The sequence below is a fragment of the Boleophthalmus pectinirostris genome, unplaced genomic scaffold, assembly GCF_026225935.1.
Source record: "Boleophthalmus pectinirostris isolate CB_2022bp ecotype Guang Dong unplaced genomic scaffold, ASM2622593v1 HiC_scaffold_23, whole genome shotgun sequence".
In the NCBI taxonomy this organism is placed as follows: domain Eukaryota; kingdom Metazoa; phylum Chordata; class Actinopteri; order Gobiiformes; family Gobiidae; genus Boleophthalmus; species Boleophthalmus pectinirostris.
The window spans coordinates 16,340,860-16,917,575 of NW_026571207.1; the positions used below are offsets into that span (position 1 = coordinate 16,340,860).

Genomic DNA, 576,716 nt, shown 5'->3' on the forward strand with positions numbered 1-576,716 from the left:
TTCAGACACCTCAGGGCATGCTCCAAAGCTAATAAAACCTGCCTTACTTTAGCATGAGCTCACATTGCTGAGACTTGACACAGAATTTACTGTACAATACGAGTGAACTCTCCTCTCTCATCCATTCTGTTTGTTTGAGAAGCTGTAAAAATGTAAGTGAAAAATAAAAAATACTAGAAGTGCTCAATTGAAGTTGCTCATTGCAGTATGGAGAGTAAACCAATTATAAATAATAAATATAGCCACAAGCAACAATGATCCTCTCTCGCTCGTGCCTATGCCGCGCCCACGCCATGCTGCACCCTGGACACACTGCGCCTCTACACATGCTGTGCCCCGCAAACGCACCTTACCCCTTGCCCGAACTCCTAAATTAACCCTAGCCCTTTATACTAACCCCTAACCCTAACTGAACTCCTAACTGTAGCCCTAACCCTAGCCCTAATCTTAACCCTAGCCCTAACTCTAACCTAATCCTAACCCCTAACTTTAACCTAACCCTACTATTTTTCTCTGTTTTTCTCTGTTTTTCTCTTCGATTATTCACATGCCCAATGTACATTTTTGGAGTTTACCAGGGTTAAAGATTACAATTATGCTGCTATCGCAGCAATGGTCAATGCCAGTCTGTACTATTGGATGCCATGAGTGTCACTATTTAGTGTGTGATAAGGGGATAGTGCTTCGTGCTCTATTTTCACGGACAGACTTGTTTTGGGGTGAACAAATACAATTACATGGGTGATGCCACCTTGCCATGTCAGCGGGCATCAGTCCATGACATGATTGCCACTGTGTTTGGAAAGGGGAGAGCGTCTTCGTTTCAGTGTGCTCAGGCCTAATTATAAGACCAGTTCTGCTTATTTTGTTATTTGGAATGTTCATGGTGGTCTTTTTTTATTAATCTGATATATTTCTTTGTGGTGGCGCATCTAATTAAGCAGGAATCCCATTCATTTCAGTGGAGAATTTGATAAAAGTTTCACCACTAAAATATTACATACATTAAAATATATAAAATGTAAATAAAATTTTATAAAATTTAATGTTCATGTGCACCATCAAGTCTTTATTGCTTTAAAGTGGCTCCATGCAAATAATACAATCCGAATATCGATGGAGGCGCCCACAGCAAACTTCTAAAATAAGGTTATTTTTGCCACAGTTTTCTTGAAGTCCCTGATGAGAAATGACAGGGTAAGTTGTATTAGAGATGACTGTTGGAATTCTAATATGGTCAATGAAAACTGAATGAACGGGGTTGAAAGAGCCAGACCTCTTACTATTTAGATTCTTGTCAAGGGCTCTTTGCGCGTTATACTTATTCATCATTTTTCTATTCTCCGTGTACAGTAGATAAGGAGGGCTTTTGCCAACAAAGGCCGACTTCAAATGGATTTTTGCAGCGAACAACTGACTTAGACTCGCAGAATTTCCCACTTACTTCACATTTCAAAGACCTCTTGCACCTCGGGTCCTGAATTCCAATTAATGAATCCCAAATCTCCATTTCACCCAATAATAGGCCAATGACAGATACTATGTTCTTTTTCATATAGACTATAAACAGGAAAGCCTTTAACCCACTTCATCTATGTCACTGGAGAATAGTTCCTTCTCTTCAAAAAAAAAAAACATTTGGATTATGTAGTTAGGCTGTAGGCCCACTCATGTGAGAATTGGGTTGGGGAGAAAACTTAAGTCAACTCTTACTGTTACATTTTTTATTTTTTTTTTATTTTTTAATTGCTCAAAAAAAACAAAATATTGCATAAAATGGAAATGCAGTCCCCAAGTAATTCTTTTCTGAACCTTCAAATAAGAAACAAGTTCAAAACTTGAATGGACTACCAACAGCAAAACCTATACTCAAGACACATGCAAAAACATATCCATTTTCACTTTCAAACAGAGCTTTAAAGCAGTAGTGAAACTATTACACAGATCTGAGTTTGTCTTGCTCATAGAACTAAAAAGGGGAACAATCAAATACAGCCTTTCAAAAACAACAGGCATTTATTTGAGATAGGCCTAATGCTATGTTCAGACTGCAGTGTCAAACTCCCATCAAACACCTCTAGCTGAACGCCTTTGCATTTGAGGCCAGAGGTTTGAAACACATTGACACATCACAAATGTCACCAAAAGTTCAGTTTTTCTAACTCATTTGACGTGGGATGTGTTGGACTAACCTGGATGCATACATAATAGACTTTGCATTAAAATACTATTGAAGCTAAAATTTTGGGGAACACTTTAGTTTAGGGACCACATATTAACAGCTAACTAAGTGATAACCACTATTCTAATTAGCTGTTACTTAGCTATTAGTTGGTATTAATGAAACACTTATTAATGCTTATTAAGAGTTCAGTGTATGCAGAAAAACATCTTTTGGAATCTCCACTACTTCAATGGGAAGAAAATAGTTAATGGGTTAGTACTCGTAAAATATGGCTTTAGATAAAAATGCATTGAAGGTACTTTATAAATGGTACCAAAATAATGTAATTAAGCGTTTATTATGCATTTTACTATTAACTAGTTATTAATATGTGGTTCCTAATAAAAAATGTTACCAAATTTTGCTCGGTTTGAACACAGCATTAGAGAAACAAAATGAGATAATACAAGATTCGAACAATTTGAAAAGCTAAAATGAAACATATGATTAACTCTAGGCCTTTGTCTGAAGGATCTCAAACCTACATCTTAGAATTTTGCATTGTAGTTTTCTTATTTAGTTAATATAGATGAATAAGCTTGAACCCAATGCTTTAGCTATGTCTGCATACTGTTCATACAATACACTGAAAACTCATTCTCTACTAGGTCAGTGTCTAATTGCCTTTATACAGACATCACTAAGATTGAATGCTAATAGCCCCATCCAGTCAGTATGCTAATGAGCTGATTAGCTGAAGACTGTACAGTGCCTGCCTTTTGTCCTCCTTGTGATCACAGGCTAAGCAGACAGTGAGTTGGGGCTCGGTGCTTAGGGGAAGAAACCCGATCGATATCCTCTTCTCCTTCTCTCCTCCGGCCGTTTTTAGATTCTGATGCACAGGTGTTAATCACAGAGTCAATTGTTTCATTAATCAAGAGTGGAAGTCCCGGAGGGGGGTAGTCTGGCTCAACTTTCCCCCGTACACTGTCCTGTCCCGCACCTGACAAGTAGATAACATCCCCCAGAATAAAAGGAGGAGATGGAAGGTGACTGGGCGAGAGTGGAGCCAAGTCTCTCAGGGAGGCTGTCAGGTTCCCTTCTAACACTGTGTGAGTCTCCTGACGCCTGCATTGTCTTGTGTTTTCAGTAGGATGTTTGTGGAGACCAGAGCTGCTTGTGTTTTGACATTTGCTGTCACGTTCTCACGCGGCTCAGAGCTGACGTAAAAGAGGACTAGGCAGTTCAGTGTACAAAAAGTATTCTGGGTTTACGCCATGTTTGCTTTGTATGATAATGTTTATATATGGTTTGTAATGCCATTGTTGAGAAATGTAGTAATGTGTCAAACAATCTGTGGGGAAGCTGGCCAAAGTGGTCGAAGTAGGAGGCAGATGACACAAAAAAAAAGGGTGTCTTACGCAGACAAAATTTATTTTAAAAAACAGACTTCTGGGTTTAACCAACAAAAATACAAATAGACAAAAAATAAGTAACTCAAAGCAAAACACCAAATACCTGCACAGAAGTCTTCCTAATTGGTGACACCTGCTTGCCTTTTATACTCCGCCCAGCAGGAAGTACCTCCTCCAGGTGAGTAACAATTCCAGGTAAAGCAAAGCAAAGGTGTCTTTCCAAAATCAAAATGTTTAACATAAATTTAGATGAATTTAAAATAAGACAAAGGCCCACTTTGTCACACAATCTGATTCTAATCCTTGTTGACGCTACACATATTTTTAAAGCGTACATATTACGCTATTTTCTGGTCTATGTTACAATGCACACACCCTGCATTCTTATTCTGAGTTCTTCTCTCTAACAGAAACCACTCCACCTTGTGATATGTTTTCATACTCCACTATATTTGTAAACTCTTTACACCCTCACTAGAATCATTTGGATCATTTCAGCCCTGGAATTGTCAGTCTCTACTAAACAAAAGGTAAAAGGTAACTATTAGATTGAAGATTGCATTTTCAGCTTTGGGGATGAAGACAGACTAATAATAAAGGATTACCTACACATGTGTGAATGAAAAAACAAAACTCCTGACATGTTTTAGAGGAGGTTACAACCAGAGGTGTAGTGGGTGTGGTACGCAGGGGTAAGCCATCCACCCACTTCTGATGATGGGAGATATAAAAAATATATATATATATATATATATATATATATATATATATATATATATATATATATATTATATATAAAAGAGCCTACAACTAAATGTCAACTTAAATGGAGCTATTGGCAATGGTGAAAGCAACCTGCATAGGATTATGACATCTCCAGCACTGTCCTATAGTGACCAGCGACAAGAAGGGACCAGGAATGATCCAGGACTGAACCAGGATTAATCAGGAAAAAATCCCACTACACCACTGGTTACAACATTCTAACATGTCTAAAAGTAAATTTTGGAGTTCATTTTGTGTAGGTCCTTTAAGTCGCTTAAAGAAATTAATGGCCAAGATCTCCTCTTTACATTTCTGGGATGAGTGGGCAGTGATCAATAAGGAGACAATGTAGATAGCACATTTGCAGATGAGGTCAATGCCTCATGTTTAATGATAGTTCTCTCTTCCTTTCATACTTTTGTGTTGTGACAGCAGCCAAGCAGACACAGACAGCTTTTAAATGGTGCAGTGATGGTAAATGTATTTATATCACGCCTTTCAAGACTCCCAAAGAGCTTTACAGTGCATTATTCACTCACTCAATACACAGTGGTGGTAAGATACTACTGGAGCCACATCCATCTACTAACTAGGCCCAACTCAACTTAAAAGACCCATATTTCGCTATTTTCTGAACTATATTATAATGTTTTCTCATCAAAGACATGCAGTCTATGGAGTTGTGTTTTGTTTCATTCACATTTTTTACAATGTTTAACAAATCCTGCACATTTAGGCTGACTTCTTTTCTCAAATTACTCCATACACACACTAGAATCATTTGGATAATTTCAGATCTGGAATTGCCAGTATCTACTGAACAAAAGGTAAAAGTTTAACTTGAAAACTACTGCTTCCTGATATCACAAGGTGGAACAGAGCATTTTGAGCTTTGAAGGTGTAGACAGGCTTATAATAAATGATTACTCAAACATGTGTGAATGAAACAAAACACAAGTCCAGATATGTTTTTGATTGAGGTAACACCGTTCTAACATGGCTTAAAGCTCACTAGAGTCAATTTTGGGGAATATAGGACCAAGATCGGACGAGATTGGGCATTGGTGATAGGTGGTGTGGTCCATGTGAAACCATATTTGTGTCTTTTGTTTTTCTTTTTCAAATGATGCATTATGAAAGTAGAAATATTGTTGGCAACATTTTTCCAGTTTATTTTGTACAAGAATTGTTGCACTTACAGTATTGTACAGTGGCCTATGAGCTTCCACATTCACACAACAAAGGTTCCATGACATTACAAACACAAAAGTCACATGAGAAATAAAAGCATGGCATAACAGCTGCAATTAAATTATATTACAGTGACATTTAGCACACAACATTACAACAACAAAATGTCAAATGTACTGGGGTTATTGATTGCTACGAGTTGTCTGGAAGATGCTATGGGCCACCTTGTGTTGGCCCTAACAACTGTCATAATGATACTACACCAAGACTGTCATCTCAAACGTTCTACTTAGAAGTAAAGATTCCATTGAATGTTCTGACCTTGGTTAATATTTAATCACCAGACGCTGATAAATTAGACAACTGAGGTGATGTATATAAAATCATTTCCCCAACAACCCTGAAACAGGCAAATATTAGAATAATCAATGTGCTTCATGGCTACATATTAAAAATGCATCCGTCTGATATTTGGTCTTTATCCAAATAGAAAATCCATTCACCTTCAATCTCACAATAATGTTTCATACAAATAGTCAGCATTTCAAATCAACAAAAGTAGAGCAGACTTTATGACTGTGGCTCTTACTACCCGATGCAATGAGCAGTAAGCACATTCGCTGACATCTTACTGTAAACTGGGGATGCTGTGACAGAAGAAAAGCATATATTTTACACCTCAAAGATTGTTTGAAGTTTGAGTGAATTGTTTTCCTAAGAAATATAGAGGAGCAAGATCCCTCTGACAAAGCCTTAGTTGCTAGAGAAAACAGACACTATGATCTCTGAAGATTGTATACCCTTAGTCATTCAAACACTAAATTAAACACACACAAAATATAATATCTACTTTGATTTATGCACATCTTAGGTAGTCTCAAGACATAAAGGCGATAATTTTCCTGTATTCCTCCTCTTGTACTGTGGCCAAAGGTTTGACCATGTTGGTGTTTATTAGGTTTCCCAACAACAATTTACAGTTTGTCCAACCAGCTGCAAATCCTTTTGCCTGCATTAAAAGTAAATGGGAAAAGACACACTGTCCTCCCTAAATATGCACATAGAACCATGCCATGCCTGCTTAGATTTCAGCAAATGAAATCTGAACTATTTCTCTAAGCTTTTTCACCATGCATGGACAGTAAATACAAGCCTATTCATATTGTTAGTTTCACTCTACAAGTGTTTCAAAGGGCTGGGTGCAGACAGTCAAATATGAACAGCTTTTCCATCAAAACACAGAGACATTGCTGCGCTGACATTCTGCTTGAGCTGCCTCTGTGGCCACCCTTACGTTCACAGTGGCGGTTTTGTGAGCTTACACACGTAAACTCCGACACCTGCAGTGTGTTTGCCCCTATAAGGACTCACAAGTAAGACCAGCATATGCAGTATATTCTATGCAGTATTTTCTAAATCTACCTAATACAGGAACTAAAGCAGCATCAAGTTTTTAATATGTTTACAGAGCACATACTCCCATTGAGACAATCAGTGTAATGGAATACTTTATCTCTATCTGTGGCCCATAGTGTGCGTACAGAGAGCTTAAGCCGCTGTGAGGCACTGGAACGGATGATTCTGATCAGCTGTAAAGTCTCTGCTTCCAGTCCCCGTACACCAGCCCTTATTGTTATTAGCATTCCCATTGGAAGTCAGATAAGAGATGAGAAAGCCACAGCGCGCAACAGAGACAAATAAAGGTAAGATGCTAGATTTCAACTCTGCTGAGATAATCGCTTGAACAGACGAGCACGACTTGGAACCATATCAGAAACTCCACGGCCAAAACAGAGCTGACAAATGCGGCACCATGGGAGATGAGGGGCTGATTATAAGCGTGGCACAGAATAGGGCCTTGGTCTGGAGAAATCTCTTAATGTTCTTGGATGGATATGGAGGGTCACGCTTTGGAGCTCTGCTGCAGTAAAGTGTGTGAAAAGCCTTGAGAAGTGTCACCTCCGCCTTATCGCCATGTCACTCATCTTATAGTCCATGTGTGTACAATATTTGGCTGTAAATATGTATGTGTGCACTTGCTCATGTATGAAATGGTGCCGCTTCGAAACATCTATACTGCTGCTCTGACTGAAACTCAGCTCAACTTGAAACTTTTTAACTTTTCTTCCATTTTCAAACCATGAAAATGGGACAAAGTTAATGGGAATTTGATTTAATCTCCAAACTGATATACTGTTATTGTGTCCATCAGCAAGACACCTCACCACCTTGCTTCAGTATGAAAATGGTGTGTCAGTGTTTAGTGGTGGAGCTGCTGGTTCACACGGGACGGCCATCTACTGTACATTTCAGTCAATCAGTCCTGGGGAATGTAAGACTAAAGTAGTTGTCCAACTCAGAGTGGAATGTAAATGAACAGTATAGTATATAGGTGCTATGTAAGATGACTTGGAGAGAGTGCAAATGTATAAAATGTTTATAGTAGATTTTGTCAGGTTGTTGTATACATATCGATATAATTCCCTCACATTTCCTCAAAATCGCATGACATGGGTGTCAGGTAGATTATTTTTTTCCTGCTGTGAAGCATTTTGTGGAATTTTCCTCATTCAAAAGAAATAATATTTTTATTTGAAATATGTAATTGCAATAATTTAATGGAGAATCGTTGCCATAACCCATGAATACAGGTTGTACTGGACAAACCTACAGGACATTACTGAGTCTACATGAACTGTCATACAGTTTGTCATCTGAGTATGAAATAAACTTTTCCATTAAAGGTGCACTATGTAGATTTTCTGATGGAGGGTTCACCACCTGTTTGCCTCCATGTCATCATTTCCCTTGGGATGTTCCACATTAAATGGCAGTACTTATCTAAGGCAGCAGAGACAAACAGGTCACACCACTGGGCCAAATCGCACCATAGTCTTTATGATTAATAATGATACAATTATGCTGCATGCTGAAGACATCCTCATTTAAATCCTACAAAACTTTTTGACATTAGATATGCTCAATTTAAATGAAGGAGGATAGATCTTGTTAACACTTTTGTTTGCTTAACAGTTTAATCTTCACATGCTGTAGCTTTGGCACACAGCCCCTTTCAGTCTGATGAATAGGAGATGGGAAAACACTGACATAGCACAAAGGTGGATTTGAGACCCCTTCCTGTTGACTTTTCCTCTAATGACTTCTGAGCCTCCAGTCCCGGTGAGACTTCCCTGTAGGATTCCAGTGTTCCCAGCTTGTTCCGTAGTTGAAATGAGCTGATTTAAAGGGAAAAGGGGAATAGAGGAGGGACCCAATCCTAATGTTGGAATAATGCACCTGTCACATTGAGAGGAGAGGATGTCTGCGCCCAAGCTTTCCTCTTATACTTAAAGCCAGATCACTTTTTTCATTAGCCATGGTTCATAGGTCATTTAATAACCTTAAATTACAATTCTAATTTGAATCACAGTGACGGCGAATGGAGTGTGTCCGAAAATGCATTACCGCTAGAATATCAATGAGGCGCAGAATTTCAGGGCATGCTTTATTCTCATTACAGATGTTTTGTGCACTGCCCTGGTTCCCATTGATTGGATAGCTTTGTTTACTGTACACAACCAAACCATTGATTGCGTTTATTGCAGGCGGCTTGACCCAGAAACAGTGTGAAAGCAATTATAGTGTGACATGAAGTTCATAACTGCAGCTGGAGCGCATTGGATCAGTCAGCAACATTCTGTGTCTCACTTTTTGATTTGAAATCTGCCACTCTCAGTCATTTTACCATTGGTGTTGAAGTGTATCAGTATGGTTGTGTTCACATGACGTCACAACATAGCAGAATCCTCAGTTTAAAATGGAGATTGTTAGATTGCAGATTTGTTGATATTATGTCTGATATCTCTGTCCTGGGCCTTTCCAAATGAAATAAAAACTGGCATACAGTTCAAAATCTTTTCTGTCTGTATATGAAAAATAAAAGTGAAGTATTTTTTTCCACAATAACTTCACTGGCACCATTATATCACTCCAAAGGTGTGATTGTTGTCAGTTGAAAGAATCAGAATACATTTGTTTCCATTATCAATAAACTAAGAACTTGCTTTGCAGAAAGGATTATAAATCATGAGATTAATACCGCAAGTTCGTGGAGCCAGTTACTAACAAAGGTTCAAGGTTTGAGGGTTTCTCTTTTTGTTTTTGTCCACCATTTCAGATTATGATACCAAATTCTAAGTGTACGGAACCAATACAGTCAAGCAATGGCATTTTTGTACAGAACTGGCAGAACGGCACATATTGAGCTTCATTACATTCACACATCTTTTTGAAGAGGTGTGGCAAACACATTTAGGAGCCTATTAATACAGGAACAGCGCACGTAGGCAAGGTAACCTCGGTCCAACTTAAACCCTAATGGTCATCTTTCATGAATTTTTCAATTGCTCATTAAAGACTGAGCCATTAAATGTGCATTTGTTTGAGGTATGCTGTCAAGTAAATGACGGATATTTGAAGGTAATAAAACTGCTACACATCCAAAGATCACATTTGCATAGAGAGCTAGGAGCAGATGAGTCGTTTGATAAATGCAGCCTCAGGCAAATCTGGAAGACATTTGTTGTTGCCCCGAAGCCACAGAATTGAGGGGAAATACCTTCAAGTATTGTAAATAAGGTAGTGGATCTTATTAGCAAAGTAACTTTTCCCAGCTTGTTAAAGTTGCCAAAATGTGTAATGTGGAAATAAACGTATATAATAAACTAAATAAACTCCATGGAGGAAGGCTGTTGACACCATATGGCCATGTTGCTGGTCAGATCTGTGGAGAGGTCACCCTGCTCACAGCAAGAATACATGTTTTTAAAATGGATTGTTGAGCAATAAAAAACTGTTACTGAATAAATGCAGTACATTTAATACCACACTGTGTAAAATTCCAGGCAAAAGCAATAACATATCATGAGGACTAGAAAAGTTGCAGAGTGCAACTTTAGTATAAAGATGTTTTAATCCAAATAAGAAGATATTGTTATTCATATTCTTCAGTGGTTCTCAAACTGGTGTACTCTCATCAGGCGGTACATGGGCAGCTCTTCAGTATGTGTGTTTTTCCTCTTTTTCGTCTTCCTTTGGATATTTTCTTATTTAGAAATACAGCTGAAATTATGTAGTCCACATTTAGACCTGGTTTAAATCTAGATGTGGTATACATACTTGATTTAGATCTCAATGTACTTGCAAAGCCAAATCTTTTCTTTGGTGGTACTTGGTTTGAAAGCCAATCTTCCAAACAGTTCAGCTGTTTACTGTAAAATTTGGTTATTACTTATTCAAGATTGGACTATTTATTTAACAAGTAAAGTTATTCAGGATAATTCAGAAAAAGCATTGTTCTGAACCTGAACTGACCTTATTTCTCCCTGCCTCCTAAACACAGCCTCTCCTGTAAAACCAGATATTGTGATGTAAATGAGATTCATATTTGGCTCATCGCACTCTGCTCAAGTGTTTGGGTAAACATTTGCATTATGCTAGGAGCCCCCAGTATGCCCTTAAATGTATTCTTCCATTAACCCATGTCGTCATGCACAAAAACACTCAATTTTCTCAACTACATTTTAAAAAAAAAACTGTCTTCCACTCCCCGCTCTGTTTAGTTCAAGGCGCTGGTGTATCTTTAGCATCTAATTGCTTTAAATGCTTTGGGTCAATCATATGCAACAGATCAGCTCACAAATTCCTTCCACTTCAGAGCTGTAATTGGGCAAGAATCATTTCTGCTGTGACACTGCTTTCACACTTGCTGTGTGCCGTTTTTTTTTTTTTCGAAAATGGACAATTAAGATGTACCATCCATCTCTCCAGCTAATGTTTTCTGGTCACTAGGCGGCCTATTGCTTATTGACGTGTAACTATAACTGTAGTGGATGACAGCAGATATAATGCACTGGTCAGGACATCCTCTAATATGTGTTTAATTAGGCGTGAGTGTATTATGTAAGAGCGTACTAGTGAGACCGATAGGTTGAGACTGGGAGAATACCGAGGAATGTTTGGGTACCATCACATTCTATTGTAGGATGACTATACAGCAATTCACCTAAGGGCACCTGTGTGCACAAGTGGCTTCTTCACTTTGTATCAACACAGTTCCGCACGTTGCATAATTGTCCAAGGCCAGAGTACATCTTTTCTATTCCCTTTTCCACCTACATGTAAATAAGCTTTATTACTTCACCTTCAGAGTTCCACTGAAAGGGTAGGAGTACTGTCTATTGACTATCTGAATAGTCTTCAGGTTGGAGCTTAGACAAAGGTAGACTTATGTTGAGTCAACTTTTATGTTGTTTTTTGTAACATTCTACTTGAATAACTCAGCTTTTTAAATAATCAGTACACTAAAAGCATTTTCTCTGATCATGTGTCTGTGAAGAGGGTGCAAGAGCTTTTCCTGTTGGCACACAGAAGAGTACTCTCTGTGCTGAAGGACTATGGCTGAGTTCAAAAACAAGTTCTAACGTAAACATTTGAAATATAATATAATATTATAATAAATTGCAATAAACAAATTAATATTAAAGCATTAGTCTTTTCCAGACGTACAAAATCACTTTACAATTGTTTGTGTCATTTAGTGGTAGTAAGCTGTTATTGTAGCCACAACTGCCCTGAGGTAGACTGATCTGTGATCTGCCAATCTGTGTCATTAGCCCTCTACTCACCACTCACTCAGTCACTCCCCCCCCACCAAGACCTGACAAGAAAGAGAAATGGTCACTTCCAAAACAATGAACCTAATCACTGTTTACCTAAAAAGGCTAAATATGATTTGATTTCACATGCCATGCTAATAAATTGAAGTTTAAACATCATATCATAATAGCCATTAACATTCCTCTTAACGGTAATGAAATAATTTTATTTTGAACCCTTCATACAGTAAATAAATGAAGGTTGGCTGTGACTTGGCAAACCCCCGACTGTTGGAACACCTCTCCTCCTTCACTTACCTCCACGCTGTGAGGCAGCTCTGGCACTGCTGTACAGAACTGCAGCCAAAACCTACTGTCTTCTTACAAGGTGCTCCCAGTCTGCAGCCGTGTATAACTTTAAACAGAATGTGATAAAACCAGGCCCTGGGCTCCTCTCCGCCTCCCCACTCTCCGCCTTATCATGCTTGCAGCTTGTGTGTGCTCAGATTGTTTTCCTGTTGAACTTCTTAAATGTGTGTCTCCTCCATTGAGTCTCTAAATTAGATTGACCCCAAACACTCTCCACCCACTGGGAGGCCACGAGATAACTCTCATATTACCAGCGTAATTATTTGTATGCCATGATAGGCCAATTAATGTCTTAACATGTAGATAGTTGAGCTTTATAATGGATCCTTATACAGCACGTAGTAAGATTACGCTATCATCTTGTACCAGGCTCTGAATTGTCTCAGCGTAGCTCTCACTTTTCATGCAGTGTACAAAAAAGAGGATGGAGAAGGGTTTTGGTAGGGGAATGAATACCTAGTAATCCGCCTAAATTCCCTTAGGATCAGTAGATGCAGTTGAAGTAGGCAGCGCCCACCTTTGCTTTTCCAAGTCGAGAGTACTTTGTGAATGAGATAATATTCAAATCGGCTCGGGCAAAGCATGTCACATACTCAGCTTTATGAATAATGTGTGAGAGAAAATCAGATTTGTGAAGTTGTACCGGCGTATGGGAACAGTCATCCACCCAACACACAGCTTAAAACGCAATGGTCAATGATCCTGACGTATTTCTCTTAACTCTGCCTCATTATATGCTTCTGTAGGTTCATTATTTATGCAGCTTACTAACTCGCGCAGGAATAGTTAAAGCATTTCTTGAGTCCCTGGTCCCATGTGCTCGATCCCATAGGCGTCCATTCGCGCTGTAATCAAAAGAAATGTGCAGCATTAGCACATTCACTTAGGGCATGTTAATCTATGACTGTTTTTGCAGCAGAGAACCACTTACAAGAGAGGGGAACTAAGCAGCACGCAGAGAAGTAGGAAAAATATGACTACATTTTCTGGTAGAGCTGTCAATGTTTACCACTTTTTTAAATTGAAAAAAGTAGGTGTCTTGAGTTTTGTACCAGGCTATGACTTTTAATTAAGGTGAATACGTTTGTTCGGGGGAATAGTTTGCCTAAGTGTCAAGATGTTCTGCATAGGAATTAGCTCTTTGGTAACCTTTCCTTCCTCATACGGAACAAATTATTAAAACTACCAAAGTTCAGAAGAAATGGCAAGTTTTTATTAGGGCTAAAATGAAACTTGTTTTTGGCAGGAAAGCAATAAAAACGTGAGCCAGCGTGTGGTCGTAGGGTTTATGAAATTTTATAAACAAGTGATCATTACAGAGACACAGGACATCAGGGACTTGTGCAGGGATATTGGAAAAGACTGGAATGATGAAAATGATGTTTTATTTGCTAAGTTTATTCTGAGAGACCGTTTTTTGCTAAATGTGTAAAAAATTGCTGCTGTTTGCTTTGTTCCAGATACCCTCCCTTTTGAACGCTTAGGGCTTGATGAGTTGTAAACCCTGGTCTTCCATGATCGTTGTGGGACTAACCATTTAAGCAACAGAACTGTTGACAGGTATGGTAAATATATTGATTGACCTTATTCCCATGGCACCTGTCAGTAATGGAACAAAAGATCTATACACACAATTATAACGCTATTTATGCACTTCTGAAGATATACTGTGGTTAACTTTCAAGGCACACTTCAAAGGTAATAATAATACCTGACAGCATAAAGAATCATTTTGGCAAAACTCGCAATGTCAAAACTTTGATTGGACCATTTATCGTGAATAACATTTTACAAATTAAGTACACATTCAAATAAACAGTAGGGAAATTTGCTACTTCGAAAGTCAATCACAGTTTGTTTTGGGTTGTTATGTGGTAATACTTGCTCAGTAACACTTTATAACAACTACACCTCATTGCCCTTAATAAAGTATGAAAAAAGACTTAATTCACCATGAACAAATAGTTTATTAAGAACAAGTCAAGCTTAGTAACTACTGATTTAATATTCTAATAAATATTCTAATCCTAACCCTAACGCTAACTTTAATTAAATGGTCACTGAATAATTCTTCATTACAGCATTCATATTATGCTGTTTTCTGATCTATCTTATAATGATGTCTTGTTGTTTCCTCATCCAAAACATACCTTGAGTTGTGTTTTGTTTCACTCACACATGTTTAACAGACACATGCCGTGCATTTAGTTTGTCTCTGAAACAGAAAACACTCTGTTCCACCTTGTGATGTCATGTGGTAATACACCAAGTGCTCCACTCTGTTTTAAACATGCACCCTCTCTATAATCATTGGGATCATTTCAGCCCTGGAATTGCTAATCATTGAAAAGACAGTTGTATCAGGTGTAGCCCATGTCTGCAGTGCTCCCAATCATGGCCTGATCTTTGATGTATGTGATCTGTCGGACCCTCTCCACACTACCTCCCTCCCCTACGACTAATGTATCAAAGACTGAAAAATCTTTAGCTCCAGATAAATGAACAAATCACCCTGAGTACATTTTCTTCTCTCACAAACATCTTTCAGGGTACGTATAGCAAGGTGTGCAGTTTCTTTAGGAGCTCTGTAAATGTAAAATATTGCCCTACGAACTGCGAGTGCCCTGGCTGCTTTGCATGGCTGCACTCTCTATTTCCGCTCATGTCAGAATGGATGTCTAGCCTGGAGTAAGACCAAGAGCAATCCTGCTTATCAACACTCGAAAAATGCAGAAAGCCAATTTTATATTATGTTCTGGCTCTCAAAAATGCTTCTCAGACCTGTTTTTCTTTTTAAATGAATTTGTTGAGAGGTGAAATGTTGTGGCTCATGTGTATGGAATTTATGAAAGTGTTTACTCTACATATACAGGTTTGCCAATGTGAGCCAAGAGAGTTAGAGCTGTGCCAGGATGCAAGATGACCCAGAATAATAGTGGAGACAGAAAACTTTCTCCTTACCCACACTCACTTCCTGTACAGCTTGTGAATCTAAATACATTTGTATTCATGCAGCTCAGACATAGTCAAGACTGTGCTACTTATTCGGATGTCTTGACAATCTGTTCTTACAATGATCCTGATATAGGAAAGAGAACATACAGTAGTTGTGTCAATGGACAATAACTCTTTTGATTAAAGGTCCTATGTTACACATAATTGAATCTTGTGAGCTTTAATTCACATTAGAATGTTGAAATCTTGTTACCTTCTCAAAAACATGCCTTGAGTTGTTTGTTTCATTCATACAAGTTTTTGGCAACCCTTTATTATTAGTCTGTCTATATCTCAAGCTCAAAATGCTTTGTTCCACCTTGTGATGTTATGAAGCAGCAGTTTTCATGTTAACAGCTACCTTTTATCTTTGGTTCAGTAGCGACAGGCAATCACAGGTCTTAAATAATCCAAATGATTCTAGTGAAGGTGCATGGAGTGAAGCACTTCCTGTTTTACCACATCACATCACAAGGTGGGGCAGAGTGTTTTCTGTCTGAGAGAGGTTTGTGATGAGGATAATATAATTAAACTAAAGTTGTTCATCTACATTAGACAAAACAGTAATATTATGTACTTTTAAATGGACATGTTTTGAGGGTCACTGCCGCCTTTATCTGCATCTGAACTGTAAATGTTTTGAACCAACAGCATTGCTCTTCAAATGCTGAATACAGGCTAAACCAGTTATAATTACTCAGTGCAATATAGCTATAGATACTCAGTGTGAAGAGGACACCCAGACAATTCACAGCCATGTGCCAGGGCTCCTGACAAATCAGGATGGAGCCTGTCAATGAAAATGAGACATTTCCCTAGAGATAATATGGTACTGTGATATATTGTATTTAATGTAGGCTGTTGCTGGGTTAAAACAGATGGAGGGGCAGCTAAAATGAATATTTATAAGATGCAGATTTTGTCTGTAATATAGGGAGCTCTTTGCCAAATGAGCAGGTTCAACATTTGTGAATTTACTATTGACAATACTAAATAAAACAATTCATACATTTTAGGCAAAGGACACCCCCCACTTAGAATTTGTAAACCACCACCTCATACATTACATTTTCTGACTTTTTCCTTAGACATTTGTAGCAAGGTGTTATGAAACACCCCCATAGCTCTTGAAAATGAGTCACAAATCATGTGTCTGGACAATGTAACCGAGCGTGTCTTCCCTGACGTGATGAGGGCTCAGCGCAGCCCAGAATCCTGCACAAAGTGTCTCCGTCTGTCACGCGCCGTCCACAAACCCATGAGTGCCATGTCTGTAACCTTGGCCAAAAGGCTCAGCTGGGCTTTGTGCTGCGAAATGGACTGCTGCTGGAGCCTGCCAAAAAGCCCTCAAAGTCATTTCTCCCAACTGTAGTCTTGGGGATTCGTGTTAATCCACCGTACCCATCATCTATAAATAAGTGGCACACTTGGAGAGAGAGAGAGGGAGAGAGAGAAAGAGAGAGAGAGGGGGCAGTTGTGGAGAGTGGACACTTACAAGGCCTATCATTCTTCATTTCCACTCGGCTGGCCAAGGCAAATTGGAGAGCAGTAGGAGCAGGTACGGAGAAGGCAATTCACTATGTCAAAGGTGGTTAAAAACAGTTCACTTGCTAAATCCATTACTTTTTTATGGCAAATAAAAACAACTGTAACTTATGAGTGGCAATGAGGTGTGTATTTGTGTTTACAAGACAAGACAATGCGATTTTTGCTTTTACAGACAAAATTTGCCTCATAATCAATCACATCCAATTCCCTCTACAACTTTGTGACTGTGGGAAAATGAAGGAGTTTATCCTAGAATTAAAATCTACTTGGTTTCTTAAAGTAAGATACACTTTGTTGTTCCCATAGGAACATTTTGCCTTCTGCATTTGACCCAGTCTTCAATGCTGCTGGTCAGACCTATCAGGAGCCTGGGGACCCATCTCTTCATCTGTTGAGCTATTCTTGGTCAGGATTACCTAAGCCTGACGACCCAACGTGGGGAAACAACAGCCTGTCAACCACTGGGCCATCAAGCTGTGGAAGGGTTGTGAATTAAGTCAGCAGCTTTCAGGATGCCACTCTCACTCGATTTAATAATCTTTCCACAAAAAATATCGTGTTATTTTCCCATAACTTCCCCAACAAATTAAATGCATTTGTTTTAATTAATAATGCCCACTCAAATGTTTTTGTTGACTCAAAGCTGCCAAGGGCTGTTTTGCGCCCACCTCTTAACAGTCATACTCCAGAGCTATCACAGACTTGATATTTGTTTAATAAATTACCATGGGGGTTTGGCGATTACAGAGCCTAATTCTCTTTGTGGCACTAATTGCCAAATAGTTAATTAAAATGCGGTGTGATCGGGCTGCACAGCATCCCAAGGGATCCAGCACTGCTCATATCATAAACTCTTGATTGCTAATGTGAAACCGCAATACGCACCATCTCATCTTTCTAATGTAATGAGCTCCCAGAATTACACTTTATGTCATCTTCTGTTACTCAGACTTTTTCTAGGTTTTCATCAATAACTCTATTAAAACAAGAAAGGCGGAGTGGTTTAATTAAGTAATGGGAAACAAGTTAAGACTAAGGATTCAGGAAAATATGGGGACAAACAATAACCTGACAAGAGCACCTGTTCATTTTCTATTACTAATACTGAATGATTGGAAGCGTGTTTGAATTAAAAAATATAATTATTACAACTACAATACTTTTATAAGCACTCTGCAGCTTGTAAACTGCCATGAAAGCCTGTTCTATTTTTGTTGATGGGGAATAGTTTAAATGTAACAATTGAAAAATAAAATGCAGAAGTCATTGCAAGTTATTATCAAAAGAATGTGGTGACTGAAATGGAGAGACTGTGAAAAAGCATATTTGCGAATTTACTTTGCAAGTTATTTCCCTCATATTTTGTAAATGACACCCAAATGCACTGCAACCAGAAGGCAAAAATATGCCATTTTGGTAATGGCACCTCAGTAAAACAGTAAACAGGTGTGGGGCCATGTTGTTATTGCTGTCCCCACAGAAAATTACACATACAAGTAATAGAAAGCTTTCTGTTAGCATGCCCTGAGGAGTCACAGGTTTCTCAATACAATTTTATAACTTCATAACAAAAGTGAGCTGATCTCACTCCCCAGGCAAAGTATACAGAACAGTGGTCAATGGGCCATTTGACGCCCAGACTGCTGATGCCTTGGGTTACTTTCAAAATAAATGATAGGCTTGGGGTTTGTTGAAGAAGTTATTTTACTACAAATTGCAAATTTTAATGACACACAGTTTAGAAGTAAATTATATCTAATGCTAAATTTTTTCTCAGTCTAGAGCATCTACAGCATGTTTTTCAAATATTTCCTGATGCTAGGAGCACTATGTTACATAACTGTTTCTGGTGGTGAGTTTGTCTGCTTGTCTACATGGAGATATGTTTGCATTGCCTATAATGTTCCATGGTATTAACCTATTTAACATTTGCCTATCTTGCATTTTATCAAGTGCATGTGTTTTTTGCTCAACTATTCCTGGAAAAACATGCATCACACATTTTACAATTTACAAGGTTATTTCTCCACAGATGTGACTGGTATCTCCATGGAGACTAGTGGTTGTGAACACTCCACTAGAAAAGTTACATGAAGTTTAAACTATGGTGCATGCATTAAATGCAGGTGGGTGCATAAATGACAAGAAGAAATGTCTCAAACTTGAGTAGTGGGACATCCAATCATGCCTGAATGATAGAACTAGCCCCGCCCCCAAGAGATCCTGAAATCTGCTGAAATCCTGTGAGACAGACAGGTGGAAGAGATGATGCGCCGAGGAAGGTGCTAGTTTGAGTTTGAACAGTTATTTTGTGCTTTATGCACACATTCTATTCATGGAAAACACACGAAGAAATGCAGATGATGCAACTTTTAAGTTAAAGGCGACTGATCTGGCTGTCGAAGAAAGAAATAGAGCTGCTGCACGTGAGCTCGACATCAATGAGTCGATGGTGAGACGTTGGCCATGGCAGCGTGTACTGACTCAACGACAAAAGCTTTCAGAGGCAATAAAAGCAGATGGCATGAACTTGAAAACGTTCTTGAAGACATGGACACTGGTGGCTTATAGACTGGTGCAGCCTCTTTTTTTTTTCAAATTTTGTTGATGCGGCTTATATTCAAGTGTGCTTAATAGTCTGGAAATTACAATAATTCTTAACCTATAAGATGATGCAAAAAGATTGTTTTCCAAATCTTGTCCTATCCTAATTTTCTGCTGCTGCTACATAATGAATGCTATAAATTGGACTGAAACTTGCTTTCTTCTGCTTGCTTGCTTGCTTGCTTCCATTATCACACTGCTCTGAATGAACTATGAGGTCTTCTAGTAGTAAACACCATGAAGGAGAGACAAACATTTTCAGTCTTTATGTTTCATGAAGCCCTTGCAGCCCTTCCCAATGCTTCTACTCACATGTGATCTCTCTCTCTCTCTCTCTCTCTCCCTCTCTTGTGATGGGGAATGCCACGGGTGTCAAAGCAATCAGGGGAGCTCCCAGGCACACAGTCCTCACACCACTACTCCAACCTCCTGATCCAACCTGACATTGGGAGGTGAACACAGCTTCCCTCAATACCTCTTTCTATTCCCAATTATCTACTTCGCTTAAAAAAAACCTGACACTATCTAGCGCTCAAAATATGCCCTTGTATCCTTCGGCAGAGACTATTATTTCTATGAAGGCCAGTGTGAGGTTAGTAATGGCAAACGTTTTAGCTTTGACATAATGTAACGATGAATATAGCGCTGTAGCCCATAGCTCTTGGTGGCATCTCTCGGAGGAGCCCTGCTGATGTAAGGAACTGGTGGGGGTCCATGGTTCAAGAGTGTCAGCGGTGACTGCATGATCACTTGTGTGTGCTGCTTTAATGGTGCGGCCCGTGTTCAGCTAATAGCCCATGTTCAGTTGCCTCACCCCCCTCCCCGCCCCTCTCCTAAGGGACTGAACAAATGGACCATGTATTAGAAAGGAAGCCCTACAGTCCAGTCCCCGCCTTCCCTCGACCCCCGACACGTCTAATTCGGCACATCCACCGGTCCGGGGGCTTTTACTGCCCTCTGCTTTCCGCCTCATTGCCTGATCCATGGTACAATGTTTTACAGTAAATGTTGTCATGCATGAAGCCCATAAACAAAATTATATGACTAAGTACATTAAAGCTGCAGTATGTTACACACTGAAAAAACTGTAAAATCACTTGCAAATAAACCAGTGTTAAATGGCATCAGTTGTAAGTCTTTCCTACATTTATTCAACTGCAGATCTTTTTAGATCTGACCTGTAACTTGGCCTACTGGGCTTGGCTCATCCTGGCTTGGCTTGTCTTGTCTCCAGGGAGAAGGGTAAGTTTAATGCTATTTAGTGGAAGATTCACTCAAAGCAATAACATCTCCCTAGTGACAAAAGGCATGTGCGGACCCTCCACCAGAAAAGTTGCAAGGTGTACCTTTAAAGATCTTATATTATGCACTATATTGACTCTTGTGAGCTTTAAGTCATGTTACAATGTTGTTCCCTCATAAAAAAAAATACATAGTTGTGTTTTGTTTCATTTCATTCTCACATTTTTGAGTAATGCTTTCTTATTAATCTGTCTACATCTCCAAAGCTCAAAATGCTCTGTTCCACCATGTGATGTCTTAAAGCAGTAGTTTCCAAGTTAATAGCTACCTTTTGTTCAGGAGAGATAGCCACTTCCAGAGCTGAAATCATTCAATTTTAAGAAAGGCATGCAGGAATTAAAAACACAATGAAGCACTTCCAGTATTAGGCTACCACATGATGTCACAAAGTAGAACAGGGTGTTTTCTCCGAGAGAAGAATACCGCCTAAATAAGCAGGATTTGTGTGTTAAACATGTGAATGAAATAAAACACAACACTATAACACACTACATTATAACATAGATCAGAAAATAGCTCAATATGGGCCCTTTACACAAGTTTCCATTTATAAACCAAGAGAATCAACTGCTGTTACCAGCCTGTCATTTTATCCAACATGACAAATAATGTTTCCTTGTGCTTGCTTTCTCTGCATAAAAGATCAATACAGACATACATATGGAGCGGCGTGAAGTTGTTATATGGACACACATGCCTGGTTCCTGGAGCTGTACTGCCAATAGATTACGCACATGCTAAAACATATTTATGTATCATAATAAATAGCTGTAGCGTTTGCCTGCGGGAGTCAAAGACCTGTAATGGCTTTTCTATTGTATACCCAAAATGACTCATTCACTTTATTTATGGATTTCTGATTTGGTACATTACATTGTAGAGAATGCATTTTAACTTGCATTGATGTTGCTGCCTGCCATTTTAAGCATCCCAACGTGTAACCACTGCATATAGTTATAGGTTTTTTGACAGCAGCAAAGTGAGATTAGTGAAGGTAGCCCAGGCTGTAATGATAACAGTCTGTGTGTCTCAATTGACTGACTGACTGTTCACATGCTTCTGTTGTCTGTCATTACGCCAGTCCGATGCGCAATAGACAACAGGCTTATTGTAGTTTGCAGTGTCATGTTTAATGCGTGCACAGTTCACTCATCTGATGCTTGAGTTTTTCAGACAAGTGAAGAGCGGAGAGAGGCGCGGGGCAGACCAAAACCAAATCAAGAGCAATGAGGGGAAAGAAATCAAGGAATGAAGTTAGAAAAAGATTGTCGGGGAAAAAACAGAAAGAGCGTCGCAACGGAACAGAACGCAATGCACTGTAAAATGAAGTTTGGTCATGTACGAGATGGGTAAGAACAATACAAGATGGAGAATCACAACTCCAGGGAAAGGACTCAAATTATTATTTGTTTGACAAATGTTTTTACCTAGCAATATTGAAGAAAACACTGTGTTAATGAAAGAAAGAGATTTGATTTGTTTCTAGTTTTGTTTAAAGCTGCACTAACATTTCTTGGGGAATCCTGCCTGCTTCTCTTCATGGAGATGCATTTAGTTTCTTGGAATGTTGCACAGTATGGCATTAAACTTAATCACCATGAAAATGAGGCCAGCCTACAGGTCAGATCTGTAGAGAGGCGAGCTTGCTCACAGGAAGAATGCATGTTTTTCTAGGTGTTTTTAGCAATAACATAAACAAAATGTCTACAAGTATCTACTTTCAGTTTGCTCTTATTCGTCTGGATGAATTAAAGGACAAAACTTAAAGGTGAACTTGCACAACTTTTCTTCTGGAGGATCCACCACCTGCTCATCTCCATGGAAATGTTATTGCTTGGCCTGGAATGTACTATAGTGTGACCATAAACGTATCCATCTAGCATTTATCAATACAGGTGTTTCTATTGCTCAAAAAATACATTAATTTCTTCTGTGAATAAGAGCGACACTCCACAGATCTGAATTGTAATGTAGCCTAGAGCTAGAACCTGCTTGTCTCCCTTGTTGATAGCAGGTGGCGGACCCTTCACTAGAAATGTGACACCGTGCACTTTTAACAACAATGTACCAGCTAGTTCTTTTCTGAAAACAACAGCGCATTTTTCAAGGTAAGCTGTAGCCTCACGCTGCAAAAAAGCCAAGTCAACAATCCCTGTGGAATGCATTAGAGACTCATCAACGTAACTGGACCTAAAAAAACGCCTTCGCTCAGCCCTTTTTGATATGTTCGCCCTTCCCTCGTGGCAAACCCCCTCTCATTAAACACACTGAGAGGGGTTCAAGTGAAGAGCAGGTGACTGGCAGTTTTTAGTATCCTCAGGGGGCAACGAGGTGTGTATTTATTGATCTCCTTGGACGATTATTAAAATGAATCACAATTAAATGTTGAAATGTTAGTACAGTAATTATGCATGCGAAAATGATAACTTTCCACTTCCTTCATTGTATTTTTTTTCTCATATGCTTTGACAGTTCTTCAGAAAGTTGTCATATATGGTCTAAATATTAAGTACCAATTTATATATATATATATATATAAATAAAATATTATATATGCGCCATCTGTTTCTAAATCTAATATTAAAAGTAGGACTCAAAGTTCGGTGGAAAAGTATAACCTTGTTGGCTCAAGTGAAGTCGGTGGCATATGGCACCTGCCCCGTATGAAACAATCATCTTTAGCCTAAGGGGAGTAAAAGGGCAAAATCATAATGTGTATTTAACTCACAGAAGGTCATCGCATTTGAAGCTGAGGTCACTTCCTGAGCATGCCCTGTGGCGCTTCCCCTGACTTTACCATTACTCATTTTGCCTTTTATTTCCAATCTCCAAATGGTTTTCCAGCCACCATCATTTTTCTTTTCCATTTGGATACTGGTCTCTTTCCCTATAGCCCAGCAACAGAGATAAGTTGTGGATCTTGGTCCGAGACTCTTGGAGGACATGGTCAGCCTGATAAGCTTAATCCAATGGCAAAACATTCCCACCCCCACACACAAATAACATATCCACATGAGTACAAATGCAACCATAGCAATGGTATACATCTTTATGACACCCATCTTTGAAGCAGAAAATAGTCCCACATCGCAGCGATCCTTTAAAACCACAAGCTGATGTGTCTCAAAGTGCGCACATGGGAGATTTCTGAAATTGATAGTTTTTACAACATACACTTTTACAACAGTGCAACATAGAATTTTGAGAATTATTATACCAGAATTGGCTGCGGCTATAGGCTTGCATATTATACTCAATATTGTTTACTCTTGGAAATGGGGAAATGGATTCTGCTACAATTCCAATACTGAAAACATGTATTCCAGAGTGACAAATTTGGAGAATGAAAAATATATAGATCTATTGTTTGTATGGTTTTGTTGCAATGAACCTTGAAAGACAAGAACAATTACCCAGAGTACTTTCTGATGTACCATCATTGGCCAAGACAATTCGTAAATCTTCACAATGCTAATTTTCATTCAAAATGTTTGCATTTAGACCATTTTTATTTAATTTGTTATGAGAATTATGGAATGCGAAACTGAACTGGGAATATCATAACATTTTTCTTGCAGTTTATCATATATAGCAGATATACATAAGAGGTTACTGGACTGAACCCAAGCCTGACCAAATATAAGTAATGCATATGGAGTTTGCAATGGTGGCCCAAAAGAGGAGGAAAAAAAGCATGGTGACTATTTTAAGATAATTTATGCTATACCTTAAAGAACAAATATTATGCTTTCATATATATATATATATATATATATATACACACACATATATTACATACATACACACACACACACACATAATAGCTGGGTTTTAAATATGTAGATTTTTTAAAATAATGGCAAATCAAAAGCGTCAATGTCCTCATACCCTGATCTAGTGCAGAGAGGTAATGAGAAACATGTCCAGACATGTTAATGAACGCACGCAGCAGTAATAAACGTGATTTGACAGCAGAAAGGCTTAGAATGGAATGAAAAACTGAGTAGCATCTTTATCTATGACATTACAATCCTGGGAATTTCAAATGGAGTGTTTTGTGATGCTCAGAAGCAAAGTAAGAATGAAAACAGCTCTCAGTGAAGTGAAATACAACTCTTATTGTCTTTCATGATGGAGTGATAGTCTAACATAAAAGCTCAAAAATCAGTTTAGTATAATATGTGTTCTTTAAAATGTCAAGAAACCTTTCCTTGAACAACTTCCAAATATAGTATAGTGGGTTATGGCATGTAGAATCTTCCATTGTCTTGGGGGTTGTGGTCTGTCGTAATGCTTTGGATAGCCCAGAGGCGGAATAAAAATGTGCACACTAAGCTGCCTACAAGCAGTTCATCTGGATTTGGTAGAGATTAACCATCATAGCCCCAGTGCAGCTATTGGTGCCATAACTAGCTGCTGACTTGTTCAAGCGCTGGTAAATTAGATTCTGTGGCTGTTGGGGTGGGTGTGTTTTTAAACTGTAAAAATGTAAGAAATTTCAAATTGTATCTCCAATTTGGATCATTTCAACTTTTACATTATGCTCACCAATAAGCATCTATTGGTGTCATGTTGCTAATTTATGTCTGTTTATTTATGTGCAGTCAGCACACACACCAGCAAGAGGACATATAGGGAAAATAGCATCATCATTTTCCAAAAACATAGTTAATATGCATTTGCAAAATGTAAAATACTGATGCAAGGGCACTCAAAAACATGTTTAAAGGCACATGTTCACTATAAAGGTGCACCATGTAACATTCTGAGTTTCCATGTTAATGTTTTACTTGCAAAGTATATGTCCAGACAAAAAAGCAGATTATAGTAAGAATGCATTGCAATGAAAACACAACATGATACATTATTCAGTGCCATACTGTGGAATATTACTGGTAAAACAGCAACTTCCATGTCAACACACAGGTTTCAAACCCCCACAGCAGAAAGTTAAGCTTTAAAAATCAGAATTGCCATGCAAGTATGCATAATAATTGAAAAAGCAACGCAAAACATGAATAGCATAATGTGGGGCTTTTAAATTAAGCTTCTTAAAATAGACTATAAATTAAATGCTATAAAAAGTGGTTTCTTTTTACATCCATCTGTTCTGAGATGTGAAGCCAAGTCTCTCATAATTAAATATGCTCTTGTGAACAGTAAAGACATGTAATAAATCTCACTTCTTACAATGTAGATCTGACTTTTTCAACTCTGGCCTCATTAAATCCACTTTTGTTCTGAGGCCACCGCGAGATTATCAATTAAGAAGAGATTTTTGTATGCATGGCTACTGTAACTTGTCTACTGAGCAAATGTGCTGTGAAGATAAAGACACGAGACGTGTTAAAAGACTACCTCTCCATCCACGCACAAAGCACACGGGACGGGTTTTCAGCGGAGAAGTAGGGCAGCCCTAATTCTAATTTGACAGACTCGGCAAACACATTTTTCTCCAGCCCACACTTACTCAGGGAGACGCTTGTACAGAGATGAGGAGAAGCAGGTACCAATCAGAGCCAGGGCACTAATGCTGGATACAACTTATAGCATTAGTGCGATATACAAGGAAATTTAGTGAGGCTTAAAGGGCCCATGTCACACTATTTTCTGATCTGTTACAATGTTATTTTCTATATTCTCTCTTCTGCTTTTTGACATCATGTCATAACACAGAAGTGCTTTGTCTGTCCCAAATAACAAACTTTAAATGCAGTGCTGTGTACAGTAATTAAATGACTGATTTTTGTATAAACTAAAAGGTTTGTATTTGTTTTATTGATTAGACATGAGCCTGGGTAATTAATCAAATTTTAATCAAAATAAAGATTCAGTTATTTCTAATCATCAATTATCATGATGGATATTTTAAGCTACAGCCAATCCTCTGCTGGTAAAAGTGTGGTTTAGAGCAGTGCCATTGGAGCAAGATATTTGGCTGTTTTTGTGTTACATGGCTCAGATTTGTGTTTGGATGTGTGTTGTGGAAGCATTTTTTTTATCTGTTTTTGAAATTAAGAAATAAAATCTAATTGATCAGTATGAGGAAACAATTGTCATCATTTATTTGGCAGATCACCCAACCTTAAAATTTGAAAAGCCATGGCATATACAACAAAAAATATGCCAGTAAAGTAGAAAATTATCTGTCCAAGTTCAAATTGATGTTGTTAATAAATCATACTCTATAGGGGGTTGAAATGGAGTGGTTATAAAAATAAAATGTATTGACAGATGTAAAGAAAACTGGACTAGTGAACCTTTGCGCACCTTACAGCCCTTATTGATTCTCATAATCCCTAAACAGCTATTGCATATTAATCTAAGTACAATCTCTGCACAGAGCACTGTCTGGTTTGTTGCAGCCAGGTCATCACCGTTCCACTTGGTCTGGGGAATGCACTGAAAATGCTTTTTGGCTGGTGAAGGAGAGGCCATGATTTCACAGGTGGAAGGAGGAGCGCTCTGAGCCAGAATGCATTTGGAGCGCATGCAGATGGACGGCTAACAGTTTAGTAGTGTGTGACAGGGGCACTGCTGTTCCAATGCAAAAAAAAAAATCAAACCCACCACAGCCTACAATCTGTCCATAGATAACATTTATTCCAGGGATTTCAAATTATGACAATTTCAGTATATTGCAGTATTATTGCCATAAAAATATTGAAAAAAATTGTCAAATGTTTGAGTAACCCTGTATTATTAGTCTGTCTACATCTCTGAAGCTCAAAATACTCTGTTACACCTTATTATGTTATGAAGTTATGTAGTTTTCAAGTTAACAGCTACCTTTTGTTCAGTAGTGATTGCTAATTCCTGGGCTGAAATTATCTAAATGATTCTAGTGTATAGAATTTAAAAACACTGTGGAGCACTTGTTTTACCACATGACATCACAAGGTGGAAGTGGGAGTGTTTTCTGTTTGAGAGAAGAAGTCGAGATTTGTGTGTTAAACATGGATGAATTAAACAAACCACAACTCCAGGTATGTTTTTGATGAGGAAACAGCATTATAGTATAGATCAGAAAACATATAATAAATATAAGCCCTTTAAACTCCATGACCTTATAAATTACACTAGATTAATAGTTTTTTCTAGTTTTGGTTAAGTCTTGTCAAGTTTTGATTTTTGAAAATGTGTGTTATAATTTAATTGGGTTCATTGTGTCAAACTGTTCATTGTGTTACTTCATTGGCAAACACTGTGTATTTCAATATTCAACATTATCCATAATATATTTATATTTTTTACTTTTTCTCATATTCTGCAAAGCAACAAGACATAAAAAGTGCATTTTATAAGGTAAGGTAACAGAAATCTCCTGTGTGAGATGAATTAATAATTTGGCCATGAAACAACAGCAAGAAACACTTCGGTCTAATTTGATTAAAAATACGGAGTGTCTGTTTGCACCCTGGGTGTTAATAGTTCAATGGACATGATTCTTCTATTTACACCCATCTCAAGAAAAAAGGGAATGGTAGTGATGGACGAATGGAGCCTCGTGAAGCAATATTGTCTCAAATGGTTCGAAGTGTCTGAGGCCTCGGAGCAACACTGACCTCTAGTGGACAAATTTAACCATTGGCACGCAGGTGTCTCAGCATCAATGAAGTATTGTTGGTGTAAGACAATGTGCAGAGCATACACCATACCTAACAACAACAATAATAATGGTGATTTAAAATAATATGTAAAGAGCAACATAAATAGCAGCTGTAAATAAGAAAGTAGGTTACTTTGTTAGGTGGAATTAGATCAAAGTGATCCCAAACCATGGATCGCTTTTTTCCACTTGTGGATGCCATCGAAAATGAAACACATGCCAAAACTCGCCAAAATCACCACAAACGTAACACAATACTCCTCACTACCCAACATTTTTAACAAATATTGGTGCATCTTTTATACTGTAGCAGTTTAGCGCTTGTCAAACCACGGAAGTGCGCTGAACACTCTGAAGCACTCTGAACCAATCACAGAGCGGGACATTCACTGAGCCAATGAAACGCTTCGATACACTGAAGCGATTGACACGCAGAGCGAAGCAGCAGGGGGAGGGCGAATTTTTGCCGTACTGAATTGGACTAAGCAGTGTTTTGGCCTGTCCCCAGAATTTATTGTTTGCGGATTGGAAAATAACCTAAAAAACGTGTACATTTTCATAAATACATAATGAACTTTTTATAATGAGCTCACCAGATGCAAACTACAGTCAACAATGATCTTAATGAGAAAAGTGATTTACAGGCTCTAACACGCGAACTCCATTAGCACCTTAAAACCTTACAATTCTTTTCCTTTTGCATATTATAGGTGCATTGTGTAACTTTTATGAAGCGGGATCTGGCATCTGCTTGTCTTCATGGTGATGTTATTGCTTTGCCTTACCAGACTGGAATTAAACAAATATATTTAGTGTTTCGATTACAGGTGTTTTAATTCTCAAAACTACTGTAAAAACATGTATTTTTACTGTGAGCATGCCCACTTCTCCACAGATCTGACCTGCAACTTGGTCTAGTGATGTGGCCAAGCTTATCGTCATGGAGACTACTCCTACTACTACTATAAGTACTATAACTACTCGGCTACTACTGCTACAACTACAACAACTATTATTAAGACTACTACTACTAACTACTACTTCTGCTACTACAACTACTACTGCTACTGCTATGTTCCACAGTATTAAACAAATATATCTTGTATTTATACTACTACTGGTGTCTTTATTTGTCAAAACTACAGCAAAAACATGTATTTTTACTGGTCCTGGTTTAGACATGGTTTAGTAATGGTGTAGTCCTGGTTTAGTTCTGGTGTAGTCCTGGTGTAGTCCTGGTTTAGTCCTGGTTTAGTCCTGGTGTAGCCCTTGTTTAGACCTGGTTTAGTCCTAGTTTGGTCCTGGTTTAGAGCTGGTTTAGTCCTGGTTTAGTAATGATGTAGTCCTTGTTTAGACCTGGTTTAGTCCTGGTTTGGTCCTGGTTTAGACCTGGTTTAGACCGGGTTTAGTCCTGATTTAGACCTGGTTTAGTCCTGGTTTAGTAATGGTGTAGTCCTGGTTTAGACCTGGTTTAGAGCTGGTTTAGACCTGGTATAGTTATGATGTAGACCTGTTGTAGTCCTGGTTTAGACCTTGTTTAGTCCTGATTTAGTCCTGGTTTGGTAATGGTGTAGTCCTGGTTTAGTCCTGGTTTAGACCTGGTTTAGTCCTGGTTTAGTAATGGTGTAGTCCTGGTTTAGTCCTGGTTTAGACCTGGTTTAGTCCTGGTTTAGTAATGGTTTAGACCTGGTTTAGTCCTGTTTAAAGTTGTCTAAACCAGCCCACAGTATTTAACCGTGTGTATAAAATTCTATTTCATTTGAACTTAATGTAAACACACTGATAGAACTGCAATGAAGGACTGGAACTGCGGATACCAGATTTCTGTTAGTGTTCAGCTGAATTTCACCTGTGCTCTTTTCAAATTTCAACGTAGTTAACACAATCCCAGTTTTAATACAAATTGCCGACGTGATTATTGGCATCAAAATCAATGACTATCCATTAAGCTGATCTCATACTGTGCAGTTGTTGAAGAGTAGAGTGTAGAGAAGTGAAAAATATAAACATTAACTCTAGTCACTCTCTGGTTCCAGGCCATGTCTAGTTTAAGATTTTATTTATGGCAGAGGTCTTCAACAGGGGGTCTCTCTCTCTCTCTTCATCCCCTCATCTCTTACTCTCTGTCAAACTGCAAATACGTCGACCAGGATTTTGTCGTATCTTGTTGAGTACATGTGAAGAGTTCCGTTCCAGGTAAGATCCACAGAGCGACTGGAAGAGGAGGAGGAGAACAGGACAGAAGAGGGAGAACAGGAGAGGAAAAGATCAGAGGAGGAGAAGGACAACATGACAGGAGGAGCGACTTCGATGGAATATCCCCCTAGTATTGAATCAAGAGAAAGAGGAGGAGAGATGAGGAGAAAGATGAGAGGGAGAGAAGTGCCGCTCTTGGTCTGACCCATCCCCCAGCACAGCTCCTGGGATCATTCAGGCACCGAAACCCCTCCACCACGGTAAGGTGACGACTCAAGGAGGGGAAAGCGCTTCTCAGGTGGAGGCACCGGAAACCACTCCCCGCTTCAGCTCATCTGTTTCTTCTGCTGAAACACTTTTCATGTGTTTGCATTTGCACACAGCTGATGGATCAGATCCATGACCAGAAATGAACAAGGACTCGGAGGTCAGTGATTTGCTACTTTAACAGATCTCTGGAGAGGCGAGCCTGCTCACTAATGCACGTTTTTTAAGGTATTTGTGAGTAATACTTACAACTGTAATGAAATAAGTGCTACAGGTTTGAGAGGCGGCATCTGGATTAGACACCTGATGGCGCTCGATGGCGTATTTATTAAAACTTTTTTGAAAACGATGCTGTGTGCATGATGTAATTTTGGAAAACGGAGGGAGGGAAATATTCGTTTCTCAAAATACCCGGCTATGTGTAAACGTAGCCTTAAAGCAGCTCTATGCATACATGCACTATTATGCTACAATATATTTAGGCTATATATGAGTACTTCAGGGGTAAGTCAGGTCTAAACCAGAACTGAACCAGGACTGAACCAGGATTAAACCAGGTCTAAAGTAGGACTAAACCAGGTTATTTGCTACAGTATTGATTGTTTTTTTGTGTATGGTAAAATCCCAAGCGATTAACATATTAACATGACACATGGAAATTCACAAACCTCTGGCTTTTCCGTCCCAAGAGTCTTGTAGTCCGAGTCAGGGGGTGGTCAGTAGCAGTTTCTGTGGAAATATTCCAAAGATCCGGCTGGTGTAGGTACAAATGTTGAGATAAAGTTTAGGAGCACAGTTTCTTGTCTCGATCAAGGTTTGCAAAGGTTACAATGTTTAAAAAACGCACATAGCAACAAAAATAACAACAGCACGCACGTGCGCACTGACGGACGCACGCAACTGACGGACGCACGCAACTGACGGACGCACGCAACTGACGGACGCACGCAACTGACGGACGCACGCAAGCATTTTGGCGCTAAACCAGGACTAAACCAGAGCTGAACCAGGACTAAACCAGGACTAACCAGGACCAAATCTAGCAGGCGCTCCTCCGGCGTTTCACTTCTGCTGATATCGCCGTGATTTTGGCGAATTTGTATGAAGAAAAACCCACCACTTCAATCCAGGTTAAAAAAGCATTGTAATGGATGTTACAATGAAGGTTGGTAGTGTTTGGTGTAAACTGGGACATTTCAGCGTCCCAAGCAACTTTTGGTGGCATTTCATGCGAGAAATGCAGCTGAGATGAAGGTTAAGACTGACTGACTGCTCGCTGTGGCTGTAGCCGTGAATGTTTTAATCTAAACATGCAGAAAACGCCGATATTTGCTAATTAGCCCTGGGATAACGTTACGTCTGATGTTAGCCAAATGGCTAACACTATGTTATCTACTAAGATATAGGTGCAATTTCCCGTTCAGAGGAGGGTTTTCTACACCCGAATCCAATGTGGCAAGACAAGACATTTTTACAATAAATTTAAATTAACCCATTTGTTGGTCGCTGTTGTAGCTCCTTATTTTGCCATTACTCCATTTTTACCCTCTGCTACAAACTTAAGCATGCGCAGTCTTGTGCTTGATCGACGTAAATAATGTCTGAAGTGATGACGTATTTTTCACAGTAAAGTCCCGTCTGTGAATTTGTATTTGTACTGATGAAAGCGTAATCGTAAATTTTCATTTCGTGATTGTAATTCTTCGCATCGTAACTTTTCAGTTCGTATTCTGATGGATAAAATACACACAATCTATTTTATGTACGACTGGACTCATTTGAGAGTTTACAAATATTTATTTTATGCTCAACCACAGCCAAATATGCACGGATTTCCCAAATACGCCCGAATATTTTTGAAAGCTTTCTTACTCCATGGATCTGATCCATCAGCTGTGTGCAAATGCAAACACATGAAAAGTGTTTCAGCAGAAGAAACAGATGAGCTGAAGCGGGGGTGGTGTCTCGTGCCTCCACCTGAGAAGCACTTTCCCCGAAAAAAACTAAACAAAAAAAAAACTGCTGCATCACCTCGGAACCAGCCGCGGTCGAGCGCGGCGGACCAGAGCCGCCCACTCAGACCTGTGGTCCACAGCGCATTCTCGCTTTTCCCGCACGGAACCAGTGTGCGGATGACTGCACTGAAGCACTCGGACCCAGTTCTTGCTCGCCACCGCCTGGAACCAGGACATGGAGGTCGAAGCCTCCGGACAATCAACACTGGACCCCCAGCTCTGAGGTTTTAAAATACCCGTGTACGTGTAAACGGGGCCTAAAACGTAACAAACTGTATTCATTTGCATATTATGGACAGTGTTGGGGAGTAACGGATTACATGTACCGCCGTTACGTAATTCATACCCATTTATTTATTTTTTTATTATTTCGGTAATTTCACTCATTGCCGGAAACCCAAACAGAACGCGCGCAATAAGAGCGACGTAAACGTCATGTAAGTTGGCGGTGTCAGTCACACAGTGGAAGCAGCAGTGCATTGGTAAAAACGCATTTGTGTCTTGGAAATTCTTCTCCCGATGTGAGATATATATAAAAAAAACAAATATAAAATTGCCTACAACTTAAATGTGAAACAGGAGCTACTGGCACTGGTGAAAACAACCTGCATAGACTCATAATATCTGCACTACTGTCCTATAGTGACCTGCCACATGAGTGGACGCGCACATAAACACAAACACACACACACACACACAACACACACACACACACACACAAACACACACCTTCATCATCGTCATCAACCTGAGAACCCGCGGACCACGTCTCCTTCCGTAGTTACAGCGCGGACACCGCCGTCTCGTGCGCCGCGTGTGGACTGTGTTTTCTCGCGTAAACCGCGCTTCCTCCTGTGCGCCTCTAAACCAGAACTAACACCAGGACTAAACCAGGACTAAACCAGGACTAAACTAGGAGTAAAGCAGGACTGAACCAGGTTTAAACTAGGACTAAACCACGACTAAACCAGAACTAAAGACCTGGTCTAGACCTGGTCTAAACCAGGTCTAAAATCAGGACTAAACCAGGACTAAACCAGGACTAAACCAGGTCTAAACAACATGACACCTAACAGTAGGTTGACATAATTTAAGGTGATCTCATATAAAAAATAATTTCTCTATCAATAATATTTTTTAATCTGGTGAAGGAAAAGCTTATCTTGTTACTGTCTTTTAACAGACAAAAACCTCTTATATTAAGATGTCGTGGTCTTTGTTTCTCTACAGCAAACAGTTGCTTATTCATGGAGACTTGGGCTCAGACAATTTGAAGACAACAAACAAGAATTTTCAGGATGTGGTTGCTACATTCATGTCGTTTAAAAAAACATGACAATATCAAGTAATCCAAAGTAATCAGATTACGTTACTCACTTTAAGTAATTTAATGGATTACGTTACAAACTACATTTTGGGGTGTGTAATCTGTAATCTGTAGGGGATTACATTTTAAAAGTAACCTTCCCAACACTGATTATGGAATTCTGGAATGGTCTCTATGGCGATCGATGACACATGTCAAGTTTTTCTGTATATTCTCCACTTCTGTAGTTCATTTCCAGTTAGACGCAGCAGAGGACAGACGTACTTTTTTGTCAGGGAGACACAACTCAACAAACAAAGCTTAAAACCTGGTATTTTTCTTCTACAGTCACATACGCAAGGTACTACACCAAGATTTCCATGTGTTTTGACTAAAAATGGCGTTTGCAGTTGTTTGTGAAAGATGCTTGTTTTTTCATGTGAGTCCTGGTTTTTGAAGTGGTGGCAAGTTACTAGAGAAGTTTCAAACGTCAGCTTACCCCAGTACACTTCATAACCAGACTTTCACCTGTCTGTGGGTGCACCTGTGTGAGGGGAAAACTAATTTAGTGCTCTGTCACTGCTTGTGCAGGTAGCCAACCCCAGAATCTGGAAATGGATTCTGGTTTTTCAGTGGAGGAAGAGGAGATTGCCAAGATTAAGAGGACAATACCACAACAGAATAAATTCATAAAATGTATAGGCAAAGGAGCCTGTGGTCAAGTGGCGGAGTGTCAAAACAGAGACACTCAGGAAGCTGTGGCAGTTAAAATTCCCTTCTTCTTCCAAGACACTAGGTCGGAGGTAAGCCCGAGTTTGAATATTATTTAAAGTGCATATGACAGGATATATTATATATCATGATGTTCTAATGATTACTGTATTTTTTGGACTATAAGTTGCTCCAAAGTACAAGTCGCACCAGCCAAAAAATGTGTAATGAAGAAAAAAACATAAAAGTCACACTTTTTGGGGGAAATGAATTTTATAGAATCAGAGACCAAGAACCGACATTTCATCTTGAAAGTCAAGTTCTAGTAATAACAATAGAACAGAGAACAACAGACTGTTGACGTCACATATGAACAGTTCTTCACATAACTATAACATAAACAACAGAACAAGTTTACAAAACTCTCCATCTCACTCCAAATCACTAAATCCATTCAATTCTTCATCCTCGGTGTCACTTCTGAGCAACTCCACGACCTCCGGAGGTAAACAAAGCGCCGCTTCTATCGTCAGACTCACCGTCGGCCTGGTTGAATCCTGACAGGATGGTGTCCGTTCTCACTGAAGTCACTTAAATTAAAGGTTTTCAGTGGTGCAGAAGTAATGGTGTGATCGACTGACCAGATCCCAGACAGGACAACAGCTCTTTCTGCAGGAGTCGTGCAGTAGAGCCAAGAGACAGTTTTACTGGAGTAATAGTAGTAGCAGACAAGCCTAGAGCGCCCTCTTGAGGCTTTCAGTGTGAACATTTTAACATATAAGTCGCACCGGAACATAAGACACAGGAAACACCAAAACCATGAAAAAAAGTGCAACTTATAGACCGAAAAATACAGTACTTGTTTTGGGGGGATAATACATGTTATAAATATTTATTATAGTTTTGTGTGGTGGGAAGAAAAGTACAGAAATACTTTTTTGGTCTAATTGTAACTACTATGCAATTTAGACATTTTCTTACCATTATGCTTGATGGGAAACAGTTCTCCACGGCTCTACAGACCCTGGAGTCCAAGGAGATAATTCATACAGGTGTTATGGTGGAAAACATCTGGCTGTGTCACCATAGCAACAGGCCGATGAAGATCAAACTGGCCGATTTTTTAGCTTTTATTGGAAAAGGGCGATACCGGGCATGACAGCGCAACGTGTCCACTACAGGTAAGGTGCACTGTTACATGTGTACAGCAGAGGTGGGTAGAGTATCCACAAACGGTACTTAAGTGAGAGCAACATGACAACTATTTTCTTCATTATTTGTCTCCAAAACCAAAATGAAAAAATGGATAACGATTTGTTTTTTCAGTTTTCGATTTTGTGTTTAGATGAATAATGGAAAAAACGTTTCCCGCTTCTGTGACTCTGCGCCACGGATGAACAGGACTGAACCAGGACTGAACCAGGACTAAAACTAGTCTCAGTCCTGGTCTGGTCCCAGGTCTAGTCCTGGTTTCAGTTCTGGTCTGGCCCCGGTCTCTTCCAGGTCTCAGTTTGGTCCCGCTCTCAGTCCGGGGCTGGTTCTGGTCTCAGTCCTAAACCAGGACTAAACCAGGACTAAACCAGGATTGAACCAGGAGTGTCGGGACGGGCTCGGAGGTGCGCCCGCGTAGACCGTAGGGTGATTAGGACTGAGACCCGGGACCAGACCGGGACTCGGAACAGGACCAGACCAGGATTGAGACCTGCTTTAGTCCTGGTTTAGTCCATATGCGGTGCAAAAGTCAAATTTTTGAATTATGACTTAATGTAATTGGACAGACAATACACAGAATATGACATTTCCAAAGAAAATCATGAAAAAGTTAAAATTATTTATGCTTTTTTACAACAGCTTTCCAGTTGTGTTTCAGTTGTTCACAGTGGGAAGAGTAACCATAAACTTTACTCAAGTAACTTCAAACTAAATATTACTCAAGTAAAATGAGTGCTACCCACCTCTGCTCAATTGGAGATAAATTATGTTTTTATTAAGTGCGAACATGCTTTTATATGTGTTTATATTTTGCATTTGTTCCACACAGAGCTCCAGAAATGATAATTTATAATTGTAAAATATAAAGTTGACTACTTCGCGGATTTCACCTATTGCGGGTTATTTTTAGAACGTAACCCCGCGATCAACGAGGGACACTGTACTCTCACCTCACAACCTGTGCACATGGACTCCCACTTGTCCCGACCGGGACGGAAAACGGAGAATTTCTTGTACAAGTCATTGTTAATGCGCATTTGTGCTTCGGTATGTTGCAGACTGACTGTGTCTCGCTCCACAGACGCTACGAGAGACGCTCAGTTTAATGAGCGGTAATGAAAACCCGGACATTTGCATCACTTTATAAAAAAAAAACCCGGACGCCCCGGACATGACGCAAAATACGGACATGTCCGGGGAAAAACGGACGTTTGGTCACCCTACTATTTGCCCTATCTGTGAATAACTATCTTAGCTGTTTACACCCAGGGTGCAAATAGCATCTGCCTTAAAAATAACGTAATGTTAAAATAATGTCTCAAGATTGCTTATATTTTATGTGTTTGTTAATGTCCTCTCAAATTTGCTATTGTTATCTTCCTATATAAAATATTAACATAAATCATTATCAAGCTCTCAACAGTGATCATATTTTCTGGTATATGATTTCACACACTTCACAGATGTGACGTTATTTATCTTTGCCTATGCTGCTGAAAAGATATTGCAAAGATCTGTACTGCCCCCATGTGTACACACAAAAAGTCAGCTTATCAGTTTTCTAAATAATATTCTATGTTATTCTATTGCTGACTGACCAACCATTCTCAAATTTACACAGATCAGACATAATGGCCACTAAATAATGGTCTTACATGTGATAAATAAAACTATGATTGTAAGATTGTTGGGTTAAAATGTGGGCTACTTGAATCCTGGATGTTTCTGGTCCATCTCTTCTTAACTTGGACCTATTCTGTTGGTCTACTTCTTATTAATAAACCATGATGAATAGTATTTGCTACGCAGACATTATTGTTGAAAATGAACTGAAAATGTGTAATTTAAATGTAATAGAGGACTCCCACTTTATTTAGTGTTTCTATAAAGCTACTTTGCAACACCCTTGTATTTTCCATGGATCATAAATCTGCTAAATGCTCTAATAATAATGTTGACATAAAATATGACATATTTCACTTGGTTGACATTGCAGTGGGAGGTAAATTTGTTTTTTATCCCTGCGGTCAAGCGAGCCTAGGGTCAACTTAGTGGGTTAATTAGTGATATTTGTCACCATGACCTTCTTATGTTCTCCACAAACAACCAGTGTTTACACCCCATTTATTCTGCAGCCATTCATCAAACAACTCAAGCAATGAAGGTTCTTTTGCTAGAGAGCTATTATGAATTTAAAGGTCCTATATTATGCTAAATTGTCTCTTGAGAGCTTTAAGCCGTGTCATAATGCTGTTACCTCATCAAAAACATACCTGGAGTTGTGTTTTGTTTCATTCACACATGTTTGAGTAATCTTGCATTATTCGTATGTCTGCATCTCCAAAGATCAAAATGCTCTGTTCCTTTTGTTCAGTAAAGATTGACAATTTCCAGTCTGAAATTATCCAAATGATTCTACAATTTAAAAAGACAGGGGAGCACTTCCTGCATTACCCTATGACGTCACAAGATGGAGTGTTTTCCTTTTGAGAGAAGAGCTTAGCCTAAATGTGCAGGATTTGTGTGTTGAATTTACATTTACACTTCAAAGGTATATTTTTCATGAGGTAACAGCATTATGGATTAAGGCTCACAAAAGACAATTCCATGTAATATAAATCCTTCAGTGAGGAAACAACATTATAACATTGATCAGGAAATTAACTATCCCATGCTCTTACTGTTTAAAAAAAAAAAAAAAAAAGTAATACAGTGTCAACTTATCCTGCAATGCCAGTGTGTTAACCTACATCTATAGTATTTCATAGTATGTGGGCAGGCCATGCCTCATGTGAAAGCTCAAAACCTGCACTGGAAGCTGCCCTACACTCACTGGTTAATGGTTGGCTGCAGGTACTGGGGTTTATAGGGAGATTCGGGTCAGAGAGGTGCATTGTATATGTTTAAACAAACTCACAAGACTCATTTGATGCTCATCCTGCTTTCTGATTGGATAATAGTCTTGAGAACCAAAATACCAAATTACAGCATAAAAAAAACTGGATAGCATGCCCATTGTGTTTGTAATTAAGAATAAATCAGCATTATAATTGTTATCAGTAAAAGCTATATTTGATTTGAACATGTTTACCTTGTTTCTGGGAGCAAGGGTAGCTCAAATTCATGAAATTTAAACTTAAATCTTACATAAAATGATAATAACATTAAGGCCACCATCATTTTAAATAAGTAGAGTGACATTGTAAAGTAGATGTGACATTGTTTTATAGTGCTCTTTCTTACCACAGGATGGCACCGTGATCCAAGAAATCAAAGTGCAGATTCAAGGCCCATTCTGTCTGATGTTTTGTGACTTCCTCTTGTTAAAAATGTTGTTTACCACCATTCCACCGTGAAACCATTTAAATCAGGCTGTTAGTTGAGCTTGTAGAGTGCATTTCTGAATAACAGATGTCCTTATACAAAACGGAATTTCAACAAAGGCGAGAATCTCAACAACTCTGCTCCAAACAAATAAGTCCTTATGTTGTAAATGTTTGAAAGGATCAAAAAGGTAAAACTGCCTCATACATAAATTTAAAGTTTTCAAGGATGTTCAGCAGCCTTTGAAATAGCACAGATAACGTGGGTAAATTTGATAGAAAATACCATTTGCCATGTTCTTTCCATTGAGGGGCTTGTGTACTTTGGTCTTTTATTCAGACATATGACCACTTTATATGTAGTTACAATACACGCTTAGGTTAAATAAATAACACACTTTTTCCATTCAACAAGGCAATTGAAGTTGACATAGTTATTTCAGTAAACTCCTTTTTGTTGCCATGTAAGGATGAACTCACATCTGGTGAACCCATTGCACAATAGTTGTTTTGGCCAGGTCTCCAAAACCTTATTGCAATACTAGAAAAATAGATAATATGACAGATCACGCAGTTTCACATCTGTCATCACAAAAATAAAGTACAGATGATAGCTTTAAATAACACATCAACAATATTTGTGCTGTTTTGTTGTTCTGTGCATACTGTATTTCGTATTTACTTTTAGTTAATTTTTGTTCTATCAGGCCTGCCTTATTTTATCCATGCTTTTTATCATATTTTAAAGGTCGCATTTTTACGTTATTATTCAGTGTTTTATGTTATGTTTTATACCGTGGAAACACATTTCTAGTAATTTTTGTTCAGTGACATTGGCAATAACATTTCTCAGCTTCTACATTTGAGCAAAAAACACAAGTTAATTAGCTCCATAGATGTCATTTTGCAAACTACCATAAGTACGACAAACTAGTAACACATTTCTATTTGTTTAGTGTTAGCACCTAGCTTATAGGTGTGGGTGGAGGTGACAATGGGTGCACGTCCGGCTCCATTGACTCCAGCTCCAATTGACTACGTATTGAAGTAACGTCATCCCTGTTTCCATAACTGCTTCTGTCAGGTTCCTCATTTTGGTCTTAAAATGTTTGTATTAACCCTCTGATGATCCTGATGTTTTATTTAGCTATTTTGTCTGGAAATAAATTCCTATTCCTACTATGGAAGTCAGCTCCAAATTTGCTTCTGTAACTGCTTGCCTCATTTTTATTTATTTATTTTATTTTAATGGAATGCCCCTTGAGATTTGCCGTCTTGTTTTCGGGGGGTCCAAAAAAACACAAAATATTAGTAATACACAATACAATACAGTACAATACAACACAATAGACAGAATATAATACAAACAACTTACAGGTTTATATTATAAAACATACACACATACATACACACATACAGATCGACTTGCTCCTTCCTGCATTCCTCCTAACTCCTGCAAAATAAAATAGTTTACTTTATATATGAACGATATAAACAAATGGAAAATAATAACAGAAAACTGAATAATAAAAAAAAAACATTTGAGATATGAAAACAAAGTTGATTTAAATTAATAGAAAGATGTTAAAGCTATAAAAGGGTGTGGGTAATCTATTCCAATCTGAAGGAGCGTTGTACTAAAATGATCTGTGTCCAACTTCTTTAGAATGATTCGGGAAACAGAAAAAGTGAGACAGTGGGTGGTTCTAAGTAAATATGATGATGTTACTCGGACTAAATATGGATGTAGATAATGGGGACAGTTAAAGTAAATAAAATTTAAAATGAGTTGAATCCAGTGAAATTGACATCTCTTGTATGGTTGTAGCCAGTTGAGTTTTCCAAATAAAATACAGTGATGAGTTTGGTTTGAACATTTAAGAATAAATCTGAGTTGAAGAGAACATTGAGTGGTTTGAGCTATGTATGACTCATGTGTATTTTGATAAATTGTACCAGCATAGTCAGTGATGGTTAAAATTAAATGAGTCATAATTCTTTTTCTGACTTCTTGAGTGAAACAGTTAACTGACCGGTAAAGAGGACTTAATGTAGCATACATACAGCTTCATTTGACTGGAGCTCCCCTAGTCTACTTCTTTATGCAGTCTATGGTTATAGCAAAGGCAAAATCTTTGTAAGTAAAAATGTCATAAGCCTATAATAAATAACTTTGAACATCTGTGACACATAATTGAGTTTCTATATGAACATTCAATTAATCGGCAGAGTTATTGCCTCCCCGAAATGTAATCTCCTCCCGGTGAACAGATGAAATCACAGGGAGAGGAGCTGACAGGTAGTTCATAATGGATTCTGCTTGTTCCAAAGTGAATGTGTCTATTGGTCATCGTTCACTCTGCCATATGTACAAGCAGCCTCTCCTCCTGACTTCTTAAGCATTTTGTATGAGGCAGAATAAATCAACAGTGATCAAGATGTCACCTGGGTGATAATGAAAACATGATGCATCATAATATGTTTCCTGATCACTGGAAGGGTCTGCGGTTTGAGTAAATTCACACTAACTAGTTGTGTCTGATGTTACATATACAACCATACAACCTTATGTGGAAATGAGAGTCTACAATATTTATTACATTTTATCTTATTTTATTTTAAATGGCCAACATTATACTAGTTTGTAGGTTATGTGATGTACAAGGCCTATAATCATCTGCTTCCTCCTCGTTTAGGAGTTATTTCAGCAGAGAGTCAATATAACCTTAGAGGAACAGGTATCTTTAAAAAAAAATTAAGATAAGACCTAAGAAAAAAGTGATTATATTTCTGTTAGACGGGTTGATTTAAAAAAGTAGAAGCCCTTAAAAAAAGATTATAAAGAGTTATGTTTCAAAAGATATAGAACCCTGAAATGAGTGAATTATACACTGAGTTTTGTTTGTTGTTTGTTTTAATTTATATTTTGTCTCTTATAAATTGTAAAAGTTAACTTACTGTTCATACACTGCTTTTTTTTTTTTTTTTTAGAATTCTGTCATTGTTTAAATTACTACTACTACTACTACTTTGTCATAATGTTGTGACTGGTATTGAATATTGGCACCAATACTGAAAAATTAGCTGGATTGAATATGGGTTCAGCCAATATCCTGGTTGGACAAATAAATTGATGTAAAAAGACTATTTACTGGTTGTAGTTGGTCCCGAAAATCTCATAAAGGTTGAAGTTTTATTTACAGAAAGTTCTAGTTACTTGAGTGATAAATAACAGCTACAGAACTAATTTGTATCAGTTTTGTCTTATTTCATTTTGTTTTAAGGAAATAAAGGCTGCTTTCAGACTCTGCACTGGTATCAGTTGAGCCATAGTATCACAGTTGGAACTGGAACAGAAAACGCTGGATCGGTAAATCCCTAGTTGTGTTTTGTTTCATTCTCACATGTTTAACACACAAACCCTGAATATTTAGGCTGAGTTCTGAGTACAGACAACACTCTGTTCCACCTTGTGATGTCACATAGTAATACAGATAGTGTTACTTGTGTTTTTTTGTTTTGTTTTTTTTTTTAACTCTGTAGACCTTCACTAGAAATATTTAGATAATGTTAGCCCTGGAATTTCCCATGTCCACTGAACATAAGGTGAAACTGAAAGAGATGTTTACTTGAAAATTATCACTTCATGACATCACAAGGTTTAACAGAGCATTTTGGAGCTGTAGACTTTTTAATAATGCAGGGCCACTCAAACATGTGTAAATGAAACAAAACACAACTTCAGATATATTTTTGATGAGTAACAACTTTCTAGAGTCAATTTAGTGTAATAGGATCTTTAAAGGAATAAAATAAAATATTGTTTTGGGCCTATTCATAGGTTTCAAATCCCTATTATGTAACATTTTGAGGACCTTTTCCACATTCAAAAAATATATTTTGTTTTAAACTATTAATCGTTATGTCAGCTTTCACAATTCATTCATTCATTCATCATTCTGAAACCCATGGAGCCGGTGTTTAACTAAGGTGTTTTTGATTTCTTACTTTCTTTTTTCCAGTTCTACACAAATATTACATCTTGAAAAAAAACTTGTATATGGTTATCAATGATGAATTTATTATAATTATAGCTAGTATAGAAAGTATAGGCCTATGTTTGTATTGCTAACACTGAACAAGAGTAAAGCCAGTGGTGCACGTTCTCAGAAGCACAGAGCTGCAGTGAGAGGAGGAAGAGCCTCGCTGCCTACAACATGAATCATACGTCAATACAAGAAAGCACTATTTTTGACATTCCAGGAAAGTTTTACAGAGAACTGCTTCTGTATAGCTATGTTTATAGTTTCACCAGTTTATCAATTATTCAGCAAAGAGAGAGTGCAGTTTGCTAAGATGCCTTGCATTTATAAGGCTCCCTCTCAGTAAAAATAAAGGTGAATGTGTCTGTTTGGTAACATGCTTTGAGACAGAAATTCTTCCCTGCAGTGTGTGTTTTCTATGTTGGCATTTGTTTGAAATGCTGATCATTTTGTGTTTATGGTTTGAGAATTGAGAAAACATAGATAAGTCAAGATGTATTTGAAATATTTTTGCAGTTATATAGGTGAACTCAAGGCACCATACTGTATCTGTCTATTCTATCCCCTATGCTTTGTAGTCCTATGCAATATCATGACATTGACATTGCTTGTCTCTACAGAGATGCTACTGCTTTATCTCGAATGTCCCACAATATGGCACTGAGCTTTTTGCATTTTAATCACTGGTTTGCTATGATATATTTTAATTGTTAAAACTGACGAAAAATATTACTGTGAGAGGGTTCTCAAGAAGTTTGACCTGTAACTTCTGCGTCACCTGCTTGTCTCCACAGAGGTAAGTTTAATGCAATACGTGGAACATTCCAGTCAAGGCTTTAACATTTCCATGGCAACAAAATGGACCCACCACCAGAAGTTACCTAGTGCACCTTTAAATGAGATACATGTACTGTAAACGATGTATGTTAGTCTCTATTTCAGATATGTTGGTAATGCATGTTGGAAAAAGGCCCATATAATGGTATTTTCTCATCTATGTTATAATGTTCTTTCCTCATCAAAAACATACTTGAGTTCTTCTATGAAATGGAAAACACTCTGTTCCATCTTGTGATGTCATGTGGTGATACAGGAAGTGCTCCACCATGTTTTTAAACTTCATACATCTTAACAAGGATGATTGGATAATTTCAGACCTGGAATTGCAAATCTACTGAATGAAACTACCACTTCATGACATCACAAGATGAAACAGAGCATTTTAAGCTTTGGAGATGTTGATAGACTAATAATAAAGGGTTACTCAAACATGTGTGAATGTTTTTGATGAGGTAACAAATTTCTAACCTGACTTAAAGCTTACAAGAGTTGATTTTGCATAATGTAGGACCTTTAAATATCCTTCTAAAAAAGTTCCATTGTGACTACTTAATGTGCAGTCTTTTTCCTTCTTAACGTGTCCTACCAAACTGAACTTAACCTTGATGCCTTGCCTAATTTATAGTGTGTTTTGGTGGCATAATGAGCTTTGAATTGGCCTATTTGTCCTGACCACGGCTTTACCTGAACTAAAGAGCCCCGGCAGACATGTTCCTCTTGTAGCGATGTCGCTCATTTTAAGCCTTAATGAAAGCTTTGTCCCACTGCTGTGCGCCTGTTCCTTGACAACACTTCTCGTCCCCATTACGAGCAAAGTGCCTACCACAAACGCACCAGGGCCGGGCCTCCATCGCCGCCAAACGAGCTCCCCTTCTGTGATGAAAAATACTGCCTGTCTCTGCGCTTATTGCCACGCCATGCAGGAGGTGGGCCGGCGTGGTGATTTGAAGATCCAATAGTGTCAAAGCCATCCGTTCTCCTGCTTGCGGCTTAATGCTCCGGCTCCGCATCCCCTCTGACCATTGTCATTTCCCCCCATCGTCTGCTTTACCGTGGCCTCTCCAAGAAAAGCCAAAAGTGTGCTGGTGGTAATAACCGTCAAGGAGAGGAGCTTCGTGATTGCGCATCCATTTCACACTGAGGACCTCTCGTTTGGTTCACCCCTCTACAGAGTTGCAAAATGCCATGTGGGGGTGAGGAGTAACAATGCCAGGGCTGTGTGGCAATAAAAGCAGTCCAAAAGATTTCAGAGCTGTGGGGCATATTGTGTATCTTAGCTGACAGAAAGCACATACAAGCTAATCCCTAATAGGTTGGCTGAGGCACAGTGCGTTCCTTTAAGATCCACTATCTACCTGCTGGGACTACTTGCAGGCATAATTTACCAATCACCCTCCTCTGGCTTCAGTACGAGCCAAAAGGATCAAAAAACAAGTAGCATCCTTAACTTCCATCGAAACTTCATTAGAGAACATTTGGAATAGGATGTTCCATGGGAGAAAAAAGGGAGATATACAGATGTTGTAGTAAGATTGTAAAAAAGAGAGAACCCTAGAGTGATACTGAACTCGCTACTCATTTGGAGTATCAATACCGAAAAAAATCACATAAATAGAACATAATTTGACATTAATCTTTATCAGAACTTGCAAGACTGCAGGTAATGTTAAAGGTACAGTATGTATCTTTCTGGAGGTGGCACGTCACCTTCTTGATTACATGGAAATAGAAATGTGTGTACAGTCCCTCAGTTGTCCAGGTAGAATCCATGGCAAAAGAAGAAATTAAATTTGTCAACTAAACAAAAGTTTATTTTGGTCAAATACATTTCAGTGTAGTTGTAGTAGTTTCAGAGTACTTTCAGTGTAGTTAGCTCTTCCTCCTTCAGACAGATATGTATAAGGCAGTGTCCACCAGCATTTTGACTAGAACTGAAGAAGCAGCTTGGATGAGCTGCGAAACCTATTCAACCAAAATATATTTTTGTCCAGTTGACAAATTGAATTTCTTCTTTTGCCATAGAAATAGAAAGTTAAAATCAAACTTGAAAACATTTTCCATGGAAATAAATGAGTTTTATGGCATAGTGTCGAATATTGTAACATTTCCATTGAGACAAGTAGGAGGAGAGCCTTGTTCAGGTCAAATAAGAGTCAGGTTTGTAGGAGTAAAGATGCAAGATTTTCTTTGTAACACAAAAACACACACAAAAAACATGCTTTTATTTTAGTCTAGTTTATGACTAAAAAGTTATTTGTTTTGAAAATGTACCTTTATTATGGAAATCAAGTTTGAAATTTTATTAGACTATCGTGACAACACAAGTGCAGTAGTGACTTTTTGCATCTGAATATAGGTCATATGCAAATAAGGCACCCATCTTTATTAGCATAAATCATGTGAGGCCAGTGAAGCTATTAAATTTAGCTCCCTGTGCTGTTGACCTTGCAGACTTTGTCATTTAATTTGATTTTAAATAGCTCTTTAGCTTTCATACAGTATCAACGTCTATGCAGCAACTCACAGATGACCATAAAGTATAGAGCGAAGGCTAATTCAGGACATTTATTTGGAATGAAATAAATGAATTTGCTTTAAGCTTGACTGTTTTTATGTTAATTGTGTGTGTTTTAATATGCTCTCATACTTGTTAAAGAGGGGGTATTTTACTTCTATGGAGTAGGCCTATTCATTCTAGATCACAATGTTACCTTTTCTTGTTTTGAAAATGTTAAATTTGCCAAAAACAATATGTTAACATGTTTTATAAGTTTGACTTTCATTTTTGACATTCTGAGTCAAAAGTCATTCATCCTCACAGCACTATCAGCTTTATTACAATCGGTGTGCGTTCAGCTTATGAAATGAATGAGGGTGAAGAACTTGATAAATGATTAATCATACTCTAACCATATAGAGGGTTTAGATAGGGCCTAGGAGAGATTGCTAAATTACTCAAACATGCATGGATGACATATAAAACATCTTTAGGCATGTTTTGGATGAGGGAACAACATTACAACAACCCTCTTTTAGCACTTTATTCTTGTCTGTTGAAAAATGCTCTATAAATAAACATTGCTTGCTAACTTACAATTTCAAGGTTAGTTTTGCAGTTTAGTTCCATTTTTGCGGGGCTGTTGATTTTTGCTATTGACCTGTAGGTGTCACTGTTGCTTAACCACCGTTCTGCAGCTCTGCCCTAACAAAGATTAGTATTTTTAACACAACTCCAAAACAGATGGCGCTGATCATCAAGACGCAGGCTTTTATATTTATTTGCCTTTGTTACTTCTTGTAAAACCCACCCTCCAGATAAATAAACATTACAATTGACGCTACAAGTTGGCCCAACACAATTACTTCTAATTAAACAAAATAAGATATGGGCACTTGGATGATAGTCTAAACTTGCAATTACGTTGGCACTACTCAGGTGTGTGGTCCTACCCTGAGGAAGTCTTACTCATTACCAAACAAAGGAATCTCCAGTCACTCCTCATGTAGCTACACTGATTGTTTTGTCTTTATCTTAATTGGGGAGAAAGAGGTTCATAAAGTGGATCAGGGCCAGTCATTTTGCAGTATTCACCTGTCATATTAGGACCTATTCACAATGTAAGAAATAATTAAGATGGGTCGCCATATTAGAATTTTATTGGATTTCTTGGTTTAAAGGTGGACTATGTAACTTTTCGAGTGGAGGGTCCAACACTTGCTTTTTTCTGTGGAGATGTTAGTCTATTGAATTCAATTCAAGTTAATTTATATAGCACATTTAAAACAACTTCAGAGAACGAAAGTGCTTCACATAAAGTCAACAAAAAAAAGAAGAAACAGTTACATATACATATATACAGATAGTATGTGAAAACTACAATAAAAATACCAAGATTGCCTGATGAGCTACTAAATGCTAGGGAGAAGTGCTGAGTTTTCAGTCTAATCTTAAATTGCATTACAGACTGAGAGGATCTGACATGAAGAGGAAGGCTGTTCCACAGTCTTTGCGCTGCCAGTAGTGGTAGTTTAGGCTAGATTTTAATATCTGATTGACATCTGAAAATAATTTGAAATCACTGCTATTTTTTTATTTTATTTTTTGCAACATTAAATTAAGAATAACTTGGCCTATAACAATATGCAGACCAGTTTAATGTAAATTATTTTGGCCCTCAAGCAAGGCGAGGCACTGCAGGTGAATAGGAAAAAATCTCTAATTTAGATATCAATTTAAAACGTCTGCTGTAGTTTACTCAAATAATTGTAAGAAAAAAATGTATTACTGGTTTTTCATCATGTAACATTTTAACATAAAGTTAAGGCATTTCATGTGTAAAACAGATACATACAAAAGAGAAACATGAAAGATAGGTTTAAATTTCTGAAAATGCATTTTGAGAAAACAGCCCTTGAATTAAAGATGCCCTATACCTGTAACTCTATGGATGAAAGTTGATTGAATTAAATATTAAAACATCTTTTAGTGCAGAGTGGGGAACTGTATTGTTGTATCTATGTGAAAGCTTTTACTGAGAGGCCAAACTGACCATAAAACAAAAGCTGTATGTGTCTCCCCTTAAAAACAGTCCCTTTGTCAATTCATTATTTTACGCTAGAAATGCAAGTTGCAGTTGTATCAGAAGCTTCATATAAAGAAAGGAGATTTCAAATTTTACTTTCTACAGTGTGAGTTGTAGCCTACTTCCGTATGTCTGGCAATGTCGACCTCCTGTATCATAATCATTTGGTATTCTAATCACATTGGATTTGATGACAAGCTAATAGCATTTTGGAGATGATAGAATAATGGAACTCTGGCATGCCTAGAATAGCAGCCTCATGTTATCAAAAAAGAACTCACCTAATGTCAACCACTGTATGAGCAGAGGAAAATCAGATCTCAAAAAGAAATGAAATACTCAAAAAACAGACTTTTTCTCCTGAGAGAAAGCTAAGAGGAAACTAAAAACACACATAAAAGGGGTGGTTTATGGTTGTATAACCTAATAGATTCTTTCATGGCATACATTGTTAAAGGTCCCACATTACTCTATTTTCCAATTTCTAATGTTATAATGATGTTTCCTGATCAAAAACATACCTGGAGATTTGTTTTGTTTCATTCACACATCATGCATATTTAGGCTTCTTAGTTCTTCTCTCAAACAGCATACCCTTTGTTCCTCCACCTTGTGATGTTATGTGGTAATGCGGGAAGAGCTCCACTGTGTTTTCAAACTCCATACTCTTTCACTAGAATGATTTGCATAATTTCAGACTTAGATTTGCCAATCTTTACTGGATATAACTTGAAAACTACCACTTCATGACATCACAAGGGTGAACAGAGCATTCTGAGTTTTGGAGATGTGGACAGATTAATAATAAAGAGTTACTCAAACATTTGTGAATAAAACAAAAGACAACTCCACTTGGCTAAAAGCTCACATGTGTCAGTGTTGTGTAATATAGGGCCTTTAAGCCTGACTATTGCAGCTTTCATTCAAGGGCTATTTCTTTCCTTCACCTTGGTGTCAATAACGTAGGTCTCAATCTTTTTCTGTACTCTGAAGTGGTATAGTGATTGGTCTATGCTTCACCTTCTTCGTGGCAGTAATCACAAGAGGGTAACACAGAGTGACTCACGGCTGTTTGAGAATGCTTTGGAGTCCGTAGACCAGTGCTACAATAAAAGGGGAGGCTAAGCATGCAACAACAGATGGTAGCATTTCCATTGAAACTAAAACAATCATCAACCCTCATTCATAATTAAAAGCTTTACCAGTAAGCTCTCATTCGCTTGACTGCAACACGTGTTCTGGGAACACCCATATGTTTGAGATCTCCTCCTTGCCATTGTAAGATGTTGGATCGGACCTGCAATTGTTTAAAACAAAATAAAATCAAATGAAATAATGGATTTATATCTGAAGTTTCTGCCAGCATTTACAACAATCCAAAAGTTTTTGTTCAGAAATGATTAATCTATACATCTATGTCTCAGTGCTTTGGGTTATACAAGGATTCTCTGGCTCTTAAACACTTTTCTGTCACATTTTCTTGGAAAGGATCTATAAGGTGTTGGCATCTAAATGTGGCTGAATCATCGAAAGCTGAAACTTTACTTGTGAGAGATTGTGCCCTCTGAACCACGTCTTTACCTCTGGCACTCTTTGAGCTGTCTGCTCATTGATTGGTGCGGTGGTTAACCTTTTGTCAGAATTCTAGCCCCTTCTGTGTCGGGCAACTGAGGATATGGCTTCATCACTAACAGCTTCTTCAACTGTACCATTTTCTTCAGTTTAGATTGCATCTGGACTTTTCTCCTTTTTGTGGTGTTAGAGGCCAAAACCACCAGCTTGACACAAACATGTTTGTCTGATATCTGTTTAGCAAAAGGTTATCCATATAGTCAAAAAATACCTTAAGAGAGCACAGGGAAATTGTTGCTCTTTTTATAATTCAATGAGAAGTAAATCATTTTAGCTCAGTAATATCTTTGGAAAACTCCAAAGATCCATTATCAGACTGACTTTACAGAAGATATTTTGCCATTCAGGGAGGCTCAACAGAGGCCAAATTTGTTTTGATTATCAGCTGGGGCGGCAAACTCCAGAGACCTCAACAAGGCGAGGATTCTTCTAAGCTGGTGCTTTTCAAAGACGTTTTTATGATGATGTTGATGGTTAACCTCACTTAAAAGAAGCTGCTCACTGGTGGTGTATTGTGGTTTAAACTGTTGCACATACTGCATGTGCTTGTTACCACCTTGGTGTTTTGAGTTTTCCTCATGGCCACAACTGGTAGTTGAATGTTTCTACCCCTTCATTTTGCACTGCAGTTGTTCTGTTCATTAAGAAAATAACTAAGTTACTAATAAATAAACAAAATAAATAATAAATAAACAAATAAATAAATATCTGGTCAAACTAATCCTAAGATTCTTGCAAGAAGTGTGATTATCCAATGTGGATCAATGATAGATGGTGATAAACAGATTTTTCATTTGCTCAAATAGATATTCAAATTATTTCTTGTTCAGTTGATGAAGAATTTACTTTTACCTTTCCAGACCAAAAAAAGGATTCAAGGTTCCAAAAACCGCCATTGTATCGGTTGTAGAGTTAATAATCCTGTAAATAGTGTTTGAAAGCTATGGCGGCATGGTGATGCAGTGGTTAGTGTTCACAACCATTCTGTCAATGGGGCAGAGCTATTCTCTGTGGAGTTTCCTATGTTCTCATCGTGCCTGTTTAGGTTTCCTCTGGCTGCTTTGGTTTTCCCTAACAAAACAAACCCTGTCTATCCTGGTTAAATAAAGGTCAATAAATAAAAATAAATAAAAGCTATAGAATTTCATCAGTTGCATCATCCAATCCCTTTCCCTTAGACTTTCACTTCTCTTTGGCACGTCCATTGTACAGAGTTTTGAAGGATGCCTTGAGGATCTCTGGTGTGTTTTGTCTCGGTAAATCTATAAAAAGAAGAATGGGGCTTCCCACCAGGGAGATCTACTTGCGTTTCCTTTCCCAAAGCTGCCCTCTTCCTCTCTGACTGAAAACTCACACCCTGCTGCGCCTCCACACCACCGGAGCAGAGGTGAAGAATCTTGCAACTTTTGAAGACCTAAAAATAGACAATACCCAGCCTTTTCATTTAACCTACACTGATAATGTGCAGCATATAACCTCATTCATTTGGTTTAGTGTTCCCGCGTTACCTTTTATTGGAGAGTGCTGTTAGAAGAATTGCCATATGACGTGTGATTGCGCTTTTATTGTGCTACGATAATGGCGTTATGGGCTTGCATTATACCTTAATGACTGGTATCTCTGGCTCTGTATAACTTTTTCATTTCATTTAACATGCCCCAATAGAAGGGAGACTCTTTGGGGAGTTTCATTTACACAAGACGCTGAACGAGCAGAGATTGTTCTTCCTGTTTTATAGCTTTTCGCTACTTTGTTTTTCGGTTTGGGTTAACTTCACTTTTGCTGATGTTTTTTAAGTTTATTTTCAAAATCACTGTTCTAAGCTCTCGGCATGCAGTCCAACTTTGATCCCTCGAGCGCCATGAGTAGAGCTGCATACCCCTATTTGTGAATTGTCTTGGAATACCACCGCTAGTTGCTAGAATTTGGTCCAACTATAGACTGTAGTAGAAATAGAAGTGAACTAAAGGAGTGTGACGTCACCCATAGCGTTCGCCTCCAGTCAAATGAAGCTCCAGGCAAATGAGGTTAACAGTTACAGGAGCAAATTTGTAGCTGAGTTCCAGATTTACAGACAAAAGCTAAATAAAAACACCAGGATCATGTAGAGGGGGTTAATACTTACATTTTAAGACCAAATGACTTCACTCACTGCTGCAGTTAGAGAGCGAGGTGACAGGTTTTTAATGTAAAGTCAGTTGGAGTCGTTGGAGCTGGCATCATCCCCATTCTCACTTCCTATTTGGAACGCAGCAGCTTGAGGGTTAGCTATGTCCATTTATGTATATAGTCTATGGGTCCAACCACGCTTTGTGACATTCAGTGATCAGACTGGTAAACAGAAAATAGGTTAACATTGTGTTTTCAGAAATGACAAAATAATAAATCATATGCCTGTGTAATAGCAGTTGAATTTTATTTGTATTTTTATGTTTTTATATTTACAGATATTAAATTATAATTCTAACATCCTACAGCCTACAGCTTGACCCTGTTTTGCCCTTAATGGTGACAAAGTTCTATTCTTCACAACAATGGCTTAACTATGTACCTGACTTGTGAATGTTTGCTGCCTCTTGCAAATGGGCAGCACCACTTCACAGTTGCAGAGAGAAAGTATTTTTGTTATTTTATTGGCAATAAGGTATACTTGAATACAGAAGCTTCATTGACAACTGGTTTGTAGGCTAATTGTGGGTGTGTTTTTTTTATACATAGCTTTTATGAGGGGGAACATGCACATATTCACATATTATATTACTTCCTAATGGAACAAATTCTGTCTAATGTGACTTCAATGTTCCTATTTGTTGAAACTTTAAGAAAAAAGTTTTCATGTAACAACATTGCTTTCTCTCCAGTAAAAATGAGATGAAATTTCTGTTAAGTCGTTTATCTTGGGATGTTGTTTAGTCTGGGTTTCCCTTCTGCTCATCATCAATTGCACTGCTATAGATATGATTTATGACAATAAGAAAAATATGCTCAGTATAAATCAATGTGACAGGTAACACAGTTGTGAATGCATAAGATAACATTATAGAGATTCACTTTGTTTCTGACAATATAAGAACAATACTGTCAGAGAATTTCTATGTAATTATATCTGTAAAACTCAACTCTTAAATGACTTGACTCATTTCTGTTCTATACTATTGCATTTTATTGTGAACCATGTTGACAGATTCATTTACATCTGTATAGCTTCAGGAAACAAAGCCCTTAACTAACATTTCAATATGAGCTAAACGTTTGGCAATAAACAAGATGATTGTGGTTGACGTAGACCAGTTCCATAAGTAATTAAGCCTCCATATTGATGAGTATTTCATAGAGGAAAAATACTGGACTTCATGCAGGGACATGTGACCTATCTATATCACCCAGGTGGTGTTCGCTGTGGGATAAGTGCCCAAGTGCCCTGAGCAAACCTGTGCTGGACTTGAGACATGCATCCAGGTAATGTGCTAGGAACCCAATAAAAGCTCCTACTCTGCAAATGTCTAAGGACAGAAAAATGGACAAAGATGTGTCTGAGAACATGTTGGTAAGAGTAAATGTAAAGGATGTAATAGTGACACTTTTTGTTTGTAACTGTCTAAATGTCGTGTATACTCATCCTTTAATGTTATGCATCACTGTTTCTGTCTTTGTTTAATATGTTAAAACTTAAGAAACATTTGAATGAATTAAAAAGAAAAATCAGTCATGCTGGAGCTACTGCAGCAGAGCGAAACAGCAGAGCAACACCTGTGGGGCCCCATTTCATGATGAGCTTAGATCTTTGTAACCAGAGGATAGTGCTTGATTTATCACTATAGGGAACCTTGGGTACCTGGAGGAAACTCTACCAGTCATGGAGGTAATGTACAGTAAACATGTGAGCAGAAACATTCACAGTTAAGTGATCAAACTCAAGGATGTAGTGGGACAATGCGTCAGTGTGTTAGCAAACAGCAGGCTGTATTGTTTTTTTTCTTAAAGGTACGCCTGAGATGCCTGATCAATCGATCTATCTATCTATCTATCTATCTATCTATCTATCTATCTATCTATCTAACTATCTATCTAGCTTCAACATAGAGTTAGCAGCACAATACCATACCATAGCAAATTTAGTTATAAAGCACACTGAAAACTTTACAGCTGGCCAAAGTGCATTTTATCTGTATAAGGCAGGTAAAACATTAAACATTTAACCAGTTCCCAAAACTTTTCAGGATGGGACTATATAGGACCCCAGACCTCCACAGTGAAAATTTACTTTTGATAATAATACATTTAGTTTGCAAACCATTTAAAATTATATTTAATTGTATTAACTAACTAAAACTTTTATCAAATAAGATTGATGCCATCATTTTAAATTGACATTTTCCAAGTCATGTTGTAACCCCCGAACTCAGTCCCTGCACTAAAAAAAAACTGAATCAGACACATAACATGACTAAACAAAATTCAGACAGGGTCTGGGTAAAGGGTAAAGATTATCTATGATGAGTTTGTTTTCAATGGCAGAGTTTTTGTGTTGTGAGGCAAGAGGGCTGATGCTTAATCCTAACATAGGCTTCATGAGTAAAAGAAGTAAAAAGGCTCTGCCACTTTTCACTGCCTGATTTAAATCCCATTAGTATTTTGGAATCGGCTGGCAGCACTAATGCCTTTTTCTTTCATTTCTGGGATCCCAGGTTTTGTCTACAACAATTACACATTCTGTTGGAATTAGCATTTTAATTACAACCTGATGATTTTTACCATAACGCTGAACACAGAATAATTTCTAATTAAGCAAACTTTGGGAAATTGTTTCTGATTTGTGACTGAAATGACTCAAAAGGATTCAAAGAACCACATTCTCTCTATAATTCAAATTTGTCTCAAGTCATTTTTATGGTCATAAACTTTCCTCTGCAGTTCTTTGCAATCTCAGTCATTTCAAAAATATAATGCCTTACATGGAAATATTGAGGAGAGCATTGTGGTGTGGTGGTAGTCTATAATTGGACCAATATTTTCTGACCAAATAAAATTGTGTTATAATTTTTAACATTGGATTATTGTTATTAATGCATGAGAGTCTCAAGTAACAAAGGTATTGTTAGGGAAAGTTTTCAAATTGATGAAAGAAAGCCATTTATTTATATACCAAAAACAAACAAAACAGTGTATAAATGTACCATTATGATTTCCACTTTCTGACATTCATTGTAATAGGCCTATATTAGCCTACGTGCTTTCATGTTATCTAGAATTTTGAATAAACAAACTAAATGAGTTTTTATCTACTAACACAATGCTCTTCAATGTTGCACTGATATACCATTTGATAACTTATTCCTATGGGGAAAAAGAATAGAGTAGAATGTTATATTTAGATATAAGAAACAAAGGTTAATCTAAATTTTCTAATTGTTATAAATGATGAAAAAATTAAATATAATAGCCCAGTCTATTATATGTGTAAGTTAGACTTATTTGGTCAGGGCAGTGCTGGTGGTTAAGCATATATTAGATAAAGGGTTGGCAAATTAAGGCATGTCAAGTATCTTGCCCAAAGACAAAATGTCATACAATAGTCTGAGCTTGGATTGTATTGCCAAAATTCTGATTTATAGGTGAACATCCTGTCTCTTTTGGGATCATAGACTGTATGAAGAAGTGGACAGGAGTGTGACGTCACCCATAACATTTGGTTCCAGGCAAATGAAGCTCACAGAGGCTGCAGTTATAGGGACGAATTTGAAGCTGAGTTCCATATTAGGAATTAGCGTATAAAATAGCAAAATAAAAACAAAAGGATCATGTAGACCAGGTTAATACGAACATTTTAAAAACAGAATGACAAGGCAGCAGTTACAGCAAAAGGGGGTGAAAATTTTTCAATGTAAAGTCAACTGGAGCTGGAGTCGATGGAGCTGGACGTCTTCCCGTGCTCACTTCCTATTCGGAATGTGTGACTAGCGAGTTGCTTATGTCCGTTTACATATATAGTCTATGTTCGGGACATAATGGCTGCAACAAACTATTACTAACTTGTCGACTATAATAAGAGGCCTATGCTTAAAACATAACATACAGCAAAAATACATAAAATAACCCAAAGTAATTTAAATCCTCCAGCTAAGGGCAGTCCTGACCAAGCCCAGCAACAAGATCATGGTGATAGGTCCCTGGGTGCCCCATGTGCTGCCCATTGCTCCTGAAAGTATGGGTGAAATGCATCCCCTACAGGGGTAATATAAACAAAAACAAAACAAAGACAAAAAAAGCAAAAAATAAAAGAAATAAATAAATAATAAATAAATAAATAAATAAATAAATAAATAAATATATATATATATATATATATATATATATATATATATATATATATATATATATATATATATATATATATATATATATATATATATATATATAATATAATATAATAACTATAACTATTAAAAAAATAAATAAATACAGTTTGGTCTCGTCTATAGCCTATTTATGTTATTTATGTATTTATGTTTCCTTAAGACCTCTTCTATATAACTGTGATATACGGTAGGAACCTTATTAACCTTAACCTTATTCATACCAGTGTCTTGCTATTTTTATTTATTTTTTTAAGTCTAAATTTTATATGAAGAATGGCACATTCTAACACATGCATCTATCCTCTGTTGGTCATGATTTTCTCCTTACTCTCAGTTCTCCCTGTCTCTCCTATCTATTCACCCGGGCCGCCGTTTGTTAGTCCTTTGTTATTCTTTATAAATCAATCCCTCCAGCTGTCTGCAGCCCATCCGCCTGGAGCAGAGTCGGACTGACCCCTACGTCATCGCTCCTCCTCCGACGCCGCGCCGACCCCTAGACTGACAGACTCGCCAACCAATCACTGTAGGGCGTCCCCATCCTTACGTACTCCCTTAACCAATCAGAGACTTGTAGGCGGGAATGCAGCGGGCCTGGTGGACACGTTTGGTTGCAGAGGTAGGCACAATATAAAAAATTCTTAAATTTCTTTCATTTTTTTTGTATTCTAGTTGTCACTTTGCCAATTTCCTTATTTAGCTGTATGTGCTAAGCTAACGTGCAGCATGCTATTATTTTCTTTTAGCAATTGTTATTAGCGTTGCTTTGCTAAATGTTCAGCATTGTAAAGTATCTCAAGCAGAGAGAATAGCGGTGATTTAACACAGTTATAACACTCTTATTAATTAATGTTGATTACGTTCATAGTCATGTCCAACACTGGACACAGACTGATATGCTCGAAAAAGTGATAGCTCTAAAGTGTTAGCATAACACAGTGCCTCTTCACTCATTTATTTCTACGGTTTTGGTCAGTGTCACTCTGTTACGCTGTTATAACTTAGATCATGTATCGGTAAGTGAATATTTGTGCATTTTCTTGTGAACGACCTTTTCATGGAACAATTTATTGTGTAATGTATCAGCTTTTAGCCGTCCCTTCTGTTTTGGGTGGGTAGGTCTGTCACTGCATGCACGGGGATAAGACTCTAAAGTTACACGTGTGAGTAAAAACATTAGTGTAACTTAACCCCTGTGTCACTATGATGGGAAGCCTAATGAAATGTTTCTTGATATAACGCTGTTCTGTTTTCATACAGCGTTCACACAGCGTGAGGTGAGTGAATACAGCTGAGCAGGGGACTCCTCAGGACGGAAACTACCACACCTCTCCAAGCTGCCTCTCTGACTGACTGCTGGAACTGGCAAGAGGACATTTAAACTTGATTTTTACTTTTTTCACCGGCATGGATTCTGAGAAGACCTAATTTGGAGATTTTAGTGTGTGTTTTAACTCGTGCTTGTGGATTTTTGCGAGCGCTGAACCCGCTACTAAAGTTTTTACGAGTGGAAGTTAAAACTTTAGAAAATGGATCAAGCCAGCGGAGGGGACGACCCAAACAAACCATCGAAAAAGAAGTCCGGAGAGGATGAGGGTAAAAACAAAAAGCTGGTACGTATTTGTCCATGTTTGGTGTAGTTCACATGAAAGTAGGTGTGCTGTACATCCCACATGCAAGAGGCACGTCACTGTCATCAAGAGTAAAGCCTCCACAGCAGTGTGCACTGTATGGAGGGATGTTGTATGATCAAATACTATACTCTATGACTGCATGAGCTTCCAAGTAAAGTCACATTAGTACAAAACATACTTTTAAGGCAGCCATGCTCAATAATAATAATGTCCAAATAGTTATTGATCTGTTGTTATTACTATTTAATGTAGCCTAATACAAAGCAGATAATAGCTGTTAAGGCTGAGCAAAAGAGATCGTTTTTCACTGAGTGCTTTACTTTTCAAAGCACTTACTGTAAGTACATGATTTGTTTACCGCCATCAAAGCATTATATCAACAACAGTGCAGCCTCTAGTTGGACTTTACAATCATTCACAAATGTCATAGTGCAGTGTGCCTATGATGTGTACCACTTAATTAAGTAATTGTGGGATTAAATGTGATTTTGTCAGCCTGAAAAGTTAAACTCAAAATCGATCAGAAAGCAGTTGGTTCTTTGATAACTGCCCACACACATACTCCGTGTACAACTTGACAGCACAAGCTCTGACATCACCACATTACTACATGAATCCATTACCTGAAATGAGATCACCATTGGATCACGTGTTGTAGAGCGGGACGTTCTTGTTATTATTAGATCTGCTCGATTTGCTAACAACCTGTAAACAAATCTAATGTGACAATTTGAGACCACATAAAATGTGCAAATTAAGTTTAGTGCATTATGCAAAAGAACTGTCTACAAGTTGCACAGCCTGATAAACATGGCAACAAGTTTTCAAAAGTTCTCAACTTTTTAGTTTGCATATTCTAAAAATCTGCTCATGTGGAAAGTTCATTTAGACATTTGCGTCACCCGCCTTCTGATAGCTTATAGACTTGTAAGGATTTATCATGCACTGACTCATGCATAGAGACAGATTCTGTTTTCACTGTCCAATTATTGTTGCTAGCAAACAAGGAAATGAAAACATCTCAGCTACAAACAAAGTTATAAGTGATTGTAATAACTCAGGAAAGACCTGATACAATCTCAGAGCCACTCAGAGGTGACACTCTGAGAAATCTAAACAGCAGCACCTTTATAATGGCAACACTGGCTTATCCTATTCAAACACCGTTAGCTGACCAGCTTTTTGTTCCCCAAACTGTTTTCAGTGCCAAGCATGTCCTCGGTTGCTCAATGCTCCAAGCGCATAGGTCTTGGGAAGGACTTGCAGAGTGACTATTGCACAAATCTAACCAGAGCACTGAGGGAGGAAGTCATTATTCATCCCTGGGTGGAGCCTGGGAGTATGTCTGTTTTTTTCGACTGTTTAACTGTCTACGAAGGTACATTTGCGCATAGGATCAGGTTTGCTAGGATACTTTGTAAAAGCAACTCAGACTAAAATATGTACACATTGGCTGTCTGTAGCATCAGTTTGAATTAGCTGAAAATATGGGAACTTTTGACCATTTATGGAGCTATAGGCCTGCATTCCATGTGGGTGATACAAATGCATGGGCGGGCTGCATTACTGTATACACTTTGGCTCATTATTGTCGGGGTCATGTGTGCAGTTTCACTATTAGAATGGTAGTGTTAGGACATGCAGCAGTATTGGTAGGATAAACCAGTCTGCAGATGGGAAGCCCTGAAAATGTTTACTTTCCAAGTCACTTCAGAGGATTACATCATAGTAACAACCCTATTTGGCATTTGGACCTAGGATGTAGATACTAAACACAGCCAAGGACAGTGCACAAACAGCACAGTGTTTACAGTCCCAGATAAGACTGTTGTGACTTTCAACTAGGTTATGAAAATAAAATGAATGTTATAAAAATGTGAAATGACTTGAATGTTAGTTAGTTAATTAGTTAGTTAGTTAGAAAAAATGCTTTACATATAAATTAAGTCTGTGCATACCAGAGCTACCAGTGATGTCATAGTTGCATAGTTCAGATTCCTTTTGCTTATCTTTCCTTGAGTCATTTTTATCAGATTACACAATTGCAGAGTTATAGAGGTTTAGATATTCCTATGCAAAAGCACAGATTCACATTTTATCCTTTGAGATTAGTTGATCAGTATCTGTATCTGTAATGCCGTGAGAAACAATTGGGGCTGGTCATCAGTTAAGTATCCTAGAGTCATTAATTTAAATAGGCTCGATATTAGTTTTTTTAAATCAATATTTGAAGGGGTTATGCTGATTTAAGCTTTTAGATCTGTGTAAATTATTATTATTATTATTGTTATTATTATTATAACTTATTGCAATGGCTCTCAATTGTAAAGCAAAGGAAAAACTGTAAAGCAAAGGAAAGGCATGGCTATAGGACTAAACCCTAAAAGTTAATCTACATAATTTCCACTGTATTTCTAGAAATGATCTAAAGAAGGACAGAAAGTGGATAAATTAACTCAAAATTAGGCAAAGCCACATACTGAAGAACTATAAGTACCACCTGAAGCAGCTCACGCACCGCCTGCGGCATTGAAAGTTTACAGTGACACCGCAGTGGCCGTGTATGGATCTCTATGATGTAATGTTCAACTGTTACCATGGTGACACATAAACAAACACAGAAAAAAAGTTTTAAGATAGTGTGATATCTCAAGAAAAAATACAAAATGAGAGAACAAACTTGATCTTTATGAAACAAAGCTCAGATTAAAGTCTAATTTAAGTAACAGAGCTTCAGACAGAGCAGTGCCTACAGTTAACTATCACACCTCTAGGGAATGTTGATGACATTAGCTGCAAAGATCAATATGTACCCCAGTTTAAGTCACAGTTTTGATTATGTCTCATTTGCTCTCCCTTCTGATTTAGTGATATTTACAAGTCATATTCCCACTTCTATAGCTATAATCCATTATCAAGTAAATAAAAGTGCTTGGATGGGTGAAACAGGGCAGGAAATGTAACACATGTGAGAGATTTAATGGCTGTCAGGAAACTGGAGAGAGGAAGTGGTGAAGAATACTTTAGTCACAGAGTGGAGGGAGACTGAGTGCATGGCCCATAGCCTCATCAGACATGTAAATAGCATCTTTCATTAGTTACAGCAGTTACAATTTAAAAACACTAATTACTCTACAGAGGTGGGACAGGGACACAACAAGACAAGTTTTAATTAAGTAAAATGAATTAGCAATATACAATATAAAAGTTGGCATCAGAGAATTTTTAAATCTTCTGTAAGCTTTTAGAGTTGGTGATCTTAAGTAGAGCAAAGTATAATTAATCATGAGTAATAACTTAATTTTCTTTATTCATATTCCAATTATTATCTAAATAATTAAATCTACATACGAAAGATGCATTCATATTTTTGGTAGATTAAAATTTCTTTCTGTTTTTCAATTTTAATTTGATAAAAAAAAAATTAAATAAAATGTCTATAAATTGAGTTTTCTGACAAACATTGTTACACTGTTGCGTACTTTTCAAACAGGCTGAACTTAAATTAATACATAAATTACACGTATTTTACAACAATTTCTGTTTTAGTAGTTAGTAAGATATATTTTTAATTCTTTGCAAAGGACTTAAATAATTGCACTTTTTGCTCTTTTCGACCATTCAGATTACAATTTTACTTGATTGTGAGTTTTAAACAAGTTTATAGGTGTTCGGTACAGATTGTGAAGAGAAGTTGTCTTTCAAAAGGGTCAGTGTGGCAGATAACCTACGGGCACAGTGAGTTTGCACCGATCACATGGTCTGCCATTCAAACTGTACTGCCTTTGTGTACTTCCCTTTCCCTGTTTGTGCTCGACCTGCAGTAGTCCTTGTGAACAATGTAACCTCCACACACACTTCAGTTTTCATAGCATTTACTGAACAGAAACTTTGTGTTTAGTGTGTGGTCACTAACTGGACTATTTAAATACATTATTACATTTAAATACATTAAATCAAATACATCCAAGTTTACAGCACAGGCCCCACATTTGACTACTTTTAAGAGTTAACTTTCTAATAATTAACTAATCAACAACTAAAAATACAAATCTTCATGTTTTTTTCTAAAGTTTAATGTGTTGTTGGTTGATGTGCATTCAGTTTGACATGTGTGAGCTGCGTGTCGTATCTGTTATAGGTTACGTATATATTAGATGAAGTGCATTATGATTGTGTTAGTGCACAACGCTGGCGCCACTAAGCAGCGTTGTGCTGTGAGAGGGTCTCTATAAAAATCTGAAAGCTGCAAACACAAACAGTGAAGTTGACAGAGGCAGTAGCTCCCAGTATTTGTCCGTTATTATTAGAACTAATTAAAGAAGTAATTTCCTTCTAAATTTGTTTGACAAAGGCAGTGTGATAGTGACTTGATCCTGATGGTTCCACTGAGTGAGTCAGAATGATATCATACAGATGGTGTGCTCTAATTGGCTGGAGTAATTGACATTAGTATTTAGAGACAGTGGAGGTAGACTGTGAAATGAGCGAGGTCTGATTGTCCATCTATGGCTGAAAACTGATGTCATGTGCCACCTGCTGGTATTGAATCATAAACACACTTACTATAATAACATAATAAATGAACACAATAATGTTGTAATTGTTACCTGAAATAGCCATTTTGTGGGAATGTGCCCAAATGTGCAATGGGATGTTATAATAATACGGTTAGTTCTCATTTTTAAAGACCTGCATGGACTCATAATCATATTTGATTAAGGGGAGACCCAGAGCTAATTTGATTAGGTTATTTAGAGGAATATGTGCTTGCTAATAAACATTTATTATGATGAAAAAGTTTTCTTTAATAAGCAGGAAAAGCCCACAGGACACACCAGCTTAATTGTTAGATGTTAAATTGCGTTGTTGCAATGTTGCAAAGATAATGGGCAGGGAAAGGCCCTTAAGTCAAGGCAATTAACCAAACTGTGCTTTGATTGTTGTTAAATTGATTAGAAAATGTTTAAGTACTTCATTTGAAAATTAGCTTTTGTTTCACACAGTTTGAGAAGAAACCAGCTTGCTTAATGACACATACAGTAGTGTGAATTCCAAATGGGAGCCGGGTCAAATCCTAAGAATCAAATATTACGGCAAAGAACAAAGCAAGTTCTTTCTGGAACATGATGATGAGGAATATTTCACATTTGTTTTTGTGATTTGAAAACACATTTAGAAAACACATGGCAGATACATATGGTGAGTTTCCTGTGCCGTGAAGTCGGTCGGTGCAGAGAAAAGTTGATAGTGTAGTTTGAGCTTGTGAGCGCTGCCCAAAGCGACAGCTGATGCTGTAGACCCAAAATGGAGGTGCAGTATGATCCAGTATTCTCTCCTGGTTACAACAGTTTAGAAAGCGTAGGCTGGAGGCAGGCTTTATGTTCAGCCTCGGCCCACAGCTCAGTGCTCATTAGTACTTCACAGCCCAGTACCACAGCATATGGCTCTGTCTCTCTACTGCCTACTGTTTCAGGTGGGCTCTCAGTGACTGGCTCTCACAGCGCAACACACAGCCAGCAACCCTTGGCACTTACTGTCAAATACAACATCTGCATATTTTTCTCTGTCAAGAAACACCTCTGCAATAACTAACTTCTAAAATATTTGAAAATACAAAAATGTCATATTATTATGATTACAAACTTGGAAAGCTCTGCAGTCATTTAAATTTATTTTACTAAGAGCGCTGTCAGTAAAACATGGGATGCTTGTAAATATTTTACTTTGTGTTAACTAACTAGTTTTGGTGGGTTCTATGTACATACTGTGTGAACGTCTTTGGTCCACATTTTGCTTTATTTGTTGAGGTTTTTGTTTCTTCACCTCCACCTAAATTGTTTGGGGATACGTTTTGACACATCCTACACATGTACATTTTTGATTCTGTAAAATATATTACAAATTATCTTCATTCAACACTTTTACTTTAAATTGCAATAAAACTCACATTGTCCTGGAAAAGACATGCTCCAAATTACTGAAATTGTTTAAAAAATGCTTCTATTTAAATTCAAGCCTTTTTACCTTATTTACTGTGCAAAAACAAAGACAATGTACATGTGCAGACTGGATGCTGTCTTGTTATTTTCTGTTGGTTCTCCCTTTTCACTCTGTGCCCTCCCTTCGACAGAACATACACATTAAAACATTGGCTGATGATATGGTAAGGTGCTTGCTTCCGTTTTGGTGACTTTTTTTTTTTCCCTGTCTCTACCACATTTTTGTCATTGCATGGAATTTCCACACGGAAATCTATTAAACACACCAAAAGCATCACACAAGTTCTGAAGATCTTCTAAGTTTAAACATGAATCAGTAACAAAGTTTAGCAATGCCCTCAGAATCAAACCGACTTTTTTATTGTGCTGTAACTTGCGGATTCAAATTTATGATAGTTATAACACTTGGCCTATAGCATCCAAGCAGCGGAGAACAACACATAGATCATTTAGTTTGCAATAACGGCAGCACTTAAAAAGAAATGCTGCCACCTGGGGCCTACTTAATACCCTTAATAGTTGTTTAGATGAATTGTCAGCATAGCAAGAGGAATATTGTGCTTCTTGTGGTGTGTTTGATCGATTTACATTATATTTTTGGTGTCTTAACTGTCATGACAAGATCATACCATTACATGTATGTCCTTTTATATATATGAGCATGTCTCCATTTCACATGTCTACTAAACTGGACTAACATTTCTGGTTGCATGCATCATTTTGCTTGGTTAATTTGCTGGTGAATGTACAAAACTAATGTAGACTAACTTTAGGAGTTAGCGAAATTAGCAAAACACATGAACCGTGGATGACAGGTTGGTATTGCACTTGACAGACTTAACACAAGATTCATCAGGCGTTATTCCATTGAACAGTTTTCAAACAAGAGAATGGTTTGCATATTTGGGTTGTCAAAAATCGTTACCAAGATACTCATTTGATTATCATTATTAAGTATTATCAATAATGAAAAGAAAGTCATATACATGGAATCAAATTTGACTCATCCTATAGTTTTTGAATCGTCTTGTATCAGAAGTAATATACGACCTAATTGTATTGTTAAATAATTAACATTTATTCTGTGTTGGAAATTATATTCTATTGTATAAGTCAAAAAATTAATACATTTTTGTCTTATTGTGATATCGAGTAAGCATTAGTGCCATGGCAACTCTAATACATAAATTTTATTAACAAAGGCAGAGGTTTATGTTAGAGTTAGAGTTCATTTTATTTGAACTTTTTTTTTTTTTTAAAGGTATGAGGGCACAGCATATTTTCTCCATACTCTCAGAATATGTACATTTAACAAAGAAACATACAAAATAAAGAGAAGAAAATTGTTAAAAACATCAATGTGCAAAAAAGGAGTAGGAAGAAGCATAACTTATTTTAATCCTACCCCTACAATTTACAATATTTCATCTACATGATATACAGTATATAATTATTACATTAAATTAACCCCCAAATACATGGTAACATCATCTTGCCATGCAAAGGAGAAATTCTATTTGTCAACTGGACAAGCTGCTTCTTCAGTTCTGTTCACTTCAGTTCAGAACTGAAGAAGCAGCTTGGATGAGATAGGAAACGTATTTGACCAAAAAAACTTTGTCCATTTGCCATATTGAATGTCTCTTTTGCCATGGATTCTACTCGGACAACTGAGGGATTCGGCATACATCATCTTGCCATAATAGTAAAATGTTATTACACGTTCTGATGAACTAGGGCTGCATGATTGTTTCTGAAAAGTGTTGAGATTGCGATTATATTTGTGATTTGTGTTTAAAAAGAAGGATTCTGTACAGCATATTTGAGTAAAGACTGAAATATGAACTGCTGAACTAACTGAGGGCACTCTGTAGACATTTAAATGCTTTTTTCCTCGATAATAGGATATTTTGTTGTTAACAGTGGATATTGTATAACCTTAATTCTTACAGTCTTTGTGATTTGATAATTGCACCTACTCAAATTCCAATTTTGATTTGATTATATTGGACAGCCCTATGATGAACCGTTTTACTATTATAGCTATAAAATAATATCTCAATACAAAACAAAACAAGCCAAGGTTTTCTCTCAATACATTTTTACTTCCATCCATGTTTTTTTATATACTAAATTGAAAATAACACCTAACACTTTATGGTGGCCTTCCCTTGACCCAGGCATAAACTTTTTACTTCTCCACCTCTGCTGTGTTGTGTTTCAGCGCGATCGCATTACGAGTTTCAGAAAACAGGGGATGAAGAAGGAGAAGGAGAAGCCTCTCATCCAGCACCCCACAGACCCCCTCCCTACTCAGGCCGAGCTTCCCGTGCCACAGCCCCTCTTCGACGACCGCTCCATGAACCTCTCGGAGAAAGAAATCATCGACCTCTTTGAAAAGATGATGGTGAGAACTGTCTTTCTCTTATGGTCTGCAAAAGCCCTCTTTATAAATGAAGATACAAATTTAATACTAAATAAATAATAATTATATTTCAGAAATGTGTCATGCTACAATTTAAAGCCTAAAGCATGGATATATGTGTAATATATAAATATATGTAAGTCTAGAATCCCCTGTGTCACCCTGAGTTATGTAAATCTGACAGTTAAACAATAAAAAGTAGAATTCCTTACTATTTATGGGTATGCCTGTCACAATAAAACTATATCGTCTTAAAAAAATAATACCTTCTAAAGTATTAAGTAGACCTATTGTGCTTGTATCTGCTATATAACTATCATCTATGACATCTGTGGATTATTATCTTGTAATTTGCACATTTAAATCAAAATGGCATCTTGAAAATAAGCGATTAAAGATTGGTCAAATATGCACAAATCACTCCATATACCACTTTGGGTAAGTAAATGGTGAGGGGAAACAACTAGTCGATTTTGCATAATAGGTCTTCCTTAGTTTACTTCTTTTCTTCTTTCTTTTTAGTTTGTGTCAATGGTATAATGGCATTCACTATATTGTTTGTATTTTCTTCAGCAATATCTTGCACTTGAAAATTTGTTATTGAGACTGGTCTATTATGGGGTTTATTTTATGTAAGACAAAGTCAGCAAGACTTAACACACTGCATATTGCTTTTGAATTCCATTACCTGTTTTTAGAGCTGTATGTCTTAAGGTCATGGACTTTCATTTGCTGTATTTTAAGAAATTTTAGCTCTCAAACAGGTGAAAGGCCAAACTCTGATATTTACTCCAAGGTCAGAGCTCCATTCGTTGTGATCCCTCTCCATTGAAATGCATTCATTTTTTGCCTTGTGTTCCACTGCAGTGATATCTAACAAAAAGCCCTCATGCCCCTCATCTCTTTGAAGTGAGGAGGCTGAATTACTGCGGCTCCATTGCATAGAGCGTGTGTGTGAACTATTGTGATCATCTTTATAGTATATGTGCGCGCTGTGGTGTCTGCCTTGCTGCTGCTCTCACACAATGGTCTTTATTGGCAGGGCCAGAGCAATGCGACCAATGGCCCTGGTTCTCATCAGGCCAGTGCCTCGTGTTTTCTTGCCTGGGTGCTCATCCCTGTCACTCGCCTCACCTCTCTATTACGATGTTTGTGCTCAGAGTAGCGTGACATTAAAACCTAGGCCTCAATTTGCTCAGTGACGGACGACACACAAGCCATGTTTGCCACTCTGACACTTGACAGGCCTTGGCACTCCATGCTTTAGGGGTATATAATTAGGCTAATAGGGAAAACGTGAAAAAGGATAAGTATTTTTAAAGTGATAACTGCTCTTGTAAACTTTTGGTTTTGATGTACTGCTCTCACAAATGACTGTGCTGTGGGCTTTCTCTTTGATGGCAGCAGCATCTCACCAGTGTCTTTCTGGTAGTTGGCTCATTTTCTGCTGTTTGTCTCTCCACCTTTAAACTTATTGATTGTTGTGATGAAGCCCAAGCTATGGCTTCAGATGTCTTTCTGGCTTCAAATGAAGGGACAGCCCAGACCATATTAGTTGGACCACCAACTGTGCATTAATGACTAGTAGAAAATGTTTTTTTCAACAGAAAGTGGTTTACTGATCACGATGTGTAGCTCTAAATAGCACTGAACTATGACAGAAAGGTCATCAAAGAGATATGGGGATATACCAGCGGATGCTCTGAGCTAAATGAGTCCCCTCTAGGATTTGTAAAGCCAGCCATTGAGACATGCAATTCTGCAGGGTCTGTATGTACCTGTTCTAGAGACATTTCTTGAGTGGTACAGCTTTAATGTGCTATTAATCATTTCAGTGCGTGGCGGCTTTATCAGATTTGTGGTATTTGTAGAATTGCAGTCTAGCACATACACATGCCTTTGCTCCTTTCATTTTACACTTACATTCATTCTGTATAATAGTTATCCATTCACACCCCATTTGACCTCTGTAAATTCTATAGCCCCAAAATGAACTGACACTAGCAATGTATTCTGTACATTGGCACTAAACAATGAGCAGGAACAGACCCATTGACTCGACCTGTTCAAAACTGAGAAACTTGAAAATACCTCTTTTTCATAGTAGCATTTCGCTGTAACAAGCAGCAGATTTACATTTGCCTATTTTCATTGTAGAAAAATGTCTGCACTGCATTTTTTAACCCTACGTATGAGTCTATGAGAAGTTTTATAATTAATAACAGTTAAGTATAAGGCAGTGAATGGAGACAGAGGGTAGGTGAAAAAAAAATCAAAATGAGGGAGCACTGTTATAACATGGTTAATAAAGCTCATAAAAAGTCATCTTCTATAATTAGGCCCCTCTAACCATGCAATCTTTTCAGGAGATTCAGTAGATTCCTGTAGTTTACATATCTAAAGTGAAGTAGATGAGCAGTGTTACAAGCAAGATGTATACATACTTCTCTAGGCTGTGCCTTGTCAGTGGTGCAGGCCCAATCTCATCATTGCAGCATGGTCCAACATGTCCTGGGACTCTTTTATGAAGCCTGCGAGGGCATAATTAATAAAAGAGCATTAATCATTTTGGAGCCTCAAACACAGAGGCCTCATTTCTTTCCAGTTTGCCCCCTCACACACATCCCCCAGGCCCACTGCTGTGCTCCTCCTACCACACATTCACCCAGGCTAGCCTTTTGAATGCCAATTAAGCAGATAAAATTCCCGGGTTCAGAGATTAATTAAAAATCGCTTGTTTGTTGGCTGAAGAAACATGCCCATTTTAAATTGGAGCTACGTTGGCTTTTGTCTGTTCCAAAATGACATTAATGGCGTTTCTGCGAGGGTCTTTACTGGAGGAAACATAGTTGGAGGAATTTAGGTCACAGTGCCCCTGGGTGGGATCCTAGTGCATGCCTCACTGACGAATGAAGGAAGAACTCTTTGAATCAGATTACATGTGGGAGAGCTTTTCAGCACTCAGTCTACAACGATGATGACATACAGTGCACTAGGTTTAACTGTTTTAATACTTGAATCCCAAGGAGAGAAATCACTGCCAAATGAAATGAACCACATACAAGTTCCTTTCATCTCCAGCAGAGGGCAGCATGGCTCTACAGCTCCACATGAACAGTTTCAAACCCCAGAGCAGGATGTTTTTTTTACTGGGTTCATTCTAGCCGTGTCTTTGTCAGAGAGTGCTTCTGATAAACATCCCCTCCATTCTAATCATCATGTCATTCCCTGGCTTTTAGTGCTCTGTCCGGCCTTCGCTCCATCCCCTGACGTCTCTCACATGAAAGACCCCTTTTGTGATGTAGAATTAAAGAAGCACAAAGATAATACTCCCAATGACACACACAGACTGCCTATCCAGCCATCTGATGCGCCTGCACGGCCTCAATAGAGGAGCCCTTGTTTGATTTTGCTCTCCCATTCAGGATCGCCGTGTACAGTCCGCTCTAACCTTGCCATTGCGCTTTCAAGGACTAATTATTGCTGGAATATATTGCTGTACCTTATGTCTTTAGCAATGAAGCATGGGCGATAAATGTAATGAACTGCAGAAGGACATGGGCCACTTCTTGATTTAGTTGTAATTGGTATTTAATGGTAAAAGTGCACTTTAAATGGCCCATAGACGAATGAAATAAAACCCCACCAAATTATGAATATTTCCATGAAACATAATCCAGGTTAACAAGTAGGCCTGTCATAATAATTATTATATTGATTTATCGTTCAGTATAGGAGAGCTGGAACATTTTTGGGGGGAGTCAGTATTTAGCGTTGATACATTTTCTTTGCCCTACTGTTTTTTTTTTGTTTTTTTTTTGGACTATATATGATTTAAGATGTAAAAATTATGTATAACTTCTATGACTCATTACAGATGCAAACTAAGTACTAAAGTTTTTCATTTTGATATTTATATGTTGCAGTTCATAACTTTTTTTTTTTAATATTGCAGATTTAGAGTAGGTTTTGTGGTTTAAATCTGCTCTTGGGTTATTGTGTCAGTGGCATAAATTACTCTCAGTATTATTGTTTATTGCCTATATTTACTTCAACAATACCCCTAACAACAGCACTTAAAAGTTTGTTATCATGACAGGCATATTAACAAGTAAACTTATAAATATTGTAAGGATTTTAGTTTATTATCAGATTTTTACAGTGTGTTTTGTGGAAATTAAAAACATGATTATTTTACCGGTGCTATTCAGTTCTTCAGAAAATGTATTATGTGTGAAAATGTTTGAGTATGTAATCTACACCTGTCCAATTAATAATATATCACTTTAACACCAACATCTTTTCATATTGTATATTACCTACATGTGTCATTGTATGATAAATGTGACAAATCTCATTTATAATATGCTTTAATTTTCTAAATCTAGATGTCAGCCAATGTGTGCCAGCAGCTTAATTTTTCATGTGCTATCTTTGTGTTTTTGTGTAGGAGGACATGAACCTAAATGAGGATCGCAAAGCTCCTCTGCGTGGAAAGGACCTGAGCACCAAACGAGAGATGGTGGTCCAGTACATCTCAGCCACGGCCAAATCTGTAAGTCGCACAGTCACCTGCACACACCAGAGCGTCAAGTGTATCATCATAGTTGGATCATAATGGCACGCTACACTACTTTCTATCACAAGTTTAACCTGATCTCCTGCTTTGTTGCCTAGTGCTTCATCTGTTCATGCGCTGTTTCTGTTGTTGTCTGCTCATCTCATGCTTAAATCTCAAATCCTCATTTTGTGCTCTTATTATAGTGCAGTCGGCCGTGATAGGCCCTCTGAGAAATGGATTTGTAGGCACTCACTCCAGTGCTAGGTGGATGGTCACTGCTTGTCCAGCCCTGAACTTGCATGTCACCTATCGATTTGTGTGCATGCATGTGGATGCATTTGGCCACATGGGTGGTGGTGGCCCTGACATTTTAATTACAAATTTGAATCACAACCGTTCATGTAAATCTAAAAAATAAAATGAAAAATGGAGCCATTAGTTCAGTTCAAAGTGACAGTACAGTATTTACTATTTTATTTGGCGAAAAGTCTCCTTTGAACTATTCCAAAATTGTATATTCCATGAAATGTTTAAAATTTCTGCCAGTGCACAGCTTGCTATACATTTAATTAAAAATGAACTTAAATTGAAATTGTAGTGCTTGAGGTTGATTTTGCTTAAAACAAGATTCTTAAAGAACTGCATTTTTTTAACCTAACTACTGAGATACAGCTATAGAAATGACACTTAACAGTACTGAATAAAACATGCTAGTAAAAAGATATTATGCTATTTTATGATAAAGCAATATTTTATAACACCGCCTCGTGAAGCAAAGGCACAAAAAGATGATCGCTTTCTCCTTTTTGTATTAAACCTGGCGCTTCATCTTGATGTACTCATTTATTGCCCTCCTCATTGTTATGGTAATTAACTGGCATTATTGATAATGATGATTATCTGAGATGATTGATTTCCACACAGGGACCATTATGCTTTGTGAGCACGGATGTTTTATTCAAATTAATAATATAATCTCTGCAGTCAAAGGCCAGAAGACAATATGTGAAGTCTGTCAGCAACCTGCCATCAGGTTTAATATGAGCAAGAAAGGGAAAAGTCAAGGGGAGAACAGGATCTACCTGTGTGATCTTACAGAAGCACTTACATCTCGAAAAACCAAGCCATACATTTAGGAGTAATGCTAGTCTGGTATTATGATATGGAAATGAAACCAAAAACAGTTTAAATCAAATCATATTTTAATAATGATAATAATACTTTAATACAATAATCTGATTACAATACTTACCTATCGATCATATATTATAAGTATATGACAGCTTCCATATATACGAAAAAACAAAACAAAACTCCAAAGTATAGTGTAAAAACTGAACTACCTGTTTTTATTCTTTTTTAGGATGAGCATGTTTATTCCTATAGATGGGAATGTCTATACTGTCTGTAGTGATGGATCTGGATGCGGTGTTCCTTTTTCCTTGGTGTCAGTCTCTGTAGCTGTGGTGCATTGGATCATGTTATTTTCCCACATGGACTGTCTTATGTTTGTTGCTTTGTGAATTCTGTTGGAGGGCCTTGGCACATTTCCTTTTGTTCTTTCCTTTTGGTCATATCAGGACAAGATGTTCATTATTTGATTAAAGATTACATCCTTTTTGTAGGAATAGAAATTTCATTTTAGCTGGACAAAATGAGTAAACTTTGGTTTTAAAAAATGGAATAGCCTCCCTAGTTCTTGCACATTTTTAGTATTTTGGCTGATTATGTTTACTCTTGACAGAAAGCCTGTGAATAGAAATTCAGATTTTTCCACTTCTTGCTTGTGACTTGCCACCTCTCTTGTAGACTATCACCAGGCAAGATTGAGCGCACTCCCATACTCAGCAGGGGGCGGGCAAATTACTCCCAACTCATAATAGAACGTCTTTTTATTTCCACAAGAGCATTGACCTCCATCATTTGAATAGAAGCTGTGTTTTAATGGAATCCGGCTCTGATTTCGCAGGTCTGCCCATGTCCTTGACCATCAGCTTTGCATGCACATTCGCTTTCTATCTCACCTTTAAAAAAAAACAAAAAAGATTTTCTTCTTTCCTCCTAACATTGTGTGCCAACACGATTAAAGCTGCCAAAAATCCCTGTAACAACAACACAATCACTCATATTCTTCTGATTGACTCCTCTGCTGACAGTGAATAATTTAGCGCATCAATCCAAAGCTTCTGCGCCTCAAATTGAAAAGAAGTGTGATGGCAGGGTCTTGTATGGGGGAGGGGGTGCTGCTCACTCTGATTATGACACTTTTATTCAGTTAGCACAAATGTTTCACTGCATTCTCAAAAAAGGGCACGACATGAGCTCCAATTATCAAAGTCCTTTCTATCCACTTAAAAGCCTTTGTGTATATTTTGAAAAAAATATTGCTATAATATTCACATAAAGTACTGAATGCACGCTGTCATGTCAATCAAGAGATTTCATAAGTTCAATGCCAGAACTGTTAATACTAGTTCTCAAACTTGTTTTGGGAGCACAACAAGTTTTCAGTGTCACCCCCCTCCTTCCAGACTTTATGTTACACTCAAGACAATGCCGGCTGTGGTTGTCAAGCTGCTTTAAATCACTTAAAAATACATACAATGTCTTACAGGCATCAGCTCCAGTGAAAGCAGCACTAGGCAGGTCTGCAACATTTATTTAGTGTAAATAGCCCCTAGTATTAAAAGCTGACGGTGGGAATTTGCACGATTGGGAAAAAAGTGTGGATGCAGAGTATGATGTAAAATATAATTTGGGCTTGATCAGGCTTCTGTGAAAGCGACTTTATGACTGCCATAAACTTCAAGTGAAAAGATTGGGAGTTTAAATTCTGCAACAAATGTCCTCAGACTTAGAGAAAGCATAAAAAGTGAATTTAATTGTAATAAGAAGGACGTGCTACCTCAAATCTTAATCATGCTAATTTAATCATGTTTCAGAATATATTGATGTGAATAATAATAATAATAATAATTATAAAAGTGACCAAAGATCGTACGTCCACACACTTTGCCTTGTACCATTATTGACAGATGGCAAGGTTAAGTGTAGAACATGCTGACGGCTCAGGCTCACAGCACAGGAAATATACAAATTTGACAAGTGAAGCTCAGTATTTTTGGCAGCTGTTTGATTGAAGCCCCTCAGGGTTTAGTGCAACTTCAGTTACTGCAATGGCCACTAATGTCCTAATGTTCCAATGTTTGTTTTCTAATCAACTCTACAGTGCAAAAAAGTATATCTGAAATTTAATCCATTCCACCTTCCACTGCACACTGACCTTACATTACCTGATACAACTTGGGAGATTTATAAAAGACTGGCTTCATAAAAAGTTAGTTGTTATGCTACAACGTGTTCAAAATGACAACAGCATACTGTAAGCCATTAATCATTTAATAGAACCCCTGTGTGAAAACCAGCACGTCTACCTTATTGATTCACGCTTTCACAGCGGTTGATGCCTCTAACCGTGCATGCAAATAAATCACCATCAGGTAACTTTGAATATATTTGAATTTCTGAATATTTTGTTGCACAGTTTTTGTTCAGCAAAGTTTTATAAAACTGTAGCTTGACCGTGCTGGCATTTTCTTAAGTTACAGTTAAGAATGGCCATTAAAAGTTTGGGGGATCAAGTGTGCGCTTCCACCTTTGCGTGATTGATGTTTCCCGTGCCACACAAATGTCGCTGTCTGGTCATTGAGATGATTGTCTGGCCTACTAACGATTGTGCTGTGTTTGTCTTTTTGCACATTAACCTCCGCTGATCGCTGCATGCAGATAACTGGGAGCAAAGTTGCGGTAAGTGCCTATTATTTACTTGGCTTCTCAATTGTGTACTTTCATTGTATGTCTCTATTCAAACACACAAACAGTTGAAGAGGGGTAGATGTTGAGTGGTGTGTTTTCAATGCTGTGTTACACCCCTGATTTTATTTTCGTTCCTGATATTGCTAATGGACTGTAATTTTAAAGAGCTATAAATTGCCATCTTAATTCTGGTGTGTAAATGGGAGCACTTTGAAATGAAGGATTTGGAAAGTATACCTCACGGAAATAAACTGGCACACATTTGAAAACCACCATTAGACACCTATTAGCATTTGAATATTGTTATGCTAACAGAGAGCCAATGTTCATAATTTGTAATTGGTTTATGAGAAACTGAGATCTACATTTGCTCAAATGGGAAGAGTGTGTTTTGAAAATATTAAATAATAATCTGGAGCTAAAATAAAATAATTAACAATCAACAAACACATATTTTTGAGTGCTGAACATAAGTCCATTGGCTGCACACACTATATAAATGACTATCTTTGTTGAATAAGGTTTGATGTCTGCACACAGTGTTTTTCTAAATACTCTAAATACTATTGTTTTTGTGGTTTTCACATTGCCTCCTTCACGTTAACAAAGGCGTCTTTCTAGTTAACAAAGGCATGCTGTCAACTGAGTGACATTATTTTCCTCACACACAGTATTATGCCATGTTCTGAGCCTTCATGGTGAATTCATCTGTTTGATTCAGTGTTTTGTGCTTTAAATGTTGCAATAGGAGCATAAAACCTGTTTGCGGTGTGAAAAACAACTCTTAACAGGAGGTCATCTTTGAAGCATTATAAAATAATGTTATATTGATTTCATTTTCCATCTTGTCCTTGGACAAGTCTTTGGTAAAAAGCCTTTTGTGGATGTGAGTTGTCAGTAAAATGTATCTAACATTTGCCCCTTCTAAAGTACAACATCTACATAACTTAATGAAGGTAGCCCTGATAGTTTAAAAGTTTTCTGCTTTCCATGTGTGACTTATGTGACTTTACGGTTAATCCTACACTTTTGGACGGCTGCTATTGTAAAGTGTCCCGCTGCCACTCTTTTCATTTCATTTTCGTAGAAAAGAAAGAGAAGACATTTAGCCTGGTTAGCCAATCATGGCCTACAGTTAGCTCCCTGCTTTGGTGGCACATTCCCATTTTCACGCTGTCAGCGTGCTTCTGGGATTGAGCGCTCTTAGATGTGCTAGAGGGAAGTGTTGGTTAGGATTGTCTATAGGGAACACACAACTCTAACTCCTCTGTCTCAGGCATGAAATCTCTCTGGCACTCGGCTTCTCCCAGTAGACTTAGAGGTGGGAATAGAGGCTGACTGAATTGGCTTTAATCCAGTCAAACTGTTATGCCCGAAATACATCACTACTAAGTCCTACTGTCTTCACCTCCTGCAGCTCAACTGAAGGCAACGAGAGTGCATGCATACCTTGCACCTGCTGGTCACAATGGGCTAGTGTAAGCTAAGACCAATGTTCGTCCTCACTCTACAGTTTGTGGTAAACATTGCACTGGTTTATGTCACTAATCAAAGGCCATGTTAAAGCAATATGTGCCAGACTCATGCAGCGTGATTGAGAAAGCATACTTGAGTTTCTAAGCACTACTATTGACAGTCCCAGCAGCTGGAAAAAACTGCTGCTGGGACAATGAGTGTTAAGACTGGACCAGTGAGAAAACTGTGTAATCCATGTGTGAAAAAGCAGAATTCTGTGGCTTTGACCAACAGTCAAAGATCAATATATACTGCAGGACTCATGGTGCTTCCGCCAAGCTGGTACAGTGTATGTAAGTGCCTGAGTAATGAGTATGTGGAAGGCCAGAGGACTATACAGCCTTCCAATGACAAGAGCATAAGAAGACATCTGGCTTCTCTTTAACTCTGATAAAGTACTTCTTCAGTGGGTCTAGAATGTTTACCAAAGGCCTATGAAAGTATTCCTGAAAGAAAATCAAAGTATACTTTTCCACTTATTCTCCTTTTTACCTTTTAAATCCACAAGCCTCACAAGACTTTTTTGTTTCAAGCCAGTATTAAACCATGTGCCGAGTGAACAGGTTTGATGTGGCACGTGTCCTTGGTGCGTTAAAAGAATGTCAATGAAAAATTAATCAATAGTGTGTGCCTCTCCTGCCCCCAGCCAGTGTTCACCATAAATTCTGTCTTAAATAAAGATCAAGGAAACATGCACTAGGGTGGGAGTGGTTGAATAAGATCTCTCTTTGAATGCCGGACTGAATAATTTTCTGCTCGTTTAGATAGATAGAAGGTAGAATATGTTTGTCGAATTGTAAAGAACAGCACAATTTAAAATAACCTATGATGGCTGAACATTCTTTGGTGACTATTATGTCTTGTTTGCATGAAGCCAACCAAGGCTACCAACTCTTACATTCACAAGTGCAGAAGGTTTAGAAATATATATTTTTTGGAACCTGCCCAATGAAAAAGTTGTATGTAAATTACAGAACTAAACTGCTCTATTGTTAATTGCATGGTATACAAGTCTCACATTTTGACGCTGTGTTTACAGAATATTTTTGCACATCCTTTTTCATGCCTTTTCTCCCATTCTATCAAATGTAAGGTAGAAACAATCATTGCTCTTCAATCAGAGGGGCAGAGCTATCTCTTGTTATTTTGAAGGGAACACGAAAAACTAAAGTGGTCACAGCGGGCTGACAGTGAATATAGCAGTGGCTGTCTTTTATAGTCTATTTGCTTTGGGCTGTGTTCATGCTTGTAGGTTCTCAACCAATATGTTTGATGTCTATGCATTGATAATTCATGTAGGATTTATCTATTGTCCAGGAGATGGAGTAAGAAAGATTATTTTTAAGGTAGTAGAGAAATAAAACAGCATTGTTATTTCTGTTGATTGTGTGCTTGTTGTTGTGCGTATGTGCGTCTTGTATTCACAGCCCCACAGAGTGATGGAGCTTGTGAGTGCGCTCTATGCTCCCAGTTGTATGTCTCCTCCCTGCTGCTCTGTCACACTCTCAATGGCACTGTGGGCATGCTCAGCCCTGCTGGAGACTCCTGCAGGGCCGCATTAGGCCTCATAAACTTTATAGCATATTTTTACAACCCGCCTCTCTGTATGCAGCCACCATCACATCCCATCGCATCTGCTTTAACTGTTCACACAGCTGTGAAATTCTGTGTACCTCCATGTTTTATGGTTGCCTGCTTCTCCAGTTGCACCAGATTTCTTTATTTGCTTCTTAAGCTCTTTCATATCCTTCCCTACAACTGTGCATATTTAGTAAGTTATTTGCTGTGGTTGATGGAGTTGTCTGTTTTTTAGAAATGTGATGCTGGGAAAATGTGGGCTTGTTCTATGTCAAGATTTGCACAGAACATTTTGCGGCAGTTGCTGTTATAATTAACTTTTGCTTGCCAGGCTTTTTCATGAGAGTGCCATTTTAGTCTTTCCAAATGCAGACTTCAGTCATACATTAAGGGAACATTTTTAGCACATATGCAGTAACTGCTGCTAATGTGTTTGTTTTACACCAGACTCAAAGTTTAGTTTGATCCGGAGGAGCACAAATAATATGGAATACTATGAGACTGTTAAGAAAAGAACGTTGTTGTTTCTCACTTTATATAGTATGGATGCTGTAACACAGATGCCTGTTTATAATCCCCTGACTTGCAATAAGCCCCTCATGCCCTGTGGTATAGCCTTACTATTCGACCAACTAGTACACTCAGCACAACAGAGTGCTAACAAGGTGTAGTGTCTCCCTGCCAGCTCCACTGTCATACTCAGGCGCTCCAGAGTAAAGCCACATAATCGCCTCATCAACAGCCATGTTTGTAGCGACTCCCCAGCCGCTCTCTGCTAGTGACCGGTGACATGATCAAGGCCAGATCATGGCCATGGTATTGTCTGTACAGCAGTTTCCTTTCTAAGGGTGCTCTGGAGAGATGAAACAATCTTAAAATGGCAGACTTCAAGTTTTATGATTTTTTTAATGTTTTCACTCACAATATGGGGCTTGTTTCTTCAGAAATTTACAAATGCATACATGAATCGATAACTGCATTGAGGCCAGTTTGTTTCAAATATGCCTTAAAGGAAAACATTGTTGGACTAATGTTTTGTATTGCAACATATCAATTGTCTGACCTTATTTTGACTCAGACACTGGTCACCATCATAATTTTTTGATTATTATAATTTTATTATTTTGCATTGTCATGCTATCAGCAATTCTATTTGTTTTCATTACATTGTAGTACTCACGGTCAACACTTGGTGGCAGTGATCAGCTATCCTGATGTCCCGTTGGGTCTATGCACAGGACAGGAGTTCACACATTGTTGCCATGGAATTGACCTAATGGGCTTCTTACAGCTTAGGTAACTAAACAATGGACTAATGCTACTTTTTTAAATATAAATTTGATCTTTGTCTCAGGAGAGTGTGTGAAATAATTATAATAACTTTCAAAGCACATTGCAATTTCCCAAAGACAGCTAATAAAAGGGCAAGATGAATATATATTTCCTGTTGATATATTCTAAATTAAAGAGTTCCTTTGACAGAGTGAAAGAACTTAGCCTTTGCTGTTGCAAAGAAATATTCCCTATGACTTGCTTGACCTATTGCAATGTCAGATCTTAAATGTAGCCTGACCTTATGGAACTAATGCCACAATTGTTATGCTAAAATTAGACACAATTTTTTTTCCACATTCTGTCTAGTGGTCTATGTGAGAAAATATACGGCTATCTCAATATTTGGAACAATCTGCTGCAGTTTTCACACTGAGATGTGAATATCTGACCTACTGCTTTTCTTTTCTTTTTTCCCACATCACCCGTTGTGACCAAGCAGATTTGCTTATTGACATCTTGTGCTTTTGACACTACAGATTTTTGGTCGTCTTGTGTTTTGCTGAGACATGCTCTCAGCTGGGCCCTGCTCTCCTTCATGGTCCAGTTTGTTTTCCAGCATGGACACTGTTGACAGAGACAGGTGAAAAGGCACATCTCCTTTTCCTCAGTCTAGAGTTCTAAGTATGTTCCAACTTCTCCCACCTTGTCATTCAGCTCAGATGCCCTCACTAACATTCTCTATTAATTTTTAATGCACAGCCATATGGTGGAGCCTGTTTTTCTGCAGGTGCTGTGCCAAATAAAAGTAAGTAAATAAAGCTGCTAAATCCTTGCTGCTGTTGTAACATATGTTTTTAAAGTCTTTTGCGCTATCAAATTGTGCTCAGAATGTAACAAGCATTTTTATACAATGGGGCCAATTACAAGATATTGGAGAGTGGTAATATGATGGCAGATGTATAGTGTTCCAAATGGCCCTGTCCTTGATGGTGGCTATAGACCCAGCATGGGAGGTGACATCCAATCATGTGGAGATGGCTGCCCTGTCTCTTTATGTCCTGAGTGGTCTTGAAAGATGATCTTTTTAATGTAGCTAGCTGCGATGTCTCTTTCACACCTGAGCTGTCGGCCTTGGATCGCTCACAGTAAAGTGGCAGATGTGATAAAACACAGGACCTCACTCTGCAGACCCCTGATGTGTATAATTACACAGTCATTTAATAAGACAAGCAGCGGATTCTGTGTCATGTGTCAGGTGTTGTTCTTCTTCCCTGTCAAGATTTCCCATGTTAGCTTTCAGTCGGCTGTCTCTGCTGCCAACGGCTGTTGTTTGCTAGATTGTTTGTGTGTCACCTCACATGTCTCTTTGTGAGGAGAAGGAATTTGCCACCACAAAAGACTGAAACTGAGAGGGAAAAAGTTCCCTCCATGCCCCGCAAGTAGAACAAAAGAACAGTTGAGAAAAAAAATCTTGATGTTTTTATGCCGGCAACATCTTCAGAGCTTCTGATATAAATGAGCTAAGGGTTCTAAAATTGTCATTTGAATTATGCCTTTCATCTCCCCATGGTTTTTAGTGAAGCAGTTCAGCTCAAGTCTCTAGTGAATGTTTTTTTCTTTCCCTGTTTGCATTTCTGAACAAGCGCCATAGCTGTAATGAATTCTATTATTTTAAAACCAATTACCGCTAGTTGGGAGCTCGCTGCCGTCGTCGTTCTCTCCTAGGAATTGTGCAGTTGCAGTGTTGACTGCGTTAAGACTTCATAGTATTTCTTCCCATTTCCCTAAACACCCATACTAATGTACTTTTCTCTTGTTACTGTACCTACTTCATACATATACAAGTGTTAAACTAAAGCAGAATTAAAAGACTAATGAATGCTTTTTGAATTCTTTTTATTTTAACGCTGCGGTTGACTATGGTGTAGGCATTTTGAAGGAGAACACCAATAGACAATAGAAATGACCCTAAAATATATTAACCAATATATTAATTTACTTTCTAAATGGATAATGTATTACGTAGTATTATCACTAACACTTAATGTTGGAAATTGACCTTGTATCTAGTACCCCCCCTTGAGAATTTGTGTGAAAGGCTTTTGTCACCTGAAGTTCACCTGGAGAGAGGTAGCTGAAGACATGTCTTGATTGTTCTTTTCAGAAACATTAATAGTATGATTAAACCATGATTTTATAACACTGCAGTCTTTAATTTAATTTAATTTATGGACAGTGCTGTAATTATACTGGTTCATGATCAGCAAACATTTCAGGCACAAAGTTTTTCTCCCTTCATTGTTTTGTTAAACACTTGCCTAATTGGATCCCAGGTTTACACTTGAAGGTGAACTATATTCATCCCTATAGAAGTCAACTTACCTCACATACAAACTTTTGCGCTGCCAACAGTTTCACATTCACTCATTAAAAGCCACTCCGGCTCTCCGTCTGCCCTAAAGATTGATTTATGGCTTATTTAATAAGCTGAAAGGTTACCTCAAAACAGATTTTCTCCATAATTGAACAATTTAGTGCCGCTCAATAAGCATTTATGTCAAGCTGGGAAGTTGTAATATTTCTGTCTCTGATGCACCCCCACATTAACTCAGATATTGCACTATTACACACACATAATTAGTCATTAGAAGAATTATGAAATATTCAATGTGTTGCATCAATGTGTGAGTGGGGTTGGGTCCGAAATGTGGTCTACAATAGCTAGAGCATTTGTTAACAGTGCTCAATGTTCTACTAATTAGCTCAGCAGCTGTCCTGTATTAGACTTCTTTGCTCCAGATGTTATCTCATCAGAATGGCATTGTTCATCCTAATGATTTCGGCACACTTTATTGGTCCACATCACCCTGACCTGGCCACTCCCTGTTTCCTCAAGGTCAAACCACAGTTGCTGTACCCATCCTCATGTATTGATGGTTGTTGGCCATTTTTACTTTTTCACATTCTGTTACACACTGAGGCAAGTTTAACTCAGCGCAGCTTTTGGTCCATTTTCTGCCACATTTTGGTGGTTGTTTACTGTACTAATGGTTGGTGTACACAGCTCCCCTTTTAAGATGGGTCCTATAATGTCAGAGCACAAATAGCTTTTCCCTCACAAATGGCATAGTGGCTCTAAGCGAAATGTTTGCCAATAGCTTGACATTATGTTCCTGTTCCCAAGAGAAAGGATATCAGTTTGTCAACCTGTTACCTTGCCTGTAAAAGCAAGGTTTCTCTGTAGCAAGGATATTTGCTATTTTGTGCTTTATAGTCAAAACATCAACACTATTCTCCATTCAGAATTGCAGCAGCCGGTGATGCGGTGTGCATTCATTCATATTTTCTTTCTGGTCAAGGCTTTCATTTTTCTGCACATATTTGTGCAGTTAGCCCTTGTGTCTTTGCATAGATTGCCAGAGTGTGCGTGTGATACTGGCAATGTGACCAGAAGAATGGAGCATTTTGAATCCAGAACTCAATCTTTGGTCCTGGGTTGAGCTGCTTCTGTGGACCGTCGTGGCTTAGGCAGGGTATGGCTGACAGCAGGGATACAAACACTTCCCATCCCCTGCCACAAACTGGTTCAGAGCTTTCGGAAGTAGACGGGGAGTCTACGCATCTCAACCTTTGTTTCCCACCCTTCACTCCATCTGGAAGTCAGCTTTCTTGTATTTTATGTGTCGCTGTGGGCACATTCCACATTCATTTTGAAGGAATTCAAAGAAAAAGGAGAGACTCTGAATTTTGATGTAGAAGAATAGAAATGAGAAAACAAACTCTGTGCTGTATACTGCTTTACACAGAGACTTGCCTTTGGATTGAGTTCTCGTGTGGTCAGTTAGTTTCCTACCTGGCTCTTAAACAGTGTCTTCTTCCTGCTCCTCCAAAACCTGTCCCAAAAGCTTTCTGCCATTGCTTTTTTATATCTTGGACTTATGTGCAGTAAAACAATAACGCTTAATTGCATCCATCTCAGCGGCTTTGTCTCCATGTTTTGCAGGCTCCAAGGCCTAATGAAAAAGGAGAGGCATCAGTTTAATTATAATGTACTCGTCTGTTATCGAGGAGAGATTGTTTTTATTTGGAGCCTTAATGAATTTCTCATCAGTTTGTTATTAACATGGTGCTATCCGGGGCTGAAGTGAGGAAGCAGCCAATTACATGGCTTTGTTCTCCCTGATGGACAAGTATTTGTGCCTCTGTTGAGACGAATAACTTGCGGAAATGCAAGGAGAGAAAGGATGGTAATGGCTCCCCAGTACTGCCAGACAATTTTCTGCTTCAGGTGAAGTAAAATGGGGATGTACCATTTCTGATGATGTCTAGCTACTTATCCCAGATATTCAGGGAATGGTCCTGTCTGCTTAGTCAACTACATGTAACGATAATGCATTCATAACATGCAGCTAGATATGACAATAGTGAAGCATAATGATGGTGACATTTCCCCCTCAGTGAACCCAGTTGAAAATGGCGCGACTTTCTTAACCTAAAACCCATTTGGCTCTAGGCTAATGGGATATGATGAAAACTAAATGATGTGTGGGGCCTTGTTATTTGCCTTAGCTCACAAACACTTCCCCAGTTTATTGCATTTTACGGTCGAAGGGCTTGATCACTAGTATTATGGCTTTGTAAATGGAACTCAATAAATTACCCTCTGATTAAAGACAATGCCCTCACTTAAGGTGTGAGGCCCTTACATCATGCATGATTAGCACAGAGCATTTTGTGGACTCTACTTTAATCACTTAAGTTACTCTTTCATTTAGCCTTCACCTAAATCAGTCAAATAGTGAAGGTGAATATGCCTTTAATGTAGACCTTAGGAACCTTTTGACAGTGGCTGGTTGGTTGTCACTTGCTTATAATGCATATCTTTTATTTAATGCAAGGAAATGTAATACTAAGAGCTGAAAGAGCTATTGAAAAAAAAGGAAAAAAAATGTGTATTGGAGTCATTGTGGGTAAGCCACTTGTTACTAAACTTTGGCAACTTGGTAGTTTGACAAAGCACTTCCCATTTACAATCATTTTAGATATATTTTTTTTTTTTACTAAGTGCAGTTTCTAGGGGATGTTTTTTACTCTTCATATCAGCTGACAGTCAACTGTGTTCCCAACATTTACTGTGGGTTGCTGTCCATGGTGCTGATTTTTTAAATTGCTTTTGGCTGTGTACTAAATTCCTCATATTTTTAGTGTAGAGAAGCTTGTGAACATTAATTTTTCTATGCACTAAATATTCATATAATGTACTGACTGATATTTTAATTAACTCTTGCCTGCCAAGGATGGAGATTTTTCACAACCATTCCCTGCCAAGGATAAAAAATTCTGTCTTAAGGACTTACTAATATCACATGATAGTAAATGAGAACTTTAATTTAATACATATATTTTTACATTTATACACATTTCATAAAAAGTCCATTTACCTCAGTCTTGTCTGAAAATGGCCGGTTTTGATGAAAACTGGTGTTCAGCTGTTGATAAGAAAAGAACAGATGCACGTAGAACAAATTCTTTTATTTTTAATGAAAGCAGAGACTTGGATCTTTCCTTTGGCACACACATTTACATTTTAATGTAACACAGTTTCTTTTTTGTGGGATTGCAAAGTTATTGAAAATAAGCAAAAACTGGCTGTTTTTTATGAAAAGCACTAGCAGTTGAAAGAGTTAACGTGTAGTTCAATAAATGTATTTGATATTCCAATGCCATGCACTTACTCCAGAAGTTAATAGTTTCCAAAGTTTTCTCCTGTGTTAGATTGAAACAATGCCAATCACATACTGGATATTCATATATGCAGCTTTTGCCGCCGACATGAAGTCAAGTTTGGCGTGTCAGAATAACAACGATGTGGTAAATAACGAGCCAGATGGTGCAGGTCTGTTGACACAAGGCTTTTTGCATGGCAACAAGGGAAAGAGAATGGGCTGTTTTTGCTGACCTCCATGCTTTAGGAGAAAAGTGCTGACCCCTTCCACAACTCCCCACAGGTTTGTTTCATGCATCTTCAAACCTCAGTCACACTGATTGATACACTGTAGAATAGCCTCGAGCTCCATATTCACATGAAATATCAGTTGAGATCACAAAAGCGAGGCTTACAAGCCATTGGAGGACTCAGTTGTCCCATACAATAAGTTTAGGGCAACTGTTGCACCCTTACGATTTCCTTCTTTTTCTAAGTTTTGGGTTCATTTAAATTCATATACGGTATTTATTACTGAAGGGTTGTATTAATATGTATATATATATATATATATATATATATATATATATATATATATATATATATATATATATATATATATATATATATATATATATATATATATATATATATATATATATATATATATATATATATATATATACATATATACTGATATAAAATACACAGGTATTTTTTGTGTTGAAAGTTATGTTCTATTGTAAAGTTTGTTACTATCATCATTGTGTTTCTTTGTATTAAAATTTTATTTTTTAAGATAACATTTTTATACTAGACTATTGCTTTGAATAGAATACTTGTGTTTTCATACATAGCACGGCTTTCTCTTACCTTTCAATTGTCATCATTACAGATTTATGTTAAAATAGCTTTTTGCTGATTTTTTGTGATTGTCTGGATTAGCCTTACCCAGAGCTGGAGGACTGAGCGAGTCAGGAGGATAATGAGGGCATGAAGGTGGGCCCGGGGACGACCAGCAGAGCACAGCTAGTTGGATCCGCTTGTGGCGCTAAGCTTCTTAACTCAGCGCTCTCCTCAGAGACAACCTTTAAGTAATATCACACATCACCTTCTCCCTAATATGACAACACAAAAGACACACATTGTAATTTCTAGCCACATGAAGATTAACATGAAAGATATTAGAGTGGATGGTAATTGAACGCACTGCGTTCAACAAAGCAAAAACACTTGGGGTAGTGACATAACACTTTAAAAGCTCCTTTTTATTCAGTTTTTGCCCAAAATGAATTTAAATAACCTTGAAGAATATTACTTTTTTGCGGCTTTTGCTAATACTGTTTTGGTTCTCAGCACATAGCATGCCTCTTCTCCTTGAGCGCCATGTACAATATAATGTTAGCAAGTACAATTATGACTAATAAAAATAATTAGGGTTGTCCCGATCCGATCATGTGACTGTGGACTCGATCCGGACTCAAATGTTATGTGCCGATCAGGTATCGGACAAATAATATACGTATATAATTAGAGCCCGGCCGATATGGATTTTGTTGTGGCCGATATGAAACCGATATAATGGGAGTTGGCGCTGCCGATAGCCGATATAATTGCCGATATATTTAGTGATGTAAAAATTCACTGTAAATCTTGAATTGCAGATAAATACTGATGCGGAGCCACATATTAGGACATTTATCTGTCTGTAAATTGGATTAAATGAACATAATGTAGATAGTCTAAGCTTTATAACAACGTATAACATGCCCTCGGGAAATATCGGGCCATATCAGCAAACATATCAGCCGATAGCCGATATGCCTCCAGGTGCCCATATCGGCCGATAACATCAGCCAACCGATATATCGGTCGGACTCTATATATAACACACAGGACACAGAGGACACACAGCGCACAACAGTTTTTCTGAGGCAACTATCTGCCCCAACGCCTGCTGTATTAGAGGCGCACTTACGCTGTAACTTTTGGGCCATGCTGTGCTCTGGTGTTGTTACCTGTGGTTCTGTGTTCACACCTGCGCGGCCGATGGTGTTATTGCACGGCGCAGTTTTTTGCAAACAAAACAAACAACGCTTTTGCGCAGTGGAGCTGGCGCTTTTAGCGGTGAGGGTCCGTCCAGCGGCACGGAGTGTATACTGAGCCGTGGGACCGATGTTGCGGTGCGTGCTCCGCTGTGGGTTTGTGGATGTGTTGGCGGTACGGGGGAGCAGGGGGGGGGGATGCTGTGGGGCTTCTGTCATCTCGTTTTTATTTGGTAAGATTTTGTATTATTTGGATATCATAGACAAGCCTAAATGTTTCAAATGTAATGCACATGCCTCCATATAATATCAACTATACAAACTCTAGATTGTGCAGAATCTAGTTTCAGGTCTGATCTGATTCTGGTCTGGTTCCTGTTTTGTCCAGTTCATTAAATATACTAAGTTACACATTTTAAGACCTGTCAAAAGTGAAGATTTTCAACAATCATGGTTCATGGTTAGAAAAGTTAATAATAAAAAAAAAAAAAAAGTTTTTGTCATTTAATTTTTCACAAGTTCAGCCCAAATACTACACATTGAAATCAACACAATCTGATCCCCCATACATCCTGAATCTTATTCTTTGCTCTGAGTTCATTTGATAATGCTTTATAGAAAATCAAAGGGCTCGGACTCGGCAAAAAAATGTGATTGGGACATCCCTAAACATAATTAATAATAATCATTATTTGTTATTAAAAAGAGGTATTTTCTATTTAGCGTTGGCATTTCTGCATCATAATACTGTATGTATCATAATATGCATATTAATATTATTTCAGTTTTCAGTTTGCTCTCAAAGTATGTAAATAATCATTGACCGATGTGAGTGCTCTCAACCTGATTTGGTCACTGTAGTCAAATACACACTGTTAAGTTTAATAACACTGTGCAAGTCTGAGTCCAAGCCTTTTAGATGTTTTCATCAACAGCTAATTTTAGCTAATTAATTGGCAAAGCAGCACTTCCTAAACTGCTGTTGTAAAGCATAATGAGCATGATCATTGCTAAGGTTTTGTTAGGACTCTTACTACAGTAGTTAACCACTGTATGGTACCCCACACATACTTACTTATTCATTTAAAGGGCTTGTACCTGTTTTCAAACTATGAGTCAGGAAAATGTTTTAGTTTGACCTTTGTTTGAACCCAGTTAGTCCTTTCTGCCACTGTCACACACTTCTTTCCTTTATAGTTTTCGGTCTACTATTTGCTTTTTTGTCACTCTTGCAAATGTGCCATGGCATACAAGGACATGGAAATTTACCATGATTCTTAGTAACAATGTGCCTCATAGGGTCACCTTTTTTGTCCAGTCACTAACTTACGTATTAGTTATTGTCCAAGAAAATGCTGTGTAAAATGAATAGTTCATACTTTGCAATCTCAGTTTTGTTTTTCGTATTTAGCAACAAACATTTGTCTTACAAGAGTAAATTAAAATTAGGTCCAGGCTTTCATTAGAACTGTATGCAACTTTATAGTATACTTTTACCAGAAACTGAAAATTTTCGGGCTGTATTAAAATGTGTTCGGTATTGTTTATTTATGTTGCTAACATGAATGGCTGTCAGTATCTCGCTCCCATCCCGCCTTTATAAATAGAAGTGTAAACCCTGCAATTCCTGATGGATTTTTGAGTACTCTTACATGTGTCTCTTTTGATTCTACTTCCCTTTTCTACCACCCCACACATACAAGCTAGGTGCTCTCTCCTTTTATCAAGCATCTCCAATATTGTATGGGATATTAATACTTACACACAGATTTTCATTTCTGTATTGCACCTATCTTTTCATTCATCCCCTCTTCTTAGGTAAAGGTTATCTATTTTATAAAACAGGTATCCTTTACCTACTTTAACTTTTTATGAAACTAAAACATCAATTTTTTATTTATTATTTAAAGTTAGGTGAACTTATAGTGATGATGTAATGTGTAATGGTAAAAATGTATGCCTAAACCAGTACTCACATTTTAATAAATTTACAATAGTAGCACATATACACCTGATTTTCACTTCATGGCAAAATGTGTTAATGTATATAATGAAATATAGCTTTAGTGAAAGTTTAATTTGACTATACTATGAGGCCATCATATTGAGAATGTAATTGTAATTGTAATTGCTCTTTTTGATCTTTAAATCATCCAATATTGCCCAGTTGAATGTATATTATTTGTGTAACCTTCTTTTTGTCAATGGTAACACTGTTCAGTTACACATATCTCTAATGCAGTGGTGCCATGTGACGTGATTGTACTCAGCAGTTATTAGGTGCTAAGATAATGATAGAGCAAGCAAATTAATTTGGTCACACTTGGCAGTATGGGTGTTTAAATGGTGATATGGGAGTGCAAAAAGTTTGTTATTGCATTGAAGCATAAAACATTTACACCTGAATATATAATAATTAACACATTCTATTTATAACACTATATTAACACATAAGATTATTCCATTCTGCTGGAGAATCCACCAGCACCTTCTTGTCTTCTCTGAGATGTTATTGCTTTGGCTGAAATGTTCCACTGTATGGCATTAAAAGAATAAAAATGCAAACAAACACTTGCAAGAAGTGGGCTTGTCTTTCCGCAGATGTGACCTATAACTGAATATTATGGTGTCACCCGTTTGTCTCCATGGAGTATCTCAAGTTTAATGTCATACAGGGAAACATTTTAGGTAAAGCAGTAACATCTCCAAGGAGACCAGCAGGTGGCAGACTCTTCATCAGAAAAATTACAAAGCGAAACTTTAAATAATGCTTAGATTTATTTTCAAAATTTTGCCATTCAAATGTTTTTAGATTATTTTAAAGCCGCTCAGCAACAAATCTTAATTAGGAGCAGCACATTTAGTTCAGCAAATATTTCTTACACATATTTCTCAACATTATTATTATACAAAAACCACTTACGGACATAAATAAAATAAAGTACATCTGTATGTTTTAGGAAATCACACGGTTGCCTTTCCAATAATTAGCGTCTAGCGGGATGTGACTGCGGGAGGCACTGAGGGATAATGGGTGCTCATCAGGGAGGCCAGCCATTTTACTCCAATCGACACCAAGCCAGTGCACGCTCCCTTGGGTCCTCCTCCTACCCATGACTGCAAGCTACTGACTGTTGCGTGATGCTAATTAACTCAATGAAGATGAGCTTTGTGCTAAAGTTGTCTTAAGTAATGCCCAGGTACGCAGGCTTACATACTTGTGTCTTCATGCCAGCTCTTTTTTACAGCTCCATGCATCACTTAATGTATTTTGTGTATGCAATTTGTGTTGTACCCGCTTGCCTGCTTGGTAACTTGTGTATTACAAATTGGTTTTAGGACTGTTAGACATTAACTAATTTGGGCAGATGAGTAATTACATTTCCTATTGCCACAGCTGCCATTGTAATACTCATAACATTTTCCCTAGAATTTTTATTATAATGTATTGCTTTCTTCATTGGTGCTTATTATTATTCACTCCAGGGTAACTTCATGGTAGATCTTATTTTGTGGCTGTCTTTGTTGGGGCCTAAACTAACTCTGACTTGACCCTAAGGTAGAGTGGAAGGTAATTACTATAAAGGTGCTTTTTTTTACACCAGGAATAGACAATAGAGACACCATCAATACGGACAAATCTCCCCGAACACTTTCACTACATGGCCTGTAATGAAGACCTTTACTATTGGCTGAGATGGATGGGGCCTTCTTTGAGAGTGAGTGAGTTAGAGGCAGGTGGATGTTTGTTTAGGGCGAGCTCATGCTGGATATATTGGAACGGGAGCAGGCCAGTCGGATAGAAAGGCACATTAAGACCAAGGTGATTAAGCAAGAGAGTTGATGGAAAAGCAAGTACTATTGACAGGGCTTTGTCTTGCGCTGGGCTCCCCTGTGCCCACATTGATGCCCCTGTCTCTGCTCCTTCAGGCTAAGCTACCCGACTGGATTCTCAAAACCTTAAGGGGATTGATTGTTCTGCAGCACTTTTCTATGCAGGTCCAGGCTGCTATATTGATTCTGCAGGTTTTAGAAGTGGTGGTCTTATGTTTATATTACTGTTAATCATTACTCTCCTAACATCTGATCTTAGGCACTTGAGAAGTGTGTGCAATTAATGGCTTGGGTGCAGAGTGAGACATTACCATTTAGAGTATAGCCCTCTTTTATATCCTCAAACTGTACAAGCATGTCCCATTTCTTTTATAGTAAACAGTAAAGTGTGAACTGTTTCCCTGCACACATAAATGCACATACATGCTCAGACCTTAAAGTCATGCGGGAGGCTCTAGTGGAATACAGAGCCAATGCTCCTGACTTGAAAGCCTGAGCAGAGGCTCAGATGTGACATCAGCTTGTTCTGTCTCCCTCTCCCCCGCCTCCCCCGCTCCCTTCCCCTCTCCTACACTCTTTCATCAGCAGAGCCCATCTTTTGACACTTCAGAAGGTGTTCCTCACATGCCTGTCACCTCTTCCTCCTCCACCAACACTTTCTTCCTTGCTCTCTGTTGAGAGCATGCGTCTCTGTCTGAAACTTATGTACTTTGTAGTGAACGCTTTGGCGTTTGCATCACCTTAAAGTAGGTAAGTGCTTGTGAGCACGGAGACCCATCTTTAGTGTTTAAAGGGGGACGAGCTCAGAGACATTGAGGTAGCATGGCATGGTGAGGTGGCAGCCATCACTTGAGGGGGAGGGAAGTAATTGTTTCACCTTTGTAGCTGCACTTGCTACAGCATGAGCAACACACTGCAAACAAGCAAGGCACATAATACGGATCCATGTTGCCTTTTTGTTAAAGTACCCCTAGTTTAAGTCTCTTCTGTTTAGGACCAGCTTTATCTGCACATCACTGTATAAACAGTTATGTGATGCCTAATTTGATTATCTGTACTGATGTGAGTTTTTGTGAGTTGTGATGTTTTTTTCATATTATACAATATTTACTATTGATATCCCAAAATATTTGAATTCTCTGCTGTCATCATATGTAATAAACACATGTAAAACACTCAACTGATTGCAGTTTAAAATATTATTTCTAATAGTGTCTTCATTAAAAGCACAATCGTTGTCTGTTTCCTGACAAACGCATTGGAGTGAGTTTAGTTCTAGCTGACTCCCATATACCTTCTCTTTGAATATTTGATGGTCATATGAATACCTGTTCAAGGTTTTCCAGTCCAATTTGTGATAAATGCATTAAAAAGTGCAACTAGCATTAATCAGAGTATTTTAATGCAGGTGTTCAGTATTCTGTAACTAAATATATTTCAAAGTATTCTTCCCAACACTGAATATATTACTCTTTGCATGCAATACATCGTAACACCAATAGTTATATTTCTTTATTAATGAAATAGTTTAGTTTTCTGTCTGTAGTCCTTAAAATACCACAAACTTGCTACCATAAAGTTTCCTAGCAGTGGGGCAGAATCGCACACAGGGCTTAGGCCAGTAGCAGCACATCAGAAAGTGTTTGAAGACATGTCTATAGACAAGCAGAAGAACCCTTTACTGATGGAGACAGAGGAGGCACAAAGTCACAGACATGCAATAAACACAGAGCACAAGAAAGTACAGGTGCTCTGTGCTTCATGGGAGGTCCCATAGGCAGCACAGGCCTATAGCTACATAACTGGGGAACTGTAAACTTTATGAAAGAAGGAAGAGTTTGGTATTTTCCTCCTGAATTTAAGATGGGAGATGGGCCACTATTGTAGAAATGGTTTTAAAAGTCATTATGGGGTAAACCAAAACAAGCCACCTTAAAAGAAGTTCAGAGAACTCCTTTTTTTCATCATGATGTGTTCTTAGAATATTCAGATGAAGGGAAATGATTTAAAACAGTAACATGTATGACCATTTATTTTCTTTTATAGCTTACAAAGATGCACACTGATCTAAACCTATTCACAGGGTCTGCTCCAGATAAAAGTCCCTCTATAGTCATGTTCGTCTGAGCTTAGGGCTACAGAGACACCAGACACTCCCTTTTCTTCCATAGTCACTTAAGATGTAGCAGAAACAAGGTTCCATTTCCATGGTATTATCCTTGCCCCATGTAAAACTGTGGTTCTTATCGAGGTGTAATCCTCAGTATGGGGAGAAAAGGGTAGGTATTTTAGATTTATTATTTATTTTTTTTCTTACAAAGCTTAAAGTCCTAGGAATGTAGTTCATGCCACACTGAGATCAGTCCATGCACAATGCAGACAGGCAAAAAAGGATTTGGGTTTGCCAACTTGCAGAGCAGAAAGAAGGGGTACAGGAAGAAATAATGCTGGGAATTAAGGAACATTTTAGAAAGCTTTGCTTCAGTATCCAGTGAATATACGCTTTTCTGAACCAAGCAGTCTCTAAAACTGCCTTATAGAATTGTGTTCTTCCTTCGAATAGTAGTTTGAAGTTCAATGTTTTTCTGTATTGCCTGTTGTTGTCTTTTAGTTAGTGCCATCCTTCTCTGCATTCAATAAACACTTCCATGAATGACATTATTGGTAGGCAGTGGGCCTGACCAGTACTGGGAGATGGCGCTTTTATTAGAAAACATGAATCTTGTCGCTGGGGCGCCTAAGGATTATTGATGGTGGTTACGGCTCGGATGGCATTTGCAGATAAAGTGAGGCTTAATATTCAAAATTATCATAGTGGTATCTGTGACATTCCTCAAGTAGTGCCTAGTCCTTATCGACCGACTGCTGGTTTCACAAAACGAAAGAATTAATTTATATTCCAGATCGATTTTTAAGATAACACATTTTGCACTGCCCTTCTGATGCCACATCTACGGGGAGTAGATGGATCAGAACATAGTCAGAATAATATTTGAGGTCTTGTAACTTTTTGAGATAGGGCACAAGCTACCTGCATTTTGTTTTCTTTGTAATGTGTCAATCATATCCATTATGTTGAACAAGGCACTAACACTGCCAATCATTTGCTCCATCAGTGCACTTTAGTCACGCCTTTCATTCTTGGCCCTCCAGTTAAACTTTTTAAACTGTTGCAATACTCCTGTCTCAAAAAATTTCTGTCACTAAAGATGAATTTTTATCCTATACTCTGACCACGCATGATTGTCCACATGGTTAATTTGTCTTTGCCTTCCTCTGCTATCTTAATTGACACAAAACCAAAATCCAAATTGTCCTAAACCAAAATCCTTGATCCACTATTTGAAAGCCATTTCAGTAGAATGCGTCTTTCTCAGCTTTGTTTCTCCAGTTTATACAGCATCACCTGGACACCATAGGTAAATTATCGTCATTGATGTCAAATATTAAATATGGAAAAGTTCACAGTATGCATCATTTGCCTAATTTGTGTAAATATCTTAGCCTGTCTGTTGGCTCTGATTTTGCCACCTTTTGTTTATAGCTCTCCTTTCCCCAAATGGAGCAAATTAAGATCCTCATTATTTTATTTGTCGCATGCGGGGTTTTTAATGGCCTTTCAACACATTAAATAACCTGAGGCCATGAGCAGGATTAATTGGATAATAACAATCTCTTTTCATCTTTTTAGATAGATTAGGTTTCCAGGAAGAAATGGCCCTTTGTTTCCAATGTGGGCCAGGGAAGGAATCATTGTGGCAGAAAATCTAATTATTTACAAAGAAACAGGAGAGCTTGTTTTTTAAGCCAAATGGCCACAGCCCACCTGGTTGTATCCCTAATTAACTTCACAAGGAAAGTCATGTATAACACCATATGTTAGCTTTGTTCAGTTACAAATTACACAATTAAAAAAATAGAACTTTGAGGACATATCATTGATCTTTTGTTTTATCTAGGTCTATGTATATTAACATGCTGATGATTTTGTTTACTCAACCTCACACCTTAAAATTAGAAAGTGATTATTCTTATATTTTGTTCGTTATAATTTTAAATTTGCTTTGGGAAGTTACAATGCAGTCAGTCCCCGCCTTCCGTTTCTTCTCATTTCCGTCTAGATATATTTTATTTAGTCTGTCTTCTTTTTTATATATACAAAGTACTTGCGTGTTTTGTAAGTTCTTCTACAAAAGTGAACAGAAATTTTGAGACAAAAATGCACTATGTAAACTTGTATTTTCCATTGCAGCCACAGTTGCACAGCATCTCCGGGGCAAAGAGCCAATAAAGCTCCTAACATGTTGCGTTGAGATGTTATCCAATTTCTGCACAAGAGCCTGATAAACTTATTGGGGCTGGCTTGCTGTGCTGATCTCCCTGGAGCTAATAACATCCAAATTACAAGACTGATAACAGCATTAACAAAAATTAAGATTGGCTCCCACATCCAACCAAGTAACTCAAGTTCATTTTCTTATATTAAACATGTAGTTCTTTCTTTACAGTTTGACATCTAGATTCATGTTTGACTGTATTTTCTTATCTTCAGCTTTTCATGCTGCAAGCTAACTATTTTTCCCATAAAAGACCTTTTTCATCAAGGCCTTATCTTTAAATGATAAGATAACTGCCGACTTACATGGGAAGATTAGGAAATTGTAGAACCTGTTCTGATAGAGTTTCTGTCACATGTGTGCTACTGTAAATGCCAATGAGAGAAAAGAGGATGTAATAATAATTTCTATTGATAGTGAGATTAGGAATGCCTGGACAGCTCATCAGTTATATAACATTCAAAGACAAATATACTAACTTGAATGACATGGCACACTTTAAACCCTTGTGCTATCCTCAAGGGATACAGAGGGTTACAAATGTGACCGGTCTAATGGACCCATAGATATATAGGTCAATTTGACCCGGGTACATAACAACCATCTGACTTGGCCTTACATTGTCTCCGTTCTTCATGTGCCTTGTGGTGTTTATGCTCTTTATTTATTTGGAAACTGTTTTAACGTCAGAGGGGTACATTTATTCCCCACTGTATCCCTTTGAGGATAGCACAAGGGTTAACTTAATATAATGTCTACATTTGGAAAATATACTTAGAAACTTCACCTCCATTTCTCATGAGGTATTTAGATGCTATCAGCAACAGGAATAAAGAATGAAAGATAAACAAATTAAGCTCTTGGGAAACATTGTGAACACAATTTGACAGCAGAACAACTTCATTGATGGTTTATAGACTTAAAATATGTGGAGGAGAAGTCAGATATTTTACCTGTGATGCAACAATCTAGGAAAATGCAAATGGAGCTTTTTTATGCTTAGAGAAGCACTAAATACCAAATCCATATGTGAGGGCAGACTGATGGAAAGTAATTTGTGCTTTTAAGCCAGTTTAAAGGCTAACGCCAATGCATATTATGTATCCATCTTAGAAAACATCATGTGGTTGCTCACTGTCAAACCCAATCAGTTTATTCCTTGGCCTCTATACGGCAAAGAACAATAAAAAAGCAGAGTCAGATTTGCCCACTAAATCTATATATGGCAACTGCTGACATTACAGGGATGAAATTAAGTTGAGTGAATGTCTTCTTTATATGCTGCTATATTCACTTTGACTGCTTAATGGACTGAAGGGATATCAAAGGCCTCATCAAATCAGTAGACCGAGTGGAGCATTTAAACGCTTCACTTCAAGAGCCGTAGTTTTGCCTGATCTAATGACTGGAATGATGCTTGTGTCGTAGTGGCCTCACGACTTCATTGTGCTTGCGTGAAAAGCGTCGAATCGAGTTGAGGACGATGCTAAGAGTTTGGCTTGAACATTCACTTCACACTTTCTTTATTATAGTATGCAGCAGGTGAGGCTTTAAATGATATGGATAAAGAACTGCTGCTAATGCACTCATAACATTGTCTGGAGGAATAGCCTAACAACTTAAGTTAATAGCCCTCTTGACACTCTCTACTTGTGTGTTAATGGCACCAGAGTACAGCCTACCTTTTTAAACTATGCTTAAATCTCGCTGTACTATTACATTTCGTAGCTTATATTTTTTGATAATGACTACAACAGAAATTTGAAATGGCTTATAATGAGACACAAAGATGTGACACAAAATTTAAATGTTCTGTTAATTGGGCACATTCAAATTAACATGTTTTGAAAAAGTTAGGTAAAAAGGAGACCAAGTTTAAACACTACTACATCTTCTGGTGGTTGATTTTATGCAATTAACTGTAGACTATTGTTGAAGGAGATTTTACATTTTTTTCATACAAGATATTTGAATTACCTTTCTCTCTTTCTGTAGTTTAGACAGTTACAGACCTATTTCACCACTTTTTTCAGATGGGAATAATGAAGTTTGAACATTTGTGCATTTGTTCTCTATTTTCTCAGAGGGGTGTTTAAATACACCGTAAGATTTTAGTTAGAAGCAAACTGAATTAGCTTGGGGGCTTATGCATTGGAATTCAGTGCATTTGAGCTCAAAGGAACGCTGTGGGCAAGAGTTAATTTCTTAAAATGAAAGTAAGCATATTGTTACAGAACATTATGGAAATCTGGCCAATCTGTCCCATGGGGTTCACCTAAATGTTCTTGTGCCTTTGGGCAATATTAAATAGGCCCTTGTTTGTTATTAACTGCATTACTTTGCCACTTGATCAAGGAGCAGTGGGTATTCTGTTCTTTAAACTTGCCTGAAGTTTTTTTTTTTTTTTTTCCTACCGCCAACTTTATACAGAGAAACTAATGACTGCATTAAGGCACTAGGTGTTGAACTCCAGTGCGACATGTCACCATTTTGACAAACCGCCGAGGCAGAATTTTGGGTATTTTCTTCCTCTGTGCTTCATTAGATATTGTGCTAAAAGTGACAAATGTAGAAAAAGAGGAGGTGGATGACATTTCCAAAAGGTTGAAGCTAGTCCCATACCCAAAGGGGGCACTGGTAGTTTGCCACTAATTTACTTTTGGAACATCTTGACTTTTTTTTCTTTTTTAACTTTTTGAAGGTAATATAATCGACAGACAGTGAAATGAGCTCTCAGTTTCTCATGTTTTAAAATACTTGAATTTGTCTCTTAATCTTTAGATACAGCTACAGTGCGTGTAATGGATGTTCCCAAATTAAAATCCAGCCATACTGAATGGGTACTTTAAATAGACACTCCCTCCCTTTGCAGTAACTGGAATGATGACACGTAACACATGACATGACTCAGGTTTTTTACAAGGATAGTTAAATATGTAGATTAATGGGCAAGATGGGACGACTTTTATTCTTGCCTTATAATTTCTCCTTCAACAGCTTTGAGTAATAGCCAGATAATTAGAACAAGGTGAACTACCTTTTTAGAGGGTAAGATGTCCCCTATTAATTCAGTTGTATTTGTACCGTATTTTCATATCTGCAGCGCATACTAGTTTCTTGAAGTGTTGTCCTTGTGAAGCACCACAGCTATATGTAGTCTGTTTGAAACATCTATTGCTACTTCGCTGACCTTTGAATTATATATTTTTTCTAGTAAATGCTCTGCCAGTGCCTTTAATGTTGAAAAGTGTGAAAATTGCCTTCCCATCTTATTATACACTTTTATGCCTGATGCGAGACCAAGTGCAGCTGTGGTGGAGTAATTTTGTTGTCAAGCATGTTTACATTGCATGTTGCGATGAATGACAAGTTACATACCCCTTCTCACGGAGGCTTCTGATTTCCAACAGTTGCTGCAGTATGTGATTAATTGACTTTTAGTTTTGTGAATGTCTTAAAACAGTGGCATTTTGGGTCAGATGAGCTGCCCAGTGGTTGTATTGTATGAAAGCTGACTTATGTTTTTAGATGATCATTTTACTGTCTATATTTGTTTTTTTTATCTGACATTTTAATTTTGCGGTGACAAGATTACATGTCAGTTTTGTTGGAATGTGTTCAGTATAGCCACACGTGATCATAAATATCTTTTATAATACTTTTTTTTTTGGTTATTTATTACATTTTTGTACAAGGAGAACCATTTTGTCCAAACACATAAGAAAAACAAGGATTTAAACATGCCATGGTTTACAGTGCCCATGTGAACATTCACCTTGTTAGCTGACTTACTTTGTAGCAGCCATGTCGACTCTTTTGTCTCCCTGTTTTCACTGCTACCTCAGGCTGTATAAAGTATGAATCCCTTAATTGATTTAATGCTTGTGCACTCCCACATGCGTGAACATTTGTAGCATCAAGCAGAGCTGTAAGTGGTGGGTGAGCACCAGAAAAAAATGAACAGAAGGGGCACCAATTTTCAAATGCTCTCAAGTGACACCTTGGTTACTAAGGCGATGGGAAGTGCGCCGAGCGAGGGCTGCTGGTGGGCGGTGTGATCTCGTATGCCATGAAAGGTTGCCGGCCGGTGCGCTCCATGCAGCTTGGTGGAGATTTATTTCCATTCAGAAGAACATTATTGTTGACCTTGCCTTGCCTGGGAAAGCCTGAGTAAACATAGGCCTAATAAATCAAGTTTAACAAGCAGCGTAGACCTGGCTGGTGGAGTGGCCATCCAGCACCGGCACACTGAGGATTATTCCACACTGGAGGGTACCTGTAGAGTCCCATTTAGGTGATGTTGTGTATGCAGACACGTGGGGGCACTTAATTGCTCTGCTCAATGCATCTCCCCAGACTATGTTTTCTTTTTAGTCCCTTCTATCTGTGCTGCAGATACTAACTGTCAAGGCAGTGGGTATATAATCATACAGAATACCTCCACCACACTTGAAATTTCATTACACGCTCACCTAGTGTTCCGCCACCGCAGGATGCATCGCTCATTTGATTCCTCGTCAAATTCATCCACGTCAACACACATCATCAATGATTTACACCGCAATGTATGCACTCATAAAATTATAATATCGCAGTGTTGTGGCACAATAATAAAACGGTTTACAAGTTGGCTGTTGTTTTCATGTCTACAGCGTCAAATCATTGGTTCATTATAGCTTTCTCCCTTTTTTCAGCAAATGACATGTGAATAATGAAATAACAACCGAGCCTGAGCATACCTCCAGCACATACATTAGAATTACGCTCCCACACACACACACACGCACGCATCCCCATTCTATCTCAACCTCCTTCACCCCTAGCCTGCACGTCTTTGCCTCAGGGGTGTAAATGCGAGTGGGTGCTGAATAATAATTTTTTTAGCACGTAGCTTCTTGGACTGGTTTAGGCCGTGTATATGCAGAACTGGCAGTGTCAGTCTGTCAGTCAATATCCCGAGTCTAGCTGACATTTGGATGGAGCTCCCTAAGTCATACAAAAGCCGCACTTTATTAGCCACCACAACAACAAAAAATAGATCAAAATCCAAGGAACAAGTCTAAGTCTAGATCTTCTTGTGTGTGTGTGCGTACGTGTATGTTCTTCTTCCAGTGTCATATTTTTGGCTTGGTTGTATTGTGTCCCAGGCTGCCGCACAGTTGGTGAATATCAATGCTACGTGGCGCAGTGACGGGGACTGGAGCTGACATGTTGTCACAGTGTGATGAAAAGCACTGTGAGATGATGTGGCGGCACTGTTCCCCCTGTCCGCAGAGGGATGGCAAGCCCGCTCCGGCAGTCGCGTGTTCGCCTGTGCTGGCATGTCACCCACTTTGTGCATACTTTCACTTCGGATACGCTTTAGTGTCATTAAAATTCATTAGACTTTAATTAGTGATTGGCGTTTGTTCGTGCTTTTGGAAAAGCTGTTTTATACTTAGACTTTTTTGGTGAGGAAAACTGCAGTGACCTTGAAAATGTTACTTCGTACAAGTTTGTTCGTTTGTTGTTAGTATAATGTATGTTAGCAAGACAAAATAATATACATTTTTTAGATTTCTATCTTTCACACAATTATGAGAAAATTATATGTTTTTTAAATTGGATCACATCCTGGAACTTCTAAAAAAAAACAACAAAAAAAGTTAAACCTTTTAGATTCAGAACACAGTAAACAGATAAGTCAGTATTCAGTATGTACTCTGAAGTTGGAAAGATACATCCTGATGTGATTTTTTATCTGTCTGCTTATGTCATTATTTACATTCATTTTACTTCGCTTACACTTACGGTTTATCTTGTAGAAAGCTTGATCTAATCTGATCTGAATGATTGAAAACTGGTCACATACTACAGAAATGGTGATCTATTAGATGCTATGTGTTAAAGATTTTAGTAGTTTTTGTCGATAATTAAGATATGAGTAGTTGTAAAATCGTGACCATGAAAATTTGATATTATTATAATCCTATACCCAGATAATACATTCATTAAGAAATAGTAGAAGTACTATATTGAATTTGCCACTCTGTTTACCTAAGGCTCTACAGTTATACTAGCTAAACCCTAAAATGTCACCATCTCAAATGCATTGCCAAGATCAAACTGCAGAAACCTTTTAAAGAGGTAATCCAATATTAAGAGATGATGTAACAACCTCAGTGTGATATTCTCACCTTTGATCCCAGACTCTTGCTTTAACATTTGCATCATCCCGGTAACGCCTCTGATGGGACCTACGCCTGTGTACTCCTTTGTGCACATACGCTGCATACATAAAAACACATGTCCATGTATTGAACTTTTTTCACCTCTTTGTCCCCACCCGAGCTTCTAGACATCCCAGACACTCCATCATGTTGCTGCACTGCCTAGCATTTTCACCATCTGGGACCTGACATGCACGGAGAGAGAAGTCAATTCTGCCTGACTGTAGCCCTGATCTGACCAATCTTGTGTGCACTCTTGGGGGCCCCTGTATAGCCCCATGTTTCCTGTTTTGGGCAAAAGTTCACCTCTCACTCGGAACTGGCAGTGCTAAAAGCTTTGCCTAATGCACACACCTGTGTCTCAGTGGACACCTAGTCTGGACCTGGTCGGGTTAATTATTGAACACAAGAGCAAGACAAACGGCGGAACACAGGGTGGACTTGAGGCAAATCTGTAATTGTCTTTAAAGTGGGACTTAACACCTAAACTCCGCTTACAACTACATTTTAAATAGAGCTGCTAACTTGGGCAGAATCTGGAAGGCTACAAAAAAAACGTGAGGGGGAGGAGAGTCGAGTCGGGAGGGGCCTGGACAAGTGAAGAACATTGTGACTGATTTAACAGGTGTCCACGCTGCAAGCTCCACCCCCACACTCACTTTTTCACAGAAAGCTGTATCTAATTTACACTGAAATTTCCAAATACTACTACTACTACTACTACTACTATTACTACTACTACTACTACTACTAATAATAATACTAGGAACAGTAGGCAATACTTTTAAAAACACCATATGCGCAGTTTGGTATCAGAAAAGCAAAAAAGGTTTCGTGTTGAGTTCCACTTTAACTGTCTGCCATTTTATTCACGCACACACCTACAGCACTGCAGCAGAAGAGGCTGGTTCTCCGAAGCTACACAAAGAGCACTGCTGTTCCTCTTATTGCTGCCTTGCAGGGCTTATACAACATATCACCTTGAGCATTGTAAGGAATGAAACATGAGATAACGCATCGGATCTATTGTATCTAATCTCGCATGTTCTTTTCTGTTATCATATAAAGTGTGTACCTCTCCGGAACAGTGCTATTGGGAGAGATAATGAAACTCTTTTGATGTAGCACATATTTCAGTGTAGGTTTTATAACTGAGACACTAGGCATTCTATTCTTTGTGTTTACGTGTATGCCCAAGAGGACTACTATGCTAGCAGTACATTTGTGCATATGCATCAGACTCAATCAGGGCGCTGTGTGTAGCCTTCTCTGTGCTAATTGTAGCCCTAGCCCTCTCCCTCTCTTTGGTCACAGCCAAGCGTCTCAGCTCCAGTCCTTTTTGATACAATAGTCTTATTGAAGTGCTCCTCTCCAGATGTTCTCTCCATAGATAAATTTACCATTCAGATCTCTATAATTGATTGTAATATGCAGAATTAATGCCCAGGGTTAGAAACTGAAATCCTAGAATAGTTTGTCACTTTGCTTTTGAAATTCTAAACAAGAAAGCGCCGCAGTGCACTTTTTTCTTTTGCCCAGGCTTAACACACCAGTGCAGTGCATCGGTGCCGATTTGCATATTCTCCTGCTTATTCTGAGCAAAACAACTTGGGTATTGTTATCGACATAATTAGGAAGATGATCAAATGGGCTCTGTTTCGACATTCACTCCCTCTTCCTCTCTCAAACTGATTGGAGTAACACTGATAGCGTTGCTGGATTTAAATTTTTATTGCGCAGAGTGGCCGCTAATGACCATTCCAATGCACGACAATAAAGAGATGCTCTGTAAGTGATAAATTTAGGGAAAGTTGTCAAGTTCAGGAAGCACCAGAGTCAGAGATAGACAAGAGCGACATAGAGAAAGAGTGAGAGAGACGGATGCACTGACAGAGAACAAGGCAGAGCAGGGAACTCATTTGGAATTCTAGTGTGTTGATAATAATAAGGGAACCTCAGCAGCCCTTGTTGAATTATAGATCACACCGCAATGATTGGATGAGGTTAGGCCATTGTAACTCGGACTTAATAATTTACACAATGTATTACTATAGTAACAGTTGCAGGGAGACTATAAGCACTTTTCCAGTCCACCCACATACTGTACATGACGGGGAAAAATGAATGTCAATCAAAAAGTCTGTAGGCACTTTTAAATGAATTTATTTAGTTTGAATGATGAGCTGTTTTTTTTAACCGCACTTACTTCACAACTTTATTTTTTATTATGTTAATGTTCCAGACAAAAGCAGACATCCGACAATTCTGCCTTGAAATTCCTTATTGTAACCTATATGTACTTGTTAACCTTATTCATACTAACCTTTGTGTATTTTAGATTTAATGGAGTGGAAGGGTACAAGCTAAGGACAAAGCCATAAGATTTAATCAGAAGTGAAGGCTGGATATTTTGTACTTTTCTTAAGTTTGAGAGATATGACGTGTGATTGTATTACACATTTGGGGCCTTGGTGGAAGTGTGCAGACTCATAAAGTGCCATTCTCGTTCCAGTCATGTGATGAGGAAGGACACCAGGTCACTTTGTGTCTTGTTGTTCTTGGTTTCCGGACACACAAAGTGATTATATATACTGTAGTTGATGTGTCTGTTCTGACTGAATATGATGCATGGTGGCACTTAGTCCACACAGCTGTACTTGAGTGCATTTTTGCTCCAAGCTTGTGTTTATGAACATAGAACGACCTCACCTTCGGTCTACCAGATGTATGCCACTGTCTCCTTTTTCACTGAAATTGGCAGGCGGCAGACTTCATGATGATGCTGTAGGAAATGAGGAAATATAGCTTGCTAGAGGACACTGGGGTTGGAAGTGATGGGACCAAGCAGCTAAAGCAGCAACCTCGTTAACTTCAAACTCGGTTGTTGGCAGTAGGTGAAAATCCAGTCAGGCAGCCACACATATACCCAAGTCGACCACTTTCTGCCGCAACTGGCTTCTTTTACCTGCGGCCTAATGTGAGCTGACACACAGTTAAGTGTCTTCCCCACACAATGGTGTGTGCTGCCATGCAACCGTGCATCCATATGCATGGTGTGAGTGGAGATCGTACAAGCACAGCTCCTTCAGACAGGTTAAAGCGTTCTGATTGTTTTTGTGTTGCGTCAGTCTGCACTGCAGGCACTAGATTAATGATGTATTTGCCACATTCAGGTGTTAAACAATGTGATTGCTTACATGAATATCAATCATGCTTTCCGACTTCAGGGTCTTCATGGTAAATAATAAAATGTTTTAGAAATTATGCTTTCAGCTGGTTGTTTTACATTTTCACCAATAGACATGTCAAAAGTTTAGAGTATTATTTAAAATGATACTGAGAGTGGTTTTAGTTTCTGTATCTGCCTTATTCTGGAAACAATGACAAAATAGTAACTTCTAAATTAACAATCTTTTTCAGTTTTTCATTTTAGAACAATCCAGTCAAAATGACTCATTACAACCTTGTATAACCCATCTTAAGAGTAAGATAGTAATTGCCTTTTGCCTTGTTATATTCAAAAGAACTCATTCAAGACATCTGCCTAAAGCAAGAATAAGAAGATATGATTGAGAGTTTATTGAATGTCCAAAAAGGAAGAGTAATTACTCCTATAAAAAAGGAGAAACATACCCTGTTCAAATAACTAGTGAGCATATTGGAAAATTCCAATGATAGAAACTGCTGGAGTTAGCAAACCTTCTATAATAAATTATAGTATGCAATTCACTGTGCAAGTTCAATTCGACTTATCTGCTGCCTCATCTTTTCATCTGAGATGGGGGCCTTTCTTCAAGTCAGGACAACTGAAAGAGTTCACTCCCTGAAAAGAAAAACGGATAAGAGCCATCATTGAGTAAATGAACATAGTGGAGATAAATATAGAACAGATGTTTAGCAAGATGGTTATTGTTGGAATATGAGCAGCTAAATAGAGAATATACTGTATCTAAAATGGAAGTACATTGAGTAACATTCAAAACCATTTACTGTAAACAAATGATTACTTTCCTTCCATGCTTCTTTTTCAAATATCACCCTCTTGACTATTTCATCCACAACTTCTTCCATGCAGGTCAGTCCATGTTCTGACGCTCAGATGTATGTGGGGGAGTAGGAGCAGTACGCCTGGACTTGCTTCTCCACGTAACCTTTAAAGCTTTGGTGGTCACAAAGTGTGCTAGGAAAAGAGAAGATGTTGGCAAGCTTAGGTGTCCTGCTAGCGTGTCCATCTCTCTCTACATGGGCTGCTGCTGTTCAGGGTCAGTTTTGGGGTCAGACGCCGGATCTGTCTGTGGGGCGAGTTTCCCTTCACTGTTGGTCAGTCACACATACAGGCTGTGAAAGAGTCTAACACCTAAGTGTATAAAAACAGCTCAAGCTAATACACAGTTGGGGCATCTTAGCTTTTAGAGACATTTGCAGCCATCAGTCAATATTAGGTTGTCTGTCTTTCTGACAACTGACTGTGATTTGGACAGTTCTGAACAATCCTGAGATGTGCAATTAATCAAATTCTAGTTGAACTGAGGTTGAATTATTTGAGCTTGTCTGTGATGGTCCAGTTTTATTGCTATGTATATTTAAGTATTTATGACCACTTTGTTCTGAGTTTTATTGTCATAATCTAGGAAAAGGGAAACGCTTTGACTTTAGAGGCAATGGATATTCATAGCTCAGGTTTTCATGAATGTTAAGAATAAAATGTAATTTTTACCTTTTTATTTGATTTTTATTTTAAGGTTTAACCTAAAATCTATAGTTTGTAAATTTCTCTCTGTTTTATGTACGTATGAAATAAGACCAGATCATCCTTTCACGTGTGCAACACCTCAGGATTGGAAGTCTGGGCAACATTCAGGTCCTTCCTCCTTTTTCCTGGCTGCATTCCCCATTCTCATTTCCACTCCCCTCTCTCAGTCCTATCTCCCCCCCCCATTCTTGTTAGGGGGCAGTTTGTGACATGAGATAAAGCTGTACCCACCGCCCACCCTCCCACTCAATTCTCCATCCGATAGGTGTGGGCTCTAATGAAAGTGAAACCACAATGAGAGAACTGGGAAGCAGCATATATAGGGTATGTGTAAACCGCGGGGGTTTGCCAGTGGAATTGGATATTTAGAAGGTTGCCACAGTGCATTAGTGTAAGGGGACATGGCGGGGGAATGTTGGGAATGGCCTTTTTCATCTGTGATTGGGTCCCCTGTCACCTAGCCCCTTGGTTTAAATGACGACTGATTAATTGAATGAGCCACACACTCCACGTGGACTTGACTGATAAAGACTCCATAGGACAGACCAACTAGTGAGTGTTCTACACAATTGCAGCTTGAAATGTTTAAAACAATAACTCTCAGCACCTCTTTATTATAAGTAAACCTTAATTGTCTTAACATGAAAAAGACTGGTTCATACTTCGTTGGGAGACTGCTGGGAATACCAGGTGCCACAGTGGGGTACCAGTAGTAAAAACTCTCATTGTGTCCTTTGGCAAGACACTTCACCCACATTGCCTTCCTATAATATGGTGTGTGTGAAAGTTGGTGGTGGTTAGACGGGCTGATGGCACAGATAGCCTTGCTTTAGTTAGTCTGAATAAATTAAGTGTAATAAGTGTTGCCTAAATCTATGTAAACTGTTGCATTTATGTTGAAGGAAATACTCAAATCCTTAAAGACAAACTTTTTCTCTATATAACAAAATATTTGGTTTGCTTGTCATTTCTGTTCAGTTGTTGTTCACTCAACTTCTGAAGCTTTATTTGTTGGACTCATCAACCCGATAAAACACAATGTCAGCACAGCAGGCAGTCTACAGTACAGCACAGAGCATCACAGAGATTACCCAGGTATTCAGATGTATTAGAAACTATTTGAAAGGATTAAAATGTTTTAGCCTCACCTAAAGTGTGACATCAAATACAGTTCTTTCACTTAGGCAGTGTAAGCGGATTTCTGCTCTTCCCTTTCATTATGCCAGGGATGCTTGTTGAAACAGCGCAGGCCGGAGCAGCGTCACAGATGTGCAGAAAGAATCGATTCTCGCTCCTTCCAAGCTGACAAACGCCAGAACCCACGCCTTTGCACCGATGCATTAGAAGATTAAAAGTAAGGTCTGGACGTGGCAGCGGATACCTAATTGATCCTAAGCTGCTCCCCACACACACATAAGCACAGTCCGCCTCACCACCATCAGACAAGGTGGCGCAGTGTATTGATCCCTCACGCCAATTTCTTGATGGCAAATTCTGATGTGAAGAATCCGACTTAATGCCATAATCATACACTTGTGATTATGGGAGAGTCTCTTCTAATCAAAGAAGCTGCTGCCATGCCAAAAGTCAAATCTAGGAAGCAGTCAATAAGCGATTATTTAAAGAGGCATTCTGGAAATATTAAACAATTTTTTTAGGGACCTGATGATGATGATGTCTCATTCGTTCAAGCATGGCTTATTGTAGAGGTTTCCAGATGCACACAGTTGAAACCTTCTCTGCATTAAATTTTCATAGACTGATCTGGCTAGTTTGATATATATTTGATAATAATTTAGATTAGACTACTAATTGATATTTGTATCTTCAGTTATTGGCTAACCAGTATGAAAAAATACCAGAGTCCAAAAAAGCACCCACTAATCCATTAAACTACAGACTAATGTGCATAATTATCAAATCATAACGGAAAATATTAACGTTCAACTCAAACCCTGAATAACAATTATAGTAGTAAAATTTAATTCAGCTTAATTTTTCATGATATTGGACTTAATTTGCTTAATTTATTATAATGAAAAAGATAGCTCCATATAATAAAGTAGTTCATATAATTTGTGTAAAAAACAAAAGTAAGTAATTGTAATGGTTTGAAGATTCTGAAAACATCTCTTCTTTTGGATGATTCTTATTACAGTGCTATGGCTGATACAACTTCCATACCAGAGTCTATATTAAGACATTCCAGTTAGATGAAGCTGTGTAGTAGACTGCCCCATCTGTGGTGACAGCAGGCCTTTCTCCCGAGTCACTACCCCTCTCTCCCTTTAGTGTACTGTCCTGGTGCTCTGTACTCTCCCAACGCAAACAAGATGTTAGCTAGTACACTTCAGCTTTTTGTCAATAGTTTTTAATCTATTTGTGGTTGATTATCGTAGAACTCCTTGAAACTTCTCATACGTAGTCCCAAAACAATACTTTCACTGGCAGAGCGCCCATTGACCTTAAGTATTTAAAACATTGCGCTAATCGAATCGACAGCAGTGACCCGGAGTTATAAGTAGAAACAAATTTTTATACAGCAGCCGTGACACTGCAAGCCTTCTACTTTAATAATGCATCCGGAGTTCAGCTGGGGTCAGGGTACAAGCTGACAGGGTGAAATATGTTGTTTCTTCCACTGACACAGGCAACTGGCCCTCGTAGCTAATTAGCTTAGCTGGAGTGGGAGCTAGAGCGTAGATGCGTCCTCTTGAGTTCACTTTTTAATAAGCTGATACTACTTTTTTACCAGAGCAGAGAGACCCCATTGCATCTAGCTGACCTCCGAGCTACCATGTGTGAAAGACCACGGCATTGGACTAAAATGCGAGATAGAAAACATATTTAAAAATTTTGCTTCTGTCACATTCTGAGGACAATAGTAATTTATAGTACCAGTCAAAAGTTTGGATGCAACTCAATGTTTTTTTTTCCTTTATGTTACTGCTAGTTTCTGTATTTTAGATACATATGAAAGACATCAACTATATGAAACAAGATATGTGGAATTATGCAGCTAAGAAGCAAATTATTAAATAATAATTAAAATTCCTACCATACCTTTTGACTTTGCTGGAAAGCCTTGGCCTTCTCTGAGTGAGCTTCTTGATGAAGACACCTTCAACGGTTTTCATCTCACAGATCTGCCTTGCCTTGTCAGGGTCAAGAAAGAAAGTGCCCAAAGCGGTCTAAAATCTAATTCTAAAAGTTTTGAGTTTTTTTTTTTTTTTTTTTTTTTTTTGGGGGGGGTTATTTTATGTTTACTACCTTCTATATGCCTTTAATGTGTATCCACAATTAAAATAGTGATGAAATTAAAGAAAAAAAGAAATTGAAAAGGTGTGTCCAAAGTTTTGACTTGTAATGTATCAAATGAATTTCCTGTGGTGGTTTTTCTGTGTACCATATAGCAGAACCAACGCTCAGAGACATAAACAACCATAAAATCAATCTTGCATTCGTTATGACCCCTTCATCTTACACGCATGTCTTTGAATAGTAGGAACATGCAATAAGCAATATACTATTTCATGTCTAAATGCAAGCTTCAGACACTTACAGTTTCCTCCTTCCATCCCTACCCCGGCGTGTCTTCGCTGTAAATAATGCTAATAATTTCAGGGCCCTGACAGGAAAGCAGTTGTTTTATTTCAACAGCTCATTCAAACGACTCGCGTGGTGCATTGTGTTTTGATGCGCAGCGACAAGGTGCTTTCGACTGCTGTTGTTTAACCTACGAGAAATGGGGAACCTCATGTACCTCCCGTCTTCGGAGAACTGCAAAATCAAAATTGCTGCCTGATACCATACAGACTCACTGACGGGTCCTGCGTTCTCCTCTGTAGTTTCCGTGCTGCTAATGTTTTTACGTCTCTCATGCAAATTGAACCACCCTTTAGAAAGCAGAAATTTGTCGTGCAGTAGTTCGCCGCATGCACAACTACATTTGTTATGTCACTTAATTTGGTCCTTGAAACTGCCATTATGCTGCTACACTGTTGTTATCACAGCCATTATTGCCTACATTCAACTTATGTCTCTTTTCATTTGCTCTGAATACTTTACTGGAAAATATTTTTCACAGATAATTATGTTTGGGTTGTGATATTTACACCATTATGTACAGTGCATACAGTAAAAAATAAAACCACAATTACTACATAGCACTTTAACATAAGAAAGCACTTTGTGTTTAATGGATACAAATATATGCAATAATAGTACAATGACAACATGTTATCTTTTTGATGCGGTGATGACTCATTTTTTAAATCTAGCCGTCATTCAGTCAAAGCTCAGCGTGAAGGTCATCAATTAGGTAAATGGCTATGAGAATGCATCTTTTAGAGGAAAAAAAAAAACGCAGGAAGCACAAATGTTCTGAGGGCCAAATGTAATGACAATAAAAACAAACCATAATATTTGATTATGGTAATATTCCGTATGAGCCTGTTTCACATTTGTTTGTGTTATGATGTTGGCCGGGTGGTGTTCACTTGTGCCGCCTGCAGAGGGTAGCCATTGACTGCATCATGAGCACTGGCTTTTTCTACACTGCCCTCAGACAAGCTTAGTCTTTCACACATTTTGTTTGCAGGTGCTCATATCATCACGCATAAAGCATCCTCCCCTTGCTTGTATTTTGGTCTCTTATCTACCTGCATCGGATTAGGCATTAGAGGAAGTCTTTGAGGAATAGGACAATTTTCCGTTGTTAGTATTCTGTTTTAAAAAAGCAGATAAACCCCATTCCCAGACAGGTGGAGTTTGTGCTGTGTCGTACAGGTTTGAGCACACCGTACACTTACTGTGGCTGTCTAGATGAAACTAATAGGATTTTATGTAAACGGCTTGTCAGCAGAGATACACTGATCCTTTTTTCCACGGGGCTGGGGGCTTTTGGGACCTGCTACAGTATGTTGTGTTGCATGTGTGCCTGTGTTTGCGCGCCATGTGCAAATTCTTGTCGGTTTATTTGTTATTTCCGACGCTGGTTTAGAAGGAGAAGACAGGCATAAATACATTCATGTACACACGGTTGTCATAGGCGCGCACTCAGACTCTTATCGACTATGATGTGGATGCTTTAATAATGGATGCAAGCAGCTGGAGATGTGAAAAAGAATTGATTTATACCCACAGGTTTCCTGGGATTTTTATAGGATTGGCTAAATGTCATTACGCTGCAGGTGGGGAGGTGATGAACTGTAATAAACTTTGATGTGGATGGGTGTGTGTCTCCTGTCATTGGCCCATAAACTGGAACATTTTGACAAGTCTCCCAAGATCTACTACCTTCCTACCACCTGTCATCCTTTCAGAGGCGCACCCTGCACTTTTGTCTGAAAAAGTGCCACTATACTGGGAAAACTAGTCATGCTGTTGCACATGATGTAAAGAGGGGAGATCAAGTTGAAAGCCACTTACAGATGGCTGTCATAGTCATTAAACTTTAAGGCTCCATTTCCTTCACTTTTTTAGTCATTAGCCATATTGCTGTTGTCTCTTTATTGCCTTAACACCTTAGCACTGTTTTGGTGCCAAATAACATCAGTTTGTTTAAGTGACAGTGCTCAAACAATGAAGGCAAACACAACTGTTATCATTGTACTGAATGAAAATAGTCATATACCCTTAAACTGCACTCCAATTGTACAAGATTGCAGATGACAAAGGTTGTATGGCTCAAACACATGATCAAGAGTGAATATCTAATCCTTTGCTTCAAGTCAACATACACTGGATATGAAAATGAATAAAGTATTAGTTAAACAGTATGGGGAAGGATGTTTCATGTCTGTCACTGATTTTGACACTTCTGTGTTTAAATAAAGTTGAACTAATTTTAACACATTTTATACACTTGCAACCTAATTGTCATTGTGACAAGGCAAGGGCAAGTTTATTTGTAGAGCACAATTCGTACACAAAGTAAATTCATTGTGAAAATAAGTATTTACAATCTGTCTCCACTGATTAAATTGTCTGAATGCACCACAAATTGTTGGAGCATATGTTTCACTAAGTTTGAATACAAGACTTCCCAATGGGGGGGAAATATTATTTTCTAGATTCTTATTATTGAATCCATCTTGTCATATATGAGCCTTCAGCCAATAACACGTCAAGTTTGTCATACTGGTGAATGACAACTGTAATGATGTGTCACTGTCAGGCATGCATAGTTATTTGGCTCGAAAATGCATCACAAAACACGGATGATTTCCTTGTTTCTCTTTTTGTATTTTGGGTAAGTTAGGTTTAAATTTTTTTTTGCTAGACATGACTTTTTCTCCCCAGCTTTCTAATCTCAGACGAGCAAATTTGTCCTTGTTTTTGTCAACAAACTAACAGAGAAAGCACTGTGAAGGTCAAGTCCCGTACTTCAGCTAATTGCCCTGGATATTTCTTGAGCGTTGCCATGGCAGAGAGTCTAGGTATAATATTAATATGCACTCAAAAGTACATCTAGTGGTAAATATTTCAGAAGTGGTTTTCAGTGTCTGAAAAACTCTCCAGGATAGTAGTCAGTTCATTGTTCCTGTCCCATGTCTACAACAAGAGTCCAAGTGCATTCTCAGGTTGCTACTTGGTAAACAGCATTCACTTTACGCATATTGGCTTCTAGCCCTCATCAGGGGAAACAGAGTGAGCCTCTCAGATCCCACTGAATTAGGCAAGTCTTCATTTAAAAAATGCTAAATTTGTCCATGCCAAACAAAAAGCTGTGAGGGGTGATAGGCTCTTGACATTTCTTTGAAGAATGGACTTAAAGCAAGTTTTTAAATCTGTCTGTGTTGGATTAAGTTCTTCAGCAGCATTGTATTCTTACAAAGCTTCTCACACTTACAACCAAGAACATGTGTTATCTTTAATCAAGAAAAGCAATCGTGTATAATGCTATGAACCTAATTATGCCTGCACTAATCAGTTGTGCAGTATCTTTGGTGTTTTCTGGGGTTTGAACAGGTGCATTTAGCCATACTTGATTCCATTGTTGAATGTGATTCTTGTCTTGATGGAGCTAATGCTAGCCCTTTGCTCACACTAAGGATGTACTTTCTCTTCTTGTGAGTGTTTAATCCACTAGGGCATTGCATCCGTGCTGAGACATTATTGCTGTCAGTCATGCATAGCAACTTGAAAGCACCTGTGTATGGTTAATCATCCATGTCTTTTACTTGAGTTCAAAAGGAACAGGCATTTTACAGCCATTTCTCTAACACGAATTGAACTTTTTTTGATCCCACAATGTAGTTCTTTTCTGCTTTACAAAATTAAATTGTGTTGGACTGAAATTTGTTTTCTTTTTTCTTTAACGTAAAGGGTATGTTTGTGCTTTGCTGTTTAATCTAAAGTGTTAGCATGCACAAGTTTTAACTCACCAATGGTTGTGACATTGATTAAACTGTGGTGGCGTTGTCTTCACTGATGTGGAATTAGATTTGATAATAGTGGCTTGATTTGCATCAAGAGCGACAGCCGAGCCTACATCCTTGTTTATCTCTGTGCTTGGGCCCCTCTCCTGCCACCACCCACAAAACAAAAAATCCATTATTGTGACAACTCTCCAAGGTGTTTGTAGATGCACTGACAGGTAAGTCATACTCACTCACCACATTTCTCTTGAAACCCAATCTCCAGCATGGCCTTGCTCACCCACTGAGGCAAATAGACACAGGGAAAGGCTCAGACCCTGGCTTTCTCTTGTTATATTTGCTACTTGTCTTCTCTCATTAATAGATTCTGTGCATGGTTTTATTATGCTGTGTCTCTGGTGACCTGTAAACAATGACACTAATGCAGGGCTAAACAGCCAGTAGCTTACGATTATAATATTACATAAAAGTACATATCTCAACAAGCGCATGCTAGTTCTAAGTGATGCTTGCACGCTGGTACTTTAATTTAATATCTGTGGTTGTGGTTATTGATTGCTGCCTCTGTAATATAATGTTTTACTTGTATTAGGGTTAAGATGAGACAAGCAACCCTCTTAAATGTAGTCCTATTTGTCTCCTATCTATTCACTTGTCCACTGTTCAAAGACAGAGCTGTAGTTTTGCTGGTGAAATCTTAATACACACAGTCAGTCTTTTCCTTTTTATCCACCAGGAACATGTCAAATAATAAGTCTCAAAATAAGGTCACATTTCTGTCAAGTCATTAAAAAAAATCTTACCTGGTTACCTGATTTGTTGTCTGGCACATATGAATTTGAATGAATTTAAGCAAACAGTATGTTCAATACGTTTTGCTTAACTTTTGTTTAATTTCCTGCTGTCCTTTTCACAGTTCAATCCAACACCGTTATTTGAAAACATGCTCTACCATGGACAGCTCCTCCTAAATTTTTTTATTCCTTTTTTTTTTTTTTCTCTATTGTGAAATGTGGCTCATATTTAGGCCTAATCACAGTAACCCATGCTTGCAGAGACAAATTTGTGTCAGGTTCTGCTTTGAAGCAACGATGCCATAGCCACTTGTGTGTTACTAAATCCCATTCTCAGAGAGCGCTTTACCCCCCACGTGTGAGAGGCCCTTGGCACTGGGCGAGAACGCACACATGAGCTGGCACAAAGGCGCATACACTCGCACAACAGAATCTACATGCCTGATGCAATGTGCAGTCACTTGAGCAAACCGGCACATTTGGGTAAATGAAACCGCATTGCAAAGACTTCCTACTTATTAGTAAATCCTTGCTCACTCAGCTTCTCTTCATGGATGGTTTACAGCAACTCTTGGAGGCAAGGTTTCTATTTTAGATTGGTCACTGGAGGCATTTTCTTCCTAATGGATTTAATGTAAAAAGTTACAGAAAGGAGATGCAGGAAACGGTTGATGTTTTGTTAAGTGTTACCTGGTGAAGTTAGCAATTTTTGTGTATATCTTGAGTCATTTTCTTAACTTAATAAAACATACATGCTGTTTCACCTCAACCTGCTGTACTCTCTGCATAGTTTATATTGATGACATTATAGAGAGCCAGGAGGTTATCGCTTTCAACTACATTGCCACTGGCTCATTGGTTTATTCCCTATTACATATGCTACGCCTGGTGTAGACAGCCCATATGCAAAGCTATGCCCTAGGTCACCGAGCTGTCATATTTGCTCCACAAGTTTGCTCTCATTACCATGTCTTCCAGGCAATCTTGAAAACTCCCACGATACAGAACCTTTTTGCTTTGATATTTCCCAAGCACTATCCCATTTCCAGCATCACGTTACCTCCTTGTTGGTGGAGTGGAATTTGAATACATTGTGTCGTATTTGAGATCGCACACCAGGCGGAGCAGTGTATCACAGAATTCCGCTGCGATTTCCAACGATCAGTGGAGATAGAGCCAAGATGTGCTGTATGGGATGTCATTATCAAGTCATACCTCAGGGTTTAGCAGTTCACTACAGAGGTTAACTGGTCTGGCTGCTCAGCAACAGTTGGCATGGCTACCATTTCCCAGGGTATTCCCTCTACAGCCCCTCACCCTGTTATTCGCCATTCATATCACAGACAACACTGCTTTAGTCTGTGTGGCACATGAATCTGTAGATGTCCGCTCTTATGAGGCAGCTCTATCTGTTTTCCCCACCAAATGCAAGGGCTCTTATGGACTGGAATAGGCCTAAAATAATATTACATTCTTTGAGCAATAATAATAATACACCGTCCTATCTTTCTTTTATGACCATCCGATAAGTGAGTTGTTTCTGCATCTTGCGTCTGAATAGAGAATAAGCCGAAGAACAGTGCACAGAGCAGGAGCGCAGGCAGGGCTTTGCTTTTTGATGAATGTCTCCTTCTTTAGGCATTAGGTGTTCTATTTTTCACAGCAGGCCCTTCAGCCACGCTGGAGAGGCCTCACATACACAGCAGAGCCCTGGTCCTCAGAGATGGTGACTAATCCAGGCCTACTGTCTGCAGGCGAGAGTGGCCAGTAGCAGAGCAGCTGAAAGGTCACACCTGTCAGAGGTGGGGGTTCAAAATGGCAGGCAAAACCGTGCTTATTAAAATAATAATTTTTCCTCCTCATTTCAGCCTAAATCTGTCACTGCTGCTGGTTTTGCTATAGAATTAATTCACTCTGGATGTTGCAATTTGTAACCCATGCCTTCTTGTCTATTTATATTTACTGGCATTTGCTGCAAGTTGGTATAACACTAACGCTGTTTCATCCAATGACAAACTATGGCAAAGGGCTTTTGTGCTGCAGTGATGCTAATTGACTACTTTATGTTTTGTGAACTCAATGTTTTAGAAACAAATAGTTTTGTTTCTATACTTACTGTAACAACAACTATACCAGCTCTATACCATCTGATACAAAATAAAGTCAAACTTTTCTGGTCGAGTGTGTCCTAATAATCTTTTTCACAATCATTATTTTCATTTTTATATGACAGTCAAAGCAGATGTATGCTTCAATTCTTGGTCTTTGCACTTTATTTCTCTCCCTTTTTACAACATAATACAGTTTCTGATGTGCAAGAGGGACCTGCACACCTCAACTTCTTCCAGGCAGTGTGCCATGGCCGGGGCATCGCTCTCAATTCTACAGGCAAATTAATCTTGCTTTGTTGGAGTAGTCAAGCTCAACCTGGGAGAGAGTTCGTTAGCCATTAGTCTGCTGATGCAAGTGCTTTCTCTCAAGTTTGGAGATTTCATTTATATTTAGTTAAAGATCTCACAGTCTGTTAGAAGCCAAGGTGTGGACACAGACATCTTCATGATTAGGTGTATACTGCTATTGATAAGGGTGAAGCTACTGTAGAAGCTGACTAGGCGTAGAGAAACATTTGCCTTATCGCCTTTTTGACTTTGCAATAGATAAGCAAAATCAACTTAACCAAGCAGAGGACTGAATGAGTCCTGAACAATGGCTTGGATTTTAATTCTTAACTGAAGAAAGACCAAAGATTTAGGCAAAATATGTCTTATAAATCTAATGTAAATATCTTATTAAAAAGCTTTGCAACCTGAGAAAGTGATGCTTTTTGATTAAAGTATAATTCTTATATATTTTTACATTTTAAAACTGGAGCCCGACCGATATGGATTTTGTTGTGGCCGATATGAAACCGATATAATGGGACTTGGAGCTGCCGATAGCCGATATAATCACCGATATATTTAGTGATGTAAAAATTCACTGTAAATCTTGAATTGTTTAAAAAACTTAGGTTTGGCTCTAGTGGATTCTAAATTGGGTTTATTTGGGCAACATTTATTGTTATTCTGACTCTTTACGTCATATTTACATACAGTAGATTGGCCTAATGGCATTTTTGCATCACATTCTAACTACTAGTGATGGGTATTCCAGTTTTTTTTTTGGAGAACCGGCTCTTTTGGCTTGGCTCACTAAAGCACCTCGCTCTTTCGGCTCCCAAGCGACTCTTGAGATTGTTTTGTTGCAAGCAGGACTAAAACAAAACTGAACCAGAACTGAAAAAGGACTAAACCAGGACTAAAACAGATTTAAACCATGTGTAAAACAGGACTAAACCAGAACTGAACCAGGACTGAGTGTCGGGACTCGGTCTCTCCCTCACTTGAGCCCAAGATTAGTCCTGGTTTATTCATTTTATGCTAAACTGCAGCCAAATATGCACTTTTTTTTTTATCGTATGCACACGCAGATTTTCTGAAAGTTTCGTTTTCAGCCGCTGCTGCTGTCAAACTACGGGTCTAAAAGCGGCTTGAAGAGAAAAAGTGAGAAAAAGAGAAAACACGGCTCCCAATAAGAAACATGCTCCCGTTGTTCGCTCTAAGAGCCGCTTCGATCGCGACAGACCCATAACTCCTTGCTAGTAAATAAACTACCGCTATTAGCCTTTAGCCGTAAAAACATGCGCACCGCGGTAATTAATTATATGCATAAATGTGGATCATTCACACGTCTATTCACAGCTCATTTACATATCAATGCTGGTCCAGTAGCAAATATACGGCCAATATAGTCACTTTACAATAGACCAATAGAAAACAGCCTGTTTATGTGCGGGAGCTACAGCAGCTAATCGCTAATAACAAATAGCCAAAACTAGCTTCAAAGTCGATGTATTTCCAACACTCACCGCTCACACAGGCTCCTCCTCACATCACAAGTCTGCACTAATAAATGTCCTTTTAATCCAGACTCAAACCGATTGTCCGTAAAAAGAATATAATCTCAGTGTTGCGCACGGCTGCGGGTGTAAACAATAGCACGTGAGTGAAGTGACGTGACTCTGTGGTGTGTTCAGGGACAGTATGGACACACACACAGACAAATTACACCGCAGATAAATACTGATGCGGAGCCACATATTAGGACATTTATCTGTCTGTAAATTGGATTAAATGAACATAATGTAGAGAGTCTAAGATTTATAACGAGGTATAACATGCCCACGTGAAATATCGGCCCATATCAGCAAGCATATGGGCCGATAGCCGATATGTCTCCAGGTGCCCATATTGGCCAATAATATCGGCCAGCCGATATATCGGTCGGGCTCTATTTAAATCCCATTTGTTGTGTTTCCCATCATTTTCACTTTTTTGGTTTAGGTACTGCAGTGTGCTTGTCTTGTCCTCATTTGACATTCAAAGTGGACACCATTGCATTGTAGTTGTTTTCTACAACAACGGCCATGGACCAAATTTAGATAGACTCAAATACAGTGTGTACAGTTCTCCTCTCATCCTTTGCCTGCCTGTTTGATAGGAAGATAATCTCACAGTAAGGGGTTTTCATGAAGATATTTCATAGATCACATTTTCCCCTTTCTGATGTGGTTGCAGCAGACAATTTAAAATCCTATTTATCTGGCTAACAGGGAAGAGCGTAGGAAATATATCTGCGGTTATTAGAGATGAGACGACCCCAATACAGACACGAGAGGGAGATCAAAGCTGACCGCTCAGGAAATAATAACTAAATCCGATGTCTCCCACCCACCCCTCATAGCTGAGAGCTTCTTTTTCTGCTTCGTCAGTGGCTGTCTGTTTAACCGCCAATACATACACAACTCCAGTCCTGTCCAAGTTGGGATACAACAAACCATGGCTAGAGGCTCTTTGGCTTTTTGGCAGAGCCCATCTGAGTTCTCCCCAGACTACCATTGTCGTAAATCATACTTGTCCCCTCTATCAGCATCTGCTCAGTGAACCTGTGTAGGGACTGCATGGACGCCATTACGGCCCCTGCCAAATCATGTTTACCTGCGCCCACTTTTTATCCTGCCTCATTCTGCCCGTCTTTTTTCCTTTGTTGTTATTTATTGCACATTCCTGGCAGTTTGTTCGCAGGTTATAGAGAATAGTAAGAGAAGTTGTAGGGTTTGCGTGCTGAATTGGTAAGAGGCATCTGCTGCAAGGGCAAGAGAACAAAAGATGCCGTTATAGTTACGTTGTAGGGATAAGTGCTGGTAGGATGCTAACATTTCAAAAGTGACTTTGATACAAAGGATTAAGCTTGATACTCAATACAAATTTTGATACCACAGTGCATAAAAATATAAACAAAAACACAAAATCTTCTTACTAGATATATTTTCAACACATAATAAGCTAAATCAACTTTACCAAGCACCAATGACCATATAGTGCCATGTTGTCTTGTACCATTCTAGACCATTTTAATACTATCCAGGAAAGGTCAAAGATCTTACTTGTCCCCAATATCAATATTTGTTCAAACATAGTTATGATAATTGTTTTAATATTCATTAGTGCCTGGATTTTGATCTTTAGTAGTGATGTTATCTATATAAATGACTATTTCAACGTTTTTATTTATTTATTTTTTACAAATTTACAATAGATATAAGGAAATAAGGAGAAAATACAAAACCTGGAAAGGCCAAAGGAGAAAAATCATTGCGCTGTTAGCCTTATATTCAAAAGTATCCACTGGAGCTATTAGCTTTCAACAACAAAAGGTATTCTGAACTGGACAAACTTGCTGCTGTCTTGTTCATATCTTTGTCAACAAATTTCTCCAAACAGCAGTGCATTCAACAACATAATTAAATTGTCTATACTTTGTTCTTTTGTTTTTGTTATTCTGGAGTTTCACTGGGGGGAAAGCGCTGCTGTAAAGAAAAATATCCGGCTAACCTGGACCTTTTGCCCCTATAGCGTGTTTGTGCTATGTATGATTCATCAAGGTCAGTCCCTTATGGAGCACAAGGCTGGGAAAAAAGCCCCCCAACAAATAAATTCTTAAATAAATAAAATAAAACGGGACACATATTACAACAGCGATGTCTGTACTTGTTTTTCGTAATCCTTCTCCAAAACTTTTAGTGAGTAGTTGCAGCTCTTGGCTTCGTACCCAGACTCCCCGAGCTAGAGACATCAGCACCAGAGTTCATTAGGCCTTCACATCGCAATCAATGCAGCAGAGACCAGAGTGAAAAGCTAAATGAGATCCTGGGTGACTCTACCTGCTTAACGGCCCACGTTCTAACACCTCTCCGCGGCGACACTGGGGGCATGTGGGGCAAACAAGTGCTCAGAAAACAGCGTGACATACTTTTGACTTCAGGTCCTGTTTTGGCGCTGTGGCTAGCTTTCTAAACTTATATATGACCAACAAGAAGAAGAATCAGTACTTTATCAAGTACTTTTTGATATTTTGCTGTTTTTTGAGATAATTACTTGTATATCCTGACTCCATTTTACCTTGGTTTATTCACTGGACCATTTTATAAATAGCAGCAAGCACAGGGCAGAGCAATATCAGGATTAATTTCATGAACATATCAAGACACTATAAAGTCACTCTTAAGGAGACTAAAGATCAAACTGATCATTGATCGTTTAAATTGAATCTCAGTTTGTTTAAAATTAAATTAATTGTACAGATTTACGAGTTTACTCAGCACAATTTAGCTTTTGTTAAACTTTCTCATACTATTCCCATATATTCTGTATACGAAAACTAGCCTTTGCGTCACATTATTGTAAATATGGCCACTGTACAACATTGCAAAAATATTATGAGGATACCATTGCATCATTTGCTGACCTTGAAACAAATAACAAATAGATGGTTTGGTACATTACTTTGAAAGCACTGTGTGTAGACTTTTAACAAGAAAAGAATCTCGAGTCTATGAAATCATCTTACGGTTGCTATTTTACCATGCATCAATAATCTTTGTTTGTGCCTGGTTTATCTTTTATTTGAGGACACTCTTTCTTTGATGTTGCATCTTTACAGCAAGCTTGTTTTTCTCTTGTCCTACACTGCTGCAAATAGACACTCATAAAGTAAGACTTCTCTCTGCAGCAAGTTGTGCACTCATTTTTTACTTATGCTATTTTTCCCACCTTCTTCTTCCTGACTTTCAGTGAGCTGCCTGACATCTGCTCCTATCTTTATAAAGGTGTCATTGAAATTCAGTGCAGACATGAGTCCTGCAAAGCACAAGGCGAAGTGCTAAGAGGAATATTCGGCACCACACACAAACATTCCCCATCCCAGCAAATAAAACTTGTGCTGCCAAGCTGGCGTGTATACAGAATTAATCCCAATCTGATGCTCAAAGATTGTAATGCACATTTTAAATAGCTCATATTATGCATTTTTTTTAAAGATAGACCGATATATATCGGGTTAGTATTTGCACTTTTCAAAAATAATGTCAACATTTGGAAAACACACTTGCAGCTCCCTCTGCTGTCAACAACGTGAATGAACGATGTTAACAGTCTTTATCACGTAAATGCAATGGTAATAGAGCCGCGTGTTTGTTGTGAGCACAATTTAAATGAGTCAGGTGATGGTTTGGTCTTGAAAACTGCTTTGGAGTTTTATCTGTGACGCAACTATACAGGCAAAATGCAAACAAAGCATTATTTTATGATCAGAGAATGACTTTGGATTAATGGATTTTGTAAAGCAAAAATACAACTAAAAAGAATTAAGGACAACAGTATAACATAGTGCTCTTTAATATGCACTGAAAATGATCAAGTCAGTCATTGTGATTGTCAGCCATTATTTAGCAGCACTCACTGACCCACATACAGCACTTAATGTTTAACCTCTGCTTGACTCCCACTGCACGTTCAGTGGGGTGAGACTTTATGCATGTTAGTAGAATTGTCCAAGCAAACTGTTCCAGCTCTATGGAAATCAATACAGCAAGGCCAAAGTTTGGATCCTAAGTGGCTGCAGACAGTATGCTTCACGCTCTCAGTCGGCTGTTTTAGACCACATGCTGCACATATTCCCTACAACTTTCAATTTTTGACATACTTTGATTTACCATGGTTTTATGCTCTAAGCTGACCACAAAATAAAAAGAAAAAGTCTCAGGGCAGAGGCTTAGATGTACAGAAGTGAATATTTGTCAAAGATAAATTCAAGAATATTAAACAAACCAGGAAGAATAAGATTAAACATATAATTATATATCATTTATTACATGTATTTACGGAACAATATGCATGCTGATGGTCAAGCTGTTTAATTAAATATTGATGTTATGGTTCTTTAGATGATTATACAATCAGAAAGCAGAATCAGCCTCTCACGAGTCTCTCATTTGAGTTGCCAATTTCAATGCTGAAATCCAGTTTGTTTAAACCTAAAAGTCTCTCTGATCCTATCTGAGAATGACAAAAACCCGTGGCCTTTATATTATGCATATTAAGCCACTGACAATCCAGGATCACTTGTGATTGTAATATTTTTTTTTAATACTGTAAGAGCGCAGGCTACACTGAATGGAGTATTATTATTTTAAAAATGTTTTATCATTTGTGTTGAATTCTTTGAGTGGTTTAACAAAAATGAAATAAATATATAAATAAACAGCATTGGAGGAAAAAACAACAACAAGAGAAAGCAACTTCATCTCTGCCAGGACATTTTACAAAGGATTATGCTGCTGTTGCATTCACCAGAATAAAAGTTACAATAGTCTGTTCCTCACAAGAACAGCATCGATGTCTGAAGAAATAGTTGCTCAGGTTTTGGCTGTTAAATTGTTTAGTGTGTAAAAATGACTATTGTAACTCCTTGTGTAACTCTGGCTCAGATGTGAGGTGCTGATCTGCAGAAGATGTCATATTAATAGGATTTGGACTGGGCTAGGACTGTATTGTTATGGCAATATATCATGACAAATTCCATGCATATCATACAGGGATGACTACCACAGTAAGACTGAGCCATGAAAAGTGAGCTGAAAAAGTTAAGGCCATTGTGGACATGGAATTTGAATGTATTTTAATCTGAGTTAACTTTACGAAAGTTTTTAAGGGAAATGCCTACCAGGATTCATATTTTACTGTGACATTCTTGGTGATATTTAGCCCTTCTTCCAAATTGTTCCACACCCGCAATTCTTGCAGGAAAATTCAAAGGTTGATCCAACGAAAGTTTATTGAAAACAGTGAGTCTAAAGTCACGCAGGTCAGCACGCAGAAACAGCAGATACTAAACTTAAATGCCCTCAACAATATTGCTAAGCAGCCTAAGATGTTGTGAGCATCTCTTATGGAATCAGATACTCTAGTTCAGCATTTAAAGTGGCACTTATGGGTTCTTTATTTAAATAACATTGCTACCGGTTTTGATTGATGTGTTCTTTTATGGTCACAATCCTCGGGACACCGCATTAAAAAGTACTGCATTGTAATCCATTGTAGTTGGGCTGTATTTTCAGGGATTAATGCCAGGAAATGTTGCTGAGGCAGTGGCTTTATTGGCTCCCTTATGTCCACATCTGGGTCAGAGCCAGTTGGCAATTTTGTGTTCCTCAAAGAAGTGTCTAGTGTATAGGTCAAGCTGTACAAGTGAACCATTGCAGTGGGGTAAACATCTTGTTAGTGTGGTAACAGGTCAAGGTGGTCCAAGCAACACGACTTTGAACTGTCTTTCATAGGAAATAGTTTGAAGGACAAATAGAAATTTTACTGCCAATATTCTTAAATTATATATTTCATTGGAATACAACTGTAATGTAGCAACTAGGGATGAAACAAACTCTTGAAATCTGTACTGTAAATTTGTCGTTATTGTCCAACTACCATATTCATTGTCTCACTGTTACAAAAGTGCCCATACATATGAATGTTGTGAGGGTACCATATTTTAAGTACGTTTATTTATTTATTTATTTATTTATTTTTTAAACTCTTTCTTTTGCTTGTCAGTTGCATTTCTTTAACAAAAATAATTTCCTCTTGGGGATGAATAAATGTAATTCTGATTCTGATTCTAATCATTAAAGCAATTTATTCAATTTTGTCCTGAAAATAGTCCAGGACATTACCCCTCCAAACCTGAAGCAAAGCCACTTGTCAAATAACTATCACAAAATATTACCAATAATAAGTCATTATGCTCAAGTTAACTTTCAGTACAAAAATAATAAATTTCAAATGATCATGATTTCAATTTTTCAAAATTCAAACAGTCCTTGTAGCTACCATTTCCCCCTCCAAGGAGAGCAACATGCTTTATTTTCTGCTACATGACTTGTAAATCCTACACAATAAAAGCACTTGTCTCTTTCCTGAAAGTTTAAAAGTCAATTTCTAAGAACATGGCCTTTTTGTAATCAAAACAGATCCTTGTGTCAAGTCTTGAATAAATAAATCTGATTTTTATTCAACCTAACGGCTGAGTTGGCCCGATATATCCTTTCACTGACCTTTCAATTTGCTGGACTTTGGAAACTGCCTACCTTGCTTTTTTAAATTTAATTACCTTTCCGTGAGCAATCATGGCTGTATACATAAAGAAACTAAATAGGATTGTCCTAATACCAAGAGTTTATGATTGCTGTTGGTGTCGAAAACCAAGGGACTTTTCACAAAACACAATCTCAACATGATGCCTCCAATTGTGCCTCATGTTCCTTGCTAAAAAAGTAGAGTTATTTTCAAGCTGTTTACTGGCTTATACCTCACTGTTTCTTTTTGTTTTCTCCATGGTGTGTCACCCCCGTTGGTCTCTTCTGGACAAAAGATGTAACGCCACCCTCCTAATTACTGCAAGTGTTTAAAGCCTAATTGTGCCCATGTTATCAGCCAGTAGTTGCACAGGCGTCAGGGTATAAAGCTGTCTGAAGATGTTTTTTTACACACAAGATAGAAGGAAAGGAACAGGAAAGAAGTAAATCCCCTGGTGTGTACGGGCATACACAGATTTCTTTGTAGCTGTCACCCAGGGTTTAAAGAAGTGAGAGACAGGCTGCAGATAGGATGGGAGAATATAGGGTCGAAAGTGAGAGAGGAGGGGGAAACGGTGAAATGTTCGGCCACATGGTCTGGTGGGAAATCCCCCACAGAGCCGCCAGCCCTGCCCCGGAGGTAAGATGAAATGTCTTATCTACCGGTAACAGGGCTCTGTCCTTTAAGTAGGGCTAGGAAAAACTCATTGTCCAAGCAAGCAGCATCTCAACTGATCCGTGTTCCCGTTGACCTTTTCCCATCACTGCCATAGGAAACATGCTACAACTTTACAATGTGTTAAATCTTAGTGTTAATATTTATACAAGCCTTCATATAATGTAACTTGGACATGGCACATGCTATTTTCACTATTTTATCTATTTGTTACACAAATTCATGCATTATCATTTTTCCAACTAATCTATCTGCCTCTAATGAGCAGGAAATTAAGTTATAACGTGACTATCGTAGAGTTTGATAGGCTCTAATTGAACAGATTGTATCTGTATTATTTTTACACAATAGGAGGCTGTACTTGTATTTATAGAGAGGATAATTAGATTTTCCAATTCCTGCAGTTTTCTTTACTTAACAATTCATAAACTTAAGTTTCATTCAGATACATAAAGTATAAAGTTTGTTTTCACAGGCAATAGCACAAATAATATACAGTATTTTCCCTTATATTAACATGGTAACTCTTTTATCTCTCTCTTCTATCTCTTTTAACTCAATTATTGTATATGTTCTTGTAGAGACAACTTTATGCATTTGTATTAATTAATCACAATATAAACTGAAGTTCAGGGCTTTAGAACCAGACTTGTTTTTACCTGAACTCTTGTTGACCTTGTCTAGCTAAAACATACATTTGTTCAATCAGCATACATGACCTTAGTTATTCGGTGAGCTGTGCACTTGAAAGCAGTCAGCACGGGCAGGAGCTTTTCAGTAAAGTGAAGCGCACTCAAGCGATCACACAAGCTTTGAATGAAACAAGACTTTCATGCTTGCCTTCCGAAGAATAGAAACTGCTGTATGCTCAGGTCACACTGTGATGAATTGCCAAGACAGTGCTTCTTCTCAGTTTGCGCATCACTTCCTAATTGTACTTTCTCAAACTGGTATTTTTTTCTGATTGCAAAAACAGCTTGAAGGCATCCCAATTCCTCGACACATTGCCGCCATGTGATTCTCCAGGAAGCTGAGAAAGAAGCTGAATAATACATATCAGTCTTCCAGCTGAGCAGTGGGCACTGAGCAAGCTGCCAACCTGTTATGGGCTCATTACGTCTGGAGATGACATGCGGACGTGCCCTGACCGCAGTGGCTTGGTCTCTCCTGCTGTACCCTGCCCCGGTGTGGAGAAGCCACTCTGTCACTCCCCATGGCAAAGGCGAAGGGATTTCTCAGACAGAGGTGATGGAGTAAAAAAAAATAAAAAAGGTGCGAATCAGCCTCTCTCCCTCCCTTAACCCCACCCCTCCCAGCAAAATTGACAGGCTCGCTGAAGTAATTGCTCCCAGCACTATTTTCTTTGGCAGGAAATACTGTTATCGACAAATAGGAGATTCAATAAACGCGCAGGAGATGAGGCTGGCGGCCGTGGTCAAAAGGCTGTCTCTGTCCTCTATACGGTTGGAGGTTGCACTGTATCCCCCAATCTTATTTGCCCTACTCTTTTCCTCCCTATATACCACTTACTGGCTCATCCCATACGGCAAAAACATCCCTTGACCCACCTTGCATTTTGTTCCCCAAGGGTCTTGTTTTGCTCATTGCCTTCATTTGGGGCCATTTTTGGAGCCAGAAGGGAGCAAAAAAGTCCCTTGTTGCCTCTTTGTTTCTCTGTGTAGTGGTGTAATGATGATATTATCTCCAAAAGGATTCCATTCATTTGGGCGAGGGTCATGAAAAAGCAGTTTATGGTCAGTGGCTCTGGTTTCTTGGAGGTCAGAGCTTGCGGTGAAACTAGAGCTCCGGCGTTTCTGGGCAAAGTGGGCTGCCTGCTGGGAACTACTGTGCACAGAGGAAATAAATAAAAAGTGACTGTCTTTTTCTTTTTTTTCATTCGACCCTGGGAAGAAATCTTTTTCACTGGCTTAATAGGTTGTGTTTTAAATGGATACATAGAATAGGCTATTTCAGTTTTTATACGAATTGATAAGACAACACATTCAAATGTGTTATGTAGCTATTCAACTACAGAACTATTTTGTATACCGTATTTTCTGGACTATAAGTCTTCTGGAGTATAAGTCGCATTAGCCTAAAAATGCGTAATGAAGAAGAAAAAAACATAAATAAGTCGCACCGGACTATAAGTCACACTTTTTGGGGGAAATTTAGGAACTGACATTTCATCTCGAAAGGCAAGTTATAGTAATAACAATGGAAAAGAGAACGACAGGCTGTTACATATCAACAGTTCTTCAGATAACTATAGCATAAACAACAAAGCAGAACAAGTTTACCAAACTCTCCATCTCACTCCAAATCAGTAAATCCATTGAATACTGTCACTTCTGAGCAACTCCGCATCCTCTAGAGGTAAATGGAGCGCCGCTTCCTCTTCTGCGTAGCTGTCGTCAGACTCAGCATCAGTTCCAGTTAGACTTATTCCAGCCTTTCTGGCAGGACAGCAGCTTTTTCTTCAGGAGACATACGCAGGAGGGCGTGAAGTGACAGTGGTACAGTAGTAGCAGATACTGACACACAAGCATAGAGCGCCCTCTAGCAGCTGTCAGTGTGAAATTTTACATTTATAAGTCGCACCGGACTCTAAGTCGCAGGACCACCCAAACCATGAAAAAAAGTGCGACTTACAGTCCGAAAAATGCGGTAAATAAAATTTCAAACATCACAAGACTTTCTGGGCCAACTATGTCCAGCAAATAGTCTTATTACAGCAATTAATATGTCTAACCAGGATATCGGCTGAATTGATATTTGGAAGCCGATATCCAATTGAGCTAATTTTTCAGTATCGGGGCACATATCCAATAGCAGTATTGCATCGATGCATTCCTGACACTTAAATTGATTAAAAACATACATTTATAAATATTTCAAGCTCTAAATCATCAAATATTATCACTATGGTATCCAACAGTATTTCTAAAAGTCTTGATAGCAAAATACAGGTTCTTTGATGAATACACAATTTAACAATAGAAGATGCTCTGTATCACCTGGTTCTATTAAGCTTTTGTCATCAATAGCAGCTCTTACTTCAGTAATTTGAGCAAGTGAAAAAGAGAAAAATGGCGCACTGCAGAGTCATTGTAACAACTATGTCTATTTCTATTTCAAATACCCACTTCCACAATAGGAACAGAGCTCCTTAAGCAACAACTGAAGACTTGTGAGAAATAGTACAGGTAGAAAAATGTATCTTGTAGTACAAAGACTCACGCTGCAATTTGGTGCCTTGGATTTAACTTGTTAAGACTTTCTCACAATAGTTGATTCACCCTTTTTTTTCCTCACATCTGTCTTGCTATTGTTTCTGCAAATGTATTGTTCAAAGCATGCACAGAAAATGTTGGAAAAGATATTCAGATTTTTCTCCCTCTGGTCTAATAGGCGCCTCCAGTCAAATAAAACTGCAGCCAGTCACTCCTCCACATCCACCAGCAGCAGACGAGAAAGATAAATGACTGCAGTGTTGTATAGATTAGCACATAGAGGGAAAAAAAATATCAGAAAATGTTCAGGCAAGGTCTATTTTACTGCTGTGATGTGCTTTCCATCAATACAGTCATTTTGTTTATTATGCAGTATTTGTAATACATTCTCATACATTACATAAAATACCAGCAACATTTCAGATCTACCCTTAAAGGTTTTATTACATTATGGGGCTTGTGTCCAATTTTGAACCATGAGTAAAAGACCAAAAACAAAACAAAGAAACAAAAATGCCCTTTTAGTCACTTGATGTTGAACCATGACAACTGTCTGGGATATTCACTTGCTCACTGTTCATGATGACAAAATGTCTTTAAACCTGTATAGGCAATCGTCTCAAATAGTTGAATTTTAAAATGTGACTTAATCAACTCAAGAGTAAACTACTGATGGGTGGTAATGGCTGATCATTTCAGTTTTCATTTATAACAAGTAATACTATGGGAAGTATCGCAAAACCAATTCCGATACCAATGAATTTGGTATTAAATTGCTTTAAAACTCCTGTACTATTAAGATTCTTACTATTAATCAAGCTGGGGTAGACAAAAGTAATGAACTGATCTACAAGTTGGATGTACTATGTGCAGAAAAACTAAAATATAAACAGTGTATTCCATAAATTGACTAACATCTATCTGTTGCCTTTTTGTTGCTCATTGTCACAGAGAAAAATGAATGTTCAGTATGAAAGCTGCCTAGTTCCTTTTCACTTTCTTAAATATAGAACCTGATTGTTTCATGTAGACTGTGCATTGCGGAAGATCAGCGGGCCCTCTCTTTCCTCCAGACAAATGAGCTAGCTTATTACCTCCCAAACTGCCTATTAGCACAGTGCACTTTGTGGGGAAGCGGCAGCCTAGGGGACCAACACAGATGAGTTTTGACTAGCAATCTCTTCCAGGCATATTTCATGTTGCATTTGCCGTGCCGCACTGCCCCTGTTTTGTTACATATGGCACCCAGGCTCAACCCCCACCTGAAATACAGCTCATTTTGACAACAGAACCTCAGAAATGACTAATTTAGCTCAAGTGTAGTTTTGAAGCGCCAACCGGGGCAGGAAATAAAACAGTACAATTGTATTATGCAAATTGGTTTGATTTGTGCTCCAGAAGATTTATGTTGATTTGTGGACCACATGGACGCCGTGTTTGACAGTAATAGATTCAGTCACTCGGGTAGTTTGAAATCAAGCCCGGGCTGAATATAATCCTGTGGTAACTTGTGTTTGTGTCACACGAGTGTTGATATGAGTGTGCGTTTTGCTTCAAATAGGTAAACTGATTGTGTAGGCATATCCCGAGAGCCCTCACCGGAGATTATGCACAAGAATCCATTTACGGTGATTATGAGCTGCCTCAGATACCACATAAAGTCTGTGTTTGGCGCTTTGTCAGGACTGTATATTACAGTTATGGCTGATTGGGAAGTAGTAAATGCCTCAGAATCAGAACATTAATTCAAATAGATGTATAACTCCATAAATGTCAAAATATATTTCTTTTTAAACATCAATTTATAGTTTCACTTTTTGTCTGGGCAAAATATGACTCTACACATGTAAAAAAAAACAAAAAACAAAACATGCTTCTAATTAGAGGAACAAAACATCAGCATGTTATTCAGTTTGATAAAAGAATTTATGTTACCATAGTTCTGGGTGAAATGGATATGAATGGGAGGTATTTCGGCATTGCTAGATGTACACATCTTGTTGGCTAGTTTCTTATTGTTTTGGTGGAGGTTGTAATTTACACAATGGAGTCACCTTATTATTGTGCATCCTAATTATTCACAACTTTCTGAGGCCAGAGTTGTCACAATAATGCCAACAGACAATAAAACGCTTTATAATTAGATGCAGACATGTGCACAGTTGACATATATTGACCTGAAGAGCTGCTTATACAATATATCTGTACTGAGGCAAGTCAAATTGGAAAAATATTTAACTAATTTGGATATTGTGTGCAGAATTTATGCACAGTTCTATCCGGTAATACCTCCTTAGACTCCTTTTCTAAACCATCATTGTAGTTTTTCATCTTCTTAGGGTCCTTTGTCTCCTCACACTTTTGCTCATTTATCAAGTGCCTGAGACATGTTGGGGTCGCAGCGTGCCTTCTCCCTAATAACCCCCCTGTTGTCTTTCTGTTTGCAGGGTGGACTGAGGAACAGCAAGCACGAGTGTACCCTTTCATCCCAAGAATATGTCCACGAGCTGCGTTCTGGCATCACCGAGGATAAGCTGCTTAATTGCCTGGAGTCCCTTAGAGTGTCTCTCACTAGCAATCCTGTCAGGTTAGTAATATAAGATTTTTCCCCACACTGTTAGCTGTGTCTTGAAATTTCCCCAACACTATAAAACAAGAGAGTGCTGCTCCAGTTATAATTACTATTATTATAACTAATTTGAGCTAAATACAAGTATAATATTCAGTTAAATATTAATTGTTAGGGGTATATTGAAACTGTCATGTAAATGGCATATTTCTGTTTTACTTTGGTGACACCAGTGCAAAGGACTCCTCATCGACATTGGATCCTATCAATTATTTACCATCCCAGTTGAAGAGATGTGTGCTAATGTGAATCAATGGATGGTGCATATAAAATTGTCACCATTCTATTTTTAGTAAGCTGGACCCTTTGATGCTGGATACTGAGCGATTACCTGCCAACATGATAACATTTATTACATTTTTGGCTCATGTAAATTACAGAAAGAATTATACTGTCTTTTCTCTTCTATAATTTATATATTAACCATTGAGTCGATCATACATTATATATAACATCCATAAGCTGTCCATATCAAAGCAAATTTGGAGTTGATCATGTTGTATGTTATTGCTCAAATTATGTGAGCTTTATCCAACAAATGCATGTTCCAGCTCTTCAGTAATTTGTGATTGGAGAGATGTAAAATGGTTCTGAGCTACGGGAAGTCAAGTCAGCCCCTCCACTCAGAAAGGTCACGAGTTGCTGTGGGATGTAAGTGAGGCCAGTGCTGCCCTGTGGGTGTTTGCAAATGGCTGAATCTTTGGCCAGCTGGTACAGCACCAGCGTTTTATTAGGGAGTCAACTCCATGGATGGCTTCATTCATCCTGGGAGAGGGCACCCATGGGTGGGCACTCTGGAGAGTGTGGGAGTGTGAGCTAACACCAGCCTCTGCTCATTTGTGTGTCTCTATCACCCCTCTCCAGGGAAAAGGCCTGATTATGTTCCTGTGGCATGGAGAAGGTTACTTCTAATTAATATGAATGCACTTAATTGTCATGGATCACATCACACAGGAAAACCACACTCGGTTTGCCGGGGTTCTGACTGTGCTATGTTAATGCAACCTTTTGTATGTTATCTTACACAGGGAAATAATCAGGAAGTTGAAGCAGTGCTGCTTTGTCTCATCTCACGGCTCACATGAGTCCTCTGGGGTTCAACTGTTGACATTTCAAAATGTAATGCTGCTTTAATTTTTCAGGAATCAGTAAATCTATTAATTAATGTTTGTAAGGTATGCACTGAAAATGAAAACACTGTAGATAACAGTCTAATCTCACAGGTTCTAGATAGTTACATTTGACAAAACGTTTTAAGCCTTTAAGTGGATCTTTAAATAATCCTCCTCATCTTAACAAAAGTCTCCCTGTCAGTGTGTAGTCATGCAGAGTGAGTGCTTAGCAGTGCTTTTGGAGTTGTGATGTTTGGGCAGCGGGCTAATGTGCTCCCAGCGGCCTGTGTTTGTCTAATAGTTTAATTGGCTGGGCTGCACCTGGCTGTGGCGCAGGTGGCCCGGGGCCAGTGCTCAGCGGGTCTTATCTCCCGGCAGTCCCACACAGGTGTGAGGCAGGTCCACCCACAGATGGCAGCGCCTGCAGCTTCGGCTCACTCTTCTCCACTTCTTTCTGTCCAAATTTCCCCAGTCAATTATTTATCCTCAACTTCATTTTCCCCTTTTTAATTTTGTCATTTGGAATGTCGCTTCTTAATTTCGAAGTGTCAGATTGAGTCGACACTTTTCATTAATTTCTCACTCTGACATTAAGTGAGATGCCAACTTACAGAAAATTAAACCCCTCTTATTTTCTCATTTACTGGGAGAACATCTAAGGCCTGTGCAGTTTAGCTTTGACACAAAAGCAGTAATGCATCTACTAAATCTCCATTCACTTGAGTGTCATTTACTCTCATTACAGCTAACATCCCTCTCTTTATTCAGCTGCCTTCTGTAGATATTCCAGTTTGTAAAAGCAGAGTACTTTCTGCAGCTGAGCACACTTGGCCACAGATCTTATATTCTCCAAGTTTATTCTGCCGTTATACACCAGGACTCCAAATCTCTCAAGTGCCTCTCATATATAGACCTGGCTGCTCTCCGATCGCTCTCACACTTTTAAATAAAACTGCACTGGACACCTAACTTTTCATTATCTTCACGGCTTCAGTCCGACAGGCTCCATGCAGGGTCTTATTCTATGTGGGATGTTGTAAAATGTGTTGAAGCCGGCCCCGTACATTCTCTGACAGTCGACTTTGGTTCTTTTTGTCTGGTCCAGCTGTAGCCCTTATGTTCTTGTGTTGCACCACGGCTCTCACCTGTTTTGCTGTTAAGTGCTTGTAGCTGAGCATGTGGGGCGCATGGAACAATATTAATGAGCTTTTTATGGTCTTTGAAGTTGCTACGCCTGCTGCTTGTCCTTTTGAATGTCTGTCCAAATGCACAGCGTGATAAAAGCGCCGAACAAAACAGTAGAAAGCACTCACAATTGTTTCTCTACACTGAGCAATGAGCATTACAGATCTGTTATTCGAGGCATTATTGACATAATTAAGCAAAATGAAATGGTGCAATTGCTGCAATTTCCACTTGCAGTATTTTGGAATTAGAAGTTAGATGTATGCTGAAATATTTTACATTTCACTATAAAGAACTGACCCGAAGAACTGAAACAAATTACTTGTTCTTTTACTGGAGCCTTACAGTTGTTGTCAGTACCTTTTGGCATGTCCATATGTCATAATTAAATTTAGGGACAAGATGCTAATCCCCCAGCACCCCATGCAAAGCATCAGCACCGGAGACAGGAGAGGAGAGCACCTTTGGGGACAGGCTCTTGTCCTTGTTCTGTTCCACGGACAGACTCTCAAAGTCATTTGTCCCACATACCATACCTCTGTACAAAGCATCCCTACAGCTGATAAAGGCAAGAGGATGGACTTCTATGTTATTATGTTTTATTGTTACACTTTTTCCATTTTTTTTTTTACTGTTTACTGTTGACCAAAATGTATTCTAAACTTTTGATTCATGAAAGTAGTCACTTTGGCAGATATAACAGCTGAACACATTCGTGGCATTCTTTTTACAATAGACATCAAATATTCTTCAGAAAGTCTGTTGTAGAAGTTCCCATAAATGTGTGACACTTGTAGATTGCTTGGCTTTCACTCTTCTATCCAGTTCATCCCAAACCAGCTCGATGGGGCTTAAGTCTGGAGACTGTGCTGGCCCCTCCCATGTTTTCAAGCTTACCATCTTGTTCTTATTTCCTTAAATAGTTTTGGCAGAGCTTGGACTTGTGTTTTGGTATCTTTTATCTTTTTTTTTTACTTCTGGCTCTTCAGTACCTACCTTGGTACCATTTCAAGCTATTCATTGGACTTGCACAACTTGAATTGCAATAAATAACTGGAAAAATTAGGGTTTTCTAAAACTGTTGGCCGATAGCATATCTATTAATCTATCTAATCTATCTATGAATCTATCTAATATATCTATCTGTCTATCTATCTACACTGTTACTATAAAACATCACAAATTAAATGCCATAACTTCCGGATATTGTTATTGGCAAATGTTGGTTATTAATTATAATAGGAAGATAAATTTTAAATATTGAAAAACAACAAAGTAATCCATATTCCTCAAAAGATCTTTTATGATTCTCTGGACCTTAACCTTAGGCATTTTATTGAGCTGCATAAAAAAGCTCCCGTTAACAAATAGTTTTACAATTATTCCAGTACAACCCAGTGATTAATGAATTTATGCAGATGGCGCATATGGCATATTCACAATTTGTTTCTTAGCAAAAAAAGTGATTGACTTGAAAAAAATGTTCCGTTGACAAGCTTGCAAACAACAGTCAAGATCGTCTCCTGCGCAGATTTTGGTGCCAAATTGCATCTCGTATCTGCGGGATCCTCTACAAAAAGGTGTCACTCTGTCCATATGCATACACTTTGCGGCATTAATTAGAATATGTAGAAAAGCGCTCTTTATTACAGACCTTCCTGGCATGTGATGAAGTCCTTATCTCTTCTGTCAGCTCTGTCAATTAAACAGATACTCCAAGGAACATATCCATCTGTGCTTATTTTTATGCCTCATTCTTCAACACTGTGTTAAAGCTTTGCATACCTCTATTAGGATTGTCAAAAGCATCGAGAATCAGATACAAATCAATACGAAAACAAGCATTAAAACTAGATACTGATTTGAGCAGGTATTGATACTAAAAAGGTCACATTCACAGGATAGAAATGAGCTTTTAAATGACCTTGAGAGGTATCAGAACAAGTGTCAAATTACATAATAAACACCCGTGGACCACTATGGACCTGAACAAGTAAGGGATTACACAGATATAAGACTACATGGTAAAATAAATGGAAGTACTATGATTTAATGTTGGAAATAACATTCTATAGTCTAAATAAAGAGTGTTTTTATTGTCATCATGGAATCGGTATTGAGTATCGAGTCTATTCCTTAGTATCAAAGTTTGAAATTTTAGGATTGTGACAGCGCTAACCTGTAACACAAGAATTCAAATATCGCCATGCTGATTTTTACCAGCACGGCCTATATAAGCCTACCTATTAGCACCTCCATTCCTCACAGGGCAACAAATTATAGGAAATTCTCGCAGCCTCCCAACTGTCTGAATCGCTATTTCATTTCATTCCATTACTAGGAGCGGTAATGGAAAAATGGCCATTTGATTTACTACCATGGCGTGCAAGATTTGACATCCTGCAGGTACAGATAGGAGGAAGCAGGAAAAGGTACAAGATGTCCAAAAACCTTAACCTGACAGGACCTTGAAATATATTGAGGATGTGGCTACAGTCAAAGTGGAGGTAATTTTTGCAAACTATAAATGGCTGGCGTGTATCTAAAATGGTAGAATCTAACGTGACATCCAGGTCGCTGCTCTGTCAATTGTCAAGGAGAAACGAAAGAGATGACCAAATTACATTGTCAAGATTAACGGTTTATGTTCTCAGTTGAAAGATATAAATTATACAGCTTACATGCATGTGTCATTACCACTTTGCACTATCAATCACCTCTAACAAAGCTTTATTTCACAGTTAAGCTTCACTATGTAACACCACTTGTTTGTCTCCATGGACATATTATTGCTTTGCCAAGAATTTTCCACTGTATGGCCATAAACACTGTATTTTCTTTCTCAAAAATACCTTAAAATCATTCATTCTTACACTAAGGGGAGACCAGTAAAAGGGGAGGCCAGTAAAGTTATGCAGTGCCCCTTTAATATGGTACAAATATTACGACTCCATCTTTACCAGAGCCGTACTGATTTGGGATTCACTGACTTCCTCGCCCTTAAAGACAGTGAAAACATTTTTGCACATATCAATGTCCTCCGTGTCGGGTATATTTTAAGACCTGTCTTTATTACAGTTTATGGTGCCATCTGTTCACCTCCAGGAAAACCACAGCTCTCATAGTCAGCGCCTTGGGACACAAAACTTAGAAGTGTTTTTAAAGACTTAATTGTGCAATATTCACACTGGTCAAGTAGAAAATCTATTTTTGTTTTTGCATTTACTATTTCAAATTGCTAGGACACACACGGGCCCGGGGATATGACAAAAACAAATGTGTTATGATTTTTCCCCCTTGTATTGATTAATCTTGACTTTTAATTTGATTTATCTGAAAAAAAAAAAAAATGGCCTTTGATATTAATTTCCTCAACATAAACAATACAGACTTTTAACTGTCTGAATTTTTCTCCAAAGCACATGTTTTTACTGTAGATCTATTGATTAAAAAGAGCCAAGCTTATCATTGACAATGAGAATCTACATTTCTAATCTCAGCCTATAACAGAGTATCAGTTGTGCATTTCCAATCACACGCCTGAACAGTTTGAATCATAATTTAATACCGCAAATGTTAGGAATAAACGTGTTGGAATAACTGTTAATGTGTTACACGCTAATAGCAAATTTTATGGTTACCTATGGATGCCTACTGCACTTTTTTGCTTTTTCTTTTGTCATTGACAGAAATTGAGTAAGTTTTTTGTAATGCATTTGCTTTCCAAGTCTGCTGATTATATATTGGTACTTTCCATAGACCTTCTTTTGTTAACAGTAACAAACTGCACCGCAATGAGTGCATTTAGTATATTGAAGATATGACATCAAGAAAAGTGCAGTTCTATTTTCTGCCATTGAATGCCATGGCTACTGAATTGATCAAAGTATAAAGTAGCGTTGTGTTTGTGGTAAGTCATTAGGGCGATGGAGGAGTGTTGGATTTCGGGCCCTGATGCCCAGTAAGCTTTGTCATACAACGCTCTGGAGCCACTGTTGACAGTTGTAAGTCTGTGAAATGCAATATGTAAGACTCATTTATGGATATTATTATCTACCATCTCAATACAATGTATTAATCCTATCCAGTTATTTTTTGTTGCTTTTTACTATACAAGATGCAATTGAATGAATAAATAATTTCACCCTGAAATCATGAATCACTATTTTAAGTTTAGGTGTGGGCAGTGTATCTTCAGTGAGAGCCTATTGCCTAGGGAAGATCTGCGCTACTTCTGGTTGTATCAGTTTTAGAACTTTGATTTTTTTTCACTGGGCTTCCATCGTGTTTTTGTGCCTTTAGCTATGTAGACTTAACATAAAGTGTGGGGTTGGAGAAAAATGTATTTGGTAAGTTTCTTTCACTATGGCAGAATGACAGCATTATGGATCTGTGAACAAGTTGTTTGCTAACATTTGTTAAGACTAAAACTACATTATGTTTGTGTTTATATACTTTTAATGAGTGTTTTCAGTAAACACAGTCTAGCAAAGCTGCTGACAGTAGTAGCATTTCGTGCATGTATTTCACAGCAGTTAGCATGACGACTGTATAATTGCATTAGCAGGCAGTAATAACACAAAATATAAAACATGAAACTGCCTTCCTCACACTGGCCATGAATTTTTCATTTTGCCTGCGGAATATACATGATTGCAGAAAGTAACACAATTTGGTGGCACTTAACCAGAGGATTATAGCCATCAATATTAGATGAACAAGTTCTCCCGCAAGTTAATGAAATCCTTGGATTCATGCCCACATTATGAGGAAGGACTAATCGAAGAGGATTTTTACATGTCACTCTTATGTTTGTAAAGTTTTGCCATATGGCTGATCTTTGGCAACTTAACCTTATATATATATCTGATGTCATCAACATTACCTGGGGATGTGAAGCTAACTGAAAGCACTATTCTGTTAGAAGCTCTATAATTCAAGTTAGACTTGATTTGAGTTTTATATTAACACAATCTGACTATAAAGAACTGACTTAATTGGTACTACAAAAGGTGAGCTGAATTGTACTGTTAAACACACAACGTCTCTCACATACAATTACAATCAGAAGCTAACTAGCATTAGCCAGAAGTGTTTTTGCCTTTACCTTTTTTTTTTTGAAAATCAAACATCTTAACAGGACCGTGAATGTTTGCATTGAAAATGTGTTAAAAATGTTGCTTTAAATCCACTTTGTATTTTACCTTGAGTTTTCAGACTACCTTAAAAGGTTTTGTCTGTGTTTGCTAATATGTGCATTGTATCACCATGGTGACTACTGAACATTCTGCGAATAGAGATACATGTAGAACACCCCCAGCATGATGTCACTGCAAGGTGTCAATAGTTTGTGATCCCCCACCACTTTGTTAAGGTCGTACAACTTTCTGCTGTTTTGTTTGGCTGTGTGATAAAGAACATTCCATCTCAGGAATATTAGTTCTTCCCACTCTCTAAAGACTTGTTGTCAATATTTAAATGCATAAACAATGTGTGACTTTGGCTTCACAGAATGATGCTCTCTCAGCCATGACGTTCTATTCTCTTCTGCATCACAAGTGCCTGATGTAGTTTAGATGGGCAAAATAAACTTCCTATATAGACATCAGCAAAAACAGCTTCGCATTTCTGAATTTTGAAATCTTGTTTTTGAAGAAATCTGAAAATACATGAAAGAGCATACATCACTTCTTTCCCAGTCTCACATAATACAATTTGAGCAATGGTTATAAAGTAGATTGTCGATGTACTAGTTAAATCATATCAATAAACATAAATGCCTTGCTCTTTTGCTCCGGGCTGAATGCAGCTCTAATTGAGGGTCTCTTCTGAGTGATGAAGTCAATACAAATGCCTTTAATACTGCGCACATTACGATTTAAGATGACTGTCTAGGAGGCTGCTAGATCATAAGCATATGACGGTCTAATGTTTGCAAATTGGCCTATCCATTTTGTATTATTGACAGTCGGTCGCTTGAAAAACAAGTAATGCTAATGACATAATGTGGCTGTGACCCCCCGCTAGCACTTTCTAGGCCTGGCTCAGACAAAAAGCCTCATCCGCACTGGATCATTTGCCGTCTCCCAATATGCCGTGGTTTATAGCCAATTATCTCTCTCGATCCTTTATTGATCACTGTGTTATCTTTCTTGCATTGCTTAATCTTTTGGCACCGGGAACATAGTGCCGCACGTAATGGGGAAGGGAGAGAGCGGAGGGGGGCAGGCGAAGAGCTCAGTGCACGGCTGCGCTGGTTAAGATGGATGGATGTTCATTTGCTTGTAAATGGGTACAGTTTAAATTTAAGTAGGCTCAATGTATTCAGCATTGTGGAGGGCAGAAGTGTTTTGCGATTTGCAGCGCTCATTGTTAGGATTAAAAAGCGCAAACAGTCCATTTATCCAAGTGAGTGCTGAACCCCGAGTGTTACTTTGAATGAGGAATTTCGACAAAAGTTATTATAAAGTAGTTAGCATATTGTTTATTTGCCAGCTCAAATGCAATATGTTCAGAGACTAAATTATTTGGCGTCTGTTTTCCAGCTGGGTGAACAACTTTGGTCATGAGGGGCTCGGTCTTCTTCTTGAAGCCCTGGAGAAGCTTTTGGACAAGAAACAGTAAGTTTAATGATATGAAGTGTTTTGTCTGTTGATGACTGTATGTTGTCGTTATTTGAATAATGGAAATCTGTTTTTATTTTTCAGGCAAGAACCAATAGATAAACGCAACCAACACAAACTGATCCAGTGCTTGAAGGCTTTCATGAACAATAAGGTTTGTATTAGGCAAATGTGCACTACTTCCTGCATTATTAATTTTCCTTTAGGGCTGCACAGCGCAATAAAACATTCCATACATAAAAAAATGGCTCCTTCAGTGCACTGGAATAGACCTCCATCACCTTTACTATCTAATTAGAAAATAATATTTAGGAATATATTGAAATTTGTGGAAAGTAAAACATGAATAAATAAACCTTAATACATTTAATGGCTGTGGTTACATGCAAATATAACATTTATAAGATTATTAAAATGACATATAAAGAGCAAAATCTATTTCTTTCTGATCATGGCCCCTCTGATTACCCACATCATATTTTGCTGTTTATATTTCATTTCATGTAATCTTAAAGGTCCAGAAATCAGATTTTGTGTGCATGTGAACAAGGCTAGTGATTGTTGAGTCAATCAGAGCATATATATATAACCTCACAAACATTCTGGTTGGATATGTCTTTTTATAGATGATAAAATCGGTTGAACGGATTCATGGTCACTTTATGGTAGACATAATGTTACTCAGGTCAGTTCCAGTGTTGATTGTGTTTGTGGTGGTTTATAAAAAAAATAAAAAAAAAACACTTTGAACCAAATATCAATACAAATTTACGACTCATTTCTAAATCAAATATTTGCTTTTAAAAGAGGGTTATGTTCAAAAGATTCAAAAAATCACAGCTTCTTTTCATGCTCAGTTGTACCTCGACTGACCATAGCTCATTTGAATCAGGTACAGACAGCACTACTATAATGGGACATTAAATGGAAGCTAATTTTACCATTTCATGCCCACTGCCTCAGATCTTTTAATTATCTTTTTGGGGGTAAGTCTGGCTCATTTTTCAAAAGTAGCACACATTTCAAAGACAGATAAGAGCTTGATGTTGGTGCCCTGAGATAATCCCTACATGTGGTCATTTCCTCTTTTTCCCTTTCACTTAGACTAAAAGGTACAGACACACATAAGTATTCATCCCAGCAGTCCTGTCCCCAATTGAAATAATTCATCATTCTCTCTCTATTTTCTCTTATGGCCTTGTTTTCCCTTTCTAAAAAGCAAATTAAGGCTAACTATACCGTACCTGGCTTCAGAGCTTTATTAGTCTGTCTCTTTTCTCTTTGCAGTATGGGCTGCAAAGGATCCTGGGAGATGAGCGCAGTCTGCTGCTGCTGGCCCGAGCCATTGACCCCAAACAGACTAACATGATGACCGAGATAGTAAAAATCCTGTCTGCGTTCTGTATCATCGGAGAGGAGAATATGTAAGTTCAATCACTGCATGTTCAAATCTGTCTGGGTTTTGCATTTGATGATCATCTTGGGAATTAAACAAAGGACCTCACTTTTAAATCAGTACAAAAAGAAAAAAAAAGATTTAATCATGACTAAATTTAAAAATATGAAACTAATTGATTTTAAACAGGTTGCAGTGGCCCAAAATAATTTTGCACTTTTCCAGTTTCCTAATTATTCATTGCGCTTTTCACAATTTTCAGAGACCAGAACAGAGTTTTGCCATCATGACAATCTTTACAACAACTAACACGCTAACAGTGCTTCAGCTTTTGTTTACTGGTTTGCAAATTACACTCTTTAATTGCTAGCAGCCTAGGCAGCACATTGTGATGCAAGAGACCCTGTTACAATATATGATCTGAACTGGGGCGAGACAATATTTACCACATTACATTTAAAAACATGGTACAGCTCCTTTAAGGAATTGTTTCTACTATTATAACTATAGACAAATGGATAGAGTTTTTCATATTCAAATACACGTCACCAAGACAAATTATCTGTGTTTTGCAGCTCAGATTAAAAGTTAGATTGTTTACTGCCATGAAAGTTCAAATGACAACCACTGATACTGCTGCTGGCAAACACGCTATTGGAGCCCCAATTTAGTTCCAAAAGGCCAAAGAAATGATGGAAAGCTCTGATGTGTCTGCTCTCCGCTTAATGTTGCACAATGTTGTGTCGCGGTATGGGGGATAAGAGACCGCTGCTTTGTGTAAACACTAGAATCTCAGCCTCCTCCCACTGTGCAGCATGTGTTATCCGGGAGCCCACACCGCATGCTCACACTGTCCCTACTGCGAACATACGGACTACAGGTGACACCCAGTACTATAGGAATCTGACAGTTCACACAATGGACTTTAGCAGGTTTAATGCACCGGACGAGCCCAGCGTAGTTTGCCGCTGACACACCGACGGCCTGACAGCTTATAAATTGGATTTAGGGGAGTGTTTTTATTGTTTCCCACAAGGCCGGAGTAGAATAACAATGGCACTTCAAAGACAGTCCGTATGCAATGTTGGAAATAAACAAAGCTGGTGGCTGTGGCGGAGGAGCGGAGTGCAGCGGTGCGCCTCACATCTTTGACCATCTAAATAGGCCTTTATGGTTGTTGTTCTGCCCCTTGCTGTGACAGGCCATGCTTTCTAAAATCATTTTCCAGTTTCTGAATATCAAGCAGTGCAAATTATACAGTGGAATTATTCAATATATGCCCACAACAATTTAATGCACCCTTTTCAAAAGAAGATAAAACATGTGGTTGCATCTATTATAATATGATTTATAATTCAATAGCTGGTGGCATTCTGAACCTCCCATAATCGAAATGTCGTGGTTACCAAATATATATATATATATATATATATATAGAAGCTTTCTCTTTCCAGCGTACATTTGTGAAAATAGTGAGTAGTGATGTAAAGAGCACACACTCAATTTGAGCACACTCCCATATATTGACATAATCAATAACTAGCTTGCCATTTACAGGATTGGTTTGCATTATGTAGCATTATTAAGTAGTAGATTTCTCTTTTATTACTACATAGCAAGATTCACTGATAACATTGCCTTCAGTGCGACTCATAATTTATGCAGAATACACAAAATGTTGTTTATCAGTTGCTCGCTGCTATTTTAAGTGCCCCTGTCACTTTCACTCGCATTACCAAAGAGTGGAGTTGAAGCAGACATGAGCATCTTTTACATGATCACAGGCTTCCATTAAAATATACATTTCCTTTAAAAAAAGAATAAGAAAACAGGGCCACTAAAACTTCTTAGGTGTCACTTGCGCAGCTCTGAAATGCCTTTGGTGTTTGACGTTGTGTTGCTAGCTCGTGTTCTGTACCCACTTCACTTGACAGGATCAAAAGGCAACGCGACAACTTAAGCAGATCTATCTGAGCTCGTTTGAAGCCTCGCCTGAACTGCCTTTAAAGCTGCTCTTTAAAACTCCTGTGTTGTTTGTGACTCTTACCTCTATCACACCACCTGGACACTGCATACATACCAGCCAGCCACATGCACTGTTAGACCACATACATGACTTTGAGAATGCATGTCTCATTGTTATTCACATTATTATGAAACTGGAGCACCCAGTGGAAACACATTGAACTATTGTGACGTATTCATCTTCCTGTTTAAAGGAGACTCTTTTGGAAGACTTTTGTTTATTCAAAGGATTTAATATTTATATTTTGTTCTGAATTGTTGTTACTGACAATAGAGCAACAATATCATCAGCAATATCATCACTCTGCAACCCATCGATATGTCCAGTTAATTCAGTTTGGCATTTAATTAACCAATTGTATTTGTTATTGTGCATTGTTTTTAAGTCTCCTACTACTGACAAGATAGCTAAAGTTAAAATGATTGCTTTATGGAGGGGAGAACCTGCACACATAGAATTATTGTTGACCGACAGTAAGAATATTTTCCGTCTGCCATGGCTCTATTTACATCCATTTACTGTCTAAAAGCTAAAATCTTTTTACTTTCATTGCCTTGAGCTGTTATTCAACTCTCATTTGTTAACATCACAATAGTTTTGTTTGGACATTAATCCATCAGCCCTGATAATAATCTGCAGGCTTTCTTCCCTCCAAACCATCTCTCCTCTGACTCAGAAGCCATTTGGAAAAAAAAAATAAAAAAAAACGGGAAAAAAAAAACAAAACAGTTTTTGTCTAGCTAGCATTACCTTAGTGACAAGCTCTATTAAGTCAATTTGGATGCAGGGGCAATAATAGAGGCGACTGCATACAAAGAGATGTGGAGCGTATTTGTCAGTGCGGCCATGGACTGGCAGACAAAGTGCCCACAGTGGCTCAATGGCAGAGGAGATGCGTGTTATTTGGGCTAAAAGTTGGGAGTAAATGTCCTCTTGGCTGGGTGATAAAACTGTTTGTTGACAGTTGTGTTTGTCCACTCTATGTGTTCTTTCAGCTTGGATAAGATTCTTGCTGCCATGACCATTGCTGCAGAGAGGAACAATAAAGAGAGATTTGCCTCCATTGTGGAAGGACTGGAAAACCATGAGGCCCAGCAGCTTCAGGTGAGAAATTACAATCCAGTCACACTGCTGAATTTGTATGTATTTGTATGCATACTTATTGTGTGTGCACTACTCCCATCACATTAAAGTATCTCTCAAGGGGAATGTGTCAGCTCAATCTTAACCACTCTATGGTTTGTCCCTACACACCCATACCTTCCTTAATAGATTTGTTGAAATTATAGTGTGTCCACAACTGGTATCATAAATCTATAAAGCTGTTTCCCATTGGTATCACAAACCAGAGAAAATAACCATGCTGAAAAAGTAGAACTAATCCATTGCCAATATAATACAAGACTAAGATGGCTAAGATTGCTTCTCAGAATCCCAGATCACTGATGTGGTTGTAAAAATACATCACATTGATTTCTTTTGGTGCAACAATTCAGACATAAGCAAAAGGACAGCTCAATGTAATAATCTGTACTTATTTTTTATTTTTAATAAAAGCGCAGTATCACTTTTTTTTTCCCAAAACATAGATTAAAATAAAAACAAGTTGTCGTAGTTGTTTTTTAAATGCTTGTTCTAAAAACTTGTAAAACATGCATGCTTTCTTTGAGTGCCTCTCCACAAACCTGACTCTTATTTAGCCTGGAGGAGGGCATTCATCTCCTTGTTTCCATGGAAATGCTGTACCTTTGGCTATAATCTTCCTCAGTAAATGGTCACATTTTTACATAGAGCTTTTGAAGTTACTCAAAGCTCTTCAAATCAAGAAGCCACTTACTCATTCACACACCAGTGAGGTGAGTTAAGTGTCTTGCCCAAGGACACAACAGCATTCATCTGTGGGAGCTGCAATCGCACCAACCTTCAGACCTTCAGAGGTCAAACATCCTACCAACTATGCTACTGTCGCTCGGTTTAAACTTTCTATTTCCATGGATTCATGCAGGTGACATGCCACCTCCACAAAGTTACAAATTGTACCATTAAATATTTCAAGCATCATGAGTGTTATTACATTTCCAAACGTGTGGTTACTATCACAGAATGATGCTTGTTATTTTTTGAAAATAGCCACTTCTCTAAACAAACTGTACAAAGTTGTTTTAGAGAGCTTTCAGAAGTTTCAAAAAAGAAAAAGAAAAAAAAAAAGAAGAAGAAAAAATAGATGTTGCTAATTATATGCCTATTAGTACTGATGCGGACATGGCCTAATTGGAAGCATTGTCAGTAGTACGTATTTAAGCCAGCTCCTCTACTGCACAAATGTTCACACTATAAATCAAAGTCGAATTGTTTGTCAGGCACAATGGATGGAAACCTGCCCACGATCCTCCAGCACTTACCCAGAATTCCGTAATTTCATAAAGCACAGTTTGATTCCAAGGAAAATTAGTATTGGCACTGCGCGGCCCATTGTCACTCTCACTCGGCTGTCTATGGCTTTGTTTTCCCTTTGCTTTTCTTCTGCTCTTTTGCTTCCTCTTTTTCCTGTACCCCACAATCCCTCTTCCGCCGGGCGGGTTTACGATTGCCGCGTGTTTGAAATGCACCCATGGTTTTCATCTTTACCGGTTTAATCAAAAAAACACCTGGTTCTTCTTCCCATTGAGAACACTTGAGCAATGATAATAAGAGATTGCGAGATGTTGATGTCCTCTAAGCTTTTTGTCCTTTTTTGTAACTCTTTCTTTACTTTTTTTTTTTTTTTTTACAAACTCCATTCCCTTTTTTCCTTCTGTGCGGCTGTCAAGTTTGGTCCCAGAGGAGTTCGTGTGAAAGGCCAGCCTAAGCACTGTACCTTCCCTTATTCAACAAGATTCTTCTCAAGTGGAGGAAAAAAAAAAAAAACTAGACTTTGCCCTCAAAACACCACTTAAACATGTTTTTGTGAAGGAAATTACTTTAGGAATTGCTTTTTTAACTAGTGGGGAAGTAAGTTGTGAAAGGAACTGATGAGGCGAGCGTGGAACCGGAAAGTGCCGTAGATATACTTTTATTTGGAGGCACTTCTTTCTCCTTTTTGCCCTTAATGAAATGAAGAGCTGCTAATTGTGAACTAAATGAAAACATGTTGCTAGTGCAGGAGATGGAGTAAATTAATGGACTTTTTACCCAAAAAACAGGCAATGCGATTCTTAAAGAGGTATTACACAAAATGTGCTTTATGGAGCTTTTTACCATATTATATATATATATATATATTATGTCTCCTCATAAAAAGATAAACATGCCTGAAGAGGTTTTAAATGTCATCTACACATATTTGAGTAATTTAGCGATCTATCATGGGCACTATTTTACCCCTCCTCTTGGTGCAAAAATCTCTAGCACCCATACTCTCGTGCAGTAATTTTCAGCAAATATAGCATTTTCAAAACAATAAAATGTAACATGGCGATCTATCTGTATTATGTGTAAACAAATAATATAACATAGAAGAGTTAAACCCCCTTTTTAATGTGATGAAAATATTGTATGGTGGTCTGGGTGATGCGATTTCAAATCTGTCTCAGCAGTGCCACTTTTAATTACAACATTTAAGCTATAGCACCATAGAAAGCTCTATGTAATCCCATAAAATAGACTATACCCTGTTGAGAGCACTCCTATACACTGAGGTGCGTTTGATGTAGACATCAATCTAAACTATATGCAGTAGAACAAACAGAATTTTTCATGAACACCACTGTATCACCACTCCCATAAATCCAATGAAGACATAGGGGATTCCTTTATGTAGCCACTGTTTACGTAACGCTCTTGTGGGTACCATAAAATGTTTAGGGTTTTGCTTGAAGAAATTTAGTCTTTTGCAACATGGAGAACTTAGTGGCTAGAAATAGTGGTTGTGACGTGTTCACTGCTGCTAGGCTCCCCAGGAGAATATGTCCTACTTTTGAATGGAAAGCTTGCTAGTGCACTTGCTCTGCTCTTAAAATGCCTCCCCAAATACATTTTTATTATGCATTTTACCATAAAGCTCAAAAAAGCAACATCATGATCATATTTTATTAAGACATTTTGTACATTTGCATATTGGGAAACTGCTTTAGTGTCAGACTTCCAAACTCGACCCAAACCATTCACAATAGCTCTGGAGAGGGGTCTCCACTGCTCCTGACACATTGCCCCAGCGGCATTGAAGGATGGGTCAAATGCAGAGGATACATTTCTTTATGGGGACAATTAATGGTATGCCTTAAGCTCCATCTAGATTTTGAATTAAGGAGCCAAAACCAAATAATGTATCAACAATTCTAGCACTCATTGCAACATAATCAAGCTTCTGCATAGACACTACATTTTGACACATTACATCATGCTTGACTAATATATTGTAGAAAAATAAGGCTATCTCACAATGCGCAGCACCAGGAATATTGTGGCTCTTACAAATAACCCACACAATCCAATAGCAGAGGGTCAAGGTTTGCACATGGTCCATGGGAATCCCTCAGCTTGCTATCGATTGTCTGTCAAAGGAAAAGTGTCTCATCCACACTGTGCTCCCTAGAAACACCTTACACCTCATTATAATTCATCAGCGATTTCCTCTATCAGTACACACACACAATCACACAACCACCAACACACATGTAAGCTGTTGTCTTACCAGTAAATCCATCTATAATGCACAACAGGCATTTATTGTAGTATTTCTAATCAATCGTAATTGCTTTTGTCTCTACCATTGATTTCATAATACATAATTGACTTCGAGTCTTACTGTTGTGATGTTTGTCTAACATTTCTAGTCTTCTTCCACTGTCTGTTGACACCGCAGGTCGCCTGTATGCAGCTGATCAATGCCCTGGTCACTTCCCCTGATGACCTCGACTTCCGGATACACTTACGGAATGAGTTCCTAAGATGTGGTCTCAAGAAGATCCTGCCGGTGAGTTCACAGAGTATCAGACACACAAGTCTTTAAAATCCTCATGTTTAATGACCAAAGAAATACCTAAATTCTCTATGTCAGAGTTGGGAAATTATTTTTTTCATGGGGCCACATGAGAAACAGAAAATACTGTGAAGGGGCAACATGCTTAACTCAGTTCCTCATAATATTAATTGTATTTCTTTATAAAGCAGTAAAAGCAGTAAATAGCATTGTTTTGACAAGCTGGTAAGACTGGTAAGAATATATGTTATGACTAAGCAATGAAAATGTGAGGTTGCCTTATAAAAAATGTAATTTAAAAAACTAACACCTCTAAAATAAAAGCAATGCATCTTTAGTCCATGCATGAGGTAAAATTATAAAATATGTTTATTTCGTGATTCCTAATTAGCTTAAACAGGCCGGACGCAGTCAACCTAAGGGCGTATGTGGCCCAGAAGCTGGACAATGCCCAGGTCTGCTCTATGTTATGAATAGCACTTAAAATCTAATCAAGATTTGTAATTGTCAACAATATGCTGCCTACAGCCAGTCAGCAAAAGCATTTTGTTGGGAGCATAATTTTAGACTTTGGAGAATTGATTTTTACATATTTTTGGTGTTAAATGGCGCTAATTAAAAATCTGTATGGTTTATATTCAGGAAAATAATATTGCAAGTTAAAGTTTACTTTTGTTTTTCTAAAATCTATTATTTTCTATAACTATAAACAGTGTAATGATCCTCTGATACTATTTGTAAAGTGGGAAAAATCAATGCCCTATAATTACTATTAGAATAAGCTGTGAAAGATGTCACAGGGTTTTGTTCCTCACTCATGAGACAATAAATATGCCTTTAACTTATTATTATGAACATTCAAGTCTTTCATGAGTTAAGTAGTGAACACTCAGATCCTTCACTGGGTTATAGTATCATCTTACTTCTGAGATCACAATGTAATAGTAACAAACATCCATCACCAGCTGACTGTTGTTTCTTTGCTTCTCCTTAAGGAATAACAGTAGTAGCACTCACTTGTCAAGTACTGTCAAATATGCAGGTGTTTTATGTCACAGTTGCACAGGTTCTTGTGGGATCATTAGCAGTGCAGTGACACTTCTTCACAGGGGGAGCTCTGACTCATCAGTCAGCCCCTCATTTGCAGCAAAAGGGCCGAACGTGTCACCAAGCCACTTGTTAATAAGTCATCCCATCTGCTCCTGTTGATTATTACCGCCATTACTTTAATTAGCTTCAAATCTGCCCGCTCTAGTATAGGTCTGTCATTTATAAATGTTCAAAGTGACACCTTTTCATCAAATACCGCTCCCTCGTCAGCGTAGCCAAAGATAAACTCAACTTTGGATGATGCATTTGGCTGGCTATGCTCACACCGTGGCCTTTTCTTCATGTTGTGGCATAGAGGCACCTCCCTTTCTAGCCGGGGTTGCTCAAGACAGATGGTATGACCAAAAAAACGGCCGTGGGTGATTGATACCTGCAGAAATTGGGTTACATTTGGCCCTGTCTCCATCTGTAAAGCGCTCCTCTGGTGATTCATCGAGCGCTGGTAAAGAGCACTGCCGGAGCCCCTTGTGGCGGAACAGGTGTGCAGAAATTGGTACTGTCTGGGATGCCTGCAGAGAGGTTTCACCGTGTCTCACATTCCCCAGTTTTCAGGACAGCTGCAAAAGGGACTACATCCTGCCCCGGACAGTTGACCTGTAAGAAAAAGAGGACGATGATGAGGCTTTTAATCATCATTGTTAATTATATTTATGAATTGAAATACTCATACACTTTTCCTTATGTATGAGTACATGTTGTAAATTTGGAACACTAGATTAGCATTTATCATATATAGAAAACATATGCTTAGAAAAATCAACCCTAGGACTTTATGTAAATTATATGGTGCAGGGTAAAAAACATGCTTTGAAAATAATTGGTATGTCTATGCAACACTGCACAAAACCATTCACAAGGCTATGCATGTTAAAATAACTGTATTTTAATTAATTAAGTGAATATCTGTATGTGCTTATCTGCCATTATTATACATTATTATAAATGTGTAAGTGTATGTTTCCATGAGGACTGTATAGCTATAAGACACAATCTAAACTGTGTTGCCCCATTCTAAATCACTCTGCAAATGATGTGTTTGTTGGTCGTAGGAGCTGAAAGAGACCGAGGAACTGGACATTCAGCTGAAGGTTTTCAATGAAAACAAGGAGGAGGACTCTATCGAACTCTCTCACCGGCTCGATGACATCCGTGCTGAAATGGAATATCCTTTTGTCCCCTCACAGAATGAATAAACACAGAGGAGACCTGCGGTTCTACTATTGAGTATGGATGAGTGTATATATTGTGAGTTTGGCCAAGGCTTTGCACACTAAGCTGCTCATCACTTGGTTCATTAGTGGAGGATTTGAAGTCTCAGAGCGCATTATCGAACCTCATCTCTGGCCATGTCTCTGTAGGTGAAATCAGTCATCATAACGTCCCACATACCCATTCCTACTCATACAGGTGTTATGTTTTCTCTTCTATGTAAGTAGCACTGTTGTAAAAGTAGTTATGGATAATATATGAAAAGCATTACTTGGCCAGCCAGAACCACGCGCTTTGACAAAACTTTACAAAGACAAGTGGATCTGGAAAACCCATGGAGTGTGACAGCTGGAGGTTTCTTAGTTTTTACTATTTTATTACTTCCTTAGTTTTTGGCAAGATCCTAATGATTTTGGGAGATTCTTCCAGTACTATGCCACACCCCCTTTTATTCACTTAATCAGTGCACAGGACAGTGCAGTTGACCAATTCCTTTAGTCAGCTATTGCTTTGTAATATTTGCTCATTTGTAAACTATATCTAGTGCCTTAATCTGGTAAATTTAGGGTAAATGAGATGCATATGATACTGAACACATTGACATATTTGCTTTTGAAAAAAAAAAAAAAAAGAACTGTCATATTAAATGATCTGTTCCTTGGTAGTAAAATGCACATTCACTTGGCAAACTATATTTCATGGAGATACCCTTCCTTTCTATTTATCATACCAGCAAAAGACTACAATTTTCAGTACTATTTATTTCAGAAAACTTTCTTAACTTTGATACATGTGTGTCTTTATTGTCCCACTATTTGCATGAACTACAATTGTATAGTGAGTCAAAAGCATATTTCCAAACACTGATAGTCTCCCAGCTCCACTGCACTTCCTTCTCTTCTAGCACTTACCATGAACAGCGGCCTATTAAATGAATTTATGTGCAGTCATTTTTATGTTATACGGCCTCCGCTAATTAACTATTACGACTCACAGTGTTACTTACTATTCCTTCAGACAGGTTGAATTCTCTCCTCCAGCCCCTTGTCCATTCAGCTCCAAATATGCCGAGTCGCAGTTAATAAGGTTCAAAGTAATTGAGTCCAAAGTTGGGGGGAACTTTGCGGTGCGTCCTGGAGTTGGAGCGTTTAATAATTCACAATTCTTCTCCGGGGCTATGCGCGATCGGCTGACACTGGGAGCAGTCCTACCAGAGGCTCACATTGTTATGCAGATGTTCGTTCCCCATAACTCTCTTCTGTTTTTTTTTCCTCCATCATATCCCACAGTTCTTGAGCAAAAGTGGCGCAGTGAGTGACAGTTTGTGTTGACACATGTAGGTGAGGAACAGGAGGTTATCGGTGTGTGTGTCTGTGTGTGTGAGTGTGTGTGTGTGTGTGTGTGTGTGTGTGTGTGTGGGGAGGGAGGGAGGGAGGGAGGAAGAGTGGTGAGAGAAAGAGGAGAGAAGAAAAAAACTCAATCTGGATTAATGATGTGCTTGAACAGGTTCACAAATGAGACGGTCTGATGTTTGTTTCCAAGGGCAAAGCAGTATTGATCAAAGAGCATGATTTGAATGTCCAGTCTAAACCATTTATTTTGGCAGATGGGGGCCCTAAAACTGCAAACTAAGGGTGCGCTCACACTTATCCTTATTTGGACCTGATTTGAGCCCATTTTTGCCCTGATGCGGAGTATTTGGCCTAGTTCTGGTCCCTGTGTTGTCCTGGTCTAGTACAGGTTTGGTTTCAGGTTTAGTCCTAGTAGTATTTGTAAGTGGTGATGTACTAAAAACTATACAGTTCTTCTAAATTTTTTTTTTTATTTAGTCTCTTCCCTCCCTTGTGGGTTGATATTGTGATTCTTCAGGTTAAAATATGATTTTAACAACTAGAAAATAAAAAGCAAAATTAAGAAATTTCAATCTAAAATGTATCTATTCTCCAAATCAAAAAAACACAGTCTTGTATCTAGCAGTTTTTGTTATATAATATTTAACTTTAATCAACTAGAAAGAATAACAGAAAGTTTTATTTAAACTGGTCACATGTTGGAGAATGTGTTACTTGTAAATAATCATACAATTGTGATGTACCACAAACATTTGTTAGCATGACATCTCTGTTGGTCTTTGTGGTGCAGACATTTGTTTCTGTTTTGACTTTTCTTGGCTGGAATTTTCTTTCTGTGAGATATTCCTTTAGCCAAGGGCCCATAAAAAATATTGTTTCAGATTCAACAACCAAACAATTTTTTTTATTTTTTTTTATTTGTCCCTCTCTTACAAACATAACCAAAACATGACAGTGCATGTTTTGAGTTATTTTGCTAACAGACTACACCCACAAATAACCCACAGTGGTGACAGCATACGCATTTCTCTAAAGGTAATATAAAGACTCTTGGGAAAATATCTATTTCTAAACACGTCCTATAGCCTTAAACAATGTGTGTATCCTCTTAGCCCCCAAAACCACCTGCGCATTGCCTTTGTGCCTTGTTTCAAGTTCATAAATATTAACCTGGAGTTGCGCTTCTCCTCTGTGTCCAGTCCGTGGTCCATGTGCTGGGGAGGCGACTCCGGGCCACTGATACATATTAATGGACTGTGCAATGGTGATTGATTGAGCCCACCGCTGACTGGCCTACATCATACTCTACTGCCACTCATGTTTATTCATTATTTGGAGAGAGAGAGAAACTCCGAGACAACCAAGGGAGGGAAAGGAAGAGAGAGAGAGAGAGAGAGAGAGGGAGAGAGGGAGGGGATGTCATCGTGCGGATTGGCATTCCACATTAGGTCCATGTCTGCAGCTTAGTGATAGATGGAGCTCGTTGGACACTTTCCCAGTCTGCGCGCCTTCTCATGTCCTCTCAAATGCTTCTGTGGTGAGGCTATAATTGAATCTCGTAGGATTGGTTATTCTCCCAGGCTTCACACTTGGCTAATACAGGAGGAGGGAAATGATACGTTAGAGAAAGCATGTATTCCCCAGCCCTCGCTCAGCTCTCGAAATTTGATATGGGATAGGAGTTTAATTACAGACATTGTTGGAATTAATAGGAAAAGTGTCAAACAGTATTTAAAAGAATTGATCGTCTCAAATTGCAGCGGCTGCAGATTGTTTGGAGTGGACGAGGAGTGGAGGAAAGGGAAAGGGAGTTAGGCAGAGGATTCTTTTATTCAGGAAATTAAATGAATTACAATATAAGAGTTATTGACGTTTCTGCACAAAGCAGGTATTAATTCCTTATTGATGGAAATAGACAAATTACGTTAGGACCCAAATTATAATCAATAAACGGCTTAACCTTGTTTGTATGTTAACCACAAGCAGTATTACAAATAGAATAAGGGCATGGCATACAGAAACAGCAGTTTCATTCATCGTTTTGTTCTATTTAGTGGCTGGAATTAAATATAATATAATAAATACATGGATTAGGCTGCAATTTTCAGACTTGAGTAATATATTTTACAATGTAGCAGTACTTAAGTAAAGGTTTTGGTTACTCTTTCCACTTTGAAAATATCTACAAAAGATTTATGTTGACAGTACTAAAAGGTTTCAACATTTGTGATTGATGGATTGTCTTTCCAGTTACACTAGCTAAACATTATATATCAGATATTTAGACATTCACTTGAGTAGTAGTTTCCCGAAATACTATTTACTTAGTGTTTTTTTTATTTTTATGACTCAATAGTTTCTACTTTTACTTAAGTAATATTATTTTAAAGTAATAATACTCTCACTTAGGTATTTTTTTTGTTACTCTACCCACCTTTGAACATTCTTTCTATCTTTCTATTTCATACAGGTCCCCAGTATCTACAGACTGACGAGTGCCATTTATCACTTCCTAGTTTAAAGGCAATTATATATTAATTGTCATTCATCTTCTTCAGTCCAACAACTCACATGTCTCCGTAGTTTCCTTTCTAGCTCACATTTGAAAGGTTTCTTCCATAATGAGACTCCATAGAGAAATTCCCCTTTTATATAGAGATTAAAAAAGAAACTGATCTCTATTTACTCTTGTTTTAACCTCTTTGATTCTGTGAGCATACTGTAGTTGCTGGAAGGGTAAAAATAACTCGCCAGTTGTCACATGTGGTTTATGTCTGCAGAATGACAAGTAAGATAGTACTTATTATTATTTCAGTTTTAACCATCAACGCCATCTTTCTGTCCTCTTGGGGAAATCATGACACATAATCAATACCTTTTGCAAATTTAATAATGCGAATCTTCCCTTCTACATGTGGGTCAGTTTCAATTACAGTTGGGAACACAGGTAACATTTCTTATCCACTGCTTTTTATTCTCACCTTAAATCTTCAAACTACTGAGCTACTCGTGTAATTAATTTCCTGTATCTTGGAAAAGGCGCAGACTGACAGGTAAACCGCAGGGACTGTTCTTTATTGCCAATACACCTCCTCTTGTGAGGTGTTTACTGTGCGCTATGTTCCCCCGGAGAAAACGGATAAGACAAGTCACATCGCTTGTTTGCTTTGTACGCTGATGGCTGTCAGAAAAAAAAAAGAGGTTAGGAACTGGGGAAATGAACTAGTTTCAAAGCCTCGACTAATGAAGATACAAATGTCTTAATGTGAGTATTGTATTAAAAAAGTATTATTGCTATTCTTATGCTGTTCTGTTGCTTTCCTTAATTCGGCCTCCTCACTGATATGGATGAGGTGTACCATCTCCTGTCCAACATGGTCAAAGACACGGGCTCAGAAACATACTTCCTATCCATTCTACAGCATCTGCTACTCATCAGGAATGACTATTACATCAGGTAAGTTCAAACACCAAAGCAGTTTTCTGTCTGTTATTTTTGCATTTTCATGCAAAAATGCTAAATTCTCTGAAGTTTTTGTTAAGATACTTTACTGTGTAATTTAGCCCAAATGAAAGACATCTGGTAAATCTCACAATGCAAATGATAAGCGGTGGTTCTTTTTCTTTCTGATATTGCCAATGCAAATTCCTACTTTGTGGATTTTGTTATGTTTTCATAATGGCAATAAAACTTTTCCAGTTCTGATTCTTACCAATGTGAAGCTTTTGTGTTGTCTATATAAATGAAGTATTTTATCTGATGGAAACCATTTGCTTCTGAATAGCTTTGTTGTGACCAACGTACTAACCTGCTTTCTTGCAGTTTCTACAAGAAGGTATCAATGTATGAATCCATTACTAATATTAAAATATAACAAATAATATATAATAAATAAAAAAGCAATCCAGTTTACTGTGAAAAATAAAGTTTGAAAAAGTAAACTTTAATTGCATATAAGTGCAGGCACTATCGAGTAAATATACAACCTGTCCACCGCCTATATAATGAACAATTGCCAGAATAATAGGTTGGCCTTTTTACTTTGCGTCTGAAGAGCAAATCTGTCAGTCACTGGGCAGAAATGCAGCCACTTCTGTGAATGGAGTGACACTGATGAATCTACTGCTGTGTCAGACCTTTTTGCAGAAATAAGACATAAAAAGAAAGTTAGAAGACGGAGGGAGGATGAGAGCAGGAAGATGAATTTACCATAGACAAGTTGCTGTACCCTTGGAGTTATGAATAATGTATTGCTCATCTATTCGGGGGAAGTGAGAAATAGAATTCGCATTAACCAGCCACTACAGGCACATCCACCCCAACTCCGCTGTCCGTGTACCCCGCTGTAAGCCAGCCATATGAGGGATCAGGCCTCATAAAAAATGGGCTTCTTTAAAGGATATGTTTTTGAAATACATTTTTCTTTGCCATCATCGTAAATGCACAGAGAAGGCAGCACATGTGCACACCCAAACATTAACCCCAGAAATGCTGTCTAAGTGAAGCTCTTTATTTCCCATACATCACTGCTCCGTGCTCTGTGGGGAGGAGAGGTGCTGTACGGCACTAGATACAGTGCATGCAGCTGATCCTAATGCTTACCATCTATCTTTAAGTGAAGGCTTGGCTCTCATAGGTTTCATGTCTTCTAGCATGTAGCCTTTAAGTTGTGTAATGCTAAAAAGTTTTAATAGCCACTAGACTAGAACCACCACAACACAGTTCAGTTTTTTGCATGACTTTCCGGGTGCACTATGTACGTTTTCTGTTTGTGTTCATGCAGATGATATTTCTTTGCAATGTGCCAAAGTGTGACATTAAGCTTATCTATCTCCATGGAGACAGGCAGATAGCACCACCATGCAAATTTACTTGCATTCAGATGTGTAAAGAGGCATCCCTGCACACAGTAAGAATGCAGTGTTTTTGAGCAATTACCAGTTTAGCAGCTAAATAAATGCAAGATGGATACTTCAATGTCAGATCGTACCAAAGCAATTACCTCTCCATTCTAGAGAGTGACGTACACACCACCAAAAAGGATACATATTGCACCTTTAATATTATTCCTTTACTATGTTTGTACTATGTTTTTTTGTTTTTTTTAATAGACCACCATGTTCTGCAAATACATATCCTCTTTGATGGGAACTATATGTTGCCAATAGCCAGTAGACAAAAGTGATGGCGCGCTCAAAAGCATGTTTATTTCATGCTGTTTTCTTGTTGCTTAGCCAATATAGGATAAGGTTGGCAGTTGTGTAATGAGAAAAGTGTGTTTGAAAAGATAGCATTTGAATAGGCAGGTTGAAGGAGTAGTATGTCATTTTGTATGTATGCCGGCTTGACAGCGTTTTTAGTGATCAAAGAATGCTGAGGGTGTGTTTGCTAAGCTCGTTCCACCTGAGATTTATTTTGGGATTTTGATCACCTTGAGTAATCACCTTATGTCAAAGGAACCACACAAACAATATAACGCTGTTTGTACAATGCTGCACTTTACAGTAAACAAACTGCTTTAGCTCCTAGTGTCATTTCTCCAACACAACATTTGCTCTGGTTTTCCCCCCTCCAGGGCTCGGTTTATTTTTGATAATTAATCTCTCGGCAAGCCTAATGAATGGGAGCACATCAAACCCACCCCGTAAATATAGCGCCGATCTGCTCTTTTGGCGCCCAGCGATATGGGGATTACACTGGCTATGTGGAGCAGGCCTGGATCAAGTGACTGCGGTTGCTCTGCTGAACTACGAGCAGAGTAAAAAACACCAGAATAAAAAAAAAGGTAGCGAAGTGATGCAGGGGACATGTGTTTGCTTCGGGAGCCCGGCCCTGCCCACCGCAGAAGAGCCGGCTGACAGTTCTGGGTCACTCTCTCCAGCGCAACTTATCTCGCCCAGCTCCTATCTGGCTCTGCGATGGCGGAGGATGGAGGACGCAGGAAAAATAGGGCGGCTTATTGAGATAATAATGCAGTGTACATCGGTGACAGTTGTAAGCCGAGTGGCACAGTGCTTAAGCGTGGCAGGGTGCTGTGTGAGCTTTCGCCGCCTCGTTCCAACCAGGAGTGGGCGAAAACGGCTAACGCTTAATGTACACCGTTTTATGCTTTCAAAATCACTGCACCTAGATGTTGGTTTTATTTGCTTTGGCTTAAAACATGTTTGTTTTTCAAATTCCTGCTCACAGCATGGTATGGTCTGTCCACCCACCAGTACCAATAGAACGACTTTTTGATTTGAATGGGACTTGGTTAGTGGGTTGGATTTGTCCATACAGTATATCATCAGACCATATGGAAATTTGAATGAAACTATGGTTAGTTTGTGTTAAAACTACATTATGTTTTCTAATTCACTACTATAGTACATTATCAAATTCAGTAAAGAGTATGAAGTCCTTTCATTGGTATAGAACTTGAGCTTGAAATGTTTGTATTGTGACAGCACTTGTTGTTTCTGAACTGGACATGTTATATACACCCAAAGAAGAGAAAGCTTTATAGTATAGTAATTAGGGGTGTCAAATTATCGCGTTAATTGCGATTAATTAATTACAGTCATATTTAGCGCGTTATGTTTTTTAATCGCGTTAATCTCATTTTTAATCTCTAACTTTACTGTTTCTGTATGCGAGTTGCTTTATTATGAAACCTGTTTTTATGTGTTGTTGGGACAACAACACACACACAAAAAACACATTTATACATTTTTTGATTTCGGTAATTCCACTCATTGCCGGAAACCCACACAAAACGCGCGCAGTAAGAGCAACGTAAACGTCATGTTAAAGTTGACGGCGTCAGTCGCACAATGGACGAGGTGGAAGAGCCAGTAGAACAGAAGCAGCATCGCACAGGTAAAAATGCATTCGTGTCTTGGAAATTATTCTCCCAACATGAAATATAAAAGAAAATAACAAATATAATATCGCCTACAACTTAAATGTCACTGGTGAAAACAACCTGCATAGGCTCATGATGTCTGCACTACTGTCCTATAGTGACCTGCCACATGAGGGGACACGCACACAAACACACACAAACAAACACACACCTTCATCATCGTCATTAACCTGAGAACGCGCGGACCACGTTTCCTTCCGTAGACACTGCGCGGACACCGACGTGCTCCCGTGAGCCGCGTGTGGATCGTGTTTTCTCGCGTACGCTGCGTAAACCGCGCTTCCTCCTGTGCGCCTCTAAACCAGAACTAACACCAAGACTAAAACCAGGACTAATCCAATCCAGGACTAAACCAGGACTAAACCAGGTCTAAACCAGGTCTAAACCAGGACTAAACCAGAACTAACACCAGGACTAAAACCAGGATTAATCCATTCCAGGACTAAACTAGGACTAAAGTAGGACTAAAGCAGGTCTAAACCAGGACTAAAACCAGGACTAAAACCAGTGATCTCATATATAAAGCATTTCTCTATCAATAATATTTTTAATATGGTTAAGGAAAGACTGGACTTTTTATTGTCTTTAGACAAAAGTTATTATGTTCAGATTTCCTCGTCTTTGCTACTTTACAGCAAACAGTTTCTTATTCATGGAGACTTGGGCTCAACAGACAATTTGGAGAGATTTGTTAAACAATAAATGACTTTATAAAGTCACTTTTTAAAATCTATATCAGTCTTTTGATCTGCCACAATAATGTAATAATGAATTTAAATGAAAATACCTCAAATTGAAGCTTTTCTCAGCAATTTTTAGGTGAGATTAAAATGAGATTAATTAGATTAATTAATTACAGATCATAATTAATTAATCTCTCAATTTTTTTAATCGCATGACAGCACTAATAGTAATATTATTTTTTTTGTCCCTGAGGCTACTAGAAATGAGTAAAATCAAAGCTAATTAATAAAATGTTAACTGTCAGTGTTCACAATTAAGAATACTTATGTAAAAACGATATTACATATATTAAGAATATTGAGAAAAATCAGTAAAAATGGCTCACGACCGTAGACCGTATATATATGAGAGGACATAGCTAAAGCGCTAGCCGCCACATGCGAAATAGGAAGTTCATCAGGAGGCTGTTGACTTTCATTTGGATCTTTTCACCCCTCTCTCTGTAACTGCTGCTTTGAGCCTCGCCAGTTTGATCTTAAAATGTTTGTATGAACCTGCTCTACATGATCCTGAATTAAATTTTATTTTTTCACTATTTTGTTCATCAAAAAAAAATAAATCCTATTCATAACATAATAGAGCCTGGCTACACTTTATGCCCACGACTCACACTTACACTCACACTTAAACGTTTGACAAAAGTTTACCGCAACACTGCAGGAGTCTAACTTCCGGACAATGTTGTGATACCCACTTTCTCCCCTGGCATCTCTGCTTAAGGTGGCATTGTATTAGATAAATGTCACTTACAATTAAAGTTGATAATGTTACGGCGTAAAGGTCAGATACAAACCTGGGCACCGAGGTAAGACTCTCCCGACTGATTCACAAGACTTGCTCTGTCACACCACTTAACTGGCTGACATGTTTTTCCAGTCATTGTGCTTTCAATTACACACATTACCCTGATTAGATTTACATTTTGTTTTTTTTCTCTTTGCTAGTTCTAATTGGCAAAGATGATGGTAAATTAGGCAAAGGAGGGCGCATTCACCGTAACATTGGCTGCAGTCCGTCACCTTGAAATGGACAACACAGACTTGGCTGCCTATTAATCTGCTAATTTCATGATCGGGGTGAAGAAAGCGATGAAATGTAATGGGCTACCCTTTTCTGACATGGCATTTCGTGACCTCTAGTTCAAATAAGAGAATAATTTGTGCTTAATTAGCCCGGAAGATTTTGTGTCCATCATACACTTCCGAAGCTTGTCTAATTGTTTGATTCTTTGTTTTTTTGACCCTTGCAGGCCCCAATATTACAAGGTTATAGAAGAATGTGTATCTCAGGTTGTCTTGCATCGCAGTGGGATGGATCCTGATTTTGGCTATAGTAAGCGCCTAGATGTCGACTTCACTCATCTGATTGGTAAGCCACATGCAATTTCTGATTTCAGTTTTTATATAGATTCTCACCTCTTTTTTCATATTAACATATTTTAAATTTGTTAAAGAAATTCCACTTAATCAGCAGGGGTTTTATCACTAATAATGCTAAAAATACATTTGATATTCAATGCTTCACAGTGACTTTCATTATCCTCCCACACTCTCCCAGGGTTTCATTGCCAAACACCTGTAGTGAGAAGACTTTTACCATTGATTTATTATAAGATATAATTTAACAGTAAAACTTTTGCTTTGTCTTCTTGGAACTTAAAAAGAAAAGGCAAAGTGGAGTCAAAACCGTCTTTTAACGCTGCAGTGGTTTTTGCAGTTTTCTTTTCAAACATAGGAAAAAAAAAAAGCTCAAATAACAATGTGTAAGTATGCACTGGTGACAGTTTAGTAACTTACCAACAAAGGGTCATTAAAAGTTTCCAAACCCATCCACAGAGGAAGAAGTTGGTGTCTTGCTTTACTCAAATTTGGTCTGAAAAAAAAAAAAAGAAGAAAGTAAAGATTTTGGTTTTGCAAATTAACACAGTTGTGAGATGCTTATTACCACATCTGATATTCACAATGGATGCTCTTTTCTATTTGCTTGTATTTGATGTCTTCCTTTCGCATTCCCGTGTGTAGTATAATCAAATAAATCTGACTAGTATCTATTCTAACCAGATCTGAAAGGACTGAACTACCTCCGAATCACAAATGTGTGCAAATATTCAAACAAATAACAATTGGAGACCAGAATTCCGCATCAAAACAATTATTTTTTGTTTAAAGGTACTGTGCCTAATTTCGCTGTCTTATAAATGTGAAAATTAGTTAATTTTGCAGTGGTCCGAAGTTATTCCTCACTACCTTACGCATTCCAAACATCTTAATTTTTCACTGCAGTGAGTTTATGCTGTCAGAGGAGAGCTAACAACACCTAGCATGATAACAAGTGCAACTGACTATCAGACAATAAAACACTTATAATTAGATGCAGACAGCACACAGCTTCTTTATTTAATGTCAAGAGCTGTTTATACAATATATCTGTAGTGGAGCCAGTTACATATATGGGAAAAACTATGTACCTTTAATCTTCAAACTTAGCATAATCACACGTTTTCCATTTGCTAGATTTACATTAAAAGGTCACAGGTTAATTATGGATTTTATTGATTGAAATGCACAACACACACAGCCCATTATATTTTTAAAAGAAACACTTCTTATTCTTATTATGTTCAACAGTATCCCATAAGCAAGGTGTAGGTCAATATTGTTGCTGGTGTCTGTATGCATCAACAAGCATGATGTAGCTATTTGTGCACTCTTTGTAAATGCGTTCTATTGAAATACATGTATCTGTGGTTTGCCTTGTCTTTTAGATCAGTGCGTGGATAAAGCCCGGGTGGAGGAGAGCGAGCAGAAAGCTGACGAGTACTCGAAAAAGGTACGACATTAATCACTCCCAACAGCCCCTTGCACGTTGCCGGCTCCCATCAGGAAAGTTTTTTTTTCTGCCTGCGAGATCCCAGACTAGCTATCGATTGTCCAATGCCCTGATCAATACCTGGCTGTGACGCTACATGATCCGTATCAACACTACAAGGATCAATGCCACCGGTCTGATGTATACAGCAAAGCTATGTGTAGGTGTTTTTGAGCCCAGCTTCCCATTGTTATTTCAAGATATTTTGAGAAGGCAGGAAAGTTATGAGCTTTTTCTGCGTCTGTATTAAACTCAAGCATTTTTATATCTCTCAGTAAGAGAGTAAAGTAACGTTTATTTAGAGAGCAGTCTTCAGAGGTCAGATCACAGTGGGCGTTGCAAAAATAATGTGAAAAATTACAACTTAAGTTCAACCAATCACTCCATAAATCAATTAATAATGAAAAAAACACAACAACAACAAAACTGATTCAAGAACAAAATTGGGATCAAAACAGATCAGGGAAAGCAAACCTTTATCCTGACAATCCAAGAAAGAAGTCATGTCCAAAACAAAGATAACTTTTTCGATTGGCGATTTGAAGTGGCTAGTCTCAAATTTGAGGGCTCAAAAATGAAAAATTGCTTTTCCATCAAATGTCATGATGTCCGACTGTTGGAAGACTGATTGCAGTGCCTTGCATGTAGCTCTTGGGATATTCAAATTCAAATTTAAAACAAGATTTCATATTTAAAAGATGTGAAAGGATGGTGATGAATCATAAATCATACTTTCACAGATCTCAGGCTAATTGGACATTTCTCTTGACCATAGCAACATTACGACTGGTGATTTGAAAGATAGCTTGTTACCATAGCATCATTTTGGTCAGCTATTTGTGCAAATAAATATTCTGTCCCTCACCCCAAATTGAATCTTCAATTGCCAGATATAGTAAATTAAGATGAAATTTTCTCTAAAAGCAAAACTCAAAAAAAAAAAAACAAAAAAAAAACCCACTAGTGACACAATGTTTTTATGTTTTTAGTGTTTATTCTCTGTTCAGATAAAATAACACACTGAAACCATCTACCATACGAAATCATAGCCCAGCTCTATAATATGTTTGCACTCTGGAGCAAGCGATGGTTACTCTCAAAACAACCTGTATGCACTGAGAAGATGGGTGAATGTAAGAATTCTATGGTGATTGTTTGACAGAATAAAACATTGTGTCTGTACAAATGTTAATTAACTATTATTTAAATGCAGGGAGTACAGGTGGAAACTAGCATGTTTGTTCAAACCTGGCATACAGCATGTCATATTTACATATTAACTTTTTTTAAGGGTTTTGTGCATTGTTCCAGATCAAATTAATGCATTCAAATCAAATTAATTAATATGTTTAGTGGACCATAGTATTTTAGTTGATAACTGACCTTTTTCTCCACAACGTTGTTTGCTCATGAATAAACAGATGAATGCTCAACAAGACTGCACAAAAATATATATTCATAAACCTGGTCCCATTCTACCTTAGGGTGTTTTTGTCTTAAGAGCCCCTCTAGTGTCCTAGACGTCACACTGGGACTTTGATGTCATTGGGGTGACATCCTTTGGTCTCCTCAAAGGTTAGACCCTTCAACATAAAAAGCAGATCTAAAACAAAACCAAAGACCACCAGGATACTAAGGGCCATGGAGTGCTCGGAAAAAGAACAATCCAATGACATGCAAGACGGCATGTATGGAGACACCCTGCCACGCCTAGCTCAACAGATCCATTGTATTTTTGTGCATTGGTAACTGTGTGGACATGCAATCTACAATACATGTACTCACTCTTCCTCATCTCCTTTCTTCCAGTTTGATGAGGAGTTCAGCGCGCGGCAGGAGGCTCAGGCCGAATGTCAAAAGAAGGAAGAGAAAATCAAAGAGTTGGAGGGAAAGATCCAGACCCTGGAGTCTCAGGTAAATCCATAAAGAGAAGTGTCTGAAAAGTCTTGCACTTCACACGCGCGCAGCACAATTGTAGGTTTTATAGGAAGGTGTGAAAGCTACTCTCAAATGTACCTGTAAACGTGATGAAAGATCTCCAACATCACAGCAATCGGAAGAAAGCGTCAGCAATGTAAAAACGAGTTGATTCGGTCACGATGATAGCCTTCCAATGCACTTAGAGATGCACTGCTCCAGTAAGTGGGAGTTATCATCCATGCAGGAATATTTGATTTAATAAAGGGTCAATCTCCTTCTCGCGGTGTATCTCTTTATGTGGGGGATTTGCTCTATTGAAACGTTTCCTATGTAATTCTATCATCACAAAGATGGATTGCATCTCCTTTTTCAGGCGTCCACATCATTTCTTCCAGGCCAAAGCTCTCCATTTTAAGGAAATGGAAAACGACTGCTATTTCCCCCTTAACCCAATTTCAAACACTTTAGTACTGTCTTGGGACAAAAGGGCAGCCTGTCTTTCTGCTTAGGGGAATTTAATCTAAACCAGCATTGAAAGACGCTATAGCTACATTTATATCTTAGAGTGCTTTTATCATTTTTTGCCGTTCCTCATGTTGGCACCCACTATCTGATGAAATGCACCTACCTCACTGGAAAATTTCTCAGTTGGAAAATGGTGATACCTCACTCCACAGCATTCCTATAAGTCTACCTTAGCAAACTTCAGGCAAAGTCCTGCGCAAAGTCAAATCAGGTTTTCTCATATAACTTTATCCCAGAGTGCGCTGTTGCCACTTGTCACCTGTGTTTGTAGTCTAACAGGTTCACAGCATACTCAATTTCACACCACTGTCCACCCATTATAATGAGACCGCCGCCATGTCAGCCTGCTTCCCTTGCGCTCTCTCCTCTCCCCTCCGTCTGTCAGAAATGCATGCATGAGGCTGTGTTACTTTTACCTGCCCTTTTCCCTTGTTGAGGCTTTTATGTTGTATTTTCCGAGTGTTTTTATCCCCACAACACACCCTTACCCAAGCCTCCCATGGCAGGGCTCAGTCTTTTGAATAGCGAAGAGTGGATGGTGCATTAACAGGTAGTAGAGAGACCAGAGTCTCGGGAGAAGGAGCTCTTTGTCTGTCTGAATGTGTCTTCAAACAGAGGGAAGACGCACATCAACAAACATTAACCTTAGCTGAAAAAATGACATTTTCTTGTACTAATATGGAGATGTATACAAGCTATGTGTGAAAAGTACCCTAAAGCTTTATGTGTACAAATGTATAAAGAAATATACAATGAAGGGTTTTTACTAGGGATGCAATACTGGTATCGGATATTGCCGCCAAAAGGAACATTTTGCTGTATTTGATATTGACTCCCAAATTTCATTTCAGCCATTATACTGATTGGATCTATAAATGAATGTAATAAGACTGGTCGCAGCTATAAGACTCAAAGCTATAGTATCGGAAAAGGTATCAGAACTGAAAAAGCTGTATCGGTTCATCCATAGCAACTACTTACTCTATGTTACTCGAGACAGATATACAGAGACCAAGAATGTCAAAAGTACTCACAATACTGTAGATTGTTTCCAAGCTAAAGTCTTTGCAATCTTAGTCTGCAGTTGTATCATATTTAACATATTCAGCAATAGTACAAACATCACAATACTATATCATCATCAGTTGTAATTAATACCTTAACACCTTGGGGCACTGATAGCGCTCTGCTGTAATTCCATATATGGATGAATAGATAAATAGTTAGTAAGATTTTCTTTATTCTATTTAAATTATGTTTCATTTTGTTCAATCCCAAATAAAACCAACATGAACATAAATAAAATTATTTTAAAACGCTTGATGTAAAAAAACATAAACAGGTTGGTGTTTCTTTTCATGGTCAGCATCAATCTTACGCTACTCTCTCTCTCGTTCACTTTCATGGTTTACGCTGCATGCCTTTTGCTGACTTTTAATGAACCACGATAGTCTTTACATACTATTTGTCCATCAAAGGTGCTTTGCTGCTGTTGCTATCTGATCCTAAAAACCGTACGCTTTAACTACAACCTTTCATCTTCCAGACACCATTCCTTCAATATTAAACGGCATGCATGTTGGAGCCACAGCTCTTCACCTTGTTTGCGCACCGACACATTTAATGAGAGGAACTTTGGCATGGTAACAAGCTGGCCTATTTGATGTGGCCGTTTGATTAGCCTTCCAATCGAGTCGAGTTGAAGTCCCGTCCGTAAACATCAACAAAGGACAAAATCACAAGTGGAAATCAGCTTCCCTCTTCACAAACCTTTGAGCCAAACCATTCAAGGCCAAAAAGAGGAACCTATTCATTCACTTGGCTGTGGATGTGATGAATTATGTAGCACTGCGGAGGTACATAGGAGCAGTGCGCACCATCCCATTAATAGGTTTTAACAACCTGGCCGTCTTGTAGCTGACCCAGCTGAGCCCTGCAAGGAGCTCAGGTCTAGTGCTACACGGTTCTCCCTCCTGCACCACCAGCCTGCCTCCCCCTTTTACACATGATAGAATTGGTTTGAAATAGTAATGACAGGTGAATGTGTGAAAAGCCTCTGAAGCAATGTGTCTTGTTATGAGGTGAGGCCAGTTCATTTGTAAACCCATGCTAAACACATAAAAAAAATTTACTTTCCTAGTCTAGTCGGTAGCAGAGAGCATGAACTAAGATAACACATCAGAAAAATATTACTATATGCTAAGGAATGCTTTTAGCACCCAAAGCATGCCACAATATAGTGTCCTTACATCCACCTGCCATAGCAATAATTGATATGAAAAGACATACATTCTTATATACATTTGTATTTTTTGAAAAGCCGAACTTTAGACCTCAAATTTTCAATAATAGTTGTTAATGTAATACCTTGCATGTTAAAAGGATTCTAAATAGGCTACAAAAAGTCAAAGCCACACGATTGTTCTGGTGTGTTTTGCGTTGTCTTGGCGCATGGCCTTTTCCATTTCTTTCATCACCCTATAGATCCATTACCATTTTGCCCTCCCTATTGAAAATTACAACAGTTTTCATCAAATGAATATTTCCTGATCAGTTTTGATATCCCTTTAACTTTAACAGACTTATATTATGCTATTTACTGCTCTATGTTCTAATGTTGTTTCTCCATACCTGGAGTTTTAGATATTTTCAAGAGGAAAACACTCTGTTCCACCTTGTGTTTCACTGTGTTTTTAAACCTCATACACCTTTCAACTCTATCTCTACTGAACTAAAGGTAAAATGTAGCTGTTAACTTACAGACTACCACTCCATTTTGAGCTTTGGAGATGTAGACTAACTAATAATAAGAGATTACTCAATAATGTGTGAATGAAACAAAACACAACTCCAGGTAATTTTTGAGAAGGTAGCATCATGACAACATGGCATAAAGCTCACAAAAATCCATTTTGTGTAATATAGGGCCTTTAAACAATTTCTGTTGCTTTCCCCAAAGGTTTGTGTGCTTGCAAAATGGAGTCATGTTAAGCAAAGCCTCCATTTCTTGCATAGCTTTTGTTTTGCCTGTATATATTTACGAGTGACAATAGGAGCATGCTTCCGAGTGTTGCGACGACTGCCATTGCCTTGTGCCTTTCATCCTGGAGTCGCTGTTCTCCACTGATGTTCTTTTGAAGACATATCCCATCTCCTTTTAGGTGCAAGGGTACAGCACATTCTGCCTTTGCACATCAAATAGCTTAATCAGACCAAATTAGATTCTCCTCTGTCATCTCCTGTGCAAAGGGCCATTCTTGTTCTCTTGCTTGTATCTGGTCTATCTTCTTGTTTCCTTACTTTGTGGAGATTCTTGTGTGTCTATCTAACCCACCCACATGTGTTCCTCTGTCTGGTGTGCCTGGTGTGTCCACTGTGTGTCGTACAGTTAACTATTGAGAGAGAGGAGCTCAATAAGGCTCAGAAACTCATCCGGGAATCTGAAGCCAAGGTGGGTGTTCTCTTTGCTTGTCGCCTTGGCTTAGTCGCTGTCAATCAGTTGGATCCCACACACTCGACTTAGGGCTTTAGTACACTTCAGAGATAGTTGTATTACAGTGGATTATATTAGGCTTATTATCTTTTGTAATGGTAAATAGAAGGAGGCTGAAATGAATCCTGGAATTGAATAATATAGAGGAACACACAGGTGTTAGTGCTCAAGAGGTACACTTATATAAGATAGTAAATGTCTTTGGACAAGCACTAGGAGAGCATTGAAATAAAGGTCAAAATACAGTTGTGTTTTGATTATAAAATATGAAACAAAAATAAATAAATAAATAAATAATAATAAAATATACTTATTTAAAGGTACATTGAGGACCCTTTCTGGTAGAGGGCGTGGCACCAGCTTGTTTCCATGGAGATGCTATTGCTTTCCCTTTATAAGAGTATGGCATTAAATGTATCAGGCTCCAAGAAGACAAGCAGGTGGCCAAGTTACAGGTCAGGTCTGTGGAGAGGTGACAGTAGGGATTCATGTTTTTCAAGCAATAAAAGCACCCATAATTAAATAATTGCTAGATAAATAGTTTTAAAGGCATACTCTGAAAATGATGCAGTGTCCTTTTTATTATCATTTGGTGCTAACTGTAATTACCAACATCCTTCACCTCTTCAGTGGACAATGGAAGAACTTTGGTTTCTACCATTGCTATAAACGAACAAAATAAAAAAAGTGGTATTGAAATTGTTCTATTTTTTAGTAAATCAGACATGATATGTAGAAAAGACAGATAAAAGGACAGACTCAATATGGAAAACAACTGCTCTCTCATTTTCCTGCTAATTTGCTTCTATTCTCTTCATTTTAATCTTAGAAGAGAAAATTGGCCACAGAGGGCTGCAGACCGCCACACATGTAATCATTGAATTTGGATTTTTCAGTGAAGGGCTCTAGGCAATCTGTGAGAAGCTCCTCAAAGAATACCTTTTCAAATTTAAGCCCCAGTAAATGCATGGGAGAGACACTATGTAATGAAAGACCGGTCCATATAATGTCTTAAATAATTGGACTATCACATTTAATGCGCACAATCAGCTTGAAAAAAACTGCTGAGAGGAATGAGCTTTGCAAATGAGAAGTGTAAGTGGAAATACGTTGCCCAAACAGCTGGCATCTGATCAGCTCCCAAGATCAAACTCAGCCTCGGCTTTGCTGCCTCTAATTGTTCCATTTGCATTTGCAGTTTCATAACAACATGTAATGGTGTTACACGCCAGAGTATACGGGGGTGCTCTTATCGATGTGTTTGCACATTTGTCAAAGCTGTGTCCAGTGCAATGACAGAACAGCTATCTTTTGTAAATACATTATAAATTACAAAAACAGAAGCACTGACATTTTGAAAAGTAATACAACTGATCTGACAATTTAATATGTAAATTAATACATGGCTAAAACCTGAAGGTATAAGATTAATGCTGGACCCTTTCAGTTAATGAGTCTGGCTGGTTAGCCATTGATCATACTTTGTATATTACAAAAGCAATATTAGTATTTACTATGGAGTCTTGCAGCTGTCTGGAAACACATTGTGTAGACATTGAATATAATTGTATTTTTATATATGTTTTAGAATTTTATAATCAGTCACATAATAGGGAGTTTTGTCTTGTTTCTCTCATTAACATTACTGTTGTGTCCTTACAGGTTGCGGCAGGTCCGACAGCTGGAGGAGCTCCACCACCTCCCCCTGTCCCAGGTGGTGCTGCTCCACCACCACCTCCTCCTCCCCCTCCTCCCCCCGGCGGCTGTCCTCCTCCCCCTCCTCCTCCTCCTCCACCAGGACATGCAGGTATGCCCCCTCCACCACCACCTCTGCCTGGAGGAGGACCCCCGCCGCCCCCTCCTCCTCCTGGATGTGGCATTCCACCTCCTCCACCTTTCGGTGGTCCAGGTGGACCTCCTCCTCCACCTGCACTGCCTGTGGTCAAACTGCCTTATGGACTGGAGCCGAAGAAGATCTACAAGCCTGAAACTGTGATGAAGAGAGTTAACTGGACAAAGGTAGTTTTATCTAAATATCTGCAAGTAAAAATATACCTAAGTACCATACTCACTTTGTTAAACACTGGAAAAAAAAAACAACAACAACAAAAACAACCTTCTATCAGTTTAAGTGATCCACATCATTTACCTAGAAAATGAAAACAAAACAATAACCACCTAATTAAATCACATTTTTAAAAGTATGTACAACACAATTTTAGAGTGTTAAGACTCCTAAAGCCTGTGAGTAAAAACAGTGTATTAGTGCCTTTGTTGTATGTTTAATGCTCCTCAGCCCTCTGTGATAGGAGAGGGATATTGGACTGGATGGATCATTCATGATGAAGGCTTGCTCTGCTCCTGCACCGGCTGATGTAAATGTCCTCCAGGGAGACGAGGCTACTGTTGGTTATTTTTTCTGCAGATTTACACTCTCCGTGCCGAGCCCTACTGACTGCAGCAGGGCAGATTCTACATCACACAGTAATGGAGCATGGCAACATAGTCTCCACTAAATACTGATAAATGTCTGTTATGATCTAGGAGCTAATTTTCTCCACCTGATCCTGTTCTGAACCTGTTCTCAACCTTACATTGTTGAAAATGTTTTATGTTTACGTTATTATGTGTAGTGTTGCTTCATATTGCATCTCTATACATCCATTAATAGAAGATGTCCTCGACTGTGTGATGCAACTATAAGGTAGTTAATTAATGATCCAAAGGACCCTCAATCTTGTCAAACAATACTGTATTCACACAAACATCCTATTGTATATTAGCGTAAACAATTTTTTTCTGCAAATATCCTTGGATTTCTAATTGAACAACAACCGGATTATGTTCCAGCCTTTCTGAATGCAGTTTCCACAGGCCATTTTGTTCCACAAGGGCTTTATCTAAGCAAAGATGATTTATTCTGTACTTCAGGTTTCCTTGTATTTATTAATGCTTCACGCACTATGGCCTTGTGTACTAGAACATAATTAGTGACAACTAAACACAGAATGCTTCTTTTGATGTAAGTGTACATTATGAAAAGTTATGGTCCAAAAGTCTTATTTCTTTTCCTTTTAACCACGCTGATTCCCCTTCTCATTTACTCTCAAAGTTTTATTTGGAGTGATTGAACAGTCTTTAATGACTTGTTTTGAAGACGTCATATTGCTAATCAGTCCCCGTTTTTACCTCCACCAACACACACCCACTGCTCTGTACATACTTTGTTTTCCTATTTTATTTTCTTAATCAATCAGTTATACACTTAGGATTTGGCAGCATTGTGTAATCATTTTGCTACAGATGAAAAACTAAATATCTTCTGCTTGCTAGTGTGATCTGCAGCTTTCCATCCTAGTTGCTGACTCTTTTTTGTGATGACGTTTGCAGTGACGTTACCTCCCATTGTGTGACATAGTTTAGATTACGCAGAAGCCAGCAGGCCTGTGTCTTTTATTACGTTGTGTTGATGAATATTGTAATATTTAAAAAGTTCTTATGTCATGATCCACGTGTCGTTATACAGCAGACACAAACACAATAGATCTTCGTTAAGACTGAACGTGATTAGGGCCTAACCCAGCTACTTTAAATATGTTTTTCAAAATACTATGTTTAAGATTGAAATTAGCCTTCATTAGATGTCATTATGTTATTCAAAGTTTCTCCATATGACTTGAGTAATTTGTTGCATGCAGCAGACTAGTGCCAATGCCCATTGTCTTGGAGGAGCTATAATCAAGCTAACATGCAGGCCAATTAACCTTGCCTCCCCAGGATTTGTAATTTGGAGATGCAAATGAAATTCATAACCACCGGAGGAAAAACAGTCTGCGTCTCTTATGTCGATTAGGTGAGACATGAGTCTTCTGTCAACTCTATGTGCAAGCAGATGGAGCCAGACTTTTGCCAGAAGCAGTTAGCACCATACATGAGCAAAGAAAGCACTCATTACATACACCAAGTGGAAGGGACAATTTAGACATTTCAGTTTACAATCTCACATACATTTTGTTCAGTGTAACACAACTTTTTCATTATAATTCTAAACATTGTGTTGCACCTTGAACTTCATAGCTTCAATTGTATTTTTTCTCAGTTAATTTCTCAAAGCAGGCTGAACTATTACTTTTTGTTTTTAACTTATTTTTTGACGTTCATCAAAACAAGTTCAAAGTATTCCCCTTTTGTTTTGCTATTAGAAAACCTGTGAATCTGAACACCGTTATACCACTTCTTTGTATTTTAAATTATTTTCATCTGATTTAATTAAATTGAGCTGAACTTTGAAAGTATATTTTAACCTCCATTATGCCGTTTGATCACAAAGCAGTCGAGTGTCAAAATATTAGGCTCTAATTATTGCCATTCACACAGTTTTTTTTATCTTAGCTTTTATTTGGGGGTGCTTAAAGGCGCTGTACCTGATTTTTACTGTCTTAAAAAAACGTGAAAAACACAACTTAATTTTAAATGATTTGCATCCTAGTCACTGTGATGAGTTTATAAGCCCGATCCACCACTTTCAGTGACCAGAGTAGAGTTTTGCATTCATCGTAAAGCTAACATCAACTAGCATTCTAACCAGGCTCTTCTTGATTATTGAACTGTAAAACACTTTATAATTAGGTGCAGACAGACTTGTTTTGACCCGTTTTGAATATATCTGTACTATAAATTCCAAATACATGGGAAAAAAATTGGATGCAGGTCCTTTAAGTTCAGCTGTATTACCCCTGCACTTGGTCCATTACGAAAAAACCCGCATGAATTTTCAGTGACTACCGATAAAAAAGATGCAATTTTCTGTCGTATGCTTTATTAGCCATTAATAAGTACACTATGCCTGTTGGGAATTATCTGTACTCTGCCTTATCTGGAAGCTACGAAGAGGAAATGAAAATAGGAGCTTGTAAGCCCCCTATGGCTGACTATCATCTCCTATAGGTGCAGTGAATGAACAGGTTTTCTAAGGTTACAAGCTGCTAACTCACATCATATTTCTGTATGTGTGGTTAACAATGGTCAATGCACAATTCATTTCCAGCATGCACATAACATGTAACACAATAAGCTTATACCATGCCAAGACCAGGATTTTAACCATTGGTCATGTAGTTCAAGGGCAAAGGGCCAATTTAAGATAAGTGGCTTTCAAATAACATAATAATGTCATAGATTCCATAGTTTAATGCTTAGAGCTTGAGAGGAAGTCTTTAGTAGAATTTCAGATTTTGTATTTTTTTGTCAGTCCATGCTAAAAAGCTTCTCTGTTAGCACAAATTAACTGAAGTTACTTTTTTTTTTTTTTTTTAAACTATATCTTCTTAAAAGGATTCATGATTGTGATGTTGTCAGTTGAACGGACTTCAAGATTAATATAGCAAGAATAGAGTTATATAGGTCCCAGCCCTCCATCTAAAAAAAATGGAAACCAACAAGCAAACTGTATGGTGTATCGCAGCTGTACTAATAGGCATGTCACATACTCACCATGCTTACGATCACATTCCACTATGCAGTGCAGTGCTTGTAAATAAAAGGAGTGCGTTCCCTCACTGTTCTTATCTCTTGGTTTTGTCTTTGCTCCACTATTGCTGAGGCTGCACAAGGGCATGTATATGTCCACACTTTGAAAAAAGGCAAAATCCCTTACAAAGCCCATCTCCAATGTGGAGAACTTTCTGAGTGGCAGCTTGGTGCATTGGCGCTTTCTGATTGTGGTGATAATGGAATCCTTGTGTCATTGCAGATAGTGCCTCAGGAAATGGCAGAGAATTGCTTCTGGATCAAAGTCAAAGAAGAGAAGTTTGAGGATCCTGACCTATTTGCTCAGCTCTCCCTGTCCTTCTCGTCGCACAGTAAAGGTATGATGGCTCCAGCCAGCCCCCGTCTCTTTAACGAATCTTCACATGAGCTTCATTTAGCCTCTGCACACACACAAAGATGCCAAACTGCTTTGATCTTGTGGCACTTTAAGGAACAATTTTCCCATTGAAATTTTAATTATTTTTAACACGAGCACTTTCCTCCCAATATTTATACTCTCACAATTCAAATGTGTATGCCAATTAGGACTACAAATGCTCTTGTTGCCTGCTGCTGCTGGTGCCTTTAAAATAGCCAACCAAGCATTGTGGCTGCATTGTATTCCTTGTGTGTACCCATTAAGTAGTTTTAGATGAGTCTTTTTGTGCGTGCACAAACTTGAACTCAGGCGAACTGAGAGAAGCAGTTATGCTTGGTTTGCTTCTTGCCTCTTTACAGTCCAGTAGGCCAATCCTCCACAGAGGCAAAGCAGCAAAGCATTTGTGAAGGAAACTACACCAGTGACTTTCTTTCTCCTTGTCCCAGCCAGTTTGTTTTTGAGATGCATAACCCAAGCTATACCTAACACACTGATGGATAACAACACCAAGTTTTTTTTTTATTTTATCTTATTTTTTATGGGTGATAGGAGGCTTGACGAATTCTTTCCCATGACAATTTTCTACTACTTTGGCAGTGCATGTGTGTGTTGTCTCTAATTCAGGCAATGGTAGCAGGGTGCTGTCAAGTTCATAACAATCCCGTTGGATGCGTGTCAGACTGCTTGGGCGTAACTACGCGAAAATCCTACTCGACTTCCACAATCGTCTTGTTTGGACACTAGTCAGAGTGTAAGCAGCGCCCCCCCTCCTCTCTCTCTTCTCCAGGTCGGCAAACTAGGCTCGTCTGGATATAAATTTGGCTCAGCAGCCGTGAGGTTCTGGCATAATGCAGATGGAGTGAGCGAGTGTGAGGGAGGAAGGAACAGTTGTTGCACGGCTTAATGAAGTGGCAGGGCACAGCAGCGGTGTGACTTTTTGTCTCATCTTTTACCAGAGAATCCCTGTCAGACAATGTATTTTAACATGTTCCCTGTCCAAAGTAAGTAGAACTGAAAAACTTCTTGGCACATTTGACATTCATGTTTAATTATTTCTACTTTTTGTGATATGTTGCTTAGAAAAAGGAGCTGATGCTGAGGTATGTAGTTTTGGGGCATGTGACACTGACATTGTACTTTTGAGAGCATGTGAGCAGCTACTGTATTTTAATGGCACAGGTTGTTCCTTAAGTTCCTCATTACTGTTAGAGTGCTATGGGTAATTTTTGAAGGGCAAATATGTCAGATAGTCCTTTTTTGCACAACAGTATGATTAAGGCTGGAAATCTTGTGATCAGATCTAGGCACTTTTTGAAGTTTGATAAATTACTGAAGTAAATATAGACAATACATGACGATAATATTGAAACAAAACCATGAAGCTGAATTATCCCCATAAAAGCATTCTAAATGTACAATATTCTAAAATCACTATACCCAAAATTTCCCACTAGTACAAATAAAAAATACCCATGATAAATATTGCCTCCCAAAAATGATTGTTACAGCTATTACGTACTGAACACTAAGTCCATATAGTAATATTGTGACAGGCCTAATCGGATCCCATTTTGGTGTTTTTACATTTTGGTTAGTTGATAAGTGCTTTCTCAGACACCTTTCCTCACCGACTCCTGCTATTGGTCAGCCTGTATGATAAGTAATGCGAGTGACAGCTGGATTTAACCAATCACAGTGAAGTACAAAGTCTCAGAAGCAGCAAGTGATGTATAAAGACTCAACATATTTAGTGATTAAATCAAAATTTTAACCAAGGCTCTAGAAAACTGTAAAAAAAAATTTTGCATATTGCCCACCCTCGTTTTTTACTATTTATCTATTTGTTGAGGCACAATTTAATGACTACTGGTATATGTTACAATTTTGGAATGCCAGTTCGGTGTGAATTATATGCGAAAACAATGATAATATGTTTTATAATGTTTTGTGAAAGAGAAAGTTAAGTAAGGTTTAATGTGGAGAGTTAGTACTTAAGCAACTTTCATATTGTTTTTATGAAAGTATATAAAGACGGTTTTGCTCATGCCATATATTTTTGGGCCATTAAGTCATCATTTTCAGAAACAACCTTTTTTGCGTTCCTCTTAAATGACAAATTGCTTGAATTTAGCTGTAAATCTTCTTTACGATTCTTACTAAATATCCCTATCTCACCCTCCCTGCTCTGTGAAAGTCCCCCATAGACAGTCCGTTCCCACTGGCAAGGTAAGAATTCATGATCCAGCATTTCCTCTGGGACTTACCTTAGCTGGATCCCTATCAATTACCCCTACAGGGACCACACTGATTCAGCTCTTTTTGCCTCCATTGTTGAAACAGAACATGATTTGCTCATAAATGAAAAATGCTGTTTAATGTTTGATATCCACACCGCCCTCTCCGTGTACCCCCAGCTGGTGAAAGTCAATGAGATGGGCTTTGAAGTATTTTAAGTAGGATGTTATACGAAGTAAGCTACTGGACTAATATTGTGATTTTTTAAAAATTCTTCCACAACAGTGTCAGTGTGTAACAAATAGGGAAAAGCACACAGCATATTTAAATGTTAAATAGATGTGTTGCTAAAGTGTGACTTTCCCAGGGAGAGCACATGTGTGTTTCATATTTCGAATAAAGTAATTAATATATTGGATCAGATCAGTGATTGTGTGAGTTACTGTCGTAGCTGAAGAATGGCCCTTTTAAATCTGTTACTATCCGTTGATGCTATACATTTTAGATAGTCATTCAGTTATTTTCGGTGTTTGCTTTGAAGTGAACTTAGGTGCATTACCAAGGATTACCAGGATTATAACTTGGGGCTCCACACTTATGATCTATCAACCATCCATTATTCTTTTTGCTACTGTTGATGTCTGTTATCAAACCACTGCAATTTACACTTGGACTTGTTGGATATGTTGGACTTGAAGTATTTTTCCATTTTTCCTATATGTGAAAACATGTATATTGAGGGTAGCGCTCTCTAGTGGGGTGCCCGGACTATTGCGAAGGATGAGGCAAGCAGGTGTAAATGCTTTCCCCACTGAGCAACCCCAGTAAAATGGTGCAAAACAACTTCTTATAACTTACTTTGGGGTTCTCACTTGTTCTTGCATTGTTGAAAAGCAGCACTTCAGCTGTAGGAAACGAGGGGAAAAAAATCACTTTAACTGTCTTCGATTTTGTGACGCTTGCGCTCAGAAGAGGCCTTTAAAACAACAGCACATGCGATTCTGTCTTCTCCCCTGCTGCTTTTATGAGTCTCACGATGTAATGAGTTTTATAAAGAAAGGAAATGATTATCAAGAGGTATTTTTTAACTCATCTTGAATCTTGTAGAAGTGTCTTTACTTTGTCATTTATTATGTGATAGCTCTCAGCCCTGATTGAACCCTTAATAAAATGGTACTTTGTTCGGAATTCTGAAAGGCTTGTGTGCTCGCAGAGTCAATGGAAAATTCTGTTGAAACTTCTGAATAATAAATCCATAACAGAAGACCTTAGTCTTATCTAAATAGTTTGGAGTTTAACTTATATTGACTTCTTTGGGGTAATGGACTCAAAAGTACTCTTGAGAGCATAGTTGGTAAATGGAAGGAGAATGAATACAATTCTGCAAATGTAGACAGTATATAAGGATAGCATTAGTTGATTCATGTTGCCCTTTTATTCCATAACAAAGTAAAAATGGATCTTGACAGTTCTGCATTTTTAAACAAATTGTTGAGTTTTTGTTTTTGTTTTTGTTTTGTTTTTTTCACTTATACCTAATACCAAGTGTACTTAATGATTAGTGTAGATTACAATTGAGTACTGCTAAGTGCTAAGGGATGTGAACATTTGGTGAAGCAATAATTGTTATTATTCAGGCCCTGAGAATTTTAGAAGCTAAATTAGGTAGTTTTAGTTAATGTTACTTTGCAATTATTGTGTGAAGAAACTTCCCAATTTAAAACATATATAGATTTTGTACCTTCCTTACATATAACCCAAGAGAAATACTACTGATGAAAAGTTAAAAACATTTGATCATGTGTCATCTTAATTGTCCCAGTATTTCTTTTACAGTCTGAAATCTTAAATCTATGGCCACATTTAGAGATAAGCCTTAGTATATATACACCTCGCTCCACACCACCAATCTGGCCACCCACTTCTTAACGCCTTCCAAACTTTTCTATAAGACGTTAAACAAGTGCCCCACCCGTCTGTGTGGCTTATATGATTTCTTGCCTGATCCTTTCGCCTTCTCTGCCTGTATCCCCCATCTCTATCTTTCTCCAACCATTGACTCTGTGCATTTTTTCCCATTTACCCTCGTCTCCCCTTACTTGGCTTTATCAATCAGTGGGTTGTGCCTTTTGTATACGGCTCTCGGGATCAAATCAGATTCACTTCGGGATTGAATGCGTGTAGCCATGGCCCGCTGCATTTGAGAGGCAATTCATTCAGCCGGAACTTTGTGGTTCAATTTGAAACGAGATTGATGTTGGCAAACTTCACACCCCCTTTCTTCCAAAATGCTTCCTCCGCTGCCCCACATCAATTGCTGATGGACAAAAGGGCACATGCCACTTTGTAATGGTGATTTCTCGGCCTCTCAGCAAAAACAACACAATAAAAACTAGATTTAAGTTGAAAAACAACAACTGAAAGCTCAAAGTTTTGCTCATTACTTCACAAGCTACACAACATTTACTTCAGCTGACCCTCTTTGCTTTTATTATCAAAGTTTGACCACTTCTCCACTCTAGCCTCTTGTATCCATGGGTGATGGAAAAATGCAACTGTTGCCATAGCAATCAACAATTCAAACTAAAATTAGCTGGCTTGTGAATGGTCAAAATGTCCTTGATAAAAATGTGTTTAAATTACAGTTATGGACCATTTTATGGACCATTTTGAATGGAAGATTTGAATTAGTTCCTATTATTTCTTTCTATTAATACACTCATTATTACTGCTCATTAGTATGATACTAGGCCATTTTTGCATATGAGTTATGAGTCTAAGAAACTTTTGATAATAAAGGTGTTGTTAAGGACTAGTAGCACAAGAAATGTAATTCTTACTTATTTGTGCCAAAAGCTTATTAGAATCATAATTCATGGACAAAACTGGCCTAGTATCATATTAATAAGCAGTAATAAGGCATGTATTAATAGGAAAGTGTTTGTAAATGTTTAACTAATAGCAGAATAAGTTTATGGGCAATTGGACATTAATAAGGGCTGAATAAATACTAATTAATGACAAATTAACCATTTCCAACTATGCTAATTAGTGCGTAATTCGATGTGCACCCTAAAATAAAGTGTAGCTGCTCTTGGGTAGACTGACTGAAGTAAGGCTCTGACCACCACCCCGCACATTCACTTTAGGCAAGATGGGTGAAAAAAATGCAACTTAGGGTGTGTTTTTCATGAGGTAACAATATTCTAAGAAGAGCTCTAAACCTCACAAGAGTCAGTTTTGTGTAATGTAGGACCTTTACGATACCTTCTTATTGCACCATTAAAACAGTACAGTAAACATTATAATCATCATGAACTGTTAGGTAATCAAGTAGTTTCACACAATTTAAACTTTAACTTTAATCCTCCAATAAAAGTCTATAAATTACTTATGGAACTTGGAGACACAATATTTCATGTCTGTGCAGGCTTTATGAAAATACTTTTAATACCGTACAGCAACCATCATAAATTAGCATACAGTAGACTCTGCGGTTTTCCGAGTTATTACTTTACATATTGTACAGGGGGAGATGTCCGTAATGAAGATGTATGTGCGACCTGAAGGATAAATCAAAGTGCAGCCAGCCGCTCGGAGCAGGGTCATTGGGACTGCATATCCCAGCATGCCTCAGTGTTAATGATGCCCAGGCAGATAATGGACTTGATTAGCCAAGTGCTTGTGGAGAAATAGGCCTGAGGGGACGCACTTTTACCAACCTCGGATACTTTGGAAATTCTTCTTGTCAGTTGAAAGGTCAAACTAGTTGTCATTCCTGTTATGCAATACAATTAGCGGCTAACTAGAGTCTGGTATCCAAAGATAGTAACTGTTATTCACTTCAGGAAATTGCAAAAGAAACAGTACATTTTTGCCATTCTTTATTTTCTTTAAAGGGCTCATATTACGCTATCTATGTTATAGTGTTGTTTCTTTATCACAAACATTCCAGGAGTTGTGTTTTGTTTAATTCACGCATCTTTAACAGGCAAACCCTGCATGTTTAGGTTCTTCTCTCTAACTTAAAACACTCTGTTTCACGCTGTGACGTTATCTGGTTATACAGGAAGTGCTCCACTATGTTTTTAAACTTCACACACCTTCAGTAGAGTCATTTGGATAATTTCAGATCTGGAATCATTATCATTAAGGATTAGGATTATTCAAACATGTGAGAATGAAACAAAACACAGCTCCAGGTATGTTTTGAGGTAAGAATATTATAGCATGGCTTAAAACTCACAATAATCCATGTTGTGTAATACAGGACCTTTAACCACTATACAATGTATAAGTCATATTTTTATGCCTATGTTTTGCCTCATGAGTTTTATATTTCTGCCCTGCGGCTCTGAAGCCATTGAACAACATTACCTGGGCGAGAATACTGTCATAATATACTATCTACACAAGCCCACCTGTCAAGATCAAAATAAATCTGGGCAAAGAGAAATGGCATGCTGTTTTGTAAAAGATATCTGATATATTCTTTTGTTCAGCTGCGGAAAATATTAGGTTCACTCCACAGAGCTGCTAAAAGTATACACTGACTTATACGTTTCTGCTACATTAAATTATTGCACAGGAATTGTATTCAATTTCAGCCATGTTTTCAGACCCATTTTCGAAATGTATTAAAACTTATAAGTGCTTGACGAGTTGTCGAGTTGAGTCTGCTATGTTCTTGTGCTTAAGTTTTGGTATCTTTAGTACACAGTTATCATTCAGTTTCATCTGATAGATCTGCAACCAATCAGAACTGATCTCTCACACATCATAATGTAATAACAAAAAGCAAAGTATAAATCTAATAATACGTTCAAAATAAGTAGCAAAAATAGCAAGGGACTGGTGTCAAATAAGGAATAATTATACAAATGTACACACAAGTAAAAATAAAAATATAGAAATATAGTAAGCTATATCTCAACTATATATAAGAAGTGGGTAAGACAAACAAAAGATGAAATAGTGATTGACATGGCAGAGACATCCAATACATAAGGATGAATATTTGTTTAGTGTATGGAGTAAGGTATGAATGTAGTCCTGTATCTCTCTGTTTGAGCAGAGCCAGTAGTTGTCATTATTGAGGTCACAGTATGATGTATCAAAAAATATAATTGACAATTTCAGAGGCAAAACTTGAAAATAAATGCTTTTTTAATTTATCTATTTATGCCAGCTTTATTTTATTATCGGGAAAGTTACATTTCCTAAATCTAGTCACATCCTAGATGAATGGAAACATATTAGATGACAGTAATGAAAGAAAAATTCAGATTTCACAGTTGTTTATTGTCGTGCTGTTAATTATGAGCAATCATTATACTGTGATGTTTTTTCTCACAATAAAATTAAAACTACTTGTAATTAGGGCTAATGATGTAATACAATCTAATCTTTTTGTTTTGTTTTAATAAAAAAAAAAAAACACACTCAATAGTTGTATAAGGTGATATATAACGGTTTTGGATAACAGCATTTTAAAATACCAACCCTGAAATGTGTAATTTTGACCAAACTATACCTGGACTGCTCATTCCCTCTCTCACTCGGGCTTTGATCAAATCCTCCCCGAGCCTTCCCTCTTATCGACACCTGGCTTCCTCACCTACACCCCCCGTCCCCTCCTTCTCTCCCCCCTGCACAGCTCCCCCCTCTGTGCACACCAGCAGATTCTCAATCCCTGCTACAAAGCCCTAGCAGCGGGGCGGTAATGACCCTGCCACAACAGCAGTAATGGTGGGATCAGCGGGGGGCTTCTCTGCCTCTCTGCCTCTCCCTAATAAGTCCCCTAATAACTCTGTTAACATCAGGACTGACCCGGACACCAGATCAAACACATCACACATGGTTGGCCACCTCACACGATACTCTCAGTCACATCGTGGGGCTGCCTGCTGCTACAGTGGAATAGTGTGGAACAGTGTGGGCGCCCATCTACGTCAACAGCTTTGTCCTACCTTATGCGCAATTGAGATGTTTAACTGCAAGTCGTTTTAGGGCTCATTCGGGGAGAACTGAAATGCACTGTTGATACTGCTCCATTTATTTTATTTTTGTCTTAATATGTTATGTTTTTCTGTGTAAAATAACAGGAATCTATGAAGGATAATGGTTCAGTCATACAAATAGCTGTCAGTAATGCTTATGGACCATAGAAAGCAAGCTCTTGAAGATGATAGTTTTGTTGTGTTTGTGTGTGTTTTACTGTAAACCAAGTGGTCCTTAAACATTTCACACCAAGTACAAAAGATTGGACTCCTTGTCAGATACAAACTAGACCATATATAAGAAGACTGCCAAGTTTAAGCTATAACAGGGCTTTATTGTTTTGTATTTGTTCTAATTTGATTTAATTTAATTTATTTTTATTTGACCTCTGCATTTAACCCATCTTTTAACCAATGTCCCAGGGTAGTCTGTCAGGAGCAGTGGGGACCACAGTGCAGTACATGGAGACCATTCTCCAAAGTAGCCTGGATCTTGGTCATGATAACTTAGCTGGACGATTAGCCTTGTTTATGTTTTGGCAGAAGAAACCTGCCCAGACAAAGGGAGAAAATGTAGGCACCAAAACGCCACCTGGTTGTACAAAGAACACTACAAGGACAAAATCAAAATACATTTTTGTTAGATAGAGGAGAGACCATACTCTGGCAAAACTGTGGGAACTTGAGTACCAACAGAAGAAGGTCATTCACAGTGCACATTAAGAAAGGCAAAAAAATCAAGATCACTTTCGTTCTCCTGTTGCTTCCGACAACACTCATCATCTCAAATGGCTTAAATGAGTACATGAAATATCCCTAATCTCCAAATTGTATTAACTAACAATATGTCTTGTAATTGAACCTTTGAACGCTTAAAAGAGCTCGATCCCAAGACGAGTGTTGTGAGTGGTGCCTTCAGACACTCCAGCCTGTAATAATGAGGAGCTTTTGTGTAATGAGTTTAAGCCCTGCGTAAGACATTGTAAGCGCCGTGGAGTAGTCTGCCTGCGTGGATTCTGTTTACGCCGATAAGCCCCTGATATGTTGCACTTGGGCCCGTTGCGAGTCAGGCGTGATGCGTTCTCCGTGTTTCCCCCTGAGTGCGTACCAGTTTATTACCCATCCTGTTTATTGAGGGGGCAGACGCCTTCCTTTGCGTCTTTATCGCTGCTTTTCTTCACCGCAAGAATCACCTTACACCGACATGGCACCCGCTCTGTTCTCTTATCTGGTCCTTTGCCCGCCTCGGAAAGCATCTCTCTGGACATGACAGCTTCTGTGTGGATATGCGGCGGGCTTTTAAATAAAATACACCGACTCTCACGCTTGGTTACTCATTGTTTAGCTTTTGTCATGAGCTAGAAAATCTGTTTTAGCATTTCCCTTTTTGGTAATCGACAAATTGTCCTTGTGACCCTAGAACTCTACTCTGAAAAGTAAATTATGTTAGCCAGATTAAAGATGAACTATTAGACAAACACAGCGGTATATTAGTCTATTGTGGTATAGCTTTAAATGCTACAATTTTCATGTAGAGGCATAAATTGCTTGCGCAGACTGGCCACATTTGTCTCAATAAAGCACCCCATTGTTAATTTCTCTTTGTTGGATCGGCCCACTGTGAGTATCTCAGGGTCAGCCTTTTCCTGCTCATCGCCGTGGTTTTAATATATCACAAACACATGGAAATTACCGCCTTAAATATTAACGACAAGTAATTGGTTTATTATTGTGAACCACTGTATTGTGGGCATCACGGAGAGAGAGCGATAAAGAGAGAGGAAGAAAGAGAGAGAGAGCGAGATGAAGAGAAAGGAAGAAAGAGAGAGAGATAAAGAGAGGGTAAGAAAGAGAGAGTGAGAGAATGAAAGAGCCAGAGAGCTAGAGTGAAAGAAAGCAAGCAAGTAATCAAGAGTGAGACAGAAATAAAGAAAGAGAGGAAGATAGATAAACAGGGAATGAAAGAAAAAAGCAAGAGAGAGAGAAAGAAAGAGAGGAAAAGATTAATAAAGAAAGAGAGAGAGAAAGAGAGCTAGAAAGGGAATGAAAGAAAGAGAAATGAGTGAGAAAAAATACGGGAAGAATTGTTGGGATGGAAAGAAAGAAATGGAGAGGAAGAGAAGAGAAAAAGAAAGAGAGAGAATAAGAGACGGAGAGATAGAGAGAGGAAGAGCAAGAGAAGGAAAGAAAGAAAGGGGAAGAGGGATAGTGTGGAAAAGAAAGACAAATAAAGAGGGGAAGAGAGGTATAGTGAAATAAAAAAGAAAAAGAGAGAGAACGAGTGAAAAAGAGAGAAAAAAAACAGATAGAGAGAACAAGCTAAAGAGAGAGAGGTTGTGATCTCCTTTCCATCCTGCCTCATATTAACTCACTGTGATGTCCCACTGATTTTAATCTTCTCTTCTCAGATGAGAGCCATTCTGCCTATCACATCGCACTTTAACTTTAGCCCTCACAATATTAGCTTGCTTTGAAACCCGCCGCTTCTCGCCTCCCCAGCCTGCACCCCGCTAGCTGTTATGTGTCTTCAGGTAAAGCGCGATGTTCATCAAAATTAGCCTCTTCTAAAATAAATGTTCACTGTGCATCTAAATTATTTGTTGTAGCTCCCTTAAAAACTCAGGCATGGTCCTCTGTGGGATCTGACAATGTCTAGCGGTTAATCAAGTTCTCAGCTTGCATTTTTACAGCACGTCTAGTTCTGTATTTATTAAGGTGTGCATCTCAATTCCGGCCATTAGTGTGTGATTGCTGAACTGACCCTGTATGTGTGATGTTGAAAATGAAGAGTAAATAGAATAGAATAGAAAGTAAAGTCTCAACCTCCAAAGCTAAATTCAGTATGAGTTTCTTCTACATATCTAAGTTCAAGTCGTTAAATCTACCATCTGTAATTAGATTGTCTGACCCACCCCTCTTGTGTTCTCGTATATTATCGCTAGATGCTATCTACGTTATTGCTGTCTCACATTGTGTCAGCTTTGGTCTGACAGAAGAAGACCAGAGAACACAGGTGAGCCTGAACAAAGGCCAGGTGAGGGGAGAGGGGAACAGGATTCACACCTTTACCAGTCATCTGCTGGTAAAATCAAATAAACTTACGAATAGTAGCTTTAAACATCCCATATTACACAAAATTGACTCTTGTGAGCTTTAAGCCATGTTATAATGCTGTTACCTCAGCAAACACATACCTTGAGTTGTGTTTTGTTTCATTCACATTTTTGAGTAACACTATTATTAGTCTGTCTACATCTCCAAAGCTCAAAATGCTCCGGTCCACCTTGTGATGTCATGTGGTGTCAGTTTAAATGTTTTACTAAAACTTTTACTTTTACCTTTTACGTTTTGTTCAGTCGAGATTGGCAATTCCAGTGCTGAAATTATCCAGATGATTCTAGTGAAGGTGTATGGCATTTAAAAACACAGTGGAGCATTTCCTGTGTTACCACCTAACATCGCAAAGTGGAGTGGAGAGTTTTCTGTTTGAGAGAAGAACTAAATATGCAGAGTTTTATGTTAAACTTGTGTGTGAATGAATAAAAACTGCTGGTATGTTTTTTGATGAGAAAGCAACATTATAACAAAGAAAATAACATTATATAGGCCCTTTAACTGTACTGTACACTTATAGCTCTTGCAGAGATTTTAGTAGGCCAGAACACTTCTTGAGGCATTGACTTTTTTGACATATTTAGTTTCCTGTTTTATTAGCCTCAAGAAGTGAACTTAGATATAAACTGACAAACTGTAAAAGTCCACAATGAAAAAAAGACATCTTGCCATAATCTCCAAATATTTGTCATTTGCTCTGCTTAAATGCAGGGTTTGTGTGTTAAACATGTGTGAATGAAACAAAACTCAACTTCAGGTATGTTTGTGATCAGGAAACAACATTGTATCATAGATCAGAAAATATCGTAATATAGGAAGATCTTTAAATAACATGTCAAATTAATATTGTCACACTGTCTTATTTGCTGTGATAATGATTTATTATTTTTGGCTCTCCTAGCTCTAAGACTTGATCCGTTTGACCTTTAAGATGAGTAATACTAGGCAATAAACACATTTGTGAATGCACATGCTACACTTGTAACTGGTTTTGTTTGTTAAATGTTTATTCTCGCTTTCACATTCAAACTTGAGCTCTTTGACCTTTTGGCATGCATTACCATTAAATGCATTTTCTCAGAGGAATGTCGGAATATTGCTTCATCTTCTTTGCTTGGAGGAAGTATTAACCTTACATACATTAGGATAAATCAAATTCTTTCTACTCAATGATCCTTTTCAGTGAGTTGTATCTACACATAGTGCCCATGTGGCTGGTTAATTGAGTGATGGCATGCTTATTAACAATGGGACTTGTCTCTATAAAGAGGACAATGTCAGCTGCTGTGATTGAAGCTTTTACATGGAAAAGGCCCAACGGAGCTTCATTAACTCGCCCCCATGATCCCAGACAGCAGAATATGGAGTGCATAGCTAATCCAGCGCACTAGGGACTTTTAGGAGAAATGCTTGATACTCTGTCACTGGCTGAGTTCACATGCATATTCAAATCTGATTATTATGTGATTTCTCAACCTTTAGGATTATTTAAATGACATGGCAAACCACAAAATTTGATGTGCGTCGTCAGGGTGATGATTTTGATATTTACATGTCATTTTAATTGTTTTATAAGTCCAAAAATCTGTTCATCTTTGTGCATGTAACCACAGCCAGTGAGATCTGATGTGAGTAACCTGATTTCTTTCTGATTATTTCTGGTTTTGACAAGGCAAATAAAGCAAGAAAGATTGTTAGAGATTCAATAAGTTATTTTTAATTAATTCCATTGTTCTTTGTCCTCCAGAGAAAATGTTATTCTAAAAATTCACTGATTAACATGTCATCAGGTGTTTTTATGATCAGATTTCTTTTGTGCATATTTTAACACCAAAAAGCAACCTAACTATTAGAATATCTGACTATTCTGGTTTTGTACTAGACACTGGAATTAGGTTTGTACGCGAGGCCTTTTCACAAGTATAGCATATTTTTTGTGTGACTTTTTGAATTTTACACATTTTAAAATGCCCTGCAGTTAGACCTCTCCTCTTGGACCACCTCGCTGTACATTCACCACAAATTTTCCATTGCACAAAAATCGAATTAATTACGCAATATGTCTGTGGTGCCAATTCATTAATTATTTGACTGTTCTGTCTTAAATATATACATATTTTTAACAATTCAAATTTTATTTTTTGATGGAATTTCAGCTGTCACACTGCTCAAGTTTTTTAGAAAATAAATGACAGTTACAAATTTTGCCCTGTATCTTAAATCCTTAACTCCAGTTCTTCCTGGTGCAAATGTAAGGTAAGCTCCTTCCAGTTTTTGTGTATTTGTCTTTTTAAATCAGATTTTTCATATCACACCTCAGGACAGTCTTTAAAATTACAGCATTAAACTGCTTATATATTTATATTTATGTATTTCAGAAATACATGGACAAAAATCTGCAAAGCTAGACGATGTGGAAAATATCAACATCAGTTTCTGTCCTTCATATTTTGTTGTATTGTGACAAAAAATGCTTCTATAACTTTTTCAAACATATACTTATATTTAAAGACTCTGTAGCTGATTTTTACTGTCTTAAAACTTAACAAAACAGAACACGTTAATTTTAAACAGTTTGAAGTTCTTCCTCACTCTCCTTATTCAGCATCATGATTATTTTAATGTTTATAAGCACTTTTCACAACTTTTACGAGGCCAGACTGAAGTTTTGCAGTCACAGTAAAGCCAACAACAACTAGCATGCTAACAGTGGACTTCTTAATTATTGAACAATAAAATGCTTTATAATTGGACTCAAGAGCTGCTTATACAACGTGTCTGTACTGAAACAAGACGATCTTTGCTCAAACACACAGAAGACATCGGCTGCTTGCTTGCGCACATGGTTTTACTGAAGTAGATAGGTCTCATAATCAGTTTCTCAGGGTTTTGCAATAGGACTGCACCATTTTGTTTAGTCAGAGAGTGGTTTCGGAAAACACTATGTGGCACTTGTTATTCTTTTAGCAGCCTTCCTCCGTTCTTGTCGCCAGGTATTAATTTCAAGGGCTTTTGTTCTACTTAAGCAACAGTTGTACTTGATTTTTTTTAAACCGAGCTACGCCTCTAGACAAATTGTTTTTCAAGCTGTTCCAACTTAACCACCCGCTGTATTTCATAATCTCCCCCTAAATGAGATCGAACTCCGGCTCAGTTTGTTGTGCATTTAACCATTTGCATCAGTTGTAATTGCAATTGTTGTAATAGTTTTGCAATTTTACCTCGACTTGAACTCAACCTCATCTTCCAGTGATCCTTCAGCCATGTCAAACATTTTTTGCACAAGTACCTTTTTTTTGTTACTAATCTCATACACCAAATGGACTGCTTGGTAAATTTAGTATTTATTCGTGTTCAGAAAGACATGTTGTGTGCTATGGGATGTTACACGGTTGATGGTGGAAGTTGTGATAATCTTGTCACTATTTTCCACAGAGCTGTTGGGTTCAAAGGGAGAGATCTGAAAAACTAAAAAAGACTATCGCACCAAGGGTTAGAAGAAAATGGCAAAACTAGTTTGAGAGGAAAGAATGCCAAGTCAACCTAGAAACAGACCTCCATCACCAGATTTGAAAGCAGGAATTCTGTGTTTTAGTTGGGGCTGGGTGCCTAAAATAAAATGAAATACAATAAAATAAGATCAAATAAAACACAATAATTTTATTTAGTACAATATATAGAGTGCAGATGTCACTTTGTCACTCTGCTAATCACAAAAGCACTGATTATTGTTCATCTTTTAGATTATGGGGACCATGATTAGACTATGGGGGGTCATAGCCTCCTATATTGCTGGGTTTCAAGTGACATCGCTTAATAGGAATAACTGGCTCTTGCGCAAGGATACAACCCCTGAGACACCTGGGATAGAACCGGCAATAAGTGGTTTAGTGGACCATTTTTTGAACAAATAGTTTATGAAAAATGATTGAAGCTTAGTAAAGGCTTATATAAGGGGTTGGAGTTAAATAACCAAAAATTTTCTTTTTTTTCCCCCCATCTGAAAACATTTGTTGTACAGCGTTAAGTTCGAAATGTCTTACTTTGGTACAAATGGATGGGAGGTATGCGCGGGTCTCAGAGGTGAGATTCTGGCTGCTGATGGCCGCTGTGCTGAATACGGGTGTGCACGGTGTTGTGGTTGAGCCGGTGTGGAGTCCCAAGCAGGATGAGTAAACAATCAAAGGGCTGCGTGTTCAAGATGGTGTCTCCTTGAATATAAACAATCGTGACTTCTCATGCCACGGCCAGGTAAATTACTGCACAGACACAAGAGCCTTGGCCCAGTCAAGCTCTCACATATTGGAGATTTATTGTTATTCTGTTCCAAATACACAAGTTAAAAACAAAGTGAAGAAAGTTTAGCTGAGTGCATTGTAGTACGTTGATTTAACTTTTACTCTTTACTTTACATTTAATTTCTTCAGTCCTAATTATTCTTTGCTTTCTTCAGTAACCTTAATAAAAGTTTCTGATTGTTTAAATTGCTCAATCATTGCTTACAATCATTTGCTAACTAACTTTAAAGTGGAATTAAACACCTAAACTCTGTCCACAACCACATTTCAAATAGAAGTGTTAAACTGGGAAGTACCTAGGGAACTAAAGACGAGTGATGGGGGAGGAGGGGGCTGGGTGTATAAAGAGCAGTGTGATTAGTCAAACAGGTATACACACTTCAAACTCCGCCCCCTGCAGTCAGGTACTTGTAATCACAAACACCAGACTGTAATCAGGGCAGTTCTGTGTGATGTCATGTAGTACTTGAAATAGCACTGTCCACTGGGGGCAGCACTTTACGTTTTTTGACCAGAAAGCTGGAAATTAACTGAGTTTGCTCTAAAAGGAAAAGGAAATAAAAATACACAAGTTCATTATATGTTCAATTTAAAATCTGTAAAACACATTTAAACAGTAGAAAATAAGTCCCTGTTGTTATAGTGATATTTTTTATAATAAGTTCACATATTATTTTTCATTTTAGCACATTGACAAAAAGTATAAAGCTTAGAAGAATTGAATGAACTGAAATCTTGCAGTTATGGAAAAGAAATATTGTCAATCCATCCAGCGTGTCCTAAGAAGAGCTGCTCACTTGATCACCCTCAGATGCAGTAAGCATCCCTAGTGTACACATGACGTACACTTTGTCCTCTGCACTTCTCTTCCTTTCTGTTGGATATACTGGTACATTTAACCTCAGCTTCTTGTGATATTTGTTTTTCCCTTGCCATGGTGGACTCCTGTGCCCTCCCATTGTAGATTGTGTTTGTCTGTCTCATATCTCTTGCTCTTCTCCTGTTTTTCGATCTTTGCTGTGGGATAACGCTCAATTTAAAATCTGCCTGTTGTTTATTTTTCATTTGTAATTTGGATCATTGTAACTAGACACTGAAGACTAGGCTTAGCTAGCACATATAAGCAGTATCTATCTTAAATATTAATACCTGAAAGATACTTTCCAATACCAGCTGTTATCTAGAGTATAAATAACAAAATAAATAAATGAGGTATGAGTTACACTCTTTCTTTTATTTTTACTAGTGTCATATCAAAATGTGCATTACCCAGCCCACTTACAGTTGCATGAATAAAATATATGCTATATTCACCTTGACATGTCAGTGTTCATATGTTCTGCCTGCAAACTTTGGAGCTCCTGAATTCTACGTCTCATTGTTTATCTTTCTAGTGAAGTATGGGTGAAATAATCATTAAAGTTTGATGCATTAAATCATGATCAATGCTGTGGTGACGTGGGATAAATCACTGCTGAGGTTTTTATTGTTGTGCTGCAGCAGCCTTAGGGAGAAACACTTTCTGTGAATTGCAACATTTGCAGATTGTTTCCTTCTTTGTTCTTTTGATCATGTTTTATTAAACACATTCTACGGCTGAAGAAAAAAAGTCTTCCTGTTGTAATGTGATAAATGTGCAGGGGCCTGTGGGAGGGAGCCGTTATTTGAATGTTGTTGCCGAGTTGCAGTTGCTTTTGGCTCAGTCTTTGGACTGGATAAACCCTCTAAATATGGCTGACCTGCTGAGAGGCAGCGCTCACACCTGACTGCATTTCAACAACAATGATCAAAATGGTTGAAACCAAGTTCATAAGACATTCTGTATATAATATAACAATAATAACAAAGCACTCTGTGAACAGCAGCATGCTAGCTAGCTCATTGTGTCTCAAAGCTAATGCTAACGTTTAATCAAATATAAAGCATGACTTGGTTTAAAAAAAATAAAATAAATAAATAAAAATCCATAGAGATACAATTGAACAGAAAGTAGTGGTGCTAACAGTGGTGCTGGTGTTGTTGTGAGAGCCTGTAGCAGGACATTGGAGTGGCTAGCACTCTCATCTCGCAGCAAGGAGGTTGTAGGTTCCACTTCGGCGGGCCTTTCTGTGTGGAGTTTTGTATGTTTCTCCCTGTGCCTGGGTGAGTTTTTTCAGGGTACTCTGGTGTCCCCTGTCAACCCAAAACATGCACTATAGGTAAAATCCTCCAGCTAGCCTAGCTCAAGATCTGAAGAGGAGCTCCTGAACTCTGTGTGGCAATAGCTCACTGCTGCTGGCAGGTTGCCCCAACGGCAATGAAGGATGGGAATTTCCCCATGGGAAAAATAAAGTGTGCCGTTCTGTACCTTATAAGGTCCTATGTTAATGGACTAGTTGAGAAGCTTATGTATCAGCAGAAGACATAGGAATCAGTTATCAGGTTATTCCTTTTTAAACTTTTGCCACCTTACTATTTTGTTGTTACAGTATGACAATAAAAATGCATTTTTAAAGCATTTATGTCCAGTTGTAAATAAATGAATAATGAAAGCAAATTCAGAGCAACCATGAACAGGAGTAGCTCTAGTGGCCCTTTGTAAGCAGTAGTTGTTGTCAGATCTCACCTTGATTTTTAACATCCATGCCTCCTTCTTCCTTCCTGATAGTGATTCCTGTCTCTCGCTCTCTCTCTCGCTCTCATTCTCACTCCTCTCTCTCTCCTCTCTCATCCCATCTATGTCAGAGACTGTGAAACATAAGTATATCTGTCTACCGAGTTGGATTGTGCATTTGCATATACCCTCCTCCGTTCTCTTTGCCTTTCTTTTCCCTTCCAATCCATCTGGCGGCTGAGGTAAAGCAGCTTATTAACCTTTCTAAGACCACAGGTGTCCCTGAGATGGAGGGGAAACCACTGAAGGAGCGTGTCTGACAAATTAACCTTAGAGGATTGATATGCCTTTATTTTAATCACACCATGCACTGAAATGCACTAGATGTTCCATAGAGTAAAAGCAGAGAATACATTACACTTTGCACTAAGATTCAACTAACTGAAACAGAGAATCAATCTTAGGTACCACAATATATATATGACTTATGGTGTGTGCATATCTGTATGTTAAATGTGCACAGTTTAACTTTAGTAGGGGGTCCACCACATGCTTGTCTCTATGGAGATATTGACCTTATTCCACCCCGCCTACTTTTGCCTTTAAATGCTAAATTACCCTAACCCTAACCCTAAATTTTTCTTTCTTTGTGGTGGCACTTCAGGTTAAGCAAGAATCCCAATAATTTCAATGGAGAGTGAGGAGAAGTATTGATGCTAAAATATGATAAAACATAAAAAGATTTGTGTAAAATCTCTGATGTGCACCAACAATTCAACAATGCACAAATTCTCTGAGAGGCTTTAAAATGGCTTGCTTGCTGTCTTGTTCAGCAGTTCCTTGCAAAATAACACGACCTAAATGGTGATGGTGGCATCTACGTCAGCTTATGGAATAAAGTGATTTGCTTTGCCCAAAATGTTTGATGATGTGGCATTGAAATGATTTTTCTCCTTGGTGACAATCAGGCCAAGTTATGGGTCAAATCGGTGAAGAGCATAGTGCACTCACAGTACTAATACATGTTTTTGAGGTATTTTGAACACCTATAACTGAACAAATGCAACATTTATTCATTTAGCGCTATGTTGTGAAATATTCCAGGCATGCAGGCAGGCTCATAGGGGACCTAAAACCAGAAATGTTACATAGTCCGCCTTTAAGATTATGTACATGTTAACAGCAATCTCCCTATTCTTGCTTCTCAACTTGTTATTCATGTCTCGCCAACCCAATCGTACTTGCTTGATCTGCTTTGCCCCGCCTTTTGCGTCACTGACATGAAAATTGAGTCATGCATTAAAATCCCATGGTTTCTCTCCCCTCTCGCGTACTCTTTTTCCCAATTGCTCTGGGGCCCTGTCTCCCATGGAAGCTCTATACATCTTTTGCAAATCTGCTATGGATGTAACTATAATTGACTATCTATAATTGGGTGTGTATGGCATCCCTGCGATGCAATTAGGTCTCCTGTAGCGGGCTTGACAGAGGAAAAGAAGACAGGTGGTGGGAGGGTCACCTTGTAGCCCATTACTCTGCCTCTGACACGGGTGGTCCGCACTCCAGGAGGCGCCTCCAGGGTTATAAAACAAGCGCCCACAAAAGACCACTTGGAAAAAATAGTTTGTGCATTTTGGTCTAATTGCTATATTACCACAGACTGTAACGCAAGGGTCGATAAGAGGTGCAGAAGAGGGCATAGCAAAATACTGGTGGGTTAATTGTTTGTTTGTCTGAGGTTTGCTTTAGTTTCTTAATCTGTTTGTGTTAGCCGAAGCTAGCCTGTTGGTGGAGGCAGGGACTGGATGTGCTAGCGGTGTAGTGGATGACTAAGCAGGGCGCTCCAGACAGCCTGAGACCCGGTCACACTAGAGCTACTGTAAATCCAAAAGTCTGTTCATTAAGATGCAGAAAATGGTTGGCCCCAAACTGTGTCCCCAGTGACCCCAGTTTATATTCATGAGATTAAGTAGGTGTTAATGTGTAGTGTGTGGTGTATTCTGGTGCAGTGCTACATACATCATGTAGAAAATGCTTCTGTCCGTAATGTATGCAATGTACACAAAAGTGTAATACAGGTATTACTCAGTTTAATTAATTTAATTTATATTATGTATTTATTGTGGAAAAAATAGCCCTTAAAAATCACTGATGATGATGACCTATTTACTATCTGTTATTAGAAATAAAAAACAAATGTGCAATTTTTTTTTTTTTACAATTTACCCTTTAGCACATACCATATTTGTCAGTTTTAGATTTTTGGATGGAGCAGAGCTGTTAGACCTTCTAGTCAGTGTGCCCTAAAGCAAGCCTTTGTCAGAATATTTGAAAGCCCTATCCTCCCCTTCACAAACCTAATCTGCTCTGGCCTCACCTAACTTGTGTACACAAAGAGTATATTTGTCTGTGTGATAATGAGGGCTCCTGGTGGTGTGTAATTAACACAACAGCAAATGTCCCCAAAGGGTGAGATTAACGTTGAACACATTAGACACAATGGAGCCCCAGAGAGAGCTTTTTTGGCGCAGAGATGTGTGTGTGTGTCTACGTCCGAGCGTACGTCATGTTGGCGTGAGCGCGCTGTCTGCCACACAAACATACACAGACGACATGAGGACAGGCCGCTCCCTCTGGATCTGCGGGCTCCTCACACGCCGCCTGGCAGGAGCCTTCCCATCGCCTGCCTCCTCCACACAACCTGCTCCAACACAGATAAACACATGCTGGGGAGATTATTAGAGGAGTACCAAGGGCCCAGAGCAGAGCAGCCACCGCTCCATTGTGCTCCAAACGCGACGCACTGCCTTGTAGAATCCGATGCAGTCACCCCAGGGTGTTCTGATACATACTTAGACACAGGTGGGCGCTGATAGCTGCACGAGGCTACAACAGGCTCCAATGACATTTCATTGTCAACAGAAAACTCCAGGCACATTGTTTTCACTAATGGCATTGCTGGTGGCTCAGATGCAGCCCGCAGCCTGAGAGGTGGAAGTGTGACTTGGCACTTGACTTCAGATATATATTATACGCCTCAGAAACACAATATACAAAGCAACAAGCTCTGCAGCAGCGGCGCCTGTGCCAAGGCCACACAGTCTAATTAAATCAAACACCTATCTGACGCCGGTGAAAAACAAAATCATTCCTCTGTCTGCCATTCTCCTCGGTGCACTCGGAAATTACATCTGCTAAATGTATTGTAAGTTGCATTAAAGCTCCTTGGAAGTTTGTTTAGCCCAGGTGTCTGCCAGCCAAACAGACCAAGGAAAGACAACTTTATTCACCACATACCTCTGCCAAGTTTTGGAAGAAGTATGTTTTTTAACACTGAGAAACACACTGGCGAGAAATACCCTAAATACTATTGATGAAATCTTAAAAGGAATACAATGCTGATTTTTTTCCCCTCACGCCTTATAGAAAGTGAATGTAAATTCTGTTATAGGAACTATTTTATAGATACAGGAACTTTCTGTTTGTCATGATTACTGTTGCTAAATGGCCGAAATCAACATTTATAGTCCAGCCATTATGTTTTATAAGAATATTTCATTTTATAGCAACTTATATTTACTGCCATATATAATGTCTGGTCTAATATTGCATAGCTGTCCAGCCTTTTCAAAAACGCAAAATTAACAAGAAAATCTGTAATATGATTGAAGAGACAATAACCCATCATAAAAGATGCAATACCGTATCATATACATTTACATGCCTGTCTTCTTGCCAAATGGCTCATTCATATTTGAAATGACCAGACAAATTCCTGCTTGCGTTGTTATTGTCATCCATCCATTTAATTAATACTTACTCTATAATAGGGCTCGTCGCACAACAGAGGACACTGGAGGACAAGAGGAGGTTGCGCACTAGAAAAGATGAAAGTTGTGCCGACAGCTGTGGACGTGCCTCGCTGAAAAGAGATGTTTAAAGAAGTAGCATTATTTAAAATGAAGAAAGTGATAGGGGCAGAAGAACGTGATAAGTGCACTGGCGGGTGGCTGTTATTGCTGCTAAAGAAAATGATAACATTGCTCAGTGGAGGATTTGTGCATATAGCTCCCCACCTCTGTCAACTTTATTGCATCAGAGGACGCTGCGAGGGCTGTCTGCAGTCACAGGCAACAAGGCTCTGGCAGCCTGTTTTATAGTGAGTGGTGGCTAGCCCCATGAATTATTGGTTTGTGTTGACACATATGGACAGTGCTTTAGGCCACAGCAGTTCTGGACATGCATTGTCCCACTGGACAAGGTACAAGAGTTACCCAAGGATGATACTAAGAATGGCATATTTATACATATACTTTCTATATAGTTTTGAATTTTAGCAATCTCCTTAAAGCCCCACTGCTTATTTTTTGCCAACAAGTAGACTAAAATAAAAACATGTTTAATAAATAAACTCGATCTAGGGAAACAAGAGCGGGCGTGAGCAGGCTTGCATCTCCACAAACCTGACTCTTTAGTTGGTCTAGAGGAGAGCCCCCTTCTGTTTGTCTTCATCCCACAATATGGGATAAAACTTATCTCTCTCCATGGAGAATGTTCTGATGTATGGTTTTAATTTTGTATGTCCATGGAATTGTGCTGGTAATGTTCCAACTCCAGAAAGTTACACAGTGCTACTTTAAATGCATTTATAAAAACTAGACTACCATGGATCTAAAAGTGAATGGCAAATGGGAATGGATTGAGTAATCTTCATTTATTTCTTAAGTTGTAGTTAGAACCCATACAAAGAGGGGAAATGGCTAAAAAATATCAGGCAATATTGATTTTTGACAATATTGTGGATTGAAGATTTTGGGGGAAAAATAATCAAAATGGGCATCTGTATAATAGCTGTTATTATTGCCATCAGTCACGAATTTATAAAGAGAATTCACATTGTTAATAAGAGAATTTAACCTGCCAAACAGATTTTAGGTTTTAACTCATCACGGCTTCATGTCCTTGTCCTCAAGCAACATGCAACAAGTGTCATGTTTTCAGCACAAAATAGGCGCATTTCTGTTGCTTTTACAGAGGTTTTTAAAACAATTAATGGCTGATCAGGGCTGGCAGGTCAGGGAGACATGTTCCAATTCTCTCTCAAAACTTCATTCAACAAGCTGCCATGGCTTGCTCAGTAGATCGAATCCACACACACAACCTGTCAGCTAAAATAATGAAATAACATCACCCTGAACAATAATGGAGAAATTGGAAAACAAGGTGCTGCAATGATTTTGGACAAACATGTCAAAGCAATACTACAGAAGTAAGCTTTGTTGACAACACTGACTTTCTTCTTGTTGAACTGTTCAAATATTGTGAAATAGTATTTGTCATGTTGTTTTTTTTACCACTTTATCTGCTATTCTTTTTCCGTTTTTGTATGCATTTCTTTGCAATAATTTACAAATGGTTGATCAGGCTTCAAGACTGAGTTATTAGAGTATTTACTATAGATTTCTTTTAAATATATAGCATACATATTGCTCTAAATTGGTGAACTAATTTGAAGTATTAATGCTATACTGCTAAAATGTAGTTAACATATTAAAGAAGCAAAAGCCAAAAAAAAAAAAAGATGTTTTTCACGCTACTTACTACGTATTTGTATAACTGAAGGGACAATGCAAACAGCAAAACATCTATCAGTTATCAATTTTGTATGTAGACTGCTTATGCATATTTACTGTACTATGTCAGCCTGCTTAAATTTAAACATCTCTTCAAAAATTTTATTCAAAGATGCCATCTCTGTGACATGCATACCATTCCTTTGCCTACAGCACTACTTTCTTAAAGCTATATCATCTTCCAGTAGGGGGCACTGTGATACAACACAATGCACTCAGCAGCAGCCTCTTGAAGCACTGAGTACATCTTCAATAGAGCAAAGTATACACATCCTTTCACTGGCTGGTTGGCTTTTGTAAATCATAGCTATATCCAATGAAACAACATACATACCTGCCATCAAGCTGTGATCACATGACACATTGAAGCATCTCTCAGGGTTTTGACAAGGATCCGTCTCCATGTTGTGACGGCGCTAAACCAGAATCGATGCACACACTCTCTCCCCAGTATTAACTTTCACATTTCTCATTCCCCAATAGTGCATGTGTGTTTCACAGCCATGGTCCGTCAGCTCTGTAGCTTGTATGGTTCATGTCAAAACTCCCCTCTCTGTGTCAGTGAGACCTTATTTTCTATTGTGTCATGTCATCTGTGAGATTAAATGTGTTTGGCTGGAGAATGGTCACTCCTTTTGGTTTATGTGAGGAGGTGTCTGAAGAAATGCTGGCTGAAGGTAAGGTTGAAATGTGCTTAATTTACAGTGCTATGAAGTTTGAGAAGGTCAAGTGAACATTGTTCATCAAAAGACATAACAAAGCAGTGTATGTTAAAACAAAACAAAACAAAAATGTAAAATATGATATGTTACCGGATTTTATATAGTAGTACCTAAAAGCCATAGTGTGTAACTTTATTTTATTTAGCTTTTTTTTTTCATAATAGATATTTTTATTGAACTGAAAACCATAGAAAAACATGCATCCTTATTATGAGTGACTCTTATTTGGTCTTATTTGGTTATTTGGCTTTCTTTCTCCTTCTTGTTTCTATGGAAATGTTGTTCCCTTGGCAATAATATGGCACAAAACAAACAACAACAAAAAAATATCCATGGGGAATGTTCAGAAGTATGGATATAACTTTCTACCTCTCTGTTCCCAGAAAGTTTCATACTATCACTATTTTTTATCAAAAAAACAAAAAACAAAAACTATGTTAAATCCTCTTTAATAACATCTAACACACCAAGTAAATAATCTATTTCTTAGTAGCTCACCATATTAGCTGCATAGCTAGATTACAAATCATAAACAACTGAAAATATTTAGTTGAATAAGCCTAAAATGACATCCCTATAATCACACAGCTGTAAATCAATCTTTTGTGCAAGTCCACTCTTCATAATCACTATTACAGTCATTTCCCACACTTCACAGTTCTTCACAATCCACTAAAGTAATATCAGCTGGATGTGCCACTTTTGACTGTAAACATCCCTTTTGTGGACTATTTTAAGTTCCAAACCGGTTCTTAGTTTGTCCTTGGGCACTCGTCATTTCCTTCCCTCCAGACTTTATTGTTGTTTGTGTCCTTTTCTATCCATAAGGGCAGTAACACAATGGTTTTGGGGAGGGGGTTGTTTTTTTTTGTTATTTTTTTCTCCATTGCACAAACCCATGGTTGTTGTAGGTATTCCAATGTTACTCAAAATACGGTTCAGGTAAGTTGAAAAGATTTGTGACAGTGAGGTAGCTCTGTATATTTAGATTTCATTTTGACAATCATGTAGTGTTTTTTGTTCAATTAGTAACAGAAAATAAGGGATTTGTTGTTGTAAGTTGGCTGTCATTGCCTCCAGACGTCAGTGTCATCTTCATCTGCCGCCCGCTTTGGTTTCCTGGCATGGTGTCTGCATTTAGCTAACAGCTCTCCGCTTTTGTCATGCAGCGTCAATTTATTATTTTATCTGAGTTTCACTTGTAACAAACTCTTGGTGCTTTTATGAGTTCATTTGATAGCGGAGCTGTGTCTGTGACGCAGTGCTAGCCTCGACTGACACACTGCATTCAACTTGAAATTATTTACGAATTGCACAGTTGTAAAATTGAAGAAATAATACAGCAATGCTTTTGAACAAAAGGATTTTACATACATTTCTGGTTGGTTAAGGTGTGTATTTAAAATAGTGCAACAGCGCAGTAACATAATAATAGTAATTCATAATAACAGCAGCATTACGAGCTTCACTTGCACAAAACAACACAACAGTAGCTCACATAGCTAGATTACACAGATAAAATATTGATTTTCATTTAATTACTCATAGCTTCGTATGTCTACTTTTTTATTTCTCACTGTATAAGTCCTCAATGGCACAATACAAAAATATCACAATTTTGTGATACATGCAATTGCATCTAACATTATACCGTTCATCACAATTTTCAAAGAAAGAAATACATTTCTTTCTTTCTTTTTAATAGGATTCCTTTGTAAACCACTACCACAAACTTAATAACAAACTAATTCAGTTTCCTTTTTCTAAACTAGCAACGAAATTGTAACACTGTCACAAAATAATTTTGTGAAATAAACCAATAAATACACATCACCAATTTTAGTATCATGACATGCTGACAAGCATCAATGCTGGATCTTCTGATCACTTCGAATCTAGCATCATTATGTCTAATTAAGCTATACAATTACCATAACATACATGCAAGAATTGGTAAAATGTTACTTTCTACCTATCTGAACTTAGAGCACCATTTCAAATCTCACAAACTTCTAATTGCTCAGTGACTTCTAACTTTCCCAAACTCCTTGCCACAGTGTCCATGTCAAGCCCTTGCTGATTCCCAACGCCAAAGCGCCCTGGGAGAAGAGGTGCGTATCATTTTACAATATGGTTACCGAGGCTTCTGCTGGGATTTTCAATTAAGATGCAATCTGTTATCTGCTCCGACGACTAATAAGCACAACAAAGCCACGGACGGGGGCCCCCTGGAATTCATATCAGACCACTCGAAATAACCAAGCCCTCCTATCTGATGCACTGCCAATACCTGCTCACTTTTCCAATTAAAGCCCCCCCAGGCAAGTTGTTCTCCTGTTAATAAGGAAACCGAACATGGCATACTGTCATTGTGTCACATACCGGGGTGGACGCCAGTTAACTGTTGGGGCTAAGAGTGTTTTTTCTTTTGTATCTGAAATCAATGCTCACATCTTCATACATGTACGCCGCGGTGCGCACGCAAAACAAGGAAGAGGGGGGCGATGGAGGGGCGTGCGGGGAGGTCAGGCGCGAATGTCTTCTTCTGTGATAATTAGGATTCTGCTGCGTCCAATCAAGAGTGGCCGCTGTGAGTGAGAGCCTTGCTGATGACCTTCATTAATTACACCGTGAAAAGGGAGGGAAAGTGTGGAAACTGTGGAACAATGGTGCGAACAGGTTGAAATGGAAGGACACGTTTTAATTTTTTAGGTTTTTCTATTGAGTGATGTTTCAGTGCACCTAAGAGTGAGACCTTCAAAACATGTATTAACTTGAAGTGTAGGTGCGTGGGATGAGGGTCCTCTGACAATTAATGTTCTTTACAAATTTAGGAGGCGTATGTCTTGCACTTGTCAATAGTGCTTTATCAGGTTTGTGAAGGCTAATCTAAAACAGGTAAAACATAGAGCTCCAATTGTTTAACTTAAAGCCCCATTATGCAACTCTGTATTCAAAAATAAATTAAAATTAAAGCACTGAAATAAAAAGAAAGACATGGATCCTTACTGTGAGCAGGCTTGCATCTCCACAAACATGACTCTTAGTTGGCTGAAAGAAGGCCTTTTTTGTCTATACTTTTTCACAGAATAGCATAAAACATATCTATTTCCATGATTTTTTTTTTTTTTTACTTTCTATTTGGAAACATGCTGGTGATTTGCCACCTCCAGAAAGTTACACAGTGTTGCTTTAATAATTTAAAACGTTTACATTTACTAGTCCATCTCAAATAATTCGGATATCATGAAAATTAATCAATATTTTATATTTATATTCATTTCAGAAAATCAAACTCTATATTTTATAGACTTGTGACACATAGGGTGAAGCTTGAAAGCACTCTGAGATGGACTAATAAACTTTTGCAACAGGACAAATTAAAGAATTTAAATCACGATTTAGCTGTCATTGCAATTAATTGTGCTAGTGTGATAGTAATGCATTCTGCTTGAACAATAGCAGAATTTCCATCAACAAACTTTTAGTTCTTCTGAGCAGGAGGTCAGTGTGCCTGTGGATTCCTCCTCCACCGCTGTATTTTCTTGGCTCTGCAGGGAAAGATATGAGATTTTCTGGCACCGCGGAAGGTTGGATAGGCCCACATACACGCAGCTCCCCTGAGATCCAGCTACACGGGCAAGTCTTTACTCAGGGCAAATGGAAGAGTACATGTAAAATGCATCTATTCTGTTCTGTCTACCCATCTCCATAAAATCTGAGAATCACAAAGATGTATTCAGTAATGTAGATGCAGACAGATGTGTTTGTTAGTATGCATGTTCGTGGGTCCTGGGATCAGACATGCTGATAATTAGTGCCAGAACCCCCTGACAAATACCCCCAAATCTGATGCTGTTTTTCAAATGTCACCAGAAAGTGCCTCAGTCATAATGAAACGCAATTCATTACAAAGCCTTTCGTACGGACTTTTTTCTCGTTCCATCTTTCTGTATAGCAAAGTAATTACTGATAATTTAATAACTACATGACACATGATTCATATTCAATGATAGTATTTTAGATAGCCCTCAGAATTACATGTCATCTTGTGAATGTGCAAATATACCGCCAGCAAATGCAAGAGGAGTAGAACCAATATGCACTGACAGACAAGCTCATTGATAAGCGCAGCACATTTTAATTATCTAGGCCCACTCAACTGCCATGGCCCTACGCATTTTGAAAGGTGCATTTTAGCAATTCAATTCTATTTGAGAACAATAGTGGATGGCAAATGTTGTATAACTCAGAACTTTCATATTTACTGTATTTGAGACTGTATAGGTTGGAATGTTAAAGAAAAGGGTATACTGACATAATGGGTATGAATACATTAACATAAATTTGAAATTACCATAATCATTTGAAAGTGGGAAAGACAATACTTGATATGGGTGATGATTATTACTATGCAGACATCAATTAAATTAAATTCATGTTCAGGCAATATCTATATGTCAGCATAAGATGTCAAGATTGGCCATGTTTGATTAATCGATAATCATGATTACTCAGGTCACAGTGTAATCTTAACAACAGCAGAAATGGTGTTTGAAACAGAAATAAGCAAAAACATACAATAAAATAAAATAAATGAAAATTGCTATACAAAATACAGATTTTTCTAGGTTGGAAAAAATGGGGAAGAATAGAGGACAATTCTGGTCTTATGCTTTCTTGAACAGTAAACGGATCATTTTTGCCTGTGTTGACAACTGTGCTGCACATTCCCCAGTAGTATTTTCAGTTTCAGCTTGTTCTTTGTCTCCAGTTCAGTCACAGTTGGCTCTCCCCAGTGCCCCGTGAGTCCAGACACTAGTGTCAGTTGGACAGCAATCTTCCCGTGCCTTTAACTCCTCAGTGATCAGTAACGTCCAGCGAGGATAATTTATCAACTCAAATGGAGCTCTGTAGCAGATAATGCCCCCACTGGAACTGGGACTGGTTGGATTTTATTTGATGGGTGCCTACAGCGAGTCAGGAAACAGTTGTACAGTAGTGATACTGTGTCTCTTGTATACCTTTTTCTATCCAGAGACCACTAGCTGTGTTAAATCTAATACCAGAAATGGGATTTCTTAGAAAGTTCATACGGTCTGTGTAAAACCCACAAAATACACAATGTAGAAGTCTGCTTTCTAAAAGACTTCACTTATTTGAATCATTTTAACTGTGGAAAATTGTATTAAATTATATTCAAAGAAATAACATTTTTGTATGGACTGGAATACTAGAAAACACATCTCTGTGTGTCTGACTTGTTTAAATTTTCTTTTTTTGATGTGGTTAAAATAATTGTATACTGGAAACATGTTATGGTTATACATATGTTAGTGCGACATTTGAGATGCTGATAAAAAAAAAAAAGAGTATATTCCACTGTACTAGAAGATAAAGATAGAGTAAGTCCATGGCCCCAGGTGAAGCAGCTACAGTGAGATGAAGTGTCTTGGTGTGTGTGGATGTCTCTCTAGTGTGCACTTGTCCATGAGGCTTTGTAGTGAGGCCACTGTGGAGGTATAGCAAGGCCCTATGGGCTTTTCACATCTATTTGAATTGTTTTCATTGCACCTCCATGGCAGAGCACAGGACTTTGTTGAAATTTTAATGGATCTTTGACCTAGATTTAGACTGTGTGCATGAATGTGTATGTGATGTATGTCAGTCTTCCTACTGTCATGTGAAAAAATACATTTAGCTCTGAGTGAGTGAAGTTAGTTATGGAGAGATGTAGTGCTGGTGAAGATTTCTGTCAACCTGTCTGCATGAGGCTGTATTTACTCCTGAAGGAAATAATGAAGTCAGAAAAAGGAACCCTGCTGATGACTGCGTGTGGCTGCACTTTCAAAATTCAGCGCGCCGCATTATAATTTGCCCCTCATTTATGCGCGTATGAAAGAAGCACCCGTAGGGTTTTGGGTCAACTGCAAAAGCTGCTTTGTGTGAGGATATGGAGGGCTGAGGAGTCAGACAGAAACACTAAAATGGAGGATTCATCAGTGACACTCATTCTGTAGCTTAGCGCTTGCTCTGACAGGCTAAAAACTGAATTATAGCTTTCTTCCTTTCAATTTGGCAGTTTGGTGTTCTGCCGCAGCCACTTTGTTTTGTTTAGTGAAGACACCTCTTAAGCAAAGTGAAGCCTCATCTGGGAATGAAAGAATGAATAGGCCACTCTAGTGTAATCATCTTCCCATGACATAAAGTCTACATCTTCTGTCATCCCTTTTCTCAACAGGTTTTGAAAACTTGAGATTGAAGTCATTTTGGTGTGAATTGGAGTTTCTTGATAACATACTCTTACCTGTCTACCATATTTGGACAACTCTGTAGCTTAAAAAGAAACATTTCTGTCCCCAAAATTAAGTGGCTTCATAGAGCGCTCTTTTATTTACCTCCATAATAAAACTCAAATGAATGACAACATCTTCTAGCATAGTCAAGTGTAAACATTCTCAAAGTAAGACCATTTGACGTTTCTTTGGAAAGTTCATGCACTTTTTGGCAGCATTCCATATCAAATTGCTACTGAAATGCACAAACACCAGTTATTCAGTTTGTGGTTGGATGTTGGTGGAAAGTGGTTGAAATTAAACCTGGAATCGGGCGTAAGAATTCCTTATTGGGTGATTAAAAGTAACCTTTCGAGCTATGGCGAAGCTGTTAGCCATGCCCTTTCCTTCCCCGCAAATGCCATCTTAGAACCTGGCTCTAATGACGCTACAATAGTTTCAAGGCAATTACACTGCCTCTAAATTGATCCCAAAGCCTTGGATGTGTTCGTTGGTGGAGTCAAGGGAAGCACGGGTGCAAAGGTAGATGCCAATCCGACAAGCAAGTGGCCAAGAAAGCAAGCAAGCAAAAGGCCTCATGGTATCCTAGCAATTAGATAACAAGCAACAATGTCAATTCATCCTACTTGTATACCATGTGACTCACACAACGCTATGCCCACCATCTAAAAGTAAGACATAAATATTAGCAGTCTAAGTCTAAACTCAAGACTTCTCCTTCCTCCAACTCTTCCTTCGACATTCTGCTATTATTTACGACATTTAATTAGTACAAAGTAAGAATGCGGCACCTTAAACCAATTGCTCCCATGCAGAAACCACACAGAGGAAAATAAGTGGACATCACATTATATTATAACATAGAAAATAGTGTTATATGAGTCCTTTAAATGTACTGTAACTTAAAGCTCTTGCAGAGATTTTATTATGTCAGAACACTTCTTGAGTCATTGATGTTTTTGACATATTTAGTTTCTTTCATTAGCCTCAAGAAGTTAACTTAAGTATAAACTGACAAACTGTAAAAGTCCATAATGAATAAAAAAAAAAAAATCATGCCATATGTCCTTTTGCTCACACAGCCTTATTTATATTATAATCTGCAAATATTTATCATTTGCTTAGGCAGAAAGTTTGCTTGCCAGTGTGACATAATAATCCCAGCCCTTTCCGTGCCCTTCTTGTTAGCATGAACTGCTACTTGCTACGGCTGCCTCCAGGTACGTGCGCAGCAGGAGAAGGCCGAACGCAGTGGGAGCCATGGTTTCTCCATCGCCCAAGTCCTTGTATCCAAGGGAATTCTGCCCGGGCCCTGCCAATCACTCTCTGTGGATCAGAAACAGCCTACTTTCCGTAAGGCCATGCAGTGTAGGTGGTAAACACGTACACTTACTGATCCACATAGCTTGGCCAGAATCCGCTTATCTTTCTCTGCTTATATTTATGCAAAGATAAGAGTCTCCTCTCAAGGATGTGTGACTAGGTGGTCGCTTATTCTACCGTCTATTGTCCCTCAGCTACAAGTATTATTCACCTTGAGATGATAAGGTTTTGTCAGCTTGCAACAGTGTGCCTGTACTCAACAGGCATTCACTCTTCTCATAAATGTAAATGGCATTGACCTGCGTTGAAGTATAAGCAAAAAAGAAGTACAAGTCACTATGCGTCGTCTACATTGTGTTTCAACATGTACGGATAACGCTATTGATTTGTTGCCTACTTGCTGAAAAGCAGATGCAAATTTGTCGACTTAATTCCGCTCAAGGTGATGATAAAGCAGTGTTATGTTTATGTAATGAGCAGCAGTCAGTGAACAAAATGACAAACAAAATTGTACCAGAGAAGTAGACAGGATTCTCATTTTCAGCAAAGTCGCTGAGATTTCAAAGTCGCAGTCCAGCATGCGATGGCAGATGGCCTCCAACTTATTCTACGGCCTCACCAAATCTGCCATACATCAACTCTGTCAGCTCAGTGAGGGAAAAAAAAAGTGTTTTGGATGTAGCGTGCATACTTGGATCACCCCTAGTCTAGAATGGAGGCTTAGGTGTTAAGGAAAGTCATTTCCCTCTGCCGCTTCCTGCTCAAATCTTTTAGTCTGTGGTACAAGGGAAGTTTGAGAGTGTGCTGGATGGAGAGCAGGTGTACGGTGATTGGGATCAGTGTAGCAGAAAGCTGTGGGATTGGGAGGGGACCTGGCCTGACAGTTACAGTATGTGCGGCTCTTCTCTGTGCTCCCTGTGCCAAAGCCCCAGCTGAGGCCATCTGCTCGGGTGACACAGCTCGCCCAGACGGTCACGGCCATGGTAGCATGCTCGAAAAGTTACACGTTATGACTGTTGGCAAGAAAGAGTCTTTGTAAAATTATAGGGATTTTATTAATGAATCATATTTGTGAATGTTCAATTTACAGCTGCACAATGTACTGTATCTAAAATGAGTTTAAAAACGGTCATTGTGACTCTTTGGCTAATGGACCCTTTATATTGCTAGACAGCTTAATTCTTCCGGAAGTTGGTATCTTTAACTGTAAGAAGGAATGTACAGTGTGCAATACACATACTTGCAAAAATATTGTTTGCACTTAAGTTGTGCTGCCTACAATTTTTTCAACTTACTTTTTCAATAAATCCTTCCATCTACAAATATTCCCCCCATAAACATAAAACATTCACAGTATGTACAGTTCTCCAGCTAAGGTAATCCTGACCAAGCCTCGGTCAAGATCTGGAGATGGATCCCCAGCATTGTGGCACCCACTGCTCTTACAGGTGGTCCCAGTTACCTTAACCTTTAAACTAAATGGTATTGTTCATCACTGAAATATGACTGCCTTAATTTTCATAAGATCATAATTGACCAAGGCATGCTAATGTACATAAATGCCTATTAACAATCAAAATCCCATTCATGTTTTCCCATTTTCTGTGAATTCACAGTTGGTAATTAAAAACCATATTAATTTTTAAGAGTAAAGCCTTTTCTTTAGTACCAGGCAGTGGATGTTTTTAAATCTGCCTTTCCAAATAGTTCAGTGGCATTATCTTTTCCCATTAGTGTTCAGGGTGAGTGTGTTTGACCCAGAATGTTGTCTTAGCTCTGCCCACTGATACAGAGCAAGATTCTGGAGCGCGGGGGAAGCATTCTTGGTCTTCTACAGCGGCTAGGGGAGTGGAAGGGTGGGGCTGGACTCTTTCACTACTGTGTATATGTCCAGAATAGTTTAATTTTTCCAGCCCACTCCCTATAGTCCAGTCTCCCACATGCTCTTGGTCTGCACTGCTCCCCTTTCTTCTCAATTTCAGCACTTCCTCTGGCTTTAATCATGTGGGACAATATTTATTCTCGCCTGTGCCGTCACTGGGTTTGATGTGCAGATGAGGTTGTCTTTTACTGGCATTGAAATCTTCTTTCCTTCAAGGTGAAAATGTGTTATTATCTGAGAATTAAATCAAAATTGTTAAAGTAGGTCAACATTTAGCGGAATGTGCTGTTATTTGAATTTGATCAAGGTCTACATTCAAATCTATGAGTACTCTCCATTCATTTTTACATTAGTTGAAAAAAAAGAAGGCCCTGTACTGAACTGTCTTCAAAACCTGACATTATTTGCAGTTACTCCTCATTTATCATATGCATCCCTAGCATCTTAATTATTCGCGACGATTTATTTTACAGGTGCATTTCACAACTGTCACAGACCAGATCGAACCAGCTAGCATTTTAACAGCATACTTCCTGTTTCTCAGAGGACAAAAGGCTGTATAATTAAATGCAGACAGCACCCAGTGGTTTCATTTCTACCTTAGGAGCTGTTTATACAATATAGCTGCACTGGGGTAAACCAGTTTTGCTCAGCTACATAGAACAAATCAGATACAAACACTTTTATTTTATATTTTTAGCCAGTCCCAATCCTTGAGTAGTTGGCATCTGAACGCAGCACACAGCCAAAAACAAAACAATATGTTGATGGTAATGGTAAATGCTATATTTATGCTTGTGAACTGCAGTGCACATTCGTTTGGCTACTCTACTGGCACTAGACAAATGATGCAACAAACATCAGGTCTGTATCGTGTACCCATTGGGGATATGGGATATTTTAGGTTTGGCCCTATGAGGCAGCTGCAGTTAGGAGTGCAGTTTGAACTAGATCAGTGGAACACTCCCAGTATTGCCTGAGAAAGACCCTAAATGAACTCAGGAAATGTATGTGGTCATTTGTGTAATTGCTATGGTGCTGTATAAAGTAAATAACATAAACATGCGTTAATAATATACGCCACTGGCCCAAATATACTTGTTGCGACTGTTTTATGATATAAATGTTAAAAAATACATAGCTTTTATTGATAACAGTTGTGATGCTGATTTATTCTTAGTAACAAAAACACTGGACAAGATGGTCAAGTTGTTTATGTCATAATTTGGTGTTTTGGTTCTCAAGACGATTATTCATTTAGAAAGCAGAATGAGTCTCACACAAGTCTCTCATTTGGGCTACCATAGATTTAGTTGGTTTAAAATACCTCTATCTGATCTGAATCCTCACTACTTAAACCTCTGCATCGTCTGCAGCTCTGTGAATAATTTCTGTCGGCTCTCAGCTGCTTGGCCCCTCTATACAGTGAGAATGAGAAAAAAAAAAAAAAAAAAACTTGTATTGTCCTCTAGATGCAGGTTATGGCACTGACAACTCAGTTTCAGTGCTTGTAACACCTTTTATAAAACAGCAAAAATGCACAATACAAACAGTTCCTTTAAATAGGAGAGCATAGGTCAACTAAAAGCCACCTTGAAAAATACATGTATCCTGCCAACTCCTACACTGATTTATTAACACCAAAGTAAAGTTAGAGCTTTAAATCATTTTAGTTTTATGTTCCTGTATATTGGACCAACTACATTGCTTGTAGCATTATAATTGACATTAGCATTATTGATTGATGGCATGAAAGCCAAACACGGCATCACAAACCAGGGGAGTCTTTGGTGCATGCAAGGGGACTCCAAGAACATGGAAGGAGGCAATTTGTCAGATTTACATCCAAAAGGTGACAGTCAAAGACGCTAACACCACAGCTTGGGGGAAACAGTTTTTTATTGCTAATGACAATTATTTCTGCGTCAATTAATCACCAACTTAAATTTTATGAAAGTGATGGCTCGAGATACCCGGTCACACTTTGTGATGGATAAGGTTAAACATTTAGCACCGGCGGCTAAAAATAGTCATAAAGGAAATGAAAGGCTGACACGCCATTAGTTTCACTGGTTGTAAATTTATAATGTAACCCAACAAAGATGTTACGGGTTTGTCCGGGAGATTCCGCCTTTATTTTATGATTCCAATTACATTTTGTGGTGGCATGTCAAAACTGTCATACGTATTAGACTTGAGATTGTTAATCACACGCCCCATTCAACACGGCTGCAAATCACCCCAACTGTGTGTTCTTTTTCACTAGGGGAAAAGTCATTGTGCTCATCTTTGAAAAACTACATATGTTACAACAGGGACAAAAGTTGTGGAATGGAAGCACAACCTCATGCTGTTTTTAATCCAGTGAATAAGTATGCCAGGAGCAGTGCTGTCACATCCACAGAGCAGCATTTTAAAAGGATGTGGCCCCTGCGCTCTGTGATCAGCGCAGCATTGTGCATAGCCGACATGTCCTTAAAGAGCTTGAGGCGACGCGATCTGACTTATTTCCATGAGCGACTTCTCCCCCATCTAAATCGTCTTACTTTTCTTGTAACGTGCTTAGTGTTGCCTGTTCAAGGAAATAGCAATGAAACAAGGTCGCTGCCTGGTGAGTGCTTAAGTCTTGAGATGACATTCTTGCTTTTAAAGTCAAGCCAAGTTCACTGAGCAGATTTAAAAGAAGTGTATTTGAAAATATTGTTGTTGTTGTTTTTTTTAAGGAAGGAGGGAATTATTATTGTTGCATATGCTGTAACTTGCGTTTGCAGGTGCCATTATTACGTTGTGTTGGATTCCTTCTATTAATTACACCAGTGACTACTATCTTAATTTGTCTTGATAAAACATGATGAAAGTGCAAATAGTTTACTGATACTTTGTAGCTCATCAACATTCCCTAGAGGTGTGAAGCTAACTGAAAGCACTGCTCTGTTAGAAGCCCTTTTAGACTTTAATCTGAGCTTTATTTGAACACAATCTGACCAGAAAGAGCAACAGGTGAGATTTGCGCTGTTAAACAAGTCTCTCACACTTAAAATTACAGTCACAAGCTTACTAGCGTTAGCCAACAGTTTTTTCAATTAGTCACTTTCACCTTTTTTATTGAAAAATCAAACACCTAAACTAGACCATGAAAGCTTGTATTGATCACATGCTTGAGTTTTCAGACAAATCTTGAAACTCTTTTGTCTGTCTGCTAAGTATCAATAATGATTCAGGGTTGTTAGTAACTACTTAAGGGGTTCTGTGTTATGAGTTAGTATTAGGGTAGTTACTAAGTACTTACTAAGCCTGGATCATGCTTAATAAACAATTTGTTCATAATGAATTAAGTCTCTCTTCATGCTATATTAAGGCTAATTAGGTATAGTTATTATTAGGGATGTAACCATAACCTAAATATCATGATATCGTATGTCAAAGTTCTCACAATAATATCGTGGACCATCACAATATATCGAATTGCACGTTTCTTTGCTTAAATTAAGATTTACGGTGCAGCAATAAAGATAGAGGGAACTACATAGACCATGATCCTTTGCTCCATTTCAAAATAATAACAGAAATAACTGTTCTGAGCACTTTTAAGTCTTGGTTCTTTGGATTACGTCTTGTCAAGGCATTTTAAGAGAACAAAGTAGTATATTCACAGTTTTGTTTGCCTCCACAAAATATCACAATAAATATCGTGCCGTGAGATGTATATTGTGAAAATATTGTACCGAAAGATTTGGATATTTTTACGTCCCTAATCATGAGCCTCCCCGCCATATCACGATATCGCAATAAATATACCGTGACTATATCATACCGTGAGACTTGGATCGTTACACCCCTAGTTATTATGAACAAATAACCATCTATGTAAATGACAATGTAAACGGTATATCTTGGTTAATGCTGCTATATTGTTCTGTACTTCCTCTTGTGCGACAAAATAATTTCGTAATTTCCATAATTTCCGTAGATCCTTTTATGGAGTTACACCCGATGCCTGCATGCATGTTTGGAGGTCAACTCTAAGCTAGCTTGTATCACTTAGCTACTTACTGGGCTGTAGCCAAAGAAACCTTTTCACAAGCTTGTTTTTGTAGCTTGCTTTACATGGATTGCCCGCTTCTCTTTTTTCTCAGGACAACAGGGGTACGGTTCAAAGCTGTGCGAGGGCAGGGTCACGCCACAGTAACAATGCTGAGCAAACACATGCAGCTGCGCCGTTACGTATCATGTTGGTTTTGAATTTCTTTGATCCTCAACAATAACAAGAAGAAGATACCTTTCACTGTGGTCCCTAGAGTACTGCGTGGGGCCCGCTTGCCTTCAAATCCTCAATTGATAGCCCCAATTTATCAAATCTCACTGGAACACGTCAAGTCTCTTTCAGTTTTGCTGCACAATGAAAATTCATCATTTGCCAATCAATAAATCTGCACTTTTGAAGTCCGATGTACGTGCGATGAAATATGAATTACGAGTTTGCTGAGGCCTTCTTTCTGCCCACATCCATCATTGTCAACAAAATGAGTCCAGCAAATATTCAATTAGGACCCGAGGGCTCCATTCCTCATTCATTATTCTAGGGTTAATTTGTAACAGTAGATTTGTCTTTTGTCACTTTAAGGCAAAGCCAAGTGGAATTTTAAATGGACCTCTTAGTTAAGAGTGTACTCATTTCATGGCCTTTGAAAACACATAATTCCACGACATATTTCCACGAATTTCTCTACAGACTAGTGGTAGTGGTAGGCTTCTTTTATTAGTGGCTTCTTCTCATTAGCATAAACAGCTAGCTCATCCACCTGGCACTGATTTGTTGTCTTTGTAATGATGCAAAAACACATACATTAGCATTTTCAACACTGGGGTTATAGCAGGTCCTGTAGAAGTTAACCGGCTGTTTTTTCAATTCTCAGTATTTTCTATAGAAGGCAAGGTGTTATGAATATTTTATGCTATATGTGTTAATTTAACGTGTTAACTGCATGTTGTTGAGCCTAATCATTTACAATAGCTTCCATCCTATCCACATAGCCATGTATCTTATAGTACTGTGTCGAGTGAGGTATTTCTTGCCTTGGCCTAAGGGTGGCATACAGGCCAGTCAGGCTCATTGATTGCCTTTTGGAGAGTTGCCTGGACTCTGAGGAAGAGGTGAATGTCGCACTGAGTGACCAGAGGTGTGGACGCAGCAGGAGAGCCATCGGCGGCCACAATGACAGTTAAACACTGACCTCCAGTCTTGTCTCACAGCCGGAGTCGGACTGTAGCCTTGGGGTAAGAGCTCCTGTATTGACCACAGCTGCTGCGCCTCACCTGCCCAAACTGCCCCCACCACACAGGGCTTTTCTCTGAGCTCCTAAACAATGTCCATGTGTTATTGATTTAAATGTTCACCTTTGTCACGAACCCCAAACTGAATACGGTTTCCACTGTTTCTGAAGGCGCCCCTGACGATCTGAGTCTCTCTCCCCTCCTTTGAGCGATGGAAGCCCAAGTCTCAGCGATCATGATTGTGTGATTAGGCCTGTGCGATCCACATCGATTGAGAGTCCAGAAAGGATTAAAGGTCGCCCCAAACTGCACTGCGGTCTAGTGCTCTCACAAGCCATCTGGACGAGTAAAAATTTAACTTCCCCAGATGGACTGTAAGTGCTGTTTTGTTCAGAGTACCACGGCAAGACTCTTTTTCTTATACTTGGAATGAATTGGCTTTCTAACAAATTGTGTTCACACTCCTGGGTGCAGAACAAATGAATGTCAATTAAAATACATTCAAACGAACTCAAAAGCACCGGGTGTACAAAAATGAAAAAGCGATATGTAACCATTTAGCATGCTTGGCTAGTCAGAAGGCTTGTTGGAAGTGCATTTTGATAAGTTCTAGCCTACTTAATAAGTGAATAGGTCTTACCAACTGTTTAAAGACTCATTCAAAGGGCTTACACACCATAAAATTGTAATATTTTTCATTAAAAAAAACATTACATATAGTTATTTTAATGCGAAAACCTTATAATATATATGCATCAGTGATCTCATTGTCAGCTTCTTGGCAGTGCCCATTCCTCAACATATACTTCCCAAGTATCAAAACAAAATGCAGTAGCTGCTAAAAATGTGTTAGTAATTGGATTATAATCACTCCATCATTAGGGGAAAAAAATAAATAAATTTAAAAAAAATAAATTTTGAAGTATTTGATATCTCAGTACACCCAATTATATGCTTGCTCGGATAAAGATCTGAATTTAGTGTAGTTGTTTCTTGCGTTTTATGTTTTATATTAAAAATGACTGGATGACTTTCAGAATGACATGTAGCAGTTTGTCATACTGTGTTCTTTGAAGACGCTTCACTTCTGTCCCTGCTACATGTGGATATTGCCATGTTATTTGCTCAGCAGATATTGAACTGGTTCTGTTTGATGTAGTTTCGCCTGACATTTCCTCTGAATCCACTGGCACACATGTTGGAGTGGCATCTATAGCTCATCTGTTGGTTTCTCAGAATATCTTCAACATGTCTTGCTGTAGTCCTCCAACCTCAACATTTGATCGTCTTTGTTTCACGGGAAAAGACAGTGATGGAACTCTGTATGTTGATGAATCTGAATTGCTTTTTCATTAATAACCACACTCACTCTGGTGGCTGTCATTGTTTTTACGTCTAAATGGATCTTGGTGGATTATTCATTTCTTGTGCCTAACTATTAAAAAAAGAGTGGTTAGGGATGAAGAAAACATGATAAGCAGCTTTGCCTACACAATGTGTCTGGACTCCTCCTGAGCCCCTTTCAGAGTGACCCCCACCACCACCTCTGTGTCCTCTTGGAAATAAACAGATCAGTCTATTCGCAGTAAACCTTATGAATATATATAAGAGATTAGTAGCTTTTGTGCATTTCTGACACTTTGTATGTCACGGTGTTTTTGGATATATGTGACATTAACACAAGTAGGATGGTTGTCAGACAATCCTCAGTAAAAAGCAAACATATGTAAATTTGTTTGGAGCAGAATTCATACTTTGGAGGAAGAAAATGTACTTTTTTCACCATTATGCCAATGATTAAAATTGTGTGAACATTTAGTATTGTTTAAGTATTGTTCATATAGGAAAAAAGGGGTTTATATTTCAGTCATATCTCTGAGCCTACAGACCCATAAAATGTAATTCACTGCGAAGCTTTATTATGTGAACCTACAGTGGATTTTCAAACCTTGGGCATGCAGTGTAGTCATTCCTTAATACATTAGCATAATCAATTAATCACTTTCACTTTTATGGTATCTAATGTGTTCTCACAGTCCACCCTGTCCAGACTCCTCTTTGGGGTGATTTAGTTGAACTCTGTATCCCTGAATGAAGTGTGACCTGCCATGTGCCCACCTCCCTCTCTGCAGGTGGGGGGCACATAATGACCACCAGCACAGTCGCACGCGCCACAATCTCACGAGATATTTCACCTCGACCTCCACAAGCTGAAATAACGCCACATGTTGCCAGGTTCTCACTGAAGAGATTTTCCATGGTCTAAGAAAGAGGAGGGTTAGGACCAGGGAGGGATACACATACGGTGTTTGGAGTCAATCTTAAATTTATGTGTCTGTAAGTGGGCCATTCATGAAGAGGCCCCTCTTTTTCTTCAAGGGAGGAGGGGTGGGCACTTTTAGCTTGTTTGTCACTGAAACTGCTGTGCAAATATTAGCTATCCCGTTGCACCTGCCACCATTGTCGCTCCACTCTCCTCCCCTCCCTCCTTCTCCTCAGTGCTTTCCTACCCTGTTGCTATACTCTTCATTTGTCAAACATACAAAGAAATCCAGACACACAATGGAGACGCGCCTGGTCTTTCTGTGCTGCCCTGACACCAGTAAACAACTACATGACCCCTGGAATCTCCCCATAGAGTTGCCGCTGGTCTGTTTTAATCAAGACTCTTGGGCCTTCAAACCACAGGTCAGGATTAGGCTATAATGCTAGCACAGAACTGACCGCTACAACCTCTGCATCTGCATATGCATGGGACACGGGCACAGAGCTGTCGGGAACTCGTGGCAGTAGATGGCACTATGTATTTATGTTGACTGGATGACTAATCTCATTGTTCTTCTACCCAAAGACTTTTTTGTGTGTGTTCATTCTCAATAAGCATTAAATCCTGTTAATTCCCTCTCCATTCATCAATATTTAATTGAGGCAATTACGTAAACTAGTCTGGCACTGTGTCCTCAACTTCAGTCCACTGTGATGTACCCTAATTTAATAATGATTTGAGCTCATTTACTCTTAGGAACTTGATTTAGACATTATTCATTTTGTTGAAAATTGGCTTTAATGTTTGTGTCAATTAAAGTTTAAATTAAATTTAGTGCTTCTACTAAGCTACATGTTTCCATTATGCTTTCAGAATTTTTATTTTTCATGACCATCTTCTGACAATTCCTTTCTGCCAAAAGGTCAAACTCGATACACAAATAACAGATCTGTCTGAGTATGCTCTAGTTCAGGGGCAAATTGAAGGTTTTATGCTAGAAGCGAAGCATGTCTTGCTCATGAACACATCTGCAGAATTGGTTCATGGGCAAAAGCTTCTGTTAAAGGCACTGTGGTTTTCTGTGGTCCAAAACTTATTTCTTACTTTCCTTATGCTGTCCTACCATAATTCTTCACTAAAATTTATTTATAAGCACTTTTCGTTGCTGGACCTTTGCTGTAACAGCAACTAGCATGCTAACAGCAACGTTACTTCCTGGTTTGCAGAAGATAAGAATCCTTTATAATTATATACAGACAGCACATATTGGCCTCATTTTGACCCAAAAGCTGCTTTTACAGTACATTTGTACTGTTGAAACACACATCCTACTTTATTACATGAAAAAATCAGGTACACTCCCTTTAAATATCTTTACCTTTTTGAATTTGAACGGCAGCAACCAAGGAAACTATCCACCTGCACAAACATGGGGCATGGTCACTGCTTTGCTTTTCAATACTTACATCTTGTTTTGACAAACCTCACCTTTATGCACCCTCTATAGTGCACAGAAGGGCCATATACTCAAAAACAGGGGCTTTTCCTGGAGTGACCACAATTACAGCGTGTATTGTTGCTTAGACTCATTACGTGTGACAGGCTGCAGCACTTGAGTTCGGCCCCTGTCTCCTGTGCTCTTTACATTGAACAGATAACGCAACGTGACACTCAGAATGTGGAGCAGGCTCCTGTCCACGCATGCACATTCACCATTTGATGCTTATGTGGACTGGCCAATTACAATAAATGTATATGCCTGTCCATGGCCACTGAGGAAAAAGATCTCACCTGAATACTGACAAAAATGAATAAAAACAATATTGCTTTTAAAAATTAATAAAACAACCACAAACAACACATGTAGTATATTTTTTGACTTAAAATCACATTGAGTCCAAGTTTTGATCTTTTACAAAAAAAAAAAAAAATAATAATAATAATTAAGCTACATTTGTCGACTATGTCTCTTTGTGGGTCCCATATTATTCTAAATGATCATCAGTCATTTTGTATCTTTCAACTCTTCAAGTTTTAATAGGCAGTTCCTTTTACAGTTGTGCTATGTGCATTATCAAATGTAAATTGCTGAATGTTCTGTTGCCATGGCATATTGTAGTTTGATATAATTATAATTATCAAATTGAATTTAGTCACATTTCACTCTTATAATAAAGAATACTCACAAACTTCATGTACTTAATTTACTCATCAAATACTTAGTACAAGTTTTTGACAAAGTTTTAATTGTATTTAACTTTTTATAATTTTGTAAGCTTCAGTGACAAAAATATATATTGTTGTTGACTGGATTTTATGATAACATTTACCAAAAGAAAGATTGTAATAAATGGTCAGTGGCCATCTGACTAACTTTTCAACACTTTAACTTATTCATATTTGTCAGGAACTTTGTTATGCTTGGACTACATTTAGCTGGCCGCACTGCTGCTGCATTAAAATGTTACTTTGACATTCAATAGGCGCTCTCGAAACATTTTCTGTGCTCCTGATAAATCACCACTGCTTCCGAGGCTAGTGACTTAGCGCCCCAAGCATACTCCACGCACTTTTGTCAAACAAGGGAAAAACGCAAACGGAGAGGGGAAATAAAAACTGCCTATTAATTGGCCATAGATATGCAGCTACATGAAGCCATTATGTGCAGCAAATAGCTTTAACTTTGTTTCTAATGCAATATAAACTTTAATTAATAAAGTGTGTGATGAAGTGGAGACTGATCAAACAAGCCCCACGTCCATTAAAGGCCCTAAACCCTCACAAGGCAGGCATATTACCGACCGCTTCCAAATGTCTTTACGAGCCCCATGGAGCGCTGACAGGGAGAAATGCCGAGACATGGAGAAAAAGAAATGAGTTGTGTAATTAGTGCAAATTAAGAGCTTTTAATCCAGGAGGAGGCATGATATGGGAGCAGGCGGAGAGGGGTGAGCCAGTTGAAAAAGGGGGCACTGGCAGGGCGAGATGGGTGGGAGGGACCGCGCAACTACTGCTTAGCTTAGTTTTGTTTGCCCCTGAAGAAATGAGCAAGGACCCAGAAGCACACACCTAATAAAGACTCTCATAATAAAAAATACAGTTATTTTTTGCAAGGGGCTTTGAAAGCACTGCTGCCTTCACCTGTTAGACTCTGAGACCTTGCACGGCAAATGGGCTCTTTTAAACTCCGGCTTCTTTTTAAAGGCTCCTAGCTTGTGGTAAAGTGATTATTTATTTTTGAGCTTAGCAAAGACTGCATCCAATTTGTGACATTCATTTCAGTGAGGGAGCATCTTCACACTATTAAATGAAAAATGTTTGGTTGGCTGGTTGGTTTTGCTCTGCATGAACACTAGTTAAGTTAACTTATTGTTGTAATTCATTAGTATAAGAAATACTGTCATATATAATGATTACAAAGAGGATTTATGGTACAGCTTATTTTATCTAGCTTATTTAAGAAATAATCAAAAAAAATTTAATTTACTTATCTTAACTGTTTTTACTCAGGGTAGCCACGGGGTCTTAAAAGTCTTAAAAAGTCTTAAATTATGTTGTCCAAGTTTTATTTTTTACACAAAGGTCTTAAATTTCTTTAGCCTACTTTTTTGGATACTCAACCGGGCTGCAGTGCAATGTTAAATGGAGAAAAAAAAACAAAAAAACGTGAAATCATGTAAGGTGAATGAACGTCTGATTTGGAGTATGCGCAAACAATACTTTGGTTTCTGGCACCTTCGGCAATGAATAAACAAATCAGTACAGAGGAGGAAGACGTTGGATGGATCATGGGGAAGTTTAGGTTTAATCCACAGTGGCTCTTAGATTCTAGATATAGTGCCATAGTTGGTTGGTCATTATTAGAATTGGATCTGGTGTTTTTCACCCACATAATGAGTGCGATGTTGGTAATTTTCATTTAAGTCATCTTAAAAGGTCTTTAAAATGTCTTAAATTTAGGGTAGTCAAATCTGGGGATACCCTGTTACTGCTAAGGTCCCATATTACACAAAATTGACTCTTGTGAGCCTTATGTTACCTTATCACTGACATACCTGGTAGTTTTTTGTTTCTTTTACACATTTTTTATTATTAGTCTGTCTATATCCCTGAAGCTCAAAATGCTCTGTTCCACCTTGTGATGTCATGTACTGGTAGTTTTCAGGTTAACAACTACCTTAATTATATTAAACGTTACTTTCAGATGGGCAATGCCATGGCTGAAATCATCTAAATGATTCTAGTGAAGGTTTATGGAGTTTAAATACAAAGTGGAGCACTTCCTGTATTACCACATGATAACACAAGGTGGAACAGAGTGTTTCAGTTTCTTGTTCTTGAGAGCTGTGAAACGTGTTTACTTACCTCATTAATGTGTTTGCTATTTTAAAATGCACTGAACCGTATAGACTGTTTACAGATTCCCCTAATGCTACTGGAGATACTGATAAAAAAAAATTCATGCAAGTCCATGCCATTTAAAGGGAGTATATCAAAAGCAGTATATGGAGTTAAGCATACCCACACATATCAGTATATGTGACATGTCTGGGTGTCAGTTGCACTTATTCCCCACTTTAATCTTAGTAAATGTTAAAGCACTAACCGTTATCAGCCCCAAAATGCTATTTCCTGGTCTTTGGTGGAGAGTGGCATTTCTTTGCTCCATTTCATGACACATATCAAGACAACTTCCACTGACAGTTTCTGCTTGGCTGGCCTTGACCTTCTAAAATAAATCCAGATGTTGCCAGTGATGGACAGAAGGAAGTGGTCATGGTTTAGACTGATAGTATTGCAGTCCATAGAAAAATGCTGCACCCGGTTGGATATGTACCACCCCATAGAAGCAGAGAGAGAAAAAAAAAAAATCATGTTATCAGTGTGGAAATCTGATCTCACTGTCTGTCACATGCAATAACATGTACATAAAATAAGTGTTGTAGTGTAGTAAAGCAGTTTTCACACTGAAGCAAAAGTAATTTTATTTTAGCTCTGGACCCCCTATTGTTAAGAACAGCCATTTTAGTTGCACATTTTGGCTTTGAGCTAAAAAAAAAAAAAAAAAAAGAAAAAAAAAAAGAAGCTTTTGTAGCTGTTTTTATGTGTCTTCATTGTTACCTTGGCAATACCAGTCAATCGAGGAAAGATCTCCAAAGATTTTAGTAAATTAAGAAATGTGTGGGTTCTGCTACCGTGATAATCACCAAAAGTTACAAAATCAACATACCTACTGATAGTTATCATGTTAATTGCTAGCTTTTAATTTAAGTTCAGTAAAGAGAGAGAAGAACTCAGCCTAAATATGCAGGATCTGTCAAACATGTGTGAATGAGACAAAACCAACTCCAGGTCTGTTTTTTTTTAATACGGAAATAACATTATAACCTAGATAACAAAAGACTGGTAAGGGACTGAAACCTAATTTTGTAAAAGTGTTTCAAATAGGGTTGGATGGTATCCAACTTTTGATACCGTTAAACCTTCTCAGCATTTTACTGGGGTATATACAGTATTACCGTATTACCAAAATGTTTTAGTACGACTTTCGTAAGTGAAGCTTCACCACTATACGTTCTATGCGTATGACCTGCAGACTTATAATCTCTGAAAAGTTTCACATGGACCGTCTCCAACGCGATAGAAGCACAGAACAGACTCACCGTCAGCCACACATCCTCTGTCACAGACAGAACACACATAGTCCACTGAGTCATGTCCTTTAATTTAGACAGAAACTGACCATATCAGGGCACAAGGAAAGAGCAGTTTTTATCAGCGCTTTATAGTTTATGCAAATTAGCCATGTGGTTTTAAGTTTAGTTTCTGTAAAACGTAAACAAATGTGTGCAAAGCTGCATTAAATACATTATTACTCAATGTGTATCGGAGTCCTCCTCGTAGGAAATAAAAAAAACAAACTTAAATTATCCACCCACATTCACATTCATAATACATATTCACCAAGACAGGGAGGCAATGCCAGGCGCGTTATGCTGTGATGTGCCAATGGATCATGGATGCCTGGACTAAGGGATCCGTCTCAAGTGTCGTCCGTTTGTTTCGCTTAATTCACGTTATAATCTGGTGCGCTTTATGTATGAAAACAGACGAGATAATTCAACATTATGGATACCGCTTTATAATCCAAAAAATAAGGTAATAATAAAAACACTAATAATAAAAGAACAATAAATTGCAAATGCAGTAACGAAAATATATGCTATGGCATAGGCTATAGGCTACAGTTTATTCTGAGACTGCAACGGGTTACGGTCAGATTCACCTGTCTCCCCTGTCATATGGCCTGAAGCCAAAATGCGAAATTGCAGAATAACTAGTATTTTTTTATTTTTTTTATTTTTTTATGGGGGGGGGGGACCAACTTGCTTGCAGCCTGACTTCCCATCTTGTGTTGGTCTCATTATGACCTGTCACGTGACAACAGAACGAAACTAATCGAACGTCATCTCCTCACACAGTTAAAAGAAACATTATAGACTACTATTAGTTTTAAATCATGATAGCATTAAATTAAAAATACAACCACACATTCATTCATTTGTGCTGAGCAAACAAAATATTAATAAATAATAATATTATTTTAGGTCCTTATATGCTGCAGATTTTTTTTTATGACAGTAATGAAACTGATACTGTTGCTACTTTTTGATGCTGCGGAATACCGTAATACCGTATTACCGCGCAACCCTAGTTTCAAAGTATATCTACTTCCTAAAACACAGCATTCCTCTGTGGTCAATGATAACAAATGGCTGTCACCACACAAGCTCCATCGCTAATTCATTCATGGCCTGTGACCAAAAATATCTTCTCTGCCATTTTATGTTTGTTGGGTTCGGAAAGCACGGACCGACAGATGGTAAACACGGAGTTAACTGCTCATAGTTTTTTTCATCCAAGTTCTGGGAATACTGTGCCAGTGCATATTCCTTTTCCAACACTGCGAGTACACAGCAGAGTACACAGCATCGGATTGTTACTGCTATGGCCTTTGAGCAATGATAGGCTCAAAGTACACGCTCTAAAATACTGAGTTATAACATAATTTGAAACTTTTGACATCTTAGCAAGAGTTGTTACAGTTCCAAACTTTGAGGCAGGTTTTGAACTTTATCCATTTCTCACCCTAAAACCGTTTACTCAGAGGGCCAGTGAGGTGGTCAAATATAGCCACAATGTGAAATGCAAGCTGACCTGTTGACTCTTGGACATGTGCTAAAAACTATAACTGTAACTTTAATACAGTGTTGACACAGTCTCTTTTTCATGCTTTCCTCTTTCACACCAGCTCAAAGACACCGCAGGGGGACTTGGCACTGGGTAAAGTTGCTCTGAAATGATTAGTGATAACAGACCGATCCCAAATATGACTTGGATTTCTGAGTTTTGTATTTTGACTCGATTAACTGAGTGACCTTGAAGAGAACGGCACCTCTCATTAACCTTTGCTGTACTATGTTTCAGTGTTGGCATGTCATGTATTGTGACAAGCTACATGCTGACTTTTGTTTACTCAGCGATTTTGGGACAGATAAAAATAAGCATTTACTTGTGTCATTAAGATGACTACAATTTCTGTTAATGGTCAACATCTGGCCATTTTTTGAATTTCTGTTTTTCTGTGTTGGTGAAGTTTATCATTACACTTCCTGTTACATAGCATTGCATATATAGTACAGACATATAGTATCTAAAGTGTGCAATATTTTTTTATAAGACTAAATAAAAACATGTTAAATAAACTAACAGAAAAAAAGTCTTCTGTCTGGATTGTCGGAGCATTATGGCTACCATAGTTAGGAGCCTCGAGGAGTAAAGGGTGAAGTATAGTTTGGCGTCGACTCAACGCACACTGCCGCCATCGCCTTGTCACAGAAAAAACACATATATTCCACTGAGTCGTGTCCTTTAGTCTGACAGAAGCTGACCGCATCAGCTCTCACAAACTGTTTTTTCAGGTTTATAGTTTATGCAAATTAGTCATGTGGTTTTAAGTTTAGTTTCTGTAAAACGTAAACAAATGTGCACAAAGCTGCATTAAACGCATTATTACTCCACGTATATTTGAGTCCTTCTCGTAGGAAATTAAAAAAAAATAATAATAATAAATTAATTAATTAAATTATCCACCAACATTCACATTCATAATATACACTGATCAAGACAGGGAGGCAAGGGCAGGCGATTTATGCCGTTATCTGCCAGTGGATCATGGATGTCTCCGCTAAGGTATCAGACTTGTCGTCCGTTTATTTTGCTTAATGTGCCTCAAAATCCAGGCCGCCTTATAGTTCAAAAAATATGGTAATTTGTTTTCTTAACTCAAATTTGTTCCCCACAAACTTCCACTTAACTGATGTAAAATGGTGTAAAATGATGATAAATATTGACCACAGGTTCTAAACCAAAGCAAGTAATAATAAAAAAAAAACATGAAAGCCTGTCAGATGCACTTGAAAAGACTCTAAAAACATTGTAAAGAACACACAGGTCCGGAAATCCAACCTCATTTGTTTCTGGCGGCTTTCAATACAAAGTGACACCTCCGCTGAAACCCCCACTTACTGTACATCACCTATGGCATGTGAAAATAAGGCTGGCATTGTTACGAGCACAAAAAAATGGGCAAAAGAATAATGGATGTCAGCGCTGGTGCTTAGGAGAAGTACTGCCATGCTACAACAGGTTCTGTCAGGACTATAGACTGCATCATGGTAGAAGTGACAGCAGTAGGGTGCAAGTAATGGATCCAGCCCCTTCCCTTGTGCACTTTGTTCTCCCGGGAGATGGAAGTCAGGGTAGGGGCGTCTCTGCTACTTTTAAATGGAGTCCCGTAAGGCAGAAGTCCAAGATGGCCCCCGGGAATAGTGTGAGTCAGCCGCGCATTCGGATAAAAAAGACACCCAGTTTCGACAAATGACGGTGCCACTGTGGGGCCTAAGGACAGTTCACTGGGTAGGGGGATGGGTGGCCGCGGTGCAGGTTGGAATTTTTGGATTATCAGCAGGTTCCAGTGATCTCCTATTCTTTCCAGTGTGAGGACAATCTAAAATGTTATAGCTTATGTGCTTTCGTTTTTGGAGAAATGTTCCAGACTAAATATGAGGTGGCTCCTAAGCCTTAGTTATTTTTGACCATTGAGACTGACATCTTCTTGGCTTAATCAGGCATTAGCAAAGTATAGCAAAAAATCAATAGTTGCTATATACTGCAAGAACAAAAGAAATTACTAATAAATCTCTTTAACTTGTTTCACTGTAAGGCAAAGCAAATTTATGTGTATAGGACAATCCGCACACAAAATAATTCAAAATGCTTTACAGAATAAGAAATACATGAAACTCACAATACAAAGAAATATAAAAAAAAGAGCATTAAAAGAGAAGGGTGCCGTGCCGGTTTCTGTTATATGCAGAGCTAAACAGAACAGTTTTGAGCCTGGATTTAAACATTACCATGCCTGCACAAAGAGCGAATGTCTCCACACTCTCCCTCCCTGTTTCAAGCAATGTGTCTTGTCCAATAAAGTCTTCTGGCCAGAAAATCATTAAATTATGAAATAAATATGAAAATTTGACTTATATCACAATATATTTTTAATACATATTTGTAAGAGTGGAAACTTGGCAAGAAAATCTGCTATTTTTTACCTTAAGTCAGACTGTTTATTTTTCTCCAGTCCCCACATATAGAACGAGGAACACTATGGAGGAGTAAACAGGATTTCTCTTTTGATCTGATGAAATTGGTAGTCGGAAAGAGCTCTGTCCTTCAGTGGCGGTGGCCTTCTTTGAAAGTAAAATAGCAACTATCGGAAAAGTCGAATGCCAATACAGCACTTAATATGCATGCATATTAGTGGAGCGCCTCGCGGTGTGGCGGAGGAACACCTGAGAGGAATGTGAAGCGGCCGGGCCAGGTGCTTGCTTTTTCCTGGTGAGAGAGCAGAGAAGAGAGGGGCTGTTTGAAGTCCGGCTGGATGGTCTGGGGTGATTGTGGGTGGTATATGTGAACTTGCGACGCTTAAAAAACACACGATGCCACCTGGGTCTCGGAAAAAGGCTGCAATGCAATTATCTGCAGTGAGCTTTCCCCAGATTTATTCCCTCTGTAGTTCTCCTTAGCTTCTTAATTGTGTTTGAACAGTAGGGGAAGCAGAGTTTTTGGGAAAGTTTTGGAGGTTGAGCTTGAGATTGGTACTACGGCCTTGAAAGAATTTCTTTGCCAGTAATTATAATATTTTTTCATCTCAGACTTTTTTTGGTGCTGAGATGCTATTTTAGTACATATGATTTAATTACTTTATTTCAAGGTGATAGTATCCTATTTAACATATTGAGCTCTAACCTACCTACTAAATTATAATGCAGAAAGTTAACATTAACATTTCTGACCCATTAACATTTCTGACCCTCTGGCTAAGAATTAGTTTTTATGTTTGTCCAAACACAAAAAAGATGGACAGCATACTTCATGTTAATTTCATTTTTCTCCAGCGACTAGGTCAGGAATTGAAACACATTAGATGTTTTGCAAGAACCCCAGAAGTTGTAGACCACACACCGGCCAATCAACGAAAAGCTGTGAAGCCTTGACATCAAACTCAAGTGCCTGTCTGGGTCCCTTTTGTGATACAGCACAACAGTAAACAAAGAGAGATGGATGTAGACGAAGCCATACATTCAGTTTGCAACGATTCCCGAGATCGAGGATTTAACCCCGGAAGAAAAATAATGTTTGGTGTTTGGTTATTGCCCTTCTTCCTATAGGATTTGGCGCATTACATACGTCACGATCAAATAGCAGAGATTGGTTAAATAAAAAATGTACCTGGCTACCGTTGAGCGAACAAATCCTAATGCTGCGAAGTCAGATGGTTTCCACGAAGTGAAACCGACTGATGAATCAAGCTACGTTTCCATGGTTAGTGGAAGAAAATGTAATAATTGTCTAGTAAACACTGATTTTATTTAAATTTGTATTTTTTTCCTTCAGTATATTGTATTGAGGATTATTATTTTGACCAGGACATACTGATAGTAAATGGTAATAGTAAATTATTCAAGTCATCATGAGATTCTCAGTGTTCAAACCAATACACCAGTCCTTTGTTGGAAATGTCACCTTGTGCCCTTAAATATCTATCTACCCATGGCTCACCTGTCGGGCTGTTGAGAAACTAGTCCTTTTCTCTCCAATCTTTCAAATGTTGACTTTTTAAAAATGCTATTGCTGCTCGGTACTGCCCACATGCAGTCTCTTTCACGCGCTGTAGTCCCCACTGTTACTTTGTGCATGTTGGTGGTGACCCGACCTGTGCTGGCTCGCCTGCTCACACAGATAACAGCTCCTGGGTGGAGGAAGATGAAACAACGGGGAAACTGTCTGTCACAATGATAAAATTCATGCCATTTCCACTACTGTAGATTTGTGGCCACATTCACGCTTAAAACATGTGCTATAGAGTCATGCACTACATAGGAATGGGCAGCCGGCCAGAGTCCACTGCATACTGTAGTCACTCAAGATTTTTTTCATGCAGTGTGGAAGAGTCCAGTACAGCCAGGCTTGTCGTAATAGTTACTATACTGTCTTATCTTTCACTAAATAAAAGATAGAACAATATTTTTTTAGGTCAGTTTTTATTATGGGTACTATTTATAGGGAACTCCTTGTTGTTTTTTTTCTGGATTACGATTAGACTTGCCTTGTAGAGGGTTGAATAAATAACTTCTCTGAGTCATTATAGATACAGTACAAACTGCTATCAGCTTAAGTTTTTTGGACTATACTTTAGGCTGCTTTTAGAGTTGTTTTTGGGAGAGTCAGTTAGTTTCAGTGTCATTTTTATTGCCTATATTTTCTTCAGCAATATATCGCTCTTCAAAATTGGATATCATGACTAAGTGTGTCTAGAAATCTAATAGAGATCAGAACTGTAGCATCATAACTTTGACTTCTTAGCTTGCCTAATGTAAACACAATTGAGATTTTAAGTTTTAAGTAAGCATGTATTCTGACACTAGTGTGATTACTGTATTTACCAGTAGTTTCACTGAATTGGGTTGTCCCACAATTGTTCTGTTTACTTTCTAATAGTTTTAGCTATTGCAACTGTATGTTGTATCTTCATACAGCAAATTCATTGCATTATGAATCTCTAATTTCAGTGTTTCAAGCTACTGTAATTCACCAACCCATTGGACCAGTTGGAGCCAGCATAATTTGCCATTATTTCACATAATTGTAGTACACTGAAAAAATAAATACACAATACTACATTTTAATTTCATCACCAGTGATTGATTTGTAGCAATACCAACCTTTGACACTAGCACATGTTTATAAAATCCCCCCAACATTTGAAGGTATGTTCACATAAACAACAGCTGCCACGTACCCTCAGATACCATATGCTTCATTCGTCTGTTCTTGTATAAAACGATAAAATTAGTACAATGTGTTTCAGTGAATGTGGCAGAAATAATCATCCATGTAACCATGATTATAGCATAAAATGCACAACTTCATGTGTTAGTCTGCAGCCTTTGTGTTGGTAAATATTGTGTTACTGTATTGCGTTTAAGAGAATGGCAGAGATAACCATCCAGGGCACCAAATGACATAAGTGATGCACTTACACGTCAAAGCGTCACAGACTCTGCCTTTAAGAGCACGTAATGGCGGTGGTTTAGCCGTGCTTTCTGCAAAGTGTGATTTTAAAAGCTTAGCAAATCTCCAAATATCATTTATTTACAGACTAGAGAACGCCGGGTTCAGTGCTGTGTCATGCCGTTGTGTAGTCAGACTAAAAAAATAGAAAACGTCCAATGATGGTTCTAAGATTTAAATGGCCCATATTACACTGCCCATATTACACTGTTTTCTTATTATATTTTTTCCTCATCACAAACATAATCGGAATTGTGTTTTGTTTCATCCACACATATTTAGCACACAAGCCCTGCATATTTATAGCTTGACTCATCAGGCTGTTTCATTTCGTGGAAACCGTCTGACCTCGCAGCATTAGGATTCGTTCACTCGACGGCAGGCAAGTACGTTTTTGTTTAACCAGTTGCTGCCGTTTGGTCGTAAAGCATGTAATGCACCAAATCCCGTAGGAAGAAGAGCAATAACATCATTCCCCTTGATAAAATTTACCAAACATTCTCTTCGTTCCGGTTTTAAATCCTCGATCTCAAGAATCGTTGCCAACACAGAATATATGGCTTCGTCTACATCCAATACAGACAAGGAACCCAGACAGGCTCTTGAGTCTGATGTCATGGCTTCACAGCTCTTCTCTGATTGGCCGGTGCATGGTCTACAACTTCTAGGTACTTGCAAACTGTCCAGTGTATTTCGATTTCTGACCTAGTCGCTGGAGAGAAATGAAATTGAGCCAGCCTTGCTAACAATGTTTAGGCTGAGTTCTCTCAAACAAAAGCCACTCTGTTCCACTTTGTGATGTCATGTGGTATTAGAGGAAGTGTTCCACTGTGTTTTTAAACTCTATACACCTTCACTAGAATCATTTGGATGATTTAAACCGTGGGATTTCCACTGCCTTCTGAACAAACAGTATAAGGTGGCGGTACACTTGAAAACTACCACTACATGACATCACAAGGTGGAACAGAGCATTTTGAGCTTTGGAGGTGTGAACAAACTACTAACAAAGAATCAAACATCAATCAAATCAAACATGTGTGAATGAAGCAAAACACAACTCCAAAACATGAGTCAATTTTGCGTAATATAGGACCTTTAAAACGTGCTCTTGGAAATAAACACCTTTTGTATGTTGTCTGAATGCATATAGATATTCACACATGCTTCTCGGATTTTAACCCAATTCTGTCTCCCTGGCAGCTGCAAACATGGCATAATGGGTTGGCTTTTAATCTCCAATGATATGTCTTGGCAGGATTTCATTTTTTTTCTACCCCTACAACATGTGTGCTCCTTCACTTGCTTGATGTCAGACATAAACCGCAACATCCATAAAATCCACCTGACAACTGACTCTTGGCTCACGATAACCATCTGTTACCTTGTGTTGATTTGTTGTTGATGACTATTAGGCTAAAATAACAGCACTGAAGGAGAACTTTGTAGACCAGTCTTTTGTTTTGTCTTTTTTTTTCACACTTTGTGCTAATACGTGTCAGCCTGTATGTATTTTCTCTTGTTTCGATTCATCACAGGAGGAATTGTAGCGGGGAGTTTTTTTTAAAGGCGTGTGCTAGGATCAAGGTCCCTGTGTGGGCGTGTTTTGAGAATGAATCGCACAGAAGAACACACATTCCAAAGATCATGTGGTGCCAATGGACACGCGTTTCGGCTTCACGCGGTTTCCCTTCATCGTGAAAGGCTTGTGGCTGCTCTGACCTGGGCTCTGGCTTTTGATCAGGGCTTCACTGCAACTTCACCAAAGTGTAAAGCTTTTCACCTAGGTGCCTCTTTGTGCAACTGTGGCTATACAGACAAGTGGGATCACAGAACAGCGCTGTGTGTCTCTGCATATACCAGAGCTAATAGACTGAACGAGTTAGTGCATATTAACGCAGGGCAGATGTGGTTGTTGTCAGGCAAATGTTCATTTTGTATATGAGTAGCATTGTTTTTACTGTAGTCCATCCGCAGTACACAGGCAGTGGAGCTGTAATAAGGTGCAGGGAGTGTGTTATTGACCTATTGACGTCTTGCTGTTGTACTTCAAAAGTCAAAGCTACCTCCTGGGTTTAAGTACTCTTCTCTATCGTACTGGTGAGAGGTGTGGATTGCTCAGGAACGGTTATTGGTAGACAGCTGTTCTGTTACAATTTTTGATGTTGCATAATCACAAAATGGATAACTAGTAGGTGTAGCAGCACAATTTTGGAAAAAAATATGTAATTGTGATTTTTCTGACAAGCATTGTGATTGTAATTAGATTACCAATTTATGTTTTAGTACTAAAATTGTGTTCAAAGTTCACATAAACACATCCAGAAAAAAATGAAAACGCACCTGAACTGACAAATTAATACAAGAAACACATGTATTTCAGAACATGTTTATACAGATCTAAACTACAGGGCTAGCCGCTGGTATGTAGAATAAGCATTTTGTTGTTTGTGGTGGAAATTACCATACTTAAAATTAGCAAATTGCTAATTGCATCAATTCAAATAGCAATTTAGATGTAATTGCAATTAATCTTACAGCCCTTACTAACTTATTTGATTGTTATTGGTTTTATTGTTTTAGGGCTGGTGTGATCAAATTTTTAGCAATTTACCTTTTGTTGTCTTCATTTTATGATCTCCATTGCAGCACTTTGGAAACTGCTTTGTTTGTAAAATGTGCTTTATAAATAATGTGGATTTGGACTTAACTGATGAAACACTGACACACAGTTGTTTTAAAGAAAGGGTCACATTTGTCCTCTGCATTTGACCCATCTTAATGTCACTGGGCAATTTGTTTTGGTCAGGACCATATTAACTGGAGGACTTCCCCTGTTGTTTTGTGTTTATTCAGTTTATTTTTTCACTCTAGCCACTACCCAGCTTAACTTTGGTACAATTTTCTTGCAATGGGCACCACATTTCTTCAAAGAACATATAAGCATTTACAAGACAAGCCACACAAAAGATTACAAACATAACTTACTTAGTATTTTCATGTCTGTTACCACTTGTCTTTTCTTACAACCTAATTTTCTGTCCCGAACTACTTCAAACTCCATTCACATAGAGTACATTTTTTGTTCTTATGGCTAACGGTTACCAATAACAAACCACAAACAACATCCCAGAGGAGATCAATATTGTGTTAATGAGCTTCCTATGTGCAGCATTGTTCTTTTCCCCTCAAAAAAGTTCAGCTAATGCAACTCCTGAAACTACAGGTCAGCACTATGCCTTTTATTGGACTGCCCCCCCAATCGCTCTCCGCCTTCACTTTTACAAGCCAAACTCCACTAAGAGACTGACTCAGAGCACTCAGTTTCCATTTTTACTGCCTTACAGGTTTATACAGGCATTTCATCGCGGTCACCCAGACAGCAGGGAGGCTAGGGAACTTATAAACACATCGTAATAATACGGCCAGAAGATGCACGCAACGTTTTCGCTTCCTTCCCTGACACCTTGGATACCCCTAATTCCGTTGTGGCACCAAGAACCAATCAGAAAATAGCATCGCTCTTTGAAGTTAGCAGCTTCTAATAGCATAGCGCAACAAGTAAAGTCTATCATTATAGTTCATTAAGCACTAGTAACCTCTTATTCTTTCACCGAAGAGATAAAGCATAATTGTAATGATGGCGTGGACCCTATATTTTAGGATATGATAAGGTTATGAGCTATTTAACGAAAATAATAATTACATTTTCTACCACTATCTGAAAATTTTCCTCAAAATAGTGATTTTCTTTGGCATTGTACTTACACTCGTCAACGCAAAAGTAGTTTCTTATATTAAAAGCTCCTGGTAATTATTGTCCCTGTACTTTACCTCATTTTATTCCTTTACTTTGGCACCAGAATACAGCTCACCCACACAAGAACAGTCACACATGTCTGCCAATTTCTAGGTTCTTAGAAGTCTTTTAGCCCTTTCAAGGGGTTTCTAGTTTGATCAATTTCCCAGTAATTTAGGAATCCAGTGGCTTATGAGTACATGTCCTTCATCTTGTAATTTTATACTCTGGTGAAAAAAATTCCAATTGTAGCTCTGTGTGTTCATATAAACATATATATTAAGAAAAAAAAAACAAAAAAAAACCTATATATATATATATATATATATATATATATATATATATATATATATATATATATATATATATATATATATATCTCAGTTAGAAAATTGTTTCAGTTATTTCTTGATATATTAAGTCTGCATTTTGCAAACATAATATGAACAGCACAGTCAGAAAGGTGCATTCAGTACTTTCTTGACCACATACAAAACAACTAGAAGAATCACAATCTAAATCTTGCCTTGAGTTAATTGTTTACAATTCAACATAAGCACAACATTTACATCAGAGTGTACTTTGTTTGTACATTTCCTCCAAATCTGTCTTCAAGCCCTGAGTACATGTTTGACTTCTGCACATTCAAAACTCCACTTCCAAAAAGTCTATTTTACCATAAAACCTTTTCTTATTTTCAAAGGCAGGAAAAGTTTCTGTTTCACATTTTAGCCAGAAATTGTCCATGTGAAATATGCAGTAGTGTAGTGGGTATTTGCATTCACTTCACATCGGAGTGCCTTCCTCTCTCTCACATTCTCCTTCCCTCACTTTTACCTCCGTCGCAGGTGTTGCTCGGTGCATGTTTAATCAGGGCATGTGTTCTGCGACAGCCTCACGTCACAGAACATGTCTGTACTCTGCTCCTGCACAGGATTCAGCAGTGACACCACCAAAAGCTGCTTAAACCTCATTTCTTCTCACTGTATCTGAGTGCACATCTCTATTCACACTGGTCACCGCCTGTGCAATCTGCGACTCACAATGATTCTATACTGTATGTACGCGTCCTTGTTGATTGCCAAGGATAAACCCATTTCTGCTAACAAGCGCGGAGTGGAGCCACTGGAAAGAGAAAAAGTCATTTCCCCTCCTCTCGTCCTCATCTCTCTGTAAACCTTGACATTTCCTGCCACCAGAATGTGAAGTATTTCTTAAGTCCTTTCACGCCTCAGTAGACAAATTGGATCAACCTATCGGTTAACCTTCACACGAAGAGGAGATAATACTTGAGCACATTTCTTAAAAATAAAACATACGCGCATGGTTGCTGTCTTTGTGTTTGACAACCTTGTGTCACTGCGCATCACTCAGGACTAAAAGCACCTGCAATAAAAAAGAAATAAACCTACAAACATTTTTATTTTTATTTTATCATCACTCTCAAACAAAATGAAGCTTCGTAAAAATTAAGACGCATTATTTCACTGTCAAATCCTGTCAAAAATCTAAAAAAATAAATAAAAATAATTATGTGTGCGTTGCTTGTTTTTAGCTCTAATCAGCAAACACAAATGGAGTGTTCTAAATAAAAGCGGTTGAGGCTAAAAGAGTAAAAGAGGGGGGGCAGATAATGTTCTGTCAGCTGACAAGTGTACAAAATGCAGCCCTGTCAAACAGCTCTTAAACTAGGACAAGCAGCACGCAGGAGCCACAGCAGTCACAGTGATCGACATACCAAATGGTTTTCACAGCACAATGCATAAATAGCAACGCAAATAATGGTACAATTATGTTGTTTACGGCGTTGAGCTGACAATGAAAAATGTTTCAAACTCTTCTATAGAAAGAAAATAGGGCAATAAATAAACGTTTTTACTTGGTGAAGCTAAATGGAAATAGAAATGTTGTTCTGTTTAATTTAGCCTGTATGGACAATGCAATACCAAGCCCACCCAGGAATTAATGTTTTGGATGTTTGAGCTACAGTAGTTGAAACGTAGTCTTTTTTTTCTCTCAAATGTATTACTTGTTATAGCATATGGACTTTCTACACTTAATGGTGCACTATCTGGTGGCCTGCTTGTCTCCATGGAGATATTCTTGTTTTATCTGCAAAAAAATAACATTAAACCTATCTGTCTTGCATTCTTCTACTACAGATGTTTTAATATTAAAAATAATCCAAGACACTTAAACATTTGCTGTGTTCTTACAGTGAGCAGGCGAATGTGACCTATAACTTGGTCTGAATCATAAGGATAAATAAGTTTAATGCCATGCTGTGGAACATTCCAGGAAAAGCAATAACCCTCCACCAGAAAAGTTACATGGGGCGATAGTAGCTCAGTTGGTAGAGTATTTGTATGTGATCTTTAGGTTGGCAACATCAACATCATTGGTTGAGCGTCTCATCCACTGACCCACAGGTTGTCAGTACGATCCCAGCTCCCACAGATAATTGCTGTTGTTGTGTCCTGAGCAAAACACTTTACCCACCTTGCCCCTATTGTCTACGTACACTGGTGTGTGAGTGAGTGGTTCCTTGATGTAAAGCGCTTTGAGTGCCTTGAAGCTGGAAAAGCGCTATATAAAAATGTGACCATTTATCACTTACCGTGGTTCAACTTTAAGTGCGACTAACTTCATATAAATCTGATAATAATTACTCATTGTAGATCGAAATGGTAAAACTGAATTATATTTATTTTTATTGCTTAGTGATTTTTAATATTTTATTTTTTACTAATAAAAATCCTATCATGGATGAAGATGTAATGTGCCTACACAGTTTTCATAGTTCTTCATTCAGCTCACACCTTAAAGCCTCCGCCTACATTTGGAGCAAACTCTTTCTTTGGACCAGCTCCTATGTGGCACGTTGCAGGGATTGCAGGGAGAGGTAATAAAGACCGCAGAGACATTGCTTATCCGGCCAGCTGCCCTAAAATACTCTGCTAGCCTCGAAACGTCTCCTCTCCCTCTCCCTTACAGCCAGTCTAACCCAGGTTCCACTCTGTCTGCTCAATGCCTGAATTGGGACAGCGCAACTCGTTTCTAATGGACACCAGGGGCACGCCTTTTGGACTGCCATCCCGTATCAACTTGTGCAGTGATTTTTTAAGAGTGCTTTCTGTTTTGTGATTGGCTGACAGGCTCGGCCCATTGGTTAGCCCCAGGAGCATGTCTCTATGACCGTTTTGAGAAGCCGAGTCAGAGTCTTCCCACACTCCTTTGCCTTAGAGAGACAACAGTGGCCATGCGTGGATGTGGGCAGATTAAATGCTCTTGTTAAAAAGGCCGGATGGACAGGCAGGTCATTGGCAGCGCTAGCACATATTGATTTTGTGGATATGCGTTGTTTTTATATAGGCTCATTGTCAACTTCTATTGTGGTATGAATACTGGCTTGTTTTTTTCTATTTGAGTCTACTGTAAAAAATAAGTTGGCAGGAGCTTGTGTTGTGTATGTGAACTGTAAACTAGGGCTAGAAGATCTAGGAACTATATCTAATTGCACTTTTTCATTTATGTTTTAATAATATAATTGTGTTCAAAGTTCACATTTTAATTCCATCTATGAGAACTGAAAAAATAAATATGAACTGTTTATATAAGAATTGCATGCATTTCAGAACATGTTTGTACAGATCTAACTACAGAGTTACCAGTTTTATGCAACATAAGGCAACATTTTTAGATTTTTTTTTTTGGCGGAGGAAATTTTAAAAAAATGCAGCCATTTGTTAATTGCATTAATTCCGATTTCGATTTTGATTCTATTTCAATTTATCTTGCAGCCCTACTGTAAACTACTTATGAAATAATCACTTTTTAATGTCCCGTTTTGTTTGATTATGTATCACCGCATATTTACAGAAATCCCTTCCAAAAACATTTCACTGCAAATAGCAAAATAGGAAGTTCTTTTGAAGTGAGAAGTTGAATATGAAGTAGTTTTCAAGACAAAAGACAAAATAAACTGACACTATTATAACAACATTGGACTTCAGTGGCTTTGTTGCGTTAGAAAAAATGAAATGAAGTTCCAGCATTCAATTTGATATCATGTTTATTTATGTTAAATTTCATGGGAAATGGGTTCAATTGTTGTGAACCAAATGAAAGCTGGCAGTTCTCTTAAACATAACACTCTACTCTTTCCTTTTCCCTATTTTTAGTTTTGGATTTGGCCATGAGAATGTGCTGTTGAGCAACAATAATAGTGGTTTTCTATGACTCAAGCCTCTGCACCAGTGGGGAATGGGGCGACTTAAGGAGATCTGTGTTGTCTCAATTACCAGAAGACCCTCTCTCTCTTCCCCTCTCTCTATCACTCCCACTCTACCCGTCTCTCTCCATTCCCAGCTGTAGACCTTTAGCGTGGGCCCAGCCTCTCCCTACATACTGAACATATTAACTGACCAGCGGTAAGGTCGCCATGTCACTCCACGGGATTTCTTCTTCTCAAACATGCACTATTTTATTTAGACTTTTCCAATAAGTGTTCCCAGATGATAAGGACAACTTCAGCAACTTCAGTAAACCCCTCCTGTCTGTTTGAATTGAAATTACCAATATAATTACCTCTGTGTTGTGATTCATGTGATCAGGCACTTCCTCTCATTTAGACATTATTTTGTTATTATTGCAAGTCTGCTGGTCCCTTTGTGATCATTAGGGTAATGGTGATTGCAAAGATTCATTTGAAAGTTCATCTTGGCTTGTTAGGTACTACTTCTAAAAACAGCTTCCAGATCGCTATACTATGTTAAGGTTAAAAGTGACAGCGGTATACGTGGGAGTGTCAGGGTTGCTATGGTGGATTTCGTCTTTATTTAAAAGCCTGCAGATCTGCGTCGTAAAAAGGCCTGTGTCAAATACAGGGATTCATTTGTGGTCGGAAAGAGTTTTCACTTGACAGGTAAAATTGATTGCCAAAAACCATACATCAATCTTCCAAGTTGGGGATGTATGGAGAATGAAGTAATGATTTGAAAAAGGGTATACTCTTAGGAATAAAAGTCACGCTACAATTTTGTGGTAATGTGAGCCGAGTTTGGGGAGCAGTGCCGTTAGAATGTTTACTTTACAAATGTTATAAGTGATTTAACTATGGATTTTATTTGTGTTCAAGTTAATTTAATTTTGGACCACTTCATCAGAAAGTTATTACATTCATCAATTTTCAGTCTGGGGAAGTTCAATTATTAAGTCACAGAGTTACATGTAATGGACCATGGATTTTTTTTTTTTTAGAACAACATTGTGTAACTTTAATAATAACAAGGAAAGTTAAAACTATACAACATTCTCTCTGGAGATTGCTGTTTTATTACATGCTGTGGAATATTCTAGCCAAAGGAACATTTCCAGGACAAATAAGAATCAGGTTTATGGAGATGCAAGCCAACTCACATGCAGTAAGGATGCATGTTTTTCTATGTTTTCTCAGTGCAATAAAACGTCCTATATTTTTTTGGCTAAAAAGTGCCGCTGTGGGGCTTTAAACATCTATGCTATAATTTTTACAATACTAAAATTTACATGAAAGGAATTAAATAATTTGTTTCAGTGGGTTGTTGGTTTAATGGTTAATAAATTCCCTAAATTTGATTTTATATTTTTGTTCTTTTCAAACTTAATCCACCGTAGTAGTTCCTCCCTTTAACCCACTTTCCCATTCTGACCCTGCTGTTGAACATCACTGTAAATCATTCCATTTGTATAATTTAGCGAATTGTAAATGTGGGTCAGACGTGTTGAAAAAGAGACACTCCCATCTCGTAATGTTTATACAGACTGTTTCATGGCACCTTTTAGTCAAGCATCATGAGGTCAAGCATTTCCGGCTGTTAAGAAATCACTTAAATCTGCCGTGAAAAAAGAACATTTGAACGTGAAATAAGAGAACACATGCCTTTAAGATTTGCTATAATGGGACGTATTGTATGGACAAGTAAGTGGCCATACAGAAGATTGGCTTTTGAGGAGACGACCTCAGTTTAACCTTGTTCGGTGGGAGAAATTGTTCGCAGCTGGAGTTGACTTGTCATACAGAGCCATGCTGTTAGCTCCATTTTGAAGGTATCACTTGATGTTCCAGATATAGTTCTGACCAGGGACTTTTTACAGCTCATAAAACGTTAACACATTCCGTATTTCAGTCTTCACAGTTGATTTTCCTGTTATTGCGGATGACAGTTTCTCTACCAGTTGCAAGATAGCGGATTAGATCAATTCGACTGTGATGTTATCTCTGGGAAAAAAGCAATATTTAAATTTTTTATGTTTTCTTTTCTTACATTTTTGAAGATGTAATTCATATCTAAAGTGTACTTTTGAGAACTTCCTTTGCATTTTTGCTGGCATGTAGGAGTGTGAAATGCTTTTGCACTCTAAACATCTCTGAATAATAAAGTGTTCAGATCTTGCCAAGTCTTGTTATTTAATGTCATAAGTTTAGTTGGAACGCACTGTAGACAATATGCAATATTTTATGCGACATATACAAAACCAACAGCCTCACCAGAGGATAGATTTGGCATCAAAAAGGATATAAGTGAAAATGCAAGACATAAAGGAACAAAAGACAAGTCCAAAAACATAACATTATGACATAAATATAAAAATCAGGCCAGCATCACTGTCTCCAAGTTAGTTTTAATTACAAACTACAAAAAATGACATGTACTTTTCTCTGTGATAGTTGTAAGGGTAATTACTATATAGACTTATACAAACTCAATTGATCCACAAGGGAAATTATTTGGACACAATAGCTCACCCATCACAATAAATATAATAACAAAAAGCAAAATATAAGTGGTAATAATACATTTAAAATAAGTACCGATGAAAGCAAGGGACTTGTCAGGGACAGTTTAAATAAGGCATAATATCAACTTATCATTCTATACGTAACATGGAACAATTATTTTTGGGGTCAGTATATATTATGGGTTCTTTCTTTGTTCTACTGGGGAACTTTTTGTTATTTTTCTATACTATGATAAGGTTTGAGCTGTAGAGGGTTGAATTAATAATTCTATGACTTACTATAGATGAAATCTAACTACTAAAGTCTTTCATTCTGCTATTAATTCATTTGTTTTTAGAATAGTTTTTGGAAGGTTTTTGTATCAGTGGCATAATAGCATTCAGCATTATCACTTATTGTTTATATTTTGTTCAGCAATACACCGTACTTCAAAATACGTTATCATGACAGTCTTGCTATCCCAAAAAACCCATGCACCTCCATTCTGAAATCCACAATATCTACTCTCCTCCCGCCATATCCGCTTTTGTATTTTCCTTCTTCACCATGGCTGTGGTCTTGCATGAGTGTATACAATTACACCCAAGGCTTGTAAGACAGTGTTATTCGGTGAGACGAGTCAGAGGTGGCCTGTATCAACACTTGTGTGGAATTGGTATTTTCTGTGCCGAACGACTCCTTCCACTGAATCCATCTCCTTTAGCCCGACTGGCAGCTCTCCAGCGTCTGAATCCTCGCCGTGGGCCTGCGAGATGGAGGACAGGGCACATGTTTGCGGGCAGATTGCACATTTGAGGGAATAAATTGCCTGGCCGTAGAGCACTCTCCACATTGTCTGTTCCACTCCGAGTCCCTTTCGCCTTTAAATATGTTTGTCGAAGACCTGTCATCTGCCATTTCTGTTATTTTCAAGACTATTTTTTGTTTTGTTTTTTGGGACGAGTGGCGTTGAAGCTTTAGCGTCCGGAAGTGAACATGTGGTAGTGTTTAGCTTCGTAATGCCCTGAGTTTCATAGATGTCTTGTAGGAGATATCGCGTGGATCGGCACCAGGGAGGCGAGTGCGGGCCAGCAAACAGACTGCAGTGTCCAAGCGTCGGAGAACTCTTGTTATCGCAGAACCTCCCGTGGGCATACCTCGGTCCAAGCTCCACAGAGGGGGCTTAACAAAGATGCCAAGTCAACTGTAATAAGCCAAAGCTGTTTCTTTTCGAGCACTTCATGCCATTGCGTTTTCTCTATCAGTTTGGTGACTCCTTTTGGCGTAGAGAGAGCCCGACTCCCCCTCAGTTAATGGAATGAGTAACAGTTAAAATCTCCAGAGACTTCCCTCCCTTCATGTGCTAATGTTGGCTTTAGTCAATCTTTCATGTTTTTGTTTAAACACGGCTTTGAAACATTGCGCTCTGACAGGCCTCCCAATGCCTGTCACCCCTGTTACTTTATATATTACCACAAATCAGTGTGAAATACTCACTATTTATAATTCCCTGGTACATTTTTCACTTGTTGGGCCAATTTTGTGTCAAATGGATCTTAATTCTTTTCCTCCCTTAGAGGACAAACTGTTTTTAGTAAGCCCATAGTTTCGGAACATTTTATTTTTACGAACTACATTAATTGTATTTACTTTTATTTTTTTATATACTGTCCAGTTGAATAAACGTAACATTATATATTTGATGGCTGACCTCACTACCTGTCGGAATTGGTTGCAGAAGCTGTACAGTATCCCACTGTGATCAGATATCATCAGTGATTTAATAAAATAACTTTGCTAACAGTATTGGAACAATCATACAAAAAACATACAAAAGAAGTTTTATTTAGGTTGAAAAACAACAAGATGTAAAATATATGCTACAACAAAGTATACTGAACTTCACACGCTACAATGAACTAATCAAACCACCCACTCAGTGATTGGTTGTTGCTTGTCATAAATAGATTTGACAGAATGTCTAGTACAAGTTACTGCTCTATTTGGCACTCTCTCTGACATTATTGTTTGGAAAAAGTCTTCCTGGATTACAGTCCTGCAGCCTGCCAACACTGTACAGTACACAAAAGGCTGCTCACTGTATGATTAGCTCAGAGCTTGCATTAACAAATATGAAGTGGTGCATGAGGGAGGGCCATGTTTTCTCAGTCTTACATTTTAGCCACTGGGCGACAAGTGGAACACGTTTATATACTGGCATCAACTGCTATCAGCTGCTAGTCAAGTTTGCTCTGGGGCAGGTTAAGCTGTGTTGGCATTCAAAGATTCTGTTTATACTCAGAACAAGTCATCCCATAAGCAGTTGATAACTTTTTTGTTCTCAAAGTTTTGGAGACATTTCTGAAAGTTGCTTATTTATGTGGGCAGCCATCTGGTTGAAAAGTGCCACGTATAGTGGTCCAGGCGCACACCTGGGACTCTTAACTAGTGTGGCAGCTTCGAAGTGTGCGAGTCCTCCAGGGCTTATCAGTGGTATGCAGCGCTCACGGGAGCCTTGTGACATGTGGCATAATTGAGTCAGCCAACAGCCCTGCTCAAGTGGCTCTATCGGAAGCAGTGTTTCACATTATTAAAGACGCTGTTTTCCTGTTTAATTTGAGACAGCGCAGGTCCCTGGGGGCAAGGCCACAGACAGCTGAGCCACTGATGAATGTGCCCACAGCTCCCGTCCAGAGAGAGAGACCTATGAGTGCAGAGGAGCAAATCAAGTCAAGTCTTTAAGAGAATACTTAATATACCAAATGTAGGCAAATTCTCCTCGCTGTTTGATTTGGCTTGTCTCCGGGCCATCCTCAGTGGGACATCATTGTTGCACTGTGTTGTATTTTTACTAGCTCTCCAGTTTCTTTGTACAAGGCCTCACACCGCTCAACTGTCCTAAGATAATTCACATTTTTTCCTCTATATTGTTACATAAAACAATTGCCTTTGAGAGGAATAGGTTGATTCAGTAAGTATTTGTATTCTTTTTAAAATAGCTAACTTTGAAATATTACTTTTCCTAGGGCTCAGAGTTTGTTTTTTTGATATTGAAACTTAAATGTATTAAAGCTACCATCCATAATTAATTTGGCTGACCTGGCCCTGTTGTATTCCCACATGCCACCACTAGATACTATCTACATTACTTCTGTCTGACAGAAAAAGACCAGAGAGCACAGGTGAGCCTGAACAAAGGCCAGGTGAAGGAATGGGGGAACAAAATTCACATCTGCCATCTACAGATAAAACAAAATAATGAATAACTTTAAGGGTAACCTTTACAATTTCAGTAAAATTTACACACAGCAAAATATATTTTAACCCACTGCTAACTACTAACAGACTAGTGTGACAATTACACTTATCTTAATCATAAATAAGAGAAGTCAGGAAAGACTTCACAAACTGAATGTGTACAATGAAGCAGGTCAGACATTCTCATAGCACAGGTGACTGAAGTGCCTCTCGTCTGAAGCTGGCAGTGTGAGGGGGCCGTTCCGCCACACAGCACCGCTACAAAAGACTCGCTCCTGGCTGTACCACTATTCACTCCAGGCACTCTCCGTGAGCGCCCACTGATATTAGCTGCATCGTGCTTATTTGAAAAACACCAGTACTCCCAAGCGCAGCCATTATTAATATTACTGTACATGATGTAGCTTTTACCGTGACGCTGGCTCATTCCCTTGTTCCCCTTGCCAAGATCTGCTCCGAGCCTATTTTGAAATTATAGCAGGGCCGCGTGCTTAAAAGAATTAACTTCCTTGTCCGTTCGCTGTAAAGTAGTGTAACCATATACATGTGCTTTCAACTCCTCCAACAAAAGATTATGCTACACATGCTGGTGCTAGGGTTACACTTTAATACAATAAAGGATAGCATCGGAGGTGTCACGCGCTGACAGCTAAGCAGGAGTCCTCGGCGTGCCTTCTTCTGCAGGCTGCCCAGGAGATGTTGCCTCTTTGATTCCTTCTTCAAACATGCAAGCCAGCACTAGGGGGACAGATTGTTTGTTCTAGATTTCCTGGGAGACTCCCACCTTGGGCTTTAGCAGGCTTGTTGTGATGATTAGATGTCTCTAGCAGAAAATACTGGAAAGAAAGAAATCAGCTTTTGCTTTGTACATTTTTCTATTTTGTGGTACTTATAAAAGGTAGTTAGCAGGACTTTCTTATAATAATGTGGTCATGATAATAACAACTTTTCAAAACTAAGGAAAATGGATACCCAATTCCAATTTGATAACAGTGATAATAAAAAATGAAAACTACTCTTTTTAAAAGATAACTTAATTACATAATAATACCATAATATTACCATGTGGTCTTATGCTAGTTTTGATATATAACTAGTTCTGTATCAATTCCGGGGAAAGTCCAGTTTGTTTTGTTCTTTTTTCAGTAATTATTCCTGTTTAAATGAATATCTTTCAATTACTTTCAGTCAGTTTTATAAGCATCTGTGTGTTTGGACAACCCTGCTTTCTAAGCAGTGTGAGTTTGGACTTGAATCTCTACTGTAATTCTCTACTGCTACTAAATACATAAAGCATTTCACTTGAAAAAATTTTAGGAAAGCATTTTTTTTTCTTTTTGTGAGGCATGGCCAGTAGCTGATTAGAAATGTGTATTGTGCCACCATAGTTTGTTTGGTTCTTTTTGTTTGATTGGTCATTTACTATTTGACATTCTATTCACATATTCTAATGCTCTGGAATCAACAAATAAGTGTACAATATACTTCCACCTCTCAAATATAAATGTCCCATAATACAGCTTTATATAATGTTTGTGCACAGAAAATCTTAAGCACGATGTAGATAAATCCATGCTGACACGTGGCGTTCCCTACTGACTCAATATTGCTTCCGTTATGAAAACATAGGTCTGTTCAGTTTTGCACCAGTTTGTCCATTGTGTTCAGTGAAATAACACAGACTTCAATGCCATTTTGATGGAACCATGGGAGGTAACACAATTATCCCCCCGTATCTCCTTGGCTTAGCACCAACTACCCACCGTCACTGTGACAGATATTTTGGCAAAGATGTTCAAATGAAAACGATAAATTCATCTGTGATTTTGGGTGCTGCCAGATTTGTGTCAAATATGGCAGTAATGATGTGTGCGAGGCACTTTAAAGCCACAGTTTGTAACTTTTAGCAAAAAAAATTAAATATAAAACTAAAATAAAAGCATGTTTTTCAATTTTGCTGTGTTTATGACCGGACAAAATGTTGAAAAACGTGGCAGCTGAGTGGGATTCCATCTCCACAAACGTGACTCTTATTGGGCTTGAAGGAGTACGTGCTTCTGCTTGTTTCTATTGTTGTTCCTTTGACCAAAATCTTGTACAGTATGACAACAAACATGTCTATATTTATGGAGATTAAGATTGTATGATTTTAATCTTTCATTTCCATGGAATCATGCAGGTGATGTGACACATCCAAGTGTTACACTACATTACATTGTGAAATGTGACAGTCCTAGAAAAAAATAAAAATAAAATAAAATAAAAAATGGGCAGCAACCAAATGCACTGCCATCTTGTATGATGACTAAACCATCACATTTAATTCAGTAATTATATTTTTTAATAATTAGAGTTATGAATGGACCAATACCCAAACTAAAACTGAGTCATTGTATTGTGCTTAAAGTGGCCCACACATTTCTCCAGCAACAGATCTGCAATTGCTGCAATTAATATCATTATAGTGTTTACTTGTTTTTGACTACTATTCCATGACCAAAATGACCCTGAAATATCTTGTTTTGTCTTTCCAGTTAAAAAGGATACAACGGATGATACTGACAGCAGAATGCAACAGTTCAAGAAAAAGGCAAAGGAGCTTCGAATCCTGGACAGCAAAACAGCACAGAATCTTTGTGAGTATATTTTTGCTACTTTGACCATGACCTTCAAATCAAAATAAGATACGTGTGTGCATGTGTTGTCATCTCTGCATGTGCCATCCACACATGTCAGTACATGTATCACATGTGACACATGTGAGAGGTGCCACAGCCATCTTTGTTTACATCCCTGACAGATGTCTGTGGAGTATGGCAGAAAGTAGAGATAAGTGTAGAAATTCTCACTTTTTTCAAATTGCAATTGAAAGATGTAATATGTTATGGCGTGTATTCATGGGCATACACACTATATGTGAAAATAATTGGATCAAAATAACATGGCTTTTGTTTAAAATAATTTCACTCAAATTTAGTTGTCAGTTAAATCAGGTTTGAACTATGTAACTATGTGTTCTTAGTGGAGGGTCTGCTGCCTGTATATATGATATGTATATACTATATGAGATCATGTTATTCCACAATTTTCCAATAAATGTATCTTATCTCCATGGAGACAATAGCACGTGGCATTACCAGGCCAAGTTATGGGTCAGATCTGTGGAGAGGCAACCCCACTCACTGTAAGATTGTAAGATTTCAAGGTTTAAGCAATAAAAACATCACAACTGAATACATGCAAGATGGATACATTTGATATTAAACTGGAACATTCCAAGCAAAGAAATAACATCCAATTTGTAACAGGTAGAAAAATTACATAATGCACCTTTAAGCTACGGCACTACGCTGCAACCATTTTACCATTTACAAACCATGTCTATGTATTATATTAAATGTAATGGCTTTTTTGAAGTGTCTGGTTGTTTTTTTGACCTGATATGGGCTTGTGTTATAGAGAAAAAAAAATACTCTTTTCCCCCCAAAAAAGGCATCAGCTTGTTGTCAAAAGTAAGGCAAAATCTTTATCTGACAAACCATTAAGTGATGTACAAGAGAGGGAAATAGTGTTCCCTTCTGTTCACAATGAAGACAAGAATGTCACCCCGCGCAGACGTGAGACTTGGTGATGTGTTTTTAATCATTTTTCGACAACAATGGAGCTTTTTTGCCAAAGACGCACAAGTGAAATGGAGTTATGGGTACACAGACAATACAGTCTGCAGGCCGATTGAAATCCTGGTATTAGTGTCTCTATAGGATACGTTGACAATAACAACAATTACCAGACCTCTCGTTTCGGCTAAGCTAAAAGTGGGCTCCCAGTGAATTGGTTACTGCACAAAGATGATCTATTGTTCAGCCTGATCCACCTCTGTAAACCCAACTTAATTCTACTCTTTTCACTCAGATAAACACCACAGCTTTTAGTATGACATTGACAGGTGCAGAACATTTAAAAATGAACATAAAGTGAATATTAAGACAGATAACAGGTGCAGATACAGAAGTGACAACACAGAACAAATGTTACTTGGATTTCTTTCTTTGCTGTAGGCTTTTAGCACGTCTCACATCTAACCTGCCTTCTTTGTCACCCACATCAGCTACACTTAGTAATTTACAAACATTTGCGAGAATCTCTTTTGACAAGCCTTCCCCAAGAGAATTTCACATCCAGCTGTTGTTTTATCTAAACAGAATCTATAGAACATATTGCAGTGTTATGGATGTGAGACTCTACACAAGGATGTCATGTTCTGCTTGATTAAATGCACTTTCATTTATGTCATGCCATTGCGTGAGGGGTAGTACTACGAATCACTGACACTGCGCAGCCAGGACTATCAAAGCTACTTAAATCTTAACAGAGAAACAATATACATTGACTCCTCCTTGTAAAGCGTACTTTTGTGTATGCAGAAATGACTATGTTAACTCTCCCTTTGTTACACATGGAATGCAGACATCAGGTCCCAGCGCCGCGGCACAACAGCAGCTGTTGTGCTAGTCTCCTCCAACTCATTACCAAAGCTCCACCTGTGACTTCCACCTGGATACGCCATCAGCTCCAGTTTCCAGTGGAGGCACCTTAGCTAGAGAGTAAAATGCCCACTGGGCTGTCCCCTGCAGGCGGGTGCAGGCGAGTGCATCTACCAAAACAAAACTGAAGCCTCCTCCAACATGGCAGACAACAGTTGTGCAACTAGTCCATGAGGCGCCACTCATACTCACTCTTTTTAGTCATTGTCTTAGCTTTTTTTCAATTCTAGAGGAGACTGTAGTTGCCGTTTTGTGGTTCCATTATTGCACTACATTATGTACTATTGCACTATATTATGTCAAGCTATGCTCATGACTCATACTCTGAAACACTATGAATTGTTAAAGGGGAAATGGGTTAGTTTTTGGATGATCAGTATACGTCACCGAAATACTGAAAGAGATAACATGAAACTACGGCAGACAACTATATATATGCATGTATGTATGTGAAAACTCATTGCGGTGAATAATTAATGAGCAATAACCCACTAATGCAAACCATTTAAAATTAACTAGTTCTGTTTTTCACGTTTTTAAGACAATAAAAATCTGGTACAGCGCCTTTAATGAACCTCTAATCTAAAATACTTCAATACAGCTGTTTTACTACTTCAGTAATAGATATACTTCAATAATACAAACTCTCACTAAGAGTTGTTGTTGAATATAGCAAACAACTTTTACGGAATCATACACAAAATGCCTCCTGTATTGTTTTTGTCAAGGTGACTTAGAGCAAGTACAGGGAGTGTGTTGCTTGTTCCTCTGTGACAAGTTGGGTGTGTGGTCATTTTGTGTGAGGACCGATGAGTGCTGGAATGTCTCTTTGAACCCCACGGTCTTCTAAGGCAGTGGAAATGACTCTTCCCTTCTCTCTCTCCATCACAACAGCTATTTTCTTGGGCTCGTTCCGCCTGCCTTATGAAGAGATCCGGGACATTGTGCTGGAGGTGGACGAGGAGCGGCTCAGCGAATCACTCATCCAGGTAAGACGGATGCTGCGCCAGTGTGCACAGATCCCATTCATTTAGATCGAGGCACCGATCACTGTAAACAACACCATAATATTTTTAGAAGTTGTGTTTCAAAATGGTCTGGTCATTTTTTTATTAAAATATGAGATAATATGGTGATATGGAATATGTTTATTTTAGTCTTAGTATCTGTATTGTAAATGTATGCTAATCTGCACTTTAAGGTTGATTATGGTTAAAGCAGACCTATTATTTTCTCATTTTGACTCTCAAGTTGTATTTGGAGTGATTCAAGCATGTTTGATTGATCTTTAATTGTTATTTTCAGGACACCATATTGCCAATCAATTCCAGTTTTCACCACTGCTCTGTTCTTCAGTTTTATTTTCTTTATCAATTATCAACAAGCGTAGGATTCGGCAGTGCTCTGTATTATTTTTTGCTACAAATGGAAAAAAAAAATCTCTCACTAGTGTGATCTGTAGCTACCCTTGTTTCTTTTATTAAATAGGTTTAAATGACTATGGAAATTTTGATTTCAAAAAGGCAAATGATAACATAATGATCGACGGATGTCATAGATTATAACCGCATAGCAGACACAAGCACAGTAGGTCTCTTTTAAAGGTATAGTAGGTAACTTTCTGGAGGTGACAAGTTAAAACCATACCTCAGAACATTCTCCATGGAGATAGATACATTTTATGCCACTGTGGCAGATTATAGCCAAAGGAACAGCAATTTACATGAAAACAATGTTTTTCTTCTTATGTTTTGTTCAATGAACACAACCAAAAATATTGAAAACATACTTTTCTTTTAGGGATTTTTTTGGGGCTAAATGTTGCATACTGTGGCATTTCTCTAGCAATGACAAATTTGTGTAATGTTGGCTCCTGGATTGATAACAGTAAATTATTTTATTCTGTATTTTGGTAAACCAAGGCTATAAATAATTTAAAAACTAAATTGAAAGATTAGTCAAAGGCAAAGGACAAATTCCCATATGTGGTCAATGCAGGGAATCTTACTCATAAATGCCACAAATTATAATTAGTTTTTTTTATGCCTTCAACTATCAAACACAGATGATAATTCTTCAAAAATCTCAACTTCCTTCAAAACATTTTTACAATTTCCACACGATGACCAAACTTATTAGTCTATTCATCTGTGTGGCTGCTGTGTTCTCAAGTGGCTGTGTTATTGGTGAGTCCATCTCCCTTTCAACGCTGAGACCCCTGCATTCATACTCTGAGAATGGAGGATGAAGGACGCTCTTGGCACCCTTTCCTAACCCCACCTCCCTTTCCCCTTTCTTTGTCTTCTGCTGTGATTGATGAGTTTTCCAAAGGCTACTTCTTTTTACACCATTTTTATTTTCTCCACAAAGCATTCATTGAAAGTAGGCTGTGCAAGTCACCAGTGGACAATATACTTTTGACCATGACATTGATTTTAATGAGGAATTATACTTTCGGAGCACATCTTTTACAATATGCTTTTACTTTTACAACTATTCACCACTGCACATCTAGCAATAACAATAACAGCATTATGAGTAGTAGTTGCATAAAGTATTCCAATGTATTATTTGTAGAAAGAAAGTTTATTTAAGTAAGTTACAACAAAACTGGGTTAGCATAACTGTCCCAAAGTTCGAATAAATACCAGCTCTTAACTCTAATCCTAAACCCACCCTTAGTCACATAACATATCATCAATATTAAACATTTGTTTGTCGCAATGCAAAGTCGCTATAATGGAGTATAACCGGGTTGTGTGTTGTAGTCTGTGCAGAGCTTAGACTGTATATACTGTACATAAATGGACATAGTTAACCTTCTAGCTCCAAGGGAAGTGAGCATGGGTGAGTTTCGGCTCCATCGACTCTGGCTCTAGTGTAACTGCTCATCATTTTGGTTCAGAAATGTTTGTATTAACCCACTCTACATGATCCTGGCATTTTTATTTGCCATTTTTTTCCATAAATAAAGATCTGAACATTAAGAACAAACTGATGAGATACCTTCTTTCTCCAAGGTTGCTCATGCTACCTTGAAAGCGTTGTTAAGCTTCCATCCTGTGTCAAACCAGCAATGCGCGTGAGAAGAAACATTATCTTCAACACCCTTGGTCCTGATTGGTTGCCATGATACTCGTGGTCAGTATTCCAAATATGGAATTTGGTTCCACATCAGCCTCTATAACTTTATTAGATTGACTTCATTTGCCTGGAGTGACGTCACAGTTGATTGGTCCGCTTTTTTATGCAGTCTATAATAAAGAGTAATGGTCTTAGGTGTTTAATTTTAAATGCAAATTAAGGTACTTTAACTATTCTAACTACTGATACTTTTTGGATTATTTTTTGCATTTTTCCCATAAGTATTTCCTAAGTGTTTTTTGCTACTGATTAATATTTAGAGGACTGTAGCTTTGTGGTAATAGTCCACATGTGCAATATGTTTCCTCTCATTTCTTAAAGCAGGTGCAACCTTAGTTAAAGCGGTGCTCTGGAACTGCTTTGAGTCCTCAGGTCATTTCTACCCTGGGAAAATAAAGCAAAAATAATTACTTGTGTGATGATACCCAGTCTAAATCCTTTCCCAAATGGTTTATCAACACTTGCAGAGGAGCAGGTCTGTATCCTCTTCACTGCTAAGATCTCGGGGAATAGTAAATGGGAGCAAGGCAATATATTTTTAGACGGGACTATCCAGAGAGCTGCCCTGCAGGACTATTATTTTGAGCTCTGATAACCTTTAATTGGCTGCAAGTCTGGAACAGTGCACAGTGTATGTTATGAAATGGCACACCCCTACTGCTTTGGGAAGGAGCTTTTTCCCACTTTGAGTTTTATTCATTTTTTAGCATGTCCTAAATAGCAGTGCAGCTGGCTTGCTAGATATCTTTTTCTTTTTTCCAGAAATAAAGCATCAGTCTAAAAAAAAATCCCTAACTGATAATATCACACATTGGCACATGGTCTTTTGCCAGAAGCTGTTGTGTTTTAAGTGACCACTAAGAAGACCCTGCCCACTTTTCCAAATGTGGAAAACCATTCATGATGTGTAAATCACTGCTTTTTTCTGGTGATGTGAATTTGATTATTACAAATTAGCTTAAAAACATGCATTGTCTTGCAGTGTATAGGTCTCCACAGATCTGACCTGTAACATGTCCTGGTCTCTGTTGAGAAAGATACAGTTAATACCGCACTGTGGAACATTCCAGGCAATATTCAGGCATGGAGACAGGTGTCAGACCCTCCACCAGAAATGTTACATACTACACCTTACTTGGTTTTCATGTTCTCCTCATATCTGGAAGGGTGTTTTTATGATATTTATCCAATATCAATAAAGTATATTTATTCACAGTTTTACCATCTGAACAATTACAGAATAAAATACATATCAAATAGTAATCAAATGATCAATATAGAGCAACATCTCTAATTCAAAACAGAAGTAAAGCCTAAAACAGCTTAGGGAAATTACAGTTTCATTTCACAGCTCTCCACATGTGACAAAATACCAAATTTCAAGTTAAGAAAATCCCACTTTCTTCTCTGTCACTCTGGGCTTTCAGTGTGTAATAAGTATGGTGCAGCACAATAAGGCAGCTAACGAAAATGAGAGCTCAACAAGCCTCTGGAGGGCTGGTGTGCGAGTCAGCTTAAGCGTCTGGGAGCTAAGCTAATGTCAGAGTGTCCGGAGGGAGGCCCATGTTCACTTATCGCTGCAGAAGGCGGAACACATCTGGCAAGTGTGCTACGGCTAACGCTGCTAGTGCTTCTGCTTAAATAAGCGTTTGAAGACTAATGTAATGTCTGCTCTGGACAATGAGAAAAATAGTCTTACATAACTAGTGTTGTTATGCAAAGTAACTATTGGATCAGATGAGAGTACAAGTATTCACAAAGGCGTTACAACAGTGTATGTATACAGTCTCATCAAGTGTCACATAATTACCTAGCAAGATTAGCCAAAACATGATTACAAATTAATCGGTCCTCCACAATGCTTCAGCAATGAGGAAATTAATGAATAAATAAACCAACAAACCTACTTTTCACACCTAGCATAGCCCTAACTGTGACTATGATTAAATTTCAAAAGCATAAATATTGTGAGATCTCTGGTTTTATAAGCAGCCAATCACATTAGAATTTTGCCTTTTTACCTCAGATTTAACCATGAATAAATCTTTTTTCATGCTATAATTACTTATCACATCAATCACATGTTGATTAGTAGCCACATCTTAATATGATGTTGTATTCTTTGCCGAGAATTAAAATGGATGCAGTCTTACCAAAAAGGACATTTTGATTAGTTTAATCTTTGCCAGCATAAATATGTGATAAATGATGTGCATAAAGCAAAACATTATTACTGAATTATTATCAGGTTTAGTGTGTAAATATTTAAAGCACATCTGCAGTTAATTAACAATTTTAATGTTGGGTTCAAAATATAATAATAATAATAGAATTTAACTAAATTAAATCCTGAGCTGAAGCTGAATGCGCCTTTTTTCTGCTACTTATAATGTATGACACCTGTGGACAAAAGTATGAAAATTACATTGGAGTACAAAGTACGTATAGAGAAGTGGGCATGCATGAGTGGATGGAGGTATAAATGGAGGTAGACTGGAGCAATGACATCTTGAATATAGGAGATTTAAGGTTCCTCAAGTATGCATGAACCATACTAAATGCAACTTCAAGTGGGTGGAAAGGGAAACAATTATAACATGGTTATTAAAAGCCTTGAAAAGTCAGTTTTGCAAAATAGGTTTCCTTTAAACACTGGGTTTTAAAGAGAAATCAGACATGTAATTACTAAAGGAGACACGTGAACTTTGTCTATAAAAGCCATGGGTGAATTTATATATTAGTCTAAACCAGGGGTGGGCAAACTACGGCTCGGGGTCCGTATGCAGCCCTTTAAACCTTTTAATCCGGCCCGCCAAACTGGAATAAATTACAATAATAAACCTTGTTGATGTTTTATTTGTCATGCATTTCCAGCGTTTCCCAGTAGATGGCGCACTATATATACATCGAGTTGCGGCGTATTATGTTGGCCGCAATGCTTTTTGGGAAAGTGTTCTTACAGGAGTTATTCGAACCATGAGTGAAGTAGTTGGTCCTTAAGATATAAAACTGCACTGCTTCCAGTTTGAGTCGGTAAAAATCAATCAAGGAAATCTATGGGCTCTGAGTTGTAATTATTAATGTTTATAACATTTTGGAGGCAGGTTTTGTCCCACTAATAGGTGTATATCTGTGGTTGTTTGGCGTGAGCTTTGTCTTCAAGCTGTTTGCAATCAGATTCGAAAATGATATACATTCACTCGTGGTGTGCAGTGGAACAGGTCTCAACAGTTTTATGTGTTCTGAATCTTTCACAGCAGTGATGAAAAGTGTAGCCTGCGTCTGAAGTCCTAGGTTAATGTGAATAAGAATGTAATGAATCTGAGCTCTTAACACTTTATGTCCTGTCTTCTGTCTGGCCCTTCAGTCAAACTTTAGGACCCTATGTGGCCCGCGAGCCAGAAAGTTTGCCCACCCCTGGTCTAAACTGTTAAAAGTTTTTCTGGGGACTGGTGTTGCAAATTAGCCTAGACCAGGGGTTGGCAAACCAAAATGTTCAAAGAGCCATATTGGCCCAAAAAAAACAAAAACCATGCCTGCCTGATAGCCTAATATGACGGCAATATAGGCTGTCAGTATATTAGCTATATAAGCCGATTATTAAAATGACTAAGTTGGCTACAAATACAAAATGAGCATTCATGATTACACAAACCCCTTTTGCGACCCTATCATACTCGGTGCGCCGTCTGTAGCCACTGAAATCAGGTGGTTAGTGTTTATTCCTTTGTCATTTAGGCCCCGTTTACACGTACATGGGTATTTTTAAAAACGGAGACATTTCCCTTTGTTTGTTCACATCGTTTACAAACGGGGAATTCGCCTCTGAAAACGAATCTTTCTAAAAACTCTGGTTTCACGTTCGCATGTAAACTGAGATAAACGGAGTTTTAGGAGCTGACTCGCTGAAAGTGCGACCGACGTTTACCTGTTCCTTTGACGATGATGGAAGCATTCAGAGTAGCAGTCGCATTTCTTCTGATTGTGCATAGGAGCACTCATAAAACAGCAGCATGTAGAACTTTGTACGCAACATCAGCCCGGAGCAGAAGCTCTGAGCTCGGGCAGCAGCGCCAAACACACGGGAGCAGTCACTGTAGCGCGCAGCTCCTCAAGACGGGGCTGGGGGTCCAGTGTTGGTCAGAATGTCCGGAGGCTTCGTCCTCCATGTCCTGGTTCCAGACGGGGGCGAGCAAGACCAGCGCGCAAAGGACTGGGTCTGAGCGGTTCCGTGTCATCATCTGTGCGCTGGTTCTGTGCGGGAAAAGCGAGAATGCGCTGTGGACTACAGGTCCGGGCTGCTCCGGTCCTCTGCGCTTGACCGCAGCTGGTTTCGAGGTGGTGCAAAGCATCTGGACAGAAGCGTGAATCCAGTTTGGTTCGTTATATGTTGTTCTGAGCGGTCCGTCTGCGCACGTGTTTTTTTTTTTTTTTTTTTTTCGGGGAAAGCGCTTTTCAGGTGGAGGCACCGGATACCACCCTCCGCTTCAGCTCATCTGTTTGTTCTGCTGAAACACTTTTAATGTCTTTGCATTTGCACACAGCTGATAAATCAGATCCATGACCAGAGATGAATGAGGGTTTTACCCCTAAACAAACCATATTAAAACAACAACAAAAAAAATCATTCCTTTTCCATTTTCACTCATTTTTGAAAAAGCTCCAGGGAGCCACTAGGGGAGTGCTAAAGAGCCGCCGGTTGCTGACCCCTGGCCTAGACCATAGACACTGTGATACCCTGTTCAAAAAACAATACATGAATAAATACATAAATACAATGAATGAGTAAATACAAGAGTACAAAATACTATTGTGCAAATGGTTCTGCTATAGTTTAGAATGGACAGCTTGGAGCACAGTGATGTCGTCCGTCCTGGTAGCACAGTCTGGTGGCAGTGGGGGAGCGACGGAGACTGCCTGCTGCTTGACACAGGCCTAAGCGTGGGCTCCATCTGCACCGCGCTCATCTACGCTCATTATGCTGATTAATCGCATACACCACCCACTTTGAACTGCACGCCAATCACTATTTATCCACACGGATAAGTGCGCACGGGGGCACAGCTGCACCTACCCAGTCTATGTTTGCTTAAAGTGAAAGCATGCATATTTCAGTACGTTTTGGGTCATCTTTAATCAGTGTTTGTAAAATGACAAAAAGGTGCAATCACTTACAATGGCTCTCTATATAAATTGAGAAAAAAATTAAATACAAGAAAAAAGTGTACTTAAAGGTCCTAATATTATTCAAAATTGTCTCTTGTGAAATGTTAGATGTTAGAATGTTGTTACCTCCTCAAACATACCTGGAGTTGTGTTGGAGTAATCCTTTATTATTAGTCTGTCCACATATCCAAAGCTCGCAATGCTCTGTTCCACCTTGTGATGTCATGAAGCGGTCATTTTTAAGTTAACAGCTACCTTTTACCTTTTTTTTTTTTTTTTTTTTTTTTTTTTTAGTAGATATTGGAAATTCTAGGGCTGAAACCATCCAAATTATTCTACTGAAGGTGTATGGAGTTTGAAAACACAGTGGAGCACTACCTGTATTACCACATGACCTCACATGGTGAAGAGAGTGTTTTCTGTTTCGGAGAAGAACTCAGCCTAAATATGCAGGGTGCTTGTGTTAAACTTGTGAATAAAATTAAACAAAACTCCTGTATGTATTTGATGAGGAAACATCATTATTACATAAATCAGAAAATAGCATAATCTGAGCGCTTTAATACTGGTAACACAAAAGGAACCCCATTCAATATTTCCTTTGGAGCTGAAATTGCAGTAATATTGTATAGTAGATTTAGTGAAGAGTTTTTGGACACTCAAAGGCAAGGAAAATAAAGACACGTTGAAAGAGAATGAGAGATAATGAAGCATCATATTATGAAAATGCAGAGTTGGTTTTGAGCAGTGACTTGAAGCTCTGTAATGAGTTCCTGATGGGTTGTGGGTGTGTGTTGCAGAGGGTGGGGGCGGCTTCATAATACCTGCATATGACTTCAAACTTTATTTCTAACCAAATCAAATCACTATTTTATTTGCTAACAAAATTTTATGACTCTACTTGGTCCCACGTTTTAGAGAAATCTTATAGTGAAATTTACAGTAACTCAGTTTTCTCAGTGAAAGGTGCAGTGTTTGTGACTCATCAAAGTCAAAAGCAGGTTTCACCAAATATGATTTGTTTTTCATTACACCTACTTAAATTAGTTTGAGCAGTATAAAATCTCCCTAAATATGTTTTCTCAAAGCACATCATGTACAGTACTTTAACTACCATTTTGGAGGTCAAAGGTCAAGTCAGTCATTGTATATGGTCACATTTTTATGTGCTAGTAAGTCACATTTTCATATAGCGCTTTTCCACCTTCAAGGTACTCAAAGCGCTTTACAACAAAGAATCACTCACCCATTCACACTCACATTAATACACCAGTGTAGACAGACAGTGAGAGCTGGAATTACACTGATGTTGTATGTTTTTTATGTTGATTAATTGATTCTCTGTACGTCTGGAATTCTCTTAGGAGCAACATCAAAACTAGCCAGTTTTCTCCAGGTACTGTGCTTTTCTTTTGTTGAGCAGAATCATTAACAACTAAACCTACATTGTTTCTTAGCATTTCTTGCCAGTTTTGCTTTGACTCTATCGCCTATTGGTTGAAAATGAACATTGAAGGGTACAGCAGCCAGGCAAACTTTAGCACTGCTTTTCTAAACTTCACCCAGATCAAAAACAAAAAACAGTCAACGTCGATAACAGCAGCACAGAAGCGACATGCGCCCACAATGCATCTCAAATTACAAAACTCCATCTTATCATCTCCCCAGTTGGCGGACAAGTCTAATGCAATGATTTGTCAGCACAATGTGGCAATTGCGTCGGCCTTGAAGTACCCCTCCGATGTTTCACCCTGGCACCTCGGATAGATAGCTCTTGATTGGCTGTTCTTATTCTGCATTAGGGCCCATCAGCTCCTCCTGAATGATTTACACATCCCTGAATGCTGGCAGACAGACACGGCCTTGTCTATTCATCCGCCTCTCCATACCAATCTAAGCAATTTCCCTTCACATACCCATTGCTTATGCATTGTGTCTCGCAAATGCAAATTTATATGTTGTTGCGTGTTTTTGTAATCACCCATAACTGTGTTATTGATCATAGCGTCCACATTTGTGTGTGTTGAGTTTTTTCTCACTGACTTTTTAATTTCATTTGCCTATTCATGACTGCAATAATGGACAGAGGTCACTTTTGTCCATTGGGTTAATAAATTCAAAGCGTCAACATGGCTGCCTCTGAAGAGTCAACTAACAATGAGATGAGAAGGACAGTGGACAACAATGAATACTGGTTGTGTAAAAAACAGATTGTGAAAAAAAAAGCTTGGCAAGAGGTCTTAGCGTTATAAAAGCTGACAGACCTGACTATTGTTGGCCTAGACTAAAAAGAAGAGTTGCGAGGCCTTGTTTGCATGGCATCGAGTCAGACATGTGTCCAGAATAGTAGCGGGCACCTTGCTGTATTGTTTGGGGTTGGCACTAAAGTATTCCGAGACCCCTCCAGTGCTGTTTTGGAATTTCAGACATGCCGGTGACCTTGTTGTTGCACACTTAAGTTGGCTCCCATTCTTGTAGCCTCTAATTTCTCCCAACTCTTTGACAACACTTTGGTTTTGCCACAGGGACAAGCCTTAACCGGAATAATGATGGTAGTTGGTCCTCAGCCCTTAACGGTTCATGCCAAAAGACAACAAGGAGGTCATGTTATTAGCTGTAAGCCTTGTAAATGCATGGTTGTAATCAGCAGCTCGCGTGCTTTACGTCTCTCACTCACTACTTAAGGTATAGTAATTAAAGGGCCTATATTATGCTATTTTATGATCTGTTACTATGTTGTTATCTCATCTAAAACATATCTGGACTTGATTCACCAAGATGTGTGTGAGTTAGTGTAAGATAAGGTGCTTCTCTAGGACAAGTGACTATCACTTACATACAAAGATGTGGGATAAAATTTATAAGCCCTGATGTAGACCTCCATAGGTTGAAACATGTAGACATTCTACAAGACCTTTTATTTAAGACCTATATTATACAGAATATTGTGTTACGGTGGGACAAGGTTGATCTTTGTATTTTAATACCTGGAGTTGTGTTTTGTTTCATTCACACATTTAACACACATATCTTACATGTTTAAACTGAAAACACTCTGTTTCACCTTGTGATGTCATGTGGTAAGACACATGCTCCACTGTGTTTTAAACTCCATACGCCTTCACTAGGATCATTTTGATAATTTCAGTCCTGGGATTGTCAAACTCTACTTTAACGAAAGGTAAAAGAAAGTTTTTAACTTGAAAACTACCGCTTCATGACATCACAATGTGAAACAGAGCATTTTGAGCTTTGGGGATGTAGACAGACTAAGGTTACTCAAACATGTGTGAATGAAGCAAAACACAACTCCAGGTACGTTTTGGAGGAGGTAACAGCATTCCACCAACTTGTCTTCACGGACATGTTTCTATTTTGTCTGGAATGTTCCATACTATGGTATTAAACACATAAACATTATTACATGGTTTTATTGCAATTGAACAATGCAAGCTATATACATTTAATGCTGTACTGTGGAGCAGGAGAAAACAAAAATGTAATCTTCATGGAAACAAGAAACTGACAGATCGGTACTAGAAAAAAAATAAAAAAATCTGTAACCTTAATTTATAATTGTAACTACGTTTCATCTTACATAATTCAACAGCATACAATTAAATGCCTCGTTTCAATGCAAAGACATTACAAGATCTGCCACAACACTTTTAATTTAGTATGTGACATATGTTCGCGTTGTCTGCTCCTTGCATTCTTTTGTGCCTTAATTGTAACAAGAACTGCTTTCTGTGTTAGTTATTCTTAATGTAATGCAGCCTTAATCTTATAAAAACAAAGGCTGTTGCTTTTCTTACTGTGAGTCATATCAAATACATGCAAATATCTATTTAATTAGTCTGAAGGAACAATGTCTTTCCTCTTGCACAATTTATACAGTTTAATGTTATGCTCTGAAATGGCTGAGAATTTGATCATGCCTATACCATAGCATATCAGCTGTGTAGTGTGTATTAGTCTGTCTACGTAGGTTAAAAATGTGATGCCTGAATGGATCACGGTGTTATTTGATTTATTGTAGACATTGTAGATGGTCCTCTTCGACCCAGCAGAGCCATGTGATCGGCTGTCTAATATGAGTTAGTTATCACTAAATGTTTGAGCCCACCCGCCTTTTGGTGTGTGTGGTAAGCGCATGATGTGGCCCCAGGGGCTTGTTTTGCAGAATATCAGAGTGGCTTCTTAATGTTTAATGTCTGCCAATGTATTTTACATTACCCCGTCTCCTTTTCAAACGGAAAGGCTAATGACTCACACCGCTCTGCCGCTATTCATTTGTAATTACTATTGCCCTACCTTGTGTGCTAATACAGCGCAAGGATTTCAGTAATGTTTCATAAGTAAACACAAACTGCATCCTTCAAGGAGAAATCACTGAATGTGGTATTTTTACATTTAAAATAAATAGTAGCCCATTCTTATTTGGTGAATATATGATACCGTGCGGTTGAAGAGTCCTCCTGTCACAGTTGTTTTGGTATATCGTTGGATTGGTGTCAATGTAAGTAGAGAAAACAGCTGAAGAAAATGTTATGCTTAAACCAGCCACTGGTGACTTGATAAGCAGATTCCCAGGTGTTGCCAAGTTTAAGACCAACTAAAATGTTTACAGAAGTTCTGCAACTAAACTTTGTTGTCAGTCAACTTTCCCATTCCACATTGTTTCTTTTAAAAAACAATTGTTTTGCTTAAATTTAAAGTGTTGACTACAGAAATGTATTCTCACAGCCTGAAAGAGACGCTCATAATTCAGTTGATAACCCTAAAAGAGACATTGTGTATGTAGTGACATTTAAATAATTGTAATTGTGCACAGAGTAGCCACGTAGGATCATATCGCAGCCCGACAGCATCCTCTCAGTGTCAGGGAGAGGAGCCTTCCCCTCACCTCGCCATGGCAACAACCTTTCCGCCAGGTCTCATAGGACTTTTCCCAAGGAACCTAGCTTGTTATTATTGTTTATCTCTCTTGTCAATCACCACAAGGCTCATCCATATGCATGCGGCCATCATTACACAGGCTATAGCCCATTGGCTGCAGGGGGGTTCCTACCAGTGCCCAGGCCACTCTTTGTACTGCACTGTAACAACAGGTGATTGCAGTCGGCTGGCACAGTTTTGAGCATCATTTGCATGGCGTAAAAGTGCACATATGGGGCAAGGCGATAAGTATTGGCCTGTTGGATTAAAGCTTAAGCGAGAGAAACGGGGCTCCCCTTTGGGCTTAATTGTGGTTTATTTTGGCAGCACATAACTCCACTGCGTCAAATGCTATTTCAACAATGGAATGTAAAATGCATTATGCTGATTTAGAGGGGCCGGGAGACGGGAAAGGGGAGGTTTTGAAGTTAAGGCAAAAATGGTAGAGAGGCGGTAGAGGGACTCGGGGTAGCTTGGCATGGAGCAGTATCAAATAGACTTCAGAAATGGGTGAACCCATAGCAGAACATGCACTTTTCACTGGTGATCATCACGAAGCTCATCTGTTGCCGCAGGGGCCAGTGCAGGTGCTCTGTCCTCAGGTTGAATATTGATTAAAAGCAGCCACTCTCCAGGCTCTACGTGCACAAAACAACAGTTAAATTTTGATTAGGTGCTGTCTGCGGCGTTGCTACTCCTCAGGCACTAGCTGCTCTGTTGCTTAAGCTAAAAAAAAGGAAAAAAAAAAAAGATTTCTCTGTTTTCACTCTCCAATTGGGCGTCTTTGTTTTGTGTGACAGATGGCACATCACTCAGCGAGACACTCTCAGACAGCATTCTCCACAAACAAATTAATTTCTATTACTGCTTTTGTTCTGTTTTTTATTTTTCTATTTTTTATGTGGTTGGCAGCCTCATTATACCGCTGCACTGTATTAAAATGGCAACAAAGAGTGTTGTAAAGGAATAATATTTACTACTGGGAGATGGCTTAGTTTGTTCACTGCTTAAGGTCACCCGCCCTTTTGAACTTATGTTATGTACAGGGGGGAAGTATATGTCTTTTTTACACAACCGAATAGAACATTGAATTGTCTTCATGAATTTACAATGGATGCTTTCTTTTTATGGGTCTTTCTATCCTGTTTAGCTTTATTGTGGTGTCATTTCCAACTTATTTAGAGTGTGTTTGTTCAAATATGTTAAAGGACCCTTATTATGCTATTTATTGATCTTTGTTATAATGTTGTCTCCTCTTCAAAAACATACATGGATCCACTGCGTTTTTAAACTCCATACACCTTCTTTATTATCATTTGGATAAATCTGGCCCTCAAATTGCCCATTTCTACTGAACTAAAGGTAAAAGGTAGCTGTTACTAACTACCATTCATTTACATCAAAAGAGCATTTTGAGCTCTGGAGATGAAGACAGTTTAATAATAAAGGATTACTCAAAAATGTGTAAATGAAACAAGACAAAACTCCAGGGGTGTTTTTGATGAGGTAACATGGCTAAGAGTCAATTTTGCATGATACAGGACCTTTAAAGGACATGGACGTGACTTTGAGAGAGAAAAATCTTGTTATATCAATCAGAAAGCTGATATAAACAAATCATACGCACAGTGCATTTAACAAACAACACCAACATAAGGTATAGTCAGTATGAAATAATGTTATGGTAATTTTGGTAGTAAAACAGAATGTATATGTTTTACCATTTTCAGTTTTCATTTTATAGTAACCACACTTTGATTAGTCTTAATAAAGAATGAACAAAGGCTTAATTCATAACAAATAGTTATTCAGGCAAAGAACTACAGCTCAGTTGAAAGTTGTGATTTAACCTGAGGAGATGATGCCTAACCAAATCTTCAAATTATTCGTATCGGTGTCCATTTAAAATTATTTTTTGAGCTTTCAAGAAACTTCTAACTTCTAAAAAACATCCTACCCTTTTCCATTAATTCCTCAGCCTCCACATGAGATAAAAGAGTTCAGGTGTTGCATTTTTCTTATTTTTTCTGCCATATCCGCCGTATTTCCTGCTCACAGACAGATTTAATGTCACACTTAGTCTGTCAGGTTGGCCAGCCCCAAACTTCAGACGATTCCCTCCCTCCTCTGCCTCCCTCCTCTGCCTTTCACTCACTCCATGGCCCTGTTTCTTATTTTACTTAATGCGATTTTAGAATCTGTCACACTTGGTTTGTTGCCTGTCAGTCTGTCACTAGCAGCGCTCACGTCAACATTTTGAGGTGTTTGTGGAGATTGTGCAAAACTACAATGGTTCTTGTGTCTAATACTATTTGTTTAACATGTCTTCAACAAAAGATCATATTTAGTTTCTTCTGTTTTCTATTGTTTTATGGCATTCACAGCATTTCTAATAGTTTGAACTCAGACTTTTATTTGCTGTCACATGTAAGCTAAGTACAGATAAATTAATGATAAGACCATGTGGTAATATTAATGTTGAAAATTACATTCTATTATCTAAATGTGAATAATAACGTATCTAGCGATCTATCTATCTATCTATCTATCTATCTAAAGAAAGAGTGTTTTAATTATCATTGCGGGATCAGAATCGGTACTGAGCATTGAGTCTATACCTTAATATCAAAGTCTAGTTTCAGTATCGTGACAACACTAATATTGTATCTTTATTTTATAAAATGCAACACTCCATTTACAATCTTTAGCAACATACAGAAGTTAGACTACGGTTTGAAAGTTTTTATGAAAATACTTCAGGTTAGAATGTTTGTCATTTTCAGAAATCACAAAACAAAATAAATAAATAATTTTTCACATTCTCAAATTCACTTCTTTCACAGTTCCATTGTTGATGATGCGTCCTGTCTCCACCCACAAACTAGTTTGACAAGGTAGCTTTTTATTATCCGTCTTGGGCTTAGTTTGAGAAGACGATGAAGAGCGGACTGTTGCGACTGCTCATAGTAACAACTTTTCAGGAACCGTCAAACCTTTCTCTCCGGACTAACACTGGTGGAATCTTTTCTTCTGTCTATTACTTTGCCATTGATTCAAAGCGAAGTCTTGGCTGATTTTCCATGTGGCAGGTAGGAAGCCCGCTGAGGTGTCGCGGCGGGGAGATGGCGCTCCCATGTTGCTCCCCATCACAAAAGCATGTGCGGAGTACCGCCTGTTTTTCTGTCTCTGCAATCCACCAGAAAAATCAATTAAGAAGAGAAAATCACATCTGTCAAGCACGGCAGTCACGGCGCGGCTGTCTTTGGCGCTAGACCTCCCCTAAGCCCCGTCTACAGAACACGGTTTACTCATATCTGCTCCTCTTATTCAAACCGCTTTCATAATGACTTTAGTGCTCAGAGAATGGCGTTATCGATTGACACGCCTCCGACTATATTTTCGGCTCTCTTGGATTTCTTTATCATTTTGACATTACTGTTGGGAATATGCTGCTAGGCATTCCGAGTGTATTTCCCAGGTAGGAGTCTTAAAGTAAGAGATGATAGATGTTACCACAGAAGCTTTGACACAATCCAGACAGAATAATAGATAGCTCCAAATGTGTTGAAAGTGATATGTAGAACATTGTCACTTTAGAAGCAGCATGTGTTCAGGCGATGCTGATAGCTCCATTTACTTCTAACAATAACAAGATTTTGCACTTTGAGATTACATGTGTTCTAGGGATTCATGCTTAGTTATGTTTGGATCTTGCATAACTCTTTATATTTAGACTGCACCTGTATTAGTTATTAGTTAAATTGTATCGATCCAAAATGGTCAGTCCATCAAAATATGCAACAGTGATCTGGTGAAGGTTTCACCACCTGCTTGTCTCTATGGAGATGTCAATGCTTTGTTTGGAAAATCACCAGTACTACAGCCAGAGGTGGGGACTTGCAAGTCAGACTTGAGTCACTATTTTTAGGACTTGAGACTTGACTTAATAAAATGGACTAAGACTTGGACTTGGACTCGACTTGGACTTGAAGGTCAGTGACTTGTGACAGGACTCAGACTTGAGGCCTGTGACTTGAGAAGACTTGATGCTTCCCCTAAAAAAATATATGTTTTTAGAAAATACTTACATGTGGTGCTTAATTTTACAGGAACAAACTGGAACATGTCCCTCCCACTTACTACTACTTTGAATGTAACTGAAGTACTGTGATATGGTATCCTCAAATGTACTACAGTAATATACAATACAATATAACAATAATAATATATGTTATGTAATATATATATGTTATATATGTTATTTAATATAACAATACAGTATAAATACAGTACAATGAAGTAAAACAGAGGGAACTAGACAGAACATGATCCTTCATGACAAAATAATTTTATTATTTATTATTATTATTTAGTTCTTTTTAAATCTGAATCCTCTCTATTCTGACCATAATGATTCACACTAAGATCTTGACAAGACATTTAAAAAGTAAGTAAATCAGTTTTTATTTATGTAGAACCTTTCACAGACATATGTCTACAGAGCATTATTCATTCGATTCATTTACTTGGACTTGAAGTCAAACAGTTGAGACCTACTTTAGGCTTGCAAAATAATGACTCGATCCCACCTCTGACACCTCTGATCTCACCTCTGACACTCAACTACAGTCAACTATTCAGTTTGTTATAGTAGTCATTATTAAAGGTGCACCATGTAACTTCTAATTTGGTGAGTGCTACTGTCTCCATGGAGACTATATTTTTGTCTGAAATGTTCCACTTTGGGTCATTCAACAACCCTTGCATTTGTTATTTTACAGGTATGTAGCCCAAAGATACTTTTAAAAACATGAATTCTTACTATGTGCATGCTTGCTTCTCCATAGATCTAAACATTAACCCGTCTCCATTGTACCAAGTTTATTTTCATGCTGTAGAATAATCAAGGCAAAACAATAACATCTCCATGTAGCTTTTCAGGCGATGGAAACGCCACAAGCAAAGTTACATGGTGCACCTTTAAAACACTGAATCAAAACAACTCCCAAACTTCAAGCTACATAGACGGCAAGATAATAGCTACAAAAATGGGTAAAAATGCGATTGTAATGCCCTAATTACTTTGCAAGTTTCTTGTATCTTAGATCTCTTGGCCATAAAAACACAAACCCTGCATTTGTAGGCTGTGTTCTTTTCTTAAACAGAAAACACTCCACCCCACTTCCACCTTCTGAGGTCATGTGGTTATACAGGAAGTGCTCCATTGTATTTTTGAACTCCATACACCTTCAGTAGAATCATTTGGGTAATTTCAGCCCTGGGATTACCAGTCGTTAACTTGAAAACTACTGCTTTGTGACATAGTAAATTAGTAAATGGTTTAAAGTAAATTTTGTGTAATGAAAAACATTTAAATGCACTTTTGTTTTATTTTGCATTTTTGTAACCTTGATTCAAACCTATCAATAATTGTCCACACCATTATATAACCCCATTTTCCTCTTGCTTTCTTCTACGGCATCCTATTTTTAAACTGGGCTGTGTTATCACCTAATGTGCGTCTAACACCACATCTTTGAACTGTATTAACTTAGCCAGGCTTCTCGGGCGCTCCCAAACTGCGATTCGCCGGGAGCCCATTGACGGCAGCGAAGATCAAAGCGCGGAAGTGAAAGCCCCGCAGATACTGTCATCTTGTACAAATGTTTAGTGAACCGTAACCTGTATCTCATTACTTTTACACTCGCCTTTACCCCTCGCCGTGCCCGCCTGCTCTCCGGCCCGTCGTACAGTCCGGGATGAAGTGCTAGCATTTATTTGACCGATATTCACCCACTGTTCGCCACTGGTGTATTTATGCAGATCAATGTTTAAAACGTGTCTGTGAATAACCAAAAGCGTAGATAGGGAGTGGTTGTCTTAGTAACTGGATATATTACAGATGCGAGGAGTTGGTGTCCAAAAAAACAGGACATAAATTTACATCAACGCTGAAGGAGATGAGTAACAAATGTATCTTGACAGTTCTATTTTGGCTCTTCCAGTCAACTCCTTTTTTTTTAAAGGGCCCACTGTTTTCTGATCTATGTTATGTTTCTTCATCAAAACTTACCTGGAGTTGTGTTTTGTTTTATAAACACACAAACCGTGCATATTTAGGATGAGTTTTTCTCTCAAACACTCCACGGACCTTCACTAGAATCATTTCGATATTGTCAGCTCTAGATTCGCCAATCCATACTGAACAAAAGGTGACCTGAAACTTGAAAACTACCACTACATAACATCAGAAGGTGGAACAGGGCGTATTGATTTTTGGAGATGAAGACTCATAATCCTGGAATATTCAAACATGTGTGAATGAAACAGAACTCCAAGTATGTTTTTGATGAGGTAACAACATTATAACATGGCTAAAAGCTCACAATAGTCTGTTTTGCATAATATAAAGCATTGCACAAGAGGTGTTAGCTCATTCTATTAATCATAAGGAGGATTTGAATAGTGTCCAGAAAACATAACCGTATTACCGTACTCAAACATGCACGGGTAATACCATAAAACCACTTCAGGCATGTTTTTGATGAGGAACATTATAACATGGTAGATTTTTCATAATACCCCCTCTTTAATGGCCTTCATTGTGTTACTTGCTGGTCAAACATTTTCCAACATTACAGTAAATGAATGTGTCGCCTTCACTCTATATGTCCCCCTTTTCCTGTAACTGCTGTGTGTGTCTGGAGACCTGCTGTGCTGTCTGGCCCTGCGTCATCATCCAGTCTCCCACAATGGCACACATATGCCTCTGCCACCTCTGTGTCAATAGAGCTTCATGGGGTTTCTGATAATTAACAAGATGACAGACAAATCAAGTGACAACTGCAAGGTGGAGTTCATTTTCCACTGCTCCAAACCTCCCTGTTCTCCTCGCCCTGCTCTAATGCTTAAGCCTATTCTCCAAAGTGACATCCAGAAATGATTTAGATTAGTTTCACAGATGATGGGACAATGGTGGAATTAATGACGAACAGGCGCCTCATTATGGGGAATTGTGAGTCTGTAGAACTCAAGGAGGCTTGAAAGTTTGGAGATCACTCTAAAATCCTCCCCTGGTTGTTGTCATCGTCAGAAAGAAACCCACAATAACAATATGAAGGTATAATACTTATAACCTCCCTGTTGGATGACAGCAGCACTAACAACTCATCCCTTTACCTGTGTTTATGATCATGAGTCACCACAACAAACCATTTGCATTATCATTTGTTATTTATTGATTTAACTGGAGCAGTCCCACAGAGATTCAGACTCTCTTTTTCAGGGGTGTTCTGAACTTCAACACCTCAGTGAATTCTAGAAAGATTTTTTTTTTTTAAATGCCAGATGCCCTTCTTGACAATTTTAGGCATAGAACTTTTACTGACGTGGGCAAGAGGGACAAAAAGTCTTACCTACAGAAACAATGAAATACGTTGGTGAGATTTGGCCTGTGTAAATGTGTATTGATGACCCTACTGTTCTTGATCTGTATTTGTTTAACTGTTTTGGCTGTGTTGCCCTAATGGTCCTATATTATCTTGTGAGTTATCTTGAGTAATCTTTTATTATTAGTGTGTCTACATGTCCAAAGCTCAAAATCCTCTGTCCCACATTGTGATGATTTCATGAAGCAGTATATTTTACTTTTACTTCAATAAGGATGGAAAATTCCACGGCTGAATTCATCAGAATGATTCTGGTGAAGATGCATGGTGTTTAAAAACACAGTGAAGTACTTCCTGTATTACCATATGACATCACAAAGTGGTGTTTTCGGCTTGAGAGAAGAACTCAGCCTAAATATGCATGGTTTGAGTGTTAAAAAGGCAGGTTTGCGAGAAAAAACATTATAAATCAGAAAATAGTGTAATATGAGGCCTTAATTTAACTCTTTTGTGGTGTACTGGTCTCTCTTACAGTGTAGATTTAGAATATCAAGAGTTTAACCTACGTAAATAAAGGATGATTAATATACTAAATGACCAGCAACCAACAGTAACAACAATGCCGTCTGTGTATTAAAAAGTAGTAGTGGCATACACAACAAGTTAGCTGTGCCCTTCTGCAGTATCATTGATGATTGCAGACATCACGGGCCAGAGGCAGCGCAGTCTCTTTCTTCACATAAACTCGGGGTTAATTGTTACTTCCAGCACTATTGCACATCTTGCACTCACTGTGATCTTTGTTGATTGACCACTTCAGGAAAAAAGCTGTAACTCCTCCTCAGTTATAAATGTCAGAAATAGCTGAAATAGTTTTGTGAAGCTTTTAAGATGGAGTCTCTTGTGATTTTCTTTAAACTGGCATCCAATGTTAGTATTTGTATTTCTTTAAATATAGCATTGACCTAGTTTTGTGTGCGTTGTTTTGAATTGTAATAGCTTATATGTCTCGAAGTTGCATTCATTTGATTTGTTGCCTCCTCAAAAACACACCTGGATTTGTGTTTTGTTTCATTCACTCATGTTTAAATAACCTCGATATGTTTTGTTCAGTAGAAATTGGTAATTCCAGGGCTGAAATTATCCAAATGATTCTAGTGAGGGTACATGTGTATACAGTGGATACTTCCTGTGTTACTGCATGACATCACAAGATGGATCAGCGTTCATGACAGATGAACTCAGCCTAAATATGCAAGATTTGTGTATTAAACATGAGTGAATGACAACAAAACACAACTCCGATTATGTTTTTTTTTTTTGAGGAAACATTATACCATATTGTAGATCAGAAAATAGTGTAATATGGTCCCTTAAAAATCTTACCTATACTCTGAAAGGTAGTATCTGGAATTGTTTGTAAACTGGCTCACTTATGTTAGTCATGTATATTTTTCCATATTTATTGGTCAACTTGTGTGAATAAATAATTAGCCTCTGCAACTTTGAGCTGAATAGAGAATGCAGAATACTGCCCACAACCATAAGGGTAAATACGCCTCCATTTAAGTCCAAAATAATCTGTAACAATCCCAATTACACTAATATGTTTCTTCTATTTATACAATCCCCAGCTCTTCCCACATACGCTGATATGATCAGACGTATTCATTATCAAGGCTCCATTGCTTTCTGCAGCGCCTAATTGGGGATTCAGCAAAAAGCAAGCAACATTTGATATAATGACTTTCTCCCAAACAGGAATTGCAGCATTATGGCTCACTTTTTATATGCTCCGTTCCCCTGGGGTAAAACTGAGATGTCATCATTAGTGGCCGTTGGACTCTGGCCATGCTGAGCTGTGCAGAGTGGTCAGCGCCGAAACAACAGTAGCTAGCTGTGTTTTCCCTGTCTGGGTTAGCATGTGCGCTGTGACCCTAAGTGTGCTCCTGCGGAATATATTTAGGAAGTTAATGAGCAAGAAGGCTTTGTGACTGTGCCGAAAAGGGCATCGCTTTCTCTTCCGTCTCCTCAGGGAAAAAGAAGGTGAAAAGTTGGTCTGGTCAATTTTATTAACTCCACTGACCTTCACGCAAACAATTAACATTTACAGGAAACATGCCCCCTCCCATTTACTTGTTCATCTACGTCTTAATCTGCAACTCGCCCACTTCTTTCTCTGCTTTCTCTGGTGACTACAATCAAAGAAAAGTCACAAATTAGCCTCAAACTCTTTCCTGCCTTTTTAAAAAGACAATTGCAAGGTCGTGTGGATTATGCAGTGAAAATCCATTTGCAGTCCCCTGCCATGTAGTGTAATTGGCACACAGCGGCCACACACTTGTAGTATAGTCCCTACTGTGTAAACTGTCCCTTGATTCTTGTCAGCTCAAAAAGAAAATAAGATCTCTATTAACCAAATGTGTGTTGTGTACCCTTTGCAGAACCTGATAAAGAACCTGCCCGAGCAGAAAGAGTTGAGTGCGCTGGCCGAGCTGAAGGGAGAATATGATGACCTGGTTGAGTCGGAACAGTTTAGCATTGTGGTGAGTAACTTTCATGTTTAGAAATGAAATGTCTTGTTCTTAGTTGCATCATTAGTAACACGGTAAGACAGATTTGGTAAAAAAAAAAAAAAAAGATATTTTATTGGATATTCTATTAGATAAATGATTGTATTTGAGAATTGGGAATCAAATTTGATTGGATGTCAATGCCCTATTAAAGTGTTTTGCTCAAAGACAAGATTGATGGGCAAATACTGTATCAACTGAGCATCTGGCTTCTATCCCGTTTTCAAACCACATACTGCTAACTGCATTTAGACATTTACTTTCTAGGTGAAATAAAATGGCTCAGACCAGACACCTCACTTTGTCCAACCTAGTCAATACAGTTCACCAGTATCTTGTTAATGTTTGCGGTGTCATATGGATCCCCTCTTTAACATGTAGGACCAAGTTAGGGCAATTTAATTTTGCATTTATGTAGGGTTTGCACACATAAGCAGAGGGATTACTATTTGTATTTGTGTTTTTCAGCATTTTCAGACTTTTTCTCATTCAAAAGATATATTTTGTTTTAAATTGGTGCTCTCTATGGCAGCCGTCCTAATTTTTCATCATCGTGAAACCCATGGATGGAAGGATTTCTCTGTAGAATAACAGTACAATTTTAGATCAGATTCCGGTAACTGCAGCTCCACTGAATCCCAAAATTAAATACTACTATTTCCTCATTTTTTTATCGAGAAACATTATTATTTTTTATTTTATGCAATTGAAAAATTGCACTTCAAGTTAAGTTCAGTTCATCTAAAAAACCTGGCTGTTTTGCAAAGAACACTTCTTTTGATTGGAATCTAACTTCAACACCTCACTGAAAGCAATGTTTTGACATCTCGTGTCAAGGTTGTCTCACGATAAAAACATACCCTTTGGCGAAAAGATCCTGCCTGTTATAAAGTTCTGTGGAAAAAAGCTAACATGCGCACTCAAACCACTTGATGATGTTCTCAAAGCTCTTACTGTTCCACTATTGATGTGTTTTGAATGTTGGATGTTTTGCTTTTAGAGAGTCAAAACACATAGGGACTTATTGTAAACTGTAGACTTCAGTAGTGGATGTTTTTTTCAGAACTCAATAATGTTAATATTTTAGCCCAATTCAGAACAAAGGTTTTCACTGAAATGAACCTGGGCAAAGGACAAGTACATCCTGACCTTTACGTCCTACCCATCACTGTAATTACTTTTTAATTAAGCCCCCCTTTCATCCATTTACAGTTTTTAGTGAAAAAAAAAAACATATTTTTCAATTTATAAATATGCCGATAATCGCAGAAGTACATTCCCACACTTTACAGAAAATGTTCAATTAGGCGCAGGGCTGCAGATGGAGCCCTCTCTCAGTAGATTTCAGTCCTCTTTTCACCACCCGTTTGGTGCCTACGCCTTTGAGCCCATATAATGAAAGTTGGGGGCGGTAGACTCTTGGTGATCTCACCAATGTAGAGATGACATACCACCCTACTGATGAAGTAGCTCCTCGACGTGAAGCTATTTAGTTCCCCTGGGAAATAAGCCATGTTCAAGCTTTTCCCTGCCAAAGCTGTCACTGCCACAGCGCCTTTCTTTGTGAGCTCTACTTATTGTATACAAATCCGAGCGGGCGCTGATGAGGGAGTGAGAGGACGAGTGTGTGAATGGAAGATCCTGCATGGACTGGTGGACGGGAGGAGGATTGTTTGACAGAAACTTGCCTATACTCATGAATACATTTAAGCAGTAATCAAACATTACTAGATGGATCTGAAGGTTGCCTTCAAGCACTGGATTATGCAGCAATCTGTGCGGTTGTTCTGGGGCGGCTGCTTTGCCACATATCTCAAGGCAAAAATAGTCTGTTTGTTTTAATTTCATTACATTTTAATATCTCTTTGGTTGATTCTACATGTCAGAAAATATACTGTGTACACAGAAGTATACATTAGCATGTATGCAAACACTTGATATTTTAATTTATTACAATTGAATGGTAACTGGAATGGTAACAGCTTTAAAGAAATACCTTTAAAGGTAAAAGTAATTTAGAATTTAGAGTAGTTACTAAAGCTAAAGATGCATATAAATAGCAATGTCAAAACAGACTAACTGGGTAATTGTTATTAGTATCTTAACTGTAGGATAGCTACATCTTATTTCAAAACTAATTATAAACAAGCCTTGATAACTTAACATAATTTGACAGTGACTCTGCATGTTTGTGGCTTTTCATATTTCATGTTTTGTAATTATTATTTTTTTTATTTAATATTATTTTTTTACCCAGAGTCAAAAATTCAAGGACTTAGTAAATTAGCTCTTATATTTGAGGTGCACTGTGTACTATTCTGTACATGGATGTTTCCATTAGTGTAAAAAGCTTTTAGAAAAGGAAGAAGTTAGTCCTTCCCCTTTGCAGTGACCCATGTAACCATTTTCCCTTAATTAATGGCTTCTGTACATGTCTATGCGGCATCATTTCCTAACAGTTCTTTTTTGCTTTATTAATATGCAAAATAATAACCAAATTTTTCCATTGTCTTTCTCAGTTCAGATCTTTTAAAATACAGCATATGGACTTCTGCAGACAATAACCTAACTCCTAACTTACCACTCCATAATGTATTCCATGTTCACACCTCCACTCTTTTCCCGCAGATGAGCTCTGTGAAACTCCTACGACCGCGTCTCAACGGCATCCTGTTCAAGCTGACATTCGAGGAGCAGGTCAACAACATACGGCCCGACATCATGAGCGTGACATTCGCCTGTGAGGAGGTGAAGAAGAGCGAGGGCTTCAGCAAGCTTCTGGAGCTGGTGCTACTGGTGGGCAACTACATGAATGCAGGCTCCAGGAACGCACAGACCTTTGGCTTCAACATCAGCTTCCTTTGCAAGGTAACACATACTGGCACTAAGCACATGGGAGACATGACATGACACAAAGAAGATCAAATCAGATTTTACTAACATGGAAAGTGATTGTGTGTGGTTAATATTTGAGAATAAATGTGTAAAAAGGAGGTATCGTATGTTGTTGTTATATTTTTGGTGCTGTTCAAGATTGAGACCCCAAGTATTTGTGTTGGTGTTAACGTTGTCATCATACAACATTTTCAAGCTAATTTCGATACTAATGGTAAGGTTACACAAAATACTGATTTTGATATCATGGTGACAAAAAAAAAGAATGAACAATCAGTAATTGTACTTGCAATGCATGCTTGATACTAGTTATTATATTGATTAGTATTGGCATATGGATACTTTGACAACTCTTAATACATATCTAAATAATTTTGTTTGATTTCATATGGAAAAAAAAAAACAAAAAACAACTTCATCCATTGTATGCAGACAACCACACAGGAGAGTGTGTCCGTAATGCTCAAAACAACAGCAAAACACCAGTGGAAGGCCTAGTTGCAGAATCATTGTTTTCTCTCACCTGTAAATAAATCTCACCTCTGTATAAGACAATATGTAGGTGTTTCTTCTGCAGTTTTCATTTTGACACAGTATGAAAAACTGCAACATTTTTAAACTGAGCAGAGCATCAACTACAGACCTGCTTCTTGACACCAGATTTATAGTTGAAATAGATTGACAGCCTTTGAATTGTATGTATGGTCAAGTTCAAGTGGGAAAAAAATCATGTTTAAAGGGCCTGTACTTGGATTTTTTTCCATGTGTTTGGGCAGAATATGTGTTCAACATACAGAAATATTGTAGCCTGATTCATCAGCCGGTTTCATTTCGTGGAAACTGTCTGACCTTGCAGCATTAGGATTTGTTCACTTGACAGGAGACGGGTGCTTTTTTATTTAAGCAATCGCTGCTATTTGGTTGTGACATATGTAATGCGCCAAATCGCGTAGGAAGAAGGACAATAATTTCTTACCCCTTGATAAAATTCATCAAGCATTCTCTTTTTTTCAACTTTAAATCCTTGATCTCAAGAATTGTTGCCAACACAGAATGTATGGCTTCGTCTACATCCATTTTGACCTCTTTGTTTACTGTTGAGCTGTATCACAGAAGGGACCCAGACAGGCACTTGAGTTTGACGTCATGGCTTCACAGCTCTTCGCTGATTGGCTACAACTGTCTACAACTTCCGGGGTTCTTGCAAAGTGTCTAGTGTATTTCGATTCCTGGTCTCGTCGCTGGAGAGAAATGAAATTGAGTGGAGGTGGCTCCAGCCTGGCTATAAATACTGTATGAGTAGCTCTTAAAATCAAAATAGGTCCACTGGACACCGTCTGCATCTGATCATAAAGGTTTTATTATCATTTCATTTTACTATCATCAGCAAGTACACTGTTAGGATGCTAGTTAGGGTGACAGTAGCTCAGTTGGTATAGCGTTTTTTTTCCACTGATCAGAAGATTAGTGGTTCGAATACGGCTCCCATGGATCGTTGTTGTGACCTTGGGCAATACAACCCACCTTGCCCATAGTGTCTGTGTATAGTGGTGTAAGAATGTGTGCGAATGGGGGAGTAGTTCCTTGTTGCGAACCGTTTTGAGTGCCTTAAAGGTGTCCATTTACCATTTTTTTGTTATTATTAGCATTACTGTGATGGAAAAACTCCACTCTGGCCTATGAAAGTTATGAAAAGAGCTTATAAACTCATTGAGGTGAATAATTAGGATGCTCGGAATGCTAAAGTTCATTGAGGTTTAACTTTGGACAACTGTAAACTATTTTAAATGAACTGTTTTCATGTTTTTAAGACAGTAAAAATCGCTTTTAAATTTTTTTGTTTTTCCACCCAAACCTACGAACAAGGTATAAATAACAATATGTCAGAGGTACTATACAAGATACTACTGTCTTTTGTGACACACATCATGTTTCATTTTTATTTTTGTTGATGTTTCCTGTTTCCCCATTTACACTCATTTGTCAAAAGAGGCTCATAATTCAATGGGCAACGCTGTAGATTAGAGAGATTATTAGCTCTGGGGATTTGAGCCAACCTCCACTGTCCACTGCCAGAGAAATCTCAGCATGTGTGAGGTGTGAAAAAAGCACATTTGGCAACACGTTTAGCTAACAGTGAGTACAGCACAGCAGCACTTGAGAGGGATCAGCTCATTCAAACCCCCAGCAGCATCAGACAGGTAGAGACATAAGAGGCGGTGGTTTGGGCCGCGAAGGGAGAACCAACTGTCATGTCCCGTATAGAAGCTAGCAGCTACAGAACAAGAGTTTAAGGTGGAACTTCAAATGTGCACTTTTTGTATTGGTTTACTACTGCGAGTAAATTCCAGTCTTAAAAGTAAAAAGTAATGACCCACCAAAGTCCACCAAAGTCCTGAAATATAACTTTGATATTTTTGTCATTTTGTTGATTATAGGCCCTATACCTGTTTTTATTTTCCCTTTTTTTCCAAATTTGTCTTGCCCCCATATCTATGTATTGTAAACACAGTCCACCGTGTCCTCTGCCTCATGTAACGGTTAGCATGCTAGTTGTTCCTAATATTACCGAGATGGGAAAACTCAGCTCTGGTCTCAAAAAGTATAGAAAAAACACTTATGAACTCATCTTTGTGAATATTTAGAATGCTCAGAATGCATAAGGTTAAGTGAGGAATAACTTGGGAGAGTAAAAATCAGGTGCAACCCTTTTAAGTGAGCTTATTTTTTCATACATATGAAGTTATACTTTCAGTCAGTCAGATGACATCCCAAAATACATTGATACTTTACAGTGACATCATGCTGGGGGTAAAAACATGATTTAAACAACACATTTTCAGGAGTGAGGAGTTTGATTTTCAACAAAAACATGAAAGTAACTGAAATAAACTGAAAGTCTTGTGACTGTAATTTTATGTGTGAGAGACTTGTTTAACCATACAAATCAGCTCACCTGTCTTTATGGTCAGATTGTAAAATAAAACTCAGGGAATTGTGATGACATCGGCTGCAAAGTACCAATAATTTTAAAGATATATATATATATATATATATATATATATATATATATATATATATATATATATATATATATATATATATATATATATATATATATATTTTATTTTTTTTTTTTTTTTTTATTCACATAGATTAAGTACTCTTGTTTATTTCTATTTTATGGCACTGTATAAGTCAAACATCCCTTTGATATTAAAGTGCATTCTGCATTGGCATCTCATCCACCTGACCATTTGCCAAGAGGCTGGTGCCAACATCTAACAGGATGAACCTCAATCAAAGTATGTACTGCTACAGAGTAAACATGATGGGAACAAAACACTTTTCTCATAGCCAAGAATGTTCTATCTCAGTCATTTATCTTTAGGAAATGTTAGTTTTTAAAACATGGTCCAGTGTAGTCTACATGTCTGATCCGAGATGACTGGAGGTGTCAGGGTTCACTAGACACTGTGGTGAAAAAAACAGGAAATTAGCTCTTCTCTTTTTAGTCATGGTATTTAAAAATCCTGCCATGACAGCACAGCTCAGTATGAGAACAAACTATTATTTTCACAGCATGTGAAAGTGATTGTGGATTTTTGACTTTTTGCCCTTCAGCTCTACCCAAACAAACTATATTCTGGTAAGGACTAAGCATACCTATTTACAGAATAGCTGTGCAATTGATAGCTATTATACTTGACAAAACAGTAGTGTTAAACATGTTCTACAATATCTTAAAGGTCAAAGTTAGATTTTTTTGTTAGAAACATGTATATATAAATATAGCTAACCCTGTCATTTTGGTCTTAAAATGTTTGTATTAACCTGCTCTACACGATCCTGGTGTTTTTCTTTCACTTTTTTGTATGTAAAGAAATTCCTAATCCTAATGGACCTGGCTCCAAATTTGCTCCTATAACTGCCAGTCATCATGAGCTTCCTTTGACTGGAGCTGACGCTATAGGTGACATCACAGTTCACATTTATATACAGTCTATGGTTAGAATTTAAGTTGTACAAGCAGAAAAAAAAGCCTCTCACTTGTTTTGTTGGTGCAAATAGTGTGCTGACTCTACATTTTAACACTCATATTTTAAGTAACTTTATTAACTGACTTCCATTAGTACACAGAATTATTATCAGATTTTCCATAACAAAAGCTGCCAAAAAGATACAAAATCTGCAATCCCCTTAATAGTCAGAGAGACGCGTTAGCACTCTGAATGAGACAATCACAAGATATAAAAGCATCTGACTTGTACATCTAAGTTAAAAAAAGGCTTATGTATGCTTATTTGTGGAAAAAAACCCACATTGCAACGAGTAAGTAATAAAGGCAAGAGAGAGGGTGTGGGAATACAGAGCTCTCAAGCTAACAGAAGGATTGCCTCTGCTTGATTGTTCAATTTCACTTGTGTAGATAGAGCAGTGGCAAGGGGCAAACGCAGTGCAGCCCGGCAATGTATTAGCACGTATGATTGTGGATAAGAAGAAGAAAAACATGTGCTAAATGTAAAACGGTGGTGGGAATTGTGTGCTGTAAATACGGGGTTATCTGTAATGCAATATGTCACTTGCATTACCAGTAATTCCCTGTGAAAATGCCTGTTTTTGAAGGCAAGGTCAAAGTAATGTAGTGGGGATTAATATATTTCTGAATGGGATATATAGCATGTTTGGTTAGGTTCAAAAACAACTGCGATTCAAGCAGGTTTTAAAATTTGAAGCATATATGTTATCATCTGAAGGTTACAGGGGTATTTCAAAACATGTTAGTGTGCTTATATGTCCTCTGTCAGAAGCGATTTCAATCATTTTATCATGAATGCCTGAAAACCCAAGCTCACACCTGCGTCACTTATTGTCCATGACATGTTTGATAAGCACAACTAAGTAACATTTTGCCTTATTAAAAGTCCACCTGTCCACCTGATGGTAAATTTGTATTTTTGGGGTGTTTGAAGCATCTGTTGTAAACCCCTCCTGTTGTCTCTGGGCGGAAAACCATTCTTGCAACATAGACGACTCTGACCCGGCAAGAATTCTCTTGGAAATCCATGGAAGTATAATAAAATCTGGAAGGTGAACCCAATATGGTATTGTTTTGTTTTTGTGCATGGGCTCTCTTCTGCATTACTTCCTCTATATGTGTGAAGAATCCCTCAGTCATCCAGGTAGAATCCATGGCAAGGAGGAAATTCTGTTTGTCGACTGGACAAAAATGAGTTTGGTTGAAGACGTTTCGCAGCTCATCCAAGCTGCTTCTTCAGTTCTGGTCAGAATACTGTAGGACACCTCTTTATATCTGTCTGTAGGGAGGAGCTAACTAACTGAAACTAACACCCACTTGTTTACGGTTTCAGTTAGGCCTATTAACCTGTACAGGGTGTGGAGACTAATTAACATAACAATTCATGGCCATAATGAGGCACCTCTGAACATGACCTGGCTACACCTATTGTTCTCGTTTGTTTTGAATAAGGTTTGAGGATGGAGTTGTAAATAGGAGATAGATGGTGTCTGAGTCCTCAATTTCTGTTTAGAGAAGGATTCTCTTTCTTAACAAAAATGGCTTCTTTCACTCCCCTCTCGAACCAGTTCTTTTCTCTGACTAAAATCTGTACCTCGCTGTCCTCAAATGAGTGGCCCATGGCTTTTAAGTGGAGATGTACGGCAGACTGAGGTCCACTGCTGCTCTCTCGTCTGTGTTGGTACATCCTCTTGTGAAGTAGCTGTTTAGTTTCTCCAATGTAGCTTTCCTGCAGTCTTCACTGCACTGAATGGAGTAGACCACATTGCTTTGTTTGTGTTTTGTCCTTGGGGTGGACCAGTTTCTGTCTTAGAGTGTCCGTAGGTTTGAAATAGACCGGGATCTCATGTTGTCTGAAGATCCTCTGTAGTTTTTCAGAAACATCAGCCATGTACGGAATAGTTACCCCTTTTCTCCTGGGTTCTGATTCTCTGTTGTCCTGTGTTTTAGTTCTCTTGGTTTTGTTGAAGGCCCATTTTGGATATCCGCAAACAGAGAGGGCTTTCAGCAGATGTTGTTCTTCTTTCTTCTTTCCCTCTGTGCTTGTGGGCACGACTTGAGCACTGTGTTGTAGTGTCCGAATAACTCCAAGTTTGTGCTGTAGTGTGACAGTTTAGTTCTCTCAACAGTAGCTCAGTTGGTTAGTTCCAGCTCTCGACATAAACATCACGGGTTGAGCGGTCAGATCCACTGGCCCACAGGTTGGCTGGTGTGATTCCAGCTCCCACAGATGAATGCTGTCGTTGTGTCCTTGGGCAAGACACTTAACCCACCTTGCCCACAGTGTCTGCGTACACTGGTGTGTGAATGTGTGTATGAATGGGTGAGTGGTTCCTTGTTGTAAAGCGCTTTGAGTGCCTTGAAGGTGGAAAAGCGCTATAGAAAAATGTGACCATTTACCCTTTACCATTCTTGTTTGGTATCCTACGAACTCTCTAAGACAGAAACTGGTCCACCCCAAGGACAAAACACCGAGCCACAAACAAAGCAATGTGGTCTACTCCATTCAGTGCAGTGAAGACTGCAGGAACACTACATTGGAGAAACTAAACAGCTACTTCACAAGAGGATGTACCAACACAGACGAGAGAGCAGCAGTGGACCTCAGTCTGCCGTACATCTCCACACCCTGTACAGGTTAATAGGCCTAACTAACTGAAACTGTAAACAAGTGGGTGTTAGTTTCAGTTAGTTAGCTCCTCCCTACAGACAGATATAAAGAAGTGTCCACCAGCATTCTGACCAGAACTGAAGAAGCAGCTTGGATGAGCTGCGAAACATCTTCAACCAAACTCATTTTTGTCCAGTCGACAAATGGAATTTTCTCCTTGCCATACTTCCTCTATATTTTAAATATATCAAGATATTTTTTAAACATGATATGGATTTTGACATATCGTATATACCGATATAATGCTTATATTTAATTCAGATTTTGCCACTTTGCTTGTTTGCGCGCTCCCGCTCTCCCCTGCCTCCTTGATTTTGCTCACTGGTGTCTCATTCACTACTCACTACCGCCGTGAATGCCAGAAGTTGGTGCCAATGAAAAGCTTCTAGCACCACAAACCTTTTCCACTATTTACAGACAAGGCCAGAAGCAGCACATTCTCTGTCACAGAGAGGACACTCATGACTGACCACATCAGTGCACAAGGAGCAAGCTGTTTATGCAAATTAAACATGTAGTTTTAAGTTTTGTTTCTGTAAAATTTAAACAAAAGTGCGCAAAACTGCATTAAGCGCATTATTATCTCAAACGTGCTGACGTGGCTCTATAGCAGTTATGGTTTATATGTTGCACAGTTTAGTAATGTAAAGTTTATTTATGCAGAAGATTTTAATTAACAATCTGCTGCAGTGTAACTTCTACAATAGTATTTGGAAACGTTGGGTTTGATCTGCGCAGTGGTTTGTGGGATACCTCATAGCTCCTTACGGCTGGTTACGAACATGGATTTTTAAAAATAATGAACCTCCCGAGCTTCCTCTGCTAAAAGAGCTCATGGTTATCATATTTTTAACTTAGTTAATGTAAAGATGAGCCTGAGTTGAGTTGTTTTATTTTTTAATTAAAAGAAGGCAATATGTATTATTTCTTTTATGTTACAGTTAAATTATTATTTATGTAATTAGGGATTTTTTGCAACCTTAAATGTTGCAGAAGGACTTTGTTCCTATATGAACTGCCTACCTCTTGCACTTTAATAAAAAAGACCTTGTGGAATTTGGCATATTTGTTTTTGCAGTAGTTTTGGGGGTTGTTTTTCTTGTACAGATATTGAGATTTATATCGTATATTGAGATATAGCAAAATATATTGAGATATATTTTTGCTCCATTGCCCAGCCCTAAGCCAGTGCCTCCCACCCTTGTGACTTCAGTAAGGTAAAAGTCTTACAAAGCTAACTTTGAGGCCCTTTGGCAATTTAAAAAAAGTTCATGCTGTGAAAACAGATAAGAATCCCCACAAAATCCGGTGTTTGTGAAAGCTGTGGATGCCCTGTCAGCAAAACACAGGCAGTTTGAATTCCCCCAAAAATACATTGTGCTCTATAAGAGAATTCTTTCTGCACCCAGTACCAATGGAATGGCCACTTCTTGCCTCGCGACACATGGGGAAAGTCTTAGCGGTTCTTATTATAGATCCATGTGGAAACCCCTGGCTCTTTTTTTATATTTGATAATGTTTTTTTTTTAATGTGATTATACTACCTCATGTTTGCATCTGTTCTCTGAGAATGTATTCTCACAAGGGAGCGGCAGGGGGAGCTCTGTTGCTAAAGCTACTTCTGTTTAATAGCCGACATTAAGAAAAATCAAAGTAGGATTTAAAGATGCAGGTTTGTTCTCATTTAAGCATAAAAGCAACCTTGTAAATAACTGTAAAGACCTGAAAAATAATTTTGTTGTCTGGACTTGCCATTATTCATTTGGCAGAGATTTCAAGTTCTCTTCCAAAAGTACCTTTAAAGCAGTTTTCAGATGACTTCTTCTTGACCCTTTTTAAACACCTGAAGATTTATCTGTGTTGACCTGAATGACAGACAGCTCCTCTCCAAGTCTGATGTGACGAGCGCTCTTTTATTGAGTTGAGTGAATATATGAGCAGAGACTGGCTCCCATGGGACACTCTGGTGTCCTTGTGAGGATGGGGGCAGCAGTGCAAAACCACAGAAGGGGCGGGTCGGTCCGAACACTTCATTTTTACTGTTCCTTCCCCTGATCAGTGTCCCCTCCCTGATGAGCCTATTAGGTACAGAGACCTGACACCCAGGGGGCCATTTACTTGATTGACTTAAGTGAGAAAGCAGACTTTTTCCCTTGTCCATCAATAATGGTCCAATCAGCCCCCCAAGGAGCTACCTGGGTCTCCACGGACGACCCACACTCACAGGACTTGGATTAGCTAAAACCAGTTCAAAAATCTCTAAAGCCTCACCACATAGACTAAAATAAAAGTATGTTTTTATTGCACTGAAAAACATGAAAATCCTTTGTTCTAACTGTGAGCGGGCTTACATCTACATAAACCTGACTCTTACTTGTCCTGGAGGAAGACCCACCTGCTTGTCTCCATGGAAATGTTGTTTCTTTGGCTATAATATTCAACAGTAATGCATAAAACATATTTCTCTGCATGAAGAATATTCCCAAGTATGATTTTAACTTTCTATTTCCATGGAATCATGCAGGTAACGTGCCATCTCTAGAAAGTTATGCAATGTCACAGACAGGGCATATAAAATGGGACATTGAAATCCACATGATTGTGAATAAGTTTGGTGCTTATATAGCAATGCAGAAACCTTCAGCCCACTATTGTTAATTTACTTGACAGTACATTATTTATCTGTTTCTGTTAATAAATTGAATAGAAAGTTATGTAAAAAATGTTGTGTTTATACAACATATTTTTTTATGTTGCACAACCAGAGTCTGACCCAGACATATTTACTCAAACTCAGCCAACATCTCAGAACTGAAGCTGCTGATGCAAACAGCTGAAAATAATTTAGTTTGTGAACTTTTTATGTTGTAAACTTCAACAGAAGCAGTCAAGTTTTGTTACGAGAGATTTGTTAAAGTCTATACCAATTGGACTTTTTGAAGTGTTATGTTTTATGTGTGTTATTTGTTTTAAATATATTTTTATTTTGACTCATTAAAGTAAATTGGATGGGCCATTTTGATACCAGTCCTTATCTAAACATGTCACTCCTGTTAGGGTTTGTCATGGCTGCTCACTGGCCGTAGTCCAGCCTCATGATGCTTATCATATTCACCTTGTAGCAATAATATACTTCCACTTTCATCTGATAACTTTTATGACTGCCTCATTATATAGCACCACATGGTTTTGCTACTTACCCCACTCTCACCACGTCTGCCCGGGCTCAGCTTTAGATCAGGTTAATGACAAAGGACACACTATCAGAAAGCACTCATGAAGTCTACTGCCTGAGGTGCAATGGACTCTTCAGAGATAACACCATCAAACTTTTTATTTCAGTCTTTCATTTTACTGTATACACACACGATCATATCTTCTTTTTTTTATATTCTAATCTAATTATTACTTGATTTGGTGGGATAGTTATTTTGGTCAATATCTATCATATTTTTATATCAGTTATGACAGTTTGTGAAGAAATTTGGAAAGCAAAAAGTTGAAAAATACACAGCGTAGCAGTGAGTTCTAAAACAGAATACCTAATTTCCTGACCTGTCATCAATAAAGGTTTTGTCACTTATTTTTATTTCTCCAATCATAAGTATTGTAATTTGCTATGGTTGCTAGGTAACATGCCTCTATGCATGTCATATCTGCTCCCTGTATCTGACCAAGAAGTAAAATTATACCTTCACCAAAATTACAAAACTAGAAAAAGATTGGCAACCTTTTCACTAAAATCGTAAATCTAATATGCTAATATACAGAGAAATTAATAGTCTAACCTGTCATATGCACTTAAAATAACACTTTGGGGAACCATCAATAAATTAAAAGTTAAAATCCATGAAATTAGATTGTAATTTTTGGTCATGAGTGAAAGATTGATCCTTATCAAATGAATCTATTGTACGTGGGTGCGTCTCGGCCCGCTAATTGTTTGGGATGTCGGTGTGAGGGGTGTACGCACATGTGTGGGCTCGTCCAACTGCAGGCTGTTTACTGCGCAGATATTATCAGTATGAGTACACATAAGTGGCTTGTGCTAATTAGCTTTCCCAGCATGCCGTTCGAACAGCATGGCAATCACGGCGGGGATGAATATGGAACAAGTTCTCTTCTTGTGGTTGGTGTGTGTATCTTGGCAAACGCGACGCAGCTCTTTCATTGAAACGTCATGCTGCACCGCTCCGCTTCACTCCGGCTTCATCCTCCAGAGAGTGTCTACGTTTGGTGTTGTGCACCGTGCTGTAATTGTACTCAGAAGTGTCAGTTATTGCACTTTAAAGCTCACCTCATCACTAATTGACAGTGACGCACATTCTCCAATTCTCAGGTGTTAATGCATGATTATTTTTGGAAATAAAAAAGATAAACTTATTTTGTTTTGTTATCTTCAATCAACCCAGTACCCGTTGAAAGCTCTTGAGAAAAAGTTACTATAATTACTTTCTTTTCTACTGTAGACCATCAGTTAATTAAGGGGAATTGCAATTAAATTTAGTTAGAGAAAATAGTACTTGGGTTTGGATTTTAAAAGGTGTAGTGTCATTGTTTCATGCAGTTGTGCTAACAAGGAGCAATATCAGAAGTGTAGTTAATTTTCAATGGCATCTCACTTACTACTCAAGTGCTGAATATATCTTTAACATAGTGATTCTCAAACTTTTTACACCAAGTACTACCTAAGAATAGAAATTAGCCTCCAGACTACTGCCAGATCTTAAACCAAGTCTAAAACAGAACTACTTATGTTGGACTTTGGGCTAAATCAGGTGTAAAATTGGACTACACAACAGCAGTATTAACCAAGAAATAAAATGGGATAAAATGGACTCTGTACTAAACAAACATTAGAACTGTAGAGAACTTCACAGATGGAGTTTGCACACCACTGTTTGGGAAATGCAGCCATAAAAGAATAACTTTTTGTACTTTGTATTATTTGAGTGCAATATTCGTCTTCACTTCAAAGTACCTCTTACTTTTTATTTATTTATTTTTTTTACTTATGTTCAAATTCCATCAACACTATTATGAATGAACATTTTCTTGTATTTTTTGCAGCTCCGAGACACTAAATCCATCAGTCAGAACACAACCTTACTCCATTTTCTGACTGAGAAGTGTGAAGAAAATTACCCTGAAATCATGAGGTTCCCTGATGAATTGGAACATGTGGAAAGCGCTAGTAAAGGTAAGGCCCTTAACTAACCAACATTACAACAAACACTGAACATTTTACTGCTGATTTTTCACATTTTAATTAATTCAGTTTAGCTACCATTGTCCTTCACGTTTCCATTCTTTCATATGAGCTCGCAAACCTGCTATGTGGCAGAGCTAGCCTGTCAATAAACCCATTTCACTTTAATTCCATTCTGGAGCATTTGGTGGAATCCCTGGAGGCTTATTTACTTTGTTAGTGTCTAATTGGTTATTTAATCTAATTCCACTAATTATGCACTTGACTGAAGCTGCCAGCCATTGTGTAAGTGGACTAAGTAATCTTCAATCACTATATATATTTAGATTCGGTTCTCTTGTTCATTGAAATCATCATCAACTTTGTCAGTTTGTGGAAATGAATTATTCAAAGGGAAGACGGTTAATTGACTGAGACAAGTAAATAAATGTGTCTATTGGAAACGCTGGGGGGGCTGTTTAAAGAGTGGTGAGGCAAATAAGGCAATTTGCTCCTGGGCCTTTACACTGTTTAACCAATGAGCAAACAACTAGCATTGCCTGGTTATTACAGGTTTGGGTATCATCATAGACTGTATATAATAAAAGTGGACTATAAGGAAGTGTGATGTCACCCACAGTATTTGGCTCCAGTCAAATGAAGGTCATCGAGACAATTATAGGGGCAAATTTAGATCCGAGTTCCAAATTTGGAATTCTATAATCTGGGCGAGGCTTTTGAAGGTAACTCCCCTTACCGCCTGCACCACTGGTCAACCATGGCATTCACAGGCATTTTTGACACATTTCTGCCATAATATTATCTGTATATTGTCTTTGGGTTAGTTTAAAGTACTGTAAATTCTGGACTATAAGCCACTACTTTTATCTCACCCTTTGAACCCTGCGGCTAATAAAATGGTGTGGCAAATATATGGACGGATAGTTTGGCAACACAGCGGATATGCACAGCCTGAGTGCAGAAAGTGCCGCTGTCTGTGCGGGTAACACATGGATCTAGGGTTAACATGAAGTTGCTACACTATCTAGCGATATTGTCAGTGCACTAAAACAGTTCATCGCCATGTGATAAAATAAGTTATGATGCTAAATTAGTGAGGGGGATACGTCTTACCCGTATGCGTAAATGATGAGAAGAAACATCTCAAACTTCAATAGCCGGACATCCACTCATACCTGATTGATAGAACTTGACCCGGTCCCGAGATAATCTGAAATCTGCTGAAATCCTCCAAGACACTGACCTGATCCCAGACAGGACAAAGGCTCATTCTGCAGGAGTCATGCGCAGTAGAGCGCGAGGAGAGATGGGGTGATGCACCGAGGAAGATGCTCATTTGATTGTGTTTTGTTATTTTGCTCTTCATACACACACCCTCCTCATGGAAAACACACGAAGAAATGCACATGATGCAGCTTTTAAGTTAAGGCGATTGATGTGGCTGTTGAAGAAGGAAACAGAGCTATTGCACGTGAGAGACTTTGGGAATGGAAGCGTGACGAAGTGAATCAATCTAAAAAGACAACAAAAGCTTTCAGGGGCAATAAAAACAGATGGCCCGAACTTGATAATGTTTTTGAAGATGTGGACACCTGTGGCTTATATTCAGGTGCAGGTGTACAATTTTAAACTTTTGTTAAAATTTTGTTGATGTGGCTTATATTCAAGTGTGCTCAATAGTTCAGAAAATATGGTAGTAATTGTAGTAAAAAGTACTAACTTGCATCAATTAGAGCTGATATGATATTCATAATGCAGTTTTTTGGCCATTGGATTTCTGTAGTGTCTAGGACAGCACATATAATAATTATTACTTGGTCTAGTTTTGTGGTTGTCTTTGTATATGTATATATTTTTTTGTGGTTCACACTTAGGCCCTTGGCTCCGTATGGGGTAACAATATAGTGAGATGTTTAGTATTTCATCTATCTTTTCATTGTTGTTTATCACAAAGACTAGATTCTCTACATTTGAATATATTCCTTCATAAAAGATGAACTCTGAGCTATGCCCTTTCCGAGAAAGTATAAAGTGGATAAATGCAGTTCACTCTATGCGCAATTTTCATTCATTGTACGTTTGAAGAGATGTCTTTTTACGTGAACCCGGTGAACAGGCAAAACTAGGACATGCTTTGAAAACACATATAACAGATCTAGACACAAAGTTACAATGCATAAAAATGAATGCTTGTTTATGATTAGTATGAGGTTGTGCTAGTGGCAAATTTGTCGACCAATCTCTATTAAAAATGGGACCAATATTTGTGATTTTCTGTTTGCACTTTTAAATTGATTATAGAGTACTATTTAGCTTCTGCCCTCAATCTTACATACATTATGATAAGCAGACAAGCAGGTTCAATAACCTGGCGGTAATCAGGGCAGTCGTATAACTAGTTTGCATTATTATTGCCAGAAGTGACTTGGAAGTAGACACAGACACAGTTTAGTAGCAAAACATATATGTATGTGTGTGTGTGTGTGTGTGTGTGTGTGTATATATATATATATATATATAATTTTTTGTTCCACTTCCACAAATGGATGTATGGTTACTATCTATTTGTAATAAGAAAAAGAGTTAACAAGTGTACTGACTGAAAAAAAAGTACATAACACTGCTATATTTAGACCCATCCACAATGCTGTATTATGAAATCAGTCCAAGTTATACAACATTTTGGAGTATTGTGCAGTTACAGAACACACCTGAAGTCAGGGTCTTGAGCGGTTGATTGTCAGGAGCTTTGTCAAGGGGGGATTGTGACAGTGATGAGCGGGATTAAGCGTAATCAAAAGGCCATCTTTGGTTGGAAGCCGTCCAATTATTGATAAGTGCAATCAGGCGTGGGTAATTTCCCATCAAACTAATCATTTTCTGGGCTTGATTGGCTGCTTTGGACTCTTAGTTCTTGCGGTGAACAATTTTCCCCTGGAGAGTAGATTGGCACTTTCGAGTTTGATTTTGGGCACAGCTGTAATTCAACACTGATTCTTGGCAAAATTATGTGTATTATGTACGTATTGATTGTTTTTATTGTTATTTGTTTTATTTTGAATTTATGAAGGGTACTATGTAACTTTTCCGGTGGAGGGTCCACTATCATGCTGAAATATCCCGCAGTATGGTTTAAATTTATACATGCATATATTCAATTGTGGGTGTTTTTAAAGCTCAAACACCTGATTTGTAACTTGCCCTGGTGCCATATTCTTCTTATTTCTGTGGAGTTTTTATTTCAGCCTATTTTCCTTGAGCTAAAAAGAGACATTCTGTGGCTTTAACATTGTCATTTTTAAGTATTGCATTAATATTCCGGCATTTCATCCTTGTACTTTTTCTTTCTGTGTTTTGTACTATAAGCTCCAATAATGCATTTAGCTCCATTAAAGGAAGTGGTTCATGTTTTTAGTGTAGTTTCTCAATATCCTCTCAGATTTCTACAATCTCTTAAGCTGAGTCCATTCATTTTTCCTCTAGTCAAATACAGTACCTTTCCAACCTTATTATTGTATGTATGTATATATATATATATATATATATATATATATATATATATATATATATATATTATATATATATATATATACCTCCCTGAACAGAATCCAGTCACCATCACAGTGGCAGACATCCAGGGAAGAGTCTCAGGTATGAAAAACTGGACCGTACCGGGCCCTGACATGATCCATGCGTACTGGCTAAAGAAGCTCACTGCCCTCCACGAGCGCCTGGCAGCACAAATGAACCAGCTGCTAAGGGATGGGACTCACCCTGAATGGTTAACCCAAGGGCGTACGATCCTGATCCTAAAGGATCCCTCAAAGGGTGCAGTCCCATCCAACTATCGGCCAATAACCTGTCTCTCCACAACATGGAAGCTCATGTCAGGCATCATTGCGGCTAAGATAAGTGGGCACATGAATCAATACATGAGTGCAGCACAGAAGGGTATCGGCAAAAACACCAGGGGAGCCAAACACCAACTCCTGGTTGACCGAACAGTCGCCCGCGACTGCAGAACCCGTAAGACCAACCTGTGCACTGCCTGGATTGATTACAAGAAAGCCTATGACTCAATGCCACACACATGGATCACTGAGTGCTTGAAGCTGTACAATATCAACAGGACTCTAAGGGCGTTCATTGCGAACTCGATGCGGTTGTGGAAAACCACCCTTGAAGCCAAGGGGAAGCCACTTGCACATGTGTCCATCAAATGTGGCATATACCAAGGAGACTCACTGTCCCCACTACTGTTCTGCATAGGCCTGAACCCTCTCAGCCAAATAATCGACCGCACTGGCTATGGATACCGACTCAGAAACGGGGCCACCATCAGTCACCTCCTCTACATGGATGACATCAAGCTGTACGCTAAGAGTGAGCGAGACATCGACTCACTGATCCACACCACAAGGATCTACAGTACAGACATCGGGATGTCATTTGGGCTTGAGAAATGTAGCAGGATGGTGACAAAGAGAGGGAAGGTAGTCCACACAGAGGGGGTGTCACTCCCAGAGGGAACAATAGCAGACGTTGAGGACAGTTACAAGTACCTTGGTATCCCACAAGCAAGTGGCAACCTCGAAGAGGCAACAAGGAAAGCGGCTACGGCCAAATACCTGCAAAGAGTGAGGCAAGTCCTTAGAAGCCAGCTCAATGGCAAGAACAAGGTGCAGGCAATCAACAGCTACGCCCTGCCAGTGATCAGATACCCTGCAGGGATTGTAAGCTGGCCAAAGGAGGAGATACAGACCACAGATGTTAAGACACGAAAGCTCCTGACCATGCATGGAGGGTTCCATCCCAAATCCAGCACCCTGAGACTGTACGCAGGCCGGAAGGAAGGACTAGTGAGTGTGGGAACCACTGTCCAGGATGAAACATCCAAGCTCCTTGAGTACATCAAGGACAAGGCCCCGGCAGATGAGGTGCTCAGAGAATGTCTCAGACAGTGGGGTCCAGAGGAAGAGGTGCTGGAGGGACCATCATGGCAGGACAAACCCCTACATGGGGCGTACCACCGGAACATAACTGAAGTGGCTGATATCAAGAAATCCTACCAATGGCTTGAGAGGGCTGGTCTGAAGGACAGCACAGAGGCACTGATCCTGGCTGCTCAGGAGCAGGCCCTGGGCACTCGAGCAATAGAGGCCCAGATCTACCACACCAGACAAGACCCACGGTGTAGACTGTGCAAAGAGGCTCCTGAGACAGTCCAGCACATAACTGCGGGGTGTAAGATGCTGGCAGGGAAAGCATACATGGAGCGACATAACCAAGTGGCGGGCATAGTGTACAGAAACATCTGTGCAGAGTACGGGCTGGAGACCCCAGGATCAAGGTGGGAAACACCTCCAAAGGTTGTGGAGAATGACCGAGCCAAGATCCTGTGGGACTTCCAGATACAGACTGACAGAATGGTGATGGCGAACCAACCAGACATAGTGGTGGTTGGATAAGAAACAGAGCAGAGCCGTGGTGGTTGACATCGCAATACCAAGCGATGGTAATATCAGGAAAAAGGAACACGAGAAGCTAGAGAAATACCAGGGGCTCAAGGAAGAGCTGGAGAGAGCCTGGAAAGTAAAGGCATCAGTGGTGCCTGTGGTGATCGGAGCACTCGGGGCTGTAACCCCCAAACTGGAAGAGTGGCTACAACAGATACCGGGAAAAACAATGGACATCTCAGTCCAGAAAAGTGCAGTACTGGGAACAGCAAAGATACTGCGCAGAACTCTCAAGCTCCCAGGCCTCTGGTAGAGGACCCGAGCTCAATGAGGGTGAGAGAGACCTACCACCGTGGAAGGTGAGAAACACATTTTTTATATATATTATATATATATATATATATATATATATATATATATATATATATATATATATATATATATATATATATATGTGTGTGTGTGTATATAATATATATATATATATATATATATATATATATATATATATATATATATATATATATATATATATATATATATATATATATATATATATATATATTCCTGTAGTTCTTCACAGTCTTTGTTGCAAATTAGCTTAAGCCTAATGTTCCTATCTGACTGTCTGCTTCTGTGTTGTTACTTTAATTGTGTCTGCCCTTATGTGGGGTCACTAATGGGGAAAGTGCAGAGACATCATGTTCCTCAAAGCTCAGGAGAATAAGAGCAGAGCAGAGCTAGAGTCCTCCACATCAGAGCGGACACCTTTGTTTGATATGTTTGTGCCACAAAAGCAACCACATTGCGAAAAAAACAAAACAACAACAACAAATGTCTAGCCTATTCTGATTTTAACTGGATTTCCAAAATGTATTCAAGGAACTCTGATTGGGGGGGCACAACAGGACCTTGCAGGAAAGGGAAATGCAATTTAAACAATGCAAGTAAAAGTTGTCGCATATCAAATATTATCTAAGCATGTTTTAGATAAGAAATTACTAGACAAATTAGCTCCCGTTAACAGTAATTTGGCTTTTTGACTTCAAATTAAACTTGATTTGTATAGCGCTTTACAACCAGACCAGAGTTGTAACTGGTTCCTTAGCAATATCAGATTAGACTTGGACAATTAGCTTAATCTGAGTACTGAGTAGAGATGCTCGGGCTAACTATAGGGACTTCCACAAAATAGACCTGATCTTTTTTGTTTTTTTCTCTTTTGTCTGTTGCTAGGCACAAGTCATCACCATTGTAAAGTAGTACAGTAAGATAAAATTGAACTTTATTGATCTCAATAAGAATGAGACAGACAAGTATAGATTACAAAAGAAATGTCCAATGCTATCAAAGCAAGACAGGAATAATGATTTTTTAAAAGAAATAGTGATAGTTGTAGTAGTCGTAATATTTTTAGTGCATAGTACATGCATAGTACATACAGTTATAAAATACATTCATTTATGCCATAATTTGTCCTGTATCCTCTGCTCCACATGTTAGAGGTGTTCATGTGCAGTGTGATTCACCATAAAGCATGTCTTTGTCCTTTTCATCTAGAATTAGCATGCTCAAATAATTGGTTGGTATTGGAGAGTGGAGGTAGAGGTTAACACTAACTAATGCAGTCCATCTTCACGGATATTCCCCCTGGAGAGTCCTTCTGTCTCAGAAGATTCAATCAGTACCAAAGCTTACATGGCTTGTGTCAAGGTCAGTTTTAATTAAAATACTCAGAATTATGTAAAAATCCAAGTTAGCCATCTTGTCATCTATTGGACCTGTCATGTTACAGACCAGAGGCCTCTTTATACCCAAGGATAAGTGTGTAAGTGCTCTTACAGCATGAAATCAGGCTGACTTTATAATTACTATACCTTAGTTAAACCAATTAAGCATGAACACACACTTAAGTCAATAAGTATTGCATTAAGAATAATTCAGACTTAGTAATGACTTAATTAAGGGGTTAGAAGTTAGGGTATAGTAGTTACTAAGCCTGAATCATAAACTATCAGTTCTTTTTCTTTCGTTTCTTTTCTTTTCTTTTCTTTTTTTTTTTTTTTGTCATTCTTTATTGAAGCCCCTGAACCCACTGTTTCCATGTATTTGTGCAAAAAATGTTGTGCCCCAGTACAGCTAAGGTCAAAATATGTCCATTGCATGCTGTCTACATTTAATTATAAAGTGTTCTATTGTCCAAGGGTCAGGAAGTACACTGTTAGCATGGCAGTTGTTGTTGCGCTGAATAATTAGGATACTAGGAGTAACTTTGGACAGCTGCAAACCATCTTAAAATAAGCTAGTTTAGGTTATATATATAAGGTAAGACCATCAACAGAGTTACTGTGTAATTTTTTGTTTTGTTTTTTTGTTTGTTTTGCACTGCATGCCATATTGTTATTGTTTGAGCAGCCTTACCGCATAGTCCAACTTAACATCAGGTAGTGTAACTAACAAATTGTGGATAGCAAGTTTTTGTTGTTTCTTTTTTTCTCCAGGTTTCCATAGCTTTTCAAAGAGTTCATATCTTCGGTCGTAGAAACCCTGTCTATCTTTGTATTGTTTCTCCTTACAGCCGGCTCTCCGTTCATTACTGGCTTTCTAAGTAGCCACAGTTTCCCCTGCTATCTGACAGAATGGGTATCCTCCGCTGTTACCCTGTCATGTTGGCCGTCTGCTGACAAATTGCTCGCACAAGTGAAGGATTTGAAGGAGTTGTGCCGGGTTCAAAGGGCTCCAGTCCTCCTCATTGAGAATGCTCCTCTCTCGTACCCTCCAAATGACGGGACACACCCACCGGAGCACCATTACCGTCCATATAATGTTCCCAGGCTCTGCTCTTCCTCCACTTATTCATTATATGACCAGTAGTACGACATTGCAGTGCGTTTTAAAGGGGGATGATTTTTCACACAAGATGTATTCATGCGTTTTTGCTGTATAAGCCTTCACTCAGTGTTTTTTAATAGTTTGCACAAGTCTTAGAATAATTTGGAGACAAAAATATATTGTCCAGATGATTTTTTTCTGCTACAGTGTTGCTTTGTAGATGATCATGTAGTGGTAGTGATATTATATTATTAATATTATAAAATGTGTATTAGCTTTAGTTGTAAGTACATTCAGTTAAAGGTGTACTATGTGACTTTTCTGATGCAGGGTCCACTACCTGCTTGTATTTTTAAGCAATAAAAATACTTGAATACATAAGATAGATAGCTCTGATAACATATGACAACCAAGCAATAACAACTCCGTGGAGACAAGGAGGTTGTAGACCCTCCACCAGAAAAGCTACATTGTGCACTTTTAAGCCAGGTATTAGTACTACTTCCATGTTGGAAAAAAAACCAAAAAACATCAGCATTTGGAATGTACTGTTATCTCAATGTTTAGTTGTTAAATCTACACTGTTTAATCACTTGTGAAACATAATATGCGTTACATAAACTCAAGCTTAAAAATGACTCCTTACAGAGGGTGTTATCTTCTGAAAAGTACTTGTAGAATCTAGTATTTTTATAGCCCTGACCTCATTGTAAGAGAAGCGCAGCCTTGAGAGAAGTGTCAGTGGCCAATTTTGCCTGTGAAATCCCTCCAGAGATGAATATGTGGGGTCTGACAATAGCAGCTAAGTCTGTGTGCTGATTCCACTCAATCAGTGGTGCTCTGACAATCTGTCTTGACAATCCGGGAAAAGAGGAAATATGACACAAATGTTCTCATAAATCTATTTAGTATAAGGCATAGCCAAGGGCAAAGTACTTTGGAGGCTGCAAGAGAGAAAATGGAGAACGGGGGGGGGGGGAGATGAACTCGGAGGATATTAATACCGCTGTGAATATATCTATTATCCACATTCATTTCAAGGCACTGCAGCATAATAAAGCAGTGCCCATTTCCCATTTAAAGTCCGTGCACTACTTGGCTCTGTATTACATTGACAAAATGCCTTTTTGGAGCACAGGGGGGATAATTTGTCTTTTTTCTTATTTTCTAAAGCCGGGGTAGGGAGGTTATCTCACCAAGTATACATGCATTGCTCCAAGTAGAGTAGAATTAATGAACTGGAATACTAAGCGTTTATTTTAGAAGCAAAATAATTCACACAAAGAAAAGTTGTATCAAACACATATTTATTCAGAAATACAGTTATCTGCAGTCACATATTTTTACATGCAGTGGTGGACAGACAAGCATCAGATATTTTTGTGGATTCAGACATCAGCATAGGTGTTCTATTTTTATTTAAAGAGGGGGAATTTTGCAAAATGTAATTTTTGGAGCTTTTTACCATGTTATAACGTCGTTCCCTCATCAAAAGCCTGCCTGAAGAGGTTTTAGTCATCCATGCACTTTTGAGTAATCTTGCAGTCTCTCAGTGGCCTTGTTTGAACCCTCCTTACAGTTGTCAGTATGATTCTGTCCAATTTTCAGCCCACAAGCCTACAACACCCATGCGCCAGCATGACAGTTTTTTGTAAATATAAAAGCTTGATACAAAACAGTACACTAGAACTTCACAAAATTGATGCAATGTGGAGTAGTTTCATTAATGAATTACGCTCCAATTGTGTTTTGTTGCCTTATCTATTTTTCCCTTGTTTGAGTGCTTTGCTTTATAATTTCACTTTCACCTGGTTGGATATGTGCTGCAGATACAGACATAAATGGTGTAATTCCATTACCAAGTTACCAAGCAACCATACTGCAACAAAGAGAATATGCTGATTTACACAATAGTAATTATTTGATACACACACACATGCACACAATCTTAGCTTGTTGTTAAGTCCCTGCATTTTGATGGGATTTTGTGTACTGACGACATAGATGGATTCCTTTTTTATAATGCACTGCTACCTGTATTTTTTTCCTCAACTTTCCTTTATAAACTGCCACCTGAAAGGAGTCAAACAACTATGGTAAATATGCAGAAAATAACGACTAAGTGAAGTAACAATCAGGTGCTCTTTGGAGATCCCGAGTGGGCAGATAAACTTACTAGATGAAAGAAGAAATCTGAGGCACTACGATACACTTAGCTTTTTTAAGTATAGCTAACTTCTATTTCATGTCAAAACTCCAACGCCTTTCGACTTGCGTCTTCATCAGGGCATGTAAATTCACAGGTGCATATGGAGTGTGTTTAAATGTACATTGTAACCCATGGCCTGTGGACAGAGTGGTGTATGTTCATATATAAAAAATCTGGCAGGACATACATCTGCACAAGAACAATTATACACAAGTGAATATGAAATAAACAATGGCAGAGATCACAAGTATAAAAACAGGCAACAGATAAGGTAAGAGATCAATTTCCTCATTTGATCCTGGATAGGTTGTGCCTCTTAATTCATGGATTCAGTAAGACTCACATTATAAGTTAAGGTGCTTAGGTCGATCTCCTCCCCTACAGTTCTGTGGTACATGCTCAATCACCATGGTGTTTGACATGAAATAAAAATAATAGTTACGGATATCAGAGTGCCTTGGACGTCTTCTTTCACCTAGTAAACTATGATAAATATTTGCCATAGTTACTATCAAACAGTAATAATTAGAAAATATTAGAAAATAATGAAAACCTGTCATATGCACTTTAAATAGAATAAAACGCAGCCATAGACGTCAATTCCAACTGAAAAAGTCTGATACGTGTTTGTGCTTGAGAGGGTTTATACTTTTGAACAAGTGTGGAAGGAGTTGGAGATTGCAGCTCACTGGTGCTTCCTATCCAATCGAAGTGAGATTAAGAGGTCTACAGGCAGCAGGAGGAACAGCACAAATCCAGGTGTGGAGAGTGTGTCAAGGCGCTCCGTTCTAACTGAAAGATGGTTATTTTCAAGCACAGACAACCATGTGAGTATCCAGCACATGGTATGAGAATGAAATGAAGCAATATATGTGGTTTGCTATAGGCTTCCAACTCAATTCTCCTCTATACAGGGAACTAGTCAAAAAAAAAGATTGGACTGATCCTCAGTACTCAGTGCAGCAGTAAGGATTTGTAACCAATGAGAAAGTGTATTCAAAAAAAAATACTGAACTTTAACAGAAATGGATGGATTCCTTTAAAAAATATAGGATAATCAGTTACTGGTGGTTAATGCAAAATCTATACTACAGTGAGTGTGTACCTGACTGTTGCTTTTTTACATTACTTCTACAACACCAAACTTTTCCACTCCAACTTTTATTGCAGCTTGTTTATATGGTGTTATATGGTGGAATTTTCTCTGTATAGCATTAACCTTGTCTGCTAAGCCTTTTTTCCGGTTTTGCTCAAAAATCCCTTGAGGGGCTTGCTTCACAGGTCTGATCTGTGACCCAGTGGCCCAGTGGCGTCACTTTAAATTCTGTAGTGTGGAACATTCTAGTCAAATCAATAACATCTCCATAGAGACAAGTGTCGAACTCTCCACCAGAAAAAAGTTACTTAATGCGCCTTTAACTACACCATAGACATGCAAGTACTGAAATATGTACGTGTCAAAGGGCCCATATTACACTATTTTCTGATCTATTATTATGTTAAAGTTCCTTATAAAAATATACCCCAACTTACGTTTTATTTCATTCACTCATGTTTAACACACAAATTCTGCATATTCCACCTTGTGATTTCATGTATGTATGTTTTTAAACCCTGTGCACCTTCCCCGGAATCATTTGGATGATTTCAACCCTGGAATTGCCCATTTCTACTGAACTAAATGTAAAGGTTAACTTGAAAACTACCTCTACATGACATCACAAGGTGAAACAAAAGTTGCAAAATTTAGAGTTTTGAAGATGTAGACACACCAATAATAATTAATTCTTCAGATGTGTGAATGGAACAAAACACAACTCCAGATATGTTTTTGATGAGGTAACAACATTCTAACATGGTTTAAAGCTCGCAAGAATCAATTAGTAGATAATTGATTTATAATTTAATCAAAAATAAAATGTTTACATAGTTCCTTTTCTTTTTGCTAGACTTTTGCGTGTGTGTATTCCAGTGATTACCCCTCTGTGTGCTGCAAATGAACGTGCCTGATCAAGTATTCAACATCCCCATTTCTGACTCATGCACTGCTACAAATATAGAAATTCACAATCAAGCCTTTTCTCAAGTAAAAATATGTGTTTTTGTTTTTTTTGTTAGTTTTTTTTTTTGGCTGTCATCTAATCATATCACATTCTTTATTTAAGGTTCATATGCACTTTAAATAAAGTGTAAGGATCTATACTGTTTTGTCAAGAGTAAAATAAATTATTCACACGTTTGTTATGTTGTGGAACAAAAAATAAATTGAATTTGCCCAAAAAATGAGCAGCTTTGCTTACTGTGGCAGTCCCGAGCCTGTATAAACTGAGGACATTGTATCAGGAAGATCATCACACATAAAACATCTGGTAAACTGGCATCAGCAAAATAGTATAAACATTAGACACGAATCAGATCTAAAACTAGAATTGAATCTAGCTACTCATTTAAGAAAGTATCGATATTGGGGGACACTATCAGAAGTAGTCTAAAACCATATGGTATGATAAAAAAATACTTTTGTTGAAAATTATAATTACTATACAATATTGTCAGAAAAGAGCTTTTAAAAGTATCTCTTCAGTACTGAAATCATATCGACTATGGAGCAAGTTTTTTAGTATTGAAATTGAGTATGACATTTTGGTATTTTGACAACACTAACTGTGGTCTTGGAAATTTTTCATAATTTTGCCTGTGTGATTTATTATGTTGATATTTTGAAGATTCTACTTGTGCTGTTTTACCTTAGTACACCATTAGTCAGTGTAGGAATGGAAACAATTTTGTGTGGAGTTGTTTAAGCGCGGCTCCTCCCTGGTCAGGGGAAAGTAATAGCACGGGATCAGCAAGGCCAGCAGTGTAAATGGACAGTCTGTCATGGAGAATATTAGGAGCAGGAAACCCACCTGTCTGCCTCCATCAGCCCAGGATGAGTGATGAGCTCTGGAGACCGCCGCTGCTTTTTTCCTGCTGTTTTTGAAGAAACCGCTCACGCCGGATCAGTGCTTCATCGTCAGACCAAAACAACCATCTTCCCCCGGCTTTCTTTGCCTTTTCTATGTCCATTTTTCTATCTATCCTCCTCCTTGATTTCTCCAATCGCAGCTTTGGCCGGGCTGTATAAATGTAGACAGAGACAGACACACACGCGTGGGGAGGCCAGCAGCCCTGCTTAGCATCAGGCTCCACTCGGTGACAGCAGATTTCAATGAGGGCTGACAATGGCACCAGGAATGAGAATAATGCTGTTTGCCAGCACTAGAAATTCAGCCTGTCACAGTCCACCATTTCCCATGCTGGGAGTGTTCCACGAGGAAACCCAATTTCTGATGCGATGTTGTTTTTCCCACTAACTTGAGACTAGAAGTGATGCTTACCACTGGATTCAATTGTGAAAGTATACAATGAGTGGTTGCGGGTTTTTGTGTCATTGCCGTTGGATTATAGCAGTTACAATTTCATTTTGTGCACTTTTAAAATTCTTCTTTCATTTCATTTCAAATATAAATTGTGTTTTATGTTTATTATGTATGAAGAATGGATCAAATGCAAAGGACATACTCCCCTACTGGGACAATAAAGTATATGTCTCACATAACACCTTTAGATGCTATCCACATTACTGCTGTGTGATAGGGTTCCAGCTTTGTTCTGACAGAAGAAAACCAGAGACCACAGGGCCCTTTCTGAAACCAATTCCTCGTCACTGGAGAGGTGCACTTGCCATGGTAGCTCTTAATGTTAAAACATGTCAAAATTAGGGTTTTTAAGATGCAGATGCAGTAACATGTAGACATAGAATTGTGGTGACATTAAGGACATATTGCACAATATGAGCCTATTAAATGATATGTTTTATGATAACTGAGCACACAGATAAAATGTGTGTGTCTTATAGGTGCAGATCCACTTGCACATAAAGCGTATTAGTTACAAAATAATGTGAGTCAAACTCAATCATCTTGCAGCAGCGTTTTCCAGTGCCAATTAAAGCGCATTTGATCTCAGCCTGTTTTCTGTTTCATTTCTGAAGTCTGCGAGGCACTATTAAAAGTGTGTTTGTGCATCTAAATAACCATGGTACCTAAATAATGTGACGCATGTGGTGCGTCTTGCAGGTCGAGCTACTCTCTGGTGTTACGCACACCTGTTAAGTCAGCATCTCCATGTGAAGGAGCTAATAAGCCACTTTTCTGACTGCTCACTCCGTCTCAAACAGCACTTAATGTGGTGGCTCCATCACAGGAATATGCAAAATGTGCACAGGAAAAGGAAGGAGGAAGTGGTTTGGGAAAGGGCCCAGGTGAACCTGAACAAAGGCCAGGTGAGGGGAGGAGAGGTCACATATCTACCATCTACTGGTGAAAAAAAATAAAAAATAAAAATCTAATGAACATTCTGATCAGCTTTAACCTTGACCGTATGTATGTTGAAAACATCTAAATATAAATCATGTAAGTCTGGCGACAATTCAGTGCATTAAATTACAGATCAAGCTTTTGCAGAACTGGTTGCCAGGTGTCCAGAAACCATGAATGGTATAAATACATCTACCTCTGATATGAAAATGTGTTGATAAGGAAGTCTTTTATTGCTGCACTTTGTAAGCATATTGCTTTGTGCAGCCATAATTAAATTTGAACACTACATGTGGGAGGCACTCGTGACTGTCTATACTGCTTGTGTGAAAAAGCACCGCCATAGACCCAATATATTTATAGCCACTATTTGAATATTTAATCAGAATTATCACACCCTGAGCTTGAACCACGCAACACCCTGCAACCCTATGGCCCATTTCATTCCGAATAATGATATATTATTTACAGCGTATAAACCCCAGTGAACAATGTATGTACTTCATAGCCTGACTGCTCCACAATGGCCATAATAATCACTACTGTCACATTGATCCTTTGTACATTTGTGCGGGCTCTTGACACCTGACATAGCTGAGGACATTATCACAAAGCGCGACATAAACGCATTGTGCCCATAGAAGAGAGCTTAGCAGAAATGGAGTGGAGGAGAGCTTTTAACTTGCTCACCGTACAGAGCCACAGAACAGCCCACTCCAGCAGTTCCAGCAGTCACCAAAGGACATGAGGAACTTTGAAGTCGTACTCTGGGAGTCTTGTAATAGTGTGGCTGTCAGGTGAGCGTGAGAAGTGAGATAATGATGAGGATTGTTGTACAAATGAGCAGGAAATTGAGTTTTCTCCGAGGTGATCCCTGCGCCTTCCCGATAAGACGGCGTTGAAGTGTTACAATAACAACTGCGGGGATTTGTAATATTGACAGACTGAAAGAGCGTAATCTAGTGTGCGATGTGGCCGCCATGTTCGAGATGTTATGTGTTTGTTGTATCTGCGGTAAAAACTGTGGAATGGGTTTCTATAAGGGATATAGACCATTTCTGAATGTGATGTTTGATCTGGTTGTATGGTGCTATTATTTTTAACCTGCAAATTAAGGTGAAGGTTAAATGTAGATTTATTGGTGATCTTATTTGAAGTTTTGATAACACGGAATGATACTGTGAATGCAACAATACCAAATATAATATTCAATTGTTCAGTACTGACTCAGTGTGTAACTCTAGCAAATTTATCATGCCATAACTTTGCAGAAAAGTACAAAATGGCTCCAAGAAGGCCTAACTGTGATATTTGATATGAGATAAAATGTAAACTTATTGATATTTACAGTTCTTCAGAGATTTAACGCATATCAAAATCATATCTTGATTCGTGTATCAAGACATGTTTCAAATTGTTAGAAAACTTTATTGTTGTGTCCCTCAATCACACTGAAGGGATAAGGGATGGACAGTTTTGTACAAAATAAGCAAACAAAAAAACATCTATCCTAAGTGATATATTTCTGACAAGCATTGCCATGTTATAATGTTTTGGTTGAATCACACATGTTTAACTCACAATTCCTGCATATGTAGGTTGAGTAATACAGGAAGTGTTCCACTGTGTTTTTATACTCCATACACCGTCACTACATCTGGATAATTTCAGCCCTGGAAGGTCCCAATGTGGAACAGAGCATTTTAAACTTTGAAGCTGTAGACAGAAACAAAACACAACTCCAGGTCTTTTTCTGATGACAGCATTCTAACATGACTTAAAGCTCACAAGAGTCAATTCTGTGTAATAGAGGGCCTTTAAATGGCCATTTGATAGAAGACAGAAATATGAACTGATAAACAAACACAATGCATTTCAGAACATTTAATGGAAAATACGGGGTTAGCTGGATTTATACATAGAAAGCCTGGATATGCTGTTGTTAGCAGACGCAATAATGCCACTTAATTAACTACAATCATTAAAACCACTATTTCAAACTTATAGCACATCTACTCTTCCTTTGGATCTCTGAAGAAAACAAAATAGATGTCCTATCTGACAGCTATTAACACTAGAGCTTTACAAACCATCAGTTGCTCTGGCAAATGGGAAATCGAAAGCCTGTACAGTATATGGTGCTTTTATCTAAAGTGCTGGACAATTTACCTATCAGTCAGCCATTTTCACATACATTCTCGCGCTGATGACCGGGGAGCTGCCAGTGGGAGCCGCCGGCCTTCCCAGCACGAGCAAATTAGGGTGCATTGGCTCAGCCCTTGTACACTGCAGCAGGCAAGCAGCAGGGCAAGGCATCGATCCACCAACCATGTGTTAAATAGCCAGCCCCCCGCCCCTCCTACATTGTAGCACGAGTCATTTTAGGTCATACGCAGCGGTTCTCAAACTGCGGTGTGCACTGCTGCTGTTAAGTGGGCTGCCTCCTGGGGACTGCTGGAGCCCTGCAGTTCACTTTAATGTGGACAATTTGCTATTTGTTGTTTTGTTCATACTGGTCATACACTCATCATCTATTGAAACAGTGGCCGTGTAGATCTCACATGTTTTCCTTTTATTTGCGTGGGATTTTAGCCAAAAAACCAAACAGAAATAAACCCAAAACATGCGTAATAGGTCAAATCCTCCATCTAAGGAAGTCCTGACCAAGCCCAGCTAAAGATGGGTCCCTGCATGGTTGCCCCAGTGGCATTGAAGGATGGGTCAAATGCAGAGATCAAATGTTCCTATAGAGGACAGGAAATGCACTAAAAAAAGCACTACAAAACCTTGAAAATGATGCACCGTTGTATGTTTTGTTATTTATATACATTACATTTATTTTAACATTTTTGGCACTTTTTGTTGCTTACCTTACTTTACTTGACATTAAAGATTCTATCACCTTATTTTGCCCTGATTGAGTACCAGATTCTCAGCAATTCAGTCTTAAAGTAATCCTATTTTTATTTATTCCCTTCACCATGAAAGGAACCATGTGACAAAGAAATTCCCTGGAACCAATCTTGTCACCATCCATGAAGAAACCCACACTTGTAGACATGTTATTTACCTTGCAATTTTCTCGGACATCATAATTACAGGTAGCCATTGGTCTAAGTTTGTATTCCTTCATACCTTCTCACGCCATAAGCATAACCTTGAGATAGAGAGAAAAACGTGCCCCGAAATCTTTACCTTTTTTTGTCTCATGTCAGTTGAGTGAGGGGATTGATTTTAGATACTAAATTGGGTCATTTTTATCATAGCCTGTCATCAATACATGATTTAAAAGCATACCCGTGGCTAGCATAACACCGACGCTCATCTGCGGTTTATAAGACCCTTGGGGGTAGACTCCTACGTGCCCCTTTGGCTTAAAACATGCCACAGTATATGAGAAGATTCAACTAGCCATCCATCAGGAGTGATTTATGCTCCCACAGGAACACAAATGGAACACGCAGCATCGACATTTACAACATGTATCGATACGTATTAAATGGCACAAGGGCAGAAACTGATGAAATTGTAGATGGATATATAAAAAAAAAAAGTATTCCTCTGTTTCATTGTGGCTATAGATGTGTTGCTGTTAGGGCTGTAGGCCTTTAGTCATTTATTCGATTAATCGGTCAATGGCGTCTTACTCAAACAAGTAAGTGATTTAGCCCATCGCCCAATAGGGCTGAGTGGTATTACAGTATTCCGGTATCCCGCGGTATAAAAAAGTAGCAATGGTATCAGTTTCATTACTGTCATTTAAAAAATCTGCAGCGCATCAAGACCTAACATAATGTTTAAAGCCATCACGATTTAAAACTAATAGTAGTCTGTATTGTTTCTTTTAACTGCACAGGGAGATGACTAGTTTTGCTCTGTTGTCATGTGACAGCTCATAAGGGAGACCAAGACAAGATGGCAAGTCCGGCCGTAAGCAAATTGGTCCCAAAAAAAACCCAATTAGTACTCCTGCAATTTGGCGTAATTTTGGCTTCAAGCGCACATTTGTTTACGTTTTACAGAAACAAAACTTAAAACCACATGGCTCATTTGCATAAACTATTAGTGCTCTTTGTGCCGCTGATGTGGTTCAGCTTCTGTCGAACACGACTCTGTGGAAAATATGTGTTCTTTCTGTGACAGAGGATGTGCAGCTAAAGGTGAGTCTGCTCTGTGTGTGTATCGCGTTGGAGATGGTTCATGTGAAACTTTTCAGAGATTATAAATCTGCAGGTCATACGCATAGACCGTATAGTGGTGTGGCTTCGTAGCTTACCAAAGTCGTACTAAAACATTTTGGTAATACGGTAATACCATATACCCTGGTAAAACGCTTAGAAGGTTTAACGGTATCACAATTTGGATACCAACCCTATTGCCCAGTCATTTTATTTAGATTATAAGGATTTATATGGGACAACAGTAGAAAGGAGACATGGAGTGAGTATTTAGAAGTCCATTACCGTTTTTAATATTTTTTTTACTCTGTATTATTGTAACATAATGTGATGTGTGAGCTACTGTGTCCAAGTAATTTCCCTTGTGGATCAATAAGGTCTGTCTAGGTTTAATTCTAAGTCTTATATAAATAGATAAATTCCTTTCATTTCCCAATTTGTACATTTTGCGATCACCAGTTTCCAATTTTGTCCTCATAATTTTTGATTAATTTGATTTCATATTCTGAATTACTAGAATTTTGCCACTGTAGTGCTTCTTTTTGGAGCTATAAAATGCAACTCACCAACACTTAATCACTTTTTTGTCCAATCTAAATATTAACACATAGGAAAAAATCTCACAAGATCATTTTTCTCATAGGTGCACAATCTTGTGGCAGTTATATTTATATACATAATTTACATTGTTTCCTAGTACCTTTTTCTGCATAAATAGTTCTTTTTGCATGAACTCCCGTGCAAGCGTAGTCTGGGTCAGATACAGATACAAATATTTCTGAGAGCTTTTGCCACACCTTCTTTAAATCGACAAAAAATTTCTTCATCTTACATCCGTAGTTGTTATACAGTATGTTGCTAGGACATTTGCACCTACATTGTTTCAAAACTGTGCACAGAGCTATTATTTTGAAGGGTTTAAGAGTAATGTTTTGCATAGATTGGATTTCCTAATAGCTTGGACAGTCGTTGTGATTTCCGTTATTTACAAAGAATTAGTCTGGTCTCTGTGGATTTGAGTTGCATTTCTTGGCGGCTCTATCAACAAACAAAATAATCTGCTTCTGAATGCAATTGGATAAACACAACTAGAAAAAGTAAATATCGCAAAATGCCTGTCCAATTTTACAGTTTGTATGAAGTTTATGTGCAAAGGGATTCCACGCTTAATTCATTTTGCAAAGTGAAATGGTTTAGATGCAATTTACATTTTTCCCACCGTATTGCATTGTCGGTATCATGTGAAAGCTGGGGTATTAAAAAAATATACACTACCAGTCAAAGATTTGGACATACCCTCCAATTGAATATTGTTTTTCTATATGCTAACTGCTTTCTACATTTTATACACATATGGAAGTCCCCAAAAATGGTGTGTCATGTCATGTCAGGGTCGAGCAGTGTAGTATTTCTCATGAAAAGAGGAGACTATGGTGCCATTTTTGCCACCCTAGTCTTAAAACAAGCAAAATATGGTGATACAGATGGTACTTTATGATAGTAATACTGTCATAAACATAAAACAGTAAATATGTTTGATCTGTAATCTGTGTCTTTTGTGATCTGAGGAGGCAATTGTATTCAGTAAAATTATTCAGATATGGATTGATTGTGCCACCATAGTGTCAGTGGAAATCTGTGAAAAACACTGAAATGCAAACACTCAAAGTGTCCAAAGCAGTGATCAAAGCAGCTATTTTTTCAAAATCTTAAATCTAAAACATGTTTGGAGTTATTTTGAGCTTATTTTTTGTTTTTGTTTATTACTTTCCATATGTGTTAATTCATATTTGTGATGCCTTCAGTGAGAATCTATAATGTAATGTGATATGTAAAGTCTGTGTCCAAACTTTTTACTGGTAGTGTACTAATATAAACTATAGAGCTGAATGAATTTGTCTGTAACTGTTGCATATCCTGTCTCTGCTTTTGAGCCCCCTTCCTCTGTTTAGTTTTAAATTCTCCTAACTTGAAAAAGTGCTTGCGGTTTGCTCTTTGTTTGTTTTTCCCTTATGATGTAAATGGCTGTGATCTGCTCTAATTCTCTCCCAAGGCTTTATAGAATGAGCTTCATTTAGCAGTACTGCCTTTTATTTCCCAAATAAATCTAACAGGTCCTGACTGTGACCTTTCTCTTCCATGTGGATCATTTGCATTTCCCTCGTCCTGCCCCCTGCTCTGTGACATGAGAGGCACACTGTGTAATCCATATTCAAATATTATTTAAATGACTCACACCACATTTGCATCTGAAATTGAGGATTTGAAGCCTGGGTCGTCAGCATACTGATCCAAGGGACAACCTTCATTGAAGCAAAACTCGATATTGCAAGAAAATGGGGCAGGCGTATTAATAATTGTCACGGAACAGGCAGCTTGCATTGTGCTTGGTCGTAACTGTGTTTTTTTCTGTAATGAATATGATCTCATTTTCAGCCCCTTTCAGCTTAGGGAATGATTATAGGCTTTTCAAATAGAGAGATTTCACCAAGGTTAGAAGATGCCGACTTGTTCACACACCCAAAACCCTATTATGTTTGCACTCAGGAAGGAAATCGAGTGTGCAAATATTACGGTTTTAGCGCATTAGTTCTCTTGCAGGGAACAGAAATAATTATAAATATTGTGTTTTTGGAGGAAAAGCTTTTGCCTCAGCTGCACTTGGAGTAAAATTTTACCATAACTCAGCTCACCTTACAGTATGCAATAATGAAAGTTCGAGAAAGCATTTATTGTATATACAACAAAGGGCTCATAAAAGATACACATTGTTGCCAAAGTTCAGATTTTTTTAAAATACTAATATATTTTATAGCATTTTTGGCCATAGAATTTAGTAAAGTGAATTTAATTGTCAATAATGTTATAAGAAAACAGTTTGTTGTCAGGACTGTTTTAAAACTCTGGAAGGATAAAAAAAAATAAAAAATATATATATATATATATATATATATATATATATATATATATATATATATATATATATATATATATATATATATATATACATACACACATATATATGATATATATATATATATATATATATATATATATATATATATATATATATATATATATATATATATATATACATACACATATATATATGTGTATGTATATATATATATATATATATATATATATGTGTGTGTGTGTGTGTGTAGTATATATATATATATATATATATATATATATATATATATATATATATATATATATATATATATATATATATATATATATATATATATAACAAAACAAAACATTGGACCTGATTGCTTAGTTGTTTATGTCAAAATTCAGTGTTTTGCTTCTCAAGATGATTATTCATTGAGAAAGCAGAAGGAGCCTCACTTGAGTTTCTCTCATTTGGGTTTCCAGTTTCAATGTTGAAATCCAGTTGGTTAAAACCTAAAAGGACTCTCTCTGATCTGAATCTAAACTCCAGCACCTGCAGCCTGCAACTGTTTAGGAGTTGTTTTCAAAACTAGTACTTTATGAAGGTGAGTATCCCACCAAGTTAGCTTGGAAAGAACTTTTTCTATGTTTCTCCAGCCTAACCTAAATGTGCTGGAAACACTATAGTTTATGACAGAGAGATATAAAACAATCATATCACTTTATATCATTCCAGGCTTGGGTAGTAAAACAAAGCACCGGCGGTTCAGAGCGTCCAAAATGTGTTTCTCCATGTGCGACATCTAGCCATAATTCAGGTCTCTTAGTGTCCCCAGCTCTCCTCTCTGCTTTTGCCTGGACAGAACCTAGACCAACTGAGACCTGCTCTTTTCTAAAAGGTCTGTTTTTATTCCTGTGGCTGAGGCCGAGGTAAGGAGGGACACAATCGATTGTTGCGGGCCAAATTGAACGTGTGTTGAGCTGCAGGCTGCTGCCAGATAAAGCTCAGGCGCTGTCTGCTGTGTTTATCATCAGGTGGCCTTTTCTGTGTGTGCTGTGCGGCCATTTTGATGTGTTAAGTCATAATGGGGGAGCCTCCATTCTTTGGAGGGGCTGCCAATGAGAGCACAGACAGAGAGGATTATGTTTCATGTCAGCTCATTATTGTGCCCACCTTCCTTTACACTTTCCTTCACCCGGAGAGCCATCTGTCCTGCTTTTTATACGTTTGCATTTCTCACAAGTTGGAGGTGAAATCGTCAGTGAGTTGAAGATTTATTGTCTGCTTTGTGTGTGGACATACCTTCGGTGACAAAGGCATATTTTATTGAGGATAGACATGTTGTGAAAAGTAATACTATTACTCTGAAGTGTGGTATATTACTGCATACTGAAGACCACTTTATGCCACTGATGCAATAGATAGCACAATGTAGAAAATAGCAAGCGAGTGCCTACGTATAATGAGTCAGGAGTAAATTTTCCAACCATCTTCACCTTGTTGACCAACCAAAAATCTTCCCCACAGGAGCAAATAAAGGTACAGCCAAGACAAAATAGACAGATACATGGTTATTGTTTATTAATGCTGTTTGTTACTTTGGATCTAATTTCTGTCTCCCTAAAATAGTAGTGAAATTATATTGTCAAACTGTGAAGACCAGCTATATTTCTGGTACATTTTTGTCCAGCAGTGTGGATTAGTTGTTCTAGTTTTTCATAGTTTGTGATGTTTGGATGTTTGTAACAATGTGTACCTTGCAATCAAGGGTCTCTTTATTCTGATATATTGTACTTGTTTATGTATACAGACATTCAGCTTTCTCATCTCTATGAAGACACATCATTCTGTTTTATTGCCCATGACAGTGATGCTAGCCAAGCTTCCTGCCTCCACTGAAGGCTTCCTGGATTCGCCAGTGTCAGTGTGCTAGCTCCTTGGCAGTGTGCTGACTGTGTTTTGGTCTCCCTTGGACTTGACTGAATGCCCCCTCCCCACACTCTCTCCAGGGCCACAGTGACCCTTCCTTGCGGTTTTCTCTCAGCTCCAGCATGTCTTGTCTTACCTTATGTTTAGCGCCCGCAACAGATTCAGCCAGATTCAGCAGAGTGAGCTAGCAGCGGTGTAGCAGGCAGTTATCAGCAAGATACTAGCCACCTGTTAGCATGCAGCCAATTAAACTAAACCATTATGGGGAAGCCACAATGGCTTGAAGATTTTTATGACTACATTTGGAACTGTCTGCTTTAAGACAGATGGGTACCTTCACATTTTTCATGCCTATGGGATATTTTTTTCTTCCCCTCAAAAATACAACATTTCTGTGCTTTGTAAGAAGTGCTGCTCATCGCACAAGGCTATTGGCTCATCTAACCACAAGTTTAGTGAAGATGTCTGGACTCCATAAAGACCAAGGAGCTTTGGAGAATGACAGAAGTGATGTAACTCCAGGAACTCCATGAACGCCATCACAGGACTTTTTAAGCTCTGCTTGATTAGGGAGAAAATGATGAATCAATAAAATATATCAAAAGCCATCATTTCATTTAAAAGGTCCTTAGTGAATTTCAGACTGTTAAATTGCCTATGTTGTTTTGTGAATAATAAAGTGCAGTAGAGGTGAGACCACTTAAAAGCACTCCACACAGTGTCTGGGGAGGGCCAACATTTGACTGTGGCTAAAGGCAGATGAACATTACCCAGTGCCTCTGGTCACACAGGGGCTTGTCTATCACACTTTATGAGCACCTTTGTCCTACTTCAGGTTCAAGTACTGGCCACCTGCAGTCCACACAGGCAGGAAATGACTGTGTATACATAATGACACTATGATTTCCCTCTACAGTCATACACTAGAAAAAACAGCAGGGTTCTAGCCCAACTTACCCATTCAGCAAGCGCCATGGCAACAGTGCCTCTATAAGGGATTTAGAATCCAGTAATGTGCAAGTGAAAGCTCCCTTTTTTAACCTGCTCCTTGAGAGGACAGGGTACTTTTAATGCCCTGGTATTGAGTATTTTCCCCCAATTTGCTATGTTAACAAAAGCTTGTTTTATACTGTAAATGTCTCCTTTGTATATTGTAGGACATTCATTTAAAAACTCTAAATTCAACAAGATAGATTCTCAACTAGGTTACAGGAGCTTTTTTCCTCTTACTATTCAATGTCATAATATTCTTCTGTCATCAGAGTAGCTGCTTTATGAAACTACTCTGCATGATTTTGGAGGCCAGAATTGCATTACTGAAAACATTATGTTGTCAAATTGATATTACATGTTATTTTTGTCTTGTCTGCAGATTTCTTGTCTGAGAACTCATATTTCAATTCACAGTCTGAACCTCCAAACTTCTCGGCCTCAAGCCTGTGTGAAATGTACCCCTGTAGCCAAAATAATTTAAAAATAATCATTACCTCCGGATATATTCTGAGGTTTAGAATTTCATTTGCTCAGTGACCCATATTCATGGCATAATGGTGTTATTTCAGGGCAATGAGAGCATGCAGGGAAGCCTAAAGCTGTTGATTATTACAATAGACTGGGAGGCTGGGAGCTATACCCCCAGTAATGTCTAAATGGGAGCAGACAATGAAGCAGCCCAGGGCCATGAGATAAGTGTGCAAACACCCAGTACTGTGTGTCTCCAGTGCGTAGGCCCCTTGTGTGCTTCAGCCCGATGGCACACCCCAGACTGCCTCTCATGAGAGAGGGCTAGGCTACCAGCTTGCGGCTAAGTACTGCCACTTCTGCATTTGTTTTCTGTGGTTAAGTGGCTCCGCGGTTTGAGGAAATGGTAACTATAGCCTCCATATTGTCCTTTGCATACTGGTCTGCTCTGACTTGAAATTGATGCCATGACTATTGTTGTGTGTGTAGCTTCTGTTCCCAACACTTCCTGGTGCACTTTTGTTGAACAAAAGCACAGTGAATACATAAAAGGAGAAGCATACTTTGTTGTTTGTTTTGGGTTTAGGTGTTTCGTCTATGCACCTGTTAGCTGACAGGTGTCTTTATTGACACTCAGCAGGCTAGGTTTACAATACTGCATAGCTGAAACTATAGATAATGATAAAATGCATAGTGTGATTCTGGATCGTTATAACGTAGCTTGTGGCTATATGTTTGCATGTTGTCAAAATGTGTTTCTTCATTAGCTACACACATGATCCGCATTAGTTATTCTACATTGAGTTTAAGTGACATTTGAATAGTACATGCCATTAAGTATACCTATAGCAGCTTCTAGTAACTACCAGTTATAATACAAGCACAAAATCACTTCCCCCATTCTTAACTAGTCTGATTGTGACCTATAGTAAGATTTAATTACTAACTTAGGGGAGATACATTTCCTTTTTGGTCACCGATTTGTCTCCATGGATGTTTTGGCTTTGTAACGTTCCACAGTTTGCCATTAAAGCTGAGCAGGGGTTCTCCTTCCCACCGATCTGACCTGTAACTTGGCCAAATGGCATCCCCTGCTTATCTCCATAGGGTCTTAAATCTGGTCTAAGTCTGAGCACTGACCCATCACTGGAGAATATGTCTGTATACATTGCGTTAGTCACCAATAGCTTTATACCCACCAAGATGTTTTAAAAGCTCTCCAATCTCTTATCTCACATTGTCTGATCCTCGCTATTTCTGCTGCAGATAGCAACTGTTTCTTGCTTATGTGCCACCCGGGAATCCACATGAGCGGTGTTTAAAGAATAAACACTCGAATTAGTGTCAAATCTGCTTTCCCCCCATATCAGCATCTATATACTTCTGCACATATGCTCCCACTTGTGCCATAGGCTTCAGTATACACCGCACTCCAAGCTCCCAGCTGACAAAGTCCCCCTCTTCAGCGCATCTTATGGTGATTAATGTTAGCCGCTGATTGTCTTATATTGTTTCAGTAAAAGCCAATCACCTCTTTGTTTTCTATGCGTCTCGGTCACGCCGCATATATCACAGTCCCGGATAGCGCTGGATGCTATATTAAGGCACTGCATTGGCGGTGGAGTCGTCAGCAGTAAAAACGAGAAAATCAGCCAGTTAATTCATCTCGGAGCTCCAAAGTCTCATTACACTGTTGATGAGTTTAAGGATTGCCTGAGGTGGAAGAGGGGCTGTGTTTATGGCTCGGCAGTCGTGCGTACCAAGAGTCTGGCTGTCTTCTGTGCACCAGCAAAACAAAAGGCAAGCAGACGCGGCAGTACTTTATGGTTTCAGAGTGCTAATGCTAAATAAAGTTCAGATGCCATAAATGTCAATAGGTAATAATTAGCTTTGAACAACTTTATCTGTGTAGGTCAGTAACATCAATGCTCATTGTCACTACAGGATCAGTCTCTAAGCCAAGGGTCTCCAACCTTTTTTCTTCTGTGAGCTACTTTTTGTAAAACGAAAATGCCAGAGAGCTACAAATTGTTGAGGTCAAAAATTTCGTAAATACAAGCACCATTGTAGGCTGAAAATGAGGTAGAGTTAGATGTCTATAAAACATAACCCATTATCCAGTTATCAGTGTACAAAATTTGGCATAAAAAGTATACATTTACAAAGGAAATAGGAATTTAATCGCTCAAATTTTTGTTATTCAAACCAATAAGTATAATTCAGAAATCCTTTGGCGAGCTACTTGGAAGGAGATGGAGAGCTACTGGTACGTCCCGAGCTACAGGTTGGTGGTGGGTGAATCACTTACAGTATTTGTCTACATGGAGATGTGATTGTTTGCCTGGAATATTTCATAGTATGGCATTAAAATGTCTCACTGGAAACAAGCACAAGGCGAAGTTACAACTTTGTAGCAAGAAAAACAATGCGATATTATACATCGAAATAACATAATGTGAAAGAATCCAGTTTAAACAAGTGCATCTCTTTGGAGACAAGATGTGACAAAAGTTTCATTGTGAACCTTTACATAACATTCAAAGTGCTAAGATAAGTTGTTGGCAGAAACCCAACACAATCAAAATGAAAGTTTTACTATTGCATAAAAAAGGAGGGACAGCTTGCAGTCAATAATGAGCTGCTATATTCTTAGTAATTCAGTGCAGATAAGGCAAGTCCCACATGTTGTTTATGTTGTATTTTGAATTAACTTTTTATGAGATTTTTATTTAAACTTATTCAGAATCCTAACTTTTTAACAATTGCACTTGTACAGCATATGTTTCCAATGACAGTGTGCAGTCGTCATAGGGAGCAGGCCAAATGAAGACAGATCTGGTGGCTGAGAAAATTGATCTGACCTTTGGTGTCCTGTAAGGGATATGAATCTTTCTGCGCATCTACATTATTAGTGGCTTGTAGAGACCCAGAAAAAACTCATTTAGGCAGTTACATGTAGGTCACTGTGCGGCTATACAGAGAAGCAGAGCAAGTTTTATTCACGGTGGCACATTTAGACGGAGTATTGTAACGTACCATTGTCATAATCTCTGATCATTGTCTCATTTCTGGTTTTAACAGATAATTGAAATGTCATGTAAAAAGTTAGATCAGATGTGTGTGATCTGATTTCTTACTGATTGTTCACATCTGTGCAAAAGGTGCAAACATTTAAGAGAAAAAATTTAAGATTAAAAGATAGTTATTTTATACTTCATAATATTTTGTCTTTTAAATACACTAGTTAGCCACTAATTGTCACATGTCACCAGTTGTTCTTGATGATTAGATTTATCTTCTAAAATAGGCCTGTCATGATAATTACTATATCGAGTTACAGTTCAGTATATGAAAGCTGGAATATATTTTTGGGTTAGTATTTATCGTGTGCACAGTTTCTTTGCGCCACAGGGAAATCTTTGGTTATCGTTATTATTATTATTATTATTATTATTATTATTATTGGCTATATGAGAAGATTTGAGCTGTAAAAGGTTGAATTAATAACTTCCATGACTCATTTCAGATACAAACTAAGTACTACTGTAGTAGTTCATTCTGCTGTTTATTTATTGCAGCTAGTGGTTTTCATTTTACATTTAGAATAGTTTTTGTAGTTTAAATCTGCTTGGGTTATAGTGCCAGTGGCATAAATTAGTTTCAATATTATTGTTTATTGTTTATAATTTCTTCAGCAATATATCACACTTCAAAATTTGTTATCGTGACAGGCCTGTAAACACCTTCCTCCATTTTTTTCCCATGTTTATGTTAAGTTAAAAGTTGTGAAAATGTATGTTGGGTCGATATTTATTTTAAAAACACAGATCACATGAAGTCGTCTGAAAAGTTCACCTGTGTCTCTTCCCCAAACATCAGATGGCAGCGTTCACACTTTGACTTTAGGGGAACTTGGTAACAGATACTGCAGCAAAGCTTGTTTTGATGGTGGGATGTGTTGTTTTTGCCTCTTGTAATGCAACACCTCATGAAAATGTTGTTTATGAAAATACTCTGTAGACACACTTTTAATGATGAGTACAGTTTGAAATAAATCTTGCTAGTTACCCAGTTATATTAGAGCAAGAGGTAGAGTCACCCACTGATCAGTCTCAATGTTGGAAGTTCAATCCCACCATCAGAATTGCACATTTCTATTGATTCCTTGGACTTCAAGGACTGTATATGTGCGTTAGTCCAGCAGGATTCTGTTTTGCATTTGCTTCAATATATACATTGTATATGCGCTTTTATGGAACTTCATGCCATGCCATGTTTATTACAGCTAAAATATTGTATGGTGCTCAAGGTTGGAAATTAGATAAATTTTTTGTACTCAACCAATACCCTGTATACGCACAGAATTAGTCTTGTTTTTTTTTTTTCTTTCTTTCTTTTTTTTTTTGTTCACCAGCATTTTATGGAACTTTTTTTCTTTCATTTCACACTCATAAAAAGACATTGAATTATAATTATGTCAACCTCCAAATATCTCCAAACATTTCTGTTTAAACTGGCCTTTCACCTCACTGATTGCTGTATTATTTGTATTTGCATGTGTGCATGTGTGTCTGTGTGCGTGTGCGTGTGCGTGTGCTTGCGCATGTGTGTGCATGAGCGTATTGTGAAGCACTTTGGGTGTCTTGAAAAGAGCTATACAAATTGAAGTGCCAAGGGCCAATATTATTAAACAAATTCATTTTCAATGTAATATTTATGTGGATGAAATAAAGTTTCTAACCACCTGGGTACATAAGTTTTAATGAGAAAGTATTTCACTGTTTAACTTTTAATAGATATAGTATACTATTGAGCTGCTCCTATTCTTAGTGCATCCTTATATGAATTTATTGCACACATTGGTAGATGAATTTATTGCAGACAATTAAAACCACATATTTATATTGTAGAAAATATCCCTGCCAAGTACCTGCTGTGGTGCCATTATAACCCCACATCTGCAGTAAAAGATAACACCAAAATGGAATGTGACCTAGCATCTTTGCTAAATAGCAAATCTGGATTTGTTCTTGCTGTTCTTGGCATCTTTATTTGCTGTGCATTGCCTGGAAATAAATAAAGGGCCACTGTCATCATGGAGGGATGGCTAAATCAAAACACACTGACTACAAGCTGACACGGCTGAACCAAGAGGATGCTGGGTAGTGCAGTCCCTTTGGATAGCGTGATGTGTAGTATTCTGTTCTGTAGACATTAATGATTTATTTGCCTTATCGCTTTGCTTAAAATATTTGGGTCGCATTAAACTGGTCTTTTCTTAATTTGCCTCTATGTTGATGCAGTGGACCTGTTACAGCCTTTGCCTTCAGGATTAGTAGTATTTATTTTTATCAAATCATGGACACTGCTTATGCTTTTCGTGTTATGGTATCTAAATGCTCTTGGAAATGTGACAAGCCTTGTGGTTAATATCATATGGTATGTGGGAGGTAAGGAGGGGATTGTATCTTCACCCAGAACCTTCAAACAAGAGCAAGTGTTAGAACCATCACCATCTTTGAGTCATCTCCCTCCCTCACATTGTCTCATTAGTCATACTGTGGTACAGTCAGGCATTTACAACCTCAAATATGCTCAAGGGTTCAAGTGAGAACACAATCTAGCCACTGAAATAGCTCAGAAACATGATCCCTCTTTAGTCGTTGTATAGAGTTTATTTTTTTGTAGAATCTAAATATGCTGCAGTATATATTTATGTCACATCAAATATATTGCAATAACACCAAGGCGCTGTATCTGACAGAAATTTGCTGTTTTTTTTTTTTTTTTTTTTTTTTTTTTTTTAATGAAAATATATTTTAGATGAAAAGGGTATATTCTAATTATTTCCCTTACTAAAACTTAAATTAACCATAGTTCTGTCTGCTATTATTTTCTTTCTGACTTTCAAAAGAAAGAGTGTACATGTAAATTGTCATTGTGTAAAAAAGTTGCAATAATCTATACTGCAATACTTAAAAGCCATATCGCAATCTTTTTCAGTATCATGTAACTGTACAGAGTGCAAAATGAGTTGTGTGAGTGCTCTCTGGCAGGGTGCAGTGCTGCTCACAGAGGGAGCTGTTGAGCCACAAGTGAGACTGCAGCAGGAGGCAGAGGACAGGCGGGGAACGGGAGGCTGACACAACGCTAATACCACCACTGAATAAGATGATGGATACAGATCTTAGCAACATTTAGTTAGTTACTTTACACCAATAATTCAAAAAATCATCAAAACAATGTTAGTATTTTTTATTTTTGTTTTATTTTATTTTATTTCCAGAAAATTAAGCAAACAAAAGAAAACAGGTGGTGCTTTAAATTAAGTTTCCTTCGGCATTAATAAGCGTGAGTCATTGTTTTTAAGCATGGATAAACTTTTGATTGGAATGAACCCAATAAAGCGCACATGCAGATTTGTGAGCTGGACGCAATGATATGAAAATCAAGCAGCTATCTAAGTGAGGCTCTCTAGCACTCTCCAAAAGTTTAATTTCAAAAATTTCCTGAAAGAAAAGCTTGTTGTGAACAAATTACAAAGGACTTATTTGTGATGGAGAACAATCTGACAAAGTCTCATCTTTCTAGAAAGTAGAGTAATGGCTGTAGGGAGGACTGTTTGTTTAATTTGGTAATGTTAAAAAAATGTTTCAAGCATTTTGTTTAGTAAAACCTTAAAACCGTGTTTGATCATTGATTTGCCCAGGGGAACAAAATATTATTAGAGTAGTTCCAATATTATCGTTTCTCGCAATATATCATGTTTGCATCATTACATAAGCAGATTAAAACTGTAATTAACATCACAGACCTCTGATAAGGTGTATGTTTACATTAAAAACTCTTCTTAAAGTGAACATATTACTCTATTTTCTAATCTATGTTCTAATTTTGTTTCCTCATCAGAAGCATCCAATTGTGTTTTGTTTCATTCACACGTTTAACACACCAACCCTGCAAATTTAGACTGAGTTTTCTCAAGCAGAAACCACTCACCTTGTGTCATGTGGTAATCTAGGAAGTGCTCCACTCCATTTTTAAACTCCATACATCTTCACTAGAATCATTTGGACAATTTCAGACCAGGAATTGCCCATTTCTACTGTTCTAAAAGTAAAAGATGTAGACAGACTAACAACCGGATTACAGCATGTGTGAATGAAACAAACACAATTCCAGATATGTTTTTGATGAGGTAACAACATTTTAACATGGTTTAAAGCTCACAAGAGTAAATTTTGCGCAATACAGGACCTTTAAACAAATGTATATGTTGATATTAACATAGGAAGCAACACTTACCAATCATAGTTGTTCACTCACTAGCATATTGTATTGACCATTTCAGAATCTTCCTTTTCACTCAGATCTCTTAGTTACACCCCCAGTGTCAAGGTCAGGATTGCATTAATATGTGGTTCGCATGTTGAATGTAGCCACTGTGTAAACAAGGACACACGGATCATTTTGTAGGTGACTCGCTCGATACGATCCATCAGTGGCGTTTGTGTCTTTCCTTTACTCTCCCGTCTTAAGGACTGCTTGCTCCTGCTGCCATTTTTAATACACATTGCTTAATTATTTACATGTACATAAACTTCTGTGCACCTGATGTTTTGGATGTCTGTATTTTTCAGTCTGGCAAGGTCGCGAGGTTTGTAAATCGGGAAATGTCAAGTGGGGTGCGTCCCTGGGAGGCGTGGGGTGGAATAGGCCTGCTTGTGTGATAAGGTGTTACTTTGAAGTGGTGAATGAGGTAAGAGGCATGAGTCAACCTCTGCAGGCTGTTATGGTCAACACACATCTTGTGCTGTTCTCTCCCCGGAGTCCCCTGTCTCGCACTAGACACAAGCCTGCCCTTAGCCGCCGTACACGCTGTTCCTGTGACTGCACTAGGATTAACTATTTGGCCTAAAGTGAACCAATGGAATTCTTTTTTTTTTTTTGGGGGGGGGGCGGTATTTATAAAATTGTGTTCAGTTATATGCATTACATTTCCCCACACAAGAGTTTTTCTCTATGTGTGGAAATGCCATGCATAGACTGTATTTTTCAGATATTTGGTAAGGTATACTTTATTGTCCTACAAAGGAGAAAGTGTTCATACCAGATTGTTAATAATCTTTAGTTTAACAGAGATTGAACAGGCTAAAAGTGCCCAGATAAAGATATTGTCTTCACATGAAAAGATATCCAATGTTATTTTACATATTTTAAAGGTCCTATATTATGAATAACAGACTCCTGTGTATTTTTAGCCAATTTAGGATGTTGTTACCTCATCAAATCATACCTGGTGTTGTGTTTTGTTTCATTTACACATGTTTGAGTCATCCTGTCTGTCTACTTCTCCAAAGCTCAAAATGCTGCAGATAACATCCATCTTTGAACTTTGTTTAGCAGAGATTGGTAATTCCAGGTTTGAAATGATCCAAAAGTTTCTAGTGAACGTGTATGGACTTTAAAAACACAGTGGAGCTCTTCCTGTATGGAACCTTCTTGCTGTGTGGCTGGTGTTTTTTATTAATTTATTTTTAATTAATTTATTTTTTTTATTTGAGTGCAACAGAGCATGTTAATAAACAAACATGACACAACATGAATGTAAACACACTGAATTGTAGCCTAAGGCTAATTTCCATTCGCTGTCTGGGGTCACAGGGGGACAAACAATAAAATATTGCACTCTCCATTAATTGCATAGTTCCCATCATTACACAGTTCCCATTCTTGCACACTCCACTCATTGCACAGTTCCCATTATTGCACAGTCCAAACTATTGCACAGTCCAGTCATTGCACAATTCCGGTTATTTTGCTGTCAATTTGGCTGCACAAATATGTGTCCATAGACAATCAATTAAAATGACAATGCAGCTATACGTGAGTACACGAGTGCATGTTTGTTTTGACCGTAACAAATTTTTCATTTAAGCTTTAAAACAAAGCTCAGGTCAGGACTACTGATAATAAAAATCCAGAGAGATTTCGTTAGTTGACACGATGTATTCTTCGTCTGTGTACTTAACATCTAAATCCATTCATAAATGGTTGTATTATACGATGTAATACTTGATCTAGAAAATTCACCTTAATACGCATTTGACATGTTTCTGCACCATACAAAATCTACCTGTTCTTTTCTTTGCCACCATGACAAAAAGTATACCACACTCCCTAAACAGAACTAGCTATTGTCACATTACAAATTAAAATACGCTATCACTAGTTTTGGCCGACCTTGTAATTGCTTGACAAAACGCGCTCAATTAAAACCGAATGAATTAGCGGACGGTAATGACTATGTTTACAACCCATCCACTTTGTTAGAATGCATGCGAGCCTACACTCTACTCCTCAGGCTACGGTGGCTACAGTCCCCTACGGTGTCTTTCATCCGCTAAATAGCTTTCCAGCTCGCCAACCACACGCCAGCATCTCATACTTTTACCCCTGTGACATCAGAAAGGAATCATAACAATATCCATGAAATGTCACCGCCGAGAGAGGAATGACCATCTCCAAGTAAGTGCACGACAAGCGTTCAGGTGGTGCTAGATTGTCAGGAGAGGAGGAGTAAATCAACATGTAACCCTAGTCGTATTCTTATTCATTTTATTGCGGCGGGCTCATATTGTATACGCCACTGACTGATTTCGGCAGCACTTCGCGGGGAATTGTCATCACCCGCGGGTCAGTGTCGGAACTTTCCCATGCATCAAAATATATTGTAATTGACTGCATTGGTAATTCCTCCCGAGATCTGGCACCGAGGTTGGAACGCTGATGGCTGCCAAAAGCAATAAAGTCTCCCAGACATGACCCCCACTGTAAACACAGCCTCCCATACGCACATAGGTTTACAGGAAAGTGGGAATTTTTGTGCCGCTCTGTGCTTTCCAATAAATGTGGGAGTGTGTTTATATTTTTATGGGGACTAATATCTGTATGTGCAGTCAATTCATTTTCAGTTCATTCATTTTTGAGCACTGAAGATGTAGACAAACTGAGAATAAGGATTACTTATCGAACATGTGTGAATGAAACAAAACACAACTCCAGGTATGTTTTTGATGAGGTAACAACATCCTAACATGACTTAAAACATATGAAAAATTATATCAGGTTTAGGTTAAATCTAATAGCGTTAGCTGGATGCTTTGGGCCTATTTAAGCTGCATTAGATCCTATTCTGTTCTATTTTTTATCTCTACAAGTGGCCACTGAAGTAGCCTCTGGTCACATGCATGAAATTTCAAGTGGGGACAGAAATCAGAACCCCATGACATAAATCTTATATTTTTCTTTTTATTATTCTATTATAATTTCAAGTGTAGATTTTGGTTAAAGTAGGCTAGAGTTAGTTTAAGGTTCGGCAAGAATATTGTTATGGTTAGAATCAGTCTCCAGAAAATGAATGTAAGTCAGTGTAAAGTTCCCAAGAGGCATGGAGACCCTACATGAGTGTGGTGTGTATTTTTATTTTATTTTTTTTTCCTTTTTCCAGCTCCTTCTTTTACATACCTTGCTTTTTTTTAATTACATACCCTGCACGTTAGGAATATTAGAAGGCGAAACTATAACTTTTCAGACTTTTTATGGCGTTGTTGGCAGGATATGGTTATTTGAAATAATTGTGCTGCTTTATTATGTTGTGCAATAGTCAACACATAATCACATCCAAGAAATTTGATTAAGCCATTTATAGACGACAAGAGCAGGTGTTTGCTTATATAGCTTCGAAGCTGCAAACTGGCAAGATGGCAGCGGCTCAAAGATGCACAGATGCAGTGTAAGGGGGTGGATTGAAAAGTTGTGCAAACATGTAAAAGTTGTACCTTTAGATGTTAATCGTAGTCATATATATTTTATTTTTTGTGGTAGTGGTTTTCTAGATTTTCTATATTGGTTTTCAAGTTGAAAACACTCCATAACATATAGTTCCATCCAACAATTTAGAGCAGGCTGTTTTTAAAGATTAAAGGGTCATATTACACTATTTTCTGATATATGTTATTACATTGTTTTTCATCAAAAACATACCTGGAGCAATATTTTGTTTCATTCACACATTTTTAACACACAAATTGTGCATATTTAGGCTATCTATTTCTCAACCAGAAACCACCTTGTAATGTCATGTGGTAATACAGGAAGTACTCCACTGTGTTTTTAAAGTCTATATACCTTCATTAGAATTATTTGGATAATTTAATCTCCTGAATTGCCAGTCTCTCCTGAACAAAGGTAAAATGTTTGTTGGTTTGCTCTTTGATGGACTTTACTCAAACGTGTGTGAATGAAACAAAACACAACTCTGGGTATGTTTTTGATGACGTAACAGCGATATAACGTGGCTTAAAGCTCACAAGAGTCAGTTTTGTGTAATTTAGGACCTTCAACACTTTGTATTATTTCTCAGAGCCAACTATTATGCACACCTTTTTGTAATACCAGTATGTTGTTAACCATTTCGTGAGGCTGATACACAAGAAGTCTGAGCAATTTGATTAAGTGTATCATACTGTATTAACTTGGCCTATATCTGAAGAATACATATTTTAACATAAATGCTATTCTGTATTCTGTGATTTTTGGGTAGCAGGTTCAAAATACAAGAAGTAGTTATAATTCAGTACTATGGTTAGAGTACTAGACCTATAAGCAAGTGTACTACTGCTAAGTATGCGCAGTGTAGTCCGTATGTTTTAACTGAGCACAGCTAATATTCAGTGTACTCACAGATGCAAAGATGTGATCAAAGTTAGAAGCAACTGTTTAAAGCACAAGTTTGCAAGCTGATGTGCTTTGGTCTTAGCTTATAGGCTACTTTAGGTAATTTACATGTAAATAACATGGACCAACTCCTGCTGAGAGGCGCTGTGGGAGTGAAATGTTGTTAGCACATTCACTGTTAAATAAGCAAACTGTAGCCTCTGTAATCAGCTGAAGTAAATAAAAAGCTCATATATGAAAGAGTGCCTGTTTTTAATGATGCTACATTATCTCAAAAGTGATTATTTTGTACCACAATATACAGCTGTCCCTATTTTAAAAGTAATTACATTTGGATGTGATTATAATTATGATTAGCGCATTGCCATTTGCTGATTTACCTTTATGTATTTAAAACCATATGATTTCTGTCTTGCAGTGGGGACAAATCCCTCATTATCATCTCGGCTTTTATCTGCGGATTTCAAGTAAATGCAAATTAAAAGAGGAAATAGGGCAAACGTAAAAGGATTTGCTTCTTGGTGTGCGCGCAATTAGTGGCAGATTTGATTGTAAAGCACAGGTACCAGATTTATACCCACTAGCACTGTCATGATGCTAAAATTTAAAACTCGAAATTTGCAATTCAAGACTAAACCAAAACTAAATCAAGACAAAGTAAGTCTCTAAAATGTAATACTACAAAACACTAAGTTAGCAGTTGTGTTTAGTTTTTCCAACACAGTCAAACATGGACTGGCGGGTGAAATGTCTTGCCCAAGAATCCAAAAACAGTGATTTGGAATTAGTCCACCAACAATGCAATCAAAATTATATTATAAGGCAGAGGTGGAGACGTGCAAGTCGTGACTTGGACTCGAGTCAGATTTGAGTCACTATTTGAGACTTGACTTGATAAAATGGACTAAGACTTGGGACTCGACTTGGACTTGAAGATCAGTGACTTCGGACTTGATTCGGACTTGGACCTGTGACTTAAGAAGACTTGAAGCTTCTTCTAAAAAAAATATGTTTTTAGAAAATACTTTTACCCTTTACAGTTGATATGTGTGGCATTTCTTCTTTTTTTTTCCTTTTTTTTTTCATACAGGAACAAACTATAACATATCTCTCCCAATTCTCTCTATTTGTTACTTTGGGTGTAACTGAAGTACTGTGAGTTGGCATCCTCAAAGATCTTAAAGTAATATACAGTACAATACAGTAAAACAAAGGGAACTACATAGAATATAATCCTTTCATTTCAATGCACACTACATGACAAAATAACTATTATTTAGCACGTTTAAATCTGAATTCTTTCTATTCTGACCATAATGATTCACACCAAGATCTTGACAAGACATTTAAAAAGGAAAAAATTGCATTTCTACCAGTCTTATTTAAATACTCATATATAAATATACCATGACTTTTTAAGTACAATTTCCTTTACAAATTAACATAAATTGCAAAAATCTTGTTTAAAGCCTTGAAATCACTTGAAGCTCAAAGTGACAACTTGGACTTGACTTGGACTTATGGGCCAGTGACTTGAGACTCGACTTGGACTTGCCTGTGTTTTACTTGGAACTTGACTCAGACTTGAGGTCAAAGACTTGAGATTTACTTGAGACTTGTAAAATGATGACTTGGTCCCACCTCTGGTATGAGGGATCATAAGGACTTGATATCAACTTGATACTCAGTACCGATTCCGATACCATGATGAGATTAAAAAACACTTTCACTTTCTTTAGACAATAGAATGTGATTTTCAAGTTTAAATAACAGTACTTTCTTTTATATTACCATGTGCCCTTATAGCTGTGTAATTCCTCAGTCATCCAGGTAGGTTCCATGGCATACACCAGGTTATGTGGTCTTATGTTATATTCTAAAGCTATTCAGGAAAGGTTCATTTCTATCTTGTGATTGTGACTTCTTTAGTATTGATACCGGCTTAAATGTTTTAAATTCAATACCGATTAGGATCTGATTTTCAATACTTTTGATATCCTAATATCCACTATATGAGCAGTCAAATTCACACACACAGTGTTGTTTTCTTTTGTCTTTTATCTTTATCTTGTAATTACTGCACATGTATGCTGTTGTTTAGAATGTGCTATATTTTTAGTGATTTCTTAGCCTTTAATGATTCGCTTATTGATTTTTTGCCCTTGTGCTACTGTTCTCTTGAGCTCAAACCTTCACTGTTTACAGCTAACAGTGTGGACCAAGTTTTCTCCTTGTCCGTAAAATTCCCTCATTTACCACCTCTGTTGTTTCTGCCGTTTTAACATCGCATGATCCCAGGTAATCAGAGAGAACAATACATGCTGCTTTGTCAAGGCACACAATTCACGTTCTGTGCTACGTCTTTGATTTTAGCTGAAAGGGGGACACGTACGCTCATGTTTATGCTTTTGTCTCCAAGTCACCGTCTCATTTCCAATTCACTTGAAGGTGCCACCAACAAGCTGTGTGTGTTTTTTTTTTTTTTTTCTCCAGGCTCGTCAACCTTCCCGTCGTTCTATATTAAGCTTGGAGCATTTAAAGTAGATGCACTTAATCATTGTGTTTTTGTAAACTGATCAATAGGCAATTCAAGTGTCATGTGATGGATAAAGCCGTCAGCTCATGTGTGCTGGCTCTCCAAGGTCACCCCACTGTCCGCACATTCTGTCCTGGACATGTTGAATCTTTTTTTTTTTTTTTTTCATTATTTGTTCACCTCCCTCCTTGCACATATGGTTAGATTGTCCTATTGTATGACTTCTTTTTTATTTTATCTCAAGGGAAATTCAGCTAGGGAGTTGTATTTTTTCTATAGTGTTATTAGCTCAATATTAGAAGTGCAGAAGATGCTGCGCTTGTGAGATGCTCAGCAGGGGTGTACTTCCTGCTGTGTGATTTACCATCATTATCACAAATTAGCTCTTAAACTTTAACATCTTCTTTGGTCTCTAGTTATTGTCTTGATTATTAATATTTTAATTAACCAATGTGGAACCGCCAACTCTCCATACCAAAAAATGTATTATTAATCAATAAATAATTGATTGATATGCTTCGCACTATGCAGCTCGTCTGGTGGCGACTTCCTTGTCTCCTTGTTATTGCTAATGTTCCATAGTATGGGATTTAACTTGTATATCTTTATTATTCAATTACAGGTGTTTTTATTGCTTAAAAATACTTTTTTTTATCCATTTGTACTACAATGACTCCGCAATGCTGCTGAATCCTACATGTGTCACAGGTTAAGAAATTAAAGTTGGAGAATGAATTAAGTAGAGAGCAGTGGGTTGAGGTGAACACAGGAGTTGATTTGAAATATGGTGTCTTGAAAATAAACATGTGTGAACCACTTCAAATACAACTTTGGGTGAGTAAATAGTGAGGGGACACAACTGTAACATGTTACCAAGTCAGTGTTGCATTATATGTCTGCTTCATTGTTAATTGAACTTTTCAAGCAAAGCATTTACATCCTTAAAGAGACAAACAGGTGCTGGACCCTCCACCAGACAAGTTACACAGTGTAGTTTTAACGAAGAGAGGTAAAATACCAATGTCTGTTTGTTTGAGAATGACACTAAAGAGTACAATTATAATTTCTATATTTAATAAATAACCAATAATCCATTTGTGTAATTTTTGACGAGGTATGTCATTCATTATATTAACATAGTTATGTATATCACTTTGCAAATTAATGTGTGAAATTATTGCAAAATATTCACTATTGTTTAAACCCAAGCAACGCTCATATTGTAATGAAAATAACCCATGCACATATAGTAGTGCTAACATCATAATTGCCACAAGCGTCTGTGCTGTGAATTGAGCTGATAGTGACAAATTTCACAGTTTGGGAACATCTCCATTCAAATTTGTGTTTCTTCTTTATTCATCAATTCCTCTTGAAACACATTATATGCTCTTACACATATGCATAAGTGGTCTCACCTTGTACCTCACCTCATCAACATCCTTTCTACTCACTCTCTTGAATATTACACAAGTAGTTAGTCTTTGTACATATGATATTTAGTTCTTAGTGGCAAGTGCCTTCATAAATGACCTTAGTCCTCCTAACGTCATCCTTGTTTGTAATAGCACGTTGATTAAAACCTGATTTCTTTATGCTAGACTGGCATCAGTGTTAGACTTGTAATTGTTTTGAACCCTTTGACTGTGCATCTAAAGTGTAAAGTTTCCTTCCTTACATTACTGTTGTTTGGTATTATGAGTGGCAAGTGCTTTTCATCCGCTGGCTATTTATTCTTACATGGACAACTTATTCTTTTGTTCTTAAGTGTGACAAATGTGAAATATAATTCTATTTTTTACAGAATATAAGCTTATAAAATACCTATTCAGGCGCATGAAATTTCCATTACATTTCTTAACATTTTACACAGTTTGTCACTCATGTCAAAGCGATATAGGCTACTGAAGTGTTCAAAAGTTTACAATGCTTTCTATTTTGCAGTGACATTCTTGAATAAACCAGAGTTAAAATAAACAAAAAACATTGCATAAAAACATAGAAAAAAGTGAAATACTACTGGAGGGTGCAAGTTATTCATGTCACGGTGTCAGAAAGTTTCAAAACTCAAAGTTGCTTATATTACCATAGTTTTTGCCAGGGGTGCCAATACTCAAGAGGAGCACTGTTCTGGTGTAGAAATAACCGTTAACTAAAATGTGCATGTAAAACATTACCAGCAAAGATTTTGGATCGACATAAAACAGACAAGGTTGGAGAGTGAATACAATAGATCTGCCCACTCATAACTGTCGGGTTGGAATGGTGTTTTTACTTGAAGAGAGGAGAGATGATTAGTTATTAGAAATGTAAAGTGGTTAAAGGGGCTGTTCCTGATTTTTTATTTTTTCCCATGTAACTGAAAATTTGTTTTGCCATATTGTGAAAACAGCTTTTAAAGGTGTGTAACATTTCTAGTGGAGGGTTTATCTCTGTTTATCTCCTTGGAAATGTTATTGCTTTGTCTGGAATGTTCCACAGTATAGATAAAACCTATCTGCCTCAAGGGAGACAAGTGAGTTACAACACTACGCTACATTACAATTCAGATCTGTGGAGAGTTGTCCCTATTCACAGAAGAAATGATTGTATTTTTGAGCAATACAAACACCCGTAATGATAAATGCTAGATGGATATGTTTCATGTCACACGATGAAAGATTCCAGGGAAACAATAACATCTCCATGGAGACAAGTAGGTAACAAACCATCCACCAGAAAAGTTATGCAGTGCACCTTTAAAATAAGGTCACTGTATGCCGTATGCGTCTTAGCATAAAGCGTTTCATCCTCTCATAATGTTTGTTTGCATTACTGTGAATGCAAAACTGCTGTCAGATTTGTAAACATGCTTATGAACTATGTGGTTAATAATTAAGATGCTATGGATGCATTAGGAAAGTGAGGAATAACTTCAGACTGCAGGAAAACGTTTGAAATAAAGTAGTTATGTTTTTCACATTTTAAAGACGGCAAATCAACTATAGCACTTTCAAATACGTAATGTGTTTGTATCCTCTGAGAAACTGAGGGTGAAAAACGGTGCAAGACCAAATGCTCACCCAGTTAACTAGAGTCTACATGAAGCAAGTGAATTTTTAAGACTTTATTTTGCATACTTAGTGAAGCCAACATTGTGCATAAGGCTGTGAGACCTATAGGCCCAGATTAATACTTTTCTGTGTCAGTGACAGACTCTGGCAGGAAGCGCCGTTTGGTAGTGGTCATTAGTAAAATTTAGCATGTTTGTGAATTCCCATCTGCCTGGAGGGACAGACTGTAAAATGGCCTCTTTCCTTTGATCCCCTTATGAAGTGTACTCGGATGAAGCCCGTTTTCTATGTTTGCTCCCTTGAAGATAGCAATGTTATTTTGGTGGTAATTTAACTAATGATATCCCAGATGAATCCGCTCTGCTCTGACTCCCCCGGATTATAAAAGCGACCAATGCTCCTTAACTTAATGCATATCATTTTATATAAAAAAGCAAGCAGACTTTTATTGAAAATGAAAAGCTCATAGACAGCCCATCTCTCCAGGTAATGATCATACAAACTTGTGTTCTCTGTTGTCAGTCTACAAGTACACAGCTTTCCTGACATGTTCATTATATCTCCAAAGCATTTAGATATTAAAAATGTATTATACTCTTCTTTCATCACATTGCCTGCCATCTCTCTCCCCCAGGCCCTCATCACAAACTTACCTGGAGTTGTGTTTTGTTTCGTTCACACGTTTAACTCACTAACACACAAACACTGCTTACTTAGGCTATGTTCAGACTGCAGGGTTTAATGCTCAATGCAGATTTTTTTTTTTTTTTTGGTGAAATTGTATGTATGTGATCTCCAGTGTGAACTTTAAATGCCCCCAAAGTGTCCCACATGTGCATTGGAGGACACGATTACATCATATGCAGCGAGCATACTCAGTGTTTACGGAAGTCACCTAAACATGGACACATTGAGCACCTGCCGATTTTAAAATTGCTGTCGTATCGGAGCCAGAACATGTACCTTATTTGTTTTAAGGAGGAGATTGAGAATGAGAAGGATGAAGTTTTTGGCCATGGTGTTTTTTTGGGGCAAGTGGCACCAACGTCCAAAGAAAGGAAAGTGTGGGTGCGGAGTTCATACACAATTTTCGTATGTCGAGAAGAACGTTTGTTGTGTACATTTGTGTCGTGTAGGTGGGACAAATGTGACCTGGCCGTTCAGATTGATGTCGCATGTGAAATAATCGGATATGTATCGGTTTTAGAAGCACATTTCCAAGTGGCCTGGGTTGCATTTGAAAAAATCGGATCTGTGTTGTTCAGACTGTCATTAAAAGATCAGATACAGGTCGCATAGGGGCAAAAAAATCGGTCACTTCAGGCTGCAGTCTGAACGTAGCTTAAGTCTGAGTGCTTCTCTCAAATGGAAAACTTGAAGTGCTCCCCTCCATACATCTTTACTATAATCATTTGGATGATTTCAGCACTGAACTGCCAATTTCCATGAACTAAAAAAAGGTAAAAGATAGCTGTTAATATGAAAACTACTGCTTCATGACACATCACAAGGTGGAAAAGAGCATTTATAACTGCGGAGATGTATACAGACTAATAATAATGGGTTACTCAAACTTGTGACTGAAACAAAACACAACTCCTGGTACATTTTTGATGAGGTAGCAGCATTCTAACATAATTCAAGAGTAAATTTTGCTTAATATATGACTTTTAAATACAAAATCGTGCTGTTTCAAAATCACCCAGTATACTCCAACCATCACATCAGAGACATGTACTGAGGCAGTGTGTTACCCAACACTCCTGTAAGTACTTTGCCAGTGTCTTCTCCAGCATTGATCCATCCGTCCCCAGTCGCCCATTTTGTTTGCAGCCATTAGCGAGCCTGAGATCATAGTGACAAGAGCATGAGGCCTTTCAGTGAAGACGCCCGTCATGTGATAGTGCGGTTTTCCCACTCCGCTCTCCCCTGTCAGAAGAACTGTGGAGAGAGAAGGGTTCACTATGTCCCCCCGTCTCTCTTTCTCTCTTTTTCTCTCTCTGTCTCTCTGTCTGTCTCTCTCGCTTCTCTCAAACGTCTCATAATGACACTGACCTCAGCCCTTATGCTTTTTGTAGGGTCTCTAGGGTTATGGTGGCGGGTAGTTATAAGTGTGTGTGTATGTGTGTGTGGAGCTTGGAGAACAAAATAGATCCACAATACGACCGTCCAATTCTATCATCTGAAAATGAGAAAAGAGAGCGAATCAAACAGTGAAATTGATGTAATGCGAGACTGGATTGACCCTTGTGTCACAGAGGTCAGATCTCTTGACAGCTTGGCTTTTCACCCACAATTTCTTCTTTTCTACAGTCCCGTTCAGTCCTCTGCTTGCAGACATCTAATGCAATAAATTATGTCAAATTAGACCTCCGTTGCACTTTTGTAGTTACATTTGCGTACATTTTAGTTAGCAAATATTTGTGTTAAGAGGTTAGCAGTTTGGTAGAGTTGCTTAGTTTTAAAAAAGCCAGACCTAATATATTAGGCTCTTCACATAATGTTTTAATTTGTAATTTTATGAACAGTGGTTGGGAGTGTACATTTAAATAGACTTTTTTATAAGCCCACTTACAGAGCGCGGCAGTCTTTTTATTAGTCTGTACTTTTCAGTTTCAGCTCATGCAGTGTTTTAATTAAACGATAATAAAGCATAGAATGGCGTTATCATAGGACTCTCTTTTTCATTAAATCCAGTATGTCAATTATTGGCTTGATATTTATTCAGCTCATTTAATAAAGTAGTTTAATAGCATTGTCATTTCATTATTCATCATCGTTTATTGTAATTATTGAATTATTTGTGTAATTAGTTGAAAGGATCCCTAGTCCCTGGTCTTGAAAATATACCAAAAAATCCCCCAACATATACAATATTAAAAGAGCACATATTATCCACTATTTTTTATCCACTATTATTATTGTTTTCTCATCTCATTCACGCATGTTTAGCACACAAAACCTGTATATTTAGGTTATAGAGTTCTTCTCTCAAATAGAAAACACCTTGTTCCACCTTATCATGTATGGTTTTTAAACTGCATAAGCCTTCACTGTATTCATTTGGATGATTTTAGCCCTTTACAAAAGGTAAAGGTAGCTGTTAACTTGAAAACTATCACTACATGACATAACAAGGTGGAACAGCGCATTTTGGGTTTTTGAGGTGTAGACCGAGTAATACTGTGTTACTCAAACATGTGTGAATGAAACAAAACATAACTTAGGTATGTTTTCGAGGAGGTAACAACATTTTAACATAATTTTGCGTAATAAAGGGCTGCAGTGATTTATATACTGATTCTGAATGTAAACATACTGTATGATGCATCAAAAAAAGCTGTTTCTTTAGACCACCGTGTTTGTGCATCAGTTGAATTACAGCCTTACACACCACTCGAGTCCGGGCTCATGTCTCACTTGATCCCATAAGACCGGTCTGTTTGAAGTCAGGAGTCCAAGGTCTGATCTAAATGCCGAGGATTTAACAGCATCTCCAGCAGCAGTGATTACACTCTGATTAATGAGCACACTGTACACACATGCTTCCAGGCTTTCTAGGCCACACAAATGGATTATGCAATGAGTAGCATGTCCCAACATAACCACAGCCATTCACACATGGACAGTGTTCAATAGTGCTAGGTTTTTGCTGGTTCTGCTGTAGCTGTGAAATAAAATTGGCTTGTTTAGTGACAGAGTTTGTGTTGTATTGTTTTGACAGTATCGGCTGAGATCCTGAACAGCAGCTTGGCCACGATGGAGCGACACATCAAGAGGCTGGAGAATGATATCACCAACTTCCCCAAGACGGACGACCCACAAGACAAGTTTGTTGAGAAGATGTCTATATCCTTAATAGGTGCCAGTGTGGATGTTCGTTTATTTACAGGAAAATAGGTAAGATGTTTGAAGGCCGCTGTATCTGTTTGTCCACAGTCGAGGTAAAGGCGGTGCTATTTTTGTTGTTCCTGCCAGAGGTAAGCAGTTTAAGTCACTTGGTGTGATAGGTGGCACCCAGGGGAACTTGTGGAATGGAGCGGGCTGCCTTGCTGTGCAGTGTTGATCAGATCTCTGTCTTCCCTCCTCCCTGCTCCCTGGAGTGAAATCATGCCTATGGCTATTTTTACTGGCCTGTGCCATCACTGTCCCCTGGGGACTCTAATAGGGCCTCCAGCCCCTCGCACCAACTTATCGCCTATCCCCGATGTTATCTTCTGCCCGGCCATGAGCCTCTACACAGCCATCCGTGCACTATCTTCTCTTGTGGCACCTCTCCTGTTTCGATAACAGAGTGTTTCACTTAAAGCCCAGCATCTGGGCTCCCAAATTGAATTAGCCATGTCTCTGCACTTTCTCGAATGCCCTTTTCTGAGAGGGAAGGTCCTGGCTCTATACATTTGATCAATGGTGGAAATCAAGTCTATTTGTCAATACCGTGAGGCAAGGGTGACTTTTGTGACAAAAACAGAATATTGGTTCCTTTTGTCTTCCCTCATACATTAGAATATAAAAGATTTACTCAATAGTCCTTGAACAAATATGTAGGTGTTCTTGTATGTTAGGAACTAGCACAAAAGACTGCTTTTAACCTGAATTTTCCTTCCTTTGGTTTAAGATTTATTGAGGTTGAATTTGCACGTTGGGTGGTAGTCGAGTAATAGCTTTCTAACACATTACCAATCTGCTTCCAGTCAAAGAGTAGCTCTTAAATTTGTGTAATTAAAAAAGTGAAGCTGAGATGTCCCTGGTGGGGACTCCCAGGCAGAGCAGGCAGCTCTACCCACCGATGTCAGTATTGATTCCCATGCTCCTCTGAGAGCTGCCGTCTGGAGTGAAAGGAAATGAAGAAGTGCAAATATAGCTCTATGTGGATCTCCCTGACTGTCTGAAGTGCCCCACCTCACCTGTCTAGAGCCCCTCCCATTATACATAGCCCTCCCCTGTCTGTAAGCCCTTCCCTGTTTACAGCTCCTGCCTTTCCGCCTTGCACCTCTCTGCAGTCCCTCCTGTGTTAGGGGCTCACACAGGTGGACCAGCTGTGACCTCAAAGACCCCTCCTCTCTCTTCTCTCCTCATTTAACCTGATCTGTGTCTGATACAGGAATACAGTAGCACACTCAGACAGAAAGTCCAGGCATAAGAAGACATCTCATTTAGCTTTTATTTGCTGCATCATTGTAAGTCTATAGCAGATCCACAGGTATTATGCAGTATCTTTTACATTTATTTTGTGTATGAAAATGTTTTACTTAATAATCAAGTTTTAAGATATAACATCATTTGACATATAGTTCTTTAACTCATATACATTCAGAATGAGATGATATATTGTAGCACAATGGGCTTTTTTCAAGAATACACTTAAACTTCAACCCCACTTTCCGCATGTAAAGGCCTCATCATGTATACACTTTAAAGATGGCCACGTAATAACAAAGACAGATGTATGACAGCACTAGTCTCATTGTATTAACCACGGCACAGAAATCGACTGCGATTATGCCTTTCCTTTCAGCCCTTGAAGGAGCAGCGGCCCATTTGCTTGAACACACAGTTTGCGCGAGTAAATACAAGCCACTTCTCACAAGTCTGTCATCGCAGATAATGTTTTCTCTCACTTAATACCACCTCTGAAATCAGGTGCTGGCTGCTTTTGTGTGAGCGGGCGCAGATGAAACTGAAAAGCACAGACTCATCGAGCAAACAGGAAGATGAAGAGATAAAGCGCAAACTGTGCTTGATTTGCCGAGGTTTTAACTGGGAGTGTTTGCAGTGGGCTTATGTAGAACGGGAGTCTGCCTTGTGCCTAAGTGTTAGAACAATGCCAGTGCGCCGTACTCCGCTGTATATTTTGGTTTGACATTTTCTCTGGTACACGCTAGACAGGCTACATACCAAGGCAGACATACCTTTTTAAAACCCCTCCGTCGTGGGATTAAAAAAGGGATGTTGGCTCCTTGAAACGTGACAGATGGAAGAACAACAGGCTCCAAAAGTCATACATTTGATGCTCGGGCAACCCTGAAAAAGTTAAGTGAAGCTGCGTTGGTGTTGACGGTCGGCCCGCGTGATGAATGAGGTAGTATGGAGGCTTGTTTGTGTAACAGAGGCGGAGTAGGAGTCATTGGCAGCAGGAGCGCGGAGGGGGCGAAGCTTCACTCTTGCTCCTGTCAGGCGTTTCCCTAAGATTAATTTAAGGAGGCCGCGGTCACTGTGAGGTATTTTACATGTGGTATGGGCCCCACAGCATCATGGTTCTAATTAAACTTACAACAATGAATTATGTCTACATATTTTAACACCATATGACTAGTGTTTCTAATTTTCAGCTTTTATATATAAAGACTGAGCATAATTTGATTAGCGTATAACAAAGAAAATGTGCTTAAAGCTACTGTACATTACTTTTTTGGCTAGTAAATAGACATGTTTTTCATTTTGGTTCTGTTTATTGCATTGAAAAACATTTGTCCATACTTTGAGTGCACTTACATCTCTGCAAACCTGACTCTTCCTGGTTGATTCCATGGAAATTTAGTTGTTTTTTTGGCTATAATTTTCCATAGTATGGTAATAAACTTGTCTTTCTCCATGGAGAATGTTCCAGAATATGGTTTTAACTTCATTTTTTCATAGAATCATATCTTTTATTATTTTTGGCATTCATTTATTTGAAGGCTTTTAATTGTAAACATATTGCAGAGATATTGCATTTGAAATTAGCTGTTGCAATATCATTAGAGTAAGTGATTGTAAAAAAAATAAAATAAATAATAATAATAATAATAATAAGTTTCTCCTGAGTAAATCTTATTTTCATATGGTGGCTTTGGTCTGAGATGAACCCCTTGCAGAATATGTAAACCAAGTCTGAGCAATATACATTCATAATTTAAAACAGTAATAAAGTCAGTGCACAAATTAATGCTGACCACCAGAGGAAGTTTTATCAAGTTAATTTTGCTTAACGTGCATCATAGTTAACATTAAATCAACAGTGAATAAAAGAGAATCATAACTGCTTTCTTGCATGACAGTAAGGGAAATTGTTTATTAATTGACATGGACAGTTTTTTATCAGCAGAAAATATAGCTTATCAGGTAGTTATTTATATATATATATATATATATGCCACAAACTTGCCACAAACTTGAGAAATGACCATTACTACCATTTAGCATTAAAATGTACGGGAGCAACAGCACGAGGATAAGCCTGAGTGGAGTCTTTAATAGCTGCTCTTTTTTATTGATACATTTTTCTCTTTCCATTACCGTAATATATGCAAATGACCAAATGGGCTGTTTGTTCAGCAGTTTAGTGAAATCTATCCGTCTCTAGTAATGGGCGCGTACAAAAGCCGTAGAGTTGAGCCACAAGCCCCCGGGGAGCACTAGTTCACACCCTCCAGTCCCAGGATAGTGCCTTAAAGTGTGGCTCTGCATACTCTAATATTAACCGTATAGATAGCTGTTCAATGGAGGGTGATGAGAAACCGAACTGAACCTTGATCGATGTCCCTATACATCTCCCTCGCAATGTGCTCAATGCCCTAGTCCAGGCCAGTGGTATTTAGCTTAACCTTTCATATCCCATAGGAGTCAGAGAGCATCACTCCAGCCCATCCATCCAGCGCATTGAATGACAGCAGGTTGTCCCATGGGGGCGTTTCATTATGATTTGTTTGACTTGAAGCAATCATTTGACCGGTTCTAACTCTCCTGTTGCTGGGTTTCAGATGACATCACAACATCCAATTGGCCAATAATATTTAATACAGATGGGGTTGGCTTAATAAATATCGTTTAAGTGTTAATAATTTCTGTGCGACTTCTTGAGTCTGGTCACTAATAGAAATGATCAGGTTCAACATTTGTGATTGTGAAGAAAATGCAATACTGGCTTGTAACCCTATGTAACTTTTGTCCTTGGAGATGCTATTGCTTTTCCTGGAATGCTCCACAGTATGACAATAGCTTAAAACATGCATTTATTCAACCATACATTTTTTATAGCTTAAAAATACATAGATACGGATAGAGACATAAATTCTTACTATGAGCACTTTCATCTCTCCCAAAATTGCACCTGCTTGTCATGGAGATCGATAAGTTTAACTCCTTAACGCCGACTGTCACAAATATGCGACAAACTGTTTGGATCAAAATATAAGACGAGATAACGGCTGCATTCCCCCAGTGCTGTTTTTTTGCATATGCAGTACCTTCCTAGGAACCTTTGGCAAGCACTTGTTTCTAGTTGTCACAAATTTGCAACATACACAAATTTCTATTTATTTATTTATTTTTTTGTGATAGTCAAATTAATAATATCAACTTAATTTTTCCATCTACATAAAGACAAAAAGCACACACTAAACTACATAACAAAAAGGTACATAAAAGAAAGATGTTAAACTAAAAAGCAGCAGCAGAGTGGTGGGCTTAAATAACTTACATCCGTGGAATAAGCAGTTGATTCCCCAGTGAACCATTGTGTGCATGTTACATTGTTTTGTTGCGTGTCCTTGCGAAATGCCCTTGTTTGGTTCCTTTAGTTGACAGAAGAGTTGTGCTTGAAGCTGGTCACTTTTAAAGGAAAAGAGAAGTCATTTTGCAACATGCTTCAAAACCACTTTGAGTAATTGTTTGGATTGTATGGAGACAGTCATACACAGTTCAGAGCTGACCAGTAATTATAGACCAATATTTGTATTAGTAAATGAATCACTTATAGCCAAAGAGACCATAGTAAGACTGAGGTTAGTTTAATTTATATGATTACGCTGTACAAAATTTATTGTGACTCAAAACATGAATTCAATTATGTTACTAAATAGTGTTAAGTTGAAGCACATGTATAATTACTTATTACTTATTACTTACTTATTTGAACCCTGTACAAGTACAACCCATTACTTCAGTTTAAAATGATGAAAAAAATCATACTTATTGGAAAACCAAGGCAGGACATGTAGATATATGCTCACAGTAAGAACACATGCTTATCACGAGATTTTGGAGCAATGTTGAAGTCAATGGAAACAAGCAGGCAGCAGACCCTCCAACAGAAATGTTACATATTGCATCTTTAAGTTCCAGAGAAATTCAAGTGCAGATGACCTCTTATAGAACGAAGCAATCTCTATTTGTTGCACAACATGTATGCCAGTTTCTTCCAGTCGCCCCAGGTCACCTCAGCCCCGGCCCGTAACTCCACCTTCATGCTTTTAAAATCGACAGATGCATTTATACGAGTCACACCTTTTTTGTTGTTTCCTTGCACTTCCACTTGATTTATTTCACACTTCAAAACAAGGGTTCACTACAATGTGTTTATGAATGGCCCCTGTCAAATGGCAACAGTTTGGGGAGTGCGCTGGCCTCGGGCTAGTCTGCGTACAGGTGCTCTTATCGACACCCAGCACTTAAGGTCAAATGAATGGTGGTTAGTGAGACGCTATTTACCAAACAGCCAGAACCTTCTTGTGTTGTTTTCCGTCTTAAAAAAAGCTCTATTCGACAACGTTTCTTTCAGACTGTTTACATAATCGCCATGTTTATTCCTGTGTTTGCTCATAAAAACTAGGTTAAAACATGCTGGTGGCACTTTTGAGTAGCTCCCTTTTAAAAGCGACAAAAATTAGCTGCACTTTCTCACACAGACACTCGCGAGCCCTCTTCTAATCAGGGCTCCCCAAACCTCCCACCCCGGCCCCAGTCTTCCCTGCACTAATGAAATTCATTGTAAACTGTGTGGCCAATTAACTCAGGCTTAGATAAACCACGGCTCCTTTTAATTATCCAAAATTCACTGAAATCCACAGTAAATAAGTGGAGGTGCTTCAAACAGACTCCCCCAGCCCTATTCCTGGTTACCTCCTGTATCGCTCACCTCAGCACACGGCACCCAAAAACGCAATCATTAGAACAAATAGCTGTCTTTCAAGGAGCTTTGTGCAGATATTAAGATTTTAATTAACGCAATTTAATGATTCTGCTTCTGAATAAACATTTGCTGGAGTTAAAAAGTGCAATTGTTATAGGTATGATTCGAGGAGTAACAAGAAAAGGGCTGCTGTAATTACCCTGGTGCCTGATTTCGCTTTTGTCTGACATCTTATTAATGTAGAAGAAAAATACAATGCAATTACTCTGTGTAGTCTATGACGGTAACAATATAAAGATTGTAGTGATTTTTGCTACATGACGCTAATCCATATACCATAACAAAGCTGTAATCACTTTGTTGCAAGCCCTCACACAGAATAGATGCAGAATTGACAATGTGGTTGACTTTATAACATTCACAATAATTGTTAATAACATGTGTGGAACAGAGTAGGATGTAATGATATCTTCAAATTTCATGGTACTATATTATCACAATATGCATCTTACGGTACAATAGTTAATGCAATATTTTGGGGAAGCTAACTAAACTGTGAATATAATACTTTTCTCTTTTAAAAAGGCCTTGAAAAGACTTCAGTGTGAATCATTACTGTCATATTCCAAAGAATTTAAAAGTGCTTAATAACAGCTATTTTGTCATGTAGTCTGGATTGAAATTAAGCAAAGGATCATGGTCTATGATATTCTCTCTTTTTTAAATACTTTTAAGCAAAGGACCTTGTAATTCAACATACTGTGACGGACCACAATATTATTGTGAGGGTTTTGATGATACGATAATATTATTATTGTCACATCCCTAGAACAGAGTTTCTCAAACTATGGTTGGTGCACCACCAGTGATAAACAAGCTCTTGCTGGTAGTAGTATTGATTGCTTGATTTTGAGTTCATTATGTTTTCTTTATCTGTAATTTTTTGGAAAGATTCCTTGGTTAAAACTACTTCAAGACACTTTTATTGGCCTGTTTTAGACCTGATAGTACTTGGAACAAGAACATTTTTCGTAGATGTTATTTGGTGTGAAGAGAGAGCCACTTGTAGACTGCAGAGTGGGTGCCAAGTTCAGAAAATCCTACATATGAGCCTCACTGAATCAATTATCAAGACTAGGAAACATGAACAGTTATAGTGATGCAATTAAGTAATTGTTTAAGTAATTTTTTTGTGGACTTGCCATAAGACACTCCACAACCCATAAGACAATCAAACTCCAAACTCAAACTGACCTAGTATCTACTATATGTAACTTTTTTGTCACTGTCTAGGTAGAAATACAGGTATCAAGGTCATACATTTCACAGTGTAGAAAATGAGACACTGTAGTCAGTGATTCAAAGTTGCAAAGCGTCACTTAAGTCATTAATTGAGGGAATAAGACACACACAGATGTTAGCTCTGACAGGCTCTGTGTCACCCTAAGAACCAGGGGACACATGACAGCCATATGTGATGAAGCGCAGAAAAAAAAACTAGCACTCACACAACACATGTAGCACTTTGTTTTAAATGAGAGCGTCTGGATCCCTGTTACTCGTCTCCTGTCCATCATATCCGCTGCCAGACAAAAGACCGATTTAGTGCCTGCTGGTCATTTGAGTGAATTCCCCCCGAAGTTCCCCCAATCAGTATCTTGTTAGGCTTCCACACTGGGGGTGATGTGGCAGCTCCATTAGCCAGTAGAGTAAGCCCATTGACAGGCCAAGCTCCTCAGGGCAGAGGGGGGTGGGGGTGCAGCGGGGAGCACCCATCACGCACGCCTGCATCTACCCCTGTGCCCACCAATGAGCAGTTGTCATGTCCCCCTGGCCTGCTGAGAGACATAGAGGGTTTCTGATGGGCTCTAGGGTGGAATTCTTGCTTTTAAATATTTTTCAACACTATCCTAAATGTATTATTTAGGGTTGCAAGAAGAATCAAAATCAAACTGAATTAGCAAATTGTAAAAGCAGGAAGTACCAAAATTTCTTCCACAAACAGCAAAATATCCTGTCTTATTCTGCATAAAAGCTGCTAACCCTGTCATGCCCAAATCATATGTCTGTGTTTTTGTCAATTCTTCTGGACATGTTTAAAATTGCAATTTGAACAGATTCCTCTTATTAAAGTCCTATATTACGCTTCATTCACACATGTTTGACTAATCCAGTATTATTAGTCTGTCTACATCTCCGTTTCAACTGAACAATTATCTTTTACATTTAGTTCAGCAGAGATTTGCAATTCCAGGGCTGAAATTATTCAAATGATTATAGTGAAAGTGTGTGGAGTTTAAAAACATTGTGGAGCACTTCCTGTTTTTCCACGTGACATCACAAGGTGGAACACAGTATTTTCTGTTTGAAAGAAGAACTCAGCCTAAATATGCAGGATTTCTGTGTTAAGCATGTGTGAATGAAACGGCATTATAACACAGACCAGAAAATAGCCCAATATTTGCCCTTTAAAACATGAATTGCAAGACTAATCGCAATCAACCAATACACACAACCATATTTTCTGCTTTTACCGCATTTATTATAATTGTTGAAAGTAAGACTGGACCAATTATATTACAAGCGAACATGGCACCAGACCAGCACATTTATCTCCACTGTTGCTGTGTAAGCTAAGATACTTTCTCAGTTTTTATTTGAAGCCATTAACCTAATGATGACAAGCTCCCAGTGGATCATTTCCTCAATGCCAACAACTATGACCACACATTTTGACAACATTATCTAATGAAGTGTAGTTTCAAATAATGAACTATTTATTTATACAACTGTGAAATTATGTTTGTACATTAGCGATGTATTATGGCCTCATTTGCAACTGGGAACTTTGTTTACATCCTTCTGGGGACCTAACCAACCGTGATACTAAAGACCATCTAGGCTATTCACTGGGGGTTTTGCTGGGTTTCAGATGACATCACAACATTATATAGGCTATAATATTTAATACAGATAAGAGTAGCTAAAATGTTTAGTGTTAAAAGGCAGATTTTTGTTGTAATACGAGAAGTTAGTGGATCTGTATTCTGTAGTCTATATTACATATATATATATATATATATATTAGGGGTGTCAAATTATCGCGTTAATTGCGATTAATTAATTACAGTCATATTTAGCGCGTTATGTTTTTTAATTGCGTTAATCTCATTTTTAATCTCTAACTTTACTGTTTCTGTATGCGAGTTGCTTTATTATAAAACCTGTTTTTATGTGTTGTTGGGACAACAACACACAAAAAAAAACACATTTATACATTTTTTTTTATTTCGGTAATTCCACTCATTGCCGGAAACCCACACAAAACGCGCGCAGTAAGAGCGGCGTAAACGTCATATTAACGTTGGCGGCGTCAGGCACAATGGATGAGGTCGAAGAGCCAGTAGAACAGAAACAGCATCGCACAGGTAAAAACACATTCGTGTCTTGGAAATTATTCTCCCAACGTGAAATATAAAAGAAAATAACAAATATAATATCGCCTACAACTTAAATGTCACTGGTGAAAACAACCTGCATAGGCTCATGATGTCTGCACTACTGTCCTATAGTGACCTGCCACATGAGGGGACACGCACACAAACACACACACACACAAACACACACAAACACACACACACACAAACACACACAAACACACACAAACACAAACACACCTTCATCATCGTCATTAACCTGAGAACGCGCGGACCACGTTTCCTTCCGTAGACACTGCGCGGACACCGACGTGCTCCCGTGAGCCGCGTGTGGATCGTGTTTTCTCGCGTACGCGGCGTAAACCGCGCTTCCTCCTGTGCGCCTCTAAACCAGAACTAACACCAAGACTAAAACCAGGACTAATCCAATCCAGGACTAAACCAGGACTAAACCAGGTCTAAACCAGGTCTAAACCAGGACTAAAACCAGAACTAAAACCAGGTCTAAACCAGAACTAACACCAGGACTAAAACCAGGATTAATCCATTCCAGGACTAAACTAGGACTAAAGTAGGACTAAGGCAGGTCTAAACCAGGACTAAAGCCAGGACTAAAACCAGTGATCTCATATATAAAGCATTTCTCTATCAATAATATTTTTAATATGGTTAAGGAAAGACTGGACTTTTTATTGTCTTTAAGTAGACAAAGGTTATTATGTTCAGATTTCCTCGTCTTTGCTACTTTACAGCAAACAGTTTCTTATTCATGGAGACTTAGGCTCAACAGCCAATTTGGAGAGATTTGTTAAACAATAAATTACTTTATAAAGTCACTTTTTTAAGTCTATATCAGTCTTTTGATCTGCAACAATAATGTAATAATGAATTTAAATGAAAATACCTCAAATTGAAGCTTTTCTCAGCAATTTTTAGGTGAGATTAAAATGAGATTAATTAGATTAATTAATTACAGATCATAATTAATTAATCTCTCAATTTTTTTAATCGCATGACAGCACTAATATATATATATACTTACAGTACCTATATTACACAAACCTGTTTTAATGTTGTTACCACATCAAAAACATGCCCGTTGTGTTTTGTTTCATTCACACATGTTTGAGTAATCCTGCTTTATTACTCTGTCTACATCTCTAAAGCTCAAAATGCTCAGTTCCACTTTGTGATGTCGTGAAGCGATCATTTTCAAGTTAACAGCTACCTTTTATCTTAAGTAGCAGTAAGCAGGCTGGCAATAAAGTCCAGGGCTAAAAACATACAAATGATTCTAGTAAAGGTGTATGGAATTTAAAAACACAGTGGAGCACTTCCTGTATTACTACATGACATCACAAGATGGAACAGAGCACTTTCTGTTTCCTAATTATGTAGGGTTTGTGTGAGTGAAACAAAACACAATTCCAGTTATATTTGTGATGAGGAAATAACTATAACATACATCAGAAAATAGCATTATATGGTCCCTTTAATATAAATCACCAGGTCATTTGTGAATTTTTGTTTTGATATTTCAGCATTAGGAAAATCTGGCTATTAGCCTCCATTTGGCAGTATGACACCATCAAATTCTATGATCTGAAAACCACCATTTATTTCACTTGTATTATTAGCTAAAGTGTATCCTTGTTTTGATAGTAAAATCAAACTACGCATTGAATAATATCCTTTTACACACAGAAAACATCTAATATCTATCGCTAAACAAACCTCAGCAGTAGCCGTATTGATTCAAAAACACACCATAACACGCCGCTTGGTGCTCATTGCTTTTATCTGCTCGTCTCCATGTGTTGCGGCAGTGCTGGTGCTTGTGCATTTCTTGGCTTACGTCTGCGCGATTATTTCTGCTCGGGAGAAGTCGGAGCAGAGGACCCAGTGGCAGCAGCTCTACTCCTCACCTCATTACTTCCCCAAAAGGCCCGGGCTTAGCTTAGTGCGGGGTAATAGACACAGGCCCAGTCGCCCTCATTTGTCATGGGCTCCTGGGCTCCATGCAAAGCCCCCCTCCAGCACTTGTTGCCTGTGCTCTAATCCCGCAGTAGACACCAGCCGCGCTCCTCTGCTTAGCCATCCCCACTCTCCTCCGTCATGGCTCATGATTTCACTTTCATTTGATGTTTTAATGGAATCCTTTAGACTGCAGTTGAATGGCAGGCTCATTGTTGGCAAATTATTCAATCAAACGCGAGTGGAAAGGAAACGTGACTGGGATTGTTTGTGTGGTAAAGGCAAGATACTGTTTTGCTTGTTTATCTTTTATCTGGGTGTTGAAGGGGCCATATTGCGCTGTTTTCTGATCTATGTTATAAAAAGTTGTGTTTTGTTTCATTCACAGACGTTTAACACACATACCATGCGTACTTAGTTTGAGCACTTCTCTCAATTTGAAAACACTTTGCAATGTCATGGGGTAATACAGGTAGAATCATGTGGATAATTTCAGCCCTGGAATTGCCCATCTCTACTGAACAAAAGGTAAATGGTAGCTGTTAACTTTGTAAAGTAGCACTACATGTGTCTGTACACAATTGTCTTCCATGTACTGAGCTTTTTTTTTCTTTCCCCAGTACAGATATATTGTATGTTATTGTAGGTCTGTACTGTCTAGATCTAATTATAATGTGTTCTACTGTCCGAGAAAGAAGTAGTCTGAAAATTAGCATTTTAATTGTTGTTAGCTCCGAAATTTGAGAAAAGAGCTTATAAACTCATCACAGTGAACATTTGGAATGCTCTGAATACATAAAATAACTGAGGAATAACTTGGACCACTGCAACCCATTTAAACTGAACTAGTTCCATTTTTCACTTTTATAAGAAAATCAGATACAGCATTTCTAATAACACAGGTTGAAGTAAGTAGCCAGGCTTGGATAGTACAGCCTCCATGTTGTGATATAGTGATATGAATCCAAGCAATTTCTCTAAAGCTATTTTTCCAGTGTATTTATTGCAGCAGGCGACTTTAAAATTAGCCGTTTGAAGCGTTCTTAAATCAGAGAGATAGCAGCAGGGCAGGCTTTCATAGAGTGGCCGGCGTTTATTCATGTGTGCACCAGTATATTTCTAGTGGCACCATTTGTTGTACCATGTGTTGGAAATAAGTGCTCCCCAAAAGGCTGCTTGATAAAAAGTCCTGAGTATCATTATCTAAAGTTGCTGTGTGCGCCTGTTGAAAAGCTCTCTGAAATGTAAATCAAACTAATGCCCTTACACTTACTCTTCTCTACACTAATGTTATCTTGCTTTTTGCTGATGCTGTCCACTGATCACAGGCTTGTTCTGCTATACTCACTGCTGCCTGCCTATTGATTCCTGTGCCGCCTCACTGGTGACTATCCGTCCTCTTCGTTGACAGGACCCAAAGATCACTGTGTCTGCATGACCGCAGGCCATCTCTCCCACTGCCCGCGCATGTACGTACACCCGCCAACCATTAGCCCAACTTATTGACTGCACATGCACGCCATGCAGCAATTAGACGCTTCATTATGCAAATTTAGTGGGCTAATTGCCCTGGGTTTGCTAATTGATTGTAAAATACGATTTATGCTAAGATTCAGAGCGCACTCATTCATAAAGTTATGAATGTATTTTGAGATGTGGATTTATTAGTATTTTGTAAGATGTTTACCCTGTTACTCAAATTGTGTTTTTCTTTTCCTAAAGACGCTGGCAGCATAAGACGTTGGCTGTATAGCATCGTATTAATTCACTTCTCTGTAGCAATCAGCTACTTCTATTACTTATTTAGAATTTATTATTAGCAGTTATATTGTTTCTCTTGTTATTTTATATTTTAATGTGTGAGCTACTGTCTCCAAATTATTTTCCTAGTGGATCAATAAAGTTTGTCTTAAGTCTTAATTTAAGACCTCTGCAGCCGCAGCTAGCCTTCTGCACTGTTGGCCCTGCTGACCTCCTCCAATCACTCCCTGACACAACAACTTCCATACTAGATTTTTAAAGTGTCTTGCCCAGTGATACAACAATGTGCAGTATTTGAAGTTGAGACCAAACTGCCGTCCTTCGGGTTAGTGGTTAAATGCCATAACTACTGAGCCACTGTTTCCTGAGTGAGCTACTGCAGCTGGACAGTAAATTCATTTCAGTCTTTTTTTTTTTTTAAATAATTCTTTCACTGTGTTCTTTATGGTATTATGTTGGATACAGATGGTTGCCTCAACACAGGACTGCAAAAGTTGCATGTTGGGCCATTTCCAGTACATGTCAGTGTGCAGTGAGCTTGAGAAATGAGAAAGTTGGAGGTGATCGAGATTTCTAATTACAATGAGCCTGTGACAGTCAGAAACACTAACAGTTACAAACAGCGATCTGATGCTAGTCAACAGGGGATTCTCCATTAATTGGCAAAATGAGTCTCATCAATCACACAGAGGGGAATGGTGCAGAGGCAGTGTGCTGTCAGAGGACCCCGCTGTGACGCGTGTCTCTGGGACTGTCTCTCTCTCTTCCTGTGTTTCTCTCCACATGTGGCTCTCAGCAGACATCTCTCCAACTCCTCCTGACAGCCTTTGTTTTTCCTTGTCGCATCTCAAATGTGGATTGGATGGCATTTTCTGCCAGTCAAGGCTGGGACAGAATTGTCAAAACACACTGTTGAATTTCAGCTTTTTGGGGGGATATTCTTTGCTGATGACATGTTCTTAGAGGCTTGTTACTCTCCCCTTCCAGACCCACACCATTTTCTATCTCACTGTCCCTGTCGTTGTTATCTTCATTGAAACAACTTATGAGACTCTTTGTCATTCAAAAAACTCAGTTGCATGGGTATAACAAATAAGCGACAGAGTAATGCTAAATAATATTACTCAATTAGTACAAAGTAGAAAGTAGTGGTCCAAGAAATTACTCAAATAAGAGTAAAAAGTGTTGAGGAAAAGTGTATTCAAGTAAGAGGAAGTATCAGGAGGTAACATCTGAATCAGATTTTTTTATTTAAAGTTAATGTCACTGGAAGGAAAAAAACATTATACAATGCACAAAATCAGCTATTTTCAAAGGATAGTCACATAATTTCACAAACTAAATCAAATCTGAAGGAGCGCTGAGAGAAATTCAAATGTTGAAATCTCAACATAAAGCTTTTGTCACTTGTAGAAGTGAGAAGAGTCTCTAAAACCTTTACTCAACATAAGAGTACTTCACTTCACTAAAAAATCAGTCAAGTAGGAGTAAAAGTATGCTGTTAGAAACATATATAATATAATTTCTTTAAAACGTTACTCAAGTACTTGTAGCTGAGAACATGTAACCACCCATCTCTGATTAGCAGTCAAACATTGCAGTACTGGTGTGTCATGCTGAGAAATTTTCCACGTTGATTATCTGGCCAAATGGTAATTAGAGCACATAATATTGTTCATCTGCCCCTGGGTCAATAAATATACCCAGGCAATTATTGATTCTTTCATCAATTCAGACAGTCAATGCTCCCAGTCATTAGCAAGGTTCGAGTAATAATCATCAGCACCTTAACCTGTACCATAATCTTAACCATTTATGTGGTTTCCTAGTTAACCATTATGCAGTTGTTTACATGGAGTCTAATAATGTAGGTATTATTGCTGTAATAGTGCAATTAGAGAACAAATGCCTCTTAATTGCAAAACCATATTGGAAAAATGTTCAATGGGGTTAAGAGATTGACTGCAACCCTTTAGAACATGATCAATAAGGAAATATCAGTGCTTAATCACCATAACGCATTACTTGATTGCCTTCTTCTCCAAAGCATAAGGAGGCCACTCAAAGCGCGTTAAAGCAATTGGTACTTTGAAAAGGGCTTATCCTTTACTTTAGGACTGAACCATTTTGGAAACAAATATGTAACTGTAATTTCTGACAAGTATTCTAATTGTAATTAGATTTAATTATATGAGTTTCAAGGTCCTATGTTACAAAAAAGTGACTCGTGAGCTTCATGTCATGTTATTATGTTGTTACCTCCTCAAAAACATACCTGGACTTGTGTTTTGTTTCATTCACATGTTTGATTAATCCCTTATTATGAGTCTGTTTACTAGCCAGGCTGGTGCCACCTAGTGCCTCTGCTCAATTTCATTTCTCTCTAGGGACTAGGTCAAGAATCAAAATACACTAGACTGTTTGCAAGAACCCCGGAATTTATAGACCGCGCACTGGCCAGTCAGCAAAGAGCTGAACCAACACGAGGTGCAATTGCAGACTGCATACTCTATCCTCCTGGACTTGAACTTCCTTTGTCAAATACAAATTTTGCATTTTTATTGAACCTATAATTTGCAAGTTCATCTCACAGAAATTACAATGATCGTTGCCAGACATGTTCTCACTTTTGTTTTTCTCTTGTGCCGGCAGTTACTTGGACACCACTGAACGTTCCGGTGCATTACATACATTACATATGTCTCGACTAAATAGCAGCGATTGATTAAATTAAAAAAAGCACCGGCCTACCATCGAGCAAACAAATCCTATGATGATGTGAGGTCAGATGGTTTCCATGAAGTGAAACCAGCTGAATAATCAGACTATCTGTCTAAGCTCAAAATGCTCTATTCCACCTTGCGATGCCATGTAGTGGTAATTTTCATGTTAACGACTACATTTTACCTTTAGTTCAGTAGAAATTGGCAATTCCGGGACTGAAATTATCCAAATGATTTTAGTATGAAAAAAAAAAAAAAAAAGAGTTCAACCTAAATATACATTATTTGTGTGTTAAACATGTGTAAATGAAACTCCAGGCATGTTTGTGATGAAGAAACGACTTTATAACATAGATCAGAAAATAGCATAATATGAGCCCTTTAAGCCTGGACTCTTTAACACCGCTGTTTAATATTTTGTTTGTTCAAAATGAATAATCCGAACCTCCTCTGATCATGTTTGCTCTGTACACTGCTCCAGTATTCGCAGCTGCCACTAATTCCCCCTGATATATGCGCGTGCTCCCACATTAGCTCATGTTGTATGTTGATATTCTCATTACCTCTATTCCATTGCATTAGAGCAGCAATCCGTCTAGAATGTCACGACAGGCGCAATGTTCACCGCAACCTTTATGGCTCTTTAACAGACAGGGCTAATATATGACCAGTCAAAACAACAGTCTTGCTCACTCGCGCTATTTATTGACAATTAACCTTCAATTAGCAGCTTGGGCGGATAGGGTGACTTCCAGAAGTGTTAGCGCTAGTGTTGACGCCCTCTGCTCCATGAATGTGGTTGTGTAAATGGTTTTAGTGTGAGGTAAGAGCTCGAAATGTAGCACTAGAAGCAATCGAAGCAAATGTGCAGCTCAAATAAAAATAGCTAGTCATCATTAAAGTGCGCGTGTGCCTGCATTGTGCTTTGCCTTCTCCTCCCTCACTCTGTGTTCTGTGAGCGTGTCCCAGCCTTGTCACTCACAGCAGCATAGGCAGCAGGGATGGGAGAGACACATCTGCTACCTGAACCAGAAGCTGACCTTGAATTGACTTCCTGTGATGCAGACTTATGGTTGATCCCTGGGCTTTTGCCTTGATGCTCGGAGCTTCCTATCTGCTTGGAAGAACACAGAAACCTAAAAGAACCTATCTGTCTGCCTGCTCTGATGGTTCATTTATAAGTTTTTGTGGAGGTGATTGAAAATTCTCACTTTGTGCATTTTAATGGGGTTTTGTATTACACATTCGTGCTTACAATGCAAATACTGTTGTTGCATTTTAAAAGTAGGCAGGTACTTTTGCCAGGAAAATACTTTAACAATTGCAAGGTAGACAAATAAATGTAAAGGTTGGCAGAATTTTTGGTTATGGATTCACCAAGCCATCCCTATACTTTAAATTATAATGGCTGCTAGACTATAAGGCACTCATTACTATGTTTGGCTTGATTCTTAACATGCACTTTTCTTTCACTGTTCACTGCTCTATCTGAACAATTTCAAATATCTTCATATAATGTTAGGGACACAAAAACTATATTAAATAAAGTAGGATTGTCCCCAAGTCATGCAGTCTGACGTAATACTGAAGTAGTGTTTTCAGTAAAACTACTTTCCTCTCTTTGTCTTTATATCTGCATGTATAGGGGGGCTGTTACAGAGTGTCCATGCTTAGTGTCCGGTTGTGTTTCTGTATGTCACAGTACTGCAGGTGTGAAGCACACTTACAGAGGGCTAGAGGAGTGTGCAGCTGGAGATAGGCTGAACACATGTTTGTGCATGGCTGCTATATGCTAGCGCTAACACACTGCTTGTATGTACATGTTTTATACATTAGCACAATCCCATGCACTGTGGAGCACATCATGGCAGCCATCACTGTGATTGAAAACCGTCAGGATTTTAGTTGGCCTCTCCTCACATTGTTTCCAGAGATGAGCCGAGACGTGATGTAGCAAAGGAAAGAATAACCGGAGCGATTTGAATGAGTGACTGCAATCTTTGTGGGCACTGTGGGCTGAGGGAGCTCTGGGGGCCTGTTTGTGATGGATAGTACAGCGGGGGTGAGCACGCCTCGGGCTGCTCTCATCCATTGGTCGTATCTGAAAAGCCTCTATGAGCAAGGTCACGACGCTCCTTGTGAAACAGCATTCAATATGCATGAGCTCTATTGGCCTACTCCTACAGTTTACATAGATGAGGCTTTTGTTAAGTCCACTTTTAAACAAGTCCCTGAAATTGGTATTTTACAAGTCGATCCCAATGGCAGAGAAGAGAATGCCTTTTCCACCAGATCGCAATTTCCACTTTTTATTTCTATATATTTTTTTAATTTTTTTTTATAGTTTATCAAAAATACTAAGAAATAATGATTGCTAATATTTTAATTGGTGAACTGAAATATTTTTGTGACTTTATGACTCAATATAATCCTGTATATATCAACCCAAAATAGCCATAGTAGGTAAAATCCTCCAGCTAAGATAGTACCTACCAAGTCTAACTCAAGTCCTTGAGATGGGTCCCCGAGATGGATGGGTCAAATGCACATTTCCTTGTGTGGACATAGGGGCTAACCTAACCTGTAGAATATTTCAAAGTATGTAAACTTGTCATGGTATTGACCAGTGGAAATGGTCATTTTTATACACTGTGATATACAATAAATACGCAAAGTGGCCTTCTATACAGCATAACTTGTCCGGTAGCAGAGCAGCCAATACAGAGTGTGTGACCACGTGACCGCTCTGAGGTATGGCACCAGTGCGATCGCCTCGAATGCGTCATTTCTATTGGAATGATTAAAATGATTGAGGACAGTGGCGAGCTCATTCATCTCTGAGCAAGGTGATGAGGGACACAGGCTACGTGTTGGTGCAGCGGGAGAAAACCGCCCCTGCACATCTATGCACTATAAACCCCTGAGTGTGTACGTGGTTTGGTGTTGCAGATGTAGAACAAGTTGTGAAATGGAACTGGCATGGAGATACCCGGAGAGCCGTGGAGCGATGCCCGCAGGAGTGCCTTGTCTTTTGACCGTACATGTGAACCGACAGCCAAATATTTATCACCACCCCACCGTCGCCTGCATCCTGTGATTTCATTTGACCTTCATTCACAATGCGGTAAACAATCTCCCATCCAACCCCACTGCCCTTTTCGGCGCCTTTGTTTGGATTCCCCTATGATTGTTCCGTAGGAATTGATGTCATGTAGTAGATCCTATTCGAGATTTGTGCGTGATTAAGACTGATTCACGCGCTCTCCCTTAATTACCTTGAGCCTCAAGATTGATGGCGCGTGGGCGGTGTTGTCTCAAACCTTTGACCGTGGAATATTTTCTATTCTCATTGTCAAGTAAGTAAAATACTGCTAGGTAGTTATTTGCAACGCCATTAGCATTTATGGTCCGCTTGTACTTGACACAAAGGTGAAAACCACACCCCGCACTTAAGCACTCGTACAGAGCCTTCGTCAATGAGTATGTTGGCTACACATAACTACTTTCTAGCGCATTAAGTATATGTCTGAAGGTACTTAGCATCAGGGATTCTATGACAGTGTTGATTTGAAGGTCTATGGGTTCATGTTACTCTTTTTTTTTCTCACGTTTCTCTTGATAGCTCTCTTTCTACCATTCCCATAGCGAGCTCTAATCTCTCCTACGCCATCCGTGCTAGCCGTTCATCCCCTGCCTTCGGGATTGGTTTCACACGGTGATCCCTTCGCAGTCCAGACGGACGGCTTGACAATTAACCTCCAAGTCTGACCCGAAATATCTCAAACCTTCTCCCTTCAGCGTCCTTATTGGCCCCTAATAGATTTCTAACAGGTAGTGGAAAAAAGTGGATTGAATTTCACCTGTCCAACCCTTAGGCTCCGCACAGACACACTGTCCAGTTTGTTGTTGCTTTTGTCATGTGCTAAATACCGCTGTTGTAACTGCTGTTTTGAGATGTGGAATCTGACAGGAATGTGTTGTGATCAGGTTCTACTAGTGAATAGTCCAAAAACAAAACAACAAAAAAATCTCATTCTTTTGATACCATGTACTGAGAACTGTACTGAATTGAGTAATACTTTTTTTTTTCTAGTGGACAGGTTAAACGTGAATGGAGTTCATATGCCCACCGTCTATACATAATATAAGTATGATCATATAATATAAGAAAAAGAGAAAAAATACCCTGTAGTCTTTATTTAAACAGTAAAGTCAAAGTGTTTAAAGTTTCAATGAAGTACCTTAGAGCTATTCTATTGGAAACACACCATGCATAATTATTATCTGTATTTTGTATTTGCATTTATTTATTAAAGGGAAAATGCATATTAAAAACAAGAAAATGCAAAAAACGTATACCTCCAAATATGCATGACTGTAGCCAAAGATAATTTCCATTCTTAATTCCCTGCTGGGCCAAGGCCAACCACAATTACAGTATTGTTTCCACACTAAAACATACCTGGAGCTGTATTTTGCTTCATTCATGCTTTTCCCTGGAGAGTTTTCAGAGAAGAATCCCCAAAAACATCCTGCACATTTTTGCAGTCTAATTGTTTTCACAACAAACACATGGCTCTGTTAGCATAGCAGTCACGTTGACTATAGGCTCCATTTGTTTGTCTTTGTCCATTCCCACAACAGCAGAGGGCGCTACAATGTTTAAATGTTGAACTGGAAACCAAAGTGTAGTTTTTAAAGTAGTACTTTTCATGACGTGAAACACTTACTGCCAATCTGCTCAAAATAATGTAAATCCACAGGAATGCAGAATATGTCCACCTGAAGACATTTGATCACATTCATTGCTTTTGTGCCTGTAGTGACACTTGAAGGCTCTCGACGTGCCTGTGCTCCATCTAAGCCTAACTACATAGCAGCACGTCAATGATAACATCAGGCTTTTGGCGTCCAGCGCTGGATCAGGCCTATTATGGCTTTTCTATTTCCATTGGTCCATTTGGCCTGTCGCGCTAATAGCCACAAAGCACTCTACTGGAGCCAGCTCGACTGACGCTCCGCTCCTCTTGAAGAATTAGTTAGTTCCCTGTTATTTAATTAGCCATTACGCCACAATTTACAACCGTCACTCGATCCGTTTCCTACCTTTTTCTGATCCAAGTCGGAGATCTAACCAATGATTAGTGAGGGCTTTTCTAGATCGGCTAATGCATAGAGTAGTTCATGCAGCGATATTGACTTGCTTCAGTGCATCTCGTGTGTATATGGTCACCGTGCAGGGAAATCACTGAACTACAATACGGTAATGATTCAGAAGACAGCCAGCACGACTTATACGCTAATAGATCTCCGGGGAGATAACCTAATCCCCTGAACAATATCTCCTTATCATATTACAAGTGAACTATGTACAGAATGGGCCTCTCTATCCACAAATGAATACTAAGCCCTATACTTACCTTTAAGCTTATTAGATTCCTTCTGAAACAGTGCAGTATCAAATGTTGCAGCACGATGCAAGCCCTATTATGAATATTAATCTTTATTTCAAGACAAGCTTTAATTTGCATTTCCTTTTACATTTAGCCTTAGCAGTTACAACATGTCTAACTGCAGTTCCTGTATTGTTTAAAATAACTACACTTTAGTTAGCATTAATAAAGCATAAAGAACTCATAGCTTACCCCATAACCCTTACTCTTTGCACTGTACCTAATTTTTGCTGTCTTTAAAATGGGAAAAACAGATATAGTTAATTTTAAACGGTGTGCAATGATCTTTTTAGACTAGTGACAGAGCGATTCCTGATCTTGTACATTAAAGGGGAGATGCAGACAGTACAGAGCTGACTTTGTTACCTCCAAATCTGCTTGTAGAATATATCTGTACTCTGGCAAGACACATTACGTTAAAATACGTGGGGGGAAAAAATCTGGAGCTGCCCCTTTACACACTGCATTGTTAAAATCAACCAAAAATTTAGAGATGTACATTTCCGTTAATATCGCCAACGCCTACGAAGGTGCAGTTTATTCTAAAGTGTCCCCATTCATGAAGTCGATTACCAGCGGAGATTTGCACTTGGCAGAAGTACCATGTCAAAGCAGGGGAACAGTAAATACAGCATGTAATCTTTTCTCCCAGTGCCTTTGTCGCCCTTGCAGATCACAGGAAGGAGCTTGTCAGTGCCGCGAGAAAGTCAGTCTTCCTCTCAAGGTGCACATCGGAGATTAGTTTTAAATACTCATCTCGATCTTTCTGGCGCTTTCACTGAGATGATACAATTTGCGAAAGCCCTCTCTTTTGATTTTTCACTCCTTCCACCGTCTCGCTCGCTCACCCCCTCGCTAGACCCCTCGTCCTAGTCTCTCTCACCATCACCTTGCCGGGGTACCTCACATTAGCTAAGCGTTTAAAAAGGGGGGGGTGCTAAGTCTTTTCAGGATTCTAGAGAGGCAGAGCTTGTGAATGTGCTCCATGGAGTGCCTCTCACCGTTCACTCCAGAGACAGGCGCTATTTTTATTTTGCAGTTTATTTCTTCTTCAGATGTGAGCGTCAATTCGAGCTCAGTACCGGTGCTTTTGTGTAAAAAGGCGGTGCCAGTATTGCCAAAAATAACACGCTGCCAAAAGTATTTTCTTCCAAGTTTCCTATGAAGCTATCTTGTAATTAATGTATAATTTCAAGGTGACATTTTTATGTCCAACTCTAAATTACTACTAATACTTATTGTTAAAGCCCTAAATAAATAACAAGCAGAAGGAATACAATACTTAGCTAACTGATTATAAGATACTAACCTTCATAATTATTTGCAAATAAATATATTTGGAAACTTTTTAATTGGCAAAACTTAAACTAAAGTTATTTTAGTTATTTATTATAGTCCTCGTCCACATATTCAAACCGCTAACCAATAGGGAATGTAAAATATTGCAGTCTATTAGGGGCTTAATGTGCCATCACAGGTGAACGAGGTCCCTTCCCAAACCTTGACTTTAAAATATCATTATGACAGATGGGGAAAAACAAAGAACTTCTGCTTGCATGGAGTTGATGAATAGATGGTTGGTGCTGAGTCAGTGTGCAGTTCACTATAGGCTGTGTGGGGTAAGCTGAGGTCTGGGTTTGATAGGAGCCATGCTTTACTTAAAAGTCTTAGACAGATTTATAGCAGTTCAGTTAGTTATGATTTTGATGGCATATTGTATAAAATGGTAAATGGTCACATTTTATATAGCACTTTTCAAAGCGCTTTACATCAAGGAACCACTCACCCATTCACGCACGCATTCATACTCCAGTGTACGCAGACACTAGGGGTGAGGTGGGCTAAGTGTCTTGCCCAAGGACACAACAACATTAATGTGGGAGTAGAAATCGCACTGTCAGTCTGTGGATCAGAAGATGAACACTATGCCTACTGAGCTACTGTTGCCCATAGGCCCTAGAGTAGCTCCTACCAGTATATACTATCCTTGTGTCCTTGGGCAAGGTACTTAACTCAACCTTGAATGTGACTGTATGGTCTGTGTGATTATGAGGAATTTATCTGACCTGTAAGTTAGCCTGGTGGTGAGATAGAAAGAAGCTTAAAGCTATACTTTGGAACATTTCAAGAAATGTCAACGGAGACAAGCAGGTGATGAACTCAGCTCTGGAAAAGTTACATAGAACAAGTTCAAGGAAGTTTTTTCAAACCCAGAAAAACTTGAATTAGAACATATTGAGTATAAAACTCATTACTGTAGCATTGCTCTGTGAAGTGTTTCTCTTCTGCGAATGCATTAAATCATTCACAATTCTGAACCAATACCAAACTGGTTACCTGGGCTCCTTGGTGAATTGCATTTTGGGAACATTTCGCCAGCTGCCTTAAATTAACATTCTCACACAGCTGCACTAGTGTCAGCCATGTTTATTCACGGAGCGCCTCACCTGCAACAGTTCTCATTTCGGACACAAATTGTAAATATCCTTGGAAATGCAGCCTTGGATTTATGCCAGCGTTGCCCTGTGCTGTGTAACTCTCCGTTTCACGTTGTCAGATAATGGCAAGATTTTGTATTGACTGTCGGCGGAGCTCTTATTTCAGCTCGTGTTTCATTACATGGCGTTGGCGTGCGTTCGATTGGTGGCTACACAACTTTGATTCATTATTGTTCCCCCACTGCTTGTTATTAGCACCGCAACAAAGCTAGACCTGGTAAACACATTTGCATTTTAATGACTGATATAGATTCTTCTCCTGCTCAATATTGCCATCAAACCACGACTCAGCCATTCCTACGTGGCCCTTAATAAAAAAGTAGCATCTAGTTTGAACAGTTAGCACCCTCACATGAACACTTATCTCTCAGAGGCTTACTATGACAGAAAACTGTCTTTGCGCTAATGAAGAAAATATCTAGGTTAATGTGCAGGAATGGTGCTGTTAATGTCAACGCAGGGAGATTGAGTAGCCGCAAATGAAATCTCCTTTGCTCAAATGTATGTCCCCTCCACCGGCACGGAGCCAATCAGCAGTCGGTATTTCAAAGGGCAGAGCGCTTTGCTGTCCCTGGCACGTCTTTTCTCCCAAGCCACCTGCAGAGGCTGATTCTACCCATTAAGGAGAGTTTACCTCCGTGGGCCTGTAATTTGATGCAAATTAGACCAACAGACTGTCAGATGAGTACAGTGATAGTGCTGCTGGCTGCATGCAAGATTCATACCTGTGTTTATTGCCGGGAGTTATTACCAAATGTACTTTCTAATACTAGGCCTTATTCCACACTCAGTTATAAACTGCTCAAACCTGCTGCTATCTAAAAGTGACATTGCAACACAGTTTTGATGAATAATTATGACACATAGTTTTGATCATGTACTCCCCCATTTGTCCTGTAGTCATCCAAAGGCATATTAAGTTGTAAAATGGGGTGACAGTTGATCAGAATGTTTGTCCACTGATCCAAAGGTTAGTGGTTCGAATCCCTCTCTCAACATAAACATTATTGGTAAAGCGGTCAAAACCACTGACCCACAGGTTGGTGGTGTGATTCTGGTGGCGCAGGTGTATGAATGTGTGTGTGAAGGGGTGAGTGGTTACTTGATGTAAAGTTGTTTGAGTAACTTGAATGAACATAAACATTTAAAGACATATTACTACAATTTACTTAATCTTATAGCCTCTGTCTTGTAGCCAGGCCATAAGATTCAAGAGCCATACATTCTGTGTTGGCAACGATTCCCGAGATCGAGGAGTTAAAGGAACAAAGAGAATATTTGGTGAATTTTATCAAGGGGAAAGACATTATTGTTATTGGAATTTGGGAAAAACTTACTATACCAGTTAGCCCCATTAGTGGCACATTACACACGTCATGACCAAATAGCAGAAATTAGTTAAATTTTTAAAAGTGAACAAATTCTAATGCTGTGAGTTCAGACGGTTTCCACGAAGTGAAACCAGCTGATGAATCAGGCTACCTATCTTGCCTACCTTCACTAATAATTTTACTATTAAGGTTTAAAATTTAAAATAATTTAGATAATTAAAATGGTGATAATGATGTGTTCTAAATGCTGATTGAATAGTTTATCAAGCACAATATTCCAGTTAGTGTGTTATTTGGCCAAAGGTAAGTATATGACTACCTATAACTAAGTACATCATCTATATCTGCGAAAACCAAGAAAAACAAATGCTGCTAGAACGCTATTCAAAACTTGGTGTAGAGGCGGCCCATTGATCCTAACTGTGTCACTTAGTTGGCAGAAAACACATTAGTCAACACCATGGCTTCTGTCAGCTCTCTGCAGGAGCCCAAAGCATACACCCAGACAACAAGTCTATAAAAGCTTCACCTCTAAGGCACCACAGCAGCCAGGACGCAATAAGTCTAATATCTATTTGCTTTTGCTGACAGCACACTTCCCTGCACCTTTTCTATCCCTTTTAGTTGTGACAATACACATCTTGTATTTTCTACTGCGAGCAATTTATGTGTCAAAGCAGCTTTAGCAAATGTTTTCTCCATCTCTGTTACGATGCTATTCTTAGTAGCTACTTCGAAAAAGCGTTTTTGTTGTACCACCTATATCGACGGCCAATCAAACGTATAACAAGATGGGTTCTTTGCAGAGACAAGAGATTATAATTGGCTAGAAAGAAAAAAAAGTGAGGATTATTTTTTTCTTTTTGTTGTAATATCTCTGACAGGTGCGTCGTCACTTCACAGAGCGCTCGGACAGAGGATGAGAGAGGAGGCCAGGCGAGGAGGCTCTAATTTATCTGTTTGTCTGTGTTTTTCCTGCTCAGCGCTTCAAAAAGGAAGGAGGCAGTAACAGGGGCCCGGCTCCACAGGGGAGAGTTCTGTTTAGTGGTGGCATTGATTTTATAAAAGGTTGCGCGATGGGAAGGCAAGGTAGGCCCGTCAGCCCTCGCCCTCGCCAAAGCACATCAAACAGTCAAGCTAATTGTGCCCTCTCCGAATCCCCGAAAGGACACTGTATGCTAACATATGACATAGCCTCCGTGACGTTAATTTCCTAGCTTGAAAAGGACAGTTTTAACTCCAGCTAAAGCTTGTTAGTGGGCAGTAAACATTCAGTGGGAAGTTATTTAGGGGGGAGTTACAATCAGGTGGGCAGTGGAAGCGCGATCAATACTGCTTTTCCTTCGCCAGATAGCGTTTTGCACCATAGACATTAAAACTTCTAAATGTTTCACAGTATCTTGGTGGTAGTAATGGGCATGCATAAATTAACTTAATTGTACGATAAACTTTAACAGCACTTAGTAAATAGGGTGTAAAAGTTATCCTTTAAGATAAGGAGTTCATCTAGAAAAGCAAACCAGACTTAAAGTAAATGTAAAACATGTTTGCTTTTTCATTTTGTAGGTGAAGCTGGAATGAGGTCACTTTGAGAATCATAACCAATAATATTGCTGTAAATCTTTTTTTTTCTTTTCCCACTGTGGTTTATAGACTTAGTTAAATAAAAGTTTGCATACATTATATTGTATGTAACTGAAAATCTTAATATTACAACTCAAAAATATTACAAAGGACAACGAAGATGATCAATGCATGAAATTATTTTAACTTTTTAATCTCTGGAAAGAGCAGTTGAAGGATTAGTCAACAATAGTGATAACTGTAACAATGGTTGCAGTAGCAGTGGTAATAGTGGTGGTACTGCACAAGGACATACGGCTATTCATATAACACCACTAATCCATTTGAATTGGCAAAGTGAGAGAAGAGTTTTCCCAAGGACACAACAGGATGTTATACCATATGATTTCACTGCAAACCTTTTTGTTAGAGGTTAAACTAATCTTTACCAACTGAGCTACAGCTGTTATTCAAAAGTTATTGAATTTTGAATGCACCAGTGTTATGATGGCAGAATTAAAATACATTTAAATGGTGAGGGCAAAATGATTTGGCTGGACTAGGTTGTTTTAAATACAGAAGGACAATATTCATTTTTTTTTATTCGATTACCGTCAGGCATGAGTGGCATAAGTAGCTGTCAGAAATGGGGAGTGCTGGAGAGCGAGGAATAATGGAGCCGTTTCCATGGGCAACGCAGAACCAGTGACTATTTTTAGCAAATTAATTTAAGGTTCTAAATAATTAACCGATAATTATCTGGCAATCAAGAGTAAGATAAAGTGATCCGAGCGAGAGATCTTTTTGTCATTTGGCACAGTAGGGGAGCTTTTGTGCAAGTCAAAAACGCGTTCCGTGTCAGGCTACAGCAAGGAGGGGGAAATAATTGACAGGGAAAATACAGTAAGATGTATTCGCTGCAAGGCAAGTGGATTTGCAAATGATTAGTGCCTAATGAGTGACAGCAAACTGGCACCTCTACTGCGTATGTTTGTGGAGGGGTGGGTTACGGAGCAGCTGTTTTCCACGTCTTTTGTCACATGTTTATTTGCCATCACATTTGCACAGATGCATACATGTTAATGAGCTGCGGTATGGGCTGTGAACAGGCAAGCTTTATGGAACAAAGACTATCATACATGGTTTTCAGAAAGAACTTGTTGGATGTAAAATGTATAAATTAGCAACAATACAGGAAGACTAGCCGTTATGAGTTAAATGGATGAAAGTGCCTATTTCAAACTGCAATTTAGACAAGTCTTGGCCTAGGGCTGAACGATTTTAAGAAAAAACTGAATTTCAATTTTCTGGCAGATATTGCCATTTTGATTTCAAATAAAGTTTCAGTGCACATGAACATTTGCAAACATCACAGAAACTTACATCATACTATAGTCCTGCACCGGGTCGGGTACCTGCGGGTGCCCAGCGTAACTACTACTGTCAAAAATCCGTCATCACTTCACAGGCATTATTTATTGAGCGGAAGAAACATTGATGCTGGACTTTTACGCCACATACGGACTGAACCAGGACTAAACCAAGAGGACCAAATCAGACTGAACCAGGACTAAAACATGATTAATACAGGACTAAAACATGACTAATACAGGACTAAACCAGAACTGAACCAGGACTGAATCAGAACTAAACCAGGTCTAAATTAGGTCTAAACCAGAAATGAACCAGAACTAAACCAGAAATAAACCAGGTCTAAACCAGGACTAAAACAGGACTAAACCAGGACTGAAGTAGGACTACACCAGGTTTAAACCAGGTCTAAATCAGGTCTCAACCAGAACTGAACCAGGTCTAAATCAGTACTAAACCAGAACTAAACCAGAACTGAACCAGAATTAAACCAGGTCTAAACCAGGACTAAAACAGGGCTAAACCAGGTTTAAACCAGGACTAAACCAGAACTAAACCAGGATTAGAACAGGACTAAACCAGGACTAAACCTGGTCTAAACCAGGACTAAAACAGGGCTAAACCAGGATTAAACCAGGACTAATCCAGAACTAAACCAGGTCTAAACCAGGACTAAAGCAGGACTAAACCAGGACTAAACCAAGTCTAAACCAGGACTAAACCAGGACTAAACCAGGTCTAAACCAGGTCTAAAACAGGACTAAACCAGGACTATACCAGAACTGAACCAGGACTGAATCAGGACCACACCAGGTCTAAACCAGGTCTTCCATGAATCATTAGCATTTTATATTATAATTATCATCATTATTATTACTATTACTAATCTACATAAATAAACTTTACAACATATAAACCATAACCATTATAGAGCTATGTCAGCCCGTTTGACATTATAATGTGTTTAATGCAGCTTTACGCACATTTGTTTACATTTTACAGAAACAAAACTTAAAACCGCACGACTCATTTGCATAAACTTTATTTGCTGAAAAAACAGCTCGCTCCTTGTGTGCTGATACCGGACTAAAGAACACAACAGTGGAATATTGTTCTTTCTGTGACCCAGGGATGTTGATGATGCGTACATGTGTGAAATAGTTGATGAAACAAAACCTGGGTCATTTAGGAGCACTGGAAAAAAAACACGGCTTTGAGATCACGATTTTCGGTCCTAAACAATAGATCGTTCAGCCCTATTTTGGCCCTTGTTTGCACTGTGAGCGCTAGGTACAGTTATGGAATTAACTCTGTGTACGTCATGTCTTATGCCCATGTCCAACCAGTAAGTGAAATTATTAATGTCATTAAAATGGTCAAACTACTGAAAACGAGGCAAGATTTTTAGTAATATCTTAAATATAATTATGTTAATTAAGGGGTAGCTTAACCTGCACTTTTTGCACTTTAAGCAACAGTGAAAACAGTTATGTACAACAGCCTCGACCTTGTACTAACTTCTTTACACATTTCTATTATCATTTGAGACACTGAAAAAAGAAGCTCTACTAAAAACATATTACAACCACTTTCGCAAATGTAATTCCAGCATTCAAAAGGGTATTTATCTCTTTGTGTACTGCTAAATTTGTTTAGCAACCGCCATTTAGCACTATCCATTATCTCGCAGCTAAAGCTTCACCTATGCTCCTCAGCGGATACCATCTTCTTTTAACTTCTCCTTCTACTCTTCGGACACTTCATTAAGCTGCTGGAGTTCTGAACAAAGAAATGTGCTGTAAGTGGTCTTTTAATGGGATTCATTGGCTTAAGGAATCGAAAATTCAACCCACACCGCTCCCTCCTCCTCTCCTCTCCTTTCCCCTCTTGACTCTTTCCCTCCCTGCGTATACACACCGCCACCGTTTCAGATCCTCACCCTCACACAATGCGCACAGTGGAGCCAGGGCCAAATGGGCTGACCCCGTGAATGGGTTTGTGCTGTGGTAATGATAAGGCTATTGAATGCAGCTGTAGTGTGTCACGCTGCCGGGCCACTGGTCTTATGCTCAAGGAATCTGATCAATACTGTACCTCCTCCTCCTGCCCCGGCTCTCCATCTCCTCCCCTGTCCCTTTATCTGTTAGCCTCCCCTTGTTTACTCTTGGCCACATTCTAAAAGGCAAATCTTGAACTCTGCGGTTGACTTCTTGGATGTTGACATGTTAGATAGCAATTTGTGGAGATAGGTTGAGTTCATGTTTTCTATAATCTGATGATATCATTCCGAGAGTCACAGTTTTTGAAATAAAATATCCATTACTTAGGACGCATACATGTTGAACCTTATCCTCATTTGGTGGCAATTGGATCCACTTGCTATATAAGCTTTAAGACTTTCCTTTCGACTGACAAGAATCACGTCTTCGGAGTTTGTTATACTGACAGAGAAGACTCAACCTTGTGCCAGTTTTTGTTTAATGTTGGTAGGCTCAGTAATTATTAACCATAATCAGGTCATTAAATCATAAAACTGACAGATTCTACTATAGAATTCTAACCTGTCCTCCAGCTCAGTTTATTGTATTGGTATTTTCAAAACTTGTGATACCACGTGAACTATAACATGTTCAATAAAAGAAAAGAAAATGTGTAAAATAGAATTGCTACTTAATGAGAACTTGTTGGAACATTGTTTTGCATTGACACCCATTAAGCCGTTAACATTTCTCTTCTTGGATTTATGGAGTGTTAAAGAATTGTAATGGTAAAATAATCAGACGGCAATAGTTTCATTATTTGAAAATAGGATCTAAATATACTGTAGCTTTTATATTTGACTTTTCTTGCTTCTTGGCCCATATAGGTTTAATTTAATGTGTGTTGTAAGCAGACCCCTTAGCCAACCACGTTCAATAGTCTATACTATTTATATAACTTGAAATATAAAAATGTCAACTTTAAAACAATTTGGCATATATCAAATGATCAATGCTGTTATATTTCAATGTGTGCTGTAACCAGACCCCTTGGCCATCCATCTTCAATAGTTGTATTCTTATTCTGGAAGATGCTGTGTGCACCATCATCATTGGCTTGTATTATTTTGCATTGCTGCCATTCTTGACAGAAAATAAGTTCAATACAGACTACAAAGCCATTTTAAAGCTCCCCAGAGAATTGGAGCAGTGTTCACTTGTTGGTGCACATGAACTTTGAACATTGTACACAAATGAACCTACTTTAAGCTGCAAAACAAAAAAAACGTATTTGCCATTGAAATAACTGAGATCCCCATTTAAGTGCCACGGTGACTCGGTATGTGTATAACTTGAAAAATGTCAACTTTTAAATAGTTTGACATATCTCAAATGAGCAATGCTGTTATATTCATGTTTCTTGCATGCTTAATGGCTAGCAGTTTTGTCTTTACATTCCCTGCTTCTTTTAATTTCATTTCATTCAAAAGCCCCATTAGCTTCCAATGTCAAATGTCTGACATCCATTATGAACCTACAGTATGCTATAAGATCAGCAGGTGCAGTCTGGCCACTTGTGCGTAATATATTGAGATTCTGACTGTTCTACAAAGAATGCCTGATTGTCATTCTCATTGGCGGACTTATTTCCCAGCTTGGTCCTTATTATGAGGCTCTGCGGGCTGGTGGAGTCCTGCATTAAGATGCCAGATTCCATTGACATTTCAAAGAGTGTGTGGCACATCACAGGGAACCCCACAGGACGTCCATTTGCAAGCGCCATGATTACTGCTGCGCTCCAACCGCGTGCATTAACTGGAACATTTCCAGTTCTTACAGGCCCATAGCACAATGCAGATTTAAGCAGGATATACTATTTCTGTAATGTGTTTTTAACCTGTTATCATCAAATGTAAAGTGAGTGTCAGTGGTGGACACAGTAGCAGGTCCATGGGAGGCAACCTGCTCCAAATATACAGTGACAGAAAATGACTGAAAATGTTTAGGTCATAGTATTCAAAACAGTAATATTAGTTGTGGTAGTAGATGTTGTAAGTAGTAGTACGAATCAAAGTACAATAAGTAGATGCTGTACCTGTAAGATTTATTAAAGTACACCGGGTACATTTTTTGATGGATGGAGATGCCCCCAGCTTGTCTCTACAGAGATGTTAGCTTTGCCTGGAAGGTCCAACAGTACGGCACTGGTGACAGCGTTTACTGTAAGAATTAATGTTTTTAGCATATTTTAGCAATAAAACACCAGAAAAAAAAGACTATTACAGTGTTTTTTATGATGAATCTAGTTTCCTCATCAAAAACATACCTGGAGTTGTGTTTTGTTTCATTCACACATGTTTAACACACAAACTCTGCATATTTAGGCTGTTCCACTTTGTGATGTCATGTTTTATTACTTTTTGCAAGTGCTCAACTGTGTTTTTTTAAACTCTATACACCTTCACTAGAAACATTTGGATGATCTCTGCCCTCGAATTTCCAATATCTATTGAACAAAAGGGTAAGCTATTAATTTGAAAACTGTCACTACTACCATAAGAATCACAAGGTGGAAATGAGCATTTTCAGCCTTAAAGAAGTGATAATTAATTAATTATCACTTCTCCAATTAATAAATTAATTTAAAAGTAATAATAAAGGGTTACATAAACATAATGTGAATGAAACAAAACTGAACTCCAGGTATGTTTTTGATGAGGTAACAACAGTCTAACATTTTGACTTGAGCCTTTGCATGTAGCAAAAAAGAGTTTTATCTGGTGTTGTTTGGTGTAGTAAATGATACAGAGGAACAGAGAATAGCAAGGCATAGCGAATGTGGTGCAATGCTATTAATTCATTCTCTGTATGTGCTAATAAGGTGAGGAATAAAGTAGTTTAGTAGTGCATATAAAGTGTTTCCATTATGCTTATGTTAAGGGTTGAGAGCCTGCAGGTTGTATTCATGACAAGGCACTTAATGCAACACAAGGGATTCCTAATTTAGAAATATTATTCATAGAAAGGTGTTTGAATATTGATTAAACCTGCATGCATTGTTTAACAAGGGATTACCATTTGTACACATGTAAAACTGTATAGATTTTTGCACTGATTTGACTAATGAAGTAGTAGAGGCTAAAATTGCAATACACCAATGCAGAGGGATCTTGCAGAGACAAGATCTTGGGAGATAAAATTGTCACAACAGAAACGGTGTCACCGCCTAAACGAAATGGCACTTCCAATACAATATTTTGTTGTTTTTACTCGCAAGCATTCTCATGTAAACAGGCTCTGAAGTTATTTCCATACTGTGAAATAATCAAGGGAAAATATTGTCTCCATGGAGACAAGCACGTGGCAAACCCTCCAGAAAAGTTACACAGTGCACCTTTAAGGACTGGCAAGTAAGATCTCTTGACAAGCTATGGTTCCAAAAAGCAGATCTAAAACTACAACATAAATATACAATTAAAAATGTTAGTCCAAAACTGCAAATGGGACTGCACAGTTATTTTATTATAAATGATTTAAAAATCTCGCCTTGTCTCGTTCTCATAGACCTAATCTCTTGTGGAAATTGAGTCTCATCCCACCCCAACTAATGCATGTAATGAAATTAAAGTATGACACTATACTAACCTTGTTCCGTCAAGCATTACTATCAGTCATTTCATTCAATAGACCAAGCTAACAAACAGAAACCGTAAACAAGAAAGTATGTTAGTTTTAGTGTAGTCATTTCCTCCCTGAACTGAAGAAGCCGCTTGGATAAGCTGGTGATGATGGCTGAGGAGTAGGTAAACTCTGGAGAAGCGGTGAGGTAAACAGGAGTGAATTTTAAGTCTTCCAGCTGCTTGAGTCATGTTGCACAGATTGCAATTCTTTGAAGACAAGATTATTAACTCAATAAAATTAAAATAACAACTTTCTTATTTCCAGTATAAATTGACAAACCTTCATTTTATTAGTGACTTTAAGAGGTGCAGCATGATAAAATTATCTGGCATAAAATTGAGTGCAGCATTCAGATCCACAACTGTAGAGCAATTAGGATCTTGTTGACGTATAATTCATTATGATGTTAGCAGATTATCACGGTGTTTTATGAGTAAATTTTAAATCAAATCAAATATATCTCATACGTTCACAGTTATCTCACCAGTGCCTGTTGAATCACACACTCTACCCCCCACTCTCTTCTGCTGTCAAGGGCCCTGTTGTACGCCATTGTGGTGCAATTGATGTTTACCGATTAGATCAGCGCAGGCAGAAGCACTAGACTTGACCTTTCGCAATTTGACAAGTATGAACCTTGTAAACACGGCGGATTTGCATTGTCATGTATCCACTTGTGGCAATGAACAGGGCGCGCCAAGGACACCGATGCAATGCGATATTGTCTGAAAAAAAACTATATATATATATATATATATATATATATATATATATATATATATATATATATATATATATATATATATATATATATATATATATATATAGATTATAGATAGATATAGATATAACCATGTAACCACTTTGCAATGCCACACACTGGTAGTTTTCAAGTTAACAGCTACATTTTACCTTTAGTTTTAATAGAGATTGTGAGATTACAGGGCTGCAATTATCCAGTTGATTCTATTGAAATAGCCAGGCTGGCTCCACCTAGTGCCTCCGCTCAATGTCATTTCTCTCCAGTGACTAGGTCAGGAATCGGAATACACTAGATGGTTTGCAAGAACCCGAGAAGTTGTAGAACTGTGCCAAACCGGCCAAACAGGGAAGAGCTGTGAAGTCATGACTGGGTCCCTTCTGTGGTACAGCACAACAGTAAACAAAGTGGTCGAGATGGATGTAGACGATTCCCGAGATCAAGGATGTAAAGCCGGAACAAAGAGAATGTTTGGTGGATTTTATCAAGACATTATTGCCCTTCTTCCTACGGCATTTGGGAAAAGCTTAATCTACTATTTAGCCCCGTTAGCAGCACATTGCATACATCATGACCAAATAGCAGCAATTGGTTAAATAAAAAAAGTACCCGCCTACTGTCCAGCGAACAAATCCTAATGCTGTGAGGTCAGACGGTTTCCACGAAGTGAAAGCGGCTGATGAATCAGGCTACTAGTGAAGATATATGGAGTTTAAAAACACAGTGGAGCATTTCCTGTGTTTTCTGTTTGTGTGTTAAACATTAAACGAAATGCTAAGAAATGATAAGAAAATCTATTTAAAAATAGTGTAAAATAGGCCCTTTATTTGTTAATAATTTACTTTTAATAAAAAAAAAAAAACAATACAGTAACTTTGATGTTGCTGTGAAATCTCTATTTGATCGTGATATTGATTATTGCGCTAACCAGCACTATGATACCAAATACTTTCGCAATATCTTGTGCAAACCTAACTACTGCTCCCTCACCTGTGTCATATTTCCATTGACAGCACATATAAGATTCCCATTTTCTTGCTGTGGTCTACCTTTTTAATAACCTATCCATGATTCAACAGGTCATTCCCATGGACCTAATCCGCTCATATCTTATTTAGATCATCTCTCTGCCTTTATCAGATGTAGTCATTACGCCCGCTAGTCTTCCTCCTCATTGAGTTGTTTTAACACCAGCTGGGCGCGGTAGTGAAGAGCTTTGAATGCTTAAGCAGACTCAACCTTCCTCTCTATAAATATTTCAGGGCCAGACGGGCAGAATAAATTGACAGTAAAATTGACATCAAATCCGGCTTTTAATTTCCAGAGAAAAAGCAGGAGGGGAAAGCGGAAGGGCAACGCGGTGAGGAGAGATCACGACCTCCGTGTCAAAGAGGTGTTAGAACTCTCTGAGCAATAAGTGCATGCAGTCAGCCTCATCAAGGAAGAGCAGGGGTTTCAGAGCAGCAGGTATGGATAGAAGAGGCTTGTAAGACAACTTGTGTGGAATTTATTAAAGTTGGGAGATGAGATCAGATGTACGTGGTGATGTAAGGGAAGTTTTATTTTGATGTGTGTTTTGTGTTTGGTGTGTATGGCAGTCTGTAATGAAGGTTAGAAATGAAATGCAATGTCTTGATTTTGGCTTTGGGAATGATCTGGACCAGTACTTTACGTTAATTTTTTGCAGGTTGCAGATTTTGCAGGTTTAACCAGGCTGGTGCCACCTAGTCTCTCTGCTCAATTTCATTTCTCTCCAGCGACTAAGTCAGGAATCGGAATCCACTAGACGGTTTTTGAAAACCACGGAAGTGCGAGTCTGGGCACCAGCCACTCAGTGAAGAACCATACATTCTGTGTTGGCAACGATTCCTGAGATCGAGGATTTAAAGCTGGAACAAAGAGAATGTTTGGTGAATTTTATTAAGGGGAAAGACGTAATTGCCCTTCTTCCTATGGGACTTGGGAAAAGCTTAATATACCAGTTAACCCCATTAGTGGTGCATTACATACTTCAGGACCAAATAGCAGCGATTGGTTAAATTTAAAATGTACCAGCCTACCGTCAAGCCAACGAATTCTAGTGCTGCGAGGTAAGATGGTTTCCATGAAATGAAATCGGTTGATGAATCAGGTTAGAAGAGCGGGTGCAGCATTCAGGACATTGTTATAACTGGGAATAAGTGTCTGTGTTAGAGTTGGCCGTTATATCTATACCAGTATTGTAACTGGTCAGTATAGATGCAGATTTGTTTATATTCAATACCAATATTTTTTTCCACTGCCCCATTCTCTCAGCATCTTTTTTTTGAACAGGCTATTGAGTAAATATGGAAATAAATATGGCTGTATTTTTACACAAATATGTAACAAATTATTTCATTTTCCTGATAAATACATTTAGTTACTGTTTTTACAAAAGTGAAAATTAATTAGTGATTATTTTACTACAATTTAAGCAGCAGGTCAGATATTGTTATCAGCTCAAATGATCCATATCAGCTCATCCTGTCAACCAGCAGTATAGGGACTCACCATGGGATTTCACATTTTAAAAGAAGTTGAAGATTATTGTGCTAATGTGCGGCTAGTACAGTGGGTAGTTAGTAGATAAGGTACTCAGAGTGTGAGACACATTTTGGGCGTACTCGAGACAAAGGGATGGGGTTACTACTTCTTGGAAACTAGATTACTTCCGGTTTAGCTCCGTTTAGACCTAGTTAAATCCTAATACAGTTTTGTCATAGCTCTGCCGGTGCAAAAAGACACATTTTCATAGGTGGTAAATGGTGAGAACCTCTGATCTATAACTTAGCTTTGGCATAGCCTTGAAACCCATGATCCCATCCATCCATTTTCTTCTGCTTATCCGGGGCCGGGTCGCGGGGGCAGCAGTCTAAGCAGGGACTCCCAGACTTCCTTCGCCCCAGACACGTTCTCCAGCTCCTCCAGGGGAATCCCGAGACGTTCCCAGGCCAGCTGAGAGACATAGTCCCTCCAGCATGTCCTGGGTCTTCCCCGGGGCCTCCTCTCCGTGGGACATGCCCAGAACACCTCCCAAGGGAGGCGCCCAGGAGGCATCCGGAACAGATGCCCGAGCCACCTCAGCTGGCTCCTCTCGATGTGGAGGAGCAGCGGCTCTACTCCGAGCTCCTCCCGTGTGACTGAGCTCCTCACCCTATCTCTAAGGGAGCGCCCAGCCACCCTGCGGAGGAAACTCATTTCGAGCGCTTTTATCTGCGATCTCGTCCTTTCAGTAATTACCCAGAGCTCATGACCATAGGTGAGAGTAGGAACGAAGACTGACCGGTAAATCGAGAGCTTCGCCATGATCCCGTTGGGGAATATTAGATCTGGATTAAGAGGCATAGACATATTACATTAATTACATTTGGAAAGGGGTGGGGCTTCAGAAAATCTCCATTGTTGCTATGGGTCACTTGCACAGTTCAGCCTAGTACGTGACAGAGGAGATGAGATAGTGTCTGTGTGTTATAGTGTGTCCACATATATTCTGCTATAAACAATACAGTGTCTCCCCTTCAATGGCATATCCAAGGTGTTCTGATTACCTTGGACCTAAGCCAGCCATTCTGCAGACAGTATTGTTTCACCAAAGCATTCAATTTTGTGCAGATTTAATTATTCTTCCTGTGCAAGATGAACACGACTAGAATTTTACAATGGACAGCCTCTAATTTTTTCTTGTTCAGAACAGGAAAAATGTTTTATCTGGTTCTTTCAAAGTAATTATTATTTCAATCAGTGCAGATGAAAAGATGTGCCCTAATCAGAGTGGCTTGGCCAGGAGTGTGCTGTTTCGGCTCCAGGATAAATGGGAGTGCGTTTGGGTTTTTGTGTCTGGCCAAAAGCTTATATCAGGTTAATGTGGTGCTTTTTTATGCAGCAATCGCAACTTTCTTAGATTGTCTTCAAAACTTGCCTTCTTGTATTGAACAGTGTAATTGGCAAAAATATGTGAAATAATTATACTGATTTGTATACGCGTTTGTCAGAATAACGTCTGTGTTGACGTTCATTCTGTAAAAAACATTTAGCATTTTTTGACAACTGCATGTCCATTGTTACATTTTATAATTTATGAGTTTAGTAATTTTTTATATATATATATATATATATTTTTGCCCCATGTATGTGATAAATTGTCTTGCCCCAGTACAGTTATATTGTATAAGTAGCTATTGAGGTTAAAATAGTCTGCTGTGTATTGTCTATATCTGATCTAATGTGTTTTATCATCGAGAATCAGAAAAGTGTGCTATTAGCATGCTATTTGTTGCTAACATTAAACTCATAGACTCACTGCAGTGAATAATTAGGTTGTTCTAAATGCATAAAGGTAGTGAAGGGTAACTTTGGACCACTGTGAAAAGATCTAGTTGATTTAAAGACTTAAATTAGCCTTAATAAACCATGAAGAAAGACTTTATTCATACAGTCATAGTCTATTAGTTTTAAAAGGATGATTCAGGTTTAGTAACTACATAATTAATGGGAGTTAGGGTATTAATTATTTAGTTACTAAACCTGAATCAATCCTAATAAACTACTGGTCCATTACAAATTGGTTCATCGTGCTTTATTAAGATTAATAGGTGTAAATGTTAATGTTTTCATATTGTAAACATTGATTCAGCAAATATTTTCGTTCCTGTTTTTCTGTTTTATTTTACCACCAGTATTTGAAGTGCAGACAGGGCTAATCCAGCGCTGTGCCTGCTGGCTGCCCTTGTGTCCTTGCTCGTGTCTCCTGTCTCCTACTTCCTATCTCTTAGTATCCTCACATGCACTTCCTCTGTCCCCACCTTAGCACTGGGTCACATCCCCTAATGCTAGTTCTGGCTTCGCTAATTCCCACTGACAGCACCAATGTCGCTCCCACTATCAGCACCCACGGGGCACCCGAGCTCTCAAGATCACTACAACCTACCTATGTGGAAAATTTAAGAGCTTCAACAACAGGATTTTGGAAAGCGAGTGTGGAAAATTTATGTTTGGCAGCAAAACAAACCAAGATAAAAATATATATGTGCCTGTGTTACTGTGTTAGTTTGTTAAATTTGATGTGAGTAACCAAACTTAAAAGTACATACTACTTTTTATTTAGGTAATTAGTTTGCACTTACTTTATTAGATGTGTACTTTAAGGCACAGTACCAGATTTTTTGCTGTTTTGAAAAACTAAAAAACGAACTAGATCATTTCTCATGGTTTGCAGTGTTCCTCACTGAGATTATGCATTTTCACAAATGAATCATCACAATAAGTTTATAAGTGCTTATCACAAATTTTAGAGACCCTGGAGTGGAATTTTGTTGTCCCAGTAACGCTAACAACAACTAGCATGCTAACAGCACACTTTTTGATTCTCTTCAAAATAAAATTCTTTATAATGAGATGCAGTCATTTTGAACTCAAGAGCTCCTTTTCCAATTTATCTACTGGAGCAAGACAAATTTTGGGGGATAAAATCAGGTACAACCATTTTAAGTTTTCACTTTTATGTATTAGAATTTTTTTGAGATAAATAAATGACATGGAAAATGTCAATTAAATATACTATAAAATATATGTATAGTAAAAAAAAACAAATATTTTTTTTAACCTAAAAATCCTGTCTGTTATCTAACTCTTGCTCTTGCACTTCCATTCCTTCATCCGTGCCTGGTCCGCCCGTGTCCAGTGGGTGGGCAGGCGCGGTGTAATTTGGCCCACTGGGGTTGTTGGCTGGAGGTGTGGGGGATAAAGGCGCTGCATCTGGGCTTTAGGGAGGAAAGCAGGCTTAGTGTGAGCCCTGGATGGAAGGGGCCAGCCGGCTCATACCAAAAAGCATTAAAGCAACATTAATGGAAGTAGGTTACAAGAGATTTATTAAGGAGCCTTTTTGCACCCCTTTGTCTGAGTTTTACGCCGCACTTTAATAACTCTCCGATGCGCAAAGGTAAACAAAGCAAGTCATTTATTGCCATTCTCTTAGGTGGTCATTGCGAAAAACACTTTTTGGGGAGATTCTAATTGGATTTTTATCATGAATTTGAATGTCTCTCCACAAAGCAGTTTGATTTTTTTCCCTTTCTCCATGTAGGGTAAGTCTGACTTGGAATTGGATGTCAGGATGCAGTGTTAAAAATGGCCCTAATCGCAGCTTACTGATTTTAAATGTACCCCGGCTGGCTTGGCAGAAACAGATAAAAAGTGACTGATTAAAGCCAGTGACAAGGACGTGGTGATGGGACAAAGAACTCATTTCAGATGCTTTTTCACAAGGACGCATGAATAAAAGGGGCTACTTGGCAACGGGATTGGAGTAAGACAATACAAAAAACTTGAAATGCATTTGAGTGTGCGCTCTGATATTCATTTTGTAAAGCGGCGTTGTCAGATCTAATGATGTCTTTCTACGGTGTCAAATCCAGCATCCATTTTGTAAACTACCTGCGTTATCTTCAAACAATAGCTCTTCTATATTCAGTGTCCTTACCCCATTAAAATGTTGCTATAGTGGCTGAATATATCAAAGTTTTGGATTTCTGAGCTTAATGCTGGGTTGCCGTAACTTTTTTTTGTCCTCGTCTTGTTTTGTTCTTTACATTTGACCCTTGTTTTAAACAGTAGATCATGGGATGGGGGTTAAAGAAGTTGACTTTAGCCACAAGGGGTCACTGTTTAAGCAAATTGTTACCTTAAAGGCCTTATATTCAATTTTTCCATGTATTTGAGCAAAGTTTGTCTTTTCTCAGTACATATTTATTGTGTTACTAGCTCTTGAGGTCAACATACATCTGTTTTGTACTTTAGGCATCTAATTATTGTGTCATAATCAGCAAGTACATAGTAGTTTTTGTTAGCTTTACTGTGATGACGGAACTCTGCTTGAGCCTCAGAAAGTGAAATAAGCTTATAAAATCATGTTTTGCAGATGTCCAAGCAACTTTGGACCTCTGCAAAATGTTTGAATTTACTAGTTCTGTGTTTTTTTTTGTTTGTTTTTTTTAAGAAAGTACAAATCCAGCACAGTACCTTTAAGCATCTTAACCTTTAACTTATCTTAAGGTGTACAGAAAAGGGTTTTGTTGGTGTGCATTAACCTGTGCGCTGTACACTGCCATTAATTCCTTTTTTTCAAATTATCTCACCATTTTTCTCTGTTTCTTTTTTCATGAAAAGCTGTAAGCTGTTGGAGCCCAGAGCCATCAACAGAGAGTTCAGCTAACAGTTTGTTTCTCAGAGGAGATTGAGCAGGCGAGAGGACAGACTTGACAAACAGGTTTGGTGCAACTCAACGCAGCCTGGCGCTTAAGCCCAGGACCCAGGTCGGTGACGTAAACCTTTGACAAAAGTTCACCCTGGGTACAGCTGGATAAAGACAGGGACCTAATGGAGCCGGTGTCAGAGGAGCACTGAAAGGGAATTTTTTAAGAAGCAAGACAGAGCTGGACAGGACGAGAGGAGGAAAAATGGTTTAGATGAAGAAAACCAGTAAAGCTTTGGGTATCTGAAATAAAGAGAGGAGGACAACCTGACAGAGGTGTTGAAAATATCGTGTTGCATACTCTCCCAGTGACTTGAGTGCGGTGAGTTTTCTGTGTGTTTGATGAGGTCTCCACATTGCGCTGGTGTTGCTGGAGGATAGTGTGCGTCAGCCTCCATCGCTACGACATGTCTTTGATGTGGAAATGCACAGAGCTAAAGCCCAGGCTGCCTCGGTCCGGCCTCCAGCGGGACTCAGACACTGCTACGTGTGAAGATGGGAGGGTGACTGCAGGAGAAGAAGGCACAAAGTTACTATGAAAGTAAACAATGCACCCTCTAACTCTTACTCTGACATGTGTAAAGTGCCCATATTACACTATTTTCTGATCTATGTTATAATGTTTCCTCATCAAAAACATACCTGGACTTGTGTTTTCTTTCATTTACACATGTTTAACACAGATCCTGCATTTTTAGGCAGAGTTCTTCTCTCAAACAGAAAACACTCCACTGTATTTTTAAACCACATACACCTTCATTAGAATCATTTGGATAATTTCAGCCCTGCATTTTCCAGTCTCTACTAAACCAAAGATAAAGGGTAGCTCTTATCTTGAAAACTACCATTTTATGACATCAAAAGTTGAAACAGAGCATTTTGAGCTTTAGTGATGTAGACAGACTAATTATAAAGGGTTACTCAAACATGTGTGAATGAAACAAAACACAACTCCAGGTATTTTTTTATGATGATATTACTAACATGACTTAAAGCTCACCAGAGCCAATTGTTGACCTTTAAGATAAGAGAAACCTGACATTCGATTTCAAAGTAAATCAATACAGCTGCATGCATTGGTCAACTTGATGAAGCCAGATTACATGCACTCTTATTATTATAATACTTCTCTTTTTTTTTTCTTGGTAGTCATTTTTTTCCAGCTTTATATTTGTACTCTTTTTACCAGTATTATCAAAAACATTTACAAATTGCCTATTTTGAAGTCTTCCATTATAGACCTGTTCTACATTTTAAAGGCACAGTATGTAACTTTCTGAAGGTAGCACATCACCTGATGATTCCATGATTCCATGGAAAAAGGATGTTAAAACTATATTGGGAACAAAGGGGGATAGATAAGTTTAATGTCAGACTGTGGAAGATGCGTATTTTTTGTGCAATAAACCCAAAGAAATTTTTCTATAGCGCTTTTCCACCGTCAAGGCACTCAAAGCCCTTTACAACAAAGAACCACTCACTCATTCACACCAGTGTACGTGGACATTGGGGGCTAGGTACACGCAACGACAAATTCACTGACCCACAGGATGTTTTTGTCTAGAGTGTGATTCGAACCGCCAGCCTTTAGATCAGTGGACATATGCTCTACCAACTGAGCTACTGTCACCCCCCAAAAAACAAAGACAAAACTGCAACATCATTTTTGGCTATTTTTGGCTAAAAGTTACATACTGTGGCTTTAAATAAATCAAAAGTTGAAGTCAGAAATGCCAGACATCACTCCTGCAAAGTAACTTTTTCCACAGTGAAGCGGAGGTAGACAAAAGGAGACATAAAGACAGTTTGACAGTATAGCACAGGGCAACAGTAAATCAGGCCATGGTAGACAATGGATTATAGTTGGTGTAGAAGGAAGCATCCATCTATGGGGTCGGCCTGTGTGTGGGCTGCTCTCCCGTACTGCGCTTCATTGCAGTTTTTGATAAGCTCTCTCTTGCTGGGAGCTAGCACAGCCTTCCCCTGCTTTCATTGTCTTTGTGACACACATAGCTCGTCATGTAAGCAGACACTACCTGCTGTCTGCATGAAGATGCTTGTCATTTGATGTGCGTAACATTATATAATGCTTTATCATAGCAAATCAATTGTTCATCTACTTTGACTTCAGGCTTTTTACCTAAACAAATAAGAAACTGAAGATCTAAAATATGAAATTGCATGCATTCATCTCAAAAGAAAAAGTGCTTTTATAACGGCAGACATCATGTATGTGGTTATTTCCACAGAAACTGCTAAGACGCTAATTGCACATACCTGATTTCAGAACACAAAGAGCACTCCAGTTCAGCTCGCATTGTTCCTTTTCATAGTAAATAATAGACTGTGTTTCGTAGGATGGACTAGAAAACCAAAACTGATCTCTGAGTAAAATGTTATGCTAAAATGTGTGAAAAGAATAATCCTTTTCTAAAATTGACTTTTGAGTTGTTTGTTAATTTGCATTTTAAATTTCCTCAAATAAGTTTTAGAAATTTATTTTTCAGAAAAAAACCATGTGACTCATAAAACAGACAATAGAATTTTAAGTAATATTAGGTACCACATTCAAATGTAAATCATCACATTAAAAGTTCTTTTTTAGGAGGCACAAATGGCGAAATTCAGTAGTTAGTTTTCAATTTTAGATTTTATTAGGACAAATACATCTAAGCCTTGTATAATGTCTTTCTTTCAGACTTTTTAATGTTCTGGTAATGAAACAGTATTACATTTAGACAAAAACACATATTTCTTGTTCAAATAAATATAATGAAATATATAAGAAACTGTTTTCAGCCCTACCAGACAGTGGCTCTACATCTTCATTAAAATTAATTAATCTGAACTGGATGACTTTGAAAACTGTTGAAGTCCCAATTTGCTTTTTTTTTTTTTTTTTTTTTTTCCATTACTGAAAATCACTGTCAACTTGAAGGCCACATTTGCACAACCTGTATTTTATAGAACACTGAATGTTCAAATTCCCTCTCATCAGATTCTTATTGTGTTTACCAAATTGGTATGTTTGGGCCCCCTTGCTCGTGTGCAGTCTTGGTGTGTCCACTGCCAGTCTCCATGAGGTCAGTGTCCGCTGCGATAATACTTAACTGATGCCGACTGTCAATAGCCATTCACCGGGAGCAAAGTGTTCCGCCTGTTCAGTAAATTACACAGTGCGACGTGAGCCGGCAGGTTCAAAACAACCTGACCCCACTGTTGTTGGGAGAAACAATGGAACAATGACTGCAATCACGTTTTCTAGCCAGCACCTGTGTCATGCTGCTGCCTACAAAACACCTTTCCATTACTCCAGGGCCGTGGCTATTAGCTCCACATGCTATTGACTCCAAAGTGAGCTGGAGAGGTTATTGTAATAACACATTAGTTTCTCCACGACCCCTCTTCATCCGGAGCTTTGTTTTCCTGACCTTGGTATTTGTGCACTCTTTGAATGGCTGTAAGGTGCAAGAGATAAATCAAATGTTGTTGTGTTTTTTGGGGGGTTTTTTTCTGTTCTTTAGATACCATTGTAACATTACTAGTATGTGCTTATAGTGTTTATTGTGTGATCAAAGTGTTGCCATGACCATTTTCCTTGATTCTATTGATCCCACGGTTTCAGCAAGCATTCTCGGGAGCAGTATGAGAAGTTGTCCACGATGCACAAGAACATGCAGAAGCTCTATGAAAGCATCGGCAGCTACTTCGCGTTTGACCCTCATGCTGTCACTGTGGAGGACTTCTTCGGGGAACTGGCCAACTTCCGTCTGCTCTTCCTGGTGAGTGTATATTTGGTTTTCATGGCCTTTTCTGATGCAGTAGCTTAACAATACAAGCATGAACACTACACATTAAGGGAACATATTTTTGTTTTTCCATGGAGGGTCCCATGATATGGCATTAAACTTGTCTATTTTGCATTTATTCAATTGCAGGCACAAAATCATATATTCTTACTGAGTGGGGTTGTCTCTCCACAGACGTGACCTGTAACTTTGTCATGTAGCATCAACTCTGTGCCTCAATTGAGACAATCTAGAGTTAATCCTCTAGAACATTTCAGGCAAAACATCAACTCCATGGGGAGAAGCAGGTGTCGTACAGAACATAAAAAGTTATATAGTGTAACTTTAAAAGGAGCAGGGTGGAAGGAAACATTTTCCCCAGATATTTAGGTTTTATCACATGAATATTGTAAACCATCTAACTCACAGCATAAAATGTCCTCGTTTTATCTGACCTTATGTACTAAAGGATTTGTTTATTCAGCTTGAATGAAATGTTTGAAAAGTGTTCATTTGTCTTTTCAGTCAAAATACCATGAAACATATTTTTCAATACTGCCAGTGTCAGTACAACAGATGCTGAATAAAGTGGTAGTGCTTAAATCATTAGTTAGTGGCTTTTACCCATATCAAACAAAAGCCTGTCGTCAGCTTCATTTTCTCTGTCTGCACGTGTCGAGGTCTTGGGGCCACAGTACCATGTCATTTTTCTTGAGTACACGTGTGTAAAACATTTATTCAACCCTGGGCTCCTCTATCATCTCTGCCGCCTCTCCATCTCTATCTGCTCCTGCCGGCAACGCCCCAAATCTGGCCTGTGTCACGATGATGACACGGTGTCCAGAAGGCGCGCTCCCAGTCTTCACAAACCATTACCGTGAATGGCAAGGTCCCCTCGTCCGAACACCCCCTCCCACTCCCACTCACCCCACTCTCCTCCCCATCCGCCCCCCACCTCTCCTCCCGCTGATCAAAGCACAGCAGCGCAACACAACGCTCCCTCCAGTATTCCACAGTTGCATATCTGCAAAAGAGGCATCCCAGGAAAATAAATTATTCTCTCAAGCAAATAGCTGTGGATGAATATTTTATTAGCGATTTAAACTTTGCTTGCCGCGGATACGGAGAGGGATGCGAGTGGGATGAAGTTGTCGAAATGGGCCATGGTTTTTACCTTAATGCATTCGTCTGAAAACAATCCTCTAATCACCGCACTCTCCTGCTATTATTTATAGTTTGGGCTCTTCGGAGCTGCTGACAGAAAGGCTAATACCATCTGCTTGCAGTGCACATGCAATCAATGACTGCTTCTCTTTCAATGCTGTTTTCATTTCTTAGCCTTAGAAAGCAGCTCGACTCCCTAGATTTCACTTGTCAACCCTAAAAAACGGTTTCAGGTATTTTCTTTGACAGTGTCACGTCAACCATAGCTTTTTCGCCTCCGAGACTGTAATAAGCCACATCATTCTCTTGTCACTCAATAATTTTCATTTTACAACCTCATCAAGTCTCTGTTCACTCTTAAATGCAATCACAGTGAAGCGTTAAATATGGCATTGTTATACAGTCAGTATGTGTACCTGATTTTTATTGTCTTTAAAATGTGAAATAGACAACTAGTTTATTTTAAACAGTTTGCAGATGGTCAAAATTATTCCTCACTTGCTCTATGCATTCCGAGGATCCTTAATGATTCACTACAGTTAATTTATAAGTGCTTTCACAACTTTCAGAGGCCAGGTCAAAGTTCTGCCACCACGATGATCCGAACAACGAGCATGCTAACAGTTTGCAGAGGTCCAAAGTTATTCCTTACTTACCTTATGCATCCATAGCATCCTGGTTTTCACAACAATAAATAACAGATATAGGCCAAATCTGAGTGTTGCCATTATGGTAATTCTAACATCAATTAATATGCAACACACTTCCTGATTTTCTGATAATCAAGCACGGACAGCACAAAGCCTTATTTCTGCCTTAAGAGCTGTGTATACAAAATATATCTGTACTGGGGTAAACACATTTTGCTCAACTTCACAGAAAACATTGGGTACAGCCACTTTAAATTGCTTTGACAAAAAAAGTTGTGGTTTTGAGCAAAAGATCATTTCAAATCCTTGTAAAAATGAAAGTAACAGATAGCAGAAGTCTGTTTGTGCTTTCTATCCATCCCTTTCTCTTTATTTTACAGCAGGCTATATTATTTGAATCCATGGCATGCTATCTCTTTATACAGAGAGACTAAAAATGAGTCCTTTTAATGTGGGTCTCATATTCCAGAGCATAAGAGAAATGCAATAGGGCAGTTTCAGAGCGTAATCCTGATCAGACAGCACCAGGGGCGAGAGGGTTTTCCCATTAATGGGTTATCAAAGCACAGCAAATGGAATGGGATCAGACTCTGTGTTAACTGAGTGACTTCTAATAAGAGCAGTGATAGAAGACCTTCAAGATTAGAATAATGATTTGTGCGTGTGCTGGTAACTACATATTTGAAAGAACGTTGAAGTCATCTAACAGTGTAGTACTTTATACTGATGAAGGTCATTAAGAACTGAACAACAAAATAAAATAATAGCCCAGCGTCTAAGACTACTCAGCAACATCTTACCTTCTCATAATAACCTATGTATTTTTTTTTTGCTAACGATGATGACTAATAACGCCTTTTAGGCATTCACAGCTAATAATTAACATACCACATGGCTATATCTCCATGTTTGATGCACATCTTGCCACCATAATTACATATGTCACACCAAAGCCATTCATGGGTTTCAGTGTGATGAGAACATGAAAACTGCTGCCACAAAAATTAAGTATTCAAGTCAGTATATTCTGTCTTTTGAATGGGCCAAAACAGTGTCTATAAATAGGAAACTGTAACTTATGTATATAATTTATGTTGCATCCTTGTCTAATTTGAATGCCCTTTATTTTTATAGAGCTTTCAAAGTTTGGCCAGCCGCATAAGAGTTATAAGAAGTCATTGTTCATTCAGTCCTCATGTGAAAGTAGTCCTGGGATAGACTGATCTAGGCAAAGCTGCGTATGCAATCATCCCCTCCATGACCACCCATCACTCACTCACATACTCACACACACAGACACCAAAGTAGATGAAGTGTTTTGCCCAAGAACACAACAAAAACAAACCCCTGGATCCACCGAGCTACTGCCACCCACTTCTCAGGTACACCAAAATAAGACAGCACTATGTACCAATTTACCAGTACATCACAACCATTTAAAGACATCTTCGACAGCACCACACTTGACACTGATTCACCACTTTCACACATTTCAAAATCATTCTGTAACTCATGATACAGCCATTAAAATGATTGCAGCAGATTTTAGAGGTCACCTATCAATATGGGAACACGTATCTGCCACAGAGCAGAAGTCTCGCAATCTGTAACCTATAACTTCTCCTCGCCAGCCTTCCCCGATCTCACACCCGGCAAACAGTCCAACAGATGGCTAATAAACACATTTGCTGCTTAAAGCCCAGGCGCTGTAGCGTTTGTAAAATTCAAATGATCTATAGCAGTGACATCCGCTCTGTGAGATGGAGCATTTGAAAATAGCGTGTTGAAAAAGAAATAAATAAAAAAAGGACTTCCCAACTAGTATGCAAGAGAGGCAAGCCATGCTGAGGGAGATGTATTGTGGTGTGCGGGGTCAAGGAAGAACAGCAAACACATTTCATGAATTATTGAATGAGCAGACGAGAAGAAAAATGCAGCCTGGACCCTGTTGGTTGGACCGGACCTGGAGGTTGCACTCTTTGCTGTTTATGGAGTAGCAGGGTATGGATGAAGCCGGCAGTTCTATGCCATCTGAATATGCCATATGGGAGAGTTACATATGTGCTGCTTGGTGTCAGGTTCACTCAGGGTGATATTATGCTGTTATCTAGGTATTTCTTAAAGCAACAGTGCTGGTTCTTGATCAGTACCAGTTTAGGTTAACCTACAATTTTACTTGAATGTCCAATCTTGTCAGTTCTCTGAAGTGAAGCAAGTTTGGGCCTGGCTAGTAGGACGGGAGACCATTGGGAATATCAGGTGGAGTTGCAGTGCCTCAAGTGCCTGAAGTGCCTACTGCTGTTGTGTCTTGAGGCAACACATTTCACTCACCTTGCCTAGTATGAATGTGGTGTATGAGGGGCCAGTGCAAATTTGCAGCCTTGATTTAGTCCACCAGTCTACCCCAGGGCAGCTGTGGCTACAACAATGTGAAGTGAATGAATAATGCACTCATTTGAGTTTTATCAGTATTGGTTATGATGCTGGCCAGGCTTATACTGTTGAATCATCAACAAAAGAAAACATATTTTTACCAAACCTGAATGCATAAGGTGACCTCATAAACTTGCAGTACATACAATTGAAGATGATGTGTTTCTTTCTCTGTATTATTCCACAGCACTCTGTGTCCTATTCTGTTAGGCTCACCCCATAGTGCGACTACAGTCATACTTTCTGCTGCTCAATTAGTGGATCAAAGGTTGTAATTTTCATTGGAATAATTACTCCCTCATCAGGTATTAGGGCTGCAGTGGTGCTCCAGCTGTGGATGAAGACCAAAAATACACTGTAAATTATACAATAAATATTTTGCTTTGATTTTGAACACTTAATTACTGGTTGTAGTTGCACTTTACCAGTGGTACATCTGTGAAGATTTGAAAGAAATACATTTTTTAATCAGACTATGTTACTTGATAAAACTTCCTCCTCACAGTTTGTACCACTGTGCTGAAAATCAAATACAAATTCAAACCTGATACAATCCTCTGTTGCCATCAGGGAAAACCAGCTTGCCAAAGCGTGCCATGGAGGACAAATCAGAATATTTGTTCCCGTGGTAATTAGTGGAACCGTTTGATTAGGGTATCGTAATTACGTTGCATAATCATGTTTACAGTCAGAATCACTTGTTTGTTTAAAGTAAGTTTCGCCGGCAGGATTTTATTTGTAATCTGCATAATTATTTTACAGTGTAGAGCCGTTCCGCAATATTAGATCTAAATTAAGTGTGGGTGGGTGCAGATGCATATCGGAGGGCAGCTCACATTACATAGACCTATTGAAGCATTGCCTTATTATTTATTAGCCTGGCCAGTGGATCTAATTACTTTTTTATACGAAGTGTGGGTCCTTTCAACTTGGGTTTCATTAATATTAACACATGACACAGAAAATTGACATATAAAGTTAAATTAACAATGAGATATGTTTAATAATCCTAACATTAATATTGAAATCATGTTCTTTATTTGATCATATTTTAATTTTATAGTGTAATATTGTTATCATTGTCAGTTTATAGACTTGGGGTTATGTAAAAGCAGGCAAGACAAAACAGTCCACAAATCCTTATATGTCTTTTCAGAAACTCAACTAATCCAAGAAATATTGCCAGATTGGATATCGGTCTCATGGTATCGGTTCAGTCAATATTCCAGTTGGAACTTATGTACTGTTTCCTGAAAAAGACAATTTACTGGCTGATGTATTTATAGGACATCTCATAGTGATTGAACTTTCATTCATGCGAAGCTGTTCAGTAGTTATTTGTAGAATAAGTAACAACAAATAATAATATCCTACACTGGTATCGTAATATTGGTATTGGAGCTGAAGAAGCTGCATCGGTGCATCTCCACAACTAAGTAGCCTATAATTTAAAGGAGATTTCTTATGCAGCCATAAGAATGCCTGATCTAGTCATATCTCAAATCAGCATTATTTGACCAAGCTATAATGGTTATCTCACATCAGTGGCTCTCATTTAGTTATGGTTTGAGTGATTCATGCATGTTTGAATAATTTTGTATTGTCCTGCATTTGTGGCGTTCAAAAATTTCTGTGTCATCTACCCCCTATCTCTACCCACAGCTCTGTATTTGTTAAATAGTCTTTGAAAAATTCAGACTCTGGGTCATTTTTCCAAATAAACCCCATACTGCTTGCTGTTGGGAAATGCCACTGTGAAGACATGGAACAAGCAGTTGAGCTTTGAACAGGAAGTCAGTGGACCTCGTTTCTATTATTAAGTTGGACCTATTTCTATTATTATTTTTGTGTTTTGAGTCAGTATTTAGTTTTGCACCAAACAAAATCCATAATGTATTTACCAGGGGGGAAAAGTGCACAATACGTGTCTTCTTTAAAGGTCCTATATTACACAAAATGGATTCTTGTGAGCTTTAAGTCGTGTTAAGACATTCACACATGTTTGAGTAATCATTTATTATTAGTCTGGCTACATCTCCAAAGCTCAAAATGCTCTGTTCCACCTTGTGACATCATATACAGGGTTCCCACAGTCATAGAAATCCTGGAAAAGTCATGGAAATTGAAAATATCATTTCCCAGCACTGGAAAAATTGTAAATTCAATGAAAGTTTTGGAAAAGTCATGGAATTTTAGTATCTCTTTCACACAACTACAGTGTTCTGTTCAGTTATCATTAGGCTATTATGATTATTTTTGAATGTATACACCTTTTGTTTAAAAGAGACGACAATAAATTCATTGACAGTATTTTGAATGTTAAAAACTATAATACCAGAACACAAGGTGAGTGGAAAGGGTTAACATTTTATATTTAGCCCTAAAAGTACGATCAATTCTACACTTGTAGGGTGCAGTAAAGTCACGGAAAATTCACTTTAGGTCATGAAAAAGCCAAGGAAAAATTTTTAAATTTTGTCAGTGAAAAAGAGTGGGAACCCTGCATATAGTGATAGTTTTCTATCACTTTCTAACTACCTTTTACCACTTGGTCAGGAAAGATTGGCAGTTTAAAAACACAGAAAAGCACTTCCTGAACAGAGTATTTTCTGTCCGAGAGAAGAACTCAGCTTAAAATGCAGGATTTGTATATTAAATGTGTGTGAATGAAACTAAACACAGCTCCTGGTATGTTATTATAACACAGATCAGAAAATATCGTAGTATGGACATTTTAACTTGATCTTTTTTTTTGCTCTTCACTACTGCATGGGTTAGTTTGATGTGACCCATATCTCTCTATATAGGTAAATGCTCCTTTGCGTTTCTAACACACATGCCCTCTCTCAGTCAAACCTCTTTATTACAGTTCACCCATACAACTATTCTCATCATATCACCTGCATCAACCTTTCCATGGCTCCCTTTGTTACTCATCGTCCTTGTCAAACGTGAAGAGGACAGTGACGGCCAGGCCCTGTGTCCTTGAGCGTGAGGCAAAGCTCTACTATTGACTGGCATGATGATCTGCTCTTTCCTTGTTCTTCTGCACAATCCCCCAATAATCCCCCCATCTTAGCTGCCAACATGACACACACGTCCCTCCCGACCACAGGGGCCTGGTGCTGGAGACCTACGCTGTCACCACTTATTATATCAGCGCCAGACAGCCATGACCAAAAATAGAGAGGAGACGCTGTGAAAACTATACCTGACATGAGAAATCTGTAATCTTAATAAAGCAATGTGAAGGAATCAATACGTGTTGGTCCGATTGTTTGACGTTGTAGGAATCATTGAACAGAAATGAAATAGGCAGCAGAGTAAGAGTCATTTTAGGGTAACATATTAGTGGCGAGCTAAGAGTACTTGGTTCGCTAGTTAGTTAGTGATGAAAATCTAGGGCTATGTTTTGAATAGACAAATGATCTCAAAATACCATGTATACATAGCAAATTGAAATCCATGAATATATAATTACAATTCCAGAGCATCCATTGCTATGGAATACACACTTTAGATTAAGGACCACATATTAAGAGCTAGTTAATAGTAAACTGCACAATAAATGCTTAATTACACCTTTGCTAGTATTTATAAAGTACTTTAAATCCATTTTTGTCTAAGGCTGTATTTTGCAAGTACTAGCCCATTAAATATTTTCTTCCCATTAAAGTAGTGGAGATTACAATAGATGTTTATGCACATACACTGAAACCTTAATAAGCATTAATAACTGTGTAATTAACACTAATAGCTAAGTAACAGCTAATTAACAAACCAATTACCACTTAATGAGCTATTAATATGTGGTCCCTAAACTAAAGTGTTACCAAAAATACTTTCATAAGTCCTAAATACTAACAAACAAATTGTATTTACTACTTACAATAACGTTTAAGAGTTAATTAATATGTGGTCCCTCAAATGTTACAGACAGCAGTTTTTTAGAAAGAGAACTTTATTGATCCACAAGGGAAATTATTTGGATACAGTAGTAGAGAAACAGTATAATGGTACTAATAAAAGTTTATAGCCTAAGATGGTCAAATGATATGTATATAGGAGTCTGTTAATAGCTGTCAATAATAACTTGTGACAGTGCACTTTCTAAATATGGGGCTGATTCATCCCTCAATCTGCTGAATTATTTATGCATTAATATAGAAGTTAATGCATTAATATTTATACATTAATTTTGAGAGATGGTATTAATATTTATATATGCCCTTTTGTAAACATTGCTTGAACATTGTGGTGCTGCAAGTTAAGCAGCACCCCAATACATTTTTAATATTTGAATTTTCCTCAGCCATCCAAAGTCACCAACTGCAGATATGCATGTGGTTAAAAACTGACGTGTGTAAAGCTAGCGCATAGAACATTCGCAAGCTTTTATTTCATTGTAGCAATTAGCACTTCATAAGCTCAACAAGGCATGCTAATTTACTTATCTAACCTTTAACCACTAACCCTTAATATAACATGCTAGAAGCTACTCACTTCACAAAAGGCTATATTGTCTAGAAGAATAACCCTTGTTTTAAAACACTGTGTACCTGTTTACTAATCTTTAAATGTCACTATGAACAGGCACGCCAAAAAATATTTATTACGATCTAACACCAGTTTTTATACAGTTTTTTTAGGGATGAGCTGAGCTCAAACAAACACACATTTGGTGCCACTAGAAAATATTTTTGACATAATCTAGACAAGACACATCCCATATATTTGGTCTTTGGTTGTTTTTAATTGAAAGCTGTTTTAACAATAACTCTGATAACTTTGTGTATTTTTTGTAACAGCCATGTATATGGGTTGTTTACATAATTGTTCAGTTTTGCAAATAATCTAATCTACTGTATACAAACAGTACCTGTAAAAATGTTAAAATTATTAAGTTAAAAATAATAATAAATATATATGACAAATGAAAAATCGTATGACCTTCACTAGATTGTGTCCAACCCCGGTTATTAATAGCTTTCAGGTGAATTTATCTCAAGTCATTGTAAATTGTCTACCTGTCAATGACACACACACACACACACACATGCATAGCCTCTGTATGTTGGGTCTCTGTCAATGGCAAAAGGCGACAGACATTTTGTTGTCTCCAAAGGTCACCCGGTTGCATCCAAGTCCCGGTCGGCACGGGAACAAACCAGCGCGTCCATTATCTCGCTTTCTCCCGACTCCTTCCTGACATTTCAGCCGAGGAAGAGGAGGATGATATCTCCCCGTCTTCCTCCTCCGAGACTGGCACGCTGCATGTCTGTCTATATTGTCCAAGAGCTCGGTTGCTACGACGCTAACCTTTTCTTCCGCTGCTCCCCACTGGAAATTTTCGAAGATTTACGAGCGGAACTTTTAAATTAACATGCAGCGCTACACTCTCATTCATTTTCCCAACCTGACTGTTAGCGACATGAAGTGGCGCTAACAAATTCATTCCCTGCAAACAAATATTATGTGCATCAGTGACCCTGTTGTGTGGAAATGATTTAAGAGACCATGGGACAGATGGAACAAAATGGCTCCCCAGTCTAATTGTGACAGATATTTTTTCTCAGGTAAAAACATGGAGCTTTCATTATAAGCACAAAGAAACCATGCTGTCCTATTTTTCCATATCAACACATTAGTTTCATTTACAATATGAACAAAGGTGCAGTTTGACATTCGAGTCTGTTGGTGGTGCTGTGATTTTTTTAAAGACTGAAACATCAACAACCCTTATAAATATTGTTCCCTTTACAACTGCTGTGATTATCAACAAACAGGACCCATGGTCACAGAGTAATGGCTGGCATTTCAAAATCAAATCTTTGCTATTCTGGACCTCCAAAATGTGGCTGTCATCAAAATATTTTGCCAAAGCTGAAACAAAACCATTTTGATACAACACATTTCAAGTAAACAGTGCTATTCATTTGAAACTGGCATTTCTTGTCCAACACAATTTTGTCAAATAGAATAGTAATACAATTTGCAAAATAAATGTTTAAAATGTTACCCTTGGACCCACAGATATAATGTATTTTAAGGGCCCATTTTACACCATTTTCTGATCTGTTAGAATGTTTTTTCCTCATGAAACTCATACTCAGAATTTTGTTTCATTCACACGTTTAAAACCAAATCCTGCATATTTCGGATGAGTTCTTCTATCAAACAGACAACACTCTGTTCCATCTTGTGATGTCATGTGGTGATACAGGAAGTGCTCCACTGTGATTTTAAACTCCACACACCTTCACTAGAATCATATGTTCCATTTCATAATTGCCCATCACTTCTGAAGAAAAGACAAAAGGTAGCTGAAAACTGTCGCACCATGATATCACAAGGTGGAACAGGGCATTTTGAGCTTTGCAGATGTAGACAAATTAATAATTAAAGGTTACACACCAGATATGTTTGTGAGTAAGTTACAGCATTAGAACATGGCTTAATGCTCACAAGGGTTGATTTTGTGTAATAGAAGAATAGGGCTCAAGAAGAATAAGGGCTTAAGACTTTACACGTTCACAATGGATGCAGATATTCATTCATTGTGAAGTTGCAACGTGCCTCAACCTTTAGTGTCTCTCATTGTGTTGTTGGGTCACAAATAGAATAGCTTTATTATCACGTAGCAATTAATCTTTGACTTACTACCACATAAAGACGGGACATCACAAATTGCATGGAAGCAATAGTAGCCCTACTAAAATACAGCAAGTGCTCCATTATTAATTTTTTTTTTCTATAAAGTACCACACCTTTCATTGTGTCCCATTGTGTTGCTGGATCTACCACAAAAGGCTCTCAGGAGAACTTGTTTAGCTAAAGTCTGCATATGTTTCACAACCATCTAGTTTTATAATGCATGTGAAATGTGTCATAGTAATACATTATTAACACCAAATCTGATTTCTATTATTGAGAATATGTAAAACAGCACCAAGAGGTTTGAGATAACTTCAGACATCCAATGCACAACCCACCATGATGCATTGTTTACCGCACCAGCCTATCTCCAAATATCAAAATCTCCCATGAATATGGATCTAAACCTGCGCAGTAGCTGAAAGACTGATGGTGGCAGGATTTGGATGCCGATTTTAATCTTTCTTTCTTTTTTTCATCAGGAAGCCATGAAGGAGAACCACAAGAAGAGGGAGATGGAGGAGAAGATCAAGAGAGCCAAGCTGGCGAAGGAGAAGGCTGAGCGCGAGAAGCACGAACGCCAGCAGAAGAAGAAGCAGTTGATTGACATGAACAAAGGTACGCCACTGCCACCTCGGAGATGCGCGGAACAAATGGGACCCAGATAAGGGATGGGGGTAGGGAGCATCACAATGTTGCTTCAGAACCAGGAAGCAGTGAGATAATGTTGGGGAATGTTGGGCAATAGGGGGAGTCGGATTTTCAACTGAGAGGGAATCTTCCAGTTACTCCCAGAGCTGTCGACAAACAAGAGTGAGATTATGCCATTTTTAGCTTCTCTTTGTCCAATGCTATAGGCTTCCTCTATAGAATTGTGACAGACGTACATTTCAATTGGAACATATCAAGATGGATGTGACAATAGCTTCATCCAGAATACATGAATAATACAGTCGTGAGATGGGAAAATGTAGGCTAAGGCTTACTTGATAAAATTATATAAGTAGGTTAACTTGCCATGCTTTGCGCGGACATTACATAGACCTATATTTGTTTCTAATAGACTGATTCTAACCTTAATTACACATTACACATTGTCTAATCTTAAAATAAAACCTTAAACTTGAGGAACTTTAAACCTACATCATCTAGCCTAATCTAAAATGATCTAGTACTGAAAGATTTACCTCATGGGGACCTGATATTTGTCTTCCTCATGGAGTCAGGTCCCTTGAAAGTGACTTATTTCAATCCCCACAATGTGATAAATGCCTGCCCACACACACAATGGGCATCTTTTGAGCTGTTTGATTGCCTCATAGTTCTATAAAATACGTCAGATTTCAGTGTTACAAGCCATAGGAATACACAGGCCATTAGCCCCCCTCTGTGACCCGCCGTTGTTCTCACTTGTTTTCTGGCCATGCAGAAGGTAACTGACAGATAATCATCTCAGCCACGGCCTGAGAATGCTGGCGGGCATGCGCTATATTTATTGTGGTGAATAATTTCGAATTACCCCATTGTCCAGCAATGCCAGTAAAGTGCGTATTGATTGGTGTAAGCTGTTGTTGTTCAGCCATGAAAAATAAGAGTGACAGAGCGAGTCGCCTGAGTCTAGTTATGCCAATGACATTGAGAAGGAATTTCAGGCCTGAAGGAGCCAACAGTCAGTGTGCTCTTTTGTCTATTTTTTGACAATCAGACTGGAGTTTTCACAATCCACCAGCTTCTAAATGTCAGTGGCAGCCCAGGCCTGTGGAGCTGAGCCACATCGTGAAAATGTGACAAGACAGTCCTCAGTGTGCCACAAACTCTCCGGGATAATTGATGCATGCTACATTTTCCCTCAGAGCAGTGACCTCTTTGAAAGCTTCACTTTTAATAATCCAACATGGCTGAGCTGAAAGAGCCTGTCTAGTCACTTTCTCATTCGGGCTAACCAGATGGAGAAGGCTGGAGTAGTAGGTATAATATGAAATATTTCTGCCAGAGCAGATTTTGATCTCACTTTCTGGATGCCATAATATGACTTGTATGAATAAAACATGAGGATGACATGAGCAACATTGCCTGCAGCCTTGGAGATAGTGGGTATTGTCCTCCACTGCAACAGCCGGCTCACTGGACTGTCCCTATCACAATGACCTTGGCAGTTATGAAATGCACTTTAAAAATTCAACATGTGCCCAACTTGGTCAGCTTTCTTTCCTTCAAGGTCCTTACCTGCTCCGACTCACATCTGATCAAACCTTGAATAGTGCTCCTTTGTGTACCAACTTGTCTCACAGTGAAATGCAATCAAAGGAAGCATAATCAAATACGAAGGTCCTTAAAAGGATCCTGTGAATGCGACGCTGAACTTGAGCCAGGAGCAGGTTGGAGGTTACACCAGCCACTGTGTGTTTTTCTCAGAGCTATTTACTCACAAACAGACGCGGACGGATATTTTGTATTTTCCTGTTGCACATTTTTCTTTCTCTCTGCCTCGATCCCTCTCCATTTGATAGCCTTGGCTTGAGAGCCCCAGCTTTTTCTCCTCTAAAATTCTATATGTGTTTCAGATGTATGAGGAGTTAGTTATTGGACGAGACTTTTTACATCAATATTTCATTGCTGGAACCCACTGTGTGTATAGATATATATACGGTGCAGGCTGAAGAGAATGAGGTAGCATGCAACTCAAATCTGCCGTGAATATAAATCCCTTTTAATAATCATATCCAAACATTTTCTATTTAACATTTAAAAGGTTGTAAAGGGTAATGGAATTGCTTGAATGGACCCAAGGTTGAATGGATTACTCTGGTTATAATTATTCAAAACCTTGAGTTTTCATATTGACAGACCAACTGGCACAAACATACACGGAGAATGCAAAGCCATTGACCTAAAAGTGCTGTATTTAGTATTAACAATCCCATTAGCATTAACAGATGGTGAAAGCATATGCGTTGTATTTAAGTATATCGTCAGTGTATTTATAGATTTAGTTGTCATAAGGCTTTGTTGCGTCCTACTATTGTCTTTGATGCTATTTCAAAAGTGCTATTTCTGAGTGCGTGTGTGTTGGGTAGATTTAGTGTCATTCCACAAATTGCGACCTAATCCTCTTCCCTTTTTGCCAATGATTAACAATGAAATGCATATTTAATGAGAGTTTAATTCATTTAGCGTTTACCAGGATGGCACCAAAGTGGGTGGAGGGCGCCAGACAAATGCGTTTTAGGCACCAGATAAGCTAAAAATAATAATCGCTCCCATTTGCCACTTGATGGAACTTGAAGCCTCGGAAAACGCACTGACATTTTGCACTCCTTCAACAAGCCTGATTGATGGATGGGACAGACGTAGAGCGGAGTGTGTTTGCCTTGTGAAGTATTGCAATTGCTAACGACAGAAATTGCTTATGAAATGGTTACGCGGTCACCCCATTCGTTTTAATCTCCCCTAAGTGGGTTTCCGTATCGGGTTGAGCTGACCAGATGTTCCACATTTGCCAAATCACTGGGGCTAACTGTTGAACACTGTAGAACAAACTCAAACTTATTTTACAGCATACATCAGAAGATGGGAGATCTTTCTTTTTTTTTTTTTTTTTTTTGTTAGATATTTTCATCCATTAAATAGTACATTGTATGGTTAGCTTCCATTGTGGTTTTCAAGTTTATGAGAAAAATGGCGTTCTGTCCTTGCTGAGCTGAGAGCTGTAGTTTGAAAATATGTCTTGGGTGAATCTATTGTTTTAGTAAAGTTGTGTTTGGTTGTCTTAAAAAAATATTTAATATGCTCAATTTAATGAATGGATTCATATCAGTGGATTTTAATGTTATGTTTATATGCCATTTTGTGAACTTTTCAACATTCAGAAGATATAATATTTAGTGTTTAATTCTTGGTTCTTATGCTAAAGCAGCTGTATCACTCTGAAACCCATGGATAACTTGAATATCAGGGGTCCCAAATAAGCCACCTCGTAGTTAAACATATTAAAAGGGAATGTCAGTGTGGCGTGTAGAACAGAGTGTGCAGAGCGTGTCGGTGGCCGGGTGGGCGAACAAGCCTGGTCCCAGTGCATGCGGTCTGGATGTCTTGGAGGCATTAGTGAGGCAGCTCTCCGGGGTCAGTGCCCCTGTCTGGGCCTGATGTCTGGGCCTAATGTCGACTCCCCAGTCTTCTCCACTAAAGCTTTGGACAGAGCTCCCGCTGCGCTGGACACCATCAGAGCTGGCACTGGCCTCAGAGAAGTAAACAAACAAGCTGCATGTGAATGTGTCACTACTGTGAGCAGGTGGAGGAGAGAAGAGTGAAGAACCACTTCAACAACTCTTCAACTAGGTTATGATGATGTTAGCTCTCACTGAACTTTATATTACTATGAGGTACATGGAGTGATACACACTTCACAAATGCAGTACACGTGTTCAGTTGTATTACACAAAATGGATTCATGTGAGCCATGTTTATAATGTTGTGAATAACATACCAAGAATTGTGTTTTGTTTCATTCACACGTTTGAATAACCCTTCATCTGCCTAGATCTCCTAAGCTCAAAATGCTCTGTTCCTCCTTAGTTTTAAGGTACAGCTAGCTTTTACTTTTAGGTCAGTTGAGACCGGCAATTTCAGGGCTTTATTATCCAAATGACTGTAGTGAAGGTGTATTGAGTTTAAAAACACAACTGAGTATGTATTTCTACCTGACAACACAAGATATGTTTTTAGTTTGAGAGCATTTGAGACTAAATATGCAGGGTTTGTGTTTTAAACTTGTGAACACAAGTGCCAATATTTTTTTTATTAGATTTTTTAATGAGGAAGCAACATTATAACACAGATCAGAAAATAGCGTAATATAGGCCTTTTAAAGTAATTACAACTCTTCTATATTTGAAGATGAATAAACAACTATTTGTGACCTAAATGAGCACTATTGTTTTAAACCTCCATAGCAGCTGTCAAATGCATTAAACATATGCAGTGGCTTAACAGATGGTGCTGTTATGGTAAACTTAGCTGTGAACTTCATTTTTAATCTTAGAGTCTAGTGCAGTCTCATATGCAGGATACTCCCAATACACCAAATGCCTGTTTCATTTATTCACTACAGTTTAAATTAGACTCACATTTACATTGAAATGCCACAGATACGATGAAAACATTTTGAAGTTTGAATAACACACATTTAATATTCACCTTCTATATAAAAGGGCCCATATTGTGCTTTTTTTTGATCTGTTATAATGTTGTTTGCTCATGAAAAACATACCTGGAGTTGTGTTTTGTTTCATTCACACATGTTTAACACACAAACAATAGGCTGAGCTCTTCTCTCAAACAGAAAACACTCTGTGATGTCATGTCATGATATAGGAAGTGCACCACATGTCGTACGTTTTGTTCCCAGTTTGTTCAATCAAATTCTACCTAATAATATTTCATACATAATGTATAATACAGCACAAATCAATTATGCAAAAATCAGCCTTATTATTTAGTTTTTGTATGTATTTTCTTTATCAACAACACCAATAGAACAATGCATATACCGGCACAGGCTTCACACTGACCCAGTAACATTCTGTATGGGTCATTATATTCTTGCATGGCACAATGAACTAATTAACCTCAGAATGTGCTCAATACATTAAAGGTCATCCCTCCAGCGAGAATGCAAACTCTCTGCCAACACTGTGCTCCTATTTTCTACCCACATAATGAGGCAAGGCAAAATTGTATATTACTGAGAATGTGTATATAGAAAAACTCTGCAACCACCAAACTACATTTTTTGTGTAAGTTTCAACATAACTCAAGATGCCAGTGTCCTTCTTTGGTTTGCAAGGCCAAGTCTGTGCTCTGGTGATAGAGATCGGGGGTACTATTCCATTTGAAGACAGCAGGCTTGAGAATGAGGTGTCCGTGTCTGCATGATTATGTGCAGAGAGGAAGTTGGCATGTTGACAATGATAGGCCTGCAGCTTCTATTTATGCATTGTGTTTGTCAGCTCTGCACGCTGAAGGTGAACCAGATTGTTTGGGTAGAATGTGAAGTCCTCCATGTTCTATAGAATACCTTATTAATAAGTACAACTAATAGAGATGTGTTTGGGTGAATATTTCTATAGACGCAAACAAAAAAGTTCATATGGCCATGATGTAGATAGTTTGTGTCTCTAAAGAGTCATAGAAGTTATTTATTCAACCCTCTTCAGCTCAAATCATATAAAAAAAGTAACCAAATTCACCCACTAGTACAAAGAACGCACGATAAATATTGTTGTTCCATCTATCATGTGTTGAATGATAAGTTGATATAGTATTTATTGTGGCAAGCGTAGTGCCATAGCAATTAATAATTCAAAACAAGATACTAAAGGTATTTTTTTATTTCAATAATTCAAATTTAAAAAGATTTTCACATTGCTATTTTCCATTTACAGTTTACATAGTGTTTTTATTTCTTCTTCCTTTTATCTTACATTGCCGTTAACACAGAAACGTATCTTTACAGTGGTAATGATTATCTATTTTAAACAGCAGAGAAAATTCCACATAAGTCCACACAAGTTAATTCCAAGGCTAATTTATGGCTACATTCTATAGCAACAAAATCCATTTTATATAGGAGCTTGCAGAAGACTATCTGTTCATTAGTACACCATTATATAGCATGCCCTCCCTAAAGCTATCACTCTAACTCTTTTCTCCTACCCACCATAACAGAGATACATTCAGTTAATATGAGTTTAAAGCACCGTCATTTCTTCACTTCAACTTCACCTTAATTAGCCTTAATAAAGCACGAACAAAGACCTAATTCACAAAGAAAAAATGGTGTAATAAGAATGAGTCAGGCTTACTTACTTAGAAGTTAAAAGTTAGAGTAAGAATTACATTGCTAGACCTTTTGCTAACTATTTGCTTTTCAGGCTATTAAAGGTCCTATATTACGCAAAACAGACAACTCTGAGCTTTTATCCATGTTATGATGTTGTTACCTCCTCAAAAACATACCTAGAGTTGTGTTTTGTTTCATTCACACGTATTTGAGTAATTCTGCATTATTGGTCTGTCTGCATCTCCAAAGCTCAAAATGCTCTGTTCCACCTTGTGATGTGATGAAGAGGTAGTTTTCAAGTTAATTGCTACCTTTTAATTTTAGTTCAGTAGAGATTGGCATATATATTTCCCAACCTATCTGCTTGTTTACCATCGCTTTCAGAGCCTATCTTTATTTGTGCGGCATGCTTAACCAAAGTGACTGACAGGTGCAGGAGGCGGAGACTATAGCCAAAGCGCCTGTCACTTGCGGAGACGTGGATTGATGGCTTTGTGAGACCCTGACAGCTGTCTTTGGGGGCACCGCTGCTCCGAACCTGCAGCTCGGAGATCATCATACACGCGGGGGCTGACAGGTGCAGGTGGCCCGGACAGGTTAGCCGGGCGAGTTTGCACTGTGTCTCGCGGAGCAGCAGACAAGCCAAACAATATTATCGCGTTAGATAACTTGCGGAGATGTGAAGGTCATGGAACACAGCTAGATAAAAAATGTTTCCGAGAGGGATCCCTGCTATACCCGAGCTTAGATGGGTAATGAAGATGGTATTAGGCTTCACGTCTGACATTCCTGCCCTATGCGGAAAGATAGAGGTTTTGGATCGAGATTTGTACGGCTTATCTTTTCACTATGATACTTTTTAGGTAGTAATGCTAAATTATATATTGTAGGCAAACATACAGTGGTACAACTTGTCTATATAGAATTCAATATCCTCTCTCTATGAATCGATACAGATGTTTATATTGCTGTCATAGTGGAAAGCTGAAGTTGTGTTGGGTTTTGGTGTAACAATTCTTCATAAAATACAAATTGTAAAGTTAAGTATCCATTTAAAGGGCCCATATTGCACTCTTTTCTTATCTATGTACTCATTTTTTTTCCTCATCACAAACATGCCTGGAGTTATGTTTTGTTTCACACGTTTAACACACATATTTAGTCTCAAACAGAACACTTTGTTCCTCCTTGTGATGTCATATGTCACTACAGAAAGTGCTTCGCTGTGTTTTTAAACTCCATATACACCTTCACTAAAACCATTTGGATAATTTCAGCCCTGAACTCGCCAATCTCTACTGAACTAAAGGCAACAAAAGCTAGCTGGTAACTTGAAAACTACTACTTTTTTTGAGCTGTTAAAATGTAGACAGAGTAATCATAAAGAATTACTCAAATATTAATGAGTAGGGATGTGCATGGCCTCTGGCGATCCAATACACATCACTATATGTCAGTACTGTATATCATGATACATCCCGATACAAAAACAAAGGACTATATATTGTGATTTATCAATAATTACATATAATATTATGGTCAAGGACACTTTCATAAGAAGAAAAAAAAAAAGAAATACAGTTAATTTAATTTTTAAATCACAAGAACAGTAAATGGAACTTATGGATTTTACATGAAAAACATGACCTTAAAAACTGATCCAAAGCATTTTAAATCAATACAAGAATCATGCAATGAAGTATCATGAGATATCACTAAATCATTTTTTTCTTATGCCCCTATTGATGAGTGCGTATATGAAACAAAACACAACTCCAGGTATGTTTTCGAAGAGGTAAAAAAGCTCACAGGAATCCAATTTGTGTAATATGTATAAACAATTTAAAAAAATGTGGTTCTTGTTGAAATTTCAACTTGCCGCATATTCTGTTTGTATGGTTCACTTTTGAACAAATGTATTGATTGCTGAAGCATCAGTTTATTGTCATTGTCACAAATTAAACCTTTAGACTGTGTTTGATAAATTTTGCCATACTTTCAAATGCCTTACTTTTATCTTTATTTGTCACTTGCTTGACATGCTGGTGGTGGCTTTGTCTATTTTTGACATACATCTGTCATGTTGGTATAGAGTATTACCTCTCGTAGCTTTAGTTTTACATCTTTATCCACTGTGCATTTGTGCTGCTCTGAGATTGCATCCACCTTACAAACCCCTCAGTATGGATTGGGCATTTTATTCATTACCTTGAACCAATATAACAAGTGTAGTGAATCTGCTATCATAAAGACATTCTAACCAATAACAGTATAATGTGTTGAAATCAGAATACCCCTGAAGGCTAACACAAACTCAGTATGTCCCATTGTGAGAAAAAAAAAAAAAAAAAAAAAAGCTTTAGAATGCTTTAACAATTGACTCACAAATCACCTTCACATTACAATTTTTTTTTTTTTTTTACCACTTCACACTATGGTATAATTTGTAAATTTTTCAGATCATGTATTTTAGTCTTTCAAAAATAAAGAGCAAATTTGAGTTTCCAGCAAATCTGGGAATATTGGAAAATTATGGCATTTCTGTTGCACACACAGTTACAAATAGTAAAGGTCGTATATTACACAAAAATAATTCTTGTGAAACAAACAAAACACAACTCCAGGTATGTTTTGGATGAGGAAATAACATTAGAACAGACCCAGAAAAAGTGTAATTTGGGCCATTTAAGGACAGCCCAGAAGCTGAAATAAATAATGTATCACCACAAAGAGCTCCTTAAAATTAAAGCCATGCACTGGGGAATAGTCTGTAATATTACTGCCTGCATCTCCACCATTACCAAGCTTATTTTTTAATTTGTGCCACCTTCTTTCCCATCCCAACCAAGACAAAGAGGACTAATTAGATTACACCTCGGAGCTTTTAATCATTTTTATCCCTGTCTTTATCTCAATTAAGGTAAGGTCGCGATCAAGTAGGTGAGACATGCATCAGATATCCGTCTTTCCTGTTTTCCTTTCACTCGCCGAGCCACTTAACCATCAACCCATTCCGTCATTTTCCTCCCTTTCTCCCATGTCTCCTTTCTCCTTGGTGGAATCAGGCTGGGGCACAGTTGAATCTCATTAATTTGCGAGTACTTTGAGGGCCTGATCATTTCCGTGCTCCCTTCTAGATTCAAACCTCCACCAGTCACTTTACAGTCAATCAGACCTAATTACATTCACTACAAAGACCATCAAATCCCATTGTCAAATCCATTTAGTATTCCCCAGTTGGCGCCGCCTCTCCGCGATTCAAACAGTCCGTGTGGGGATTGGTTCAGATGTTATCACCACCCGGATTCCTCAACTTCTCCGATCCGATTGGCTTTATAGATGGATTCTACTGTATATTCTATGGCTATGTTTATCCTTGACATCCCTTTCATGTGAGTAACCTGGTTTATGTGAGCGAACCTGGCGTGAAGAGTCGCATATGTTTAAAGCCAGTACAGTTTGTAGACCACACGCTGAGATGTACCCAGCAGTCATTCCAACTTGCGCTTTTGGCACGGCACCAGGAGTTCAGGGCTATTTCTGTCTTCGACCCAGGAGTGACACAGTTAAGAAAATATCTGATAGCTTTTAAAATTCCGGTTTTTGCTTTCTCTAGATTTATGTCCTTAACTGGTACAGACTGTGGTTATGTAGTGCATCTTGAAAAGCACTTTGGCTTTAGTAAAATTTGAGGGATGAGGGATTGTAAATATGATATCTATTCACCTTTTTCACAATAATAATATTGTTTCATACTTTGCTCTAACCTAAATTAATTAATTACTTGGTTAATTTCTAACTAACTTATTTATTATTAAATGAAAATGAAATTCTTTAGAAACACTGTTTTGCACAATACAAAATATTTGTAAGGCTATTAAACTTGTAAGGTCATTAATTCAACTACCCAAAGAAAGGTTTCGTGTTAGTCCTTCAATTTTATGTGTTTTGAAATTACAAAATAAAATATGTTGTATTTTTCTATTGCTTTGGAGTCAAGAAATTGTTCTAAAGTAGCTAAGGTGACTTTGAGGTGGCTACTTTTCTTTGGTTAAAAATGGAACATTCTGAAAAGCTTTTGAGTACTCTTTTGAATAGGTTTTGAAGAAAGAAGCCTTTTTAAATACACTGCCTGTGATGCCAGAGCACACTTATTAAGGGCCCAGGTTAAACAAGTCTGTGGCATAAAAACTTACATATTTTTGAGGTTTTGTTCAGTGAAGGTTTTAGTGATGTGGCTAAAACCATTTGAAGAATGTGAATGGTGTTTTGATGTTATAATATGATTATCAATAATTGCCATATTTCATTTTATATTTGGTTAGTCCAACTGAAAACCCATGTGACTGGGGACAGCTTGGATATGTGGATATGTGATGATGGAAAGCAGCCACTGTAACAAATCTTTTTCTAAAATGCAAGAAAAAAAAGAACGAAAAGAAGCCAAGAACTGATGCACAACTCAGCCACTATTTGGTCCATTTGAATAGTAGAACAAATAACTATGCAAGTGTTCAAGTATAAACAAATAGCTCAAACTACATATAACTTAGAGCTAGTGTGAAGTCTGAGTAAACGTGTACAGACCCACCGTTGTGCAGCTATATTTATCCACACTGGAAGTATTAGAAGGAGGGCACTGGTAGCCTTCTACCGCTATTAACACTAGCTCCCATGGCCCTGCTGGCACCCTGACATGTTGACCCCATGCGGCGGAGAGAAAGTGTGTCAACTTAACATCTGTCAGTGCGGCAGTGATGCCCTCCCTGGTGTGTTTGTGGTGTTACTGGGCAAACTAGCTGGGAGCGGCAGATAGATGGTGATGGCAATATGGTAAGTAAGAGGGAGCCGCAGGCAAGCCAGTAAATGATAGCAGAGTGTGTGGTGACAGTATCACGGTCTTTCCTTCCTTCCCAACCTCCCTTCCCTACTGTTCCCCACTCGGGGCTTGGCAGCATCCATCCAGATGGAGGTTTATTTTTGTTTTGGTTTATTTACTTATTCATGTATCCAGCTATTCGGGGCATCGCAAGGGCTTTCATTGCACCACAGAATGCAAATGGCCACCGCGGCTAATCCACTTTCATCTCTCCCTTGTCGACATCTGACTTCTCTTCGCTTTCCCCTGCTCCTTTTACATTCAGGAGGACATGTCTCTTTTCTTAGCAGGCTCTGGAATCAGCCTCATAGTGACCACCTCTCTAACTTTCAAACTCCTCTCTGCATCATGCATGTCAAGCACAAGGCGCCTTCTGACCTCACGCCCACCTACTCTATCTTAAAGGCATGCTGCTCCGTCTCCATGGTGTTTCGGCTCCCCTCCTGACCCTGCTGCCATAAAGGGGCCCATACCAAGAGGAAGCAGCATCGCGACGGGGCCATTTCTACTGCAGCAGCATCCCTAATTGAATTTAGCAGGGCATGAGTGGATTTACTCATCGCTTTTGGACAGTAAAACAACCTAAGCAGGTGGATTTGTCTTTTTTATTAGACAACATTCCCTTTCTTAGCTGTAAGGAGAACTTCCATAGGTCAATCTTTGGTCAGGTTGAGCTCTAGTACTATAACAGTGCAAGTAATAAGAACTGGACGGACACAAAATAGGCCCTACTTTAAAAAGTGAGTGCATATAAAGTTAAGAAGACAGCAATATCAATGCTATCTCATAATTCAACCGTGTTACTACACATCATATTTTTACTGTTATTTTTATTTTTATTTTTTTTAAGTTGTTTATTTCACAACCAACTTACAAAGATACAAAGGCACATGCATTAACAGACATCAGCAACATAAGTGGATGGTGTAGGGGTAAGGGGGTGTTGGGATCAAACACTATTGCAAACAAATCTGTCATGTTGCTGCAAAACATGCATATTGTCAATAGAGATAGATTAAAACATGCAAGGCTCAACCTGATAATCTGCTGGGTTACTACTGGTAAATACATCTACCTTGTACCAATACCTTTGAGTAAATGATAAATTGCATGTAAAAATTCCAGTGTCTTAACTTTAGACTTATGGTCCATTCATTGTGGAGTGTAGAGTTGCATAGCATAGTTCTTATCTATACTTTAGGTCTTCTAGATCCTAAGCAGATGGATTTGTCTCTTTATTAGACACCCTTCTCACTATTTCAACTTGGACACTTTGTTAAAAAATCTTGGGTCAGTTCATGGTCAGGTTGATGGAATGTTTTCTGCGGAGGTATAAACAAAGCAGGTGGTGTCCTTGGGGCTGTTGAGTAGTGTGTGAACTCTGTGCCGCTAATGCACCCTCTCTGTCTCAGGTCCCTGCACCCTCACAGAGTACAGCCTCTTCTCAAAGCTCAAAGCCCAGCCGCCGTAGACTGCTGAGTAAGGCAGCTGTGTGTTTTTGTCTAAAATGTGGATGAAATCGAGAAGAGAGAGAGAGGGAAAGAGAGCAGGTGCAGAGAGATGAAACGAGTACTTGCTTTTCCACCTGGCCGGAAAGCTGCAACCCTCCCCTCTTCCAAGGCCTTTGTTTCACGGCTAATGGTTCAGGTTAATTGCACAGGTGACTTTGTGTAGAGGAACAGATGGGCTCAAATGTGTTCAAAAACAATCCCGGGCTGTAGCAACAATAACTATATCGGTGGACTTGTTCCGCTCCGTTGCAGACTTCTCCTTTCTCTTTCTCTCATCTTCGTTTTTGTCGAGGTTAAGCGGGCATTCAATTCATCAAGCGCGCGACTTGTAAGCACTCATTACATCTCATTACGGTGCAAATGAGAGCCCGGGATTGACCACTAGAAGGATAGAGCATCGGCCGAGTAGTGGGAAATAAACGGTGATCTGGCAGTGCATGTTCTTTGTCAGTGCAAAAGCTTTCTTTGTTAGAAGAAACGCAGTCGGTTGAAAAGTCTCAGAATTATTACCTTTGAGACTTAGATGTAGTGGCAATAATAGTGTAAGTAGTATTAGCAGCAGTAGTAGTTGAAAAAAAAAATAAAAAATCTTATTATTTCTGATTAAGTTGGCAGCAAGTGGCACTAGAAATACAATTTGACCATATCTGCATGTCAGTCTAAGCAAGGCCGGCCTGGTTAGTAAAGATGGGAAACTGCTGGGACTACCAGCTGCCACGGTGGGGCAGCAGTGGCTCTGGTGGAAACTGTTGTTGTGTCCTTAGGCAAGACCCTTCACCCACCTTGCCTAGTGTGAATGTGATGTGTGAATGAGTGATTGGTGCTGGTTGAAGGCACAGATGGAGCAGACTGGCTGCCTCGTTTCCACCAGTCTATTTTTATTTTATTTATTTATTTGACAGGTACAGTACATTAATCAACATTACTGTAAATGTATCAGAATTAGCCAAAAGGTTATTTTTCATCCATTGTCCTTGAACAGATGTTAAAATTGCTGACCTAAAAACAACATGGTTAGTCAATATAATAACAGTATAGTGCAAGCAGGACAATGCATTAAAGCCTAGTTAAGTACTTGTGTACAGTAGCCACAGCCGCACAGTCCGCCCCTGACTGTGCGGCTGTGGCTACAATACTAGCTCACTACCACTGAGTATGGAGTGAATGAATAATACACTGTAAAGTACTTTGAACATTTTTTATATAAATCCAGTTAGTAAAAGTTGCCACAGCACATTTCACTCACACAGGTAAGTTGGATGAAGTGTCTTTGCCCAAGGATACAGGAAGAGGTATTATAAATATTAGCAAAATAATACCACTAAAATCCAAAATTCGAATCTCTAAACCTATTTTGTTTTGTGTCTCTCTGAGTTAACTCTGCTCTTCCCTGTTACTGCTTTGCACTGGCCCTTTATGTGCCATTATATCTGAGACATGCACGTAGCAGACACAAGCTTTTTAGAATTCTACCACTTGTTTGTCTCCTTTCCCCAATGAATCACGTCGGCTGCATGTGAGCCATCAGAAATTGAGTTCTCAATCGATCCACTCTGGGTTTTTTCTTCTTCTTCTACTCTGGGGCCTAACATGCAGGAGATGACAGATAGCAAATTGAATTTATGAACAGGCCCTGTTGACACTGCTGCATAATTGTAGAAATGCCATGCTTTGGTGGTGGTGTATGAAGGCCAGTGTTCCTTTCAGATACATGCGAGGCCGAAGTCTTTGTCATGTTTTGACTAGTAGAACTGATAAATACTAATTAGTGCAAATAAAGGGATACAATTATTTATTTATGTTTTTGTAATTTTCATAATTTATAAATTGCAAGGATTTGTTTTGTATCCTCACGATGCATTGATATGTCAGCCTGCGTACAGTTTAAAGGTTATCAATGTTTTCAAAAGGCTGCAGACTATTGAAAGCTATATCTTTGTTCTCTCATGAACCTATGTTCATGTGCATATTATATTAATGCAAATACCAACTAGTTCAAATAGAACATTCCCTTTAGTTTTGAATGAGGTAGTAGAGGTTGTAATTGCGTAGAGGTATTTTTGAGGCTGTTATTGTTGTTTTATACTTTGCAAAAGTGGAGCCAGCAGTTATGGCAATAGAACAAACTGTAACTGTACCAAAAATCATGTTTTAGTATGTTTTATGACTATCATTGTCTATTACTGGAATATTATTTGTAGGTAGCAGATAGCAGAAATATGAGACACTATAGTATTGGTGTCTGATGTAGTAAAAGGAAGAAAATAAAGATATTATCATACGTCTTGTTCTAATCAAAATGCATTTCTATTGCCTGAAGGACTGACTCTGAAGTATAGTATTACTTATTAACAGTAAATGCAGGATTATTTTATTTCACAAATACTCTCCCACCATACTCCTTAAAATTCTGTGAGCACATACATATATTTGCCGAAAGTTGCTACTTTTGTATAATATTCTTCTGATACAGCTGCATGTTTTTTTCATAGGTTTGCATGGTCCAGTGTAACTTTTAGATGTAATTAAATGTCACTGGACTCACATCGTCAAGTATTCGGTCAGGAAGGTGTTTCTTGCCTCGCTTGGCTGCCTGGGCCCCTCTCTCTAAGCCACTCCACTTCGCACTAGAAAAAAAAAATCCTCTTCATTTCTCTCCCTGGCCGCTTCCCTGTTCTCCATCTTCTGCTTTGCATCCTTCCTCCTTAACCATATATCTTCCCTGTGCACTAGTGACACTCATATCTGCACTTATTCCCTCTCTCTATTTCCTTCTTGTGACTGTTAACACCTGACTTTAGTGCTCAGCTCCCGGGGGTTGCTGTGTGGCAGTGTAGGGACTGCTTTCGACTTTTGCTGTACTCCTAAAAGCTAATATGAAGTGTGAAGTTTTATGCCAATCCTACTGAGACTATATCTTGCTCTTGTTATCCCCTAATTAGAAAATCTGATAGCTCAGACTGTAAATATATAGCAGACTGGGTTGATCCCTATGGCTTACATTCACTCTGGCTGACACCTAATATTAAGTGCAGGTGGAAGGATCGGAGATTGGAAGTTGGAGGGGATCAAAGCAGAAAGATAGTGAATAGGTACAGAAGTTCACACTGGGTGGTTGCGTGTCACAGAAGTGCATTTCAACTCCGATAGGTTTTAGCTTTTTAAGAAAGTAGTAAAAAGTGCAAAAGCCAGTGCCGTGTTCCACACTTTCACAAGCTTTAATAAGATCATTAAAGCACCTGGGGGCTGTCGGTGGAGGTGCCCACCAAGGTGTTTCATCACCGGAAGGGTTTGTCAATGTCTTGGGTCTTAGCCCATCTTAACCCATTTAAGAAAGCAATTTCCTGCTAGCAGAGGGGTTCTTTCCTCTTGAGAAAGATCTTTGGGCATAAAAGGTTAGCTTTTCTGTAATTCCCCAGCACGCAATCTAGCAGCGCCGCTAATGAGAAGTACTTGAATATTTGCCCTAGGTTTTAACAGCTCAAAATAAGACAGTGAGTGAATCGCAGGAGTGAGGAAGAAAATGTTGGTTAAAGTGGGCAGTGGTAGTTTGAGTGGAGTTTGCTCAAAGGATTATTGGATAAGTGTGCTCATATATTATTGCAAATGTTAAATACAGTACATCACGAGTTGAGGCGAACTTTCTAAACTGGGGTCCAACAGGACACAGTTAATTGAACTCTCGTGGATAACAAGAGAGCATGTTTCCCATTTTAGTCCAGTTTGGCTTTTTTCTGTCTGCCTCCTTTCCCCTAAACCCCGGTCTTCAAGGGCTCCCAAGTTCTGGTCATTAGACATGATGAATTGTGCTACAGTTAAGCGAGAAGTAGGACAAATTGATCAAAGTGTCAGGTGCCCCTTGTGATGTCTAGGTCTCCACGAAGAAGGCGGTGAGGAAGGAGCTGTCAAAAAGTTTCTGGTGCCAAGGTGGTTGCAGATAAATGTTTACCTGCCACTTAACACTTCCTACCTTCTGTCACGTCCTTGCCACAGCCTAAATTACAACTACCGCCACTATCTGAGACTTCACTGTGTTGCCTCTTGTCCACAAAACCTCTGCCCCCTGAGCCCCCCTCCTCCAACCCCACCACCCATACAGACCAGTGTGTTTGCTATCTTAGGTGTAGTGCTGCAATTTGAGATAAGCACTACTTGCCTTGGCTTTTGGTTTTGTTCTGATAAAGCTGGTCTAATTAAGCTTGATTTAATCGGGATTGCTTTTAAGAACAGCACACAGCCGGAATAGATACTTTGATTTCGGAGTAGCCCTTGGGAAGGACTTGAGGAAGAAAGCGGAAGAATGAGATAGAGCCCGGAATTAGTCTGAGTATGAGTGAAGTGACGTGTTTTTAATTTGCAAGAGACATATTTCTATTCTTAGTTGCACCGCTGTCTTTTTGGAATGATAGAAGGTTGGGTACTTCACTTAAATAGCATGGCAAACTGAAATTCCTAAAATGTTCAAAAACGCACTTCTGGATATTCGATGTAAAATTGAACGAAAAATAGTTGGTGAGTGTGCCATCTGGACTGGGACGTGACCACTCCAGGGACTTCCACTGTTTTGCATCTGCATTGAGGTCCTGCTCCTACTCCCATTTTCATAACTTAAAATTCATAAAATGGAAGTTATTGTCAAGATTGTTTTTTTCGCGGCTGTCAGGAGTAGAGGCAGTTGTCTCCGCTATATTTTAAATGCGCTCTTTCAGCTGTGGCCGTGAACTTAGACAACTTGTGACAACAAACCCGGACCACCACGATAAACACTGAGGAGGAAGAAAGCTAGTTCATTCATGTATGCAAAAGAATTGATAGCCAAGTCCACAGCTCTACAATAAGTCACTATAATGATCCTAGTTTAAAATAATGTCTGTTCTGGTCCTGGATGATAGAACGTGTGCCCCTCTGACTCATTAGCATCGGGGCGTGAAGACGAATGACCCAGATAGCGAACCTTAGCTTATTTTTGAATTCCTTTTCATTTTTGGCACTAGATGTTCTTGGTTAGACTGTCACACCATGCCCTCCTTTTTGAAAGCGTCAGCTACCTGTCTGTGTTCAGCTATGCCTGTATTTTCTCGCTCCACAGTCTACGGCGACAGCTAAACATTGGTCAGGAGGAATGTTTTTCCAAGGCCAGCCCTGGTGTCATTGACTGAACAATGATAGAGCGCCTCCATATTGAGCGGCTCCACACTAAATCTTTGTAAAGAGCACTTAGCTCCCCTGCGTTAGCCACAGAAAGAATATCTGTCAATGATCATCAGTGCATGCTTTTATCCTCAGACTCCTCTCCCTGTATTAGTTGCCAAAGTGTGTTTTCTCTGCTCGCTGTAGAAAAAGGCGTATGTGTAAGTGACAGTCTTCCATCTCAACCATGTCTATAGAAAGCTTGTTTATACACTTCAATGCCGGGGCTTTCTCTGTGATGCCATAATGTCCGTTGATTATTTACACGTTTTTACTCAGAGAACTATAGATTGCTCTCTACTGAGGACCTCATTGGAGATGTCTTGTGTGAGTACAGGGTATAAGGCTGTGTATTATTAGCTACTTAATGTACATATCTTTATCTTTTCTTACAGAGGGAGATGAGACTGGGGTGATGGACAGTTTAATGGAAGCTCTACAGTCCGGAGCAGCTTTCAGAGACCGGAGAAAACGGACACCTCGTAACGGTAAGGCCACCAGGGCACTGGGATGAATGTAATAATTGTCAAGTGTGTGCCGTGGAAAGCAGTTCAATAGTGCTACTGTTTGTTTGCTATTACAGTGCAGTTATGCAACAATACACACAACATACATCTAGAATAAGGTTGTTTTAGCGCAGTGTCAGTCTATATTGTTGTGTATAGTGAAACAAATGCATAACATTTCCTCAAGTTATCAGATCAGCTTTTTCTGCAAGCTTACACCATTTCAATTCACTTTTAGAAAAGGCAACATTTTAAAGATAGAAATTTGAAATTGAGGATTCAGTGAACAAAATTACATAAAATATAATTTTTGTTCACATTAATTTAAAATGTTGCCATTTTAATCTGCATTTTTCACACTTCTCCAACACTTCAACATAACTTACATAAAGTCATTATTTCATATCTCTTATCATTTTGTGGTCAAACTTTGGGAGAGGGCTATTCCTTTTACTGATCTGAAATGTCTCTCCTCTGCTGGGTTACTCACTGTATCCACTTTTGTTTCTCCATCCTTCCCTTCTTCTTCCTCCTTCACTTCCTCATGACCTACCACTGTTGCAGGTGATCAAAGTCCTTCCAGTCCAAGCTCTCGGTGGCCGGGTGCTAACTATGGTAACCGAACTCTAGGTGTGTGCATTTTACACTTTCACTTACCCCATCAGCACTCAACTGTGTAGTCCCTCTGGCACGTGTCTTGTTTGATTCCACTAACTATGCTGCTCTACGGTATTTCCAATTATTCTGAATTGTCTTATATGTAAGATTTACCAGCTAAAATCATCAAATGCAGCATCTTTTGTTATTATAACTACACTGAACTTAATATCAAACATGACTATAGATATGATATATATTGGGCTGATATTTGCACTTTTTAGCATATCGGCTATCAGCCTTAAATCTCCAGCAGTGGCCGATATTTTATTAGGCCCAACCAGCTTCCTAAATATGCAGGAATAATATATGTCTACAGCTTAATTTGAATACTTTAGTCCAAAGATGGTACATCGAAACAGCTCTCTTATCCAGTAGTAAAACAAGTTTGTGGATGAGTTTATACTAATTTCAAATCAGATGATTTACTGATCATTCTAAAAATTGACCCGTATCGCTGGATCGTATTGGCCATCGGTGTCTCTGGATTCTAAGCAATCAACATTGACATCGGCCACGGAAAAAAAAAAAAAAAAAAAAAAAAACATCAGTTGATCTCTAAACATGACCTCAAACTATTAAACCAATTACACACAAGCTATTAAATGTCACATACTGTTTGGTAAATATATTTGTGAATTCTGACATTACTGAACAATATTCAGGGCCCAATATATACACTTTCTGTTGGAAGAAAACTACTAATGCCTTTGTGAAGGTCTACTTACTACATTACATTTGGTCAGTGAAACGTTTTTAGACATATGACATTTTATACAGTTTAATAATGTGGTCATAAACTATAGAAATTACAGCTGTGGGTGTTCAACATAAAATTGAATAGTGTTTTTGATATTAATACTCATCTCCAAATGGCTCGAAGTAAATCTTACATGAAAGACCTCCAAAATGTTATACTGCCAAGACCAGGGTTATGGAAATTACCCAAAGATATTGTTATGCACACTAATATATCAAAACCATTTATGATATCTCGTAATTCCTGTCTGGTAGAGCAGCTACAGTTAACATTTAATGGTCCGACTCTTTTTCGTAGCTTTGGCTCTCAGCATGATACTACCTGCTGTGTAGTGCTTATGTTCTGGGCCTGTTTATATCTGGATATGCCTCTAACCATCCATACTGTCTGTTAATAACCTTTATTTTACCCTCTGTCTGGTCAGTGATGTCAAGCAGCAGGCTGTTCTCACACATCTTCTTTCTTAACACATTTTGGAGTCTTGCTATGCAGGGCCAAACACGGTCAAAAATCAATTGTCTGTGACTCTCAAAACATTGCTTCTTTGAGTGTTGCATCAGTGTCTGTTGCCATGTCTATCTTAGTTGCATGGCTTGAAGTGGCTGACAGTTTGTATAGCGGGATGTTAAATGTTGGTATTTTTATTGTTGGATTGTATGTGACAAGTGGCGATGAAAGGTGAGTTATTTTGTTGCTATTCTTGACAGTCCCCCAGGAGTTTTAAAAGAAAAGTTCAACTTGTGAAAAAAGTTTCCTAATTCGAAATGCTTTTGCTATGCCTAGTAGCAAAAGCACATTTGCTGGTTGATATCGTTGTGATGGTAATTTTGGGGAGATGTATTAATGATGATGTTTTCACATGGTTGTTCATATTAATTTTAATTACACTAAGAATGCATCAGCTTTAAAGGATGTTTTCTAATATTCAGGAAAAAAAATATCAGTAATAAATAGGGAATCTGACAGGACTCCATTATTACCATTTTGTGGCCATACTTTGTGGATGGAGACCTCTGGGAAAACCAGGGGCCACAGTGGAGTACAAGTGACAAAAAAGCTGTTGTTGTGTCCTTAGGCAAGACATTTCTCCCACATTGCTTAGTAAGAAAGTATAGTGTGTGCGAGTGGTGGTCGAATGGGCCAATGGTGCAGATTGGCAATCTCGCGTCCATCAGTCTGCCCCAGGGCAGCTGTGGCTACTATAGTAGCTTACCACTACCAAGTGTGGAGAGAATGAACAACAACAGACAATGAACACTTTGGGTGTCTTGAAAGGTGCTATATAAATGTAATGACTAATTAATTCATTAATTATTTAATCATATTTAGTTTAAGAGTTACACTCTCTGTTACATATTTAAGCTGTCTCAAATGTAAAAAAAAATGTGTGTGTGTGTGTGTACGTGTGTGCGTGCGTGTGCGTACGTGTGCAGGTCAATCATTTGTAGAATGGCATTCAGTAGCTTAAGGTCTGTACAAGGCTATAACTACCTCTAGTAGGCACTGATAGTACTAGTAGTAATAATCATATACGCTATAGGTCGTTGGTGGATCAGGGGAAATACTTCTCCAATCTGAATAGCTGAATTGAGTGGAACATTATGCCTGTGAGTACCACAACCTTGAATCCATTGCAGAGACTAGAAAAGTACTGGTAAGATATGGTTGGCCACTTGTGCACTATACTGTGTAATGCACCAAGAGACCCATGCAAGGCAAACACTATCACTTCTCAATACGCCTTACATTGACTCAAATGTACTTGTGTAACCAATATCCCTATCACAGAAGGTAAGCAGTGGTTATATACAATGAGCTGTGCACTTCTCGTGGCCTCCCTGAATGCGTTATGCCCCAATGACTTCCTGTTTATTGATATGGAGCTTGGTGCTTGCGGATTTGCGCGGGCTGCAAAGATTTCCTACTCGGAGGTGAGATGCGAGGGGAAAATCCTTTTGACATGCAGACTCCATGGATTCTTCCTAAATGGAATGTGGAAATGAGTTCAGCTGCTACTGTAGAGCAGAGGGGGAGTTTTGTCTCAGCGCATGAAAGGGGACAAACAGAAATCCTAATGTAGTCTTTAAGCTGGTTTGTTGTGTGTTGAAACAATTAAGTTCCCCAGACAATTTGGTGACAAAAGTCCTTACTTAAAACATTGTTTTGTAGCCATTTCTGTATGCAGGGAATTGATGTTTATTTAGCTTTTGTTATGTACATATTTGCTTTTGTGGTGCAACTAGGGATGGGTAGGATGGTTCTTGTAACAGAATTTTTGCACTTTAAAGGGCCCATATTACGCTGTTTTCTGGTCTATGTTATAATTCCTCATCACAGACATACCTGGAATTCTGTTTTGCTTCATTCACACTTCAAACACACAAATCCTGCCTATTTAGACTGCATTCTTCTCTCAAACAGAAAACACTCTGCTAGAACTTGTGATTTTATGTGGTAATACAGGAAGTGCTTCAATGTGTTTTTCACCTCCTCTAGAATTATTTAGACAATTTCTGCTCTGGAATTGCCATTCTCTACTAAACTAAATGTAAAAGGTAGCTGTTAACTTCTTCATGAAATCACAAAAAGGAATAGAGCACTCCGATCAAACACAGCACCAAATATATTCCATTCCTGCTTGTCATGTCGGTTGTAATCTCACGCGTTAAAACTATATTAACCTCCCGTCATCTCCAAACAAGCACAGAGAGCCTTCTGCAAATTTTCGTGTTACGTCAGAAAAACGACTTAGTTAAAATCAGCGTGCCAATCTTTTGTTATTCATGGTGTGTAACTAGCCTCTTGTAGACTACCTCCAAGTGTCAAGATGAGCACGATTGGAGGCGCCGCCAGTCACAATTACACCCAATTCCACAAACATTTTTCATTTCCTTGTCTCCACTTTGATGGAAATGCTAACCCAAGAGGCCCTGCTCATGTGTTATGCAATTACATGAGCCAGTTCTTATTCAAAACATGAAGTGTACACAGATTGATAGAGGGCAAATGCTTAAGATTCATTACATGTGGTAACATTTGAGTAAGTTAGTGCGTTTACATGCTAGCAGAAAAACATGGTGCTAGAACTGTAACTCTCTTGTTTAATTAATTCAGGTTTATGATGATCTTTTACTAGGGATGTAATGATATCCAAATCTCTCGGTACGATATTATCACGATATGCATCTCACGGTACGATATTTATTGTGATATTTTGAAGAGGCTAATATAATTGTAGACAGGACATGTTTCTGCTTTTAATGTACCTTAACAAGATTTTGGTGTGAATTATTGTCATCATAATCCCATGAATTCAAGTAAAAAACATATTTCTTTGTGTTGTTTGCACTGAAAGGAATCATGGGATATGCAGTTCCCTATGTTCCCTAATATAAACTGTTGCTACTGTAAAACAATGCATTTAAGTAAAGAAACTTGTAATTCGATATATTGTGTCCATGATATTATTGTGAGACTTTTGATGATACGATATCATGATATTTTGGTTATTGTTATGGTTAGGTTTACAAAATATTGCTATCCCAGTGGATTAAAATGGATTAAAATAAAGCTTGTAGACAAAAAACAAACAAAAATAAATAAATTCTTGGTGCAATCATGGTAAATTACAGAATATCATGTTTGAATATATCAAATATTACAGTATTGTCATTCGCTACATCATGGTAATAGAAGTATTGCTTGATATACTGAATCATGAGGAGCCCTATGATTCCCAGCCCTGCCTTTTCATGTAACACATAAATGCTATGAGCATAGTGCTAGTATGCCCTGCACCTTTTGTTGTGATTTCGAATCCATCTCCTCGTACCCCTACCCTACGTGCTATTTGACTGGAGTGAAAGTTCAAAAAACAAGTTCAATTTCTAGCCTGTGTTGTGTTTTTGTGTTTTTGGTGAGACAGTTACCTGGGCATCTGGCAGAGATCGGTGGGTAGAGTGCCGTGGCCCCTCGTACATCCTGCCTGATCGATTTTTGGTCAGGGATGAAAGCCACAGACTCAGTAGGTCTCTCGTACTGGGGGGCATCCCAAAAGACACATCAATCACATTTCAAAGCCAGTCGTATTTATTTACAGCCCTTTTCAACACCAATACAATCCCAAACCATGCTCCCTCCGCTGCCCTGTATTCTGCTTCCGATTTCACCTTCACGATTCGCTCCATCAAAAGTTCCCTCTCTCCTTCTCCTCTCTAAGTCTCCTAAGGATTTATTTGACATTGAACTGGAAGGGATCATCTTTTGGTCATTTAAAAAAGTTGAGATGCAGTGATATAATGCACATCGGTGTAAAAAAAAAATTCATTCAGCTGTCGAATCCCCTCAAGACTGTCAGTAAATTTCCATGATCTGGCCTAGAGTGAGCCCCTTGTATGTTTAATGAGTCTCAGAAAACGTATTTTGGCTAATGAAATCTTAATGGAACTAGTAAGAGGAGGGATACAGGATACTGAATATATAAATACAAGCCCTTCTAACCTTTCTAAAGGCTAGTTCCCGTACCATACATTGGCTATTTTCAATGAAAGTGTTAGGTTTAGCCACATTACTGACAACCTCTGCCACATGTAGAATTGTTTACCTTAGTTTATCAATGTAGCAATTAGCACAGAAGTTTACATAAAAGCTGATGGGCACATATTAAACATTACTACTTTTCCTGGTTTGATCTGTGGTTACTCCTGATCTGCTGGTTTAGTCCTGTATGATCTAGTCCAAGATTAGTTAGTGGATTAGTCCCAATTTTCATGGAATTAAAGGTCCTATATTACGCAAAATTGAATATTGTGAGCTTTAAGCCAAATCATAATGTTGGTTGCTCAAAAACGTGGAGCTGTGTTGTTTGGGTTTTTTGGTTTTTTTTTTTTTTTTCACACATGATTGAGTAATCCTGCATTACTAGTCTGTCTACATCCCCAAAGCTCAAAATGTCCTGTTCCACTTTATGATGTTATGTAGTGGTAGTTTTCAAGTTAACAATTACCTCTTTACCTTTAGCTCAGTTGAGATAAGCAATTCCAGGGTTTAAATCATGCAAATCATTCTATTCAAGAACTTAGCCTAAATATGCAGGGTTTGTGTGTTAAACATGTATGAATGAAACAAAAAGAAATCTCCAGTTATGTTTGTGATGAGGAAACAACATTATATCATAGATCAGAAAACAGTGTGGGCCCTTAAAGGGAATTTGAGACAGCCACAGGCAAAAACTTTACATATTTGGTTACAAAATCACTGCATTACTAAGAACACAGAGACACCAAATAGACAAATATATAGAGTTGGCTGTTGCTGCCATAGTGCATAAGAGTCAAAAAGTGTGTGGCAGTGTGAAATATTGTGAGTTTTGAAAGCACAGTTATAAGTTACTTTTGTTGCTTGGGGAAAGTCACCACTCACGTCAGATTTGTTTTGCTGTGTCACTCGACTGAGTTCACTCTTACGCAGTTCAGCACGGGTCAGAAATCAAAAATATGCCATAAACATGTCCCAGTGTTCTTGCGGATTTGTTCTTCAGGCTCAGTTTGGCCTCAGAAATCAGAATATGATGTTAGGAAATATGAAAATAACACATAGGAGGTAGTGATTTTGTCTATGCTAATATTAAATCCCCCTGAAGCACTCATTTGCACAAAGGGTTAGCATATCTCCCCCTCCCCTCAAATGTTTCATTAAAGCTTACACAGAAAGTGATAGTGATCATAATTCTCTCCATAATTACCAATTCCAACATCATGTAGCCACAGGTTTATCTAGTGTCACACTTGTTCGCTTACAGAGGAGGGAGTGTGTCCTTTATCAGATAGGGCATTTGCTGAAGGCTGTTTCAACCCCCCCCTACCTCCACCCCCTTCGGTGCGCACTTGAGGCTGTTGACAGATGTTTTTCATAGGGGCCCGTCCCAGAGGCCATACTACAGGAAGTCAGGCTAACATGATTTGGGGCAAAGGGGTGCCAAGAGGGGGTTCTGGCTCCTCACGCGACACCTCGGAGGGATTGGTAGATGAGAGATATCAGTAGACGAGATGAGGGCACAGTTCTGGTGAGACTTGGTGCTCGGAATCTATCACCTGCTCCTCCTCGATAAGGATATTTATCACTGGTCCAATGTGAAAGGCCATTGGGGAGGAATGATCCATTGGCCTCCACTTGGTTTAAGAGTTGATATCCCGGGGCAAAGACCAAGCCATTGTCCCTCCCATTGACCCACAGCCCCCTTTTGAAGTCCAGCTCATTTTTATATCAGCAGTCCAGAAGCCATCATGGAACTATAGATGAAGATTTTATGTACCATTTGAGTACCCTCGGCGTTTAACTGATTCGTTGTGTGACAGTGCCAAGAGAGGGTGTAAAGTAAGTGAAGTGTGACGAGCAGCCATTTTGAGAGGATAAATCAAATCTTAATAAAAGGCACACTGTATGAGTGGACATCAGAGGTTTTGTCCCACTGTTGAGTAGTCTCTAAAAATGCATTTGAAGTGATTAGAGACACAGGGCGGTCTGCAAGCTCGCCTCATACAATCAGGGCCTTGCTTAAGTCAGATAAGAATTGGGTTTATGCTTAGTTTTGTTTTTCTTTAGCAAAGTCAAATCAATATTCCCAGACATCTCCACACATTATACCAATTACACTACACACATTTGGTACAGAGGCCAGAATAAACAGCAATAATACCTCCCACTAAGAAGGCTAACAGCTATCCCCTGCCTCGTCTGACTGGATGATAAGTAATCATTCTCAATAATATCCTAGAGGAGGGTTTTGCAGTGGGCTCTGCTTTTCACTCCAAACAATATTGGCTTTCAAGTATGTGGGCAGTTATGAAAGGTCACCCTAAGTGTAAATTGTCAATACTGGATCAATTTCAGAGTGCAAATATGCTTTGGAGGCCCCATAATGGAAGGTTTTATCTTATTCTCACCCTGGGCACATTCATGCAATAGGATTGATATCATTCATTGTTTGATGAATTCCTAATAGACCTATATACTTGCTGAGCTTAAAGCCTAAGGAATGCTGGAGAAAACCAAATGGGGCCGAGGCAGCTCATCCCATCGGCTGAAAAATTGCCCTCATATAATTCCAGTGGAATCTGGCCCGGACCATCATGCTTAGTGTTGAAGGATGGGCGACTCGCGATGGTTAAATTAGACCTTATTTATAGCTCATTAGGCATACAGCGGGGCCAACTGATGATAAGCCAGAGAACAAATAATGCGCGGTGAAATAAGATGCGTATGGTTATGCGTTCCACTGACAATAAGAAGTGCTGCCAGACTAGAATGCATCCTCGCCGTCTGCCATTCCCACTGTTCCGTACCACCTTAATACATTGCGTCTGCTATTAAAGTATTACATATAACGCCCTGACAGATGTTTGTATTTGAAATGTCAGTATCTGTCAGACACAATGGGCCGAAATTAATATTTTATTCCCCATTAGACGTCCTGGCCTCCGTAATAGCTACTACTAAAAGGAGCGATGAAAGATAATAGCATTTCCAGTAAATACATCTGAAGAGAAAATGTGTCAGCTAATCTGGTGCACGTAGTCTGTGTAAGGACGATGCCGGTAACAGAGATATAAAAGAAATTACAATGTAAGTGATATGTCAGGCCTAAGTGTTTGCAGTCCCCATTCTTTTCTCATTGAGCTAAGTGGTGTTACCGTAAAAGTAATCGTCTGGTCGTCTACAGGAGTCGCCTCTATTAATAGTCAAACTAACACTAATGCGTCAGACGCCACTACACCTTTTGTACACCTCCATCTTCCTGAGAAACTCAAAGTGAAGTGTAGCTTCATTAATCATGAATTGCCAGTCAGATGTATGTTAATTATTTCTGAGGCTGGATTAGACAACTTTAGATTTTGTTAGTGTGAAGATCATTTAATTAACATGAAGCACAAACACAATGTTCTTCCAACAGATGTACGTCTGGTGGTAGGGCAGGCACTCCTTCACATCAAGGTCTTTACCTCAAGTTAAACTGATGGAGTAAACATGGCTTTGTCTGTGCACTAATTAATACTTGAAATGTATTTTAGGGTGATGAAAGCGATGGTTTCTATTAAATGGCACTTTCTGAATGATAGAAACTCTGGGGAACTATTCAAAGATCAGATGGTTTAAATTTCATTTGAAAAAATAAATTCATAGTGAAGAGCCTGTACTTGATTTTTTCCATTTATTTGAGGAAAATGCTCTGATAAATCCGCTGTTATTGTCTGCACCTAATTATAAAGTGTTTTACTGTCAAAGAATTAGGAAGTGCACATGCATTTTAGTTGTTGTTAGCGTTGTAGTGTCAATTAATTTTTTGGGGGGGTAACCTAGACTTATTTAGACTTAGACAAACTTTATTGATCTACAAGGGAAATATTTGGGCACAGTAGCTCACACATCACAATAAATATAACAAAGAGCAAAAATATAAACGGTAATAATAAATTCAACATAAGTAGCAAAAATAACAAGAGACTGGTGACAAATAAGGCATAATTATATAAATGTACACTACCGGTCTCAAGTTTAGAACACCACACTTTTTCTATTTTTTTCCAGTTTACTATTGACCAAAACATATTCTAAACTTTTGATTCATGAAAGTGTCCACCTCTGGCAGATATAACAGCTGAACACACTCATGGCATTCTTTTTACAGTAGAAATCAAATATTCTTCAGAAAGTTCTTCCCAAGTCTGTTTATAGAAGTTCCCATAAATGTGTGGCAGTTGTAGGTCACTTGGTTTCACTCTTCTGTCCAGTTCATCCTAAACCAGCTCAGTGGGGTTTAAATCTGGAGATTGTGCTGGACACTCCATGTTTTCAAGCTTTACCATCTTTTTTTCCTGAGGTAGTTTTGGCAGAGCTTGGACTTGTGTTTTGTTATCTTTTATCTTTTTATTTAACCTCTGGCTGTTCAGTTCTTACCTTTGTACCATTTCAAGCTCTTCATTGGACTTGCACAACCTGGATTGCAATAAATCTAAAACGTTTGACCGGTAGTGTGTATGTGCAAGTAAAAATAAAAAATATAGAATTAAAGTAACACAAATATATATCTATGTATAATCATTGCGTCTTTATAAGAATTCCTGTTACCAGCACTGGGTAGACGTACGTGTAGCTCCAGAGCATTAATACAGTCATATGGGAGAACACATGTTTGCTTCTTCTATGAATGTGGCAGGCGCTCCACTGTACCTTTTCCTGGATCTTTGCATTCTTCATATAGGTCACAGTACATTTTTAGATCTGCTCTCAATTATTAAGCATACATATGTTCACAGCTGTTCCATAAAGTAAACTACAGGACCGCTATTTGCACTTATTTTTCTCAAACAACGTGCATTTTCAGTGCACGTACAGATGCATTGTGGGAGTGCAATCAGTGGAATACTCACCTCCTGCCCTCACTCTCCCCTTCTTATTCAGTGGAGTATGATTGTGGCTGACATCTTTCCATCACTAATGCTAACCGATGGCCATTTGCGCGTCTCTTCGCTTTTATTTATCTGTTTATTTGTGTCAACTTTATTTATTGATGCACCCTCAGGACGTGACGGTAGCTTCTGTACCGTAGAGCCAAAATGGACGACTACGCAAGACCGCTATAGCTTCGCGTTCACCTTTTTTACTTAGATTCCTGAAGTCCTGGTAATGGAAAAGCGATATGGCCCGTTTAGTTACTTAGCGCTAATCCCTGAAGGTCTCCAGCTCTCTATTTTTTTCCTCTGCTTTTATCTCTGTCTCAGTCCTTTTTTTTTTTCCTTTTTTTGACATCGATTCAGTTATCCTCTGATGGAAAGATTGGAGAGGGGGGTTCGAATTACCCCCTTGCCACTCACAGCCACATAAAGTGCATGCAGGCGCATCTCTGTTATATTTGACCACCGTAACACCCATGGGAGTTTTAAATGCACGCTCCGTTCAATGCTCAATGTTCACAGAAGACACTATTTTTTCTCTCTTCCCCCCAATCGATTTTAAAGTGGGATGCGGTTTTCCAGTTTCGCTGCATATTCAAGCTGCTTTTTAATAAGATGTCCCTGTGCTCGCAACTGTTACATGGAATGATGCAATTAGGCCTTAATGAGTGTAAGTGTAATTGTTATGTGTTCTTTCAATGACATATTTGCTGTTGTAAACCACCGAGGGAGCACCCATTCTTAATTACCCACAAGCTAAGGTCACACTAGTATCTCTGACCACTCTTCTAACATTAGACCTTTGTCCCACCGCTACACAGCCAACAATGAATGTCAGGTTCAGTGAAGGATAGCTGGTGCGGCGTTCCAAATCTGATTTCCTGAAAATACAAAGATGAATTGGCTAATAATTTCATTTGCTTTTTTTTCTTACTTTGGATGTGTTGCCTTATTCACACTTTGAATTGAATCATCCAGAAGTCTCCCGGGTGAATCTGGGGTCAATGGCGGATTAAATATAAATGGTCGTTTAGTAGCTGATTTAAAATTGATGAGGTAAGTCGGGTTAAGGGAACAAAAATGGCTTGTGTTTGGGGTGGCCATTTGTTTGGATAGGAACCAGACAAACAGCTTTAATATACCAGTGGGCCCAGCTCTCCCTGACCCCAATAGAAAACAAAGCGGAAAATCCAATATTTTTAATTGTATTTTGGCCCCATTGTTTTTGTTCAGAAATGATTGTACTTTGAGGGTTTTCTATAGTGTTTAGATACCATTTACGTTGCCGTACCCAATTTTTACTGTCAGAAAAAGCTTGAAAAACAGATCTAGTTCACTTTCAACTATTTGTAGTGGTCCTGGATTATTTTTCACTTACCATATGCATTCGAAGCATCCTAATTATTCACTGCGATGAGTTTATAAGCACCGTACCTAACTTTCAGACGCCAGAGCAGAGTTTACTGTCACTGTAAAGCTAATAACAACTACCATGCAGCCAGCGCAACTCCCGTTTTTTAAAATTTTTGTTACATGGAGAATGTTCAATAGACACAGACTGCAGAAGACTTGATTTTTACAACATATAATAATATTTTTCTTTATTATATATTACAAAAATGTAGTCCTTATAAGAGGAATTATTTTTATTAGGTATGGGGTAACAATTACTGAAATATCGCAGGAAATCATATATTCTCAACAACACATAATCCTTTGTCTCTTCATCACTGTGGCTGAAAGTTACTGTTAACACGGAAGAAATAAGTGGAAGTGAAAAAAAAACAGTAGGAGGTGAAAAGAAAATGCAAAAAAGCGCAAATGTGCATGTTGACGGCGTTTACTCCCGCTTTTGTGAGCTGTGGAATAATGAAATCATCTGTGACACTTCACCCTTTTAGCACCTGCCCACACCGATGCACTGAGCTGCTCCATCAGCAACTCTTGATTGGCGGCACACGGAGACAGGGCATCTACCCCACTGTATTTAAATGAGTCCAAACCCGAATGCCGAGGTGGAGGAGGGAGGAGGAGGAGGAATAAACAAGAGGCAAACACAACAATCCCATAGAAATGAATTCCATAAATTATCTTGTAACTCCCCTAAGAAATGACTAATGCGCCAGGTTTTAAAAATAGTTTGCCATGGTACGGATGTATGCAGTCGGAGATATGCTTGTTTGCTTTCCCCATTAAATAGTGTGTGTAGACAAAGCTGGACCTGATTTTTACTGTCTTAAAAACATGTGAAAAGCACAACTAGCTCATTTAAACTGTATGCACCAGTCAAAACTTTTTCCAACTTTGTAAGCACAATCCTAGTATTCAAATTATTCACTGCGATATGTTTATAAGCCATCATGTTAATACTTCCTGGTTCGCAGACAATAAAAAAATGTATCATGATTAGATGACGATTGCCTACATATGTTTTTATGGAGCAAAACATATTTTACATATTTTACTTTCTTACATGAGAAATACAGGATTCCACCTTAACTTAAATCAAAATATATAAAAAAGAAAATCCAGCTACCAGTATTTTTAGGAATCTGGAAAAGTTTATCTATAAACACACTCCCGGTCAAAAGTTTTAGAACACCACATTTTTTCCTTTTGTTTACTGTTTACTGTTGACCAAAACATATTCTAAACTTTTGATTCATGAAAGTTGTCACCTTTGGCAGATATAACAGCTGAACACACTCGTGGCATTCTTTTTACAATAGCAATGGAATATTCTTCTTCCCAAGTCTGTTGCAGAAGTTCCCATAAATGTGTGGCACTTGTAGGTTTCTTGGCTTTCATTCTTCTGTCCAGTTCATCCCAAACCAGCTCGATGGGGTTTAAATCTGGAGACTGTGCTGGACACTCCATGTTTTCAAGCTCACCATCTTGTTCTTTTATCCTGAGGTAGCTTTGGCAGAGCTTGGACTTGGACTTGGTGTTTTGTTATCGTTTATCTTTTTTATAACCTTTGGCTGTTCAGCTCTTAGCTTTGTACCATTTCAAGCTATTCATTAGATTTGCACAACTTGAATTGCAATAAATAATTGGAAAAATTACGGTGTTCTAAAACTTTTGACCTTTCTTGTATATTTGAGTGCGCTGTGCTTGGTGCAAAGTGTGTTTCCTGAACTAGATAAAGTCTAAAAAGGCTTTCAACTTACACTTTTTAATGTTATTAAGTCATGATCATTCATGATTTCAAGTATGCTGTTTCAATAAGTTTAACCTCAAAAAGCTGTTTCTTTTGAATAGATAGATAATACGACACAAATTAAATACATAATTATGAACTGCCTGTTACGTCAGAGCCGAAAGCATGGGACTGTACAAACAGCAGAACCATATAAGGGTCACGCATTAGTCCAAAGTCAGTGGAGGTTGCTGAGTTGGTAACATCTTCACCCTGAAGGCACTGCCAGCTGAGAGAGAGGAGCTGCACACTGCATTACCTCTGTACCATTATTGTTTTTTTCTTTTTTTTTTCCCTCTCTCTTTCCATTCTCCACTCTTACTTTTTCATTCTCCATGGCTGAGGTCACCGTTGCTTCAGGGCAGATTACGGTGGTCTGAAGCTGTGATGTGCCTCGAGATTAGCGCCGTGGTCAAGAAGGCAGTGTGGAGCTTTTGACTGTTGTTTGTGTGTAATTCAGCCTGTTGTTACCGAATCCTCGTCTCACTGTGAATACCGAATCATCACATCAGTCACATGGCTGGCTTTTTAAGGTCAGTGCTGTCAAACTAAGGATATAACAGTATGCACTTTTAAATGGTTTATAATTAAAGGTGCTGTACCTGAGTTGTACTGCCTTTAAAAACTAAAAAAACAAGTTCATTTTGAAGTTTGCAGTGGTCTAAATTTATTCCACACTTATATTATGCATTCGAACATTCAAATTATTCATGGTAATGAGTTTATAAGCACTTTTCAAAACTTGCAGTGGCCAGAGCAGAGCTTTGCCATCACAGTAATATTAAGAGCTACTAGCATGCTAACAGTGCCCTTTCTGATTCTCTGACAATAAAATGCTTTATAATTAGATGCAAAAAGAACACAACTGTCTTATTGGACTTGACTGAGAGCTTCTTATGTAATCTATCTGTACTGGGAAAAGGCTAATTTTGCCGAAATGCATGAAAAAATAAAAATGAATAATGTAGAAATAATGTACAGAATGTAGAAGCTTATCAGAGGAATTTTACATTTAAGTTTTTTTTTTTTTTTTTTTTCTATATTTAGTGTTTCATAATAATTTTGTTGAATATGTTGTTATTTTTTTATTAGCCAGGTTGGCACCACCTAGTGCCTCCAGTCAATTTCATTTCTCTCCAGTGACTAGGTCAGGAATCGGAATACACTAGATGGTTTGCAAGAGCCTCGGAAGTAGTAGACCACACACCGGCCAAACAACGAAGAGCTGTGAAGCTGTGACATGTCAAATTTTATCAAGGGGAAAGACATTATTGCCCCGTTCTCTGAGCATTACATATGTCACCACCAAATAGCAATGACTCGCCTACCACTGAGCAAATGAATCCTAGGTCGGACGGTTTCCACGAAGTGAAACCAGCTGATAAATCTGGCTAATTTGTTATAGCTTCAAATGATCTTATGGAATTTGGTTTTGCTTAATATAAGTTTACCTTGCATTGCATTTGTGTGTGAGTGCTGAGAAAATGTTTGTACCTATTTCTTATTTAACAATATTCCTTTAACTTTAATATCACATATTACCTATTCTAATTTTCTTGGGAAATACATTCATATTTTCTTATACATAGTTGGGGACCTCACTGACATTTAATTTGAATTTCCCAAAGTTATATTCATGATTGATTTGAACCCTCTTATCCACCATCACAGAACTTATTAACTTGGACTTAACCCAAATCCTGGCAGTGCCCCTGACCGTGCATACCAGCACTGTCTAAATATAGCATTCCTCAACACCCCTCCACACACAATCATGCATTATGATTAGTGAAAGAGCCTGTAAAATCATTTATAGCATGCAATATTAAGGCCTTCCACGTGATTGGGAATTCTCGGTTTTTCCCTGTACTAGTGTTAAATATGTTTACAGTGGTGGCAACAGTCTGTCTACGAAATTGATTTTTCTTTTGCCAGTTGTAAAACTTTTATGATGCTCAATATGGCTGAAGAAGCAAGCCTTTCATTATTTTACTGGCCAAGCTACACGCGCTCTGAATAGATGGTTTTTGCTTATAAAGGCTGAATAATTGAACGTGGGGATGAGTCGATGAGAGGGGGGGAGGCGTGGAGTTGTGATGGCTTGATGGTGAAGATGACAGCTTGTGAAAGTGAAGCAACTCTAGACTGATTAGCCACTGTGTCATGTTGCTTTATGGCCATCTGCACGCTATGCTTTGTCATCTCGCCTTAAACACTGTCTGCTTAGATAAAACTGAGATTTTTCTTGTATTCAGAAAATGGTAACTCCAGTTTTAGGGCTCTTCTTCTGCATTTTGTTGGAGAGAGTTTGAAGTGCTTACCAGGTTTTACTGAGGTTGTAGATAGAATGATGTTTATGATTAGCAAAATAAAATGTTTTGCTGGGTTTTGGTGTTGTGTTGTCCTGTTTCATGTAGTGTTTTTCAACCTGTGAGTATGCAAGCACTTATCAATGTGTACTTAGAATGTGTTTTAAAAGACCAAGGTGAAATTTAAATTAGAATATTTTCTTTAAATGTAGCATCAGAAAAGCTTTTTTTTTTTTTTTCTTTAAATAAATAGAATAAAAAATACAATATAATGCTAAGGATTAACTAAGTAATTAGCAGGTGAGTTAGGTGGTACTTGGAAGGTGACATAAAACTTAGGGGGAACTAAAAAACTTGGTAGCTCCTTTAGTGCATAGTATGTATGTATGGGGAAAATAGACTAGAAAACGATGTTGACAAAGCGTTTTCATGTTGTTTACTTTGGGTGAATTAATTGTGACCTATTGGATATTTAGATGAGATGTTAGCTTGATTCATAAGATATCACAAATAAAGTAGGTATGTAACCATATCCAGATGTCTTGATATAACATTTTCACGACATGCATTTTACGTATGATATTTATTATATTTTGTGGAGTGTAACCAAATTGTGAATATATAAATTTTTCCTTTCAAATTTTCTGTCATAATCCATAGAATTCAGAGTTAAAAGTGCATGATAACAGTTATTTTTCATGTAGTCTGCACTGAAACTGCAAAGGACCATGGTCTATGTAGTTTACTCTGTTTTTTTTAGCTATTGCTGCACCATAACAAGGAGACTATTGACTACAAATGTTTTGATTTGTTGAATTTGATATACTGTGACAACCCACAATATTTTTTGAGACTTTTGACAATACAATATCATGTTATCCCTAAAATGGAGCGTATTAGACTTTGAATCTATTTTATTTTAATCCATTAATTTTAATCCTTAATGGATTTAATGTTACCTTAAAATTATAAAGGTACTGTATTTATATGCACAGTCCTCTTGGACAAAGTAACAGGAACAACCACCACTACTAATACTATTCCTGCTACACTACTATCTTTAGAACTATGCCTCAGGAAGTTTGCTTTGCGTTACTTTAAATCTGTTACCCAGTTCATCCATTTCCTGCTTCCTGTTTCCCCTTTGCCTCACTGCTACCTATTTACTCTTCTATTACTCTGCCTAATCCCTATCAAACTTCATTTTCCCTCGTTCTCCGCTGCCCTGTGTCTCTCACTCTAATGCCGCTTTTCTTTAAATGCCTGCGATTCCCCTCCATCCATCCCAATGAGCGGGCGTCAGTCAGGGCAGAATGATCACTCCTGGGTGGACCTCGGGCTCAGTGGCGCCATGCACTGCTCTCCCAGCCCACATTATCCATTTATGGAGGATCCCTCTTTGTGGTCAGCCATCTTCCTATAGGCCGTAATGATAGAAGTCTTGGCGACCCCGTGCATTTGCGCTGTAATATAAGACATTCTCATTAGTCCCAAGGATGGCACTGTCTTTCATGTCCATTACATTAATTGCTACACATCACTGCCTGCCGTGGCCTTCAGGATTCGGTTACATAGCTGGCATTCTCCGGCCTGAATCACCTACACTGAGCAGCTCGATCGCCTTAGCCTGCGGAAAGTAATGGGGGTAATCGGGAAATACTATTGAATATGACATAACAGGCTATGTATCGAGCAATTTGCTGTTAACTAAAGGTGGAAAGAAACATGATAGCTTTTATTTTTATTGAAGTTGTTGTAATAGAAGTTGTCCTTAATTGGGCAAGATCTTTAGTAGGAATTAGTGCATTTGGTAGAGATTGTTACATAAACTGTAACATAGAATTGCGACTGTTTCTCCATCATTCTGCCCTGGGATCTTATTTATAAAACATGCACTTGACTTGCCATGTTAAGTTTATGATCTTTAAAAAGACAACTTGATGTGGAAATGAGCAGTTCAGTCCAGAAACTCTGAACTGTGCTTTCAGAAATGACACGGAAGGAGATCTGAGACAGGAAGTGAGGAAGTTTGTGGAAGTTTGTGTTTTTGTCTGTACATGTAGCACACATAGTCTTTCATTCTCAGTGCAAACAAATGTGGCAATGTATATGGAGCTTTGTTGATCACCTAAACTTCCTGTGTTTCTTCTAGAGCTCTGAGTTAGTCGTCCATCTTGACAGTTACGAACATAACAACTCACATGAGATAATATCCAGCTTGTTTGTGTTGTGTTACTTGAGTGGATGCCAATGAATGAGAAATGTTTCCAGATCAAATAAATTGGAGCCAAGTGCCCTTCCACCCGCGCACCATCCTTGCTGTTGTCACTCATCTGCGCTTTTTTTAAAAGGAAGCAGGCCGCTGCCATAATTGCTTTGATGGTCCGGCCTGAACAAATCACTTCTGGGCATAAAGAGAGGCCTTGGAGATGGCAGCCAGAGAGAAAAGGTGCGAATGAATTAAAGCACTTTGCGTTCCTGTGGGGCATGTGGCCCAGATTTAGCTTCAAAGAAAAAAAAATATATAAGAAATAGTGGAAGTAGAATGGGGGAGGGGTGAGCTTCTCTGCCTCCCTTTTTTGAATAAATGGAAGTAATAGCAATAATACACATCCAGTCTCCATTATGCTCAAATGGAGAGCTTTTTCATGAGTGGCACAATGGCAGTGACATAGTTAACTGGCAGGTGGAGAAAGGAGGATTTCAGTGGAAATAATCTGATTTGGAACGGGGCTTGAGTCTATGGGAGAACCTCTGGTCGGGCCCTTTGTGGAGGAACAAAAGTTTCACTCTTTGGAAGGAAGGCTTTGAATGTTTCAGCAGGAGTGTCTGAATAGAGCATGATGATGTCCTAGGGCCTACTCTGAGAACTCCAACAGACATTAAGCAGACCTTGTGCTGTTGTACAGGACATACCGTGAGACTACCAATGTCTACTGACACTTCTGAGGTTTTTTGTTTCTTTTTGAAAACAGAAGTTCAAGTTCAGCAGTCTTGTCCAGGTTCAGCACAATTCTCCTGAAGTATATTTATATCAGAATAAGTCATTTAACAAACTTCTGTGGAGAAATAACAAAAAGTTACTGTTTTTTCAGCTACATTTCAGTTAATTAAAATAATTTTTTTATCACAAACTTATAACATAAATTAATATTCTGTATGCACAATAGTTTTGGCTGTCCTTAGTGACTACAGTATTGCTTCATATCAGAGAGTTATTGAGGGAGCAGGTTTAACATTGCACAGCTAAATATGTGATAGTGGGTTGTTGCTGATACTGCCCAAAGGCACACATTGAGTTTGATATATATCCTTAATCTTAAAAGACTGCCTAAACGATCTTCTAAAATTGCATTTCTCTGTCAAGTCAAATATTGAGAAGACATGCTGTTATTGAGAGATATCTGATGCCATTTCTATTTTGAACCTTCGTAGGGGTAGGGATGAGACAATAAGCAGTAATATAGAAAGGATACAAAGGATACTTCATGGGACCATTTATATAATATATAAGAAAATTGCCTTTTATCACCAGAATGTGCAGAAAATGCTTCTTATTTATTATGTTTTCTGCTAAATCATAGCTGTTTACACTGATAACAAAGTACAAAGTATTATCTAAATGTTGTCTAAATATGGAATTTAAGAAACATTCAAATTTAATTATTCATATCCATAAATTTTTTTTAACTGCCAGAAACTTCAGTAATTATTGTGATATTTTAGTTAATTCCAGTTATGTTGGCCATGATAATCTTAGACTTAGATTTAGATTAACATAACTGATTCTCAAGGGAAATGATTTGGACACAGTAGCTCACACATCACAATATATTACAATAACAGAGAGCAAAACTAGCAAAAGACTGGTGTCAAATAAGGCATAATTATATAAAATAAAACTAAGAAATATGGTAATAAAAATATCTCATTTGTATACAAGAAATGCGTAAGGAGAAACAGTGCAAAAATAAAACATCGATTGACAGTGAAACAAAATTCCAGTATCGTCCCATGCCTCGTTGGGGGTCGTTGGGGGTAGACGACATCATGCTTCAAGTTAGCAGGGAGTCTACACATTCGCTAAAAGTTCAATTACGACTGCAAGCTGCATAGGGCAAAGCATCATGACTACCACAATAGCTGTAGTGAGCCCATTTGACTAATCCCTCCACTGCTCCACTGCACCTCCAGGGGTCAAATGCCCTCCGCTACAAGGCTCCACGGGCGTCTGCTACATCACTCTCCCTCAATGGGGCTGTCTCTTTCCCATGCAAACCGCGGCACGCCCCTTGTTAGTTCCACCATGGCCTCCGCGCTTCTTCCTTAGTCATGCCACCAGCCCTGTCTCTTCACTCCGGGAGTCTGCTATCACTCTACGACCTTTGACCTTCCTCCGTTGCGCCCACTGCTTTTGTTTGTGCTTGACGGGCCATTACGTTCCCTCAGACGTCCAGGTGCATGGTCAATGACGCTGGTTTCGCAATATAAAACGATTAATGCCGAAGGGCTTAAAACTGCTTCAAACTGCTTCAAACTTGTCTGGAATCTGTGCTGTCCGCCAAACTCTACATTAAAAATCAAAGATAACAAAATCACTGTATTTTATCCCAAAGAAAGTTTCAACAGAAGCCTGCTCAAGTGCATGGTTCTCTGTTGTCATCGATTTCTTTCATGCCGGATATGACTGCCGCCACCCACGTCCATCCTGCGAGGATCATCCGCATTGTTAATAATTTAATTGCTTTTCATAAAATCATTTTGCCTCTTCATTGTCGACAAGAGCACAGTTTTCCATGTCAACTTGAGTTAAGCATATTCATCTCGGGCTGGTCTTTGAAGAGGTTCAGTACGTCCACACGCAACAAAGGCCCACCACTATCAGGGCCGAGGAGCTAATTAAAGAGTCTGTGTGGCTTGCCAAGAAGTCTGCGCTGGTTCCACCATTATGTATCCAACCATGTGTCTCAGGCAACTATCTGAGGCATTACTTCTGCCCTATCCATCTATAATTAACCCCGACCATTCATAATTCACATGTGTTCTTCACACATCTCCTGCTCTAGTGACATTATCTCACAGTGACTAAACAGTAGTGCTGACATCTCCTGTGCACTAGCATGTGTGCCACTGCATGACCAAGTTGTGATACTGCCAGGCCTACTCCCTTGTCATCAGTCCTTTTCCTTTCCTGTCATTTAATGTTGTCACCATAGACTGTTTATATAAATAGGCATATCTAACCCACGAACCACCATGTTCCAAATAGCTCCATCAACTCGAGCCGAACATGGACCTGGCTCCAAATTCACTCGAGTCGAACGCTATGGGTGACGTCACACTCCCTTAGTCCACGTCTTTGTACGGTCTATGATTGTCACAAAACAAAAAATTCAAACTTAATTTTGTGTTGTAATTTTCAACACATAATAATAGTATTTGTTAATTATACTGTATGGTTTTACACTAGTTCTGATTCACATCCAGATTAACCTGTTCAAGAAAGGTCAAATTGTATCCAGTTGTGTGATTATTTTTTTCAGTATCAATACTTGCTTAAACGAGTATCTAAATTCAATATTCGGTTTAGTGTCAATTATTGTCTGATTTTCGACAACCTTGCTTTCATTGTTCCTTGGCAGATGCTCTGAAAGAACATTGCGTCCTTATATTTGGATTTGCATATTTCCCTGATTGGGGTGTGACATGAAAAACTCCAAACTGCTACATTAGGCTTTATTCACTAATGACTAATTCCACATTTTTCTAGTAAACAGTAAAATGATGCAACCATGTTTGATGTCTATGTTAATTGCACACTAAAGAAAAGAGACACATCTTAATGGAGGACACATACCAGCCTGTCAGAACCTCTTATGAGTAATGTTTGCCTATTCTGGGATGAAAGGAGCGCTAGAGTGAAAGAAAGGATTCCTGGTGGCATTAGGTGATGAGGAAAGGTCAGCAACTCAATAGTGTGTCCAGTCCTGAAAGAGGTGACGTATCTCTCCTCTTTTTGCTGGCTTTCTTAATCAGCTTACATATGTCCTGGATGGAAACCGCATTAGTCTGGAGGAGGAGCGTAGACTATTGGCTCGTCTGGCTTTTGATGGTGTGCTGTTGTTGCGGTCCCTTGTCTGTACCCTCTCATGTGTACGTGTGTGTGTGAGTGTGTGCGTGTGTGTGTGTAAGGGGAGAGAGTATTGTCCGCACCACAGCCGACCAATTCATAACAGGAATGGATTGTGTTTCTCCCATACATCATTGTCAATGCAGCTCACCTCTGCAGTGCAAGCTTATTTAATGTCCACGACCTAAACTCTGAGTGCACAAAGGGCCCCCACTCTCCCTGCTCGCTTGCCCTCTGGCATTTGCAAGTGTGCTGATTTCAGGAGTGGAACATTTAATTTTTTTTTTTTTTTTGTCTCGAAATAGTAGCATTCTGAGTTGCACTGCAGTAGATTAGTCTCTGTAGGGTTGTCCATGCTAAATCCATACTCTAAACTGAAATAGGTACTTTATTTTTCGAACTATAAGTCGGAGTATAAGTCGCACCAGCCAAAAAATGCGTAATGAAGAAGAAAAAAAGCATCAGTAACACAGACTATAAATCACACTTATCTGCGTCAATTAATTTTATAAAATCTGAGACCAGGAACCGACATTTCATCTTGAAAGTCAAGTTATAGTAATAACAATAGAATAAAGAACAACAGGCTGAATAGGTGTCTGGTATGTTAACGTAACATCTGAACAGTTATTAACTGCAACAGTATAAACAACATAACATAAGTTTACCAAACTCTCCATCTCACTCCAAATCACTAAATCCATTGAATTCTTCATCCTCTGTGTCTTTTCTGAGTAACTCTGCATCCTCTGGAGGTAAACGGAGCACCCCTTCCTCTGTGTAGCTGCTGTCAGACTCAGCATCAGTTCCAATTAGAATTATTCCGGTCTTTCTGAATCCTGACAGGATGGTTTTGGTGTCACTGAAGTCCAGGCTTTGTCGATCCATCCAATGACTTCCAGGAAAGTTGCATGGTGCATTCTCCCGGTTCCCGTGAAGCTGTGTTCTTCATCCCCGCTTTCTGCCAGTCCCTCACAAGTTTCTCACTCACTCCAAACTTTCTTTCTGGTGCTAGATTACCGTTTGAAGTGGAATATTTCATTACTTGCAGTAGGACGGCAGCTCTTTCTGCAGGAGACATGCGCAGTAGAGTGAAGTGACTGTGGTACAGAAGTAATAGGAGTAGCAGATACTGACACTAAATTTTAATATATAAGTCTCACCGGATTATAAGTCGCATGACCACCCAGTCTGTGAAAAAAAGTGTGACTTATAGTCTGAAAAATGCGGTACTCATGAACAAGTATTAGTACAAAAAAAAGGACAAAATTTGACGTTTCCTTAAAAGTTTTAGTATGATCTTGAGCTTTCTCTAAGCTAGTATAAGACCACATGGTAACATAAAGAAATACTATTTTGTTTTGAAAAGCACAATGTATTGTTCAAACATTTTAAATTATCATTGCAGTATCAAGCCTATTCCTTGATACCAAAACTGAGTTTGAAATAGGGATGCAAAATTAATTAACAATTTGAATGAATGCAATTAGCAAATCGCAAAGGCTACAATTTTTCCAGCACCATAATTTCCTCTGCAAATAACAAAATATCCCGTTTTATTCTGCATAAAAGGCTGCTAACTGTGTAGCTTAGATCTGCACAAAGTTTTCTAAAATCTTGTATTCATTTCTCAGTTCATATTGTACTTTAGATTTGAACTTTGAACAGAATTCTAATATTAAAACATAAATCACAAATGTAATCACCACAGTGCAGAAAATTGCTATCAGATATTTTTTTTCAAATTGTTCAGCCCTTTTGAAAATTTTAATATTGGGACAGAACTACTCCCTTGGTTATTTCTTTATAATTCTTTTAACACATCTCCCATATCTTTCGTCACCTCCATGCTGTGTGGTTAAGGACTATCTCCATTCTGGTTTCACCCTGGCTGTCTGCGTCAGTCCACCGGGTGCTGTGAATCGTCTTGTCTGGCACAGCTAAGTCCTCAAAGGAGTTCATCCCTCAAGATGGCGTTGCCACTTTATGGATAGCATCTTTTTTATTATTTTCCAGGCAGTGCAATCTTTTCTTTCGGCGGTGATGATCGATCACAAATATCACGCCGTATGTTCCCGACTGGCAGCTGAGATTTTAAATAGGAGAGACTTGTGCCTTTGAACCTGGCTGTGAAGTGGTGTGAGGCAGGGAGCGATTTCTCTACAAAATCAAGGCCAGGATTATTCACTATTTTGTGTGACGCACTCCTGTCCCAGCTTTTGTTCACAGAAGTGGGCCACGTCAGGCGAAAAGGGCACGCTGAGATATAGTAAGGACAGGGATGTTACAAGGAGCAGTTTGTTAGCTGTTATTTAAAGCCTGTTTCTAGCATGTGTTTTGTGTCGGAATATTGGATCATTATTCCTGTTTGAAAGTTGTGATTTAGTTTAAAAGTAAGGCTTGTACTTTTTGGAATACTCTGTGGAATAGTATGGGTAAATCATGTTGTCTGGAAGTGGTGAGCTCTTGCGTGACGGTGGTTTGTATTGTGTTGGGTGAAGCATAGATGTCTCTTCTTAGTGGTGATTTTGCTGTTTGTGCACAGAAGACACATTTAGGATGTGTGTGATCAGCCACTATAAAAAAGAAAGTAAATTGTCCATTGTAGCAGTCCAAGATATAGCAATATACCGCTGCAGTAAACAGCAGCAGAGGAAAATGGTTTTCAGTTTATTACTACCTTTAAATTTGGGAAACAGCACCAGTTTTCTACAGTTTAGCTACACACCATTACATCTCAGCTCTGTCTGTCCTGGTTCAACAAACAGCAAAAACACTGCAACGCATGAACTGTCCAAGACTAAGAAATAATAATAATAATAATAATAATAATAATAATAATAATAATAATAATAATATTAGAAAAAAATAGAGTGTTTGGTTAGAGCTGCACCTTTGCAAGCATGTGTGATGTTTTGATTTTTATAACTAAAATTCACAAACAGAATTTAATTTTAAAATGACAGCTATCATCAATTTTATAACTGTAATTCTGGCTTCACAACAAACTGTTGTGCAATCATATTTAATACAGATTTGTGATAAAATATATTAGTTCCAAGGTCTGGTCACTAATAGAAAATTTTGGGTTCAACTAGGGGTGTGCAAAAATATTGAAATAGCGATATATCGTATCGTTTAATGTGATAATACAGTATTGATATTGTGGGCTGCCGTATCGATATATATATTGCCAAGAGTATTTTTTTGTATATTTTCCTAAATTGTTTTATTACAGCACTACAGTTTTTTTTTTTGCTTGTTCAGAAGGAGACTCATTTATGCGACAGATTTGACATTTTGATTATTTAAATGGATGTGTTTCATATTTACTTTGCACAAGAAGTGGTTTAACAAAGACTTTTACTATCACAGTCATGATTTAGCCTTTATTTTTTATTAAACTGCATCGAATCAATTTTAAATATATTGTATTTAATCGTAAGATCACTGTACAAGATATGTATCATATCGTGGCCTATGTATCAAGGTATGTATTGTATCATATTGTATTGTACTGTAAATTCTTAATGATACCGAGCTCTAGGTTCAACATTGTTTTTAATCTTTAAATTAATATTCTCAATATGATTTACTGTTTTCATTTTTTTCTGCATAGTTTGTTTGATTAACTTGATTTGTGTGAAGCATTGTTGAGTGTCCTGCTGAAAACCGCTATATAGATAAAAGGTATTATTATCATTATTTGTGAATTTACCTTTTGGATATTTCTTAAGAAAATGCTATGTAATCAATAGAGGAAACCAGCTCTTGTCCCTCATCTAGGAGTGTGACATAATCAGATTCTATAATCTGAAACCCACCAATTACTATGAATACGAACACTCCCAACTGTTCTGTTTCTATATATTTTTTCATTCCTCTGAAATAAAAAAAATATATTTTGGTCAAAGAAAAATATAAGACACATTGCAGCTTTCTCTCCATAATATCCATCAGTGTTTAAGTATACAGTACTGAACCTCACCTGTTGCTGAATTGTGGTTCACAGTGTTAAGTACATCCCATTGACATAGACGCTAGCTCGCTCGTCTCAGGTCTGCCCGCGCCTCCTGTGTTCAGCCAGTCAAACACAAGCTCAGAGTAGGTCACAAACATCCAAATACAGTCCCTGCTCTTTTTAGGTCAGCTCATTTGCATAGGGGGCGCTGTTCTGAAGGGGGTGCGGGATGCAGTGGAGGGGGGGTTATAAGGTATTCTTGATTCAGATGCAAATGGGACAGTTATCAGCAGCGTGGACCTGATGAATAATGCTCGGCCCTGCATAAGGAAATGAAAGAGCGCCTCTTTTCTGCTCCACTGATTTCATTATAGACACTATTATTGGCTTAGAATGGCAACATCTATTATCTAGACTTAGAATGTGGCCATTTTTTTCTGTCTCTTTATTTCTTTATTTATTTTCTTATGTGGACAGGCTTTTACTACTGTCAAAGCTCATCAAATATCAGTGGCCCATATAAGTCTAGACTAACAATGTGTAGGACCCCAGGGCAATGGGCAGATTCAGGGACGATTTAAAGACTGTTTTTCAGCCCAGGGGTATAAACTCAAGGCCTGATAAGAAGCAACCCTCTCACTGGATTTTCCATTTCTATTTCTATTAACTTGACCAAATGTTTTCCGTCCAGACACAAGGGGCTTTATAGTGCTCGCCAACTGCCTGTCCCATAGCAATGTGGGGCAACATGGGTTGCATCAAAGAGACAAAGTATATTAGAACTCTTTAAGATGGGGGAAGTAAAGTTGTTGGGAAGAGACATTATAGTTCATTTACAAGCTGATTGTTCAGAATTGTCTCCATTCTAAACAGAGCCAGTATGTACTTTGTGTGCTTTAAAGGTCCTATATTACTCAAAATTGGCTCTTATGAGTTTGTTATGATGTTGTTACCTCCTCAAAAACATATTAGAGTTCTGTATTGTTTCATTCACACATGTTTGAGCAAGGGCGTAGGTTTGCATAGGGACGGTGGGGACATGTCACAACCAATATTTGGGGAAGACAAAATAGTCCCTACCAATATTTACCATTTTATTTTAATAAACAAAATATTCATTTATTTATATATTTTTCCAGAACTCGGTAGTATTAATTTAACACGTTTTAGTTCACATTTTGTTCATTAGACGTTCTGAGATGTCTTCAGTGATATGACGACGCAGTTACCCATGCCACTGTTTAACTGGCTGCAACAGAGTGATGTCATTAGTGGTGCCAGGAGCCTAAACTGAGGAAGCGACAGGACAGCCCCCGCATCCGAAGATGGTGGCTTGAGCAGGCATGAGTGAAGACACTGTGCACCAAACTTTGAAACTCTTTTCAAAAGGAACTTACTTGGTTTCATCTTCAATTAAACTTGCCTTATAATGAATCGCAGAGGAAAAAGAGCGACTTTCGGCACAAGTGCACTTCCCAAACAGAGTCCTACTCGTGCACTGTAAGCAGCTGGACTCTATTGACAATATTCCATGGAAAAATGTCAGGACATTACCTCACCAATATCTCATCACCAACAAGCAAAGGGAAATCTGCTACAAAGTTCTACGATAGTTCTGCTATAGAATCATCTTAGAAGGGCAATGGACACAAACTGTACATTTTGCGAACTGAAAAATGAAACCACTGCTCACTTATTTTGGACCTGTCCAGACTCTGTGTGTTTTTGGAAAGAATTCATAAAACATATGTGAGGGGTTTAGTTGATAATGTTCTCACTAAAGCTGAAACCAAACCTACACCCTTTTTGAGTAACGCTATGTTATTTCTGTCTCTACATCTCTCAAAGCTCCGATCCACCTTGTGATGTCATGAAACAGTACGGCAGAAATCACCCAGGTGATTCTAGTGAAGGTGTATAAAGTTTAAAAACACAGTGGAGCACTTTTTGTATTACGACATGACATCACAAGGTGGAACAGAGTGTTATTTTGTTTGAGAGAATAGCGTAATATGGGCCTCTTAACTGTGCAGCACGCTTGAATTATATACGTATAAAGCAGTAACAGTATATAAACAAACCTAAACCTTGTATTTAAGGTCAACTGAGACTGTCAGTGTATTAAAAACACAGAAATGTGGAAAAAGTAGTTTTGTCAAAATACTAGTCAGAAAACCTGAACACCTATTACTTTTTTACGGCTGGCTCACCAGGACATCTCTGGGCTGGCAACCAATTTGCCCATTGCTTCTACTATATCTGACTCAGGCTGGATTCACACGCACACACACCACATCACAATTGGGACTAAACTGGAAATAAACCAAAAACTACAGTATCAATAACAAATAAGTTTAATAGGTCACATCGCTGCACAGTTTGATTGACAACACATTATAAGTGTGTGGCACAAAGTTCAAATTTGTTACGAATGACCAGTTTCATAGTTTCACCTAATAAATATCAAGTATAACAAGACCGGTAATGATTCATGCTATGCAAACTCACCTAACTGGGCCCTAAATGCCTTTTCAAGTGCAACTGCTGAATTGAAAATGCAATTGTGAATAACTGTGGAAACTTTAGTACCATATACAACTAATGGAATTATCATATATTTTAAGGGCCCATATTACGCTATTTTCAGACCTATGTTATAGTGTTGTTTCCTCGTCAAAAACCATATCTGGAGTTGTGTTTTGTTTCATTCACACAGCTTTGGAGATGTAGACAGATTAATAATAAGGATTTCTCAAACAAATGTGAATGAAACAAAACACAACTTTGTATGTTTTCGAGGAGGTAACATTATAATGCTCACAAGACTCAATTTTGCATAATATATAGGACCTTTAATGCTATGTAAATTCAAATAACTGGTCCAAAAATGCCTTTATAAGTGAGTGCTGAATTGAAAATGTGATTGTGAATAATTGTGGAAACTGTAGCGCCGTATAAAAATAGTGCAATTCATCATACATTTCAAATCCACACTAAGGTAATAATAAGCTGTAGTTGTATCTATAATTGCTGAAAATGAACAATATCATATCCACTATTCCACCCAGTGCACTGAACAACGCAGTAAATAACAGTTTAATTTGAACAGGCCCTAATGTTTTATTCATGAGGACTACAAACAAGTGTGACATTGTGCGGGCCTCACACGTTTATACCCATTCAAGTACACTGCTCTATCTGTCAAACTCAACTGCCAATAAATTACCTGTAATGCGGGGACAAAACGTGAAAAGTGGATCATTTGGATCTAAGAATAGAGGACAGCCTGTGGCACCGCGAACACAAAGACGGCACGACTGGCAGTGAATAAGACTCAGTGACAGTGTGATAACATTGTAACTAACCTCCTGGGATTTGTAATGTGTTCCTTTAGTTTAGCTAATGCTACCCTCTGACAGAACTCATATAATTCACCACCCTGTCTCTGATCCTCTGTGTTTAACTGTGGTTAGCATGTCTAGAGTATTACAGTGAATCACTTACACATGCTGTTCATATTAAACCTGACTGATCCATTTTTATGACAGTGGGATTGTGGGTAACAGTACATACTTTTAATTTGAGAGTTTTGCTTTACCTGCCTACGCTTTGTGAGTCACACGTTTTATGTAAGTGTGGTCTTTTCTACAGGTACAAAGTAAAAAGTTATTTTATTTTAAGAAACAAAACTACACAAAAGTACATTCATTTTTTACTTTCATTTGAGTATGCTGATCTTGTCCCACCACATCCCATTGAACCTAATTAAAACTTCTCTATGTCTGTTTATCTGCCAATACAGAAACTGTATTGCTTTCCCTGGAATGTTACACAGTATGGCAGGGGTACTCAATTACAAACTTAAAAGGTCCACTTATCAAATTTACAGTGTTTCCAGGCTCCAAAAACAGTGTATTTTCAAACTTAGAACTTCTAACAAAAAAATCTTGTAAATCCACACAGAAGATTTGAACTATGCACAAAGTACTAAATACACTACTAGATACTACTACTAGATAGATAAATACTAAATACAGTAGCTAAATGGATACTTTAGCAAAGCTAAGTCGCGAGAGAGCGCTCTAGGCTCTAGGCTTGTGTGTCAGTATCTGCTGCTCCCATTCCTCCTGTACCTCTCTCACTGTGCATGTCTTCTGCAGAGCCGCTGTTCTGTCTGGTATCATGTCAGTCGATCGCACCAATACTTTTGTACCACTGAAAATTTTAAACGGTAATCAAGCAGCAGAAAGGCAGTTTGGAGTGATCGAGAAACTTCTGAGGGACTGGCGAAAGGCGGGGATGGAGAACACAGCTTCACGGCAACCGGGAGGGTGCGCCATGCAACTTTAATGGAAGTCATTGAATGGATCGACAAAGCCTGGCATTTGGGTCTGTCAGTCCACCAGTTGAGTACCTCTACAGTATGGCATTAAACATATTTATCTCTAAGAAGATAAAACAAGTCTTCTTCAGCTACAAGTCGGAGTTGAAAGGCGATCCTGGTCACTTTTAGAATGCATATTTTCTAAGTATTTTTGAGAAAAATAACACTCATAATTAAATAAATATGGGCTAGATATGTTTAATACCATCCTCTGAAACATTTCTGACAAAACTCTAATATCCAGGTTCCACCATCCCTGAAAAAAAAAAAAAATCACATAGCTCACCTTTAAGTATAATTTAGCTTGTGGTACGCATTGACAAAGCCTATGTTTATGACAGCAAACAACTGTCCTACCTCAAACCACCTCTGTCGCTTTTTATGTATTCTGAATGGGCTTTTCGCCGTAGCCGCTAAAAGCATGTGATTACTCCGCACCTCCGCCATAATCCACAAATTACCCTTCGATGATCGCTATCTGTCCACGCAAACACCGCGCGCAATGCCGAGGTGGCACGCCAACAAAGTGGATAACAATATCTTCAGACGCCACAGCCCCCGGACAAACAGTTTTATCGGCCATGTTTTTCAAGTTAAGCAAATTGGTTCTGCCTTCAGTGGAGCGCGCCATAGTTTAGGCACCTTATAAAAAAGGGTTTAGGATGCCTCTTGCCAAACCCCAGATTGGAGAGAAAAAAAAAAATCTTCACTTTACAAAAATATCTGGCTTTGTTAAGATTACTGCCGTTGCTATTCCTGCTCTCAGTATGTCAGGAGCTCAATTCGCCAGGCCTTTCACCTCGCCAAGCTTAGTCCTAATCTGTATTTAACGCAACCTGATTATCGCAATATTATACTCCAGAAAGCCTTTATTTATTAATTTGTTTGAACGTCATGTGTGCTTTCAGTGTGTCATCTGGGAGACAGAGGTTACACTTTTTCTATAAGAGGATAAACAATCTAGCTAATTTTAGAATGTGAGAATTCCCTGCTTAGTACAGTTGCAGCTTTTTTTTCTCGGTTTGCTTTCTAGGACAAGTAAGTAGGACTATTATTATGTTACCAGGATTGTCACTAGGGAGATTATTACATTTCTTTAGCCCGTGAGCGGCTTGCTGGTTAAATTATTTTATTGAAACTTTCTTCTGCTGTGAAGGTTATTTATGCATTTTCTTTCAGGACTTTTTATAGTTTTGTATTGCTGTGAGACCAAACTCAGTGCACGCCTAGACAATCCAGACAAGGACTAGTAAAGCATATTATTAGTTTTCGAAGAATTTCAACCCTTGAAAAATGGTATGACAGGGCTGGGTTTCAACAGTTTATATTTTTGAATTGTTAATATTAAAACCGGAAGAAAAAGAGGGTGGTATTTAAATCTTTCTAACAGCTTTTTCAGATGGGAAAATTAAACAGGGTGGACCACACAATCAGTCAATCATCCTTAAGGGTCATATAGCAACTCACATGGCTTTTTCTTCAAGTTTGCAATTTATACAATGTTTTCTAATTAGAGGAAATTACACTCTGATATTTGCTTTGGTTTTACACAGTCTGAATATAACCTAATCTATTATTGATGCAAAAAAGAAAAAAAGTTGGACATATGGACACCTTTTTTGACTTGAGATGAAGATTAGACTTGAATTTTCCAGTTTTTGTGTAGTCTGGAGAGGGATGGAGTGTGGGAATTTCTTTTTTTTTTTTCTAGGAAAATTTCAAATTTGGGGAAAAAAGTTGAATAATGCAGGTTTATATATATTATATTTTGTCACATTGTCAAGCATATATATATATATATATATATATATATATATATATATATATATATATATATATATATATATATATATATATATATTATATGCTTGACAATGTGAGACCACCATGCAGTATTTCCCTGTGTAATATTACACATCAGTATATTGTCCCACTTGTTGTAATGACTGAAGTAGCTATTCATGGCCCAGTGCTTGTTTTTTGGAACACAGCCCCTCTCTCCCCATCGGAGACTGATCAGACGATTCCTATTGTTTGTTGGAGCCTCCTCACTTCCTGTCCCATTCACTGTCATGTTGTGGAAGCCTTCGGGCGTCCTGTCTGCCACATGAGAGAGAGAGAAAGCTGGGCACCCTCCTCCCCGATCCCCCCCGCCCCTCTACCCTGGTTCTGTAAACGTCGCTGAGGTGATTGGATGAATAAGTTGTGCCATCCCATATGGTGGGCTGTCCGGGCGCATCTGATCAGCGCGCCGAACGGAGGAAGGACGGGGCCCGTGAGTCACCAGCGGTTTGTTCTGCCGCATCTGTCACGCTCGCACCATCGCAAGAAACGTCCTTCCTCACCCCCTCCTCTTCCTCTTCTTCCTCACATACACACACACACACACCCCTCACTACCCTCCGTCCATCCTGCCAGCCAGCAGACGCCATGCCTTTTAAACCCTTTCGCCCTGTCGTACGCTGTCTGCCTCTCCCACGGGCGCACATCATAACAGCCGTCGCCCCATCACCCCCCATCCTCTCCCACACCTTCCTCCCCTGTTTTTCTTCCTCCATCCTGTCTCTCCTCTTCAAGTAAAAAAAAAATAAAAAATCAGTACAGCGTCACTCGGTTCCCCCAGCTTTCTTTCTCTCTTCCCCCGCACTTGATGCCAACACCATTGTCATTTATAAACATTTGATGCCATCTCTGTGGGGTAATGGCTAATTTCTCCCGCCATGCCGCTCTTCATTAAAAGTTCATTTCCTGTCAAATTGGATCGCGATCAAATGAGTTGCTGTGCTTTTCTTAGGCCTCCTCAGCACTCTGATGCTCCACATTTATGTATCTAATCACTTGGCGGTAATGCGTTTTTTAATGTAAATACGGGGGGAGCGACACAATGTGCAGAGTACTTGACCGAGTTTGTGGTTCAATTTCTTTTCTTATGCCCACTTAGTTACTTATTATCTTACCACTAGCCTAACTAGGGCTGGGTATCATTAAGAAGTTGCTGATACAATACATACCTTGATACATAAGCCACGATACGATACATATCTCGATACAGTGCAGTTCAATTTGATACAATATATTTCAAAACGATTTGATATAAAAAATAAAGGCTAAATCATGGCTGTGATACTACTGTATTATCACATTAAATCACACGATATATCAATATTTCAATATTTTGTGCATCCCTAATCCTAACTGCAGCTGTAACTTGCCTTTGTAACTATGTAATTTTGTTTGGGCAAACCTTCTGTTTGCATGGAGATGTTATTGGGACTTTGCAGTGACATTACGCTGGGGGTGTTCTCCATGTATCTCTATGGTGGAATGTTCAGAAGTTACCATGGTGACACAATGCACAGATTAACAAACACTGTCAAATGCGTTTTAAGAGGGTCTGAAAAATATTTAAAGACCACAAATCATCTCAACTGTTCCAACTGTGTCAGCTCTTTTTGGTCCAGAATACAGTCCTTTTTTTTTTTTTACACAGGACCTCATTTCCTAGTGAGCCAGAGTGTTGGAGACAGTTTTTAAAATATTCCATCCAGTCCTTGCATTTGCAGAGGTCACTGGTGCTAGGCTTGCGCACGTCAATGGCCATAGTTATCCTGCCACTAAAAACAGTCTTACCCACTCTACAAAGCACCTGAAGCAGATCTGTTATTATGCCAGACTGTCAATGTGATTGTCTGTGTTGATAGAATAATTTTAGAAGTAAAACTAACCTTGCATTTGAAGGATTTATGTCTGAGCAGCAGCAGCAGCAGCAGCGAGTTGTACTTCCTGATAGAACGCACCTATTTTACTGGCAAAGTAAAATTCTGCTACTGAGAAAATAGTCCCTCAACATGCAACGATTCATGCAATGCAATGTTAGTTTTATTTCAAACATTATTCTATCAAAACAGACATTTACATCGATAGGCTGGCATAAAAATAGATTTGCTTCAGGTGTTTTGTGGAGTTGGTAAGATTGTTTTTAGTGGCAGGCTAACTATGGCCATTGACATGCACTAGCCTAGCACCAGTGACCTCTGCAAATACAAGGACTGGATGGAATATTTAAAAAAGTGTCTCTACACGTCTCCAACACTCTGGCTCACTAGGAAATGAGGTCCTATGTCCAAAATTACGGACTGTCTCTTTAAAATAAAGCTCAGATTAAAGTCTAACAGAGCCTCAAACAGAGCAGAACCTCTAGTTAGCCTCACATCCCCAGGAAATCAGATGACGTCAGCTCTAAGGTATCAGTTATTGTGCCTGGATAGTTCCTCAGTATAACATTAAACTAATTTATATTTCATGTATTCAATTGCATGTTTTTATTGCTCAAAACTACCTTGACACACATGCACATGTACTGTGAGTGGGGTCATCTCTCCACAGCCCTGACCTGTAACTGGGCCTACTGTTGCCACCGGACTTGTCTCAGTGGAGATCTATGGACAAATTTAATGCCATTTTATCATGTAACAACTGAATTCAAAAGCTTTTAATTTTCTTGAAACCCACAAACCAACTACACAGTATTTTCCAAAGCACTAACCCATCACAAGAAGATATTTACTCATTTAAATTCTTCCCACTCACGCTCTATCTGAATATTTCTTTTGGAGTCTAATTCAAGAAGAGTAATTCATTGTTTCTCTGTCTCTGTTCCTCTGCCTGTGTAGCTGCTGTGTTCATGTGTCAGATTGCGCACATACAAACCTTCTTTGAGCAGCCATGATTGACGGGTAAACAGGGAGATGCCTGGTGAGCGATGCTAGGTCTACTGCAGGAGGTCCAAGCCCAAAGTACGCCAAAGCTCCTCCTTGTGCTCAATATGTCGGAAATCAATGGTCGTCTGTCAAATTTTTCCCGCATTCATATCGGACGGTGTGTAAAAACGTGGATTTTTTGAGCACCATTAAAAAGAACTCTTTTCATGTCAAGCCATGTTCTCACTTCTTCCTCACTTTCTCTTCTCCATAACATTTTTTTGATTCTTCACTGGGACATAGATAGTGATAGATGGTGCCAAATATAGTATATATTTGAACCAGGCAAAGACCAGTGAATATTTGTTTAGGTTTAGGTGAATTTAAAACCCTGAAAAAATGTAGTGCTGGGTCACAACACTTTGATTTTTTTATTTGTTAATATCAAAACTGTAAAAAGAGGATAGTTTTTTAAAATCCACCTAGCTCTGTGCTCGGTATGCTTGGTCTTCTACAAGAGGTCCATGCCCAAACTATGCCAAAGCTCCTTCATGTGCTCAATATGTTGGAAATAATGGTCATCTGTGAACTGTTTGATGCCCATATTCATATTGGTAAAAAAACATTTTGAGTAGGACTGCACAATATTTCACAGAAATATCATTATCGCAACATTCCCAATAATCGATTTTGCATGAACATAATATATCGTAAGGGCACAAAGTTCTTCAATTACAGACATGTTTTTGTTTTTGGAAAGTAAAATTGGCTTTTTTTTTTTTTTTTTTTTTTATAAAGGTACCTTGTGTAACTTTTCAGGTGGAGGGCCTGTCGATGCCTTTTCTCTGTGGAAATGTTTTTTCAGGAATTTTTCACTGTATGGCATTAAATCTTTCTATCTTCATGGAGACCAAATCAGACCAAGTTACAGATCAGATCTTTGGAGAGGCAACCTTGCTCATAGTAGGAATGCCTGTTTTGGGGGGTATTTTATTTTTTAAAACCATATGTAATTGAATAAATATGAGGTAGTTTTAATGTCATACTGTGAAACATTCCAGGCAGAAAAATGACATATCCATACAAACAAGCAGGTGACAGACCCTCCACCAGAAAAGTTACACAATGCACCTTTAAGTCCTTTGTTAGATCAATCTTGGTTTTGTCTTTGTTTTTTTGTTTTTTTTGGGGTTTTTTTTCGTAATTGATGGCATGTGCATTTACTTATTGAGACAAAAATATATAAAAATATTGTTATCACAATACAAAACACAGCTATCATATATTGCATCTTTTTCTCATATTGCGCAGCCCTAATTTTGAGTTCTTCGCATACACTTCCATTAAAACCCTCTTCACGCCTGGCCATTTTTCCTCCTCTTCCTCGCCTTCACTCCTTTCTCTTTATTTATCTGTCTTCCTTTCGTCTTTGGTATTATTTCTCTCAAAAGGAAAATCGATCGGCCGTCTTTCTCCGTCGAGAGAGTAAACACTTACAATAACTCTGGAGTGTTTTGGGCGGATTCGAAAAGTTTTCATTTTCATCCGACAAGCGTGCGTGCCCATACTTTCCTTCTAATTATCGGCTTTTGTCACAGAGCCACGATGACACCGCTGGGAGCTGGTGGGATTGATATCTGGAGGAGCGTATCATGGCCGTGGAATGACTAGCCATAGAGTTAGTGGAGCTCTCCCAGGTTGCGTTGGCATCATTAGCGCAGCCATTACATAGATTGGTGAAGGACGGCTGCTGTGGCTCTGGCAGTAACCCAGCTGAGCCTTTCTTGGACGGGCAGGGTCAGGCAGAAGGGTAGCCTGCTCCACAATTCTGCTCAGGACCAGTGAAGATGTGGTGTGCATCTCTGGGAGTTTTGTCATACAATTTCAACCAGTACTAACTTTAAGAAATACTTCCAGAAGTTTTAGCACTGAATTGTTACGTGACTTTCTACCACATTTTGGTGTATTTATTTTACCAATAAGTTCTGTCGACCAAAAAATGTGATTGCAGGTTCAACCACATATACTATTCTGAGCCAAAAGAAAAAAAAAAAAACAATTCTGCAACTGGAGAAAGATTTTTAAGGATGAATATGGTTTGCCACTCATCCAAGCAGAGTTCTGGTAACTTAGAACTTTTAAATATCTGTCTGAAGAGTTTATGTTATTAATTAAGTCAGGTGATACCATACCCAGATCAGACCTATTCTTTTCTTTGTTTAGATTAGGGTAAATGTAATCACTCTTTTATCCTTTTATAAACTTGTATCCAGTTGACAGTTGACACTTTAGTTTAGGGACCACATATTCAGATTCAGATTCAGAAAACTTTATTGATCCCATAAGGCAATTCATTTGCAGCATCTCCGAGCAAACACAAACAAACACACAGTGTGTCAGTCCAATTGTCGTCCACCAGTGGAACTCAAAATAAATAACACATTGCAGAGTAAAACTTCATAAAACTATCATAATAACAAACTACTTCCGGGGCGCTCCAGAGCGTGCGACCCGGGTAGCTACCTCGAGCAGAGTGTATGGTGTTTGTTTGATATCAAAGATATTGATAGCTAACTAATAATAAAATGTATAATTAGTGCTTAATTACATATTTGTTAGAATTTATAAAGTACTTTCAAGACATTTTTGACTAAAGCTGTTATGCAAGTATTAAACCTTTAACTATTTTCCTAACTTTATAGTAATGGGAATTATAATATGTGTTTCTGTGCATACATTGAAATTCTAATAAGTATTAATATTGTTTGATAAATACCAACTAATAGTTAAGTAACAGCTAATTAGCATATCAATTACCATTTAGTTAGCGATTAATATGTGGTCCGTAAACTGAAGTGTTACCAGTATTTTTTTACAATGGACCTTACCTTGATAAGACGGAAGGATTACACACATATACTATTCTGAAGAAAAAAATCAAGACAAAATCCGTGTAATGGATGTCCATGGGTACAAAACAATAGAATGTGGCATTGATCTTAGACTGCAAATCTTAGTTGGTGAAGCTGTATCCACATAAATTATCCAAGTTCTGTAAAGTCTCTACAAAGAAAGGAAACCAAATGAGATTCATATACTATGGAACATTACCTTAGATCTATCTCTTGTAATGGTAACTGACACCACATTTTAAAAAGCACTTTATTCGTAAAGAAACAAAGTACTCTTGTGGATACTGCAGATGTACAGCAGTCATTGACCACTTCTAAATCACTGAGATTGATTACGCTTTCAAACAAGAGTGTTTTGTTTTTCAAAGCACAACTATGATGTTATATATTGACCAAACATTGCACTAATACATAAGGAGCCTATCTATCTTTAAAGCGGTCAGATTTGGGCAGCCTCTGGACAGCTTGATATTATTGATGTGACTATGAATTTTAAATTGTATCAAAGGAGTCAGCTAGGAAATGTCAAGGTGTCTATATGCTCTGGGTTTTCTATCAAGCAGGGAATAAAGTAGTAGTTTCTATCTAGAGGTTTTTTGGTGGGAAACTGTGTCAAGCCTGTGTTTGTAAAACTCTATGACCCCTACATGAAATTGATGACAAACAATACAAAGCAATCTCGCAAGAAGTCAATCAATATCCCAGTGTTAAAGCTAAAGTTATGGCTTAAAATCCACTGGAATCAATATGAAGTCTTACATTAGGCAGTGTTATTGCTGATGTTGAGGTTCTTATCGTAGTAAATCTGGTGTGTTTCCTCAATCTCATATAGAGTTTTAGGAGATATTATTTTATTTGTTAAAGTGGGTTCAATAAAAGCAATTTTAACTTAGGAGCCTGTGCTCTAGTGTGATGCACAGGAGGTTGTTAGTGCTCCCAGCAGTGTTGTTGTGGTCCAATGGGTTTTCTGCAGGTAACCATCCCACTCTCCAAATGTCCTAGTTGTGTGTGAGTGCCCTATTACAGTTCATCACCATAAAGAAAAATACCTGTCACTCACTTTCTTGCCTTGTGTGTTGTGAACATCCCAGACAACACAAGATCTTTTACAGTGGAATTGCACCTCTCAAGTGATTGTTTAAAGGTTGCCATGAGGTGTGCTGGAAATACATCCTGGGGAAATGAATGCAATGGCCCTAAACACATGGCGCTCGCCGCATTAGTGTGTGCGTGCCCAGGAAGAGAGGGGAGCTCGGAGTTATTAGTCCAAAATCTTGCCTAGGGCGCCAAATGGCAGCCCCGCGGGCACTGTGCAATCATCCTAGTCCGACTGCTGCCACTTTTATCAAGTAACTCATCCTTTCAGAAAGAAAAAAAAAACTGAGCCCATCTTCCCTCTGTCTCCTGCTCCCTTCTGCACACTCACAATAGTAACATGACCTCCCGAGATAACATTAGCCCACTGTTAATTAACACATAGCTCCTCCCAGTGTAGCGCGGATGGCATTTCCCTGAAGCCAGCTGACATGTGAGTGATGGCTTTTAATAAACATGTTTGACTGAATTAATGATGGAGACAGACAGGGGACGAGAAGACACCACTGGTCGATTGAAAGGAGGATATGGGTGTGAGCCAGCACGGGCAGAGCACCACTCATTGGAATGGAGAGGCTTCACCTTGCCAATAACATGACATTTCCCACCAGCGATAATGCAAGTCTAAAGCGCCTCTATTGAGCATCTGGTGCAAATTGGTCATAGTTGCTCTTTACCATCATCCTGTGAATGATCAGCCTTCTGGTCATACTCTGCTTCAGCCCCACAATAGTGTCTCATGATGGACTTGCATTTACTTGTGAGTGGAGAGAGTGCAGGGCATGGTCTGACAGCTTTAGAGGCCCTTGTGTGCAGTGTAGCCCACATATGCAGACACACCTGACTTGCTTGTGTCCATATGTGTTTGTGTCCATGGGCTTGTGCGGATGTGGTACCTGGGACTGTGTCATCGGGGGCCACTGAGGAGGAGCATGTTAACCAGAGGAGCAGCCGGCCCACCAGATGTTCCTATTCCCAGAAGGCTTGTCACGAGTGGACCTTTACTTCTCTCTCTCCCCCTGCACACACAAACACACACAGGCACACACACACGCACATACACGCACACACCCACAGCAGGCCTATACATAGAACTGAGCCAGAACAGAGGGAAAGCGGCTTCTGTTGCATTTGCATAGAATGAGTACAGTCGGGCTTCTCTTCAAAGGAAGCTGAGAGAAGAGAATGTGTAAAACCACCTGGCCTTGGCGATGAAACATGCTTTACAATAGCTTTTGTGATCGCCTTCTTAGAAACCATAGAATTCTTGTGTGCATAAAAGGTTTCTTTTAGTCACTGCTTTTCAATAATTGCTGTGCATAAAAATACAACGCTTCATATTACTACCTCTTTTAACTATACTGCGCCATAGTTTACTGCTATGCTATTCTATGCTAAACTGTGCTCTGCTAGGCTACCATTGCTAGGCTAGAAGATAGTGTTACGAGAAAACATTATTTTTGTTTACATCCAGCTTTTCCGCACATGCTCAGTGGCTGGTAAGTCAGTGGAGCTGCTCATTTGTGCTGACAGTTGTGTTGCATATGTATGTCATGTGATAACTCGTCTGATTTTGAAGTAGGATTTGCACTGAATTGTTTTGACATGACTTCATGTTACTTTGAAAAGTTAAAACTCGCCAGTAACTGTTGGCAATGTTGATGTTGACTGTTGATGTTGACTTGTTGATACGGACACTTTTTGCCTAACAAAATGGCTGCTACTCTGAAGGTGATGTCATTGTGTTTTTCTCGTATTCATGTGTGGCTTTACATAAACTGCTTCAAAGAGGTTCATTTTGGTCTCCCAATATTATTTCCAAATAAATGCTCGTTTTAACAGACTAGTGTGTTGTTTCAGCACCTCTACTCTACAGAATAGCGTGGACGGGCAACAGTAGTGCAGGTAGAAGCTTTTAACTGGAAGTGGTTTCAGTCTTTGCATACTGTACTTTTGTCTTTTAGGAAGACACTTCACCGGCTTTGCCTGTTTGTTGATCTGAGTTAGTACTTGTTGTTTGCGATGCTTGTATCAGCCCAAACTGAGTGCAGAAAATGTATAAATAAGACAACATTAAAACAACTTATGTTAAGTTAGCAACATTATTATGCACTGTACTACAGCTTTGCCTCTTTATTGGTTTTAATTAATTGTAATTTCTTAAGCCAAAAATGCTTTCAAATTATTCTGACTTCCCTCTTGACTGTTTTTAGCACATTTCTTGTTTCCGTACATTTGAAGCACTCAGGGTAGGATCAGCATTTGTTGTAGTAGAACAAGCAATCTCTCACTTTATAAAGCACTTTTGTCAACCCGTGCCAATTCCCCATGGCATTTGCCAACATGAGTGCTTTATTTGCTGTCCTGTGCTAGCTGGACCCTTCTTGGTCTCATCTTCATATGCCATGGTTGGGTGCCTTTCATGCCGCCATGATCCTAGGTAGAGGATGTGGCCATTTGGAAATGTCATGAGAAAGGTCGGGACCATCATTGCATCCCAGTTCAACAGGCTGATTTATGAGGCTATAGCAAATGATATATGGTGAGGGCCCAGTGGAACAAGCAGGTCCCTATAGGCACCCAAAGGTCACCCAACTTCATTTCAATTAGGCTGCAGGGTGACCAGGTAAATACGTCAGCAAAGACAGGAGCGCAGAGGATACGGTTTTCACTTATAATGACACTGTTTACGTTGGTCCAATCAGAGGAAGCTGGATGCGTTAGTGCCGTATTGATTGGAGTGTTGAAAAGATGCCAAATTAAATAATCATCCAAGTGACTTCCACACGTGCAAATGCAACACAGTGTTTGTTATTTACTGTGCGAGAAAAATGCCGGTCTCAGTGCTTCCTCCACTCCTATCAATCAGCCTGAACAGTGCCGGTGCCGAATCCCATCAATTACCACTTTCTGTGTGACACATCCAACACAAATTCTGATTAGCCGACAATTCCCAAACACCACTGAAAGGCAGCATTGTAAAGAACAAATGACTTGACATTTTAAATATCTGAGTCAAATTTTACCACCAAACCTGACAGGCTTCGTCCCACCTCCCCGACTGTATACACGTCACACTCATGCACAAAAAAACTTCGAAATCCAACGCAAATTGTCAGCAAATGATTTTCTGCTCTGGCGTTGTAACTGGAGCCACTCTCTGGCTTTGATACTGGCTTTTTTCCTCTATTGGTTCTTTGTTTACAGTATGGTCTAGTCTAGCAGCAGCTCCACCGATTCCCTATTGATATGTGCGAGTGACGGGGGGCCGTGTGGGAGGTAGCTGGGGAAATGTGTGCTGCATCATGAATACATCTGTAAGCATGTGATGTCTTTGTCGAGTTTTTTAAGACATAATGAACTTTTAAAAAAATACAGTTTAAATGTTTGGTTAAGCTGCATATTTTGAACAGGTTACCGCAAATGATGCTCAAAGGTACTATATTACGACTCTTGTCAGCTTTAAGCTATGTTGTTATGTTGTTACCTCATCAAAAACATACCTGGAGTTGCGTCTTGTTTCTTTCACATGTTTGAGTAAGCTTTTATTATTGGTCTGTCTACATCTTCAAAGCTCAAAATGCACCGTTTCACCTTGTGATGTCATGTAGTGGTGGTTTTCGGGTTAGTAACTAAATTTCTTTAGTTCAGTAAATTGCCAGTTCCAGGCCTGAAATTATCCAAATGATTCTAGTGAAGGTGTATGGGTTTTCAGAACATTAGTGTTTCCTGTATTACTGCATGATATCACAAGTATTTTCTATTTGAGAGAACTCAGGCTAAATGTGCTGGGTTTGTGGGCTATGTGTGAATGAAACAAAACACAACTACAGGTATGTTTGTGTTGAAAAAGTTACAACATATATCAGAAAACAGCATACGTAATATGGGCCCTTTAAACAAATAGTCAATGGACCTATTTCTGTTATCGAGCCATTTTAGATCAGTTTTGCAGTTTACAATTACCAAAATATTAATTCATGTTATCTACATGCTAAATCTTATTGCTAAATACTCGCGCAAAGCATGATATGTCTCCTTTAAGTGTCCCTGTGACCTTGAATGTGTCATGTATAATTGTCTTATTGGTGCCACCATGTGCTTTCTGTACCCATGTCTTCATATAATAGTCCCCAGGTTTGTGTGTGTGTGAGTGTGTGTGTACGCGCATGTCTCTGTGTATTTGCTCGCCGTAGCGTCCCAATGTGGCGTGGAGGTCAGGCCTGTCAGATCTGATGTCCAGACACATGCTGTGATGTGAAGGCCACTGTCAAGAGACGAGCACAAGGCAGCGCAGGTACAGCAGGCCCAGTGCTCTTTTCCCTCTCTGGCACAGAACACACACACGCGCACGCACACACACACACACACACATAAGTAACGCACAGGAATGCACACTAACACATGGTGGTGGGAAAGCACCCCAGGGTGACAGCCCCAGGAGCAGCACCGCCTTTTCAAAACAAACCAGACCACCTACTTGTTGACTGTCTGTTAGCTTTTGCACTGGTGGCTTGGAGGAGAGGAGATAGTGTATTTGGCCAAAGGTAATAGTGGGATGTACCAGCTGGCTTGGGGCTCTGTTTACTTATTTATTTTTACATCTCCTTTATTTAACAAGGAAGGTTTCTTCCTGTAGAGTCCTGTAATTTAGTCAACTTCATTTCTAACAGATGTCAGAAATGGTATGATTATACTTGATAGTCCCTGAAATTTTAATTTATTTTAATTGTGTTTTAGACAAATAATAACAACCAAAAATGTTATCAGAAAAAATGCTTCATTTGACCAAGCTGCTTACTTATTTTTTCTTCTGTTCTAAAAGACTACTACTTTTTGAGAGCTCCCATATTACACCAAATGGACTCTTTTAGCTTTAACCTGGAGTTGTGTTTTGTTTCATTCACACATGTTTGAGTAATTATTTGTCTGTCTACATCTTCAAAAATACTCCACCTTGTGATGTCATGAAGTTGTAGTTTTCAATTCAGCAGCGACCTTTTACCTTTAGTTCAACAGTGATCAACGATTCCAGGGCTAAAATTATCCAAATGATTCTAATGAAGGTGTATGGAGTTTAAAAACACAGTGGAGCAACAGAGTATTTTCTGTCTGCGAGAGGAACTCAGCCTAAACATGCTGTGTGTGTGTGTGTGTGTGTGTGTGTGTTAAACATGTGTGAATGAAACAAAACACAACTCGAGGAATGTTTGAGATGAGGAAACAACAATATAGATCAGATCAGAAAATAGCGCAAAATTATCCCTTTCTTTATATCTTTATGTTTTTATTTTTAAAATCACTTTTGGTTACTATGCATAACGGAAACATATGGACGACTTTTACCAATTTGTTTCTGTTGGACATGTTTGTATTTTTTTCTGGTAGTAGATCTGGTATTGCTGTCATGAATGTTTAGAAACGTGAGCATTCAGAATCATCATCAACAAGATCAGGCACCCTACACACTCTCCGGGACACCAATAGATTATCCAAGCAATGCTAACGCTAACGGCTGTTTCTGTCATTAGCAAAACACTTCTTACCAAAGACAGATGATGTGATCCACAGCCTTTTGTTTTGATAAAGAGAGCAACTATCAGCCCAACAGCTTGGTAAAAGTGTTCAGATTCCCACCATGACACCAGCTTTGTTCTCCCATACACATAGGGAGGAGGTCATTTAAGGAGACACTGCTTTTTTCTAGGCTAATTTATCACATTTTCAAATTCATTAAATTTTTCCAGGAATAAATGTTGTTGTCAAAAGTTCAATCAGGCTGCTGTTGTGGGTGTGCAATAAAAGTGTTATCTGAAAAATACACTTTGCATTTAGTGTTGAGTTTGTGTGGCTCGGAACAGAATATATGTTAAACCAAATTGTACGTAAATAGCATTTCTATCACAACTCCCATTTAAATTTGGTCTAGTCATTTTAATTAAAATCTAAATCAAGGCTACCCATGCATTGCTTCAAAATACTGGCTTTGTTTTGCCGCACTATTTTAACTACAAATGATTAAATATTATCATCAGATGTTGCGTCCAAATAGATAACAATTTTAGTTCTTTTCTTCTGTGGTCAAAATAAATCAGCTGTGTTCTGTTTGCATTTGTTTTAAAGCGTTATATTGTCTGATAATCAAGAAGTGTATGGTTAGCATGCTAGTTGTTGTTAGCTTTATCTGACTGTATCTGAATGTCTGAAAAGAGGAATTTTCTTTAGACCTCAGCAAAATCGTTCAAAGGTCCTGAATTCTGCAAAATTTACTTTAAGCCATGTTAGAATGTTGTTACCTCATTAAAAATATACCTGGAGTGTTTTGTTTCATTCACACTTATTTGAATAATGCTTTATTATTTGGCTGTCTACATCTTCAAAGCTCAAAAGGCTCCATTTACCTCCTTTACCTTTTAGCTTTTGTTCAGAAGAGATTGGCAATTCCAGGTTTGAAATCATTTCTGTATTACCACAGAGAAGCCGCGGGGTCTTAAAAGTTTTAAAAAGGTCTTAAATTTCATGTTCCTAAATAAAAAAAAAAAGTCTTTAATTATGTTGTCCAAGTCTTATTTTTTCCACAAAGGTCTTAAACTTCTATTCTTTTGTGAACTCAACCGGGCTGCAGTGCAATGCTAAATCGAGAGAGGAAAAAATAAAACAACGTGAAATCACGTAACGTGAATGAACGTCTAATTTGGAGTATGCACAAACAATACTTTAGTTTCTGGTGACGGCAGCAATGAGTAAAGAATCAGTACAGTGGAGGAAGACGTTGGATGGATCATGGGGAAGTTTAGGTTTAATCCACAGTGGCTCTTAGATTCTAGATGTAGTACCGTAGTTGGTTGGTCATTATTAGAATTGGATCTGGTGTTTTTCGCCTGTATAATGGGTGCGATGTTGGTCTTAATTTTCATTTAAGTGGTCTTAAAAAGGTCTTTAAAAAGTCTTAAATTTGGAGTAGTCAAACCTGGGGATACCCTGTACCACATGACATCACAAGGTGGAACAGTGTTTTCCGTTTGAGAGAATAACTCAGCCAAATATGCAGGGCATGTGTGTTAAACATGTGTGAATGTGCTTCAGTGAGTTGTGTTGTGATGAGGAAACAACATTATAACATAGATCAGAAAATAGGATAATACGGGCCCTTTAAAATGATCTAGTTATGTTTTTCATGCTTTAAAATCAGATTTCGCACCATGACGTAATACTGAATCGCAATCCTAACTGCTCTCCTTAGCCTGCATCTCCTGCTTTGGTGGTAACATGTTGGCGGACTGAGGCTGTGATTTAGGTTCTCTGTGTACATCGACATGCAGATTATTGATCCTCCCTGGCGGCATGGCTCCCCTGCTGTGAACACACTTGTACATGTAATAGATGTGGTTAAGGGCTAGATAAACCACAGAGCCCCGCCATAGCCATTTGTCGTGTGTGCTTTAGAGCGGTGGCCAATCCCTAAGCACTGCTCATTCTTTGTTTACTATACAGGGACATACTGGGAAGAAAGACTGTTATTGTACACAGAAAGTAACAAAATACTATTTACTTAAAGAGCCCATATTATCCAATTTTCTGATCTAGTGTATGTTATAATGTTTTTTCATCACAATACCTGGAGTTGTATTTTGTTTCATTTACTTGTTCATGTTTAACACACAAATTCTGCATATTTAGGTCTTCTCTCAAGCTGAAAACACTCTGCTCCACCTTGTGATGCCATGTGGTAATACAGGAAATGCTCCACTGTGTTTTTAAACTCCATACATCTTCACTAGGGCTGGGTATCATTAAGAAGCTGCAGATACAATACATATCTCGAAAGATCGGCCACAATACGATACATATCTCGATACATAGGCCATGAAACGATATATATCTTGATACAGTGCACTTTCGATTCAATATGATATATTTCAATTTTCTATTCAATACAGTTCAATAAAAATAATAGCTAAATCATGGCTGTGATCCTAAAAGTCTTTGTTAAACGACTTCTTGTGCAAAGTTCATATGAAACACACCCATTTTAATTATTAAAACAGTGAAAATGTCAAATGTGCTGCATATATGAGTTTCCTTCCTCTGAAGAGCAACAAAACTGTAGCTCTGTAACAAAATAATTTTGTAAAATATACAAAAAAATTCTCTTGGTGATATATCAATACAGCAGCCCTTGATATCGCATTAAACGATACGATATTGCGATATTTCAATATATTTGCACACCCCTAATCTTCACTAGAGTCATTTGGAAAATTACAACCCTGGAATCGTCAATATCTGCCAGGTTCAAGGTAAAATGTTGCTGTTAACCTGAAAACTACCAACTGATGATATCACAAGATGTAACAAAACATTTTGAGGTTTAAAGATGTAGACCGATTAATAATAAAGGAATGAAACAAAACACAACTCCAGGTATGTTTTCGAAGACGTAACAGCATTATAACATGGCTTAAGGCTCATGAGAGTCCATTTTGCATAGTATAGGCGAGAATACATGCTGATCTTGTGAACCCAACCAACCCAAGCAATTGTTATGGGCACAAAACTAGAATAAAAGCAGTATTGTAGAAGTAGTAGTTAAAGTTTTTATTCTGGTGTTACTAGTAGCTGTAGTTAAGGCAGTATGTTTGGCACGGTTTTTACTTTGAAATTGGAATGCCTAGTTATCCGATGATATTTTGTGTTCACACTTGGGAATCTGCCGTGGAATTAAGGCATCACAAACCAGTGGAAAATGACTGTACACTTAGTTAAACAATCCCTCCACAGCGGATTGCAAAACTTGCAATTTATCATCAAGATGTGGCTAAATGGCTAATTTTTGAGATCAGCAGACCAAACCCAATGCAGATACCAAACAGGAAAACAAGCCACAATTAGTCTGAGGCAACATAATTATGGCAAAAAGTTTGTAAAATCTTGATGTAGAGATAAAAGTAGCGAGTCTGGTGTTGTTGACTTAGCTTGTGAGCCCTGGGAAAACCTACAGTGTGTGTCCCTTTACGTGGCTGTCAGGCTTGTTTTCGCTCAGCTGTGGTCCTCCGGTGAACACTATATGATGATAGACGGAGAGGGAGGGAGAGCGTTGTGCAACTTTAATGCTAATTGATCCCAGTGAAGACGCGTGGACACAGGTGCGTTGCCGCAGGCCGAGGCTCTGACACGACTGCCCGGGGAGCCGTGGTAAACCAATGGGGCTTGGAGTGCTACCACCAGCAGCCAGTGCACAGGTGACCCAGTTCTGTTCCAATCAGGCCAGGTTTGATATGCTCTGCGCTGAAGGGACGCTGCTACAGGCCTTTTTAGACAAACACTCCCTGGAAGTCGAGTCCGTACTAAATGTTTCTCCAGTACGCTTTAAGAGTCGAACATGTGGTAGCACTAGTTTTGTGGGGTTATATTGCTAACTTGCTAACAAAGGAGCTATTTTTTATCAATTATTCTTTACAGTCATATTCTATAACTGACAATTAATAAACATTTTACCATATCCATAGTGGTAGTTGTTCCACAGTATAGCATTACATTTTATCTTATCTTTTTAGGTGTTTTGTTGGTGATAAAGAACTTGTAAAACATCCACTGTAACTATGGTCACCTGTCCCCAGATTTAACATGTAATTGGCCTTGTGGCGTCACCTGTTTGTCTCCATGGATACAGGCTAGTTAAATATCATACTGTGGAATAATTCAGGTGAAGCAATCTCATCTCCATGGTGACAAGCAGGTGGAGATAAGACGCCTTTTGTCAAGAATTTAAATTAACTTCTGTACTGGTATGGCAACTCCTTTGTGGTACTTTTTATATGTAGTAATTTCCTTGTGTATGAATAGAATATGAAATTGGCCTATTTGGAAGTCAGGGTACTTAATGTAAGAAAAATAACTTAAGTGGAGAAAGTAGACAGAAATCATGTTGTTTTGCATTTGAAATGACTGTACAGTTCACTTCAGCACTTTGGCAGCAGAATTACTGTTAAAATACTGGGAGTACAAGAGCCGAGCCAAAACGTACTGCACGTTTGATTCCAAGACGTTGGGTTCTATAGCAGATAGTTAACACATTAGACAAGACCAATTTTGAAATGTGCTTGGATGAAACACGCTGACATAAACTATCTTTGAAGTAACTTTTATGATGGTGAATACTTTTCAACACAATATTTAGAAGTATTGTCAGTAGCTGTTAGTCTCTTCACTTGTGTTTTAGAGCACCTATAAATATGTACATTTATTGCATTCAGATAAATGCACATTTGTGAATGCAATTTTTTTTAATCACTCTTGCAATTAAAGCCCTACCATGTAACCTTTTAGCCTAAAATAGACTACAATATAAACATGTTTTTTCATTGTGTATGGTTTTGTTATGCTGAAAAATGTACAACGGCATGTGTTCTTATTGAGCGTGCTTGCAACTCCACAAAACACACTCTTACATACTCCTGGAGCCTTCTTTCACTTGTTTCCATGGAAATGTTATTTTGGCTATTCCCCAAAATACTGTTGTAGTAACAATAACCTAAATATCGTGATATCGTATCCTCAAAAGTCTCACAATAATATTGTGGGCTGTCACAATATATCGAATTACAAGTTCCTTTGCTTAAATGCATGGTTTTATTGTAGCAACAGCTTATAAACATCGGGAACTAGTACATATCCAATAATTCATTTCAGTGCAGACAATGAAGAAATATGTTTTTTACTTGAATTCTTGGGATTATAACAATTCACACCAAAATCTTTTTATTTTAAAAGCAAAAAAGTGTCCCATCTGCAATTATATTAGACTCTTCAAAATATCGCAATAAATATCGTACCATGAGATGCATATTGTGATAATATTGTACTGTGAGATTTGGATATCGTTACATCCCTATACAGTTGATGTGCCACCTGCAGAAAGTGTAGATTTTTGAATAAGTTATACATATCTATTTATACCTCCTAATGCAATTATACATTCTCCACAGAAACAACAAACTCCTATGTGAACACTTTAGCTTGATCATGTTTGCTTCGGGAGATTTGCTGTTCCAATCGTCCCTAAAGGCGTTTTGTCAAACTAGTTGTACAGTTTTCGCCTCGAGTGTATTAGCACCAATTGTTGTTTTCTATAATTAGTTTTACCCACTGCCCATGACACTGCCGGGAGCTCTTCTCACTGGTTGTGTTCACTTCTGTGCGTGTGTACGGCGTATATGTGTGAATATAGGCTTTAGATATCACCCCAGGCACTGCACATAGTCTAATCAGTCCACCATGTTCATTTGGGTGATTGCGGCAGGTGAAGAGACGGGTTGCTGGCGGCGATCTGTGCAGCAGATGTGTCCCCAGATCCAGCAGGCTGAGCACATCTGGACCAGGGGAGAGATGGCTTCATTGTGTTGGCTTGTGCAAAGTCTTGCAGCCGTGCCATATATGTGCATACACGCTTTTGGGGGGCTGTGCTGTCCAGTTGTATTGCTGGAGAAATGGGGGTATTCGTGTGAAGTTATGTTCAGACAGAGGGATGAAGCTACAGGATATGAAATTCTTACATGTGCTTATGCTACTTCAGTCTCACGGCACACAGGTGGGAGTCATGTATCTATGCATGTTCCTTTTTTCAACAAGTAGGATCATTGTGAGGCTTTGAGCTGGAAAAACCACATTTAAATCAGACTCAAGCTACTGTGTAACTCTCAGGTTTAAATTTGCCGTCTTGATTTTGCAGGAGTTGGTGGGCGGTAGTGCGTTCTAAAGCATGTGTATTGGTCTGGAAGGGAGAGAGACTTAGTACTGCCAAGACACAGGTGTGCGGATTAGGTGAGATCCTCCTCATATTCTCTGTAGTATATCTTATTTGATGGCTTTTCTGCCATGTAAATCTCATCAAAAACTAGCTAACAATAGCAGCACATTGACAGACGCCCAAGCATCTGGCGAGCCACCACTCTGAATGTTCAAACTGCTGTGAACAACCTGTCTCCAGAATGAGGAGCGAAAATAACCCAGGAGGAACGTGGTGTGTGTGTGTGTTTGTGACTTTGTGAGTTTGAACGACAGAAGCCAGTGAAAGTGCACGTTAATCATTAATAATGGAACAGATTGCTGTATGTTAACATCTCTGAAGCAGGTGATGGTCCATGATGATCTTGGAACTCCTAAGCATTCCCATTTCAGCTGAGATGTCACATGTGTGGCTTCAGAGAGGGACTGGAACAGTAGTGACAGAAAGAACTTTGGCCAGTGCAGCAACTATTAAAGTGTGATGAGAGAGAGCTCTGTATACAGCACTTTATTCAGGAATGATCTCTTATTTATAGGTGTTGGAATTGTGTTGTTTGCTTGTTTTATTGAAAAGCTTGTGGGTAATGTGGATGTGGCCGCCTGGCATGTGAGCGCCACATCTCTGGAGGGCATCCTTGCAGTAAAATCTTCTTCCTTGATGAATAAGTGAAAGAGCTGGATGAATTTTTCATTCGCACAGAATCCATTGTCGCTTGAGATGTCTGGTGGGTGTGTATAGTGAACCTGAGGCAGGGTAGAGCTAAACTCAGTGAGGCTGCACATGCACAGAAACACATCAGATCATATATGACCACAGTGTCCCAGTCATTCTCCATGGGCTCCGGTCAGGTGCTGGACACCAGCCGCTCTGACGGACAGTGACTGTCACAAGTCGTTAGGAAAGAGAAACGCATTTGTGTTTACTCTGCAGGTCTGCTGCTTCATCTGTCACCATGACAGACATCTTTACAGGCTTATTTCAAAATGAAACCAAATACATGTCTATCAAGATGTTGCTTCATACACTCTTAAATATCCCACACAGATTCTACTTGCACATAGATATGTAGCTATATCTAATAATAATAATAATAATAATAATAATAATTAGAGCACGACCGATATATCGGTTGGCCGATATTATCGGCTGATATGGGCAACTTTAGGCATATCGGCTATCGGCCGATATGCTTGCTGATAGGGGCCGATATTTCACGTGGGCATGTTATACCTCGTTATAAAGCTTAGACTCTCTACATTCTGGTCATTTAATCTAATTTACAGACAGATAAATGTCCTAATATGTGGCTCCACATCAGTATTTATCTACGGAGTCATTTGTCTGTGTGTGTCCGTACTGTCCCTGAACACACCACAGAGTCGCGTCACTCACGTGTGTTTGTTTACACCTGCAGACACAGATCCAAACACTGAGATTATATTCTTTTTACGGACAATCGGTTTGAGTCTGGATTAAAAGGACATTTATTAGTGCAGATTTGTGATGTGAGGAGGAGCCTGTATGAGCGGTGAGTGTTGGAAATATGTCGACTCTGAAGCTAGTTCTTGTCATTTGTTATGGGTTAGCTGCAGTAGCTCCCGCACATAAACAGACTGTTTTCTATTGGTCTGTTCTAAAGTGACTATATTGGCCGTATATTTGCTACTGGACCTGCACTGATATGTAAATGAGCTGTGAACAGACGTGTGAATTATGACATTTGCGCATATAATTAATTACCGCTGCGCGCACGTATTTACGGCTAAAGGCTAATAGCGCTACTTTCTTTACTAGTTATGGGTCCGTCGCGAACGAAATGACTCTTAGAACCGGCTCTTTGAAGGGAACGACGGGAGCCTGATCCTTATTGGGAGCCGTGTTTTCTCTTTCTCTCACTTTTTTTTCTCTTCACGCCGCGTGATTCGTGGTTTGACAGCGGCAGCGGCTAAAAACGAAACTTTGAGAAATGTGCGTGTACGTAGGATTAAAAAAAATAATAATAAAAAAAACGAGCATATTTGACTGTAGTTTAGCATAAAATAAATAAGTCCCGGTTTAGTCCTTTTTCAGTCTTGGTTTAGACCTGGTTCAGTCCTGATTCAGTCCTGCTTTAGACGTGCTTTAGTCCTGCTTGCAACAAAACAATCTGAAGAGCCACTTGGGAGCCAAAAGAACCAGCAGCTTTTAGTGAGCCGAGCCAAAAGAGCCGGTTCTCTAAAAAGAACTGGAATACCCATCACTAGTGTCTAGAATGTGATGCAAAAATGCCATTAAGCCAACCTACTGTCTGTAAATATGATGTAAAGAGGCAGAATAACAATAAATGTTGCCTAAATAAACCCAATTTAAAATCCACCAGAGCCAAACCTAAGTTTTTTAAACAATTCAACATTTACAGTGAATTTTTACAACACTAAATATATCGGCGATTATATCGGCTATCGGCAGCGCCAACTCCCATTATATCGGTTTCATATCGGCCACAGCAAAATCCATATCGGTCGGGCTCTAATAATAATAATATACTGCATTTTAGTGCACAAGATCAATATTTGTTTAAAGTAAAATTGGTTTAAATTAAATACATTTGAATATAAATTAAATTAAGTTTGCTTCTTTGACCAGTCTATATGCACTCTATCTCTATCGCCTCTGCTCTGCCAAAGCCCATGCTGTCAGCCTTTTCAGCGATGCACAAGCAAATACATAAAGGTAGCAAAGTGTGCCCCATCTCAGGGATGGATGCTGTGTTTTGTGTACATGAGGGAACATCACTGTGTATGAAAGATTTATATTAAAAGACAGTCTTTCTGGAAGCACACCCAGCCAGCACCCCCTCATGCGAACAGAAGGGCGCGTCTTCACTTGGCCAATGGGTCTGATGGCGACTGCGTTGAGGAAAAGGCAAGGCAGCTCTCTTGCACAGGCTCCTATGATCTCCAGCACCACTCTCAGGGTGCACTGGGACACATCAAAAAGCCTATTAATAAATAAATAACACGCAACACCATATTTTATTAACTGCTGCGAGGCTTCCGTGGCGAGGGGTCCTGGAGAAGACTGAGATTGCGCATGGTGCTGAGGATTGCAGCAGAAAAACAACGGCAGATGTTTGGCCCGGGAGTTCTCACCAAAACAAGCTGTCAATCAGCAGAGTCTGCTTTGAACTGACCATCTGAACTCCACGCATGACCCCTGTCTTCAGGAGAGCCCGTCAGCCAATGCATAATGTAAAAGTGAAAACAACTAAGAACTAGTGCTAAGAAAGAAATACTTTATGGATCTCATGTCAGCTGCCATTTTAACCCCTTTCATTTCTTCTGCCAAGTTTTGTTTTCACTAGCACTGGTGTGACCATATTACTTAGTTTTTTGATGAAGGTTTCTGAGAAGGTCACTAATGAGGCAAGAAAGATTTTGAATCTAACACTAATGAACACTGTAAATCGACATACTTAAAGCCACAGTTTGCCAAAAAATTTAATAAAATAATTGCATGTCATTGTGGTTGTGGCTTTTGGCTATAATATTCCACATTATGGCATAAAATTTTATCTCCATTGAGAAAGCTCTGGAGTATGGTTTTAACTTTCTATTTCCATGTTATAATGTAGGTGATTTTTTATTTTTTTTATACTTGTATTTTGACATCACTTGATATTGAAATAAGTTTGATAGATCTTTGAAATCATCTGGGAACCTTTTATCTACATTTTTCTCCACACATACAGATTGTTATCCACATCTTGAGACAATATTTTAGCAAGGAGTAACTAGCTGGAGGATTAGTCTGCTCTGAATAAGAGCCCTAAGGAAACAATGAACAGGATAAATATAAAATCAATACACACTAAAATAAAGATAAGCTCAAATTCCTCTGTGAAAATTGATTTTCTTTTTGCAATCGTGGTGTGTGTTTGCTGTTTATAGTTATTTTTACATTGCACAGTTTCCTACAGCTGGTAGAGAACACTTTAAGCTTTTAGTTCACTTTTACTTGGACACTTCTTGACAGTTCCTCGTGTTTCAACCCTGAACTCTGAACGGACAGTAAATGGACTACCCTGCTTCTCTTAAACGTATACTCAGATTCTGTAAATAATCTTGTCTTTCTGCTTGACCCATACGCTATACAGTATGTCCTAAATGTGTTTTCAAATCCAACAAACTTCGAGAAACACCCTTGATGCTTCTTTTCCGCCTATGTACTTTTGACAGAAACCTGACACTATTCGTGGAAATTGGGTGCCTTTGCCTATTTTTGCTTACAGTTAGGAAGTTGTACTGCACCCTTAACATGACACCAACAACTGTTTATTTCTATAAGCCCCTATCTCAGAGTGGAGGTGTGCTGTTTTTATTGCTCGTCCTGTTTTATAAGAGCCACCTCTGTCAGCACCATGCTAAGATTCCACTTGTCAAGGAATACCTGTGCATTGCCAATAGATTAGTGTGTGTTTTTGTGCGTGTTTTGTTTATGCGTGTGTAATTGTGCGACCAAACTTTGCAGTGCATGGCGTGAGGATGCACAAGCGTGAGCACCTGGGTGTCATCTGTAGCGGGCTGTGAAGGTGTCATTGTAGCGCCGGGGCCCTGTAAGCTGTCAGGCAGTGAGAGATGCAGCACCTCTAAAGGGCATGCTTTCTAGGCCTTTACTGTCTATTATAAGCCCCGCAACAGTCATCAGGGCTGTTTCAGTGCACCCCGTGTCCCTCAAGCAGCCTCGCTGGAAAGCCACCTTTTCTAACTAGGAGAGCCCTCCCTCTAAACTTCACATACCCTTGTCTTCAGTTTTGACATGATAAACGCAAGCAGCCGTAATGAGGCATCCAGTTGTCAGGGCATTCATATTGTTTTGCCCAAATCGGAGGGGAGGGAAAAGATCCTATACATGTGGAGGATTGCAGCATGTTCCATTCCTCTGTGACTTTTCTCACAACAGGAGCACATGTCCTCACTTTACCTTCACTTCAGCCTCTTTAAAGCAGATATTGCATGTTTTGATCTCTTTACGTTTTTAAGTATGTATCATACTATAACATTTACAGCTGTGTTGACTAATTTGTTATGACCAGTGGTGTATCATATGTTTTGACTTTAACACTTAGCTTCAGGCAGATGATGACATTGCTTGTTGCTTTTCTAACTGTTGTTAGAAAGCACAGTGCATACATTAGTTGTGACACCTCGGCTTTGATTGTCATGTTACCTTGAGGAAATCATTGTAGAAATTAAAATTTTAAGCTAAATCAGATTGGCGCGTGTCTTGTATGTTACACCCAGAGAGGATGACACTGGAGGTGATGATAGCTCAAGAGCTTAGCTAGACTCTATTGAGGCTAGCCAAAGATTGAGACGTGTCGCTATCTCACCATCTGTAACCGTCACGCTTGGCGTCATTGGAAACAGATCGCTGTGATAGCAGCCACATCAAATCTGCAGTTTGCCAGGCAAATAGAATAAAACAATCTATCGATCTTGCCCCACCTCCCCGTGTATCAACACAATCCATCTGTGTTTATCAGCCTATCTGGCTTCCTATCTTGTGTTGTCTGCAGGCAGCTCCTCTTCCCCTTTCTTCTCGTGGACTTTTCTTCCTCCTCCCACATTTGTTTGGTGATCCATCAGCCTATTTACCTTATCATGCTGCCAAACCATCCATTTACGCTCCCATCTGTCTGTCAGACTATATCTTAGCTTCCATTTGTCTAACTATCTCTGTGTCTGCTCATTCACCTGTCAATCATCTGATGAGACCTGGCTGGCATGGACCTGCCTTGTGCTGCTGTTGACCTCCCTGGTGTTGGGAAGTGTTGATAAAGTCATTGGATTCTATCACTTCATCAACTTTTACATGTCTAACTGCTGTACCATGGGAGCTGAATGTGAGTGTACAGATTCAGGGCTGTTATTCTTAGACGCATGTCTATTTGGATTATAGCGATTTGTTTAGGTTCAGATGTCTGATATGAACCCAAGTCACTCTCTGCACTCACATGGTCTGGCATGTTTTAAAACTCCACTATCTGTAATCTAGACTGCACTGCCTCCCAATCCAAACAGAAGCAGGTCAACGCTCTGGCTCAGCCCCTCTCAGATCAAGCCTCAGTGGAGCGGTCCAGACACTGCTGTCCGTGCAGTGAGGGCCTGGCCTCCCACTGCGGCGCGATCAGTCTTATAGGATCAGTGAGCGAGCCCCCTAGGCACCGAGCGCTTGGCCTGATGGATGACTCTCTCCTGGCTCAGCTCTCCCCCAGCCCCATCTGTGCTCTCCATGGCTCCTGCCTGCAGCCTCCTGGTCACGGCGCTACACTGCTGAAGCTCCAAATCACCAGACCCACTCGGCTACATGGCGTGTTTGACACCAGCAGGGGCCCACCGAGCATGAAATGTACAGTGCCCTCCTGATATTGGCCCTCCTGATCTAATGTGGGGTCAGGGAGGCAAATCTGTGTTCTAGTTTAGGAGACATTTTGATACCAAGACTCAACTTACTTTGGCCATTTAAACCATCCCAAACATTTACTTTCCCAAAAATCTGAATTATAACCCCAATATCTAATAAGGTTGTAATCAATTAAAATGCGATGACCAGTAAGGAAGCATAGTAAGTCTCAAAACTATTTTTGTTTGACCCCATATAGGCTGACAAGACGAGAGAAATACTTGTAAGTTGCATATTTGTAAAAAGGGTAAAATGAATTCACAATTCACTCCCAAAATCTTTGTTAACCACTCTTCTTTCTGCTCTTCTCCATATAAATGCTTTATTTTTTAGCTTGAAGCGAGAGTGAACTAATAGCACACATTTTCATAACATTTTTTACCCTGCCACAGTCAGACTGATGGCCAAAGTACAGTACTGGTAATTTACAGTATTATATTACTGCTTTTATATACAATACAATACATTCTGTAGTACTAGTAGTGGTATGCCGGCTTTTAAATAACGGGCCTATTCAAATGGTGTATTGAATGCATTTTTCTCTCAAAGCCACAGATTTTTACTCAAACCCCTGGGAGCTCTCCACAAGAATTCCAATGTGTATGGACTTCTGTTTGCGCACAAATGCCATATACATCTCTTGAATTTCTTTTCCGATTAATACAAATTTTGATCGCACGGCACTGATTAATCAACTCAACAACCAACAGCTCTATTATCTATATTAGAGAGGATATAGATACTAAAAAAAATTAGAGTTAGCTTAATAATCAAACCTGTACCCAGAAGGCCACTGTGAAGACTTGAGTGCGGGGCCGTGTCAAACTCCAAAGTAAAACTGGCGAACAGGTGCTGCCTTTCTCTTGTAGCTGTTTTTAGGGACGGGCTCTGGAGGATATTTGTTTTGTTTCATGGCCAGACTTAGTTGAAGCCTGCCTGGTGAAACTCCACTGCTGAGAGGACAATCATGAATGGGAGTTTTGCCTGAGGCTCCGATCGATCGCAAAGTGTTTTCATATAACTGTTCATTTGGGCTGTGCGTGCCTCTGCTGCATCCCACTCCGCCAACAGGCATTGTTCCGTGACTGAGGAATCGAGTCCAGCAGAGATATTTTAAGGAGATTTGTGAACCGAAGGGGCCCGGCGAGGCATCGGGCCCAACCACCGGTGCGTCGTTGCCTTGTTGTTTTCAATCAAAAGACAAATGTTAGCCCGGCTTCAAGGAGAGTGATGGATTTGTGTTGGAGTGTACGCGTGTATCCACAGAAAGCATAAGGTGCACAGTACACACAGGTGTTACATGCACAAACACTCTTTTTATTTTCAGCTTCTATTTCGTCCCCACTAGAAAACTGTCAAAGCTCTCCAACTGCGAAGATAAACTTTTCTTAGTCGCAGAAGGATTTGTGTATAAATATGGGACGCACGACTGACATATGTTGGTAAAAACAGGCGCCTGCTAAAATTGACTGAGCAAAATAGGTGTTCCCATTTCAGTCAATAAGGTATCAAAATAGTAATGCGGTTGTATTATGCAAAAGCTTTCTACCATGTTATAATGTTGCTCTCTCATAGCCATGCATGTTTGTGTGTTTAACCCTATTTTAAGAGAAAGAAAATCTCACACTATAATAGTGTCGTCACAATATTGAAAATTCAAATTCAATACAGATTCTGAAACCACAATTAAAAAATTTTAAATTAAAAACACTTTTTCTTTAGCCAATAAATGTGATTTTCATCTTTAGTTTTAGTATCTAGTGTCTGATTTTCCACATTTTTAACAACCCTAAACTGTAATAACTCTATTTCCAACACAAATGGTTTTGACTGTATTTGTGATTGTCAAAAGCAACCCTTTCCACATACTCCAATTTATACCAACAATGTGTATGTCACAAAAAAAACAAAAAAAAAACATTGAATCCCACAAAAAGAGGGAGGCACAGGTTTAAATGGCTGCCTTTACAGGAAAGAATGGCTGTATTGACTATATAGGTCAGTCCGCCGCATTGACAAACCTGTGTATGGCAGTATAGTGTATGGCAGAGATAGAGTGGTGATTGTGGCGTGGGGAGATTAACCGCCCCCTGCCCTGTCAGGACTGATCACATGTGTTATGACCAGCGCACTCTCTGCCAAACATATCCTGGTTGTTACCGTTTATCTCTGCCCCTGTCACTGTGCCTTCATACTCTATATACAAACTGTCAGGGCCAAATGCAGCTTTATACACACACGAGCCAGATCTACAGATAGAAGGGGTTCTCTTGTTTTTATGGAAAACTTATTCACCATGAAGTGTCTATAGTAAAAAAGACCCTGGGGCCCAATCTTGGTACTAATATCAGTGACCTATGAATGTTAAACTCTCAGGCTTTGCTATATTAACTGCAAACTGAAAATAAATGCGTTGTATACACTCTCCTGTTAGCCCTCCATTTACTCTTTATAGCTTTTAGTTACCTGAGATCCTGACTGGTTCTGTCACTATAGTCTTACACACATGCACACCATGTGTGCATAGGCCTGAGTGTGGATGCTAGACAAATATTTACACACTCATAAACAGGCACACACACAGCATGTGTGTAGGGTCTCTGTGTGGGTGACACACTGAAACATTACAAAAGAATATACATATGGAATAGCTTTTTTACCTCAGATTTTTTTCTCTTCTCTCTTGTGTGGTATTGGATGTAAAAGTCAAACATGCGAAAGGGGATAGGCTCAAGTAAGCTTTTGATTTTGCCTTTTCCTTTAGAACAATGTTGTGGCACTTTCTGTGCCTTTGTGTTTCACTGTGTAACAGATTGGTCAAATAAAATAAAATAAAATAAAATGAATGCATTCTATAGAGAAGATCTCAGTCTGGTCAGTTCTTCTCCACTGCATCTCAGGCTAAACTCAAACTCAAAACTTTTCCTTTTTGGTCATTGGTATTCTATCATTTAAAAGAAAATGAAACCTCTCTCTTAAGATCAAAAGTGCTTCAATCATTAATTTGTTAGAAATTTGCAATGGTTTTTAGTTAACTATGTTTTTTTAAGAAGCCATGTTTGTTTTGATGTAGATGGACCATTAGCCCTGACTAGCCTGCCTGGCTAATCCACCAGTCAATCCTGCCCATCTGAACTCAGTCAGATAAAGATCGGGGTCCAAACTATATTTTAGTATTGGAAAACCATGTATTCTTGGCTGGCCTGGGATATTTGTTTTGCCCAACAATTGAACTATGGACATTACTGGTGATGCTGACCCCAGAACACAGTAGAACTACTGGGCTAGCACCCCTATAGCAATGCACAATTATGTCCATTCAGGGATTAGACGTAGCCAGGAGTGCTTGAAGAGCTTTGGGATTAAGAAAAGTTGAAAAGGACCAAAAATGAAAGAGTCAAAGCAACACGGAGAACCCAAAATGGTAGAATTTCAGTTTCTTGCCTCAGCGTGCTTATCCAGAGCTGTCGGAGGCATTTCTCTGTCACAGCATTCCACTCACTGTGAAAGTGCCGCCATTTTGGTTCTCCACAATAGTGTTTGAAAGCAAGCACATGTATAAGTTTGTACAAAGCACCCAAGCACAGGAGAAACTGTTGCAGTGGGAACTATGTATAGCTTCTTGTGTGAAAGGAGGAGGTTGAAATGTTCTCTGGCAAATTGGGTTGCATATTTATCCGTTTCCATGGAGACCAGAGTCGAAAATGCATGTTTCTTTTTGCATGCTTTAGAAACTGCCATTGTTTGTATTTACTGAAAATACAGAGACAATACAAAGAAACTAAATGAACAATATCATGCTACCCAACATTCAGTCAGTGATAGTCCTCAAAGTGTGTTATTAAGTTACAGATATAGCTTAGAACGGTGAGAGGTGAGAATTCAAGGTGTGAAAATGTCATGGTAACTTATACAAGCTTAATTGCTATGTACTTTTTATGTCTCAATTTATTCTTGTATGACTTTTACACTTTTCTGCTACCAAGTTATATGGAATCATTTTCACTCACACTAGCGTTTTAGATGGCTGTAGATAATGGATAGCTAACATGACGAGATAGGGTCAATTCTCTGATACGTCTACATTTATGCTAAAACATTACTGCTATTTTTTGTTTGTTAATTTTTGTGTTTGTCTTCTTGTCAAAGAGAAAAACAGTAGATTTACTTTACTTCTACTTTACGTCAAAAAACAGCGGTTAGCATGGAAATGTGTCACGTTTGTAGTACAAAACTCTCGTAGGGATACAGTATATTAACCATAGGCTCTATAAAAGACGTGGACTAAGCGAGTGTGACGGTTACAGGAGAGAATCTGGAGCCAGGATTGTTTTTTGATGGACAAAAAATCAGGATCATCTAGGGCGGGTTAATACGAACCATTTTAAGACCAAAATGACGAGGCTCACTGCAGCAGTTCCAGAGAGAGGGGCGACAAGATCCCAATGTAACTCAACTGGAGCCAGGGTCAGAAGGAGCTGGAAAAGCCTCCTGGCGCACTTCCTACTTGGCACACGGCGGCTAGCGCATTAGCTATGTCCATTCATATATACTGTCTATGATATTAACCAAAACAACATTGAATAGTACAGAAAAGTATGGTGCAACAATCTGATAAATGGCTTGTATTTAGCATCTTAAAATATCCATTGATTTAACATTAAACTAAGTGAAAATTCTACACTTTTACTATTTGTATTGAATTTACAATTGTTAATTAGACTCTACTAAGTACAGCATTTAATTATAAAGTAATGTAGCGGACCAAACACAAAGCTGTGCAAAGTGTTACAGGAACATTATTTCCCCTTTAAATGTCTTGACTGCAAATGTTTAATTAAGACTAAACTATAGAGACAACGATCACTGACAATAACACGGCCTCCTCACCAGAAAGTGGCATTCCACATACAAAGTCACTTTTAGCTAGCAGCCCTAGTTTTGTCCCTTACCCTATTACTCTTAACCTTAATCGAGAGCCTGTGTTCCCCGCAAATGTTTTTTGCACTATTCGCCCCATAACTTTCAGCAGGGGAGAAATAGCTTCTCTGCGCCTGCATCCCATTTATACCCAGTATCTTGTTTCCTTGTAGGGAGCTCTATTACTCCATAGCTCCAAGGCAGGAAAACATTTGGAGAAAAAAAAGAAAAGAAAAGGAAAAGTAGATGAAAAGAATTGATAGAAGACTGTGGCCTGCACTTAGCAGACACAACGCATGTTTATTCACAACGGGTCAAATTTAATCACTGTTATTACAGATCGCCATGTCCTAATATCGCAACAAAATTAACCAAGGGCCGTGACATGTCAGATGACGTCAAAGCTAGCTTGTTTTTTGCTAAATAAAAGATTCTCTCCATGCTTCACAGCCTGTTCTCCGTTAGCTATTTACACACATGATTGCTGATTATGCTAGCCTGACCTTGTTATTGTTGCCTTGATGAATGCTACTGCCATGTTTAGACGTAGAGCCCGCAGTGTGATGCTAGGCAGGAGAGATTCAACCAACGCGCCATATTCCCCTTCAAAAGCCTTCCTGTTTAAACATCAGCCTATAGGCATTGCTCAAAACTTGATAGACGACTGGCAGTTTTTCCGGAGCATAGAGCACTTTATCGTGATGTAATTTCAGTGTAATTAGCAAAAGATGTCTGATTATGGTAAAGCGTTGACGATCTTTAATCTCTTCTGGGGAGAAAGGAACATTTTATAGTTTGGATTAACAAAGAATGACGTTTAAATGGAAGGCACCCAGAGCAGAATGCAGTTGGGATTGGAGTTGCTTTGGTTGTTACGGAGGCGTCTCATGTTACTCGAGCTCTAGTTCGGTCTTGATTGGAGAGATTGTTTTGATACACTTTACATTACAGGCAGCAAGTCGTGTTTTTAGTTCTCTGAAAAGGGGTGGTATATATTATCTAAATTAAATATGGCATTCTTTGTAAACAATTGTTCATGACTTCTTGTATGTGGGTGAGTGTATAACTGGGGCATGCATTTAAGTTGGATTTTAGCAGATTCTTAAAGCTACCATCTGCAAGTTTATTAGATTTTTTTTTCACCAGTAGATGACAGATGAGAAACCTGTTCCCCCTCCCCTCACCTGGCCTTTGTTGAGGCTCGCCTGTGCTCTCTGGTCTTCTTCTGTCAGGCCAAAGCTGGCACACTATCAGACTGCAGTAATGATGACTGTATCTAGTGTTGTTATGTGAGAACACAACAGGGGCAGGATGGCAAATCTAAGTACAGATAGTAGCTTTAACTTAACTTTAAGGTCCTATGTTATGCAAAATTGATTCCAGTGAGCTTTAAGCCACGTTAGAACATTGTTATCTCATCAAAAATATACCCGGAGTTGTTTTCTTTCATTCACATGCTCGAGTAACCCTTTATTATTAGTCTGTCTCCAAAGCCCTAAATGCTCGGTTCCATCTTGTGATTTCATGAAGCTGTAATTTTCAACTTAACAACTACCCTTTGCCTTTTGTTCAGAAGAGATTGGCAGTTCGTGTTCTGAAATACTCCAAATTATTTTAGTGAGAACGTTTAAAAACACAGTGGAGCAGTTCATGTATAACCGCATGACATCATAAAGTGCAATAGAGTGTTCTCTGTTTGAGAGAAGAAGGATTTATGTGTTAATCATGTGAGTGAAACAAAACACAACTCCAGGTACGTTAGAGATGAGGAAACTTTAGAAAATAGCATAATATGTGTTCTTTAAAGGTGCACTGAAACCTTTTTGGTGGGGTTCTAGTTGATACCAATATCCCCCATATTGGTATTGATACTTTAATGCTAATATCACGATATTTTGATGACACCATTCATATTAATCTTTTTTTTCCAATTGATTTCAATGTTGATAGTGGGCCAGAACTGGTCAATTGTTCCAGGAGAGTTAATATTATAAATTATTGTCTTTATAAGAAGTGACAGGTGATTTATCCAGGGTATGAAATTCCAAATGTTTCTAAAGTCTCAAAGCTTTCAGTGTGAGTCCGTCTGAGTGTGCTGCAGAAAGTTCCCATAGTAACTTATGTGTCTTATTACATGACTCATCCAAACTGACAAAGTAAAATAATAGTTTTAATTTTGTGGCAGGCTTCCAAAGTCACGGAAAATCTGAGAATAACAAAAAGTAATACATTGTCTTTGTTGTCAGTATTGGGATATATTGTGATATGTCTTATTGTGACATGTTAATCGTGCTATAGATTAACGGCAATGCACACCCGTACTTGAGAGGTGATTGCCCACGTGGTATGAAAAACTTCACTCATTTATCACTATTGTATTCGCTGTATTGTTCTTTTGATCAACTGTGACCAGATTGCATTTACTCTAGGGGAGACAATAGTTCAGCTGGTAGAGTTTTGTCCACTGATCCACAGGTTGGTTTAATTCCAGCTCTCATAGATGAATGCTGTCTCTGTGTCCTCGGGCAAGACACTTAACCCACCTTGGTGCATGAATGTGTGCGTGAATGGGTGAATGGTTCCTTGATGTAAAGAGCTTTGAGTATTTTGAAGATGGAAAAGCGTATTTAAAATTGCCTAGTGCCTTCTACTCCCAGTACCTATTGCTCCTATCATGAACAAATACTTCACCTTATTATGTACTTCTTTGGTGTTCTGCCTCTCCTTAAACTCCAAATCAAAAGTATAACCCCTGTAACTTTGACCTGTCTCATCTTTACCTCCCCTTTATTGAGACTGCATACCTGCTGCTGTTTTCATTAAATTGTGTTTAATCCTACATCTTGTCTTCTCTTGTTCAGTTGTCACATAACTTGACTCCTGCTGTCTTCTTTTCTTATGTATCTTCACCTCACTGTAACTCTGGAAAAAACAGACACCGCCGATGGGAGAATCAGGTAAAGAAGTCATCAAAGTCAATAGCATTTGAGAGCGTCGCAATCAGCGCTCATAGAAAACCTCACCCTCTGTAGAGTTAGTCTGTTCCACACATAGCACCTCGCGTTTCCTCAACCTCAATTTGTGTCTGTCTATTCTTATGCAAGCTTAAAGTGTTCCCCATTTGAGCCTTGCCGTAATGTCTCTCCCTGTAGAAATGGCTGCTTTCTGTTCAATTGTTGTGATAGATTGATGTGAGGTTGGAAAGAAATGAGTTTTATGCACCGGGATTACAAAAAAACTCTATATGAGGAGCAGATAGAGATGCATTCAAGGACCCACTGAGAAGAGATGCGTTTTGCCTTCAAGATGTTTTCCTATCTTTACTACTAAGTCTTTCATGAAAGCTTTGCCATGTACCCGGGCAGTTAGCCAAGACACAATTACCCCCAAAAGGCGCTTTTCAGTTTTTTATTGCAACAAAAAGGCTGCCTACGACACTGTAGCTCTACCTGCAACAAGTGCCACGCTAATAGCCCTGCTTTGTTTCTCTTTATCTGCTGTCCCAGGATGGAATGACAGCAGTGTGGTTCTAGAGGGGCACATCCATACCAAAGTTAAAGGCTAAATGTGCACAGGTATCAGCACTTACTACAGCTCACAATGAGGAAATGCTGTTTTAACTGTGAAACTTGGCTTGGAAAACAGATACTGCTGACCTTGATTAAACTTATATTATTTCAAACTCCTGCCTTAGTTGTGTTTTGTTAAAAAGATTTAAAAAAAAATAATAATCTCCCATTTAACATAACATGATTAAACATAAAATGCTGAGCTTTTCCATAGCCCAGTTCATAATTGTGGTCTGTATTTGGATGGGATTATTGCACATTTACAGAGGGTATATGTACAGACCAGTCTGAGTAAAGATGTCATAGATTCTTCAAAGCAATAAGCAAAGGTTCTTTGAGGTCTTCTTCCCTGTTCTCACTTTGCTCCTCTATAGCCATGATGTGAAACGCTTGTTAAAAGGTATTTCACCTGTGCAAAGGAAGAGGCTTTTATGAATAAGTCAAATGTGCATTTACATCGGAGCATGGCTTAAACCAACAGCTCAGTGTGAAGTCTGTTAAACCAAAGGACTTTGTTTGTGAACATTTGTGCTGGAGGTTCCTCACCTCCTCTTCTCCGGTTCTCCTCCTGTGCACCATCTGCATGGGACTCTGCTGTCCAATCTGAAGGAGCTCTCTTCTGTCTCTTACCTCTGCCCCTACTTCCCTCGAAGCTCTCCTCCCTTCTTCTCTTTCTCCTTTTCTCTCCTCCCCTCCCCTCTCCTCCTCCTCTCTGGTGGTGGCAGTCTGTTGGAGTGTGTCACTCTCTGCTCATTACCTGACATGATGGATGAATGAGTGCCATTAAACACTGCCCAGCCCGGGACACCTGGCACCCTGCAGCAGGCCCTGAGTAATGGGTTGGGCACCACGGCGACAGTGTGGGCGGGCCCGAAAGGCGTGGGCCTGGTGTGGCAGTGCCTGTGGTCATCTTCTGGCCAGCCCACCTGCCACCTGGCCCTCCGCTCCTCTCCAACTTGTGTCCTGGGAGTCTCTGGGCTTCACTGGACATCTCTGGGCATCTCTGGGGTTGTCTGGGGTTCTCTGGGTTTCTCTGGAGTTCTCTGGGGTTCTCTGGGCATCTCTGGGCAGAACAGCTGAAGCACAGAGGGAAGTGTGTGCAGACTGTCACTGAGCTGGCCCAACAAAGTACAAAGTTGACTTTGTGAGCACAAACTCCACAAGAGATGGCTCGCTGTCACTGCAGGCTACAGGCACAAATACACTCCAGTTTCAAAGTGATGGCTGCTGCAGCTTTGAAACTTTGGCTTTTTCCATTGGTCTGAAATCTGTCACAATGAGGAAATATGTAGGGCCAAAGTGGTCCTTTGACCTTGGAATATGTGAACCATGTTCATAAGGTTCAGCCAGTAAAACCTTTTAATGTTAGAGTTCTTTCTCACAAGCTATGGTGTAGTGTTTCTATTTTATTAGTGTCTATTTTAACATTTCTGACTCCTGTTTGAGACTGTTAAAGTTCATGTTCATGAGAAATGAATGATAAAACAATAATAGCAGTAATGTTGTTGTGTAGTTAGATTATTTATTTTTTATTAAAACGTGGCTATGCTAAGACAATATTACAAGCTTTGCCTGACACTGATACGCCTTTGCATATTTAAGAATTTTGCATTGTTTCAAAAAACAAAAACATAAAAACTACTGTTATACTGACCATTGGCTTTTATGCTAAGACGACCACCCTTTACTTAATTAAAACAGTAGTGACACTCATCATCTCAATCACAGTCTTTACTCGCTGTGGCCCCCTGTAGTGTGCGTGTTATTGTTGCGGCGGGGCTTGTTTATTCACGTCCATTGGTTGCTCTGCTCCCTGCCCGCTCTGTGTGATGTGAGAATAGACGGAGGGCTCTTGAGTGCAGGCCTGGAACCGTCTCGCCGTGAGTTACTATGACAGCAGACACAAGCACCTCAGCAGCCTCCTGTGCACTATGGCCCCCCTGCTGCTCCGCTCCCTGGACTCTCCTGCGTTCTTTCTTTTCTTCTCAGTGCAGTCCAGGCACAATTATAACTCAAGTTTTACTCTCACAAAGAGGTAGTCATTTTAATCAAAGTTACTTGTGTTGATAAGGTCATTTGTGGACTTTAGTAAAAGCCGGATCGGCTCCAGACACTGGCATTTGAAATGTATGCATATTTTTAGGTGATTTTGATGATATCTTACCTGTGTATTAGCTGTTTTGGTCTGCACTGAGAAATCATTTTTTACAATGTGTGCTTTTGGAAATCACAGACACACAAGAGTAGGGAAGAAAGAAGTAACTAGATACATTACCAACACATACATAGTGTAATATAGTGTACTTTTGCCAAAATGTTTGTAGGGATTTGTCCATTAATTACGGGTTCCTGAAATGAGTTCTGAATTTTGAATTTTAATTTAAATTTGTGTGGCTGCTCATCATCGTGTGCCCTTAGCATATATTACCTATACCACAGGCCAGGTCTGTTTGCTGCTGTTGTTTGTTGTTTTTTAAAGCAGGATGTAGAACATAGGGTGGAAAACATGCAGGTAGTACATTTAGTGATTAGTTCGTTCTACACTGTAAATACTAATAGTAATAGTATGTTCCACAAAGTATGTATTGCCACCACTCCCACTGTAAGTGCTCACCCATGGTGTTCAGCTCCAGTCAAATGAAGCTCATGATGCTGGCAGTTATAAACTAGAAAAGCACTCAGAGAGCGCAGACCTCCGCCAAGGACTACCCCCATTTTTTATATAAATTGCAATAAAATCAGTCTTCTGGATCAGATCCGGATCAGCCTTTGGAATATGAAAGAAGATCCCATTGTCCATCCCTGAGTCAAATTTCATGGGGTTTGGTCAATAATTAACCTAGATATTGAGAAACCAAATTTTTGGCCCCATTTACCACAATGTTAACTAAAATTTCAAAGTGATCCAGAATCCAGGATTTCTTCCAGATCACTCCCAAAATGAAATCAGTTCTTCCTTTTCACATTTCCAACAAATCCTGAAAATCGGTCCATAACTTTTTGAGTTATGTTGCTAACAGACAAACAAACAAACAAACAGACAAACGCCGGCAAAAACATAACCTCCTTGGCGGAGGTAAAAATAATTTGGAGCCGAGTTCCATATTAGTAAAAAAATAATTTATTTATGGACAAAATAACAAAATAAAAACACCAGATCAACATGGCTAGCGGGTTAGCTATGTCCATTTATATATACAGTCTCTGTTTACCACACACGTTTTACCTTTTCACCAAACTAACTCTATTGTTTTTCCATTTTTCTGATTGCAGACAACCGACGTGCAGTCCTGGAAAGATCCCGCTCTCGACACAACCCAAATCACCAAGCTCGATGATCGCCCGCGCCTACCACCGGACGCTCGACAAGTGCCAAAGAGGCCGGCAAAGAGGTGCACACCTGTACCACCATCTCCACCATATCTGACCCAGGGGGCGCCACACTACTCTGCTTAAACCCTTACCAAGCAGCAGGTCCCTGTGAGCTGAACAAACTATATCACAGACAGTACTATTTCAAGCCTTACATATTTATTCACTTCTTCTTCGTCACTCTAAAAAGAAAAAAATAACAGGTCTCCGCTCTCACAAGATTTCATGAATTTTAATTATTATTAATATTATTATAATTTTTTATTTTATTTTTTTGCAAAAGTCTGGCCATTCTAACTGAATCCATTGTTAATCAAAGTGCAACGCAATCTGGATGTAAAAAGCATTCTAGAGTGTTGGAATTTTTTTTATTGAATTCATTTTTTTTGTCAATTTATTTTTGCCAAGATGGACTGCACCATAATGTAAGCTTAGCCACTCATAAGAACACACTGTACCGTGCTTTGCTTTAAGATGGGGGGGCAGATGTCCGTTCTAAAGGGAATCAAAACACACCGAATGCCACACATGTTGGCTACCCGCTGACAACTCCTATTTCTTTCTATTTCCTCCCTTATTCTTTATAACAGTCTCCAGGCGAATAGTTAACTTTACCGTTCATTACATATCCTCCAAAGCCACAAGAACGACCCCGATGACTTAAGACCCCCCATTGTAATCCATTATGGTATTTTTAGCTTGGTAATATGTAAATGGAGTCCTTGGTTGCACCCTTCTGACCAAAGCTATCATAAACTCAATAAATGCATATCATTCCTGCTTGCAATCACATCACCTCTAACCTACACGGGCTATTGTACTAATAGATGAAAAAATCTGTCATGGAAAAGCATATTAAGGTGTATTCATATCTGCAGAAATAATACAAATTCTCAAAGTGCTTTCATCCCACGTAAGAGATTGAGTCGCCCTAATAAAAACAATCAAAAATGTCCCAGATATACATCTAATATGAAGACATTTTGATTGCACAAAGAAACAATTGATCATCTTTCAAATACTTCTGTCGCTGTATTACTCTGCATTTGTTTGCCGCAAAACAAATCTTATTTTAGAAATGTAAAAGCCCATTAGGGAAAAATCACTCAAAGTACTACACTTATAAAAGCACTACAAAGTGCCACATTTACTGACAGAATCGATGCATTTTATGAAGAGTTTCTTGTTTTAATATGAACACTATAGACGCCATTGATTTGAACAGTGAAGGCAGGGCTTGTGGGTCCAGGCATGTGATGCTATAATTAGTCATGAGTCTGCTGCTCACACAAATGAGCTCAATTTGTCTATATGGCAACATGCCACCTTTTCTAAAAGGTGCACTATGTAACTTTTGTAGTGCGGCGTAATATTTTAATTGAATGTACCACAGTATGGAATCAAATGTGTCTATCCTGTGTTTTTCAAATGCAAAAATTACCTTGGAAAACATTCTTTACTGTGCACAGGCTTGCCTCTCCACAGATCTGACTGGTTACTTTACTTGGTGGCTTTTCTCCACTGAGATGGACATGTTTGATTTCATACTGTGGAATATTCAGTGCAAAGCAATGACATATCCATGGAGACAAGCAGTTAGCAGACACTCCCCCAGAAATGTTACATAGTGCCCTTCAAAAAGATTTTAAACTAATAGGCAAACACAGAATTTCAAACAATATGATGTCGATGTTATATGAAATAAAAATGTATGAATAATGACAGCAAAAATGATGAACTTTTAAAAATCTGGGCTTGCAGATAACGTTAACATATTATGCTTTTTAGAATCATTTTTATTTTGTACTTTACAAAATCCTACTATTCAGACTTCTTCATCTCAAATCGAACCAGAATTTTATGCAAGATTTACTAAATGTTTCACAACCATGCAGAAAAATACGTCTTTGTGCCAAGGACCCAGTGTCAGACAGGCCACTCTGTATTATTCATATATTCATGCCAAGGGTGGTTTTGTCCCCTCACTGCCCTAAATGTAAGCAGATGCTCCACTAAACAAGCTCAAGTCACACGCTTACTGAATATAAGTACATCGAAACCACATCTCCAAAACTGCAATGTCCTTTAACTACAATACTTTCTATTTAATCATGCCATAACTTTACTTTAAGCTGGTGGTTTAACTGCGCGTTGGTAATCACAAAGAGACGTAATAGGATTCCCGGGACCTGGATAGAAGAAATCGTCCATTCAAATAATCTGCAAGTGTGATTTTTATTCCGACCTTCTGCAAAAATGCAATTTAACACATCGTCTAACCTCAAGGTGCGTCCAAAAAGATCCCATAGACGTTTTTGAAGAGCCCATTTTTCGCTATTTTCTGATTTTCTATGTTATAACGTTGTTTCCTCATCACAAACATACCTGGAGTTGTGTTTTGTTTCATTCACACACAAACATAACACACAAATCCCGCATAGTTAGGTTCTTCTCTCAAACTGAAAACACTCTGTGATACAGGAAGTGTTCCACTGTGTTTTTAAACTCCATACACCTTCCCAAGAGTCATTTGGATAATTTTACACACACACTAATAATAAAAACATGTGAATAACTCCAGGTTTTTGATGAGGTAACAATATTATAAAGCTCACAAGAGTCAATTTCACGTAATATAGGACCTTTAAGGTAGTGATAATAACTTCTGGGAATGGGGAGGATGTCTGGTTGTACAAAAGCATGTGAGTCCTACTTTCGTCCATTGTAAAAGATTGTTTTCACTCCCAATTATTCCCGATTTTAATAATATTTTGACTGACTATTTTGAAGTATTAGGCCAATATTTATCCAACCCATATTTTCTCATTTGTGCCAATTTTATTTTTGTTTTATATATCAAAGGGAGAAAACAGGTTTCCTTGTGTTGAAATTGTACAGATATTGTTTCATATTTTAGACAATTAGGATCATTTTAAGGTAGACGTGGTTTTAAAAGGTAATAGTTGTGGTATTTCTTTTGTAAAAAAAAAAAAAGGAAAAAAAAGTGTATTTGAAGTTTTTTAATCATTTTTGATGACCCCCTGTAGATTCATAAGCTTTGATATACACTGTCAAGTCATTGTAGAAGTTTATCAATGTTTTTTAATGCATTTTGTGCACTGATCAGAGTAAGGGTGTTTTTAGTTAGTTGGCTCATTCCATGTAGTATTAGAAATGGGGCAGACAGACATGTTCAAATATGTTTGAAACCTCATGTCACACAATTGTAAATGCACTGTAAAATAGTTGCACTCTTTAACATACACACAAACTTGCTTATCTCAAAATGATTGCCCAGAAACCCCTGTAAGTTATGTTTAATTCTCTAGTAATACTGTTGGTACTTTGCAGAGACATCACGCTGGGGGTGTTCTACATGTGACAGAGAACTCACCTGTTTAGTCAGTTCTTCTGTTCTACGGTCAGATTACATTAAAGTAAAGATCAGTTTAAAGTCTATCAGAGCTTCAGATCGAGCATGTGAACAGCCCCCAAGAAATGTGAGCTGCAAATATCAATCTGTAATTATGTAATTTACAACAAAGAAAAAACAATAGAACACCAATAATCAAAAATAGGTGCTTTTCCTCATTTGTAGTTCAGAATCTTTTAACCTATTGGAATCCACGGTTTCATATAATGTAGTTTCACTCTAACCTCGCTATGAGCAAATCAAAGTCTTATACTCATATCAAAACACTTTTTTTTTTTTTTTTTTTACAATTCTGTTCACCCATCACATACAATACACACAATTTTATTTTATTTATGAAAAATATATATTACCTATATTTTTTTACAAATATAGTTCTCCAAACCAGTGCAGCTACTTTCTGATAAACTTCTACAATGACGGCCATCTTTCCTGTAAGTGACGTTCGTCCTCTTATCATCATTTTAGGGTCATCAGATTATGTGTTTTTACCTTCAGCCTGTCTGTAGATCAGGGCTGTTTCTTTTAGTATATTAAGGGTTTCTAGAGAGAGCGCATCGTCCCAGTGTTTTTTGCCTTTGAACTAACATGGAGTGGTCAAGGAATCATGGTAACTGTGTAAAGGAGGAGGCAGGGGTATGCAAGTTTTCATTACAGAACTGTTGAGGTGCCATTTTGGTGAGGGTTCAAATGAATGGATTTTTTTACTCAGTGACTGCGCACTTTACCTCATTCTGCTTCAACAAAAAGGAAAAAAAAAAAAAAAAAACTCTAACTAGGAACTAACTAGGAACTATTTACTTGCGGTAAACAGTTCCCAGCTGCCACCGCTCCTTCCAATTTCCAGGGTGCTTACTTTATTGATTTGTTTTGAATAGCGACCAATTGTGGCGAAAGCAAAGACACACAGTGAGCTAATGTTGTGAAGCTGTGTGCGATGCTGCCATATCCCTGCCTGACTCCGCCATTGTCACTAGAAACATTTATATTTGTAATGTTTAAAGTTTAATTTGTATGCTTCAAGACAAGCTGGTTATGCACACTGTCCTTCCATAGACTCTGTTATGGATTATGATACTAAACAATAACCACTTTGTTATATAAAATGATTGAGCAAATGTAAAGTGGGTTTTGTGTCGTCATTCTTTTTATGTGTTGCATTGTGTGTTGAAAATTTTGCATGGAACGTTCCACAGTATGGCATTAAAATAGATAGACTTTTTAGAGTTTTTAACCATGTTATAGTAGTTTCCCCTCATCATTTACTCAGCAGAAGTTGTACCGTATTTTTCGGACTATAAAGCGCACTGGATTATAAGTCGCAGTATCAATAATGTTGAATTCTCTCGTCTATTTTCATACATAAGGCGCACAGGATTATAAGGTGCATGAAGAGAAACAAAACAGTCAGTTAAGTCAAACTTTGTTCAACACTTCATTTGCAATAACTATTCACAATAATTCAGGCCAGGCTAGAGTGTGGATCAGGCCAAATTTTTCTGTCTGAGGCCGTTGGGTTCAGACAAGTCCCATCGGATTTCAGTCGGGTTTCATGCTCTAGCCCAGGCATCCACCATCTATTGGCAGATCGTGGAGTAACTCACCCGGCGTTGCCTCCCTGTCTTGGTGAATGGCTCCTGACAATCCATCAAATGGTGTGGCTTCGTAGCTTACCAAAGTCGTACTAAAAATTTTGACAGATTTTTGAGCGCCATGTACCACATAAAATCCATTTGAGGTCAGTAAGAACAACCAGAATTAATACGTAAGGCGTACTGTCAGTTGTTGAGAAAATTAAAAGATTTTAAGTGCGCCTTATAGTCCGAAAAATACTGTATTTGGAGTGATTTGTGTATGTTTGAGCAATCTTAAATCACTTAGTTTGAGATGTGTGTGTGTGTGTGTTTGTGTGCAACGCTCATGTGTCTGCCAACACAACCTGTGTGTGTGAAGAGAGACCAACATTTAAGAGACAGAGAAGGGAGAGGAAGGGAGAGAGAAGAGGAGAAAGAAGGGGGAGGAGAGATTATTGTGATTTAAAATGTCCAAATTATAACATAATGATCCACGGGTGTCATATATCATCTCTATAGACATAAGCACAATAGATCTTCTTTAAATTTATCAATCTCCCAAGAAGGTGATGCCACAAGTTACAAATCAGATCTATAGAGCGGGGACCCTGCTCACATGCTTTTCAATGTATTTTTTAGCAATGCAAAAGGCTACATGGATAAATCCAAGATATAAAAGTTAAATGTCCTGCTGTGGAACATTTCAGTCAAAACAGTAAGAGTCCCACGGAGACAAGCATGTGGCGGACCCCTCATCAGAAAAGCTACATAGTGCACCTTTAAGTGTACATACGTTTACTTCAGTTTTTCCTGATGAGCCTCTGACTTAGAGTATGATAATGATAAAACATGACAGATGTTTGTTATATCTAACTAAGTAACCTAAGAGGTTGTATTGAAAATATAGCTCTGTCGTTATTCTCTATTGTTTAGAAATAGTCAGAGAAATAATTATGTTGTACGGAAGAGAAACTCTGCCAAGAACATCTTCTGGACGGGATGAAGATGGTTCTTAATCTCCTCCAGATGACCAAGAAAGAGATACAAAAAGTAAGTAGCACAAATCATTATTATAAAATTACAAAATGTTTAAATATTTGCTTTTGATTGAATTTATTTTCATTCTTTTTTGTTTTAGCTTTTTATTATTAGACACACAGAATCTCCACCTGTGCACCTCTACTTACCTGAGTCCTTAAAGCAGCTGCTGTCTTGTTCTACAGTAGCTTCGGGGAATTCCTTCAGTGGAGTGGGACGCAGAAATTGGCCCTTTTAGTCACTCTTCACTGCCTCAGAGCTTTGAAAAGTTCTCAGCCAGAGCCGGAAGATAGATATAAAGAAATCTAATGAAGTGTTTATTATTTAATAGCAGAGGTGATTTTGTGGAGATGATTGCATATAGTAAAGCTTATATTACCATGATATGAGTAAGTGTAGATTAAAGTCTGCATGGTCCAGGTCTGTTGTGTCTTATTTTATTAATATATAAATTGCCTTTCATGAGTTTGACCTTTTTATCTTAAGCCATTATTGGTGAAATAAGTAGTGATGGGACTTTAGGCTCTTCTGTGGGATCTGAATCTTTTGGATCCATTCACTTCAAAAAGCCGCTGAAAAGACTGGCTCTTTTACTATGAATTCATATGAGAAAATTCAATGTGAGAATTCATTTAATCTGCAATCTAATCACACAGAGGAATGACCAAGGCCAAGATGTATTTAAAGTGGTTCAAACTGCAAGTGGGAGTCTGTTTACCCTTTGAAATTATGCATATTCTAAATAAAATGCTGCAGTAAAATAATTTTAAAACTATCTGTTATTATGATGCCAGATATGTTTTTCTGTGCAAAAAAGCTCTCGCTTGTGTTGCCTGCGCGGCTTCTGTGCTCATGCTTGTGTTGGTTCTGCATTAATCAGGATAAAAACGCATGCAAATTAGAGATAAAAAGATTTGGTTCTTTTTTTAAAAATGAGTTCTGCTCCAACTGTTTACGTTAAGGAACCATTCAAAGAGATCACTGAATATTTTAAGGGGCCCATATTACACTTTTTTCTGATCTATGTTATAATGTCGTTTCCTCATCACAAATATACCTGGAATTGTGTTTTGTTTCATTTACACAGCTTCAGCACACAAACCATGCATGTTTAGAAGTTCTTCAATCTGAAAACACTCTATTCCACCTTGTGATGTCATGTGGTAATACAGGAAGTGCTCCACAATGTTTTTAAACTCCATACAGTGTCACTAGAATCATTTGGATAATTTTAGCCCAACTCTACTGAAAAAAGGTGAAAGGCAGCTGTTAACTTAAAAACCACCATGACATCTCAAGCTTATTAAGCTTTAAAGATGAACATGTAGCCTGATTCATCAGCCGGTTTCACTTCGTAGAAACTGTCTGACCTCGCAGCATTACAATTCGTTCACTCAACAGTAGGCGGGTACTTTTTTATTTAACCAATCGCTGCTATTTGGACTATTTTTTTATATTAAGCTTTTTTCCAAATCCCGTAGGAAGAAGGGCAATAACGTCTTTCCCCTTAATAAATTTCACCGAACATTTTCTTTGTTTTGGCTTTAAATCCTCAATCTCAGGAATTGTTGCCAACACAGAATGTATGGCTCTTCACTGATTGGCTGGTGCTCGAACTCGCACTTCAGGGTTCTTGCAAACCATCTAGTGTGTTCCGATTCCTGACCTAGAGGAATGAAACTGAAAAACACAACTCTGTGTTTTTGATGAGGTAACAACATTATAACATGGCCTAAAGCTCACAAGAGTCTGTTCTGTGTCAAATATTACCTTTAACATGCTGTTTAACTACAGAATATATTGATCTTTCTTGTTTACATTGCTAACTCACTTACTAAAATAGCAGCCTTCTTAGCTTACATACCTTCAATTCCCACACTTAATAATTCCATTGCTGACTTTTCTCCTCTTCCTCTGTTTGTCAGGGCCTGTCCCATGTCACATACACTTGCTCCCGTCTAACTCCTTCAGCGTTAAATCCTCCATAAACAAACTCAACCCAACCAGCGTGTACATTCTCCTTCCTGTTACATTTAGGAATACGCCTTGATGTTTGAACTAACCCTGTCGACTCTAGGGTCTCTTCTACCTCTTATAGATCTACTTCCTGATTCCCGGTTGGCTCCTCCCCCTCACGGCGAGCGCTCAAACAGATGGAGGTTCATCTCTCTACAAGCTGTGATGGTGTTTAGAGAACAACATCTCTAATTGGGTTTATCGTTGATCTTGGGAGGTTTATTTGAACTTGGCCATGAGTAAACAAGAAGACAGGGGCTAGTGTGTATTTGAGGAGAAAAAGGAGGATGCAAAGGATGTAAACTTCTTAAAAGGGTTCTTTTAATAAATGCCTCTAGGCATCAAGATGTAACTAAAGTTGTTGTTTTTTTGTTTGTTTTTTTCTCATACAACACATGGAGTTATTGTTGTCTCTTTACAAGGAATGTTTCATAGTAAAAATTGGGCTATGTTACTGGTCAGCTCTTTGGAGTGGCAAGCCCGCTCACAGTAACCAAAAAAATAAAAAATAAAATTAATTGGAAAAAAGTTAAAGGCCCTGAACGTGATTTCTTTCCATGAATGGGTCTTGGCCCAGTACAGATATATTGTATAAGAAGCTCTTGAGGTCATTATAAATCTAAGTGCATTGTCCAATAATCAGGAAGTACACATTTCCATGTTACTTGTTTTTAGCTTTTGATCTCAGAGTTTGAAAAATGCTCAAACTGATCACACTGAATAATTAGGATGCTCAAAATAAATAAGGCAAAATTATTAAATGACAAATTTTTAAGAAGAACAATCGGATACAGTGCCTTTAATTTTACACCAATATGCTAGAATCATTTAGATAATTGTAGCTTTAGAATTGCCAATCTCTACTGAAAAAAGGTAAACTTGAAAACTACCAGACTAATAATAAAGGGTTACTCAAATATGAAACAAAACCCAACTCCAGGTCTGTTTTTAATGACTAACGACATTATAACGTTTAAGATCCCAAGAGTCAAGTTTTGTGTATAGTATAAGACCTTTTAAAACAACAACCTTCTTAGTGTACATGCTTTAAATTTCCTTACTTAATGATTCCATTGTTGATCATGATCTTAATCATGAAACATCTCCCCTTTCACACTATAAACCATCTTTTGATCTCTAATGCAAATTCTCCCCATTAGCATAGCATAGGCAGCGTCCAAACCCTCAACTCTCCTCAGCTTGTATTGTCTGGCCTATTTTCTCCTCTTACCTTCATTTCCACATTCTCTATTTTCATCTTGCTTTCCAGGTGATTCAGAAAGATTAGAGCCAGCTCCATATTTGTCTGGTCCGGGGGTAATTGTCTCACAGTGTGAGATATGTCCTGGTTGGAGGGAAGACGCTAGCCTAAGACAGAGATAAGCAAGGTATGTTTGTCTAATGAGCTTGTGTTGCAGCACCATCCTCTGTTGCTTATTTATGTTTTCTTTCTTCATAACCTGAAAGTAAGTAGCCTTGTCTTGCCTGAAAGATGAGGCAGCCCCACACAGTCTGTAGTTGGGTGACAGAATAGTTGTCAGCGGGAGTACGACATAATTATACTTCATTTTTCCACCTACTTGAGAACACTATGGAGATGTACTGCGAGCAGACTGTAATGATGCTGTGCTTACCTGCGCTAGTTACATGAACAGAGAATTTCAATGGAGCGGCACCTGGCACTTAAAAAGTACAGTTGTGTAAACACGTCGTGCTCAAGTGAAATCAAAGTACGCTCGAAGGTCTTCAGTAAAGGTCCATGTACCATTTGTTCTTTTGAATTTCAATTAAGAAGGAAAAACAATAACATGGTAAACAGTTTGTTATTGCATTATTCCATTTTAGAGTCAAACAAAAACAGATTTTGACCTCTATTTCCAATATTTAAGTTAAGTTAAGTTTATTTATGTCAAATAACATCAGTCAAAAAACAGTCTAGGGGCCTATTTTTAGATTTTGATATTTTATTCTCTCTGGTTTATTTGTCCTGGAAGTTCTGCTGCTTCACGCTCGGTGTGTGAATTCAGTGTCAACTGTACAAGGTATCATCTTGCTGCAACCTGTTTGGTGTTGTGGTGTTCAATACTGACTTTCTAAGACGTGAAAGTAAACATGTTGCTATATAAGAGGAGGACATGTTTGTCCACAAAATTGCAACAACTTTTGAGATAAATACTTTTAGTAGCAGAACCTTCGGGGTGCATAAACCAGAGAGAATAAAATATCAAAATTGAAATAGGCATGATGGCTGTTATTTGAAATAAACCTTAAATTAAATATTGGAAATAGAGGTTGAAATCATATTTTTTTTGTTTGTCATTAACATAACAAACTTGGTTTTCGTTCTTAATTGTAATTCAAAAGAACAAATAGTACACAGAGCAGTAAATATTCTAGCAGGTCTTTAGTTTAATTTTATTCTGGTTGGCACGTCAGATTTGGGTGGTAGACATCACTGGTGAAATGTTAAAGACTTGAGGGGAAAACTTCTCAATACTATTGCTAATGCTAATGTTGAGACACAGTAAATACAGTATATGCACAGGATTCAGCAGCATTGCCTAGTCAGTTTTGTACTAACTTTTTGTCTAACTTTTCATACTTGTTTCTCTTATAAAGTTGTTTCAGATGAACACTGCAATTTAAAATGGCTGAATAGCAGGCACAAGCACAATATATCCTTTTTAAAAAATGTAGACCTTTGCCATAGTGATTAACTATTTTAAACTATATCTTTTGAAGGGGAAAAAGTTCTCAAAAAGTCACATATAATAAAAAAAACAGAAACCCATGAATTGACTTTCTCTCCTCCTCCATATGAAAGCATTTGAGATGGCACTTCACCTCACAGTTGTGCATTCCATAAATTGTAATTAATATTTTCCATATCTGCTCCATTTTAAGTTGCCCATATAATGTTAAGAGGAGCCACTAGACACAACTTGTACACAGTATATCTCTAGTGTCTCCCTCCTGTCATCTCTGCCCACATTCGCCCTGGTGTTGAGCACTTGCAGCCGCTCAGACACACGGTTTTCAAACCAGCTCTTGTGCCTTTTTACCAGGTCACTCAGTCTCCGCTCCGAGTCAGGGGAAGTCACCTGTCAAGTCTCCCGTCAATACGCCCTGCTGCAGTGTTCCTCTTCGGCGATCGATAGCAGCCGCTGTTTTCTTTACTTCATGGGCCTTCAGAATGATCCAGGCAGCAGAGGCGTCTCCTGTGTCACCACTCAGGCTGAGCGATGGCGAGTCCAACCAAGACTTTTTATTAACTTTGGTGATGGGAAAGATTGGTCAAAGTCGGATTAAAATCTTAGTGTGGGCAGTTATTTGGGGATTTCTAAGTTTAAAGTCTGCGAAGTCTAACATTGGCAGTTTGATCCTTGTCTCTTGTCTCCAAACGTTCATTGTTATTATATCACTTTTAACTTATCCCCTTAAACCCTGAATTTATATAGAAGTATCTAAAAAATGTTTTGCATGTGTTTTTGCCTTCAAGTAGATAGCATTATGAATTTGACTGTAGCAAAAAAAAAAAGTAAAAATTTGGATACAGTATACTGCAAATTTAAGACAACTAGAAACAAGTGCTTAGTCCCTAGGAAGGTACTGCATATGCACTGACCGACAAACTATCTCGGCTTATATCTTGATCCAAATGGTTTGTCGTACATTTGTGACACTCGCTGTTAAGGGATTAAAAATGACTAATTACTTAAAAGTAATTAATCGTAAGTATTCTAGTGGAGGGCCAGCCACCTGTTAATTTCACATAGAATAGCACTAAAATATAGATCGTACATACATAAATGAAGCCCTGGGGTCTCAAAATGGCCGCCCATTCAAGTCGGTGGACCGAGCTCAATGGCGCATGACTCCAGATTAGTTCAGCCCGGCGAGGTACTTCCGGTGGCTCTGGGCTGATTGAGCATGTGCAGTAGTGCTCTTTTCTCCCAAGGGCGCACGCAAATGCACAGAGTGTGGTCTCGTGTATGACGTTATAGCTTTGACCAATCAGAGCGAGAGGAGTGGAGCAGAGTGCAGCCAGAGCTAACGATTATAAAGCTTGTGTATGATCTAAAAATAGGTAAAAATTGCCACAAAATCTGACATTTTTGAAAGTTGTAGGTGCCCTGTCAACTGAACATGAGCATTTTATGATTACATTGCTCGGGGATTTTTCCGCTGAAGTACCGGTTATTTTAACAGATCCATGCTAGCTGCCATGTTTCAAATAGGAAAAGAGCATGGTCGCGCTTTCGGCTCCATCAACTCCGTCGGCTCCAATTGACTGTCATCCCTCTCTTTTTAACTGCTGCTGTGAACCTTGTCATTTTGGTCTTAAAATGTTCATATTAACCCGCTCTACATGATCCTGGTGTTTTTCTTTTCCTATTTTGTCCATAAATAAATTCCTATTCCTATTATTAAACTCAACTCCAAATTTGCCCCTGTAACTGCTAGCCTGATGAGCTTCATTTGACTTGAGCTGAACGCTACAAGTGATGTCACACTCTCTTAGTTCGCTTCTTTATAAACTCTATGGTAGAAACAAGTGGTTGAATAAATGAATGATTCAAGTTCAGTGCTCTACTATGGAACATTTCCTGGGAGACCCTCAATTACATTCCACAATATGGCATTAACCCTACTCATCTCCATGGAGACAAGCAGGTGGTTCTATTATGCCAACTCAAAGGTCAGATCAATGAATCAATTAATTTTAGCAATAATTAACCTGTGGCTGTATTAATACACAATGGATAAGTTTAATTCCAAACTCTGGAGCTTTACATGGAGACAAACATCAGCAGACCCTAACAAAAGTTTCATAGTACAACTTTTTTGCTGAATGTCGTATGCTTGTTTAGTCCTTTGAATATAAAAACCTCTTGAGCAGGTCCAAACACAAAAGACTATATGATGGATTGGACATTTTTCTCAGAGTAGAAGTGAAGTTCAGTTTTGGCAGCAAGATTGATCTGAAGTTAGAATGGTTATAAGTAATGCCTCTCCAAGTTGCAACTCCAACTCTTTTCACTTAGGACTGAGTGGTGCCCGCACTGTGCTAAACTACATAAGTGTGATGTACTGACAGAGTTATGACAGAGGCTGGATGGGCAGAGTGCTTTTGAGCATCCTAAAGATGAGTTTTCAAGAGAAGAGGCCTTGTCATCAATCTTTTTCCTATAGCTTTCAGTTTTTGTGTTTCTTTGTGTTTCTTTCTCCCTTGTTTTAGTATTTAGTGAGTACAAACGCATTTTAAAGGTCCGAAATGTTCTCTCGTGAGCTGTACACCATGTAAGAATGTTGGTACCTTCTCAAAAACATACCTGGATTTGTCTTTTGTTTCATTCACATGTTTGATTAGTCTGCCTAGGTGTCCAAATCCCAGAATACTCTGTTCCACCTGGTGATGTCATGAAACAGAAGTTTTCAAGCTAACAGCTACCTTTTACCTTTTGTTTAGAATAGATTGGTAATTCCAGGGGTGAAATTATCCAAATGATTCTAGTGAAGGTGTATGGAGTTTAAAAACACAGTGGAGCACTTCATGTGTTACCACATGACATCACAAGTGTAATGTCTGAGAGAAGAACTCAGCCTAAATGTGCAGGATTACTGTGTAGCATTGTTACGATCCAGCTCATTTGGGTGAGGGAAGTAACAAAAATAAAAACCAAGATGTAAAATGGAATAAATTAAATAATGTTTAATTAACAGGAATGTAAAGGTAAATTAACAAAACAGACTAAAATATAGAGAAAACAACCTAAACTATGAAACAGAACAACAGAATAAACAGAGTTTTGTGCCAGAAAAGGGGTCACGAAGGCTTACAAAAAAGGAGTGGTAAAATTAAGGGACACACTCAAAACCAAAACACAAGTTCCCCAAATTAAACCACATAAGCCCACAAACAGAATCAAGTGACCAAATCAAAAAACTAAACTAAACTACGTACACGAAACCAAAATGGCAGACTGGCCACCAAGGCCAGCAGCCCCGAACAGGTGCTGATAATCTCCTTAAATAGGGGGAGGTGGCTGCAGGTGAGGTGGGCGTCGACCTGCCCCACCAATCACGGACCAGGGCTCCTGCAGCAGGAATCAGAGAAGTCGGCAACAATCACACAACAAATTAGACCTAAAGCCTGGGGCCGTAACAAGCATGTCTATAGATACTCATGTTAAACAAACACTATGTAAAGTTTTAGGTGAAGGGTTCAAAACTTTTTCACCATGGAGAAATTGTTTTTCCATGTTCCACAAAACTGCATAAAACTTAAATCTCCATGCAGCCAAACAAGTATTTGGAAATAAAAAACCTGTAATCAAATAAAGGAAAGATAAATAATACATTTATAACATACTGTGGAACACAGTATTTCCAGGTGATGGAAAAGTTTCACAGTGCACCTTTAAACTTACCATTTTCAAGCTGATAAGAGTTTTATCCAGAGGCCAACGTCTTCAAACCTGGGTGATCCCATCTTTTCTTTTTAGCCTCTGTCATCCTGTCAGAACCGTTCGTTTCCATGATCACACTTCATTGCTTTATTTATACCTCCTGTTCCTCTGCTGTGTTTAGCCCCGCCCCCTCCTGGATTCCCGGGTCCCGGTGGAGATCAGGTCTGCTCCGGGGGGACAGCAGTGTGTCAGAAAACATCCACATCCAGCCCATCATGAAGTGCCTGCGCCGTTTCTCCACGTCTCTGGGCCTCCTCTTTGGCAGCCATCACTCTTTCTGCCTCCTCCTCCTCCTCCTCCTCCTCTGCTCTTCACCCTCCTCTTCCTCCCGCCATTTGATTCAGATCACTGCCTTAGCCCCCGTCTTTGTCTCCTCCGACTCCATTTTGCTCTGGCAGACGGACAGGGCGAGCGGTGCGTGTGTGTGAGGAGAAGAAGGGATAGGCTGAAAGTTTTGGAGGAGGTAAAAATGTCAGGCGTGGATGAAGAGCAGACTTTTATGTGTCAGGGCGGTGTGAGGGCTGCTCTTTCAGGACGCTGAGTGACGGCCGGCGCTTTAAAGAAAGGCCCAACGCCAAAGCCAAGACGACAGAATGAGTTTAGCTCTCATTGTGTTGGCTTGTCACGCCGCATCAGGACGCACCACTATATGCCCTATATTTACCTTAGCTGCTGTCTCGCACAAAGCACTTTTTTAAGCGTCTGAACTCTTCAAAATGTCAAATTGGAAGTGTCAGACTCCAGGCCCGTGAGCCAAGTCCAAACTAGTTATTTTAGTGCAAGACATGAATACATTTCACGCAACTTGTGTCTTCAGAATAGAATTTTACTCTTAACCCATATTCACCCTTAAAGTGATCAAGAAGCTGGCTCAAGTTTCAGACAAGTGCCTCTAGGCGCTGCACTGAGGCTGCCCACTGCTCTTGACAGGTGCCCCGGTGGCATTGGTTGAAGGAGGGATTAAATGAGAACAAACTTTCACTTTAGAATAACACAATGTACTTTAACGTAACCTTACCAAGTACATTTCTTCTTACAAAATGTGTCTCATGCACATTTAAAGGGCCTGTGTTATGTCATTTCCTCACCAATGTTATAATGTATTTTCCTCATCAAAAACATACCTGGAATTTTGTTTTTGTTTTTTTACACACAAACTAACCCTGCATATTTCTTTTCTCAGCCAGAAAACACTCCAGCTTGTGATGTCAGATGACAGTACAGGGAGTACTACACTGTGTTTTTAAACTCTACACACTTTGGATAATTTTAGTCCTGGAATTGCAACGTCTCTACTAGAAATGGGCGTGATTAGTCGATTAATCGATAATTGATCATTAAGAATTTCATCGATTAAGTTAATTTTAATCGACAAAAAGAATGTAGGTTGCTGTGCGTAGCGTGACCAAACAGGGGTCTGTACATGTAGCTCTGCACTCAAAAGGAGTGAGCAAACACAAACAGTCAGTCCGCCTGCAACACGCCGAAGTGCAAATGCGTATTTAACGATGATTTGTACAAGAAATTACCATGTTTTCCGTTCCGGTAAAGTGTGAGTCCTTGTGCACAGTGTACAAAGCAGGAACATATGTTTCCAGTGTCCAGTGGGAAAAAGCTTTACCAGGTGAGAGTCGAGCAATGTGGATGACGAGTCCCCACCTCCCTCCCCCCGTACGGTGTCCTGGTTTTGACAAACGCAAATATGGTCACACCAACCTGTATTCCACTGAGTCATGTCTTTTAATCCAACAGAAATTGACCGCATCAGCGACACAAGAGCTGTTTTTTTATCTTCGCTTAGATTATGCAAATTAGCGATGCGATTTTAAGTTTCGTTTCTGTGAGAGTTGCGCAAAACTGCATTAAACACATTATAATGTCAAACGGATTGATGTGGCTCTAGAGTGGTTACAGTTTATATGTCGTAAAGTTGAATTTATTTATGCAGATTAGTAGTGCAGATAGTAATAATAGTGATGATCATTTTAATATAAAAACGTTAATGATTAATCGATAATCGATCATTAATTCTTCCTACAATCGATTAAGAAAATTTAATCGAATGCCCATCCCTAGTCTCTACTGAACAAAATTTTTTAAAAGTAGCTTCACTTGAAAACTACCTCTTCAATACATCACAAAGTGCAGCAGAGCATTTTGAGCTTTGGAGATGTAGACAAACTAATAATGCAGAATTACTCAAACACGTGTAAATGAAACAAAACGCAACTCCATGTATGTTTTTGATAAGGTATCGACATTCTAACATGGCTCAAAGCTCACAAGAGTGCATTCTGTACAGTACAGGACCTTTAATCTTGCATTTGTGAGTAAATAACTTATAGTAAAATGCTGCAAAAACATTCCCAACAGGAGAACTGAAAAACCAAATGGCACATCCCACACCTCTGTTCTGTGTTGCAGGGTTTGGTAATAAACAGGACGCAACTGTTCCATGTGAAGCTCTGGGCCATGTCCGACACAGGACGGGGCCTTTCAATTCTAGTGCTTGCTGTTTGTTTTTACATTCACAACTATGGCATATATTTCCTTGGATCTTTTCCTTGGATCTTTTCATGTTGACTGTTTAGAGTGAAACAAGCTTTGGCAGTTTATTGATTATTTATGTATTTATGTATTACACCAAATATTTCAGAGACTCTATGTGTTTAAGATGTTGTTTGATCATCATTTGCTTTGCTAATGTTTTTGATGTTGTTGTTTTGCCAGGAATAACCCATAGCATGGCATTAAACTTTCCTACTTCCATGGAGATGAGCAGCTGATGCCAACAATCCAAATTACAGGTGAAGTCTACAGAGAATAGACCTCGTTCACCTGGATTTACTACACTACCAGTCCAAAGCTTTTTTTACTACTTTTACATGCATACAGAAGACATTGAATATGGAGTAAGATATGTGGAAATAGGTAGTAAGGAAAAAAGTTATGAATATCAAAGCAAACGGTGGATACTAAAAAATAAGATAAAATAAAAAAGCCATTTAACTTTTTTTTTCTTCACTACATAATTCCATATTTGTTAGTTCATATGTTTGATGTCTTCTGTGTGTATATCAAATAGGGCTGGGTGTCATTAAGAAGCTGCCGATACGATACATAACTCGATACATAGGCCATGATACGATACATATCTCGATACAGTGCACTTTTGATTCGATATGGTATATTTCAAAACGATTCAATATAGTTCAGTAAAAAATAAAGGCTAAATCATGGTGATACTGAAAGTCTTTGTTAAACCACTTCTTGTGCAAAGTGAATATGACACACAAACATTTTAATCATCAAAACTGTGAAAATGTCAAAGTGTGTTCCTTCCTCTGAACAAGCAACAAAACTGTAGTCTGGCTCATCAGCCGGTTTCACTTCATGGAAACCGTCTGACCTCGCAGCATTAGGATTTGTTCGCTCGACAGTAGGTGGGTACTTTTTTATTGAACCAATCACTGCTATTTGGTCATGACGTATATAATGCACCGAATCCCGTAGGAAGAAGGGCAATAACATCTTTCCCCTTGATAAAATTCACTAAACATTCTCTTTGTTCCGGCTTTAAATCCTCGATCTTGGGAACCGTTGCCAACACACAACGTCTGGCTTCATCTACATCCATCTCGATCACTTAATTTACTGTTGTGCTGTACCACTAAAGGGACCCAGACAGGCGCTTGAGTTTGACGTCATGGTTTCACAGCTTTTCACTGATTGGCCGGTGTGCGGTCTACTACTTCCAGGGTTCTTGCAAACCCTCTAGTGTATTCCGATTGCTGACCTAGTCCCTGAGAGAAATGAAAATGAGTGGAGACACTGGGTGGCACCAGCCTGGCTAACAAAACTATAGCACTGTAACAAAATAATTGAGTAAAATATACCAAAAAGTAGTCTTGGCAATTAAATGATACGATATATTGATATTTCGATATTTTTGCACACCCCTAATATCAAAGGTAGAAGTGGTGAAAAAAATAATAATAATAAAAATAAAAACATTGAATGAGATGGTGTGTCCAAACTTTTGACCTGTTGTATACATATAGTTTAGATAAATGAAAATCCAGTCTAAGCCAAACTTTAACTTCTCCATGGAGACGAGCAGGTGACAGATCTTCCACCGGAAAAGTTACATATGGGAAGTTAAACAAAAAAGCAGACTAATCTAAAGCAGCCCGACGTAGGTTTAAAATACAAACACTGGGGAACAATATAGCCCCTTTAAGCTGTCATAAATCACCAGCCAAATTTGTTGTGTATTCCCATTGTTTTTCAGTCTTCACTTTTAAACCCATAAAACATGCGGCCTATAGCTTAGCCAGCTGATCAAACCGGGCTGTTCTTGGCGGTTTATTTTTACAGACACTTAATATGGCCCCAAAGTGCGTCCAAATGGCTGACTCACAGTACACTCACTGACTTGGCCTACATCTTCTCAGTACTACTATAAGCTCATGCTCTTAGCCTATGGCCATGCCCCGGATCTCTACACAGACACAACCTAAGAATAAACTGCGGGGCTGATGGGCGTAAAAGACAGAGAAGAGAGAGTGGAGAGATGGAGTAAGTGCAATACTTTTAAATAAAAATCTTCTCTTTCCTACTCAAAAGTACATAAAAGCTCTCTGAAAGTTTCTCCACGTTCTTTGCCCTCGCCTTAAAAAATCCCAGCGGACAATACCAGGGTACTCTCTCTCCCTTTCTGGAAAGACAAAAAGCTGGGCCGGGCAAGCTTGCGATCATTGAAGCAAATAGTAAATAGAATCTTGTTCACTCATCAAAAAAACATCTTAACCCGGGGTTGTTAATATGGGGCCAGGTGGAATCAGGAGAGAGGAGCTTTGTATTAAAAGGTTTTGAGCGCATCTCTTCATCCCGAATGCGCCCAAGTGGAAAATCTGACCTGCAAACTAATGCTGGGTCCATCATGCAGAGGAATGGAGAGAAGGGAGAAAGAAAGAGAGAGTTTGAAGAAGTGACTTAAAGAAGGAAGTTGGGAACAATTGGCTGGAGTGATGCAATATGATGGGAATTACTGTGGGCCATGGAGTTGTTATGTATTTGTGAATGTGTTGAGAATTACACAGAGCAATTCTGCAAATGTCTTGCAAGAAAATTTTCAAAATTGCGTCATATTTGGCCACATTTTGTACTTCTGGGTTGGGCCATTTCCATAATTTGTAATGTGATTTTCTAAAAATTCTGGGAAATAAAAACTCAAAACTCATAGTCTCTGCCCTGAAACTGCGGCATTTCTTACTTTTTATCTTCTTTAACATGTTTCTTAATATTGTTAAAGATGCACTGTGTAACTTTTGTGGTTGGGAGTTGGGTGATTGTTTCTATGGATATGTCAATACTCTGCTTAGAATATTCCACAGTATGACCTTACATATACCTTATATTTCTTCAATTACAGGTGGTTTTATAGCTCAGAAATGCCTAGAAAAACAGGTTTTCAGATTGTGAGTGGTGTCGCCTTTCCACAGATCTGAGCTGTAACTTGGTCTAGTTTGGTCTCCATGAAGATAAAAAGGTTTAATGCCATACTGTGAAACATTCCAGACAAAGCAATAACATCTCCATGGAGAAAAGCAACAAAGAAAAGAACAAAATTTGACGGACTCACCACTGGAAAAGTTACACAATGCACCTCTAAGTATTTTTTATTTTTTTTATTGATTTTTATCTATGTAGCTATTTTTTATCCTGTTTTACTCTATCTTCTTGCAAAACTCGTGGAAATCTTGCTTCATTGTTGAACTGTTTACCTCTTTGATCTCATCTCTCTTTATAAAGCCCTCCATGGCAACTTATCACGAAATTGTCCAACACAAATAAAACTGAAAATGTGACAATATTTCCAATATTTTTACAACTTCACTTCGCACAATTGCTTTCCTTGTGTCTTTTTATGATCTTCGATGTCTGGGCCACCCAATCGTTCTACAGCTAAAATCCCAGCACTGTGTCAACACACTGTGGTAGCTGACACTTAAAGTCCCCCGTTGGTTGCCATGGAGCTGTGCGTCTCTACTTCACCTGTCCTCCGCCTGTCCCCTCGTAGCCCACACGCTGTCAACTCTGTCCACTGTGTCCTAGGGCGAGGACAGCCGAGCAGTGGTCCAAGGTGACTGTTGATATTAGGATGTAGCATTGGCCACGCTGCGCCACCTCCCTCATTGCTATTTCATGTCTCGCTCGCTCGCATTCGTCACGATCCATAAACTCCCTTATTATTCACTGGCGGGGAGTCATTTTGTTCTGAAAGGGAGATCGCTGCGCAGAGAGGACAGGAGAGGGGATGAGATGACAGACCCAAATCCCTCTAATAATCACTTCTCGTATGAAGTTGTTGATCAGGAGCGCAGGTGGCGGAGTGGTGCGTACCTCCCCGCCTCATACTCTCTTGAGGGGGTCCTTTGGGTGCTTGAATCCCCCCCACCCATTCAGGTCTGGGGATAATCTGCTTTCTCCAGCTTAGGCAAATAGAGTTGTCATCGGCGCGGTGGCACGCTCGGTCACGCCTCAGGAACAAGTGGATGTGCGCGCCCGTTCATCAGAGGGTTCATGGACCGCGCAGTCTCCCTTAGGTGCTGTGGAGGGCGGGTGCTCACGGCTGCCTGAGAGTGCCATATGCGGCAGGTAGTTCTGTCGGTGAGATTGTGTATCTTTCAGAGGTGGATGAAGTACTACATGTTGTTACTTAAAGGAGCACTATGTAGATTTTCTCATGGAGGGTCAGACACCTCCTTGTCTCCATGGAGATGTTATTGTTTTGTCTGGAATGTTCCAGTCTCCATAAAGATAAAAAAAAAAAAAAGTATGCTAGATTGTGGAACATTCCAGGCAACAGCTCCACGGAGAGAAGCAGGTGATGGACCCTCCAGCAGAAAAGTTACACAGTGCACCTTTAATTAAAAGTACAGATACAGAGACAAAGGTTACTCAAGTAAAAGTATCACATTAAAAACATTACTTAAAGGTGCGCTATGTAGTAACTTCAAAGGTGGAGGGCTACGTGCTTGTCTCCATGGAGATGTTATTGCTTTGCCTGGAATTCTCCACAGTAGGGCATTAATCATATCTCCCTTACAATTTAAAATTATACAATTGTGCAATTTAATTGCAAGTGTTTTAGAGCTCAAAAATACCTTAAAATACATGAATTCTTACCACCTGTAAGCTTGCTTCTCCATAGATCTGATCATTGACCTTTCTCCATTGTATTTCCATACTGTGGAAAGCAAAACAGTAGAAGTATTTAAGTACCTGTTTAAAAATATACTTTAAGAGTAAAAAGTAAAGTACTTCATGCAGATTTTGTTAATTTGTTAAAGTATTAAATTTAATCATAGACAATAGCAAAATGACTTTTTATTTTTTCTCAGAAATTTTGTGTGTTGTTGTTGTTGTTTTATTTATCTATTTTTTAAGCTTGAGCTCCAAACCTTTAGTCAGGAGGATGTTACCACAAATATGGTAAAAAAAAAAAAAAAAGTACTTTTATTTTTAAGTCCAGATAAAAAATTGTAGTGAAGTAAAAAGTACAGATATCTGCTCTCAAATGTATTGAAGTAGAAGTAAAAAGTACCAGCTGTAAAATGTTCTTAAGTAAAGTACAAATACCTAAAAAGTCTACATAAATACAGTACTTTACTACTTTTACTTCGTTACCTTCCACCACTGGTATCTTTGTGTAGGTGGTGGGCACAGCTATAAAGAGCGGGGCATCGCGGCGAGGCTGTTACGCCAAGCAGGTGGCCATGTTGTGCTCAGCCAGAACGCATAAAGCAGCCTGCCCCCAGCATCTGCCGTGCCGTAAAGCACATTTACACCATGATGCTGTGCTCATCCCTCAAGTGTGCTGCGGGATATAGCGCCAAAAGTAGATCCGGCGCATCGTGCTGACAAACATGAGCCAGCACTATACGTCAGGGTGGTGAGACATTATTTTCTTGGACTTAATACAATCAGCTCTCAGTTAAATGCAGTACTTTGATGCACTGTCTTATTTAAAGGGCCTTACACTATTTTCTGATCTATGTTGTTTCCTCATCAAAAACATACCTGGAGTTGAAATTTGTTTCATTCACATGTTTAACACAGAAACCTTGCATATTTCTCTCAAACTGAAAACACTTATTCCGCCTTGTGATGTCATGTAGTGATACAGGAAGTGCCCCACTGTGTTTTTAAACTCCAATGCAACTTCACTAGAATGAGCTGGATAATTTCAGCCCTGGAATTGTCAGTCTAGTGAACTAAAGATTAATGGTAGCTGTATTGTGTTCATGTTCAGGAAATGAACTGTGAACTGTGAACATGTATTGTGTTCTTCCAGCCTGCTAGAGGGCGCTAGGTGTGATTTTGATCATATATTTAGCCAGTAGGTGACCAGAAGGAAAACAACTAGCTTGATAATGTCAATCAATCCACATGTGTTTTGTTGTTCTATCTGAAGCATCTCCTCATTTCCAGCCCTTTGAGCAGCAATATGAGTATGTTTATGTTAAAAATGAATGTTAACCAGTAAATTTGGAGCACTTTGTTAAAGTTTGTGGCAATTTATAGACATATTTTGAGATGTTCCAGTAGTGGCTACTTTTCAGCTAGCATTAACCAGATAATTGTCTGTATAGTAACTTTAATATACACAATTTATTTTACAGCTTCTGAATACTTTTTTGTATTTTGTTACAGTTTCACACTTTTTGCATTAAATCCTGGTCAAAGATAACACCTGGCTGTTCCTTGGAGGAAGTGATGCAAGAGAGTTTAGCTGGCTCTGAATCTCAATACAGTAGATGGGTTTCACATGACGTCACAGGGCTACGTTTGTCAGCACGCAAAATCAGATGGAGGGCAGGAAGTGAACTGACTGGAGGAAAATGCCGCTGTGTTGTGTAGTTTACGGCTGTGCCAATTGTTCTAACTGAGAGAAGGAAAAGCGATTTTTTTAGAGTACCGAATATAGTCATCCACAAAGGTCAGAAATGGGAAAAGCTGACAGAACAACACCGTAAAAAGTGGATTACACACCTGTTTGCGGTCGGGAGGAGCAGAATTCGCTAATGCTCGTGTCTGCAGTGACCAATTCGTCAAAGGTTTGTTACAAAGCTAAATTGTTTTTGTGGTTTACCTAAACATAAACGAATCATTAACGACTAACGGCTAAAGACGTTTGTTGACATTAAATAGTTCAGATAGAGGTTACTGTCGATACACTGCAGTTTTTCCCATAACAGTCTATACACATAAAATAAAAGAAACACTCACCCCGGCGAAGACCAAACGATCATCATCATTTAGGCGTTTTGCACCAAGGTTGAGGACCCATCCACTGACAAAAAAAGTTATATGCCTCGAAACTTTTATACGCCTTCATCTGTTGTCTGGTGTAGAACGATGTCTGAAGAGCTAAATAGTTCGTGATATCCTCTGCCTCGATTGTCAGCAAATCTTTTACTTCGGTTGAAAATTCTCTCATTTTCAATAAGATGGGGTCACGCCCAATATATTTGTCGACGAACTGCTCGTACTTTTGCCTTGCTACTATTGTATAAGCAGCTCTTGAGGTCAAAATAGGTTGGATATTTTACTGTCTGATAATCAGGAAGTGTGTGTTAGCATGGTAGTTGTTGTTAGCAGAGGACAAATTTCCCATGAGGGACAATAATGTGTAACTTAAACCTTGTTCTTCTTACCTTCAGAAAAGTAATACCTGTCAAAAGTTTGGACATATCAACTCATTCATTCAGTATTTCTTTTATTTTGACTACTATTTACAATTTGTTTACATACGAAATACACAGAGTTAAGAAAATAATAATAATAATAATAATAATAATAATAATAATAATAATAATAATAATAATAGAATATCCACCCTTTGCTTTGTCGAAAAAATATTTACAGTTTTGTTTTTTTTTTCCTTGGTTTTCATTCTTTCCTACATAATTCCATATATCTTGATTCACATATTTGATGTCTTCTGTATGTATTTCAAATGTAGAAAATCATAAAAAAAAACTAAGAAAATAATGAATGACATGTCCAAACTTGTGACTGGTGGTGTTGTTCTTTGACCAAATCACAAGTGCATTAACAGCACTCATTTGCCTGCAGAGATCTCTACTGAACCCAACAGGCGCCTTGAATATTTAAACATCATCTGTACGATCCAATCGTGTCCGCTCCAGCCTCGTCCCCACTTCCTCCTTATTCACCACACCGCGCTGACTGACCTTACCAGAGGAAAGTTAGTTTTGTGCGCTGGAGCTGTCAAAGTTCACTCCGCACTCTGCTTTTTATAGTTGCTCAGAGTATGGTGACTTTGTGGTGCCCCTTTGGAGTTTTCTGAAGTTTTTCTCTTTCTTTTTGGGACCCCAGCCTCCCTGCTCCTGCTCCTGCCGCTGCTCCTGTCTCCTGCTCCTGTCTGGGTGTGTGCAGTAAAGTGCCAGTGAAGTGTCCCAGAGGCAGTGGATGCGCTGGAGCATAAACAGTGGGACGAGGCGCACTGCTGGATTAATGGAGTCCAGTTAGAGTGGAAATCCTACACTCTTTCACTCTCTCTCTCTCTCTCTCTCTCTTTTACTTTCTCTACTCCCCTTCTAGCCCCTTTGCTCTCTCTCTTTTTCTTCTGTTCCTTGTTCTCTATCTCTATATCTTCTCTTCCTTCTCTCTTCTTTCCCACTGACTCATCTTCTTTCTCTCTCTTCTTCTGTCCCTCTGTCCCTGTCCATCTTTCCACCTTTCTCTCTGTGTTCTTCACTCTGTCTCTCAATCGCTTACTTTCTCTCTACCTCTCTCTTCTTCTCTCTCTTCTCGTCTCTCTTCTTATCCCCCACTCTTTTTCTTCTTTCCCTTCTCTGTCTTTCTACCCCTCTCTCTGTCTCTCTCCTCTCTGTCTCTTTTTTCTCTCGCTCCCTTTCTCTCCTATTCTCCCTCCCCTATTTCACCTCTCTCTTTTCTTCTCTCTCCTTCCCCCTCTTTCTTTCTTCCTGTCCCTCTCACGCTCTCTTTGTCTCTCCCTCCCTTTCTCTCTCGTCTCTCTCTGCCCTTTTCTCTGTCTTTCTCTCCCCCTCTCTCTTTCTTCTCCTCATCTCTCTTTTCTTCTCTCTCTCCCTTTCTCTCCTACTCTTCCTCACCTATGTTAACTCTCTCTTTTCTTCTCTTTCCTCCCTGTCTCTCTCTTTCTTCCTTTCCTTCTCTCTCTCTCTTTTCTTCTCTCTCCCACTCTTCCTCCCTTGTCTCACCTCTCTGTCTCTCTCCTCTCTTTCTCTCGCTTTTCTTCTCTTTCTCCCTTCCTCTCCCTTTCTCTCCCATGTCTCACTTCTCTCTTTTTTTCTCTCTCTGTCTCTCCCTCCCTCTCTCCTCTCTCTCTCTCTGCCCCTCTCTCTGTCTCTATTCTCTGCCTTTCCTTTCTTCTCTCTCTCCCTTTCTTTCCTATTCTCCCTCCCCTCCCCTGGTTCACCTCTCTTTTTTCTTCCCTCCCCCCCCTCTCTTTCTTCCTCTCCGTCTCTCTCTCTCTCTCTCTCTTCTCTCTGTTCTCTCTCTCTCTGTCTGTCCTCCCTCTCTGGGTCCGTCACGCCTCTCAGGCAGCACTTCCCCTCCTGCAGCAGTACAGCGGCTAACCCAATGTCAGGTGAGTGTGTGTTATCCAGGCCTGACGGACTGGTCAATAGGGCTTAGACAGAGCAGCTCAGGTTATGGGTGCCTGTTTTCACCTTCCTTTAACACTGTAAACATTTAGAGATGCGTCAGGAATTTATAAACAAGCCTCAAACTCACATTGATTAAACTGGACTTTTCCATTCTGTTGATTTGTGACTGTGAGGTAAAAGTGAGCTATCCCGATTTAAACTGGGAAGTGAAAGTAAGAGTTAGACCAAATATTTCATTGTTAGTGTTTCCTCAGTTGCATTTCTTTGGAAAATAGGTCATGGAAAAGTTACCATATAATTAACATTTATAAAATATTCTAACGGGCCTAAACGTTCTAAAGGGCCTACGGAGCTCAGCCTGCTCGCTCCCGTTCTTGAATGTACATGTTCCAGTCTTTTTTTTGAAAAATATCAGAAGTTCAATATTGAAAGTTCAAAGCCTTCTTAGAGGCCAACCAACTACGTGCTATCGAACATCCATCCATGGTTGTTTTAAGTCCAGAAAGCACATTTAAAACGCAAGATTCAGTGAAATGCTTTAATAATTTAGTGGTTTATGGAGTTTCAGAAACAGATTTAAAATAAAATTGTAGGTCTTGTGGTCCTTAGTTACCATGTAGCTGAGAAAAATGAACAGAACTGGGGGGTTGGGGGTCCCTGAGCTCCACAGTGTAAGAAACAATAAGATTAAAAATAAAATGATATGAATTGTGTCATGCAGTAGCTTTGCCCAGACAAGCCCTGCTGTCCTCAGAGGATATAACTGCTTCTCGACATCTACCTGCACCCATAGGACCTAAAGACTTTATTGATCCACAGGGGAAATTAGTTGGATACAGTAGTTCACAAATCACAAAAGATTACAATAACTAGAGTGAAAAAAAGTGTAATAATAGATGCATCACGAATTTCTGATTTCCAGTCATTGCGCAATGCATACTGGGAAGGATTTTCCAAAAATGTGAGCATCAGACTGCCATGTTTGCTTTCCCTATGGGATGCATCTAATGACAAAGCCGATCTTTTCTAGTCTTTTGAACCATATTGATTTTGTTTCTGGTTCTGATATTGTCATATTTTAGTTTTGGGATTCAGACATTGTAACTGTGTGGCTGCTGGGTGACCTAACAACAGAAAATAGCTCGAGAAATGGGCTTCGGACGTTTGCGAGCTCCATAAATGTAAAAGGGAATCAGATCTGTGTGACTGCAAACCTCCGTTCAAACTGTTTCCCTTCCCTTGTATGGTTGAAAAGGCTCTGTCAATAGACGCATCCCACTGGGAAATCAAACATGGTGGTTTGATGCTCACTTTTCGGAAAATCCTTCCCAGTATGCATTGCGCAATGACCGGAAGTCCGAAATTTGTGATGCATCTATACTTCAAAATAAAAATAAACTCTCACTTCTCGCAATAAAAAATATCAAGAGACGTAGGACCCTTTATAGGACTGACTGATATAATAATAAATTAATGAATAAATCATAAAAAATTTACCCCTCAGTCTGAATTTAATTTTGTCTTACTAACAATAAATAAAAAAGGTCTTTCACAATTCATTTCCTGAACATAAAGTATTGGCTGTGGATCTCGCAATTTAAAATCTCCAAGCTGATCACTGACAATTAGAAATGACTGAATCTTTAATAAAACACTCTCCTCTATATATGCGCCTATCCTTGCACCCTTAGGACCCCCTGCTCTTCCATACCTCTGCCCCTGCACCCGTAGGACCCCACCGCTCCCTCTCCCTCAATAATGTATGGACCAGGAGACACTCTTCATCTACCGTCAACATGAGCATCTCCAGGTCGTCCTCTGCATGATAATGGCGTCTCTGCATTTTGATGAATAATTGAATCCAAATTGTTGTGCAAACAAAACATATTTGTTAACACAGTGGAATATGGGGTGAGAGTGGGAGCCTTATCAATATTTCATCCTGACTGTAGACAACAATATAGCCTTTGGCCAGATGCATGTGTATAATTAATGAAGGGCCAATAGAACTAACTACATTTAAAGCAGCCGCCGCCAGCTTTAACAATACAAAGATGGATGGCTTCTTCAATTCACAGTGAAATAAAATAAAATAAGACTAAAAAATAAAATAAAATGTAATATCATATTACAATAAATAAATAAAACATAAAACCAGAATTGTGATTTATGTAATTTTGACTTGTTTGGGTAGGTTACATTATTGGACTATTTGATTATTTATTATAATTTGATTTTAATATCACTTTTTAATAATTCAAGACTTAAAGATGGTTCTAATTCAAGCTTTGTAACTACTTAATTAATACTCTAACCTCTAACTCCAACCCTAACCCCTTAATGCAGTACTTACTAATCATTTTTAATAAATGACTTGTTCTTTATGAATTAACTATTTTATATCCTTTATTAAGGCTCATTAAAGTGTAGTCATTCTAAAATAGCCACCCACGTTTTAACAAATTTCTGACAGTTTTACTTTTTTCTCAATCTTACATCAAGCAAAATGATCTGCCAGTCAAGTTCGAAAAAAATTCACGCAAAAAATTCCACTTCGAAGGTAGTTATTTTTGCATAAAAGAACAAAAAATATCAGACATGTCAGAAATAATCTTGGCACAATAAGCAAATAAACAGTTCAAATGGCAAAAAAAGATGATTATTTTTTTTAAATTGTGTATTATTTTCCTGTTTGCAGTTTCCCAAAGTTGTTCCTTGCCTTATGCATTCTGAGCATCCTAACTATTTCCCGTGATGACTTTTTAAGCACTTCTTGCAACTTTCAGAGATTAGAGCAGAGTTTTTTCACAGTAATGCTAACAACAACTAGCATGCTAACTGTACTTCCTGATTCTCAGACAAGAAAATAGTTTACAGTAGTGGCTCCCAACCTTTTTTGCACCACAGACCGGTTTTATATCCGACAATATTTCGCGGGCTGAGGGGGAGGTGTGGCATGGTTAAGTCCTGGTTAAATCCTGTTTTAGTCCTTGTTTAGTGCTAGTTTTAGAGCTGGTTTAGACCTGTTTTAGACCTGGTTTAGACCTGGTTTAGATGTGGTTTAGACCTGGTTTAGCCCTGGTTTAGTCTTGGTTTAGTCCTAGTTTTAGGCCTGTTTTAGACCTGATTTAGTCGTGGTTTAGACCTGGTTTAGACCTTGTTTAGTCCTGGTTTAGTCCTGGTTTAGTCTTGGTTTAGATGTGTTTTAAACCTGTTTTAGACCTGGTTTAGACCTGGTTTAGATGTGGTTTAGACCTGGTTTAGTCCTGGTTTAGTCCTGGTTTAGTCTTGGTTTAGACGTGTTTTAAACCTGTTTTAGACCTGGTTTAGTTCTGGTTTTAGTTCTGGTTTAGTTCTCGCCCATCACAATACAATATAAGTTACAAGTCTCTTCATGATAGGAATAGAAACAGAAGGAACTACATAGACCACGATCCTCTGCTCCTTTTCAGTGCAAACTACATGAAGGGAAAAAAGTAGCATATTCATAGTTTTATTTGCCCCAAAATATTGCAAAAAATCTTGTACCATGAGATTTGGATATCATTACATCTCTAGCCGACAGTACACAGCAGACCTATTTTGACCTATATCTGCCCTGGAGCAAGACACGTTTTACTCACTTACATGGACAAATATCAGGTGCAGCCCCTTTACATTTGCACTTGAAATGCCATTGAGTTCTACGGCCAATCCTCAGCTCTGCTCCGAACGAGAGCTCTGGGAGGGTCTGTCACTCACTCTACCCGTACCATTGTTGATGTTCTAATGATCTTTCCATATTTAGGACCGCTGGACTGATTGAATACAAATGTCAGACTGCAATTATGGAGATATATGTGCAATTTGGCCCATTTCATATTTGATTTGACGTTGAAAGGTTACTCCTGCCAGCTGTGGGCAGAGTCTGTGGGCCAGCCTAAGCATAAGGGCTGTAATAAAATGAGTCATATGAAAAGTACCTTATTCAATTTTTGGAATGGAAAACAGATGCTTCCTCTGGGTGGGAATTTGGGGACAGAATGACCACAGCCAGGTGCACTTGAATAGAGTTATGCCATTAGGTTGAAGATGTAAGTAGTGCTGAAAATGTAGAATAAATAGAGTAAAACTTGAAACAGTAAAAAAAAAATAAAAATAAATTGTAAATAATTATTCTTTCATCATACATTCTTTCCACATACTACATGCCATACATTTAATTTGGACCAGCCAGCCCCTTCTGCATTCTGATCAAATCCAGAAGGGACGGGAACCAGGCAAAAGAGAAAATCCTCCGTCCAAACTTGAGACGGCCCAACCACAGCTGCCATTTTGTGTCTCTCGAAAGAGGAAGACATTTCCTTTCAAAAATTCTTGGACCATTCAGAACAAAATATATAACTTCTTTTACCTGGGATAAGTATTAGACTGGTGCTTTGATTGTTCATTCTGTAAAAACCTACAGAGGATGCATCTCTCTGATTGGTTAATCCACATGTCAATCATGCCCTCTGAAATCAGGGAGACAGGATATGGCTCAAGATCCACTCATCTTTGTAAAGTTTTGTCAAAGCGTGTGGTTCTGGTTGGTCCAGTAAACAGTTAATACCAGAGGAGTGAAGCAGTTTAAATTAGGCTTAGACAATAGCTGTTATCACAATTAAATTGGTTGCATAGTGAAATGCAGTTTGGACATTGAAATGAGATACTGCAAGTGTTGCAGTACTCGAGACCTGCCTAGAGAGCATTTCTTTTACGGTCTTGGTCTTGTCTCAGACTCGACCACATTTGGACTCAGTCTTGTCTCGGTCTTGAAGGCGTTTGGACTCAGTCTTGACTCAGTCTTGAAGGCGCTTGGACTATCCACTTTCTTCACTTTCTTCACAGTTTTCTATAATGTCCCAGTGGAAGTTATATTAATTAAAGAAGGGGTTTTTAAACTGGTTGTGAGGGTCCAAAAAAGGGGCACAGAGGGTTTAAGTGCAGTGCAGTTTGCTTGGCCTAAATTAACATTAATCAGTTAAAATGGAGATAGATTTATAAAAACATTGATATATATGTGCCAAAATAGCTAAAATACAAATAAATGTAGAATATGACAAAGATGGTCTCAATTTGGTCTCGATGGGCCGTGGTCTCGGTCTTGTCTCAGTCTCGGCCTTTAAAAGTCTTGGTCTTGTCTCGGTCTTGTCCCTCAGAGGTCTTGGTCTTGTCCTGGTTTCGGGACCTTGTGGTCTCGGACAGGTCTTGGTCTCGGGTTAGTGTGGTCTTGATGACAACACTAGATACCACTAAAGGTGTTACATTTCTGATGCTTGTTGTCTCCATGGAGATGTTACAACTTGTGCTAAAATGCTTCACAGTATACAGTATATAGCATTTCTTTAACTTCTGTCTATCTCTATGGAGACCAATGAAGCAATAGGTCAGATCTGAAAGTTGTTTTTAGCTTTACCACTCTGGTCTCTAAAAGTTGAGAAAAGCACTTACAACTCTTCGCAGTGAATAATTAGGACGGTAGGAATGTGTTAGGAATGTGAGGAATAACTTTGGACCACTGTACTAGCTTTGTCCTTGTATTTGAGCAAAAATTGTCTTAAGATTAAATATGCAGCTCTTGAGGTCAAAATAAGTCGTCGGTGTGCTGTCTGCATCTAATTATAAAGTATTTTCTTGTCCAATAATCAGGAAGATGCAGTTAGCATGCTAGTTGCTGCTAGCTGTATAGCGCACACTAGTGTATGAAAATTGGGAAAAGCACTTATAACTCTTTGCAGTAAATAATTGGCATGCTATGATTGTGTTGTAAAAGTGAGGCAAATCTTGTTCTATTGATCATGTTTTTAAGACAATAAAAATCTGTTACAGTGCCTTGAAGCCAGATTTTTTAAATTACCAAAAGACCAAAAACACTAGCCCATTGCTCCCTCCCCACCTCTGCTCTGAGCTCTCCTTTCCCTGGACATATTGAGCATCAAAGATCCGCTTGGTGCCGCCAGCGCAGAGCAGCTAGCGGGCCAGATGTGCTGTGATGGTGCCAGTGGTCCAGAGACAGACCACTGCGGAGGCTCGGAGACAGGTGCAGCACCCGTCACCATGTCCCTGCCACTCACTTCCCCTTTTTCTCTATTCATCACTGTCACCGGAATGCTGAGGCTGCGATCCTGCCGACAACGCCCATCCCATCTCCTTTGGTGCCATCTCTCTTTACAGCGCGCTCCGCCATCAAAAGCAACCTCCCCTGACTGACTGACAGCCGTCCATGACTTATTTTGTAATGATAGTGCAAACACAGACCGCTTGAAAGAAGAGCCATCCACCGCGCTGATGTCCCCATGGAAAACTTAGGTCGATAAACTTCCCGAGAATTAACGGGAGGACTTTTTTTTACTCTATTGATTGTATTTGCCTTGCGCTTTTCAGACTCCGCATGTATAATAGGCTATAGAGGCAAGGTGAAGGTTGAAAGTGCCGCCCAGGCGTAACCTATCCTGTGGGTAATTAGCAGTAGTAAAGTGTGGTGTTGTGAGTGGAAGACAAGCGTTTGGGTGGAATTTTTGAGGGCACCTTCTCTCTTCTGTGCGGCTGTGGGCTGGTGGAGGCCTTGGAGAGCTCATTTAAAGCTGACTTTATTGTTTGAGCACTCGGAGCACGAGGCTGAAGGACGCAGTGCAGGCAGAGACACACCAGTATTGAATGTGTTCCCTCTGCAGTCTGCTTATGACAAGGTGTATGCACACTGTAAATATCTATGAGATTCTGAATATTAAACTATGCTATATTACACAAAACTGACTCACTTGAGCTTTGAGCCATGTTACTCACCAAAAACATACCCGGAGTTGTGTTGTGTTTCATTCACACATGTTTGAGTAACACTTTTTTATTAGTCTGTCTACATCTCCAAAGCTTAAAATGCTCTGTTCCAACTTGTGATGTAAATTGAAAACTTGTGGTTTTCAATTTAACAGCACACATTTTACATTTTGTTTAGTACAGATTGGAAGTTCCTGGGCTGAAATGATTTAAATAAATCTAGTGAAGATGCATGGAGTTTAAAGGGACAGTCCGGAATTTTGGACATAGGACTTCATTTCCTAGTGAGCCAGAGTGCTGGAGACGTGTGGAAACACTTTTTAAAATTTTCCATCCAGTCCTTGTATTTGCAGATATTGCTGGTGTTAGGCTAGTGCATGTCAATGGCCATAGTTATCCTGCCACTAAAAACAGTCTTACCCACTCCACAAAGCACCCAAAGTAAAACTATTATTACACCAGACTATTGATTGAAATGTCTGTTGATAGAATAATGTTTGAAATAAAACTAACCTTGCATTGCAAAGGAATATTTTCTCAGCAGCAGCAGCATTTTACTTTGCCGGTAAGATAGGTGCTAGGTGATATCAGTCTGCCGCTGCCGAGCTTTCTATCAGGAAGTACAAATCACTGCTGCTGCTCAGACATAAATCCTTCAAATGCAATGTTGGCTTTACTTCTACAATTATTCTATGAACACAGACATTTACATCGACAGTCTGGTGTAATAACAGATTTGTTTTGGGTGCTTTATGGAGTGGACTAAGACTGTTTTTTAGTGGCAGGCTAACTATTGCCATTGACATGCACTAGCCTAGCGCCAGCAACCTCTGCATATACAAGGACTGGATTGAATATTTAAAAAAGTGTCTCCACATGTCTCCAACAGTCTGGCTCACTAGGAAGTAAGGTCCTATGTCCAAAATTTCCTTTAAAAAAACACAATGGAGCACTTCCTGTATTACCACATGACATCAGTTTGAGGGAAAAACACAGCCTAAATATGCAAGGTTTGTGTGTTCAACATGTGTGAATGAAACAAACACAACTCTGGGTATGTTTTTAGTTAGGAAACATTATAACGTAGGTCAGACTTTTGATAAGAATGCTAACTTATTTCAACCATATATTTAGTCAAATTCCATATTATAATTGATTAAATGCCTTTTAAAGGTGCACTGTGAAACTTTTCTGGGGGAGGATCTGTTATATGCATTTCTCCATGGAAATGTCATTGCCTGAAATGTTCCACACTATGACATTAAACAGCTCTACCTACATATTTTCTATTTCTGTTTTTTCTATTACTACTACTTTTTTTTTTTTTTTTTTTACAGTGGAGAAAAGCATTTGACGGCCCCTTCATCAGAAAAGTTACACAATGCACCTTTAAGTCTTTATCAATACATTTTACACAACAATAAAGGTAAGTTTTGTGTCTTCTTGAATCCAGGACAACAGCAGAATATCTAATGTGGTGAGTTTTGTTTGTCTCCACCACAGAGCCGCAGAGATTTGAAGTCTTCTTTCCTCACGTGAATATTCTGACGTGCAGTGTCTGAGTGTGGCAGGCAACAGAGCAGGGCCAGCATCTGCACAGAGTCACACAGCTCCAGCAGAGGCAGAGGGGCGGCGGCGGGGTGGGTTGCGGCTGTGGGGTGGTTGCTTCACGGCCGGCAGCCTGTGACCTCCCGGCGGCTCCCTCTCAGCTCTGCCTCTTAAAAGCCAGCTGTGCCTGCCTGTGCCGGGCTGTGCTCCGAGCAGCCAAATATTCACCGTCCAGCTGTTCACCTGAGCAGCAGGAGCAGAGCATGTACAAATGTGGAGCAGGTCTGGTGCAGGGAGCAGGGGCGCCTCTACTCACAATGGCTTTATTATCCACTCTCTCAATGCTCGTACAGGCAAAGCAGATGTAGTGTTTACGTCTCTGCACTGTCTGCAACCATGTTGACTTTGGATTATACTAACATGAATGTGTATGGGGCAATCTAAAAAAAAACTCTCAGATTCACATGTGTCATCATTTTACTCTATTAGTCTTTGTATTCAGTTCTAAGCATTCTTCTAAGCATTTATTTGTCTCCAAGGGGCAATTTAAGACTGTACATTTACAATTTACAATGGGAATTGTATAACCCTGACTTATATGTGACACTTCATTAGGGTAAACCTATTTGAAACACAAAACTTAAACCCATATCCAGTCTTCTTTGTTGTACAGTAAAGGCCCAATCAAAACCCCAAGCATATAAATCTGTATATCATTGTCCTTCGTTTGTTTTTCAGTGTAAAACCAAAAATAAGAAAATGATAAAACTACTGTTTTCTTCATTATTTGTCTCCAAAACCAAAATGAAAAAACAGATAATGATTTGTTTTTCAGTTTTTGATTTTGTGTTTAACTGAAGAACGGAAAAAACAGATAACGGCCATTTCCCATTTACGTGACTTCCGTGACTGCGATGCCGGACTGAACCAGGACTGATCCAGGTCCGGGACCAGACTGGAACCAGACTGGAACCAGACCAAGACTGAGCCCGAGACCAGACCGGGACCAGACCGAGACTGAAATCAGACCAGATGCAAAACAGACCAGGACCAGAGCGGGACTGAGACCGAGACCAGGCCGGGACCAGGCCGGGACCAGACTGGAGGCTCATAGCCCACGGCAGGGCCGGAGCTCGGAGTCCACTCTGGTCCCGGTCTCAGTCTGGTCCCGGTCTGGTCCCGGACCTGGATCAGTCCTGGTTCAGTCCAACATCGCAGTCACGGAAGTCACATAAATGGGAAATGGCCGTTATCTGTTTTTTTTTCCATTTTTCATTTAAACACAAAATCAAAAACTGAAAAAACAAATCATTTTCTGTTTTTTCATTTTGGTTTTGGAGACAAATAATGAAGAAAATAGTTGTTTTATCGTTTTCTTAATTTTGATTTTATATTGAAAAACGAATGAACAAATGATACACGGATTCATATACAGCATTAAATAGGTACAATAAGAAAATACACAAGACTTTGTCATGCCCCATTACTTGCCTTTAGACACATCATTGTAGTAAACTAAGTAGTAAACTAAGTTTGTGAAATCTTTTAATCGTGCAGGTAGGATTTAGCCTGATTCATCACATGGTTTCACTTCGTGGAATCCATCTGACCTCACAGCATTAGGATTCGTTCGCTTGACGGTATGTGGATACATTTTTTATTTAACCAATCACTGCTATTTGGTCGTGACGTATATAATGCGCCAAATCTCGTAGGAAGAAGGACAATAACGTCTTTACCCTTGATAACATTCACCAAACATTCACTTTGTTCTGGCTTTAAATCCTCGATCTCGGGAATTGTTGCAAACACAGAATAGATGGCTTCGTCTACATCCATTTCGACCGCTTTATTTATTGTTGTGCTGTACCACAAAAGGGACCCAGACAGGTGCTTCAGTCTGACACGGCTTCACAGCTCTTCGTTGCTGGTGCGGAGTCTACAACTTCCGGGGCTCTTCCAAACCATCTAGTGTATTCTGATTCCTGACCTAGTTGCTGGAGAGAAATTAAATTGACCTTTGCTGTTTGCAAGCCTAGCTTAAGATATGGTTCTTCTCTTAAACAGAGAACAAGAAGTGCTCCGCTGTGTTTTTAAAACTGAATTGCAGAGCTGAAATCATCAAAATGATTCTGGAGAAGGTGCATGGCCAAACTTTGAGTTTTGGAGATGCAGACCGATTAATAATAAAGTATTACTCAAACGTGTGAGTGAAACATAAAGTGACTTGAGGTCTGTTTTTGAGGCGGTAACAACACTATAACCTGATTAAAAGCTCACAAGAGACAGTTTTGTGTAATATAAGATTGTGTTGCTAAGATCTAGCAGCAGGCTTTTAAAACACCTTACATCTTTTTAAATGAGCCTTCTCACATTGGATGTTCAGGTGGTGCTTGAGTGGAATACACAATCCAACTGAGTCTTTGTTATTCCTCTCCACACTTCACTAAACAGATTAATGATCGATTTGTGTTTTTTTCCGTCACAGGGGAGCGCAACATGGGGTCAGCACTGGACGCACGCTGCTATCTGCTAAATAATCCATCAAAGATTTAAGTGGTGCCAATCACGGAGCAGATGTGGAGATGTGATGAACAGGACATATTTGCAGATGAAGAATTATTTGTGATTTCCCAGAGTGATTGACACCTTGTTATTGACTCATTTTTGAAGGAAGCTTTGGAATAGTTTTCAAAGAGTACATTAACACAACAATGCAGACCGTTCAGCCTCACACAAAGACTATTCAATTGTTTTAAAGACAATGTAATATTCAGTGTGTATAACAATGTGTACCAGTTACATAATAGCACTGATCTCAAATACAACGTTCTTCTTTTATTGGTCACACCCATTCAGTATCTGAGTGAAGGGCAGAAGAATTTAGCCAATCAGAGTGAAGTGTGAACTCTTAGTAGAGGCAAATAAATTGAAGCCTGTATTTCAAATATGACTGAAAGTTTATCCTGAGTAGGGATGTAACATTAGCCGAAATATCGTGATATCATATTGTCAAAAGTCTCACAATAATATCATGGACTGTCACAATATATCGAATTACAAGTTCCTTTGCTTAAATGCATGGTTTCATAGTAGCAACAGGTTATAAACATAGAGAACTACATATCCCATGTTTCATTTCAGTGCAGACAACATGAAGAAATATGTTTTTTACTTGAATTTTTGGGATTATGAAGGAAATAATTCACACCAAAATCTTGTCATGGTATTTTAAAAGCAAAAAAGTGTCCTATCTACAATTACTTTAGCCTCTTCAAAATATTGCAATAAATATCGTACCATGAGATGCATATTGTGATAATATCGTACCGAGAGATTTGGATATCGTTACATCATATAATCACGAGCTCTAAGAAAATTGTGATTTAAAGGTATTTTTATGTAACTATTCTAGTGGAGCTGTAATCACTTTACCTCTAATGTTTTCACATGGCATTATGGCGTTAAATTTGGAAACATGCAATGATAAGTTCTGGTGTAATTCCCGACACTAGACTAATCTACGACTGTGATAAATATTGAAGTACCTGTGTCTGTGTGCATTTATACGCTGTGTTCTCCTCTGCCCTTTGTCGGTCCATTGTATTTGTCATTGTCATTGTCTGTGTCTTTGTCAGTGTCTTGTCCTGTCATGGCAGTTTAGTTAAAATTTTTTGTGTTTTTGAATTTTTGGATTTATGGACCTTTTTGTTTGTTATTAAAGAACTTTAAAGCAGTCCTGCATTTTGTGTCCTCACCTGTTTCTTTGTGACAAATCGAGCCTATTGTAGGTCAGATCTGTTGAGAGGCAAGCCCATCACAGTAACAATGCATTTTTCAAGGTATTTTTGAACAGTTGAAACACAAATAACTTTAAAAATGCAAGACATATAAAGTTCATGCCAAACTTGATATTAAAATACAAAGTACAAAAATACTCAATGTGCACAATACAATATTCCAGGCAACACATTTACCTCTCCATGGTGACAAAATACTTATAATAAATAAATAAGTAAATAAATAATGCAGAATAAAATAGAATTACATGCTTATTTTCAGTCATATTTTGAAATTTAAGATGAGTTAAAATCATTATACTCCCTTACTATTTCACGTGTGTCAGTACTGGGACTGAACCCTATTGGCTGGTTTATCCTCACAGGTTGAATCCTATTGGCTGGTTTATCCTCACAGGTTGAATCCTATTGGCTGATTCATCTCTGTGTCTTCCTGATCTGTGCTGCAGCAGTTGTTCAGAACCAGCTTCAAGCAACAAATTAAAGTGACTCATTTTGGATTTATTTGTTTTTTCATCAACTCAAATTAAACTGTAAGAAGTTTCTCCACTGATAAAAGTTTATTAATTCAGTTTATTATTCAGGCTAATACAAAGAAATGAGTCAGTTAAAAGCACTGGAGATAAAAGTGAGTTACACATTGAGCTGGTAGACCACAGTACCATGATGAAGAACTGCTTAGATGGATGTAAAACTACTGTCTGGGTCTTCAAAGATCTGTAAGTCTTTATCTTAATCTCACCATTTTAGATTTACATTGTTTATAAAATTATTCTGTTTGTTTTAGACACTGCATCGGACAGAGACAACCCAGAAGTCTCACCAAAAGGTAGGCACTGTTCAATTGTAACACATGCTGGTTTTACTGTAAAGCTTTTGAGATAAAACCATGATAGATTCTGATGATCTGAATGCTGCTTTTGGCTTATACAGTATTGGTTAGATATGGTTGTTTATGCCTGTAGTTAGTACTTTTTGGAGAGTGTAATGCGATGGTTGTGCTGTTGTCATGAGCTGAGATGCTATTGCTTTGTTTTCATAAGTCACTCTGTGCTTGGTTTTACAAGTGCAGGTTTAGGGTCGGAGTGCTTTGGCCAACTGTTCTTTTTAAATGTTACTTCTCTAGGTTTTAACTCTCAGATGATAAATGAAAACACAGGGTGGCAGCCATTTTGGTAGGCAAAAAGTATCTGTATCTACAAGTCAACATCAACATTATCAACAGTTATTGGCGTACAACATCAATAATCATCATACAACAGTACAACATCAACAATCGTCAACAATTATTGGCGCACAACATCAATAATCATAATACAACAGTACAACATCAACTTCGTCAACAGTTTTAACTTTTCAAAGTAATATTTTTGATCCTCAACATTCAGTGACTTAGAGTAAGAAGATGAAGTCATGTCAAAACAATTAAATGCAAAACCTACTTATAAACCTACTTATAATAAGACGAGTTATCTCATGACAGACATACGCAATGCAACTGTCAACACAAACGAACGGCCCCACTGACTTTTTGCCTACGGGCCACTGTGCATGTATGGAAAAGCCGGATGTAAACATAAACAATGTTTTCTTATACATTTTGGAAAGTGTAATGAGATGGGTGTGCTGTTGTCACTAGCTGAGATATCATTGCTGTTTTTGTCGCTCTTTGCTTGGTTTTACATGTGCAGGCTTAGGGTCAGAGTGCTTTGGCTTTGTTCTTTTTAGATGTTACTTCTCTGGGTTTTAACTCTCAGATGATGCCCTTGAATATGGCTGTGTTGTGTTCACTGAAAGAGTACACAAGTGAGTACACTAGTACTGATGTTGGTATGGTTTTATATAATGTTTTGATACTTTGCAGCTGATTCCATGAACATTTCCTGGGGGTGTGATGCTAACAGTAGGCATGCTTTGTCTGATAGCTGATTTACAAGTAGAAATAGGTGAGTTGATTTTTACAGTTAATCAAGTCCCTCTCAAATAACATACAGTCACAGGACAGTTTTTCAGTTTGTCACACTCACCGTTTTTCTAACAGGTGTTGTTGAAACCATTTTGTATATATATTTTTGTGTTTGCTTATGTGTGCATTGTGTCACCATGTTAACTGCTGATACACAGACATGCAGAACACCCCCGGTGCAATGTCACTGCAAAGTATCAATTGTGTCTGGTTTTAGATTAGTGCATTGGCTGAGCTGTCTTTGGCAAAAGGAAGATGCTATATTCTGTTGTATGTTTTGTTTTGAATGTTGTCACTCTCAGATGTGGTCAGACTCAGCTCCAGAGGTCTAAAGCTCCACAGGCTACGCTGCTTATAGCCTGAATACAAATGAGTGAAATCTATACTATATGTCCTTCCTGGAACTGTCAGATGATTCTCTTGAATATATGGGCAGTACTGTTTCACAGCAGAAGTGGGTTTGAGTAATTTTTTAAAGAAGTTATACTTTTCTAATGGTATACTTGAGCAAAAGTTTTGGTTACTTTTCTCATCGTGCGTCAGTGCATTATTAACTTAATTAACTTCAAATCTTATAAATCAGATGTTACGTTGCGACAGTTACTCATACTTGTACTTTTCCCAAATACTTACTTGAGCAATTTCCTGAACCACTACTTTATACTTCTACTTGAGTGATATTATTTTGAAGTAACATTGCTCTTCCTTGGGTACAATTTTTAGCTACTTCACCGACCTCTCACAGTGAAAGTAAAAAAGAGGTCTGTAAATGTGACTGAGTGCAGGTTGTTTCTGCATTTTGTTAGATGGAGAGATGCATCGCCATAGCAGCTATAAAGCAATGCATTCTACCCAATCAGCACTACATTCATCAAGCAAGCCCACACTGACATATTAGCTTATTTCAACAAAATCACCTTGTTTTATTAGAGCGGACACAATTAAAATTGGGCACATTTGGAGTGGAGAACCAAAAATGCGTGTGTAGTAGAAAAGGGCCACATTTTGTATCAGCCAGTGTAATTTTGACGACAGGCTCTCAGTTCCAAACGCCTATGGGCAATCACAAGGAATACTATATCATTCATGAAATCACACGGTTCTATGTGGCACAGCGGAGTTTGAGTTCTAACAAGGTGCTGCTGGCTCTGAGAGTGAACCAAAGCGAGCAGAGGACTGAGCACTGAGCTGTCCAACATATGGGACAGGACTGCAATTATAACTCAATCATTCTGATGGCAGTGGGCTACAGGAACAGGCTGTGTAGGGCAATGTATAGGTGCAAGGCTTTTCTTTTAAACTTGCCATTCATTTGATTAGTCTTGCCATATTGGACAATATAGGCAATCTTAACGGTGGGAAAATGGAAAGTTCAATATTTTAGAATTAGAAGAATCAGTTCATTTGAGCATTTGACTGTATGCTAATCTGACGAAACTTAAAGGACTCTTATTACCTCCTCATACCTGGAGTCGTTCTTTTGTTTCATTCACACAAATTTGAGTACTGCTTTACTAGAAGGCTGTTTACATCTCCAATGCTCAAAATGCTCTATTCCACTTGGTGATGTCATGAAGCAGTAGATTTAAAGTGAACAGCTACATTTTAACTTAGTAGAGTACAGGAAAATCCAGGGCTGAAATGATCTAAATGATTTTAAAGAAGGTGTATGGAGTTTGAGAGAGGAACTCAGCCTAAATATGCAGGGATTGTGTGTTACTTGTGTGAATGAAACAAAACACAACTCCAGGTCTGTTTGTGATGAGGAAACAACATTATAACAGAGATCACAAAATTGCATAATATGGGCTTTTAGTCTTCTAATTTTTCCTTTTTATATTGGGTCAGTTTCATCAATCATGTCATTTTAAGAAATCAATACAAAGCCCATGTATTTCGTATGTATTGTTTAATTACCTGGCAATCAACTCATTGATTCTGAGCATATGTGTAGGAGTAATGTGGTCCGATGCCACATAAGCCACTAAGACTCAAATTTCAAAAGGCATTTTTGACATGTGTTTCCATATAAATGAGCCCAAAACTCCAGTAAAAGCTCAAGTATTCCTTCATTGTAGCATGAGCCGTGAACACATTCAAAAACTGTTTCTCATCAATTTACAACTACTGATATTACTAATTAGAGGTCTTAAATAGGTAACAACCCACAGAAAACAAGGACATAATAATGCCACACAATGGCCGGAGGTGCATTTTGGCCGCTACATTCTGTTTTACTATTACCTGGTTTAGGGACTGTGCATCTCACTTGCTGTAGCTGTGGGTTGAGACATACAGGATTGTCACCCTGACTCTTTTCCAGTACAAATGTGCCCTTTGGTGTGATGTAAGTGGAAATGTTTTTTGATGGTGCTTCTCAAATGAGTGTTTTGAATGCAATTTTATGATGTTTTGTTTTAGTTGCAATTTATTAAACTAACTATTTTAGTTTTAGTCTACAAAAATGTTAATTTAGCTAACCAAATCTATGGTAGTTTTAGCCAACCAGAAAGAATATTTTTAATTTTTTAGCTATGATAAATTATATGACATTAGCGTGGGACTTGTACAGATTTTTTTAACACTCGGAAATGTATGTAGCCTATTGGTTCTGATGATTACTTCTCAGAAATATTACACTGAAAACTATGACTGAAAATACTTTAATGGACAAAATGAACACAGCTGGAATGCTTCACCTATGAACACCCATTCCAGCCCCTTTAGTTCTACATTGAATCATTGAGTACGCATTTCTTCTGCTTTTCAGCCTTGGGACTCTCTTCATTAGCGCACTTTATACATTTCTATAGAACGCATGGACAACAAGGTTATTAGCTCACTATTATGTATTTATAGAGTATTATGTGTAGTTCCATTAAAACTAACCACCTCACTAAAGACTATGCAGACGCCTTTAGAAAGAGTCTAGCCTTCAAAGATGAGTCCATAGAATATCAGTGTCTAAGGCTCTTCACCATTCAGACACTTTCTTGTGTTTACTTGATTTTGAGAAAGTCACTTCTTCATTACCAAAGACTATAATTTTATACAAATTTACAAGTATAAAATAGAGATGATGAACATGGTGTTAATTAAAAAAAAAAAAAGAAACAAATCTGATAGCTTCATTTTCTGTGTTTTATTTGCTTTGCCTAAAATGTTTCACAAAATTCTATTAAATCTATCTCCATGGAGACCAAACCAGACCAAGTTACAGGTCAGATTTGTGGAGATGTAGGTGGCTTATGTTGTTCTGTAGCCCATTTAGTTCTTTCAGTGGAGCTCAGCGGTGACCGCCAGCTCAGGTTCCAGAAGTATATTTTCCATTGATTTTTCTTATAGACTTAAATTTCAAATATTAAGAGTTCAAAGGCAAACTAGCTACGTGCTAACTAATATCCATAACGCGGTTGTTTTAAGTCCAAAAAGCCCATTTAAAATGCAAGATTTGACGAAATGCCTTAATGACTTGGCAGTCTTATAAAGTTTCAGAAAAAGATTTCAAATAAAAGTATAGGTCTTGTGCTCATTAGTCACCATGTAGCTGATTATGCCTGAGCAAGCTTTCAAACTTTTAATATAATTTCTTTCAGAAAGTCTATGGAGGAAATTAATGAGAAATTTACTTCCGGGAACAGGGGGTGGGTGGTCACTGTTGAGTTCCATTTTAGATGTCTAATTTATCTTAACCTTTTTTTCCATTTCTTTGTGCCACTTTTTTCTTCTTTTTGTTTCATAACCAGAATTCTGATAAAAGTAAATGGTCACATTTTTATATAGCGCTTTTCACTCAAAGCGCCTTACATCAAGAAAACACTCCCCCATTCACACACACCAGTGTACGAATGTGTGTGACACTGGGGGCAATGTCTAAATGTCTTGCCCAAGGACACAACAATAGTATTCATCTGTGGGAGCTGGAATAGCGCTGGCAATCTTCGGATCAGTGGGCAAACATTCTGCCAGCTGAGCTACAGTTGCTCAATAAATGGCAAGTGCATTGCTGTTTCTTAACATGTGACAATAGAGAACTTTAACATGGTCAGGACCAATCTCAGACATGTATCGATCTTCCAGTACAACATTATCATGATGATCATCTCATGGTATGATATTGTTATATTTTTGGATATCTACGCTAATTGATTTGTCTGTATGCTACATTTTCCTTAAAGAAAAAAAAAAATTTTTCACCCCCAAGGGAAAGTTCTTTCAGTGATATTTCAATTATTGTTACCTGCCATTTTGTTTAACCTTCTCAAACCAAACTTCTTCACATTGGAGGTGTTTGGTGATCTTATGGATTGTTTTTTCTCAATGCAAAACAGCACTCATATAAAGATTACAGGACATGATTAGATTTTCTTTATTCTCAAGGCCATTAAGAACCTCTGTCTGGATGTAGCCTCCACTCTGGCGTCTCAGATCACAGAATCAGCCGGACAGCTCTCAATGAGACTGGGAGCAGGGTTTTGCAACAGGGTCTGAATTGATGGCCATTCTGTCACTGATGTAGCACATGGCCCCACCCTCCCCTTTTAATTTATGAGCAACCCTCTTTAATCTGTCTAAAGCTTAATTTGGCTCATCCAGGTGACATATGAATCATGAAATGGATGGGTGATACTGTACAGCCCTGACAGTAGCATGTATTTTGGCAGGAACGTCCTCACTATCATCCGTCTGAAGCGCTCAGCCTGACAATTAAAGTGGTAAAGGGGAAGTGGCACCTCCCAATGCAATTTTAATGAGGCTCGGATTGTTTGAGCAGTCGCAGCAGTGGAGGCTAATGGCCCAAGTTTGATTGGCTCTTTATGGTGTAAATAGTAAATCCACTTAAATGAAAGGCTCCACACAAGTGCTCCTTAATGGGACATAAATAAGGCATAGGTTTTCATTGTGTCTGTATCAAAATGAGGTAAATGTCTCAAGTGGTGAAGTCAGCCAAAACACAGGATGAATCACCAGATGCTGTGGTTGGTTCAGTATGTGGCAAAAGTTAAGTTCAAGAAACTTTACCACTTTGTCCTATTTAATGAATGTTGGAAGTTCAGTAAAGGTCAGCAGCCGGGGAAGATTTTTATTTCCATTTTACTTTCATTATTGTGCACTGTATTAAATTAGGTATGTTATTTTGTGTGTTATATGCATAATTGGTAATGTTTTATTTCTTTTTTCAATCATTTCAGCAACATTTTAAAGACTTAACTTACATTCATGCTGGTGAAAAGGGAGCTCATCATCATCACTGATACTTTACAAAAGTTTTTATCCCTGCTCACACAAACGGGTGCCTTGCACTTTCCTATCTCGGCAGTACAAAGCCATATAATGTCATTGTATGCCATTGTACTGCCATTGTCATATCACAACTGTACCTGGGTTGCCAGTTCCTTACTCTGCAAATAGAGGACACTAGGAATGTAAAAATAACTGAAATATTGTGATATCGCATCATCAAAGTTCTCACAATAATACCGTGGGCCATCACAATATATATTGAATTACAAGTCTCTTTGCTTAAATTAAGAGTTATGGTGCAGTAAAAGCTAAAAAAAGAGGGAACTACATAGACCATGATCCTTTGCTCCATTTCAGTGTAGACTACATGAAGAAATAACTGTTCTAAGCACTTTTAAGTCTTATTTCTTTGGATTTGGAAGGCTTGTCATGGCATTTTAAGAAGAAAAAGTGTCATATTATCAGTTATATTGTACCATGACGTTCATACTGTGACGATACTGTATCATGAGACTTGGATATTGTTACACCCTTAGAGGATACATCCAAGTTTTTCCCATTCTCAGTATATGGATATACGTCATGAGACAAACTCTGAACCTCCAGAATTCACTCACTGAGCTGCAGAGGCTGCACTAGCACTGATTCATAGTTAGCTGCAGGTGCTGGGGTTTTTAGCGAGGATTCAGATCAGACAGAGGCATTTTAGAATACTTTAAACTGACTATATTTCAGCATTGAAATTAAATTATGATGTAAGTGTGCATGTCATCTATGTATATAAATGCACTGAACTTGCTCTTGTCTCCTGCTTACAAAACTCTGACGTCTATTCATTTGTTCATTTCTAATGCATTCTGTCTATGTTTTGGCCAAACTACCACAACATAATCACTGAGTTGTTTACCTTTCTAGTTAAGGCTAAGATACTTTACTGTCCCTGCAAGAAAATTTGTCCTCTGCATTTGATCCATTTTTTCAGTACCTTTAGTAGTCCTAATACTATGGTCAAATGACTCAAGCTATATGGACCAAAAACATGTGTATGTTTTTCTTTCTGTTCAAAGTTGAGGTAATGACTGAGAGTGGGGCATATCTTGAATCTATAGTTAATTAAATATTTAGTGATCTCCGTGCAAATTTGGAGTGTAAGGTCTCTGTGCAAACATGGAGTGTAAGGTCCAGAGATTCATTGGTTTGAGTTCCAAGTAGCAGTATTTCTAACAGCCATAAAAGTATTAGGAAATATTTGTATCAGTAGCAGTAAAACTTGTAATATTGAAAGAAGAAGCTAAAAGCTCTCACTGATTTTGAATCCTATTTTTATGCTGCTTCTCTTGGCCATACATCATAGCAACAAGCATAATTCACAAAACATTTTCAGCAACATCAACATGTAACAGCCAACGTGAGCATAAAGAGCCAACTTATGTTCCAGCGTTCTACCCACTACTATTAGCAGTCTGGCAGCCTCATCAAGGCTTTTAGGGCCACGATGCAAAGAAAAACTCTTGTACTGCAAAAATGGAATGTCTGTGAATAGACCTGTGAATTATCATGATTTTTGAAACTATGACTATTTCAGGTTGCATAGTTCGGCGGTCTTTTTGTGTCGAGTCGTTTCAACAGCAGGACTAGTTGTAAATGGTTTGCAGTGGTCCCAAGTTATTCCCCACTTGCCTGATGCATTTTGAGCATCCTAATCATTCATTGTGATGAGTTAATGAGTTAACTTTTCACAAATTTTAGAGACAAGAGTTTGCCATCAACATAATGCAACAACTAGGATGCTAATTGTTCACTTCCTGATTCTCGGACAATACAGTGGACATCTAACACCACTACATCGAATGGCTCCACTGCTCTTCTGCTGCACCAGGCCATGCTACTGGATGGCAACTTTTCAATAACCTGTTTCATTTGTGCCAGAATGCCTCTCAAAAACATACTTTGAGTTGTGTTTTGTTTCATTCACACACACATTTGAGTAATCCTTTTGTATGGGTCTGTCTACATTTCTCTCTGCCCCCCCACGTCCAAACAGCCCCCACAGTGGAGTGTTTTAAGTCTTGTCTTAAGACCCAGTTTTACTTTCGGGCTTTTAACACAGCATGAGTTGTGTGGTTATAATTTTATTTATTTTTGTATTATTTTTAGCTTTATGCATTTAACACTTTTTTAATGGTTTATTTATTTATGGTTTATTGTATTAATTTGCAGAAAGTGCTGCACAGATAAATGTGCTATATAAATAAAGTGGATTGGATTGGATTTCCAAAGCTCAAAATGCTTCGTTCCACCTTGTGTTTTCATGAAGCAGTATAGTTTTCAGCTACCTTTTCCTTTGGTTTAGTAGAAATGGGCAATTACAGGACTGAAATCATTTAAACGATTCTAGTGAAGGTGTATGGAGTTTAAAAACACAGTGCAGCTCATCTTGTATTACCACATGACATCACAAGGTACAGAGTGTTTACAGTTTGAGAGAAGGACACAGCCTTTAATATGCAGGATTTGTGTGTTGAGTATGTGTGAATGAAACAGAAAACACAACTCCAAGTATGTTTGTGATGAAGAAACAACATTATAACATAGATCAGAAAACAGAATATTATGGTCCCTTTAATGTTTGTCGTTTCATTCACTTTTCTTTTGATGTTTTATCCTCCCATAAAACCATTAAATGAAATAAAATGAAAATACAAAATTACTTCCTTCCTTACTTAAGTCATTTTTAACTTCTAGACACACACATAGTTGGGAGCAATTTAGCGATCCACCCTAGTATGTAAAGAGTCCCTAATAGACCCCAGTGGGCCCATGATGAAGACACTTCCCTCTGCTTTATTCTCACGTTAGTTCTGTCTATATGCACCATGGTTCTTTTCTTTGTGGCGTTAGCTGCTCTGCTTGTGGCTCTGTGAAATGTCAGAGGAGAAGTGAGGAGAAGGCTGCTGTCCCTCTGGAAGCCATTAGGGCCTTTATGAATATGTGCAACAAGACCACTTTTTAAAGGGTGGGGCTGAGTGGGTGGGATTTTTAAAGTTTACATATAGGGCTATTTTGGCGGAGACATTCTTAGTGTAAATTGCTTCAGTTGCACAAGTTGCATGTGATGAAAAGAGACAGATAATAACTTTGGTAGAAACAGATGCTAGAGATGTGTTGGAGAGGATTTTACATGGCTAAACTTAGAAAAGCTAGTTGGGAGTAACTATGGCTACGTTCAGACTGCAGGGCTTAATGCTCAATTTAGATTTTTTTTTAATGAAATCTGATTTTTTTGCAAGGTTGTTCACATTTCCAGTTAAATGGGACTTGTATATGATCTCCAGTGTGAACTTTAAAAGCCCCAAAAGTGTCCTGCATGCGCATTGGAGGACACAATGACGTCACACACAGGGAGCATACACAGTGTTTAAGGAAGTCACCCGAACATGGATGCTAGCTTTGAGCACCTGGCAGTTTTAAAATTGCTGTTGTATCGGAGCCAGAACATGTACAGTTTATTTGTTTTAAAGAGGAGATTGAGAAGGAGAAGTTTTTTGGCCATGGCGTTTTGTGGGGCAGTGGCAGCAACGTCTGTAGAAACATTTGGGAGTCACAGCCAAGAGTGGTGGGATTGCTCTGTGCTTCTCTGCTTCACTGACATGGAGTTCATACACAATTTTTGTATGACGAAAAAAACGTTTGTGTACATTTGTGACGTGTAGGTCAGATTAATGCGATCTGACCATTCAGACTGAAGCTGCATGTCAAAAGATCGGATATGTATCAGTTTTAGGAGCACATACCCAAGTGGCCTGGGTCGCATATGAAAAAATCTGATCTGTGTCGTTCAGACTGTCATTAAAAGATCAGATACAGGTCGCATAGGGGCGAAAAAAATGGATTTGGGTCACTTCAGGCTGCAGTTTGAATGTAGCCTATGTGTCTTGCTAGAGGAAGTGTTTTGAGTGAGAGAAGTTGGAGAATTGCAGATCTATGCTGAAGTTTCAAAATGTCTTTTAAAAAAATGGTATATCCTCAGCTTTAGTATTTCATACACATTTACATACATACACATAGAATTTAGAATAATCTAGATGGTAAAACATGTCAGATTAAGTGGAAATGCATTTTAATAGTGTTCTGTACAGTCTATAGTCCTTTTTTGCAATTTCAGTGGAAACTGTTTGCAGCTTTGTGGTCAAATGTATAAAAATGTGTGTGCTGTCCCCAGTGGCCACCTCTGGTACAAATGCAAACCTGTAAAATCCACTTGACATGATCCCGGTCACTCTCACTAGCCCTTGTGTATGAAAACGTCATATGTTGTACAGTTTTCAGTTGGTACAGTTATTTTGGTGTTTCTGAAATATATGAAAAAAATGAGGCCTTTATTTTAGGAGGACATGTTGTGCTGTATAGCTTCCATTGCTTCTTCCACATTCACTCTCATTCAAACACCTGGGTGCATGAACACTGCAGGCAAGGTGAATAAACTTTTTTTTATTGTGATATTAAAATCACTCGTGGTCCACCTCTTTGCAGTATCACTGCTAGAGCATAAATGGGACACAGAAGTTGAGATGGAGGAATATTCCAACTGCCCCGAAAGCAAACGCATCAAATGGGCTAATGTTTGCCTGGGGGTCGACTCTGAGTACGTTCCTCGGGATCCTCTTGTGTCTCGTGCTTTTACCAGCTTCTGCTTTTGATCCACAGACAGAGTGGAACTTGGGGCACAAACACACAGAGTGCATTGTGTCTTAAGTGCTGCAGAAAAAGTCTCTTCCTGAAAAAAAGAAGGGGAAGAAATGAGTGAAAAGATTGAACAAGACTCATTTTTTGCAGTTTTGATGTGTTCTGTCCCCATAAAATAAATATGAGTGTGCATTTTAAAAGGATGTACGTAAAACTGAGCCTGGCTTAAATATTGATGTGTTCTTGAGGAGATAGTGGTTGAGATGTTGTAAGTGCAGCACTTTACTTGTGGCATTAGAGAGAGATGTGATTTGTGCCAGTTTGTAATAGCACTGGTCGCCCGCGGCGCTGGGTTGTGTACAAGAGGGAGAGGGAAAGGAGGGAGCCAAAGAAACCCACTGTGGTTAACCTGAGCTCTCAACTTGTACAAGAGGAAATGAGAGCGAAGATTGTGTTGTTTAAAGGTCCTAAATAACACAAAATGGATTCATGTGAGCTTTAAGTCATGTTACAATGTTGTTACCTCATCAAAAACATACCTGGAGTTCTGTTTTGTTTCATTTACATGTTTTAGAAATTTGCGTTATTAGTCCGTCTATATCAACAAAGTTCAAAATGCTGTTCCACCTTGTGATGTCATGAAGGGGAGGTTTTCAAGTTAGCAGCTACCTTTTTACCTTTAGTTCAGTAGAGATTGGCATTTCTAGGGCTGGAATTACTCAAGTGATTCTAGTGGAGGTGTGTGAAGTTTAAAAACACAGTGGAGCACTTCTTGTATTACCACATGACATCACACAGTGGAACAGAGTGTTTTTAGTTTGGGAGAAGAACTCAGACTAAGATACCGTTTACACATACACGGTTATTTAAAAAAAAACATTTGTACACATCTTTTACACGCAAATGGCAAATTCGCCTCTAAAAACAAATCTTTCTAAAAACTCTGGCTAGAGTGGAGATTCTGAAAAACTACGGTTTGGCGTTTGCGTGTAAAGTGAGATAAAGAGAGTTTTAAGCAGCAGACACGCCAAAAGAATGACCAATGTTTACTTTTTGCTATGATGATGATCATGGAGCATTCAGAGCAGCAGTGGCATTTCTTCTGGTGCAAACGCTTTTCATATGTTTGCATTTATACACAGCTGATGTATCATATCCATGACCAGAGATGAATGAGACTCAGAGCTCAGCAATTTTGCCACTTCTTTAACATATTTGTGGAGAGGCAACCCTGTTCAGTAATGCATTTTTTTCAAGGTATTTTTGAGTAATACTTAAAACTGTAATGAAATAAATGCTACAAGTTTCTAATCCAGGTGCTGCCCATAGTTGGGTAGTTAGTAGTTATGATGGTGCTCGATGGCGTATTTATGCGGGTTGGTGTAAAGCAAAACGTCTTTGAAAACGAGGCATTGAGCACGATAATTTGGAAAATGGAGGGAGGGAAATATTTGTTTCTTAAAATATACGGCTGGAGTTGATCTCATCAGAATGTGGCCCATTCTAGAAAATGTAAAAATGGACAAGATACAAACTTGAGGCACAGATTGAAAATATTAAACACCAACTCGTTTCGACCAGCAAGATGGTCTTCATCAGGGCATAAGCTCAGGGTATGTTTGTAATGAGGATAAACATTATAAAATTCTGAAAATAGCGTAATAAGGCCTCTTCTTCTGAATCATCTGAAAATACTTTTGTTAAACATTCTGATAAAGCTTGTTATTCTTGCCCAGAGTAGCTGCTGTGGGCAAAGAAATGTATTGACTTTTATTTATGTTCAGTATTATGGCAGGTCAAGTGATGGAAGGTTTTCCTCTGTTAAAGTAAGTTATGTTGATTAAAAATGGAAGAGATTAAATAAGGTCACACTTCTTCCCACTCTTGTTGATCATGCAAGCAGAATCATTTGAATGTGAAAATATTTGAGTTTTGGCTTGTGGATGTGTACATAATATGGTCATGCTCTATGAACTTAACAAAATGTGAGTATTTATTTCATAAAATAATTCTATATAAAAAAATATATATTTTCATGTGTAATATATGCTGAAGTACCTTGCCCATAGACACAACAACAGTGTGTGACTGGTCAAGGATTGAAACCATGATCATAGATTTCTGAATTTCTTGCTTTTCTTTTTTTCTTTTCACATAATTTCAGCTTTAATTTCTCCTCGGGTAAGATTTCAAACATGAGGGACTAAAAGGAAGTGTTTTTTGTCCAAAATCAAACATTAGAAACTGAGTGAGAAAATATTATCCAACAATAAAAAGGGATTCTTGGTATTTTTATTGCTGGAAACTAATTACAGGGTAGTGTAAAATGATATACTAGTCAAATTGTAGTGCTTACCTTATTAATTGCAAACAGGGCACCAGTTTAGCTGATCTGGTTATAGTTCACAGGACAGGGCTTTGGGGGTAAGGTATGAGTCTCTTTGCTCATGAATCATGCTACAGGGAGGGACACTACCCCAAGATGAGGTGTATGGAGGGGGAGGAAGGGTGGGGGTGTATGGGGGTCTACGCACGGACCACTAAGCCATCACCCACTTGGCTAAGGTGCACTGGAGGTCCCCACAGGCTGCAGCCATCAATCACCGAACATTCTATCATAATTACAGGCAGGGAGCAGAGCCGCAGCGCTGCCTACACCTCCCAGCATGCACCCAGCTCCTCCATCAACACTACAGAGCCCCACGTCCCCTAGGCTCTCCATCACCTCTCCTACACAAGACCCCCTCTGTCCTCACCCTCCTCCGCTCCTCTCCTCCATCGTCTAGGGTCTACTTGGCCTCCATTTTGATCTTAGTGCCATCAACAATGTCAACAGCAACAATACAGTAATTTAGAGGATTTAGTCAAATTTAACTGATGTAATCTCCACGGGAAATGTATGTCTTCTGATTTTGTTTAAATAAAATAATAATGTTGATATTTATGCACGTGGGTGGGTATTTATCACATTGTGAGCACTAAAATATGTACTGTATTTTTCGGACTATAAGTCGCACATTTTTTCATAGTTCAGGTGGTTGTGCGACTTATATTAGCTCTAGGCTTGTGTGTCAGTATCAGTACTCCTGTTACTCCTGTACGACTGTCACTTGACACTTTACTGCGCATGTCTCTTGCAGAAAGCTCTACTGTCCTGTTTGTATCATGTCAGTCAATCGCATCGTTACTTCTGTGTCACTGACAATTAAAAGTTTAAACAAACTTATAAAGACAATTGACTGGGGCAAGAGTGAACACAAATACCCCCAAAAAGAAAATCACATTTTGCAGATTACAAGCTGCAAGTAGTGAAATATTCAGCTGAAAACAGTAATCAAGCAGCATAAAGAAAGTTTGGAGTGAGTGAGAAACTTGTGACACCCGGGAGGGTGCGCCATGCAACTTTCCTGGAAGTCAGTGGATGGATCTACAAAGCCTGGACTTCACTGACAACCGAAACCTGGCGGGATTCAGAATGGCCAGAATAATTCTAACTGGAGCTGAGTCTGATGACAACTACACAGAAGAGGAAGCTCCATTTACCTCTAGAGGTCGCGGAGTTGCTCAGAAGTGACACCAATGATGAAGAATTCAGTGGATTTAGTGATTTAGTGTGAAATAGAGAGTTTTGTAAACTTCTTCTGTTTGTTTATTTTATAATTATCTGAAGAACTGTTCATATGTTACGTTAACAGCCTTGTTCTCTGTTCTATTGTTATTATTGTAACTTGCCTTTCAAGATGAAATGACGGTTCTTGGTTTCTGATTTTATCAAATAAATTTCCCCCCAAAAGTGCAACTTATATTCTGGAGCAATTTATAGCCTGAAAATACAGGTCATACATTTGCACTGTGTTGACCTACCTCCATTATGGGGACAGAAATCAGGCCCCCATGACATAACTCTTATAATGTTAGATCTTGGTTTAATGTTCAGATGTGGCTAAAATTGAATAAAGTTAGGCAAGTAGTGACTATGGTTCAAGCTAGCATGAGTCCCCAGGATATAAATGCAATATTAATGTCAGTGTAATGTCCCCAAAAAATTTTGCGTTGCTTTTTCTAAATATTATAAGATCTGTTGTGTTTGTCTCAGCTCTACAGTTATGATCTATGACACCTGTGGATCATTCTGTTCTGTTTTGGACATTTTACACCACAATATAGATCTAAAATGGTTTAATAAATAAAATATGTGTGCTGACTTCCACGTTAGAAAACCATGGTGCCCATCGGGAGCTGACGTCATCACAAAAAAGAGCCATGAAGTTGTCTGCACCTCTGATGGATAACATTTTTTTCACTGGTACCAAAATGACAATGCGAGGCTGCCAAATCGTACATGTTTCATTAATTAAGAAAAATTAATTACTGAAGTAAGTAACTAGAGCAAGGACGTAGGACAGGTGATGGTAAAAACAAAAGTTTACTGACAACATAACATCTTAAAAATAAGTGGTTCAAGATTGCTCAAACATGCATGAATCACTCCAAATATAATTTTGGGTGAGGAAAAAGTGGGTAAAAGCTCTGAAAAGTCCATTTTGTGTAATAGGTCCACTTTAAAGTGGACAGAATTTTAAAAATTAGTTCTAAAGGGTAAAAAATGTGCTCAGAATTTTTAATCTAAATTTTAAATATTCAAAATTTTGGCACTGAAATATCAAATGAAATTGTCTTGTGTAACATTTGACATCAACATCCTACTTTTAGCTTTAAAGTGAGATGATATTTCTTTGGCTAGAATAGATGATATTAAATACTTCATACTTCAAAATCATTCAGATTATGAAAGATTCACATCATTTTTTTCCCTGTACTTTCATTACATTTTCAATTTTCTCCATCTTTTGCTTATACTTGCTGATTGAGGGTGGATGTCTGCACTGGGGCTATGTAGGGCGCAGTGTGGATGAAGTCATGGTTTCTCCTTCACACCTCCCTTGCTAATTAGCTCAGGCTGCCTGCTGCCGTGAAGGAGGCCATGTCTGGGGAGCGTGCTATTTGTCTTTTCGAATTACCCACAAGAAATGTTCACAGTGCTCCTAATCCTGCACATATATACTAGTAAAGCCGACTGCAACCTGACTGCTCCACACATCACCTCTACACACTGACTGGTATTAATATGTTCTTTACTGCAACCAGAAAGCATGAATGCAGTGCGAGATTGTATACTGTTACCAGATGTAGGTATTTGAAGGTTCATTATGTAACTTTCCTGATGGAGAGGTTTGTCTATTAGGCTGCATTCAGACTGCAGGGTTTAATGCTCAGTTTAGATTTTTTTTTTTTTTTTGGTGAAATCAAATTTTTTTGTAAGGGCGTTCACATTTACAATTAAATGTGACTTGTATGTGATCTCCAGTGTGAACTTTATATGCCTCAAAAGTGTCCCGCATGCGCACTGGAGGACATGATGACGTCACACATAGTGCTTATGGAAGTAGCCTAAACTCTGGGCTTGTCTCCCAAAATATGGTTCAGTCCTTCATAAAATGGACAGGTTACACGTTCACGGCTGCTTCGCTTGTTTGAGTCTTTAGCCTCCTTGTATTTGGCTCACAGGATCTTTATTTTTTGTTGACCCTGGAGCCAGGACCGCCTGTAGCCGCGCTCGACCATCTCTTTGGAAATCATTTCAGGAACCGCCCAGTTCTGATAAGACCCTTCCAATTTGGCCTGAAAACAGTGATCCCGCCAAATATTAATGAACTCGCTGACCTTGTTTTCCCTCCATTGTGACGTGTAGGTGGGATGAATGCAACCTGGCCATTCAGACTGAAGTCGCATGTCAAAAGCTCGGATATGTATCGGTTTTAGGAGCACATATCCAAGTGGCCGGGGTCACATCTAAAAAGTCAGAAGATCAGATACAGGTTGCAAAAAATCTGATTTGGGTCACTTCTGGCTGCAGTCTGAACATAGCCTTAGATACCCTATTGCTTTGCCTGGAATGTACAATAATATGACATTAAATTTATATATTACCATAGAGACAAACAGGTGCAGTTAATGGTCAGCTCTGTGGAGAGGTGACCCTACTCCCAGTAAGAATTAACAACTTTTAAGGTCATTTTAATCAATAAAACACTTGTAATTGAATGAACACCAGATAGACAAGTGAAATGCTATACTATTGAACATTCCAGGCAAGATTCCAGGTGTGTAAATGAGCAATGCAATGCAGATAGCTTTGGGTGTGTTGAAATTCAATGCTTTATTATTATTAAAGGTCCTACATTACACAAAATGTATAATGTGCTAACCCTGTATATTGTTCAGTCTACATGTCCAAAGCTCAAAATGCTCTGCTCCACCTTGTAATTTCATGAAGTTGTAGTTTTCAAGTTAACAGCTACCTTTTACCTTTTGTTCAGTAGAAATTGGCAGTTCTAGGGCCGAGATCGTCCAAATGATTCTAATGAAGGTGTACGTAGTTTAAAAACACACCTTCCTGTATTACCACATGACATCACTTAGACAAACTTTATTGAATCATGAGGAACATTATTTGAAGACTTAGCTCACACGTCACAATATATTATAATAACAAAGAGCAAAAATATAAGTGGTACACAACAAACACAACTCCAGGCCGGGTTTTAATGAGGAAACAACATTTAAAATTATAACAGAGATCAGAAAATACTGTAATATGTGCCCTTTAAGATGTGTGGATGTGACTGGCTGATGAAAAAGAATTTAATCATAAAAGAGAGAAGAAAAGAAAGAACAAAATTTCAGGGTTCTTAAGTGCCTTGCTAAATCCTACTGGGTAAAATTGGTATAAAGTTGACAGTTCTAAGTGACAGCTATTAGCAAGGTTTGGGGGGAATATTCAAGTAAAAAAAAAAAAAAAGAAAGAAAAAATGTGAAATGATCAGGTTTGTACAAAGGGAGACTTGGTGGCAGCTCAGAAAGTGTTTCCATTGGAAGTAACACCAATTAAAACACAGACTAATTAAGACACACTTTTATTACATTTGCTAATTGGACTGCTTGAGTGCAACTTCCTGGTGTCAACAGAAGCACCACCAGCCGCTAAAGAAGGTGGGTTTGTGATCTCCAGACAATTTTAACCTCCTTAATGTTAGTGGTGCTTTAAATAGTAGGAACAGCAGAAGATGTTAAATTTACACTTAAAAGTATGTCATATGAACCTAAACTAGAACAGGAAAAACCCAAGGCGAGAACTACAGGCAAAACTTTTTCTTTTTTTTTCCCCAGTGTTTTGCTTCCTGTCCTTCTGCTCTTTCAGCATATCGGTTTTCATATGAAGATACCATAACAATAATTCTATAATCTGCACTAAGAGATGTTTTAATATTGACTTTAAAGATCCTATATTATGCAAAACTGACTCTTGTGCTTAAAACCATGTTAAAATGTTCATCAAAAACATACCTGGAGTTGTGTTTTGTTTCAGTGACACGTTTGAGTAAGCTCAAAATGCTCTGTTCCACCTACTGATGTAGCTGTAGTTTTCAAGTTTACCTTTAGTTTAGTGGGGATTGGATCCAAATGAGTCTGCTGAAGGTGTCTGGAGTTGAAAAATACAGTATATATGTGATGAGGAAACCACATTATAACAAAGATCAGAAACTAGTGTAATATGAGCTCTTTAATGAAGGTGCCACTATAGATTTATATGGGAAAGTGTAACTGCAAAATAACTCAGAATGCACTTTCCTCCCATAAGGACACAGAAATCACCCCTTACAGTTACCTTATAGTAAATGATGAAAAACTTGCGCGAGCATTTTTTCTTACATTTAAGTTACTAAAATACATATTTTTTTTAAAGGGACGGTTTAAAATTTTTGACATAAGACCTTATTTCCTAGTGAGCCAGAGTGTTGGAGACATGTGGAGACACTTTTTAAAATATTCCATCCAGTCCTTGTATTTGTAGAGGTCGCTGGTGCTAGGCTAGTGCATGTCAATGGCCATAGTTATCCTGCCACTAAAAGCAGTCTTACCCACTCCACAAAACACCTGAAGCAAAACAATTATAACACCAGACTGTCGATGTAAATGTCTGTGTTGATAGAATAATGTTTGAAATAAAACTAACCTTGCATCGCGTGAATCATCGCAGGAAGTACAACTCGCTGCTACTGCTCAGACATAAATCCTTCAAATGCAAGGTTGGTTTTACTTCTAAATTTATTCTATCAACACAGACATTCACATCGACAATCTGGTATAATAACAGATTTGTTTTGGGTGTTTTGTGGAGTAGACTAAAACTGTTTTTAGTGGCAGGCTAACTATGGCCATTGACATGCCCTAGCCTAGCACCAGTGACCTCTGCAAATACAAGGACTGAATGGAATATTTAAAAAGTGTCTCCACACGTCTCCAACATTCTGGCTCACTAGAAAATGAGGTCCGATGTCCAAAATTCTGAACTGTCCCTTTAAAGTAAAGATTTGTCCCATTCAGTGCAATGTCTCGCCTTATGGTGAGATGATTTTTGGAGTAAAATTGAAATATGTAAACATGTAAATCCATTTATGTAATGCTAAAAAGAAACCAACCAAACAAGAAAATATACAAAGGCATTCTTATAAACTGCATTGCAATAGAAAGAACTTTTGAGCTGCCAAACTTACATGTTGTCTTTTCATTTCAGTAGACTTTATTATGATCAAGAATGTGTCAGGAAGTTAAAAAGTTATAGAATGTGATGAAAACCCAAATGCAAAGCACAAATCTGGATCGCCATGAATTGAAAAAAATTAATTTATTCAGACTCAGCGTGGAACCTTTTTAGGTGCATATACATTTTGCCCTCAGCTCTCACCAGAATGGATTTTACCATTTCACAAGCAAAATTCAGATTTTTCTGTACAGTTTATATTTCCTCCCCTCTTCCCTCCGGTACTGAGATTTGTGTTCTGTTTGGCATTGGTGTCACTTTTCATTTTCACATTCTAAGCCTGAAAATTAAAGAAAAGGTATTTTTACTTCAATGGGATCTTAACATATTTGGATAACCATGCTACCTTTTGTTGTTCTGAAAATATGATATTGGCCAAAAACATTGTATTAACACGTTTTATATGCTGTAAGTTCCCCCTTCCATGCTAAGTCACAACCTAGCCTGATTCATCAGCCAGTTTCACTTCATGGAAACCGTCTGACCTTAGACATTAGGATTCGGTCACTTTTTTTATTTAACCAGTTGATGCTATTGGTAATGTGCCAAATCTCATAGGAATAAGAGCAATAACGTCTTTCCTCTTGATAAAATTCACCAAACATTCTCTTTGTTCCGGCTTTAAATCCTCAATCTTGAATTGTTGCAAACACAGGATGTCTGGCTTCATCTACATCCATCACGACCGCTTGTTTACTGTTGTGCTGTACCACAAAAGGGACCCAAACAGGTGCTTGAGTTTGACGTTATGGCTCACGTTCACAGCTCTTCACTGATTGGCCGGTGCACGGTCTACAACTTCCGGGGCTCTTGCAAACCATCTAGTGTATTCTGATTCCTGACCTAGTCAATGAAATTGAGTGGAGGCACTAGGAGACACTGGCCTGGCAAATGTTACTCCCCCTTCAGAGCACTATCACAACACAATCAGCTTGCATCATGCTAATGAAACTACTGTACTGCACATCACATCAGGTTTGTCAAGTTGTGTACAGTGTTCCATCAAAAACATATCTGGAGTTGTGTTTTGTTGCATTCACAATACACAAACGCTGCATGTTTAGGTTGAGTTTTCTCTCTGCTTCATTTTGTGATGTCATGTTATAATACAGGAAGTACTCCACTGTGTTTTTAAACCCCATGCACCTTCACTACAATCATCAAATTTAAGTTACTAAAATACAGATTTTTATTTCTTTCAAAGTGATACTTCTAAAGTAAAGATGTGTCCTATTTACTGTAAATACGAACGGCCAATCTTTACTACACTAAAGGTAAAAGGTAGATGTTGTCATGAAGTGGTAGGTTTCAAGTTATCACAAGTTGGCATTTTGAACTTTGGAGATGTAGGCAGACTAGTCCTGAAGGATTACTCAAACAGTGAATGTGAATGAAACAAAACACAAGCTCCAGATATGTTTTTGATGAGGTAACAACATTCTAACATGGTTTAAAGCTCAAGTCAGTTGAGCATAACGTAGGATCTTTACTGTATGTTTATTTTTTTCTAACCATTAGCCCGTTATAGTCCTCTGTTACTCACCCCTCTGTTTATTTCAATATGACTCAGCAGCTTGTGTCTCACTCTCTCACACCACAAACTCATTCTCATTCATGGAGGTTTTTTCCTGAATACTTCTAATTACAGTACAGGGTGTTTCCTTCGCCCGTCTGTTTTGCCAGCTCACTATGTCCTGTCCGGAGATAATGCTTTAGAGATTTGCTTGCCAGATGGCTGTCACAGTTGGTAATGCAATCGCGAATATGGAGGAGACTAGCATTAGCAAAGCACCAGCGGAACCAGCATTCATCAGCATTGGAACATCATATCTAAATTCAAACTCATTACGCCTGCGATTTACGACCATTTTCTCCCTTATGTACTATAGATGTAATTATCTCACTGTCTGTATTGACGCTTTTGTTGTTAAATATGCCTCTGCTCAGCTGTTGTCACGGAGACGATGCTTTTGTAAACATATGCACCATTGTAGAAGACTGCGATCACTGCCAATTGGGCTGTGTTTACCAAGTGGTGTGTTTTTACTAAAGCATATTTTCTGTTTTATTTTTATTTTTTTAATAACTAGTCTTCAGATATGTAAAATGGGTTGATATTGTTCAGAAAAACTGTTCTCAAACTTTTCACACAAAATCGCTAATAAAATAATGATGAAATAATGGCTTTCCAAGTTCTACCAGATAAGTGTAAACTAGCATTGGCTAAACTCGATAACTTGTAAATATTTGTCATTTAGAAGTATTTTTGCATCAATACTTATCATACTTTTTCTAAGACTCACTTACCTTATGCATTACAAGCTTCCTGATTATTTACCACAGTAAGTTCATAAAGGTGTTACGATATCCAATTCTCTCAATACGATATTTTCACGATATGCATCTCACAATACAATATTTATTGTAATATTTTATGTAGGCTAACAAAATTGTGAATATGCTACTTTTCTCTTGTCATAATCCAAATAACTAAGATTTAAAAGTGCTTAATAACCATTATTTCAACATGTAGATTGGACTGAAACAGCCCAAAGTATCATGGCCTATGTAGTTCCTCAGTTTTTTTTTTTTTTTTTTAGCTATTTCTGCACCATAACAATGAACTTAAGCAAATAAACTTGTGATTCGATATATTATGATGGTCCACGATATTATTGCGAGACTTTTGATGATACAATATCACGATATTTTGGTTACTGTTACATCCCTATAAATTCATAAACACTTTTCACAACTTTCAGAGACCTAAGTAGAGTTTTGTCTTCACAGTAAAGCTATCAACAACTAGAATGTTAATGCGCACTTACTAATTATTGAACAATAAAGCACTTACAAATTAACTGATTAACCAATAGAGATGCAGACAGTATGCAGCAGACTTATTTTGACCACAAGAGCTGATTATGCAATATATCTGAACTTAGGCAAGACAAATATTGCATGTATGGAAAAAAGGTGTTTAATAAACTTTATTAACAAATAATGCCCCAGACATGGTCACATTTTTATATAGGGCTTTTCCACTTTCACAGGGCTTTACATCAAGGAACTGCACACCCATTCTTTCCCAAGGACAGTATTCATCTGAGGGAGCTGGAATAGCACCACTTACCTGTGGGCCAGTGGACCTGACTGCTTAACCAATGATGTTTATATCGAGAGAGAACCGCCAACCTTAAAATGAATGGACACCCTATAGTGAGCTACTTTTGCCCAAATAAAGTAGTCACCTCCAGCTGGTTTCTATGAAGTGAAACCGGGAGGTGACCTCACAGCATTAGAATTCCTTCACTCGACTGTAGGCCGGTACTTTTTTCATTTAACCAACTGCTGCGATTTAGTCGTGACATATGTAACGCACCGTTAACAGGGCTAACTGGTATATTAAGCTTTTCCCAAATCCCGTAGGAAGAAGGACAATAACGTCTTTCACCTTGATAAAATTCATTGAACATTCTCTTTGTTCTGGCTTTAAATCCTCGATCTCAGGAATCGTTGCCAACACAGAATGTATGACTCTTCGCTGACTGGCTAGTTCTAGTGTATTCTGATTCCTGACCTTGTCGCTGGAGAGAAAGGAAATTGAGTGGAGGCACTAGGTGGCACTAGCCTAGCTACAAATAAAATAGATCACAACTTGAATCTGTTCATGGATTTCAAAATGACGACATATTAGGACCTCTGCCGTAGCTGTTAACAATTGCAAAACAAAATATTACATCTTTTGAATGTTAAAAAAGTCCTCAAAATATTGCACATTACAGGAGCCCATGAACACCATTTGAGTGAGTTCATTCTATACAGATTGTGACAGTACTACACTTTGAGAACCTCTGCTCTAATGTTTATATACTGTGTACATTTCTCCCTGTGCTATGTCTGAATTTCGGAGTGAATCTTGCTCCTGGCCTCCTCCTTCATTGAAAGAAGACTGTTGTAAACACAATGCAGTATTCTTGCACCCTGTAGACTTGAGTGTGCATAATGTGTGATTTTCCAAAGCCTAGTCTCCCATCGAAGTGGCAGCTCATGATAAAAGCTGTTTTTTGGGGCCAGTGGAGATGGTGTTAAAATGGTGGAGGGGCGACATCCAAAAGATACAGGTTTTTCTTTGGGAGTTGTGAAACGCTGTGTTCTGTCAGCGCGGTTATGGACATGAAAATAACTGGATTTTGGAGTTTGGAGAGCCGCAGGGCAGGAGGGATTGCATCACGCTTACGTCAAATCTGTGCCATGCAAACTCCGGCCACTGCTGCACTTTATTTGTGGTAATTGTAATGTTTTGAGAAAGCAAAGAGGTGGTTTTGCTGTTTTTATTTAAGGAAATATGGGGCTTGTTTGTGCAAACTCCACACAGATTTTCTCAAAGTTTGGGCTCGAAACTTCTTACATTTAACTAAACTCATTTATTAGTTATGGGCTTTAGATTAACAAGCAAATCATACACAGAGTCCTACCACCACCACTACTACTACTGCTACTGCTACTACTGCTACTGCTACTACCACTACTACCACTACTACTACTACTACTACTACTACTACTACTACTACTGCTACTACTGCTACTCCTACTACCACTACTACCACTACTACCACTACTACTACTACTACTACTACTACTACTACTACTACTACCACTACTACCACTACTACCTCTATTACTACCACTACTACAAGTACCACTTCTACAACTATTAATACTTCTACTAGTACTACTACAACTACGACTACTATCACTCCTCCTCGTACTACGACTCCTACTACTATTACTATGACTACTTCTACTACTACTACTACTACTACTACTACTACTACTACTACTACTACTGCCACCATTACCACTACAACTACTACCACTTCCACTAGTATCACTACTACCATTAGTACTGCTACAACTACCACCACTGCTACTGCCACTACCACTACTACCACTGCTACCATTCCTACTACTACTACCACCACTACTACTACTGCTACTAGTACTACCTGGTTGAATAGGAGACTGGTGGGAGTTCATGGTGCCACAGTGGGGTGCCAGTGGTCATTGTGTCCTTAGGCAAGGCACTTCACTGCTACCATTCCTACTATCACCACTCCTCCTACTACTACTACTATTACTGCTGCTGCTACTACTACTACTACTACTACAACTGCTACTACTAGTACTGCTACTACAACTACTACTACCACCATTACCACTACCACCACTACTACTACTATTACTACTACTACCACCACTACTACTGCTACTAGTACTACCTGGTTGAATAGGAGACTGGTGGGAGTTCATGGTGTCACAGTGGGGTGCCAGTGGTCATTGTGTCCTTAGGCAAGGCACTTCACCCACATTGCTTAGTATGAATGTGGTGTGAGCAAAAGTGTTAATGGTGGCCTGAGTGGCAGATCAGCAGCCTTGTTTTCATCAGTCTGTCCCAGGGCAGCTGTGGCTCCAGTAGTAGTTTACCACCACAAGTGCAGAGTGAATTAATACTGCACTCTTAACTTGAAAATAATCGCTTCATGACATCACAAGGTGGAAAAGAGCATTTTACGCTTTGGAGATGTAGAGAGTCTTCTAGTAAAGCACTACTCGAACAAAACACCAATCCACATATGTTTTTGCAGAGATAACGATATTCTAACATGGCTTAATGCTCACAGGAATCAGTTTCATGCAGTATAGGACCTTTAAAGCTTGAAAACTATAGTGAAAATATTTGAAGAATCAATCTGTACTTTCACATTTCAAGAATGCATTTACATCTACTGTCTATTGGCTTTATATGCAGAGCTTGATCAGGAGAAACAACTGGTGAATGCCCCTTTTGCCCGCAGAGCTGTGGGCCTGGGCTGCCTGGACTCCCACCCCACATAAACTGTGATTAGTTCTAATTTATAGGTGACTCCAGTGGCCTCCCTGCTGTGTCAAATCCCCTGGTCGCTTTCAAAGGTCCTGTTTTTTTCCCTATTGGGCATGGTACTCAAATAAACCACAACACTACCATTACTGCCCACTCCCCCATTGCTCTGTCCAGCCTGTGCTATTTAGCCAGGGAAAAGTCTCTAGTGTGCGGCCCCGTGGAGCAGAGCAAAACAGAGTACATCAGCCACCAAATGTGATTTCTAATGCCAGTTAAACCGGGGATCAGGGATGAACTTGACTAGATTTAAACTAAAACGTATGTACTAGTAGGACTGAACCAAACTAAAATTGTGATAGTCTGTCTATGTTAAAACTAAACTAGGATAAAAAAAAACAACAAAAAAAACCCTTTCATCATCATTGAGTTGCTTTGCCTGGAATGTTCTAGTTTGACATTTCATATCTATCTCCACGGAGACAAGCATTGTCACACCTTCAGGACAAGTTACAGGTCCAGTTTGTGGAGAAGAGATCCTACTCACAATAACAATCCATGATTATTTTAGCAATAAAAACAGCTGTAACTGATAATACAAAAAAAAAATATATATATATATATATATATATATATATATATATATATATATATATATATAATATATATATATATATACTGTCTCTGCCTCTGGACCCCCACTGTCTCAGACAGTGGGGTCCAGAGGAAGAGGTGCAGGAGGGACCATCATGGCAGGACAAACCCCTACATGGGGCGTACCACCGGAACATAACTGAAGTGGCTGATATCAAGAAATCCTACCAATGGCTTGAGAGGGCTGGTCTGAAGGACAGCACAGAGGCACTGATCCTGGCTGCTCAGGAGCAGGCCCTGGGCACTCGAGCAATAGAGGCCCAGATCTACCACACCAGACAAGACCCACGGTGTAGACTGTGCAAAGAGGCTCCTGAGACAATCCAGCACATAACTGCGGAGTGTAAGATGCTGACAGGGAAAGCATACATGGAGCGACATAACCAAGTTGCGGGCATAGTGTACAGAAACATCTGTGCAGAGTACGAGCTGGAAACCCCAGGATCAAGGTGGGAAACACCTCCAAAGGTTGTGGAGAATGACCGAGCCAAGATCCTGTGGGACTTCCAGATACAGACTGACAGAATGGTGATGGCGAACCAACCAGACATAGTGGTGGTTGATAAGAAACAGAGCAGAGCCGTGGTGGTTGACATCGCAATACCAAGCGATGGTAATATCAGGAAAAAGGAACACGAGAAGCTAGAGAAATACCAGGGGCTCAAGGAAGAGCTGGAGAGAGCCTGGAAAGTAAAGGCATCAGTGGTGCCTGTGGTGATCGGAGCACTCGGGGCTGTAACCCCCAAACTGGAAGAGTGGCTACAACAGATACCGGGAAAAACAATGGACATCTCAGTCCAGAAAAGTGCAGTACTGGGAACAGCAAAGATACTGCGCAGAACTCTCAAGCTCCCAGGCCTCTGGTAGAGGACCCGAGCTCAATGAGGGTGAGAGAGACCTACCACCGTGGAAGGTGAGAAACACATTTTTTATTTATTTATATTATTATATATATATATATATATATATATATATATATATATATATACACACACACACACACACACACACACACACACATATATATGTATGTATGTATATGTATATATGTGTGTGTGTATATATATATATATATATATATATATATATATATATATATATATATATATATATATATATATATATATATATATATATATATATATATATATATATATATATATATATATATATATATATGTATTTTATTTATTTATATATGTTCCTGTCTAAAAGTTGGAACTAGAAAATTTGTAATTTAAACTAAATGAAACCAGAATGAAAGGAAATCTGAATCAGAGCTATACTAAAATCAAACCAGGACTAAACCGGGATTAACTGGAAATAAACTTGGAATAAACCTGTAATAAACTGGAAATAAACCAGAATTAAATCAGAACTAAACCAGGACTAAACCAGGATTTACAGAGGACTAAACTAGGACCTAACCAGCACTTAATCAGAACTAAACTGGGACCTAACTGAGATTCTGACTAAACCAGGACCAAACCTGGACTACATTAAGACAAAATCAGGACCTAACTAGGACTTAACCAGAACTAAACTGTGACCTAACTGAGATTCAGACTAAATCAGGACAAAATCAGGACTTATAAGTTGCTAGAGTTCACAGAAGGTGAGGCCCCATTGCACTGCCTAAATGTGTTTTAGACTTACCGGTGTCATTCTCTGCTCGTTATTGTTCTAAAAATCCGTCCAGATGCAATTTGAGCACGTCAATTTGGAGTCCAGCGTCGCTCGAGCAACTAATGCACTCTAGGGCCAGATGAAGATTGCCTCCTAATGATGTGACGACGCTTGATGGCTGAATCTAAACTGATTAGTGCACTAACATGAGTCTAATATACAATTAAGCAGTGAGAAGTGTGAGCACAGCCTCCAGGCCCAGAGGGAGGGAAGTGGGTCTGGACATTGCCATCGACCTCATAATACACACTGTACGGGTTCAGACCATCACGCCTTCATATGATTAGATGTGTCTCCTCTCATGTATTACAATTATACACATTACAACTTTACTTTTCAGAGTTGGTGCAGGGGAAGTTCTTAGGGAGACAGAAGTATGCAAGTTCACTTCTGAAAAAAGCTACTTACAAGGATTTGCCCAGATGCCCTTCAGTCATTACGCTGTTGATTCTAAATGTGTTTGTCTGTGCATAGTATGTAATAATAAATAGGCATTGATATTTGTTATATATGATTTGATACTTGTTTTTTAAAGTGCCCATATTACACTATTTTCAGATCTATGTTATAATGTTGTTTCATGTGGTAATACAGGAAGTGCCCAACCTGCTTTATAGCTTTAGATTCAAGACTCTCCTTTAAGGGGCTGTCACGCCTTCACAATTTAGCCAGCGTATGGCGACATATGAAAAATTTGGCAATACGTCAGATAAGTTATAGGTAAGTTTTGTATAAGTTATGAGCATGCTGAAAATTTCTCGACGTATGTGAACATATGCTTATACATCCTGCATACGTGGGCCATAAGTTGTAGGTAAGTTATACAATCGTTGACACACATTCACACATGTTAATTGGAAATGACTCATAAGTGCAAATATGTTGAGATAATGTGTAACTACGTGTAACCTACTATTGCATAAGCTAATGAGTCCAGACAGTTGCTTTGACGCTGAACCTATGTTATGATCGTCGAGCGGCACTTGATATATGCGAACTGTGGACGCTGGCAGTTAGCCAAACATTACAAGTGTATGCCAACTTTTTTTTGGGAGGGGGGGGGGATTCTGGTACGTCTGCATATGCTGGCTACGTCGTCAAGGTGTGACAGGACCATAAGTTCTTTATTGAAATGAATGGAATACCCACTTAACAGGAAGGGCCAACACAAAATACAGGTAGTAGTAGTCAGAACTAATAACGTGTAAACCTGGCATTTTACTATACAACATTATTGTAGTTTTGTCCAGTTCTGAACAAAGTCACAGTTCATAGAATGTGTCTACTTTACCTTAATCCTACTTCCAGTCAAGAATCCTCTTAAAGCTTTCCCTCCCTGTTTAATGAATATCTTTTTGAATGTAATTAAATTGAGAGTAAATGTTTGCGTTCTAGTACTGTGTGATATCTATTATTGGTGCAGTACTTCCACTTCCTTTGCACTGCACTGGGCTCCTTGTGCAGTTACACAGCAGCTTAAGGGCTTAAGAGCTCGCACAGGAAACTAAGCTGACATATTTATCATTGTTGATATTTCTCTGGAGGATATTAGAAGGAAAGATGTATTAAGCAACAGTCTTTCTCACAGTTTGTACTATGAGATGCCTGTATATATGTCATGAGAATAGTGGTCTGTATGTAGCTGGCTTGGACTGTATATATAAATGGACATACCGTATTTTCCGGACTATTGAGTGCACCTGAATATAAGCTGCATCAACAAAATTTTAACAAAATTTTAAATTGTACATATATAGGCCGCACCTGAATATAAGCTGCAGGTGTCCACGTCTTCAAGAATATTATCAAGTTTGCTTTTTGCAATGACTCAGTTCGTCACGCTACTGTTGCCAAAATCTCACCATAGACTCACTGCTGCTGAGCTTGCTTTCCTTCTTCGACAGTCAGATCAATTACCGTTAATTTAAAAGTTGCATCATCTGCATGTCTTAGTGTGTTTTCCAAGAGGAGAGTGTGTGCATGAAGCACAAAACTAGCATCTTCCTCGGCGCATCACCCCCATCTCTCCTCGCGTTCTACTGCGCATGATTCCTGCAAGAGCTGCTGTCCTGTCTGTATCATGTCAGTGTCTTTGAGGATTTCAGTAGATTTCAAGTTCTCTTGGGGACTAGGCTAGTTCTATCAATCAGGTATGAGCGGATGTCCGGCTACTGAAGTTCAAGACGTTTCTTTTTATTTGAGTGTGCTGACAATATTGCTAGCTAGTGTAGCAACTTCACGTTGACTCCATGTGTAAACCGCACAGACAGCAGCGCTTTCTGCACTCAGGCTGCACGCGTATCCATGGTGTTGCCAAACCATAGGCCGTATATGTGCTACCTTTAGTCGGAGGCTATTTGAGCCGAACTGTCCAAATGAACTACCTAAGAATATTCATATAAATGAGTTGAAATTGTACATAACTAAGGTATAAAGTGTGATCACTGTGTGCAAACAGCATCAAACCCGCTGGCTCTATTTCTAAAAGAAATATGTTGTAAAACTGGGGAGTTTGGCTTTATTGGATCTATACAACTGTACACGGAAAGTAGCTTATTTTGACAGGGTAGCATGAATCAATAGATAACACTGTCGATCTAGATTGCGGGTAGCTCGTTTCGACGGGGCAGTCCATTTCGACAGAACACCAGCTCTGACTCCAATTGACTTTACGTTGAAAAGTTGTCACCCCTCTTTCTTGGTCTTAAAATGTTCATATTGACCTGATCTACATGATCCTGTTTTTTATTTTTATTTTTCTATTTTATCTGTAAATAAATGAATATGAAACTTTGATAGCCTCTTGAGCTTCATTTGACTGGAACTGAACTCTGTGGATGACGCCACACTCCTTTAGTCCACTTCTTTATAAAGTCTATAGTAACATTAATCTTCTTTTACTTTTCAGTTTTGGTGTTTTTATTGCTCTGAAAATATTTGAGGCCACCTACTTGCTACAGTGATATTCATAGTTTACATTCCAGGCTCAAGCAAGTAGCGGATCCTCTATTGGAAAAGTTGCACAGTGCACCTCAAGCAAAACAATGCATTTATTTCCTGCTATTTGGGCTTACCAGGAAATCATCTGCTTATAGTTTGTATTCTTATATGGCCAACTGTTGCTGTTTCAAATATTCCCTGTTTAACCAGCACAAAAGGACACGCGTTTCTTAGCTTTCACATCTTCCTCCACTTAAAACCTGAATGTACAAAGTGACAGAATCCCCAATGGTTTCTAATGAACACTATGGCACCACCAAAAAAGAGACCAAAACAAAACAAAACTAGGGCTGTGACGGAGGTGTAGACTGTGACAAAGCAGTGTCAGGACGGGGCCAGTGGAGCAGAGAGAGCAGACTGGAGGGGCGTTCAGGTGCACTGCATTTAGAGGACACCAGGCGAAGCGCAGGGCCACACAGGGTAACTGAGAAGTGTACTTTGAGTCAGACTGTGGTTGTGAAAAAGTGGACTCTAACTCTGAAACTAAACTAGCTGAACAGTTTTGAAACCAATTGCAGGGTTTCAGATCACAACATTCTACAGGCCAATAATATTTAATGCAGATGAGAGAAGCTAAAATGAATACAGTTAGAAGGTTTTTGTTAAAGTTAATGGGTCACAGATTGAAAAGATTATATTTAACATTTGTGAATAAACCTTTTGGATATTTTATGATAAAGTACAATGTTGAGACTATAACATTGTCACATTTTAGAAATTGAAAACCACCAATGCAGGATAAATTTTGACATTGAATTTTTCTTTGGTCTTGGGTTGTATCTGAACAGTTTTAGGACATTTTAAAGGGCCCATATTACGCTATACTCTGATCTGTTTTATAATGTTGGTTCTTTATCATAAACATACCTGAAGTTGTGTTTTGTTTGTATGCAACAATATTTGAACAAGACTTAAAGGGACAGTCTGGTATTTTGGACATAGGACCTTATTTCCTAGTGAGCCAGAGTGTTGGAGACGTGTGGAGACACTTTTAAAAATATTCCATCCAGTCCTTGTATTTGCAGAGGTCACTGGTGCTAGGCTAGTGCATGTCAATGGCCATAGTTAGCCTGCCACTAAAAACAGTCTTACCCACTCCACAAAACACCCGAAACAAATCTATTATTATGCCAGACGGTTGATGTAAATGTGTGTGTCAATAGAATAATTTTAGAAGCAAAATCATCCTTGCATTTGAAGGACTTATGTCTGAGCAGCAGCAGCGAGTTGTACTTCCTGATAGAAAGCTTGGCAGCGGCGGATTGATATCACCTAGCACCTCTTACTGACAAAGTAAAACTCCGCTGCTGCTGAGAAAATAGTCCCTCAACATGCGACTAGTTTTATTTCAAACATTATTCTATCAACACAGACATTTACATGGACAGTCTGGTGTAATAATAAATTTGCTTCAGGTGTTTTGTGGAGTGGGTAAGACTGTTTTTAGTGGCAGGATAACTATGGACATTGACATGCACTAGCCTAGCACCAGCGACCTCTATGTCCAAAACTCTGGACTGTCCCTTTAAAGCTCACAAGAATCAATTTTGCGTAATATAAGACTTCTAAAGAAATTGGTAATAGAAATTTGAAAATCATATTGTTTGTATGCTGTTTTATTTTCATTGTGGTAGTGAAATAGATGTTTAAAAATGTATCAACACTACAGGCAACAGGCATAAGATATACTAATTTATTCCTATGTAGAAATATTTTTTCCCCCTGTGGCAGAGTTAGTGAGAAATGGCTGCCAATCTGCCCCAGTGCCTACCCACTCCACCCCCATCCCAGTAAAAACAGTGACACATTCATACAGGCAAGGCTAGTAAAGTGTCTTGCTCAAGGACGCAATCTCAATATTAAACACCACTGGGAATTCATCTACCAACATTTGAATTCTGTTTACTTTTTAGACTGACATTTAAACATGATTTGGTACTCTGTTGATGCCCGCCTGCTGCCAGCCACATGAAATATGAAGACACATGCGTGAGGGTTCTAGCCCAAGGACACAACGTCAGTACTCTTCACCTCCGGTTCCGGCGTCCCTCCTGTTCCGGCGTGCAAGGACGTTAGTGTAAAGAGTTGATTACAGAAGAAGAACATGGAGAAGTGAAAGAGGCGGGGTCAAACCAGGTCATGGCTCTGCTAAAATGTGCAGATGTTGGACTGGACTGAAAAGCAGCCTGCACAAAGAAGTGGAATGTAACATAAACAAACCCAGTAGGAAGCCAAGAATTTTGCTTTGAAAATATCTAAGCAAAATATATTGATCATCCATGCAATTATGTTTTATCTACTAAGTATTTGGCCTTTTTATTTGAGAATACTACTTAAGATCAGGTAGAGGAAGAATATTATAAAGGTTCAAAGGCTCAAGGTTTGTGAGGAAAAACTTTGGACCACTGCAAACTGCTTAAAGGTCTTATATTACAGACAGTTTAAACCATACGTTACCTCCTCAGAAACATACCTGGAGTTGTGTTTTGTTTCATTCACACATGTTCGAGTAAATGCTCTGTAACAGCTTTTACCGTTAGCTCAGAAGAGTTTTGCAATTTTTGGGCTGAAATTATTCAAATGATTCTAGTGAATGGAGTTTAAAAACACAGTGGCGCATGTTCCGTATTACCACATGACATCACAAAGTGGAACAGAGTGTTTTCTGTTTGAGAGAAGAGCCTTAATATGCAGGGTTTGTGTGTAAAGCATGTGTAAATGAAACAAAACACAACTTCAGGTATGTTTGTGATGTAAAAATCAAGTACAGCTGTTATGATACTGTTTATTTTATTTTATGTTGAAAATAAGTTTTGATGTGTATGAGATAAGGCAGCGAAATTCATTATCCAAGTACAATTACTTATATCCCACAGGTAAAAAGTGCTGTTGCTCTAGTATGCAAATCGCTGGCTACCTCTGACTGAAATAATCTTTTAAACAATTATAAGATCTGATAACTGGTTCTAAAAATGCCGGTGAACTACTCTGGCCTCAAGGTTGAAAAACACATTGATTTATGCAGTAATTCAGATTCACTCAATCTCATTTTTGTATTAGGAAAGAAACAATATACCCACATTTGGTCTGTACATTTTTCTTTTTTTTATATCAGGCACTGAAATAGCGAAATGTAATTTATTGTGTCATTTTCAAAAGGTTGTGGACCTTTGCTACAGCTATTAGCTACTGGCAATGTCAGCTGCAGAGGCCCGCATAACCCAGATATTGTTGGATTTGGCAATTTTCAAAACGCCCACTCTGTACTCCAGCGGCGCACTGATTTGCATTGGAAGTGAAAGGATATTGCTAAAGCTCAGTGTAGTTTCAAATGGTGTATATGTGTAGACAAGTTTAGAGATTCTTTCTGACGTTTTAGATACAATTTTATAGAAGCACTTTAAACCTAGCCTGTGTTCTGTCACCTCTGGTTGACCTTAAGCATTATGGCTCTCTTTAGATCATTTTTTAGTTCTTTCTTCTACTATTTTTTGGATTCTATTCTATTTAACATCATCCTCACATTTACAGTACATTAAAATATGTCTGAAATTCATTGTTTTTTTATTCCAAGACAAAGTATGAACAAGATTTGACTACATGCAGCAGCTGCCTGCCCCCCCCCAGAAATGTTATCTGATTTTCTGGACTTTAAAGATTCTTTAAGCCGCATACAAACCACAAAATATGATATAACTAATCAGAGGGACCATGAACAAAATCAGAGGACTCTGCTGCTTACGGGTCATTTTAATAATTGTATAACTCCAATAATCTGATAATAATCCGATATGAAACCACAGGCACTAGTGCAGGGGTGTCCAAACTTTTTTCATCAAGGGCCACATATCTAAACACAGACGAAGCAGAGGGCCGATCCAGGCCCATAGACTGATTCTCAGTACAGGGAATAATTTAAATGTCTGCATGTTTAACACGTTAGAATGAACCATCAGTCTTTATTCATGCTAAGATCCTTAAAACCACACACGTAATATGAAATATTAGCTTTATCAAGGCAGATTTTCAAAAAACTTGCAGTAATTTATTTATTTTTTTAAGTGATGTAAGGTAATTTGGGCCAATTCACCTGGAAGTCTAAGGGCCAAGAAAAATTTGTCTGAGGGCCACATTTGGCCCCCGGGCCATAGTTTGGACATGCCTGCACTAGTGCATTGACAGAGGGTTTGTTCAAATGCACACACCAATTTCTGGACCTGCAAGATCTGATGGGACTAATCAGAGGGACCATGACCTGAAAGAAAACCAATGATTTTGCTGTTTATATTTTATCCGAATAATTTATCAACTAAAAAACAAAAAAAAAAAAAAACATATATAACCACAATTCAGCACAATTCTGTCGTAATTTTGTCTGAATATCCCCATGGTAAATATATTTTTGTTAATAACGCTACCTGTACTATTTTTGAAGATTTTTATCTGTGATTTTAATATTTTTAATTCTTATCAGTTGTTGTGTAATACCTGATGCTGCATAGCTAAAATATATTAATAGAAAGAACTAAAGCCTGATTTAGTTGACTGCACAGTGACCTAATTCCTCCTTGTCCACTTCTCTCAGCTCTCTTCACTAGTACAATATCGTCACGGAAAGCTGCAACTCTAAAAATAACCCCAACATTGCTACTATTACGTCTGTGCTAGCTCGTCCATTAGCTGAAAGTAATGGAGAAAATTGAGTGCTGCAGACAAAAAGCACAACAACAGCACTTCCTATGCCCTGACCTGAATGTTGGATGAAGTCTTTCCTCCTCTGTACAGACGACTTATGGCCTCTTGAGCGGTGGCACGAGCTGGCAGCACAACAAGCATCTTTACCCAGAATCCTCCTCTTCTCCCTCTCCCCCCTCCTTCCTATGCAGCGGCTCACCTCTCCTGCGATGAATAATGAATGGGACTAGACACTGGGGTCAGAGGTGGCGTGTCTGTGAGAGAGCAAATTCCTCCTTGATTAGTACATAAAAAGTCAGCGCTGTCTGCTTGTGCTAGAGGATTTGACGGGGCCCAGACAGAGGAGCGCCACCAGCCCAGGGCCAGTCAAGGAACGTGGGCTGTGAGGGGAGGGTGGATGGAAGTTTGACATAAAAAAGAACAGAGAAATGGGAGGGTCTCTTCATGTTGTGCTTTAATGGCAGATTTTCAATTCAGAGCATTGTTGAATTTTACCAAACACAGTTCAATCTTACATCTTAGTCTTATCTTTTTTGGTTCTTTTCTATTCTTCTTTTGGAGGTTACAGTTTATTTTTTATTTATTTTTTACCAAGTTAATGATTATTATGCTGTTAAGTGATTGAAGTCTCAAAATTTGAGCATGGGTAATTGAATCATGGCCACATTTTAAATTTTTCCCTCAAATTTCAGTATAACCAACTTAATTACTTTTATATTCAGGGGTCCCACTCTTTTTCACTGACAAAATTTTCCTTGACTTTTTCATGGCCTAAAATGAATTTTCCATGACTTTACTTTACATGTGTAGAATTGAGCATACTTTTAAGGCTAAATATGAAATGTTAACCCTTTCCACTCTCCTCATGGTTTGGTATTATAGTTTTTTAACAAACAAAATGCTGTCAATGCATTTATTGTCAACTCTTTTAAAGAAAAGGTGCATACATTCAGAAATAATCATAAGAGCCTAATGATAACACAACAGAACACTGTAGTTGCATGAAAGAGATACAGAAATTACATGGCTTTTCCAAAACTTTCATTGAATTTACAAAATTTCATGACTTTGCCATGATTTCCATGATGGTAGGAACTTTGTATATTTAAAGACTCAATATCTAACTTTAGAATAACTATGGTAACTGTGGTATGGTCCCTATAGCCCCGTCCATACGTATTCGAATTGTTTTCGTTGCGGATGCAGTGTTCTTCCACACTTATCTGATTGAAAACAGCTCCAGAACGATCTGGTGCCGGCAGCTCCCACAAATTCATCTGAGTACAGATCTGATCCGGCACTGTGTGGACACCTGAATACGCTGATATGCTGATGTAGGTCTATGCACTGCGTTGTAGCAAATTAACTGCCAAAACGCTAAGAGGCTAGAATATATTCAGTGTAAACTGGGTCTATGAAGTGTCCGCCACCTGCTTGTCTTTTTCTTTGCCTAGAATGTTAAAAGCATCTATCGCCATGTAGACAAGCAGGTGATATCACCATGTAAGAAGTTCAGTGCTGTATGGTGGAACTATCCAGACAAAGCGACAACATCTTCAAGGAGACAAAAACATTACAGACCTACACCAGAAAAGTTGCATAATACACCTTTATAGTGACTGTAATTTGTGAGAAGCAGAGACAAATCATTTCACATATTGTAGTTCCAACTAAATCAACTTTTTCTGCTCAGATTGTATTAAAAGAAAGCTCTGATTAAGTCTAAGCAACAGAGCTTCTAACAGAGTAGTACTTTCAGCTTCACACCCCAGGCAATGTTGATAGCATCAGCGGCAAAGTTTCAGTATTGAAGTCAGTCTGAGTCAATTGTTTTACCTTATACTTACTACAGTTGAGCTTCGCAGACAGCACTTGACCGGATCATGTTTACATACTCTTTAACTCTCTTACCTTTTCAGTGGAGTATCTTTTGTGCATTTCTCTCCATCACCCACTCAGCTGTATCCAAGTTCAAGGCCATCTCCACCCCTCTCCACTCTGCATGTAAGCCGCTGCCCTCCGCTGGGACTATCATTGATTTTATTAGTCTTTATACGCGGATTAACCAAGGCTGCTGTGCCGGCGCGCTCCTCTCCTTCTCACTGATCACCGCAGCTATAGGCAGCTAAATTGCGCTAATGTATCCCAGAGTAACAAGGCAATACACATCCGCTACATGAGACTTTAGATAAGCAAACATGCTAGAGTAACGCCGGGCTCACCTCGAGTAGAGAACATACCCTTCGGCATGGCAACGGTTATAATTAATACGCTAAATTGAATCGCAATGGCCGGATTGGGACTGGGCCCGTCGGATGATTAAAACGTTTGGCTCCACTGAAGGGCCTATGTAGACTCTGGTGAATTATGGATTCCATGGGAGACAATGCAGATTCTGTTTTTTATTAATTACTCCATAAAAAAAAATCGGTGAAAGGACTCTATTGTACGGATACTCCCGCCTCTCAATTACACCCTTTCATTAGCGCTGAATAGCCCGGACCGAAGCTGTATGACACATGCACGCGAGGATAAAAGAGTGAATGAGAGATAGACTGCGCTGGCCTAATGCTACGGGGGCTCATTATGATATGGGGGGTGTTGATGAAAAATGTCGGAGGTGCTTTGTCAAATGTCAACAGGATGGATGGGCACGGTGCAGCGTTTGTGTGGGGCGGGGCTTCGTAATGGCCTTCTATTTAAAATCAGCATCTACACCACTGACTGCGAAGACGTGACGGACATTCATCAACAAGAGCTCAATGTCACAAGTCACTGCTCCCTTCTATTTTTAAACAAAGTTTGGGACAATAAAAGGGGAAGGATCTGAGACCGTGTTCTACATCGTAAAACCAGGGAGAATGTAGCACGTAGTAAACAAATGAGGTATGTATGTTGTTTACCTGGAGATGTGACACAGGTGTCTACTTTGACAGTGTTTAAATCTGTCTCATCTATCTTTATTCAGTTAGAGGTGTTGAAATGTTATGTTTTTTCCTTTTAATTTGTGTTCTTACTGTGAGTAGGGTCACCTTTTCACAGATCTGACCTGTAAATTCATTATGCATCACCCAGTCATGAGAATCCCTCGCCTTTCTGCGAAATTTGCCGTTTTTCATTTCTCGGATTTGAGCACATTTGGACTTGGTCTTGTCTTGGACTTGAGGTCTGACGCTTGTAGAGTGCGATCATATTTCATTACGGCTGCTGTTGGTCGGGAATAAACTTGTACCAGTGTGCACTCGCGTACCAGCATATCACAGGGCAAGTTAAACTCCAGGCTAAATCCCACTGTAAAATACTGGTTTGATCTAAATGGATTGACTCTGAATGTTAAAGAAACAAATTTCGTTTTATTTAATGATAAAAAGAAAAAAGACAACATAACATTAGAAACAGATGGAATACGGATTCAAAGAGTAAATGAAACCCAATTTTTAGGAGTTATGGTTGATGAAGGTCTAAACTGGAGATCTCATATAAATTACACAAAAGGCAAAATTTCCAAAGCCATTGCTGTTCTGCATGAAGTAAAGTTCTCACTAAATAGTACAGCATTATTAACCTTGTATAACTCTATAATTGTACCATATCTGATGTACTGTGTGGAAGAATGGGGTTCAACTTTCCTACAACCTTTATTTATTTTACAAAAAAGGGCCTTAAGAATTATCACCAACAGTCATTGTAGAGAGCCATCCAACCCAATATTTGTTCAACTTAAAGTGTTGAAAATGCAGTATATTGTTGACTTAAGTATCCTCAAAGTCATACATAAAGCAAAGTGCAATGTATTACCTGTGAATATTCAAAGACTGTTTGAGATGAGAACAAGCCACTACAATTTAAAAGGAACCTACATGTTTAAAAAACCCAGATTCAGAACCAAGGTTATGGAGCGAAGCATCGCTGTGAAAGGAGTTAACTTGTTGAATACCCTTGACAAAGAAATAAAAGAATCTAATACAATGATGACATTTAAAAAACATATAAAATCGAATGCAGTGTGTATGTATGAAAAAGAAAACTAAGTTGTTGTGTATAATAATGAAGATTACTGTTTGCAATTGATCAGTAATTGTGCCTGAACTGATATGGAATGTTTAGTAACCATCAATGTTAATGTATTGTCTTGAAAAAGGAAAGGGAGGCAGAAAACATAAGATTTTTTTCTTCTTTCTGCTCCTTTTCATTCATTTCTTGTGTGTCTGATGTTGTGACACTGTCGATGTGTTTTATGCTTTATTAAATAAATAAATAAATAAATAAAACCAAGAAGAGAATGCAACTCCAGTTAGGAATTTGAAGAAAAAAAAACTAATCCTACCAACTTTCTTTACTTTGAAGCAGTTTTCTTTAAAGTGCCAGTGGACGTGGGTTCTCAAACTGTGGGTGAGGGCCCTAAAAGGGGGCGCAGTAGTAGTTATGTGCAGTATAGTTTGTATGGCTTATTGCATGCCTAAACGAACATTAATCAGATCAAATGGAGATAGATTTATAAAAATATAGAATATATATGTGCCAAAAATAACTGTAAAATACAAATAAATATAGAAAATGACAAAGATGGTCTTGATTTGGTCTCGAGGGGCCGTGGTATTGGTCTTGTCTCAGTCTTGACTCTCAGAGGTATTGATCTTATCTCAGTGTTGGAGCCATGTGGTCTCGGACAGGCCTTGCCTCCCTTCCCAGCACACACCTGAGGCCTTGTCGCCCCTCACACTGACTTCTTTGCGCAGCCTTCTCACCTTTTCACCCCTGACCTGTTTTCTTGCCTGATCACCTGCTTGTCTCCATGTAGTTCATTCGTTTCGATGCCATACTGTCCAAACATTCGAAAAGTTACAGAGCAGACCTTTAAACAAACCACTGCTTTTCAGGTTTGAATTCAGAAAAAAAAAAAATGTGTAGAAAAACAAAACCAACCAATCAGACATTTCATATCTAAATAAGATGTTTCAAGTCAGTTTCCCCCAGAAGCTAATTAAGATCAATAAAAACAAGCTCTATCTGGAATTCCAAATATTTACAAAGTCATTCCACCAAATTATCACTTTTAAATATTTACCCAGTTTTCCATCCTGAATTTGCTAAAAAAGATAATTTCATAAAAAAAATAAACTTACTCTCTCTTGGATATTTCAGCAGCGCCTTGTTGCCTTCAGGTATTGTTTTCTCTAATTATAGCACTTCAAAACACGTTGTATCTTTAGCCTCCTCTCCACAGTAGGTATTGCTAAAACACAAAAGTCTTCTCCTGAGATGTTCACCTGCTGCATAATGCACTCTGCCTCTGAATGAATAAAAACATGCAGGGTTGTGTTCTCCTGCATTACAAGTCTCTATAGGCCTACAACACAAGCTGTCATAATCTACGGTGACAATTTCATTTCAGGTTCTTAGCGCTGCCCTGGGACAACATAATTTTGTTTTCCTTCAAAAAGAAAACTATTGGATCCCGATGATACAAGAACTACACACAAACCCCTATATCTGTCAAACCTGATCCTCGTTTTGCGTTCTTTCTCCCAGTCGCCACGGCCAAAAATGTACTGATCCCGAGACTATGAAATTCAATCATCTTATGCACATCCAAAACCATCCATTGTTCACTAAAGATGCACTATGCAGCTTTTCTGGTGGAGGGTCTGCCGTCGTCTTGTCTCCATGGAGATGCCAAACCATTTACCTAAAGTGTTCCACTGTATGGCAGGAGGGACTTATCCATCTCCATGGAGACACTACAAGGCCAAACGAGGCAACCCCACTCACAGTAAGAATGGATGTTTTTCAGGGTATTTTGAGCAATAAGAACACCTGTAACTGAAATGAATGTTAAATGACTATGTTTAATGTTAACTGTAAAACATTTTAAGCAAGAAAGTAACTCCATGCAAGTCAATAAAGGAAACGATTATGTAAAATTAGACACATGCTAACCAAACTGAGGACATGACATTTGGAACACAGTTTGGGCAGTGAATATTGATCCGGATGCCTTACCACATTCAGATCAGATCACGACCACAGCCTCGACAAACTTCTTCAGTTAAGTGATTTATGGAGATTTTTTGGAACCGTTGCTGACAGTGTGAGATAGCTGACTCTAATTCCATTTTATTGCTTGATGGTCATCATGTTGTCAGTCCTCATTGAAGTATTTACCCTTCTAAAAAGGTTGTAGTCATTTTTTCAGCCCGTTTTGTCCGCATTTGTCAAGAATGCGTGACCTTGTGCTTTGCTTTTTCCCTTTTCTGTTAAGGAATACAATTGTTGCCATTCTTGACCACTCTTGTGCATGTTTTTCTGTGCTGTGCTAGCCTCCACGCAGACAGACCTCAGTATATGTGACAGCAGAGGAGTGTAATGAAACCCATAATTACAGGGCAGGGAGACAGGCATTGTTCCTGCGTTTGACAAGCCCCTTTCAGTCACGGTGTGCTTTTCTGCCAAAGACATGCTTTCTTCCTTTCTCTATCTGCGTAGTTTTTTTCTTGCGAGGGCCCTCCACCGCGGGCACCCCAACACAAAGGCGCCACTCTGGTGGATGGCGCGGTGCATGGTGATAATACATGATTTGCATTTAATTTTTGAGTATGACAAGGTCCAAAAGGCTCATCGCTTTGTGTCCCTATCAGTGCCATCAGTGCGCTGTACTTAGCGACATGCGTTATGGGTTGAATGACATTTGAGTGCGTGATATGGACAGCTGCGGTGCTCGTATGTCGCTGATACTACAAAGGCGTTGGATTATTGTTCAAGAGGCACTCTTAGCTCATTGCACTTATTCCAGTTATGATCTTAGCTGGAGGGTTCAGTGGGAGTAACCAGAAAAACCCAACTAAACACAGGGATGAAAAAATATAGCTGCCAGTCTGCACCTTTGACACTCTCCCTCACACACAGTGAAGTGTCTTGCGAGTGGACACTGGTCAGAGCTAAGATTAAACTACCAACCTTCGAGTTTATGGGTGAATGATCTCACCACTAAGCTTTTGTTGGCCCATTCCTCAATGGCTTCTGAGTACTGGATATCCACATAGAAAACACCAGGTTGTAAATGAGAATTGGTTGGTCATTCAGGTTCATTATCAGGAGTACCTAGTAAGTGGATTTGCTGATGGGATAACAAGGACAATGGTTTAGAAAGAACATGAAAACACAATTTGAAACAGTCTTTTAAAAATGTTTCAGCTGCCTTCTGGAAGTCATTTGCAATCTAAACGTTCTTGTCTGAGCAAGAATTTACACTGTCCAAAGTGTGGAGGGGCTAGATTAGTGCAACCCTAAGAATGGAGGGGTACCCTATTAACACATATTTTGAAATTTGTTTAGTTCCTTCAGGTTGAAAATTACGTTTGTGTAGTCACGAAAACATCTAATTTTCTAAAACTATCATAAAATCCAAATCTAATTTCCTTCACTCCTTCATTCACCTTCATCACAATGCGGTCTTAAATATGATTATTGATGTTTCACATTTAAGACCACAAGCCACAAAAGAACGATTCGTGCTCCATTATTTGAACAATGTCATCATGTTCGACATTGTTCCGAGAGTGGTAATACAGACCTGTAGACAAAAGCCAATCTACTGAACATACAATGTCCTCTGTGCTCCCGGCCATCCTGCCCATTACATCTGTGCCTGTCTCATGTTCTCTATGTGATTGTGCTCTGACACACTTTCTCCCTGTTGTATGCTGCTGTGGGAGGGGCTGCTGGGACCACTGGACCTGCGCAGTCATTAAACACATATGAAGCCTCATCCTGCACCTGCACCTCTTTGTAAAATGGATCTGTCACATGCCTCCACGTTTTAAATGTTGTCAGGTGGATGTGACGAAATTGGAATTGAAGCGGCCAGCCGTGCCCCTCTTCTTTGAAAAGTGCTGGACATCACAGGTACATTTTTTCACAATCATAATTCAGCAATTTTCAATGTGGAAGGTCTCCAGTTTGAAACATATTTTGTCAGAATATATTAACCTAATTTTATTACATTTTCAGTTGAGTTGTCGCCTATTCAATTCCAAAATTCTGAAATCCGAATATCCCCTGCTGTCCCAAAACTTAAATGTTGAACAAGTCCACTTTATAAAAATGGTCTTGCCCTCATGGTCTATGTGACAAAGCCAAGGCCCGCGAGCCACATCTGGCCCACCAAGCCATTTTACGTGGCCCACAAGGGGTTAAAGGTATAATTTATTATTATGTTGTGACTCTGTGCCGCTACTACATCTCCCACAATGCACCGCAGTTGTTTCCCATGAAGTGACTGCATCTCACCACTAGAGAGGCCAAGCAAACTCATCAAATTTCCCCAAAAATGTCCAAGAAAAGAAAAAATGTATGCAGAAGGACAGTTATTTCATGAATGTTACTGAAGGAGTAATCTTTCAGTCCAGTCCATCAATCCACTTTATTTCTATAGCACATTTCATTAAAAAAACAGTTTCCCAAGTCCTGTACAATACAGATAAACATATCCAGTAGAAATATAAAGCTCTACTTAACTCTACTAGTCCTCATTAAGACAATAAAACTAGTAAAATCAAATAAAAGCAAGAATACCAGTAAATAATAAAAAGGTAAAACGCATAAAAATAAACAAAATGAATAAATATGAAATGAAAAATCAAATACAGACTTTTACAGATTTGTAACATACAGATATTACAGTTACAGTTGCAGTCTTAACTTTACAACCGGCCCTTTGATGACAAACATGATCCAAATGTGGTGTGGCCCTTGGTGAAAATGAGTTTGACACCCCTGGTCTATATTATACATCATTTACTAGTTTTCGATCATAATTGTATCATGGTTATAGTTGACTAAAAACAATTTATGTGTATGGGAAACCAGTCATCTTGTCTTGATTGGAAAGGAGGAAGAAAGGCCTGACTCCACTTTCTGGCACATTGAAGGGTGAATCAGAGTAAAACTGCTGTCGCCTAGTACTGAAAAGAGTTAGCAGTGTGGTAAGGGCTACTTTAAGCACCGAAACGATCAAAATGAGTTTGAAGGTGAATGAACAGAAGAGCTTTTATTGGATTACCTCCAGAGAACCAGCAACTGACAGCCAAGCTTCCGAAACTACATTAAGCATCTTTCTTATGTGCACTTTTGCCTTTCTTTATGACAAGACAAGCCCCAAAGCAACGGCATTTTGGCAAGCAGTGACTGGTCCTGTACCCCAGACATTATTGGAAGTGTTAACCACATTTCCTGTGTATGGCGTGTCCCTTTGTCATGTTCTCCTGTCAATGGAGAAAATTAATCCTCATGAGATCCCCTGCCAGCTGCTGTCATTTGGGGCTCACTAAAGCTTGGTTCCGGCTCTTTTAAGGTCAAACTGGCTTGTGTATTAACATTGGAAGTCGGTAAATCAGGAGTTGTGGAGTTTGGAGACTGCTACTCTTCCGTCAGTCTGTCTGGAGTCACAGTTTGCCTTAGCGTTCCCTGGCCTTTCACAGTTTAATAACTCCATAGATTACCTGCTGCACTTTCCAAGGACATTAAACCAAGTTCTCCCCAGGATCGATCGCAAAGGGCTTTCTGGATATCAGTGCTGCTCAATAGTGCACCCTTCATTTCCCCCAAGCACAAACGGACACACATTTAATTACACCTCCGTGGAACGCAGCTAATCCCGACTTTGTGCTCCGAGAAGCCCGCGAGGGGGAAAGGCGTCCCTGGAAGGAAGGAAGTTCATTTTTGTAAGTAGTGAAATTCTTATCGTGAAGTGGTGTAAAATATTGAATAGGTTTATAGAGGGTTTGGGGAGAAAAGTAAGGTTTAAATATAAGAGCCTGTATTGAAAAATGAAATGTTGAAGGTAGCTTTCGCCAAACATTTGGCGAACTGATCATGTTGGTAAATTGTAATCTCTACAATTTATTCTTTTTTACTATGGACAAGACTCTTTTTTTTTTTTTTTTTTCCTATAGACAAACATACTTTTGCCATAAAATCAATACATTTTTCAAACAATTAAAATATAATTGTATCAAAGTGCATGACAAGCTTCATGTTTTTCTAATAAGCACTTGGTTTGATCAGGTTTTACCAGGTAGTTTTCAATAATGTTTAAGTGAAAAGTGTAGTCTAGCTTGTCCTACATACATTGGGCACTACAAAGGGATGGTTATCTGAAAAGTTAAATTGGTGTCATACTTTCTTATGATCCTTGTATTTTGGGTGCAAATGTCCACAGGAGACAGTCCAGTGTGTCTCTGAGGAGCAGGCCTGATAGTATGGTGTGACATCTAATTAGTGTAGCTGTTTAAAAAGAGCGCAGAAGTCCTAACTCCTTAGTACACTACATTTATAGTGGCCCAGATTACGATGGAGCCTAGCTGTAACTTTTGACTGTTCAAAAGGTTGTACTGTCGCCCCTAGAAAATAATGCAAAATTGACTAGAGGCATTGAATTGCCAGTAAAATATCTCAAATGGGAGAATCTTACATTTTTATGACAAATGATGGTAGTTTCATCTATAGATACTAATGGTTGTGTAACCCAGGTGATAAACCCTGCAAAACGTCTCTCTCTCTCTGCAACTGTGCCTGTCTCTCCTATCTCCTCTGGGAACTTAAAACTCAATTTTTGTGTTCTTGGTTGTACTCACTGTCGATGGACTCTCGATATATATTTTGCATCCAATAACCTATTGTGCTGCTACTGAACTGTTTATTGAACTGTGTAAATAATTGAATGGCCATTCATTCCGCACTGTCTATGTTTAAATGTTGTATGTCAATTCACTACTTATTTATTCACTGTTTACTTGTTTCTTTAATATATGGTACCAAACAACAAAAGCAACTCTCAGTCTCCTGTCACTCCCTCCTAGAGCCGATCACTAGTCTTCTGGTCACTAGCCCATATTAACGCTACTATCTTATTACCCTTTTACTACTGTGTCCAATTCTATATATACTATATCTGCTGACACAGGTGTTACAGTTGCCTCAGCCAGAGAGGGAAATTGAGGCAAAGTGTCTTTTCCAGGGACATGACTACAGAAGGCACATGCTCATGTGAGATACAAACCAGAACTGGCAACCCTCTGGTTCAATTGGATGCTCGAGTTTGTATCAGTTACAATGAATAGGCCCTAACAATGACAATGCTGCATTCAAATATTGGTTTGAAATCCTTCCAAAGTTCCAGATCCTGAGTAGTAGGCCCTTAAAACCTTGGACAGGTGTTGGAACAGGACTTATGAGCCCCTACTCCCTTTGTCAGCACAGAGAAGGTCTTTGGAAGGTCTTTTGTGCGTCTGACACTCATTGCTGAGCACTATTTACCCACACTAGTGCTTTTATTTACCGCGCCGTTCCACACCATGAATTATCTAATGTCTTATGGACTGTAAATTTCCCTAATGCAGTCCTGTGCCCTTCCTTTTAACTTACCAACATACACCCACACAAAGCAAGCACCACCCCTACACACAAGAGGAGCCAAAGCAGCCCTCACTCCCCTGGGTTTTATAGCGCACCGGGAGGGCGAAATGCATGTTTGCGAGGGGCAGGTGATGGTGTCCTTTGAGTCCAGCGATGAAAGCTGTAAAAACCCTGTCACCAATCAATCAAGCGTGCAGTGCCCCTCAACATTGTTTACTAGCTCAGCTCATTAAGCAATGTAGCCGAACATGCTAACTTAATTTGGAGTAAGATTTATTATTGCGACCCAGGCAGGGGGAGCAAGAACCATTGTCCCAGAGCTCAACCCTCAGCGCCTTGTGGATGTATGGGATGCTAAATTGCAACTAAGAGCGTCTGATAAATAGTTCAGCTCTCGTCTAACCTACTTACCTGTTTCCAGATCGGACAATAATGAAGAATCATTTGTCGGCGAAGTGGAGCGCAATAAAGTTATTTGCCATAGCGCCATGGCACCTGACTACTGGGAACGCACAGGTAATAAGTGGGACATGCAGAGATGGATATCATCAACTGCAGATTGCATTAGCCCCAACTCTAAATCAAATGTTACTCTTTTTAGACTTCTACAGAGGAAACTGCAGTGAAACTTAAAGGTGCATTGTGTAACTTATTGGTTGGAGGTCTGCCACCTGCTTGTTTGTGTACATATGTCGTTTCACACTGCAAAAAGTAATTTCTAGGCAAGTTTAAATTATGCAAATTATAAACTATAACTTGATTTGAGTAAATTTGATTTGACAAGTAAAATTATCTACCAATGGAATAAGTATTTCTTTCTTGATTCAAACAACATAAGATTTTGTTTCTTAGTTTAAGTGCAGAATGTTGTTTTTCTGATCTTCGGAGAAGCAAGATGCATTTACATATTTTCAGTGTAAAACCTGACCTGACCTGCAACTTGGTCTGATTTGGTCTCATGAAGATAGAAAGGTTTTATGCCATACTGTGAAACATTCCAGACAAAGCAATAACATCTCCACAGACTCTCCACCAGAAAAGTTAGACAATTCATCTTTAATGCTGCAGAGGGGAAATAGGCCCCATTCAATATGTGCATATTTAACATTTATTGCAATTAAAACAATAGGGAGTGATTCTATCCATGGCCTGAAAATTAGCTTGTTTTACACCTTTTTAAACATTTAACAGTCAGCACACAGTGTAAACGGGTGTGAAAACTATTAGGTGAAGATTATTACGGTGCCATGCTTATATAAGATCACATTATTATTTCTTGCCTATGCTAATGGTTAATTATTCCAATACAATCCAAATTATTTAGTCGAAGGTAATTTAAAATGTGAAATAAATATGTGAAGGTTTGGGAAAAATGCTTGTCTGGCAAGTCCAGAACATCTTTATTTTTTATACGGAAAGAGATCACCAGTCCCTCTGTTGTGCCTCGAGCCAGACTCAAAGATGATGCAGTCAGATTATCTTAGATTAGTGTATTTCAGTGATGCCTGTGAAAAGTATGAGCTCATTATTCATATCACTTTGAACAAAGTCAAATCTCTCTCACCTCAGATTAAGAGTTTTGCATCGCACATTGATTTTTTTTCCCCTTTGTACACAGCCAAGTTTTGATACGAACAGACCGTGCAGCTCCCCGATTGGCTAGTCCATCTGTCAATCACTCCCATTTGAACTCTGGCAGATGCACCGGTGACCAGACCATGGGTGTATTCAAAATAAATGGATAGGGTATTGCTTGTAGCTGCCACTGAAGTGGTACTTCAGTGAAAAAATCCCCTGGGCTGAAAAAGGATTTTTGTTATAGAATGCAATGTAATCACAAACTGCTCGTATTCGGCTGACAAGGCACCCACAACTTTCAAAAATATTGGATTTTGTGGCGATTTTTCCCTGTTTTTAGATCATAAACTTTTTTCAGGTAAAAAAAAACAAAACAAAAACACAAACAAACAAAAAAACGCTTTATAAGATCCACTCTGGTCCTCTCTAGCTCCTCTCGTTCTGATTGGTCAAAGCGATCACGTAATGCACAAGACCATGCTTTGTGCGTTGCACTTGTGTGCATTTGTGTGTGCCCGCGGGAGAAAAGAGCACTACTGCGCATGCTCAATCGGCCCTCAGCCACCGGAAGTATAGATGGGCTAAGTTAATCTGGAGTCATGCGCCACTGAGCTCGGCCCATTGACTTGAATAGGCGGCCATTTTTAGACCCCGGGGCTTGGACAAGACTCACATCTTCTTTAAGTATTGGAGATGTGTGCGTTCTGGATCCCAGGCAAGGAAAATGCATTATTTACGAGTTCTTTTGGCAGAGAATTAGTCAACTAATTGAAGAACGCTTTTAGTCCAGTGCAAATGTTTACATAAAGTGTGACTTTTTGTTAGGTACCTTCCAACAACACTAAATACAACACTGAAAAACTTATGGCGGAACTTCAGTACAGGGACACTGGTGCAGTCTTTGCCCCAACATTATAACAAAGGATAATTAACTGGAGTCTATCAAGCAACATGGGGACAGACATTATACCAAAAAAGAGTCCCTACATGTCTTACCTTATTACTTAAATGATCATGGCAGACATTTCAGGCCCTGCATTATTACCCCGAGGACTGTGAAGACGCTGCAAACAAAAGAAATTGATTTGGTAATTTACCTCCCCTTGTTCAGAGACCCACACGGCAACAACTGCACATCTGCTAAAGTGACACCGACAGACCCCCCTGCCGTGCCTATAAGGTACCACTGTCTCCCCTCACCGTGGGAAACTCCAGGCTGCAGGTCTGGGGTTCAATTCCCTTACAGACGCCTCCTGGGAAGCGTGGCACTCTTAAAAGATGGAAATTAAGTGGAAAAATGTCTGCTCACTCGCTGATGTAATTATCTGTCCTGGATTAGCATCTGTTCGCTAGCCGCAGTGCCAAGTCGGTGTTCGCTTGTGCCAGGGCGCTGGGCGAGGGCTGTACCTGCGGCCGTGTGTGTCTTGGCACAGGCTGGGGTAACTTTTCACTCTGACATCCTCCACCCATTCAACATCTGCGTATTTATGTGAACATCTTGGCTGGGGTCATTCAGAATACTAATCTTCTGACACCGCCTGAGAAGTTTTTCCACTTTTGGACACCCCCATTGTGGTACCACTTTAGCTGACATAAATTAGTGGAGTCAGGTTTAAGAGAGCAGGACAAAGAGTGGTGTCAAAGTACAAGCATGTTGAAGTACTGGTACACTCTGGAAAAAAAATGGTAAGATTGTAAGGAGCAGTGAAGACTTTATTTGGATATTTTATAAGGGAAACATGTATCAACTGAAAAAGTCATCAGAGGCCTGTGGTTTACTCTTAGTGTAGTATTGTTTTCAAAAAGCAAATGTATTTTATTGCTATGTTATTAGGTTCTTTTTTCAAACCAAGATTTTGTTTTCATACTTGACAGTTTCCAATGGGCACGTTTCCGTATTTCGATTATCTCCTTAATCCGGTGATGGTGTTTGTTTTCCTCTGTCCCAATGATGTTTGCTCCATCCCACGGAACTATAAACCAGGACGAGCGGTCTTTTTTACTCTCACACATCTGGGATACTGTCCTAAGGAAGTCGAACTGCAGATGGCGCTGTCATCCTGCCTCCACCTGTAGGAAGACAGCGCAAAAACCTGTTTGAATCAGCTGACCGGAAATGTTACAGCAACATCACATGAGCACTCTGAGGAAGAGCGCTAGTGAGCAGTCGAAACTGTCAGGTATGAAAACAAACTCTTGGTCTGAAAAAAGAACCTAAAATATCAGAAGACCAAATGAACCTCATTGGAGTATTTTACTGGTATTACAATATTATTCCATCCTTTCATGACAAAATCCACTATACATTATTGTCATTGATAATATATGTAGAAGGTGGCGACAAAAATTTTATAGCAATTTTTCAAGATCTATATATTTGAGAGAGAGGTTTTTGCTATTTAACTCATTTCTTTTGCGCACAGTTTTATCTTTTATGTGTATAACCAGGTTGTAAATGTTTTTATTTGAAGAATGTAGCTCATGTTTATTTGCTTTCTTTAATACTGTATGATAGCAATATGCACTTTGTCTAGGGTTGTGCTGTATATCCATTTAGGTCTTTTTTTATAGTAGTGACATGAATAGAAGACGAACTTTGATTTACTTTTTTTCCCTAGCAAAACAAAATTGGATGTGCTTGTTTTCTGGGTTGTCTGAGGTTATTGCTACTCCAATCTGCACGAGTTTGTTCCTTCACTCAACTCTTTAATGAACAGCTTCATTCATTCAACCTCTTACCAAAACTTGAAGTGGCCACCTAACTTTGGACTAGATTTAGTTGTAATTATTAACCATTCACGTGAACATAGCCCATTACTTGTCTGTTAAGATTACTCAACAAAAACAAAAACAGAATGAAATAAACTAAACTAAAAATTCTAACTTTTACTTTTTCCCTCACCTGCCTGAAACTCTTCCACAAGGCTATCTATTTTGATCCATTTCTATTTTGTGACTGCACGCTGTAATCAGTCTTATTTAGGTCCCATTACCCCCCTCTGCTGCACTATAAAGCAGGGCCTGATTATCCTATACTTTTCATGGTGTGTGCCCTGTGGAAGCCCATTAGCATGCTTCATTTATCTATATCAGGAGATATCGGACAGACCCTTACCAGCCCCTCACCTGTGCCTCTTATTCCCCTCACCTCACAGCTCACAGTCGCGACGCTGCTCAGGTGGCCTCTGTGCTACATACATCCCGCTTGGAATTCCACACGCAAACCCAGCCTAATCCATTATGCATCGTTGTCGTTATATTCCTTTCTACTTCCCCTCTCTTATTAGAAGGGCCAACTTTCCCCACTCTGCTCTAAGTGTGAGCTAAATGAAGGATTCCAGCGGAATTGTGATTATTGACACGCAATAACCAAAGGATTACACCTGCCTTACGCAGAAATGTCAGCTAATATAAGGAGAGGGAAGGCGTACGGATTGGCCCGCTATTCCCAAGAATGTTAAGCCCACTGGGATCCATTTATAATTGAAGTATAGCATGGAAAAGAGAATTTGCATGTGCTCCCGTTAACTGGGCCCTAATTATCTTTACTCTTTAGTTATTGGAGCAGAGGGGATGGAGCGCAGTGTCCCCTGTATTAGTTCAACTGTCAGGGGACAATTCAACTATAGGTTAATGAACTGAGAATATGAAGCACAATGCCATCACATCCTCACGGCTCACACAAGGAGCTGATGGTTTAGGGGAGCCTGCTTCGTGGTTGTGGAAATTCACCTCTCCGGGGGCACACACCTCTGTCCAAATGGTATAATTAGCAATAGCACAATCACACTTCTCCCATTCAGTTCAGATGTACAGATCATGTATTCAGCACACATATGTTTCAGTAGTCATTAGAATTCACAGCAGGTATCATAGAGCTTTAGTTGGTTTAAGGTTTATGTAGCCTATGGCCTGTCAGATGATACTGTAATTGCTCAGATTAATAGTGATCAGTGGAGGTGTGGACTTGAGGAAGAACGCTAGTCCATTTGCAGCACATAATTAAATCATGTAGAGGGTTATTGTGGCGGCATTATTGGTGATTAAGTCAATAGAAATGTCATTTAATATACAAATGTCATGTATCGATACTGATATTGATAGTCTGCTGATTCCAGTGTAGGGATGGAAAATTGCACTTATTTATCCTTCAGATCACTACTAACGTTATGAGACATTCCAGGCCAAAATCTGCCTGTATGTAGTCTTATTACATGCATTTAAAGCCCCAAACAGATACCCGATCCTGCAAATGTTTCAGTATCACCACAGATTTTTGCTACTACTGTCAGTATCAGTATGCATCCCTACGAACAAAACATTAACTACCTTACTCTTGATATTTCTTATGCACTTGAAAATGTAAGATTGTATGAAGAGATGGTAGGAATTTTCAGAAATGCTAAACTGAACATTGACATAGCAACAGTAAGTGTCAGTGGGGACTTAAAAACATGTTGAAGCTTCAAGAAGAAAGTGAACTATGTATATTTTCTGGGAAGGGCCGACCACCTGCATGGCATTAAACTTGTTTGTCTTGCGTTTATTTCATTACTGGTAGTTTTCTTGCTCAAAAATACCATGAAAAACATGCACCTTTACTCTGAGCTGTTTTGCCTCTCCACAGATCTGGCCTATAATAAGATAATAAGATGTAGACACCCTACATGAAAGTTACATTAAGCATAATACACACCCTTTTAATAATAGTTGAATACTTTCACAACATCTTACAGCAGATTTACTCAAGTATGATTTTTGTGCAGTACGTCCAACTCAAATAGAATCACTACATCTAAAACCAGCAGAATTTTTATACCAACTTTTTCTTCCCATGCACTTGCCCATGAAGCCCTGGACCTTGAGAGCTGGAGACAGCTGAGGCTTGAAGCTACATTTTTAACTGGCAAATTTGTATGGTGAGAACCTTTGACAGTCTCCTCTATCGACAGCAGAGGTCAAAGACTTTGGATGCATCACAACGTGTTTTGGTTTTGCAACAAAAATAAGCAGTCTGATGCTTGTTACCATATTTGCAAGAGCAGTTAAATATGTTATAAAACTCAATGTGTTTATGTGCAGACTAAAAGCTGACATCAGTATCCAGTTGTCACATAAAGTAATAGTCAATATTTTACTTTTTTTGGTTATAAAAAGTGTATCTAATTTACATTATTCTTATTTGACCAGTCTGCAAAGATTGATAGCTAAAAGGTGTTGTACATTTGTTGTACATCATCCATTCAGGTTTTTTGACATGAATCCGTATGGCATCCCTGTCAGCAGTGTCGTGCACCCACCCTGACTTAACCCTGACAACGTCCGGTGAGCCCAGATCCTGGCTGGTTTTGGTGCTGATGAAAGTAGTCCGGCTGGGGTCATGAAAATAAAGTGTTTTTCTTCTCAAAACAGTCTGTGTTACGTGATATATTTGTGATTACATTTCTAAGTAACTTTTCGAGCAGTAAAATAGCGCCACATGATTATGAGGTCTGACTTTTTTGTTGACAAAGATTTTGTGATGCAAATGTATCACCCTTTTGAACAAATTGTTTTGAGAAGAAAAATGTGTTATTTTCATGACCCCAGCCGGACTACTTTCGTCAGCACCAAAATCTGCCAGGAACTCAGCTCACGGCACGGCATTGCTTATGAGGATGCCATACAGATTCATGTCAAAAAACCTGAACTAAACCTGAATCCCTTTAAGTGGTCCAAAGTTATACTGCACTTACCTTTGTGCATTCCAAACATCCTAATCGTTCACCACCATAAGTTCATAAACGTTTTTCACAACTCTCTGAGACCGGCGCAGAGTTGCCTTGATGGTAAAGCTACAACTAGCATGCTAACAGCATACTTCCTGATGATTAACAATACAGTGCCTTACCATTAGACACAGACAGTAACGGACCTCAACAGCTGCTTATACAATATATCTGTAAGACAAATTTTGTGAAGAAAAGTCCAGGTACTGGCACTTTTAAGGATGCAGAAGAAAATACATATTTGCTTCCACCCCAAAATTCCCCAAAGATCTGAGTCAAGGGGGATTCACACAGCAGATTAATTCAACAAGGGTTTAATTTGAAGCATACTGCCTTAAATCAGCATTAGAGAGAGCACAGAGGGGAGAGGCGGGCTGTTACAGTGTGCCGAAGGACCCCAGACTGGTGCTAATTTTACACTTGGATAGCCCAGGGCCCGTCGGACTTGTACAGGAAGTTAATCAGAGCGGCTGATTTATTGCCTTGTGTTAATATTTTAATATAATGTATTTACTACTGCAGTCACAAGTACACACTCTAAACTAAATATTTATTCTTCATTGTTGTGTTAAATATCCTCTAATGGCACAAACTAAAAGTGCTCCCTGTGTTAAAGTGGATACTGCCAACTTTCTCCCAGTGTATAAATAGAACGGAGTTGTTTATGATAACCTACTTTAATAACTGAGAGTGAATCTATTGTCTGTGTTGCGGCTCACACTTATATATGTATGTATGCAGTCATTAACTTAAAAGTGCAATTTATACATTTTCTGTTAGGGCGTCGGCCATCTGCTTGAAGTGTTATTGCGTTGCCTTTCTAAGTTGACAGTGGCCTTGTTCACATGCACACAAAACAATCTGATTATACAGTGGTCCCTCATTTATCGTGGGGTTATGTTAAAAAAATAACCTGTGATAGGTGAAAACCGCGAAGTAGTCAACTTTATATTTTACAATTATTATATCTGTTTTAAGTCTGTAAAACCCATCACCACACACTTTTCTCAGACAGGACAGTTAACCCTTTTTACATCCTTCTTAAAACTTATTGCTGCTTTCGTCCTTTTGTTATTTTCGTCATTCTTTATGTAACGAACTAAAGATTAATTTATTCCGTAATGGAGCCCTACAGTGCACAGGTCCATTTTTGGAGACTTGCACCCGCGCAGTACAGCACTGCTCCCGCTCATTAACCCGAGATTATATAAAACTTTTGAGCTGCATATGCCACGGACTGAACCAAGACTAAACCAGGACTAACCCAGGACTGATTCCAGGACTGTAGAAAAGGACTAAACCAGAATTGAACTAGGACTAAAACAAGACTAAAACAGCAGTAAATCAGGACTAAACCAGGACTAAACCAGAACTGAAACAGGACTGACTGTTGGGACAGGCTCGGAGGTGACCGCAGGAGAAAGGACCGGAGTCGGAGGACATGGAGGTAAGAGCGGTCGTAGCCCGATCCCTGTTCCGCGGGCTCAGTGTTCTCTCTCTTAAGTCCAAGTTTAGTCCTAGTTTAGACCTGGTTTAGACATGGTTTAGTCCTGGTTTAGTCCTGACCCACCTGTGTGCAATCACTAAACACCCATAAAATTCCATAACATTAAAACCCACCTGTTTCAGCAACTATTTGCCCTAACCTGACCCGGTGCAGGACTCTGCCACGCGTAACTTCTACTTTCCTTCAGCATGTCCAGAAGTCCAACTTCTTGTGCGCTGGTTAGCATTTTCCTCTGCCTTTTGGGTGCGACCACAGGAGCCTTTGTCGGTGCAGAACATTTCATCGACATTGTGGGTTTTGTTGGGGAGAAAACTTGCAAACATACAGCACTTCAGAATCACACTGCTAGAGATCGAACTTTTATGTAAATATGGCAGCTGAACACATTCTGTACTGTACAGGAGACATGGCACAAAGGAGAATAATTGACAATGGTCTGCAGTTCCTTATCCAATCAGGATGCAGGGGACGGAACGCAATGCATGTTCATACACTGTAAAAAAAAAAAAAAAAAAAGGCATGCAAAATTGTAATAAAAATAATCCACGAAATAGCTAGACCGCGGAAGGTGAACCGCGATATAGCAAGGGACGACTGTAATCTGATTTCTGCACCTTGAAAATCGCATGAAGGACTTGAAATCTGATGTGAGAAATCAATAGACTGTATAGAGAAGTGGATTAAAGGAGTGCGATGTCACCCACAGCGTTCGGTACCAGTCAAATGAAGCTTATTGAGGCTGGGAGTTATGGCGGAAATTTGGAATTGAGTTCCATAATTAAGAATTGGAATTTATTTAAGGATAAAATAGCTTGTGGATCTGGAGAAGGCATTCGACCGTGTCCCTCGTGGTGTCCTGTGGGGGGTGCTCTGGGAGTATGGGGTCCGGGGCCCTTTGCTAAGGGCTGTCCGGTCCCTGTATGACCGGAGCAGGAGCTGTGTTCGCATTGCCAGCAGTAAGTCAGACCTGTTCCTGGTGCATGTTGGACTCCGCCAGGGCTGCCCTTTGTCACCGGTTCTGTTCATTGTGTTTATGGACAGAATTTCTAGGCGCAGTCAGGGGCCGGAGGGGGTCCGGTTTGGGGACCACAGGATCTCATCTCTGCTGTTTGCGGATGATGTTGTCCTGTTGGCTTCATCGAACCAGGACTTGCAATGTGCACTGGGGCGGTTTGCAGCCGAGTGTGAAGCGGCTGGGATGAGAATCAGCTCTTCTAAGTCCGAGGCCATGGTTCTCGACCAGAAAAAGGTGGCTTGCCCTCTCCAGGTGGGTGGAGAGTCCTTGCCTCAAATGGAGGAGTTCAAGTATCTCGGGGTCTTGTTCACCAGTGAGGGAGGACGGAACGTGAGTGACAGGCGGATCGGTGCCGGGCAGTATCGGCTGTATCGGACCGTTGTGGTGAAGAGGGAGCTGAGTCGAAAGGCGATTTACCGGTCAGTCTACGTTCCCACCCTCACCTATGGTCATGAGCTCTGGGTAATGACCGAAAGGACAAGATCGCAGATAAAAGCGCTTGAAATGAGTTTCCTCCGCAGGGTGTCTGGGCGCTCCCTTAGAGATAGGGTGAGGAGCTCAGTCACACGGGAGGAGCTCGGAGTAGAGCCGCTGCTCCTCCACGTCGAGAGGAGCCAGTTGAGGTGGCTTGGGCATCTGTTCCGGATGCCTCCTGGGCGCCTCCCTCGGGAGGTGTTCCGGACATGTCCCACCTGGAGGAGGCCCCGGGGGAAGACACCAGGAACGCTGGAGGAGCTGGAGGACGTGTCTGGGGTGAAGGAAGTCTGGGAGTCCCTGCTTAGGCTGCTGCCCTAAGCGGACGAAAATGGATGGATGGATGGATAAAATAGCAAAATAAAAATGCCAGGATCACATAGAGCGGGTTAATACGAACATTTTAAAACCAAAATGAGGAGCCTGACAGCAGCAGTTACAGAGAAAGAGGCGACGTTTTTTCAATACAAGGTGAATTGGAGTCAGAGTCAGTGGAATCAGAAGCGCCACCTTTTCTCACTTCCTATTTCGAACACATATTATGCAACTTGGATCATATGTTTTCATTCTCTTCCCCACATTTTCTGACCAAGCAATGCTTTCACTACACAAAGACGTATTTCCATGGCAGAAATCAATTTATTGGGTTACATTTTAAGATGCACTACTCAACTTTTCTGCTTGTCTCCATTCAATTACACATATTTTTATTGCTACATTTTATTGAAAAAAAACAACAATGGGCTCACCTCTCCATAGATCAGACCTATAATTTTGCTGGTTGGTATCAAATCCTAGTTAGATAATGCCTTATTGGAACATCACCTGCTGTAAACATACAACATACAGAACAACAACATAGTAATTAAGTAAGTAATTTTTTTGTTTTTTTTTATATAGCGCATTTTCACAGACATTTGTCACAAAGACACTTTACAGAGCATTATTTTTTCATTCATTACATAGCGTAACTTTACTACACTTTATTTAGACTTTAAGAAGGTTCAGGCTTAGCAATAGGGGTGTGCAAAAATATCAATATATCTTTTAATGTGATGATACAGTATTGAAATCGTGGGCTGCTGTATCGCAGAGTATGTTTTGGTAGTTTTTTACTAATTATTTTGTTACGGTGCTACAGTTTTATTGCTTGTTCAGAGGAGGGAAACTTGTGAAAGTAAAATGGGCATTTTTCATATGAACTTAGTATCACAGCCATGATTTAGCTTTTGTTTTTTACTGAACTGTATCGAGTCGATTTGAAATATATCGTATTGCCGTATTGAAGTGAAAGTGCACTGTATTGAGATATGTATTGTATCGTGGCCTATGTATCGAGGTATGTATCGTATCGGCCACTTCTTAATGATACACAGCTGTACTTGGCAACTACTCAATACCTAAATTATTTCAAATAGTCTTTACAAACTATTTGTCCATTATAAATCGTCTTCATTCATGCATTATTTAGGCGTAGTTATTATAAAGTGCTACCGGTTTTTGTACAAATTTGAACATGCATCTCCCTCTCCTCTCGTGCCGCAGATGTCTTGAAATTTGGATGAGCAATTGATTAGGTATTCTGATAAAGAGAGTTCATCTAATTCTCTCCTGTCCAGTTCTGTTGTTTCCTTTCATTTTGTTCATCTGGCCGAATCACCGTGGGGCCCCTGCCATCCCAGCGCCCGCTCTTCTCCAGCTGGTCCACAGGTGGCTAAGTACACTTTCGTCTTATTTGTGTGGCCTGCCCGCTCAATATTAGCTCCCCTCTCTGTCCCAGCCTCTGCAGCCTCTCACATTGTTCTGTTGGTCTCTGTTTCTCTCTCTGTGTGACTCTCTCCTCTCTGTCTTTTTCTCTCTTTTTGTCTCTGTCTGTCGTCTCTGTCTTTCTCTTTCTGTCTCTCCTGTCTTTCTCTCTCTTTCTGTCTTTCTGTCTCTCTCCCCCCAGTCTTTCTCTTTTTCTCTCTTTCTCCTCTCTGTCTTTCTCTCACTTTCTGTCTCTCTCCTTGCTGTCTTTATCTTTCTGTCTCTCTGTCTTCCCTCTCTTTTTGTCTCTCTCCTCTCTGTCTCTGTCTTTCTCTGTCTCTTTCTCCCTGTCTCTGTTTTGGAGAGAGAGAATGCAAGATGAGAGATGATGTAGTAGTTATATGACTTTTATTAAAAACGTTGAACTTTGTGTGTGTGTTTATGGTCCTGAAATATACAGAGGAGAAAAAATATAAATCATAATATACTCTATACATACAGCTAAACATATTGGAAACAAGTGGTAATAGCTCTGTGATAATAATAATAGCAGGTGGTTAGCTGGCTCTTAGCATTTCCTGATACCACAAATAAACATCTAATTGGCTCTTAAACATACATTTTCTATAATCTTCTACTGTTAACAACTTCTGCAAATTGTTGATCTGCAAACATGTTGATGTATATGTGTGCCTTTTTA

General features: G+C 38.6%; 1 protein-coding gene and 1 long non-coding RNA gene across 8 annotated transcripts in view; both read left to right on the plus strand.

The window, feature by feature from the left end:
- The window catches only part of LOC129410645 (uncharacterized), a 134,732-nt gene extending 116,327 nt beyond the window's left edge, over positions 1-18,405 (plus strand). Inside the window, exons 2-3 of the long non-coding RNA XR_008632957.1 lie at positions 14,021-14,120; positions 17,409-18,405. This is a non-coding gene — a long non-coding RNA (uncharacterized LOC129410645). The remainder of the gene's footprint in view (positions 1-14,020; positions 14,121-17,408) is intronic.
- A 39,266-nt stretch (positions 18,406-57,671) lies between these two features.
- diaph2 (diaphanous-related formin 2) lies at positions 57,672-482,235 on the plus strand. 7 transcript variants are annotated; one of them, XM_055158843.1, is made up of 31 exons: positions 57,791-58,117; positions 58,221-58,264; positions 58,362-58,714; positions 64,869-64,901; positions 66,962-67,144; positions 71,613-71,717; positions 75,510-75,530; positions 131,829-131,968; positions 140,853-140,927; positions 141,015-141,084; positions 142,218-142,354; positions 145,348-145,456; positions 149,196-149,306; positions 151,472-151,584; positions 156,324-156,440; positions 161,882-162,000; positions 163,397-163,461; positions 165,310-165,414; positions 171,101-171,457; positions 175,191-175,305; positions 246,029-246,130; positions 248,933-249,027; positions 271,119-271,220; positions 273,876-274,115; positions 285,923-286,052; positions 332,442-332,566; positions 378,028-378,192; positions 389,582-389,717; positions 407,916-408,008; positions 408,591-408,656; positions 477,580-482,235. In XM_055158843.1, exons 3-31 carry the CDS (start codon positions 58,631-58,633, stop codon positions 477,642-477,644), a joined length of 3,378 nt encoding a protein of 1,125 aa, XP_055014818.1. In that variant the 5' UTR covers positions 57,791-58,117; positions 58,221-58,264; positions 58,362-58,630; the 3' UTR covers positions 477,645-482,235. The 7 variants fall into 7 exon arrangements, with proteins under 7 accessions (XP_055014819.1, XP_055014818.1, XP_055014820.1 ...); XM_055158845.1 differs by having other exon boundaries at positions 408,591-408,641; XM_055158844.1 differs by lacking the exons at positions 57,791-58,117; positions 58,221-58,264 and adding an exon at positions 57,672-57,720.
- The last annotated feature ends 94,481 nt before the right edge of the window (positions 482,236-576,716 follow it).

Coding starts and splice junctions, on each gene's coding strand:
- diaph2 (XM_055158844.1), top strand. CDS start 58,631: ATGGATCAAGCCAGCGGAGGGGACGACCCAAACAAACCATCGAAAAAG. Junction 165,415..171,100: donor TCCAGACCCTGGAGTCTCAG/GTAAATCCATAA, acceptor GTGTCCTTACAG/GTTGCGGCAGGTCCGACAGC. Junction 274,116..285,922: donor ACATCAGCTTCCTTTGCAAG/GTAACACATACT, acceptor TATTTTTTGCAG/CTCCGAGACACTAAATCCAT.